The 576716-nt window shown below is 36.2% G+C and overlaps 25 protein-coding genes and 2 long non-coding RNA genes across 39 annotated transcripts in view; 14 read left to right on the plus strand and 13 right to left on the minus strand.

The window, feature by feature from the left end:
- Positions 1 to 3686: 3686 nt before the first annotated feature.
- LOC123868665 (zinc transporter ZIP10) lies at positions 3687 to 14944 on the plus strand. Its single transcript, XM_045911208.1, has 4 exons — positions 3687 to 4311; positions 10518 to 10659; positions 13180 to 13374; positions 13488 to 14944. Exons 1-4 carry the CDS (start codon positions 4150 to 4152, stop codon positions 14405 to 14407), a joined length of 1419 nt encoding a protein of 472 aa, XP_045767164.1. The 5' UTR covers positions 3687 to 4149; the 3' UTR covers positions 14408 to 14944.
- Positions 14945 to 17181: 2237 nt separating this feature from the next.
- Positions 17182 to 18493, plus strand: LOC123868828. Its single transcript, XM_045911479.1, has 3 exons — positions 17182 to 17326; positions 17534 to 17587; positions 18294 to 18493. Exons 1-3 carry the CDS (start codon positions 17243 to 17245, stop codon positions 18387 to 18389), a joined length of 234 nt encoding a protein of 77 aa, XP_045767435.1. The 5' UTR covers positions 17182 to 17242; the 3' UTR covers positions 18390 to 18493.
- Positions 18402 to 19300, minus strand: LOC123868812 (ER membrane protein complex subunit 4). The gene is made up of 2 exons (XM_045911431.1): positions 19072 to 19300; positions 18402 to 18962 (listed from the first exon to the last, which is right to left on the minus strand). The coding sequence occupies exons 1-2, from the start codon at positions 19125 to 19127 to the stop codon at positions 18500 to 18502; spliced, it is 519 nt and encodes a 172-aa protein (XP_045767387.1). The 5' UTR covers positions 19128 to 19300; the 3' UTR covers positions 18402 to 18499.
- Positions 19301 to 20593: 1293 nt separating this feature from the next.
- On the minus strand, positions 20594 to 24760 carry LOC123868670 (tyrosine aminotransferase). Its single transcript, XM_045911222.1, has 5 exons — positions 24371 to 24760; positions 22843 to 23171; positions 21975 to 22448; positions 21501 to 21683; positions 20594 to 21155 (listed from the first exon to the last, which is right to left on the minus strand). The coding sequence occupies exons 1-5, from the start codon at positions 24513 to 24515 to the stop codon at positions 20967 to 20969; spliced, it is 1320 nt and encodes a 439-aa protein (XP_045767178.1). The 5' UTR covers positions 24516 to 24760; the 3' UTR covers positions 20594 to 20966.
- Positions 24761 to 26334: 1574 nt separating this feature from the next.
- On the plus strand, positions 26335 to 29242 carry LOC123868732 (NADH dehydrogenase (ubiquinone) complex I, assembly factor 6). Of its 3 annotated transcripts, XM_045911324.1 has the most exons (6): positions 26335 to 26557; positions 26591 to 26738; positions 26941 to 27172; positions 27404 to 27636; positions 28231 to 28393; positions 28978 to 29242. In XM_045911324.1, the coding sequence occupies exons 2-6, from the start codon at positions 26620 to 26622 to the stop codon at positions 29155 to 29157; spliced, it is 927 nt and encodes a 308-aa protein (XP_045767280.1). In that variant the 5' UTR covers positions 26335 to 26557; positions 26591 to 26619; the 3' UTR covers positions 29158 to 29242. The 3 variants fall into 3 exon arrangements, with proteins under 3 accessions (XP_045767280.1, XP_045767271.1, XP_045767289.1); XM_045911315.1 differs by having other exon boundaries at positions 26335 to 26738; XM_045911333.1 differs by lacking the exon at positions 26335 to 26557 and having other exon boundaries at positions 26608 to 26738; positions 26937 to 27172.
- A 1653-nt stretch (positions 29243 to 30895) lies between these two features.
- Positions 30896 to 33284, minus strand: LOC123868797 (platelet-activating factor acetylhydrolase IB subunit beta homolog). Its single transcript, XM_045911407.1, has 4 exons — positions 33034 to 33284; positions 32653 to 32859; positions 31910 to 32032; positions 30896 to 31751 (listed from the first exon to the last, which is right to left on the minus strand). The coding sequence occupies exons 1-4, from the start codon at positions 33097 to 33099 to the stop codon at positions 31470 to 31472; spliced, it is 678 nt and encodes a 225-aa protein (XP_045767363.1). The 5' UTR covers positions 33100 to 33284; the 3' UTR covers positions 30896 to 31469.
- Positions 33285 to 35675: 2391 nt separating this feature from the next.
- LOC123868775 (deubiquitinase OTUD6B) lies at positions 35676 to 36759 on the plus strand. Its single transcript, XM_045911387.1, has one exon. The coding sequence runs from the start codon at positions 35797 to 35799 to the stop codon at positions 36658 to 36660; it is 864 nt and encodes a 287-aa protein (XP_045767343.1). The 5' UTR covers positions 35676 to 35796; the 3' UTR covers positions 36661 to 36759.
- A 128-nt stretch (positions 36760 to 36887) lies between these two features.
- LOC123868637 (lysine--tRNA ligase) lies at positions 36888 to 43094 on the minus strand. Of its 2 annotated transcripts, none has more exons than XM_045911175.1 (8): positions 42888 to 43094; positions 42326 to 42698; positions 41990 to 42241; positions 40596 to 40988; positions 39781 to 39963; positions 39060 to 39220; positions 37935 to 38175; positions 36888 to 37058 (listed from the first exon to the last, which is right to left on the minus strand). In XM_045911175.1, the coding sequence occupies exons 1-8, from the start codon at positions 42920 to 42922 to the stop codon at positions 36963 to 36965; spliced, it is 1734 nt and encodes a 577-aa protein (XP_045767131.1). In that variant the 5' UTR covers positions 42923 to 43094; the 3' UTR covers positions 36888 to 36962. The 2 variants fall into 2 exon arrangements, with proteins under 2 accessions (XP_045767131.1, XP_045767125.1); XM_045911169.1 differs by having other exon boundaries at positions 42768 to 42909.
- Positions 43095 to 44506: 1412 nt separating this feature from the next.
- LOC123868721 (protein Mo25) lies at positions 44507 to 50487 on the plus strand. Of its 2 annotated transcripts, none has more exons than XM_045911301.1 (7): positions 44507 to 44610; positions 44832 to 45018; positions 45092 to 45208; positions 45301 to 45443; positions 46123 to 46291; positions 46502 to 46771; positions 48225 to 50487. In XM_045911301.1, exons 2-7 carry the CDS (start codon positions 44890 to 44892, stop codon positions 48402 to 48404), a joined length of 1008 nt encoding a protein of 335 aa, XP_045767257.1. In that variant the 5' UTR covers positions 44507 to 44610; positions 44832 to 44889; the 3' UTR covers positions 48405 to 50487. The 2 variants fall into 2 exon arrangements, with proteins under 2 accessions (XP_045767257.1, XP_045767248.1); XM_045911292.1 differs by having other exon boundaries at positions 44535 to 44694.
- A 7068-nt stretch (positions 50488 to 57555) lies between these two features.
- Positions 57556 to 68952, minus strand: LOC123868502. Its single transcript, XM_045911047.1, has 14 exons — positions 68791 to 68952; positions 68296 to 68335; positions 66430 to 66627; positions 66111 to 66169; positions 65644 to 65830; positions 64921 to 65093; positions 64183 to 64501; positions 63736 to 63838; positions 62979 to 63096; positions 59919 to 62895; positions 59398 to 59620; positions 58910 to 59038; positions 58613 to 58804; positions 57556 to 58036 (listed from the first exon to the last, which is right to left on the minus strand). The coding sequence occupies exons 3-14, from the start codon at positions 66622 to 66624 to the stop codon at positions 57882 to 57884; spliced, it is 4830 nt and encodes a 1609-aa protein (XP_045767003.1). The 5' UTR covers positions 66625 to 66627; positions 68296 to 68335; positions 68791 to 68952; the 3' UTR covers positions 57556 to 57881.
- A 27651-nt stretch (positions 68953 to 96603) lies between these two features.
- On the plus strand, positions 96604 to 288227 carry LOC123868515. The gene is made up of 15 exons (XM_045911069.1): positions 96604 to 97052; positions 142999 to 143034; positions 194427 to 194485; positions 197884 to 197944; positions 232435 to 232641; positions 239684 to 239812; positions 240410 to 240527; positions 240726 to 241415; positions 245259 to 246829; positions 247923 to 248065; positions 248608 to 248811; positions 249620 to 249746; positions 251218 to 251405; positions 265179 to 265250; positions 286451 to 288227. Exons 4-15 carry the CDS (start codon positions 197898 to 197900, stop codon positions 286537 to 286539), a joined length of 3585 nt encoding a protein of 1194 aa, XP_045767025.1. The 5' UTR covers positions 96604 to 97052; positions 142999 to 143034; positions 194427 to 194485; positions 197884 to 197897; the 3' UTR covers positions 286540 to 288227.
- Positions 181871 to 205284, minus strand: LOC123868848. The gene is made up of 3 exons (XR_006796742.1): positions 205170 to 205284; positions 198555 to 198559; positions 181871 to 181881 (listed from the first exon to the last, which is right to left on the minus strand). It is a non-coding gene; the product is annotated as an uncharacterized LOC123868848 (long non-coding RNA).
- Positions 287315 to 297394, minus strand: LOC123868814 (profilin). Of its 2 annotated transcripts, XM_045911446.1 has the most exons (5): positions 297159 to 297394; positions 290526 to 290568; positions 290264 to 290392; positions 288933 to 289032; positions 287315 to 288282 (listed from the first exon to the last, which is right to left on the minus strand). In XM_045911446.1, the coding sequence occupies exons 1-4, from the start codon at positions 297267 to 297269 to the stop codon at positions 288935 to 288937; spliced, it is 381 nt and encodes a 126-aa protein (XP_045767402.1). In that variant the 5' UTR covers positions 297270 to 297394; the 3' UTR covers positions 287315 to 288282; positions 288933 to 288934. The 2 variants fall into 2 exon arrangements, with proteins under 2 accessions (XP_045767402.1, XP_045767412.1); XM_045911456.1 differs by lacking the exon at positions 290264 to 290392 and having other exon boundaries at positions 290397 to 290568.
- Positions 297395 to 298506: 1112 nt separating this feature from the next.
- On the plus strand, positions 298507 to 305519 carry LOC123868678 (eukaryotic initiation factor 4A). Of its 2 annotated transcripts, XR_006796707.1 has the most exons (8): positions 298507 to 298735; positions 299185 to 299563; positions 300080 to 300294; positions 300746 to 300893; positions 301476 to 301607; positions 303193 to 303416; positions 304420 to 304623; positions 305069 to 305519. XR_006796707.1 is itself a non-coding variant. In XM_045911233.1 (7 exons), exons 1-7 carry the CDS (start codon positions 298713 to 298715, stop codon positions 304562 to 304564), a joined length of 1266 nt encoding a protein of 421 aa, XP_045767189.1. In that variant the 5' UTR covers positions 298507 to 298712; the 3' UTR covers positions 304565 to 305519. The 2 variants fall into 2 exon arrangements, 1 of the variants encoding a protein (XP_045767189.1); XM_045911233.1 differs by having other exon boundaries at positions 304420 to 305519.
- A 2628-nt stretch (positions 305520 to 308147) lies between these two features.
- On the minus strand, positions 308148 to 326275 carry LOC123868693. Of its 2 annotated transcripts, none has more exons than XM_045911247.1 (2): positions 326044 to 326275; positions 308148 to 309555 (listed from the first exon to the last, which is right to left on the minus strand). In XM_045911247.1, exons 1-2 carry the CDS (start codon positions 326123 to 326125, stop codon positions 308372 to 308374), a joined length of 1266 nt encoding a protein of 421 aa, XP_045767203.1. In that variant the 5' UTR covers positions 326126 to 326275; the 3' UTR covers positions 308148 to 308371. The 2 variants fall into 2 exon arrangements, with proteins under 2 accessions (XP_045767203.1, XP_045767212.1); XM_045911256.1 differs by lacking the exon at positions 326044 to 326275 and adding an exon at positions 310622 to 310790.
- LOC123868493 (dynein axonemal heavy chain 12) lies at positions 310995 to 324826 on the plus strand. Its single transcript, XM_045911036.1, has 2 exons — positions 310995 to 311274; positions 312100 to 324826. The coding sequence occupies exons 1-2, from the start codon at positions 311140 to 311142 to the stop codon at positions 323761 to 323763; spliced, it is 11799 nt and encodes a 3932-aa protein (XP_045766992.1). The 5' UTR covers positions 310995 to 311139; the 3' UTR covers positions 323764 to 324826.
- A 5304-nt stretch (positions 326276 to 331579) lies between the features above and the next one.
- Positions 331580 to 338403, plus strand: LOC123868705 (activating signal cointegrator 1 complex subunit 1). Its single transcript, XM_045911269.1, has 7 exons — positions 331580 to 331828; positions 332202 to 332304; positions 333109 to 333241; positions 335886 to 336014; positions 336398 to 336552; positions 337106 to 337278; positions 338094 to 338403. The coding sequence occupies exons 1-7, from the start codon at positions 331717 to 331719 to the stop codon at positions 338381 to 338383; spliced, it is 1095 nt and encodes a 364-aa protein (XP_045767225.1). The 5' UTR covers positions 331580 to 331716; the 3' UTR covers positions 338384 to 338403.
- Positions 338404 to 340751: 2348 nt separating this feature from the next.
- LOC123868574 (schwannomin-interacting protein 1 homolog) lies at positions 340752 to 381281 on the plus strand. 4 transcript variants are annotated; one of them, XM_045911156.1, is made up of 12 exons: positions 340752 to 340859; positions 363593 to 363976; positions 364113 to 364273; positions 364597 to 365621; positions 366339 to 366436; positions 366516 to 366613; positions 367972 to 368098; positions 369524 to 369730; positions 370408 to 370583; positions 371360 to 371500; positions 373299 to 373432; positions 374071 to 381281. In XM_045911156.1, the coding sequence occupies exons 3-12, from the start codon at positions 364187 to 364189 to the stop codon at positions 374150 to 374152; spliced, it is 2175 nt and encodes a 724-aa protein (XP_045767112.1). In that variant the 5' UTR covers positions 340752 to 340859; positions 363593 to 363976; positions 364113 to 364186; the 3' UTR covers positions 374153 to 381281. The 4 variants fall into 4 exon arrangements, with proteins under 4 accessions (XP_045767112.1, XP_045767117.1, XP_045767102.1 ...); XM_045911146.1 differs by lacking the exon at positions 340752 to 340859 and adding an exon at positions 349883 to 350147; XM_045911161.1 differs by lacking the exons at positions 340752 to 340859; positions 369524 to 369730 and adding an exon at positions 349880 to 350147.
- A 38879-nt stretch (positions 381282 to 420160) lies between these two features.
- On the plus strand, positions 420161 to 441062 carry LOC123868838 (zinc finger protein 271-like). The gene is made up of 5 exons (XM_045911487.1): positions 420161 to 420389; positions 420964 to 421092; positions 423382 to 423704; positions 437287 to 437437; positions 440696 to 441062. The coding sequence occupies exons 1-5, from the start codon at positions 420161 to 420163 to the stop codon at positions 440959 to 440961; spliced, it is 1098 nt and encodes a 365-aa protein (XP_045767443.1). The 3' UTR covers positions 440962 to 441062.
- An 8070-nt stretch (positions 441063 to 449132) lies between these two features.
- LOC123868784 (carbonyl reductase [NADPH] 1-like) lies at positions 449133 to 450180 on the minus strand. Its single transcript, XM_045911400.1, has one exon. The coding sequence runs from the start codon at positions 450045 to 450047 to the stop codon at positions 449217 to 449219; it is 831 nt and encodes a 276-aa protein (XP_045767356.1). The 5' UTR covers positions 450048 to 450180; the 3' UTR covers positions 449133 to 449216.
- Positions 450181 to 453083: 2903 nt separating this feature from the next.
- Positions 453084 to 475809, minus strand: LOC123868607 (transmembrane 9 superfamily member 4). The gene is made up of 11 exons (XM_045911162.1): positions 475798 to 475809; positions 459610 to 459618; positions 458367 to 458432; positions 457896 to 458290; positions 456764 to 456919; positions 456265 to 456542; positions 455627 to 455830; positions 454929 to 455346; positions 454527 to 454710; positions 454298 to 454436; positions 453084 to 453541 (listed from the first exon to the last, which is right to left on the minus strand). Exons 3-11 carry the CDS (start codon positions 458373 to 458375, stop codon positions 453441 to 453443), a joined length of 1884 nt encoding a protein of 627 aa, XP_045767118.1. The 5' UTR covers positions 458376 to 458432; positions 459610 to 459618; positions 475798 to 475809; the 3' UTR covers positions 453084 to 453440.
- On the plus strand, positions 459521 to 462835 carry LOC123868754 (neuroguidin). Its single transcript, XM_045911356.1, has 2 exons — positions 459521 to 459750; positions 460432 to 462835. Exons 1-2 carry the CDS (start codon positions 459742 to 459744, stop codon positions 461308 to 461310), a joined length of 888 nt encoding a protein of 295 aa, XP_045767312.1. The 5' UTR covers positions 459521 to 459741; the 3' UTR covers positions 461311 to 462835.
- LOC123868805 lies at positions 465207 to 468246 on the minus strand. The gene is made up of 3 exons (XM_045911418.1): positions 467808 to 468246; positions 467070 to 467199; positions 465207 to 465780 (listed from the first exon to the last, which is right to left on the minus strand). Exons 1-3 carry the CDS (start codon positions 468104 to 468106, stop codon positions 465559 to 465561), a joined length of 651 nt encoding a protein of 216 aa, XP_045767374.1. The 5' UTR covers positions 468107 to 468246; the 3' UTR covers positions 465207 to 465558.
- Positions 468694 to 469728, plus strand: LOC123868855. Its single transcript, XR_006796746.1, has 2 exons — positions 468694 to 468851; positions 469682 to 469728. It is a non-coding gene; the product is annotated as an uncharacterized LOC123868855 (long non-coding RNA).
- Positions 469145 to 475006, minus strand: LOC123868563 (radial spoke head 10 homolog B-like). Of its 2 annotated transcripts, none has more exons than XM_045911123.1 (10): positions 474892 to 475006; positions 474275 to 474476; positions 473091 to 474179; positions 472925 to 472986; positions 472698 to 472847; positions 472277 to 472570; positions 472076 to 472189; positions 471032 to 471995; positions 470566 to 470784; positions 469145 to 469923 (listed from the first exon to the last, which is right to left on the minus strand). In XM_045911123.1, exons 3-10 carry the CDS (start codon positions 473419 to 473421, stop codon positions 469619 to 469621), a joined length of 2439 nt encoding a protein of 812 aa, XP_045767079.1. In that variant the 5' UTR covers positions 473422 to 474179; positions 474275 to 474476; positions 474892 to 475006; the 3' UTR covers positions 469145 to 469618. The 2 variants fall into 2 exon arrangements, with proteins under 2 accessions (XP_045767079.1, XP_045767087.1); XM_045911131.1 differs by lacking the exon at positions 474892 to 475006 and adding an exon at positions 474553 to 474884 and having other exon boundaries at positions 472340 to 472570.
- On the minus strand, positions 475804 to 483708 carry LOC123868653 (CDK5 and ABL1 enzyme substrate 2). Of its 2 annotated transcripts, XM_045911187.1 has the most exons (9): positions 483261 to 483708; positions 483056 to 483159; positions 482799 to 482979; positions 481801 to 482061; positions 481436 to 481471; positions 480183 to 480297; positions 479549 to 479739; positions 479037 to 479244; positions 475804 to 478727 (listed from the first exon to the last, which is right to left on the minus strand). In XM_045911187.1, exons 1-9 carry the CDS (start codon positions 483587 to 483589, stop codon positions 478587 to 478589), a joined length of 1566 nt encoding a protein of 521 aa, XP_045767143.1. In that variant the 5' UTR covers positions 483590 to 483708; the 3' UTR covers positions 475804 to 478586. The 2 variants fall into 2 exon arrangements, with proteins under 2 accessions (XP_045767143.1, XP_045767151.1); XM_045911195.1 differs by lacking the exon at positions 481436 to 481471.
- Positions 483709 to 484714: 1006 nt separating this feature from the next.
- LOC123868526 (E3 ubiquitin-protein ligase MIB1) overlaps positions 484715 to 576716 on the plus strand; it is a 201531-nt gene continuing 109529 nt past the window's right edge. The window contains exons 1-11 of the mRNA XM_045911082.1: positions 484715 to 484973; positions 485079 to 485274; positions 485618 to 485814; positions 486495 to 486662; positions 487004 to 487111; positions 487622 to 487807; positions 488139 to 488288; positions 489960 to 490104; positions 490718 to 490899; positions 491344 to 491613; positions 542957 to 543108. Coding sequence (XP_045767038.1) covers positions 484863 to 484973; positions 485079 to 485274; positions 485618 to 485814; positions 486495 to 486662; positions 487004 to 487111; positions 487622 to 487807; positions 488139 to 488288; positions 489960 to 490104; positions 490718 to 490899; positions 491344 to 491613; positions 542957 to 543108 — 1865 coding nt within the window. The 5' untranslated portion in view covers positions 484715 to 484862. The remainder of the gene's footprint in view (positions 484974 to 485078; positions 485275 to 485617; positions 485815 to 486494; positions 486663 to 487003; positions 487112 to 487621; positions 487808 to 488138; positions 488289 to 489959; positions 490105 to 490717; positions 490900 to 491343; positions 491614 to 542956; positions 543109 to 576716) is intronic.

A 576716-nucleotide genomic window follows, 5' to 3' on the forward strand; every position in this document is an offset into this window, starting at 1 on the left:
AGGGGATTCCTGGCCTCCAAGAAGACCCGTGGGTCATAGACACGAGGCCATCCGTCGCTTAGAGTACTGTCCTGCGTTTAATGCCTCTAACAATGTTTGAGGACACGTTGGGTGTCCCAATGGTGGAACTGCTTTGGCGGCCACACGGTGGCGAAGTTTAGGCAGTGAAACCATGATGGATTTTTCTAACGAAAAAAAAGGTTTTACGCTCATCCATCCTTGCATAACTTGGATTTGCACATCCTTGGCCCTTCCTAGCCTGCTGTGGCCTATTCACTTACTAGTCTCGAGTCTATACTATGTACCTACCTATCTATCTACGTATTGAAAATGCATTATTTGTTTTCAATGTAATATTTTAAATAGATAGGTCTTATTATTACCTATTTAGGTTTAAATCATTGAACGGCATGGCCTTCACACAGTGTCTGGGAATTTTAAATTTAGAACACTTTCAGACTTGTCTAATTTTTTATTTATTTACGTTTATATTAGGTATACTTATGTAGGTAGGTAGGTACCGTTAGATAAAATTTGTATCTACGACTTCGGTCTATCAAGTGTACTACCATTTAATATTATTAATCAATAGATTAAAGGTATTATGACACTATTAGTATTGTTCGCCTAATATCCCTGAACATGATTGTATATTATTGTATAAACAGATAACAATACCAGCAAGGTCAATGTTAGAACACAAAAAATACAATTAAAATCTTTAGGGGACCTTGTGGTTCTGACCGCCGCCGTATGAAAGTAAGGTTGATGTCACACATCATTGAATTCTAATCGCTCAATAATCTTCATTAGAACCTAAAATCATCATTTATTATGACTCAAAGTGTTTCATTAACAGTATCTAAGTAGTAACCTGGTAAGATCCACTCAGAAGGCTCAGATACTCAGATTTTGTGAACTTTGAATTTTTTTCTATTTGTAGGCAGGCATCACACTTCACACTAATATTATAAAGACGAAAGTTTGTATGTGTGTGTGTGTGTGTGTTACTCCTTCACGCAAAAACTACTGGACGGATTTGGCTGAAATTTGGAATGGAGATAGATAATATCCTGGATTAGCACATAGGCTACTTTTTGTCCCGGAAAATAAAAGAGTTCCTACGGGATTTCGAAAAACCTTAATCCACGCGGGCGAAGTCGCGGGCATCGGCTAGTAGAATATGTAATTAGATGGGCAATCTAGGATTAATCAATATCGATCAATCAACATAATATTATATTACTTTAAGTGTAATAAATTAAAGTTTAAGTTCTGATAAATGTTACATAATAAATACCAACTGCCTCCACTCGCAGTTATGGTGCAGGTGGTAATATCTCTTTAGTCTCCCATTTAAAATAAGTAATACCTATAATATGAGATGTGTTACCTATCTTCCAGCGATATCGTACATGTCCAGTGAATTCTCGCTGCAGGCTTGACCGATTTGAATATAACTTATTTATTCGAAGACGTTTTTGTCGGCACGCTTATTAGTTAGGTAGGTACTTTTGATGAAAATCTGTTCAGCAATTTCCAGGGTATGGCGATGAAACAGTAAGCCGGTCATAGGAACTCAGCCGCGAGTAGCTGGTGTAGATGATTGAGGACTGGATGTCCGGGTATTCGATAGGTTGTGGAGTCTCGGAACGGGGAGTTATGGGGTTAGGACATCAGTGACTCGGGGGTTGGGGATAGAAGTTTCCGTACTATCGTACAAGATGTAACATTCATCATCATCATCATCATGACCAACCCATTGCCGGCCCAGTACTGAGTATGGGTCTCCTCTCAGAATGAGAAGAGTTTAGGTCATAGTCTGCCACGCTCGCTGGCCCAATGCGTATTGACAAACTTCACACACTTTTGAGAACTCTCAGGCATGCAGGTTTCCTCGCGATGTTTTCCTTCACCGCTAAGCAAGTGATACCTATTTAATTGCTCAAAACGCACATAACTGAAAAGTTAGTGCCCGGGATCGAACCTCCGAGCTTCGATTAGGAGGCGGACGTTCTAACCACTACGCTAATCACAGCTTTTTCATATATTTATTGATATAACATTAGCACATACTTTTAATTATTTTTTTTGTCTATATGGCGGCCATTTAACATTCGCCATCTTGGTTTTTTATTAAGTATGTATTTGATGATTTAAAGCGGCAATAGCAATTTATGAGATACAGCTGACATACAGACGGATGGGTGTGTGTGTGATTGTCGTTTTATCAGTTCCCTCATAACTGTCAAATTATATAATCATAGATTTTGATAAACTAGCGTATTGCTGCTACTTCACACTTCTTAGGCTTTTCAGAGATCCCGTCCATGCTCAAAGTATAGGTAGGTACTTATGTATCAGCTAATAGAAAAAATGGACAAAAGAAAAGCTTCATTGCCTATAAGAACAACAATGTGATGAAGAGGTCATATTATTATCTTAGTGGATAATTGTTATTGTTAATTATTATTATTAATTGTTATTGTTAGTTATTATTATTATTTGCAAGTATTTATTTTATATTTTACAACTTTGCCCTCAAGATCTTGAACGTCAGGGGTTAGAGAATAAATCTTGTTTACCGAGCATACGCTCTAGGAAGAAGATGGTTAGATATCTACTTACACCTATTTGATATTGCCTCGGGGTAAAACTACTTTTAACAATGACATAGGTATACACGACGTAATAATGCGGAAGTAAATAATTAATTATGATAGTAATTTAATTACTGTTGTGTATCAACATTTCATCTCCAAGTTGTAGGTAGACAGATATTAATGTTATGAGTTTGATAAATAATATAAGCATTATGTATAAGTATAGTACGCGACAGGTCGGGATGGCAATCGGGGTGGGTACACCCCGCACACCCGCACAGCCCCAGCACTAGCCCGATAGCGAGAGTGGCGTGCAGGTCAGCGGGGCGCCCCCCCTTCTCATACCCCGATTGCCATCTCGGCCTATCGCGTATTATAGGTAAGTAGGTTGGTACGTAACTAATCAATTCTCTTTTTAACCGACTTCCAAAAAAGGAGGAGGTTCTCAATTCGTCGGAAATTTTTTCTTTAGTGTTTTGTTTTTGAAGACGGTTTTATTTTTCTTTTGAATTTTTTTTTTCTTTTTCGATTCTTATTCGAAATTCTTTTTTCATAAGAAAAAGTAATCAATTTGTTAAATTAGTTGGCACAGCTATACCTATATGTAGGTGTAGTTAGGCGCTAAGACCCTTTCTTTTTCAGAGATCCTCCAGGGAGTTAGGTCCTCCTCCACCTTCCTTCTGCAACGGTCATGGGAGCTAGCGTGTATGGTGCATCGCAGTACACCATACGACCATACCTCCCACCAAATACCAATGAAGAAGGAAGGGTAAGTTTTCCTGCTCTATACCTTCTTACACTTGAATTCGTCCACAACTTTAATCTACAGTAAGATAATATGAAATATCTTCTTTAAAACACATCCTGCTTAAATTACTCGTTATTAAGTCCTCTTACTCGTTGCTTTAGTCATCTATTCAAACAAGATTTGCAACGGGCTCTACGTTACCTATAAGAAATATCTATAGATGTACCTAAGTAGTAAGGACTATAATTACTACATACCTAATCAGCGTTACCATTCATATATAAATCAGCAGGTTGGCTACACCACGTGAGATAAGTAACAATTAGGCATATCTACTCATGCGGTACGAGTAAGGAGTGCGACTACTTATTAGTTATTTTATTACCTAATGTGGTCATTTGAAGTGTTTGGGTACCCTGATACCTACTGATAATATACATTCATAGTGAATCGTATTAATGGCCGCTAGCCACTGCGTAAATATACCACTATCAGTAACAGTGTTAGAACCGGCCTCGAAGACACCAGCGAGCGCCAGGTGAAAGTCTCAGACGCATACTTGGCTTCAAGTTACCAAGACGCCTATCGAACATTAAAGTCGGCTTGCGATTTCGTTACCGATTATCGCGGATAAATAAACAAATAAGTGCGGACTTTAAGTAGTAAACGCGGGCGCATCGTGACGCGTATCAAAACGCGCCAGTTGTACGTTGTACGGAGCTGATCGCCGATAGTGTTGCGCGGAGGCGCGCGACCGCCGCTGGCGCACTGGCCGCTCGCGCTCAGCCGGACACAGTAATGATGTTGACAACGTGGGCCATCGTCTTCTTGGCGGCGAACGCGATCGCCGACAATCTTCAGTCTTTGGAGTCCATCAATAACATCACGCTACCTGCCGAACAATATTTTATTGATAAGATTTTCGCCAAATATGGAGACAGAGGAATCATCACTTTTGAGGTTTGTCCATAAACTACCTAGACGACGTTAAAGTTATAGTATTTTCTAAATTAACATAAAAACATTAAAATATTGTTTCAAATTAAATTAGGTAGGTACTTAGTTACTTAAACTTAAAACAAGTGTAAATTAAAAATTTATAACACCCCCGACAAGTGAAGGTTACAGTAACTAGAAAAGAGCTGATAACTTTCAAACGGCTGAACCGATTTTCTTGGATTATAGCTAAGAACACTCTCGATCAAGCCACCTTTCAAACAAAAAAAAAAACGAAATTAAAATCGGTTCAGTAGTTTAGGAGCTACGATGTCACAGACACATAGATACACACGTCAAACTTATAACATCCCTCTTTTTGGGTCGGAGGTTAAAAAAAATAGGAACCTGCTGACAATATAATGTTACTTTAACCATGTTACATTGCAAGTTGCCTTAAAAGTTTCTATTCTCACCGTGTTATAAGAAAGGCGAATCTCACATCTCGCTATTCAAGCTCATCGGAAAATTTCTAAAAGTCCATTTTCTAAATTGCCTTTCCCCATTTCGTAAACGGAAGTTCATCGAACTTAAAAGTTACTAAATACACAAATCAATTGCTAGTAAGTTAGATAACCGAAAACTGCTTATCTTATTTAGTTTAGGTAAGTAGGTATATCTATTGAATCGTACCAATAACCAATAAGTACATCGTCAAACTTATTTTCCATAATTTGATGTTAACAGGGCTCTCTCCGTCACTTGCTCCATACAATCGTAGTTCCAATTTCATTTGAATATTACGCAACCAAAGTCCATGAAATTTTGCAGACATATTTTAGAAACTAATATCTGTGTCTGTGGTGTTTTAGATTTTTCTAAAAATATGTAGTTTTGAAATTACAGGGGCTCAAAGTATGTGAATTTTTAAGACCTCGTAACTTTGAAACCGAATATTTTAACAGAAATCTGGAAAACCACAAACATAGATATTAGTTTCTAGAATATGTCTGAAAAACATGGAATTTGGTTGCTTAATATTCAAATGAAATTGGAACTACGTTTGTATGAAGCGAGTGACGGAGAGACCCCTCTTAAATTCTTGCCTTTTAGTAATTACGATAAGTTTTTGTATCTGTTGACTGAGCGAAGCGAGTTCTCTGATTAAAAGTGATTCTGGATCAAAAACATCTTATAATACTGTGTCATGTTTTTTAATTTAATTGAAATTAACGTACACAATAGGTAGCCTAATAGCTAAGATTACTGACCGAATATCTATCTACTCGCGTATTAGATACCTACTTAAGTTGTAAACTAATGTAATTTATGAAGTCTATTCATAATCGTTTAATCTACCTAATACGTAATATACCTACTAATACTATAAAATATTTGAAAGTGTGTCGGATGTCTCATCCGTTCGGCCGATTTTGAGGAAATTTTGGAAAAACGTGTAAATCCATAGACTTGTAAACGTGATCGATATACATATCTATGGATCGATAGGTTCTTGCGTGATCATTTTTCAAAAGTGGGCCATTAATTAGTGAATTTTTGACAAGGTACACTGACCAATGAGACCTATACATATATGTATTATTGAACATAATAAGCTATTTTAAATTAAGTTTCAACCTTAACATTTTGTTGTTTTTGACAACCGCCAGACACCAGACAGGCAAAGTTGCAGGTAAGTAAGCAGTTATACCTACAACCGATGGTAGGCAATAGATATTAGATAAGACAGTGGTCGGCGGCGCATGCGTTTAATAAGTGGAAGATATTATCAAACATACGAATGGATCATACCTACTAATATTATTATAACATGGGAAAATGTGTCTGTCTGGTATACATTTTCACGGCCCATTCTTTTGATCGATTTTGACGTTTGGTACATAGATAATTTACATCTGGGAGTCGGACATGGCCTAAGTAGGCAGGTATTTTATTCCGGAAAATCAAAGAATTAGCGCGGGACTTTTTAAAACCTAAATCCACGCGGGCGAAACTGCGAGCATCATCTAGTTAACAAATAAACCTCTACACACAAAGTTTCGTAAAGTAACTCTTACCGTTTTACTTCTTGTGTAATACGGAACCCTCGGTGCGCGAGTCTGACTCGCACCTGGCCGGTTTTTTTATAAAAGCAGCGAGAAAACTAGCAGGTGGGTCACCTGATGTTAAGTGATTACCGCCGCCCATATAAACATTTGCTGCCAGAGGAACCGCCAATGCGTTGCCGGCCTTTTAGGAATTTGTTGATCCGCCTCTTGAATAACCCCATATTGAAATATAGGGGGAACACTACCGAATGAAGTTACGTGGAAAAAAAGATCTGGCACAACGGGTGGTCGAAGTGCACCAGGCACCCTGGTGGTGAGGGTGAAAAAATGATAACTGATTTAACGAGGATCACCCCGCATCGCGTCTCGTTTCTGTCTCGTGCTGTGTGTATGTGTGTGTATGCATGCCTTTATGCAACGTGGACGTGTACGGCATACAGCGATGACAATCTTCATCGCTAGATTGCGGAAAGGGAAGTTGCGAATTTAAATCCAAGCAGGATGAGTCGAGCGCGGTTATTAGGCTTGTTTTTGATAGATGTTGGGCATTTTAAGTTTTAAGGGTGAAAACAATAAATTAATATTTGGGTTAACATGACCTATTTCGAGTTTCACGTCCTAAAAATTTCATTTCTTCAGTAGGTAAGTATCTACTAGGTAGGTATAAAGATTCGATTTCGGTAAAATTCGGTAGGTGAAATTTTCATTGTAATTTGTATAAGAAACTAAGTATAATGGTCATTACCATTCGGAACATTTAACGAGGAAGGGGTATAAGTTTAGTATCGTATGACACATTCATACCTAGGTATAGGTACGTATTTAAAGTCTCGAACTCTTATTCGGGAGTCAACTTGTTGATAATATTATGTAAATATGACCTACCCTTAAATAACAACCTATCTATTCATTAAATACCTTATTGATTGGTTACTACGTAGTAGGTACGGTCGACGTCGAAAGTCCATTACAGGACTATATACAGGACAATTAATTATATCATTGATGATTTTCACTCTCTTATACTAAACACTTGATAATGTAATCTCTTATCATTAAATACCTACCTACTTCACTAAAAAAACACCGGCGGCGCGGGCGCAGGTTTTTTAGCCGACGTGACGGATTAAACTTGAATTACCTACAGGGAGTTCAACTTTGAAGCATACCAAACTGGATCGCACATAGTATGTAGGTCACACTCCATCGTGCGTTGAGGTTGAGAAGCCGACCATATTACTTATACCCATTCCAGACAGGAACTCATAAGGCCAAACTCAGAAGAAGAGTGGACAGCCAAAGCAAAGGCAGCGTACAATATCATAGTAGACACCTACCAGATCTTTTTAGACTTATGGATACTAGATAAGGGTAAAAAGATCATAAACGGTCGAACCGAAAATAAACACCTAAGTACTAGGTAGTTCTACAATCTACATCATAATATTATAATCACAGATATAATATCATACCTCCTACCGTATTTCGAATTCGCAAAGTCGCAACAGGTGTGCGCTGTTCGCCAAATCTTTTATTTTTAATTTCAGTATCGAGCTCATAAAACCGAAACTATACCTAAGAGCATTGTTGTACGTCATCATACGTAACTATTCGTTAGGCTAGGGGCGCACGGGCGGCTAATTTTGTTCGGCATTAAATTATTTGTTTTCGTATCAGTACGATCTCTTCTTGCGTCGTTCCCTCATTTTTGAGGATCGTGGCTCCTCTTAGATGCAATCTTTGCTACGATGTTCTTCCATTGGTCTCTATTTTTTGTCTTATCTATATTTTTGCATCGCAGATAGGTATGTCTACCGCGTCTTTTATTTGGTCTGACTAATGCAACGTCCGCGGGGTCACTTTCCTTCGATCTCACCAGTGACCATGACTTTTTCAATATTGCTGGCGTTTTTCCTTGCGATGTAACAGAAGACTCGAGGGTCCGCCTCAAATAGATATTAGATAGCCTCATCTTTATTTTTAGTTTGTTAAGTATTAAGACGTTGGTTCTATGATCAATCCACGATACTATATTGAGTATGTCCCCAACACCACATCTGAAAAGCATCGAATCTTTTTTATCAGCGGCTTTCGGAGTTCACATCTCAGCTCCGTAAAGAAATATGGAAAACACAAGAGTTTCACAACACAACGACCAGTACGAAACCTGTCACATATTTTGGAAAGTGAGTCGATTCCAAATAAATAAGTTAAATTGTGAGAGAACCGATGAAGCGACAAACACACGGACTGCTAAATTAATAACGTCATAATTTATGAGCTGCTATGATAATTGATATAATTTATTATATTACCTTCTTATATCTGAGTGTAACTAAGTATTGCGTACTAACTACCTATATATTTATTAAGTATAAAGTTATAGTTTAATATCTATATAGCTCATTAAGATGAGTTTAACAGTCCGTGTGTAATTTTTGTCGCTGCATTTGTCCTCTCAAATTAACTTGGTAGTATATTTATTTACAACCTATTCACTAATAAATCAGTAATCACACAATATGTGGTGGCCCGTGCCACCGTGCTGGCTGCGTTAAAACTGCATTAAATTAGACCGCGGATACACATGTAAGTTTTACCTATCTACTCACGTTCAGCTTAGGAACGAGTACATGTTTAACTTACGGCTTTACTAATGTAAATACTCTTATAATTAAGTACATAACTTCTTGTCAATTAATTACGTAAGATACTTACGTGAGTAAAACTTACATGTTTAAGAAGAGTTAACGAATTTTAGTTGTTCATTATTATTGTAATTTATGTGACAGCCCTCGAAAGACAAGAGCTGACTGAATAGTGTAATGACGACCGACTGTAGAATTTCGTCAGTAAAAGTAGTATGGCCATTGGCCAAGTTTTTTTACGGTAATTATCAAAATATGACACGGTCGGTCCATGTATATAGGTAGGTACGTACCTTCATATGAGACTCAGTAAATATCCAGTGTCACATATTATAACATCACATACTTACCTACCTAGTTTTTTCTAACACTAGAATTTGAAATTCTCCTCGCCACGAGTTACAAATATTTTACGTCAGTAAACAACCAGGTTACCTATGTAGGTAGGTACCTACCTATTAGATAATGAAGATAAAAACATATTATAATAAACATGATTGTCAAACAGTTGCAGTCGTTAAAACATTTGTAAACAGTCCTTGATTGATATCATAGTGATATTATGCGCAATGAATCAGATGTGAATAAATTAAATAAAAATCGGTCCAGTGCGAATCATACTCATACCATCGTACAAGGAATAAACACGTTTTAATTTTTGTTAATTATTATGGAGTCCATTTTGAAATTGTTATTACTTCTTGTTATACATATATGTTATAGTATATACTACAAATATAAGTATTCTATGAAAATTTCTACTCTCTACCTATAACAGTTCCCGAGATACAGCCTGCTGACAGACAGACGAACGGACGGACGGGCAGCGGAGACTTAGTAGATAATGGGGCCTCGTAGAACCCTAAAAATTAAACTTTAGGTAACTATTGTCTTGTGGCGAATTTCCATCTAAAGATGGAAAAAATATGATCCAATTATAGATTTATCATATTAGGGGTTCAATAAACAAATATATTTTTTATTTATAACTCGGTAGGAACGGCATTCCGAACCAGTGGTAAATTATTTTGATGATTCAAAAGCACTTGTAAAAGCTTACTTGAATAAAAATATATTATATTCTATTTTATTCTATTTAGTAGGTAATCTTTATTGCTGCAACACATTACCTCTGTACCCATACATGAAAATATTATACAAGATACAGAAGAAATTATACAGAAAAGTGCAAAGGTGGTCTTATTGCTAAAGTAATAAGCGCAATGTTTGGTGAAAGTTGTGAATAATATTTACAAATATCACTATATTTAAAATATACCTACATATACCTACCTCAAAACAATAGATTTTGACGAAAATAGCCGTAATACACATAAAACAAATATAATAAGTCTAGTCTAGGCGTAGGCAGTTACAACATGGAAGTTGCAATCTCTTATCGAATTAATAATAAAACACGACCAAATGGAGACAAGTTAGTAAACTGTCTCCGTTCCGTCGTGCCAGAAAATAGATTTTCTAACAGTAACCTGATGGGTACAACTTTTTACAGGGTTTCGAGCATCTGCTGCACAGCCTAGGGCTCGGAGGGCAAGTATTCACTTCCCCGCACGACATTGCCCTGCACCGGATCAACGGAACCTTTCGGCAGATCCACGATATTCAGCATCGACATAGAAGATCACCTTCTACAAGTTAGTACACTTTGTAACTAGGTTAGGAATACGTAGGTCGTCAAAGGTCAGAACTTCGTAGTTCCTAGGTTTGTCAAGGTGAATCCTTAGATCTGTCCAGACCTTCAAACAGTCTGCTGAGCTGCTCACCTACAACGTCGCGCGTCGGTCAACAGGGTCCAACCAAACGTTTGACAAATAATAATATAATTGGTCAATCCTAGTGCCAACTTGTAGTCTCGGGTCTCGTGTAGTCAGCGTCAAAACTCAAAAGCAAAACAATCTGTTACGGTCATTGACTTGTTCCACGAACACTTCAAGGAGGACGTAAAACGATCGATTATTATTTTTCCTCACCCCTTTTGCTTAGCTATGCCTTCGAATTTTAGATTCTCTCACTTAAAATTCACCGCGAATTCGTTCATGAAAGTGGTCCACGGTTTATTTTTTTCTAAGTCAGATAGAACTCTTGCTAAACCTAAAGATTGATTTGTCCTGCGGAGCTTCTGCCATTGACTAACTCAATATTCCTAAATTAGATAATAATTACCTGGGCTAAATCGGTTATTCCACGCTTTAAAAAATAGCCTTTAGCTAAAAAGTAAAACACGGAAATTGGACTTGAAGTTTTCAGTAATAGTTAGATTAGTCAGATAATTATACTTAGCCGGTGATAATATAAAAACGCAGTCCTTGGGAGAAATAATGATTGTAACTGATGAGTGACCTTTACGGCAGTCAGTCCTCAGTCACATTATTCATTGCTTGTCACAGTCCACACAAATAATTACTGTCTTCTAATTACAAACGAAAGGTCTATACATAATGTAAGTTCATAAAATATTCATTATGCAAATTATTACAGACTTAACGTCTTTACATCGAACTACTAATATAATGTGACGACAATAAGCTCCAATTAGTTTTAACAGAATAAATGTTAGCTGATATTGCGGCAACTAGCTAATAGCTATGCCTACGTTAGTTTCCGTGGCCAATATGCAAGATTACGGAGTCTCTCAAGTCTCAACCTAGGAGACTGCATAATAATACTTGTATAAACAAAGTTCAATTATTATTTTCACAAAGTTTTAAAAGTTAGTAGGTATAATTACCCACCTTAGTTATAGTAAATACGTTGACAGAAGAAAAAGTCAAGGTTCACAAAAAATAGCTCAGAGAAATTACAATTGAGGTTTTTAAAGAGAACGTGCTATAAATTACTTGGTGAGCGAAAAATTTTGCACTTTTTGCCAGAAACAGAACTAGAATGTCGGTATATTCATCGCCGTGACCAATCTCTGTTGATTGCTTTTCGTCCTCGATGACGGTCGATGATCTACAGTCAAATCTAAACGATCTTATCCGCTCTTTTCAACCAGCTTGAGTCAACCTCGTGAAAATAATTTTCCAATTTGTAAACTGATGAGAAAAAATTACTCTTTCAAGAAAATGTAGCAATTAGTGTTCGTTTTAACCTGTAGAGAAAACTAGTCTTCTGATGATCATTTGATTTGATGATGGGTTGTTTTTCCAAACCCATTTTTCATTCAATTATTATTACAACCCTTTACACCTCATTAGAACCCATTTACAGAGCTCTCAAGGACACAAACAAATAAAGTTAAGAGACGATTCTAGCTACCCACCGGTTTATCAATCCAGATAGCGGTGCTAGCCCAGTGGTCAAGACGTCGGCCTCCTGTTCACACAGTCGAGGGTTCGATCACACACTTGTAACTTTTACTAGAGGATGCCCGCGACTTCGTCCGCGTGGATTTAGGTTTTTAAAGATCCTGTAAAAACTGTTTGATTTTCCGGGATAAAAAGTTGCCTATGTCAATTACAGGGACGTAAGCTACCTCGGTACCTTTCATACAAATCGGTTAAGCGGATGGGTCTTTAGGAATCCCGTGGGAACGTTTTGATTTTCCGGGATAAAGACGTAGCCTATGTCCGTCCCCGGGAAGCTGACCCTGTACCAAATTTCGTCAGAATCGGTTAAACTGTTGGGCCGTGAAAAGGTAGCAGACAGACAGACAGACAGACACACTTTCGCATTTATAATATTAGTATGGATATGGATTTTAATAACGGTAGGAAATTATCACGAGGAAACCTATATGCCTGAGAGTTATCCATTGGTTCTCAAAGGTATGTGAAGTCTACCAATCCGCACTTGGCCAGCCTGGTAGACTATGACCATATGCTCATTGTGACAGGAGACCCAGGCTCAGGAGTGAGCCGGCGCTGGGCTGTTGATGATGTAGGAAAACAGCTACTGATTGTTAATAATTAAATATTATATCACATTAAATAATTCTATCAACCAGACTTAAATATTCATATCATGATGTAGGAACTGTAGGGACACAATTGGTAGGGACATAAGACGGTCAAGCGTGTTCATCGTTCAGACCGTCATTATCCTATTACGGCTCTGTGATGCTCAATGTACGTACAGGGTGCCTTGTAGTCAGGCATATTGTACCTACCTACTTTATTTTATTTATTTACCATGTGCCATCATTTCTGTTTCAGCAACACCTTTCTTGATTAAACCATGTCTGTCACCAAGAGAAATACTAGAAGCTTATGGAATGGAAAGCGAGCCAGGAGTTATAAATATAAAACCGAAAATATTTTTAGAAATGTGTCCAGCACTTGTTTACCAATTAGATCAAAAATCCTGTTACAAAACCGAAGTACCCTCCCCAAAGCTGGATCGAGTTTGGAGTAAGTTCAAGCCTAATCCAATCCAATATTTATAGAATTCTTAGCTTTCTTTCAAAATCCTATTACCTATGCCTATTCATTTGTGTCTTCATAAAGTATTTCTATTGTTTCAGCGTGGATATACGCCTCTTTGAGTATTCTGGTTATAAGTGCGACGGGACTTTTGGGCGTAGCTATAGTACCGATGCTAAAATCGGTAATATTTAGTCACGTAATACATTTTTTGGTAGCAGTGGCGGTCGGTACTCTATGCGGAGACGCCCTGTTGCATCTGATGCCCCACGCTCTAAAATCGCACGGAACACCCAATGAACCTCAGGAAGAGACTGAAGTTATCCTCAAGTGCAGCGTAACATTTCTCACTATTCTCTTATTTTATTCTGTCGAAGCAATCATGCAAGTTCTCAATGGAGGCCATGCACACTCGCATGATGCACCAAGTAGATCTGTCGAAGAAATGAAAGTTGAATCTGCAAAGCAAGTAGAGTCAATAGAGCTCGGAGCGATGATGCCTGGTTCGCCTCCACCGCCCGTAGAACGCCCGATGACATCGACAGCACTGATGGTTATAGTTGGTGATGGATTACACAATTTGACTGATGGACTGGCTATAGGAGCTGCATTTAGTGGTGATCCTGTGACTGGGTTTGCTACAGCACTTGCCGTATTCTGCCATGAACTTCCTCATGAATTGGGAGATTTCGCAGTATTACTACGTTCTGGCATGAGTATTAGACGAGCTATGTATTATAATTTGCTCTCCTCAGCTCTTAGCTTTATGGGAATGGCGGGTGGGATTTGGCTTGCCGAGGACCATGAATCGGCCTCACAATGGATCTACGCAGCCACGGCTGGTACGTTCTTTTACATTGCTTTAGCTGACTTGGTGCCCGAACTTAATGAAAACAACAAAGGCAAAAGCGTTCATTTAATGCTTGCCATCCTCGGTTTTCTAACCGGTGGGATAATTATGTTAATGATAGCCCTTCACGAGGATGCCATACAATACCTTTTCCGAAATTCGGAACAATAGATGTAGGTAGGTGCCTAACTAAATAACTAAGCGTATCTACTGTATTATGTGATAATTCAGTACCTTCTCATGGTTGTTCAAATTGATTGTCATACCTACCTACTAGTGTTAAGTTAAATCAATAAGGCTAACTTAAATAAAAATAACAACTGCTCAGTTTTTAAAATTAAAGCATTCCAGTAGCAATAATTATACGTATTTAAGATTATGATAAATTAATACCTGATACGGTCTACTTCTACCGCACGTTCGTAGTTCACACTTAACGTATCGTAACGACACGTATGTAACGTGATCGAAAAATTCAAAATCTTACTATGACTACTAACACTAACACACCTTTAAGTTTTACTCACGTACGCGTAAGTAGCTTACGTAACTACCTACCTAATGGACAACAATAACATAGTATTTAATGTAAATGTACTTATAAGAGTGTTTACATTAGAAAGTCGTAAGTTAATCATGTAAGCTACTTACGTGTGTAAAACTTACAGGTGTGTCCGCGGCCTTACGTCAGGTGTGAACGCTCACAAACTACTAAAAATACGAAGTTCTAATTTAAGATTTTGTAATTTGTTAAATATTTATGTAGGTCTTGTAATGAAGTTCGAATGAGATCCTGTTTCCAGAAAACCTGCTGTTTCCAGTATTTTTTATTTTTATTACTATTGTTTTTATGTTTATAATTATGATTATACCTCAATCTTAATAATTATAACAATAGGTACCAAGTTTTCTAAACACAGATACCTATTTTAGTTATTTACAATAAGCATATATAAAAAATAGTGTTAGTAGGTACTTTAGTCGGTATTTTTGTAAATACGAGTAAACGTATGACTAGAATTAAGGCTGTGCTGCGTGCTATTGTTTTTAATAATAATAATTGTTTAGTGATAATATTTTATTGCATGACAGAATTGAACAAAATAAATATTTAAGTGAAATCCACTGTTTATCATTTAATTTGTGCGTTTTATCCTCGTCTTTGACCACATGTTTGTGAAACCTGTTACTGGTCTACGGGTCCTGCCGCTGTGATTTAGGTAGCTATCAGTATCTTTTTAAAACTGTAAATTATTTTTAGATAGTTACGTAGGTACTTAGATAGTGCACAATACACTGTGGTAGGTTACCTACCTACTAATAATAATTACAAGTGACTAAAAATAAATTCTATTCGTCGGAAGTAACCCAACTCGGGGCGCAGAAGAGCGCACCGGTGCAGTGAATAGAACTGCCTCCTAAGTAATCAGTGATTAAATATTATTATTTGAGCTGCTCGATGTCAGTCAGTCAGTTTCAGCCACCAGCTTTTGAGTCAGTATTTCTTTTGTGGAATGCAATAGAACGCTTTTATTTTATTTTAACATTACTTTTCACAAGTTTTTTTTATTTTTTTATTTTTTATGAGTACCTACATTAACAAAATTCTTCTTCTTTTCTTGTTTGGTGGCTTTTTGATCAATAAAATTCTTCCATTTTAACAGTTTGACTCAAAATATTTGACATATCTCTAAAGTTACCCGTAGCCACTGGAATTGTAAGACTTACTCTATTTGTACCTATTCTATCGTTTAGAACTCGTAGCTCCTCGGAGCTATGTCGACGTGAGCTAAGCTGCTATAAACTTGGAAAAAAGAAGGCTCAAAAATGCTAGAATCCAGAACGATAAATCCAGTGGCAAAAAAAATTAGAAAGAATGTCAAAGTCAAAAACAGCTGTCTGTCAGAGTCACAAAATAAATCTAAAGGGTACCTAAGTAGGTACCTAAGACAAGTAAGATAAAGGGTTTATTTACATACTTGCATAAAAGTCATTCTAAATAAGTATCGTTAAAAATAATCTTTCTACTTATGTACATTTCAACTAATTTAGTGCAGATCACGTAGGTACAGTCATCTTATCGGTACGCCATCCTAAAATTGATTCGGTTTTAAGTGCATTATTAAATCGCTTTAAAAATGTTGAAAGGACTGGTGAGTACGTTAGTAAGTAAATATTTATTATTCTTTTCTAAATACTCAGTTCATTAAGATCATAACATTAACAATTATTTATTCCTTTGTATTCATGTAGCATAAGTAATTAATTAAATCACATATCTATGATTAAATCATTACAGAACTCCTTTCCACTCGTTATCAGCTCTCTTGTATGCTCATTGCTCATATATAATAATTATTAAAAAAAATTATAATACCTATATTATTTTAATGGATTTATATTAAATTGATGCTTCATGATTTTCTTTGTTGTGGCTGCTAAATTTTACATATTCAGTCTTATCTTATTTGTATTTTATATTTTACATACAAATTCAGTCACTAACTTACCTAATTTCTGAAATTCAAGAAAGAAAGGAAATAAATTTTCATTTGTCAGCTTTGAACATAGATAATATTCAATAATAGCACATATAAAATAAATTGCTAATTTTTGGTTTCGTAACAAACATTTTGTTTAATAATATTACTTATTGTAAGTGTAATGAAACAATTTTCCTTAAAATACATATATCTTAATAAATATACTTTCATGATACTTAATATTTTTTGTAAGTTTAAAAAGATTTGTATGTAATTATTAATCAGAGCTTCTTGATTTTGTGCTCCATTTTGACAGCTTCATTCAAATATAGAAAGTCAGTTTTTCTCAATCAGTCAGTTTACAATGTTTTTTACATTTTATACCATGATTTTATGATAAAATTTGTATAAATTTACACTCAAAATCAATTCAGAAAGTCACTATTTCTCAATATAGTAAGATTTTTATACATTTTATAGTAAATGTGCATGAATTCACGTCTAAAAATGAATTGTACCTAAAATGTCTTGTAGTCAAAGGCCACCTGATGCTTGTAAACCTCCAGCTCCAGCCATGAGTTGTATTCCATGGTTGATAAAAAATAGTGTAAGTTATTCATGTTACTAAATAAATTATGAGAAAATAGTTGAATGAGGGTAAAACCTTAGTGATCCAAGTCAAAATATATATTGTGACACAAAAGCGCAAAGCAAGCATAATTCTTCCATGCCACCCTGATCCCAATGCTTTTTAGTACCATTTCTTTTAGAAAAAAAGCACTAGAATAATTATTTCTTCATTAATTTATTCCAGATCATTTTTGGAACTGGTGTCTACACAGGGGTTTACATAGCACAAAATTATCAGGTTAGACATCACAGTTTTTTGATAAATTATTGAAAAGCCATTATTAATATTTAAAGTACATGCATAAACTTGACTAAATCAGGAACAATCCTTAAATTAGTTCTTTAGATTAAAGATTCTTCATAATCATTGGCTTCTAGTTATAATATTTGATACTTTATTACTTTAAATGGCCCTTTTAAATACTAGATCACAAAAGAGGTCATTTTGATATCATCACTGCTATTAAAATTTGATTAAATTTCTCTAGGTACTCTTGTGATGGTTTTTCTATTTCTAGTCTATTAATTTAGTAATTAGGGAATACGGAAGCTGGAGTCCTAAAATTATTCCTGGTTCAGTTAATAAACTAACCATTGTGGCCTCTTTTGTGTTTGTTTATAAATTATAATTTTTTATACTTTGGTCACTATTTTTTAAATGCAGACTGCAGTTGAGTGGTTTTGCAAGAAAACATCTGAGACATGTGACAAGAATAGTAGGAAAAAGAAGGATCAGAAATGGTTGGTTTCATTGTTTTCAGTACCACATAGTAAAAAACAATTTGGACCAAGAATAGATTTTATAGTTTTTATTTTTACACATAGCTTCACTAACTTAATAGTCATGATGATTCAACATTATATTCTATTTGGAAAGATGCCCAAGTTCTCACAATGTTTGTATTAATGTACCTGCTTACCTATTGTAAGTAATTTGTTTTTAGATTGACAAAGTTGAAGACCCCAAGGCACTATTTGAAAAAGCTCAATGTTATGTGAAAACAAAAATGGAAGAATTAAGCAAGAAAGGCAAGGATTGAAACAACTGCATATAAATTATTTATGAATTTAATTTAATTTTCTGTAAATAACATTTACTAGGTATACAGTTTAATGATTTTAAATAAATAAAGGTAAAAAGAAACTTTGTTTATAACATTGATAGCCCCCCTCCAATGTATTCCACTCTGGTTATTGGCTCCTCAAATGCTAACCAATCACTGGAATGAGTAGGCAAAAGTCCCATGCTCTGGCATTTATATAGAGCTAACAATATATTCACTATGTTACCAATAATGTAAACAAACTTTTGTCCAGCGGCTTGAGTACCTTCCACCATCTTAAATGTGCTCTGTGTTGAAAACAAAGCCTTCACTGGTCTAACAATCAGCATTCCCACCATCATAATTGGAAATATCGAAATAGAATTGCCTGCCATATACATTATAAAAAGATTCATCGGCACCTGCTTCAAAGGTCCAAGAGCAACATCCCACAGCTTTTTGATCAAAAGAAGATTGGAGTCTGTATCTTTAGATGATTCTGTATAGTTTGAGCTAGTGGATTGACTATATCCTGGAGGAGAAGGCAGCTCTGACATCTGCGTTTTATTCCTGAAATAATAAAAAATGTAATGATAAGGAGAGCTTAACTAGTTTTATTGGCATAAGTCGTCAATTTATACTTAATTAACCAGCTGCAAAATTACGGTGTATGACTTACTTTTGGTTGAAATCCAAGGCCCACTTAATTTTTTTGCTAGATTTTACTTGTGACATCTTTTAATTGTAAGAAAATCACTGATTTTCAATTCCTATACCCTAAAATCGATTTTATAGAGTAATAAAAAAAGTATTTTGTAACTTATGACTGCAATGCAGTGAAATAATTATAAATTCTTTTATTTGTGTGAGACTGTGAGTGACACCTGTGACAGAAAAACTGATAACCCACAGATCACTATATTGATAACCACAGAGTCAGATCACAAATAGCACAAACTAAGCAACAAGAATACAGATTATAGATGACTGTCAAGTAGTGTTGAACAGAGGCTGCTTGGAAGCTTTTGCGGAACGAAAAACCGGCGTTTTTTTAAAGTGGAAAGGGGTAACATTGGTATAATATCGAGGGTTTAGGAAAACATCCCTTATCTATCTTTTGTGTACAGTGGAGCGAGGTGGCGACATTTTAACAAAGTTTCTTTTCTAAAAACGTTACCTACCACTCTGACGCTTCGGCTTTCTTAGATAGAGGTACCCTACCTACCATAAAAACCAATAGAGTCTATGTAGGTAGGTATAGTGCGTTTCATCGAATAGTACCTATGGCGTTATGTTGGCTCCCCTGTCTGTCCAAGTCATTGGCACCATATTTGCATAAGAAGACGCAGATTTTGTTTCTTTTCATTTGATTTTCCTGAATGAATGAAATGAAAATAAACAAAATGTGCGTCTTCTCATGCCAATATGGTGCCAATGACCACCCAACAGACAGGGGAGCCAACATAACGCCATAGGTACTATTCGATGAAACGCACTATATCTACCTACATAGACTCTATTGGTTTTTATTTGAATAGTGGTCAATATGATACTGCAGGATAAATTAAACTTATTTGTATGTAGGTAAGTATTGGATAGGTGGGTATTTCATCAAATGCTAGGTTGTTATGAAATAAAACAGTTATATTATCACGTATTATTCTATTAGGTACCTATAAATTCTTATACAAACAAACAAGGTAGATTGGTCTCGATAAAAAAAATAGCTTAAATACAATAGTGATTGCAATCACAACCACAAAAAATATATATAATATATATAATACGTAATTAATTAGATAGCTACTAACTATGCATTGTTTTCAAATAACTAATATTGTTACAAAGATTTCTTCAAAATAAAGAAAGCTCACATAGCGGAATATCAAAACGTAAAGTAAACCGCTATTTTAACCGCCCTATAAATTGCAAAGCAAAAAACATAGGTTCTTTTATTTTCATTGTACAGAAGAATTATTATTAAATCTTATGAAAGCTTGAGGATGAGTTGCCTTAACAGCTTTGATAGTTCTAATAAGTTTAAGTGATACTGTGAAATGGTGATAAAAGAAAAAGAATACCCGGCTGAGTTTTTTGTAGGCTTCTTCTCAAACCTGCGGGGTGATTCGCTAACTCAGTAGGTAGTTAGATACCTATCTAATACTGAATGAGGGCACCAAACTCATTTGACATTTATTTTGAATTCATTGAAGATTTTTTACGAAAAAACATATTAATATCACTCAGCAAAGCAGCTATGTAGAACCAAATAATGTCAAACGTTTTGGAACCCTGTAACTTTAGTTTTAAGTTTTGTAATTAATATTATTATCACCATTACGTACATTATTATCTTACAAATTCCTCAAATTGACACTCAAAAAGTGTAGATACAATGGTAGGTACACAATTTGAATAAAATGATTCGAATTAGAAAAAATTTCCAGGTAACTAAGTAACTAAACACAAATATTTTTTTATTTTACATTTGCTATTAACGGCTCTACCTATTACAAACAGGAAAGTCACCTTTACACTAAAAAGCACAGTAATATGTACCGAAAGACAAGTAAATCACACGACATTGGTTATTTCTTCACATATAACTTTCACTTCATTCTCAATATCGTTGTTTTCTATTTCCTTTCTCTTTCCCCCTATTACATGCTCTTTGCAAAATATTTTTATTCTTTGACACGCCTCCTTTAGTTTGTCTTCTGGTACGGTTAATACAATTCGCATGTAGTTAGGATACTCAAAGCACTATAAAAGAAAAAAATACCATTAATTTTATTATTAAACTTACTTGCCTTACTTAAATATACCTAATTTTATTCATGTGGTGCTCAAATATCTTCTAAACTATAAAATGACAGGTTTAAAGTACCCAGGTGCAATATTCTTCGTATAATTTTTCAATTTTCCCGTTGCAAAAAATAGTCAAACCAATAAGGATTCAAATATTGAACAACCCGTATCTGTTTAATTTCTACAGGCTAGGCCGAAGTAGACTACTGGCGCACTTTGGGCACGTTAATGATTACAAAATTCATTTCATTTTATGTCAGTCTTTAAACTGTATAGGCAAGAAAGAGCAGTGAGCAGTACCTGTCCTGGCAAACAGAAAACAGATTGTTCCGTCACGAGGCTTTCAACGAACTGGCATTCATCCTCAAACTCAGGAAATAGAGACATTTGTATGCCTATCATCATATACATAGCTCCTTGGGGCTCAATCGGCCGCAGTCCGGGAGCGGTTCTTAATTCCTTAAAAGCTAACTTAGCTTGGGTCTGAAAAAAAAAAATTAATGAGCACTTTACACGATCGACATAAATCTTGCGCTAAAATCTAAAGTGACCCCAAACTTGTTGATTGGTTTGAAGTAGGCATGTCTACTTATTTATAAAAAGACAAAAAAGTTTTATTGTTTCAAAATAGAAATAAAAATGTATCACAATTCGCAATAAATCACAATGCAATGATTCACAGTAAACAAAATACATGCAATTTTGAGACAACAACAACAGTAGATAATATTATGTATCTTGTGACACAGCTACTACAGGAAACATTCCACTCACCTCGATAAACAACAACACATCGTCGAAGAAACTTTGCGGCGTGTATTCTAGAATGGCCGGTAATGCAGTCTGTATTAACGCGCTGGGTCCGAGAATTCTCATGGACAAATTAGATAAAGCCTGTCTTATTTCCTTCCCCAGGACATTATTTCGGTCATGAATAACGATCCAGCCCATTCGCCAACCAGGAACTAAAAATCGCTTTGTAAGCCCACTGCATGTTAGTACAGGAACATCTTTGGATATAGAAGATATGGGTGTAAATTTGTGGTCGGAGAACACGAAGTGTTCATATATTTCATCGGCTATAATGGGCACTCTGTTTCTGGAGGCTATATCTAAAATTTCATATAAATGTTCCTTATCATACACCGAACCACACGGATTTGATGGATTGTTAATAACTATAGCAACAGTATCATCGTCTATCTGGCTTTCTAAATCGTAAAGATCTATTTTCCAATGTGCGTTTGGCTGTAAAGTAATGGATGTGTTTAATGTTTTTAGAGATGTAAATGAAAAATTATTATTAATTATACATAAGCAAATAATACAGGATTTGTAAAGGAGAATGCGGTGCAAATATGCAAATAATGCCCGCGACAGAAACTTGTTCTGCTTCTAGAAACACGTTTATGGTTACATTTACATTAATTTATATAAAGTTTAGTTCCAAAAATCCTAAATTAAAATATATCTGATGGGTATGTAGGTACCCGACGTTTTTGCCCATTTATGCTAAGAACAATTTTAGAAATCTGCGGATTGCGGTCTTGCACAATCAATAAACATTTTCTTCATGTTGAGTTTAGTTTTTCCCAAGATCTACCCGATGTCATAGTCAAGTTCCAACGAATTCCCAACTTACCAATAAATTATAATATTTCGTTTTTATTCCAAAACCTTCTGACAAAGTTTGATATATGGAGAATCCTGGTCGAGGTACGAGGATATTTTGTCCACGCTCTGCAATAGCTGTGATTACCATTTCAATGGCGTGGGAACAACCACTAGTTAAGATTACGTCCTCGGGACTGACATCACCCTGATGGGCGCTGTACTTAGCCACTGCAACTCTAGCTTCATAGTGACCCTTCGATGGAGCGTAGCCTCTACTTTTATGTAATTCAATACTTTCCCGAATAGCTTGCAATACTTGCTCTGGAGGGTTAAGATTTCCGAAAGTTGTTGGATCACCTATCAAAAAAACAATTACTTAGTTAAATTAGCTATGTAGCTTCAAAGTCAAAGCCACTTATTAATAATAGATAGTACCGTTGTAAACTTTTTGATTGTCAGTTGTTGAATATAAGCCTTACTACTGTAAGATATTTTTTATGTAATTAATTACGTAAGTAAACTGAAAACAAATGCTACGCCGCCGGTTCCAAACGCGCCCATCTGATAAGAGCTCACAACAAACTCAACCGGGTATTTTTTACTATCATTATTTCACAATATTTTCATTAAAACTTTTAGAATTATCGAAGCTGTTACAGCAACTTATTTCTGGGCTTTCTTAACATTTACTAAATAATCCTTTATATTGTTATAAGATTTTTCATTAAGTTTGTGTTTTATAATAACTTTGGATTTGTTGAGAGTCATCTCCAATTTGTCTTTTGGGAGTTTCTAAAACTATAAAATGCAAATTTCGAAGTATATAGTACATACCTAATACCTACCTACTAGTAACTAAACGATGGACAATTTATTATGCTTTACATTTTATTTCTTTTCTAAGTAGTTTTCGATTAGTAACAATAAAATTTACTACCCAATACCCACCAAAAATAGACCTGGTTAACCTTGACTTAGGAGTAACTCCTAACCCAATATTCTCCTTTCCATACATAATTTGCATACCTACTGCCTAAATTTTATTTTTTAATAATTTACGAAATGGATCAGTCATAATATCGATAAACCATCACTTCACAGCTGGAGCGATGACTAGAAGAGAGTGGCAACTCTAAGTGTTCGGAGAGTCAAATACTCAGGACCGTATTTTATGTTGACTTCTTAAAATTCATTTTCTAATTTGCATGGCATCCATTTTGAAATTAGCCATCTTGATTTTTTTATAATTGGTTGAATGGCAATAGAATTTTTCTATTTCTTTCTTGTTTCACCTCTGTGAAAATTTCAACTCTCTACCTCTTACGGTTCATTCAAGATAGCCCACAGCTCGCCCTAGCCCGCTGACAGACAGACGGACGGCCAGCGAAGGCTTAGTAATAGGGTACGGAACCAGAAAAACCTTTTATTTTGTTTGTTCCAGAAGTAGAAGTTCACTGGAGTTTTATTCGTTTATTTATATTATTTTTCCCCGACGTGTTTTTGTATTGCGTATTGCATTTCGAAATCAGCATTAATTTTACGTTCGAAGAGCTTACCTATAGAAAGAGCAATAAGTTCCTTGTCAGGATTAGGTTCCACTTGTAAGTTCTCGACAATTCGTCGTATGGGGTTGGTGGTTTTGCGGGCTAAAGTCGAAGCACGCACCTCCCACTCCTGGCTGCGACGAATACGTTGCGACATTAGCACAAAACTAGCGCGAAATTAAAATCTGCGTCAACACTTGAATTAAGAATAGTGCCTACCTTTCGATTCACCTCACTTTTGTATCAATACTACATTTGACGGATACTAGCTTCCAAGTGGCGGAACTGGTTTGAAAATGTATATGAGATGACGACAGTAGAAGCCTGTTATTTAAATATTCTACCCTTGCTTGCTAACTGCGACACTTATGCTGATGCAATTAATAAACACCATAACAATTTCCACAATAACCAGTGACTTCGTTTTAATCAGATTTTCCAAGTCTGCTTAGGGTGTATTCGTTCTTGGCCTGTCTTTCTATTAGAATCTTCTTTTTAAGATTCCGTACGCGAGGGGTGCTAAGGAGACCATATTATTACTAAGCCTCCACTGTCCGTCCGTGCGTCCGTCTGTCTGTCCGCGAGCTGTACCCTCATGAACTGTAATAAGTAAAGAGCAGAAAGCACAGAATGTGTATTTCTATTGTCACTGTAACAACAAACAATAAACATTTTAAAATGCCGGCAAAACTTTCAAGTTCTGTCTTCTAAGTTCTAACACGCACTTGACCAGTTTTAAGGGTTCCGTAGTTACCTCAAAAAGAAAAACAAACTCTTATAGGATCACTATGTTGTCTCTCTGCTTGTCGTGTCTGTCAAGAAAACCTATTGGGGAACTTCCCGTTGACCTAGAATCATGAAATTCGCCAGGTACGTACCTATTAGGTAGGTCATAGAGCCAAGTAAAGGAAAAAATCCTAAAACCGTGAATTTGTGGTTACATTACAAAAATAAAATAAAATGTGTTCATGAACAAATAATAATTAGTTAGTATTTTCAATTTCCAAAGTAAGATAACTACTTATATCAAGTGGTATTATAATTATGAAAGCAGGGCTTTACCTGCACATTCTAAAACTGATTTTTATTTATATTTTATGCGTATTAGTTTTTGATTTATCGGGCAAAATGTCGGAAAAAATACTCGAGTAAGAAACCCTCGGTGTGTGAGTCTGACTCGCACTTGGCTGGTTTTTTTTTAATTTATTTATTTTATCACGGGTCTTTCTCAGAATATAATATTGTGTATAGGCATTGACTTATGTATGGCTGTGGATAGGTAAGTATAGATAGGTAGTTGTAAACATAGTTAATCTGCATATTATTATTTAATAGGTAGGTAGTAGGTACCTATACCGAACTGAACGCAATGAATCTAGCTTTGTGTGTGTAGTGTAGGTACACAATAATAATTGCATGAATAAAGTTTTATAAACATAAACAAGAATCGTAAACATTATTGTTTTGAAAATATGAATTATAATAATGGGATTTCTGAGTCATAAACTCAACATACCTTCCTAATATTGTGAAAATTATTTCGATTTTCAATGTTTTTAACTAGGTAACTACCTACGATAGGTTTAACTATATTGTATTAGAATAATAATAATTACTTATTATACCTACCTTTAATTATTAATATCAAGTACCTAGGTACTTTGTATATTATTATATGACCCTATATTTCTATACATAATACTTTCTACAAATATCTTAATTAAGTCGTTTAACTAATTGAATATCAGTTAACCTGGATTAGTAAGGATTTCTTACCGATGCAGAATATTGTATTTCCCGCCATTCGCAGCATTTGTAGGCAATAGACATCATATTGGCTCTGGCTGGCAAGCCTTTATTTAATTGCGTTGGGTTTTTTTTCAACTGGCTTTGGCGTATTACCATAGAGTAAAGACTGATCAATTGACATAATTGACAAAATAATAAAAATGACATGACTGAATGACACTTGATGGATATAGTTATCTGTGGATTGGTGGAAAAACTTGTAAATTGTAATCTTCTAATGATTTGAAGAAGATAATAACACTAATAAATAGAAATAATATAATATGAGATAAACCTACAAAGTAAATAATAAATAAGTATATAAAGTACAAAAAAATTTATAATGAATACCCATTAATTTCCAACAGCTTTGAAACAGTGTATTTGTAGGTTAAATTATAAGGCATATCTTTAGAATTGTACCTTACCTAATAGTTTATTATAGTAATAGAATATTAAGAAGGATATTCAACATGATTTTGCATTTAAAATATCCTTGTAGTGCTTATAAATCGTTAAGGAGATTATTGACGCAGCAGGCCTCTTCGACTTTAAGTGAAAATTCTTTAAACTACTGTGCGACCATTGTAAGGTATCTAACATGTTAATTATTTAGCTTTCTAAATATTATAATTACTTTTGAATAAAAGGAAATTATTGTTCAATTCAATTATTACTAGAAAACATACTTACACAAGTGTTTTCACAGAATGTTGCAGTCATATTTTTGAATATTAAGATTGTAGAATATCAGTAAAGAAACTTTGCTCGTACTTAAACATTTTCGCAGGTAGACAGCATGATTATGAAAATTATTTGGCTACTCTCCTCATGACAAAAGCCTTGAGGTCTCCTGCATTAGTTGTAAGAGCCTATAATGCAGAAATAGCGAGGGTTCAAGACCAAACTACGGATCCTCAGACTGCAGCGATGAGGTTGCAGTTCTGGCAAGATGCTGTGGGTGTTATCTATGATCAACAAAATGCTAATATACCAGCCAATCCTGTAACTCAAGAACTGAACAAGGTTTATCTCTTTGCTGATTATTTTAATATACCTAGAGATAGATATTAGACTTGCTTTATCCTTATAATACATATAACTTATTATGAATGAGAGCTGCCTCTAACTTTGATGAAATTCGGCACATACCTAGATAGCCTGAAAACAGTGACACCGAACAAAAAGATTTTTAAAACCTTAAAATGGCTATACTTAAAATTGTTTTTGTATAACAAATAATGACCTCATTTACAGGTATGTGCAACTTATAAGCTTCCAAGACGCTACATTGAAAGACTCATTTCATCACGAGCTGGATTACTCAAAAATAAATATTTTAAGTCACTAGAAGATGTTGAAGCATATACAGAAAACACTGTTTCTACTATCTATTATTTATTGCTTTGTATTGCTGGAGTTGCCAATGTACACGCTGATCATGCTGCATCCCATTTGGGTAAGGCTCAAGGACTAGTCAACATATTAAGGTTAGTTTTTATATGTAAGCCTACTTTTGCACCAGTAAAAATAAAGCAGTCCTCTTGGTGGGTTTCACATACATCTCTCACTAATTACGTATTACAACAAAAATATATATATTTCACCATTGAATGCTTTTTTTTTTTTTTGATATTTCTAGGCTATCTGCAATCAGTCATTTGTCGACTATAATCAGATTATATGAGTGAGTTACGGGTTTGGAGAAGGTCACAAAACCCGTAACTAACCCGTAACTAATGGAAATCTGTATCCAATTCAATTGAGTGGTCAATAGCGTTAAAACACAATTTTTCATCAAAATTAAGCAGAATACTCCAAAATTTCCTTTTTAAAGTTAAGCTAATTACAAATTGGCACTTGAAAGTTTGCTTCAACCACTACCATACAGTGAGCAGCACTTTTGCAGATGTGAACTTCTTTAATATTTCAATACACAAAGGGACCTTTTTTTTTTCAGTTGATTGCATGAAATTCTGTCAGTTTTTCTTAGCATTTTAAAATGTGGGAAGGGGTCCTCTGACCAACTTTCTACATATTATATTTAACTCCAAAATACAATCTTATATCATCTTACATTTCAGATCTGTTCATGTATCAAATTACCACAAAACAATATGTTTGCCAATGGAGGTATTGATGAAGTATGAAGTCAGTCAACAGGCAGTTCTGAGGGGGACTGATAATGAGAACATGAGGAATGTTGTATTTGAAATAGCTAGTAGAGCTAATAGTCATTTAGAAAAGGTGAGTGCTAAGTAAAGATATTGACAGACATCACCCAATGGTAGCAATGTGGCTCCGATGCACTCTCCACAATGTGAAAACCTTCATACATAGTCTTTTAATGCAACTTGTTGCAAAAAATTGCAAAATTAGGCTAGGTTGTTAGTCCATATCGGGAGCTTATCTCCCTGACCCTAGTAATGTGAAGTACAATGCACAGTGAGTAAGTTAGAATTTTATAGACAAGAGACATCCTTTTGAATGAGAATTCCTAAACGTTAAGACATATATTATTTAAAATATTAATGTGAAATTATTATTATTTGTTTGTTGATTTGTCTTTTAATAACGCAGCAATGTATCAATATTATTTTTTTCGTGGATATAAAGACCTGAAGAGTGACTAGGTACTTTTCTCCCTAGGCACCCAGAAAATCTAAGATCTCCCACAGGATTTTTAAAAACCGAGATCCACATGAACAAAGTTGTGGTTCGGTCTGTGTGTGCTGTAGTTCTGCTCACAAATAGATTTTTTACTGTAGTCAATTTCCTTCTTCGTTTTTTATAAAACAAATACTTATTTTTAAAAATATTTTTTATTCCAGGCAAGAAAAATTGAAGTACCAAAATTATGTAATCAGATATTTCTACCAGCTATTGCAGTGGATAAATATTTAACGAAACTGCAGAAGAAGAACTTTAATGTTTTTGATAAATCATTACAACTTGGTAGTCCTATGTTACCTTTAAGTTTATATTACAGAAGATTGTTAAATAAATATTAACTTAATTTCTATATATTTTGTTCATAATATTATAATATTTAATTTATTGACAGCTAAATGCAAAATAAATATTAGAGAAATCTCATTTGTTGTTTTATTCAAGATTTATTAATAAGGAGGTGAAATCACATTTGTCAGCAACTATTCGAATTTACCTAAGGCCGCGGTTACACCTGTAAGTTTTACTTACGTTTCAAATTAGTAAAGTCGTAAGTTAATCATATAAGCTCCTTACGTGAGTAAAACTTACAGGTGTAATTGCGTCCTAATATTAGGGCAGTACCGTTTTTGCGACGAGGAAAATTGATTAATCCATAGTCCATACGTCTGCGCCATTCATAAAAGCAATGTTCTATTTTTTCAATGAAAAAAAAAAGTTAATTGATGCTGGCAATGCTATGACGTCATCCTTTAGGATTAATGAGGGTAGGTACAAAAAAAGAAATTTTATAGAAGATGCATTTTTACTTTCAAGCTAATTCATTCATGCAAATAAATAATCACATTTGAGATTCAAGCACGGTTTGGCATCTCGAGTATATTATGTATTTTAATAGTACCATAAAGTAATTGCTGCAAATATCCTTAGGGCAATATTGTTAAACCAGTTAAAAAATTAAGGTTTTTCTTATAAAATATAGAGGTGACCCTGAGACTTCCAAGTAGTATTATTACAGCTGGATTTACATACAAAGTACCAATTTGTTTTTTTAGTTCTAAAATCTGGGGTCCCAGATTTGTTTGAAGGGGTTTATTCCCCTTTGCCACCTAGTTACACTTATGCTTACTGTGATAAAATGGTTACCAGTCCCAATTAAGGTCACAGCTTATTAGAGCCACCCAGCACCCAATCTGCACCACCTCACCTCCATTGGTTAGTATGTTTTATATTAACTTCTATGGGCATATGCTTACTACATCAACTCCGTAACATCAGTGGATCACCTCGCTTGCTAACGCTACAGGGTTGATATAGTGAGTGCATGTCCATAGAAGTCTATATAAAAAATACTAAGCCACACGAGGCGAGGCGGTGCAGTTCGGGTGCTGCATGGCTCTAATGAGCTGTGATCTGAAGTCACTAAATGCAACTTTGCTATAAACAATGCACTAAATGCTTCAACTTATAACTATTATGTACTTAGAATAGAAAAAGAGATTTTATATACTATTTTGACATTCAGATTGAAACATAATGAATAAGCTTTGGTTCAGAAAGTGAAGAAATCTTTGGTTAACCACAAATTCTAGATAAGAAAAACGTAAACCATATAAAATAATAACCCATCTTTTTATAGCAAAACCCCACCCCCAATGATAACATTAACACAGTCCACATGTTTTACTGCAGCTCTGGCACAAACATTAATTAATCATATTCACTTATTGAAAATTATAAAAAATAGATTCACTGGAACACTTCGATTTTACTTATGTACAAAAATAACAACTCCTTAAAATAAGTACTTTGACCCTGATGCACACTGCAATACTTATTAAAATGATTTTGTGATAAAATTTGTTTTCTTTATGACTCATTGGGTTTTCCAATTTACGAAAACAGTAATTACTGTATATAGAACACAAAAGTGTTGTTTCTTTTTATAACCACGTTATAAAAAATATTCAAAAGTTACTTATAGGACTAATATTGAAATATATTTAATTGCGGGCCCTCACAGAATTACAAGAGTATTATAGTGGACATTAGCCAGTAGGGATCCATAACAAATATTAAAACAAGGGATTTCAAATTAGAATACATGTATACCTAGGTATTATTATGCATGAAAATATACACGTATAATATAGCTACAACCATGACTATATAGTCTACACTTACAATGAAAGAGACTATATTGAGAATAATCTTGTGATTGTGAGATCTTTTTACAGCAATAATTAATTTATTAATGTAAGACTTCATTTTCCTTTAAAAGTAATTTTAAAAGTAATTAATCTGCATTTGCATACATGGTAACAAAGTTCTCATAATCACATTTTAATTGTTGACATTATTTCATAAACACTAGTATATCCAGTACCAATAAGTGCAAATTGATTAGTAAGTGAACTATTAAGTATTTATTATCCATGCAGTAAAATTTTGCAGGCCTTATAACAATTAACACAGCCAATGTATAAAATTATTAATTTGGAATGTAAAATAAAAATAGGAAAAAAATAAATTAATATAAAATATTTCACGCTTATGCCTAATATAAAAAAGCTAAATTTAAGTACTACTATTTAATCACAATAAGCTTGCTGCGCTGCGCAATAAAAAGCAACCGTCTTTGTCTATACTACTGTTATTCAGAGGGTGTCAAGTCTTTTTCTGGCTCTCCTTCAGACAATATCTGTTGTAAGAGATCGTAAACTGGTTCAAAAGCCTTCCGACAAGCTGCATTTGTTGGTATGAGGTAGTCATGCATGTCGTGATGACTAATTGTCCCATCGTTTTGTATAAAACCTTTGTCTATTGTAACCATTTCCACCTTGTTCATGCAAGCAACTTTTTCACGCAAAAGTTGATTGATTTTGGCATTTTTTTCTCTTAACACATTTGGATATTGTCCCCTTGGGAGTAGACTCTATAAAAAAGAAACCAATATTATTTACAAAGTTTTACATTACATATATAGAACTTTTCAACTGAGCAATATTGTATTATTTAAAGTTATCGACCTTTTAATATAAATTATATATTTTTTATGTTAACTAGAATTGGTTTTAATTAATTTATACTTACAGGTAAAACAATATAAATACTTGGATGTTTCTCCCTGATTGTATGAATTATTTCTAAGATTCCTTCACAGACTTGTTCAGGAGTGTGTTCAACATTATTTGTTCCCACATGCAAAACTATCACCTGTAAAAATTATATTATATATGCAGATGTAATACATGTGACAAATCTGAATGCAATAAAAAGAGAATAGGAGCTATCAAACTTTGATTAATACTATTATAGCTGGAATAGTTATGTATATTCATACTTGATAGCCTAGTGACTAAGTCGTTAGTCTAGACTACAATCCCTGCCGTGCAACTTTTAATTTTTTAAGGTTATGTGTGATTAAAAAAATTGTTTATTGTCCAAAAACATATATACAAGTATAAGTATCTTCTGCATATTAAATGGAAATTAAATATTATTTGTTTTAACAGTGAAGGAAGACCTAGTGAAGTAATCTATATGCCTGAAAGTTTTCCCATAATGTTTTCAAAGGTATGTGAAATCTGCCAATTTGCATTTGGTTAGCATGGTGGATTATGGCTAAACCACTCTCATTCTGAGTGGAGACCCATTGAGAACCGGAGCAATGGATTGATGATTATATTCATAAATTGTGTATTCCACAATAACGCAAGTTTAAATACATATATTAAGACTCAAATATTTCTTCAACATTGATCGAAATTGCCAGCTGAACTGAATGTGGTCAAAAGCTATAATAATAACCATGTAGGTGGTTTTGCTTTACTTACTCTTGCATCAACATGATCAAGTTCACCATTTTTTATACGCCACAACACATTTTGAGTTTGATCTTTGTGAATGCTAAAATTAAGGCAATGAAGTGGTGCAAACCATTGATTCCATACTTCAGTATGTTCTAGAGCTTGTAATATAGAATCACCAATGAAGATAACGTCCGCATCTTTTCCTTTGGCGTCCGATAGGAATCTATTATGCTGCAAATAAAATTATTTAAAGTTAGAACCCCATGTTTTCTAAAAAACAGAACACAAACCTTTAAAAGTAACATGTATAATTTTCGGTGTATTTAATATGCAAAAGAATAGAACGAAATAAATTTTAAAACGCACCGAAGTAATTAATATTTATATGAAAGTTTTTAAACTTACAATACTATTCCATCTGCCATCGCCTTCAGTGTCTTGTTGTGGAGCCCCTACAGAACATGGATTCATGATATGAAGTTTATATTTTATACTAAAATATTCCACTTATACTGATAATAATTGTGCGCTCCTTTTACTTGACTGTGTAATTATGAATTCTTAGATTTCCTAATTTAAACAAACTTAATTTTCGCAATTTTCCCAATTTCCATTCCCAATCACAGACCACGAACCAGTATTATGAATTATCTATGCCACGAACGAACAGCACGAACAGTTACTCTAATGGTCTATGGAACAGGGATTTGGTCTTGGATTACTATCTCTATGGATTTGGTTGAGATTTGGTGGTGTCACCAACTTCAAAATCACACATACACGCATCACACATACAAAAATGTAGTTATGAATCCTAGTAATATATAATATTATAGTCAATGACTTTCTAAGCATGGACACATCACGGCATACAACACAAGAGCCCAAACATGGCACACGTTTCTAAATTCACCTTATGTAGCTTCAACTGCTCCATTTATACATTCCCGCTAACATTCAAGTCCTGTAAACTAACCTCAGTGATTAAGCCGCAATGTAAATCGATAAGCACTCGAAGCTGAATAGGGTGATTTTAGAAGCAAACTTGAACAAAAAATGGAATGGAGTAGTGTAGCACTATTAATTTTTGTTATTTCTTTGAGAGATTTTTCGTTTTTGTAAATATGAAACTATTATACTATATCTATACTATATAACTATTATACTATATCTGCTCGTGCTGATTCACTGACTGACTGACTGACTGACTGACTGACTGACTCATTTGATCACCTCTTTGTATGTTTTTTTTTTTACCGATAGTTTCGTATAGAGGACAAAAAATGATTCGGAGGAAAAATATGGATAGAGCTGATGATTGAAGATTTCGGTGAGGAGCACGGTCAGGGTATTGAAGATAGGTGGGGGGTGCTCGAACAAATGTCACTCAGAACTTCATCCAATAGACAGGGAGCTGAAAAATAAAACCAAAATGGCGGATTCAATATGGCGGCCATACAAATTTCGCCGGTGTCTATCTCGAAGATTATAAAAGATGGAAGAGTGGTTTCTTGGCAAAAAATGATCAGGGCCCGAAATTCAACTTGATGAGCAGTAAAATTGCGGTCCGCTTGCGGGCCGCGAACTCACGCGCCCTACTAGTTATATGTATATGGTTTTACGTGGGATGATTTATATTAAAAAAAAATTAAAAGCCCTAGATTGCAATCACACCTGGTGGAAAGTGATGATACAGTCTACGGTAGTAGCGGGCTAACTTGTAGGGGTGGGGTAAAATCCATACCCGTTATAGATGTTTCTATATGGCATCGTACCGGAACGTTAAATCGCTTGGCGGTAGAGTGGTAAGTAGCCACGGCCAAAGGCCTCCCACCAGCCGACCTAAACCAATTAAGAAAATCTCAATCGGCCCAGCCGGGAATCGAACCCGGGACCCTCGTCATACAAATCCACCGCGCTACCACTGCGCACCGGAGGTCGTCAAAAGATAATAAAATAAATGTGATACAATAATGGCCAATAGATTTTACATTGAACAAAAAAAAGCTACTCCACAGTTTTGTTTTTCCGACATTCGTGACGCGCCCTTCCATCTGTCTCTTTCCGATGTGCGTGAGAGAAAGGAATGGGAACATTGTAAATAATTTTAGATATTTCTAGTGTTTTCAATGGTTTTACTAAGTATTTTACACTTTTTCGCATGTTATCTTACGTAAATAAAATTAACTTACCGGTGGTAAGTCACACCATCTCTTTTCTGCGTCGTTAACGTATTATTTCGGCACTTTTTGATCGCGCATTTAGGCATCTTGACAGCTTAGCAGTCAACATGCGACTAATGAAGAAAGTGTGCTTACACCGAGTATAAGCACACTTACTTGGTCCCTTGTTATGCGCGCCAGTGCGATGTCCTTGCTTAGAAAGTCATTGAATATAGTAGATAATGTCTTCGTCTGTGTTGGTGTTATCTGACGGGCGTGCTCTGCCTTTTTGGAGTCTTTTTTTTTTTTTTGTTAAAACTGATTGGAAAGCGCTGTTGGGGGTGCCGTGCGTATGTCGGCGAGTGCCGGCACAGACGGGGTCCATACTTGTATAGTTTCCCTAACTTGTTACAAATAACTACAAACTTGACATTGGCTAATCTTTGTAAAGCCAGACGAGAGAGAGAGAGAGAGAGATGAATGGGTATTGGGTACCTTTGACGCAATTGTTGGCAGTAGTTGGCAGCAGTGTTGATTGGTGTTGATGTCTCATAGAGTAGATGGACGTAATATTATACCTACCTACCTAGATTAAGCTCTCTGGTGGCGCCACATGCTTGCAACAAACAACAAGCACTGGCAAGCGTGTGGACGGATGTTTTGCGTATGCTTGCTGCCAACGCGGCTTGAAGCGCTTGTCATTCGAACCGAATTTGCTGCAAGGCCTGCAAGCCAAACACAATACTAATACGTAGTGATTACAGAGGTACACTTTGGTGTCTAGTAAGTAGCACATGTTGAACATTGTGAATTAAAAACTGCCCATATTTGGTTCAAAAAGGCTAGAACCCAGAGCCGTGGTTGGGCCAAAAAAAAAAAGATTTGTGACCTAATTTTTATTTTGTATTTTGAAAAGTGAAAACATAACCTAACCTCAAAAATAATTTGAATCTGTAGATAAATTATATACTGTTAATATTAAATTAAACAAATTTTCACGAAAATAATGGCAGATATTATCGCAGGTGATGAAATAAATCTTTTAGAACAAAAACATAAGAAAGAAAAGAAAGAACTACAGGCCCAAATTCAGGTTTTAAAAAAGACTGCAAAAAATGATAAAACCAAAAAGAAAGAACTTACTGCAGAGATTGTAAAATTAGAAGCAGATTTAGAAGAGCGTCATAGAAAAGAAAATGAAGAGTTACAAAATGGTTGCAGTCGCGAGCCCATTGAGCCCGAAGTTAGTGATAAAGATGAAACAGACTACGAAATTGCCAAACAAAAGGTCTCGAAAGCACAAAAGCGGCGAAACAAAAAGATGCAACAAGAAAAAAATCGGGAAAAAGAGATCATGTTGCAAGAACAAGAAAATCTTCATGGCCCTAGAAATATCGAAAATCAAGAAATGTCTGCTAGGTTACAACAAAGGAAGTTAAAGGTTTATTCAATACCATCAGATGGTGACTGTTTGTATAGAGCAGTTTCTCATCAATTAGAGACTAAATATAACAAGAGCAAATCTGTAGATGAATTAAGAAAGGATGTGGCAACTCATATACGGCAGAATAAAGATGAATTCATGCTATTCATGTGTCATCCAGACACCGGTTTCAATCTAACAGATGTGGAGTTTGAGGAATATTGTAATAAAATAACCAATACTAAAGAATGGGGTGGTGACATAGAGATAAGAGCATTATCAAATTGTCTCAAGTGCCCAATCACAGTCATACAGGCCACTGGACCGGTGGCAATAGAACAGGGAACTGAGTTTTCAGGCCCTCCCTTGATTATTACATACCATAGACATATATTCAGTTTAGGTGAACATTACAATTCTACTGAAGTCTTAAATGAAGATGATTAGATTGTTTACTCTGGTTTGTAGTTTGAGAGAATGGTTGCATTTAGTTTAACAAGAAACTTGTTAAAGGAAAAATTATAACCGTACAGGGAAACTGCAATATTATTAGTATTATCTAAACTTCATTCTAATAAAGCTGTGTTCGGAAATATAATACAATAATGTATAAGTAATATTTATAAACATTTGATACATACCATAAAAAGAACAATAAATAAAAAAAGTTTTAGAATTTTTAAATACTTTTATTGTAATACAGAAAAAACAAACAAGAGTTTGTATCACAATTTTATATAAATAGTCTATTATGCTCCATTTTGGGTTGGTGTTTCATTTATTGCCGTTTCCTCCTTATGTTTGTTAGGGTCATCAGGCTTCATTGCAGGGAACAAGAGTACCTCCTAAGTAACAGAAAATTCTCATCAGTAAAAATTTGCAATGAAATACTACATTTTACATACATCATTGCTGGCCCACTACTGAGCATAGGTCTCCTTTCAAAATGAGAAGGATTTAGGCCATAGCCTACCATGCTGGCCAAGTGTGGATTGGCTGACTTCAAACACCTTTGAGAATATTTAGGAGAATTCTCACATATGCAGTTTTCTTCACAATGTTTCCCTTCACCATTAGAACAAGTGATATTTAATTGCTTAAAAGTAAAACATATTACTTTGCCTCCATACATATGAGGTTGAAGTCTTTAACCACTAGGCTAGGCACTGCATACTTTCAGTGCCGATTTGAAATTTGCTTGTACTTATAATGATACAACAAATACAAAAATATTTCATGTTCTATTAGTGATTTTAAACCAATAGCTGTCCACTGCTGGACATCCCCTGTAGGGACTTCCACACACCAGTCTTGCGCCACCTGAACTGAATCCAGCAGCTCCTGCATCTTGTTTGATGTTATCTGACCACCTAGTGTGGGGTCTTCCAATGCTGCACTTTCTGGTGGGAAGTCGCCATTCTGGCACCTTGGGACCCCAATGTCATCTGTCGGTTTTTCGAACTATATGCCCAGCCCATTACTACTTCAGTTTTGCAACCTGTTGAGTTGTCTGTTACTCTGGTTCTATTACGAATTTTCTCATTTCTGATCTGATCACATAGAGAAACTTCAAGCATTGCTCTCTCCATCGCCCGCTGAGTAGCTCTGAGGATCCATATGCTATCACTAGCAACATGCACTGTTCGAAGACTTTGGTCTACAAGCACTAAGGAATTTTGAATGAGAAGACACCTCATAGCTTCCTCGAAGTCATTACTTACTTTTATATTATTGGAGTCAGTCAAGAACATTGTTAGGCGATCAACACCCAAGCCCCACCCACCAGTAGGTGGTAGCCCATATTCTAGAGCAGTGCAAAATGCTTCATCTGTCGGCGGTGTTTCATCGTCCCCAGCCGCGCGGTCCTTGGCTTGTTGCTCAAAACGTTCCCTCTGGATGGCAGGGTCATTTAATTCTGTATATGCATTGCAAATTTCCTTTTTCATGACAAACAATTCGAACCTGTAAGTACAATTATTAAATGCAACACATAAGACCAATAAAATGCCAATTGGAAAGAAAATTGCTTTAAAATTTTGAATTATTAATTTAGCATACCTACATAATACAAAGTCATATAATGTTCTAAATTATGGTAAAAACCGCATTAAACTTAAGAAGTTATAAGCAAGTAACAGTTAAATGCAAAATGGGACTTTATTTTACATGAGTAGGTACCTACTATTTCGGAATTAAATTTTTTAACTGAACCCTTATTTGAAGCTAAGAAGATTTGCAGCGATAAAATATAGGGTAAATTATGTGACTAATCTTTAATTGAAATTAAAAACTCTGACATAAAAGACTGGTCAAGTCAGTCCTATTTGGATTGCAGTTTATGTGTTTGAAAAATTACAAGATGGTGCAAAAAAAATGTTCTCTGTAAAAAATCAAAACATTATTTTATTCCGTGTTAACAATAATTAATATGACAACACTTAAAAAATAGGTATCTTGAGAAACTTGAATTGTAGTAATTGTTATCTTAATAAATATGATAACAATATGCAATTTACTTTATGAAAGTGCTGTAGATTTATTATTAATAATAAGATTATAATTTAATATGTACCTACCTACTGGTTACAATTTATTGTTTTCATTCATGTTGATACTGATAATTATTATTATTGCAAAACCTAGATGTCAAGAGTTATCATATTAATTTAAGAGAAATAATGAAGATCCACAACAAAGGCATGTTCTTTGTTAATGAATAATGATATTTGAAATATACTGAATATGGGGAACTACAATTTAGGATTTACAAAGACTTTCCCAAAAAACTTACATGACAGTAGCTATGCTAATTCAGTTGAGTTACCTACTATAAGAAATACATTTACCTTTCAGTGAGACCAGGAACATCCCTGTGGTATTTAGACAATGGGCTCATAATCTGTGGGTGGTCTAAAATGAAAGTAGGATTAATACATTTTTCTTCTAAGAACTCCCCAACTAGTTTATCCAAGAGTCTTGCTGTAGTTCTTGGTGGAGGGCATTCAACCTAGAACAAAACATTAACAAGTGTAAATTAAAAATTTATAACACCCCCGACAAGTGAAGGTACAGTAACTAGAAAAAAGCTGGTAACTTTCAAACGGATGAACTGATTTTCTTAGATTATAAGCTAAGAACACTCTCGATCAAGCCACCTTTCAAACAAAAATAAAACTAAATTAAAATCGGTTCATTAGTTTAGGAGCTACGATGCCAAAGACATATACACAGATACATCAAACTTATAACACCCCTCTTTTTGGGTCGGGGGTTAAAAAATTTTAGGCATAGTAGAAAGGATGGATATACAGTTGTACAGCTCTTACTTTATAGCCTGCCTCATGTCCGTCGTCGCCTCCTTCATCATCACCCCTTACTTCATAGTGCATATCAACAAATAGATCAATAAATTGCTTACTGCGCAGTTAGAATATCAGCGGTTTTTTTTAAATTCAGATACAAATTAGCCCTTGACTGCAATCTCACCTGGTGGTAAGTGATGATACAATCTAAGATGTAAGCGGCCTGGAAGGGATATGGCAGGTATTTCCTTACTAATAAACTTACCTCATGTTTCTCACATAGTTGACTAAGTATAGCATTTGCCTCAGGTGTATCTAATTGATCAGCTGGTGGTAATTTTACATTCAGTGCCTTTTCTAGCGTAGCAATCATGGGCACCCTTGCAAATGGTGGTGTGAAATCAATTTCTAACTCCTCCCCATCAGGCCCATCTGGGTGGTATTTAATCTGTAAATTTTTAATATTCGATCGATGAACATATTTCTCTATGATTCAATCCCTATATTCATTTTATTTATTTAAATATTTATTAAACTTATAGAATGTACGTAGGGCATTTTTGTTATGTTACTAGTTTATATGATTTATTATTAGGTGTCCGCGACTTGGCACCAGGAGTTTAACGTTTTTCGAAAATTGTCAGGATAAAAAGTATGTTATATCTGTTCCCACTTGCCAGGATGCCAGCTATCTTATAGCTAAGTTTTGTCAAAATCGGTTCAGCAGTTTAAGCAGCACATGAAAAGGTAACTAACTAACAGATTAGATTACTTTTGCATTTATTTTATAATAACTATGTTGCTATGGAATATGAAAGATTTCATTTCTATTCTAGTTTAGTTGTTTAGATTTGTTTTAGTTAAGTTGTAAATGGATTGATTGAATATAGTAGTCCAAGATGAGCAATTATTTTATGTGTATTAAAACTTATACTACAATTTAAATAAAAATTACTAGACAGCCTTTGAGAAATACCCAAATAAATAACTTCATATGAAGGGATTGTAAGCAGTGCTTTGCCTCCAACTTGTGAATACAGCTTAGATATAATATGTACTTAAAAAGATACTTTTGCTCACCTTGTAAGTGCCATGAATACTTTTAACCATTCCAGAAAGTAATGATTCAGTGATTGCTATTACATCATTGTAATCAGCATATGCCATATAGAACTCACAAGTCGTAAACTCTGGGTTATGAGTCAAATCAATGCCTTCGTTCCTAAACTGTCTCCCAATTTCGTAGACACGATCCAAACCACCAACTACTAACATCTTATGATAAAGCTCGGGAGCTATTCTCATGTAAAGGTCCATGTCTAAATCGTTGTGGTGTGTGATAAAAGGTTTAGCCGTAGCTCCACCTGCGATCATGTTCATCATTGGAGTTTCTATTTCCAAGAACCCCATGTTGTCAAAGAAACGTCTGATGTAGGAAATTATTTTCGCTCTTGTGTAGAATATTTGTCTCACCTGAAATAGTATCTTTTTTATGGTACTTGTCACTGAAATGAACATGCTGGAAAAGGTGTGGCATATATGGCTCATTTTATAAAATGACATTTATTTTTCGAGCCAATTTTAAGCACCATTATTTGTGGCCTACCATGCCTGCTGGATAATATGCATTTGTGGTGGGTCACAATAAAATTGACACTTTGTCATAATAAATGTATCATCACTATTCTACTGCAAGTACTTTCATATTATGCTCACTGCTACTATCAGTGACAAAATGGCAACAATCAATTTGCTTCAAAAACAGGTCTGCAATTGCAGGTCCAGCATACTTGTATTAGTAGAAGCCAATGGGTACTCAAGATGATCCACAGCTTCAAACAAACTTATTTTCCGACTTCCATTAGATTCTAATTGGAATTAAAGTTAAATTCACAACATTAATGAAGCTTCTACAAGAACTAAATTTTAAATTATCATTATTTACTTATTACAATATTTTAACAGCTTTATAAACAAAGAAATGAAACATGATGCCAAACTATAATAATATTGGTATCCCATTAAGTTTGTATTTGCAATAAGAAAACTTATACTAGTCTATAACTTCATGATGCCAGCAACTTCATCTACATGGATTTAGGCTTTTAAATTCCTGTGGGAACTCATTTGACTTTCCAGGATAAAAAGTAGCCTATGTGCATCCCCTGGATTCAAGCTATCTCTGTAGAAAATTTCATTTCAATTAGTTAAACAGATGGACCATGAAAAGCTAACAGACAGACTTTCACTTTTATAATATTAATATGGATTATGTAGGTATTTGATGTAACTAGCTAAATTGCCAGTGGATATTCTGAAAATCGTTTCTAGCTCTAGATTACAGATAAACTATGAGCTAAATGTCTCATTTCTACATATATCCATCAGCAGTTTGAATTGTTATGCTGATGTGTGGACCAGACAATTTCTTTTTTAATATGAGATTTATTTTAGTGGAATGGTAAATTTTATACCTTGTCATTCAGGATAAGATCTAAATATCTCTTTCTAAACCTTGTTTCTTTGTCCTTAAGACCAAAATGAAGATGTGGCAACATATGGAGACATGGGGACAGTAGTTTAACAGTTGTGGGTATGATAGAGAGTTCTCCCTTCTTGGTCTTGCCTGGGTGACCGACACAGCCAATAATGTCCCCCCGTCTCAGTTTATCAGTATCGATAACAAATTTTTCTTCAGATTCGTACATCTTAGCATTGGCCATCACCTACAATATAGATTTCATAAAAAAGTTAGTTATTGGTTTGCTTAAAAAAAAAGTTTACATTAAACAATGGAGTTTATTATTTACCTGAATTTTTACACCTTCACCTCTTAAATCATAGAATATTAGTTTAGCACCAGACTCTCTAATCGAATGGACTCGGCCAGCCACAGATACGGTAACATTTTCTAACACATCTCCACTATTGAGGTTGTTATACTTTTCAATGAACTCTTCAAGCGATATCGTGACAGTAAACTTATGAGGGTATGGGTGGTCATCTTTTGATCCATTTTTAAGAGCAGCAACTGCAGCAGTACGAAGTTTGTAGTATTCGTTCGGGCTAATTTCTTCTTCAGCTTTAGCAGATTTTTTCTCAGTCGTTATAACTGGTTGTTGTGCAACCTTTTCTGCTTTCTCTTTCAATTTTTGTTCTGCTTTCAATCGTCGTTTTAATTCACTGTAAAATTAATACTTGATGACATCAAATACCTACTGCAACATTATATCTTTAAGGAACTAAACCAACCGTGAATTTAGGACTGAAGAATATTTCATAAATTGTTTTAAATTCCTTTGCGCCAATACAGGCAAAGCCACAATACTTCTTGAACATAACATATTGTTGGATTGGTCACACAATACTCACTTCTTGGATAACTTCTCGTTGGCCGCTTCACTCATTTTTCTGAAATATTTATTTTGATTAATAAAATACGTCGATACCGGAAATCTAAACGACACGGCACGTTTAATAATCAAGTATGGTGAAAACCAAACTATAAAATTTGAGAATTGTAGGTTATGCTATGTGTAATTCATATATTTTTTTAACCACAGTATTTGACATATTGACTGACATCACCAATCATCATGACACATAAGTCTCAGTGTTTCCACTTACGGGTTTGGTTTTACCCATACACCCCACCTCCAAACCAAGAACCTCCAATCCGTAGATGCTCCAAATCATCCAACCGCCACCAAACAACACATAATTATTATGAATAAATAAAATTTTATAATGTCAAATATTTAACAATTATTTGCCAAATATTTAGTTACCAATATTTTCTAGTAGGTACTGCGTACAAAATGAGTTCTCACGAGCCTTTTGACTTTGGGTCAACAGTACTGTCATATTATCAAAAAACGAGTAAACCGTACTTTTCAAATGAAGTTGACACACGAAATTAAAATGGTGCATGAGAACTCATTTTGAATAGACTACAAGAGCAAGTTGGACTCACGCACCGAGGATTCCGTACCTTAACAAAATACTTACGTGTTTATTGCTTTGATTATATTATTAGTTATCTACAAATACAAATGCAAAATATGCATTTTTAGGGTTTCGTACCTCAAAAGGAAAAACGGAACCCTTAAAGGATCCCTTTGTTGTCTGTCTGTCTGTCCGTCCATCCGTCGTGTCTGTCAAGAAAGCTTATAGGGTAGGTACTTCCCGTTGATCTAGAATCATGAAATTTGGCAGGTAGGCAGGTCTTATAGCACAAGTAAAGAAATAAATCCGAAAATCGTGAATTTGTGGTTACATCATTAAAAAAAATTAAAATGTTTTTAAATATTGAAAGTAGTTAACTAAGATAACATACTAGTTAGTTAAGTGGGATATCATATGAAAGGGCTATAGCTGTACAATCTAAAACTAATTTTTGTTTATTTTTATACATAATAGTTGTCGTGTATTTGTCGTGCAAAATGTCGAAAAATCTACAAATATTAACGATTTTCAAAATTCGAAATTTTTCCTTCGCCTTTGCTGTGACCCATGAGTTAAGCTGTGAGACCTTGCTTCTTATTTAGGTCAACAGGAACTACCACATTGTAGCTTAGCTTTGACCTCTTCACAGCATTGCTGCATAGTTAGCACATCTCTGGCGATAAAGCAGGCTAAGTTAAGCATATTTATTTCGATTTGAAAGTCCACGCATTCCTGACAAAAAATCTTGAACTCATAACAGGAGTTAGACAAGGAATAATGAAGTAACCTTTTATGGGTTCCTTTTTACCCGACTGTGCCGAAGCCCAAAGGAGGGTTATGTGTTTGATCTGTATTTATCTTTTGAGATACGGAACCCTAAAAGCAGTTTGCGGTTTTATGAGGTTTCTAATTTCTAATTCTAATGCGGTTTTTTAGAACACAAAATAGTTATTAAAATTAATGGACCAGTTATAACCTATATAACTACATACTGTATAGATAGCATTATATCAATTAATATGTTAACCTACCATGACATTGGGCAATCGATTTTAAGATGATGGCAATATTTGTATTGACATCACAGCTGTTCGTTTCGTCTGCCTGTGTTCTGTGTCGCTTGATACAATTTTATTTTAATAATTAGACAGTGAGTGAAATTCCGTTTTCCTAACGTACAGGGATAATAGAGCTACCACTAGATTATATTTTTCTTTAAGTGATTGTGTGCCAGGTTGGCTAACGTTCTATAAACTTAATCAAATCTCACTTTTATTTCTCTTGCATTCTCGTGAACATCGAGTGCATGTACTTGGAGCTGTGATCTTGTAATAGTCTGTTTTTGTTTTTGTATGTAGCCGTTTATTGCAGGTGCAATCTTATGTAGACGATTCTTACGAAGATCATACGCGAAAGTAACTCAAATACTATGCCTCTTTTTGGTAAGTCTCAGAAGAGCCCTGCGGAGTTAGTGAGATCTTTGAAAGATGCGGTTACTGCGCTAGAGAGAGGTGACAAGAAAGCTGAGAAAGCTCAGGAGGATGTGAGCAAGAATTTGGTATGTAATAGTTTTTGTCATTATATTTGTCCCATGTTATCTTGTTACATTAATGTAACCTTGTTCAACACAGGTTCTGATCAAGAACATGCTCTATGGTACATCTGATGCAGAACCACAAACTGATATCATTGTAGCTCAGTTGGCACAGGAACTCTACAACACAAATCTCCTGCTTCTACTGATCCAAGTAAGATGTTACATGTAATTTTTTGTATGTATCATTGGAAACAAATAATATTATAAAAATTTTGTCTAATATTGTATTATATTTTTGTACAGAATTTAAACCGCATCGACTTTGAAGGAAAAAAGGATGTGGCCCAAGTGTTCAATAATGTTTTGAGGCGTCAAATCGGCACCCGGTCCCCAACCGTTGAGTACATATGTACCAAGCCGGAGATTTTGTTCACCTTGATGTCAGGGTAAGTTCAAAATGCAGTTATACATACATAATAAAAACTGCTTGAGTCTGTCAACCCCAGTATAAGTGAGTTTCTGTAGTCATGCTCATAAAAATATGTCTTGCAGTTAACCAAAAACAAGAATACATATTATTATTAGAAACAGAGTTATTTTTTGTGTGTATTTTCCGTCCTAATAGTACAACTACATATTATCTTGGTGGCCTATAGGTTGATATTTGTCTCACAATAGTTTTGATAATTTTATTTTTAATTTCTAGTTATAGCATGCTAGAATTTTTCAATTTTACAATATAGTCGTTTAGGAGTTAGGAGCGAGGACATCCAAATCACATAAACTGCCATTCTGATGCTCATTATTTATTTTGCGATTGGTTGAGGTTCCACTCAACAAGGTGTATCAAAAATTGTTTTTGCCTTGTTACCCTTAAAAAGCTGATTCATAGGACATCCAGAAGAACCAAAGATTCTTAATGTGTATGTCTTGCTCGCTCATTATTATGGACAGCTATATGTACTGACTGGACAGTTTGATTAATTATTGTTATTATATGTATTATAAATATTTAAATTTGATTTCTACAAGATCTAGTTATTGTTATTTGGTTCAATGTTCCTTATATTCCTTGCTGTAACATATTGGTCAGTGATATTTATTTTAATCAACATTTCCTTACAGATATGAACATCAGGAAATAGCGTCGAATTGTGGCACTATGTTGCGGGAGTGTGCTAGATATGAAGCTCTAGCTAAGATAATGTTGTATTCAGATGACTTTTACAATTTCTTCCGTTATGTAGAAGTATCAACTTTTGATATTGCCTCCGATGCCTTTTCTACTTTTAAGGTTGGTACTTTAATGATAATTTACTCACTGATTATTTATTAATTTCCTAAGAGTAGCATCAGATAAGGTTAGTTTTGTATAAATTTTGATATTTTCCTTATATTATTTTTTCCTCAAGAGTTGATGTTAAGAAAAATAGTACTTATCATAATATCTGTAGCAAAATATATTGTTAGAAAAGTATCTCAAAATCTCCTGTTTATTTTCCAGGAATTATTAACTCGTCACAAAATATTATGTGCTGAGTTTTTAGAAGCAAACTATGATAAGGTGTTTAGCCATTATCAACGATTATTGAACTCTGAAAACTATGTCACCCGACGGCAGAGCCTCAAGTTGCTAGGAGAATTGTTACTTGATCGACACAACTTTTCTATAATGACTCGGTACATCACAAACCCTGATAACCTTAAACTGATGATGAATATGTTAAAAGAGAAATCACGTAATATACAGTTTGAAGCCTTTCATGTCTTTAAGGTAATTTTTGTACTTTATTATACCTGCATGTTTTTTTTTCTAAATATAAATACTAAGCAAACAAGTGAGTGGGTCACTGGTGCTAAGTGATTACCACCGTCCATGAATATTTGCAGCACCAGAATTGTTGATCCACCCCTTGAATAACCCCATGTCGAAATGTAGTGGGAACTGGGAACACTGCCGAATTTAGTTGCAAGTTACACCTTGTTGTGTCACTCGCGCGTCACCAACATGCGACAGGTGGCGCAATTTGTATGTAATTATGGTCAACAACTATTTAAAGTAATCAGATGAATGATGCCTAAATACAAATACCTACTACAAATACATTTTTATCACACTAATATTATAAAGGAGAAAGTTTTTATGTGTGTGTGTGTGTATGTTTGTTACTCCTTCACGCAAAAACTACTGGACGGATTGGGCTGAAATTTAGAATGGAGATAGATTATACCCTGGATTAGCACATAGGCTACTTTTTATCCCGGAAAATCAAAGAGTTCCCACGGGAATTTTAAAAACCTACATCCACGCGAACGAAGTCGCGGGTATCCGCTAGTAATAATTAATTTTTTAAATGTACTATGGATGAAAAAATATTTTATTAGTGATAACTTGCAATCTCAGCTGATGGTAAATTATGATGCTTTCTGATATGGAATTATTTCAACCTATTAATTTATTTGGATACGGTACCTACGTCACTTATAGCGGGGATGGGATGGGACACCCACCATCGTCGCCAGTTGTTCAGTCCTACATCAAGTAATTATCCCGTGGCGGATACATTTTCCAAGGCCTAAGGCCTCATTGGCACGATAACTTTTTTAACGTCCGTTAAAAAAGCGTTCAAAAAGAACAAATGCATTCTCAAGTATCTGTTCACACGTTAACGCTTTTTTAACGCCCACTTTGTATTTTAAGGCCTCATTTGCACGAGAGCTTTTTAAACGCTCATGCGAATTAGGGCTGATACGCTGTCAAATTTCGCCTATGTCAAAAAGAATTATTTCTTCCAATATACGTAAAATCCACTCCCTTTGTTTTTTTTAATAACCATTTTCTTCTTCTTATTTTTGTTTAATGGTTTTAGTAGTTTCACACCAGCACAATGCACTTCGCCAATGTCACGTAGAAATAACCATTTTAAATTATTGATGAAACGTACAGAAAGTACGCGACAGATCGACATGGCAATCGGTGTTATGAGACCGAGGACGCCCCGCACGTCACCGTTAGCGCGGGGGCTATGCCTTGTGCGGGTGTTCAGGGCGTCCCCACCCCGATTGCCATCTCGACCTGTCGCATTACTATACTACAAATTTTTATGATAATAATAATAATATAAGCTCCCATACGAAGTGCAAACGCCGTTTTTGATTTGATTAGTCGGCAACATCCCTTCCTAGTTTATTTTTGCAATTTGTTCATTTATGCTTTATCTTTGCAGGTGTTCGTAGCCAACCCCAATAAACCAAAACCAATACTGGACATTCTGTTAAGGAATCAAGACAAGCTGGTAGACTTCCTCACCAAGTTCCACACGGACCGCTCCGAAGACGAACAGTTTAATGACGAGAAAGCTTATCTAATAAAGCAAATCAAAGAGCTCAAGCCATTAGAACACTAACACATTTATTTTATTGCATTTTATTAAAATCGCCACTTCCTCCTCAAAAGAAGTTAGTTATAGATGCTATTATATTTAAACGCTTCTAAGTCACCAGAGGGTATTGTATCGCGCTGAGATAGGGCTCGCAAGTCGCAAAAGGAAAAACAAAACGTAACGCCTCCACCAAACAGGTGCGGGAGGCGATACTGACCGGTTCAATAGTAGATGATCATTTCACAGCTGTTACGATCGCATGCAGTATTGAAAATATCGGCCGTATTCACAATCTATGAGGTCTCACAGTGCGCTCGAACGTATAGTGTAGGTTCCACCAATCAGATCATTGTAAATTGACGTGATACAGTAATCTGATTGGTGGAACCTACACTGTACGTTCGAGCGCACTATGAGACCTCATAGTATCGTTTGTGAATACGGGTGTATGTCTCTTTGAGATAATTCGGACAGAATTCCGTACCTGTGTGGCGAGAGGCGAAATTCTAGTGGATTTTACATTCGGTCTGTGATGATTCAGGGAATGAAAGTGTATTTGTGCTACGAGCAAATTAACATTTTTTTAAATAAAGATTTGTAGGGATTAGTGTTATTTTAATGATTTCACTTATATCTTTTGTAAGTTGTTAAAATCATTTTTTAGTTTTTATGACCAGTTTAGTGACAGTTCCTAAGTCACAATGGAAAATAGTATATATTTTAATGATATTTTGTAACATTACATTAGCCTATGAAATATGAACTATTGTTGAATATCACAACAGAAACGAAAATCGGAAAGTCGAGATCTAAAGACTTGTAAATATGACATCTTATTTTTGTTTTATTTTGTACTCACGTTAGGTATCAGAAGCATAGATTGTTGAATATGAAGGAAATATATTTTATATATTGTCAGTATTGGTTACTTATTTATTATGCGATAGTACCTAATATTGTTCCATATTTTTTCTGTATATTATTACTTCGATAACGTTTGCAAAAGTGCTTGAAACATTGTAATACCTAGATACATAATGCAAATTTTTCACCATTTGTATGGTAACTGTCAAAATTGTTTTTGTCCTATATTTTATTTTATTTTGTCAGCATCATAAATGCTATTAATTACATTTTTGAAACTGAATAAAATATTTGTATCACTATTTACTAATTTTATTTCACCTGCCAAATAGATTTTGCATAACTTTTAGGGCACAAGTTTCGGATAATCGATTAAAACAGCCATTTCTACTATTATAATTTTATTAGATAAGTAATCCACTGTACACCTTACTGTTAATTCCTATAATACCTAGGTACATATATTTTTAAAGTAAATTTTTCATATCACAAAAAATATAATATAAGTATTATACTTAAAAGCAAAAACAACATGGTTTGTAATATTGCCTGAAGAAAAAGGTTTGTATAAATATTCTAGAACTCTTAAATAAACTTAGTATATGCACTCTATAACCACGTTATTTTCCTTAGGTGTTCAAATAAATTCAATTTTTATAGTGGTACCTAATGCCTGTAGAACCTAAGTTGTGGTCTAATAACCAAGCTCTTGGATTGGTTTCAAGGGATCCCAGGGTCCAATCCTTTATTTCATGTAGCTTTTGTACTCTAGCTGCATAGAAATTATGACTAAAATTATGAAAGAAGCGTTCTCTAATTGTTGCATTTCAGAATGAAATACCTATACTGTTCACTGCACAAAGCAAATACCAATACCAATATTTATCTCAAGCTTGTAAAACATGCTTTATCAATGAGATAACAAAATTTCCAAATCAAAACAAATAGGTAGGAACAAAGTGCTATCAATACTATAACGTTTTTCTGTTGACAGTCGATACACAAATCCGAAAGCATAATATACGCCTACATAATATAGCGGCAGTGCTCAATTGGTCAAGAAAATTGGCAGTGCTTATAAGTCTTCTTTATGCAGATAGGTACAATCGTCGCAAATCTTGTTGGACTCTGGCGGGTCATGGTACAATTCTGTTAGTTTTTGTTACTCTTTGGCAGTCTGTGCAGGTTTGTCACGCGACTCGTCTAATAGACCTAAGAAGCTTTGCGACGATTTTAGACGTCTTAGGGCCGGCGCACATATGGCGGAGCGCAGAGCAGAGCATGCCCGCGAAGTTTTCTAATCGCGTGACACATTATGCGAATTTCTACCAGAGAATGCGCGAGCACGCGCGGGACTGCGCGCGGACGCGCGAGTTTCCGCACGGATGCACAATTGATTTTAGATATTATTTCAATGAGGACAATGTCGACAATACTTTGACTATGAAAAATGCTCTGCGCTGCGCTTCGCCATATGTCCGCCGGCCTTTAGAAGTGAAATAAAACGCCTTTAATCTGATCGCACAAGAACAACAAACCTGCTATAAGGACCCCTAAAAATTTTCTGTAATGAAAAATGCGGATTTTCATCGACGACGCGAACGGTTCTTTCGCCTGTTCTTATGCGATCACTGTTATGGCTATGATTATAACTGAATTCAATAGGGTATTTTACGCCTAGTGCGAAATGATCTAAAAATATTTATTTACGATAGTTTAGGCAGTAAGAAAACGGGAAGTGTAAGTATTAGTTCACAAAATTATAAAATAATTTTTATATTTTAATTCGAAATTTTCACTTTTTTTTATCTGTGCAACAATTATGCGAACCGCTAGCCGCCTATGTACCCGCCATATTACTACGTCATCATGTCAGTAAATCCTTCCCTTTCTAATTGCATGACCACAGTACAAAAGGCCTAAGAATCGAACTGCACGAATTTGGGATTACTGATGCATGGATTAAATAGTTTGGGCTCCCCAATCTAAAAATACTTTTCATCTTTGCGTGAGGCACTTGGTTTTTATCTTTACATTAGTCATTTATTTTTCATCAACAAGCGTGTTATGGAACGATATTTTTAGCTTAATGTATGGGGAACAAGGGAACCATAGACAATTTTCTATACTGTATGCGTAAAATGGAACTTATACTGCATATAGTTTTCCATATCGTGTTCCAACTAGATAAAACAAAAAACAAAAATTAGTTACTACTTACTATACTCTTACAATACGGAATCTCAAAATGGGAACAAAAGTACACTTTTTATGACAACAAGTACAGTAAATAACTCTAATTGTGATAGATATTATAAATAAAGAACAGAACTTACATCGATGTGATCTTCGCAGAAGTACAGTCGAGATTTTTGCGATTATTGCAATGGATCCCTTTTTGCAAGTTTAAACCAAGTATTTCTCATAGTTACATCGGTTGGCACTTTAATCCACAACTTCTTTGGTGTTTTTATACTTGTATTCTTACATTCAGGAACGGCACACCAATGATATGGATAATAACTCATTTTAAATTGTAATAATTTAATAATTTATCACCGCGTCAGCTTGTTGTTTACTTTAGAATTATTATTATCACAGACTACAATCTAGTATAGAGACAAAATTAGTGTCAATCTGTCATCTCTAGGAGGTACAAACTTATACTTTGTGAGCTTGCTATCTAGTTTACAGACAAAGTTACTCTGTGCCACTTTGTGATCTCTAGTTCCTGCCTACTCTGTGAGTTTAGTTTACTATCCCGATGACGTCATAACATGGCGTCTAGGTAGCATAGCTACCGTTTTCGTCAACTTGCGCGCGAAAATTTAAAATGCAAAATTTAAATGCATTTTTTTGGTACTTATCGATTGAATAAAATTTTAAAAAAAATTCTAGTGGTAAATTATCACCTTAGGATTAAATTGAGACACTTTTCAAAAAAGAGTAAAATACCCTATTCATTTTAAGTTTCTATTTCTTAAAAACTCCAAGCCAGGGTTCACAAAAATATTATCAACCAAACAATATATAAGTATTTAACATCATAATATAATGGAAGAACAAATTCTTAACATAAATAATAAGTACCTATAATACGTATAAGTACTTATAAAAACTAATTTTTAAATAAATAGATTTGCAATAATATGGCAAAACTGATTCCGTAAATTAAGTTTCGTTTTTAATGACCTCATAATTTTTAGTGTCCTCCCTGCCGCAGTGGCAAGCGAATGTAGTCTTATTAGTGGGAGGTCCCAGGTTCAATTCCCGGCAGATGTTTGGAATTTTATAATTTCTAAATTTCTGGTCTGATCTGGTTGGGAGGCTTCGGCCGTGGCTAGTTACTACTCTACTGGCGAAGCCGTGCTGCCTAGCGAGGAGTACCTATGCAGGAGTATGGGTTTAATGAAAACTGTCATACCCCTTCTATCTGAAGACTGCATCATCACTGACCACAAGGTGAGATTGCAGTTAAGGGCTAACATATATCTGATTAAAAAGTTCTTTGTTTATTATTATACCTGTGGCTGCCAGGAAGGCCAGCACAATATGGCATTTTAATTGGTTATTTTTACTGTTTTATTTACAAGACATTCAAGTTCCTCAATCCTCAGGAATATTTAGTTCTATGTTAAAATCAACTGCTAAAAGTTTAGCAGTTTTATTTTAAAGGATAAAGCAACTGCTTAGTTTACTTTAACTTGTATCCTATGCTGCATCACATCACGCATATTTCTACAACGTAATACATACTTAGTTGTTATGTTATGTAAAATTGAAAATCGATAAAGGTACCAACTACCAATAAGCTTTATATTAAAGAACTGATCTTAACGTCAGTAATAATTGTTAGAGCACGCTCACTTTTACGGATGGCCCGCAGACAGTTATAACACTGTCGAATTAACTGTGCACCTGCAGTCGATGACGTCACAATGCGAGAGAGAGAGAGATGGATACGAGAGACGTGGCGAGAGAGCGGAAGGAACGCATTTCATTGAGGTGCTCAGTTAATTCTTCTAATGTTCTTAATATAGTTATAAACAAATAAACAATGTATTATAGGATTTGCTCGAGTACTTATATTACTAAGCTAATTTACAATTACATAATTTATTTACGACAATCTTTAAGTTCTTAACATACAAGTTAAATTTTAGAGAAACAATAACCTAGTTATAAGTACAGGAAATAAATATATTTTTTGAAAAGGCAAAATTTTACTTTAAAAAAATAAGATGTAGGTACTTAATTGGCGAAATTCGTTCTGTCAATTCACATCTCATTTTTTATTTAAGAAGTAGACAATTGCTAAAGGGAAATCTTAGCCTAATTCATTAAATTTTAAATCCTAGTTATATAAAAATTGTAATTTTAACACTCTGAACTTGGTTACAATAGTTTTATTTTTATACACAATGGTGTATAAAAATATACACCATATATTAAATGGTGTATAAAATGGTTGTCAATGGACAACATTTCAAATCAAGATAATTAAGTATACCAATAGTGCGCGACAGGTTGAGATGGCAATCAGGGTATGAGGCAGGGGAACGCCCCGCACAACCCCCGTCCTAACCCTCTGCGGTTGACGTACGGGTGTGCGGGGGGTTCCCCCCGCCTCATACTCCGATTGCCATCTCAAACTGTGGCGTACTATAGAATCTACTTAATTATCTTTATGTTAGACGAAACAAGGTCTTAAAACAGTTTAGACATCATATATTTTTTTGAAAAATGGCTGATTTTTTATCAAATGAATTATTTTTGTGAAACTACGTCTCAGTTAAGTTTTGAACCATTATCGTATTATCAGCGTAATCTACAGGCAGTAATATTGGTTTAAAGGCTTATACTTGACATATTATTTGAAATGTTGTCAAATAAAATATTTCTTAATGAATGTAATAAAAAACTAGTCAAAATCAAAAAATATAGTCAAAATCAGAAATGGCATGTACCTATATACTAACTAGGTAACTACTCAAATAGTACTGCACTAGTGTCTGCAGATAATAAGTTTTTTAGATACCATACACTCTCTGCAACTGTCAAAAGTGGCCTAATATAAAATTAATAAATATCAGTTTTTTCAGTACAAATGAATCCATCCTAATATTATAAATGCGAAAGTGTATCTATCTGTCTGTATATGTATAGTGTCGAAAATAAATTGTATAAACTGAAGAGCTGCTGAACAAAACGTTGTAATTTCACATCTGAACAAAATACTTTTATTCTTTAATCCGGACGTTTTTGGCCTACTGAATACCAATCAGAACTCATTTCCAAGCAAAACGGTCTAAAACTATACTAATCGGTTCCAAAGTTCGATATTTCGATTAACAGTATAATTACAGAAAAGTTTCAATAAGTTTCATTCAGTTTTTTGTTGCTCCTGTAAAATTTTATTTCGAGCGATTTTATTACAGGGTTTTTTCGCCAGCTCTTCAATTTAAAGTTACTTAAGTATTAATGGAAATAAAATTAATTTTGAGATAAAAAATAACTAGTAAGGTACGAGTATGAATCTAGTTTTTTTTGAGATCAATGTAAGTGGATTTTACAATAATTGGGCATATTGATAAAGGTATTAAAAGTTTCTAATGTTTGCAGGAAGGTGTAAAAGCTTCAGCTTTACCTCTTACCAAAACTATTATGGCGCTGTCGTTTAAATAAAATGTTACAATAAACGATACATCTATTTCGCTCTGGTACATAAACATTGTACGAAACAAACCCCGATTGTTTATTATGCATACCAAAAAAACTTAATGATATTTTAGTTTTCTGAGATAAAAAGCCGTTAGATTATAAATAAAACCAATCCACATCTTATTTATCAGAACAGGGGGACCTTAGGTTGCATCAATATTATCTACAGATTGCTGGAAACCCTCGCCTCTTTCGCAATAGTCAGGTAAAAAAGCATTTTTTCATAGTCTTGGGAATAGATAAGTAATCGCTGCATTATTACAAAGCCGTTCAGTTCGCACGATATAGAGATCAATTATAATAAGGTTAAGAACACTAAACACTAATTTGAAAAAACTATACAATGGCCAAGTCATAATTTACAAATGCCACACTGGCCCCAATTCGGTTGTATACAATCTCTAACTAAATCAATTTGATAGGTGCAAAAGTGGTGCTTATCCTCTTACAATCCTGATTCCTGCAGGAAATTAAAGGATAGCAATTCCTTTTAGACTAGTAAATTAAGTTTAGAGATTATGCACAACCGAATTAGCACCTTTGTATGTTAATAGTAATTATATCGATATTATAGATTAAATATAATTCTGATTGTATTATATCTATCTTATACAAGGAACAACAAGCTTAATTCTACTATGATCTACCAAAACATATGTACCGCCCGGGTCCCAAAACATGTCTGTTTTAGCGGATGATAACAAGCTTGATTTCGCTATAATTTATGGCGAATTAAGCTTGAATACGCTATAATTTATAGCGAATTAAGCTTGTTGTTCCTTACGTATCATGGACACCCGCAAAGTGACGCCTGCTAATCTATCCAACATATTATACCTATATCTTAAACGTTTACAATAGAAACATTTTAGTGATTAACGTTTAATATAAAATTTAGTGTCACATTGGTGCAAACTCAGTTGTGCACAAATCTAACTAAATCAAATTGACTAACGACTGAATACTGAACCAGTCTTAGGGTGAGATCTATAGAGCGCGCTCTGCCTTTGCTTAGACTTAAGACAGAGTTAGAATGAGACAGAGCTATATCTCTCACATAAATCTGTCTCGTTTTAACTCAATCTTAAGTCAGAGCAAAGTCAAAGTGCGCTTTATAGATTTCAGCATTAGTAGTTTAGAGGGACTCAAATACCACGGGACTGTTTCAAAAGTCAAACAATAAGAAGGGCTAAATATCAAAAACCGGCCAAGTGCGAGTCAGACTCGCGCACCGAGGGTTCCCTACTCGGGTATATTCCCGACATTTTGCACGATAAATCAAAAACTTATGCTTAAAAATAAATATAAATCTGTTTTATAATGTACAAGTAAAGCCCTTTCATATGATACCCCACTTGGTATAGTAATCTTACTTTGAAAATTAAAACACATTTTATTTTTATTTTTTTGTAACGTAACCGCAAATTCACGGTTTTCAGATTTATTCTTTTACTTGTGCTATAATACCTACCTGTCTGCCAAAATTCATGATTCTAGGTCAACGGGAAGTACCCTATAGGTTTTCTTGACAGACACGACAGACGGACAGACAACAAAGTGATCCTATAAGGATTCCGTTTTTCCTTTTGAGAATTCTAAATATGCTCTATGTTTAAGAGTCATTTTTGAATTCCGTCCTGAAGTGGATAAATCATTTAAACCTGTCAATTTAGTTTAATTAAGAATTTGTACACAACTAAATAGGCACTATTACCTAATCAAGCTATGTTATTTTAGAATTTGAAAAATATGGCTTCATATCCTTTCAAAGATAGACGGACACTTTATTCATTTATAACTACTCTTTTTAATAACTTTTCTTCAATCGATTTTGAATCAAATAAATAGTGTGCGACAGATGAGATGGCAACCGGGGTGGGGACGCCCCGCGTACCCGCAAAGCCTAGAAACTCTAACCCACACGCCCGTCCGGAGCGACGCTATAGAGTAGCCGTGTTGACCAGCTCTGGCAAGTACACCACACTCACACATTACGCTAGTGTAGTGTCTATGCATAAAATTCGAAATTCAAAATATTTTTATTCAATTAGAATTTTACAAGTTCGACAGATAACTGTCAGTTAACTGTCGAATCTTTCTAACCGCGTAAGCAGCAGAGCTTAGTTTGCCAGCAAGAGTTGATACATGGGTGCCTCATAATCGTGAAAAGTATCCATCTGTCTCGCTATCATCTTATGAGCGTGACAGAGAAAGTTATTGTTTTGTTTTTACTATTATGAAATGCAGTTTTAAACCCATCCGTCAGCCAACCAATAATTGTTTTTTTGAGGTTAGAATAAAACGTTTTCTGCAAAAATTTCAAGATCTGGCAAAACATTATTCTTGTGAAAAACCTACCATAAAAAATATTAAAAATAGAATCCGCGAAAATATTAAATCCTATTTACTCCCCATCTCGTGCAAGTTCTAGAAATCCAACCTTAAACCTTGGCTACATTATAAAGGGAACCTCTGTGCAAAATTTCAGCTATCTAGGTTCAAGGATTGGATTGGGCGTTTATCAGTCAGTCAGTAAGTCAGGACTTACCTTTTTATATAATTTAAGTATATAAAACTATTGCCGATTTTGTCGATTGTAGGTATGAGCTACTTTTCTTATTTCATATACTTTACTAAGAAATATTGAAACCTTTGGTATGAGTTAAATTATGACAATTGCATTTATAACACTTCACGCACGAGCGACACATAGCGACGCGCATTTTATCAAATTAGATACATTGTAATATTTTTTATAATCAGAAATACCCTTCATAAACTCGACACCACGTCACGTCAGGTGATTGTAATGTGTAAACGATTTTATTATTATCAATCAATACGCGTCGTGTGGTGTTTATGTCGGGTGGTATGTTATTATGTTATCGGCCTTACAAGGATCTGCCTCGTTTGGACTTAGCTCATAATAATAAGTTGTCCGGTATTATTGGCATAGACAAGCCCCTGCCCCGGCTGCGGCGCCCACCGCAGGCAGTTGAGGCTTGTGAAGCCATTTTCCCAGGTTTGCTCTAATTCCTTGATGGGCGACAGCCCGGTTCGGCTCGTACTCTCTGAAAGTGTTTAGACTTTTATTAAAAAAAATTTAATTATTTCTAGAAACTGCATGATATATACCCGCATTACCTCTAGCACATGACACTACTACTATCTTTACAGAATCTGATTAGATAAACAGATCGTAGGCACATCGATTAAGATTGAATTTTAAAATAAGGCGTATTTTAATTATATAAGGTTTATTTCATGATTAAGATGTGATATAATTTAAGGATGAAGCCGACGCGACGGTGAAGCGACTCGAGCCGAGGCCGACGGCCAGGTGGCGAGCGGTGGGCGATAGAGCGACCGACACAGCGCTCTGCTCCAGCTCCGCCGTGTGCAGGCACCGACCCAGTCACGACCAGCTCGGAGAGTAACACCAAGTTACCTAATGGGTCGAGGCGGTAGAGAAGTGCAAAGACGCTGCTCCGGCCGTGGGGCGCGAGGGTGAAGCGACGCGAGCCGAGGCCGACGGCCAGGTGGCGAGCGGTGGGCGATAGAGCGACCGACACAGCGCTCTGCTCCAGCTCCGCCGTGTGCAGGCACCGACCCAGTCACGACCAGCTCGGAGAGTAACACCAAGTTACCTAATGGGTCGAGGCGGTAGAGAAGTGCAAAGACGCTGCTCCGGCCGTGGGGCGCGAGGGTGAAGCGACGCGAGCCGAGGCCGACGGCCAGGTGGCGAGCGGTGGGCGACAGGGCAACCGACACCGCGCTCTGCTCCAGCACCGCCGTGTGCAGGCACTGACCCAGACGCGACCACTCCAGAGAATAAACACCTAAGAATCACAAAACAACGTTTTAGTTGGGAGTAGAATTTATTTAAATTTTAGTATTTATAAGGAAAATAGCTACTTTCCGACGCAAAAGTCAAAAGAACTTACCTAACCAGTGATTAGTATTCCTCAGTCGAGGTACGGGATGGAGGGCCACCAGGAGCCTGCCGTCCTTTGATATATCAATACTTGCGTCGTTGTGTATTCTACACCGTTGAACAACCACGTTTTTGGAACCTGAGTATAATTTTTACAGTTTGAGTAAAATAGGATTTTGAGTAGGGCAAAACATGGCTTATTCTAGTTTTTAGGGTTCCGTAACTCAAAAGGAAAAACGGAACCTTAATAGGATCACTTTATTGTCTGTGTATGTCTATACGTCTGTTGTGTCTATTAAGTAAACCAATATGGTACTTTTCGTTAATCTAGAACCATGAAATTTGTCAGGCAGGCAGGTCTTATATAGCATACGTAAAATACCCAAGCACGGAACCCTCGGTGCGCAAGTCTGACTCGCACTCATTCTTTTTTGTACCATGATTGCTGTTTATTTGGACAGGAGTGTGAAGGATAAGCAGTTCCCCTTTAATACTCACTGTCGGCAATATCGGGCGTGTTGCCCGTAGTGAAGTCCCAGGCCTGCACGCGATGCGACGGCGCCGGCAGCGCTTCGGAGATGATGCTCGCATCCAGCAGCCCCGCCATGCCGCCCATACGTCGCATGCCACCCAAACCCCCGGGCCCCGCTCCGCCGCCCCCACCCCCGGGCGGGCCGCCACCGCTCTCGCCGTTACCATCTTCGTCTATCAGCATAGCGTTCTGCCAGTAAAATCACGGTGTATAACTTGGCGGCAGAGCAGAATTAAAATACAATTTATTGATAAAATATTTGTCCGTTTCTATCTCAGGGTCCCTGGCCTTACGCCGCGCTCCCAGTATATGGGGTAGGAAGAAATTTGACAGCGATTATTATATTCACTACAGATTTTTATAGATTGGTAAATATATAATAGAAAGATAATTTAAGTTATCAGTATACCAATATCTGAGCTATTATTATTATCCCATATATTACAAACAATCCACACAAAATCAAAATAATATATTATGTACTTACTTGGGCGAGTATAATGGGTTGTAAATATTCGTGAATTCTGGGTAGTCTTTGTGGTGGGTTTGGTGGCGCGTCGGGGTTGCTTATGCTGAGATCACCCACTTGCATAAGAGGACCTGCCGCGGTCGCTGCGTCCTCCATGGCTGCGTGATATTGTTCCAGTCTTGATTCTTCTGTCGGTCTTATTGTAGCACCTCGTGACAAAATGCGTTCGCGTGTAAGTATGTGCGGTCTATAGTCGAATGATAGGTAGGACCGTCGAATATTAGAGTCCGAGTCTTGCAAACCCGAACGGTTCTCGGGAGGACTGTCGTTAGTCGGTGGCAAGTTGAACATCTCTCGAACCGAGGACGGCGTGTACAATCTTATCGTTTGCAGACGCCTGAACCTGCTCCTTGCAGCATTACGCAACCTCACAGCTTGCATGTGAGCCAATCTTATTAAATTGATTCTATGCTCAAATTCGTTCATCATTTCTGGGGGTAGTCTGGAAGGTCTAGTATTGAAACTATCGCTGGATAGAGCACTAGAGGGACCGGGGACAGGTTGTGTACTCTGGGATTCAGTTCGAGCCGCTCTTAACGGCTTTGAGTTACCCCTGTTGGGTAACAAGCGCAAGGCAGGAATCCTGTGAGAGGACACAGGCGGAAATACTCTCTTTCTAATTAGAGGATGGGCTGTGGGATTTGTTTTATGTAAGGCTTTGAGTCGCCTACTTTCCATATATAAATCTCGTCTGTTTCTAGCTGTCATTGAATAATTTCTATTTGCCGCTGAAATCTGCACTGCAAGACGATTACTCCATCTTTGAGTTATATTACTTTGCGTAGAGGTTGAAGGTAAAGTGGTTGCGGTTTCGTGGGTGTTGTTATCAGGACATATGGACTGAGAGCTTGTAGAGTTATCTCGCTTGACACGTTTGCTAGCGCTGCTCTGTAAACGATCTTCTTCCGCCTCATTGGGAACAGCGCTTTGAAGCGGATCATCAGGTCCATCAACATTGACAGGACCTGTGTGATCGACATTTTCTAGGCGAATAACATTCAATGAATCGACACGTTGAGGCGATGTATTATTACTAGCACGCCCGTTATTTCTATTTGTCATCAACATTAAGCAAGTTAGTGCCAAAGCCTTTTTCAAAGAACGTAACATATTAATGATCAGCTGACTTAATCCTCTCTCCTCTAAGCACATCATCATCATATTAAACATGATGGATAGTACTTGCATAGCTCGCATTCGAATTTCGTGTCGAGTTGCACTTATTTCCATTGCTCTGGCAAAGTCTCGTCGAGGCCTATTTAAATATCTCTGAGGTAAGCGAGTAGCGGCAGGATTACGGGACCGACGTCTAAGTTCGTCTTCTGGTCTCCACCGATAGCTAGACTGTAATCGCCTTCTAAGCGATGGCGAAGAACGAATGCCGGTTGATCTAGTTTGAGGCGATTTGCTTGCTGATGATTGTCTGCTGTTACTTGGACTATCTCTAGACGTACCCTGTTCGGGCTCATCAGAGGGCCCATTTTCAGTGTTTGTCGCTTCAGAGTTTCTGGTGCTTTCTCCCTGGTTGCTACTTTGTGTTCTTGAGTTTCTGCTGGGCGCTCGAGTGATGTTGTCAGTCACTTCAGTTAACATCATACATCTTTCCAAAAGTGATCTGGTGTAGTGACTGGGCAAGTCTTGTCGTCCAGTTTCTCTGTGTAACATTAAAATTCGCCTACGTAGATTTTCCCACATATTGCGTAATTCTGGCATCGTGGTACGATTACCGCGTAGCCACATATTGGTGAGTTGCATAGTATGCTTTTGCATGGCATTAACTCCTCCGCGAACTTTTCTAAAGGCTTCTTCTGGTGGGATCCGACCAGTACCCCAAAAACTTTCTCTACTTGTTGATGGCCTGTTAGAATTTATGTCATTAGGGTCATTCTGTTCAGTGTTTTCGGGAACCTCTTGGTTATCAGTGTTAGACGTGCTGGGGCCTTCGCCTGCGGCATTATTCTGGCTCCGCACACGAAATCGACTGCTATTTGCGGATACATTAATACCACCCGTTTCACGGTTAGGATTTCGCAGCCGAAATTCTCCTAATTCAAAAACTAATCTATCCGTGGGATGCGTCCCTCGTTCGGAGGAGTTCGACGGCCCTGCACCGCTGGCTCGTTCGGGATCTCTCGCATCATCCTCCCTAAATGTAGAATTTCGTGTTCTAAAGATATTAACTTCTGGTGACTGATCACTATCTGATTCTGAACTCGATGATAACAACATCCTCGATGGTCGCAAGTTCGAGCTGAACAAACGAACACGGGGACGCGTCGACGCCCTCGGGCGGTCGCCACTTTCATCACCATCCGAGTGCGCTCTATCTCCACTACTTCGACGTGGAATATCTTCTTCTGCACTTAGACTCGATAAAGACATATTTGTTATTAAATTTAATAGTCTCGTTCCTGAATCTCTAAGGATATCACGTATTAAGTCAAGACTTTCATTAATAGTTTGCGCGTCTACAGGTGCAGACGGTTGTGATTGAGAAGTGTTAACACTAGTGGTCTGAGTTGCGTTTGTCGTCGAAGTCGGTGGCGTGTTTTGTCGAGAAGTTCGTGTGGGAGCATTATCTGAAGTAGTCGAAGAGTTATCGTTAGGTACGGAAACGACTATTCGTCGACCGCGCCATATACGGGGGGCTAAGTCTAAGAGCGAGGGCGAGTCCGGCCTGTAGGCTGGAAATATACTGGTGCGAGAGGAGTTCGCCACATTGTTTGTAGATTGTTGGGCAACCAGGCTAGTAAATGAAATTCTGCTCGGTCGTGGTGTGCCATTTGTAGAAGAAAATGGATTGGGTAAAAGCCTAGATGCTCGTTCGTTCTGGTCGACTGTTCGAAATGATCTCCCAGAAGTGTCATTTAGAGGATGGAATGCGGAAGGTCTTGAACCAAAAATGGAATGTTCCTGTCGTGACGAATTTCGATCTCTGTAAACAAAGAAATCACATGCAGTAAAATAAAGATCCTGTAAATTAGTCAAACACAATGAATACACGCATCATCTCTTTACCTGGATGGGCCACTATCAAAAGACAAAGCGTCAAGATTGAGCAGGCGGCTACTACTTCCTTCGCCGTCTCCACTGTCAGTTTCTTGTCTATTGCTAGATGTGGCCGTAGTAGGATTTTCTGACACAAAATTAGTAAAGTATTTATTCTTTTAAATCAATGTATTGGCAGTTTATAAATACTAAAGTAAGTACATAAATTGAAAAGTCTCTTCACTGTTCAAGCTCTGTAACAATGTCCTACATTTGCTCAACAATATTATGTATACAAGAGTTTCTGTAGTTCTTTAATAAAATATTTTGGAACCGGTCCCAATTAGCCACATAAACTGTTCACTCTTCATATTTTTGTGACTCCACAAAATGCTATTGGATTTTTGTTTTTTTTTAACTTCACAATTTTTAGTGGCCCCATTGTATTGAAATATAGCCTAGTTAAAAACCTACTGTTTACTAAGCTTTTTCACTGATCGCGAGCAATTTACTCTTATCCATTGAGGAGTTCTGTTCTCCATCTGCGAAGATATTCATCAGATCTTCACCACATTTATATGGGACCACCTGTGTACCCCTTTCAAACAAAAAAGCTTTCCAAATCGGTCCAGGCATCTTTAAGTAATCAGGGAACATACATATATTTAAAAAAAAAAGATTCTGATGAATGAGAACCTCCTCCTTTTTTGAAGTAGGTTAAAAAGGAAATTTTTATATGATATTCAATAATTATTCATAATGATAAAGAAACTGCAGCTGGGCTTACCGTCATCAAGTTGTGGTGTGGACGAGTAGGAGCGCGCCACTCGCGTGTAGCTGTTAGCTTCAGGTGATGGATCAGTTTCCATCGGATCTGTGCCGCGGTCCGTCTACAAAAGTTTCAAAAATCAAAGTCAAAGTCAAATTGGGTACTATTGTACACTTTCTGATTTTTAATCCCCGACAAAGCCTCTCTTTTTGGGTCGGGGGTTAAAAAATTAAAAAGTATTTCAATTTTCAAAGTAAGATAACTTTACCAAGTGGGGCATAATATGAAAGGGCTTTACAAGCCCCTACATTCTAAAACATTTTTTATTTATTTTTAAGCATAAAAGTTTTTGATTTATCGTGCAAATATCGGAAAAATACCCGAGTACGGAACCCTCGGTGCGTGAGTCTGACTCGCACTTGGCCGGTTTTTTATATAAATATCGATGAAATATAATATGTTTACCGTACTGGGTGGTGGCGGCGTCACCGTAAGTCTATGTCGAACCATAAATAGACGCTGGTAGTTCCTCACTAGACTGTCATATCTCTGAACCAAGTTCTGATAAGAATTGACAATAATATCCTGTGTGGAGCCGGAGTTATCTTGCGGTCTATTGTTTCCTGGATTGTCGTCAGAGTCCTCCCTTCTTGCATTGCTAGTAGTGTTTGTTGGATTTGAACTAGTATTATGTTGAAGAACACTGTTACTAATCCCTCCAGGCATGGGTCGTAATGATATGCCGGTTATCAGTTTATAACCCAATGAATCAAATGCCACATACCTGAAATTTATGGTTCATTTTAGAAATCCAGCTGTTTTTATATTATTTCTTTGTATTAGCATTTATGATTATGCAAAAGAAGACGTATTTTTGAACTTTCATGGGTATAATTTGTAACTAAACGATGCCCGCGATGGACATTATACAAATATACAAATTATACCTCATCTGCGTGGAGCTAGATTTTTAAAAATCGGAATTAAACGGATGGGCCGAAATAGTTAGCTGACACTTTTGCATTTATAATATAAGTATGGATTAGTATTGAGGAAAATGACAAACAAATTTGATAATGATAGTGGGGAATAGGGATTCATGACATGACTCAACTGAAAAAGAACGTCTGAATTCATGTCTTTATTCTTAGTACATACCTGTTAATAAAGTGTATCGTTTTTTATATTAGTTATATTACTTACCTGACTTTTTCGTTTATATTATTAGTAGAAACTTTAGTAAAAGGTGCAGGCTGGCTCCAATCCCAAAAATAAAGCTCATTGTATGTAGCAATGACCAACAATTGCTCACGTGGATGGAATGCTATGGATGCTATGACTGTTTCTTTGGATACATTCCACACTTCACTGCCACCCTGTGGCCAAAAATATTAAAAACAATTCAATTTTTTTTTATTAATCAAAAACAATTTTTTTAAAGAATTTTAAATATGACTAATATTCCTCTCTTCTATCCAATCAAGCACGAAGCTTGTGGTAGAAGTAGATCGACTTCGCTTACGTGGACAACACCAAGGTTTCCTTAGAGGTTGAATTTTCAAAAATCCTTTGTGAATGTTTGTAAAAATCCCGTGCAAACTCTTTGATTTCTCGGGATAAAAAGTTGCCTATATCAATCTCCGAGATCCAAGCTATCACTGTAGCAAACATATAAATCGGTTAAACGAATGGGCCTTTAAGAATCCCGTGGAAACTCTTTGATTTTCCAGGATAAAAAATAGCCTTATAAATAGTCCTTCCTGGGGATGTAAGCTATTTCTGTACCTTTCACCAAGATCGGTTAAACTGTTGGGCCGTGAAAAGCTAGCAGGCAGACAGACGCGCTTTCGCATTTGTAATATTAGAAGTATGGATTTAGATATTGTTCGATGTTGATGAATATTTTTTTTTTACTTGTATACTTACACTGGAAATATCCCACACTCTGACTTGACCGCCCAGGCAGCCAGAACCAATAAGTTGAGGGTGCGAGGGATGAAAAGCAATACACCACGGCGTGCGTGGATGTCCTTTTAATATCCTCACATGTTTACCACTGGCTAGTTCTGACACATATACATTGTGATTGCCATGTGTGGATGCTACTTTGGTGCTACAAATAGGAATAAATTGTATTTTAGTTTCTCAGAAAATATTATGCCCACATTGCATGCTGGTTTCACTTCAGTGCTGAACAGCTAAGTTAGTTTAATATACAAAAAAAAAGAGCTATATTAGGCAAATATTTTAGGTTAAAACTTGTTGTATTATGTACTAAACTTTTGACAAAAACCGGTTAGACTCATGGGCCATGAAAAGCTAGCAGACAGACGCAGATACACTTTTTCACTTATAATATATTATTATGGATCTTGTTGCATGTAACTACATACCCATCTGGACTGAAAACCATGAGGAAAGTTGACCTTGGATATCCTGGCAATTCGCAACACTGTAACATAACAATACAGACATTTATCATGTTTTAACAATAATAATCTGTACAGTTAAACATGATAAGTCTGCTATGTTTAAACAAAATTATTAATAAGACTTAATTTCTAAGTAAGAATGGTGATTAATTCAATTTGCAAAGATTTAAAATCTTATAATTAATTTATTACTTAATTAGGAAACCTACAATGAATAAGAATTACAAGAAATTTTTTAAATAAAATGTGTATTACTTTTGTTAACTTCTTTGAATCTTACTCTTATTTTTAAAGGTTTCTGCACCAAGATATCTTCGGCTACATTCTCTAATACTGTTTTGTTGGAAGGTGAATTTGGTGGATTGATGCCTCTTTCTCTCCACTGCCAGTTCCGGGCAATGTTGCCGACACTCGGAGTTTCATCAATCGCATCATTTTTGCATCCTAGCCATTCACTATCTAACACTGGATCCATTACCTGTGTTTAGAAAAATCGGTCAAGTGTGAGTCGGACTCGCACACGACGAGTTCGACATTCGAACCATCAACCATCAACCATCAAAGGCAGAAACAATGTTTTTAGTAAAAATTATTGATTTTAATTACATAGAGACAAAGCATTACTTCTATTCTAATATAAGTTCAGCAAATAGAGACTAAAATTAGAAATAAATAAAGGAATTGATTTAAAGGCGGAGCTCTTGTGCAATTAGATTTATTAATTTTTAGAATTCTGCTTACTAAAATGTATGCCAGAATTACTTAATGCAAAAATCAATCAAACAAACTTACTCAAGGACCAGCACGAATAAATAAATAACCATTGTTTTAAAATTAGAGAAATACAGATCAACAGCTTGTTGTGATTTAAATCTACATTTTTCAGCATTCATAATACTTTTTAATACTGTACTAAGAGACCTATGCCCAACAGTGGATGCATAATAGCTGAGATTACAATAATCTATACACAGTCAATAAATACTATTTACAACATTGTTTATTTATAACTATCAGTTACTAGCTGATGCCCGCAGCTTCGCCCGCGTGGATTTAGGGTCTGAAATCCCGTGGGAAAGTTGTCACAAAGTTCCTCTATCGATTAAAAAAAAAAATAACGCAAATCGGTTCAGAAATCTCGGAGATTTCGGTGTACATAGGAAGAAAAACACAACTCCCTTTTTGAAAGTCGGTTAAAAAAGTAGCCTATTTTACTCCCTGATCAATCCTCTACTTGTCTGTGAAAACCCCGTCAAAATCGGTCCAGCCGTTCCGAAGATTAGCCTTTTCAAACAGACAGACAGACAGACAGACAGACAGACAAAAATTTTAAAAACGTGTGATTCAGTGTTGGTATCGTTCAAATAACCATTTGAGCTTAATATGAGGTAGTTATTTCGAAATTACAGACAGACACTCCAATTTTATTTATTAGTATAGATAATGAGTTGGAGTCCCAGCTATTTGTAGCATAATATATAATAGTATACACTGTCAATTACAAATATTGGCTTTTGGAAACTAATTTATTGTAGTCATATTCATGTTGTTTGTTATACCAGATTTTTATAGTTACTTTGAAAATATATTATATTGCATACTAGCTTTTAGCCTATGACTGCATCTATATGGATTAAGGGTTTCCTAGGATAAAGATGTCTGGCTCTGCAATCTCCATGCCAAATATTGTTCAAATCAGATAAGAGACTCAGGACAGAAGAATAATTTATTGTTCAGATCTGGTGGAGTCTGTGGCAGGACTGTAGCATGTGGATTGTGGAAGTCTCTACAAGAGACTGTCCAGCAGTCTACACCCATCGGTTGACAAAGATAATGGATATGCAATAAAAGCTACAGAATGAGCAGATACATAATAGGGAACTGGAAAGCAATTATCATGGAATGACTAATTCAGCATACTGCATAGAAATTGTGATAATTAATAAGACAGCACTGTCCTAACTTGATAAGATGATATTAAATTAATGAATGAATGATTTATTTATTCAATAAAATGTAGATACAAAATGTTGAAATAAAGTCTGATGTCCTTATACATTTTACCACTGTAACTGGTGTTATATTACCTTAAATTAAATACAATAAAAAGTCAAGATTAAAATACTAAGTTAATTTTAATATTTACCTTATTAATTTGTGATGTAACAATAATTATATGATGAGATCTGAAATAGAAGCAACTTTTTATTATGCTGGGACTAACATAGCACTAACAAATAAATAAATCTGATCAAACCCTTGATCAAACCTTGACAAAACACCACTAATAATTCCAACCTAAAAATGTATACCTGTACAAAAGTATGCACTTAGTTTGCAGATGAATCGAAATTAGCTAGATGGGATCAGGTTGAGTATATTTTATTTCACTGAGGTCTGCTAGTTTTAAATGATACTCTAAAATAATAAGATTAAAGAACGACAAGTGAGCCATATTGGAAAATGTCAACTGATTACATACGGTCTACCGTATAGTTACGATATTATTACGTAAATGTTTTTACTTTAAATCTAAAGGACTGTAAACTAGCAAAGGGTTGAAAGTGTATCGCTCAAAAATAAATAGGTACATCTTTCATTTAGCCATTCCTCGTACGTAACAATAAACAATGACAATCACCTGGATCATATTGTAATGATTTTGTGAAGTAATGATGTCCGTGCTTTAATCTACGATTAATCTTCTTTATTTAAAATACTATAGTATTTGTTTACTATAAAAATTACACTTTTACGACACAAAAATATCTAAGAAAATTCTACGGCAAACATTCAGCTGCTAGCCATAGATAATAATACACCTGTTAACTGTCAAATTTTTCTGACATGACAGATAACAGATAATAAGTTCACTAATAACAACTATTGGTCAATGTGGGTAACTTTAGATTACCTTTCGTAAAGACCAAGCCTACTTTTTTAGATATTTCACGATCTCCAGTGACATGTTGAATGCTGTGAATGCTAAGGTTGAATGTGACTTAACGTATTTAATCTAATAAGATGCAACCGGTTACCGGACGCAACTAACATATTTTTACAAAATATTAATTTAAATTGGTCCAGTTACACCGAACACTTATCGTCTACACTCTACATCGTTGACACGTGTAGGTATATGGTGTAGTTATGTAGTACCTACCCCATAAGACTAGTAGCTGTGCTTGTAGGCATGCTGGGACACACCAAACGCGTATGCAGCACGTAAGCGTAGACGTAGCGCGTACCATGACGTTGTAATGTATGGAACTGTATGAGATATGGCATACCGCTTGCGTGACGTGAACGTTCGCGTAGTTAGACGTAATGCGTGCTGTCATGTCTATGGATTCACGCGCGTCACTACGCGCGTGGTCACGTGTACGTGCTGCATACGCGTTCGGTGTGGCCCAGCTGTGTAAGAGGTACGCCGGCTATTTTAAAGGTACACCTATTACTTACGCGACAAGTACAACAGAGATACACCCAGCTGGCTACTTTATAGGTATGACAGCTACTAAAGAAGTAGGCACTACCTACTTCTTTAGTACCTCTTAAGTGGTCGGCATACCTCTAAGGTAGCCAGCGTACCTCTGAAATAGCAGTCGTACATCAGCAGCCGGTGTACCCATAGTGTACCTCTGTAGAAGCTCTCATATCTCTAAAGAGGTTGGTGTAAATGTAAAGTAGTTAGCACACCTCTAAAGTAGCTGACGTTCTTCGATAGAGCCGTAGCATTTCTTTCTCTCATCGCAGGCTCTCATTACCGTAGCTGTAACCGGCGTAGGACTTATAGAGCATGTATTTAAATGGTCGTTTAAATTTTGCAAAACGCATCTTTTTTATTAATTGATGTCTTTTTCAATGATTGGTCTTCTTTATTAGAGATTTTATTTTAGGTATTTTTAGGTATATTAATCAGCAATAATAATTATCCGAAATAATATCGCGCACTGTTGTATTTCCAGCGCAACGCCGGGTTTTAACGCAACGCTTTTATAACGCTCGTGTGAATTAGGGTTTAGTATTATTATTATATACCTGACACCAACATTGAACACACGAGTACATAATAGCCGAAGAGAGGACATGGTAACGAGATATTTCCCAAAATTTGATTCGCGGCAATTTTGCGCGCGGGATAAATTATTATTTTTTCCGGAGAAGATGCGTCGTCGCTTCGCCCTGATTTAATTTTAACCCTACAATCTAAATATTACGAGCTACGTATGATTTATGAAAATGCGTAATATTACATCAAAGATTTTTTTATTTATAAGTGCGTAAGAGTGATGAATAACGTCAACGAGTGAGTTTTAAAGGAGCGGAAAATGAAAAAGTGTACCTACTACCCACATCATATTTTATGATCATAAAATATGTTAAAGGCATGTACCTACCTAAATACTAGGTACCTAATCATACGAGTATTATAGGTCTATGTATCATCTAGCTATACCTACTTAAAATAAAGCTGTAATTGGACTCCTGCCGACTAAAACCCTCTTGAAGTTCCAACTCACCGCTATGGAAGGAACTGGACGATTAGTCTCCTACCGACTAAAACCCTCACGAAGTTCCAACTTCCAACTCACCGCTAAGGACGGAGTACAAGCGATCGGCAAATACCCGTTACTCCACCAGCAGCGGGTGTTCGCCGAAGCAGACCCACCACTGGGACACTATGGACAGTTACCTTATGCCTATCTGAAGTTTTAATCATTTGGCTCCTAAGTTGGTCGGTGACCTAGGTATTATCCTACTTATAGGTATACCTACTTGCTAAATTTTGCATCTACTTTAGGTTCCTTTCATTTCGAGTAGAAATTAATATTATAACTACACTCAAGCCATATATTTTTTATTCTTCATCTTTCCCTGTGAACATTTCCTATGATGATCCAAATATGATTGAGTGCGATCGGGCATGAAATGGCTTCTCTGATCCTTTCTCAAGCAGACCTTAATGTTTGCGATACGTACCTACTTAAGTGAGTTAATACTAACACTATCTAGATTTATTATTGCATATTGCCACGTGCCTAAATAAGCGACGGATTAGGTTATACATTAGGCAACTGCCTGCGACTTCGTTAGTTTGACGCTGAAATTGGTCTCTTTTCGACAGATTGAAAAAAAAAATACATGGCCTATGTTTGGGCACCAACCCATCCCAAAAGTCCATTTTAGTTATATCTTTATATAAAGAAATGCCCATGACTTCATCCACGTGGTTGTAGATTTTTAAAGTTCACGAGGACTCTTTGATTTTTCAGAACAAAAAGACTAGTAACACTAGTAAGTAGCTAAAAAAAAATGCCGTGCTAAGCTTAGATACAAAGTCTCCGATAACCATGTCGGAGGGTTGCCAGCAAAACATACATTATAAAAAAAAAAACTAGTAGGTAGCCTATATGCGTCCCCGGAATGCAAAATCTCGTCAAAATTGGTTAAACGGATGGGCCGTTAAAACATAGACCACCAGACAGACTGACAAACTTCTGCATATTTTATAATATTAAGTAGGTATTGATAGATTCTTAAATCGCCATATTCTGTAAAATATAATACCTACCTAGATTTGGCCCAATTTGGAAACTGTCTAACTTTGTGTTTCAGCATTTGTCTAACGTCTGCTAAAATATTTACTGCCACTTCCAAAACTGTGCAACTAAAAATAATTGTACCTTCTAAAATAGGAGCAGATTTATTTTGTATAAGTACTTACTTAGGCATTCTATATTATGAACAAGAGAATTTAGATTTACTATGCAATGCGATGGGGTTTGAAACAGCTGAAAGCACTAAACCTTGTACAAATATCAGTCTGTTAACGTCAGTTCAACGCGTGTTCAATGTGTGTTGAACACGTATTTAACGCCTGATCAACGAGTGTTCACGCCTGTTCAACAATGAAAACAAAGTTTGCTGCAAAAATAATTATACGGTTCCAAGATTTTGATTAAATTGCATTGAGAACAATAGACAAGCTTGAAGTTGAAGATCAAATATTTTCGCTCTTTGTATTTATGTAAAGCAACAATGGTGCCTAATACCGAACGTTTTCCGAAACCCTTTGTTCCTTTTGTTAATTAAGAACTCTCATTTTTGTGTACTTTATTATATTAGACTTTCAAAGACTTGATTGACATGGACGGGGTCATTTCCAGGACTGGAATTGTGTCTGCGACGGTCGTAGATAAGGAAAGTTTTTGGGGTTCAAACTAGGGATGTTACGGAGGTTCAATTCCGATTGTGAAAGTTCAGAACTTACGATTGATTTTGCACCTTCGATTCCAATTTCGGGTCTGATAAATTTTAATCGGTAGTAATCGGAGGTTGAATATGCTGACACTGCTTAACTTCACTTCTAAATACATAAAAAATTTCCTATACCTGATTCGGATGTTCAATTAGAGTGTTTTTATTTTCAACACCCAGGTAAACATCTATCTGTATTATATTTAAACTGATTAGGTATAAGAATAAAACTGATAAATTGTGTGTAATTTTATTTTATTAGATATAGCCCTTAACACATTTTTCTTGTGCCTCCGCCTCCGATTTCAGTTTTGATTCCGATTCCAGTTCCGACCTACGCGTACCAAATTAAAAACTCCGCTTCCGATATAACCACTTCCGTAACATCTCTAGCTCAAACCCCTACTTCCACCCACGGCCCCCAAAATTGAAATGAACCGTGATAATTTTGAATAATGTTGTTCTTGAATTCAACATTTTTTCTTTGTAAAATTATTCAATCCTCCCTTCGATAAGTGACCGACGTCCAACCACTAGGCCATCGGCGCTCTACTTAAAATAAAAAAAATTCAAAAGAAAAATAAAACCGACTTCAAAAGCCAAAAACACTAAAAATTTAAAAATAATTTTTGTTTCTACACGTGTAGGTATGTAATATGTATGTATCAAGTCGAGCGAGCATAATAAAAGAAACTAGAAATCCAAGTGTGAAGCTCCAATGTTATACCCTTTCAAACAAAAAAAAAATCTAAATCGCTCGGTTTTTGAGTAATCAGGGAACATACATAAAAAAATATAAAAAAAGAATCCAACGAATTGAGAACCTCCTCCTTTTTGAAGTCGTTTCATAAATACTTCTTACTTTATGGAACGTATTAGTAGAAATATGTATGTAGGTACATCTCTTAGAACCAATGCGAGTGTGATACCTGCATTATATGTAAGTTCTCGTAATTCCACATACCTAACCTAACCCATCAATCTTGAACGTATTTCTGCGTTTCGTAAATGGATTGGTAACCAGGCTGACGTGTGATCGGTTACTAAGTAGTTTCGGATATCAGTGAATGTTGTATCTTGCATACGAGAAAATGGAAAATGTTTTGCTTACTCTGAATGAAATCCTTCCTATGGTCACTAATTGTTACGTACCCACACGTAGGTCATTATTTTTATAAAGCTCCGCATTTTTAAAGAAAAAGTTAATTTTATTCACCATCATTATTCATCAATGATAAGATGATGAACCTATTTATTATATTCAGGCTCATTTTATCATCATCATTCATTGATTGATCATCAATGGTGTGATGATGATCCTAGTTCAAGGTTTTGAGCCTCTTTTTTATTCTAAGAATTAAATAAGTTTATTTTATCAATTTCGGTAATGTGATGACAAACCGTTTTAGGGTTCCGTACCGGAAGGGTGCCATCGAGAGCATATTACTAAGCTCCGCTAACTGTACGTCTCTCTGTCAGCGGGCTGAATCTCATGAACCGTAATAAGTAAAAAGAGTTGAAATTTTCATAGTGTGTGCCGTTCTCTTGCCGCACCGCCATAACAACAGAAAATACCAATATAGTGAATTACAAAATGGTCGCCAAGGAAATCAAAAATAAATAAAAAGCAGTGTAATGGTACGAAACCCTTCGTGTGCGAGTCCGACTCGCACTTGACCGACTTTTCGTGACTGTTGCGCTTATTTTTTTTTTATACACCATAGTAGGTATGCAAGAAGTGCTTTGAACTCTAAATAGGATTGTAGTCGTATGCTAAGATCGCGAATCGATCGACATGACAAACGATGTTTATTCAAGCTTGAAGATAAAGCTCCATAGCGATAGCTCAGCAGACGGACCATTTTCGTCAGACGTCAAGGAAAGCTTCAATCATGGTTCGATCCCTTCCGTGCCAAATCTAATAAAAATCATTGGGAACTTTCCTTATCCTCCAATAATAATAGTTTTTATCTCATTATCATTCACTGTTTTAATCTATATCATTATTGTTGTAATAGTGATACTGAATTTGGGAGTTTTATAAATTAAACTTGTATCTATACCTACTTGACTCTAACAAAAATTAGCAAACGAATCCCTGAATCGAAAAATGGTTTTCACTTTTCACACACCTTTATATTCTACTCAAATTATTTTTGAAAAACCTCGATACCATGAAATAGACAAGACATTTCAAACTCAGTTTACGTGTATGGGTGATTTTAATGTACAGCTACCTACCCAGTACCCACATCAAATTGTAAAATAAAAATCTATAAAAATCTCAAAAATGTTGTTACCGATTAAACCAGTTAGTTACCTACAGATTTTACAGTAAAATCGGGGACTTACGTGCGCTTTTTACTCACTTTCTGAAATGCCGTTCGTCAGTGCAATCTACTCGACAAACTGGGAATTTGCAATCCTGTAATTAAATGAACACAGCCCTAATCGAGTGAAGAGTAGAGAACTGCTTGAATGAAAAATGACATAAAAATGAAATTTCATTCACACTTTACAAGTTAATTTTTACAATTATAAGCATGAAATGATTATGTACCTAGCCTTTTTCAAAAGAAAAAAAAAACGCTAGTGGAAAGAACAGTTGAAGGCTAATTGATTTTTTTTAATTGTTGACTCCAGCTGAAAACACATACGGGTTATTTGCTTTACGGTTCAATCATTGTGGCGTGAAGGAGTAACAAACTTCTGAACGAAGTAAACTTTCGCATCTATGATGTGTATTATTACGACTAAAGATTAGGATATTATGAGGATTAGGATAATGTGGCTTTGTAAGAATTATCCTATATATTTTTAACCCCCGACCCAAAAAGGGGGGTGTTATAAGTTTGACGTGTGTGTGTCTGTGTACCTGTCTGTGGCACAGTATAGTCGTTTAACTAGGTATTAAACAAATACATAGCAATAAAAACGTCGCAAAGTGAGGAACAAGATAGAAGTATTTATTTACTTAGTAAGTATCTGAAGTGAATGGATTTTGTGTTATTAGATTTCGTAGATTGACATCCTTTCGCTGGATTAAACAAATTAGGCAATGGCCGATTCATTTGTATCGCGCAGCAAATGTGAATATTGCTGACGTCGACGAAATGGGGATAGGCATCGAAGTAGGATAGGTATAATACGGAGATATAATACCGAATAGTTTTCTCGTAATACACTAACTTTGATACGTTTGGTTTTGTTTTGCAAACCGTCATGTTACAACTGGACTACTTGTTTTGCGCGCACAAGAAAATTGAATGAGGTGGTACGCCGCAATCAAAATTGAGTAGCAGAAAAAGTACACACACACACACAAACACACACACACACACACACACAGTACTCGGGCTTTATCTTATTGTTTTAACTCTTCTTCAATAGTAGCTGAAAGTAGTAAGTAGTAGAAAGGGGTGTAAATTGTAAACATACAGTTATTATACTATAATATGTTAGGTAGGCACACATTGCATTCATGTCATGTCAAAGAATGTTATCGGAACTCGGGAGCTTCCTGCTGCCTTGAGTTCTGCTTAGTTGCAACCTGGCTGTGTAAGATAAGCCGATTTCCTCGTGTATTGTCTAAAATTCAACTGGCTTTGAAACGTATTTGCTGCTTAGTAACTAAATATGAGAGAGGCAGAGAACAGCTTTTGAATAAACATAACATTAAATGATGTAAAAGATTTATTTGTCTAAAAAAAATTGAGATGTTTATCTGAACATTTTACCTCCACTGCTAATTATTTATTTTATTACTAGCTGATACCCGCAGCTTCGCCCGCGTGGATTGGTCAGATCCCCTGCAGCATCAGGATTGAGGAGTTGGAATCCAATTTTTTTATGAAACAATGTCGCAAAGTTCTTCTATCGATTAAAAAAAAGATTACGCAAATCGGTTCAGAAATCTCAGAGATTTCGGTGTACATAGGTAGAAAAACACAACTCCCTTTTTGAAAGTCGGTTAAAAAAGTAGCCTATGTTACACCCTGGTCAATCCTCTACTTGTCTGTGAAAATCCCGTCAAAATCGGTTCAGCCGTTCCAAAGATTAGCCTTTTCAAACAGACAGACAGACAGACAGACAGACAGACAGACAGACAGACAAAAATTTTAAAAATGTGTGATTCAGTTAAGGTATCGTTCAAATAACCCTATGAGCTTAATATGAGGTAGTTATTTCGAAATTACAGACAGACACTCCAATTTTATTTATTAGTATAGATTCTGGATTGGGAAAGTGCTAGTGACTCCCGTACCCTTTATTTAATAAGTATTTCATGCCTTACTATGTATGATTCTTATTTAAATCAACTCATCACCACATAGGTACTTATCTGATCTATTTTTCTTTACTTAAAGTTAAACAAGTAGCTTCTCCTGAAAGGCATAAGTGGCGAATATAATATTATGACGTTACCGCGAACTGATGAAACAAGTATTAGGTATCTTACGAGTGAAAAACCTAATTTATACATTTCTGCGATTTGTTTACCTTTTAAGTCAGCTAAGGAAATCTGAATCTTAAACTTAGGCATTATAATAGGTACCTAAATTCAAGTTACCTAATCGTCCGTTTGCAATATAACAGGCTGTACTAGTTACAAACAAAATTACTGCAAAGATTGTGTTCAGTGAAAGGATTGTTTTGTTATTGGATTAGATCGATTGACATCCTTCCGCTGGATTAAACATATCAAGGGTCGATTTATTCGGATCGCACAGTAAGCTCGCAGTTCCACATGAAATATTGTAATCACTGGCCGACGCATTGCGTTAAATGGCGAAAATGCTGAAATATATTAAATACTTAGGTTGAAAATAATGTGCTTATGCTATTTTTATATCTATTATTATTTTTTTATAGGAAATTACCACGTAGATATTTACTTTGCGCAATATCTAAAGAATTTTACAAGTAGGTACATTTAAATCGTCTACAGCATTTGGGTACCACTAGTTTGGAATGCCTTTTTTACCGAGAAAAACCAGCAAGAAACTCAGCGGTTGCTCTTTTGAAAGATTCGCTCAACACTAGGTATTATGCCATGTTTAGTAAATAATACAGACAAATATTTTATTATTTTACTCATAAACACCGAGCTCATACTTAGGTAAGTCATAACATATTACATAAGGTATTTTCTTGATCATACATAGTAGGTACGTAAATACAGAATTTTAGTAGCAACAATACAATAACTAAAGAGATTAAGTGAACAACAGAGAAGCAGCTGTATAAATTAATTAGCAAGTAAGATACCGTAGTTTCTACAAAGTTTTTGAAGAGCCCTTTACGACTCTATAGTAAGATAACTATCCACAAAGGATTAAGTAGGTATGTATGTATATTTTGTTACAACTATTTTAACGGACTTTATCGTTTGGATTAAGATCCGGCGAGTGCCAGACCTTCGCTATTTTATAAAAGCTGAAAGTTTCTCTGCGTATTGTCCCCGACACAGGGAGGAACGAACAGTGACTATAAAGTTTTGATCATGGTGGCTTTGGGAGATAATAGGTAGCAAAGGTGTAAAACATGTTATGTCAAAGTGTAAAGTCAATTTTTTATATTTTCTTCGGAATAGTATTAGAAATTGTATTAGATTATGTAGTATTGATATTATTGCGCCATATCTAGCCTTAATTTTTAATGAGTCTGTGGATACAGGCGCTTTTCCAGATCTCATGAAATGTAGTAAATTGATACCTCTTTTTAAATCGGGTAGCAAAAGTGACCCAAACAATTACAGGCCAATTTCAATTTTGCCAACACTGAGCAAGATATTTGAGAAAATCATGCTCAACCAACTGCTTCAGCATTTCAATTTAAATAAGCTACTCCATTCTGAACAGTATGGCTTCACTAAAGGTCGATCAACAACCGACGCGGCCGCAATGCTGTTAAAGCATATATTCAATGCGTGGGAGGGGTCACAGAATGCCATTGGTATTTTCTGTGATTTATCCAAGGCATTTGATTGCGTTGAGCACGAGACTCTTTTAGTTAAATTGAGCCACTATGGAATCAAAGACACTGCGCTTGGTCTCATTGCGTCCTATCTTAGTGATCGTATTCAAACAGTATGTGTGAATGATGTGAAGTCATCCGGATCAGCCTCACTAATGGGTGTTCCTCAAGGCTCTATTCTAGGTCCTTTCATGTTCTTAGTATACATAAACGATTTACCATATGTAGTCCAAAATATTTGCGATATCGTACTATTTGCTGACGATACGTCTTTGATTTTTAAAGTCGATAGAAATAAGGACAATTTTGACGATATAAATGGTGCCATATCTCAGGTAACTCACTGGTTTACTGTAAATAATCTACTTTTAAATGCAAAAAAAACTAAGTGTATTGAATTCGCACTGCCCAATACCAAGAACACAAGTAACATTAATTTAATGATAAATAATGATATTTTGAAAATAGAAGAGACTACTACATTTTTGGGGATAACCTTAGATGCGAAGCTGCAATGGGGCACCCATATATCAACTCTTGCTGGCAAACTAAGCTCTGCTGCTTACGCGGTTAGAAAGATTCGACAATTAACTGACGTGGAGACCGCAAAGATAGTATATTTTGCTTATTTTCATAGTATTATGTCTTATGGAATCTTAATATGGGGTAGAGCGGCAGATATTGGGAAAATTTTTGTATTACAAAAAAGGGCAATACGCGCAATTTATAACTTAAAACCACGCGATTCACTTCGAGAAAAATTTAAGGAAATAGGTATCCTTACCGTAGCCTCTCAATATATTTACAACAACATAATTTTTGTAAGACAAAATATTCTTAGTTACAAGAAGGTTGGCGATCTACACAACAGGCTGACTAGACACCGTAACAGGCTTGCGACTCCTACACTCCGTCTCAGGAAGGTCCAAAAGTCATTTGTGGGAATGGGTATAATCTTCTATAACAAAATTCCTCAGTCAATTTTGGACTTGCCTTTACACAGGTTCAAAAAATCTATTAAAAATATGCTCTTGAGAAAAGCATATTATACTATCGAAGATTATGTAAATGATAAAAAAGCGTGGATTTGAACTTCGATTCGCTCCAGCAATGCGCAGGACTTCAATTGCTTTTATACATGGCATAATATTGTATATCAAATCTTTGAAAAGAGCAACCGCCGAGTTTCTTGCTGGTTCTTCTCGGTAGGAAAGGCATTCCGAACCAGTGGTAGATGCTTTTGACGATTCGAAAGAACTTGTAAAAGTCTAATTGAATAAAAACATTTTGAATTTTGAATTTTTTTTTTTTGAAATCACGCCATGCATTGCCAGACACCTAATATCGTGGCAATCCCCTGCAAGACGCCCTCTAAAAGTTTTATTCTTGGTTTTTCCTAAATTCCGTGGAAATTCTTTGATTTTCCGAGAGAAAAAGTACCGGTCTGTCTCGAAGCAAGCTCTTTCTGTATCAAATAGACGATGTCCCCGCTTTTCTTTCCGTGGGCTTAAATTTTTTTTTGAAAATCACCACACATTACAAATTCTATAAGCACTTCCGTAACAAACTTATGTGTGAGTACATAATATAACTGCATTGTACATTTACTGGACGATTACATTTAGGTACGAAATTACTGGACTAATTGTGCATTTGACAGTCCGAAAGACAGTGGATATAGCCACGTGAGTGTTATAGATATACCTACTAGCTAAATGTGGTACGTATTATTACCAATGTCCATTGTAAATTGTCTAGGTCACGTTTTGGGAATACATTGGTGCTGTTACTATTAATATAGGATGCAAATATCTAGATAACTTGACTATGGTAGCACAATATTTCATAGGGCTAGACTAGAGGAAATAAATTAAGTTTATAAAAAATGACTGGACTAAAAGTCTTAATTATATTCATTGAAATAAGAATTAATTTATACCAATAGCTTGTTATGGCAATAATAATTTATCACACGAAAAGGAACGTAAGGAGTTAAGGACTAAATGTTTTCAGTATTCATGTAAGTATATGAGTTTCTTTGTTCCACCATAACTTCTAAATGCCTGAACAGATTTAGATGTACCTATGGGATATCGTTAGAATCCTTATTATTACCTCGAGTGGTTTTGGCTATAAATATTAAAAAAAAAATCTAAATGGTGGAGCTTATTGTTTTTAATTTTTTAAATTATTATTTGTTTTCATTAGCCTATTCCGAATATTATTGCTTGTAATTTATTGTCCCTTCATATTTTTATGTCCTCGACAACCTCGGACAGATAGTAATAACAGAGGATATATCGGAACGGTCGAGTCGGCACGCCATGCACCACACAAGGCTAGCAGACGTGATGGTTCACGGCTCTAGTTATTCAACATCTCGTAATTGGATACCAGACCATAGATAGAACATACCTACTAACCGAAATACGAGTACTAGTACTGTAGAGTGTAAATCACGCGGGCAAAGCTACGTAGATACTATCATCATCATGATCAAACCATTGCCGGCCCACTATTGAGCACGGGTCTCTTCTCAGAGTGGGAAGGGTTTAGGCCATAGTCTGCCACGCTGGCCCAATGCGGATTGGCAGACTTCACATGCCATCGTGAGGAGACCTGCATGCCTTAGAGTTTTCATGGAAAACTCTAAGGCATGCAGGTTTCCTTGCGATGTTTTCCTTCACCGTTAAAGCAAGCGATATTTAATTGCTTGAAACGCGCATAACTGAAAAGTTAGAGGTGCGTGCCCGGGATCGAACCCCCGATTTCCGATTTGGAGTCGGACGTTCTAACCACTATGCTATGACAGCTCTATACGATGAATGTAGATACTAAACCCATGGCAAATTACTGTAGGTAGGTACTAGTAGCCTCTAAACTAAGCCACGGACGGACGGACGGACAGACAGACAGACGGACATAGCGAAACTACTTATAAGGGTTCCTTGTTTACTACGTTACTAAAAACGTTATTATATAAATGAAAGAAGAAACAACACAAAAATAATAATATAAAATCGAATAGTGGTATAGGAAATCTCGCCTGAAAAACTATTGTGAACTCGATCCTTCGTATCTTGGCTCTTGGAAAGTTTTATGAATCGGATAAGATAGATTGAGCTCAGAATGCATTATTGGCTATTCGAGATTGTGTCACAACTCACAGCTCGCATTTCGGATAGGTTTTATTGATTTAAGATCTGTTGAACGAAACAAAAACTTTACTTTCACCTCAATATTCTTTTTAGCCGAGGCTTCATTCACTTCGCGATTATACAAAGTATTTTTTATGAGAAACCGTATTAGCTGCAAATAAAATATAGCAGGTGGTATTTTACAGCGTGGTTTGGATTTGTTTTGTCTGTCTTTAAAGCTTTTCACAACCCATCCGTTTAACCCAATTTGACAAAATTTGGAACAAAAGATAGCTTGCATCTTGGGGAAGGACAAAGGCTACTTTTGGCCCTAGGAAATTAAAGAGTTCCCGTGGGATTTTAAGAACTTAAATACACGTGAATGAAGTTGCAGGCATCATCTAGTACTTGAATAAGGCTGTTTATAATCAAACCATCAACTAAGTAACATTGTCTCAGTCCAAGAATAAAACTGAGGGATTATTATGATTGCGATAGAGTGGTTGTACTAAGCTTGTTGGATGATACTCGTTTTCTTATTAAAATGAATAAGAAAGTTTGAAATTGAGCTAATTTACTCGAAACGAAAAGCCTTCATCTTGCGAATTGCGTTGACGAGCTTGGCGCCAAACAGGAAACTATGTCAAATGTCGGCTTCCTCACATTACAGTAGCTTTGTTTACAATCAAACCGAGAGATTGGATTTATTAAGATGGAACGATTGTGCAAAACTTGCTAAAAGATTTTCGTCTTCTTATTCAAATAAATGAATCGTTTCTGTTTATGAAGATTGTTGTAAAGTTGAGTTCGGTTCGGACAACAGACTCCCCCTTATCTCTGAAGTTTACCTGTCGGAAAATCTGAAATAATTATGGTCATTAAAATTTTAAATGTATATTTTACAGGAAAATAAAATTAACGCTCTATCATAGTTTTTTTGATATTAACAGTAAACCTCTACAAACAAAGTTAGTTTTGCGGTTCGTTAACAAAAATGATTCTTACCGTTTAACTTCTTTTGTAGTACGGAACCCTCGGTGCGCGAGTCCGACTCGCACTTGGCCGGTTTTTCTTGATAAACAATAATTATTCCGTTCAAGATAATACTTACCTGCTTCTTCGTTTGCTTGGATTTATTTAAGTTAAAATATCATGGGGGCTCTTCAATTTTCCGGGATAAAATAGCCTATGTCCAACTCCGAGATCCAAGCTACCTCTGTAGTCTGTATCCGTCAAAACCTAAAACAAACCCAACCTCTTTTTACCCGACTACGGCAAAGCCGAAAGGAAGGGTTATGATTTTAGCAGTCTATGTATTTTGAATTATTATTATAAAGCATCAATATTTATCGCTCGTGCTAATTTGGATAGTTGAAAAGCCAGACATGATAGTATTATTATCTTGTATCAACAGGCCCGTCCGTCGCCAAGTAGAAAACTTAGTCAAACGTCAGCCTCCTCACACTGCAGCATCTCTGCTTACAATCAAACTGCCAGATTGGAGTTATTAAGATGGAGAGATTGTTCTAAACTTGTTGGAAGACTACCGCCTTCTTATTCAAATGCAGATTTAGGTCAGACGTCAATTGACTTCGAACAGAGTAATTAAGAAGGGCTTTTAGAAGTTTGATTGCTTTAATTCATTGTCGCCGGACGAACATTTTGCGACCCTAAACTCGTTAAAATGAAAATGCATAATTTTATTACATTGTAATAAACTCGATTTAAGTCTAAAGATAAACAAGTAATTTAAAAACTTTTTGAAAACTGTTACGGAGAGCAGGCTATAGACTCAGCATTACAATCAATAAAGCTAAGCTTCTATTTCTGTCTTTGTTCTTATTGCTACAAAATACAATGCATAAAAACGAGATTGAGAATGTAGGTATGTAATAATATCTTGTACGTAGCAGATGTAATTGAAAGCAGATTATTATAGATGTCTGGAGCGTCTTCGTTGTTCGGAATTTCAAGCAGTCTAAGTACTTTTTTCGGTACATTTTATATAAATCCATATAATTCAATACATGGATTTACCAACTTCAAAATTATTTTAATAAAATGAGGCGGCGTTGACGACTACAAGTCCATATCTCTCCGTGTAGACTGTAGATCTATGTGTATACTGAATGCATTGTATTGCAACAGTACCTTTGTCTTGAATAATATATTATGTAAACGGATTTTATACATGAGAAATTAATAATTTACAAATGACTTCTTCAGAGGTTACGTAATTTAATGTAATTATAAACCTAGCAACTATCATGTATTTACCATGTTATTGCAAGGCAATAAGAATATGGTAGATAGGTACATGATCACTTAAAGGTAAGGCCTAGGAGGTAAGTAGGTAGGTATGTTATTGTTTTAGTTATAGGGACTAATTCTATCTAATCCTAACAAGTTAGCCGGAAATATTGTAATAAGACAAGCAACTTTCCACATTGTCTTTTATTCAAGAAACAGTGAAGTCATGTGCGTGATTGGCAGACATTAAAGAGTTGTTGCTATTAGCTGAGCGTACGAGGCTTGCACAGGCAAGTAATACATAAGCAACGGTTAAATGTAAGTACCAGACTCTCTTAATGAAGATATACGTTTGCTTGTCAATTGCCGTTTATACGCGGCACGCTTCTCGCACGCACTTGCATTTTATTGTTACAAACGACGATCCTGCTTCCAACAGTTTTAAGTTCGGCGACCAGAGATCTGCGTTTATCGTTCACTTATTATAAGATAATTTCTCATAACTAACGCGGTCAAGTATTGTGATGCTTGCGCGATAGCCGACATCTAAAACAAAGAAAGCATAGATTTTTAACAATAAACGCGGAATACAAAACTTAGGGTTCTTTAACTGTCTAACTGTCCGTGAGTTGAGAGGTCTAAATTTTAATCGATTTTCCGTTCTTTTCCCGCTTATCTCGCAATCACACAGAGTTTAACTTTAGATCATTGGTAACGGACCACCACTGAATCTATAACCTATAAGCAAAAACGCAGCGTAAAACATATGTAGATCGGTGTGAGAGTCAACCTGACAATTGCCACTCCGGTAACCCAATGGTTTCAAAGTAGGTTTCATAAGCATTATTAATAAATATGTAAAATATCGTAAATATAAATAACATGTATGTTCTTATCAGACCATCAGTGGCTTTGCTTCGAATCTATCGGCTTTTATCAGTGAGGTTGATTGCACAGACGTCAGCCAATCAATGCCGGTTTGTTTACAGAGGAGATAGAGGCTTTATAATTGAACCAAAGTAAGCCTATTGGCAGCTGACAAACTTTACCTTAACTTTAATTTTACTTCAGATTTGAAGATTTGCCCTTCAGACTTCAGAGCTTAACGTCTTTTTTATGAGCAGTCCTAATTTATATTGAAAGCTTTCTAGCATTAAAGAGTTTTTAATAATCAAATGCGATTATATATTATTTTGCATCAGTTTTATTAACATTTTATTATTTTTATTCCAAAAATACAATGTCATATTGTGGAATGTGGTGACGACTTATGAAGTAATAAGTTATAACCGTGGTAACATTCATCATTTGTCAAACACCTTAGACTCCTGCATCTGAGGTTGTAAATAATGGAGCTGCTTCCAGAACTCTACAGGGACAGATTTATGGTTCACATCGATCTTGGCAATTTATTACAAACAAAACAGAACAGGAACCAATTTTGTTTATCATTGAATCCTCCTACCTCTTAAATGAGAAAGCTACCCTCTTTACGATCGTTATTAAGGCTCCCTCCTTAGAACGTTATCGCTGCCATGCACTAGTGTGAATATAGTTGGCAGTTATCATAGATCGTGCTAAATAATGTCAGATTTCTTAAGGCGGTGCAGACGGCGCCTGAGGGGTCGTCGACCCCAACCTATTCTGGGCCCTCGTTCCACATTTTTCTTTTCGGACACTACGTCTAACGCGGGGCGTATACAGAATGTGCTTCGTCTTCGCCATACAGAATGCGCTACTATTGTTTTGCTTTTGCAATCTCATGTGTAATCTCGTATGCTCCTCCTTGAGAGCGTACGCGAAGGTTCTTACAAGACAGCTAAAAGACACAAGGCTGTTTTCTCTGTTTCCGGAGCAAGAATAAGGAAGAGGGGAAAGAAAATCCTAACAATTTCTCTAAGTGCTGATTTTGTCCAAGATAAACATTTATATAATCTACTAGCACTTTCGCCCACTAGTACTTCGTCCGCGTGGATCTAGACTTTTTTGTAAATCTCATGGGAACTCTGTGTTTCCGGGAAAAAATAGGTAGACCTCCCTACTTTTTGTATGCTTTCCTTGCTATCTTGTTCCATTTCGTCATATTCGCTAGCTACTAAATAAGTACTGATGCTATAATTTCCTATCAGAAACTTTTTATAGGTACTTATAACACTCTGGGTTGGATTACAAAGAGAACGCTGTTCAAATTCTAGAATAAATAAGTGCTTTCTAGTTTCTAGATGGAAGTAGGTTAAGGTACATTTTATTAAATTAAAGTGCACGTCTAATAGCTTAAACTTCAGAAATGTAGCAGGCTTCAGTCCACAATACACTTGTTTGAAATTAGGACAGTAAGTAGGTAACTTTCGTAATAAGCTTACGGGAGTCGAGCATGGTTAGAGAATCGTTAGCGATTCCGTGTGACTATGTACAAGATACTAAAGCTTTTACGAGCTGTGACATAATATGATATGTATACCTACTTGTTAATAATCCCGTAGTAAAATTACAAAGCTAATACTTAAATTTTTTTAATAGAGCAGGATTTGATATTTTAAGTAATTGTTTGACAGGCGGTTTACCTAAGTTACATTACGATTACTGTTATACTTACACCCCCAATGATAAGCAAAGTGGGTTGCACAAGTCAGTATTCATACCTCCATGATTATAAATAGTTATAATTACGTTTTTATGGTTTTTATCTACTAGATCTACTAGTAGGTACATTGTTAAAAAACTGCTAATGTACACTTTTGTTCTGCTAATATTATAAAGAAGTAAAGTTTGGATGTAGGAGTCTGTCTGTTATTGAATGTCTTGATAAAAAAAATTAATTACGTCTTAATTGACCGATTACGATCGAACATGCTGATCTATGTTAAGTATAATGTAATATCCATAATATTAATATGTTTTGTACCATGTTCTAAGCAATGAATAAATAAATAGGGGGGTAAGTAATCACCAAACTATTCACACAATTTCATAAATCCTTTCACTCATAAGTCATACATAGAAAGTTACATTATTCCCAAATGCTATACCTAGATATAGGCTATGGATTATTATGTAAGTATAATTGTATATACAGGGCGAAGTCGCGGGCAAAATATGCTCGTAATAACAATAACTAGTCACTGCAAAGCTGTGCTGCAAAGCGTAGCCAGCCCAAAATAGGTATTTGTAGCCCAATTAAAAATATTTCGTGAAGGATTTGATTCTTACGAAATTTTTCTAATTTGGCTAAGTGTCTCAACTCTCAAGCAGAAAGATTTATTTAAAAAGGCGCCAAGACGTCGCAAGACTAGTGATTTACGAGAGCAAAAGAGTTGTAATTTTTACGATGTGACGACGAAGACGACTCAATTACGACGCATTCATGGACTAACGAGCGCGTGTGATTCGTAACATTCATCTGGTTCAAAGCAACCACTACAAGCTCTTTGTGCTCCTGTGTTACTGAATGTCCGTTTGTTAGTTGCGTCTTTACTTACATGATAACCAGCCAGCCACTGTATTTTGGATGCCTACTAGAACAAAATTGTAATATCTATGAAGTGAAAAGGTAATAGGTATTTTTGAGTCTATTACTTATAACAAAATTGTAATATAAAGTGAAAAGGCAAAGGTTTTATGTTTGAGATTACTGAACCGTGGTCAATGGTCATACAAAAGTTTTACATAAAAGCTTATGCTGGTGCTGAAGCACCCTACTGGCAAAGCTGTGCTGCCAAGCGATTTAGCTTTCCGGTACGATGCTGTAACCAACGGGATAAGGGTTTTATAAAAAAAAAACTGCCATACCACTTCCAGGTTAGCCCGCTTCCATCTTAAACTGCATCATCACTTACCACCAGGTAAGATTGCACTTAAAGACTAACTTGTATCTGATCTAAAAAAATACATGTATCTGGTGACCCTAGAACTAGCGCACTTTAACGCACTACTCCTACTAGTTACTAGGTTTTGAGGTCTGGATTTCGGATGTACGAATTGATTTCTGTGATATTATGTCTGCCTGACTCTTTTATCTGGTGATGAATCCACTTACCGAACTGTATATTTTTATTGAAGCGACCATAAAGCGACTCATTAATAGCTTTCTTTCCTAATATTATTTTAGTTAAAGGAGAAAATATAGAGGTTTCTTTAAGGTGCGTCATATTTAAATAGATCGTGCACTTTTGTGAAACTCCACCGAGATTGCAGCAACAGAAAGTAGTAAAATGCAAAATTTCATAATATAACTTAATATCTGCAGGATGTTTTTGACTTGCGACCGTAGGAATTGCAAATAGTATGACCGCTTATATCGAAGCAACAGGCCACACTTGTTGAAATGGAGAAATATGAAGATCTTTTACAATCTCAGTTACGTAAAATCAAATAAAGAATCGGTCTCCATCATCTGACTACTTTACTTTAGTCGCACATACTTAAATGCAAATGTGACACGTTTGTCTGTTGTTGACTGATGATGACATCATTACAAATCGTATCATCCATTGATGTCGGAACCACTCCTCTATCATAAGTACATATATTATTAACTAAGATCAGCCCGTCGAGTTGGTCTGTTTAAAAGCGCGAATCACAATAAGTTATACCTTTATTCGGATTTTATTCTCACCAATAGTCAGGCAAAGTCACGGTAAAGTGTATCTCGATGACGGTTCTCAAGAGTCTTTATACAGGGTGTTTGGTAATTAGTATGTAATGACGACACGTACCCATGCTACTTTGATCTGATTAACACAATGCTGAAGTATAATGACGAAATAAAACTATAAAAATTTTCCATAAAAAATTTCAAATTGTTTTTATGACCAAGTTTTCATGGCCCTAATGTGCCCTAACTCACTGAGATCGTTGGCCATCTTAAGATAGGCTGAGGCCAACGATCTCAGCGAGTTAGGGCACATTAGGGCCATGAAAACTTGGCCATAAAAACAATTTGAAATTTTGTATGGAAATTTTTATAATTTTATTTCGTCATTTTACTTCAGCACTTTTATCAGATCAAAGTAGCATGGGTACGTATCGTCATTATATACTAATTACCAAACACCCTGTAGAGGTATACGATTCAGATAGATACCTACATCAAAGAAATCAGGCATATTCATTCTTGACTTGGATCATATTCGTGCAGAAACACGAAACCCGACAGGGTGTTTCACATATTTAATGCAAAAAAAGCTAAAAAAAATTGACGTTGAGAGCGGTCCAGTTTAGCGGTGAAGTATTTAATTGATATAATTGGCTTTCGGGCTCACCATTAGAACCTTTTGACCCACTGGCCGTTTTAGAAACTGCCTCCATTTTTTTTCATTTTCCCAACGAAATTAACTTGTACTTTTTCCACGAGACCTTTCAGTTCCATCTTGTTCATTATTCATGTCAGATCCTTTCAAATATTTTGGTCCGTGATAAAAATATTTTAACTACTAATTTTTTTTTGTTTTGTAACAATAGGTAGGTACCTATTTTTTAGAACGTAATACAGGCTCAAACTTCTTAAATCATTAAGCTCAGAAAAATTATAATTAAGTATATTTGTCTAGTTTTCCTGCTATTATTATTCACAAAAAATATTGAAAATCGGGTACATATTTAGCTGATCATTAAATTTTCCGGTAAATAAAACTCCGAAAACTGTCTTATTTTCTTTTCATTCCAGACCATTGTTTGCCCATTGGACGGGAGGTAATAAAAAGCATTGAATTGATTGCGGTGCGGGAGGATTGCGGGCAAAACTGATCTTCGTTCCCGGTTCGTGCAATACACATGAAAAATGGCCTCTAAATCACAGTAAAGCCGTATGGCGATTGCCTACACTTGCACTGTATAGCCAAGACAACATGGCAATTCTTATCTTTACAACTGCATCATTTGGAGTCTATACCATAACAGACATTAGAACCCGAAAGTGTTAGGGTCTAGGGAAGCGTATGTAGAGGATTATGCATTTGTTGAAGGAAATCCTGATTCCATTCTAATCATCATCGGTTCATCACTAGCTCACTACTAAGCATAGGTCTTTGGCTTGGTCTTTGGCCATAGTCTACCAATGGCCAAATGCGGATTGGCAGACTTCACACATTTTTGAGAACATTATAGAGAAGTCTCGGCATGCAAGTCTCCTCACGATCCCGATATTTTTCTTTACCGTTCCGAAAAGTTTAAGGTGCGCGCCCGAGATCTTTCGGATTCCCCGATTAGGATGCTATAAGTAGAGCTTGTCTATTTTGAAATGACGCGCCCCACTACATAATTTTGTTGACTTAGATCTGTAAATTGTGGTGGTGGGGCGCGTCATTTCAAAATAGACAAGCTCTACTTATAGGCTATCACCGCTTATTCCATTCTACATATTTTGGGTTAATTTATTAACGATCTTTAGAACCTGTGTACTTCATCGTTCATCAATCATCACTGACCGTGAGGTAGATCTACTAGCTAAATGCATTTATGCTGGCATTAAAAATAAATTTTCAAACTGTGCCCAACTCATAATAATTAATTAAATGCACGCGTATTTGTGATAATTAAGCTAATTAGCGATTATGAAAAGCGAGTTTTTTCCCTAAAATTATTATGGTTTTATAGCGACTCAGGGGTATGCGTTAGTCAAAGCGGTGTTCCCTTACTATGCGGTACGTTAACACTGGATAAATACGGGGTCCGTGTTGGGAAGGCCATTGCAAATGAACGTTTTTGTCTCCCGAACGTGGCGGTGCGTCTCTACATCCACCTCAGCGAGAATAAGACCAGATTTATTTTACACCGTGCACGGACAGGGAAAGTCTAGAATGAAGACCATGTACAAGTAAACGCAGTTCAGGATGACTTTCAGTATGATAGCCCGATGATTTACCTAAAGAGGGTGAGAAGTAGTGTCTATGGATGAGGAAAGCTGTGGGTGCATTAAAGAGGGAAGAGGTACGAATAGTGGTTGTGGGTGAGGAAAGCTGCGGTTGCCTTGCCAGTTGACACGGCTGCGGCCGGTTTTTCAATACATATGCGCCCGGACCAAAATCGCTATACAGAGACGACACGGTACGGACATTAGCTACATAAATAACTTGACACATTGTCATCCAAATAAATATGTCTGCAAGCTTTTCGGGGCCGTCTAACCCGGTTTTGACGAAAGGTACAGAGATGGCTTACATCCCGAGGACTTGAATATATTCAAGTACTCTGTGTGCCGGAAAATCTAAGAGTTCCTATGGGATTTTAAGAAAAAATCCACGCAGACGAAATCGCGGGCATCACCTAGTAGGGAATAATATTGTTTCAACAGTATGTAATCCAATTCAGAAATAAGCCCGGTGTAAAATAAATCACGCCTTAAACTTCGCATCTGAAAAGGTTTAAGATGAATGAGCGCGGTACACGGTACCTACACAATTGCAACAACGGTTTAGAAACAACTTATTTCTGTTCAGCGAACGTAAACAGTCTGCGTTTTGCTCTCCACTACTATTACATTTATGGTTAGAATGCAGCTTTTATTTATGTTATGTAACTACGCATTTCTCATTGTTTCTAAGTTTACGCTTGAATGCGAAAAATTTACTATAAGGTGTGGCAGAATTAGATACTTAGATATTCTTTGCCAGTTAATAATGTTTTTTGTAAATTATGTAATTCTCGATAATTTTATCAACACTTTACATAATCTATCTAGCATCTTCGATAAAGCTATCTTAGACATTATAAAATCGATAAGGTAGGGTTAAAACGTGTATTGTAATGTGATGGAAAATTTAAATTACTAGCTGATGCCCGCGACTTTGTTTGCGTGGATGTAGTTTTTTAAAAATCCCGTGGAAACTCTTTGATTTTCCGGGATAAAAAGTAGCCTATGTGCTTATCCAGAGTATAATCTATCTCCATTCTAAACAGCCCAATCCGTCCAGTAGTTTCAGCCTGAAGGAGTAACAAACATACACACACACACACACATACAAACTTTCGCCTTTATAATATTAGTGTGATTTTTTCTCTAATACATACTTCACAAATTAAAACAGAAAATTTTGAAATTCACATTGGTTCTTACTTACATACTCGTTTATAAGATATTCATTAAGTACTGAACTTCAATTTGGGGACAAATGGAAAATTAAAATAATGCCAGTTTTCCACTTCTCGGGGGAGTTGGTAAATCGCACAGAAATCATTATAGGTAGGTGTACTTTTAGTATGTGTAAAGATGGTAAGTATGTGGGCCAACTTATTTTATAACATAACATATTATAAACCTAGGTACCTTCCTCGTGAAATGACGTAACGATTATAAAAGCCGCATTGAAATACACTATAGAAGTTAAGTAGTATGTAGGCACAATTAATAGAAATAAAGAAAATGAGTAGGTACAGATGATTCTGATTTGATCTTACACTAGAAGATGCCACAGCTAAGACGGTATTACTCGTATTTGAAAGCTGTCTGAGTCCCGGTTATGTCTGAACAGGAAATGGCTCGAAGATGAGCCTGGGACAGTCGATTCGAGTGCTTAGGACTTTTGCACGTTTGCGACATTATAGAAATATCATCGCATATCTAAGAAGGTTCATTGATTCCTCCTACGCCAAAGGAGTCTTTTTTTTTCTCTCGTCTGGCTTTACAAAGATTAGCCAATGCCAAGTTTGTAGTTATTTACAAGTTAGGGAAACTATATAAGTATGGACTTCGTCTGTGCCGGCGCTCGCCGACATACGCGCGGCGCCCCTTTAAAGCGCTTCCCAGTCAGTTCCAGCCGGTTTCAGCATGTTCCAGCACCAAAAAACACCAGTAAAACACAAAAACCGGCCACTTTTAACAAAAAAAAAAACACTCCAAAAAGGCGAAGGCGCCAGCAAACGCTCGGGCCCACTACTGAGCACGGGTCTTCTTTCAGAGTGAAATTGGTGTTGGCCCTAGTATACCACGCCTTGCCAAGTGCGTATTGGCAGATTTCACAGTTCACACACCCTTGAGAACTGGAGAACTCTCAGGCATGCAAGTTTCTTCACGATATTTTCTTTCACCGTTAGAGCAAGAGCCATATAATAAGAGCCATAACACGAATTTCGCGTCCGAGCCTTTCTGCGATTGCCATAACGCGTCGTGGCTTTTCTTCAAATCTTACAGATATAAATATCCATAACTATTAATAAAAATGCGAAAGTATGTCTGTCTGTCTGCTAGCTTTTCATGGCCCATCCGTTTAACCGATTTTGGCAAAAAGTATCTACAGATATAGTTTGCATTTTAGCGATATTAGTTAGCCTATGTCCAATGTCCACCACATTGGACATAGGCTACTATCACGAAAATCGACATCGGCGTCACGGCATCATCTAGATTTACGTAATAGGTAAGTACCTAAATAATTTGTATTATTATTTGAACCAAACGCCTTGTTTTAGTTTTTTTTTTCATAATTTCAAATTTGGAATCCAATGTCGGAGTTATTAGATCGCAACGTTAGAGAATGTTAATTATGTATAAAGTGTTATTTTAAAATAATGAATAGTTTGAAGTTTACCTACTATAAAGAACATTGATTTTACCACTGCATCAGCACTTTACCTACTTGTAGTCTAGATAGATTATATTATTAGTTTATTATGTTATGGTTGAAGTCAGCCCTAATATTTTCATAGAAAATTGTAATATCCCGAACATAATATTATTATGATTACTCGCGGGATTATGTTATTGATATTTCGGCCTCGAATATTGGGAACGCACAGCAAGTCAGCAATATTCATAGTAAACATTCCTCGTTTATTCTATTTTTTTTTGTTGTTTTCAGATTTTCGTATCGCATTCGCCATTATTCTTTGGTTTCGAAATATTTTTTATCCTCATGAAAATAATAATATTCTCCATAAAATACTATACATAATATATTGTGCAAAAGAGTCAGAGTTACCTAGTTTGTCTACTATTCTTACAGTCGTTAATACCTAGGTAGATAGGTACATGATAATATTATGATGTAAGAATAAATTATTGTGTACATTTTGCATTTTATTATAAAGTAAATATTATTTTATTTTATTTAGTAAATACATCGATGGTAAATACCAATCTTGATAGGCAAGTACGACGTAACAAAAAGTTATATGGATGATACGAACGAAACTTCAAAAATAGGTATAGGTAAACCTTTTTGTAATCACTACTTTTATTTACCTTATTCTATAGGAAGATTATGACTGTTTTTTATTTCCTGAAGTTTTGCTTATAATTTTTATGTATCTTTTTATTTGAAAATATTATGTAGAACACACTACGCAAGTGCCTATCAAACTTCTCCTTTCCCTATCTGCTATGAAACTTGAGAGGGAATCGACATTTCACAAGGAAATAAATGACATTATATCATAGAAAGAATTCGATAGTATTCGACAATTATTTATTAGCTACGGCCTATGAATGTAATGATGCTGTAACTATGCGATGCGATAATGAAGTGAATGTGAGATTACCAGTGAACGACAAAGCATAGAAGGCATTTTTAACAATTATCACTCGAAAATAGGGACCACTTACATTTGTTTTATTCACAACATTTTGATTCGTACTGTGTGTCATTATGCGACACTGGCCGCTGTCCTGATTGGCTAATGTGACAGTTACGGAGATTCAATCGAATTGACGACGCGTGCGGCAGTATTGTATGCACTGCCCACTATGGTATAGATTTCGTTATACTATACTGAAGCACACGGAATATTTCTGTGCTTTGTCGTTCACTCAATATTACGATATTGGCTCATCTTTTTAATTTTATTAGCTTTTGACCTCTTTCTCGCGTGACATTCGGGTCAAGCTATGTCTCTAGTGGACTGATTCTGATCTTGTTGAAGCAGCCACTTGTTTAACTTAGATCAAAATCATTCTGATGGTTATATCTATGCTTTTGTGCAACGAAGTTTCATTTCAATGGTAAGTTGCGTGATAGGCTAACAAACAAATAAACAGGCGAACTACTTTTTTTATACTTAAAATAAATGAGAGAATATGTTTCGTCTAATATCGTAAAAAATACGCTCGATCTAATGTTCCAAGGGCCCGTAAGAGTCTCCTTTATGTTAAACATAACATAAAGGAGAAAATTTTAATTTTAAAAATCTACTCAGTAGATTTTCAAGTATCCCAGAGGGGACCAACTAATAGTCTCCAGAATATCAAATTGCAACGTTTTTCAAGCACCTACTTAAAATTTCGAGCCATTACATACTTTCACTCGTAGCCCTAAAATGCACGCTATATGAAACTAAAGAAATATTGCATCGTTTATAAAAATGATAGCCCGCGGCGAATGGCCGCAGCTTTCTTGGAAGTGAGGTTACTAGGCTAGCCCGAGCTCACTTCTCCGCTAATACATAAAGGATGCCGCTACCTGTCTCCCTTGTCTACCTGCCATTAGCATCGACGGCTTTACCCTCAGCATTGTAAAAACAACGCCAACGTTAAGGTTAATGGAACGGTTTTAAAGCAATTTTATTTCTAAACCTTTTCTAAACCGTCTCCCTCCTTAGTTACCTTACCGTTAGCGTTAAGCCTGGGTCTTTATTCCTTAATAACAATTCGTCTTCGTCATAGCGGCGTAGTCTCAACTGATAAACGTCCACCACTGAATCTACGGAACGGAGTTTTGTCTACCTACGCTCGCTCCAGCATTCCAGTTCCAGCAATGCGAGGCACTGCTGCAATTACTTACAATAACGGCATAATATTAATATGAATTCAACAGGTACATCGATGGTATTTGAAAAGAGCAATCGCCGAGTTTCTTACTGGTTCTTATCGGTAGTATAGGCATTCTGAAGCAGTGACTGGTAGATTCTTTTGACGATTCATAAGCCCTTGTAAAGGTTAATTTGCATAAAAATCTTTCTATGGTGGAGGTTTATCAACACTGCTTTCAGGTGCAGGGTCGTTATCTATTCAGCTCTTTGGGACCTACGTCCGCCTAGCATGGGGACCCTAATAATATGCTTGATAATAGTAATTTAAATCAAATTATGCCTAATCCAAAAACATAATTTTTCGCGAAAGTCAAACAATAAGGTAGTGAAAGAGGTGCGTAGGTAGTAGGTAAGTATAACATTTGATTTGATGCGTTTTAAGTATTTAATACCCCAGAGTTTCCTCTTATTCGCCCTAGAGATAAAAACTCAATCCTGCATCTGACAGCTACATTGCGCTTCTGTTGATGTATCGAAAAAAATTAGGCTACAACAATATTATTTATCATTTTCAGGCGAGGAGTGCGATACGCTGATAAAGCTTATTCTATTTCTTTGATCGACGGTTGTTATTAAGGATGTATATTTAATGGAAATATGGATACTTTGCCTACGCTCTACGGTTTGTTGATATGATGTCGATATAATATTATATTGGTCAAGGGCTTTTTAATAAGCTTGGTTCCCAACTGCACAAGCGGTAAAAATAAAAGTAACCCCATAAAAGGTAACTTAATGTTACTATTATTTATTTATTTCAAAGTTACAGTGTATTACTTGCTTACCTTTTTAGCGCAAAGAGGTATTATAGGTATAATTATTAAGAGCAACAGAGGCCCTTGTTATTTTGAAGATTTCAAGATAGATTTCATGACTATATTTTATAGGTGCTTATTTTAAAATGTTCAATCAGTGTTGTATTACTATCGATATTTCAGTTGTCGATGATGATATTTGTCAAACAAGAGGTATCATTTAGCTTATTATTATTTAGATGAAAATCTACTTAATAGTACGAAAATATTGATAATTAGATAAATACATTTATAAAAAAATATAATGTTTTCTGTTTGATGGCATTGTGCGTGGAGAGGCGCGCGCACGGGGAGGCCTGCGGCAAGCAGCGGAGACGCGGCGCGGCGGGCGAGGGGTCCTTCGCCACTCGCCGTACACCATACGTTCGGCGGCGCCCTCGCGACTCGCTAGTCATTACCTAGCCACGGAGCGCTAGTGCTGTTTCGCGGCCGATCCGATACGACTGCATTGCTATCCTTACACACACATAGCTATTTCCTTCGTACACCGTCGCAGCCGCTCATATTTACAAACTGTTAAAACATCTCAACGGCGTTCATTCTATTTCGCCAAGGCCGGTACCGAACTTGACCTGTGATTGTTTGTTAGAACTGTCAGTGCGCGTGTTGTGCTTTATCGATAACCTGTATGACTTCAAGGGCAGAGGCGACTTATCAAGTTGTGCTTTGGATGCGGTGTTACAGAAGAGTCCGACTTGATCCTAGCTTTGTTGCTCTTCTAAAATGTAAGTGGGCGTATTCGAAAGTTTGATAATCGATCGGGTGACGTGCGTGGGAATTGCTTTATGTAATCTTTGTTTACCTTAGGGAAATGATGCACTGTGTAAACTATCACTGTGATACATGTTATTAAATCTCCATTGACATCTCTTTCATTCAAGCCCAAAGTTGAAAGTATTTGTAAGTATGTGTGTAAAAGTTTTGTTTTTTGTTTACTTTTTCTAAGCGTTTTGCTTGTTTATTGGTATTATCAAGCTTTTACCTCAGATTGCTGAATTATTTATAAAGTATTTTTGATTTCGACAAATTATTATACTTACTTACATACAAATATAATTTGGCTTTTTAGTTTTTATTTGTTCCTGCTCCTTGTAGATATCTAAAGTATAAAATATCATGGAATACCGAAGTAATACAACGCTTCATCATCATCATTATCATGACTAACCCATTCCCGGCTCATCACTAAGCCCGGGTCTCCTCTCAAAATGCCTGAGAGTTGTCCTTAATGTTCTCAAAGGTGTAGGAAGTCTGCCAATCCACACTTGATCAGCGTGGTGGACTATGGCCAAGCCCTTCTCATTCTGAGAGGATACAATACTTATTGATCAGGAAATATGGGTACCTAAGTGTATTAATTAGTCAATCGAGTGTCATTTGATATACCTACTTTCCTACCTAAATTAATAAAATTGTTATAAAAACCCGCATAATGATTTTAGTTTTTTACTTCACTGACCAACGTCTTGGAGATCTTAGACTTCCATATAGATACTTGTTGAGCCACTTAGTTAATAAGTAGTTAGATACTTCTATTAATTCTTAAATTATCGATCCTACCTATTTGATAAAAGAACTGCAGGCAGACCAAAATATCGACAAATATTAATTTCAGCATCGAACAACACTATTTCCAAAAAAAAAAGAGTAATACCTACATAATATTTAAAAGTGTTGACCCCGTATCTGACACATGACTGGTTTTCATGGGAGAAGACTACAATGAAGACAAGATTTGCATAATAATGCAGTAAGTACCTACCTACCTACCTAACTGTGAATGAGAAAAATTACTAAAACAGCAAACACACCTGGCTCCGAAATTTCCCAATCTGGTGATCCTTTTAAGTTCTAAGCCATGAACATACGATAACATTTCATACGTTTTTTTATTTATCTTCAATGCTATATTTTACAAACAAAGAAGGAAGGCCCTTAAATGCCGCAAAAGTGCAATTAATTAAATGATACTAATAATGAACATGCATCTACGCTACGTCCAATGCTATGAAGAATTGTTTTTGTTTGCTCCAAGTATTTTAATAGATACTTACAAGGATTTCTTGAATTGTTATGTTGAGGCCATCTCTTCTCCGTGAAGGTACGTGACACTCTTGAAACAACCTGTGTTGCAATTGGCACATCTAAAACTCAATATTTGGGAATTGAATTGAAGTAGATCGGAGTGGGGATGAGTTTATATAACCAAACAAATTGAGAAATGACATGATTAAATTATCACGTCAATTATAGCGAAAATATTATAAAGCATTAAGTGCAACAAGTGTACTTAAATTAAAAATTTATAACACCCCCGACAAGTGAGGGTTACACTAATAACTAGAAAAGAGCTGATAACTTTCAAACGGCTGAACCGAATTTCTTGGATTATAGCTAAGAATTTTTATTCTAAGCTAAGAACACTCTCGATCAAGCCACCTTTAAAACAAAAAAAAAAACTAAATTAAAATCGGTTCATTAGTTTAGGAGCTACGATGCCACAGACAGATACACAGATACACACGTCAAACTTATTCACACACTTAAACACCCCTCTTTTTGGGTCGGGGATTAATTAAATAATGATATTAAGAGTATGTCTTATGATTATGAACATGCATGAACTTCAAATGCTTGTTTTTAATTGCTCCAAGTGTTTTTAACACACGGATTGCTACAATGACCATGACAGTTAAGCATTTATGTCAATATTAGGGCGTCTATAGCGACGGGCTTGGGACTAGCCGGTCTTTCAGGCACTGCATTCATATTTCATGAGCACCGGTCTGAGCCACAATGGCGTCGCGATGAGGTCGTCGGACGAGCTTGGCTTTTAGCTACACGTATTAAAAGTCTAGCCTTTTTTTCCAGTGTTAGTTAAAATTAAGTCCTTACACTTTTACTGTACTTACTGTTTATTTAAATTACTTCGACAAAATGTTTAATTAATTAAAATCACATCCATGCAATATCCCGGGGACGGACATGGGCTACTTTTTATCCCGGAAAATCAAAGAGTTCCCACGGGATTCCCAAAAACCCCATCCGCTTAACCGATTTGTATGTTTGGTGCCTACTGAGGTAGCTTGCGTCTCTGAATTTGACATAGACAACTTTTTATCCCGGAAAATCAAACAGTTCCCACGGGATCTTTAAAAACCTAAATCCACGCGGACGAAGTCGCGGGCATTCACTAGTTTGTTATATTTTGAAACGCGAAGCTTAGGGATCGTTGTTTTGGATGATTAAGGTGCAAGTTTTCCGTCTTAAAATGAACACTTTTAATGAATTTGTCTAAATTTTTAAGGTTTAAAAAATGAAACGGGATTTACCATTTGGCGTGGTAACAAAACACGCTAGATAAAAAACTAGCCTTCCGTGTAGCCTGACATGTAGAAATAGCTCTAAACTTCCTGGTCCTTACATACTTATTTTTAAGCATTGGAACTAATCTAATTTAACTATGATCAATCATTACAACAGAAATCCAATGATATCTGCATTGTATTAAATCTTCGAGACTTTTTTCTAGACACTTTTGGGCGAGCTATTTTTTCTAAGAATCTACTTTAAAATTCCTATTCCTTAAACTTCCAGCAGCCCTAACAAGCAAGCAGGAATAGGATCACATATTACACAATTAGCCACCTTTTGTATAGTACAGAAATGGTTTCTGAAAGAGACAATTGAACTGAAATTGCTCTGAGATCCTGCTTCAGTGGCACGTATAGCTAGGTACTAAGGATATCATTAGCCTCTTGGGAAATCAAAATGACTTAGATACGAACACAATATAAGTCTATTGCGTTACGCATGTGTTCAGAAGTAAATTATAATATATTCAGGATAAGGCTGCTGGTGAGGCCTCTCTGGGATTTCAAATTATTATCTTAACATTTTTCATTAAAGAATAAGGATTTTGCATCGTTGACAATAAACGCAAAAAAAACTAAGAATGGCAAAAGCGTTTTGTTATAGTATGTTCTTTCGCCATATTATTATTCTCAGTTGAATAAACATTCACGAGTCCACGACTCTTAAATTTAAGTAGTTGAAGTTATAGGTATTTAATGAATAAGTAATCAGATTTTTCCGAGTGGCGAATTACATGATCTGTTTGTAAACAAAACGTGTCATGATGGAAGACGTTAAACTCATGTATACATTGGGCCTGTGACTCAGAATGATGTAATCTTTTGAGGAATTGCGCGATGACGCCGTATTGCGCTATTTTTAAAGCGCAGTTTTCTTAAAAATCCAATATACAAATTTCATAGTACGAGAATTTTTCACAAATGTGGTTTTGAAATTAATGTACCTAGGCTTAAAACAAGAACAAAAAACATACTCACTACTTATTGCCTACTTTTACTTAAATATAAAATTGATCGAAACAATCTAACTCCTCTGCATGTACCTACCTTGTATTTACCTACCTATACGGAGCATGGTTTGTGTCACGTAATTAACTACGTTTTTGTACGAGTGTAGGTAGGTACTTACGTTAGCAGCATATTTTTGACTTAATTAGTAAAATGAGCGTTTAATTAAAAAATATTGTCACTGAAGTGTTGATTGTCGGAAACCTTGGGCTAAGTAGGTATATTCGGAGCCGCTATTTAAAGGAGAGTGTCGATTTTCAAAATTTTTGAAGTGTTTTAAACTCTGAAAGATCAAAGGATGGACCCCGAAAACCTATAACGTAATAATCCAAATTATAATTAATATATTAATCTAATTAAGTTAGTAAAAAATCTTAATATGACGGATTTTATGAGGCATTCATAATCACGAGGGCTTTTAATTTAACTTTCGTAAATGGTTTTAGCTCTTGTAAATGGCAGGTTTGGTTAATTTTGTTTCGAAACCCTTATCTTTCTTAAGTACCTAATATATGTATTAATTTTAAGCACCGATTGTAAAAATAAATTACCTACCCGAAATATGCTTGAGTTTAATAATATTATGGTATCTTTCGAATCAGGTGAAGTAATTTTTCAAATTAATGTTGTAATTCAACGTACCTATACCTAAGTGTATATATACCTACGTGTATTGTAAAAGTGTGTTTCTCTGTCTGCCACAGGGCTAGCTTTTTACGGCCCATCTATTTACCAATTTTGACGAAAGGTACAGTGATAGCATGCTTCTCGGGGACGGACATAGGCTACTTTTTGTCCTAGAAAATCAACGAGACACACGACAGACCCACGGGAGTTTGAAAAAGCCTTAATCCACGACGACTAATTCGCGGGCAGAATTTGTTTGGTACAGAGATAGATTACATTTCGGAAATGGATATACCTAACTAGCCTACTTAACTTTTTATCCTGAAAAATGAGTTCGCACGGGAGTTCAAAAACCTAAATCCACGTGGCTAAAGTCGTGGACATCATCTATTATAATATAATATTATTATATCATACAGAATGTTTTCAAATCCAGCCTGTGCGTTGTTAGTAGTAGTATGCTAGCTAATGCGCGTTGTATGCAGAGACTACTTATCTACCTGGCACCCAGTGCTCTCAAGGGAAAACAATATGGCTCCACCCTACATTTCCACATACGTGTAATGAGGAACAAGGAAAACTACGCGTCAGTCCTTGTTATAATATTAAACATATTAAAACAAGGACTTATCTCAGTTTTCATTTATGGTGGTTTTGTTGTAAGTAAATCTTTTAGGTAAGAAGCGTAAGAAGTTTCTATTTTAGAAATTATAGCTTTGTATTCACTACAGAAGCACGTTTAAGAAATTCACTTTTTAAGAATTAAAAAGTTAAAAAAAGATTTTTTTCACATTTGTGACGCTTTTCATCCGACTGCAGCAGAAGTGTTTGAACGTACCTACCTATCTAAGGATGCTTGTTATATGTATCAAAATATTGTTAACAACCTAGACTGGTAGATAGGTTTCAATGTTGTGGGAGTGACTTCGTGTGAGTTTTAACTTGTGATTTTTTGTGACTTCACTCACACAAAAAACAATATGGAGGAGGAAGATGAAAATAAAATCACCCCGAAAATAAAATTTTCGGCAGTCTGCTTACGTCGTTATAGACTTGTGTTATTAATTAATATAGGAGTGGCAGTGGAAAATATATAATTGAAGTCAAAATATCACATAATTTAATAATGATATTATTCTCATTGTAACAGCATAAGATTTGTAATGATTAAGCGAAATTCGATAGTTCCTAATTACAAGTTTTTACACTACTGAAGGTATTAAAATCAACCACTATGATAATAATTAACTGATATGTAGTAAGTGGCTTTTGCTGGACAGCATAAATTATTATTATTCCAATCAACCTACATGGTAAAATACCTATGTTCAAAGATTAGGTCATCGTCGATAGTAAATTATTGTGCAGAAATGTTTGTTTAAACATACAGATCTATGCATACACTGTAGATATTTTACTTCGTACTTTTTCACTAACAAGTAACAACCTACCTATTTTTGCTTGGCATGTATCATTGGAAGCTACCCACTTATTATATTGTACATAGTATATTCTATTTATCAACAAAAATCCAACAATTCTCTTTCACATGGTTTTAAATTCTGTCTGACCGATAATAATAATTCTGCTTGGCTTTTGCCGTTAGTCGCTTTTATAAAAGGTTAGCTTCTATATGATGCTTTTAAAAACCATGCTCATTTAGAAATTATACTGCAGTAATAAATTTATACGCAGGTTGCAACGAAGCCACAAAGGGCAATTTTTGCATTTTTTCTACCGTATCAACTTATTAGGTAGGTAACGTGTTTTTAAAATAAATACACAATATTTTTGGCGTAATATCAACAAATTGTAAAACTCTACGTACCTAAGTAGATATACATATTACGAATTTGATTTGGTTAATGAAAATTATTAATCTCGCTAGCTTTTTTCTGTATGTGTAGTAAATAAATCCGTTAAATATGGAAGTTTTGTGGAAGTAACTTGATAGAAGCTGAAGATAGAACATATTATTTTCTGTGATCGGTGTAAAAAATGAAGAAAGCATCCAGACTGCCAAAAATAATATCTCTACAATAAAGGGAACGGCGGCGTTGCCGTTGACGGATAAATCTCATCATTTATATTCAAGGGGTCGTTTTCGTTTATCTTAAAAACGCCCTATTTTATCCCACCATAAAAGTTAGACAATTGTATGAGACGCCGAGGAATATTCTTTTCAAACTGATGTAAAACTCTTTGAAGAGAGGTTTTTCTATTCTGGCATAATGACCATTTAAAACGATAATAAACTTTATTATGCCGTGAAACAGGACGATCACAGCCATACCCTTTGTAATTGTAATATCTGACCCTTTGCACCTAATAAAGAAGAAAGGCACTTTAGTCAACAGTGTAAGTTGTAAATTCAAATAGTTCCATGAACCCATACTTACATTTTGTTTAGCTATTTCATGATACAAGACACTGAAGAGACGAAATTGAATCTTTTTTATTATTTTACTTAGACTACGTAGAAAGATAGGCTGAGAATCGAGAGACAGATTTACAATAAATTATCAAAACTTTTTATACTAGATAGGTAGTAGGTAGATACCTACGCAAAACTATATAGATCACATAAAGCATTGAACAAGTGTAAATTAAAAATTTATAACACCCCCGACAAGTGAAGGTTACAGTAATAACTAGAAAAGAGCTGATAACTTTCAAACGGCTGAACCGATTTTCTTGGATTATAGCTAAGAACACTCTCGATCAAGCCACCTTTCAAACAAAAAAAAACCAAATTAAAATCGGTTCATTAGTTTAGGAGCTACGATGCCACAGAAAGATACACAGATACACAGACACACAGATACACACGTCAAACTCATAACACCCCTCTTTTTGGGTCGGGGGTTAAAAATTAAAATTAAAATATGCTGACAAAGAACATTTTACAATAACTCTCCCTCTTTAGAACATTACAGTACTTGACATTTACATTTTCAAATTGATACATTATATAAAATTCTTTTTAATTTCTCAATGTATGATACAAAATCTTAATTGCTTGCTTGATAATGCCTAATTTATTTTCCTTTTAACTAGTTTAGTTGTTCATTTAAAATTAGAATTTACTCATTTGCACTATAATAAAAAATAATTCAAGGCTGAACTCTAAAGCATTCTACTCACGACACTGCGGCAGATTTAAGAGTGAAAAAGTGAGGAGGATCCTAGATTGCCTCCTAAACATGTCGTAAGTAGGGTCATTCTAGGTCAAATCCTAGATCGCCACCTACATCGGCCGACGGGAGCAGATATACATCCGATGCTCCTAGACTGTGGCAAGTGCACTGTGTGTAGGGACCACCCTAGATTGCTCCAATCTACTAAATCGGCCCTGCCACAGTATCGTGGGTAAGAATGCTCGATTCTACAGAATACAGATGACCTTCTAAAGTCATATCAACTGAGTGTCCCTCGAACGACTTTTCGACGACACCATCTTTAGACGCAGTGCAGGATTCGCAAGTCTATTACAATTTCTAGTTAGCCTATCGTATCGTATCAGCTGAGTAGTTACTGTAAGTATTTAATTGTATCAGATATAGCATATATTTTGACCGTCCCAGTCTACTACATTTCTGTGCGTAGAAGTGCAAGCAGACGCTTATATAGACTAATGGAACGTGGATCGATCAATGCCTAATTCTAAACAGAATATTACCTGACATATACGTCATATTATGAGGAGCAATGTTTATTAATAGGACCCGGTCAAAGATTAATTGGTTTTCTTGCGACTTAATTCTTTTAATGCCAGGTTTCACTCTTCAAACGAGGTCGAGGTTAGACTGATTACTTTCGTTAATGCATGACTTGTCTGGACCAAACGCGGAGGTGGAACTAGTGTTGTGTTACTGTTAACTGATCTGATTATAAATGAACTAGATCTTGCCTGCAACAGAATCATATTATGCACTATCCGGTTAGTTTTCTCGCTTGAGCAGTATACTATAATATCAATAATTATCATTCTTTTCTGTAAATCAGTATTGCTCTGTGGAAAATGATGAGAGATGAGATCCATACCAAGTAATATTATAAATCGAAAGTGTCCGACTATCTGCCTGTCTGCTATGTCCATGCCTTTACGGATCTTGACGGGTATTATAGACGTAGCTCATATCCTGGGAACAGACATATGCTATTTTTTGTCCCAGAAAATATAGAGTTCCCGATGGATTATTGCATGTCCGTGAGGATGATGTGGCGTAATCATCTGGTACCTACCTAGGTTAATAAAATAGAACGCGCTTATTTATGATAATTCATTTGTGTCTTTACACACACACTACTATGTCTTTCGAACTTAGTGCCTGGTAAAAGTTTGATGAAATTCGTGAAACGCATATTAAACGTCTACTAAACGGTAGCCCACGAAACTTTTAGGTGTGTAATTAAATATTATTGACCAGTCAAAAACTCTGCTGGCATTTCACTGCTCAAGGAGCCGATAAAACAGACTGAAATACAAATAGGTACTTATTTTGGAAATTATTCACCAACTGTGTTACAACAGCTGTGCCAACTGCCAATATAACTAGTAGTAAAAGCAGTAGTTACTTACCTACTTACTAAGATGAATGACAATGACAACTTTGATGTTAAAACTTCAATAAACACTAAAATGTTCAGTTTTAACTAAATTGCCGCGTTAGAAACCTCATAATATTGTGACTTTAACGAAATTACTAAGCGCGAAACACTTAATCATACTTAAAATATACGCGTCAAATTAAGTAATATCCTCTCAACTTAGCTCACCTCTCAGAATAATTGGTTAGAACTGAGCGTCGTTTTCGCTCTTTTCTTGAACGTAAATACCTATTAGCTACTGAGCACGGAGGGCCGATAAAATGAAGATTGAGCTAACTTCTTGGATTAATCACGGTTTTGTTAAAATATAAGAAAGTAGTTACCATAACTTACCTAGATATACATTTTCTAGACGGTTTTTAATGTCATAATCGTTTTAAAATTTTGCATAGGCTATTTAAAAATTAATAGGTAAGTATGCGTGTTAGTTTTATTCATTGATTTTGAAAGAGCCACCCCTAGTTTTATTAATAAAATCAATCGACATAATCTCTACAAACTCGATTATCTACGCAATAAAACATGACGATTAAAATAATCGTGGAAAGAATAGAATATAGACCATGAAGTTTTGTAAGGCCTGAGTTAGGGTGCTTATAATGTTGTACTCTGTGCCATTCTTTTTTATTTATCCTCTCAGAAAGTAGGCAAGCTCTTATTATTAATTCTTTAGAATATGCGAATTAATACATATGTAACAATTAATAAATAATAATGTTTGGTCTGAGGCGGACCGGAACCGCTGGGTGCAGCCGAGCGATAATTTCAAGGCCGCACACACCATTACGATCATAATTCAAGAAATAACCTCTAAATTGTTATTTAATAAGAAGTTGTCTATGACTTAATCTTCATTGTCGACAATAAAATTATTTTTATCTGAGAGCTTAAAATTTTTGTATAACTTGTACTTAGGTACGTTTATATCGCGCGGATATTTTTTACATTGTGGATGCCTGCCGCGTGGAATCTATATCAGGTATAGATTCCACGTACACCTGATATAGATGTACTAATAAATTAAAGAGAGAATGCATTTTTTGAAGTCGCTTTAATATTTTCATTATTTATCAATAACTAGAGGATGCCCGCGACTTCGTCCGCGTGGATTTAGGTTTTAAAGATCCCGTGGGAACTGTTTGATTTTCCGGGATAAAAACCAACCTATGTCCGTCCCCGGGATATAAGCTAACCGTACCAAATTTCGTCAGAATCGGTTAAACTGTTGAGCCGTGAAAAGGTAGCAGACAGATAGACAGACACACTGACACTTTCGCATTTATAATATTAGTATGGATAAGTAATTGTTGCAGAACGCATTGTTAGGTATTATAACTTTGTAAGCACCAACTAGGAGAACAATATTTAGCTAGCTAGCAAAATTTAAAATGTAGATACCTACAATACAAGCTTTTAACACCTACTATACCTACTTTTCTAGTTTATCATTCTCGTACAAGTCTCGTACCTAATAAATAATAATAATCTATCAAATATCAAGCACACCAACAAAAAGTTTCAAACAAGAAAAAAAACGTGTTTTAGCAACCATTTCCATTTTGCTCGACGGACGTTGGCAAAACGTATTGTTAAACTTCGAGGCTCGACGTAGCTTGGAAACATTTTATAAAGCTTACTTTTTTAAATAATTCCTCATAGATTTTCGATATATCCTGGGACATTATCGTAATGTCAATGGTAATGCTCAATGCCACGTAAATTGCTAAGGGTTTACGTTGTCAAATGCTCGGACTCGACAACCCTCATTGGACGATTAACGTGCGCGGGATGATTTACTCAGTGTTTATCACTGAATGATAGCCACCGAGCTAGTTTGACTTTGGTTGGTTCTACATTGCTGCTTCACTGAGTGTAATTAAAATAATTTTTCGTAGAAAGCCTTGAATGGATTAAAAATAAATGTCAAATGAGCTCGATGGCTATCATTCAGTGTTGAACACTGAGCTAGCAAATCACCCCCCAAAATTTCTCCTACTGTAAGTAGGAGAAATTCAGGGGGGTGATTTTCCTTAAGCTGAAGACAATCGCGTATGTCGGTCCCACGTACGAATACCTATACATACATACATGTGCACCACGCTGCCGCACGCTGCAAAGCTGACTACGCTGACAGTACCTATTTAAACTGGAAAGTTATAATGTATAGTATCTTCTTGAGAAGTGAAAAAATCAATAGGAGTTTCGCTAAACAAATCGTTCGTTTAGAATCGCTCAGCAAATGAAGCGTGACGCATAACGGGTTGGCCTATTGTTCCAGTGGTTCCGAGTGCGGCTACTTATTATGGAAAACTGTTTACCATGATTCATGGCTCATCTGCGATATCATACTTGCAAGTGATTAAAATATTTGTCCGATTAAATTGCATATTGTGAATTGTGATGTTAGATTAAGCCAGTGCGCCGTACTACCTACGAATCTAAAGTTGCAACATTGCGTTTGGTGCAGATAGAATTAGAATTATAAAATAGGTAGGTATATACCCAAGCTCAGCTGAGATTTGTTTTGGTACAAGACGCAGTCATGCGCCTCGTGTTCAGATCGGACATACTACATATTTGTTTTGCTTTCCTTGGACTGTTCATTATTTTTATCCTCATCGTCTTTTGTACACATATTATTGCTATCATACATGATAATATTATGAACATACAACTGGTTGTTAGCATATCAATTTATCTTCTATTTGGTACGTAGTTTCTATCGGGCATATTATGACCAAAATTTAGACTGCAAAAATATAAGGTAGGTAGGTGAGTATGATACTTGGCAATCTGAAATCTGTTAACAAGCAGAGTTCGACATTAGAAAATAGGAAGGTTTCCATTACACAATGATGAAATAGTTAACTATTCTCAAGTCTCAAACTAAATTGTTCTTTAGTTATGCTTATGACAGTTGCGTGTCCGTCGACGATTGCACTTAGATTTCTCTGTACGGATTAGGAAAAAAATAAAATTGTTTCTAATCACGGATATTACACGATGAATGCCGAAATGTACTTTTTGTGTTGGCTCTAGGCTATTTTTGAGAGAAACGCAAATCTGACATGCGATTCAAACATAGTAGGTACCTACCTTTCTAGTTATTTCCGCAATTTATTTAATCTGTTTTTAATTTATGCATTTCATAAAACTAAATATAGGAAACTATTCGTTTATGTGTAAAATATGTTATATGTAGTTCAAAATGGTTCATCGCTATTGGTTTAGACTCTAGGCAATTCCCGGGAATGTGGAGATTGCGGCTTAGTCTAAAACGAAAACTTCGCATTTTGCCTAACAAGTTGGCAGGCCCATCTGGAAGTGCCTAAATTTCTAGTCCAAAGCTAAAACTCGATTTTGGCCTAGGTCAATAATCCTGAATTTTGGTGTTGTGTGTGTTTTAACTTAAGTTAGATAGAGTGTTTATAGAGTTAGAGTTTTGTTTTAAGTTAGAGTTATGTTAGAGTTCAGATTGTTTTCAACTTGAAATCGACTTTTTTATTTACAAAATGAATCAAGTAGTAAATACAAAAATGCATTTTGTTAACATGCAACAAGGAAATCAATAAATTAATGAACTTACTTTCTATCAATCACTTCAAACGTTGCCAACACAACGTGCCATGACAACTTTATGAGCATCATGTATTATTAATAGTACATTGTGTAAACACTGAATTAAGTACCTAAGTAATTAGTTACTCTGACACAAGTATAAAATCATTACTTTCTCTCTTCCTTATTTACTGTTGTAGCTGTTGTAGCTGTTGTTGTTGAAGTGAAGAGAGCATTTAAGTAAGTCTTATTTTTTGTTTTTTTACTATTGTTTAGGATATTACCTACCTACTTATTACGTTTTCATAATTAGAACTAGATCTAGACGAGTTTAGTAATGAGATGTGTCTAAATAATTAGGCGATGATGGTGCTACTTTAGTTGTACGTTTATCTCTAAACTAAAATTATTAAGACTAAAATCCATCCATCCTCTTCCACAACGTCCAGTGTTTTCAGAATGTATCTATATCTGGAATAATAATTCTACTCTACACATGTTTGACTATTCTACATTCAAGAAATACTGTGTGAGTTATTACCAAAAAACATGAGAATAAGAAAAACTGATATTTTCTGTGAAAATGATTAGCTGAAAAAAAATTATCACGTTGGATTAATCTAAAAACCTTGGCCCTACGAAAGCCCTACAATGAGTTCTTCTTGAGAGACGCCATTTTGAACGAAAATCAGTTTTGACTATACCTAACTCAAAAATTACTTTTTGCAGTTAGCCGTTTTTTACAAACATAACATTAGTATTAGCAGCTACAAGTTTGTCTCTACCAACTCTAATTTTATTTTTAGTCTAACACAAGATAAACTTCCCGATTCACAGAAATAGCAATAATAGACACTCTGAAACCGATAAGTTCCCTGAAAAGCATTTTCCGCATTTCTCTTCTTTAACGGCTCTGAGTGTAAACAGCTCAAGTGTAAAATGGAATCGATTAAAGCTCCGACACTCAAAGCTACACGTGGAGATTACATTCTATTTTGTTTTCTATCGGACCCCTCTCACGATTGTGGTGGCACGGAGATAAAAGTTGGATTAGGAATCTATCTGCTCAGGGTCATTTCCTAAGTGCGGTCAGATCCGTAATTCATTCTGCCACTTGTCCGCTTTGTTGCTTACATTTCGTTATAATTACGTCTTTAGCTAATTTCAAATATCCATTGACTAATTCTTTTGTAATTTGTACACACTGGAGCTAGCTAACTTATATTGTAGGCAGGTACACAATCTCTAAATTAAAATGACAAACTAAATATATTGCTGTCCCTTTCAATAATGATCTCTATGGAAAAGGACAGCACTAGATTTAGATCTGTCGATTTAGTGTTGTTTACAGATTGTGAATCAGCTACAAAAATTGAAATGATGATCTAAATATAGTGCTATTCTATTCACAATATTCGCCGTGGAAAAGGATTAACATAAGGTTTTAAGCCTGTCAATTTAATTTAGAGATTTGTGCTGCTAAATTGGGCACATTATATGCCCATCATACAAATCAAACTCCATAATGCTGTCTGTCATGATGATGTTAGGTTCATAATACCTAAACTACTTGTTTGATGAAATTCGTACCTATGTACTTATTTATTCAGCAAAGGTTTTAAGTCATTCCACAAATCTTTCCGAAAAAACGTCGTTTTTTCCATTTTGTTCAGAAATTTTTCGACACGATCCTGAATATTATCCTTTATTTGAAAGAATTAGTAAGTATACAAATGTTCCTATACTTATGCATAGCGTAAATCGGTCCGACCGTATACGTGAAGACACGTCATTTGCGCGTACGTCTGACGTCGTTTAATAAAAATTCCAAAAATATTAACACATTCAGAGCAACTAGCACGTAGTCCATGAACACATCTCTAAATAAAAAATTATTACATGCGTATGAAATATTTTTATTGATAAGTAAACTTATCCAAGTTTTACGTAATAGGCAAGCGGCAAGCCTCTTAAAATATCGCTATAACTACATAATTTTAGATTTTTCTATTTATTTTACAATTTATATTATTTAACACATTAAGTACACAAATTACAAAAATAACCTATTTAAGTACATAATTTTTTTTTACATATTACATAGGGCATTTAAAATCAAAATGTTGGAATAGATTAATAAAATAATTAAAAAAGTCTCATGGCTAGGTATATTTATTGCCCATTAATCAACATTTGGCGGGTTCCCAAGATAATGGTAATATTGCCGAACGTGGCAATAGTAAGGATAAGAAATAGCTTTTTGGGCTTAGGTTTTGAGCATAGGCTCTTGGGTTACTACATGAGAAGCATCGACCAAACTTCCTGTCCAATGACTACGGACCAAACGGCACGGTACGGTAGCTATCAAACTACCGCAGTAGGTAGGACACCCACCTGAATACCTGTAGAAGGCCAACACCTCAAAAACGTAGTGGTCGTTGCATAAAACAGATATCTAGGGATTATAGATAGGTAGTTTATATCGTAACGTTCATTCCTAGTTTCTACTACGCAACCGTATACCAAATAGAACAACAAGCCTCGATAGAATACTTTTTGAGCACGAATGCAGCTATCTCCGGCCGGGTAATTGGTTGTTTTATTTTAGAAAAAGTATCTCGATGAATCTGGAGCCGGTTGCATGGTTTTCTGAGTGGTGCGTATCAAGTATCGATCTCAACGGAGCTCAACTGCGTCGGCCTACATTTTAAGCTCGTCGCCAATTATATAAATCTGCTCGCATATTGTTATTGGAAATCGTGGATTTTCTGGTATTTTCTAGCTGGTTTTAACCACTTCAAACACTTTATAAACAATAATAATATAATAGGCCTTTTGAATTTATCAGGTTGTTAATTTTTCTTAAAATATTGTTTTAAAGTATCAAAATATATTTCTAACTAAGACAATAATATGGCGTAAAGTCATTCTAATTCATTATGTAATTTAGTACTTAACACTACATATTAATTGTATATCGCAACTTACAATGTTTAAACATAATTACCGACCTTTTTGTTGCTTAATAAGTAGTAACAAGTTGCCCTTTTCCCAATATTTTATAGTTTATTTCTGTTGTCTGTATATTTCATTGCTCTATTATATGCTTGGCAGTAATACTTATTGTAATTTCTAGTATCAACTTAACCTGATTTTCGGTTCATGTTTTCAAGTGAGCCCACGTAGGTACATATTAAGTATTGCTTTGTTCGAGGTTCTCCATTCCGAAACTTTCTTTTCGCACCTGTTATCAAATCAATAGCGTATGTGGTCCGCCCACTACAACTTCATTTGTGCTACCATTTCGGCTGTGTTGTTACCTACTTTCAGTACCTTCATCCTTATAAGTATTTCGATATCTATACTAATAAATAAAATTGGAGTGTCTGTCTGTAATTTCGAAATAACTACCTCATATTAAGCTCATATGGTTATTTGAACGATACCATAACTGAATCACACGTTTTTAAAATTTTTGTCTGTCTGTCTGTCTGTCTGTCTGTCTGTCTGTCTGTCTGTCTGTCTGTCTGTCTGTCTGTCTGTCTGTCTGTCTGTCTGTCTGTCTGTCTGTCTGTCTGTCTGTCTGTCTGTTTGAAAAGGCTAATCTTTGGAACGGCTGAACCGATTTTGACGGGACTTTCACAGGCAAGTAGAGGATTGACCAGGGCGTAAAATAGGCTACTTTTTTAACCGACTTTTAAAAAGGGAGTTGTGTTTTTCTACCTATGTACACCGAAATCTCCGAGATTTCTGAACCGATTTGCGTCATTTCTTTTTTAATCGATAGAGGAACTTTGCGACATTGTTTCATAAAAAATTTGGAGTCCAACTCCTCAATCCTGATGCTGCAGGGGATCTGACCAATCCACGCGGGCGAAGCTGCGGGCATCAGCTAGTCTTGTAATAAATTATGCAATTACATATTAAGTCAATGCGTTAAGTACTAAGTACCTACGTAAAGTAAATACGTAAAGCTTATGGTTTTGCTTATTTTAGTAGACTTCTAAGTTCTACAGCTACTTAGATACCTACAGAATATAATACGAAACACCAAAAGATCTCTCTATCTAGTGAAACTCATTTAACATGAACAAAGTCTATAACAATTCTCTTTGGTATCGGTTTAATCTCTATAATCCCTGAGGTCCGAGTCGCGAGGTTTAGTTGCGGTTTGCATAACACCCAGATGTTCGCTGACTCACCTATGTAGGTGTCACCTAATGTCTACCAACTCTCTCCATTGTTAATGACCACAATAGTTCCTCTAATTACTGATAACTGTATTATTATGTGCTGGATGTCTTGCTTCGGTTTCTCACGGACGGATAGACTTACAAATTTTACTCGTAAAGTCTAGTGAATATGTTGAAAATATGTTCTACGAGTAAATGATGCTGAAAACTGCATTGAAATTAACTGGTTTTGACGTTAACTAATAATTACATAAATAACAAATGCAAATTGTGACCTTGGTTTAGAGAATACATTGTAAAATATTTCATAGGAAATATAATGATTAATGAAAATTAAAAAATGGCCTTGATAAATTCGTTACAAAAATTTTGGTAGCATAAGGGACACAATTTTATAAAGAACAGTAATTCATTTTGATTTCAGCTTTTCTGTATAAATGAAACGGATATACGATTCGTCAAATCAGATTCATTTTGATAAGAGGAATTCATCGCCTTGCTTTTATACTTTGATGAATAAAATATTTTGTCCCTTAGTAATTATACTGTGGATGAAGCTTTCAGCTTTCGGTCGACTCCCAAAAAAGGGTCAATATTTGTAGTTTTATGTATTATGTATGTATCTACATCGATTTTTACCATATTTCTGGACTGGTTCGCGTGATCTTTTCTTTTAATCGATTTCGAAAAAAAAATGACATAATTTCTGGTCCCAACTCATTAACCCTGATGCTGCAGGGGTGAGGATTCAGGAACTGTCGATTGTGATGTGGTATTACACTAAAAAGCTTAAAATTAAAATTCTTTTCAAAAAACAGATCGCAATATACACACACTTTTCATTATCTTCATAATCTATACTAATATTATAAAGAGGTAAAGTTTGTAAGTTTGTATGTATTCCTACATTCAAACTTACAAACTTTACCCCTCTCGTAATCTCTGGAACTACTGAACCGATTTTGAAAATTCTTTCATCAGTAGAAACCTACATTATTACTGAGTGACAGCTATATTTTACTTTCAAAAAATTTGAGATTTATGATAGCCGGGGCGAGTTAGTTTTAAAATACTTATATTATAAAAATAAAAACATATTTTCTTGTATCTTTTCCTGGATCATTTTGGCCATTATTAATTTATTCGCAAAATAAATCGACTTTATAATCCAACTGATTTGTTGACTGAATGTAGGGAGGTTGTAAGTTGTTCATTGCCTTGAGGTACGAATGATCATTAATCATAAAATCCATTTGCGTAAATGATATTTTCATACGCTGTTTTTTACATTCTCTCGATCCATCCATTTGGTTGCTCTCGCCGAATATTATTGACATTTCATATTATATGATTACTTATAGCGTAAAATATTGATAAAATAATGTATTAATTAAATTATCCTATCCACTATAAAATGGCATCGGTAAAGGTACAGTGGTCTGATCTTAATTATACCTAAGTACTAGATGTATTATTCTATCTGTCGTCTTGTATAGGTCTGTCCTAAGACAAGATGTCCTTCTCTGCTCTACTTTTTCTCTGTGTCGTATTTCTTATTTGCTGAAGGCCGTGATCCCTACAATTAATTTATAGGTCCATATTAATTAAATGGTACGGGTTTTCTTATGAATAATAATGCGGTGGGCTTTCAGGTTTTTAATACTTAGTTTATTTTACCTCCACACTAGCATACGCTCTACTTTCATTTACTTTCCAGGACAGCTTCTTCTTTCAAAATATTAAAAAATAAGTAGGTGTAACTTAAATAGGGAAAGCATTGACAGGAAGTGTTAAGCTGTGGGTGTAAGGAATCTTGAACAAAAATATAATGTAATCTCTTGAAATGTGTCAACTTTTCCTAGTTGATAAACTTTGCTATTATATCGGATATATTATACGAGTAACTGTAGCAGAATAAGTACAGCTATTCCAGTAATGGTTGATAATTTAGAGCGTTTATGGTTGCCGTGAGAAACTTTCAAAGATACATTTCACTGTTAGTATAGGAAGCCTCATATTTCTCAACCTTTATTAATATAATAATGTTGATTGTTCGTTAAATCTATAGGTTTGTACCTACCTAGAGAGTTTCCATGAGATGTTTAAATTCCTAAATCCACGCGGACTAAGTCGCTGGCAAATTCAGCTACTTAGTAACCTATATAAATGTGATCACACCCACAATATCTGCATGTAAAATTTGGGATGAAAACACGTACAAGCGATTTGGGTCATTGAACTAACGGCATGCGTAGAGAAAGAATGGATCTATGAGTTAGAAGTACTATTAACATAACGACGCGTTAGACACGTAACATCATTAAATTTTCATGCTTCATTCATACAAATAATAAGCCTTGTTTGTTGCCCTGTTACAAAAAATATTATGGCTGATACAATTTGAGAGTCTAATCTAGTATTTTTGTGGCGATCATTTCACGGTACATTGGTTCAAAAAATGTTTCAACTTTTTAAGTATGCAGAGAAACATATTCTTTGTTTTAACATGAACTAGAGTTTGCCTGTGACTCTACGTGTTATTTTTGGGTTTTCCGTACGTATGTGTTATGCGCCCACTGGACCCATGTCTATAGAAGCATAAGTGTTTTCACGATTACAGTCTCTTTTGGTTTCCTGTTAAATTAACAATTTGTTACGATATTTGTAACATTATTATTTACTGAAGAATGTTAACTTTACCTAGTAAGTAGTTAAAAACATTCGGACGTAGGTTTGTTTAGTTAGGTCACGTGCTTCAAACATAATAATATCTAGTTTGCTGAAAAAACTGTCGTGTGTCGTGGACCAAAATAAGAAAATCATGGTCTTAAAAATTGATATACACTAACTAGAAGATAAAATATCAACGAATGTAAAAAATGCACAATTTAAGTAAGTGCGTGCTTAACTGTCAAAAATATTATATGTACTTATTACAATAATTATTCATGGTATTTTTCATTTGTTTTTGTAAGCGAATAGAGCTGATCGTACTTTGGTATATAATAGGTGATAAATTGATAATAAATCTGCCTATTGGCCCAAATTGGTTGAATTAATTTGGATGTTGTAATCAACACTAAAAAATAGGTTGAATTGAGGACCTTCTTTTTGAAATCGGAGCCATAGAACAGAATAGAATAGATTTTTATTCAAATTAACTTTTACAAGTGCTTTTGAATCGTCAAAATAATTTACAGTGGTTCGGAATGCCATTCCTACCGAGAAGAACCACCATGAAACTCGGCATAATGTACCATTACCTTAGTTTGAAGTATGTATAATAAAATAGGTTGCATTAACAGGTAGGAATGTTGCGTGTTAATTTAATTTAATTTATTAAATGATTCTTACATTCATCCATCCTTAATGCTTCTTAATATATTATACTTGTAATCATTAGAATTAAACAGTGTTCTTATTCCTACAAAAGTTAAATATTTGTTTTTCTAGAGGTTTGTATCAATAACTTATAACAATATTATTAAACTACGACATAAGCATACTTTGAAAAACCGTCCGATAAACCTTGGGTTCCAAGATAGGTACTACAAGATAAAGTTGAAAACTAAGACACGACTGCGATCGTCTTAATAAACGCTGAAATATTAGAGTAAAATTGTTTTTCTGTTGCTTGGTAAATTTTAATTAACCCCCGACCCAAAAAGAGGGGTGATATAAGTTTGACGTGTATATCTGTGTATCTGCCTGTGGCATCGTAGCTCCTAAACTAATGAAGCGATTTTAATTTAGTTTTTTGTTTGAGAAAAAGAGTGTAATGGGCCGACGATATAGAGGTTGATAGAAGTGGCTGGACGAGGAAGGCTGAGGACTGGGTGTGGTGGCGCTCTTTAGGGAAGGCTTATGTCCAACAGTGGATGCCCACAAGCTAATAATGATGATGATTAGGTACTACTATACATATATGTATTCTGTGATACAACAAACAGCACATACAAGATAAATATAAAAAAAAAGATCGCACAGACGTGATAGTTCGGGATGTGACAGTTATAGCCAATTCCATTCGGTCTTGCCGGCTCTAGTGAAGCGGTGGAGGTATTGTTTGCACTTTGCTCTTTTAATTGAAATCTATCCTATGGCGATCGTGATCCTCCTACCTACCTATACTACCTAACGTATATAAGTATAATAGAGCCTTATTGATGTCAAGAAGTAGATATAAAAGCTTATAATTATTGACTGCTTTGCCACGCCCCGCGTCGTTACATTTTCGCTGTGGAGATAAAATACACAAGCGATATTATTATAATGAGTATATTAACTGTGTGATCGAATCATTAATAAGGTACCTTTATACACATTATCTAAACACAAATTTTACTCGTATATGAAAAGACACGAAGCAGATTATCGAATTACTTATTTGGGAAAAAATTTAACACTTTTTTTCCCAAATAAGTAATTCGATAATCTGCTTCGAGCCTTTTCATATACGAGTAAGTGTACTTAACTCATCCGATTTCTAATTCTTTTCACTGATAGATGATAGAGCTACATTATGCCTGAGTACCTAAGTACTACCAATAGCCATCAATAGCCTAATTATTCGATATAAAGTCGTGGGTAAAGGTTAGTAATAAATATATTCAACATAAATAAATAATATTTGCATATCTAATGATGAAATGAGTGACAGAAGTCATTAAAAGGCGTGCTAAGGTCACGTCCAATGGAATCATCGTAGGATTGTAAATCAGGCTGGTTATACTGTAACGAATGATAAGTGAATCACATAATGTTATTGCACATGTTTTGAAATATTAAGCCGATTATGCAAAGTGATTTTATGGTGAAGACTATAATTGATGAGACAGGCTGTCTTTGTGTTGTTTTATAATTATGTTTTTTTTTTAAAGAATATTAGCCATACTAAACATGACTAATACTCTCCTTTCCCCTCCAATTAAGCGTAAAGCTTGTGCCAGGAGTGGATACGACAATAGTGCAACGGGTGGGGTTTGAAGATTTGCATATTTATGTATATGCATATCTTATGATTTAGTTAATGTACGAGTAGGATAAGCAGTGCACATGATCGCTATACTTAAATGAAAACTAATTAATGAACTAATTAAAATGATAAGTTTTGAAACAATTTAAGCCAATTTTTTTTTTAATTCAAGTTCCTAAATGGATTATAATAATTCATCTATAGCTATTTACAGTGTACCTGATAGGGTACGGATACGGATACAGTAACCTACTTGAATTTTCATAATTCTTTGAAACATGAATAAGTAATAAAAACTCTCTGTATATTTTAAATGTAAATAATAATAAATAAAATAAAAATAAAATAAAATCAAAATTCACCTTATATGCACTGCACTGTTTACACCACCTAAATTAATGACAAGAATATGCGTAACAAGTGATTATTGTTATAAATATGAAATTTAGTAGGTAGGTAGCTCTTATAGCAAAAGTAAAGGAATAAATCCGAAAACCGTGAATTTGTGATTAGAGGTAAATCACAGAAAAATGTGTTTCAATTTTCAAAGTAAGATCTTACTTTTAAACCATAGCCAATACCAAGTGGGCTATCACATAAAAGGGCTTTCTTTACCTGTACATTCTAAGAGTGATTTTTATTTATTTTTAAGCATAATAGTTTTTGATTTATCGTGCAAAGTGTCGGAAAAAATACCCGAGTACGGAACCCTCGGTGCGCGAGTCTGATTCGCACTTGGCCGGTTTTTCTAAATGTTAACGACTATTTTATACGTGATGATCCTACTTTTTAATAACTTGAATATAAAATATTATGCGCAGACTTTATTATTTTCTTCGCTAGCTATTATATTACTAGAAGCTTAACAATTGATTTAAATATATTAGATAGTTATAAATTATTAAGAAAAGTCTTAAAAAAATTGGGTTTTTATATTTAGAAATATCTTATTGTATTAAAATTCACACAACCTCGTAACTTGGAAAAATAATTACTTGGAAGATATCATATTACTTTAAAGTTTAAACACATTACTATCTCCTAATAAAAAGCTATTTATATAGGTATAAATCCAAAAAATCATACTGCATGTGTACATATAAACCTGTTCTGGAAATCTGTATTATGAGCAAAAAGTACCTACCTACTACAAGTTATTTATTGAAATACGTATTTTTTAAATACGTATTTCAATGTAAATTTTTTCAACCTTACTAAATATTTTTTCTAAGCTGACAAAATTATTGTATTTTTATTTCTTGCGATATAACTATTACTTCATCACTCCATATTATCACAACCGTGCAGTCTTAGGAAATCGTTATACATTGGTACTGCTGGCTATCAAAGCCACGACTTACACAATATTTATGATCAAATGGATAAAATATGTAATCCCGTAGTCTTATAAAGGCATAAATTCCTTCATAATCCGATGTTAGCGCATTTTTACGTTCGAATTAACGATAGGTACATTAAAATAAAATGTATTCTGACCGACTTTATGGTTGTGTTATGAGAAACTGTCTATCAACCGCATGTTAATGGTTTTTACAGTCATTGTGATGCAAAGTACATTAATTAAATATGTACGCTAATTGAATTAAGTAGGTATACCTACCATTCGTGATATATACCTAATTAGGTGTTGAATATTAAAAAAAAGGATATTACTTAGGTACCTATTCTTTTTGAGTTCGGATTGCCTTGCGTGTGGCGTAAATCTGGACTTTTTAAAACCTGTGCAGGATGGGGCCAATAAGTAATTATTTTTCAATATATTTGAATTATGAGATATTTTAAAACTTGAAAGTGGTAGATTGGTAGCCGACGTCAGTAAAAGGAAGACGCTCATTGATTAATTATATTATTATTGTTAGGGATATGACTCTATAATCACAAAATACTTAAATATTGAAAGTAAGAAAAACAAAAACATACATACGTACATTTTCAACCATACATAACATTATTATGTATTATGTAAATATTTAATAAACTTTTTTCATATTATGATTATTAAATTACATTTTAACCTTTGTGTAATTAGTAATTAAGCAACTATTAATATTCCTTGATTCTCTATAAATTATTTAATAATGTACATGACGAGCTAAACAAGCCAGTTATGCGATATTGTGAGCTTTTGTTGAGCTTTTATTATCCTTGGTTGATGAATTGTCGTTTATCGTGCTTGGTGGCTAAATTGCGTCAACAATCATTATCCCGTCTTTAATCTTATCAGCATTTCTGACTTCACGGCTCATGAGTATGTCTTGCTCTCTAAAAATTAATAATCTTCAGCGTTATGCAATATCATTATGACTTTGTCAATCTCATTTTTTATTTTTTGCTTTCAATCTGAATGCGAAAATGCAAGCATCTCTTTAATTATGGCGAGATGCTTAAACACTAACATATCGATAAACTTGCGATCATTGTTCGACTTAAATGACTAAAATATCATTTGCTTTAAAGGCGAAGGAAAACATCGTGAGGAAACCTGCATGCCTGAAAGTTTCCATAATGTTCTCAAAGGTGTGCGAAGCCTGCCAATCCACACTGGGCCAGCGTGGTAGACTGGCCAAACCCTTTTTATTCTGAAAGGGGACCCGTTCTCAGTAGTGAGCTGGTGATGATGGTAATTCGATTAGATATTTGTGAACCTACCTAGTACCTATGCAACAAAATTAATCACCTATTTCGACTACAGCGTAAAGTAAATGAAGCGAAGATGACGGTGCTAGTATCTCGGAGCTTTTATTGAAAGCTTTGTAAGTCATTGACAAATTGTCGTTTATCACGTAGTTACAAGGCGCCAACGACGTTTAAGTTTTAACCCGATGGTGAACATTTTTACAGTCTCTTAACTGACTGACTAAACTGCAAGTTTTTGATCTTTGTTCTTTTTACATTTTGTAGTCAAGTAGCTAAACTTATAATAATAAATTGCAGATACAGCATGCATCGATTACGAAGAACTATATAAGCGATGTTGAAATTGTCAGCAGACGATGCGTTTATACATTTCGGAAGACACTTCCGTAAGTGATAAATATCCGTTTATCTTGTTCGATGGTAACACTGTGCCAAGTTTCAACAACGATTATTCCGCTTTTAATTCTGATATTTTCTCGGTAGGTAAATAGTAAATGTTAACAAATTATACAGAAATATAAATACCTACTTATTATTTTTATATATTTAAATAATAAGTTAAACAATGTTACCTCTCAATAATTTAACGCAAATATTCAAGAAGGCACAATGATGTCAGCAGAGGCGGGGCGTTTATCAAAAGCTTTGTAAGGAATTTTCGTGATTGACAAATTACCAGTCATCGGCTTGATGAATAACATCGCATCAGCAATGATTAATCCCGCCTCCGGACATGCTTTTTAGGGTTCCGTATTCGAAGAGTGCGAACGGGATCTTATTACTAAGCCTCCGCTGTTCGTCCGTCCGTCTGTCTGTCAGCGGACTGTATCTCTTGAACCGTTATAGGTAGAGAGTTGAATTTTCACAGAATCTGTATTTTTATCGCCGCTGTAATAACAAATAAAAAAAAATTAAAGCCATGAAAGTTAAAAAGTTAGTTAGAAAGTTCGTGTACGATGATCCACGGAACCCTCCGTGTGTGAGTCAGACTCGCACTTGCCCGATTTTTTTCTACTTAATACACGCTTTGTGTTTTGGACTTTTCATCGCATAGTAAAATGTTTTTATGTGCCGGATTTTTAATGAAGCACCTGATTAAAGGATACGTGATGACAACGTGGTCAGAAAAGGCGAGGCGTTTATTAAAAGCTTTGTGAGGAAGTTTGCGGTGATTGACAAAGTGCCGCTTATCCGTTTGATGGGTACCATCAGGGCTGATTAAGCTTTTTTTGACTGCGCTTAGCCATTGGTAAATTCATTAGATTGGATGGTTCCAACTTTCAGCGCGGGCTGCGAACAAAATAAAGGAATGGTAAATATTGTAGACACAGAAAATTGTTTTCGGCTAGCCTTTTGAGCGGAAGCCGGAAAATCGAAACAAGCTAGTCTGCGGTTAAGCGTGGAAATCGATTTTAAGGCTAAAAGTGCCAATTTTTTGAAGGGAAATATAAAAAGTGAAATTTTTGTTGGGTTGACTGAATTTTTCAAATAAAAAACAGGAGTTATAATATTAAAACGAATACGTATTGGTTTGCAGTGGAACTAAAACATCTCAGCGAGCAATTTAGCAGAACAGCTTTACATGTTCGTTCAATTTTAAGATTGATAAAATTTAATAAAACTCTCAATGTTTATTTCATAAATAACTTTTTGATCCGAAAATACTGCTAAAATGACTAAAAATACTGATAAAATAGTGATTCGTCCCGAACTGTAACCTCGCGGTAGCCCATAATACGCATAAGTTAGTTTTAACTATATTATATTGTAATAACTTTTAACAGTAAACATTAAGCTTAGCCTGAGTTTAATCCATATCCATATTAATATATCAAAAATTGCTAACTTTTTATGGCCCATCTGTTTAACCGATTTGGCAAATTTAGTACAGATATATCTTGCATCTCGGGGACAAATATATTTTACTTTTTATCCCGGAAAATCAAATAGATCCCACGGAATTTAAAAATCCTAAATCTATGTGGACTTTCCGAGCATCAGCTATTACAGAGATAACTAATGATAACTTGCATGCCGAAGATAGGTATTTACTTAAATAAACTAGGAACGTATATTATATCCTATGTATGTGTATGTATGAGTATGTGTTTCCTACCAATTACAATCCGGGTATCTTTAAAACAAGAGTGAATAGGCACCTTATAGGTAAAGGCGTTCCATCTTAGACCACATCATCACTTTCCATCAGGTGTGATAGTGGTCAAGCGCTTGCCTATAGTGAATAAAAAAAATTGTGATATGGATAATTTTTATCCCGGAAAATCAAACAGTTTCCACGGGATCTTTAAGAAGAACAGTAATTTTTAATTCACGGGCGTCATCTAGTAGGTAAAGCATATATATTTCACTATATTAGAAGGAGAAAGTAAATAGCTACCTGAAGTATCTAAAATGTATATAATAATATTGTAACTGTTTCAGTTGGAGAGTCACGTCTTCGAGAAGAGTACCTAAAATGAATTACGTAGACAGTGTGCCGAGTGGGAGATCCACAAAATTATTCGAATGACTTCACTACTGCGTTAACCGAGCTAACTTCAAACGCATCGAGAATCGCGAGTCAGCGAGTGTGAGATACCACCGAAGCTAACCAGCCCATACGCGTGTACTCACCGTGAATGGCGTTTATTATTTTCGTAATGTTGGCGTCGTGATATAAACCAACCAAATTTAGAATGAAATTTCTATGAAGTGATTGTATGGAAGCAGCTGTCTATCAAAATTTAACTGGTTATATCTACTGTCTATGTTTATGTTTTGAAATCATCGTCTTTGTAGGTAGGTATAGTATGTACGTCATCATTATGTATTAAAAATGAGTCAAGTGTGAGTTGGACTCGCACTCTAAGGGTTTCGTAGCATCGTACAAGATATTTTAATAATTTTACGTGGAAGACTGTAAGTTAATGACAACAGCGCCATCTATATATGATTTAGAAAACTGATTATGTTTATGAACACATATTCTTTTAGAGCCTAGAAAAGTAAATTAAAAATAGTTTTGACTAAAATACCGCCCTGCCATAATTTTTAAATCGTAGTCCTTTAAATTAAACTTGAAAAATGCAAATAAATGTCTTTAAAATTATCTCCTCCCTCCACTTTCACTGTAAAAATCTATGCGACAACTTAACTATCGCGTTAGCGTCGTGTTTACTCGATTTACTTCGCGAATTGTCAAAATTTGATACTCGCACTCTCATAGTTCTTGGATCAACCAATCACGTGCGCTCACGTTGTCACTTTCGCATGCGAGTCGGTAAACAGTAGTCGGTCCCGAGGACGTAAAAAACTCGCACTCACAAATTATGTTTCCCCTACTTGTCACTAGATGGCGGTGTTTCAATTCCATACAAAACGTAGTTAACTTTTACGCGATCGAGTAGGTTAAAAAACTCCGACTAGGCACACAGAATTCCTTATGCGAGAGTTTCGGCCATTAGTAACATCAATTTAATTTGTAACGACTTATGACGAACACAATGCAATGTTTGAAATCTAAAGACATGTGTTAGATGCATCTCGAGGCTGTTTATTATTCTGCTATTATTACATAGACGTATTACAGCCGTTTGACTGGTGTTGTGTGAACCGGAACGAGTCGGCTGTCCGGCTTGTTTCATTGTGGGTATTATTGTTTCTAGTACCTATGCGGTTAATATATTGCAAATTTATTTCTTTATTTCAAGTTGGTTTTAAAATCATTTCTATTATTTACTACTATCTACCTAATTTTTTAGGGTTCCGTACCTCAAAAGGAATAACGGAAGCCATATAGGATCACTTTGTTGTCTGTCTATCTGTGCGTCCGTCCGTCCGTCCGTCCAAAATGTCCGAAAAATACCCGAGTACGAAACCCTCGGTGCGTGAGTCTGACTTGCACTTGGCCGGTTTTTCAAATTCCTGCAATAAAGATTATCTTAATAATAATTATTATTAATAATAATGAAAGTGAGTTCATGATAGTTCTGTCGCGTCTGTTTGGGCACAAACCTATTGATAGTTCTCGGACCATGAAATGGTAGGTACAGTAGAAGGTACGGACCACACGAGTAGATTGTGCAGCATTTCCTTATACATTAGATGATTAGACAAAGTGATAAGTGCCACTTAAATTGATTTGGCAACCATATTTTGCTCTTGTCAAAAAGTGACAGCATTACATTTAACAATGCTTTTTGCACAATAATTGTTTTCCTTCTTGTTTTTGTTTTGAAATAATATGTACTGTTTTTTGTAAACTAAATCCCTAAGGGGCCTAAACCTCTGATCAGAAAATATCTACGTCGAACTATTAATTAACATGCATAATAATTGAATCATGTAGTATGGATAAATAATAGCTATGTAACTTGATATAGGTACACAACTACGTAGTAGACGTTTGACCATGTTAGAAAACAATGCACCTTAACACACTTAAAATAAAGCTCATTTTACCTGCTACATAACAAGACCGCGATATTGATACTTGGCAGTATTTTCCCTTGAGACATGAGCTAATTTGAAGCGAGATATGAAATGGTATGAAATTGCATATACGTAAGGGCAAGGGCCCGCTGAGAGAATAATAAAAGGAGCTTGTTGTAGCGGCGGAGGTCACGTTCTCACCACTTGTGTGGCTCGAAGGCACTCGGAGCCCGACTGACTCCTGCAGTAAAATTAAGTATAGCTATCAATAATCCTGTCGTATTTGATTTCAGTTTTGATATGACAAGACTATTTTTTGAATAATAGCGGGCAAACTAGCAAGGATATTGTTTGAACGGAAGCAAAACTATTTCTAGGTACAAGTTAACACTTAACAAATTAACGCTGTCATCGAAACAAGTTTAAAAATTTAAGTGGAGATTAAATTAATCCACCAATAAACTTATTTACTTACCTAATAACAAGACTCCATAGGATTTTCGTGATTAAATTGGTTTAATCTCCACTTTTGAATTTGTTCCGAAAAACACATACTTAAACATAGTACAATTTAGTTCATACTCGAATACGTAGAAAGTTAAGCAACTTTTGAAGCGAGATATAACTTTCCAGGTTAACGTTAACTGTGCGGAGTTAACGGGACAGGAAAACGATGGAAAAAACTGGGCTATAATCATTTTAACGTACCCACTATGTTCTTACGGCAGTATGTCAACTTGTGGTTCTTGAAGATGCACCAGTAATTTATCTCCGTACGTAGATCACCGTTCGATTGTTTATTGCCTCCTCCGCCGGATGCTCCTATCCGTTCTATTTCGATTCCATTGTTAATTATATCTTTAGCACGGCACTGGCTGTATGTAGATGAAATGTGTTTTCTATTTGATCTTGATCTCTATAATTACCCACTTCGTTTGTTATCAACTACTAATGTATTAAACATGGAACGTAAAACGTTATTCTAATTAAAACATAAGTAAGTATATACCTAATATTAATAGATTTCATCCGAGAGGATTTAGGTTTTTAAAAAATTCTGTGAGAACTCTTTGATTGCCCAGAATAAAACTAGCTTATATCCACCTCCGGGATGCAGTCTATCTCAAAAAACGTTGGGCCGTGAAAAGGTAGACATGCAGACACACTTTAACATAAATAATGTTAATTGTGTGGAAGTATGGATTAATGCCAAAAAGTCTGTCCGTCTGTTGAGCTAAGAGTATGTCGATTACCTTGGTTATCCTTATTACGGATCTTGTCTCTCTGAGAGACAACCAACATAGCCCGCTTCACAGTAGTACGTTGACTTTGAACTTGTGGACAAGGCTAACTATGTTCACTGTTCACGTATCAGAGCCAACGTAAGTTCTACGTGGACGTGACCTATCGTTAGTATAATATCCTTAAAAAATATAATAACTAATAAAACTTAAAGCTAGCCTTATCTAATTACTATACAAATCATGCCCGCGTGATTGTAATATTTTCAATAAAAAAAAAAAAAAAATAACTGATAAATTAATAATATCTAAATGATATTAATTCTCTTAGCGAGTAGAAAGCGTTTGTTTTCACTCTCAGATTTACATTTTCAAATAGGATTAGCGGTGTCTGGTGTCGTACGAAGCTTTCTAATGAAATCCTTACCAGTCGCCCGACATTCAGCCGTGACCTCGCATTGATATTCGCCGACATATTTCGACACAATGGGACCTAACAATTTAATATTTTAAAAGGTTTTCAGTCACAACTGTTAGAAAAAAGGGTGTAATGTTTTCAAGGTGTTCTTTATTCCACCATAACTTCTAAATGCTTGAACAGACTTGAACATAATAATATAGGGTATCGTTAGAATCCTTAGTCATCATCTTGAGTGACACTGGCTATAATATTTTTGAAAAAATTCAATCAAAATTCAAAATCCCGGGGAAGGTTACTTTTGTCCCGAAAAATCAAATCAATTAAAATGATCAATCATCAAAAAAGTAATCTAAAATACATACGCCAACTTTGATTCTTATTAGATACACGTCAAGACTCTACCACCGCGTTCGGTTCCGCAATTTAACATGACTGTATTAAAAATTTCCACCGACAGTAGGTAAAATGTATTTAAAAAAGTTTCTTTCTAAAATTAAATAGTTTAGAAGGGTGTCGTTACTACGAGCGCGAGAGTATCGAGTGAACGGTCTGAGCCGTTCCATTTCGATTATCGGCACGTCTCGCAGTGTATCGAAAGCTGTTGCACTTTCTAGCACGACTGCCCTACAATAAAACATAATAAACGAAACTTTCAACATCTATTAAGCTATTGCCGTGAGCTTTATATTGGTAGCGTTTAATTGTTAAGGCTAGTCTCCACTAAATATACCTACTCGTACAGTTATTTCAGTTAATGAAGAGCTTTAGATGACATAGGCGATGTTTACTTAACTGACAAACCAATCACGCGGTTGCAACTATGTTTCGCGTCTCTCTTCATAAGTCGTACCACTAAAATAGATAGATCGATTAATCACCCACTACGTAGGATTAAGGTTGTAGCTTTTATTTTCACCATCACCAACTGTTGTCGTAGTGAAAGCGTTCGTTGTAGTGAAAATTGCGAAGCCATAGCTGTGCCATGCAACCAGTCGCACATAGATATAAAAATTCATTTTATTGAAGTACGCCTTCTATATTTTCTGAAATCCTCCTTTTTTGTGAAGTAGCGATCCCTTTCCATTTTTTCATTAGGCAATTCTACGAACGTCCCGGCCGCTGTCGTCGCACTTTGTGTGTCCAAGCCTTTATAGAACGGCACTCACGGCACGCTACCATTAGAGTCGACAGTATCTAATTTTATAAATATTCCCAGGAAACGGTGACATGCCACGTCGCTTTCTTCGTTCTTAAAATGGAAAGAGTTACCAACACTGTTTGTAGATCCGTCGTTGACAACATCGGGATATCTTTATCTTCAAAGCAAATACGCGAGCGCATTGAACTCTAACGTGAGAAATCTGTAACAATGATAGTTACATGAGAATTCAAATAGCTCTAATTGGATCACGATTCACCTTCCCATTATGTACTTATGTGTTTTTATCGTGAATGATTTATTTATCAGGTCAGGTTATGAATCTCGCGAAGTGTACTCGAAAGCTGCAACATGTGCATGCATGCCGCATGCTACGCAGTCATGCGGCTCGAGTGCCGGCAGCGGGAGGTCATAACCTCCCTCCCACCACCTACGTAATTATAAACCGTGCACCCTCCTGCACGTTACTCGTCAATTTACCATTATCTGATATTATGCAGTTTTTGCTTCTAACTCGCATGAGAACACTTACGCTTTCCCTTGATGTAATTAATTATTACTGATGTTATTCAACATGTGGTGCTTAGGGCCAAAGTACACACGATACTTTAGTATCGGCGATTTGGCGACTGCATCTATGCTGTGTGATATTTTGGCGAATAGCCGCGACCGATTGCGGAATGGAAATCGCGCAGTTTTTATGTTGCTGCTGCGACTGACGTTCGAATGTGTGCAGAGTGAAAAGTGCATATTGTTATTCAAGAGGCGGATATCGAGTAACTCCTGAAAAGCCGGTAATTGATTGGCAGCTCCTCAGATGCTGAAGATGCTCATAGACGGCGGTAATTAACCTACTTAACATCCAGGTGACCCGGCTGCTATTTATTTAATAAGCTCAATAATTAAAATAATTAAAAACACAACTGCCCTGCCATTCTTACATTATGTAAGAATGCCAATTATACTTCCCATATACATAATTATAAATCCCAATCTGTTAAGACAGAAGTTATGGTGGAAGCATACATGCGCCCCGAAACATTACTCTCCTTTTTTCTTACAGTTGTGTAAAAACAACGTTCTGATCCGATACGATGAATTAATATTCTAAGAAAGTTAAGTCACAACTCGCAGCTTCTTGCCGTTGCTAAAAGTATCGTGTGTGCTATTGTGTATGTGCCCTTACTAAATGCTCCACGTGGACAGTTTTCCGGTGCAGCTTGCAGCGATCACGCTGTTCCCAAGGCGAATGTGACCACGATTTTGACATTTATAGTTCAATATTGATTGCGTAATCTATGCTGGAAATGTCGAGCTCTTGCGAGTGTTGCAGCAATATCTATTGTTATTGGTGATTCATATGAAAAAGTGTTGCGAACAAAAACTGTAAGTTTAAGAAAAACGTCAAATAGGACGATGACCTACGATAGATTATAGAAATAAACTATGTATTATTATTATTGAGCGTGTTCAATTACGATACATCTAGAGACTGGGCTCAAACTCTGTTGGTAGAACCACATTCCTATTCCTTACTTTCTTAATTTCATTCTTCAGTTTAAGACAGTGTATATTCCTTATTTGCGGTTTGGTAGTGGTCGTACAAGACTTTATATAAAGCTCCTAGAACGTATAATACATAGTACGTTGTTATTTGCTCTACATAACCCACCATGACAAATAATTTGAAGGAAAGTCGTAGTCAATGAGTATACAAATAACTTTCCTATTCCCTTACGATTTTATCAAAAATGTTTGCCGTAACAACAAACAATGCCGTAGAGACGTCAAAAAGTTATATTTTAACGGTCAAACTACTGAGTTTTATGTGCCATTGTGGATGCATGTATATCCCAGAACGGTTTTCGCTTTGCAGATTTTTATTTCGTATTGCATGTAACAATGTGAACACAATAATCGTAAAAGGGGCCCCTTGTCGAAGCGCGCAAACTGTCCGCACCGCGGCGATAAAGGAAAATGCATTACTTCCCCTCCGGCCTCCGAGCATGAGGAGGGATTTTAGGATTTTTTCTTTAAGAGCCTTTGAAACGGCCTCCCAGGTCATTAATGCTCTTCCCCAGGAGTACCCAAATTTTAAAAGTCCACTTCCTTTTTTGCTTTACTTAAAGTTGGTAAGTCATATTCTACAACAAAAATGTGAATTGTTACAAATTATATTTATTCCTTATCGCGGCAGTTCGTGGGATTTTTATTGCTACCGGCAGTTGTTTATATTTTATATTCAGATATTTTTCTTTTTTTATGAGGTGGTTGTCATTTATTTACACTGCATGAATATCTTGTATGAGTTGTAGATAAACACGTGTGAATATTCAATTATTTACGTACTCTTGTACACCAGGTATGAGCTGAAACATCTAAAGTTTAATCTTGTTCTCTTACGCTTATGATTGTAGAACTAACTATTATTTTATTTATTTATAAATCTTTATTACAAACACATTATATACAGGAAAACAATAGAAGATACAGAAGAAACTATACAATAGGGTGCAAGGAAGATCTTATTGTATTGCTATCTTATTACTTTATTAGATATGGTGTACACTGTACAGTAAAGAATATTTTAAGTACTTTACTTTAGTTTGCACTAATTGTAGACTTCAATACTCTTCATCTAGCAGAGGTGCTACAAATATTACGATAACTGAATTAAAAAAATTAAATGTATGCTATATTTGACCGTGTTTTAAAACGTAAAAGTAAACATAGTTGCAGGAATCCACATGTATTTCAATTCGATATGAAGCAAGGATTACAATGCAACAATAAACGTGACGTGATTTAATCACTGGTATGTTACGGTTAACACTACCTAGCAGGTATCTACATACATTCCTTTCGTAATATTTTGACGTTCTAATGAAAAAGTGTTAGCAACTTAGCACGCTGGAAGTATGTACACACATTCTTATATAATTCCATGCATGCATTTCAGAAATGTAATAGTTTACCAACGTGTATCTACCTACGGATTTTTAAACAGTTATGTCCATATCTACGTGTTTATTTTCTAAAATTTTGTTACAGTAAAATAAAATAGTAGGATACAATTTATATACATAAACTAAAAGACCTTTACTTCAAAGCAAATGCGCGTGCAGCAAATCTTTGCTTTTCATCAAGCATTTCATGCTGCCATCAATTTTCGCCAATCTGAAGCATAAAAACTTTTAAGTAGGTACTCCTAACTTCAACTACATTGTTGAATGCAATTTGACAAGATACGACTAGTTTTTATCCGTGACTCTGCTTTCAAAATAAAATAACCTAATTTATTTTCGAATATCTTTTTTGTATTTAAAACCTCTGGATCTGGTCTTATTTTTAAACTGGTTATTTCTCGATCGATACGAAAGCAAAAGCATTTTAAGATAACTGTTCATATTATGTTCATTGCCACTGACCATTTATGTCATACGTGACCTACAAGCTAAAGACATGTGCTATTACTTTGCTGAATACGTGCCCACTATAAAAAGACGGAGACTGTAGTAACTTTTACAACTAAACATTTCTTAATACGAGTATGTCTGTCACATTTAGAAGTTTTTAACCCCCGACCCAAAAAGAGGGGTGTTATAAGTTTGACGTGTGTATCTGTGTATCTATCTGTCGCATCGTAGCTCCTAAACTAATGAACCGATTTTAATTTAGTTTTTTTTGTTTGAAAGGTGGCTTGATCGAGAGCGTTCTTAGCTATAATCGAAAATCAGTTCAGCCGTTTGAAAGTTATTATCAGCTCTATTGTAGTTACTGTGATCTTCACTTGTCGGGGGTGTTATAAATTTTAAATTTACACTTGTCACACTAATATTATAAAGGCGAAAGTTTGTATGTGTGTGTGTGTGTGTGTGTGTGTATGTTTGTTACTCCTTCACGCAAAAACTACTGGATGGATTTGGCTGAAATTTAGAATGCAGATAGATAATATCCTGGATTAGCACATAGGCTACTTTTTATCCCGGAAAATCAAAGAGTTCCCACGGGATTTCAAAAAACCTAAATCCACGCGGGCGAAGTCGCGGGCATCGGCTAGTTAGAAAATAAGAACACACGTGATACATTAATAAGGTTGCCTATTCACCCGATTTTATAAATATTCTATGGAATACACAGTCTTAAGAGTCTTGATGACTTGTTTAGTCTAAAGAATCTGCCTAAACTTTTACAACTGCTTTAGAATCATCAAAAGAATTTTCAATACGAGTAGGTTCAGAATGCTATTCTTACCGAGAAGGATCAGCAAGAAATTCGGTGGTTGCTCTTTCCAAATGTTTAATTTACAGTTATATTATTGTACTAGCTGATACCCGCGACTTCGTTCGCGTGGATGTAGGTTTTTTAAAATTCCCGTGGGAACTCTTTAATTTTCCGGGATAAAAAGTAGCCTATGTGCTAATCCAGGGTATAATCTATCTCCATTCTAAATTTCAGCCCAATCCGTCCAGTAGTTTTTGCGTGAAGGAGTAACAAACATACACACACACACACACACACACACACACACATACAAACTTTCGCCTTTATAATATTAGTGTGATAGCCAATTGCAGCCCCACGAATTGCTGAAGAGAGTTAAATCAACGTTATGTAAGTACAGGTAATAGTTATTATTTCATTTATTATTTATCAGACAGCTTTTTTCATCGCGATAGGCGTATTGTTTCATAATTTTTGTACGAACATTTGGCATGCTTACTGGCTATGCTCTAGGGAAATACCTAAACTAATGAAAAGAGTGCTAAATATGCTAATAGCATTTTGCCCGGAACAATTTTGTAACACGCGATTTTATATTTTAGGGCTTACAATACAATCAAAGAGGGGTCTCTCCGTCACTCGCTTCATACGAACGTAGTTCCAATTTCATTTGAATATTAAGCAACCAAATATTCTAGAAACTAATATCTATGTCTGTGGTTTTCCAGATTTCTGTTAAAATATTTGGTTTCAAAGTTACGCGGTCTTAAAAATTTACATACAAATCTTTGAGCCCCTGTAATTTAAAAAATAAATATTTTTAGAAAAATCTAAAACACTATATATACACTATGATAATGTAGATAAATATGTATTTAAAAACGTTCATGTAAAAAGTTTTCGTGAAAAACAAACATATTATAATTTGATAGAAAAGCTACACGTAACTAATGTATGTATGAAGGCAGGTTTCCCAGACCATTCCTTTACTAGCGATATCTTAGTTGAGGAGGAAGACGGGAACGTGACACGGATGTAAAATGAGGATAATCAGGAACTACGGGCCCCTCCCTCGCCTCCGGTTCACACCTCATGCTATTCATATTTGATGCCTTCAAGTCCGCACATTGTCGGTTTCCTTGTACCCATACCGCTAAGGAACCTTAATTTCTACTTAGTACCTAACACCATTTTCATGTTTTCATTATACGTAAAGTAACGGCATACATTGAAGAAGAAGAGATATAGTCGATGATCTCGATCTTACAATTTAGCCATTGTAAGATTATAGAAATTGTAATTCAAAACTATGGAACAAAAGAAAAATAAAACTGACTTCAAAAACGACAAACACTAAAAAGTAAAAAATAACTTTTGTTTAGCTACACGTGTAATGCACCTAGGTATGAAGTCGAGCGAGCATATTAAAACAAAATTAGAAATCCAAGAGTGAAGCTCGCCCGACTTCATACCTAGGTGCATTACACGTGTAGCTAAACAAAAGTTATTTTTTACTTTTTAGTGTTTGTCGTTTTTGAAGTCGGTTTTATTTTTCTTTTGAAACTTTTTTATTTCACAATTTTTAGTGGCCCTACTGTACTATAATATGCTGTGCCCAGTTAAAACCCTACTGTTTACTATGCTATTACACTGATCGCGAGCAATTTGCTCCTATCCATTGAGGAGTTCTGTTCTCCATCTCCGAAGATATTCATCAGATCTTCACCAAATTTATATGGGACCACCTGCACAGTATACCCTTTCAAACAAAAAAAAATTTTCCAAATCGGTCCAGGGGTCTTTGAGTAATCGGGGAACATACATAAAAAAAAAAAAAAAAGATCCCGACGAATTGAGAACCTCCTCCTTTTTTGGAAGTCGGTTAAAAATGCTCGTCTATAGCATGGAAATTATTATTGACTAGCGACCCGCCCCGGCTTCGCACGGGTGGGCATTTATTTTTTCTATTTTCCGGGATAAAATATAGCCTATACGGATTCGGAAGAATCCCTCTAAGTAATGGTAAAAGAAATTTTGAAATCGGTCTAGTAGTTTTTGAGCCTATTCAATACAAACATACAAAAATACAAAAATACAAAGGTTTCCTCTTTATAATATTAGTATAGATAATGGCTAAGTAGTTGATAGCCACTCGGCCCCGTAGGCTCGCTTCATTCAGGATCTACATAGTGGTAGGTCACCCAAGACTGCGTAGAGTCAGGTTGCTCCGGTTTCTTTCTGGACCACATTCAAATTAATATGCAAGTTATTTATGAATTTAATGATAATTTATTTCAGCAAAGAGTTCTGCCCGGAATTTCAGTCAAAACTACTTTTGATCAACGTCGTTCATCAAAACTACTGAAGACTGATTTTTTTTAAGTTACCTGTATATAGTTTTGACCGTAACATAATATACAACAATTACTTTCTATATCGATGCTTAAAATACCTAATTAAGATTTGACGATTGAAAATCAGTCCTCAATTAAAAAAACTTATATAAATACCTGCCTATATCAAAGAAGAGCCTGGCTTTGTGCCTTAATCTTTTTTAGAGGTCTTTGCATATAAATATACAATCCTTGTGAAATGCCGATAGCGCAATTTAAGGTCTAAACTCGGAGTAAGTACCGAATTCAAGTTTATTTTGCTATAAAAACTGGTTTGTGAAGGATGCTATAAAAATGAATGCCATAAAAAGTGTATCACTATTTCCAGGTAACAATTTTTCATTGTAATATTTTAAAATGCAATTATTTAGCGAATGCTTGTAAATATGTATACAGTTGTGTAAATTATGCTTAGATTTTGTAGCAAAGAGAAATTATAAGTGTGTATTAAAGGTAATAGAAAGTTGAAGTCCAAGTTAGACTCATTTACTTCCTGTGTAATTTTTTTGTATACTACTTACCTAGAAGGAAGCCATTTATAATTCGAATCACTTTATAATCTGTTATAGATGTAATAACGAAGAAAGCGTACCTAAAAGTCTATATACGTAAGAAACATTCACTAGAAAAAAAATCTATTATATAATTCTTATTACACTTTTTAAATGGTGAAGAAATAATAATCGTGGTCTAAACTAAAAATATATACGGTATTTAATTTTCCTGGCGATATAATATTTTTATGTATATCTAGTTCAACATAGTAGTTTGTTCAATAGATAGTAGTGGGTGTATCAAAATAGAATATTTATCAACGTGCCTTGAATGACAGGGTATCGTAGGGCTGTCACTCATACTCAGAGCTTTTTCGTTTTTTTAACGATTAAACTTTTGTGAGTGATATCACTTTCAATACCTGTAATATCAAACCTAAACCACTCCTCGGATTTAGTAAATTTCGATGTCATTTTGATAGGCAGCAGCCCTAGAGGAATAGTATATTCACTGAATAGGTTATTTACCTATTCAGTGGTTATATTAAAGCAATGACGTAAATAATGAAATCAGATATGCTTGCAATATTCTCGTATTTACAGCAAAAACTTTCGGTTCTTGTTTTGTATTTAGATCCCTCACATAATAGGTATGTAACATAATTCCTTAATTAAATAATATAAGGTAGTTTTGCTTCCATAGCTCGGTCAATTAGCGGACTGGAATCTCTTTAGTTGGAGAGGAAAGATATACCTATAATTAGTCATGTTCATCCTGGATACTAAATAATAATATTATGACAGCGAAAGTTTGTCTGTCTGTCTGTTAGCTTTCACGGCCCATCCGTTGAATCGATTTTGACGAAAGGTACAAAGATAGCTTGCAGCCCGAGAAAGGACGTAGACTACTTTTATCCCGAAAAATCGAAGAGTTATTTATCTTAATAAACAACTACTTAAATAATGTCCGCAACTTTGTCCATGTGGATTTAGGTTTTTAAAATTCCCGAGGAATTTTTAAATAAAAAATTCAAAGCACGTCGTCCATTACTCCGTTGTGGCGTGATTGACGGATAAACCAACAAACAAATACACTTTCGCATTTATAATATAAGTAGTGATAAAAAATGGATTAGGTACTTTAGCTATATCTGAAATTGTTCACGGCAAATCCAGTTCAGTAGTTTTATTCGGTAACTTGCTTTTAGTTAATGGGATTTCGTACAATAAGATTAAAAACGGTGCAGGGGAAACAAAACCCAAAGTTACAGAAATATTCTCTTTCGTACACCGTAGCCGGTCGCAAAAGCGATTAACGGCACCCTGAAATTGCGGGTCAATGACCGACCCCGGCACCACCACAACCACGTGTTCTTGGTTCTTGCATTACGCGATATTGTATAATTCATAACACATGAAACTAATGACTGAGGAAACGTTTTGCTTCCGTTGTTGTGGTTATGCGTGTAAGTGGTAATACATACGTAAATATTAAATACTAATTGAGTAACTCCTCTGATTGAGTAGCTGTGAATTAATTACCCAGCAAAAACTACATATGTGCAGAATATAAATTGACCTACTTACGTAAAAGCTCATAAACTTAACTAGAAATATATTAAACCGAGTTTATGAACATTAGGCTGAAGCAATATTGCGGCATGCAGTGTGGAAGCTTGGTGGAAGCGAAGTGACACGACGTGTCTTTTGTAAAATGTTACATTTAACCACGGAGATTGTATCTCTTCTTTATATTTAGTTTGTATAGTGTGAAGGCATTTATATAGGATACAAGACGAAGCCCTAATTACGCTCGTCGATTTGTTATTGTTTTAATGAATTTATTTCTTATAAATATGTTTAATATGTAATGAAGATAAAATTCAATTTCCCGTGGAAGAGATGCGCCTCGTCGCGTCGTCGCTTCGACTCTCCCGCATTGTCCCTTGACCTTTTGGTAACCGACCACATAAACGAAGAGGATTCATATGCCTATGTAATGCATTTGTGCCCATAATATTGTACTAGTGACGAAAAGAACAAAATTAATAAGCAAAACTTTTCAAAACGACGGTGGGGGATTTGCTAATTAGCAATATATTTTTATTATTACGAGTACGACACTCGTGCGGTTACAGGACATTAATTTCGTGGTCGCACTTAATGGGTTTTACGTGGATCTAATTTTAAACCTTCTACTTTTAGATGTAGATTAATTGAAAAGTGTAATTACCTAATGATGGGCTGTTCTTTCTGTTGTTTCACTAATGAAAATCTTAGAATCAGAATGAAACCAAGAAAAATAATGGTTTTTACCTTAATACACGATGTACCTACATGCTGCATGGACAGCATGGAGAGAAAGAAATACTTATTGTATTAGTAATTGTTTTTAGCATAATTATAAATCACTAGATGACTTCTTCCAGCGACTTTGCCTAGGTAATAGGTAAGTCCTTCCCCGGGGCTCAATCTATTTCTGTGCTTTTCGTAAAAACGAATATGCCGTGAACAGAACAGGTCACACTTTCGCATTTGCATTCATATTAATACAAGTACCTATATGCATAGTATGGATATGGATGTATAGAGTGTTGGAAATAATAAAATATATTTCATGAATTTTCATTATATTATAATTTTTTGAGTAGGTAATTTATGAATCATGACAAAATTAATTTATTTTAATTGGTATGCAATATACATTAATCAGCTCATTACTGTTTGATGAATTTCTCTAACCAAAAAAATTATCGCTCCAATTTATTTTTAATCCCTGAGCTATTTCCATAATTAAGCGGCACACATAAAGGAAGACTAGCTGATGCGCGCGATTTCGTTCGTGTGGATTTTTTAAATACTGCGGATCTTTTGATTTCCTGGGATAAAAAGTAGCCTATGTAACTCTCTAGGTCTTTATATATTGTATAGCCATGCAAAAAATCACGTCAATCCGTTGCTCCGTTGTAACATGATTAAACGACAAATTAATAAACCAACAAACAAACACATTCGCATTTGTAACACGGGTAGGTAATCCCTGAGTTCATTACATAATAGTCTAGCTGATGCTTGCGACTTCGTTCGCGTTTATTTATATTTTTAAATCCCGCGAGAACTTTTTGATTTTCCTTTTCCTTTGATCTCATGCAGAAAAATACGTGGATCCGTTGCTCCGCTGCTATGTGATTGGAGGACAAACCAACAAACCAATAAACCCGCATCACACTAATATTATAAAGGCGAAAGTTTGTATGTGTGTGTGTGTGTGTGTATGTTTGTTACTCCTTTACGCAAAAACTACTGGACGGATTTGGCTGAAATTCAGAAAGGAGATAGATAATATCCTGGATTAGCACATAGGCTACTTTTTATCCCGGAAAACCAAAGAGTTCCCACGGGATTTCGATAAACCTAAACCCACGTGGACGAAGTCGCGGGCGTCAGCTAGTACATAATATGGCTAGTGGTCCCTGAGCTATTTCCATAATTAAGCGGCACACATGAAGGAAGATAAGGCAGCCATGTGCTCCGGACAGCGTCTCTTCAAACTATGATTGTTGGCTTCGCGCCAATGGCTAATGAATTATTCATGAATGCTTATGATTAATTTGTTTTTATTGATAACCACAATGAGACCGATATAACAGTTTAATAATGGCATCGTCCGCTTATAGACTTTCGCAGATTTTTACATAAAAGGTTTTGCTTTTATGTCCCAACTATAGACATAATCCTTTTCGACCATACAATGATATATTCATTAGTATCTATGTAAGTATTTCTATATGTAGAAGCGTGACCTATACCCAACGGATAATCTATTATTTTAAAACTACTCATACTATAGTAAAGGAGAAAGATTTGTTTGTTTAAGTGTTTGTTTGTAACTAAAACTTTGAAACAACTGAATTAATTTAAATGATTATTTCATACAAAGAATCAAAAGCTTAATTTGCTATAATCCGCTGAAAAAGGCAAATCAGTATGGTATGCATAACATGCAGCATGCGACATGCACCACCCGCCCTCCATGCAGGAAAAGCCAGCCTCACAGCAAGCCCCAAGTACCACGACGCAACATAACACAAATTCATCAGAACGCACTCGATGCAGGCTTCGCTCCGACACCGGAGCATCTTCGGAGATGTCGACCTTATAATGCACAATATCATCGGTTAAGGCAAGCTGGACGTTGTCTGTCTGTCAGTGTTAAGAATTTTTGAGAAGATGCTACTTAGTATTTTGTGCTACTATCGTGAGTGATACTCATCACACTATCACACTTCACACTATCACATCACACTTCACACTAATATTATAAAGGCGAAAGTTTGTGTGTATGTTTGTGTGTATGTACCTATGTGTTTGTTACTCCTTCACGCAAAAACTACTAGACGGATTTGCCTGAAATTTAAAACGGAGACAGATAACATCCTGTATTAGCACATAGGCTACTTACTTTTTATCCCGGAAAATCAAAGAGTTCCCACGGGACTTCGAAAAACCTAAATCCACGCGAACGAAGTCGCGAGTATCAGCTAGTACATAATATATTTTTAGATGCTTTAAATTATTCGCAGATTACTAAAGCCGGAAACCATATTTCCATTCTATTTTTCTTGAAACAATACGGTTGGGAAAAGGCATTATGCTTTGTTACGCCATTATTCTCACAGCCAGATACATCGGAAGATACAGGAGTTAGACCCATTTATATATGGAAGCGAGGTATAGCCGTGCGCTTTTGAAAAGAATTTTTCCGCTTATCACCCATGACACAATTGTAAAACCCGCCGCAGATGGAATCCTACGAGTAAAGGTATGCTGGATCATTGTTTCATAACAGTATTAAAAAATATCACAAAAATACATGCGTTTAACATAAACTGGAGCCAGTAAAAAATACTTATTCTGAATATGATACGCGATGTGGTAGCTAAAGTTTCATCATAACTATCATCACCGTCAAACGATATTCTCAGTTGGACATAGGTTTCTTGCAGGATCTTGCACTGCGGCTGAATTGTAGCGGCTAGGCTTGGGTACTGGTTTCGTTTGATGTCGTCTTTCCTCGTAGTCGGGAGTCTGCCAACTGTACGACTTAACTATTTTTGAATTTCAAGATTTTCAAGTTATAAGAGGCGTAAATTAATTAGCAGTAATGCTAAAACAACCTATGATTTAGCAAAAATCCTCTTTTGTGAGAGATATATTATATGTTATATGGATTTAAAACTATATAATAAAAATATTGTATATAAATATAGCTACATTTTTATATATTTTTTTTTTCAATAAAATCGTTGTGGATAAAATATGGCTAGTGATATAGAAATATCAAATTAATCTACCGACAGTTCCCATGACGTGGAGGATATCGAATTAGGTCATCTCGTGTAACATGAGGAAGCAAACAGAAACCTTTACGTCACACGCGCATCGGCAGGCCATTCATGATAATTTTATTTGGCTACTTGGCCGTTGACAGATATTGATGTGTTCGACGTACCTCTCAGCCTCCCTTGTAATATTTTGTAGGCTCATATGGACGTAGTCGTAGCTTAATGGGCGGGGTGGTTTATTTATGTGACAGCATCATAAAGACGCTTCCGCGATAATATGATCGGAAATATAAAATACTCATTCGATAGCCGCTTTGAGTCCTTCGAGATCGATAAAATGCTGTGCTGGTCGCTACTACTTTTGGTTTTCTATGACCACTGCCTTTATTCCTTACGATAATGTGCTGGGAGTTGGGACTCATAAAAGAATATGTCTTTCTCTGGGCCCGTCGAGATCAATAAATTGCTCTAAAAATTGTTAGTTACTCAGCTCTGCTACCAACTTAGTACCTTGGTCTGTAGACACATACCTACTTATTTTTAGGTAGCAATTTCATGCCTTTATTTTTTATTCATCAAGACAAGAAAAATTGTGAAAATGTCATTTCATCATCTATATGAATTACAAACGCTGACTATTTTGACCACATAGTATTTAAAAAATCAAGTTTCAAGTCAACCAACACTCGTTGGGGGCTCTTTCTACCCGTTACGGGTTGGAATTTCGTAAAATTCCGCCTTAGCGAGCATTTGTCACCTATAACAAATTCCCATAGAAAATTTCAGATTCGCAGCCCTTGTAGTTTCAGAGATATCGTGATGAGTCAATCAGTCCTTTCTCTTTTATATAATACTAGCTTTTGCTGCAACTTCGTCCGCAAATTTCAAACCCCTATTTCACCCCTTTACAGAGCTCTCTCCGTCACTCGTTTCATACAATCGTAGTTCCAATTTCATTTGAATATTAAGCAACCAAAGTCCGTGAAATTTTGCAGACATATTCTAGAAACTAATATCTGTGTCTGTGGTGTTTTAGATTTTTCTAAAAATATGTAGTTTTAAAATTACAGGGGCTCAAAGATTTGTATGATAACTTTTAAGACCGCGTAATTTTGAAACCGAATATTTTAACAGAAATCTGGAAAACCACAGACACAGATATTAGTTTCTAGAATATGTCTGCAAAATTTCATGGACTTTGGTTGCTTAATATTCAAATGAAATTGGAACTACGATTGTATGAAACGAGTGACGGAGAGAGCCCTCTTTAGGGGTCGAATTTTAAAAAATTCTTAGTGGATTTCTACGTCATAAATAGCTATTACATGCCGAATTTCAGTAGAGCTGTGCGTTGATAGATCAGTCAGTCAATCAGTTTTTACTTTTATATATTTAGATAAGATTGTAACCAATGTCTGTTTATCGGCGAAACATTTATATAGGCACAGTCGGTCCCCTTGTAAAACGTAAAAGTCGTTTAGTCGTAAGCGATCAATGTACTCCGACGAATCGGAGGCACTTGAACACGTGCGCTGCAATGTATGGAGCCATAAGTATTATGCTGTCGCTTACAGACTGGGTACATGTAAATACATTGTACTTACTCAAGACACTTCAGTGGGCGAAAAAGTGAAGGCGGGCTGAGTGCCTATTGTGGTGGAGAGTGCGTGCGATACCAGGGCTCTCGACAAATACGATGGGCCAACTATTACTAATTATGACTTGGGGGGCTGTAGGGTGTGAGCGAACAAAATCCTAGTAGATAGATATAACGCTACGACTATGAGATATACTTACATAATCTTCTTAGCTTATTACAGACAGCATTCATGTAAAGATGTTTCATAAACGAAGAAGAAATTGAGGTCCATAAAAAAAATTAATCGAATTTGATAATTAACTATCCTGAATATTATGCAATAATAATACCATAAGTAATAATATCTCTCTTTGTTTCAGATCCCCTGGTGTTTTGAGAAACGCGTGTTTTCAAAGGTTTGTGTCTTTATTTTTTTACAAGGCAATTTTATCCATTCGGATTTTGTAATGTTTTTTCTTTTCCCTAATAACTTACCACAATTCATGTTGTTTTAGTTTTGATTTTATACTTAGATTAGGTATCTACTGTTGAGAGATTGTAGAGATGACGCAGGGGCTTCGTGATATCTATACCAATTAAACAAGAAAATGAACACATTTTCCAATGTGTACAGAAAACAGATGGGAACAAAAAACGATAAAATCATAAACTAATTGAAGAATGTAACAGAAAAATGCGAAAATCGCTAAATGCACTAAATCGTTTCTACAAATTCAAATTCAAATTCAAAATGTTTTTATTCAATTAGACTTTTACAAGTTCTTTCGAATCGTCAAAAGCATCTACCACTGGTTCGGAATGCCTTTCCTACCGAGAAGAACCAGCAAGAAACTCGGCGGTTGCTCTTTTCAAAGATTTGATATACAATATTATGCCATGTATAAAAGCAATTGAAGTCCTGCGCATTGCTGGAGCGAATCGAGGTTCAAATCCACGCTTTTTTATCATTTACATAATCTTCGATAGTATAATATGCTTTTCTCAAGAGCATATTTTTAATAGATTTTTTGAACCTGTGTAAAGGCAAGTCCAAAATTGACTGAGGAATTTTGTTATAGAAGATTATACCCATTCCCACAAATGACTTTTGGACCTTCCTGAGACGGAGCGTAGGAGTCGCAAGCCTGTTACGGTGTCTAGTCAGCCTGTTGTGTAGATCGCCAACCTTCTTGTAACTAAGAATATTTTGTCTTACAAAAATTATGTTGTTGTAAATATATTGAGAGGCTACGGTAAGGATACCTATTTCCTTAAATTTTTCTCGAAGTGAATCGCGTGGTTTTAAGTTATAAATTGCGCGTATTGCCCTTTTTTGTAATACAAAAATTCTCCCAATATCTGCCGCTCTACCCCATATTAAGATTCCATAAGACATAATACTATGAAAATAAGCAAAATATACTATCCTTGCGGTCTCCACGTCAGTTAATTGTCGAATCTTTCTAACCGCGTAAGCAGCAGAGCTTAGTTTGCCAGCAAGAGTTGATATATGGGTGCCCCATTGCAGCTTCGCATCTAAGGTTATCCCCAAAAATGTAGTAGTCTCTTCTATTTTCAAAATATCATTATTTATCATTAAATTAATGTTACTTGTGTTCTTGGTATTGGGCAGTGCGAATTCAATACACTTAGTTTTTTTTGCATTTAAAAGTAGATTATTTACAGTAAACCAGTGAGTTACCTGAGATATGGCACCATTTATATCGTCAAAATTGTCCTTATTTCTATCGACTTTAAAAATCAAAGACGTATCGTCAGCAAATAGTACGATATCGCAAATATTTTGGACTACATATGGTAAATCGTTTATGTATACTAAGAACATGAAAGGACCTAGAATAGAGCCTTGAGGAACACCCATTAGTGAGGCTGATCCGGATGACTTCACATCATTCACACATACTGTTTGAATACGCATAACTTGCGCATCTCGCTTTTTCAACAGTTCGATTGTAAAATAACTTGTCGGCACTTTAGCCTCGTTCATCAGGTAAAACTGGGTTATATTGAGATAATAGTTGCTCGTTCCGCCTGGGTGTTTCGTTGTTGTTGGAATTCTCTGCCGCGTTCGCTTTATCGAAAAAGTTCTTCTAGCTAATAGGTAGGTTACAAGGTGAATTTTTTGTCCCAGTTCGGATGCTCTCCACTGCCGGCACTCTCGTGAGTGGAATAACAAATGCCGATTGAAAAGTGCAATAACAGTCTATGGGATTTTTTGATTGTTGATTGAATCTAGCTGGTCTTCAAATATCGTTACATATGATATCGACTTGTCCGTATAATATTTAATTCAATTTTTGACGAAACTATATAACGTGTTTCAAAGACAAATGTCTAACTAATATTGTATATTCTTTTCTACTCTATAAAAGCCCAATAAAAATAAATAAAGATATGTATAAAAAGTGTGCAATGATGATGCAGGGACGACAACGTTTAGCCTGCTCGACCGCTATATAAAATCGAGGTTGCGAGGTTCAATAGTAAAAAAGCTAGACTCTGCGCTATAATAGGCTAAATAAAATAAATACAAATGTCCTAAAAGCTGTAGATATCACATAATAGCCAATCATACCTTTTTTTAAACTAGGCAAACGTTTTCAAAACCGACGTGAATCGGTATACTTATTTCACATTGCTTCGCTCGCTCTGCACTTTAGACTTTTTGAACAAAAGTTGGCCAGGCTGGAACCGTAAATATTTGACCGGATACCAGGCACCACCATAAAATAAATACCTACTTAATAATTTAAAAAAATTAAAATCACTGCCTGGCTACATTGTTTTTTTTCGAATTTGTAGCCGCTAGAGATGATGTAAAGACCTTACCTTACCGCATATACATCCAAATCCGTTCAGGCATTTAGGAGTTATGGGGGCTATAAAGAAACTCACATAAATATCTACATAAATGAACTCTGTAAACAACACTGCTTTTTGGATAGTCGTGTAAAAAGCCAAGCATATCCAGCTAAAGCCTGGCTACCCTACGCTGAGGAAACTGTAAACCAGAAACCAGATACCATAATGAAAATGGGTGTACAATGTACATTATTATATGTGGCGGTCATCATTTCCCCTACATACATTATGATAGTAAACCTGACCACGAAATGGATAATCGTTTATCGTTTACCGTTGCATCCATAACAAATCGGTCAACAAGCTATATTAAGCGAAATTACCTACTGTTTCGATTTAACTTGTAATTATGACTACTTATTGGGTTTAATTGCTCCATGTGATACAATTGTTTTGAGAATAGCTTGGTATTGACACTTGACTCGTCGATGTTGATTAATAATAATGACCGCTGGTTTTTAGGTCCACCATTTCACCGTCATATTGCAACTGTTAGGTGACTGCATCACTCTTCTAGGTAACCGTAGTGTAAGCCATCAACATCGCAAAAGGATTACAACACTAAAAATGTAAATGGCACCAAGCAAATTATGCACATTTTGTGACTGTTTGCGATCACTCTTATTCAGATTTAGATAGGTAGATACAAAAACCGAATAGAAACGATATTGGCAATCACCATTGCACGTAAACACTACAAAGAAAATCTACAAAGCAAGCCTGTTGCAGCCTGGTTTATTTTACAAAAAATAACACCAACAGCCAGCAGCATCGACGTGGAAACACTGATAGCCGGGCAAACATTGAAATGATGTTCCTTTGTTATGTTACGAATAGAAAAGACGAAAAACTAACATATCATATTCTTTTCGGTAATTCTAGAAAATTAAGCTCCAGAATTTTAGAGTTCCATACCAAAATTAAGGTAGGTACCCTTATGTGGGATTTCGTCTGTCTTTCTTATCGTGACAGCTTATTTTAATAAGTAAGATTATCCACCTGTTTGGAATAGTTTTAAATAATGCTTGCCCAACTTTAAATTTACAAAAATTAAAAAAAATAAGAAAAATTTCAGTGTAAATCGGGTCCAAATGGGGAGTTGATAATCATATTTTGCACATTCTAAAATAGATTTTTATTCATGTGTAAGCCACATATGTACTTAATTTCATTAGATAGATTTTCAATAGATCCACGCATATACTTACAAATAAAGTACCTAGTAAAAATTTGTTACAGTAGATATTTTGTTTTTACAAGTAAACACCCTTTTCTTCGCTCTCCATTGTCTGGCGTTCATTTTAAACCTGCACAGCGATGGAATTAATGAAAAAATGCCTGTCTAAATTCCATTAGAGCTATAGATCTAAGTACCTATACGCGTACATCCATGAATTCTTTCCCCATTTAACTGATACAGCTTTCACCATACCTACATACTTTATGACTTATGGTCACGCGCTCCGTTCCGTCGTTGGTATGACGATATTCTGACGATGCAATATTTTGTTCGCTACATTCCCATGGCAAAAATTCGTATTGAACACACAAATGCTTATAGAAATGCGGGTATGTTATAAATGTTTTGTCAGGATGTGCCTACTAAAGATATTGAAAATTATTTTGAAAGAAATAGTTTCGAAATAAAGTTTAGGAGCCGTATGGCGAGACACAAAACTAAGGAAATACAGCCTTGTACAAAATTTTAGCTTTTAATTTAATATATTTATTTAGTTTTAGATGTAGGTGCTATACCTAATATAATTGACTACTTCAAACTGCCCATGACCGTTCAGACCATGAACTATCCAGGAATAATTTCATAAACACATAATAGTAGAGCCTCGATAGTTCAACGGTTGAGGAGCGGACTGACTTCCGAAAGGTCGGCGGTTCAAACCCCACCCGTTGCACTATTGTCGTACCTACTCCTGGCACAAGCTTGCTTGATTGGAGGGGAAACGGGAGTACGGTGGACCCCCGGTAATCCGGCCCCTGTTTAATCCGGCACCGCCTGTAATCCGACATGTCTATTATTATAGAATTTACTAAATTCGACATACATAGTAAGGTATGATTTGTACTTCAGAGTATGCATAACATACAGAATCTTATCATTAGATCTGTAATTTTTCGGATTACAAGGTACTCTTTTGTAAAAAAATCCGGATTATAGGGGGTCTTAAGCAGTACTCTATAATCCGACAAATCCGATAGTTCGACTATGTCCTGCAAAACGTTTGTCGGATTACCGGGGGTCCACTGTATTAGTCATGATGAGCATGGATAAGATTCTTTAAAAAAAAAGATTTGATACCTATTAGTATATATTATAGGTAGGTATTCAACGTTGTAGCCTGCTCGGCAGCGATAAGATTTTTCTTTCCTAGCTTCTAATTTTAGGATATTGGAAAGCAACAGTGAAAGAAAAAATCTGCGGCGAAATACAGGTCCAAAAATTCTGAGAGAACTGTCATTTAAAATCTAAAGTCCCTTTACGTAAATGATAAATAAGTCTTTGTCGCTATTTATAAATGATTTTATGGTAAAATTACTAACATTTATTTAAAACGTCAAACAAGCCGAGAAGCTGCCTTGTAACAATTTTAATAAGTAACTTAGTAGGATGTTCAGGACAACTTGAAATGGTTCAGTAAACTAAGTATATTATATTACTTGGAAAGGTAATATTAGGTATAGTAGGTAGGTAAATATGACCTTTTGTTGATTGATTTGTTATTTTACTTAGATTTTGTCGCTGCTTTGTTCGAAAACCTCTGTTGTAAATAAATGGCTTTTTAAAAATTGAAACCTACATTACATACCTATTTTGCTATTAGTTTTGTGGGTGTCAATTTTTATTAGGCGCACCACGACTTTCATATTTTTGGTTTGCCATCAATCCATACCCCATGCTAATTTATAAATTCAAAAGTGTCCGTCTGTCTGCTAGCCGGGACCATCCATTCTTGACAAAATTTGGTATACATAGAGAACATACCAAAGGTATAGTAGGTATATATTTGTCTGGAAAATGAAAGAGTTCCCACGGGATTTTCAACAAATTAAAATAATAATTATTGAAGTACCTATCTACTTGCATTTACAAACATTTCAATGCAGCAAATCTATTTTGAAAATATACTCGTATATTCCAATTCTCTTCAAGTAAAGCAATCTAACCCCGTAGGGAAGTAGGAAAATGGATCAACGTTAATTAAAAACTGAATCAGACAAAGTGCAAACTCCATTCGGCCGTTGGATCAAATTGCATGAGCCAATTGGTGATCTGGTTATTTACTTAGCCCATTTTATGGAGACAAAGCTCGTGTTGACATTGATATCTACCGGTGCCGACGTGGATTTCGCGGATAAATGAATTGGCGCACTGGGAAATGGAAAGCTGACCACTGCTACCTTCATTTCCAATATAAACCGCGTTTTCATTTCCAAAAGACCCCTCTCATTCATTTTCTTCGGATTATCTATCTTAATGCTCTCTTTACTTAACGTTCCTTTATGAGACTTTAATTTAAACATATAAGCCGTTTGAATTATGTAGGGACGCACTTACTAGCACTGTTCTACTTATGAAATATTCAGTTCTCTAGGGTGACTTTCCCCGTGCAAATGCAAAACAAGGAAGTTTCGTCCCAAATGAAGTAAACGCCTCCCCTACGTGCCTCGGGCTTCATGAGATGCCCCAAGTCAAAACAAACTTTCCTTCCGAAACTTTTAAAAACCCGGTGGGCGCAGGTTTTAACTGGACTTTCAAGAATTCCGTGCACAAAAACAAGAAAATACTCGTATCTTTACGGTATCCAAATTAATATTTCGGTAACTGGATGGGTGACTAAGTTTGGACTTTGGAGGTTCGAATTTGGCGTTTTCTTGGCTTACGTGTATTGGACAGCACGTTTAGCCATCGCGTCACGTCGCTCTGTTCTGGCTACAATCAATAACGTCTGATGATAACTATAAGTGCCTTAAACTCGAAATCTCGCTCTCGACTCAAGTTGTATGCGGAAGGATCGGGGAACCCACCGCATCATTAGATATCCCAAGACAACTCCTACCATTATATGATAAATGGAAGAGGGTCACGACCCTCAGCAGTGAGGAATACGACACAGAGAGAGATTATAGATAAACTACATAGAAAGCTATCAATAATGGACGGGGCGTAGAATCGATGGCACGTCTGAAACATTCTCGAAGTAATGCACCACAATAGGAAAGCGGCGTCCCTTGTACGCCAATGAAAAGGCGCCTTGAGTCGGAAAAATCGAATAAGTCTTCGATTAGGTACAGCTATTGTAGATTCAGTAGGACTTCAACTTCACGATAAAGTAACTTTTATAATTTAAGTATCATTATTGTAGCTCTGGATCAGTGGGCTTTAATTTAACAATAGGAACGTTGACCGAAGTCTCTTTTCATTCATTGTATTGGGGAACCACTAATTTACGCATTTTTTAGGGTTCCGTACCTCAAAAGGAAAAACGGAACCCTTATAGGATCACTTTGTTGTCTATCTGTCTGTCCGTCCGTCCGTCGTGTCTGTCAAGAAAACCTATAGGGTACTTCCCGGTGACCTAGAATCATGAAATTTGGCAGGTAGGTAGGTCTTATAGCACAAGTATAGGAATAAATGAAAAAAAAATTAAAATGTGTTTCGATTTTCGAAGTAAGATAACTATACCAAGTGGGGCATCATAATATATGAAAGGGCTTTACCTGTAGGTACATTCTAAAACAGATTTTTATTTATTTTTATAATAGTTTTTGATTTATCGGGTAAAATGTTGGAAAAATACCCGTGTACGGAACCCTCAGTGCGCGAGTCTGACTCGTACTTAGCCCGTTTTTTTTTAAATTTACAAGCGCGCGATGGCACCTCACGGGGGTTGAGCCACCATTTTGACTTACTTAATATAACTGTGAACGTTATGACTAGGTGCTGGATAGGTAAATTATTTATTAAGCTGAAAGTTAGTAAGCTGAAGTGACTAAACCATCGCGTTACCTAAGTACCTAAAACTAAACTTTCCAATCGGTTCGCGGCAGGTTCATGACTAATAAGATTTATAGATGAGCTGATAGATCAGTTCATGTAGCTAATTCTGTTGTAGGCACACAATTTCTAAACTAATGACATATAAATATATAAATAATATTATAAAGAGGAAACCTTTGTATTTTTGTATGTTTGTATTGAATAGGCTCAAAAACTACTGGACCGATTTCAAAATTTCTTTTACCATTACTTAGAAGGATTCTTCCGAATCCGTATAGGCTATATTTTATCCCGGAAAATAGATAGGATTTTTCGTGGTAGTGAAAATTGTGGAGTAAGGCGTCGAAAAAACTGCCGTACGTTAACGATTATCGCGAACGCTGCCTAAATGGTTAGAGATGTATGGTTGACTTCTATAGAAAAGTTGTAGAACTCAATAATGCCTACAAAAAAGTCCGTGATAGTATAAACCAAACATTGATATTTTAGCCATTATAACCACTTTTCTACAAAACAAAATATTTTTTTCAGAGAGCTTAAAAAATAAATGTCCACCCGTGCGAAGCCGGGGCGGGTCGCTAGTGACATATAAATTTATTCCTTTCATAATGCTCTCTGCGGAAAAAGATAGCGTAAGATTTAGACCGCTAATTTATTTTAGAGTACGTACAACAGAATTAGTAGCCCTAAATCCGCAGAGGAACGGACATACCAACGTTAAGCGTTTAAATACCTATTTCATAATTTTCTACGCGCTTTCGTACCTACTATAATTTCTTTTTCCTATAAGTACCTACTTAGGTTTCAGGACTCAGTTCTATGTACTTCATAATATACGAAATAATTATTCCTAACTGGCTCAGATTAATGACGCGAAAGAAATTATACCAAAAGGCTCTTTAAATAGAGCACATTTCGAATATAATATTACCAAGCTAGAGGGCCATACAATTAAATTATTTTTCTTATTTCGTTCTCATTAGGATGTCGTTTTCAAATTAATTTCGCTTAATGACGTGAGGGTTCATCCCTAATGTCGTGTAGACGCTGATGAATCTGAATCAAATTATTATTTGCGTGGCGGCGTCGCGGCGGCTGCAACCACAGCGTAGACAGTAAGTATGGACGCCAAGTTACTTTTGTACCTTACGAAATTAACAAATAAATAAATAATCTTTATTAATTTTGAAAAATGTGTTAACAAACTTATGGGGCCTACCTCCTGAGGTAGAAATCTGTGTTTGAGGAAAGTATCTTTTATTGCAAGATAGAACAATCATGCTTCATAAAAAGCAATGATGATGTCTAGATTGGAACGCGCTTGCCTAAAAGATGTATTTTCACTCTTGTCATGAAGGGATTTAAGTTATACGTGGGAGGAAACACGGACGCTGAAAGGGCCACCATAGAAAAAGAGTTGTATCAGTGTCTTTCACTTTTGAAAAATTAATAATAGCTAAGTAACATACATAACATTGATTCTTCATTATTTATACTTATTAAACTAAGTGTATGTGTGTGATATTCAGGTTTATAAGATTGCCGTCAAGCGCAAACTTTTGTTTAAAAAAAGTGCAGCCTGTCTCAAAAAATAAAACTATGTTAACCAATTCAATTAGAAAACTGTGTTAGGCCACTTAGGCTGTGGTGGGTTCATGGCCTGCCGCCGGCCAATAATCTAGTTAGGGCGACCGCACGTGTTGCCTTCGGCACGCCGCGCGCTTCGCCGCCCGTCTGATCGAAAAGTAATTGGGTGTACTCACCTGCCGCAAAGTCCACTACTGTACTTTGCATACCTATATCTAAAGTGTTCTAAAACTACGATACTTGGGTCACATTTTTAAAGCGCTATCTATTCTACTCCCGTGTTTTTGTATCTTCGTCTTACTCATCAGTCATCACTGAGCACGAATTTTATACGCCATGTAACTAGAACCAGCGCCAACTTTTAATAAAAAAGTAACTTCCTCACAAAATTAAAGTATGCCAAACAATTCAATTAGAAAACTATGTTAGGCTGTGGTGGGTTCAGGCCTGCCGCCGGCCAGTAATCTAGTTAGGGCGACCGCACGCGCCGCCGTCGGCACGCCGCGCCGCGCGCTTCGCCGCCCGCCTGATCGAAAAGTAATTGGGTGTACTCACCTGCCGCAAAGTCCACTACTGTACGTTGCATACCTATATCTAAAGTGTATACTAAAACTACGCTACTTGGGTCTCATTTTTAAAGCGCTATCTCTTCTACTCCCGTGTTTTTGTATCTTCGTTTTACTCATCAGTCCTCACTGAGCACGAATTTTATACGCCATGTAACTTGAACCAGCGCCAACTTTTAATGAAAAAGTAACTTCCTCACAAAATTAAAGTATACCAAACAATTGAATTAGAAAACTGTGTTAGGCTGTGGTGGGGTCATGGCCTGCCGTCGGCCAGTAATCTAGTTAGGGCGACCGCACGCGCCGCCGTCGGCACGCCGCGCCGCGCGCTTCGCCGCCCGCCTGATCGAAAGGTAATTGGGTGTACTCACCTGCCGCAAAGTCGATTATAAAATAACTGTTTTGAGCAATACCCTTCACTAAATAGTATACCTAGGCAATATAATATAACTGCAGAACTACCAAATGCGAAAGTGAGTTTGTTTGTTCGTTTATTGGTTTGTCCTTCAATCACGCCACAACAGAGCAATGGATTGATGTGATTTTTTGCAATAATACTTTTTATTACTACTACTAATTATTATTAATACTACTTTTTATTCTTCTTCTTCTTCCAGCCCTTATCCCATGCTACGTGGGGTCGGCACAACATGTCTTCCTCTTCCACTCTCTTCTGTCATCCATCAACTTAACATCTACCCCTTTTAAACGCATATCCTCTTTCACGCAATCCATCCACCTTTTCTTTGGTCGTCCTCTTCTCTTCTCTCCATCCACATGCATATTCAACATTCTTCTAGTGATATGACTCTCTTCCCTCCGCATTACATGCCCATACCATGCCAGCCTATTACTCCTCATTTACTTTTTATTCATCAAAGGAAAATCAAAGAGTTCCCACAGGATTTTCATAACTAATCCACGTGGACTAGGTTGCAATTTTTCACGGATTTTGATTGGGTTCCCACGGGATCTTAAAACCTAATCCATGTGGATGTATTCTTTATTTTATTCGTACTCTTTGACTGCCGATGTTAATCAAAACGTTTAAGATAATTATTAAAAAGGTCTTAACAAACTCTTTAATTATTTTATTTTCACTTATGAATTATTTCTCCAAGACAATCAAAAGCTAGTTTTAAATGCGTACAATGGCTGTTACCAAACGTTGCATTGCAATTAAATGCTTCTTGTAGCTGTCGGCAACATACCTGCCATCAAAACCGCACCGCAGTAACAAACTCGAGCGCAAGTCAAATTGAAACGTCATGGTACCAAATTATACCCAGTGTTTCACGTCCTAACCGCCCGTCAGACTGCGGACTTCATTTATACTTCTAACTGAATTTAACAATGTCAAAATCACATTTCATTCGGATGGAAATCAAGTCAGTTGAGAGCTTTTGTAATAAGTGTTGTATATGTACGCACACGCATTTAAATAACAATTAGATTCATACTATAATAATATGAATGCAATAGTGTATGTATCTGTTGGTCTCAGGTCTGTTTGTCTGCTAGCTTTTAACCTATCCGTTAATAATAATTTGTTACAGAGATATCATACAGATATCTTACAGAGGTATCATAGCGTGTATCCTAGGGGATGACTTACGGCCAAAATTAATGCTCAATCTATCTTTAACTTGTCGATAAGTTACTTCGCAACCAAAAAGACTTTTGAAGAATAGCAACATTGCTAAGTAACTTATCGACGGATTACAGATAGATTGATTATTAATTTCGGCCGTTAATCTACTTTTTATCCCGGATTAATATACTTTTGGTCTGAGAAAGACTTCCCACAGGATTTTCAAAAACCTAAATCAACCTGAACAAAGTCGCGGGCGTCATCTATTTGTTACAGAAGTAGGTTGCATCGAAAGGACGGGCATAGCCTACTTTTTATCCCGGAATAACAAAGAGTTCTGGCGGAATTTTTCGAAGACCTTAATCCACGCGGATGAAGTCACGGAATTCATCTAGTATTATGCAAAGTTAGAAACATGGTTTCTGTTAAAGATCGTGAATATGTTTCACATCCAATTATTCGTAAGAAAGTAAGTAAATTATAAGTATCAAAGTTTTCTATTCCTTTACTTGGATACCAAAGTTTTCGGGAGATGTAAATGAATGAGCTTAGGGACTGAATAGTTTAATAATCACTTTAGAGTTTTCTTCTCACTTATAAGGTTCTACCTTGACGAGGGTTGATTTTGTTGTTGAATTGATTACAATAATAATTAAAGTAAATTATGTTGAAAAGTTATATTTGTACTGACCTAATAAAAATATAAAGTTTCATGTAATCTATAATCTATTGAATTAATATTGTAATATTATTTTACCATACCTAATCTTATTAATGCTGGAAACGTTATCCATTCTAATTAACATAACAAATATGATAATCGCTTTTGTCACGATGGCGAAGCTCCTGGTACAAATATTCAACAATAATTCTTATCTTACGATTTTCTATGTAGCATTTATAAAGATTGTGTTTATAGAAGTTATTTAAAAAACTAATTGCTATTGAAATGGGGGCACTTATTATTCTTCTTTAAAAAAAATACTTTTATAACTGCAATAATATGTACAAATATTAATTTCAATTTCAATATAATTTATTCTCCCAAAAAATGCTCAAAATATTTACAAAACTCCCAATATGCTAGTCAAAAATGGGATATTTTAGATCATTATTGTACAAAGGAGTGCTTAAACAGTCGCATTGAGGTAACTTGTGTTGCGATTTTCGTCAGTTTCCTGCGAACCATTTAACTTAGCTACATTATTTCTAGCTTATTACATAATTTCGACAAGGAACTTAGACTTAGACAATACAAGGAAGATTATAATTCGCCGAGACCGAAATAGACCAATGCAAACTAAACTAGCTAAATGTTTAGTTTGAAATCAAACTAAACCTTATAGGAAAAGAATTTCTGCCTAAGATACTCATCGTTAAAAGAAACTTAAGTATATGCAGTATTTTCCTTACAGCTTACCATACGGCTTTTGCATGTCAGAGCTTAAACATCACGAAATATGGGTTATGAAAGAAATTCTAAACTGTTTTGCTACGATCCGGAGTGGTACAACGCGGTTGGTTAGCCTTCAAAACCCTCTTCCTAATAAAAGAGGTCTTTGTGCCGCGGTAGGACAAAAACAAATGTGTTTATTATTTTTTAAAGCATTTGGTTGTGTATGGCTTTCAGGGATATACTTTGTCCCATTAGTTTGCACATTTTGGCTCCTCGAAATTGTTGCTGTACAGTGTATTGTTTCCGTAAATATAAAACCGTTACGTCCTCATGACTTCAGACCCAAGATCAGTCACTGTGGTTGTGACTTATGAGGTCAGGTGCTACAACTGTCATGAAATCCTACTATTATAAGTATTTTGTGACTATACTAACACTTTTAGTGCTACAGCCTTGTCCTGGTCTACCGTCTAGTACAAGACGTGTCGAATATACCTACTAAACCTTTCTAGAGACTGATTGGACAAGATTTTTTATATAACATTGAGAATCCCTTAGCCCAAAGCGCTTTCGAACATTAAAACAGATAACGAGTCTTCATCAAAGATTCAGGAGGTGTCAATCATTTCTTTTGAACATTTCCTTGCTAAATTCCATTTTTTAAGAAATCATAAAATATTCATTGCTTTTTGCTTTTTCTTTCATCATAAATTAAAAAAGTTTAAAAGTAAAACGCTATTGTTATAAACAGTTTTCAGTAGCAAGATAAGATAGGTACACGAGAAACAACATACTTAAATCTCTATAATTTACCAAAACCAACCAATCTAGTCCAACGTGCAGCAATAGGGCTTTTGCATTGCATTGCCCTATTGCCCTATTGCATTGACCCAATTACAATGACTTTGCATTTGTGCATTGTGGAGTCTACATCTCCAGAGGATGCTCTGGTGTGGCTCTGGAGTGAAACATACTTTGAGTGTTTCAGAGATGTGTTATGTTGAGCAGTAGTTATGGTGCGTACTGTTTGCTAGGTTGCTTGCTTTCCTGCAGGTTCAGTAGTGGCAGCAAGGGTGGTGCATATCGTATGCTGCACGTTATACGGTACCATAGAGATTAGTCTGTTTTGGTGGATTATAGCAAATTGAAGCTTTTTGTTCCTTGTGCAGCCGGATCTCCGCAAAGTAAAGCCTGCTTCTATCCAAGGTAGATAAGATTCACATTACTACCTTGGGAATATAATCCTGCCTATCTCATCTGAAATGTTCCCAGTTGTATTGAGAACAAAGATAAAATAAATAATAATAGCCAGCACTAATATTGGTAGTTACTGTTTTAAAGGTCACACTCGAGGCTCGAGATAGACTCAACTGGTAACTTTTGTAGGCATTGTCAATAGACGCTACTTCAGCTTTGTTGTTACTTGTATCTGAATAAGCGGTGAATAGGCAAATAGTGTCAGTTGATTCCGGCGTCTCGCAGAACTCAATGGTCTTGTCGATGCTGGCCTTGTCCGACATTCGATAAACTGAAGCCGATCTTGTACCACGTGTAACCTTTTGGCCTATTTGCCTTCTGAGTAACTGAATGTTATTGCACGATTTTACAAACCTGATTTTTAAACAATCTTTGTATTTTTCTAAAGTTTTTCGTTATTATGAGGCTGAACCACCTTTTTTATAGTGACTAACTAAAAATGAACTCTGGATTTGATTTTTTAACTTATTAATGTGAATTTGTAATCTTTTTGAAACAGTTAGAATAAGTGTTTAAAAAAGCTTTCACAAGCAAGCTTTTAGCAACACTAATAATAATTTAAACATAAGTACTTCCTGGATCATCCACTAAAGAAATAAAAAACGACAAAAATGTTTCGAGATTATTCGATTACAGAACAGAACAGTAAGTTCTTTTTTTTGTAACGATATGGACGATTTTCATTTATTATAACCATTAATAAACAAAGATTTCATTTAATATCAATTCTATGGCAATGGTCTAGCAAGAGAAAAAGAATATGATGCAAATACCATTAATCGCAGCATTTTATCAGTGCGTACTGCGTAAGCATTTTCCGTTCATATAAAATGCAAACGTATATTATTATGCATGCCATATATACTGCGTATCACGATTGATTCGATGGAGGGTAGAATATGGAAGCTGCGATGACATGAGTAATGCTCGTAAGTTGATACTATAAGTTTGTACTTTGTAGGTACTTTAATTAATCTTCTTTTGCTCTATATAAAAATATAAAAACCGGGGCAAGTACCGAATAGATAAAGGGTCGTATTCAAACCTTTAAACGCCATAGCTCAGCGAAAATTTATTACTGTGCACCGATTATCCAAAAAACTTTCACAAACCTTTATTGTGTTTAGTGCGAAATAAAGAAGTCAATGATTTTTTTTTTTAATTCATGACTGATCTTACCAGCCACCAAACTTCGTTTCTCTGAAATTGGAAAATTGAAAATATTATTTAGGTATAATAATATGTTCTTGGTAAGTATTTTCGTTGACTTACCTGTCTCATTTTCGTTAATTTTTTAAATCACTTTGTTTCTCCGGTTTATCTCCTGGAAAAACTGTCTCTCCGTCTTCCGCGCTTTTTTGTGTTTCGACTGAGTCATCTGTGTTGCGCCCGATGTTAGGAGTAGGTATTTACTGCAAAATATCACAATTTCTAGCTTATTTAGGTTTTTAAGGATTCCGTTGGAATTTTTCAAAATATTTTCTTAGCCTTTGCTAGCTACTCTATGAAAATAACCTACATGCAGAATTTTCATGTTCATAGATCCACTAGTTTATGCTGGGTCTTCTCTGTCAGTCAAGGATAGTAATAATAATAAATATAATAAAAAAGAAAGCTTCTAATAATTAAATAAATGACCTACTCTCCTCATAATTTCATAGTTATAAATAAGATAGAGTTTCTTTGTCTTTACTCCTGTACTTATGCTATGTTGCTATGATATCAATGTTTTAACTATGAATACCATGTCGTTATATTTTATCTACCTACTACTATTATAGGTACTTATATATTTTTATTTACTTGTTCGAGGAAAAACTTCATACTTTTGTTTAAGATGATTCTGTGGCATTGCAAATATCTGAAATAAAAAAATAAAAACGTATCAAATATAGTAATAGAAGCACTAGGAAGCACTTGTTTATTGTTACTGTCAGTTAGAAAATAAAAATTTACTTGCAAAGTTTAAAAGGGCCGCCCGTGCATAAATAAATTCTAACGAGCCACCAGCTCATTTTATTAAATCAATAGAAAGATTGCGCTGAATACAATAAACTGAAATCCAATTAACAGAGTTAATAAATTGCAAATAGCGTGAAGTTTGCCTTTCAACCAAATGCCTATTTATATTTTAAAGTATTTATTTTATTCCGTATCAAAATACCTCGAATGTTTTCGTATACCTCGAATGTGTTGTTAGTGAATAAGCAAATGTTGCATTTCCTGATTACCTTTATAGAAAACGCAAAGGCTGTATATTAATCTTTAATCGATTTATTATCTTTCTGAAAAACCGGCCAAGTGCGAACCAGACTCGCACACTGAGGGTTCCGTACTGGGGGTTTTTTCCGACATTTTGTACCTACTATAAATTAGAGATGATCGATACAGTACGTTATAGGCACAGCAACCGTTTTCAGTTACGTTTTGCTATAGCGGACACATGTCTACTATAAATCGAAAATTATTATGCATAAAAATAAATAAAGATCTATTTAGAATATAAAAGCCCTTTCATATGATACCTCACTTGGTATAGTTATCATACTTTGAAAATTGAAAATCCTAATTGTTTGTTCATGAACACATTTTAATTTTTTTTTTGTGATGTAACCACAACTTCACGGGTTTCGGATTTTTTAATTTACTTGTGCCATAAGACCTACCTACCTGCCAAATTTCATGATTCTAGGTCAACGGGAACTACTCTATAGGTTTTCTTGACAGACACGTTAGACGGACAGACAAACAGACAGACAACAAAGTGATCCTATAAGGGTTCTGTTTCTTTTGAGGCACGGAACCCTAAAACAGTGTAAAACAAACGCTTTACTGAAACAACCATACGTTTTGTAGCATATCTGTATAGTTTAGATAGGCTCTCGGTACTTGGTAGGCTGACTAGTGGTGAAAGGTCGCGCGATGACCCGCGACAGATATCCACTCACACCGGCCCGATAGCAGACGCTGTTCCATTGTCGACCAGCGGTTTCGCCACTTAGCACCACTCTCACCCGCGAGATCGCGAAATACTAACGAGTTTCGTAAAGAACGCATTGTGTTTGATCTAGATCGTGTTCGAAGATGCTCCGTAGATCATCAGCAGCCATTGTTACTTGTTGAATCGTTGCCTTCATTACCAACATTTTTATAGCCTTTTGTAATGAAAAGATATCGTTTTGACTACCCATATCTATACTAATATTATAAAGAGGAAACCTTTGTATTTTTGTATGTTTGTATTGAATAGGCTCAATAACTACTGGACCGATTTCAAAATTTCTTTTACAAATCGTATCGAATCCGTATAAGCTATATTTTATCCCGGAAAAAAAAAAATGTCCACCCGTGCGAAGCCGGGGCGGGTCGCTAGTGTATTATAAATGAGAAAGTGTTTTTGTCCGTTGGTCTGCCCTTCAATTAAATACGACGTAAAATATGAAATACGAAGCGCTTGTCTGGTCGCTTCATTATAATTATAATTTGCTGATGCCCACGACTTCATCTGCGTAGATTTAGATTTTTAAAACTTCTGTTGAAACTCATCGATTTTCCAGGATAAAAGATGTCACTCTATGCAAAAAATCATGTCAATCCGTTGCTGCGTTGCGACATAAACCAAAAGACTAACAAACAAACACACTTTCGCATTAATAATATGGTTATGTGAATATATTAAAATATATTCAAAGCTTCTCGGCATATTAGTCAAAGCTTTTTTACTCTAAAATAATTTTCCGTTGTGTTTATATAATAAGCAGAAATTAATTATTTAATAAAGCTCTATTTAAGTTTATTAACATCTGAACAAACTGCAAACATATTTTCGAACAAAGAGAGCGTTTATAATAATATTATAGGCTCACTTTGTGTCGCATTGCAGGCTAAAACCTCTCCTTGTGCAGCGGGCGATGGTAACGCGGCCTATGTTTCACAATCTTTTACGCATTTGCGTAGCTTTTATAAACTTCATATTATTAATTTAATATTTTTCAAATAATAAATACTTATTATTTATTATTTGAATATGCATTATTAAATCATTATTAAAAATATACTATAGGTAAGTACCTTCCTAATATATTCAAAATTCCTTATATAGACGGGTTTTTTATTCGATTAGCTACAAGTTAGCCGTTGACTGCGATCTCCCGTGGTAGTAAATGATGATGCAGTCTAAGATGGAAGCAGGTTAACTTGGAACGCTTATCGCAGTTTCACCCCTTTCGGTTTCTACGCGGCATCGTACTGGAACGCGAAATCGCTTGTCACGGCTTTGCCAATTTGGTGATAGGCAAAGGATACTACAAATAATTGAAATTTTAGGGATCAATTTATTGTTTAAGAGTAATTTTCTTTATTACCCCTTTTGTAATTGCAACTGTATTTGAAATGATTTTTATTTAAAAGCGGTCGAATTTGGTAAAAGTTAATATTATGGTCTCTTTTCATTGAAATAATAGTGACAATCTGCGAAATTTTATTTTTGCTATTTCACCCAAAGGAAAAGTTACGTTATAATATGCGGTTTTTATGATGTTAATGCGATCTACACTTAGCTTCAGAGATTTCAAACCTTTGAGTAGCTATACATATTTTCGCTTACGTCACATAATTCTACCGAGACCGATAGGGATCCGACGCGCCGTCTAGACCCGACAGTCCCGCTAGACTAGTCTTACGACTCTCACAATATACGCGAGACGCATTTCACCTACTTCCCGATTCGTCTGCCAACAAATCTGATTCAAGAATGAGCGCTAAAGTAAGACTCTCGATCGAAGTCGAGAGCTGGTAGCAATAGTGACAGCTTCTTACCACACAGTAAGTGCGCCGAGAATTTGCGGCATCTATATTGACACATTGAGTGCAGTGCAGCGCCTTAGAGGCTGCTGCTTGCTATGTGCTCGACACATATGTGACACTAGTATTGCCACATTAGATTCAGTAAAGATAGAATTCGCCATCATACTAAATCTTCTGGAGATAATATTTACTGTACGATTGAAATAGACTATTAGAGTACAAGAACGATTCCAATAAATATAGACTAAGAGCATACCTGCAAGGTTTACGTTATTGATACGTCCGCGTGGATTAAGATTCTTAAAAATCCCAAGGGAATTCTTAGATTTTCCGGTACAAAACGTATCTTTTATCCGTATCGGTATAAGGGATGCAAGTTGTCTCTGTATCAAATAGAAAATCCCCTCGACTTCACCCATGGGGAATGAGGTTTATCAAAAATGCCGTGGAACTCTTCGATTTTCCGGTACAAAAAGCTGTCTGTATGTCCCTGACCGAATTGGAAGCTTATTTGTTACCTTTCGTCAAAATCGGTTAAATGGATGGGTCGTGAAAACTAGTTGACGTACAGACACACTTTCGTATTTATAAAATTGGTATGGAAGTATGGATTAAGTATCTTAAATCTAAAGGTGGACTGATTCAGTAATAAACCCAGATACTAGACGAGTAGGCTATCGCTAAAATGAAACATTAATGTTTCCTCTGAACAGTTAGGTTTAAATGAACATAATAACTATTTCGGTCTATCTCTGGGATGAGGTAATTATAATAAAGCGGTTAGCAAACCGGCCTAAATTCTGGACTGACCTATTTTCATCATACATTGAAAGGTATCAGATGATTTTTAATGCATCGTTAACACGGTTTCCGCAAATAATTATTTCGTTATAAATATTATTACTAAGTATTTATTTATATTAAGAATTTATCCTCAAATTTTTACACTCAGTTTTAAATTGTATCAAACAATGTTATTTCAGGCAATTAGAATGTACCTATATCACAATTTATAATCTAAGTACGTTTTTGTTAATTTCTGAATCCGTATTTTTTATTTCATAGAATACATACATTAAAGAAATGTACCTAAATATTCAAGTAACATTACTTAGTTTTAGGACTGCCCGCAAATTCTATTGCTGCTGCCTGGACTTTCATAATATTGCGAACAAAAGAAAGAAATTTCATAATTAGTTTATATACTTACCAAGAGCTATTCTAAGTTAAAATAGCTATAGTCAAGCTAAATTGTTCACGCTTTTGATTTACAGAAAAAAAAAACAACGATGTTTACTTTAATTTTTAACACAACGAAGTAAAAATAACCATGACAATATCATGAACCACGTCATTCTATGTAATATGTTAAGTGTATACAATTTGTGGTTATTGTAGAGTTGAGTTGAGAATTCATTAGATCATCCGTGTTATAACCTCGAGACACGTTACAACATTAGTTTGTGTCTAATAATGTTAAAGTGGTGGTATTTCCAAACAAAGGTATACGTAGGTATTTGTTGACGCCAAATCACAGTATAAGTTGATTGGATTAGAATTAGGAACTTCCAATTATGGTAAGCAATTAAAATTAATTAATAAAAGTCACCTATTTGTCAGAGGCCAGTGATGTACCCCAAAATTTTTAGTCTCTATAATAATAATTTATTTAGGTAGTAAGTTCGACTTTTGTTGAGCGCTCTGGTGCAATTACTATAAGTCGATATATGAAATCGTGTATATAGTGTCTGGTCGGTATGTCTGATACACTTTTGAAACTAAGCTTCTGAAGTGATTTTAATTGAAAGATACCTAATTTTGAGAGTTACCTAACTACCTGACAGCCTGGAAAAGGACTTTGAAAGGATGGCTCGAATTGGCGATGATGATAAGGAGTACTTTAATTTCATATTTCTTCATCTTCAGTTAATCATTATCTAATTTCATAGCTTAATCGATAACCACGCAGCAAATAGAAATCGCAATCAGTTTTGCGTTACACAGGCAAATTTCACGTACTTAATTGTAATATAATATCGATGTGCGAATTTGTATGAAAGTCTACTGAAGATTTTCTAAAGAATCTTCAAGATGTCGATTTTGCAATTGAGGATAAATTAAACGCTTTCACTTGCTTTTTTTAACCCTGACGCATGAGTTTTTGTTTTGATTTTAACTCTTTATAATGTTTACTAGCTTACTTCCCTGTGTACGGTTGCTCTTATCATTATCAGAGTATCAGTTTTAACATCACACAAACACGTAAGTAGATATATCGAAACCTTCTCGGTGAGAACTTCTAGCTTTTTTTAAAGAATAAAAACAACGAGCAAACGAGTGACCTCTTTGTAAAAAGCCACAATAAATCGGTTCAGGGCTTTTTTAGATTACCGACTTATACCTAGGCTCAGAATAAATAAGTAGTAAAAAATTTAAAATAATAGTGCTAAATTTCAGTCATACAGCTTCAGCTTATGAGTATTCGGGTCGTTTTATACATACGGACAGACAGACAAAATGAAATAATGCGGATACTGTATTTTATTGTCAAACCTTAAAACGAGATCATATTATACGAGTATGAATAAGCTAATATATGGTGTACAATAAAATTAAATCAAATACCATGGATCTATTAATAAAATGAACTCTCCTCTTTCTACTCGTAAATCTCAATTATTTTCAATCTACTCAATTCGTAGTCTACAAAATGATAAAATATATTTCATCGTAGCTCCTAAGTAAGTCAAGTTCATAATAATTGTCGTTCAATGTCAGTGCTGGGACGCGTCTGCGAAGAGGGCCGTACTTTCCCAGGCTGCCAGCTGCATCCGGGGGGGCTTGACGTCACTATTGAGGATTTCCTTCGTAAACACCACACGGTGAAAAACAAAGATGACTACAATATGGATTTCATGTGCTACACTGGTTGTCTACTGTACCTAAAGATTCCGTACCTCAAAAATAAAAATCCTTAGTTGTCTGTCTATTTTCTGTCAGTCTGTCTGTCTGTCAGTCTGTCTGTCTGTCTGTCTGTCTGTCCGTCCGTCCGTCCGTCCGTTATGCATAATAGTTTTTGATTTATCGTGCAAAATTTCGAAAAAAATACCCGAGTACGAAACCCTCGGTGCGCGAGTCTGACTCGCACTTAGCCCGTTTTTTTTTCACTAAAGATGTAGACAACAGACATGCGAATAAAACCTACTGGATGTGACCACAATATGCGTTACATAACGATACGTTCTTTCAAATAAAAGAAGAATTAAGTAGGTACTTATTGAAATCGGTTCAGAAAGTAACACCGCCAAAATAAAACATTCGTGTGGAATTGAGAACCTCCCCCTTTTTTGAAGGCTTATAAAAGCTGATAGGTACTACTAAACGAAAAATAAAGCCAGAACATAGGTAGTTGTTAAAATGCAAAAATTTATTAAATCTAAATTTTAGAGTATAGGTAACAAACGAGGAGTAAAAGCACAGTAAAAGTATAGGTAGAGTAGTAGTATAGGACCTATTGTTATTATTTATTGGCTCTTGTTCCTCCTTCCTCTTCGCGACGCTTCCTCATTACTGAGGATCGTGGCTCCTTTCTTATGTTCTCTTAATTATACTGTCCAACGGAGCCTGTTTCAGCCGACACATGTCTTGCTGTTAAACTTGGCTTTGTGAAAAATTTTAGCTAATAGCCGGGAGTTTCAGTCAGTCAGAAATGTGAGGTCCTCACATTCACTGAGAGTCCAGCGACAAGATTCTTCAGCTAAAATGTGATTGCAAGATAACCACGCCCGATTGGCCAACTGTGTTCCATTAGGCATTCTCTTCAATTAAGCATTAATTCAACCAATGACATTGATTGCAATTCACGGTCACTGTGCTCTATCTACTTTTAACTGAAACCAGTTACTGGATGACTAACAAAATACATCATTATCAAAGAATGTTAAAACACCTTGAATAAGTTTAATTTCAAAACATTTTTTAATGAAAACATTTAAAGTAACACTAATTAGAATACCAAGAATTCAATATTTCGGCAGCGCTCAAAATTATATTCCATATTTTTGGCTACTTTGCATATTATATTATGCATTATTTGTACCAAGGTTATATTTAAAGAAGATGGCAAAGGCCTTTGAAATCTTACCAAACATATTTTAAGGTACGCGTACTTCAATTCAAACAAATTTTATGGAATTCATTTCGAAATTTAAATCTTTTACACCGAACTACTACAGTGCTAATAAAAACTATATCAACGATGATATCGGATAGCACTTTAGGTACAGCTCCCAATCAAAAGGTAGTGATTGGTTACGTGATTGTTATTGGGTATAGTTTATTATATTATGCTCTATTATTGCATAACACTCTTACTATAAAAGCATTACCTCTCGAAATGCAATTTCACTTGAAATTGTACTTACACGTACATAAACTCTTAAAACTAACTTTCTCTTGTGAAAGATCCAATCTTCAAAATCGATTTAGATATGTCACGCTTACTCATCATTCTTTTGCTTGTTTGTGTGTCTTCTACTGCGAATAACATCGTTAGTACCAACATGACTAATATTTTGCGTTCACAGATTTAAAAGTCACTGAACAAGTTGTTTTTTAAGACATACAAGGATGCGAAGAAAAATAAAACCTTTATGGTTTTGGGACATTTACATCCGAATCTAGAGACGTCTTAGTCTAGACGACTTCTAGTCTTGCTTGAGTATAATAATATTATAATAATATAATATAATTATTATGGCGGGCGTATGGCGTATCAATTTTAGGTCGTTATTAATCATAATTTATATCAGTACTTTCGACTATGTAACATCTTGTAAGTAATGTTCTTGTCTTTTTTCACTTACACTAACCTATCTATTCCTACTTATAATAATTTTGATAATTTATATCTAATTTAAATATAATATAATATATTTTAGTTCATAAAAGAAAATAAATTATACTTTCTCGCAAACAAGTTAGAACTGTTTCTGTTATATCTTAAACCACAGGGTAAAACAAAGCATGTACATCCTTTATTCCCACATTTCTTTAAATCTAATTGTATCGTTTATCATTAACAGCGCTCGCTTCATATTATTAACTTTTATACAACCACGGTCCTGTTCTATTTCCTTTGTGAGCTAGTTTTTGCTGTATTTCATTACCGACAACCATCACTATTACGGTAAAACATAAATAAAAACCTATGTATTGGCCGTTGATCTCATTGCAATTGTAATAGAAGCATCGGAACGAGCATCCAGATAGCAAATAGGCACTAACCCGACCACTCTGTTTGGATTGTCTATTTGTGGACTGGACTAAGCGGACTATAACATCTATATGTAATTGTTTTATTATTATTGTATTCATAAGCGGTTTAACTGTCGGCTCTTCCTGACTTTTAATTTATCTACTTATTACTTAGTCTAATTTTCTTTCTTATCTACTTGTCATCTACCAATTTTATAGATGTACTTTTCTAAATAATTCATTAGATGTTTCAATAAATATAATTTTACAATACTGCATATTGTTTCTGTTTTATAATTCGATGATTTAGGCAATCAGAAATAGAAAAAACATTGTACGACAAAGTTAACTTTTAATTTGGATCTGAAATTTTCTACATATGAAATGAAATTCAAATCACGAAATAGATTTATGTAATTAACGTGTATTCTATTGTTTGTACATGAGAAAGCATCCATTTAATTGTGTAAATTCATTGCACAATATTAGCTTACATTGTATCTATTTATACTTGTTAAACGTTAAAATTTGAGGTCAAATCGTACGTAGCTCGAATTAATAAACATTAGATTGGCTATTCCAAAACTGTTTGTATTCGCATTTCAGTAATTTAATTAAACAGTGATGAGGAGCGCTTAAAATTTGTTCCTGAAACAAATTACTTATCTCTCGTATGATGCCCGTGACTTCGTCCGCGTGGATTTAGGTTTTTTAAATCCTATGGGAACTTTTTGATTTTGTGGGATGGAAAGTATCACTCTTCAGGTGTTGAACACGCATACCCATGCAAAAAACACGTCGATCCGTTGTTCCGTTGCGGCGTGATTGAAGGACAAACTAACAAACTAGGGTTGTGTTTTCTGAAATCTCAATAAAATGAAACAGTGTAATCGTAATAAGCTGTTAGTCGCATTTTATTTTTGTGTGTTATGTTTTTCAAATTTTCTTTTTGGTCTAAGATACTTATCTTATACTAAAAACTAAGTAGGTACCTGTGTATTATATTGTATCAGATGATTGGAATTAGAATGTTCTTGAATGATGTGGTAAGCATAAAATCGTGTACCATCAATAGGTAAAGCAGACCTAAATTGTACAGTAAAAATAATTAAGTATCGTTTGTAATTTTTTTATTAAAACTTCATTAAATAATAACAGTAAAGTTTTATATAAGTATCAAAAACTGACAGTTCCTTTATAATAAACATCGGCAGTAGAGACTAGCTTATAAAACTACAAAGCCGTGTCCACAAAGCGTTCCATAAGACGGAAAATAAGTAGACATTTCTCGTAATGTGCACAAAATATATACAGACGAATAAAACGGGCTATTGTCACAACAGTTTCAGACTCGAGATGTCCTTACGGTATCTATTCTTTGCCGGATCCTGACGAAGCAGAATGACAGCTCTTATGGTAGCAACATCGAGAATACTCAAAACATCCATGAGATTGCTGTCGTCTTTGAAGGGCTCTAGAGTAGATACGGCTATGGATGTTTCTATGAGAGGAGCGGGCAGACAATATCCATATCTTTCCAGATAAATACAGTAAGTACATAGCAATTGTTAATGTTTTCCTTGGCATAAGGAATTATCTGTTTTCATAAAAAGGAATAGAAGAAAACAATTATTGTATTTAGTAAAAGCACAAATCACAATTGATAAGTTTTTTGATTAGATGATAAAAAATATATGCGGAGAAGCACGAAAACCCATCGTGCTTAGGTATACATGGTATTCAAATAATTCAAAACGACAAAATTATGTATGTAAGTAAATAAGTGTAAATTAAAAAATAACACCCCAGACAAGTGAAGGTTACAGTAACTAGAAATGAGCTGATAACTTTCAAACGGCTGAACCGATTTTCTCTCGATCAAGCCACCTTTCAAACAAAAAAAAAACTAAATTAAAATCGGTTCATTAGTTTAGAAGCTACGATGCCACAGACAGATACACACGTCAAACTTATAACACCCCTCTTTTTGGGTCGGAGATTAATAAAAATATTTGAAGTTGAATATGATTTCAAACTAAAATGTGTTTATTTTATCTGTATTTGTTTATTATTGTATCGATATAATATTCGTTTTCCTTTTAAGAAGTATCCTCCATTCTTTTTCCGTGTCATCAACCCTATTTGTACTTGAAAAGCTCTTGCATAATAATAACCGATAGTGCGATTCTCGAACTTATTGACATCTTATATTTTGTTTTTCTTTTCCATATCTAATTCATACCAAGTTATACGATTGACAAGTGTAAATTAAAAATTTATAACACCGCCGATAAGAGAAGGTTACACTAACTAGAAAAGAGCTGATAACTTTCAAACGGCTGAACCGATTTTCTTCGATTATAGCTAAGAACACTCTAGATCAAGCCACCTTTCAAACAAAAAAACTATATTAAAATCGGTTCATTAGTTTAGGAGCTACAATGCCACAGACAGATACACAGATACACACGTCAAACTTATAACACCCCTCTTTTTGGGTCGGGGGTTAAAAATCTACATAATAGACATCATCATCTGATAGGTACTTGTCTTAACTCGACATATTTACCTAGCACATTTTTTTTGTGTTTTTTGTCTGTCATACTCGTATTATACGCTATATTGGATTTATTATAATACTAGCTGTGCCCGCGACTTCGTTCGCGTGGAATAGTGACTTTTTGGGCAGCGTGATTCTTTAAATTGACATAACTTTTTTATTTATGAACCGATTGACATGAAATAAACATATATTAGTGAAAACCGTATCTAAATCGAATAAGCCGTTTCTGATATTAGCGTGCACAAACACACAGACAAACAGACAAAAAAAAATTACAATTTCGGGTTCGGCATCGATATAATAACAACCCCTGCTACTTTTTTTTATATATTTCCATTGTACAGACACCACTTTTCTACAATTTTATTATATGTATAGATAGATATCTCCAGTTACAAGCCAACTACACCTACCTATAATCGCGTCCTAGTGATAATAAGCATTTTTCTTATTTTCCTAGTAATCGCCACAGTCAATTCAACATAAAAGGGCATAACTCACTCTAACCCGATAGTAATATAATTGTAGTAATAAAATATTCCCTCTGTGTTACTCGATCGTATACTGAATTGTAACTTGAAGCTTGGCGGCATGCCAGGGGGTTGCTGGCGCGGAGTCAGGACATTTTGATACCACTCGCTCTATCTACCGGCGAGAATCTCCTTCAATTAAATCGATTTTCATGGAATTTCGCGGAAGCTTTCTACTTGAAGTGGATTTTGGTTGCGCTTTTGCGCGAGTGCATCAGATACAGTGAACATTTTGTCTAGCTTCCAACATTTTTTACAGATATTAAATAAAATCTATTATTGGTAAAAATCATACATGTGTTGCTATATCTATTGATTTGTTAGGCAACCATTGTGTTAGACTACGAATCAGCGGCCCTCTTACATCAAAAAAGCGTAGCGTAAACAATACACGTAGATAGCGATACTGAAATTATTGAATGACAAAATGCACGAGTAAACTGCGCCATCCTTTTTCTAAAAAGTGGCTAACTGAAATAAGTCGTTTTTGAGTTATCGTCCAAAACATGGAAAAAACTGATGTTTCTACGTAGGACCTGGAAGGTACTTGCAAGTATTCTGTGCTAGGAGTTGGACCTAGGTTTCTATTTATTTTTTAGCTGATTTTCTGTAGAAAACTGTAAAAAATCAGTTTTTCTAAATTCTCATATTTATTGGTGATAACTCATTCAATATTTTTTACAGTTATTTTGCTTTGTGCGAATTGCTGCTCTACTAATATCAAAATTATTCTCTGCCTACAACAAACAAAAGACTTAAAGGTATTTATGATTTTACCCAAATATTTATTTTGCGTAAGTAGCGTAACTTCTGCCAATTATTACTTACAGGTACATGGCACCGTATCATGAATCTGAATTTGTATAAAATAAATTATTATTAAGCTAGGTGCTAGGTAGGTTATTAAGGCGGTACACGAACGGGCAGAACCACAAGAGGTACCTATATTTTTCAGGACTTCAATCCTTGTGATCGAATTTTGACCATGACGTGTTGGCGACTAATCTCAACGAAGACTAGCTAGGCACTAAATACGCAAGGGATAATATTTCTATTCTCTCTCTTCTATTTCCATGGGATGGTAATCCACAACGACTGGAGAGAAATCGGGTGCGTCGGTCATCTTTGGTTGGACGGACGGACAGACGGACAGACTTTAAAATAAAATAAAAATAGCGAGCAAACAGCCGAGTCACCTGATGATAAGTGATTACCGCCGCCCATAAACTTTTGCAGTACCAGAGGAATCGCCAATGCCAGCATTTCAAGACTTAGTTGACTGAAAGTCTGAAAGTACCTACCTTATCTTACTATGGTATACTAAAAACAAACATTTCTATAAACAACACAGCTATTTTCATCGTGTTTGTGTGTAGAGCAAAGTGGAATCGCTAAGCGGGTCTCCCATTACTTTTTATTGGAAGTTAGTAACCGGCCGCGACGACTTGCGCCGACTTGTCGACTTCAACTTTGAAACAACGTAGCGTAACAAGCCTCCGGCAAACTTTGTACTTGAAAATTTCATTTATTTATTCAGCTTTTATAAATTAACTACTCACCCCGACTTCGCAGATATCACCTTAAGATTACACTTCTTAAGGGCCCTAGGTATACCAGCCATAATTTCAAATCTAGAGATGGCGATACACATTGTATCGGCATCTCTTTTAGACGCCCCTGAACCGGTTGCGAATCGCCACAGTGTAGATTTATCAGTATCGCATCGCTTCTGCATTTTAATCTGCGTACTTTACTGCAGTATTTACATATAACATCAGAATCGACTGCATTCGACTTCGCTAAGTTCATGTTCACACGTGTTAAGATTGCATGTACGTAAAATTATTTTTACAAGTAAAATGTTGTTTTATATACTTTTTTAATCTACACTGATGCCACTTGGCACTAAATAGTAAACAGTGAACAGTGTTCCCTAGTTACTGATTAAAATGATTTGAATATTATTTACAATCAATACTTTAAATACTTTTATTGTTTTGTACACTTACCTAACAAGAAATAGCTAATGCCTATTGTTTTTAGTTTAGATTCATCTCTTTACAATCATGATATCAGGTATCTTTTACAACCTGCGTGTTTTACGTATGTGTGTGTATAGGGGTTTACTTCAGATTAAAATGGACTTAAATGTCCTTGATTTAAGGTCACAAATTCAATATCACCGATTTTACTTTCTGGTTTGGTTATACCTAAATTACTTAGCACCGAAATCCATACTTCCATACTAATCCATACTAATATTATAAATGCGAACGTGTGTCTGTCTGTCTGTCTGCTACCTTTTCACGGCCGAAAAACCGATTCTGATGAAATTTGGTACAGGATTAGCTTATATCCCGTGGACGGACATAGGCTACTTTTTATCCCGGAAAATCAAAGAGTTCCCACGGGATTCCTAAAAACCCATGCGCTAAATCGATTTGTGTGAAAACTGAGGTAGCTTGCATTCCTCTAATTGACAGGCAACTTTTTATCTTAGAAAATCAAACAGTTCACACGGGATCTTTAAAAACCTAAATACACGCGGATGAAGTCGCGGGCATCCTCTAGTTATCCTTTTACAACTTATACGCGTAGTATGAGATTTTAAGTCTTACAAAATTTGACCTTCAAAACATAATAACGTCAAGATTAAAATGGACCTAAAGGCCCTTGATTTAAGGTCAAATATTCAGTATTCAGTATTCACTGATTTCAATTTTGCCGTTCAACCGGTTCACCGGTTTCAATTTTTCCGTTCACACCTGTGGCTGTAGATGTATGGACGAAATTGAGCTTTAAAACAAGGCTGTTTAGGTCCAATACCATTCTATCAACGTTGTAAAAACTCGTACAATACATAATGAGACTCAGAGCATAATTACCTACCTGCTAAAACCTCAGTGAAACATTTTATCAAATTTCGTAGAATTAGATCGTCTAAGCACAGTAACATCAGATTAAAATTAACCTAAATTACCTTAATTTAAGGTCCCAAATTCAATAACACCGATTTTAATTTTTGGTTCTGTCTGGAATGGATATCTGGCTATACGTGAATGGATTAACTTGAGCTATAAAACACGGCTGCTAAGGTCTATTTCACGTTAACGTTCTCAATATAAACCTATCTGCCAGATTTGACCATTAATGTGGTGACCATTAAACTTGGCCTTGAAAAAGATACTTCATAAGGATGAAAGATTATATATAGTACGGACAAGTCCAAGTTTCTTAAATTGTTACTAGTTGATAATAATAATACCATCATTCATATTATTTTATTTACATCTTATAGGTAAATTTAATGCTATATCTTATTTTTATATCTCAATAACACTTTCCACAATCATCATGTACAAATCAAGTCCTGGAAGTAATGAGTAATTCAATGAAACTATAGTTAGCACCGATATCATACAAGTTACTATTTATTACATTTTGCTAATGACCGGGGTCGTAAAATCCTATTGTTCTATATTATCAAAACATTCACAGTAAAAAAATATTTTACAAGCGTTAGGGGTGCAAAAACACCTGAAAGGTATGCACCTGCAGCCATAACAGGATAACATTATAAAATATTTCGTTTGTATAAAAAGCTGTTTTGTTTATAGTCCTCGTTTTCGTTTATTCAATATGGTTACCTTACAAAGCATAATATGCGCTCGAGAAGTCAACTACTAGACAAAGTCAACAATAAGATTATAATATTTTATAGCTCTTTTGTTATTTTTAGATTCGGGCCATTGAACTACATTTAAAAAATTTAAATTTGTAGTAATTATGTTCTCTAATTCAGAAGCTTTGAGCTACCCTCTTCAAGCCTACCCCGTAGGTAGGCTTGAAGACCTTACTTCGTTCGGTCAAAAATAGTACTGCGACTTACTAATACAATGCAGAGTCTGAGCCTGGTGGTGATTTTGAAGTTTGAAAAGGTGCAATTGATTCTCTATATAACGTAGACCCGTACTAAGACAGGATTTTGAGACATTGGATCTGGAATTGACTAAATTATCGTACAACAAAACTTCTCACGGACTAATGAAAGCTATGAACAAACGATTTCAGTAGTTAGATTTTATTAATTTTCTTACATTTCGATTCAAAACAATAAAATCAGTCAGAAAAATAGATACACTAATTTGACATTCCAAAACGAAGTAACTCTCATCTTAATAACAATTTGATGTATACTTTAAAAGTAACTGCATAAGGTAAGTTTTACAACAAATATTTTAACACCGATATTTCAGTGTTAGTCTAAGTGAGTGAGAACACAAAAGCCATTAAGATCCTTTGTATTCACAAAGGCAAACACAATAGGATCTTTTATTTCTTGTAAATTGGACTAGCTTTATGACAAAAAGTAGGTATGAAATTTTGCTTTGCACATGTTCAACTTTTGGCTGAGATAATAAAGTCTAAGTTGAAGGATATTGAATAAGATACATACTTATTTTTGTATCTATAAAACATTTACGACACCACAATTTTTGGTCAAACTTATTATTGACTTGTAATACTTAGTGACGTATATACATATCAAACCGGCCAAGTACGAGTCAGACTCGCGCACCAAGGGTTCTGTACTAGGGTATTTTTTCCGACATTTTGCACGATAAGTCAAAAACTATTATGCTTAAAAATAAATAAATAAACTGTTTTAGAATGTACAGGTATAGCCCTTTTATATAATTCGCCACTTGATATAGTTATATTACTTTGAAAACTGAAACTGAAACCATAAATTCATGGTTTTTGCCAAATTTCATGATTTTAGGTCAACAGGAAGTACCCTATAGGTTTTCTTGACATTCGGACATACAGACAGACATAATATAGACAACAAAGTGATCCTATAAGGGTACTCTTTTTTCCTACGGAACCCTAATGAATGATATCATTGCATAGCAAGTAAAGAAAATATTAATTACTAGAAGATGCCCGCGGCTTCGCCCGCGTGGATTTTGGTTTTTTAAAATTCCCGTGGGAACTCTTTGATTTTCCGGGATAAAAAGTAGCCTATGTGCTAATCTAGGATATTATCTGTCTCCATTCTAAATTTCAGCCATATCCGTCCAGTAGTTTTTGCGTGAAGGAGTAACAAACACACACACATACACACACATACAAACTTTCTCCTTTATAATATTAGTGTGATAACACCTTGGATAATCTTGGAAACATTTGAGACTTGAAATTGGATGTCGTTTTTATAATCATCATGACCGTCATTATCATCATCATCATTATCTGCCTGTGGATGTCTACTATTGGACATAGGCCTTCCCTAAAGAGCGCCACCACACCTGGTCCTAAGCCTTCCTCATGCAGCCACTTCCCGCCAGCCGCTTTATATCATCAGTCCAACGTGCTGGAGGGTATCCCACATTACACTTGCTTATACGTGGTCTCCACAGACAGACAGACATATAGAGAGATAGACAGATAGACAGACCACAAAGTGATCCTATAAGGTTTCCTTTTTCCTTTTGAGGTACGGAACCCTAATTAATGATGTCATTGCATAGGATGTGAAGAAAATAATAATTATAAGCCTTTGGATAACCTTGGAAACATCTCGGACTTGAAAGCGGATGTCATTTTCAAATCATCATGATCATCATCATCATCATTATCAGCCTGTGGATGTGCACTGTTAGACATAGGCCTTCCCTAAAGAGCGCCACCACACCTGGTCTATTTATTTTTATTTTCAAATTATAAGTCCTGGTCCATAGTGACCAAATATTCGTTTCACTACACTGCAATCTAATATTTACTGAAATCTTTTAAAACTTAAATTATTTTTTAATATAATAAATGCACAATATCAACTTATCTTAAAATCTAGAAAAATCCTAAATACTTTATAACCTAGTACTTAATTTACTACTCTATGGCATTCTTACGACATTTCACCAGACAAAATGCTTATGAAACCCGATACAGGTCTTACCGCGCTGAGGCGACGGTTATGACTGACAAGATAACGTAATTACGGCCCATAACACTCAACAATAGGGTCGAAAATTCTTTGTACTCGCTCTGTACGCGATTTGAAGAGAATAAGCGAGGAAAGCGTGAAATTAAATAATTTAGAATATAATTTGAAATATAGCACTTACTGTGAAATGATCGGACCGAATTATTTATTTGATTGTTTTACACCTATGGTGAAAGTTACGTCTTTAAGAGCTTTGTCATTAAAGAGAAAAACCCAAAAGTCTAAGGTTTTAGACCAAACTTCTGATTTTTTTTCTATCGAGGAAAGTTTGTCCAATCATGTTTTTATCGGACCAAATCCAAGGGGATATAATGAAAAATATTATATATTAATTTCAAATTTTTCGATCCATGCGTTCCTAACTTATTTCCATTTTAGTAAACTTTAGTATCGACGAAAACGGAGACTGCCGCGTTAAGAGCTTCTACATACAAACGTATTACGCTTATTACCCTATTATTTGTTGTTCTAAATCTCTATCTAAGCCAGATCTCGATTTATCTTTCCAGTATCTATGCTCTAAAGTTATAAATACTTATTACTTATTGTAAAATTATATTTATTTTGAAAGTTATGGCCCTTGAAACATCTCTATTTCAATCCTTTAGTGCTCAAATAAACCATATAAAAAACCATTGAAGGCAAACTTTAATTAAGTACTTAATCATAATTTCAAATGTCTTTTAGTTTATTAAAAAAAGTAATTCAAAGAATTGATTTGCATAGCATGCCCTCACGCTTGACTAGGAGCGATTACAGAGAGTACCTACTCTTAAGAGTAGGTAAGTGTAAGCTTTCTGTAACGAACTCCCCTAAAACAAAAACTCACTGATCTTTAAGCTTGAGTTTGATTGATTTACCTTCACGTTAAATCCATAGCTACATACATTGATCGATTTTCTATACAGGGAAACCCTATATCGAATGAAAATAATGGTCGGTCCCTTGGGTAAAGAATCTTCTCCGAGGAAAAGTGAATAAAATCCAATCCGCACTTTTTTATAAGCGCTTTGAAATAGATAAACTTCATATTTTTTTGCTGACCTTAGTTTGTTAAATAATAAACATAATACTTATAGCAATATTACTTTTAAATAATGTCATTTCAATGATTATTTCTGCAAGTTATACCTAAGTATGGTATAGTGTTTTGTACTAACATCCCAAAAAAATGTGTTCATGAACTAATAATTAATTAGTATTTTCAATTTTCAAAGTAAGATAGAGTTTTATTATCTACTAGCTGATGCCTGCGACTTCGTTCGCGTGGATGTATTTTTTTAAAATCCCGTGGGAACTTTTTGATTTTCCGGGATAAAAAGTAGCCTATGAGCTAATCCAGAGTATAATCTATCTCCATTCTAAATTTCAGCCAAAAAAGTCCAGTAGTTTTTGCGTGAAGGAGTAACAAACATACACACACACACACACACACACACATACAAACTTTCGCCTTTATAATATTAGTGTGATACCAAGTGGAGTGTTATCATATCAAAGGGCTTTACCTGTACATTCTAAAACGGATTTTTGTTTATTTTTATGCATGATAGTTTTTGATGGATTATGCAAAATGTAGAACAAAAATACCCGAGTAGGAGCGGGCCTCTGACTCGCACTTGGCCGGTTCTTTAATTCAAGAGCCTTCGTATACAATCTGCTCAAAGAGTTACATATGAACACTTTCATTATGTACCACACCTAAATAAATATCGCACACGCTCAGTCTTAGCATTTAGCAAGATAACAATTGAAGCGGCACCTAACACGTCGATAATCCTTATCAATGTGCTCGGAGCTACCGGCAAACTGCCTAATGTAGTCACTGACTCCATCCTAAACCTTCGCAGGTACATCTAAAGCCGTTTAATGACAATGTTCTCCGTTCATTAAGTCTACGGTACGAGCGTATTTTGTCACGTGTCAGTGAGATGCTAATTTGTTCTCGGCGCCCAATATAGGCCCGGCTGTATCCATACGCTTTCGTATGCAGAGTATAAACTGGGCCGTTTATTTATGCTGAATATTTATACTTTCTACGAAATACGTTTGGAAATCTGTTTTGGTACAGAAATGCTTAACGTAGGTATTTATTTCATTTTACCTGAAATGGTTATTCACTTTGTCAGACATCATAAGCACTGAAACAGTTACATCATCGTCACTTCGCTGGCTAAAAAATACATGTCGAATATGTCGTCACTCGTCACCGGCATTGAAGGGTCCGTTAAAGGCACTCCAGCGCTGCGATAGCCAGAGGGATGCAATTTTTGATATGTAAATTAAAAATTTATTTCGGAATTTCCTTCAAATCAACAACAATAATTTAAAAACTGATTTTGTAAGGTAATCTTAATATATAAAATCGGTCCAGAAACCTCGAAATGATTGGTGTGCATACATTAAAAAAATGATACGGGCCGAATTAGAATCAGCTCCTTTTCGGAAGTCGGTTAAAAACATAAAAAATCTTTCTACCTAATATTATAAGTATGTTCGTTATAGACACGTTTTATAGATATTGAAACGATGTGCCCCACACCGATTTCATCAGAAAGGCAATAATGCGAAGATGGTTTTAAACCACGAAAACAATGCATTAGACACATTAGTTTTTTAGCGTAGTAGCACACGCCGAGTCGGATATCCCTACATAAACATATTACTTATACCTACTGGATCAGCAGTTTCTTACGTCACTTTAGGCAGGCTTCTATAGGTATATATTTCTCGTATATAGGGGCCTATTTAAGCGGATGCACTTCGACCCTTCAGGATCTTTTGTGCTAGCGCCCCTTCTTTCAGTCCTCTCCACAGATTGTTTAAAAGCCTCGGGCTTAGCCTGGAAAGAATGAGAAGATATTCGTTTTAACTATAAAAGTTACTAATATTCTACAAAAAATGCTCACATTCATCTTTAGTTTGTATATAATATTATAGCGTAGTATTCCGAATTTTTTTTGAAAAACTTTTGCTTAAATGGCGATTTTATATCAACATCTGAAGCATTTCAATGATCTCTGCTTATGAACTCGGTATGACACGGTACGTATAGGTAGGTACGTATTTCATCACTTGTGTGTGATGCTAATTTGTGCCAATATAGACCCGGTCGTATCCCTAAACACACTTTTCCTTTCAAAATTAAAACTGCCCTGTTTGTTCATGCAAATTCTTCATACATATAAGTTACTGTGTAAACGTTTGGGAAACTAGGTCTTGTGCGAATATTTCACGCCACTTGACTTTCACACAAATGCACCAAGCTTCTGACTGTTTATTTTTCTTTTTGCTTTATAGCACCCGATTGTTTAAAATATTTTCTTAACATGTGTTTCAGTGATTTTGCACTGTAACAATGGAAATATGAAAATGTTAATACCCATTGTTTTTGCGGGAATTGAAAGAAATCAGTTTTATTTCTCTTTTGCTTTTGAAAAGGAATAAAATTCTTGTGCTAAACGATTGCTTGGTTCACTCATAAAACAAAAATATTGAACACAAATCATCCATCCTGAGATCGGTTATTGTGATGCGGATATGGCAACTATTGCAACATATAAATGTATTTATTTGACACCAATAACACCGAAAATAAACTTGGCGTAACCCTTGTCAAATTATAGAGGCAGATTAACCCGAAACACTTGCCCTTGCCTGTCAGTTTGGTTTTATTAAACTTTTAGTGGGGTTATATAGGAGTAATAAAAGACAAAGAAAACTGCGTCAAAACTGATATAGGTACTTACCTATTAGGATCAATTCACACGTACCACAACCACACCACAGCCACAACCACACCACAACGACGCCATGTGGTCGGGCGTATATTTTGTATTGAAAATTAATATTACAATTCACACGTACCACATTTTGCCGTTGTTATCGACCACCTGTGTAATACGACCACATCGCAACCACATCGCGACGGCAACGCTACCACCGGCGGCGGCACCGCGGCCACATCGCCACGACATGACGTTATCAACAGCGCGCGCCTAGCTTCTTCGTCGTCTTCTTCTTATTAATAAAAGCCATAACAAGGATAGCAACAACAATCTTTCCTCCATGACTACGTTCAGTCAAGCCGTGTTTTCTCTACGAAAGCCGGAGTATAACTGTACATGACCACGCGGTTACCACATTGCAACGACAGCGACAACGCGCAGCCACATCACATTTTGTCGGTACCACAACGCAACTGCAAAATGCCGCTGCGACACTATTCACACGTAACCACAGCTTGACCACATTTTGTCGCTGCGACGTGGTGTGGTGGTGTGGTACATGTGAATACACACTTACAGTTCAATATAAAAGTATAAACGATTTTTTCTACAATAAAAGCTGAATAAGATCAATCAAGTTAAATAAGATTAAACAATTACCACTCTGTTAGAATAAGAACTCTTATTTTAGCATTTGAAAGCCTTTAAATATTAATTTATTTTACTTACTAACTTCTTCCTTTCTAGGTTAGATTTATCATGAAAGTCAATGCCCTGTCTATGAAGTACATAATTCATACTATTGAAATCAATTTTTAGAGGTCTAAGTGAAATCTATTCGATACTAACCCATTAAAAATCCTTTAGAATCGAATATGTTTTTTTTCGTAAAGTTACACAATCGCTAGTCGTCAATTGGACACCAAAGCCCTTGATGCCAAAGCTCGACAGTAGTTTGATTGTAAGCTTCATAGTCTCGTTAGGCAAGTAAGATACGATCGAAACACGTTTGGTGTTAGGTCACAAGCTATATCTAGGTCACACGGGCACAGTTTACTATCATCCAATCAACGCGCTAGCAATGGACCAATTTGTTATACACAGTAATACACCCGATGCATATTAAACGGAAACACAGAAAGTGGCATTATTCGTGTTTGCATTATTAATAGCTGTTTCAGTTAAAATACAAATACTATACCCATCAAAAATTTAATTTTAAATTGGTAATATTGAACAGTTAATTTAATAATAACTAGTAATTAGTAACATTAAACGAGTCGCAGGGTGCCGCTCAACTCAGGCTGCGCAAAGCCGTACTTAACGTGTGGAAGTTCCCTCAAGAAACCTATGTCCAGCTGTGGACCGTCTATCGGATGACGACAACTTTATCGGATTATAACACTTCAATATGGTCTTTAAAAAAAATCAATAATTATTCTGAAAGGGTATGATAAAATTGAAAAAAAATATTCATTCGAAAATGCATGCCGTACTTAGTGGCTAAACTCTATACCTGTGCTTGAGACTAGTATCAACATAATGATGTCTGAGATTTCTCAAAATGTCACCGTTGTACCATGTGTACAACTGCGATTTCGATCGAGTAGCTCAGATTAGCAAAGTGTGATTTTAAGTTTACAACGGTCCCATAGGAATTATGATACTATTTTAAGACGGAGAGTGAAACGCTTCGTAAAAGTTATTTTTGCACACAAAAGTGTTTAAATCACTCTAAATTATGTCGCACTTCGCAGGCAAACAATACGTGCATTGTTTCTAAAGTACGATTTATTTAGAGGCCGCTCTCACGAAGAAACGGACTTTCGTTTATAACTGATCTGTATCGGTCAACACTCAACTATTGTTGAGAAAATCAAGTCTCTTGCATATTTTCCTTTCAGCGCTATAAGAGTGTCGTTGCTTCATCAACCATTAGGCATTGTTAGTTGGAGTACATAAATGATCATCTCCTGCTGACTATAGTTAAACTGACTGACTGTGAAACAAACAAGAACGCAGACAGAGAGATGGATTGTTGGAAATCAGTACCGTTTTTCAAAACATAGTGCCCTATCGTGATTCATGAGGTTTGATTTAAAAATCGTGAAACGAATTAGAGATTGCGAAAATGTAAAGTTGGTTTTTTTATAAGCATATTTTTAAACTAGCTGATGCCTGCAGCTTCACCCGCGTGGATTGGTCAGATCCCCTGCAGCATCAGGATTGAGGAGTTGGACTCCAAATTTTTTATGAAACAATGTCGCAAAGTTCCTCTATCGATTAAAAAAGAAATGACGCAAATCGGTTCAGAAATCTCGGAGATTTCGGTGTACATAGGTAGAATAACACAACTCCCTTTTTGAAAGTCGGTTAAAAAAGTAGCTTATGTTACTCCCTGGTCAATTCTCTACTTGTCTGTGAAAATCCCGTCAAAATCAGTTCAGCCGTTCCCAAGATTAGCCTTTTCAAACAGACAGACAGACAGACAGACAAAAATTTTAAAAACGTGTGATTCAGTGTTGGTATCGTTCAAATAACCATATGAGCTTAATATGAGGTAGTTATTTCGAAATTACAGACAGACACTCCAATTTTATTTATTAGTATAGATTTATCACATCCATATTACGAATCATAATGTTTGTTCCATATGTTTATATTGAATCAATACTTTTTGTTACCAACACAATAATTGGATCAAGAATGGGCTATTTTTAATTAAAGGGATCATATGCAGCCAGCGTAATGGGATCCGTTCTTGTCAGTGCCACTTCCTCGAGCAACAATTCCATCTTGAGACACTTCATTTATTATTCACAATGAATTACTCGCCCCTCCTCTGATATCTACTCGCAACTCCTTTTGTTCGTCTGACTACCTACTTCGACCTATTTATATGAAATGGAAAATACGAATTAACAAAATTGTATAAACTAGCTATTGTCCGCGACTTCGTCCGAGTGGACTATACAAATTCCAAACCCCTATTTTACCCCCTTATGGGTTGACGTTTTGTTGCTTAGATATTTACCTATGTTATTATTTTTGCCGCGATTCCCATTAGTACCTACCTATAATCCAATCCCATCAATTTAGTTAAATGATCGATCACTTTGGAAAGTAAGATGTTAGATGACTTACCTACAAGTTTATTGAATTAGGCTAATGAACAAATAATGATTATTCTTGCATTCAGAATGAATGAATGAAGATTTATTGTTCTTATTCAAAGTAGCCTGATATTTACTTGATATAATCCGAATTGTCTTACATGTTTTACTCTGCAGCTAGCTGACCTATCTACCCATTCCTTGTTTTCATGCTTATGCTTTGCGTTTAGTTTTTAGGATATTTTGTACTAAATGATGCCCGCGACTTCGTCCAATGGATTTAGGGTTTAAATCCCGTCGAAAACCTTTGATTTTCCGGGATATAAAGTAGTCTATCTCCGTCGCCAGGATGCCAGCTGTCTCTGTGTCAAATAATTGATGATGCTCGTAACTTTGTCCATCTGTATTTAGGTCTTTAATAATCCCATGAAAACTCTTTGATTTTCTGGGACCAAAGTAGTCTATACTTCCTCGGCATACAAACTATCTCTGTACAAATGCCAAGATCGGTTAAGCAGATTTGTCGTGAAAAGCTGACAGACAGACAAATAAACAGATAGACATTGGATAACTTACCGAATTGAAGAAGGGATAGGGATAGGGAATAAAGTTTAAACTATTAACTAGTCGAGCTTATGTCGACTAACCACGTGAGTGTACTGTATAGCCAGGATCATCTATATTGAAGAAGGCAGTTCCATAATGAATACGAATAACAATGTATTCAGTACAGCAGTAACATTTACTGCCGCCCTGTTAACGTCCCTAAACCCGGTTATCCATCACGAGTTGTAATTTATATGGCAATTTGAGCTGAATCCTGTTTTCATTAATTCTAATAAGGTTCCCCTTAAGGCCAGTTTCCTTATAAGCCTCCATATTTACAAATGATTTCACATCCTAGAATGCAGCTATTTATTTCAATATCATCATGATCAACCCATCGGCGACCTACTACTGAGTACAGATCTCCTCTACGAATGAGAAGGTTTAGGTCATAGTCTAGCGGCCCCAGTGCGGATTGGCAAACTTCACATACACATACATTAGGGAGGATTACATACGTACATTAGGGAGAACCCCGAAACCCCGAATAGGAATACTTAGGTATCACTATCTACATCTTAACCACTAGGCTTATAAATATTTTCTATTTTTACCCTCTCATAATAAGGGCTATGTCATAGAACCCTATGAGTGTATCTTCGGATTTCTCATTACTTCCAAACTATGTATATATAAAATTTTGAAAAAGCTTATATTTCGTTACAATTGTTTAAATACAGAATTGTATAACAGTACAACACGGTTATAAGTATATATCCGAAACAAAATTCGATCAAAAACTTTCCCGTTCCTTTTTTGTGATTGTAATGGCGTCTATCCAACGTAGTATGCACTATAAATATCAAAAAACAAAAACATTTCAGTTTACGCAAGGAATTGGCTTAATGTAAAATTCGAACTCCCAGGAACTCGTAATATTGAAGGGGGCGCCTTGCGCTACCCTATGTGCCAACACTCTTTGATACACGCCTTTTGATGTCTGCATCGTACAATGCTACTTTCATATCCGTAGTCCGTACCAAAAATAACTTTCTTTTGAGTATAAAATTGCATTTTTATGCAGCGCTTTTACCGGCAATGAGGATAATTTAGGGCTATGCATTATGTGCGCTCCACGCTTAGTTTACGGTTCTTCGAAGCTTTTCTCTCTATGTTCACATATTTAGTGTAAAAATTAAAATAGGAACTTGGGGAACATAGCAAACTTTATCAACTTATCAGATCATAAATACTCTATCACATTAAAACTAGGTAGCTACTTATTCTAATTCTGAACTCATAGCTATCCTACCTATTTATTTATTTTGGGTAGATCTTACCAAAAACTAAAAACTAAGACATAAACATTGAAAGCACTGCACAAGGCAAGTTGTCTCTGAGATTTTTACCAGAAGTTCTAGAATGTGAGACCAAAAACAGCTTTATGAAGAGCAGAATAGATACTATTAAAATTAAAAAGATCTATCACCTACTTAGGTAAATATTTACCGGACGTTTCGTTCACAAAATATAGTAAAGCCCGCTTGAAAAACAGGGCTAGTTTAATAGCCATTTAAGCTGGATTGTTGTAAATGTTAATACCGGGCCCGTTCATTCTCGACCGTCGAATAGTTTTTGCCGCACATGCACATTGGAACTGTGATCGAGCTATAAAAAGTTTTACTATCTTATTTAACGTGCCGCCTTTCAGATAAAACTGCCTTTATGCTTCAAATGAAGAATGATAGATGATTATCAAGATAAACGTAATACCAAGTGTACACGTTTAAAATATACAACTTCTCGACAGCGTGTTTTTATTTTTGTAATGCCATTATTCAAGATTATAAAGTTTATAGCAACTCGCCCCATTTTGCGTTCTTCTTCGAAATCGCAAAAACTGTGGTTTGATGCTAAAGCGCTCCTAAAAAAGAATGAGGCGTATCAAACACTAGCTAATGCTCTCGACTTCATCCGCGTGGACTACACAAAATTTAAACCCCTATTTTACTCCTTAGGGGTTGAATTTTCAAAAATCCTTTCTTAGCGGAAGTCTACGTCATAACAGCTATGTGCATGCTTAATTTCTGCCCGATCCGTCTAGTAGTTTGAGCTGAGTTCCTAGATCAGTCGATCAGTCAGTTAGTCGGTCAGGTTTTCCTTTAATATGTATATTATTCAGAAGAGAACCGACTGACCATCATATTTGTTCACATTCTCAAAGTCACGCAAAGTCGAGTTAGTTCTCGTAAAATATTTAGCCAAAGCTTTTTCCTCTCAGAAATTACCGTATACAAATTATTTATTAAGATTTATCTTGATAGAAATTAAGGTTGAACTGTGTCACTTTTGAATGATCTAAAAATATTTAAATATAAGTAGATCCGATATAAAGTTATGCGAGTCCGAGCCTCTTTAATAATATTTGATTATTTTCCATAACTTCAAGATAAAATGCTGAAAACTTCGTTTAACGAAGAGGAAATATCCTTTTGATGCAGTCGCTCCCTGTCATCAGATAAAAATTGCCAACTTTGTAAAATTGCATTTCAATTTTTTGCTTTCAGGAAGTTTCATGCAAATACACGGAATGTAATTAAAGGTGGCGGGTCACCAATATTATTATGAGCTACTGAATCTATTAGCTATGCAAATTACGAGGATATTGAGTACCCATTGTTTTGCTCTTTTACAATGAAGCCCAATAAATTGTAAAAGCGATAACAACAGCGTAAACCCACAACTTTATCATCATCATTATCACTGCTGAACATAGGCCTATCCTGAAGAGCGCCACCACACCAATACGGTTCTCAACCTTCTCATCCACTTCATCCAGCCACTTCCCGCCACCCTTTTTACATCGTCGGTCCATCTAGCGGCCATTGCTCCATTGCCACAACAACTTGCTAATGGTTTGGATCAGTGACCTTGGTTCTCATGCAGAGGTTTACATGTCGAATTTTATACTTTAGAGAATCTCGTAACATAGCCTTTAACCAGACCCCATAGATAACCGCAATCCAACCAAAGTGAATCTGCTTCCTTAGCAATTAGCATATAAGTTTACTACAATTATTGCAAGAATTATTGTGATTGACTGAATTTATGGTAGGTACTTATTCTTCTTGCAAGCAGTGAGAGAGTTAATCAGACGTGACTGCGATTGTCAGGCTGTAGCTGTTTAACTACGATACTATGGATTCTATGAGTAACCTGACCTTTAAAAGTTAACCTAGAACATTTTCAAAATAAATGTTGTACCTACAAATAAACCGTTAAAAGTCTTTCGTAAATATTTTTAATATTTTCACTACGTCGACAACTACCAGCCAATCTGATTGTAGTACTGGCGCCGTGATAAGGCTGAGCACGTACTGCTTTTAAATAATTTCTCTTTTTACTATGGCACAGGAGGGCGGGCGGAACTTTGTTTTCAGCAGTTTTTTTATACAGTAATATTTTTTATATATTTGTAAGGCGAAATATATTTAAGAACAATAATATTACAAATAGAAAAGTAGATTACAGCTACATTTAGATTTTAAAGCAATTTTTTTACCCTATGCCAAAAAATCTGCTTGCCAGACGCCTCTTATTACTATTTCACTAATACAATTTGTAAATAAATTGGATTCGTTGCTTTTCTCTCATTCCTTTTCTCTTGGTTCATGATGAACGATTCTTGAAGGGTTATCAACAGATGTCTGAGACAATGTTTGTCGAGAAACAGGAAGTGGCTGTATTATTCGATATTCTCGTTGTGAGAAAATTGAATAACATATTAGTTGTTAGTTGCAAAACTTTATAGCTTCGCTTTTTGATGACAAGATCAATTCAATCAGTTCAATTAATTCAAACAATTCAAGATTTTGCATGTAGGTTCTATGACGATACCACGTCGAAAGGATTTTCAAAAATTCCATCTAAGCAACGCGAAGGCAGGTCAGCTGGTTACATTATTTATTTTCCTCGTAGGAATGAGCCGCAATCAGATTGTGGTGCTGCTGTCGTCGATAAGGATCTCAACTCGAGCCGCTTCGAAATATTTCGCTGAATAATATTTACCTTGCACTGGGGACGAGGTGACAATTAATTAAACTTCGTTCCCGCCTCAATATTTAAGACAGAAATGGTTTGTTTGTTGTTTTCTTCTATTAGGCGGAAAAACTTCTGGAAAATTATGATTGTATCAGATGTTTCAAGAGGACGAAAAATTATCACAAATTTAATTTGAAAAACCGGCCAAGTGCGAGTCAGACTCAACTTGCAGTCTTTTTGAGAGACAAGAGAGACGGACAGACGGACAGACATACAGACAGATAGACAACAAAGTTATCCTATACGGGTTCCGTTTTTACTTTTGAGGTACGGGACCCTAAAAATGACAACGTTTATATTTAGAAGATTCATTTTCTTTTTTTTTCTCTCTCTCGTCTGGCTTTACAAAGATTAGCCAATGTCAAGTTTGTAGTTATTTGTAACAAGTTACTTAAACTATACAAGTATGGAACCCGTCTGTGCCGGCGCTCGCCGACGTACGCACGGCACCCCCTTAGAGCGCTTTCCAGTCAGTTTTAACAAAAAAAAACACTCCAAAAAGACAGAGCACGCCCGCCAGCTAACACCAACACAGACGAAGTCCAGAAGATTCATTAGTGAGCGAGTGACTTACCACGGCTTCGCTAAAGGGAATTCCTAAAAATTCTTTTTTGTTCAGGATCAATATTGTAAAGAAAACCACATAAAAAATCTTAAATTTCTAGTTAATAGTTTAGTCCGTTAGCGCGGCAGTCTGAGCTGTTAATAGGTACGTTGATATGACAGCCCTAGCCAGCATAATATCCATTTATAAAAATATTATTGCTAATAAATAACTCTTATAACTCTATTATTCTGACAAGTTCTACTCATTACGAATGCATAGGTAATATTATAAATGTATAATTTTGTCGGTCTGGAACCAACCGCGATCTAGACAGAGGTAGCTTGCACCCTTGAGACGGGCAACGGCTATTTTATTATCCTGTGAAACAAAGGAATCTTACAGAATAAAAAAAAATCTATGCGAACGATCTGTTCGAATAAATGTTTGATAATAATTACCTTCATCAATATCTAAATCGTAGTTGCTAACGAAACATTCAACAACTTAATGCCTAATTTCAACAACTTCCCACACAAAAAATGTAGAAGCATGGAAAGAAATTTCCAACTCGACAGTTAAAAGCGTTCATTGTAAGCGTTCCCGTTTTTCTTTATTGAAGCAAAGTAGCAGAGGCGACCGCGTGCACTGGCCTGCAGTGAGCCATCTACGAGATCACTGGAGCTCTGCATATTGAACTCTCGAAATGGAAGTGACCTAACTGAACAACCTCAAAATTTTAAATGGAGACAGTTCCATTAGTTTTGGTGATAAATAGTTGACCCGACCCGACTTATCTCGAGTGAATTTTTTTATTATCAGTTAAGGGATTAATTCTCCAACAATTCTGAAACATGTACTTATCTATTCATTCACACCATACGGTTACGAACCGTAAGCCCAAATAACAATTTTCATAGAAACATTCATACAAACTTTCATTTCCTATTTTCGAATTTCCAAGATTCCTTTCTCAATTAGTGCCTGTGTGTCATAAAAGGCACCTATTGTCAAAATGTCAAGTTTCTAACTCCAGCCCCAGCAGTCAGGTTGTGCGTTGATAGATCAATCAGTCAGTCAGGACAAGTTTTTTTTAAATATAGAAATATGTTCTTATCGTCAGAATTACAAACAGTAAAGTTTAGAACCTAAGACTTTTCCGAAACGCAAAAACGTAAATCATAAGGCAGAAAGTTACGGTTTAAATCAAGTTTAATTGACGTCTAGTAGAGAACAAACTATTCTGTATGTAACCTTCTCGTCTTATTTTCTACTTTTGCTTTGTCGCCGACTATATTTAACAAGTAGAGGAACTGGTCAATAGTCAACACACATGGCCGACTTTAATTGCCTCTCCATTGTTGATCGCTAAATGGGGCACAGGGCCACACAGGGCTACAGGACCTAGCATTGTTTTACATCGGTATGGATTAGGCTGCTTGTTCGTTTTGCTCTTTGATAAAGAAATGTGCATACTAGTAACTTTGACTTATATAAATAACGTTAAACAACCTACCTCTAATTTGTAAATGCCATTACACTTTACGTAAATAGGTATGTATACCCAGTCCCAAATTAGGACACTATACAATATCCTTTACCTATTGTACTTTTTACCTGAATTCAGGCTAATTTGAACTTTGAACTAAATAATTTGGTCGTAGACAGGCATTGTACACATTATTGTATTTTACACTAATAATAATTGAACTTGTGCATCAACGGAAGGATCTGGGAATCCACCGCATTACTATCCCAAGAGAAGTCCTGCCATTATAGGATAAATGGCAAGGGGTTACGACCCTCAGTAATGAGGAATACGACTATAGAGAGAGAGATCAACTCTTCAAGTATTTCGGCCATTAGGTTATGACTTATGAGAATGCGCCGATAAGTTGTAAGAATCCCCTCAGTAGGTACAATGATCTCTGTACGTAAGTTGAACAATATGATTAGATGTTGATTCGGGACTCACTCGTTGTTTCCCTCTCTTTTCCTTCCAAGAAACAAAAAATCATTAAGATAGTAACGAAATGACTCGCAATATCATAACAGTGCATTACGTCCACTCGATGGCACAATATGACAATAAGCTTTCGTAGAATAACAGAATAATATTTATTGAACTATTATTTCTGTACGGATGCTTCTGTATAACTTTAATAAAGTAGGTCCGTAGGAAGTGGGTCGCGTACCGGGAATGCTTTGTTCGCACCCGTTTTAATATATTAACTGCATTCCTTACTGAGTTGGACCTCATGGAGTAGCAAACCTAACCTTATATCACAGAAATTCACCCACCTGAGGAAAACAAATGAGCCTGAAGGATTTTAATTTAGAACTAATAAAAATATATAAAAATTTCAATAAACGCATATTTAGCTCTTTCCCCCTAGGTACCTAGCGCCAATTTGAACATTTATCAAACTTGCAAATTAAAGGCAAGACTGGTAACTTGCAGGTTCACTACACACATTGAATGAATGAATGAATATACTTTTATTGTACACCACAAAATTAGTACAGAAAAACACATACAAAGCTTAACAAAATATAGGTACAATTTGGCGGCCTTATCGCTACCTAGCGATCTCTTCCAGGCAACCAAAATGGTCCAAAGGATATAGGTCAGCACATTATATCAGATTAAGACTATTAATATCTATTTGTGCAGGGTGTTGTCGCTCTAGTAATGTGACGAATCTCTGGCATTCCTACTTCCTCACGTGTATCGATTGAACACGTTGAAATGCAGTTACTGCTGACCACCACCGAATATGTTTCGAACATATTGGAAAATTGTTCAAATCTTTCCTCGTGTATTGCTCGTATGATTTTAAACCGACTTTCAAGCATTTGGATAGAATTCAATTTATATCCTAGCATCCGTGTTATGCGGCAAGGTAATCGGATTCGTACAACTGGATGATATTTTGAGATTGGATATACTACATTTGAAATATGGAATTTTTACAGTTCATGTCGTCGTCTCAACCGATTTGGTCTCAAGCTGGATATATTATACGACTCCTGAAAGGTTTTCTATGCTTTGTAGCCGTTTTATTTTGTCCATCCTTCAGTGTGGAGTCCCAATTCCAGCAGCTAGGGACCCTGACGTCGCGTCGATTAGTGCACAGCTTAAGCTGTATGCACATAGATAAATTTAATTTTCAATTTTTTATTTTTCAAATTATTTTATTCAATTAAACTTTTACAAGTGCTTTTGAATCGTCAAAATAATCTACCACTGGTTCGGAATGCTGTTCCTACCGAGAAGAACCAGCAAGAAACTCGGCGGTTGCTCTTTTCAAATGTACAATTTACAATAATATGCCATACTGTATACAAGCAATTGCAGCGCCGTGTATTGCTGGAGCAAGTTGCTGGAATCATGTTCTTCTCTTATTTTTTATTTGATACTTTAACCATATCACTATCTACAGCCTGCTGGGAGACCCACTTAAAAATTAAAATGTAAACCAGTAAAACCTCAGAACAGTGGTTCATACAATATCGTCTGTCGTTTTCCAATGATATATGATTTGCAAAATCAAAATCGCCCGACTCGTTCTGCAGCACTTTGTAGGCCGTAAAGTGTTTTATGGCGGCCACAGGTGTGCAGCGAACCGCAGCGGCTCGTAAACGTTTATGTGGTCCTGTTTTAGACAACTCTTAACTATCTGCGTATTCGGGTCAAACTTTTAACACTCTCGGAATATGTGACACTAATTTCATTTCATTTCAGTACCAACTGTTAGGTGGGATTTGTTGATAGTCTGTGCGAGGTCTAGCTTTCTCCAAGGTCCAAATCTAACTTTCTTCTAGGTTCTACACTCTCTGGTGACGCGTAGAATGGCGAGTAGTCGTTTTGCTTTATTTGTAAATTAATAAAATAAGAAAACAGGCAAATAAAAGTAATTTTTAAGTATATAAAACTGTTTTATCTCTATTACCACTTACCTGGCTATCCCTGATTCCGAAAATGTAGTTATTTTGTAAATTGTTTCAGTTGTGATGGTTATTCTGGTTAGTGGAAAACAAATAAACTTCACAGTTAAAATCCATGGGAATGTAATACAAATATATTACCTCCACTTATTAAAAACTAGCTGATCCACGAGACTTTATCTGCGTAAATTGTTTTCCGGGATAAAATACATCCCATATGGATGTAAGCTTTATCTGTGCCAAATCATCAAGATTAGTTCAGTAGTTGTACTTGGAAATAGTAGCACAGACAGGCAAACAGATACACTTATCAGTTTCGAATTTAGATAGGTATTAGGCTAGTATTAGTATGGATATGGATTAGGTACATAATAAATAATATTTTAAATGTTTTTTGTTAAAATTAATAAATTATTATTTTTCCGAAAAGTACAAAGATGATGACTAGACGTGAACGTGAAGTTAGTAAATCGGAAAATTCAAAATTAACATTCGTGCATGTTGTTGGGATGCGCAAACCGGTCAATCTTGCATTTGGGTCAACGGGACACGACCATCTGTGCCAAGGGACCGCCGGTAAAATGATCCCTTACTGAAAATGAGTTCACCACGTGTGAACGGACGGTAATCTAAGACAATTTTGTGAATTTTATATGAATTGAATGATTCCGACACTTAGTACGATGAATCAAAAATTATTATGCATATAAAAGTAAATAAAAATGTGTTTAGAATGTACAGGTAAAGCCCTTTCATGTGATATCCCACTTGGTATAGTTAAGTTATCTTACTTTGGAAAGAAAATACTAATTATTTGTTCATAAACACGTTTTTTTTGTTATGTAACCACAAATTTGTATTTTTCCTTGTGCTGTAAGACCTGCCTTCCTGACAAATTTCATGATTCTAGAACAACGGGAGGTATCTTATAGGTTTTCTTGACAGACGCGACAGACGGACAGACAGACAGACAACAAAGTGATTCCATATGGGCTTCGTTTTTCCTTTTGAGGTACAGAACCCTAAAAACGATTATGGCATCATCGATATGTTGGAAAAGCACGTCATAGCATGGCCACCGCTTTTTTTATTTCAATTTCCAAATATGGCGCACGGGGCGTTCTATATTTTGTGTGAAATGGATTAAATATTTTAACGGGACATGAACGAGACCTAGTTCGGTCAGCTACAGATACGGGTCGAAGTTCACACTGTCAATCATCTGTGAGCGACGTCTCTGTTGTTTTGATAAACATTTATTGAAACATTTGGTCCGTAGTTGTCATTTTGATAAAATATTAACTCTGACTTATGTTTAAAAATATTTAACAGCATTTTAGGATGCCATACCCGAACCACCCTGAACGGTGCCAAGTGCCAACGGAACCCTATTAGGTACTAAGAATTCGCTGTCCGTCCGTTTGTCTGTCAATGGGTTGTATCTCGTGAACCGTAATAGGTAGACAGCACTGAAATATGTATGTGCGAGTCCGATTTGCACTTGACCGGGTTTTTTTTCATCCTAAGTAGATATGGGTCTACTTATAGTTTAGGAAAAGAATTATGTATAAATACGTATACTTTAGTTAGTTAAACTCACAGATATAAGACACTAACTAACTAACTAACTACTAAACTAAAGGTGTTAGGGGATCCTTAATCCTTATAAGCTCGATGTAGTTCTATGGCTAATCATAAAATACTACATAATACACTATGTTCTAGTGACAAAATAATGTGAGATATATTATTTTCGATTTTCTAGTCTTGTGCATCTATTCCAACAAATTTTATACTTACCGCATAACCAGACACAGGATACTCAATCTAATGTTTCCATGGGAAACAGCAATCAATTAAAAACAAAGTATTATTATGAAAATTTATTATCATGTTTATATGAGAACTGAGAATGTACTCATAACATATCTAAGTATAACACGTTGTTGGGTAGAAATTCCGATCGGTACTAAGACATCAATAATAATAATTGGTCTTAATCCTTCTAATCGACCCAATCAACCAGCGCAGCAGTACATACTGGATTAAATTGTAGGACTAACAGTATATGCCCTAGAACACTAAGTTATAACGATAGGGCTCTTATCAGAATAGAGCGCGTTTGGAACCCTCATAGCTTTAGTTTTGAGTTCATAATAATCTTACATGCATATTCAACAATTGATAATTTAAAAAAAAGTCTATAATGGTTATATATTTTGAATAAATGGCTTTGACTATAACTTTATGCTCCTTAAATACATAATTAAATCATTAGGGACCAAACTTTTTATATTTTTACGTTTAGGCAAATTACAATCTTGACACCTCTACAATTTCTTACCAATTCTTTTTTGTTGTTTCAGATATTTGGAATGATCCAAAATAAAAGCCTTGTCTACCTACAACCGGACCAGTCGTCCAGGTAAAATTCATCTAATTTATAATAGTTAAGCATTAAAAATTAAACCTAAAACCTGAACAACATATTGTATTGCGGAAGTGCAGCATGGCGGCAACGGCACGGCAAAAGGTCGCAAAGCTTGCGTGTGTTCTCGAGAATATTCCTTCTTATTCATTCATCCATTCATCACTGAACGCGTAATGCGGCAACGACGGCGCGCGCTTAGTGGTGCAAAGGCCTTATTAGTAGCTTGCATTATTCTAGAAGCCACGTTAAATACCTTGCCGCGCTTTGTGTGTATTTCAGGCTTTATGTAATAGGTACTAGAAATAAGACTCGCACCTAATAGTAACTAAATTGAGAAATTATGTCTACCGCCGTAAAATTAAACTCCAAGATCGAAAAAAAGATGAAAATCGAAATTGAATTATTTTCATCTAATTAAGTATAATTCGGCCTCCTAGTGACTCATAAAATGAGATTAGAATACAAAACGAGCACGGGTGCTTTATGATTCCAGTCTCTCTTTTGCAATTTCTTTCGCAGTCTCCCCTGTAAGAAAATTTCAATAAATGTCCCGAGAGCCTAAAAAGAAATTCCCAAAAGTTATTTGTTTGATATAAAAGCTGACAGTTTGTATAGGGGTTGTTCTGCTTTGCCTGATTATTGCAAACTAGCCAAGCGCAACCAATGGTGTATTCACATTATTTTAAATTTTAGGTTAGGTTCGGCTTGCCTTAATATCTCATGTTCAAAATTTTATAAAGTATCCAAAACGGATGGAACAGTTTATATAATTGTATTTCGAAATCAGGTGAGTAGTTTGGCAATAATGGAATCCCATAAACTGACAGACACACACCCACACATATACATGCATGGATGGCTCACTTAACAGTCCCGTAGCCGAATAAACATCAACATTTGGTTGCTCAAAAACATTAACTGAGATAAGGGGCTTACAAGGCCAAAGTAAGGCGACGAATAGAGGGGCCCTATTTCCTTATATAAACGAAATCAGCGGATACATAAATCAACAGTTAATACAATTATAGGCGACACATGTTAGCAAGTGCTAGAATAATGGCAAAATTGCGTGTCCCCGCGAATTATAGTAAGCGTTTCACACAATAAACACACACAGTGCTGAGCTTTCGATTCATAAACTTGTATTTATTACAATTAAAACTTTGCCATACAATTAAATTATTAAGTCAAAACCTTACCTTATCGTCTACATAATTCATGACCCATTAAATTACCGTGTAACTACTTGGTAGATAATGACCGCGACTTCGTCTATGTGGAAAGGTACAAAGGCTTTCAAAAATTCCGTGGGGACTCTTTAATTTCCCAGGATATATAATGAATCTTACTCTCCAGATCTTTTACTATACCTATCCATGCGAAAAATCACGTCGTTCCGTGGCTCCGTTGAAGTGTTAACAAACACGTTTAATAATAATTTCTATTTATGGAAGGCTAGAGACTAAGTAATTCTCAAAGCATAATTAATATACCTATCTAGGTATTCTTAGATGATTAACAGAGGTCAGACTGTTTATACATTACTAAAACGAGGTTGACAATACATAACTGTGCGAATATAAGTCATGTAGCTATAAGCGGTGGATTATTTAATAGTAAGTTTGTAAAAAAAACTTTACTAAGTTCTTTGTAAGTAGAGTCTACTACTTCTTTGACTAGGAAAAGCTGTGATATAGGTACCTAATTATATTTTTTTGTTATAAATGGTAAAAACTAGTAAGATATTATAATTAATCGTTTGTCATATGCGAAAATGTCTTTCAAAGAACATCTCAATTCTTCAAAGTTTCGCTGCGTTGGATAATGTTAAAATTCAGCTGAAACAAACAGTGGCGAGGTCGCCTCATTAATTGTCTGCCATCGTCCAATGTATAGTGCATACCTTTAAATACTTGAGTTAGACCATGGAGCAGCAGACCTTATAATCAGGGGCAAAAAACGCGCTCTAATCTAATTGGATCGTTAATTCAAAGATGCAAGAACTAATAGGTAAACCTTTTTTATATAATCATGTTATAGATATTATCTACTCTTTTCTCTTTTTTTGTTTTTAAAAATCCAGAGGGAGCTCTAATATTACGGAATAAAAAATAGCGTGTGTCGTTCCCTGGCATGTAAGCCATCTCTAAAAGCTAGCAGACAGATACACTTTCGCATTTACAATTAGTGTGATAGTATGAATTATTGATAGAGAGAGTAAAAGCAGGTCCAACGCCAGTTTACTGTAAAATATAAGAAAAGCACGAGCGATAAACTCGCAGTCCAGTCATGTTGTGCTTATTTTGAGGAGGAATACCATTTTGAGGAACATTGTTGTTCTAATAATATGATAATGATAACTCTCGTATTTAGTCTAAGATGTCGCTTGAATGCACAGTTTCGACACTGAAATATTCTCCCGAGGCCATCCATCAAGCTCTACGGAATTGATTGCTGATTAAACTGCTAAATTGCAGCTTTTATCCAGAAGAGGAATGGTTCAAAGTGGATAGATGAGCTACCATTGTAGACGTAACTTAATTTACCTCTCAGAAATTGTATCGGAATTTCATACAACAGTAGTTTCATAGTAAAGCTATTCGATCAGTTTTAAATGAATTTTGTTCAAACAATTCAATCTGTTTAGGTATCTCAGTTTACTGTACGTTTTCTCCTTAAAACTCTCAAAGGTGTGTGAAATCTGCAAATCTGCACTTGGCCACAGCGTGGTGGGTTATAACCTAAAGCTCGCTATCCACCTAAGTGGAGAGGAAATGTGTTCAATTGACCAATCAGGTTCATAATAGATGACACGAAAAAATTATCACGTCATCTTGTAAAAATCTGATTGGTCGACTGAACACATTTCTCGCCTCCGCTTAGGTGGATACCGGGCCTAAACCGTTCACACGACGCGACCCGAGCTCAATAGTCGGCTATGGGTTAAAAGATGATGATGACTGAAAGCCCATTTTATAACTATAATAAATGTTATATTGAGATTGTAGATATGTAATGAGAAATATTAGGAGAAGGAGTTTTTATATAAAATATCATAGATTATTTACATCGGTAGATACTCGTACATCTTTTGTCTTGAAATTGCTTACGGGTTTCGAATAACTCCATATTATTACACCGGAACAGTATCAATAATTTGTTATTTACATTTCATAAACTAACAGCGTGAATGGAAAAACAATGGAATGAAATAATTGTCTGAGAGAAAACGCGAAACGGAAAAAATGTATTCGAAAGCGCGCTCAATTTGATACGCCTGTATCGTCCGTCCAATATAAGATAAAGGCTGTCTTAGCAGTATTTAGTGCAGGAAAAGATGTGGAAAAAGGTCATGTCGACGTTAATGGATGGTTTGTTTTTTTTTTTTTCAGGGCGTGGGCGTGAGATGGCACGCGCGGGCATGCTGCACAGGGGAGGAAAAAATGGAGCTGAGTAAGTACCCTCTCTTTGACGTTAATTACGTTAAAGTATTATTATCTTTTTATATGCAGACACACTTTCTGATATATTGAATTGAAACTGAAGTTTCACCCAATTCTCGCATGATGATGAAGCATATTATATTTAAATAAAAATATATGGTAAATTCAGCATAGCTATAAATAAATTATTCTGTTTAACTACAGATTTAGGCCATCTAACTTACTGCTCTATGAATGCATCAATCCGTAGGTACTTAACTATAAACGCGAAAATGTGTCTGTCTATCTGCCAGCTGTTCATAGCCTATCCATCAAACCGTTTTTGACGAAAGGTACAGAGAAAGCTTGCATTCCGGGAAATCCGGAATGCAAGCCGTTCCGGAAAATCAAACAGTTCCCATGGGATTTAAAAAGCTCAAATCCACATAAACGAAGTTGCGGGCATCATTTACTTGGAACAGATACACTCGTAGCTTGCCTGGAGACGGACATAGGCTACTGTTTGACCCGGGAAATCGAAGATTTCCCTTGGGGTTTTTAAAAACCTAAACCCACGCGGATGAAACCCGGGCATAATCTAGTTTACCATAAATAGTTTATATTTTTTGCAATATACACACAAGATCTAAGTAAATATTGGTTAGGTTAGGTCATATTATGTCTGCACAAAACTTTTCTCTTAACTTTTGTCTAATAGGTGTACATTAATGTTTCAAAGTTCGAAGGTATAAATACGTACGTCGTACATGTGTGGTGCATTATAAGTAAGAACATTTACATCGTCGCAATTTCCAAAGGGACTAAATTTCGCTTACATCGTCGACGAGACGTGGCAGGGACAAAACTGCCCTTATCATAAAGTACTTCAGGGTTAAAGGCTGATTTACATTTCCATTAGTTAAGTAGCGAGTTTGGTTTAAAAGTGACGCGTTTAGTTCGGTTGCGAGTTGTACTACAGAATACGAGTACTTAACGCAATTTAAACGCTATGTTCCACAGTATAGACGGGTATATACTATAGATATTTCCACAGTAGTAGACAAGTGAAATTCCCCACGCGTGTGGAAAATTTAGTTATAGAGGTGAGGGAGCACTAGGGCGGAAAGCACTTGCTTTCAAATCAGCAAAAAATAGGACGTAGGTTTTCACTTTTTCTGAGTATTTAATTTTGGACTTTGCGCACTCCAGTTGCGCAAGTTAACTCGCTATGTAAATCAGCCTTAACAGGGCTCTCTCCGTCACTCGTTTCATACAATCGTAGTTCCAATTTCATTTGAATATTAAGCAACCAAAGTCCATGAAATTTTGCGAACATATTCTAGAAACTAATATCTGTGTCTGTGGTGTTTTAGTTTTTTCTAAAAACATGTAGTTTTAAAATTACAGGGGCTCAAAGATTTGTATGAATTTTTTTAAGACCGCGTAACTTTGAAACCGAATATTTTACAGAAATCTGGAAAACCACAGACATAGATAATATTAGTTTCTAGAATATATCTGCAAAATTTCATGGACTTTGGTTGCTTAAGATTCAAAAGAAATTGGAACTACGATTGTATGAAATGAGTGACGGAGAGAGCCCTCTTAAGGGCGGCAATGGAGGGCGGAGGGGTTCGTATCGAAGAGCGGCAGGTGCAAGCCTGATAAAGCTATTACTTATTTTAATATTTTTAATGCCTACCGGGAGCAGATGGTGTTTTCCCATCGTCAAATGAAATGATATTCTTTTTATCCCCTAAACAGATTATGAAATTTCTATAAACATGACGTACAAAAGAACCAAAAAGAAACGCTTTTTATTCACAAAATAAGCTCAAGTACAGAAGTGAAGGAAAAAAATCAAAATACATAAATGTTAATCCGAATGTTTGATTGTTTGTGTGTGTTGTGAAGAAAGTGAATAAAATTGGAATTGAAAGGCCATAATGTTACAATTCCACTAATTTGGACATTATTTATGTTATTTTTAATATGATGCACTTCATGAACTGTCTTCCTTAGAAATAATGTATGCGAAACGTAGAACTTTGACTTTGAAAATAAAATGGAAATACCATTTTCTTTGACATTGAAAATATCGTGAATAAACGGTAAACCGTATCGTGTAGTATAAACATAAAGAAGGTAGTTCTATGAAGTTACCTTGTCAACGTATGCCTAATTTAGCATGTTGCGAAAAGCAAATGTTCGGGAAAAACTTTCTCTGCCCCATCAATATTGCCCGAAGCAGTATCTGTGGCGTACACGGTACAACTAAAGCAGCAGGCTATTCGTCTTGTCGTTCTACTGTAAACTTTGCAGACATGTCCCAAGCGATTCTCTTGCTGTGTAGATTTGGGTAGGTACCTACCAAATATTCGTTAGATATCTTAATCTTATTACGACTAAATAACAGAAATTAATTATGATCAACCCGCGCACACGAGTCCTTTTGTGCTAGGTGTAATTTATGCGTTTAGGTATTTGTATTGGATCACCAGTAGTGCGTTTAATCACTCTTATTTTCACTGAGTTCAAGGACTTCATTATTAACATTAATATCTTATTTACATCATAGGTAGATAGAATAACTTTTTTGAAGGAAAATTGTAGAAAAGTGGTGTCTGTATAATGGAAATATATATAAAAAAAAGTAGCAGGGGTTGTTATTATATCGATGCCGAACCCGAAATTGTAATTAATTTTTTTTTGTCTGTTGGTCTGTTTGTCTGTGTGTTTGTGCACGCTAATATCAGAAACAGCTTATTCGATTTAGATACGGTTTTCACTAATATATTGTAGTAAGCTTCACTTAACATTTAGTGTTTATTTCATGTCAATCGGTTCATAAATAAAAAAGTTATGTCAATTTAAAGAATCACGGCGAACATTTTTAAGGTACTGAGTACGTACTACACGCCTCGCGCCTGAGCGTCCGTGGCTACTGGCTATACATAAAAAGCGCGCTGAGAGCTATTCCACGCGAACGAAGTCGCGGGCACAGCTAGTAAATACATAAATTTTCTTTAATACAATGGGAACTCTATAGTATAAGAAAGAAATAATCTAATATTAATATTCCAGTAATAAAATAGATTCCAGTGTAGCTGCGTAATATACCAAAGCTTGTATCATAGATAATACTTACACATATACCAGAGCATGGCTTGTATAAACACCTACTTGAAATCTTCGATATGACTGCGATAAAGTTCATCGCAAAGCGAAGGTATCTGCAATATCTACGAGCAACATAACCGCAATAATAAAAAGTTTTCTCTGACTTAATAAAGTTTTATTAAAACTCATAAGGTATGTTTTATTATAAAAGATACCTTAAGAGTTAGTAATTTTTGAAATTATTACTTCAAATACATACTTACTACGTTCTTTTTCGAATAGTTTCGTCGTAGTTTTTATTTTGTGGTTATACTACATTTGTTATTTTAGATTACTTTTTCTTTAGAAGTATTATTGAGAAGCCAATCTATAGTACACGACAGGTAAAGATGGCAATCGGGGTATGAGCTCTCGCACACCCGCACGTCACCCGCGCTATCCCTCACGGCTCACCGAGTCAGCGCGGGGGCTGTGCGGGTATGGGGGTCGTCCCTACCCCAATTGCCATCTCGACCTGTCGCGTACTATAGGCTTCTCGTTGGGTAGATACACCGCTGTAAGCAGTACGCATCCCAGTGTCACGTCACTCTCCATGCATGCTCTGCATAGAGGGAGGGCTGTCGATGATACCTAAAATAGAGAGGTGTTTGTTTAACGAAAAGTATCATGTTATACTCCTGTTTTCATCTAATAGTCATCCAGAGCTCATTTTACCTGACGCAACAAGGCTCACGCTTCTTTACCTGTGTACAAGAACTCTTTAACCTGGTTCCTCCTTCACCTTTCCACCATCGTACTGCCAGGCATCGTCAAGGTCTGCATCCATACGTAGTCGAAATTCCTCGAACGCGTACAAAGCGATTTGCTTCCTCTTTTCTAATGTGGAACGCCCTTCCGGCATCAGTTTTCCCTTCCACCTATATAATATGGGTACCTTCAAGTCAAGAGTGAAGCAACTTCTAGGCAAACGCGCTCCATCTTAGGCTGCATCATCACTTGCTAGCGAGTCTGATTGCAGCCAAGTGCTAGTCTATATAATTAAAAAAAAAACCTTTGCTCCTTGATATCTATTTCACAAAAGTACCAATAAAAATCAGAAACGCAAACAACATTCCAGTTAGTTTGATCATAACTTTTCCCCAACACCTGTGTATATTTATTGTCCGTCTGCTACGCGAAAACAACGTCACTTCCGGAATTCCTCCCCACTCGCACATTCTCCTAACTCCACAATACGATGTTTCATCTAATATTAAAGGCTATCTCAAAGTTGGGCCGCGCTTGGTTAAGTCACTTATTTCTGGTTCGATGCAACTTTATCAATGTCGGGAGTGCTCATACTGTTAATCACAGAGTTGCCATCTAACTAGAGGCAGAAGTTCTCGACTTGACCTATCTACATTCTAAACTAATATTATAAAGAGATAGTTTGCAATTTTGGATGTAGCAGATAATATCTGAAACTTGTCATTTGAATCATTACCCCCGATTACTATGAGTTATAAATTATTAAATTATTTACGTAGAGCGGATGAAGTTGCGGGCAAAAGTTAATATGTATTTTATACTTACAAGAAAACCAATCCAATCGTCGTTTTGTCATTCAATAAATTGTTGCTTGGGGGGGTCGCTTTTGACATCTGATGCATGGAAGTCAGTATCTCTATGGGTATTATAACTCTATGTCGTTAATGTCCAGTGCCTCCCTCTAACCTCGCTGCGATTTCTCACCTCTTCTACAACCCCCTATAGCAAGTTTAAATTGTCAGCTGGAACTTTGCTTGCCACTTAAACGAGCTTTATTTGTTCACTGCAAATTTAACTTTCATTTCTATAATTCTGCTTTCTTTTATCTAGTTACTGGCTTTCCATAAAAAATTGGCAGTCAATCAGATAGAAGTGAAAACTTAAAAGTATGCAATAACACTGTTTGTTTTTTTTTTTTTCAAATAATTGTAGTATCGAAAATTAAAATTTCGTATTATTAATATTAGCATGTCGATGACGCGACCTTGCAGTTTTTACCCATACCAAAATCGCCCAACTCGCCTAAAGAAGTATCACTTTCACAAAAATGTTTGTGTAAAAATATAAGCTCATACACATATTGTTTTGTATGTCGTCAAGGGACTGCAAAATTTTAATACCAAATGAAGACTGCGGAACCGGGAATGGCTGATATTTTGGCAACACGCGACGTTCTGCCAATGCGGGTGTCTTGTATGTAAAAACTAACAATATATCGTTTACTTATACAACGTATAATGTTGGAACTTGGAATGGTCCGAGGGGAATATATTTGATTTTATCTACGTTGGCAATTCGTCACGAGCACAGGTGTGTAGCTTTACGCAAAATATCTATGGGTATAATCTATTCTCATTATGCGCACTAATATCTACATATTAAGAAAAAGGAATATCTCCTATAACTATAAAAACGTTACTTTTGTGCATTCTAATTTTGTTTTTTATAAGTTAAATCTGACCCTGCAACTTTTAGAATCTTTGATGAATAAGTATGCTTAATCGTTGCGATTCTTCAGTTCATGCTCTCTTTGATAAAGGAAAATATTCTAAGAAAGCCCTCATATCTCGGAAGTTAACCTTCGTTAATAATTGTGAAAATACCTACGCTTCTTCTAGTAATTGTGACTCTTGAGCCCAGTGGATCCATGTGAACGTTATCAAACGTACTTAAAATATATATTTAGGTATGTAAGTATCATAGGTATATACCTAGGTAATAGGTAGGTAGATAGGTTATATCTATCTATTATCCTATCTTCAAACAAATTAGGCGGTTTTGCGTGGTGGTGGTGCGTCTTGCTTCCTTGGTGGCTTGCTTTTCCTGCATGTTAATCAGTGGGGGGGCTGGTAGTGCATATCGCATGCTGCACATTGTATCATATAGATTTGTCTGTTCTGTCGGAGTTAAACTTATTGTTTCTAGTAGGTACATCATGGACTTCCTCAAAGTAGCGCTTGCTTTTATCCATCCTTAAGGATAAGTATTAAAGGTCAGATAGGCTTGTTTAGATGTGGATCAGTGTCCCGTGAAAGGTTCCGCGGGCATACCGCCTTAGCCAATTACCGGTACCGGTCAAAGGTAGACGCTTTAATAAAAATCCTTAAGCTTGACCTCTTGAGACTGACCCAAAATCACTCGAATACAAAAACTACGTAAGATATAAATTCAGATTTTGTGTGCCTATAATATACCTCTTACTATAATATGTACTTCCATGCGACGTTCCTTTCTTGTTGTTGTTGACCCCAAATGGATTAGTTATTTCAGTTAAATTTAATACAAGTGTTTAAGCACCAAGCACTCCTCGGTAAATAAATTAAGGAATCATATATAGTTTAGAGGAATTTATTTTGGAGGGAATAAAATAAATTAATTTGGGTTCCAGAAAATACCTATGAATACTTACGCTTTCATCTTACTCCATTAAAAATTAGAATTACAAGATGGGTGGGATTACCTATTATCTACCAATCTGCGCATTAGCCAGCGTGGCTGATTAAGACTTAAACCCTTCCCATTCTTAGAGGAGACCGGTGCTCAGTACTGGCCCGGCATGCAATAATGTGATGATAGTTAACCTTCCTTTTACCGTGTTCTAAAAGATGATTTAAATCCACAAGTTATAACTTGTAAGTGAATACACAGACAAACACGGAATACGACTTTGTTTTATATTACTCGCATAAAAATATTTTTAATAGAATAAGTAGGAGTGAATAAAAAGGAAAAAAGAAATCTCAATGAAAGGTTTAATTTAAAAGCTTTTGAGAAAGCTTTAACAGAATAAATATCTCATCTTCCGCGCAAAACGGGGGTAGAATTTATCTCAAGCCAGTCTGATGCACTAAGCGGCATGGCAGTATAATTATACACAGTATTTGCCCCCCATTAACATCTGCCGCCGCCAGTTCAGTTACAGCTTAGAGCGCGGTCATACTAGAGACTTGTTTCACATCAAAAAGTTATAATCCCATTGTCATCTACACTAATACGCGATAGATATACGATTGCCGACCTGTTTTTAAAGCAACTTTATTTTCGCTATTTTGACGGTGTAGCAACTAGAATCCACGGAACTAAAATAATGTTAGTGATGAGATCTATACGATGACCATTTGCTACAATGTCAATTTGAATACCCGGTACGCTTGGTGTGGCGCTTCAAATCGACACAAAAAATAACTGTCATTTTGTTAGGCACATCTCTTCCAACGTACTTGTATATGTGTCAACTGTCATGTCTGAAGTATGATTTTAGTCCGTGAACCGTTCTTTTGGCATGCCAGTTGACATATACTTGTAGAGCAAATATGGCGAGTGGGTTCTTAAAATTTATGCATTATAAGTGCTTTTTGTCAAAATATTAATATTTCCTACCGAGAATTCACCAAAAGGTTGAAAGTTATCAACTTATTCTATTTTATCGGTTTTATTTTATAGGCGCCCGCCTATAGCCACAGCTAGGCACAGCTTTTTTAAATTTTAGTCTATCGTATAAACTATAAACCAATACAGCGGCAAAAATCGCAACACTATTTTCTGTAGTGTCGCTGTGTGTGAATCTCGTATGTACAGGAAATCAACAAGACAAAATATCTTGCATTATTTTGCCCTAGTCTGATAGAGCTCGTGCTAGAAAGCTGAATCTGCGAACGCTTTTGCGTAATTTCGCGGTGCACACTATGCAGTATGCACTGTATGTAAAACTCAAAAGCATTTGCTTAGCGATTACGAAATTTAGAAAAATTAAGTTTGCCCTTATATGATACCTAACGTGTGTTCTTTTAAGTTCAATTTATATTCTTCAACTAGCTGATGCCCGCGACTTAGACTGCATGGATTAACTCCGATTATTATTATTATTAGGTCTATATTTTTCTAACGCGGATTTTAGTTGCGCGTACCTACCTCCTAACTGTTCCTTCAGTCGGTGTTTTTATCGTTTTCAGTGTCCTTATAATACCATATCACGTACGTTCAACTGCCTTCAGGCTTCAGCCACTTCAGCGTAGGAAAAATCCCGGCCTACCTGATACGTACCTATACTCTACAAATTTGAAATAGCTGTAAATAATATTTTTTCTTATTTTAACTTTATGCAAGCGGTAATCACTTGACATCACCCGCCTGCTTTATTGCTCGCTATTTTTTATTATTGTTTATTTAAAAAAAACAGTTGCTAGCCGAAGCTATGGATACCAGGAGATATTATGAACTAGAGGATGCCCGCGACTTCGTCCGCGTGGATTTAGGTTTTTAAGATCCCGTGGGAACTGTTTGATTTTCCGGGATAAAAAGCCTGGGGACGGGATTGTCCGTCCCCAGGATATAAGCTAACCCTGTACTAAATTTCGTCAGAATCAGTTAAACTGTTGGGCCGTGAAAAGGTAGCAGACAGACAGACAGACAGACACACTTTTGGATTTATAATATTAATATGGATATGGATAAATAACAAGCTTGAAGGTATTTGTTCACTAAAGAAACTACAATCTTACGTTGGGACCAAATTGTCTCAATACATTGTTCGCAATTTCGCGATAAAAGTAAATAATGCGCGCATTGGGTCCGTTCCAGCAATTTGCTTAGGATTCCATATTGTGCCGCCCTGACCAACACTAGGTAATATACGTAAATGGGATTACATTTTATATGGGGTGACATTAGATAAAAATGAAAAAGTTTCTAAAGAAATTCACTAACTTCAAACTTTATGAACAAGTTTTGGTTCAATAAGTATAAATTGAAAAACTTAATAAAGACCACAGAATATAAAAGTAATCACTACCCATTATTATAAATGCGAGAATGTGTTTCAATGTTGGTTTGTCCTTCAATCACGCTGCAACGGAGCAACAGATTGACGTGGTTTTTATTTTTTTGCATAGTAATTATTGTTATATAACTGGAAAGTGGCATAAGCTACTTTTATCCGTGACTTCGTCCGGGTTAAGTTTTTAAAAATCCCGTGGAAACTGTCTAATTTTCCAGGATAAAAAGTAACCTGTGTCGCTTTCCAAGTCTTTAACTATAGGTACCCATGCAAAAATTACGTCGATCCGTTGCTCCGTTGTGACGTGATTGAAAGACAAACCAACAAAAAAACTTTTCTTATTTATAATAATATAGGTACCTACTGATAGATAATAAGAGAGCACCTATAGAAAAGTGTCTATATAGGTATTACTTTCATCACAAACCGTTATCGTCAAATCGATGGCAACAGACGGATAAGGTAATTTCAATTTAACGTAAAACCTTCGTCTAATTTGAATATTCATATTTTCCATCTAACTTGAATCGCAGGACAAAATTTTACATAGAAATGAAATGTAATATCCACAGTTAGAGGGAATCAAGATTGGGGCTTTCAATTTCGCCGATTGCATACGGTGTAATTTCCGATGTCTGATGGCAATTTATGTTATCGTATACTCAAGCAGTTATCATTGATATAGCATGTTCACAGTAATTCAACATTAATTCGATTGACCATTTCAAGTATTAGTGTGACGACGCATCTTAGCAGATTGAGATGCCATTGGTATACTTAAAGATTTCAAGCATTGCTTCCATGAGATTTTATTTAAATCTATTTAACTCTATTTATCAAACTACGTTTTTATTGTATCTAAAATTGACTACCTACTTTTATAAAAATAACCCTTCATTTTAGCTTATCATCACGTCATACCTAAGCGAAGAAAAAGTCTAACTAATTTTAGTATGTATCTAGCATATCTAGTAATATTGTAATTAATGTTACAGTTTGTTACTTGTCTTCAAGCCACAATGATTAAATCTATTTAGCTTGAATGGATATATAGCTTATATTGACAAATAGGTTAGGAACGTCTATGAAGCTCGAACGGGATTTTTAAAATCCTAAATCCACGCGAACAAAGACACGGGTATCAGCCAGAAGAATATATCTTTATATAAGCTGGTATTCGTTTTTAAAGTTCAAATAGATATTTTACTGAAAACTTTTCAGTAAAAAGACATCCATTGTTTCTAGTATTTCGACACAATGAATTTTGCCGAACTCGACGTATAACTCGATTGGTGACGTAGTGGCTTATAGCCTAAAAAGTTGTTGAAATTGGTAGATTGTACTTGAAAAGGAAAATCCGTTTGTTAGCGAGAGAAAAGGGCAACAAGATCGAATCCGTTCTAGCAAGGGCTCGGACAATTTGTTTAGGATCTCAAATGTTACCCACTTTACGGGATGTATTACGAGTATCTTTCACTCACGCAAAGCTTCGAACGCAATCCCGGCATTACTGTCCGCATATAAAGTGCTCAAAAGGCTTACAATTCGTATCTACTAGTCCGTGCTCTGTACTATTAACCTATTATAAGTGTTACCTATTAACCTATTATAACTCTACCAATTTTGAATCTTGATGAATTAGGTACAAAGTAATATCCTAAATTCTGAAAACGGTAACCGGCTATCATTTTAAGATTTTATCAACGGGTAGGTACTAACCCGTTTCCTCGTTCGGAATTTTCGGTTCTGGATAAACCACTAGGGCATGGTCGAAGGAGCGATAATCGTCAACTAGGTAGTTTTTTCTTACAAGATATGTAATCAACGGAAGCATATTGCACATCACATCTTCATGTAAAAATATGCTCTCAATTAAATAATCACACAATTTATTCTGCATATAAATCATATATCTAGGCCTCAATAGCTCAACGGTTATAGGAGCGGACTGAAATCCGAAAGGTCGGCGGTTCACACTATTGTCGTTCCCACTCCTAGCACAAGCTTAACGCATAGTTGGAGGGGAAAGGGGAATGTTAGTCGTGATTAAAATGACTAATATTCTTGAAAAAAAAATTAAGAAAAAAAACTATACACATTTTTATCAGAACTGTATCAAAATGTTGTCACGTAAGCAAAATCTTATACTGAAAATGGGAAAAACTTATATTTTGCTATAAAAAGGCAACCCTCTAACCCTCCCTATTCATTTTTAGGGCGTGCTATGATTTACTGGCTGCTTCCTCAATCAGAAAAGTGTTCTAAGTAATACATATAACAGTCTTACATACCTAGTACATACCTCTTATAAAGGTTGTTTTTAGTTTGAATAAATAAAGTTTAGAAGAATTAGAGGTTATAAATGAATATACTCGTAAGTGTTAAATTAAAGAGTTACCTGGTTTTGTATGTTTAAGGCTGGTTTTATGTAGGTATGTAGGTACATTGGGCATTTCGAATTTTCCAGATATGTTTTCAAAGGTACTTGAGTTCTGCCAACGTAGTGGAATGTAATCTAAACTCTTCTTATTTGAGAGGATACCCGTTCTCAGTAGCCGACACGTGCGAAGTAGTGGATGGACTTCGCACAGGTCGTCGCGGGTTAAAATAATCATAATGATGCATCATGTAGGTATCTAGTAAGCGTTATAAGTTTCAGAATGCGTACTGATTAAAACCAAATTGCAATATGTACTCCTAATAGCCAAATTACTCGTACCGAATGATAAAACCATTTACCTAAGTAAATGTCTCACGATTTTTCATAAAATATTGTGACCTATCATTATCTTTTTGTATCTGACCTCTAACCTTCAATTATACTACGTAAAGAGGTGATTTTATAAACTGGGGCCATGAATACAGGCGGTTAAAAATACGCGTAGCCTAGACACCTCACCCCCTTGTCAATTTCCATAATGGAATGACGGGCCTACCGCTGACCAGACGCTATTATGTTATACCTAAAAACCCTTTAATATCGCTGACACAAAGGTTAAAGAGCCCTGAGGCATAAACGATCCGTGTATCCGATTGAAAATTGAATTAATATTATGAGCTGATATTGATTTCTTTAGAGTACTTGTTCTGCGTCCTCAAATTATTTTTTTCACTGTTTATTTGGTCAGGCACTAATCAAATCATAATTTACCTATTGAACTGAGCCGAAATCAAAAGATCGAAAATTCAAACCTTAACTATTATAACAACAACGAATTTGATAGATATTTTGAGGACTTTCAATACATTAATTGGATTAATTGCTGCAAACTCTCGTGCAATAACAGAAATAATATTTTGGTTGCCAAAGAGCTGATATTCCATTACAGAAAACTAAAAGCCAATATAGCATAAAAAACAAGAATTATTAGATTTAAAATACAAGAGTAGACAACCAAGGCTTGAATTTTAAACAAGAACAAATAACTCTTTGAAATAAGTATCGATTAAGAAAATAATATTATAACAGGGAAGGTCGACGGGCGCTGCTGTTCATATCGAACAGTGATATAAATGTTCCACTAGATACGGCGCTTCATAGTAACGTGTCCCAACGAACATCGGCACAGTTTACGACAGTTAGGGAACTTGTAACAAAACGTCGAGGTTTCGACGTCACAATGTTCCTACATTTGACGCTAGCGGCTAGGTAGCCTATGAAACGCCTAGTTTTCTTTGATTTCACGTCACCCTAATTAACCTAATTAATTTTGACATATCGTCGATTCAGGATCAAACTGGGATATTCCTCACTCCCTATCCCTCACATCGGTGTCCACACTCATAATCCATATTTAAAAAAAACAAATTTAGGTGCAGTCCGTTTCTACGAACATCAATATGTTAGAACAAACCATAGATACAGAAGCTACCTATCCATACTTCCATACTTAATATTATAAATGCGAAAGTGTGTCTCTCTGTCTGTCTGTCTGTCTGTCTGCTACCTTTTCAAGGCCCAACAGTGTAACCGATTCTGACAAAATTTTAGTTCAGGGTTAGCATGTATCCCGGGGACGGACATAGGCTATTTTTTATCCCGGAAAATCTGACAGTTCCCACGGGATCTACAAAAATCTAAATCTATGCGGACGAAGTCGCGGGCATCCTCTAGTACCTAATTTAAAGTAATCGCGCTAGTTTGATTTTCATAAACGGACTGCGTCTAAAGCTAATCACGATTGATAGGAGTGCGGACACCTGTGTTCGTTAGAACGTGTAGTTATTATGAAGCGCGACATCTAGTGGATCATTTAAATCGCTGATATCGAAAGTGAAGTTCCCTCCCACTCCCTCCTGGCGCGCCAGACTTAGCCGCAGACATCGGGGAAAGTTGGGGAGGGAGTTCTTGCTGAATATCTACCTACCTACATTTCGTAAAATGGATTACGCAGCGGTATTGGATGATCCAAATAATATAACAGAGAGCAGTTTGTTCCTTGATATAACAGTATGTTGGATGAATGAATAAATGGAAACACTTTTATTGTAAGTATATCACAGATATTTTAAGAACAGTAGGTATAATAGAGTTAATGTGTGTGAATAAAATCAGCTAATCTAATAAATCATTATTATTATTACCACACCACTCAGTACTCAGTCTTATCAAGTTCCATAATTTTCTAAAGGTAGTTTAGGTACCCAGTACCTACCCACGTAGAGCCTTAACTCATACCTACTAGTTTTTCAAGTACATAAATATTATGAGTATAGGTACTTATCTCGTAAGATTTTGACTAAATTAGGTACATAGCCTGGCATAACATGACGGTATTTGTTTATAACTCGTTTTAGTTTTCATTTTAATCTGTTTATTTAAATTAAATAGGTATGGATATTTTTAAATAATATTCGTTGCGACAGTAAAAATACTCTGGTAATTTAGTCATATCATCCTTATTCATATTCATGTATTCATTGCATAAACTGTGTATTTATAATACAAGGCCTTACTATTGATAAAGGTTTCTTACAGTTTGCTAATTTCTGGTGTGCAACATACTTAAAACAAAATGTATAAAATATACAATCTCTAGTATGTAAAATTCTCGTGTCGCGATGTTTGTTATCAAACTCCTCCAAAACGGCTGGACCGATTTGTATGAAATTTTGTGTGCATATCGGGTAGGTCTGAGAATCGGCCAACATCTTTTTTTCATACCCCTAAATGATAAAAAAATAAAAATATATGGCAAAATATCGTTTGCCGGGTCAGCTAGGATATTATAAATATCATCCTAACTACCTACTTGTTTTTGTATAGTGCATTATTATTATTAGGTGCCATTGATCCTAGGGACAAAGCTTTAAAGCTAGCTGGTATTTTAAATTTTATACCTTACACTGGAAGCAGCATCATCAATTTGTCCTATGAAATATTTTTTTTAAATCAAGAACTATGTCAGATGGGTTATTAGTATTATTAATAATGAATTTACCCTTTACTGTACTGTTATGATAGTAACCACTGCCCAGTTGGTTACGAGTGAATACATTTGATAGTTCACTGAATTGAATCCAGTTTCTACTGCAGGAACAATTAACTTCAGATCGAAAGAAAATTGTATCATGATTATATTATATCGAGAACGAAGCACATAACTAACATCTTTACAGTTTTAGAATTTAATATTATCGACTCTTGGACAAACCATTTTAATCTTGTACACAAAAATAATACATGACTGGTCCGGCAGAAAACACGATAAGCACAATATTTAATATTTAAACTGTTGTGCACTTATCATGATAATGCAGTAAGCTCGACTTTTATTAAAACATTGTAAAAACAAATGTAGACAACAAACAATAAAAGAAACTCAAAAGTTGTACCAAAATTTTCTACTACTGAAGTTGCTCGTTAAAGAATAAAAACAGATAGTTACTAAGCTAACAAACTATTGAACTTTAAATTGCACGATGCACTAGACAAACGAATTGTAGTAGCCTGTACACACCAATAAAAACTACTTTATTACCTACTGCAACTTTTATTGCATGGCCAATAAAATAAAACGAACAAACACAAAACAAATTTGAATCAAAACGCGAATTCATAATGAAAATTTCAAATTAATTTGTCTAGGAAATATTTTTTATTGTTGATTTTAAGTTGAACAATTGAAAAGCAGAGAGCAATATTTCTAACCTAAAATTCGGGAAAATAATGTTGGCAACATTGTTAACACATGTAACATTTTAAGCAAGTTACGCATGTATGAGTGGCCATAGACTTGTGGCATAATTTAAGCTCCCTCACTAACGAGCTAGCACTCAAGTGGAGCCTTTCCTCTTGTTTATTGCAGTACTTCTAGACTAGATATTGTTATATCGTGAGCTTATTGTTTCAGTTGCAGTGCGAACTTTAAAACTTTGTGATATTTACATATTATCCATTATCCATCATATTTATTGATGGTTCTATTATTATTTACCTACCTTTAAGTTTTTATTGTTCTACTTTCATAAACTTAATCAGAAAAGAGCGTAGAAATTATAATAGTTAAATTAATTAGTAAAAAATCAAGAAATTCATTAGGTATGTACCAATTTTGTGTATTTATGTAAGTATCAACAAGATTGTAGATACATTTACATAACGAAATATATTGGTATAGTATTTTAAGCCACTGTCTTATACTTTAAAAATTGTTATGATTTATGAAACCGCGTATTGAGCTTTTAAGTATTGACAGCGTTTAACTATTCATCAACACACAAGAACCTGCACCAAAACCATTTAATACAACCATGCCACAGTTGACCATGCCTAATATGGTCTTACAAAATAGTAGTTGGAACTCTTTGTTCTTTAGTACCGTTGAATTATACTCGTATTTTTATATTTCTTTGATATTATAATGATTCCATCTACTCATGTAATCAAATTGTAACTGGTTTTACGTTAAAATATATTTTGAAAATTTTAATCATAAAGTGATAGTAGCTGGAACCAGTGGACACCAAATTCTCCTCCAAAATCTTCAAAATCGGCCGCTCATCTATTAACCGACTTGGGTTGCTATAACAACCCCCACTAAGAACCCATTTACAGATATTCCATTTCACCATTTTAAAATCGCAATATGCCAGATTAGTAAGAAACGAGGTTTTTTTTTTTGGAAATATTACGTGCCCCTTTATGTAAATTACGGTAATTTTTGTTCGGCTTAACTAGTACGATAGCATTATGATTGCGTGCAGGTTGTTTTCCACAACAAAGCCTCCGTGAATGTTTCAGTGTCGTCGACCTAACAACAACTGAACTCAGCATGAAATGTACCCTAACATTTCTTTGGAAACTTTCATATCACTCCACTGCTATGTGTCATGAAAGGCTTTTTAGTGAAAGAAATTGTTAATTTACGACTTCTTTTTCATGACGAAGGAAAATTCCGATCTTATTACTTTTCAATTTTCATCTAGGTAGGTTACCTACTCCAGCTATACTTAACTGTTCTAAATGATTTGGGTATTTCAATACGGTCTTTAATCTTCGGTAGCAATACTGTCTAATAACTAGGATCGAAGATTACATGTAACCAATCAAGAAGAACTGAAAAAATACATAATGTGATATATAGAAAAATCAATTGATTTTAGAGCCATCCCGCAGTCTGTGTTGGTAGGTATGTCTAGTATTATTGTACCCACAAGAACATAATAAGTAATATGCGAACAATGCACCAATATGAAAAGGAATTCATATCAAAATAATCTCTCCATTTGAAGCTGAGCTCAAGTAAACAATATTTAAATATCATTATAACATAACGAATGTGACCCACGAAATTTTAAAATTATCTCATAATTTGAAGCTGACCTCAAGTAAACTATAATAAATTTGAATATTATTATTATAACAAGATGAATATATATATGATCAACGAGAGAACGATAAATTTTATGTCTTATTCCGAATTTAGCCAAAATATTCCAATAAAGTAGGCGTTGTCTACAAATTAGAGAATACGATGTCATTTGCACCTTTTACGGTCACTAACGGTTTTCATAAACGAAAATGATTGCTGTAGTAAATCTGTGTGTAGTATTATGACTACGTCTATAGATGTCTTTCCTATTTTGTTGAAACAACATATTAATTATTTATCGGCAAAATCTCGCGATTCCTCCTACACCTATATCTAAAAGCGTGTATCAAGTTATTAATGTACGAGTATAATTAATTGCTTTTTCACGTAGGCGTATCGTGGTACGATACTCGTGCCTACGTGGGGTACTGACATTTTCACTTTTACGTTGGTAACCAATTTTTAAAAAAGTCTTTTATGATTCTCCATACCTGTCTAATACCTTTATTTTTAACTTATTTTTGTTCTTTATCTAAAATGAAATAACCTAGATTCAATATGTTGTCAGTTGTCACGGCATAAAATTGATTTCTATATAGAGATGAACCGGGGAAATCATTGGGCCAGATCAATTATGGGTTGGGCGACCAACAGAATATCCAAGCAGTACCTACTATCCAGTAAAAACCGTATTTTTATAGTTAGGTTTGGTACATTAAAAACTTTTAATTTCTTGACTAAGTATTCAAAAACATGCAAATAAAATATGTATCTATTGAAGAATTTTTTAGTTGTAAAATAATATCTCTCAATCAATCTGTTAGTAATAATTTATCACAGATGCACAGGTTAGGCAATTGGCACCCAAAAATCGCGGGTAAAAACCAGCTGGCTATAGTTGCTACTTTTTGTAAAAGTAAACTGTTATGAACTACAGTCACGTGAAAGATATTAGTTGGTGAATTTCTTTTGACGAGGTCTTTAGTTTTGTAAACTTTTTGGCTAATGTTGTGAAGAAACTTCATAATAAAGTTTTCACAGGTGCCTACGTTAAAGTGGTTTAATGGGTTCAACCTTGGCTTAATTAAGGTCGTTAGATACGTGTTTCCATTGACGCCCGCTGGTGTCTGTCAAATGTCTAAGACCGCTGAAATGTACATACTTATATGTACAAGTACGTTGGAAGAGGTGTGCCACAAAAAATTAGAGTTATTTTTTGTGCCGATTCGAAGCGCCCGCGCCGTACCGAGGCCGAGCGTACCCTGAATTAAAATTGGCGCTTTGTGTTAAATGGCCTTCTTGTTGACACTATTTTGACAAATGTCACTAATATTTAGTTCCGAGTTCCGACATCACTCTCACACGACGTTCACTGCTGCTGTTAGCACCAAACTGGCAAAAATAAAATTGCTTCAAAACAGGTTAACAATCGCAGGTCCAGCATACCTACCTGTATTAGTAGAGATCAGCCTCTAAGGCTAATTAGTTTGCATAAACACCAGCTTTATTCATGTCAACTAGGTGTATAAACAGTGAAATCGTTTTAAAGTGGTCTCCACCTCTTCAGCTTTGCAAGGTTGCTGGCTAATATCATGAATAAACGTCATGTAAAAGCATTTACTAAAACGGCTTATGACAAGCACTTCAAAAAGCGTTATACAAGGTTGTTACGTGTTTCCATTAGCACCGGCCGTCAAGCGGCTGCGATTAATTTAATTCGTCCGTTTCAGACAGGAACCGCTCTCGGCGCATGCAGCGCCACCCTTGCCTCATGACGTCACCTCGCTCTTAGCGTAATGGTTTTACACCACTTTTAGTATTTCGTACATAAGATATCTTCGCGATCTCCTTCAACGTGTCAATTTGAGCTAGAAATGCGCCTGCTCGTGGTATTTTTGAAGTTGATCGTATGAACAGTGTAACATTTTCGGAATAAAAGTTTATTTTATACTGACACTTTTGTAAGACACTGAGCTATGACTTATAACTTATAGCTTGAACTATTCTAGGACACTTATAAGCGTCTTTTGTTATGTGCTACTAGGTACTTTGGTACAGACAAAGTAAAATTAGAATAGAATTCACTTTATTGTTCACCACGAAGAGATACTATAATAGAATAACGTAATAGATGTTATACGTATAATAGGCAGGCTTGTACCTATAATATTGATCTCTTCCAAGCAATTTTAGGGCAGACGATTCTTTAAAAGAATGCGGAAGACGTGCACTAAAATAAAAGAAATAAATATCGATATACATAACTTAAACTTTAAGTAAGATCAATATTGCTTAAAGTAACATCACAATATTATTGTATTTACGATAGCTATTGATTCAGTTTCCCCTATTTAGTTTAATTAAAACTAATTGCAAGGGCTCTACGTTTAGATACCTACGGATCTTGGGTCTGACTGACGAAAGGGGAGGAATTGGCGTTCGCATCTTCCCCCATCCGAGCCCCGCAGATAATTAACTGCAGATATAACCCCATATCAGGGGTGCGATCAAATTTTGCACAACGCTTTTTAAAGAGCAGCGGTGCCAATGGGGTTCGTAGGACCGCAAGTTTGACAGGGACCTATACAATTTGTTGGGGTTGCTAAGCTGTTGTGATTGTATTGTATTGATTTGTGACGTCTAACACTCCTACAAATTAGTTCGTTTCTATGGATGACGAAAAAGCAATGCTAATAAATTATACACAGCGTATGAATTTTCTTATGCCTAGTTTACTTTTTATACTTATCTGAAGAAATTGACATTCATTCAGTGTACACCTAGAGATAAATATGTATAGTTCGCGACAGGGCTACATGGCAATCAGCGTATGAGGCGGGGGGACGCGACGCTCCGATTGCCATGTCGACCTCGCGAACTATATCTCTACATAAATGCAATTAATTTCAATAAAGCTAACCTTCTTTATGTAAGAACCTAGACAATAATTCTGTCGGAAAAGTTCAAAGTAGTCATAATTAAAACACACCCAGAACAGGCAAGTGCAGGCACAGTCTAGATAAAAATGTAGTTCAATGCAAATTACATAATTATATTTATAAGGCCTGCCTAGAACCAATATATTTTTTCTTAGATACATATTATAAAGGCATTGAACCAACCCTTATCTCGTGTGAACCCTTATGCACATTAAAAGAATCTCCTATACCCATCCAACTCATACATACACGCAGGGCATTGATCCTAATTTATGACGTTTAACACTTTTGTCCGATTCCAAGCATTCAATGGCCCATGGTCACTGTGCCCCATTCAGCATGGGGGAATTAACGTAGACAAGTACACACGACGCCAGACGAATAAATCACGACACTAATGCCGCAGCATCCGGCAAGTCTCCGCGTATCGTTGAGAAGCGTTTGCCTAATGTTTGTTACCCTTCGAATAGTGATGTGACGAAGCTCATTCGACTCCCAGAAGCCGAATTTTCCGACTAAATGGTGTAAGCAGCTATACCTATTTTTTTATAATTCAAATCCGCGCTCTACCCTCCAAAACCCAAGGCTTTCAATTACTATAAATCAATTTAGAGATGCCATCACGTGCCTCCGTGTAGCTGCAGCCTACATATTATCTAGTTTCCAAATAAATGCAGATCAAACAACATAATACAAGATGAGTACTTCTGTAGTGACTGACTAGCCAACTACTCGTATGTTTCCATATTATCACTAAGTACCTATGTCACTAGTCAATTTCCATACCTATTATAAATGTGAAACTGTATTTGTTTGTTGATTTGTTCTTCAATCACATCGCAACGGAGCCTCGGATCGGCGTGATTTGTATGGGTAAAGTTAAAGATCTGGAGAATCACATATACTTAGTCTACTTTTTACTCCGGACAATCAAAGTGTTCCCGCGGGATTTTTATAAACCTATATCCTCGCGAACGAAGGTGTGAACATTATCTAGAACTGATTAACCGATCCGATGTCTGACTTTACTGTTTCTGTAACCATAGTCCATACCTTCAACACAGCCCTATCACCGACACCCCTGCCATGGCAACTGCAGGGACAAGGGCGACGACATTATTTATTAATACACGCTTATTGTTTTTCCCCAAGCTGTATGCTGAATGACTCGTAAATACACGAAAGTAGTTAGCATAAAGCGTGGTGAGCTAGCGAATCAAAGCGACCGTGCTTATATTATCGTGGACCTCCTGATGAGTTTTTGTCTATCACTCCGTATTTCACAATGCTCTCACTGCCAGGTAATACTGTTCGTATTTTCAAAAGTCTTTTTATACTTTTAAGCAGCGACTTGCATACCTCAGGTTTAAATATACTCACTCAGGCATATCGTTGTCCCCTAAATACTAAACATGACTATTATTGTGAACAGACTTTGAGGTCTGTGACTATATCCATGGCCAAAATCACGTAGTTCTGTTGTTCCGTCGTTGTAGCGTAATTGTAATTGTAGGACAAACCAACCAACAGACAAATATACTTGCTTTCCCATTTCTTTTATTAATATGATTAGTAATCCTCAAAAAACTTCACCGATGAGATAAATGCTGTGAAACTCTTCTGTTATTTATGTCTTTGTAAGACAATCGCTACATTGATTTAAAAATGTGAGCCTTGGATGATTTTATGAGATATCATAAAATCATCCAAGGCTCTCTCTATGATGTGTGCAAATACCCTAGAGTATGAAACGATCATCCAATGTTTTTATACATCTACACAAATATAAAATAAGCAGATAATAATAATTGTTAATAATGCAAGCAGAAAAAGGCCCCAAAAATTTCGATCGACTCATATAATTTTGCGCATGATAGACATGTCAGGTATTTGATGCGAGGGATCCCTCAGGGAACCCCTCTTGATAGAACAACCCCACTCAAGAACTTGTTATAATGGCATACATACCTGTTAAGGCTGTTTAGGACGGAACACGACGGAAGCTATTTTTGCGAAAACATTCCAACATGCACATAATAATTCTATTTATTATATCGTGTTAGTGTGTTATACTAATAATTTAAGAGTCGTTTAAAATGTCACGTTAGATGAATAGCTGACACATTCATCCAGTGATGTGTGAAGCCCACTGGCCTAATTCGTTAACATACTAATCTAGTTTCAGTAAGTTACACTCCATACGAGCAGTTGTCGAATTATATTATTTGCACTGCGCATTTCATGTATATGTTATAAACCGACATTTCTGGTGCATTTTCCAAAAAAATTCTTTCGTACAAACTTTGTCCTGATAATTACGAAAATAATTTAAAAAAATCGTTCAAGCCCATAGATTTATGAAGCATATATTTATTACTTCGTCGAGCCATCATCCAGGATTTTGTATTTTTGCATATTGATAATTAAAAATGCCGGCGTTTACCACTATGACTATCTTGAAAAAAAAAACAAATTTGGTATACCTATATTCATTTAAATTAATAGGAAGTACTCAAGAGTTGGATGTTTATAAATAGCAGTGAGTAGGTACGTGATGCAAAAGTTTACGAACAAAAAGCATAGTTTTTCATTGGCGCGTCGTCTGGCAAAGCTTCAGATCGATAGGGTGGCGACAGCATTCCATAACACCGCCGACGGATTACACCAATTTAACTAATTTGACAAATTAAAACGTTTTTTATTCAATAAAAAATATGGTATCACAGCCTTATCACAGTCATGACAATTTGATTTTGTAGAGTGCGTCAATTAATATCAAAGAACCCACTGGAAAAGGATAACCCTAAGTCAATTAATAAAAATTCAATTTAGGAAAATGTGAATTGAACATGACATAAATAAATATTAAATATACGTTATGGTCATGCACGAGTCCTATACCTAATTGTATTACTCTCAAGTAGAAATAATAAGTTAATCAATCAAGAACAACATTTCATCGATACTCATTTGTATCATGACAATGACGTCATTAACCAACTGAGCAACCCATTATTTAGTCCACCAACGAGCATTATGGGACGTAACGCTAATCACATTTATATGCATGTCGCATCAACGCGAGGAAAAAGTTAATTTTACTAGAGATGTAGATAACATTTCATAGGTAGCATGAGAAATAATCACGTTAAAAGCCTTTTCATATGTAACACTTGCTACCTTAGTAGTCTGTGAACAATTACGAAGGAAAATATCACTAAGTTTGAAAATAATTATTCCCGTTTTATTGTTTAAATTGCGGGTGCACAGTCATCAACCCGAGATGAAAAGAGCGCGAGTGACACCATCTTTACGCTGCTTGTTGGAAAGGGAAAAAGTTGCAATTAAACAATTATTTTGTTTGCTACTTACCACGGAAAACGAATTTTCGCACATACAATCATGAGTGCGACAATTAATTTTCCATGAAAACCCCACTTGTTTTTATCAAAGTTATTGATCTTGATCATTCCTAGTTAAAATTAATTTAACAAACGATTGTAAGTGCGAAAATTAAAAAATCAAGTTCCGTTAAAAATGCCCTGTGAAATAACTGTGGGAAAAAATAATAACACGAAATGAAAATGATTTACAAGTATCAATTATATCCATCTCTACGTTTTAACTGAGAAAACTCTCAACAAAGCCCAAATGAAAATGTCGCCGTGATACTACACAAATTTAAAATTATTCCCCTTCAGTGCCTTGCATACGAATTCCGATGACACCGCTAATGATTTAGGGTGAAAATTAAACTCTCCCCGGGCACAGTTGACCATAAATATTGTCGTATAATAACAAGTCTCAGGGGCCACGTATTACGGGCATAAATTTCGTAATTAAAGTTAAACTTAAAACAACTTAATATGCCAACTATATATTCTTTAAATCACTACGATTTACATTTTACTTCAGCGTACACTATATACTTGCAGATTTCCACGTCCTCATTCGCATTATCTAAATCTCTTTACTTTGCAAAACGTCTGGCATTTCTTAAAGTTAAAAAGCTGCAGCTTTTGTTGAATCTTAAAAGTTGAAATACACATTATTTACATTTTTCACTTTAAGATGGGCGATGTAATCTCGCATTCACCTCAAGAAATAATCCCTACAAAAACTATGCTCGCTTAAAACTATTTCACGTGTGCAATAAGGATGTAACATTGAATACTACATGTGCCCGTGACTTCGTCCGCGTGGGTTCAGGTTTTTAAAAATCCTATGAGAACTCTATGATCTTCCGAGATAAAAAGAAGCCCTTCTGCGGTATCACTCAACATCGGTTAACATTATGGAACTTTAAAAATCCCGTGGGAACTCCGATTTTCCGGGACAAAAATTAACCTATCCTTCCAAATTTCGTCAAAATCGGTTTAACGGATGGCCAGACAAAGCTAGCAGACAGACAGATACACTTTCGCATTTAGGTATAACATTACTTAGTATAGACAGGACTTTAATAGGTAAGTGAAGTCCAGGGAAAAACTAGTTCTATATAAACTCACTTAAGTACCAGCTACTAGATGTTTAAAAGTAGGAAAAAAGCTGCGCCATCAAAAGATCGCTTGCCCGCTGTAATTTCTCGACAAGTGTTCCGTCGCGCCTAGCAGCGAGTTAAGATCTCAGCTAATTGCCTAGTTAACACCAATCCGAGACCCAACGTCGGTTTGCGTCTATTTATACTGTATTCTAGACTTGCATTTAAATTATTCATGTTGTTTCCTAAAACAATACTAATTTCGACATCAGACGGTCTGTCGTGAATTCCTGGTACTAGAATCTCTAATTCGCTATCTTGATTAGATTTGAGCAGTCATTTATGCTTACCCAATTAGGTAATTATAATACCCAGTCGGAGAATGCCTCTATGGCCTATACTTGCCGAGGTATTAGGTAAGCACCTGAATCAAGCATATTAATGTACTAAAAAGAACAATTGATTTTTGTCTGTGGTGTTTTAGATTTTTCTAAAAATATGTAGTTTTGAAATTACAGGGGCTCAAAGATTTGTATGTGAATTTTTAAGACCGCGTAACTTTGAAACCGAATATTTTAACAGAAATCTGGAAAACCACAGACATAGATATTAGTTTCTAGAATATGTCTGCAAAATTTCATGGACTTTGGTTGCTTAATATTGAAATGAAATTGGAACTACGTTTGTATGGAGCGAGTGACGGAGAGACCCTTCTTAATGTAGACTCTATCAATTCATATGACCGTCATAAAATAGTCGTACCTACCTACGTCGTTGTAATTTTTGTCCAGGTAGGTACATGAATAAATTTTACGTTCAAATATATATAGTTCAAGATATTTTCCTTGTTGTAGATATTAAATGTGGTACAATATTTGTCACAATTATTAGTTATTGCAAAATTGACTTAACTTTTAGATAGGTATCGAACATCTAATGCAAATAATACAACAATTGTAACACATACCTACTCGTAGATCTCTAGTAATCAGAATCAGAAATTCAAATAATAATAAGGTCGAACGTTGCATCGTACCTTCCTACAAACGACGAAACTTGTGTCGAAATCTCAGCTAGGTAATTGCCTAATCAGGGCCAGGATTCGACTCCTTAGAAGATTCATTAGGTATATTATTGTAGGCTACAAAATGTATTGCAAGACACCTTCAATTATTCTTTTATTTGCAAATATTGCCCTAACATAATAAGCTGATCCCGTAGACTGTACATCTCAAGTTTTCAAAGTAGGTAAGTATAGGTTTGAAAAGTTGCGATTATTATATAATTGACTGTCTATTGCTTTGCTGCAAATCAATACTAATTTAAGTTCTGTAGCTATAGTTCCATAATATTTAAGACACCATAAGCCTCTTGGAATTGGACAAGTAATCCGGTAGGTGGTTGATTTATTTGAAAGGGACACATCGTTTCCAAGAGTTGGAAAGTTCAATATTGACTCACAAAATTGCTTTAAGCCGCTGCAGCCGATAATATAAAGCGCTTATTAGAAATGTCAACCTTACACCACGCTCTTAAGGGGCTAAATCGCTTCCGGCAGCTGTTTGAGCGAGGTGTTGTTATAGCCGCCGCGCTTTATTGGCAAGTCCTCGACGCTTCCTTCCGACCGGCTCGCGAGGACATTTCACTAAATAGCTCAATTTTCTTCAACGAATTTATGTAGTGCCGTAACAAAATGTGATCATAATAAATGGCTAATATGTTTTTAAAGAAATTGTATTAGGTACCTACTTACGAGTATGTAGCGGTAACATGGTAACAATATTAAGTTTGTTTTACATCTTTAAAATACTGATAAACATAGGGGCAGATATGACAATAGGTACTACTTGTTTATTTTCTTCTTTATACTAGTATTCCTCATTGCTAAGGGTCGTGACTTCTTTCCATTAAGCATCATCTTAAAGCGCGCTCCATCTTGGGCTGCATCATCACTTGCTAGCAGGTCTGATTGCAGCCAAGCACTAAGTCTATAAGTTAACAAGTGTAAATTAAAAATTTATAACACCCCCGATAAGTGAAGGTTACAGTAACTAGAAAAGAGGTAATTTCTTAGGGATTTTCTTGGATTATAGCTAAGAACACTCTCGATCAAGCAACCTTTCAAACAAAAAAAAGTAAATTATAATCGGTTCATTCGTTTAGGCGCTACGATGCCACAGACAGATACACAGATACACAGACACACAGATACACATGTCAAACTTATAACACCCCTCTTTTTGGGTCGGGGGTTAAAAAAAATACATATTGATACGAGTTCTCTTGGAAATATAATGCGGTGAGTTCCCAGATCCTTCCGCGTAAACGCGACTAGGAGATATCGACTTTTACGTTTTATAGTTATTATCAGAAGTTAGTGATAATAACCGGAACCGACGGCTTAACGCATTCTCCAAGGCACGGAGGAAACGAAAAGGCCAAATTGAGACCTCCAAAAGAGGTCACCCATCCTGTTACCAACTTGGATCAAGGTTTTTAAACAATCGCAATCGATTTTTATGCATTGTCACAACTAGGCCACATGCCCCTTGTTTGTCCTTGTTTGTCTACAGAACATTAACACTAAGGCTTGATAGCAACAATAAGCTATACCTATAGTAAAGACTAGGATGATCTATAGTTCTTTTTAACGGAAAAATATAGGTTATTAATAATTATTTTATGTAGTATAGGATTTGCATAGCTTTTTGTTCGATAGATATAGTGATACATTTAATACGTAGCCTTCATATCCGACATATGGTGTCAGGGTGAAGCTGAGGTAAAGCGCATGAAATCATCATAAAAGGGGAGATGACAAAGGGTTAATTCAGCCTTTCGAAGTGAGGGTTAGCCATTAGGCATTAACGTGAGTGATTTTTTAGTAAAAATGCAAGACATTATAAGCACGGAATAAAACTTTTTTTAAAGTATCACTATTGGCACGAAAAAATAGAAGATCGCTTGCGTAATTGATATCTGAGAACACTTAGATAAAAATTCTATACCGATGTGCGAACATGAGTTTCCCAAATCTGGATTTTTGTATTTATCAGAAAAACCATTAGATACATATTATTTCGATACGAAAAACTACCTGCCACTAAAAATCTAAATTGGAAATTGTGGATGCAATAGTAATTTTAAACTCAAAAAGGCATGATATTCGAAAACAAAACTATCATACTAAATTGTGTAAATCAATTTATATCTCGGTGGTAAATCATGATTTGTCTATTACCAAGCCCTAGATAAAGGTCTGAAAAACCATGAAAACCATATATACCTATATAATTTGCCAACGAAGAGGCATAAATATATACCCGGCTCTGTATGAGGTTTGGAAATACGACTTTTTATGCTGGCAAAGATTTGAGTCCCCTTAACTTGAAAAGTTACACTCGCTTTTATAAGTTTCATTGTCAAATGTAGAAGCGTAAACCTAAGAATAAAAACATACAAATGTACTCTATACTTTTGAAAAGGAGGAAAGTACGTGGGCACACAGCCACGGGACGGACTCTTAAACGCGTGCCGTCGTGTACAAAAAGTATTATTTGTCACATCAAATAGCACCCCGTCGACGCGTCTGGTGCAGCATTCATTATAACTATTCATATTAAAGGATGTATGTACTCTGCTACGAAGTGGTTGTAGTGGCGGGCACAAAGCACCCCTTTGAAAGAAGAGCCGCTTTCACGCCAGCTCTCGATAAGCTCTCAGCGCTGCACTGAGTTCTACGCCATGCTTTCTCAATCAAATGCTGCAGTAAAAAAATCCAAAGCCAATATTATTTTGGTTTACATTTTTTTTTATATCGCTGCAATGCTGAACATATACCTAAAGGTATGTAGGTAATGTACCTAATTAGAATTTTCCTGTAAATCTTTGAACATTTTCATAATTTATAATGTACCTTATCCATTGAAAATTTAAAGGAATATTGCCGTCTCAATGATCGAGTTCGAAAAATCGATAGACGTTTGGAGCTCAACTCCCAAGATGTTAGAATGGTGACCCCACACCGGAAAATGCAGCGTTGGCACTTGACATCAAACGAGTCGCAGAAAGCTGCTGAATTTAGGAGGCACAAGACCGTGGAATTGCCTACAAGAGATATATATCCAACAGTGGGCGTCTCGGTTGACGATGAAGATGATGATGATGAATGGCCGAGTTCCACAGGGTGTAAGTCACTGTAGAACTCGATGCTGTTGCTACTGTTGGAAAAGTTATGAATGTGATATGTTATCTTGTGCTATTTACTCTAAAATTCTGGCCATCACTAGGAAACCCTTTTCTGAAAATCGAAGCTTCCCAGTTTTCGAACATTGTTAACTTTCCCTCTCTGTACAAATAATAGAAATAGGTAAATAACCTTATTTATCGTTCCACAATATTCCTGCTTACTATTTTTCCGTTCATCGATAGATAAAGGATCCTCTCGAGTACAATGTACATGAACACGAATGGAGACTCCGATAGCGTGGCCGAGGCGCCTTACATCTGCAGCAATCGAGAGCTTCATTAGTGTTCGCCTCTAATGATCCCCGTCGTGTTCGAGCTGTTTTCACCCACTAAAAAACGTTTTTTGCCCACAAAATATGAAAAAAAACTTTATTGCCAGTAGGTATTAGACATCGCCAACTAATTAAGAGTCTCCCACACAAGTGAGAAATTCCAATTGGAATTTTTCGAGACGAACACAAAGAGTAAGAGCGTTTTCCAGTATTTGACCCAGTGATAAATTAATATAACGCCCAGGTTAATTACTGGGGGGAATATGACTGCTACGTGACCAAAACTTTGATGTTACGCCGCAGTTATGTTTCATTCCGTAATGGTTTCCCCAGATTTTCCTAACGCACACATGTAAGGTTTATTATGGCTCTTAGAAAAATATTTTAAATGCCAGTGTATGTCACGGGAGTAATAAGCTTTAACACGGGAGTTTGTTCGCTGGATGGGCTTACGTGTTGGTGTACGGACTACATTGTATCGCCCGGGCTTCCACAAAGCAGCACTCAGCATGAGTGCCGCGGCGGGCGCGTGCCTTTGTTTTATTTCACCCACACTCCTCCACTTTCGAAACTTCGCAGGGGGACTTCGAATTGCGTTCGTTTTAACCCGCTCGGTTTGCGCTGATTAGGTATCTCAACTTTTTATAATTACCGTGTAATTAGACCACAGCAACCTCACCTGATTAAGCCCCTATTTTCGTAGCGCATATTTTATTTCGTTACGTCTAACATGGCAGTAGAGTGTAGACATATCGTAATTAGTAACCATGTCGACTCGAGGGAATGTTACGAGCGATTTCAATGTGACTTATACTGTCATAATAATCCGTAGGTTATTTCTTGGTGGAGTAAGGCAGGTAGGCACTGTTTATGCGGAAATGAGTGCAGTGAGGCGGAAGCGCAAAACGCCCCCTAGTGCACCCCCGGGCGTCGACCCCCGGCGATGACGAGCGTGTACGCGCGCCAGATACACCAGCGTCTTCCCAACACAGACAGTACGCAAAAACTTGCCATACATCAATTATATTAGGCGAAGAGTAAACAAATGATCGGAAAATTAATGCAACAAATTTATTAGACGACTGCCCAAAAAGGGCAAATAATGTTTTAGGGTTCATGGGGGAGTTTTTTTATCCCACCATAACTTCCAAAGAAATATCTAAACAGATTTGGATATTATGAGATATCATCATCCCGAGCGACAGTGGTTACAAAATTTTGAACATTGATTTTGAAAGAGCCATGTTTGAACAATTTGACAATTTGGCAGCTGTATGGCGCCATTTTTACATACTAAAATTTTGCTTTTTTAGTTTTAGTTCGTTTTTTGGCAAGGTAGTTTTTTTAAAGTATAGGTACAGATTCTTGGTTCCAGAATAGTATATACAAAAGTGCCCCTACTCCTACTCTTCATCATTTTACAACCGTAAATGTAACTAGGTATATCGGGTAATGCTTAGGTACATACTAACATTTAGTTAGCTACAGGTACCTAACTTCCAAACGAAGACCTTTTTTACGACGAATCTTTCAAAATAAAAATATGTTTAAGAAAACGGATTTGAATTAAATAACATTGAATTAGGTCCTAGGTACAATTTTTAACTACGGAAATTTACAAGCCTGACTGAAATACGACTACCTACTTTTTAAATTGTACAAAACTTTGTCAATTAAGTAGTTGAGCTTAAAGTTCTGTTGTTGGTCCATAAACTGAACTAAGATTGGAAAATTGCAGCTGTTAAATAAGTAAATATAATTAGTTCAAGAGCTGGTTTTATTGAGTAAAACAAGATTAGTTTTTGAAATGAGCTTTTTAAATTCGATTTTGATTCGAAGACACTTTCGATTCGATGGTCACAGACCATTAATTAATTTATTAGTTCTAATCACGGTGATAAAATGATTAACGCGTACCTACTAGGTAGATGTTATTTAGGTAAATATTTTTTTTTATTTTTTTTTATTTCTCATTTAAAGAGCTGGGTCACTAGTGTGACCATGTGGCTCTGGAAGGTCCATACTATCCTATTCTATTAGGTAAATATTGTCAATAAAATAAATTAGTATTTTAAATTCTTCTCTTTTACCCATATTCATACTTCCATACACTTAGCTTTTCACGACCCATCAGTTTAACCGATTTTGACGAAATTTGGTATAGAGACAGTTTGCATCACGGGGGCGGGCACAGGCTACTTTTTGTCCCGGAAAATCAAACGAGTTGCCACGGGGTTTTTAAACGCCCAACTGATTTGAACGTTAGGTACAGAAATAACTTGCATCCCGGGGGCGGACTTTTTAACCTGGGAAATCGAAATAGTTTCCATGGGATTTTCAAAAACCTAATTTACTCGGACGAAAGCTCTATGGGTGTCTTAGGACATGGGTCCTTTAAATCTTAAATCAAATGACATCCCAGAAGAAAGCTTTTCAATTAAGCCTAACTGTTGTAACTAATTGTGAATGATGAACTGAATAGACCGACATAGTTATCCTAATGGCGCTGTAACAGGAAACGTTCTGAAGGAAATGATTTCAATTTAACATTATCTCGGGGAATTGGCTGCCTGACCTCGTCCTGTTACGCTAAATTATGTTTGAAGCTGCTTGGAATGCGACGAACAAGCATAAGGAACTTTCAACGTTTCATTTTTAAACTACTCCTATATTATCAGGGGGCACGGCAGTGCCCCCGCCAAGACGAGCCAAACGGCGGCCGGCGCGCTACGTACCTTTTTCTCGAAGTGTTTCGCCGTATTTTCGACCCGTCATAACTTCGGTCTGGATGACGCTAGAAAGCTGAAATTTTCAGTATAAGGTGTCCTCAGCAAATTTACTAAATATACTAAATATCAAATATCTAGCTTTTATGGTTACAGATTTATTGATACCTAAAATACGCCGATTTCGTCCCTCACTGATGATCATCAAAACCTCTACTCAAAACCTCTAAGGTACTTCCCGAAGTCCTAGAAGACTGAAATTTGGTATGTAGACTAGAAATTGACTACAAACTACAGGAAAATTAAGAAATTGGAAATGCCCCCCCTCTACGCCTCTTACGGGTGAAGCAAATCTGTAAAATCTGTCGCTAGAAAGCTGATATTTTCAGGATAAGATGTCCTAGGCAGATTTATTAAACGCATTGAGTATCAATTGTCTAGCTTTTATAGTTTCAGATTTATTGACAGTCAAAACTTCTAGTCTGTAATTCTAGGGTGCTTCCCGAAGTCCTAGAAGACTGAAATTTGGTGTGTACACTAGAAATTGCATACAAACTACAGGAAAATTAAGAAATTTAAAAATTTCCCCCTCCACTCCCACGTATGGGGGAAGCAAATTATTTGTAAAGTCTATCGCTAGAATGCTGATATTTTCAGGATAATATGTCCTTGACAGACTTATCAAACGTGCCAAGTATCAATTGTCTACCTGTTATGGTTTCAGATTTATTGCCATTCAAAACCCCTCTAGTCAAAAGTTCTAAAATACTTCCCTAAGTCCTAGAAGACTGAAATTTGGTATGTAGGCTAGGGATTTCATTAAAACAACAGGAAAATAAACTTTTCCCAGTCTGTACATTTAAAAAATGTGTTTCCTGAAGTCCTAAAAGACTGAAATTTGATATATCTGCTTTAAAATTGAGTTGCAAGATTCCACCCAAACAAACATAGTTACATACATTGCAAGAATAAAAGCTTTTAAAAAAAGAGGTAACGATAGAGAGCGGGCCATGAAAATGATGTAGGTACCTACAAAAAATAGATCCAAAAAAAAAATCTAGGGCACCTGCCAAAAAGAAATGAAATCCCACCAAAAACATTTCATGTAAAATGTTGCCAAGACTCACAAGTTCATAATGCTTTCACTGTTAAAAAGTGATGAGATCTCTAGTAGAGCCAAGCCCCTAGCTGAGCTTAGAATTGCGCTGCCCATGGGACCTATCCCAAGTCCAAAGTATATAGCTCTTAAATGCTCTTGAGTATATCACATTTATAACAATAAAGAACAAATAACTCTACTTACAAGCTCTGATTTTACAAACCCTAAATCTTGATTAAAAAAGTACGGCTTGGCCGTTTAATGTTCGTGAAAGCATTACATGGCATAACATATTATATTAAGGTCATAAGGAATAGTTTGTTCGACAATTACTAATTTTTATTATACTTCATGATTGTCGCACAAGCTATTCCGGGCTTAAATGTCATATCAGATAAAAGTACCACGAACATTAAACGGCCAAGCCGTCCTTTTTTAACCAAGATTTAGGGTTTGTAAAATCAGAGCTTGTAAGTAGAGTTATTTGTTCTTTATTGTTATAAATGTGATATACTCAAGAGCATTTAAGAGCTATATACTTTGGACTTGGGATAGGTCCCATGGGCAGCGCAATTCTAAGCTCAGCTAGGGGCTTGGCTCTACTAGAGATCTCATCACTTTTTAACAGTGAAAGCATTATGAACTTGTGAGTCTTGGCAACATTTTACATGAAATGTTTTTGGTGGGATTTACATAACTATAGTAGATACCTACTATAACTACACTTTTTAACGATCTATATCGTAAACTGTGCTTTTACTCGTAGTATCTCTAAAATCCCTTTTCAAACTATAGATAGGTTATCTGAAATGTAAGTAGTTTTTGTCCACGACTTCGGAATTTAAGCTTTCGAAAAACTCCGAAGAAACCTTTGTTTCTCGACTTAAAATGTTGTCTAGATCACGCCTTGCCTGCCTGCGAACGCAGACAGTGAAACACAGAGAATGAAAAAAAACATAAATGTGTGAGTTTGGCGTGTTACCATATTATTATATCTTCGAGCTAAAAGGCAGTTATTCCAAATCGTAGATATACACCTCAAGTTTTAATTATTTTTAAAGATATATTTAGATAGATTTCAAACTATTTTTATACCTTTGATATTATTTATATGGTAGTTAAATAAACAGACAAAATTTCGACCCTGAATCCCTAGACTAAATATATCTACGCTAAATAAACCAGAAACACCTAGGTATCTACGTTCAACGGTGCCAGTTTTTCGAAGTAAATCAATATTTGAGTACATCTATAATAAAATCCGTATAGGTTCATAAAGTTGTCTTTAATAGAGAAATGGCCACTAGGGGCAATAATTTTAAGTCATTTACTCACTTAGACTGCCTCCTAATTGGTTTAACGTTAGCTCGGCTCAAGCGGGTCTAGCCTCCATTAACTATAAATAAGTGCTACGAGTATAAATAAGTGGTGAAGCACTTTTACTATGAAAACAATTACGAGCGATTTTATAAACATTGAATTAAATATTTTACAACTAGAATATTTTAATACTAATACTATTATTACTATCTACGGTTCATTAGACTATATTATATTCTATTTAAAAGAATTTTGTAAACATTTATTTGGATTAAAAAATTAGGTTATTTTGAAAAAAAAATTGATGTTTTTTTTTGTAATTTAGTTATTGTAATAGATACCCAAAGCCCAAACTAGTAGGTACAGGTATAAAGCTAATGGATGATATAAACAGAACAGAATGCTTTCTCTTAGGAGTAAAAGTTTATACCTAGGTACTTAATTTTATTTATATCACACACTTTCACATAGGACTGGGTGTGAGGAATGAAGAAGCGTAATTATGTCGGGAACACATCAATAAGATAGCCTATATTTTCATAAGCTTGAGTAAAAAAGGTTTTCGATTATTATCATAAGATAAACTTTTACTTTTTTTATTTAAGGACACACATTTATAATACAATCTAGGCTCAATATACCACGTAATTATTATAACGACAGACACATATAGCTAAAATCTAACTTTTCCATTTTTCAGCGGGTGCGACGACGTGCAACGTTCCTTGGAACTCCTGGACCAGGTGTTAAGCGAATACGACGAAGGGGAACCAAGGTCGTTGGAGGCGCGTGCGCCACCCACGCCGGCCACGCCGGCCACTCCTGCCACGCCCGCCACTGACGACGACTCGCCGCTCGCCGGACACACCTCCGAGGACGATGGATACATGAGCATGAACGGCAGAAGGTGAGAGTTTAGACTATATTCATGGAAACATCAGGTCGTTCCACGACAACTACCTTGGCACGCCAGCAACTTCTGCCACGCCCGCCACCGCCGCTCGCCAGACACACCTCCGAGAACGATGGATATATGAGCCCTGAATGGCAGAAGATCAGACATAATATATGTAGATAGATTACATTAAACTGAGGTTGTTATTGTTGAGGTACAAACGGAAAGTGGTTGGATGAGGAAGGCTGAGGACCGGGTCTGGTGGTGCTCTTTAGGGAAGGCCTATGTCCAACAGTGGATGTCCACAGGTTGATGATGTAACGTAGCAAGGAGGCTGGGGTGTGCAACGTCCTTACTACGTACATAAAGGATAGGGAACCCTGCCTGACTTGTCAGCTAAGAAAAACAATGATCACACACAAACCGTTATCTATTTATTTACGTCTAAATATTATATCTACTGTACATGGAGTTTTACTGACCGCCGTTATTAACAACACAAGATACTTCTACCCTTCGCGGAGGGTTTCACAACGACGCGGGCAATTCGGGTCGGACTATAGACGGGGTTGCACGGGCGACCTACGTCGGTACGTAACGAGGATCGCTTCGTGGACGGAGACCGGAGAAGGGGTGAACGCGCGGGCGGGACGTGCGGTATTGTTGTGCCACCAAGCAGAGGGCCTGGTTGCTTCAACGCTACCTGTGTCGCTGGACTCCTTCCCCCAGATCGAGCAGCGATGTTAAAGATCACACCGACCTATGCGGGGCGAAGAAGCCGAGCGACTCTCCTGATCTGGCGGCTGCTGCCGTATTTATACACTGGGGAATGGGCGGAGCCTAACCGGTGGCGTGATCAACGCGCGGCAGTCGCGGAGCTTGCTGATTGGCCGGTCGGGTTGCTGAGTCGATCACGCGTTGCTGTCGTGGAAGATTCTCGATGCTTCTACGCCGGCCGGCATGTAGGCTGTTTGTGACTCATCGTCACACTCCCCTCCTCCGTTTGAAGATTTTTTCTGCAAGGAAAAAATCACTGGATTAACTGGAAAAACTTACTGATTTTTCTTCTTCTTCTCTGTGGTCTTTTATTTTTCATTGTTACATATACACCTCTTTTCATTGTCGATTTGGGTTTTACTCCTTTTTGCTTTACTCGGGTATTAGCTACACTCTTCTCTTAATGTGCGTTTTCCATCTTGAACTTGGTTTATTTTTCTTATTTAGGTATCGGGCGATGTCGTATCTATGGTTAATGGATATCATTGTCCTGGCTCGGTGTCGCGATCCGGTTGTTATCGTAGGTATTTTTGTTCACTCCGATTGTTTAGTAATGAAATACTTTTAAGTCTTTTATGTGTGCGGTGCACACTTTGCCACCTTTTACCGCTTGTAGTAGGTATATTACTGGTGATTTTTGTTCGATTATTTTATGTGGGCCGGAGTACTTAGGAGCTAGTTTTGCACAAAACTGTTTGTTTGCGTTTGATAGCGTGTATTCCCTTTTTAGTACGAGTTCGTTTATTTGTGGTTTCCAGTTTCGTCTTGATTTATCATAATACTTTTTCTGTTGGGCTGATGCTAAATTTTGATTATTTCGTACTATCTCATAAATTTCTTCGAGTTTTTGGTTTTCTCTGAGCGCCGGGGTGGGAAATTGGTTGCCGTCCCGGAAATTTCGTAGTTCTCTGCCAAATAGTAGGAACGCCGGGGTGTATTTAGTCGTTTCGTGTACCGATGTGTTCAACGCCAAGTTGAACTCGCCTAGATACTCGTCCCATTTTTTATGGCTTTTTTCTATATATGCGGATATCATAGTTTCTAGTGTTCTATTTACTCGTTCGGTTGGATTGCACTGTGGGGTGTACGGTGCGGTAAATTTCTGTTCTATTTTATACTTTGTTAATGTGTCCTTAAAGACTTTACTGGTGAATATTCTCGCGTTGTCGCTGAGAAGTGTTTTAATTCCGCCATATCTATTTAATATGCATTCTTTGAGTGCACTTGCGACCGTGTTGGCGGTTGCCGTTCGTAAGGGTTTTATTTCACACCATTTGGTGAACTTGTCGTGAAATACGATTATCCACTGGTATCCCTTTGACGAACGAGGTAGTGGGCCTATGAGGTCCGTTGTTACTACCTCCCATGGTTGTTCGGCGTTTTTTATATGCATGAGTCCTGGTTTTTTCTCTTGTGACGGTTTGTGTTTTTGACAGACTTCGCATTTATTTACGTATTTCGCTACGTCTCTGAATATGCCTGGCCAATAATAGCGTTGAGCTACCTTGTTGAACGTTTTTGACGTTCCCAAATGGCCTGCGTCCGGTTCGTCGTGGTTTTGTTTGATAATATTTTCTTTTTCCGAGGTTCTCACGCATAGTTTCCACTCTGTAGTGGGGTCGAGTTTTCCTCCATATTTCGGATTAATAACTTTTTTATACAGTTTTCCGTCTTTTATACAATAATCGGGGTCCGACTCCGGATTTTTGCTTGTTATCTCCAATTTCTTTGTGTACCACTCTTTTTCTTCCGTTGTTGTGGTATATACGGGGTTTCTCGACAGTTCGTCTGCAATTACGTTTTGTTTTCCCGGTCTGTACACAATATCGAAGCTATATTGTTGTAGTTCTAGTGCCCACCTCGCTAGCCTGCCTGAAGGGTTTTTTAAGGTGTTTAGCCATTTGAGTGCTTGATGGTCTGTTATGATGGTGAAATGGTATCCTTCTAAAAATGGTCTCATTTTTCTTATACCCCATATCACCGCTAGACATTCTTTTTCCGTGGTTGTGTACCTGGTTTCCGGTGGTTGTAGTGTGCGGCTCGCGTACATGATTACCTTTTCTCTTCCTTCATTTTCCTGCATTAAAACGGCTCCTAGGCCTGTATCACTCGCGTCAGTTTGCAGTATGAATGGCTTGGAAAAGTCTGCTCGAGTTAGGATTGGGTCTTCTATTAATAATGATTTTATTTTTTCAAAGTGTTGTTGTTGTTTGTCTCCCCAGTTAAATTTTGTGTCCTTTTTTAATAATTGTGCTAATGGTGCGGTTAATTCTGCATAATTTGGAATAAACTTTCTGTACCATGATGTCATCCCTATGAATCGTCTTACATCTTTGATGTTTTCTGGTGCTTTAAGTTGCTTTATTGCTTGAATTTTCCCTTCATTCATTTTGAGACCTTCTTTCGTTACCACGTGACCTAAGTATTCTACTTGATGTCGGGCGAATTCGCACTTTTCTTTGTTTATTCTAAGGCCTGCTTCCCGTATTCTTTTAAATATGTCCCTCAAGTGAATTATGTGTTCTTCGAACGTTTTGCTACAAACTATTATGTCGTCCAAGTATACGTATGCGTTTGGTTCCAGTTCTGGTCCTATTACTCTGTCTAGTAGTCTCTGGAATGTTGCACCGCTCGAGTGTAGTCCAAATGGCATCACCTTGAATTGGAATAGGCCTCTTCCCGGTACTGTGAAAGCTGTAATTGGCTTGCTCGCTTCATTTAGTTTCACGTTCCAATATCCATTTTTCAGGTCGAATTTAGAGAAGTATTTCCCTTTATTTAATTTTTCCAAGGTGTCGTCTATTTGAGGTATTGGGTATGCATCCTTCTCGGTTATTTCGTTTATCTTCCTGAAATCTATGCAGAATCTGTATTGACCATTTTCCTTCTTGGCCATTACTATCGGTGAGCTGTATGGGCTGCTAGACTTCTCAATGACTCCGTCAGCTAGCATCTTGTCCACGTGTTCATTAATCTTTTCTTGCATCTTAGGGTTTCTCGGATAATACCTTTGTTTGATTGGCTCTTTATGTTTCAATTTTATAATGTGTTCCACCCATGTATTTCCTTTCGGACTTTTATCAGACTTTTCGAACTCTTCGTTGAGGAAGGTTTGCAGCTGTTTTTCTTGTTCGGCTGTTAAGGTATTTGTACTACTGGTTTCTTTTTCTGGTTTTTCTGTGCTGATTTGTTCACATGTTGTTTCTTTCCACCCTATGGATAGCCCTATTCTTGTTAGCAAATCCATTCCCATGATCATTACTGTAGTTGCTGGTAAATATATGACTTGGTGTGTTAATTTCTTCCCATTTGCTTCTATGTTAATATTGATTACTTTATTTGTTTTTATCCGAGAACCGTCGGCTAATTTTATCGTGTTCTGCTTTTCTGTAATTCCTTTAATATTCTCCTGAATTTGATCCATGATCTCTTTGTTTATATAGGTATTTGTTGACCCTGTGTCTACCAATGCCCTGAACCTTTTTCCGTATATCTTGACTTCTATAAACACTCTGTTATCTCCCTTATTCTGGGTGACTGCCGTGTATGCTTGTGGTTTCCTTTTGTAGTTGGTCTCGCCTGTTTTCTTACAGCAGTCCCGTGTCAGTTTCCCCATCAACCCGCATCTGCTACAGAAAATTACTTGTTGGTTTTTGCATTCCCGCGTTGTGTGGTTTCTCTTGCCGCACTTCCAACAACAAGACTGTGGATCATAATTTGCGTGTATTTGTTTTCTTTCTGTCTTGTGGTCTTCGGGTTTTAGGGTTCCGGTGGGTTTTTCTATGGGATTTGGCGTGTTTTCTTTCCGTTGGTACATTGGTTTTCTTGTTGTTTCTCTGAATCGGTCTGTATTTATTTTTTCATAGTCGCCTGCTAGCTGTATTAGTTCTGCAGTTGTACTAAAATCTTTTCTTTTTATATAGTATTGATAGTTTGGATTCATATTATCGTAGATTCTTTCTAACTGTTGTTCTGGGGTTAATTTCCCATATCTTCTCAATAAAGTTTGCATGTCGGTTAGGTACTGTATGAAATTTTCTCGGAATTGTTGCCTCCTGTTTATAATCGTTTCTAGAAGATTTTTCTCATAGTTTCTTGGATAGTAGAATAATTTGAAGTTATCTGTAAAGTCTTCCCAAGTTTTCCATCCTTGGTTATTATTTCTATACCATAATGAGGCTTTTCCCGTTAGACATCTCGGAATCACATGTATTATTTTGTTTTTGTTGACGCCTAATGTTTCGGCTAGTTCTTCTATTCGCTCTAGGAATTCTACGGCGTCGCCTGTTGTATCGAACTGTATGTTCCATCGAGAAATGGCCTTGTCGAATTCCTTCGTTTCGTTTTCGTTCGACATTGTATTGTTTTGTATTATTTTGTCTTCCTCTTTGATTATTTGGGCTAGTTGTTTGCGTAATTCGTCGACCGTACTTGTGGCCGCGATTTGTGTATTTCTCTTTTCTAATTCGGCGCTTAATTCTTGTTTATTCAGTGTATAAATCCAAGCCGTGGGCATTGCCGTGTTCGGTTGATTTATTTAGGTTTTGTTTCCGCGGATGATTAGATTATTTAACGGATTGTCGTGTTTACGATTCCTAGTTCAAAACGAATTGATGTAGGATTGCGACTAATATCAGATCGGTGTCGGAACGAACGTGTCGTATCGGTGTCGGATCGGAATCGGATCGCTGCGTCTAATGTTCCCTTTTTAGATAAGCGATAAAATTTATTTCGGTAGGTACGGTAAAATTGTTTACGGTGGATACGGATGTCTTTTAAGTTCGGTTCTTATGCGTTCCCCTCTCGTTTATTTCATACGGTTAATTATTGGTTATTTTCTGTGTTTTCTAGTGTGCTAGTTATTTTATATTCCGACGATGAGATGTTTCTCCTTTGGCTTGGTGGCTAAGGATTAACATCTATTTCGCGTTGGTTTTTTTTTTATGTGTGGTTTTTCTATGTGGTGTGGTGCTTTTGTACGCGGATCGGATATTCACTCTCACAGTTCGAGCAGCGATGGAGATCACACCGACATGTGAGGGTTTATATCCGTTTTATTTCAAGATCTTCGATTTTGTACTTGTGTAAGCTACACACGGGTCAGATATTCACTCTCACAATTCGAGCAGCGATGGAGATCACACCGACATGTGAGGGTTTGTATCTGTTTTATTTCGTAAAATATGCGGGTGTAACAAATTTGTCAAGTTCCCTATGCTTCGGTACGGATTTTTATACTTTACGGACGCGGCGCGAGTTTCTTTACGCGGCGCGGGTTTTATACGGACGGATAAATGGGTTTTTTCGTTGGGCGCCAATGTAACGTAGCAAGGAGGCTGGGGTGTGCAACGTCCTTACTACGTACATAAAGGATAGGGAACCCTGCCTGACTTGTCAGCTAAGAAAAACAATGATCACACACAAACCGTTATCTATTTATTTACGTCTAAATATTATATCTACTGTACATGGAGTTTTACTGACCGCCGTTATTAACAACACAAGATACTTCTACCCTTCGCGGAGGGTTTCACAACGACGCGGGCAATTCGGGTCGGACTATAGACGGGGTTGCACGGGCGACCTACGTCGGTACGTAACGAGGATCGCTTCGTGGACGGAGACCGGAGAAGGGGTGAACGCGCGGGCGGGACGTGCGGTATTGTTGTGCCACCAAGCAGAGGGCCTGGTTGCTTCAACGCTACCTGTGTCGCTGGACTCCTTCCCCCAGATCGAGCAGCGATGTTAAAGATCACACCGACCTATGCGGGGCGAAGAAGCCGAGCGACTCTCCTGATCTGGCGGCTGCTGCCGTATTTATACACTGGGGAATGGGCGGAGCCTAACCGGTGGCGTGATCAACGCGCGGCAGTCGCGGAGCTTGCTGATTGGCCGGTCGGGTTGCTGAGTCGATCACGCGTTGCTGTCGTGGAAGATTCTCGATGCTTCTACGCCGGCCGGCATGTAGGCTGTTTGTGACTCATCGTCACAATGATGATGATGATGAGGTTATTGTCCACAAAGACACTGCGCCTCGACTCCACTCCACTCTGCCGGTATGCGTTGCGACTAACTAGAATTAAACATTTTATTTAGATTTGGCATCTACAAGAACAATTTCATGTATGTGCAAACGTGGCCACTTGAGCGTTGAATTTGTTCTTGACCCTTAATCAAGTACGTGATTCGGTGATTGATACTCGTAGCAACTATTGATATATTTTAACCAAAAATAAATTATACTTGTGGTAACAGTATTTTCACCATGTATTTTCAGAGCGAAGTTCGCACTGGGCTTTCGACCGACGGAAGAGCGCGAGGAGGGCTCGCCACCAGATCCGCCATCGCCGCACTCACCGCCACCGCCCGAAGAAGCGGAGAGAATCATTTCTACCTTATTGCCTAAGTAAGTACTTACATCTATACTATACCTAATAAGTTGATGACATTGCCCTTGAGTTCGATCTCGCTTGATGGATGTAGTCTAAGGTTTGAGCGAGCTAACCTGGAAGGAAAATGGCAGTTTTATTAAATTCATGCTCCTAATCCTACCGAAATGCTATATCGCTTGGTGGCGGGGTTTTGCTGGTAGGTAGTGCAGCGGCCACGGCCAAAGCCTCCCACCAGAGAGATAAATATCAAGGGCCCTATTTGTTAATAGCTTACACATTGTAGTCATTACATTTACTTTTCCATAGTTTGGGCATAGGCCTTTCTTAATGAACGCCAATATTCACCTTATTTTATCCCAACCACCCTCATTCCTATAGTCAGCAGTACGTGCACTTTTAATATAGCTAGAGCTTAATTACTTGGTATTTTGTTAAATCCAAAATAATAATATGTTAAGTATTTTCAACACTAGGTATCGCTTTATCAATTACGAGGACAGAAATACAATTTCCAACTGCTCAGCCTGTTATTGGCATAAAATAAGTACCTACTTAATTACCTGCAATTTTTTTGATAATAATGTTAACACAGTAATTTTCCCTATTTACAGAGTATCGCCCGCAAATTCTGCAAAACGCACCAATTCCGTCGAAAAATGTGGCGCCGAAGAAAAACTGGACTCTATCATTAGCGTCAATGGGATCACAACTGCGACGCAAACTACATTTGTAAGTAAATATGTACATAGAATTGCTTATTATAGTTATAGCACAGATCGCGGTTAAAAAAATAGTCTCCCCCAACGACAATATTCCACCGGTTTTAATTTGAAACCTGGTCTTTCGAATTTCAGTCAGTTAGGAACATTATACCTACGCTTCTAAACTATTTTCTCTAATAATACAATGATTGTTATAAATTTTCAGCCGAAGACTAGACATCAACGTCCATACGGGTGGGAAAAAGATAATATTGAAACGCATGGTTTCCAATTACAACAACCACCGGTGCCTCCGTTCAAATTTTCTTCACTGCAGCACGGCGCGCGACCACCTTATCCAGAGAGTATCCCAAGTTGGCTCCCGCCGAGGCATTCAGCTCTGCCTATCACCAATAAAAAATCACCTAGTTACGAAAATCCTCCAGTATTCCCATTCATGGGCTTCTCTAGCGAATTTAACGACAAGCCTTATAATGAACATCCGGTGACAATTTATCCTGGACCTAACATTCAGTATAATCGCCAGTCACATTCTCCGACGTACAAAATTTCTCCATCCAATAGTAAGAGCATCGATAAAAGAAACGTCAAAAGGGACAGCAGGTCGGATGGGGAAATGCTGTCGCCAAAGAGTAAATTACCTCCGCGTACTCTCGCCAGTTCTATGGAGAGACATAGAGAAGTGTGTAGAGGATCCTCGGAGGACGTGATGGATGGCTGCAAATTGCGAGGTTCGAGCAGAGGCAACGATGAAGAACATTTTTCGGATGACTCGCTAGAAGAGTCGTTCCCGCCACCGCCGCCCGCAGTCAGCACACCTTCGAAACGCAATTCCATTGCTTGGGAAGTGTCTCTCGATGGTGACGATCCCCTTCTCACACCAGGAAGTACAAAGGTAAAAAAATATCATAGTAGGTAGGTGTATATTTAGGTATACATTGGGGCACAAATAACACTAACTTTAGATATTAGTTGCTTTATTAATCGACCTGTACGTAAACAATGGCGGACTAGGTTTATACAACTATGACGTGTTATCACACTAAAGAGCCTGACGTAAAATTACACGCAATGCAGAATCCATACAAATTTAGCACAATCACAACGAAGCGCTGCGCTGGAACATCTTCCCCCCCGTTGAAATGACAATTTCAACCTTTCGGTTCATCCGCTGTAGTTAGTAGGCAAAGACGAGTGAACGACCGACGCACACGGCCTTTGGTCGTATGGATGTCTGCGACTCTTGACACTCCATCCAGTCCAGGGAAAAGCTGTACAACTCGTCTTAAGCGCCAACACAATGGGGGTGCGCCGTCTTCAGATAAAAGCTCCATAATGCCATCGCTGAGACGCGCAGTAACTTCGTTTGGTTATTTTGTCCTTTGTTCAGGAAGGTGCCCTTCTACCATCGTTGCAAATATGCTGCTTTATGCTCTTAATGCGTTCATAACGTATTCGCTGATTGTCGGTACAGTCTTCAGATGCTGACGAAGGTAATACAGCCAAGGGCCTTCATATGATGAAGTGTCCAGGAGTGAGGGACAGTAAGTTATTAGGACAGGATGAAAGGAACACAAAGGTCGGCTATTAAGAACTGCTTCCACTTGTGCAAACAAAGTTGAAAGCTCAAGCAATAAATGATTGACTGATAAACAAATGAATAAGTTCCCGATTGTATTTATGTACCGCGTTTTAGCGGAGTTCATGCCCAGGCAACCCAGACAAACTCAAAGAGGATCGTAAGCTGATATAAATTTAAATATAATATCTTGTTGACTTGCAAAATCAGATAGAAGTTTCATTTACTTATTTTGCAAAATTTATTTTTACTTGCTAGTTTAGGAACTAACGCATCATTATAGGCTGTGGCTTTGTTGACAACCACTGAGCTTACAGGACCAGATATCAGCCACCCTAGGCGAGAATTTCTCAGGTTTGGTTTCCCAGGCCCAAGCGCAATCTTTTCTGTTCCTAGTATGTCCCAAAACAAATCGGCTCCAATCAGAACATCAACTGGAAATGGTTTATAAAATTTAGGATCAGCCAATAAAACATCTTTGGGTAAATTTAAGGAATCAATATTAACGGGGTGCTTAGGTATCTCTCCTGTTAGTTCATTAAGTACAAGGCTTGACATATTTATACTGAAGGTACTATTTATAGAATTTATTTGTAAATCGCAACTCTCTGACACATTATCCAAACTATTTCTTCCTATTCCTATGACCTTAAGCGAGTCAATAGGATTTGATTTTAATTGTAGTCTATTCTTTAGATTTTTGGAAATAAATGACACTTGACTGCCACAGTCTAGAAGCGCTCTAACCTTGACCTTTTGCCGGTTCAATGGATTAGTAACTTCCACAATAGCTGTTGATAAAAGAATTTGCTTTGAATTTTGTCTTGAAAAGTTAACCATTAATTCATCATCACTACTATTATCTATATCATCCACATCAACGTGGTGGCTAGTAGTCTGACTCGGACTATGGAGCAAATTATTATGCAACTCCCCGCACTGACAAGGGCGCAGGCGGCAATTATTGGCCATGTGTCCTTGACGAAGGCAGTTCACACATAATTTGTATTTATTAACCTCCTTCATCCTTTCGTCTACACTCTTTGATTTAAAGGTAGGGCAATCGTAAATTTTATGATTATTATTGCATATAACACAAGAAAGAACGTTAATTGACCTTCTAAACTTATTCACTGATGCAAATGATTTAGTATAAGATGCTTGTTGCTTATTGAGATTATCATTTGGAGTTGAAATATTACGTACACTATTGATGTGGGGCTTAGAACCAGAGCTGTCATGCCTACTTGTACGGTTTAAAGCATCTAGCACATTCGCACGATCAATCATAAATTTAAAAAACTGTTCCAAAGTTGGAGCGTCATCGTCTAAATTGTTGCGGTGCTCTTCCCATTTTATAAGTGTGGTGCTATCCAATTTAGAAGCCAGCATAAAAATAATCAACACGTCCCACTGGTCCGTTGGCTGTCCTAAACTGGCCAGCGCGCGCAAATTTTTTGTCACGTGATCGACCAAGAATCTTAAGGACTTCTCTGATTCGCGTGGAAGCTGCTTAAAATTAAACAATGAATTTAAATGATGATTTATCAAAATCCTTTTATTGTTGTATCGATTGCATAGCAAATTCCACGCTTCAGAATAATTAGCGGATGAAACTTCTAGATTTGAAATGATTCGTGCTGCCTCGCCTTCTAAATATGAAATAAGGTAATGAAATTTGTGAATATCAGTGAGACGCGAATTTTTATGAATCAAGCATTCAAACGTATCACGAAACTCCATCCAACGAAAACACGCGCCATCAAACTTAGCAATTTCAATACGAGGTAGTTTTAACCCAATTTCTTGATTCTCAGAATGGCAAGAATTGTCAAGAAACGAGCCTAGTCTCATATGCTCACACTCAACCTTTTTTGTGAATTTTTCCACCAATGTTTTGGCCGTGGCAATGTTAATAATGATATCGTGTTCTATGCTTTCACGTTCATCGATTTCGGTAGCAATATTTTCTGGACATAAAACCTCGATGTCACTTTGCAAGTCATCAACTCTAACTGACAATGCCTCGAACTTGGCAAGCTTAAGATTCAACTCAGTTAATTGAATGTTGTTCAAGTCGGGCTTAATAGCAAGTCCGCTCAAGTAATTCTTAAATTTAGTGATCTGTCCTTTGGCGGACGTTCGCTTGACTAATAATTCCTTTAAGCCCTGTTTTTTATCACTTTCGGTAGGCATTGTTAGTTATTCGATGTCAGGTAATCAAAACTAATAACTTTAACTCAATAAACTAAATGAAAACAATAAGCTCACGTTCCTCGTTTCGGTTGCGCTAGGATGCCAGGCTGAAGACCACCAAACGCCTTGATTACCCGCGTGCTGCATGCGATAAATAACTGCTGCTGTCATGCAGCAGTCGCGCAGCACAACGCTGGTTACAGCCTGGAATAGTCGGCAGAACTATCTAAGTATTTATATCAAATAAAGTTCACGATAATCACAAATTTAATTTTTTATTCACAAAGTAGGTGGGTTGAAAAAACTTTCACTGCGCTTTATCTCGTAATTTTACGTTCCTTAATGATATTTTACACTAATTACAACACGAACGAAACCTTATCTACACAAATAAATGCAATTCCTAATAGCTTTAGCCACTATTTTGGAAATTTGGATAAGAAAAAAGTAGGACAAAGGATGGACACTTATCTTGATATTTCTGCGTCGTGATGCAATATTTTCGCTGTACTGCTGGTTCACGCTGCTTGGTTCCCCTCATGGGCCACCATTATGTATATTTAGGTATACATTGGGGCACAAATAACACTAACTTTAGATATTAGTTGCTTTATTAATCGACCTGTACGTAAACAATGGCGGACTAGGTTTATACAACTATGACGTGTTATCACACTAAAGAGCCTGACGTAAAATTACACGCAATGCAGAATCCATACAAATTTAGCACAATCACAACGAAGCGCTGCGCTGGAACAGTAGGTAACACTCTTAAACTAAAATGAACTCCATTTGAAATTCTTACCTAAAGTTTTGCTAAAACTACCAAAGAAAGAGCCCAGAAGGTATAGTTTTTACCTAGTGGATACCTTATGAGCTTTCGCTAAAATATATGTTCACTCAAAATAAAATAAATATATCTAGATTTTTGGGCTTTTCATAAATTTTTTGATTATGTTCTAGGTTATAGGGAGACGACGAAGGAAATCCGGAGACCAATCTCATTCAAGCACCAGTTCCATACCTCAACGTTTAGATGACGACTGGGGTGAAGAATATTGGCCTCCACCTCCACCGATATCTCAATGCGAACCTATCGCGTCACCAATTTCGGATGCAGAACCCGAACTTCGTCGAACCCAAGATCTTGCCTCAGGCACATACGTCATTAGAAAGGGCAAGAATCGAAAACAATTACCAGCCTTTAATAAAAATGCCAATAATAAGACACAATCTAATTCCAATAACCTCATACAGAGTCATAGTTTAAACAGAAGCATCGACAAATCCATAGATGGCTCCAGCATTTCAATAAGTGGGTCAGGATCTGTCGGTTCCTACAATTCTAGGCCAAGTTCGGATTTAAGTTTACCTCAATCACGATATAGTGCTGACCTAAATTCGCGATTAAGTCGGGAACTTAACACTCCAAACTCTAGATATAGTATTGACCTTTGTACTCCGAATTATAGATTAAGTAAAGAAATTACGTCACCTAAGTCAAGACTAAGTTTGGATCTCAATAATGGTCAAGATAGGTACATAAATCCAGAGTATTACGCACATAGTCCTAAAAGTAGACAAGTAAATAGTGATAAAATTACTATTGGATCCAAGAATAATAGTGTTCAAAATAAATTGTCTCCGCAGGCTAGATTTACAGATTTTAAAAAATATTCTTCTACTTTTGATAATATTCAGTCTCTAATAAAAGAGGGTAAAGTTGAAGAGACTCCTCCATCAGAATGCAATGAAACCGTTGGTGAACTTTCTACCGTGCCTCCAAATATGGTTCGTGTTATATCGCTTCCAAGTCTAGGAGCCGAAGGAGACAGCAATAGTGCTAGTCGTCAAGCTCTCATAACTACCGTCGAGGAAGAGGAAGACCAAGAAAGCGGGGAACCAGGATCTAGCGGCGAGACTTCACCGCTTCGCAAAATTGAAAATAATATTAGCGCAATACTGAGCCAAGGTCGGGACCAAAAACTTTTTACCCCATACGTACCAAAAGACTGGAATATTCATAAGGACGAGTACTGTGATGAAATATCTAAAGATATATTAGAAAAGCATTTTCGTTATAGCTCTAGGGATAAACAAAAAAGACACGATATTCAAAAATCATCAAGCCACAATGAAATTCAGACTCAGAGATCGATAGAGAGGCGAGAGCGATCGTCTAGTAGAAGATCAAATAGCATGCATAAGTCAACCAGTGCTAAAGACGTGCCAGTTGGTTTAATGCGGCAACCGTCTTCTTCTGATTCTGCAGTGTCAAGTGGAGGCGATTTCCCTCTAAATGTTCAAATTGTAGAGCATCCGTATAGGCATAATCAGTTACCCCCATCGCCAAATATGGGGCACGAAATGGGACCCTTACCGCAAACGCCAGAATCTCCAAAGTTCCCACCTTTGCCGCCCTCGCCTGTACAAGAAGTAGAAGATGAGTACACAGAAATCATGCAACCCACAGACAGACGGCACGGCAAAAAAGCCGATACTCTACCGACACCCACTTTAGAATCTAGAAGAAGGTACCTTAAAATATTTTTAATACCTTTACCCCATAGCATAGTCAAGGCTGGTGTACGCCCAAGCAACAATATGCGAAAATTTGGCATTAGACAAATGGAAATATGCATTTTGGCAAACTTTGGCGTAAAACAGTCTTTATACAAGGTGTTATTTTGAGAGAGATTGGCGGAGGTGCAAAACAAACTAGGTATTTTAGTTTCAACGTTTAACTTTTCTTTAAATTTAAGATTTAAAAAAAAAAGCAAAACTAAAGCAAAGACTTTTTAAAAATCTTATTTTCAGAATATCAAAAGATTCTAGGTAGGTATATCTGTAAATTTAACAGACTTACCTGGCTGACTGATCTATTAACGCTCAGCCTAACTCTAGGCGACTAACTTGGAAAATCGTATATTGAACGTAATTGATTTTGTGGCGGCTTTAACGTTTCGAAGCCATTCACTGGAGACCCGAGAGACGCGCCGTTACGGCCAGTTAGAAATAAGAAAACGTCCAACAGTAACTCTTATAGAAACAAAAACTAACTGCACCGTTTTCATCAAACAGTCCAAACCTGAAACAGCAAGATCTTTCGCTCTCTTGTATAGTTGCTAATTTTGACTTATTTGATGTTAGAACTTAAACGACGACATCTGCCCATTGTTTTTTCCTTTCGAGATTTTTTAAGGAAAGTGTACATACAGGTATGATTCCGAGCTGCGTATGAATAATATATAATATAATATTATTGAAAATCTACGTACTGACTGAATTCCTCTACTTCTACTACCTACTTTGTTTAAGTTTTTGCCTCGCTGATCGCTCCCAAAACAACACACAGTACAGTCACCAAAACTACACTGCATTTATCACACCTATTTTCAATGTCTAAATTTTTTTTTTTACCATACCGACTCCAGAGTTCAGACCCATGCTGGAAACTGTTCTCTTCTCGTTTTTATACCTTGAACCATTTGTCTTTCACATAAAAACCGCCTCCCAACCAAGAGAGGCGAGAGGTCGCATTTTCGTGCCTTGCAGGGCCCGCTTTAGATTAACTACTATAACATATTAGACATCTAATTCTTCTTAATAGTTCTTTAAATCTTGCAGGCCGTCAGAACCGCCTGCAGTGCCCCCACATCGCGATACCACAAACAGCCTTAAAACGAGATCAATGGAGACCAGTTACAATAAGAATAGAAGAAATAGTAATTTCAAAAGTGGTTCAACAGACAGAAGAACTTTACCTACTGGTATGTAAAACATGTTCATGTCCTACGTATTTCCAATTCTGTTCAATGTCCGAAGGCCTAAGAAGACTTTTAAAGCTGAGGACGTGACACGTATTTTTGGTCCCAAATCAGAAACCGCTATTTAATAACCATATTCAAAAGGGAAACGAAATAGATATGATTAATGTTTGGAACTCTGTAATTTCAAGATATCTAGTTACTAGCAATATTAACGAATTCCGTATTTTAGCGGTTACAACTTTGTATTTAGTAACATTTAAAGTTACTGTTTGGAATTTGATTTTAAGCCTTTTATAATGGCGCAGTTCAAAATTAAACAATGTACTTGACTTACCGATATAATGCTCGAATCCTAACTGTTATACTCGTAGTATAACTGTACAAGCAAATGCTCCTGGTGAGTACGCAACTTAAAAGATAAAGTAGACAGATGTTTACTATAAAATTGGAATGAAATAGTCAGAAAAAAGATAAGTTCCCATCTAACTTATTCGACGTAGCATTTTCAAGATACCCAGCTGAAAATATTATATTACTTGCAGATACTGGAGCTAGCGGTGCCAGACGAAGAACCCTACAGCGCCAGAGTCGGGAAACCTCGTCTAACGTGCGCGGTCAACTTCAGACATCAGCTAGCCTGCCAGAAACACCGGTGTTCGCTCGTGGTTGTGATGTACCACGAACGCCGCCGAGGAATTCCACTGGACCGCCGAGAAACAATACTGTTAACTCTATGCAGACCATTGGTTAGCTATCACACTTCACACTATAATATTATAAAGGCGAAAGTTTGCGTGTATGTGTGTATGTTTGTTACTCCTTCACGCAAAAACTACTGGACGGATTTGGCTGAAATTTAGGATGGAGATAGACTATACCCTGGATTAACACATAGGATATACTCAAACCTATATTCACGCGAATAAAGTCGCGGGCATCACCTAGCTTCATTATAATTCCAGTCACTACCCAGTACCCATATATTATTAAATGCGAAAATGTGTTAGTGTGTCGGATTTTGGTGTGTTGGTTTGCCCTTCAATCACGGCGCTTCTTTGGATCCCGGAAAATTGAAGAGTTCCTATGGGATTTTGAAAATCCTAAATGCACGCGGATGAAGTTGCGGGCATTTGTTCATAATTATCATTATAACAGATTAAAAGGTTAATAGTTTGTAACATATTCTTAAAAAATGTAAACAGTTTAAACGAGATAAAACAACAACTCTCAAGATACACTTTATGAAAGCTGGTTAATAAAAAATTTCTTTAAAAAAAGGAAGCTGAAAGCTCTTTACAAAAACACTCTAGGGGTAGCAGACACAAGACTGCGTAGAGTCGAGGTGATATGATTTCGCTCTGAGCCACATTTGGCCTATATGCATTATTCAAGGCTATTTAGCCGGCAATTGAAATAATTCTTTAGTCTTCCATTAAAAATTAAACCTTAACACTTTGCGTTAAGGATTAAATTTTAAAAGCTAATAAAAAACATGTGGTTGCTTGTTAGTTACTTATGAGAAAATTAATTAGTAATGATTTTTTTTTAATACAGGAAGTAGCGCAACATTAGGAGGCTATGGACGTGGTTCTGTGATGGGTACCTCTGGAGTATGTACTGGAGCGGATCTGCTTCGCTTAGGCGGACCCCCACGCGGCTGGTACCCCAGACAACGACATCGGTAATTTAATTATTTGTTTGTTAAGCAAAATCAACTCCAACGTGGAACCTAGGTATCTAGATTGAGAACGCTGGTGCGCTAGCCCGATCCGAATCAGAGAAAAGCGACTAAAGAACGAACTTCAATTCGAATTTTGGTCCGAAGGTGACTACTTTATCCTAGTCCAAGAAAATACGATAGGTAACTACACTATTATGGACCTGTTGTTGTCTGTATATAAAATAAATAAAATAGTAGGTGGGAAGCAGGAGCTGTGATTGGTATTTTTCTACGTGATTAGATCAGAAATTAGGAGCTCCGTTGGAGAACCAGATTAACCGACATGGCTCAGCAGGTTGCGAAGCTGAAGTGCCAATGGACACATAGTTCGAAAAACCGATAGATGTTGGGACTCAAGGTGCTACAATGGCAACCTCGCTCCAGAAAGCGCAACGTTGGAAGCCTCCCTCACTAGATTGACAGTCGCTGATCGTTTTTCCCTGTGTTGGAGACAATACTCAGAGAAACTTTCAGCTTTTATAAAATAACGAAGGTCTGGCCCTTGCTGGCTCTCTCTATAAGGTAATGATGTACGTAAATACTTGAGAATAGAAAGCATAAAGGCTTGGACAAATAAATCCAGTGCCAGCACTTTGCAGCACGGTATGACGTCATACTGAACTCATGTACGATTTGTTATACAAGGACGCTCACCACAATGTAGAGCCAGAACTCAACGGTAGCAACCGGGTTCTGCGCGTACTCCTCTCTTAAAAATATAAACACCTTCATCCTTAAGATCCTTGTTGATACAAGCGTTGCGTCTCAAAGGTTGTAATCAATTGCTGAGGCGCAACGCCCACCATCCGCGCGCAGTACCGAGTGTGTCCGCGACCGCAGTGCGACGACTCCTAGGCTGAAATCTATAGAGCGCACTTTGAATTTGATCGTACTTAAGACATTGTTAAAGCGAGACAGCGTTATATAGCTGGCATAAATCTGTCTCATTTTAACAGTGTTAGGTAAGAGTAAGTCAAAGTAAGTCTTAACGGTGCACACTGTTAGCACCCAAGCAGCTTTGCTCCAGTTTCACCAGTAGGTAAAGAAGTATTTTGTCACTATTCTCACCAATGAGTGTCATAGCTCTACGATCAACGGACACGTATCCATCGCGCGTCGTCTGTCCTAGCCTTAAATTATTCGTGGCACGAATCACACGCCGCAAGCACTCCTCTCGCATCACAAACATTTATCAGGGCTTTTTGTAACAATGATTAACGTCCGGCCTCTGCATTCTCAATCTTTAGATACCTCCTTCCATAGTTTGCATTAAAAGTCTTTTCCATGTGGCTTTACTAAAGTTAAAATTTACTAGTTTATGTACTTGGCACTTCTTACGGTTGAACCTTACAAAATTTAAATGAGTAAATTACTTTAAGAGGTCTCCGAATTTTTATACAAACTCCATAATAACATCTGCTCTTTGTTAAAGGCCGGCTTCAACGGAGCACCTGGACAGAATAACAACATCGTCAAAAATAGCGTTGGACCACCCCGTGGCCTGGGAGAGTTCAGCGGCACGTAAACCACTGACGCTGCCTCCAAACTTGACGCCCAAATTCTTCCAGAAGTCCCCAAGAGAAGCATTACGAAGAGTAACGAGTCTATTAATACGAAAAGGTAAGCTTTTGTCTATCTTAATAATATGTAAGTGACTTCTTTTGGACTACCTACTTTATAGGTAAGTGGAAAGCCAACAGGTTCGATTCTTGGCAGAATTTATGATTCCTAAATTGTCTCTGGTGAGAGGCTTCGGTCGTGGCTAGTTACCACCGCAAAACCGTACCGCCAAGCGATTTAGGGTTCCGGTGCGATGCTGCGTGGAAACCGATCAGGGGATACCTCTTCCAAGTTAGCTCGTTTCCATCTTACACTGCATTATCACTTGTCGTGTGCATAGTATGTACACGGCAATACCACAGGCAATACATAGGCACAACAGGTGATATTATCGCAGTCAAAGGCTAACTTATATTGAAGTTCAAAAAAAAAGAGTGTCCACTGTGTGCCCATACAGGAACTGCACGCGGACTGATCGCAAACTGCACAGTCTGTACTCTGTCGCAGTTGCAATGCAGTTATTTCAACTGCAATCCCAACTATAATGTTCCTGTAAACCAAATGCAGTCCTGTCTAGACCCTAAGTATCTACTTACAAAAACATTTTTAGAATACCTACTACTAAATGTAAAGTAGGTACCCAAGTAATAAAGGTAGGTAGCTATCTGACATTAGAATGACAAAGTGTTTGGACCAATTGCGGCTCAACTCCAAGATAATAAAATCTAATAACTAATTAATTACTTTGTTTACTTATGATTACAATAATATGGCTGAGCACTGAACTGGTATGATGATGCAAGTCGAAGGACGACCCAATGGCTTATTATTATTAGTAATTATTACAGTAGGTCCATGGAGTCGAAGCTCGTTTAATTTTTCTGAAGAAGATATTGGGTATCAAAGGTTGATCATGAAATTAATAAGGATTATTACTTCATAAATCCATGACATTGATACAATTGCGATAATAGGGGGGAGGAGGGAAACAATAATATAAAAACTTTTTAATTGCTCCATGGATTGCTCATAATTCATAACTTTTCAGTGACTAGACCATTAGACAAATCAAGTTAAATTATTTTTAGGCCTAATGATAATGTTTTAGAACTGCGAAAGGTTGTCTCTATCAAACTACCTAGGTACACGAATGAATAAATAGTCAATTTTAAAATAATAGAGATAATTTGCATTTTGTATTATTTTATTTTTGGTATAATTTTGCAATATATTACAATGTAACTACTCGTATGTAGGTTTATGAATAATTAAAATCACGATACCTACTCGCAAAACTCGCAATTGATAAATTTTTCGTTCGATCATGTTGTCACTCTAACCAATCTTGTAGGTGTTTAGGCAAGTATTAACCCAAAGTGATGGCAATTTATAATAAGATCTCACGTCATGGTATTGCTGTTTGCTACTATGCGTAGATGCCGAATTCTTTGCATACAAGATTTTAAATGGGTACCTATACATATATCGCCCACATTGTTTATAATTATCTATATCCGCTTTCAAGAATTCCTACTATTTGTATACTGTATTACGTATAAGTATATACCTATTTACTACGTTTGCGTTTGTCTGCTTACGTCATTTTTAGGGTTTCGTACCTCAAAAGGAAAAACGGAACCCTTATCACTTTGATGCCTGTCTTTCTGTCGTGTCTGTCAAGAAAACGAAATAAATGAAATTTGGAAAGTAGATAAAGGACAATAGTACAGGTACAAGTAAAGGAAAAATCCTAAAACCGTGAATTTGTGGTTATATCATATAAAAAAAATTAAAACATGCTCACGAAAAATTTAAATCCATAAACCACTTTTATAGATGGCACTGACCTTTATTAACGTACAGAGTCCTAAATAAAGATGTTAGGTACCTATATCTTGTATGATGATACGTGAACCCTTCGTGTGCGAGTTCGACTCGCACTTGGCTGGTTTTTAGGGTTCCGTACCCTGATTTTGAAAAAATCCATGCGTACAATGTGTGAGCTAATACACTAATCTATGCAGCTAGTATAAGAATTAGGTTAGTTTTACCCGCGTGGATTTAGGTTTTTAAAAATCCTGTAGGAACTTTTGATTTCCAGGGCAAAGAGTAATTTATCCGTAACAGCCCGTCCCCGGAATGCAAGGTATCTCTGTTCTAAATTTTGTTAAAACATTTAAACAGATGGTCTTATAAAAATCCCGTGGGATCACCAGGATTTAGGAATGCAATTCCTTACAGCTTCAGGGTTGAGGAGTTGGCTCCTCGAGGTCAACGACAAAGTGTTAGGTACTTGGTATAGATTCCTTCAATGTCAATTTATAACCGACAGTTTATAAATCCCATTAGCTTTGGCGCTCAGATCCCGTACAGCATCAGGATTGGGAGTTGGAATCCAATTTTTTTATGGATCGATCCATGGTGCAATCGATTCTCTCAATGTTTCGCTATCTATTAAAAAATACGCAAATCGGTTCACAAATCTCGGGAGATATCGGCGTACATATATCGATATCGATAGCGATATTTATCGATAGATATCTATAGAAAAACACAGCTCCTCCAGTTTTGAAAGTCGGTTATAAAAGTAGCCTACATTTTGTGAAAGTCCCGTCAAAATAGATTCAGCCGTTCCGAAGATTGGCCCGTTCAAACAGACAAAATATACACAATAATTTTATATAATAGACAAAAATTTTAAAAACGTGTGATTCAGTTATAGTACCGTCGAATTTACCATATGAGCTTAATGTGAGGTAGTTATTTCGAAATTTCGATTCAAAAGCACTTGTAAAAGTTTGAATAAAAATATGTTGAATTTGAATTTGAAATTACAGACAGACACTTCAATTTTATTTATCACAAATAAAATTATATATTATAAGTAAATAAGTATAAATATAGATAGATTCAAGCATAACAGTTTTTAAAAAGTAGCGCGAAATAACGAAGCCCGCCATTTCGGCCATTAGTGTATGTCGCGCTATAGAGATGGCGCTACCCTACACTTTTTGAGTCTTGGTGGTGTGGCTGTAAAGTCTGATTTCACTAGTTTTGTTTTAGTTTTAGTGAGTCATTTTCACAAAAAAATATTTAAATAGGTGGGTCTTTACTACTTACTTTAATTTTATTATTATATAAAGTAATTAAGATTAATTAATGTTATCATGTCACAGATATTTAAATGTTAAAGTTGGATGTACCTATTGTTGGAAGTTTTAAAAATTCCTATAAGATTTAGCGTTCCAATAAGGTACCGTGTAGAAACCAAAGGAGTATGAAAACTGCCATACATTTTGCATATCCTGGTTAGCCCGCTTGACTGCATCATCACTTAACACCAAGTGAGATTGCAATCAAGGGCTAACTTGAATCTGAATAAACAAATAAAAAAATCTACATATTAAATTATAAAGAGTATTTATAGGTCCATGATTTTAAACTGCTCTATATAAACGACGTGCGTTGCATTAAATAGGTATATATGTCCAACAGTCGTGCGTACCTACCTATTGGCTGCAGATGATGCATATTATGCATTATCTTCATATTATGTATACGTACTCACATAATACATATTATTTATTCCTGTTTATTATATCAAAAAACATGTCATTAGACTTTACAATGCTCAACAATATTTTAAACTAGCTGATGCCCGCAGCTTCGCCCGCGTGGATTTAGGTTTTTAGAAATCCCGTGGGAACTTTTGAATTCCCAGGACAAAAGTAGTTTATCCGTACCGCGCGACAAAGTCTTTACTTGGTAAATATACCTTCAATATCAATTTATAACCGACGACAGTTTCTAAATCCCATCCACTTTGGTGATCAGATCCCCTGCAGCATCAGGATTGAGGAGTTGGAATCCAAATTTTTTATAGGGCAATGTCGCAAAGTTCCTCTATCGATTAAAAAAAAAATTACGCAAATCGGTTCAGAAATCTCGGAGATTTCGGTATACATAGGTAGAAAAACACAACTCCTTTTTTGGAAGTCGGTTAAAAAAGTAGCCTATGTTACACCCTGATGAATCCTCTACTTGTCTGTGAAAGTCCCGTTAAAATCGGTTCAGCCGTTCCGAAGATTAGCCTTTTCAAACAGACAGACAGACAGACAGACAGACAGACAGACAAAAATTTTAAAAACGTGTGATTCGGTTATGGTATCGTTCAAATAACCATATGAGCTTTATATGAGGTAGTTATTTCGAAATTACAGACAGACACTCCAATTTTATTTATTATTACTATAGATGCCAGGTAACATTCATAATAACGATGATTTAATTTTAAACTCTTGTTGACTGAGCTGGACGGCTATATATCAACTATTAGTCAAAGCGACTATCAAATCGTTTGTGGGCTCAAATAGGTAGGTACTGTTATTGTTCCAATCTAAATAATAAACCTACACGTCCGTCCCGCGGAACAATAACACAGTATAAGGCGCTAACAATCGTTTAGGGGACCTCAAAAGTTCGGCTGCACAATAGCATCCAGCATACAATAGCGATTCTGTTACCTGCGGCATCAATATGTGCATAATAGTACGCGTGCAGTGAATCAGCCGTCGAGTGTCGTCGCCAGGCGCCCTTCCTTTAGACTCTCGTGCCTTCGCGACTCGTGAGTCACCCGTGACATATCTAGGTACCTAGAGGGAGGGAGGAATGAGGATACAATATTGTACGATGTACACCAATGTTCCTTAATCCTACCTACCCTAAGCAAAGTGTTATACAGTCTAATTCAATCATTTTTAGGCTGGGGCGTTGCGCGGAGAGCGCCATGTATGCGCAGGCAAGGTCTTTGTCCCTGGCCTAAAAATGGAATGATTTATAACAGTAAAATTACCTATATGGCATCAAGTTACTCTGAATGTAACAAATCGTGATAAATAATAACTAGGTCATAGGTAGGTACAGTCAGAAATCAGTAACTTTCCGAAGCAAGTCTCAGTAAAGTAAAAGATCAGAACACCAAGTTTAATAGGGTTATGTACAGAGAGCGTATGGTCACAAACCGGTCGCTGCCAAAGATGGCAACCGGTCAGGCTTTGAGGCCGACGGCTGGCCGCGTCGGGCGCCCTACATTATGACCACTTGGAGTGCAATCCTATCTCATAGAAATAACCATTACTTATACCTACTACGTTAAGTTGCAATCTTTAAATCCGAATGATGTGCAACTTTCTCTGTACAACACTGACCAAAAACTTTCATCGAGATACCTACTTCTTGCAAGTTAACACAAATGAATTCTTTGGATAGGAGCCAAAAGCCATTTAGTTTGGTATATATTTTTGATGTTATTTGTAACACATTATGGTCCTTGATAATAAAAACTTACGCAATACATAAGATAGGTACTCGTATATCTATGCGTAGCTTAAAAGCATTTGTATCGGACATTTTGTTTCATGCTACGACCTACGTTGACACTCAGGGCAAACTCTGGTCAATGTCGGCAAGGTCATGAGTGTAAAAAGACACAAGTGCATTAATCTTGGTCAAGCAAAGGCACTATCACACTAGTTCCTTTCTACATTCACGCACTTGCCGACCTGACCTAAGTGTGTACGTAGGTATCATGACGAATAAAAGCCATGTTAAACCTTAAAAAGTGGATATTTCTTATTAGTAAGTGCTAAAAAAGCGATGATAGTCTAGTGGTTGAGACATCGCACTCTTTCTTGGAGGGTCTGAGGTTCGATCCCCCGCACGTCTTATTTCTCGGAGTTGAGTAGTCGTATATGCATTTTAAGCAATTAAATATCATCTGGTTTGACGGTGAAGGTAAATATCGCAAGGAAGCCTGCTGCCTGAGCTGAGAGTTTTTCATGATTTTCTGCATGATTTATCATAGATGTGTGAAGTCTGCCGATCCGCACTTGGCCATCGTGGCAGACTGCGGCCAAACTCTTCTTATTTTGAGAGGAGAAACGTGCTCAGTAGTGAACCGGTGATGGGTTGAATGGATGGGATGATGACGAAGTGCTAAAAACCGTAAATCATATAATATACCTACCTATATTGAGTATGTATTTTGTACATGATTATACAATATTTGTGATACTAGCCCGCCTTTGTTCTTATCCGAAAACGATAACAGAATTGATACCACTGTTCAATATACCTAATATTGCATCGATACTCACCTTTGATCATTCATTTGAAATCATTAATATCGAAAGGACTACCTATTTCCTACCTACTAATGCTATTTAGATGTATTTTATAAATGCATAGATTGTTGTAGTGGTGTTGCAATATTAACAGAACTGACGGAATATTAGATAGAGTTCTGTTTAATTTTACTTTTAGATTATGAAGTTTCCTGTCTCGTTTATCATGTTTAAATAATATATTTGATCTTTCTATTGTAATTATACTTGCTAACCCGTCCGACTTCGCTCGAGTTTATTTTTGAAAACCTAGATAGGTAGGTAGGTTTTCATAAAAAAATTATAGATAAGCCTCGATAGCTCAACGATTGAGGAGCGTACTGAATTCCGAAAAGTCGGTGGTTCAAACCCCACCCGTTGCACTATTAAAAAATCTCAAGTTTGTAGAATCTAGATACAATCTAGATACATGTTGGACACACGTAGGTAGGTTGAGATGTCCTTCTACATGTAGGTATAAAAATACATATCGATTTATACTTGTTCACAAAAGTGGAATATCCCCCGATTTTTCAAGATTAGGCATTCCTCTTTCCTGAAGAACTATAAGATTACAAGATTGATAAGAAAATTATAACTTATCATTATGATCAATTTCATCGTTGCTTTATCCTGTATTTCGGAAGCTTCGGAAATGGCTTTCACGATTTTGATGAAATTTTGTATTTAGACAATGTTTTACTTTCCACGTTGAGCTCCCGCGGGAAGAAATCGTAAGACGTCGGGCGAAGCTCGGTCGAGCCCAGCTACTGTATTATTTTATTTGTGTAAATATCTCCCCCAGTAATCATTATTCTGGTGTTGGGCCCTTGTGCGCATTGTCGCTGGTTCGCGGCGCGCATGCAAATGGCAACACATCCGTCTCCAACCAAATCTACGACTACATCCGGTCGATGGAACGGTCTAACGTAAAATAGTCTCGTATATGAGTCGTATCACTATTGATCACACTGCCGTATATAGATTTAACGGTTATAATTACGAAATCCATACTAATATTGATCCATACTTATTATTAATTATTATTAATTTTATAAATGCGAAAGTGTGTCTTTCTCTCCGTCTGTCTGTCTGTCTGTCTGTCTGCTACGTTTTCACGGCCCAACCACTGAACCGATTTTAATGAAATTTGGTACAGACTTTAGATACATTCCGGGGAGGGACATGGGCTACGTTTTATCCCGGAAAATCAAAGAGTTCCTACGAGATTTAAAAAAAATCCGCGGGCATCCTCTATTATTCTATGAGTAATAATTGAAGAATCGCCTGTTCCGTATAGCACTGACCTCCATTTTGTCGTTTATAAGATGAAGTAACGATTTTATGGTATCCTGGTAGGAAGGTAGTAGGTTCGGGTATGCCAGAACCTCACTGTATTGCTACGACTAGCATTTGACTTCGAATTTTTAATGTTTTAATTTAATGATTCTTTTTATGATGGAGTACAATAAAGCATATTTCAATTTCAATACCAATGTGTGAAACTAATGAATGAGTTAAATGTTAAGTAGCAGCGTCATGCTTCCGGAAAGCTATCTAATCGTCAATTGTCTGTGCTGTAGACTGAGATGTGCTTTGCCTTTATATGAGTAGGTACTTCATTTTCATAAGACATGATCGTGTGTTTATACAGGAGCGTAAGTGCGATGTTTTATGGACGAACAACCGCCAACCTAAAAGCTTTTATGGACATGTCTGTCGTCAACTATCAGGACCATATGGCGTAATACTGTCGCGTGAAAAAATCCATGGCACTCTAATATGAGCCGCATTTTAGAAGGCTCGCTAAATGGTTATGGCCTAATCGTCACATTTTAATTGCGTGTGTGTATAAGAAATCTGGTCAAAAATGCACCTAAACTTTCGTTGTATAGGGTACCACGAATAACGTTATACTAAAAGATTAGCTACATAATACGAGTGTGAATGCAGTATTGAACATGAAAAAGGTATAATAGGAGTTGGTAGGTTTTGTACCACATAGGCATTTGGGGTTTTCGGACCTCTGCTATAACGTTCGCGACTTTCAAATTTTTTGTTTTCTTTACACTTTTCATAAGTTATAAGATCTTGACCAAAAGATCGTTGAAAAAATTGTACACTTTTGTGTACTTTTTATTATAAAAGTCCGAAAAAAAGATTAAATTAAATGCTAAAACTATAGACACAAAACCGACCTTATGACTTTAAAGAACTATCTACAAGTTTTATTTCTTAATAAATAAAATTAATTGGAAATTGCAATGTGTGAAATATGCATAAAATGATATTGTGCGTGATATTACCCAGCTCAACCTTAGGGTATCTTTCGTATCACACGGTCGAGTACGGCCTCGTAGTAATTCAATATGGCCAGGCGCCACGCTCGAAAGCACGATTGCTCTTTTGTAACTAATCGTATTATGTGTATATATAAATTACTGTTGTAAACATACCTATTCGTAATAAGAAAAAGCTTAACAATAATGGCTTTTCTATTTTTGTTGGGCTTTCTGTGAGTTTTTATTGCAGACTTTTTCAAATACATACAATACTTAGATATCATTATGTTACAATATTATGTTCACTACTTTAGTTTTCTCTAGAAATACTTGCAGATAATCTCTCTAGGTAATAAAACCAAATCGCGATAATCAACTACAATAATATTATTTCGTTCGCCTGAATTTAGGTTTTTAAAAATCCCGTGGAAATTTCTACAGTTACAATTTGTACAAAAACGATTTTGGGAATACAAAATTTTAGTTCCTAGGTATATCTAATACATAAAAAGCTCGGGAAATTACTCGTGCCAAGAATCGACAGTAAATAAACGAACAAAAATGATACAGGTACATATTATATTTCAAATAAAAATTTAAGATTAACTTTGGATTTCACACTTTATTGATAGAGTTTTTTCTACTAGAGCTTACAGAAAAATGCAATTACATAACTTTTTACAATAATATGCCTAGGTATATACTTATTTATTCGGTTTGCCCAACCATAAAAATACCTAAAGTGGCAGATAGTAGGTAATTAAGCTAAGTCCGAGAGCTTAGTTAGTTCACTCTGGCTTAGTCGACCATGAAGCAGTAGCGTTAATCTGAAAAAACCACTACTTAGTATTTACACGATTATCTACCTGTTAACACTAAGCATAAAGCAGTAGGCTTAGAGGCTTATTCACACTTGTTGAGTACGAGTGCTTGTGGTGATACATTAGTAAATATTATAAACGTTAACGTATTTTTTATAAAAAAGTCATGGGTCACTTTTTCCAACAAAATAATAGGGAATTACGGGTATTATAAGTCTATGGGAATTAACTACCTATATTTATAGATTGATAAGTAACGGATTTCGCCCCTTTATCGTTTGAATTTGATAAGGCAGTTTATAATAGGTCAAGACCGTAACTAATGTTACATAACGGAAACAAAAGATTACCATTGCTTGGGAACTCTGCATATTTTTAACCCCCGACCCAAAAAGAGGGTTGTTACAAGTTTGACGTGTGTATCTGTGTATCTGTCTGTGGCATCGTAGCTCCTAAACGAATGAACCTATTTTAATTTAGTTTTTTTGTTTGAAAGGAAGGAGTGTTCTTAGCTATAATCGAAGAAAATCGGTTCAGCCGTTTGAAAGTTATCAATCAGCTCTTTTCTAGTTTTCTTATAGAGGTTTTTGTGTTGGGGGTTTTTAAATTTTGAGTTATATACTTTCTATCTAAACGAGTATCTAATTTATTATGACCTGCCTACTTATTTGGGTACCTATCTCTCACTTAATAAAGATGACTCATGCTGTACCTACCCACAAAAACGAGGTCTAGAAATTAGAGTTAATACGGTAATGACGCCAACTCATTTTATATACAAACGGTAAATTTAAATTTAATTAAAAAGAAACATTACTGTAATCAATTTAAAAACTCGTTCCAATATTGCATGTTTGAATGAGGTCGTCAACTATAAAGTTGTGTAAAGGTTTAACTAAGTAATAACATTCGTGTAGATAATAATATAGTCTTAGGTCGTTACACCTGTGCACATACACCATAATGCACATATGCTGCTGTAAAACAAAGCGAATGACTTTTTAGTTTTTACTTATATTTTTTTTTTCAGAAGCTGAAATAAATAGATACCTACCTACCTACAATTCTTTATGGCAATCGTCTTAACGAAACACAGTTTCGACTTACATTATTCTTATACGAGTTACTCAGGCTAACACATACGATAATATTAAATTATCGTATGTTTTAACGTACCTATTTAATTAATTCAATTATTTATTAGTTAGGTAGGTAATAAGGTTCACGTTATCAGTTGCGTCAGTGCTTAAAATAGCGGCTTTACAGTCTATACATCCAGTTATGGCTATTCCCTCACACTATATAGAGAACAATTGAATTTGTTGCAAAGCTATGTATGGTAAAGCAGAGCGATCGTTTTCCTGTTGTCTGGATTAATATCAGCATCCAGTATGCGTCCTTTTAACGGATATTTAATTTTAAACCGATGATCATATATGATGACGTGTCAAAAAAATAAAATTAACACAATTCGATCGACGAAACAACATAAATTATGACAACATCTGTTGTTTATTCGCGTCAAAGTCACGTTAAACTTAAAAACTGGTCAAGTGCGAGTCGGACGCGCTCATGAAGGGTTCCGTATCATCGCACAAGATATGTACGTAGGTACCTAACACTTTTATGTAGAATACTGCAAGTTAATGTGATTTAGTAAATTAATTTTTTCGTGGACACTTTTTAATATTTTTTGTGATGTAACCACAGATTCACGGTTTTTGAATTTTTTAATTTAATTATGTACTTGTTTTTCATGATTCTAAGTCAACGGGAAGTACCCTATAGATTTTCTTGACAGACACGACAGTCGAACAGACAGACAGACAACAAAGTGATTCTATAAGGGTTCCCTTTTTCCTTCTGAGGTACGGAACAATTAAAGTATGTACGGTAAAATTATAGTATGTTCGACCATGTGTCCGTTTTTATTACATAGTAAATATGTAAGGTTACCACCTAAGAGCATGATTTTATGAATACTCATTCCACTACATTAAAAAAGGTATATAAGGTAGTGACAGTTTTTCAGACTTGTTAAAGAATGACGACCTCCCTGGCGCAGTGCTGGACGCTTTACGATCTTATAATATACTAGCGGCCCGCCCCGGCTTCGCACGGGTGCAAGTCAAAGTTATAATTTATCGTTAAACTAATGGAAAAGTGGTTATAATGGCTAAAATATAAATGTTTGGTTTATACTATCCGGACTTTTTTGTAGGCATTATTGAGTTCTACAACTTTTCTATAGAAGTCAACCATACATCTCTAACCATTTAGGCAGCGTTCGCGAGAATCGTTAACGTACGGCAGTTTTTTCGACGCCTTACTCCACAATTTTCACTACCACGAAAAATCCTATTTATTTTCCGGGATAAAATATAGCCTATACGGATTCGGAAGAATCCCTCTAAGTAATGGTAAAAGAAATTTTGAAATCGGTCCAGTAGTTTTTGAGCCTATTCAATACAAACATACAAAAATACAAAGGTTTCCTCTTTATAATATTATTAGTATAGATAAGTGGGAGATCACAGGTTTGATTCCCGTCAGGGGTGGGAATCATCACACTTCGCACTATAATATTATAAAGGAGAAAGTTTGTATGTGTGTGTGTGTGTGCGTGTGTGTATGTTTGTTACTCCTTCACGCAAAAACTACTGGACGGATTGGGCTGAAATTTAGAATTGAGATAGATTATACCCTGGATTAGCACATAGGCTACTTTTTATCCCGGAAAATCAAAGAGTTCCCACGGGAATTTTAAAAAACCTACATCCACGCGAACGAAGTCGCGGGTATAACCTAGTAGTTTCTAAATTGTCACTGGTCTGGTCTGATCGAAAGCTACGGCCGTGGCAAGTTACCACCCTAGCTGCGGGAAAGCCGCAAAAAGAGCGTTCCGCTGTAACGCCGTGTAAAAACTAGACCAAGTTAGTCTGCATCAACGCTTAACCATCTTGAGCAGTCAATAGCTAAATTATTGTAATAGAATAAAATAATACTCTGACCGCAGGGTGAACAAAAACCAAATCATAGAGCCTCAAAGATGGAGTCATAGGTTTCACCTACCTAGAACCTAGGAAGGATGCATTTTTATACCATTTGTTAGCAGTTACAGTGTATCTAGTGTCAGGATTACATATTCTGGGGTACCTATTTGGCTAAGACATTATAGGTCGTTTATACTAGTTAGACGATTTTATAATTTGTTATAGCCAGATAACCCTGCAATATCTATCCGAATGTGACTATGCAAAAAATATTAATCCTGGGAAATCCGGTAGAATGGCAACCTGAAGTACAGCGCGGCGAGACCACGCGAGACGACGACGCGTCGGTTGGTTGCGATTAGGCCACACATAAGTCAACGCCACTGCCAAGGTCAAACGGTCGTCCGACCTCGTCAAACAATCGTAAAAATTCGATGCGATCGAACTTCTTAGTGTAAGGCGTAAGCCCACATCAACAAGATAATGAGCAATGACGATAGCTCTTATCTTGCCTGCTCACTTGTAGTTAGGTACAGAGATAGTTTCCTGTTCAGAGAGTTGGTGATTGATTTATCTACCTACCTAGTAACTACATACATCGAAAATGCTGATGGTGAAATTTTTGCTCGATGGGAGACATGGTGATCTCATCAACACGTTGCTTATGTGTGGTCTATAATCTACTCAAACAGTAGGTAATTTTTAGATTAGTAGAAAAGGTTTGCGTGTGTACTGTGTATGTACCTACTTATAGGTTATGTAAGTAAATACATTTACATACTTAATAAATATTGGTCCCTTGAAAAGAAGAGTGAATAGGCATCTTCTGGGCAGGCGCGCTCTACCTTAGGCTGCATTATCTCCTGTTTGGTGTGATTGAAGCTAAGCGCAAGCATAAATGATTAAATAGTTATTAAAAAACTTGGATTATATCTTGAATTGTTGTACATAACAATTGTTTTTCAAGAGATAGGTACATGTGCAGAGAAAGTCGATCTGCGTAAATTTGCGAACTTGCTGTGCTGGGTTGAATGATCGCTCGAACCGGTCAGACGGGCGGCCACGGCATATAAAAGATCCACCCGGGAATGTGCCTCCGACGGGTGACTCCCTCCCTACTCTATCTGCACCCAGATATTTCCGGCAAGAATTGATAACTTTAAACTGAGCGGAAATCTCGGCTAACGCTACCATATTATAGAATACTAAATTAGAAATCGAGGATTGGAAAATTAAATCCATGCATTTTATGTTATCAATAAATTAATCGCTTAGATATTTTATCAATAATAACTACGTAACTACTTGTGATTTCAACAATATGTATGTTATGTTAATGTTAATGTAGGCTAGGCTGCAACTTCGTAATTTATAAGCTACGTAAATGGACGAAGTCGACGGCAAAAGCTAGTCGATAATACGTTTACTGAAAACTTTAGTATTCACTTCGATATACTTCTAACACTGTTTATTAATATTATGTACCGGTTACAGTTAAAAGCAAAACGTGAGTATGAACACGTTTCTACAGTTCTTTATCAATGAAAGCTGCTTTATAAATTTTCTTTATTCGTAGGAAACAATGGGAAGGAGAAGGAAAATTCCCGAAGCAAGGAGGCGACTTCACCAGCGGCCCGTTCTGCTAACGGTCAGTATAACCACTTACCTACTATTATTTGGGAAACTGGCGATCAAAACGGTGTAGTTACACTTCTGATCAAAATACTGTTTCTTTAATCCGAACATTTTCGCCATACATAGATATCTAAACATACATATCTGAACTAATTTTTTAGCTAAACGGCCTAAAACTATCCTCAAACTTAGACCAAAGTACGTGATTTAGATCAAATTACAGAAAAGTTTCAACAGCTGTTATTTAGTTGCTCTTCCTGTACAATTTTATTTCACGCAATTACACCGTTTTTTTCGCCAACTCGATTTTTTATTCTGCTGTATAACCAAAGGACACCCAACATTTTCTATGGGGAGTTGAGAACAAAATAAACCTTGAGCTTTACATATAGGTTGTAGGTCCTACTTAGGTAGGTATAATTCTTTGAGATTGAGGGAGTGAGGAACCATTTAATTATGAGGTAGACCTAAATGCTCAAATTCTCGGTTAACTCGAACCAACAGATTTTCATTGTTTATTCAACAGAGATATAGAAAAAAGAAAATGGAGAAAATGTCAAAATATATAACTTTCTAGGGTTAGAAAGTGCGTTCCGTTTACACGATCAAATAGAGAAGACTGTTTTCAAAAATTCCGTTCTTCGCTCTTTATAGCAGTATTGACTTAGTATATGTAGGTAGATACCTACCTTCTTTAAGGACCGTTTAAAGTGAAAGTTTAAGGGTGAATAAAGACCGTTTGGTACCATTTTGGCGGTACTTATACAGATTGTTGACGGTTATCTTTTGCGTTGACTCGCATTAACTTATAGCGTTGCTACAGCAATAATGGAGCTTAGAATGAATGAGCGAGTAATGATCGAGCTTTTCATTGGGAAACGGAGGGTTGATCGCGGGGGTGTGCGGAGGTGCCTGGGTGTGCGCGGCGTAGGGTGCGATTAGGGTTGTACGCTTCTTGGGCTACGTTTATCACTTTTTGCTCGAGATCATTGAAGATGAGCAGCATTCAGCACATATACCTACATCCTAACGATCTGCAAGAGGCGAAAAGCCATAAGGACGGTCACAAAGCATTTTTCAGTCCGAAAATGCGAATAAGGCGAATATAAAGGGTCGTTCGTAACGGCGGACACGTCGTCGACCATCACATTTGCGGTATTAATATATTGTATATCGAGTACTATCAAGTAAATACACGATGACTTTTGGGAGGATCAATTATTTATATTATAGTCTGCCAACCCGCATTGGACCAGCGTGGAAGACTATGGCTTAAAACCTTCTCATTCTGAGAGGAGCCCAGTACCCAGTAGTGGGCCAGTAATGGGTTGACCGTGATGAAATAATGAAGAGATTAATACTTTTTATTTTAAAGCTTACCGCTTACCGCTTAGCTTTTATTTTACAGCTTTAGTAGTAATTTCTAGGAGTAGTACCTACCTAGCTTATTATCTGTTGTCATAATAAAAGACAAGTGTGACGTAGAAACGTGAAACAGAACGCTTGCTGTATCTCGACTTTTATTTTAGGAATTTGGGTTTCCATAGTAAATTTTCAAATTTAAATAATCTGAAAGGGTGTAACCCCTAAAATAAGGGATATCTGGCAACCCTAAAGGTGAGACATCGCGCACATGGTGTCCCGGGGGGTTGCGACTGGCGGAGGATAACGCGCACGCGCGGCCTCCACCCTGCCGGCGTTACCCGGTCACCCCCGCTCCCTTTTTTCTCCCCGCTCTGCAGGGGCGACGACTCCAAGAGACACCGCATTCTACTCACATTTTTTGCGGAAATTGGAATCCTCTCTGGATATTAACTGGTGTATGCACAAGTTCGACAACATTGCCTGTCATTACCACATTTCAAAACGATTGCGGCTTAATAGCCGCTTCAGATAGCTTGTTTAATTTACCGCCAATCGTAAGTCATAACAATATTGCCTCCGATTAAACCACAAGCAAGACACAACACAATGAAATAACACTGCGAACTGTTTATATTATTTTACTTATAATAATGGAAATTGTGAAATGATGGCTCTAGGAATGTATTGCTACCTATTTTCATCATACGACTATTTAAGTATACATATATAGAAGGAAAGTACATTTCATTAGAATAAAATGCTTAAATCTTCCTTAGATTATAAATTCCTTGGATTAAAAAGCAAAAGGGAGGTCTTTTCAAATAATTAAATTGAGTGAAAATAATTAAAAGCTACGTTGAATAGCAGTTTCAAGGTAAATCTGTGGTCACGAAACACAATAGCGTCGTTTATTTAGAATCTAAATAGACGACGTTATTCTAAATTTTAGTTGGATATAAAATGCATAGGTCTTTTACTAACTAACCGCCTACGATAAAATTGCCCGCATTTTGTCATACTAATGATTCACCCCTAATCTTTATGAACCAAATAATATTTTAATAGAACAAAAGCGACCCAACAACGGATAATAAAATATTATGCTAATAATTCGAAAACACAATGTCAGCCTGTCTCCAAACGTGACATATCAATGGGACAAACGTTTAGATAATGGTACATCCGTCTTTGGGAATGAGTAGGTGGAATAAATTTTGTTCGCTGCATTGTTTTGAATAAATAATTGTAGCGTAGTGCACAGAGATTATCTTTTTACTGAAGATTGATCATTGAAGTCCATTAAAATCCATACTTCCATACTATACCTGTTAATATTAGGTATGAATATGAAAGTGTTTCGACTTTCTTTTCACAGACTATTTTGACGAAAGTTATAGAAATAGCTTGCATCTTGGCGAAGGACATAGGGCACCTTTTGTCCCCGAAAATCAAAAAGTTCCCACGGGATTCTCAAAACACAAAATCCGCACGAAGTCGCGGGCATCATCTAGTAATAAATAAATCCTTAATGAGACATTTACAATAAAGAAAATAAAATTTAAAAATAAATATAGAAACACGTTATCTTCATTTTTTACTGAAAACCTTAATTAACCTAAAATACCTGATATTATTAATCTGATTAACCACACCCAAACAGAATACGGTTATGATTTTGTGTTATCATTTTTTATCTAGGTATCATCATATTATATCAGAAACGTTGACTATAGTCTTTTCGCTACTCGCAATATTACAAACATTAAACTAATCTAATGGGAAATTATTTATGTTAGGATTTGTGATATTGTTTGGTAATTTTTAGTTGATTTACGATGAAATTAGTTTTATGAGGGTAAAAACTTATGTGTCAACTAGTCTTCATTGCATTGTTAGAGATGGTGTATCTACAACAATGCAATAATATTATAACTTTCAATAATTTTAATAAGTAGATATGTGTATGGGTGTATGATAAGGATAATGAAAACTATAGTATAAACTAGGGCATAGTTGCAACATTATACTATCTAAGTACTTCTCATATAATTTGCTTTAAGGCGAATCGTGACCTTAAAGTAAAACGTCGTAAACTAAAGGACGTACATAGACAAAACGGTAAACCGGTACCGGTAAAAGAAGTAAAAACCCAATTGAACTCCTAATACAGGCATACCTCCACAGAGCTAATATTGAGTGTAGCTTTTTAATAACGGGCATGTTTCGATGATGTCATAACTCAAAACAGGCCACTTTTCCGTCGGACAACTGGTTAATTAGTTAGAGTCTTCCATTACCAGTCTTGTGTGAGCCAGTGTCGTGGTATTTGTTAATTGTCGCCAGTCTTTATTATCGACCAGCACGATAACGTTGTTGCCGCTTTCTTTTTTGTTTACCGTACAAGTATCGTCAAAAGGGAAGTTCATACTGTTGATATTGACTAAGCTTTAGATTTTTCCCTTTAGCCTATGTTCTACCGGGTATTTATATACTTACTTATGTTTTTATGTAAGTATATATTTTATTGAGCACCACAGAAACAAAAAACAAAAACAAACACAAAATTTTACCTACCTACAATGAACCGGTTTTATCGCTAAAGAGCGATCTTTTCAAAACAACCTTCACTAGGGAGAAATAGGTATAATAATAATTGGCAATTCTATAAAATAAACTTAAATCTAAATTAAAACTTAAAAAAAAAAAAAATTAAAAACTAAAATGAATTAAATTAAATCTAAAACCTCATCGAGACCACCGCAGCGAGGTATTGTACCCAAGATGCTGGCAGCATTTTAACCCTTTGGATAGCTAAACTAATTCTTTAACCAAGGTAAACTGCCTAGCTCTTGGATCCCCGGTTGACTCAGAAATTAAATAAAATATGAACGGTAGGTGGTGGTGTAAAATGCATTTTTACATGCAAAAACCTAAATAAAGTACACCAATGTTAAATTATAATAACGTGTCATATAAATACACTAATTTAAAAAATTTAAATTATACTAAATGAAAGTTCATGACCAAAATACTAGACGTAAAACTTCTCAAGTTCCTAGGTAGGAAACTAAATTATTCTCATTTACTTACCTAACTTCTTTTAATTAGAGTGTATACATACAGGAATATTACAGTGACATTAATTAACATTATGAGGAAAATGGTATTAATTAGTTGTAATTTTATCGGGAAACCGCAAAACGTGTCAAATTCCTGTTTATTTTCCAAGATGCCAAAAACTAAAACTCAAGTCTATTAGGTTAGGTAGGTTGAGTTTTCGTTTATGATTTAAAACCTTCTGAACTAGACTGATTTTAAAAGTGAATACCAATAAACACTGCGCCAGTGCCAGGACTCATCTCAAGCGGAGAGGATACCCATACTCAGTAGTGGGCCAGCATGGGGTTGATCATGATGACCAATAAATTCCATTTTTAAGCTCTGAACTGAAAGCTAAAAAGTTTGTATGTTCTAAAAAAGATTTACGTCTGGCAGGAATCAAAGCTACATGCAAATGCAAAATGAATCCAATAGGTACCTACTGTATCACTAACAGTCAGTAGGTAGGTATTTAGGTATTGCTATATAAATGTATTATTATGTACATATTTGGAGTACGGCCATATATGGCTGGCCTGGCGTGAACAGGGAAAGAAATAATTTCACAATAATTTTTAATTATAAGGCGAATATTTAAGTAATAAGTAGGTATGTTTTAATTATAGTATCAATTACGTGGATAAAAAGAGTATTTAGCAAGTAACTACTGTAATTATTGAAATTCACTCGTGTTTCTTGTTAAAGCGAATATCCATGAGGACATTCCTACACTGTTTTAAATTTAGTCGCCCGCGTCCGTAAGGTCATCTTTGCACACTTAGGTTGAAATCTATAGAGCGCACTTTGACTTTGCTTAGACTTAAGTTTCAATTAAAATGAGACAGATTTACACCAGCGGTATAACGCTGTCTCGTTTTAAGTGTCTTAAGTCTGAGCAAAGTCAAAGCTATAGACCTCAGCCTAAACCCTCCCGCGATTTAAATCACTGCCCTTAAATTTTCACTTTTTTCCTATCGTTTTCCCTTGCACATGGTTCGCCGATTACATCTCCTCCCCTTAACTATGCGCACTAATTCTTAATTTATTCTTGGCTTACAGCTCTACCGGTAAACGTTTACTTACGCCATTTTGCACAATTTGGACGTCTTCCAGAAAATACCTACCTCATGAAAAACCAGAATAGTAAACATGTGGATACACGGTTCCAGGCCTCATTCATTAACGCACTAAAAATAAAATTCCGTTTGCTAAGTAGTTTAATAAAATATTCACAATAATAATTTATGAAAGATAAAAAACTTGGCAATATTCCTGCCGATTGGGTAATCTTGCCCATACGCCAACTTACAAATCTTACGTAAACTATTTTTTATTTTGATGCTTTGCTAAAAACAAATAACCCTTTTTACAAATAAAAAGCCGTGGGAAAGTATTGTCGCACTGATTATTATGCTTGGGTAGTGAAATACTTGATTACCTTAAATACCTAGTTTCATGCATATTAATCCATACTAATATCATCCATACTATCCATACTAATCCATAGGAACTAACGCACTTACTGCAAAAATGCCTATCGCCTGTCTGTCTGTCTGCTAGTTTTTCACGGCAATTCGTCGAACCGATTTTAACAAAATTTGGTAGTACTCACACAGATAGCTATGCATCCTGGGGAAGAGTCTCACAACATTTTCCCGTAAAATCAAAGAGTTCTTGATAAAAAAAAATCTAAATCCACGTGAATGAAGTAGCGGAACCCATTTTTGTATAGATATCCCGGAGACGGACATAGACTAGGTACTAGGTAGGTACTTTTTATCCCGGAAAATCAAAGAGTTCGCACGCACCGCATGAGATTTTTAAAATCCTAAGTCACGGATATCATTTCGTATTTTTGTACTCGTATTATTCGAAACTCCATCGTGTACCGATGTAAAATTATTAAGTACTTGTACTATTGATAAAGTAATTTTAGTATGAGGCACCAAGCAAAATATTGGCAAAGGTAAATGACTGCGAGCTGTAGCCTGTTGCGATACTGTATCTCTATCTACCTACTTGGCAAAGAGTTCGTTGAACTGTACCGTTTGTCTACAACAATGATATAATTAATAATTCATTCTGCAACCGTGAATGTTTCAGTGCAACCCGTGATCGTTTGCGTCAAAGATGATAACTATTACCTACTTAAAGTTTAAGTTTGCTGAATTATGAAAAATTAAATTTTAATTAGTTAATTAGTAAAAATTCCGTCTAATTCATCTCCTTTGAAAACAAGCAGTAATGTACAAGCCATAGAGGCATAAATACCCTGCCTACGTTAGTTCAAATACCTGAACGCTCATTTTTCATCATGAGTGATCTGCCATCTACAATCAAAATGCCTACCCTGGCTTTAAGCCCTATGCACACACCTGAAAACAAGGTAGCATTTTATTATAAAAAGAGAAGACGAATCGAAATAATTTTTTTTGGCGAAATATTAAAATCGATCCATCTCGAAATTTGAAAATATCTAATTCGGAAAATGATGTAAATACTTGATCAAAATTTTAAATCAGCATATTTATTCTAATGTAAGGTTTTGTTTTTATTTTTATTGAAAATATGTTTAAATGTGACGTAGCGCGGAGAAGGAAGAGCGGGACCCTGCGATATATTTCCGAACTCACTTCAGGGTTCCCGACACAATAAAATTGTGAAACAACTTAGTATGTTTAACAACAAATTATTTTTATGTATCATTTTCAAAATAATTTTAAATTCAGCAAGTCAGTGCTAGGAAAACACAGAAAATCAAAATAGCTAGGAAATAGATACGACATTTGGGTCTGAAAACTTGAGACAACTCGTAACGAATTTCCAAATGAATAACATGTTTTTAATATATAAATAGGTCAGTTTAAAAAACGTCCTCAACGAGTCATCTGTGGAAATGTCTTAGTAGCTTCATGTTATTCATGTCATTCGTCACATCCACCGATACGTTCGCGAAGGTCCCTTCCTTAGCGAGAGAAGGTCAGTTCCGCTTGGCGTCCTCATTATTCAACGAAAGTGAGTCACTGTACCTACTATCGGACTAATTACTTTTTGTCTACATTCCTCCTTCATTACCTTGATGTTTTTCCAATGGTTGCCTTACTTAAAGACAAGGTTTCCAATAAATCTACCGCTTTATATAGGTAAGTCTATTGACTTGTACTAATTATAACATAAAATTTTAATCAATTTTATTCGCTCAGTACTCAGTATATATAGGTGATATATAAGTAAAATTTATGAAAGGAAAGACTAGCTGAAAAATTATCAACGTGCAGCTCGAACCGCCTGCTACGACCTATAAACTGAAAAGTATTGACAGAAACACACGAGTGAAGCCGGAATGGATATGTAGGTTAGGTATCCATAAGATTATACTTGTATAATATCAAAAACTAAGTAGGTAGGTATATTTGAGAGTTGAGTGACGTTAATCTCATACAACATACAATAAAAAGAAAAATCCTGACTCATTGATTGACTTATTACCGCCCTACCCAAAGCGGTGGACCTAGAAAGCTGAAATTTTGAACAGAGGTTCAGAGGTTCCAGAGATAAGGGATACGATCGGATTTAGCAAAAATCCTACGGCAGCCGCTAGTGACTTTATTATTAGTAAATAGGCAACTGCTATCTGAAATATTACAAACTAACATACCTATTGCAAGAGGAAAATCAGGCTAGGTGCTACGAATTTAATAAATTCGCCTAGGTAATGCAAAATTTAGAGAGCGTAAAGAATATACGGTTTAGTTTTCACAGTTTTATCGTTAACTCGGTTGCTGAAGCGCAGATTAGTCTGATGACTAATCAGAGCAATGTCGAATTTTAATTGAGGACCTCGTATAAAAACTGGCATCTTTTTATACGCAGACAGCAAGCAGACAAGATACTGCAGCAAAAGAAAAATATTCTTATAAGCCGAGTATCACTACCCATAATATTATAATTGCGAAAATGTGTGTTATTTGCAAAGGAGCAACGCGCAACGAGATTTTTTACATGTAGTTAAAGACCTGGAGAGTGACATGGACTACTAGTCCTTCCTGTGTGTACATATTATATCCCGGAAAAACAAAGGATTCCTGCGGTATTTTTAAAAAACTTCGTGCCACAGGTTTGCCAATGTGCGAAACAACATGATTGCCGCCACCTGAAATAAAAAACATGAACTGACATTGAAAAATAGTCTATTATGGATTTTAGAATAACACATTTAAGTAGAATAGGGAAAACGAAAACCATATCAGAAGCCAAAACAAGCCAAATTAAAGGACGGGGCACTATGTACCTTTTCTAGAAGCGTTTCGTCCTTTCATCCTATTTTCGAAACGTCCGTCATAGCTTCAGACTGGATGGAGCTAGAAAGCTGAAATCTATATACATACATTATAGTTCGTTAGTATTGTTTTCTCAAAAGATTTATTAATAGCCAGTCGTTAGTGATCAGTCACTGCCAAGAGTGAGATAAAAATATAACTGAACCCTATGGGTATAGGTATACCTACCTACATAAACATGGGCCGGTCGATAAGAGGTCACACAATGAGGTGACCACGTCATATATTATTTACTAAAAGGCATATTATGATTTTAGTACATGAGTGTTAGCTGGTAGGTACTATTTGACCTAAGAATGTTGGTACGAAACTCTTGGGAGGTCACAAGGATCGAGCAGTGGTTACAACGGCCAGAAATAATATCACAATCACATTATGAGTTTGTTTATTGCACATAATAAACCACACATAATTATCGTCAGTAATATCTTTACACAAACTTGAATACAATTAATATTACAAATAAAAGTCTCACACACAGTGCGCGTCATTGGGAGGTTGAGCAGAGAGAGAAAGAGACGAGGACAAGCCACAGAGTAAGTACATTATGTGTGTTACGTTGTATGCATACCACATAAATATTATATTTCTAACACTTCCCCTTATGCATATAACGTAAACAGCAAAAAAATAAAAAATTATAAATTACTCTATGACTACAAAAGTATACATTACATTTCTCATCCTGATATATGTCGAACACAAAGCTCATAAATAAACATGTTATGCTTTTTCTTGTCTAGAGGTTTGGTCAACACATCAGCAATCATTTTCTCTGTACACAAATATTTTACAGTCACAAAGTTGCTATTTACAAGGTCCTTTACATAGTGATAACGAATATCAATGTGTTTAGTGCGCTTGTGACAATATTCTTTACACTCTAATAATCTGTGCGCACTTTGATTGTCGTTATACACAGTTATACAGTTCAATTTTAAATTTGTAAAGAGCTCTACCAAGAAATTTCTTACAAAACTTAAGTCTTTACAAACGTCGCTTATTGCTAAATATTCTGCCTCTGTACTAGAGAGTGCTACACACTTTTGTTTACGAGACTCCCAATTTACTACATTTTTACCAAGCTTTATTGCAAACCCTGTATATGACCTACGATCAGTACAATCATTGGCCCAATCTGCATCGGTATAGGCACTCAATACCAATCGATTACTTTTTACATAGAGTAAACCATAGTCAATTGTACCCGCTAAATACCGTAAAACTCTTTTGGCAGCTGACCAATGGCATTTACCAAAACAGTTATTATACTGACTTAATTGACTACAGGTGTAAGCAATATCAGGACGCGTACATACTGACAGGTACATCAAACAACCTAAAAGTTGCCTATAGTTATATACATCATCATTTAATATATCATCTGATTTACATAACTTAAATCCTGATTGCATAGGAGTCGAAACTGGTTTACAGTCTGACATACCAAACCGGGTCAGTACTCTCTTTATATAAACTGACTGGTCTAACTTAAGTACACCTTTTTCTCTATCTCTTCTGACTCTAATTCCAAGATAGCTCTGAATAGGACCTAGGTTTTTAATACTAAATTCATGCTCTAATAAACTCAACAAAACCTTAATATGAGAGCTATCCTTATTATATATCAGGTAAAAGTCATCGACATACAATGCTATAATAATAATTTCCTTTTCTCCCTGGAAATAATACACACATGGTTCACATTTACTTTGTATGAAGTTATTTTTAGTCAACAAGTCATTAACCTTACAATACCACATTCTACTTGCTTGTTTTAACCCGTAAATACTCCTTTTCAAGAGACAAACTTTATTTTTATTTTTGCTATCAGTAAATCCCTCAGGCTGCTCCATAAAAATAGTTTCATTTAGGTTGTCATTCAGAAAAGCCGTATTTACGTCAATATGATCAATATTCAAGTCATATTCATTCGCCAAACTAAACAATAACCTCATAGTGGAGTGGCGTACAACTGGGGAAAAGGTATCAGTATAATCTATCCCTTCTTTTTGTGTGAAGCCCCTTGCTACTAACCTAGCCTTAAATTGCTGAAAATTACCTGAAGCATCACACTTCGCCTTAAACACCCACTTACATTTTACGACATTGCAGTCACTAGGGCGCTCCACAAGCGTCCATACTTCATTTTCCATCATAGAGTTGTACTCACGCTTCATGGCCTGCACCCACTCGTCGCGGTAAGGACTATCAATCGCCTCTCGATACGACTGTGGCTCGTCAACCAAAACATCCCTTGCAAACATAGACAGATCATAGTCATCATACCTTTTAGGTAGAACCGATCGAGTACTACGTATAGGGCGCGAACCTGCAGACACATCTTCCCCTCCAGTCAACGTCGCGCGTGGTGACGTCACAGTATCTTCTACGTCATCATCCGCCGAGCACTCAACAGAGGAGTTGTGTTCGCTACCAGTGTCCCATGTATCTGTGGAAACACAAGAATTATCATTAAAACTTCCATTAGATAATATTTTGTCATCTGAATTAAAATTACTATTTTCCATTAATTTATTATTATCATTGACATTAGACAATTCATTATTAACATTATTATCACTTGATAAATTATGTAATAAACTAGAATTCATAAATATTATTTCATTATTATCACAAGAATTGTCATGTCCAAAATTAAAAAATCTCTCTTCCATAAATGTGACATCACGAGACAAGAGCACTTTTCTAGGGTCACAGGGATCTGCCAGTCTATACCCCTTAGTAGTTTCAGAATAACCCACAAAAATGTAAGGTTTACATTTAGGGTCTAACTTCTTACGCTTAACGCCAGGTACCAGCGCATAAGCAAGGCAACCGAACACCCTGAGGTGACCAAGGTCCAATTTAGAACCAGTCCAAACCTCTTCTGGAATCTGTCCGTCCAATGCAGCTGTGGGAGACCTATTTTTAAGATAAACAGCCGTCATTACTGCTTCTCCCCAGAACCGCTGGTCGAGACCAGAATGTTGCAACATGCAACGTACTTTATCCATAAGGGTACGGTTCAACCGTTCTGAAACAGCATTCTGTTGAGGACAATAAGGCACGGTAAGCTGATGCACTATGCCCTGTTCACGTAAAAACCCAGACAAAGTTGAATTTACATACTCGGTCCCATTGTCACTACGAAGACATTTGATTGATAAACCAGTCTGCTTTTCAACCATATTTTTAAATTCTATGAAGCGGCTACATACCTCAGATTTGTTCTTCATCAAGTACACGTAGCTCTTCCTTGAATAATCATCAGTCAGTGTCAGAATATAATTTGCACCACCCCAGCTGCTCACCGGCATGGGCCCACAGACGTCAGAGTGTACAAGCTCCAGAGCCCTGGTTGCACGACTGGCACCACTCTTTGGAAATGGTTTTGCAACCAACTTGCCCTTAAGACAAGCAGCACAATCTGAAAGTGATTCCTCAGCCTGAAACATACAACCATGTTTTAACCTATCTCTAAGAGCAAACATACCTCTAGAGCTGAGATGCCCTAACCGTTGATGCCATAACTGCATTGGCTGCTGATGAGCTGCAACTGCGGCACTCGGTGATTCCTGCTCATTATGAAGGAACAAAGAGTGCTCCTCTTTGTGCAAATACCTATTCCTAACACACCCATTTAATTTAAAAATCCCATTTAAATTACTAGCAGTACTGATAAGTTTATCATCTATGTCAAATATAAAACAACCTCCCGAATTGAACACCACTCTTAGATCTAATTCTATTAACTTACTAACGGATATCAAATTAGTAGTTAACTGAGGAACATACAAAACATTATTAAGAATAAGTACATTGTCATTTGATTGAATATTCACAGTCCCAACACCTTCACATAACATAGTCTCATTGTTAGCAACAGATACTGACGATGAAGTCCACTTGAGTGACACAAAGAATTCTTTCTTATTACACATGTGTGCAGTGCACCCAGAGTCCACGAACCAATCTTCCTGTCTGTGTTTAGAGAGATATGCGGCCATACATTTATTATCACTGCTACTTTCTGTCACACTGTTTTTCTTTTTATCGCGCTTCAGTTTAAAACAGTTAGATTTTATGTGATTTTCCTTGTGACAGTAGTGACACTTTACTTTTCGTTTTGAAATATAAGCAGCTTCAGATATATTATGTGAATTTGAGCCGTTTTTCCGCAATTCCTCTTGTAGTAGACGAGTTCTCACGACTTCACTCGAGATCTTTGATGTTAGTGAGAACGTAGACAGATTAGACACAAGCGAGTCAAATTCCTGTGGTAGACCGCTCAGTAACAGTTCCGCTACTTCTTCGTCATCTATTTTTCGCCCAATATCGGCCAACTGTTGTACAATGTCAGAAGTGTTGTTTATGTACTTACTCATGTCGTTGAAGTCTGTGTAGCGTGTACGATGCAGTTCACGCAACAACAAGACACGACGCAAAAGTCCCTTGTCTTCAAAAATGTCCGAAAGGTTGTCCCACGCCTCTTTGGCACTAGATGCGTTTCTGATATGCTGGTACAGGCTAGGTTTAACACTCAAGGAAATGCGCGCCAGCGCACGTTGATCGCGCGCAGCGTCAGTGACCGCGTTTGCAGTAACACAATCCCACAAACCTTCTAGTATTAAAACCATACGAATCGCAAACTTCCAGGCTAAATAGTTCTGGCTGCCTTCCAGCTTCTCAATCGCAGGAAACAAAGACGTCGTCGGCGTGACACGTGAGCCGCCATCTTCGTTTGTAGTGGGAACTTCACCACGGAATGCCATTTTTGTTTCTTCACAATAGATCAGAGTATTTGTTCATTCGTACACGCACGTGCAGTCTTCTTAAGCGATCGATCGATATATTTCTCAAACACGTTGTAGTAAATCTCGTAGATTTAGATCTTGGCCCATGACCTCTTGGGAGGTCACAAGGATCGAGCAGTGGTTACAACGGCCAGAAATAATATCACAATCACATTATGAGTTTGTTTATTGCACATAATAAACCACACATAATTATCGTCAGTAATATCTTTACACAAACTTGAATACAATTAATATTACAAATAAAAGTCTCACACACAGTGCGCGTCATTGGGAGGTTGAGCAGAGAGAGAAAGAGACGAGGACAAGCCACAGAGTAAGTACATTATGTGTGTTACGTTGTATGCATACCACATAAATATTATATTTCTAACAGAAACAAACCTGGTGTTCGTGTAGGTTTTAGTGGTAGGTATATTAGATATGGTAAATAGGGATTTTTCTATTTCTTTCAAGTAAGTATAAAGTATCCAAAAATGCGCGCTCAATTACATATTGAGATTTTTTTGTGTCTAAAATCGAATTAGAACGACTTGCTTGCACTCATGTACAGTATTTTTTTGGCATTGCATCTTGAAAAACTGTGCAGCTTAAAAAAGTAGATGGGTAAAAAATCTATTTTTGAAATGTGAAATTTTAAATATTTCATTTACAATAAGAAAAACATCAATCACAAAATTCTCAAGTAGATATCATTAGTAGATATTGAAATAAGCAGCTGTGATATACAAACAGAGAAACGAATTAAGTCGAAACATAAAGGTTCCTTTTTACAATTTTGGTGCGAAACGCTAAAAGCAAAAGATAAGCTAATATAGGAAAACTAACACGTCACACAGTTTTATGCTTGTAAGTTATTCAAACAAGCCTACTTCCACTCAAAGAGGTTTCATTTCTCGAGAGTGACTTTCGCCTGCGACACAAAGTTCATTGTGTGATAAAGCTTTGTGCTGGAACAACGGGAATGCGTTCTTCACGACTGTCTGAGTTTTCTTGTAGTTAGTCTCTTTTATGGAGATGTAACTTATTCTGATTATGTTCCTGGCTTAGCAATAATTATCTAGGTTTAGGTACCTACCGAGGTAGGAACTATGTTAAATTATCTTTTTTTACTCCGTGAAAGAAAAACCCAAAAACTAATTTAATTGAATTTCTAATTCAATATTTAGGTTCGGGTCAACGTTTTACATCAAATACCAAAATTTCAGGTTTGTAACTCATTTCGTCTACAAGCTAGAGACCTGTGACATGATCCGGACAGGCAGACATCAGAGTGACATTAATGGGGCTCCGTTTTTACCCTTTGGAACCCTAAAAAAGAGTTGTAGCTATAATATATCCTACTTGTGTACTTTATACCACTAGCTATAAATAATACAACACATGCTTTGCAATTGTATTGATGTACCAGGTACCTACATTTAACTACCTAAGTAGTGAGAAGACTGCGGCTTATGTTACATCAAGTTTATCTAGACCAAACCTTGTGGTCGCTACGAACCGGTGGTATACTTTGTAACAAGTTCTAGTAACTGGTAATTCACATACCTATGTAATGTAGGTCTGATATATTTATATTCTGTGATCTATGTAACTCCTAATAGAAATGAAGTTTGTAAATATCGCTCCAGACTTCCAGGAAAAAATAGACTCGTAAAACTCTTTACCTATTAAATTACCTAATATTTTGTTGTTTGTTTAGACACCTACTTAGTACTTACCTACTGCAAACGTTACAATAATTTTTCTATTAGATTCCTAGTAAGTGCTTACACAAATTCATCAAAATTATCTACGTTCAGTAAAAGTCCCCATGCGAGCGTTTATACTCCGATGGATGGACGGTAAACTACGAACATTCGAATTACGAACGATATTGTTTATGAGGCTATCTATTGCTCTATTTCGTGGACCGGTACCATTACATTACCATATTAGATAGTCAACCATGTCTCTTGCTTTGAATCTAGTTCCTATTCTGGTTTTCTTTTTAAATAAAATGTATTTATTTGAAATCTGAAGTAGTTACCTACCTACATTATGTTCAAACCTCGGACCTAAGAATTCTTGGTCTGTGGTTAAACGAAGAATATCAGTTGAAAGTGGTTTGGATTCATCTGAGTCCCCCAACTCCACGCAGTCTTAAATGTCCTACCCCACGCCAGTAGACTTGCTTCGTCACCGTTCATTCAGCTTCATCTATCTACTCGATTTTCGTTACTAGTCAGAGATTATTATTACTTGTAATTAATTATCTCTGGCTAAGTTTGCCTAAACCAAGTTTTAAGTAGTATGTATCTACTATATTGAAAATATATTAGGTACCTATATTAAATCAAAGAAGAGGAAAATTTTATTTGTTTGTTGGTATCTAATCTATAAAATCTGAAATTACTGAACCGATTTTAATAATTCTTTCACCATGATAAACCTTATTAATCCAGAAGTAATATCCTATGCGTACCGCGGACAAGAGTTTTATGCATATAAATAAAGTTAGCTGAAGAAATTGATGCAAGTAGCCAAAGTCTTCGTAGTGGGTAGTAAAGGTTTATTGCCAAATTAGATTGTGATACCTACTATGCAATATTTAATAAGACACAGAACACGCTGGGCACAGTCTAACGGACCAACTCCAGAGCGGGAGAGCGGAGGCTGGGGACGATCAATACCTACGTCGCGCCGCTCGCGCGCCGCCGCCGCGCGCCGGCGAAAGCGAACGCGCCCGCAGCGTGCCAACCTCGCTGCCCTTCACCGCAGTGTCGACGAACCCTGAACCCCCCTCCCCCCTACGGCTCGAGCCCTTCACACTTCCCCAATACGATCTTCCTGACCCGATTAGATATCCCAAATTAATATCACTGAAATCTGAATGTTACATACAGCAGTGGGTACAATCTACCCCCGGATTCTATGTCCCCATAGAGGGCACCCATGGCATCAGCTCTTGGAGATGACAGGTCCCATTGATCGATATAAATACCAAAGAATGGTTATAGAATAACCCCCTGATTAGACTGTATTACTTTAACATTCAAGGACCTTGAACCAGGTATTAATGGAATATAGGTATATTAGGGGGTTATTCGGAAAAAACTTCTAATTAGAATTTCGCTGATTTTCTACGCCAGCGTCTGCGTCCTCTAAATAGCTACTATTCAGCATATTAGCCAGACAAATATTGTGTCCACGCCTTGTCTCTACACGCCACTTCTCTAGTAGGTCTACGAGTGTAAACGGAAAACGCGTCTTTCATTAGCTAGAGGCCGAGATTTTTTTTAAATGATCTAAATATTTGACAGCTACCGACATACATACAACCTACATCGTGAACTGTGATTATGTTGTTCCTTCTTTTTTCCTCTTCATAATTTTGTTACCAAGTTTAGTCAGATTCAGTGAACTAGGTATTGGGTACTTAGTCATCACCAGTGACTGATTCATTATCTTACAAAGAAAAATAAAATAAGGTTTCTGACTCATTGCGATACTGAGATAGTCATGAACAATGATCATTTCGATACAATACCCACCCTCAATTAACACATAAAACATCGATCCAATTCATAAGCAATTCATGTTTTAACGTTGTCCTTACTTGCCCTAGCCTCAACCTTGTTTATTTGAATTAAAACCTGATCAATAAAGCTCTCGTTATTATTCCAGAGGCAGACTTGCTAGGTATTTCGATTGCACGTATATGGTTACGATTATTTGACATAATATGATAAGAGTCTCTTGAAATAAAATGCCGAATCGTTACTGATTTCAAATAATATTATACCTACTTTTGGACAAAATATAATACTTATCAGCTTATTATTAATCCCTAATCTCAAATCTTTCCATAAAACAAATTAAATTGCAGAAATTGACCGCACTTTCTGAAAATTTCCCAAATCATACTCGAGTAAGTTTATTTTGGCTCCCAACGTTCGTACCACCATCACCTACAGTGTCAACTCTGTGTTCTAGCTGAAAATCTATCCGAAAAAAACCTGAAAATACTCTGTCAACTGAAAAGAGTATTTACCTATTACATCGAAAGGTTACTTTTACAAGCTCAGAATTTATTTATAGTTTTCTTATCTTAAAACAAAGCACGTGGAGTCGAATGTCGTAGACATTTTGCATTCATGAGCGGTGAAACTTTAGAAACGTTTTACGATTTTGAAGTAACATTTAAACATCGTGATAATGACACTACAACTTAAATGTGATTCGCGTATAGTCCTTGTAACGAAAAGTGTTTAATGGACATTGTGCAAGAGTATGTAGCGTCGAGTGTCGGAGTATGTAGCGTCGAGTGTCGATACCTAGGTATAAGCATAGTACCGTAACTGTCAGTAATGGCGATACGCACCTACTTCATATACCGACAAAGATTCAGCCTCAGCGGACTGGCTGAATCTTTGCGGGGAGTCTAGCCAATGAACTTGAACCTCCACTGCGCATGCTATAAATAGCAGATGGCTCCGTGATATGTGGTATATGGAGATTGGAGATTCTGTGCTGATGTTAAAATAATATCTATGATTTATTGTACGATTACGTCATTTACTATTTGTTCTGGCCCATGTCACTTATGTAATAAAATGATCATCGCTGGCTCACTACTGAGCACGGGTGTCCACTCAGAATGAAAAGGGTTTAGGCAATAGTCCGCCACGCTTGTATGGATAGGTAGACTTCACAAACCTTTTAGAACATTATGGAGACACTCAAGCATGCAAATTTTCTCACAAAATTTTCTTTCGCCGTTAAAGTGAGTGATATTTAATTGCTGAAAAGACACCGAAAATTAGAGGTGCGTGCCCGGGATCGAACCTCCAATCTCCCGAATAGGAGACCGACGTCTTAACCACTCGCCTATGACCGCTTTTTTAATAATGCTAAGTTCGAATTTTAAATTAGTTATGGCAGTTATTAATCTCACACGGAGTCAGATGTCGGGAACGGCACCGTGAGGGCTATTTTAGGCCACATGCCAGGCATTTGGGACGCGCGCTGGAAAATATCCACTAACCGGTCTATTCTCGGACGCCCTACTAACGGCGAGCTCTTACTTCATCGCCGAAATTCTATACGAGTTACCTTTTTACTTTATTTATTTTTAATGATTTGCAAGATAACTTTATATTCAGGCTCAATGAATTATGGAACTCTCTGATGAAAACATCAGAAACAGTATAAAACAATTGACCCAATTGTTGGGTAGCCAATGTAGCCATCTATAAACTAGTTACAGAACACGCCTTGTCATTATCATTCCATTATGTGGTCAGAGGAAATTAAACGAGTCGCAAGGAGCCACTGGATTCAGGCGGCGGAAGAAGAAAGAAAAGTAGAAATCCATACAAGAGACCGAGGTCCAGCGGAGGGCGTCTATCGGTTGACCATGATGATGATCTATAAACATACCTACTAAATGATTACAATTAAGGCAAGAAGACAAGAGGTGTTGTGAGGTCCGCCAATCCGCACTTGATCAGCGTGGTAACTATGCTATGACCAAACTGTTCTTATTTTGAAAGGGGCCCCGTGCTCAGTAGTGAGATGGTGATGGGTTGATCATAATAATGATGATACGTCCCGTTGACAAATAGCTTAGGCAATGTTTGTTACTCTGGTTCGCGGCCGTGACAAGAGGTCACGGCTCCGAATCAGAGTTTACTCACATTTATAATCCATACTAATATTATAAATGCGAAAGTGTGTGTCGGTCTGACAGTCTGCTACCATTTCACGGCCCAACAGTGTAACCGATTCTGACGACATTTGGTACAGGGTTAGCTCATATCCCGGGGACGGACATAGGCAACTTTTTATCCCGGAAAATCAAACAGTTCCCACGGGATCTATAAAAATCTAGTTCTACGCGGACGAAGTCGCGGGCATCCTCTAGTAATTTATATTATTCTCATTATCAAACGAGAGTGCAAACACTTACAATTTTATCGCAGTGTCTGTTAGCTCGTTATTTATATTGTCTCGGCGACTATAAACAAACGCGACCTTAGATACTCGTATCAATGGGCGAACGTCTTCTCGCTGCGGTGATTGATTGCTGATGGCGGCCACGTATTGACAGGAGTGTTTAGAGATCCATTTTCATCATGTAAACATTAGTTTTCACTGTTTTAATTCTAGGCTAACGCCTTAGATACGTACCTACATTCGAAAGAATTTGATTCCTTCGGTTTTTTTCCACGGATTAATCTTAATTTTTAGGGTTCCGTACCTCAAAAGGAAAAACGGAAACCTTATCACACTTTGTTGTCTGTCTGTCTGTCTGTCTAGGGTATTGATAGGCTACCTAGCGTCAAAATGTAACATTTGACGCCGCCGTGACGTCGATTCACGATGTCTTGTTACAAGTTCCCTGTCGTGAACTGTGGTATTGGACAGATTCTGAACTGGCCAGATTCGCTACACACTCAAAAATATATTAAATTATATCTATATGAAGCAAAATAAATCAAACAAGGTCCACAAATTGTCTAAAATCAGTGCACATTAGTAATTCTACACACTATATGGCCATACCATACGAACGAAGTCGCGAGAAAAGGCTTTTATAAAGAAGTCTTAACTTTTATTGGTAGCGTGCACTTTCTGAAACCAATATGCACATTGCGATATCGACCCGGCGGCGGCGGCCCTGCCCAGCTCGTACACTTGACATTCGCACTCCCTCGCTCTCGAAATAAGGGTTCACGACCCTTGTACAATTGTGTTGTATTGTATCCAAGGAATTTTAATGCTCCAGTCAAATGCAGCTAACCATTTAAAGTTAAATTATTTCTATTGAATTTGATGTCTAGTATTTTTCCTAGATTAGTAACCGTAAGTCACCAGAGCCACACGAGCATTTTTCAGTGCCTACTGAAAATGCCAGACGTCAGCAGCATCAGGCATGCCTTAAAAATGCCTAAGTAGAGTTTGCACCGACTACTACTGACGTCTCAACATTTCTTCGATGGACAGAATGCCAGAAAGCTAGGCCGAGATCTTTAGAGCGTATTTTGCTCATACTTAAGTTTCAGTTAAAACGAGACAGATTTATGCCAGAGATATAACGCTGTCTCGTTTTAACAGTGTCTTAAGTCTGAGCAACGTAAAAGTGCGCTCTATAGATTTCAACCTTAGTGCTGACCCCATACGCATTTTCAGTGTTGCGTTAGTCTCTAGCGGCTTGGGTTGACTCTCGGTACTTTAATTCTCTTCTCAGTTGTACTAACGCAGATTGAGCAGCAAACTCCTGCATTCATTGCATTACCTATTGAGCCCTTTACTACTGAAATTTTACAATACTGCTTTCAGTTACTTACCTTTCTGGCATACTATTAACGTGCGTAAGCAGTTGTAAAATTTTGTATTACAGGCATAAATAACGCCTGAGTAAGGTTCCTGCGATAGTGTTGTGTGGGAGGGTGTGATGACGTGACGCGAAAGCTGTGATTCATCAACTAGTCACAACCGTCCGTCACCCCTCCCGCACCGCTTCACTACCGCAGAAGCCTTCTCAGTTATACGAGACCTATTAGCAATAGTGATCTTGCGACGAGACTGATGATTTTTTTTGTCAACAGGCGAGGAGCATCCAGGCCAGAAACAAAGAAAAGGTTTTTTTAGAAGTCTTTGGAAGAAATCTCGCCATTACTCTTTAGAACATCCGTGACCATGTCAAGAAACTGATAGTCTGTTCTCGACTTTGAAATCCCTACCGTGAAAACTTAGTCACGTTTTTTGTACTACAATCGATATCCTTTCGACCTGAACAATTTATAATTAATGATAATGTTAATGACTCATAAAGATTGCTATAACATTTGGTGAGTGTTAGGGATAATTGTTGTATTAACATGTGCGTGAATGTGGCTTTGAAATTAAAAAAATAATATAATCTTAGTTTGGCTTTGAAAAGAGACGTTTTAGTTTGAAGGGATTGTATCGGGGTATTTTCTAACCAATACCGTGGTTAGTTACAATGCGTTATTTACTTTAAGGCATTGCATCTATTCTAGAAACACAACTAACTTTTCTTTGATATACATAAAATAGTCTGTAGAAATGTAGATAACCCACGTAGTAAGTTATGTACATCTGGTTTTTGAATTTTCTTTTTTAAATTATTGTTAACCAATATTAGAAAATAATAAAGATAATTCCTTCAAATCTGTAATAAGTAAAGTTTACAATAGACACCACAATACTATGTAAGGTTCTTAATTTTTTTCTTTTTATTAGAATTAGATATGTAAAATGATCTTGTGTGGTATATATTAAAGAACCAAATCACTTATAGACTACCAGTTTTAACATTTTATACCAACCCTTGTATTCGAGTGTACTTAATTCTTATTATTGTAGATTTTGTCAAAGGAAATAAAATATGTTCATTAGCAAAGAGGTGTTTGATTTATTTAGGGATGAATTAAAAGGAAACGAATTCATTATAATACAAATCATTTTATTATTAGATAGACACAGTTCCCATCGCTTATCAGAAACAATGTACAAAGCTATAGTAGTAATATCAAATATAAACAATATGCACCCTTCGATTACTGTAAGCCTTGTTTTGAGGATACAGGATTATAATTGAGCGCTTCTAGTTTCTGCAGATAAAGAGACAGTATTGAACAGAATGCAAATGTTTATTATTCACTACACAAGTTCATAAAGACAGCACAATGAAAAGGGAAGCATAGCGAAAGACGACGCGCGAGGGCGTCGCCCGCGCGCCGCGCGCGTCCGAACTTCTCACACGATGGTTCCAGTGGGACTAGAGATTTTCAATTTAAATTGTTACATGCATCTTGGGTTACAGTGTCTTTCAATTCGTAACAAGCCCTTACACAAATGCCTATTTGTAATTACATATATATCGTTACAGTAATTTCATTACGTGGTTATTAAAATTTCATTTCAAGCGTCTGGTATTACCGCTCGTTCGGATTTCATAAATAAATTCCATATTAAGTCGTACTCGTAACCACAGTGACTCCTTAAAAAGTAAGTTCCACGCGAGATGTAAAGATTATCATAATCAGACTGCTTGAAAAGAAATCCAAAAAAATCTCTATACACCATGCTTTAGGACCTCCCCGCGAAGCCGTACATTTAGCCTCGCCGTGCGTCGAGGTCGACAAAAGCAAATTTTAAAATACAAATAAAACCATCCTGCAGAAACAATTACTCCATGGAACAGGTGAGCGTATAAAAAATCCAAAATCCGCAAAGTAATCGCGCCTGCAGCCGGCGGCTAAGCGCATCAGACACTGATGGCGCCATAATTTATCAAATATCAAAACAAATGACGGTCCTTATCACTTTTATAGAATATACAAAATGCAGTTACTTATTTCCCTGTGGAAAAAATATTATCTTATATTATTCTTAGATCACGGCGCGCTTCGATCTGCAAAAGGAGAAAAACACTCTTGTACTGAACGCATTTCATAAAACAAACATCTACGTGTAAGAAGGTCTAAAATCTAAATGCTCTTCATAATAAACAAAGACACTAGATAGATATCTTAACTATACATAGATAAAAAAGGACGGTAAGTAGAAAAAATAAGTGGAAGATATAGGCAGAAATAGCTGTCATGGAGAAAACAAAAAGGGACTTGTTTGATATTTCAGTCTACAAAGAAATCTGTCAAATTATCAAATTTACTAGATTTTCTGCAAGTAGATTCAATAAAACAATTACGAGATTAGTCACGACCACCTGCCGAACATTCACAAGTATATTTCTTGGTGCAAACTCATGGTTACACCAATTTTATAAACAACAGCAATGCATAAAAACATTTAAACATACATTAATAAACATTTTGAGTTTGAGTTGAGGCTCTTAGCAAACCCATTCTTAGTTCTGAATTTAACTTCTAGCATAAAGGCGAAAATAAGAGTGAAATCTTGGGCAATGCTATAGTTAATATGAAACTGTGTCGTAAAATACTTATGTTAAGAGGAAAAGATGCACTTCATCAATGGTATTATTAGTGGTAGAATTTTTAAAAAATGCCCTGAGATTATTAGCAATAACTATGATCAACTCACCTTTAATAACCACAGGTAATTAAATAGTCTCCTAACTTCTCCACTACTGATGCAGCTTGTTGGGGTTGGATCGGTTCTTCATAGAGAGAAATTACGACGGCTGCAACAAAATTATTCATATTAATAAAAATTTTAGACACTTAGATGTGTGCGTTAGTTTTGTACCTATTATATCATTAAGGGCTGAATTTTCAATTGCCGAATTAAACTGACAAATACATAATGACCGCACGAACCTTCGGCTTCGGCCAAAATGAGCCGAAATTTTGGCCGAAGTCAAAGATAAAAGCAAACGCCAAAATTGAACAATCTGTTATGAATGCGCGAGAGCGCAATGGAAGAATTCGAGGTGTTATTATTTATGACAAGTTCAACAAGCCAGTATAGACTTAAAAAATGTTATATTTTATTCATATGTAGCCAATCTTGAATTGAATTTCTTAAGGTTATTAAACCTTCTTCTTTGGCTTTGGTCATTGTTTCTTTACTATTTCAATATGAACGGCTCCGGCTTTGGCCAGAAATCGACAGTTTCGGTGGGACTCTACTGACACATAAACTTAATATTACAACAGATTTGTTAAAACGTCGATTGAAAAATCGGTCCTATATTTATTCATTTCTATAGTGATGTAAGACCATCAGCAAATAAACCGTGTATGAGCTTTCGGTTGGAAGCCTCAGCTCCACTCTACTATGTGTATTTCGGCTAAAGCTTAAAAATACCTATCATTATGGCTTGCCACTAATTAACAGGTGTGCAAAAAATTGTTAAAAATACATAATTAAATTACAATTTCTAAAATTATTTGCGTGTTTCAGTCAAATTTAGGTCAATTAACAAACTAAGAGAGAACTTAACGGTCTATGCACACTATCGCGATTTCCGTTTCCCATTTTATGTTGATAAAATTCGTATTTTGTACGAGAGGATAAATCATTTGTTTCATGAAAATGATGATATTAATACAGACGTTGCTATGCGACCTGGTTTAAATGTATGTCTGGGCCAGTCAACTCGGCAGTGTGGCCAGAGCCGCAGCAGGTAATATTTAACTCATGTTTAATTTTACATACTGGTAATTTGGTCCACTAAAAATAACAATTTTTGTCACTAGCATAATATAACGGACTAAGAGCCCGCTAGGGCCATACCATTGTTATTTTATAAAAATTGAAAGTTTCTATGTGCATTGTCCCAAACAGAGCGGAATGCAGTGCACGCCGACCTTGCCGAACTTTGCACGTATGATGCAGTCTGTCCCGCTGAGTTAGATGTGCCGCGTGCCCACTATCGTGACACTGCCACTTGTTAGAAGTGATTCATTTACCTTGTTGTGTCTTCATGCAGTGCACGCCGACCTTGCCGAGCTTTGCACGTATGATGCGGTCTGTCCCGCTGAGGTAGATGTACCGCGTGCCCGCTATCGTGACACCGCCACTTGTTAGAAGTGATTCATTTACCTTGTTGTGTCTTCATGCAGTGCACGCCGACCTTGCCGAGCTTTGCACGTATGATGCGGTCTGTCCCGCTGAGGTAGATGTACCGCGTGCCCGCTATCGTGACACCGCCACTTGTTAGAAGTGATTCATTTTCAAAACCGGCGACTATCTTCCCCACTTCGTCTTTTGATATCTGTAGACAAAACACACAACATTGAAAATAATGTTTAGACGGCGTTTATTGGGCTCTCGATAGACGAAAATCAAATGCTAATTTAGGGAGAGAGCAGATGGTGCCGCGATTCGTCCGCGTGGATTTAGGTTTTTTTAAAAACCCCATAAGAACTCTTTGATTTTTTGGGACAAAAAGTTATGTTCGCCTTTGGGATATAAGCTAACTCTGTGCCTTTTATCAAAATCGGTTGACGGGTGGACTGTGAAAAGCTAGCAGATAACACTTTCACACTTTATTTATTTATTCTATTATCAAGTACATATATTAAATATGGATTACACCTTTAATTTAAATATCACTTTCGCATATTTTAATTGATAGCTCCGTATCTTCCGATATCATAGACATAGGCAAGCTTAGAAGAAGAATCTTACCCGACCGACCAGCTCACGCCTTTACAATTAAATATAGAGATCTAATTCAAAATTTAAGGATTCCAAGTTTGAGTGATGCAATTACTTTGTATGACCATCATCATTTACATCATCTCATTCAGGATATACAACTAGGTCTCTCTATTTTATTATGAGTCGATGGTCCCTTTCTAAAGTTGGGAGTTAATGAGCGGTCGAGCCACAGGTCGAGCCCCCCTCCAGCCTTTAATCTCCCTTGACTTGACTTAGGAACGCCGGTATTTCGAATTTTGATTATCTTTATTTATTTTAATTTTATACAAATAACAGAATTTACTGCTTACTAAGTATATTCTACCTCGTAAAATTACTATACCGGATATTATAGAACTGTATATAATGTGAAGGTTTAGTTTTAGACTACCTAGAGCTAATTCCATTTGATTAATTTCCATTGAAGCGAAATTTTGCTAGTGGTGGCTCAAGGTGGCCTTAAAAATAATTTAATTTTGGTTTTCTTATTATCATTTCGGTCTTGTGAGTGGGCCTACACTCCATACAATTTCATCATTCTTCTTTTAAAAAATTGTTAACACACACAGACAATGCATATTTTGGACTGCAAAATTGCAGTTGGGATTCAGCTGTATTGCAGTTGACGGTGCCGTGCGGTTCTAGTACGGCACTGTATCCTAATTCCCAACTGCAATTTTGCAGGCTTGTAAACCGTCTGTCTAGACCCTAACAATTAATATTGTTCTTACAATTGCCTAAACAAAATATTAAGTACACAAATTAGTACACAAACGATTTAAACTTCGGGTCACTGACCTCTGGCCTGGCTGTCTGAAGTCGCAACTATAGAAATTTTCCTATTTGATTTTCGCCATTTCTGCTATGACAGCAGTAGTAATGTACCCGGAAATAAAATAAAGAACTTTTATAATTCAATCTCTAAAGAAAAACTACAAGTCTTTCAGAATTTATAATATTTTTGTTCATTTAAGTGCAATAAGTCATTAAGTTGTTGTTTGCAATTGCTTCTTATGGTAGATGTTGATAACAGATCTAGTAGGTATTAGGTAATAATACGTAATTATGCACTACGTGAAGTGCCAGGTACTCGCATTTACGGCAACGTTACGACCATTAAATAAAATAGCAGCGCGACTGTGTGATATGCACTCTACATACAATCTACATGTTATCCATAATCCACCGCACAAATCGAATGGGTACAGAAGTTATGAGTACCTTATGTGCATTCATAATAATTTATATTACGTAAAATATTTACAGTATTGCAAGTAAACGTATTAAGAATTACAAATAAAAATAGGTTGAGTGCGTGTCAGATTCACAGACGAAGGGTTCCGTACCATCGTACAAGAAATTATTTTTAACAGACTTCAAAAAAGGACGAGGTTCTTTATTTTTTGTGAAAATTTCAACTCTCTACCTATTACGGGTCACGAGATATAGCCCTGACAGACGGACAGACGGACAGACGGACAGCGGAGGCGTATCAATCGAGTCCCGTTGGCACACGGGTACGAAACCCTAAAAACGATTCAAATCAGTACAGTATCCTTCTAGAAACATACTAGCTACACTAGTAAACAAAATGCGTTGACTCATCAGATAGGTACCTATGACGTAGATAGTAAAGCAAAATAAACTATATTGCCCATTCTTTATTGTATTCAGTATCCATGATAATCTATAGAATGCATCATTTATAGAATGCGAGCAAAGATACCTATTGGAGTTTAGTAACCTCAACATCAAAAGAACTTTCCTAAAATCACGGAAGTACTAAAATCCAAATAGGTACATCAGCTTGATATGTACACAAGCAGGTAGCTTGTAATATAAATACTCATTTGCATATTTATTGCAATCATAGCATTCTTGCTATAACTAGTTAGGTACCTACTACCTAGGTATCATTTTTGTTAGGCTGACAATGTCTGTCACCAGCTTAGCATTTACTAAACTTTCCTCGAATCATTAACAACAACAACACAAAGAATTAATAATGAACTCCTCCCAACATTTCCTAATGCCAAAGGCTGATAGAACACTTGCTCTAGTCTCCTAACCAGAACTCTGATGTCAATTTCGGACAGTCCACAAATGGAAATAAATAGAGTGGAATTCTGTAAATCAGATATTTAATGGAAAAAGTTGCTATTGAAGTGCTTGTACATCTCTAGGAATTGAGATCCCCATTCCCCATACCATAACCACATGACTGTGGAATTTGACTTAACTAAAGATGTTAACAATAACACCCCAAGGCAGAATAACTACTTACCTATAGACGTGTTCAGGGCAATATTACGAAAGTGAGCTGCAATGAATAGGATTTTTAAGTGCTAACTCGTGTTCAGGGCAATATTACGAAAGTGAGCTGCAATGAATAGGATTTTTAAGTGCTAACTCATGTTGTTAAAGTGCATAATACCTTTAATGTTTTTTGCAACCATTTCAACTTGCTCAAGGGAAACCTCTTATAAACAATAAGTAGGGATTTAATTCAGATGAGAATCATTAAAATTTATGCTGACGAAGCAGTGGTGATCACGCCAGTCCCAACAATCAATTTGGGAATTTGTTCAGAACTAGTCTAGTGAGAGTTCCTGTCACATCTTGTCTGGTGGTGGACACCAAGCAAAGCATTCTGTTACAATGCAGCTAAAAACCTATTAACCTAACTCCATAAATTGTATCGTCACTAAGTGGTACCACTAAATAAGATCCCAGTCATCAGTCAGCCCTAACTTTGAGATAGGCCCAGCCACAAAACTGACAACATTTACAACAAATAACACTTTTTAATTTTTTTTTAATTTTCGTGGCAGACATTTTGAAATTCTTATTATTTGTTGTTGTAGGGCCAATAGAGCTCCTCTGAAAAAGAATTGAATCGAATTTCTAATTAAATATTGTTTTGTGTCAAAAACCTAAGGTTTGTAACTGATTTTGACTATGCCCGAGACATGTGGACAGGCAGCCAGACAGCAGAAGGGCATTAATAGGGCTCCGTTTTCCCCTTTGGGTACGAAACTCTTAAAAAGGCGGCAAAATGATCTCAATGACGGGATCGTTGGCGCATGCTCACTATATGGATCTGTTAGGCTAGACACACTTGGCTAAAGCAGGGCCTTGAACTTTACGCCTGGCCCTAGTCGCGCCGAACGATCGCGGCAAGTCCCTAGACAGCTTTTGGACTAAAAGAAACCCGACTATACGCGAGACTCCACGACTAGACGAGTTTTGCCTAATATTGCTAGTAACATAGTACTTACCTATAAGATTTATAAGGCACCACACACACTGGCAGAGCAAAGGCGCGCCGTCTTTCGAATTAACTCATACTAAGCTTTGGACAACACCACCAAGCACCATCATCAATTACCGTCTCAAATTAAGTTTTTTAAAGAGAACTTTTTTTAAGTGTTGCAAAATATACTGACAACTTTTTGGTTTTCTGGGCTAAATATTATAGCATAATTTTGTCCATTCTGCAAGCAATCTTCAGAGATCAAAAAGAGTAAAGCAGATGGACAATGAAAAGTTAACAACAGATATGTCACACTTGCATTCATAATGTAGTATGGATTTAGCATCAGCTGACTGAATAATATAATGGAGATGCAACAACAAAGCTTATAGGTTGATGATAAAGTTAGGTTGTCTTTGCATTAAGCATAAATTGTTACAAAAAAAAATCACTGCCTAATAATCACATGGACCAAATACAATGTTACAATGACCAAGTAGGTACAAAACCTCAATCCAGGTGGCTTCAATTTCATTACATATTTGATTTTGGCTCAATTTCTTACACCAAATACTAAAATTTCAAATGTGCAACTCATTTCTTCTACGAGCTAGAGGCCTGTGACATATGGACAGACGGAATAACAGACAGCTGATAGCAGAGTAACATTTATAGGGCTCCATTTTTACCCTTTGGGTACGGATCCTTAAAAAGGAGGAGGTTTTCAATTTGTTGAAATCTTTCATTTATTAGTATAGATTGTGATTTTTATACTACTTAAGATATTTTAAGATTTATTTTTACTACCTTAATTAACCAGTGATTTAACCTTCTGGTTACATACAGCACTCTGAATACAAACCTAGGTAAACAACTAAAAATACAGGAAACATTTAGGTAAGAACTTTTCTTGGAAACACAAAATGTTTTATTACCATAGGTTGTATAAAGGTTCCATGTTCAGGATCATCATGATCAAGAACATGGAATTTTTAGGAACGTTACTGAGCACTGATCTCTTCTCAGAAAAAGAAGGGTTTGGCCATAGTTTACATGCTGGCCAAGTGCAGATTGCCAGACTTTGAGAACATTAAGGACAACTTCCAAGCATGCAGGTTTCCTCATAATATTTACTTCACTGTTGAAGCAAGTGATATTTAATTGCTTAAAACATAAATACATATGAGTTCAAATGTTATAGATGTGAAAGCTGGGGATCGAACCCTGGACCTCCTGAATACGAGGCTGATATCTTAACCTAGTGGTTAACTTAGTGGATAGCCTAGTGGCTATCACCACTCTCTCACTGCTATTCTATGTTACTTGAAAAGTGTGAAATCATAACTCGAAAAATATCAAGAGTATCTTTAAGCCTAGTAAAGTATATCTAATATCAAATTCTATCACTGCAGTGTATTATTTAGTCAGGGTTCACTTTATTAAAAAAACTTCAGTCAAATCAGTAAATAGTAATAACAGGTTTATGAATGAAGCATTTTACCATACAACTGGATATTGGCACAGAATCTGATGGCAACTTAATTTTAGAGCATTCACACCTTTTTCTTATCAATGTGATAAGAAATTAGAACTGTGAAATTAATAGCTTAATTTAAAACTATCAAACCTCATGATTTTACCAGTCTTGAGAAGATCTAGTTTCATTTAAAATTCATTTTATGTCAATATTTTAAAAAATGGAGATACTTTCAGTTTAGTAGAAAAACATCAGAACCAATGCAAATGCCATCCATCCTTGATATTGCCATCTCGACCTGTTTTTGTTATTGGCCAAGGTCAGTTAAAAAGAGGTGGTTTTAGCCTGAAACAGGGTCATTGCACTCTTCTTCTGGAAACAGTTCTTCTTCATTGTCATTGTGTAGTATTTATTATAAGAGGTCATTATAATCGAGAAAAGGTACGTAGTGCCCTGGCCGCCGTTTGTTGGGTCGTCTTGATGGGAGCACTGCCGTGCCCCCTGATCATCATTGTAAACGATTTTCGACTCCAACCTTACATTGTAAATAAATGTAAAGGTTCCATTAACTATGTCGGGTGATATTAACATTTTTAACCAACTTTCAAAAAGGAGAAGGTTCTCAATTCAGATTTTTTTTGTATGAAACAGTTTTTCAGAATTTAAGGTTTTGTCCCATGGTAAAAGTTGTACAGTAACTTCCTTTTATTTGGGAGCCACTTTCCTAATGCCTTGTATAGGCAAAAAAAAGAAATAGTGATCTATGGATAAGCAACACAACTTTAATATGTCACTGCCAAAAAGAAATGCTATCTTTATTCGTAGTATAAGCCAGACAACCCTGCAGGCTCTATGGCTGCAGGGTAAAGAATTTTCCTTTATTTTTATTTCTATTTTTACTGGCTCTAATTTGTAAGACGTGACTATAAATTATTGCGATGAGTCATCTATGCAAAACAATCCAATACGCGAAAAAATCCTACGACAGTAATATTATTTTCTTATGCAAGCGCCAAATGTGTAAAAATGATTTGCGAAATATACCTATTCCAAAAAAAAATCAGAGTAGGTACCTTCTCTAAAAAGGCATCGGCGACGTGTGACCGTGACCAAGTACCGGCCGGCAACTATTATCGATAGTTAAGTACAATATACTTCAATAAAAAAAAGTAACGTAATATTTCTAAGCACTATTATCATTATTCGCAAGCGAAAACAAGTCGATTAAGGCGTGACAGGGTGTAAAATTTGAATCCAATCTGAAAGACTGCTACCACATGTCGCCATCTTGTCAACTTGCCGGATTCGTCATCCATCCATTATTCAACCTTTTCGGCACTTCAGCACAAAGAAACGCACAATCAGTCACATTTTCACAATAAACTATTTAGGTAATTTCACTAGCCACTTATTTAAATGACAAGAAACTTACATCGAAGCCTTCCGACTTTGCCCAGACATTTCCGTCGTGACCGGCAATCGCTGCTTTAGAAACACATCTGGATGCAATTAACTGTTTATCGACATAATCTTGCCAGCTCATTTTGATTGAGTTCTTTATAAATTATAACTAAACTTTTGCTAAACCACAATCTAGACCCCGCAACGAGCTAACGCTCCACACGAACAAAAAGCACTGCCGTTTCAAAATGGCAGCGCACTCGACACGACAGGAAGTGCAACTCTACCAACGTTGAAATTTTAATAATGCGTTCATTTTACTACGTACTGGTCTGCCATCGGTGATACAGTGTAGGTGGGTAACATTACCTTACAAGCATTGGCAGGATTTAACTTTAAAAGTAAGACTACAAAAGTCTTTCCCAAAAGTAACAACAACAAGTGTTCTAAGAATAGAATAAAAGTCGGGCAGCCTCACTTCAGCAAACATGCTAGAAGCATTTTAATATCTCGACAAACCCATGAGAATTTTGGAATGTATCGTTTATTATTATTGTACCTAACTACTCCGTATAATACTCGTTATTGCAGTGAATGACTTTTTGTGGAAGTTAGTCCATATCTGGCATGTGTAAAAAAATAATTGACGGTATGCGTTAAAAAAATTAGATCATTTTAACGTCCTTGCTGCATTATAAATCTATACCCTCTAACTGACTGAATGTTGACTGGGGGGCTGACTGCCACCCAGTCAACATGGGTGTCACCCAGTCAACATGGGTGTCACCCAGTCACCCACTGGGTGTCACCCAGTTACCCACTCGGTGCTACTCAGCGGGGTATCCAAGGTTCTCAAAGTAACTATTTATTTTAAATGGGCTATTTTGTTTTATTAACTATACTGGATTTTCATAGATTCCTTAATCATAGTAAGCTGTACCATCATTAAAAATGTATGTACTTTACAATTTAATTTTCATGATTTTACTTAGAACCAATTATTTTTGTCAAAAGAATCTGTATTCAAATTTTGTTGAAGAAAGAATTATCATCTATTTTCATATAAAAACTAATCTCGCTCAAAAAGCCCAAAAAGTGGTAAATAGCACAATATGCTTAAATATAAAATGCTATTTACCATGAATAAAATATCTAATATATTTATTTCTTCTGTTAAATGCGTTAAAAATTGATTTTTGCGATGACTGATTTCTGAAGGGAAAATTTTCTTTCTGTGAGATAATTACTTGCCCTGTGTACTGTCAGCATAAGAGAAAACGTCGCGTTCAACCATTTTTATTATCAATCTGTACTCTGTATCGCACTTATTATCTGCTGCGAAACTGTAGCTAAAATACCTATTTCCGTCGTTTTATTTCCAATAATTTTTAGTATTACTCATCTTCTTGCTAAGAAGGGCCTTTATTAAATTTAAAGTGATTAATAAATCTGTTATAATATTTTAAAATTAGTATAATACAGTTAAATACTTGAGTTTAACATTTCTCGTTCTAATAAAAAAAGCTTTTGCTAAACTTAACTTGACCTTGCTAGTTCTTTTCCGTTCAGCTACCGCGATTGGAACATGTCTTATTCACCTGAAAGAAGGTAAATTACGTTTTTTGTGTTAATAAGTGATGTGTTTAATTAAAGTTTGTTAAAGAAATTACATATTATTGATCAAAGTTGAATACCATTTGCAGTAATAGTGATTTTTAAACCATTTTGTTAGATACTGTATTCTGCACGATCTCGGATTGCCAACATGGCGCTGGCAGAATAGTATTCACAATCCGGCTTCGTGCACGTGTTTTGCTAATGTATTTTAAACTTTATGGCCGTAACCTCTGTAATGGCTTAATCAGAGCTTATACTTTAATTTCTGATATATTTCATCTGATTACAACAAAGGGCGGAAGCGCATTCAATGAAATGTCACTTGACAGTTTAAGTTTAATGATTTTTGCTTAATCATTCGTTTTTACTAGGGGCTGTGGCCTATAATTTTATATAATACAGGTAGATGTTATTAGTGATGCATCATTCCTACTTTTTAGATCGGAGGATTGGCCGGAGGATCCTAAAAATGGGCCATCGAAGGATCAAGTCAACTATGACGGACCACCAGGCTTGGAGCCCGGCGGCGCTCTCGACACAAACTGGCATGAAGTCGTGGAAAGCTTCGATGACATGAAATTGAAAGAGGAGTTGTTAAGAGGAATTTACGCCTATGGTTTCGAAAAACCTTCGGCCATACAGCAGCGCGCGATCATGCCTTGCATCCAAGGCCGCGACGTTATAGCTCAAGCCCAATCGGGAACTGGCAAAACTGCTACGTTCTCTATTTCAATTCTACAACAAATTGACACCACTGTTCGTGAGTGTCAAGCACTTATTTTAGCCCCAACTAGAGAGTTGGCTCAACAAATTCAAAAGGTTTGTAACACATATTTTATTGCTGCCACCGTATACTGTTTTGTTTTAATAACTAATAGTCAAGTAGAAAAGAAATAAGAAGCATGTGATATTTTAAATTGATTTATCCATACCTACTTCACAGACTTGTATTTAAAAAGCAAGAGTGTATGTCTGTTTTACCCATTTTGTCTATGGTATAAAATATGGATATAGCTTGTATCCTTGAGTTGGTACACTATTTAGTATTTTATTTAGAAGCTACTTTTTACTTGGGGTAATCAGAGTTCCCATGGGAATTTTAAATACTATGTGAAGGAAGTCACAAGTCATCTAGTCCAGAGGAGTACAAACTATGTTTGTCCTGCGAGCACAACTAAACTAGCTTTAATGTGATTTCCATAATAAAACTAATACAAGTAATTGAATGTTTCATTTATCCAGTCAGGAAACAATTACTGGTATACAGAAATGAAATAGTGTGTAAGTTACATTGTGAATGATAAAAACAATATTAGCATATTTTTTTTATTTTAGGTGGTGATCGCTCTTGGAGACCACTTAAACGCTAAATGCCACGCTTGTATTGGTGGCACAAATGTGCGTGAGGATATTCGTCAGCTGGAGAGTGGTGTTCACGTGGTTGTGGGCACTCCTGGCCGTGTATATGACATGATAACTCGTCGCGCCCTCCGTGCCAATACAATCAAGCTGTTTGTACTTGATGAAGCTGATGAAATGTTATCAAGAGGGTATGTCATTTTATTTTTATTTTATTGGGAAAAACCAACAACTTATAAGTAAATAGGCTTAAAATTAGGTAACTTAAGAGCTTATAATAGGTTTTTATTTACATATTCTACACTAATTTTTAAAATAGGAAAGATTTTTTGTAATCGAGGATCTGAAACTACTGAACCAATTTTAATAATTCTTTCACTATTAGAGAGCTGCTTTATATAGAAGCAATGAATGGTATATTGTACAATAAATTATAAAATAAGTACCATGAATGAAGTTTTGGACAAAACTAGTTTCAAATAGATTATGATGCTTATCAGATTCACAGCATAAAAAGAACTACATATACTTTACTATCTGAAGTTCTTGCTATTGTACACATGCTTAGCATACAGTGTTTCAAACAAAGAAATGTTTGCGAAGTATACAATGCATAAAATTGGTTTCAAAATTAAATTTCAGGTTCAAGGATCAAATTCATGATGTATTCAAGATGCTGTCGGCTGATGTTCAGGTTATCCTGCTCTCTGCTACCATGCCGGATGATGTGTTGGAAGTGTCCCGGTGTTTCATGAGAGATCCTATTCGCATCCTTGTGCAAAAGGAAGAGGTATGTTGTTATCTTATTTCTGTTCATACATAAACCGGCTGAGACCTGGTTTCCAAAGTTATGATATTTTTTTTCATATCAACAATTATCTCTGATTGGTCAACTGAACACATCTCTCCGCTCTGTTTAGGTTAAAACTGCCTAATGCTTGGCATGTGTTGCAACATGACTCACTCGCCACCTAGTTATTATCTGTTGATCATACTATGTCTGAAACCTTCATGGAAATGCCAATATCAACTGTGCAGTTTCAACTTATCTGATGAACTGTGTGCAAACTCCAAGGTAGTGAACAACAGACAAACTCTAATTCTTAGGGTACTTCAAGAGGAATAAAGGAACCCTTATAGGATCACTTGATTGTCTCTCTGTCCTTGTGTCATGTCTGTCAAGGAAACCTATAGGGTACTTCCTGTTGACCTAGAATCATGAGGTTTGGTCTTAGCACAGTAAAGGAAAAATCTGAAAACTTTGAATTTGTGGTTACATCACAAAAACAAAACAGTAGGTACTTCCAGGAGGATAGCATGGTGTGACTCACACTTTTTCATGCTTTAATTATTTTGTTGTATTTTATTTTAGCTAACATTGGAAGGTATTAAGCAGTTCTTCATCTCAATTGAACTGGAAGAGTGGAAGTTGGATACACTTTGCGACTTGTATGATACACTGTCCATCGCTCAGGCTGTAATCTTTTGCAACACCCGTCGCAAGGTAAGTTCTGATTTTATTTCTATTTTTTTTCTTTAATATTGATATTTTGAGGGCCATGTGACCTAGTTGTTACTGACTGTGCTAGCACATGTCAAGTGATTGTCACTTTAAAGCAACATTGACTGTCAAGTCAGTAACTGGATAGGTGGACCTGGCTATGGATGTCTCTGATATGTATGAAATATGTAGGTAGTCATGGAACTTATAATGTGTGTCAACTGTCACTGGGTATGTCTAATTTATTAATAAACCAGTCAGTATCGGAATCTCGTTGTTTTCATACATAACAGTCTCAATTTGGCCTTTTTGTTTCTTCTATGCCTTGGAGAGCCTGTTAAGCTGTCTGCCATCTAATAATAATCCTACCACCTTATTTTACAACAAAAAACTTGTACTAATATCGGATTAGTTTAAGGGGTCACTACTCTCAACAATGAGCAATAAAATGCATGGAGAGTATATTTAGAGCATCAATTAAGATAATATGAGAATATTAGATGCTGATCTAGCGAATTTTGCCTTAGTCTATGATCTCCTTAAGTTATGTTTTAGGAGTAGATGTGTAAGCTGTAAATATTTTTATTTAGTTTATAGAAAAATGAAGAACTACTGAACTATGAATAAAGTACTAACATTATAATACACTACGCTACACCTTTACTCTTTTTATATTTAAAAAAAATTACACATTTTCATTTAACTTTGAAATTTTTGAAGTACTTTATGGAATAGTAAATACCATCTCTACATTCTCATCTAAGTATAATAGGTTTAAATTATTACTGCTTATATTTATAGCATCATGTAGCTCTAATCTAACTCTAAATCATATTGCAAGGTCACTTGAAGCAAAAACTAACAGTTATGTAAGATGTGTATTGTGTCTCACTTATATTGCTTTTACGTTATAAACATTTACAAGTTATAACCTATTCTTATGGTTTTTAAATCATGTTTATGAACAGTTTAACTGTACATTCATGGAGCCCCATAATATTTAAACTACACATTTAATTTGTGAGCAAAGTGCCAGATGCCTCTCAAATTTTCAGGGTTCCTTACCTCAAAAGGAAGGTACTTCCTGTTGAACTAGAATCATGAAATTTGGCAGGCAGGTAGGTCTTATAGCACAAGTTAAGGAAAAAAACCGAAAACCGTGTATTTGTGGTTACATCACACAAAAAATTAAAATGTGTTCACAATAAAATTAATTTACTAAATCACATATAGTTAGTGCAGAGTTCTACATAAAAGTGTTAGGTATTATCTTGTACATAGAACCCTTCATGTGCAAGTGTGACTCGCACTTGACCAGTTCTTTTATTACAATCGCAAGAATGCTTCGTTTTACTTTAGGCCAATCAATGAATGTTTATAGAATGCATTTTTATCTTCAGGGACTCAGTCATTGGGACTTGGAGGTAAACATCCTAATTTTGTTACAATACAATCTATCAGCCGATATGTCTCCACTGCTGGACATAGGCATTTACGATAGCTCACTAAAAACGTGTTCCTCTGCCTTCTCATCTACCTGCTTCCCGCCACCAAGGTTTTTTTTTAATCAAAGTCCTTTTTTTTGTAGGTGGACTGGCTCACCGAGTCCATGCACGAGCGCGACTTCACGGTGTCGGCCATGCACGGCGACATGGACCAGCGCGAGCGCGAGGTGATCATGCGGCAGTTCCGCACGGGCTCATCGCGAGTCCTCATCACCACCGACCTGCTGGCGCGCGGTATCGACGTGCAGCAGGTCTCATGCGTCATCAACTACGACCTGCCGACCAACCGCGAGAACTACATCCATCGGTAATTGCATTGCACACTGATATCACAGCGCAAGGGGAGGTGATCATGCGGCAGTTCCGCACGGGCTCATTCATCACCATCGAACTGCTGGCGCGCGGTATTGACGTGCAGTAGGTCTCATGCGTCATCAACTACGACCTGCCGACCAACCGCGAGAACTACATCCATCGGTAATTGCATTGCACACTGATATCACAGCGCAAGGGGAGGTGATCATGCGGCAGTTCCGCACGGGCTCATTCATCACCATCGAACTGCTGGCGCGCGGTATTGACGTGCAGTAGGTCTCATGCGTCATCAACTACGACCTGCCGACCAACCGCGAGAACTACGTCCATCGGTAATTGCATTGCACACTGATATCACAGCGCAAGGGGAGGTGATCATGCGGCAGTTCCGCACGGGCTCATTCATCACCATCGAACTGCTGGCGCGCGGTATTGACGTGCAGTAGGTCTCATGCGTCATCAACTACGACCTGCCGACCAACCGCGAGAACTACATCCATCGGTAATTGCATTGCACACTGATATCACAGCGCAAGGGGAGGTGATCATGCGGCAGTTCCGCACGGGCTCATTCATCACCATCGAACTGCTGGCGCGCGGTATTGACGTGCAGTAGGTCTCATGCGTCATCAACTACGACCTGCCGACCAACCGCGAGAACTACATCCATCGGTAATTGCATTGCACACTGATATCACAGCGCAAGGGGAGGTGATCATGCGGCAGTTCCGCACGGGCTCATTCATCACCATCGAACTGCTGGCGCGCGGTATTGACGTGCAGTAGGTCTCATGCGTCATCAACGAGTTGCCCAACAATCGCGAGAAGTACATTCAAGCGAAGCGATCTTGAAGAACCTTATCAAGTATTTTTTTCTCCACTCCAAAATAAACCCAGTCAATTTACAATTTTCTTTTCAAAAACGGAAGAGGTTCTCAAATTAGTAATTCAGTATGTCCATCATTGATTAAACATTGATTTCTTTCTTTTTACAGGATCGGAAGAGGCGGCCGTTTCGGCCGTAAAGGAATCGCCATTAACTTTGTAACGGAAGCTGACAAGAGAGCGCTGAAGGACATCGAGGACTTCTACCATACAACCATTACGGAAATGCCCAATGATGTGGCCAACCTCATCTAAGCCGCCAGCGCATTCCAGTTTATACTTTGTGTCCTGCATTCTATTGCGATATTTAAACGGTGTGAGTATTGGGAACTGATCCTGAGTACCGCTGTGCTGATTTTTTTATTGGAACTCATTTCTTTTGGACCGATATATTGGTTTTAGTTTAATTAATGAATAATAACTACTATAGACGTATCTTGATAAGTTTAATATATATAGGCGTAGGACCGGCTCGGCCGGATGGCCCCCGTTCCGCGTAGGCCTCTCCGCCGTCCGCGGAGGGGTCTCATCGGGTACTGGAGAGGCTATTTCAATCACAAAAGTACTAGAAGGAAATATTGTATTGTAGCTTTTTCCAGTTGTACATAATAATATGGTAAACTGTTTTTGTAATACGGTAAATAAATATGATTAAATATCTTCTTTGTATTGTTATTGGAATGAAATCGCAGCGCTCCATTCCCGATCGGAACCTTAATTTCACGGGCCTTGTATTCAATGTATACATTTTGTTTACAGAAAACCTACCAACTGAGCTGTTGAAACGCACTTTGGACACAACTATGTGGAAATAATAAATCAAAATTTCCTCTAAGTCATTACTTTCTTTTGACAGGTCCTTTTGTATCCTGTGTTCCCATAATGCTATTAATTTTCTACATGGTTTTATGTTGATTGCGAATTATTTATATTTTTGGAATAAATTTTCTTCGAGATATACGAAGTTGGTAATTAAGGTTCCTATTTTAAAGTGCGAAAACATTAACTACACTAATAATAAAAATCATAACATAAAAATAATATCTTTATAAAATATTATGTTTTTTGTACACTAGGTACTAAAAGTTGCTATCATAATATTTTCAAACACATCCATGTATACCACTTTTCAATAAGCGGAATATCTATAATCAATAATTACCATAACATAATAATTGCCCTAAATGTTACATAAAGGCTACACCTTCAAGAGTCTTTTATTTCTCTGATTGTTTTCCTTGGCAGAGCAAGTTAGGATAGGATAGCTTTTTAGTAAAATGGTATATAGGTATGTTACAGAATTATGCTCCTCGTCAAATAATAGAAAAAAATCAACTGAAATCATGTTTTTACCTCTATAGTAGAAGGAAGTGTTTCAGTCATTGATTTTATACCGATCAATTCATAGTTAAGGCTGTGGTTAGGGTGGATTCACATCTGCGCACTTGTACGCACCGTGCAAACAGCGCGTAACATAAAAACAGTGAGGACGTGTTCACGAGTGGTTTGCGAGTGGTTCGCATGTATGTTGTACAAGTCATGGCGTACACAAATGTTCGTCAGTTTTTGGAGTAAGTACAAACAATATACGCGTTCGTGACATACGTGAGCACAGACAGACTGACGCGTCCATAGCCGTTCGATACGCACGATTGTGCGCGTGCGCAGGTGTGGATCTGCCTTTAGCTTGCTTAGATTTCAGTAGTAACCTAAATAGTCGTCTGGTGTCGCGTCGCATCAGCAGTGGATTTCGTCATTTGACTGGTAAAAGAGTAGATGGTAAAGTAATTTTATCCAGCACCTAACCTGGTTGGTTTGGTTACTTTAAGTACATATTATACAGGATGTAATTAGAACGCTAGGAAAAACACGAAGACGTGATAGTAGTAATGATTACTGATAAGATACCACAAAAAAAAAACGCGAAATAACCTTATTTTTTAAAGCGCTAGTTTTTGCTAGCGTTCTATGTCATTATACCCTGTATAAATAACTGTCAGTAGTTGATCAAAATATGTAAAACAAGGTAAAAGTTAACCTGCTGAGATAAAATCGAAATGTGCGTCCATACTGGGCTAAGAGCCAGCTTGTACCAGACCGTTGTTATTTTATAAAAGCCTCTGCGTATTGCCCCCAACACGGAGGAACGATCGGTGACTATGAAGTTTGGATCATGGTGGCTTTGGGAGATAACAGTTGTCAAAGTATAAAGTCTATTTTTTTTCTTCATAATAGTATTAAAGACGCCAGACGCCCTGAAGTTTAAAAGTTTAAGGGTGTCTGGCAATGCATGACATGATTTCTCTCCCAAAGCCATCATGATCATATTGCTGATCGTTCCTCCGTGTTGGGGACAATACGCAGATAAACTTTCAGCTTTTACCACAAAATAACGAAGATCTGACATGCGCTGGCTCTCCCTCTATACTGCCCTTTAGCAGGTTCAGGCCACATCTTTAATTTCGAAATAACTACTTCATAAAGCTCATAAGGATATTTGAACTGTGCCATAACTGAATCACATGTTCATAATTTTTGTTTGTCTGTCTGTATGTTGGAACGGGCTAATCTTGGGAACGGCTGAACCAATTTTGACGGGACTTTCACAGGCAAGTAGAGGATTCAAGGAGGCTAGGCTACTTTTTTAACTGACTTTCAAAAAAAGGAGTTGTCTTTTCTACCTATGTATGTACATCGAAATATCCGAGATTTCTGAACCAATTTGCGTGATTTTTTTTAACGATGGATACATTAGATAGAAGAGAACTTCTAGAGAGAATAGGGAGAACTTTGCGCCGTTGTCCCATAAAAAAATTGGATTCCAACTCCTCAATCCTGATGCTGCATGGGGACCTGACCACCAAAACTGATGGGATTTATTGTAGAAACGGTGGATTATTAATTGAAATTAGAGGTACCTATCAAATAAAGACTGCTGTTGAACTTGAGGACCCAACTAGTCAAGCCTGATCCTGCAAGGAATTGCATTCTTAAATTGTGGTGATCCCACGGGATTTTTAAAGAATCATCTGTTTTAATGTTTTTACAAAATTTGGTACAGAGATACTCTGCATCCCGGGGATGGGCTACTACGGATAGGTTACTTTTTGTCCTGGAACGTTAAAAGTTGCCATGGGATTATTAAAAACCTAAATCTACGCCGGCGAAGCCGCGGATCATCTAGTTTTTTCTAAATAGCTGTGACAGAAAGATGGACAAGCAGTGCTAGTCCAGTGGTTAGGATGTCCGCCTCCTAATCGAAGGTCGGGGGTTCATTCCCGGGCACGCACCTCTAACTTTTCGGAGTATGTGCATTTTAAGTACAAACAACAACGAAGTAAGCATCGTGAGGAAACCTGCATGACTAAAAGTTCTCCAAGGTATATGAACTGTGAAGTCTGCCAATCCGCACTTGGCCAGCGTAGTACACTATGGTCACCAAAACCCTTCAAATTCTTAGAGACCCGTGCTCTGTAGTGCGCCGGCGGCGATGATGGGTTGATCATGATGACAGACAGATGGACTTAACGAAATTGTCTAGAGTATCCCGAGATGCAAGCTGGCGTAGCACAGCACAGTACAGATTTTGCAGGGCAGGGCAATTGAAGCAGACATAGGCCAAGAGCGTATGCACGTTTTTGAGTTGACGTGCACAAATATTTGAGCGTCGCGCGTCGCACAAAAATCTGTGCCGGCACTACAGCGCGACGCAGACCATCATCAGCCCAGACACGTCTGCGTCGCACGTGCCTGCGCCCGTAGCTTTACTTTGGAACCCTAAAAATGATCTTTTGAACAAAGTCAAATCGGGAACATTTCTAACAAAATTTAAACAAAATCTTTTAACAACTATGTAATTCAAATACATATTTTAGCATATATCCTAAATTTCTGAAAGTTTTAACATTAAAAATAGGTAGGTAGGTACCAGGTAAAATATTATCATCACAGTTGTAAACAATAATTAAAATTATGTACTCCTTAATATTAATAAACTAATATCACACTTCTCGACAGATTAAACTTAATAAACAAAATATAAAGAAATACTAACAATAAATATCATAAAAATGCAAAAATTAGAATCAACAACAGAACAGACACTGGGAAGAAAATGTACACAGCCATTCGAGGGTGGCAAACAGATGTCAGTATGAAGAAATTATCATCATTATAATTTAAACCATCCTTGGTTGGAACCTCAACAATTACTAATTCATCACTAAACATCTCTACATTAAATACACATTCTGTACTGTTGAGGCACATTTTAGAGTTTGATATATTTGAATACTGGAATGTTGGTTTGAAAATATCAAAAATTGCATGAATATCATTATTAACAAAATCATTATCACTATAAAAAATATAATAATAATATCCATCTGATGTCACTTCATGGACAACTTTCAGTGTTGTTATATCCTCTAAATATTTCGTATTGTTACATTGCATGGAATAAGGGAAAAAGTCATTCATTAATATATTGTCATTATAGCATTCATATAAACTGCTTTCAAAACTTGAAACAGATTTATCTTCCAAAGATCCTATAGAATTGTTAAGTGCATTTCCTCCATGATTTACTCCAGCATCCAAAACAGTGTTAGGGTTGTGCAAAGGAGGGAGTACAACATCTCTTTTATGTTTTGTTTTTTTTTCATTATCTGATACATAATCATTTAACCACACTTCATTTGGATTATCATAACTTTGCCCAATAATTTCTCTTTTATCATCTTTAGGATTTTCTAATGTTACAGAGACGTGGCCATGGTTTTCAACTACCAGTGGATCTCTTTTGTATTTACCTTCTAAAATGCCACATGTATTAAATATCTTTTCACCTTTCACAACCAATATTTTTGAACCGTCATACCTGGAACAAGCTTTTAACTCGACTGTAGCTCCAGCAAAAAGATAAAATCCCCAATACTCTAAAGTATCATCAGGTAAAGTCATAGATTTTCTTAATCTTATATGTCTCGTGTTATTAGCTAGTGTAGGTCTCCCCTTCATTTGGAATGCATTAAAACTGCTGTTCATTTTTACGGAATGTTTTTCACAAAATATTGATGACTGTCCTTTGTGAATTTGTATTACATCTGAGTCAGACATTTTATACATAACATCAGCATATCTTATGTTTCTGAGGTACAGTGGTGATATGATTAATATTGCAGGCAATACTGTTGTTAGCAGACAGAACATAACAACTCTTTGACTTCCTTGCATCTTGCCTCCATCTAAAGAGAAAAAAAAAATCTTATTAATTTATTATGCATGCTTTAGATAAATAACTATGATATAATAATATCTAAATCGTTTCCCCAATATTTATGTGATTTTGTGTTCTTCATCTTTAAATTACTTCTTCCTAAATACCCAGCAAAATGTTATTATGGGTGCAGGACTGCTATTGTATATAATTCAATCAATCAATCAGCCTGTTTGCGTCCACTGCTGGACACAAGCCTTCCCGAGAGTGCACCAGTCTATCTATCATCATAATATCATAGTCTGTCGGACTGATATTATTATGATTAATTATATGATTATTATGATGTATAATTAGTTGATTTTAAAGCTATTATTGATTGATTTTGCAGATATTTTTTGTTGTACAATATAATTTGGTCCTGTTTACTGATTTACTAACTCAGTGTCTAACACCGAATGATAGCCACTGTCCCTTGACATTTATTTTTAATTCATTTTAGGTTTTCTACAAAAAAATAATTTAATATCAGCCAGTGAAGCAGCAATGCAGAACCAACCAATGTCTAATAAGCTCTGTAGCCTTTGTGTCACACTGAGTTAACAAATCACTCGCTGGGCATGCAACCCTTAACTTTTCGGACTTATGTGCATCACTTCTTTTAACAGTAAAGGAAAACAGTGAGGATACCTACAGGCCTGACCTATAGGCCTGAAGAGTTTTACAACATGTTCCTTTTTGAAGGTGTGAAAAATCTACCAATAGAAAAATCTACCAATATGCACTTGGCTAGCTTGGTAAACTACGGCATACACCCTTCTAATTCTGAGAAGAGACCTGTAGCCTGTGCCTGTAGTCAGTACCTAGTTATTTTTGTTATAAAAGGAGAAACTGACTAACATACCAATCCAATGTACATTATACAAACTTAAACTGAGAGTAGTATTATCCTTGCTCAAACCACTGGGACTAGAAATTTAAGGGTTAGAATTTAGATTCCCTCTTTAACTCTTTCTGACTTCAACTATGAAAGAAGTTTCGATGGGTTCGGTGAAGTACTGCACCAAAGAAATTTTAAAACTATACATAGGTACCTGTTAGTTTTCTTTATAAATAATATTATTTCAAATCCAATGGTTTCTTTATCTTAAAAGTTTCTAAACGATATTTCCAACAGTTCATAAAAAGTGTTTTAGTTTTATGTGATAGATTTTTGATTTCAACTTCAGTAAATACCATAAAGTTAAACACCACCGACCAGATGTTAAACACTACGACCAAAGAGAATATTCTAACAGAATAATTATATAATCGCTACGACATACGACTAAAATATGAAACTCTCTACATATTATTAGTCTGTGATGATACCGCTATGGCTAGACCAAAACTATAATCTGTGAAGACCATTGCCTCTTTGGGTTGCTATGCCAATGGACGTTGTTGTCGCGAGACGCAAGCCAGACGCCAAGTTGTCAACATTCAATAATCATTGATCAATCATTGATAGTTTTACATTCTTTCGAGATTTATTGTTTTATTTTAGAAAGAATTGTTAAGAATTTACTGTCAAAAAGTTTTTCAATTTTACCTAATCTTCTTAAAAAATAAAATGGAAGAAAGAGACTTAAGGAAACTACTACAAACAAAAAACGGTTGCCGGATCCCACCAATGCTGCCTATTCCTGATATTCACCAAATAGACAAACTACCATTTATACCCCTACCGCCATATAACAGAATTAAGGTAAAATGTCACATTGTACCTAATTATCACGTGTTGTAGGGTCACGGGGCATTACCTTGGCACGGGCCACTGCGTCATATACCTACCCTCAATACAAATGTATATTAAGACGCGGTGCAACCGATGCGAATTGCGATGGCATCGTGCCTTGCCTTGCGGCACTGTAACGATACTGGGGTTGGTTTCGTACACAGTACCACGATGTGTCGTACCACTGCTGATTTCTAAACAACTGTTATCTTATCATATTATAGTGACATTAAATAAATGCGAAAGTTTTTGTTTGTTGACTCCATGAAATTCGCATGTAAATGTTTTATGGTTAATTTTTCATTTCGATTGGAGGGTCTTTCGATGACGCCGCAAGTGCAACAGATCGGCATGATTTTTTGCTTTTATTTAGTTAAGGACTTGGAGAATGGCAAAGACTAGTTACTTTTTATTCCGAAAAATCAAAGTTCCCACAGGATTTTAAAAACCTAAATCCACGCGGACGAAGTCGCAGGCATAAGCTAGCAATTTTATTGGCACCTACCGTTCTTTTTGCCATTTTGGTACCTATAGAACCCTAAAAATCAACTTTACTTACCGTCGGGCGCATGAACCTACGGTAGCGGTACCTACTGTTAGCGTTACTATGTCACACCGAAATAAAGTACTTGCGACACCGCGTCGTAGTGATTAGTGACAATATTATATCATGATTCCCGACCCGTAGCCGAGCTTCTTTCTACTTAATTGACAAAAAATGCTGTATCGATCCATCATCCAATGTAGCATTCAGATCTTTCGAATCGACCAGTAAATTTTTTATTGACTTTCCAGGATAAAAAAGAAAAATTTCGAAAACTTTTAGAAGAAAAGGCCACAGATAGAAAAATTAAAATTGCACGAGCGCCTTTAGAGCGCCGTGAATACGATACATTGGAGATATCGCAAGAAAGGCATATAGCCGTGCTACGTGAATCTGCTCAAAAGATACAACCACCTCCGATGCTTAAGTCCTGGGAAAGAAAAATAGTGAGTCTAATTCCAGCGAAACTGAGGAACGCTTATCCTTCAGTAACTGAGGAGCTCTTGAAAGAAAGTAAAGCTGAATGGAATCGTAATCTTCACAATTTAGCTGTAAAAACTATAATTCGAGATATACCAGGAGTACCCAGGAAAAGATATGTAGAGCCATATTTTAAATTTAAAGGAGTGACTTCAAATTACGAAAAAATGATTAAATTTCGAAAAAAACTTAAGACTGGTTCATTACTGTTACATCCATTTATAAGACTTGTACTTGAATCGTCAGAAAAAAGTTTTCCTAAATTTATAATAGACCTGTCAAAATACAGAGCAAAAGGCCCGATGGATTTATCCGATTTTCAAACAAAAATAATGGAAGAAATTAAACGGGCTGATTACTTGGTTTCGAGTACTTGGTATTCTATCCTCGTTAAATGGTTAAAAAATCCCAGATGTTTAAAAGGTATGCGTCCTAAAAGAATACCTGAATTTGTGAAATGTGCCACAAAAATGATATCGATGCAGATACAGGAATTGATGAGAAGGTCTATAGACACAATAATAAACACACTAAAAGATCTGGAATCTGTCCCTATATTGAATATATCTCTCAATTTTGACGGTGAATTTATTTTTGATCCATCACTTGAAGAAGTATATAATGTTTATCATACCATAGCTGACGCAATTGCTAACATTGCACAGAGACTTATGCCAATTGAACAATATCTTAATATACATTATACTCACGACGCCTTGCCTGTAAAATATAATGAGTGGCTATTTACTGATGGTCATGAGAGAATGCAACAACAATTAAACATCGTGTTTGCTCCTCTCGTTGCATATTTAGAACAGTTAAGGCAAGATTATAATATGTTGTACGGAGATTTAGCTAAATACAATCTAAACAAATTTATTAAAGAGGCTAAAGAGTTTGAAGAATCGCGAGACAAAATTTTATACTTTCAAGCAATAGATTCTGATATAACAGCTGTTATAGAAAATGAATATTTCAATTGTGCTTTAGTTTCCCAAACAAGGATGATAAATGGTTTGAAAACCAAAGCTTTAGAATTTATTAATGATATTATAGCGGGAATAGTCAGAACACATATTGATGAAAATGAAAACATATGTAAAGAATTTGAAATAATTGCTGCAAAAGCTTTGAAAGAACCACAAAATGCTGCTGAATTAGTCGAGCAAGGCGTGTATATTTTATATGCCAAAACTGTTTTGGTAGAAGCATTAAAAGAAAGAATTATGAGACAAATTAACATTATATCAAATTTATTAGAAATAACGTCTCTTACTCCTGAACACATCGCATCTAATACAACAACAGTAAATTGGCTTAAGGAAATAAAGCCGATATTCGATAAAAATGCAGCTGCATATGAAACATTTAAAGCAGAGATGGAAGAAAACTTACTGGCAAAGATCGCATATTTAAACAGAGAAGTTATAGAAATGACACCATACCTTGAACTTTTAGATAATATGGACGATATCAATCATACTCTCGAATATTTGGAGTACTTACGAAAGCTGGTGCATCGTCTTGATGATTGTGATAAATTAGTGACATGGATTAACAATGAAGAAACTACTTTTAAATTTCCTGTATCTAGTTACCCTGACTTGGAGGAGCTAAAGGATTACATTAAACCTTTCCATTGTCTTATTTATTTAGTTCATAAATGGAAACGAAGCTATTATACTTGGATGGACGGTCCATTTGAGTATTTAGACCATGAAAAAATTGAACAGGATCATGACTTTTACTACAAGGAATTTTTAAGACTATCTAAAGCGTATAGATCTAAAATCAAACAACAAATAGCAGAAGGTGTCGAAAAACGTTTTCAAGGATTAGTTGATGATCCTGACCTGAATAATCTTCCTGCACCTATGAAATTATGTGCGCAAGCTGTTGCTGAGATTAAGGAATGGCGACCTAATGTTCAAATGGCTCATATTATGTGTAATCCTGCGCTAGTCCAGAGACATTGGGATGAAATGTCAACTATTGCCGGATTCGATTTAACGCCTACTGCTGGAACTACGCTACGAAAAATTATTAATTTTGATTTGTGGGGTGAAATAGATCAGTATGAAATAATAAGCGTGGCGGCCACTAAAGAATTAGCACTCATAACAAATCTTAATAAAATGATGGCTGAATGGGTTGATATATGCTTTAAAACTAGTCCATATAAAGATACAGGTATTTATATTCTATCTGGTCTTGATGACATACAGAGTGTACTTGATGATCATATTGTAAAGACTATTGGTATGCGAGGATCTGCATTTGTTAAACCCTTTGAACTCCAAGTTAGAGCATGGTATGAAAAAATAACTCGAGTGAATAAAACTATTGACGAATGGGGTAAAGTTCAAAGCCAGTGGCTTTATTTATTACCAATATTTTCTTCAAAGGACATTGTAGCTCAAATGCCTGAGGAAGGAGTTATGTTTGCAGAAGTGAACAACATTTACCGTCGCTATATGGGATCCGTGGATAAGGATCCTCATGTCTTAGATATTGCTGGAGGCGTTGGCGTTTTAGAATCCTTCAAAATTGCTTCTGGATTATTAGAAAAAATCAACGATGGAATTAATAATTATTTAGAAAAAAAGCGCCTGTACTTTCCCAGATTTTTCTTTTTATCAAATGATGAAATGTTAGAAATCTTATCTGAAACGAAAAATCCCCTAAAAGTACAACCTCACTTGAAAAAATGTTTCGAAGGTATAAATAGGTTGGTATTTGACCCAGAATATAATATATCTGCAATGATATCAATGGAAGGTGAGCAAATCGAATTCCTAGATACTATCAGTGTAGCGGCAGCAAGAGGATCTGTTGAAAAGTGGCTTGTTCAAGTTGAAGAACAAATGTTGAAAGCCGTTAAATCTGAAACTGAACTATCCTATTACGATTATCCAAACCTAAGTCGAGCAGATTGGATATTATCTTGGGAAGGTATGGTTGTGTTAGCAATTTCTCAAATTTATTGGGCAGTGGATGTGCATGAATGTTTGAATACACATAAGTTAAGTGAATTAAAATCATTTCATGTAGGCCTAACGAAACAGCTTAATGAAACAGTAGCTATAATTCGTAGAACCGATTTATCCAAGCTAAGTAGCATTACAGTAAAAGCTCTTATTGTAATAGATGTTCATGCTAAAGATGTTATACAAGATCTTGTAGAGAAAAATGTGACAGAAGTAACAGATTTTCAATGGTTAGCACAGTTACGATATTATTGGGAAGAGGAAAGAGTTTTTGTTAAAATTATTAATGCAGTTGTGAATTATGCTTACGAATATTTAGGGAATTCTGATCGCTTAGTGATAACCCCTTTAACAGATCGTTGTTACCGTACATTAATTGGAGCCTATTACCTCCATTTAAATGGTGCTCCTGAAGGTCCAGCAGGAACCGGTAAAACAGAAACTACCAAAGACTTAGCTAAGGCCCTAGCTGTCCAATGCGTAGTTTTTAATTGTTCGGATGGCTTAGATTACAAAGCTATGGGTAAATTTTTCAAAGGTTTAGCATCATGTGGAGCATGGGTTTGTTTTGATGAATTTAATCGCATTGAGGTAGAAGTTTTATCAGTAATTGCTCAGCAAATTCTATGTATAGTACAAGCAGTGAGGCAACATTTAGAAACATTTGATTTTGAAGGTACAACCTTAACATTAAATCCGGCATGTTACGTTTGTATAACTATGAACCCAGGTTATGCAGGACGATCGGAACTTCCAGATAATCTTAAAGTGTTATTTAGAACAGTTGCAATGATGGTACCTGATTACGCTATGATTGGTGAAATATCATTGTATTCATTCGGTTTCGTAGATGCAAGGAGCTTGTCTGTAAAGATTGTGACAACATACCGACTATGTTCAGAACAGTTATCTTCCCAAAATCACTATGATTACGGTATGCGAGCTGTTAAAACTGTTTTATCCGCGGCAGGCAACTTAAAACGAAGTTTCCCAAATGAAAGTGAAAGTATTTTGTTACTTCGGTCAATTACAGATGTCAATTTGCCAAAATTTTTGTCTTTTGATGTACCGTTATTTGAAGGCATCATATCCGATTTATTTCCAGGAATAACGTTGCCTAAGCCGGATTATAACAATTTGTTAAAAGCCTGTGACGTGACTTGTGAAAGAAATAACTTACAGCCCGTAGAATGTTTTTTAGTTAAAGTTATTCAAACTTATGAAATGATGATTGTTAGACATGGTTTCATGTTAGTGGGCGATCCATTTTCAGGTAAATCTATGACATTAAAAATATTGTCGGAAGCCTTAACCCTCATGGAAGAAAAAAATCAGACAGGAGGTGTCGAGTGCACATATAAAGTGCTTAATCCTAAAGCAGTCACTATGGGTCAATTATATGGAGCTTTCGATCCAATATCTTACGAATGGACAGATGGTATTGTAGCGACTATGTTTAGAGATTTTGCCTCAGATGATACACCTGTAAGAAAATGGATTGTGTTCGATGGACCAGTGGATGCAGTGTGGATAGAAAATATGAACACCGTTCTTGACGATAATAAAAAACTGTGCTTGACATCTGGAGAAGTAATGGCAATGACCAATGTTATGTCAATGATTTTTGAAGTCATGGACCTTTCACAAGCTTCGCCTGCCACAGTTTCAAGATGTGGCATGATATACATGGAGTCCGCAACCTTTGGATCCATGCCATTTTACAAATCATGGTTAAATACATTAAATCCAAATTGGTTGGAGGAAAATGAGGAATTCATTTATAATATGTGTTCATGGTTAATAGATCCTTTACTTTATTACGTTCGAAAGCATTGTACACAACTTGTCATGGCGGGTGAAGTAAATTTAATTATGAGTACTCTACGGCTAGTAGAAATGCTCATGGATAATGCTATTGAGGGAGAAGAAGATACTAAGTATACCAGGACATGGTTTTTGGCTTCATTTATGACGGCTTTGGTTTGGGGTATCGGAGGAATATTGAATACTGATTCTCGAGAAAGATATGATGACTTAGTAAAAGAGTATTTTAAAGGAGAAAAGGGAATTCCTCCTGAAATCGAAAGACTTGATGTATCTGTACCTGCAGAAGGAATGATAATAGAACATTATTATATGTATAAAAGTAAAGGGTGCTGGAAACCTTGGCCAGATGCTGTAAAAGCTGCACAAATAAAAGAGCAGATCAACCTTTTGCAAACCATCATACCTACTTTAGAAACTGAAAAGTATATGTTTCTGTTGCAACTTCATACAAAATTTTCAAAACCCCTATTATTAATTGGACCAACTGGAACTGGTAAAAGCTTTTACGTTCAAAACTTTTTGATGTCTGTCAACTTAGAAAAATATACTCCTGGGTTTATAACATTTACAACGACCACGTCTGCTAATCAAACCCAAGATTTGGTCTTGTCTAAACTAGTAAAAAGAAGAAAAAATAATTATGGACCAACAAAAGGAAAACAAGCTATTATTTTTATTGATGATATGAATATGCCTGCTAAAGAAGTATATGGTGCACAACCTGCTATTGAATTGTTACGATTGTATTTTGATCAAAAACATTGGTACGACTTAAAAACGACTGAAAAGCTTTTTATTATTGATACATTTTTTTATGGCGCAATCGGACCAGTAGGTGGAAGCCGACAATTAATTTATCCGAGAATGTTAAGACATTATAATATTTATTCAATAAACGAGTTCTCGAAAGAAAGTATGACGAAAATTTTTACATCTTTATTGCAACTTGGGTGGAGAAGGAATGGATTTGGTCAAGATACTCAACCAATATTAGTGAATATTGTAGCGGCTACAATGAATATATACGATCAAGCTACAGAAGGATTAAGACCTACACCAGCTAAGTCACATTATATATTCAATTTAAGGGACTTTTCTAGAGTAATACAAGGTTGCGCTTTGTTACGAAAAGAATCTGCAGATAATAAGAAAACATTTACAAGGGTATGGGTACATGAAATCATGCGAGTATTTTATGATAGACTTGTCGATGAATTTGATCGTACTTGGTTTTTTAACCTTTTACGAAAGTCGACACATGAATTCATGAAAGATACATTTGATTCAGCTTTAGATACTTATCAAAACGAAAAGGGTGAAGTCACTCAAGAAAATATAAAACAAATGATGTTTGGATGCTATCTTGATCTTGACAGTGCCGAAGGAGAGAGAAGATACGATGAATTACCATCAAAAGAGGTATTTTTGAATATTTCTGTAGCTATGTTGGCGGAATATAATGCAATGCATAAGGCAAAAATGAATATAGTATTATTTGACTACGCTTTGGAACATTTATCTAAAATATGTAGATTGCTTTCAATGCCATCAGGTAATGCTTTACTCGTTGGCGTAGGTGGTTCTGGAAGACAATCTCTCACTAGATTAGCTGGCACTATATTAGGCCAACAAGTTTATCAAGCAGAAATTACAAAAAGTTATAGCGTCAAAGATTGGCATGATGACATAAAACGAGTACTTCGTGAATCAGGCGGTTTAAATAAAGACACTACATTTTTATTCACCGAAAACCAAATTAAGGAGGAAGTTTTTATTCAAAATTTAGACAGCTTGTTAAATTCAGGTGAAGTACCAAATTTATATGGATTAGATGAAATTCAAGAAATCCTTGAATTGGTGCGGCTGGCCGCTCAAGGTGGAAATAGAAACTTGGATATAAGTCCATTGCAAATTTTATCTTTTTTTGTTGGCCGATGTAAAGCAAAATTACACTGTGTTTTGTGTTTTAGTCCAATTGGCAGTTCCTTTAGAACTAGATTAAGACTGTATCCTGCACTAGTGAACTGTTGTACTATAGATTGGTACGATAGTTGGCCAGAGGATGCTTTAGAAATGGTTGCCCATCATTACATGGGGAAAGTGAATGTGTCTGACAAGGTCAAAGCGGCTGCAGTAATAGCGTGTAAGCAATTTCATGTAGATGCTCGAATAGTATCGACTGATTTTTATAATCAGTTCGGAAGAAAGACTTATATAACTTCAGCTTCGTATTTAAATCTGATCAAATCCTTTACTATCTTAACAAACAAAAAACAAAGAGAATTGCGAGCTGCTAAATTACGATACACCAATGGTTTAGATAAACTTGGTCAGGCAGCAGAAGCAGTAGCTATAATGCAACGTGATTTAAATGCCTTGAAACCCCAATTAATAGTGATGGCCGCAAAATCAACGAAAATGATGGAAGAAATAGCTGTTGAAACTGCTATTGCCGATAAAGCTGCTGCACAAGTAAGAGAAGATCAAAAAGTTGCAAATGTTCAAGCAGCAGCTGCTCAAGAACTTAAGAAGGATTGTGAAGCTGACTTAGCTTTAGCTTTGCCTATTTTAGAAGATGCTATTGCAGCTTTGAATACTCTCAAGCCAGCTGATATTACAATAGTGAAATCTATGAAAAACCCACCAGCGACTGTAAAATTGGTTATGGCTGCCGTGTGTGTTATGAAAGGGCTTCCTCCTGATAAAATACCAGATCCAGATAATCCTGGGAAAAAAATGCTGGACTATTGGGGCCCTAGCAAAAGGGTTTTAGGTGACATGGGCTTTTTAGAATCACTTAAAAATTTTGACAAGGATAATATACCAGTTGCTACAATGCAGAAAATAAGAAAAGAATATCTATCACACAAAGATTTTAAACCACATATTATTGCTAAAGCTTCCACAGCAGCTGAAGGTTTATGCAAATGGATTATAGCGATGGATATGTATGACGCTGTTGCTAAAGTCGTAGCTCCAAAAAAAGCTAAGTTAGAAGCAGCTGAAAAAGAATTTGCTGAAACTATGGCAATCTTAGAAGAAAAGAAAGCTACAGTTGCTAGATTGGAAGCTAAATTGGCAGAATTAAACGAAGCCTTGGAAGAAGCTAATGCTAAAAAAAAAGCTTTAGAAGATGAGGTACAGCTTTGTATAGATAAATTGTATCGAGCTGAGAAGCTTATTGGGGGTTTGGGAGGAGAAAAAGTTAGATGGACTATGGCAGCTGAAAATTTACAGTTGCTATATGACAATTTAGCGGGAGATATTCTTGTGTCCTGTGGTATGATTGCCTATTTAGCTCCGTATACTGCACCAGTTAGAATATCAGTGATTGCACAATGGCGAGAATTGATTATTAAGCTTGAAATGCCCCATTCTGATCAGTTTATATTTAAAGATATTTTAGGAACAGACATTAAAATACAAAATTGGTGTATAGCTGGCTTACCCTGGGATTCCTTTTCCATTGATAATGGTGTTATACAGGATAACTCTTTACGTTGGTGTTTACTTGTAGATCCTCAAGGTCAAGCTAATAAATGGATCAAAACTATGGAAAAGTCAAATGATCTACAAGTTATGAAATTTACGGATGGTAATTATATGAAAGTTATAGAAACATGTTTAGAATATGGTAAGCCAGCATTAATTGACTGTATTTTAGAGGATGTTGAGCCCCCGTTAGATCCAATTTTATTAAAGCACACCTATACACAGGGTGGAAAGGAATTTATTGCTTTAGGTGAAAATGTCATAGAATATCATCCAAATTTTAGGTTATATATGACTACAAAATTAAGGAATCCACACTATTTACCCGAAGTTTTCAATAAAGTTACCTTAATTAATTTTGCGTTAACAAAAGATGGGTTAGAAGATCAACTATTAGGTATAGTTGTTGCTAAAGAAAGACCAGATTTACAAGAAAAACGTGAAAAACTAATTGTACAAGGTGCAGCAAATCGAGCAGCATTAAAACAGACAGAAGACGATATATTAAGGACATTACAAGAGTCGAAAGGTGATATATTGGAGGATGAAACGGCAATAGAAGTTTTAGATTCATCGAAGTTATTGGCAATAGATATAATGAAAAAGCAAGAAGCTTCTGTTGAAACGGAAATTATTATTGAAAAATTTAGACTTGGATACAGACCCATAGCTTCTCATTCAGCTGTATTATACTACTGTGTTACAGAGTTGCCGAATGTAGATCCAATGTATCAATATTCCTTGACGTGGTTTATAAATCTCTATATAATTTCAATCGAAAATGCAAATAAGTCGAAGGACTTAGAAAAAAGACTGAAGTTTTTGAAAGAAACTTTTACATACAATTTATACAGCAATGTCTGTAGATCACTATTTGACAAAGACAAGCTAATGTTTTCGTTTATTATGTGTTCCAAAATGATGCTTTCTACTGGTGAAATGAGTCACGATGAATATCTATTTCTTATTACTGGTGGAATAACAGTTGAAAATGTTCATAAAAAACCCGTCGATTGGATACCAGATAAGGGTTGGGATGAAATTTGTCGGCTAAATGATTTACCTGCTTACAAAGGTTTTAAAGATAGTTTCATCAACATCACAGATAAGTGGAAGGAGTTTTACGATGACATAGAGCCTCATCGAAGAAGTATACCCGGTGGCTGGGAAGATAAAGTAACCCAATTTCAAAAACTACTATTTGTAAGAGTTCTCAGACCCGATAAGTTAACTTTTGCAATATCAGATTTCGTAGAAAAACAAATGGGTATAAAATATATTACGCCACCTCCATTTGACATCGGAAAATCCTTCGGAGATTCAAATTGTTTAGCACCATTAATATTTATTCTCTCTCCTGGTTCTGATCCAATGGGGGCTCTAATAAAGTACTGTGAAAAAATGGGTTATTCTCATAGATTTAATTCTATATCGTTGGGCCAAGGTCAAGGTCCAATAGCGAAAGCAATGATAGAAAAAGCACAATTAGAAGGGGGATGGGTTTGTTTACAAAACTGTCATTTAGCAGTATCCTGGTTACCCACTTTAGAAAAGCTTGTTGAAGGTTTTGATTTAACAAATACCGATTTAAGTTTCAGAATGTGGCTCACAAGCTACCCCTCCGATAAATTCCCACAGGCAATTTTACAAGTAGGTGTTAAAATGACAAACGAACCACCTACTGGCCTCCAGAATAATTTATTAAGATCCTATTTGTCCGAGCCACTTAAAGAACCAGAGTTTTATGAAGGATGTCCCGGCAAAGATAAAATTTTTAGTAAGCTATTATATGGGATAAGCTTCTTTCACGCAGTCGTGCAAGAAAGAAAGAAGTTTGGCCCGTTAGGATGGAATATTCAGTACGGTTTTAACGATTCTGATTTCCATATTTCTGTCATGCAGTTACAAATGTTTTTAAATCAGTACGAAGAAATTCAATATGTAGCGATAAAATACTTAACAGGGGAATGTAATTATGGTGGCCGCGTAACAGATGATTGGGACAGAAGGTTAATTGTCACAATTTTAGATAATTACGTTAATACCAATGTTGTCAATGATCCCAATTATTTATTTTGTGATTTGGGAAATCAGTATGGACTTCCGCGTAGGTGTGAATATCAAGATTATCTTAAGCACATTGAATCAGTGCCTGTGAATCCTCCGCCTGAAGTATTTGGATTACATATGAATGCAGGAATAACTCGTGACTATTCGATATCAATGGCCTTAACTACCTCATTAATTTTAGTTGAAGGTACAAGCGGTGGGGGTGAAGGTGGTAACACAGAAGTAATACTTGTGCAAATGTCATCAGAAATTTTGTCTAAATTGCCATCTGCATACGACATAGAAACTGCGCAGAAAAAATATCCTGTCGATTATAATGAATCGATGAACACTGTGTTGATTCAAGAAATGCAGCGATTCAACAAGCTTTTGTTTGAAATCAGGTCCTCCTTAATAGATGTCCAAAAAGCTGTGAAAGGAGTTATTGTCATGTCTCCAGCACTAGACTTACAATGTAATGCTATGTTGCTTGGAAAAATACCCGCCAACTGGTCAAAAGTTTCCTATCCTAGCTTGAAACCATTGCCAAGCTACGTAACAGATTTTATCGAGCGTTTAGCTATGTTACAAAATTGGTATGAAAACGGTAAACCTGCAACTTTCTGGCTTTCAGGTTTTTTTTTTACTCAGGCCTTTCTTACTGGTTCAGTCCAAAACTATGCTCGGGCCAAAACAATTCCCATTGATTTGTTGACTTTTGATTTTCAAGTTCTTGACGTAGATTATGAAGAAACGCCACCAGAATATGGGGTGTATGTGCATGGACTTTTTATGGATGGTGCGCGATGGGATCGAAAGTCTTTTGCGATTGGGGAACAACTTCCTAAGGTTTTAAATGACAATATGCCCGCTATATGGTTATATCCGAAATTAAAAACAGAATTCAGCGAAGGTGACAGGTACAAGTGCCCGTTATACAAAACCTTAGAGCGAAAAGGTGTATTGGCAACAACGGGCCATTCTTCTAATTTTGTATTGGCATTCTTTTTACCATCTAACCAACCTTCCGCTCATTGGATAAAACGTAGTGTTGCACTTTTATTGCAGTTGGATAACTAATAATTGTAAGCCCACAAAATCATTGGAACCACTGGATATATTATGTAGGTAGTAATATTATCACCGTCAGCCATCATGAATTCACCGTTGAACATAATTTTAAAAATGCAATCAAAATTTTCTATCATAGACGGGATAGATGGATTTCCACGTTTTTCTATTTGAGCTAACTACTTCTCTGACGCCAATTTAAACAATTTGTATATCTATTTACTACATTAATGCGCACAGTCCTTCTGATTAGCACAAGGAATTTGGACTATAGAATTAATTGATTTATGTTTAAGTTTATGTACTTAAGTATTTTAAAGTAGGACTTTTTTAAAAATAATGTTACTTTTATACCCAGTTAGTTACCTATTACATTTAATTTGGAAAAAAATATTTGGTGAACTTACCTAGTTACTTGTTACGCCAGGGCTGTCGTGCGCAGCGCATTGCATGGTGATGGTGATTGTTGTGTAATGAAAATAGTTGAGGGACTGGCGAACATACTTAGTAATTTTATTGTAACTAGCTACGTACATGAGATTTTACGGGAAGAGCAAAAAACTGAATGAAGGCTTTTTTGAACTTGACTGTAATTTTACCGTTTTGATCGAAATTACTGCGAACTTTGGATTCAATTTTAACGCATTTCTAAGTTGTTTTGCTTGGAAATGGGTTGATATAGTTAAGTAATTTGCATTGATAGGGCCAAAAGCATCGAATACCTACCTACTTCGTCCGTATGTCATCTTAATTTATTGTGCTTTAATATTTTAGAAAACTGTAATTTTCTATGACTACTACTTACTAAATAGTACTACTTTGTCTAATTAAAGCTGAGTCATGAGTGAAATATGGCGCAAATTAGAAAAATGTTCATGAATTGAATGAATTTCATTGAGTAAAAAATAAACAAATAAATAATAATTAGGTTGTTAATTTTAAATATCTAACAGTTTCTAAAAACGTTAAAATAATCTCTCTCAGCTTTCATTACACAGACTTACCTATAAAGTTAAGTAGTACCATACTTTGTACTAATGCTGCTATAGAAAATAAATTCCTTTATATATTATCTACCTATTTCGTTTTCGTATAGCCATAACTAGTTACTTACTTACTTACCTACATTATTTTAAAACATAATTGCTAGTCTGAACTCTGAACACACCCAAATAAGTGGGTACATAATCCAGGATTGCCTATTATAAGCGTCAGTCAGAAAAAGTAAGTAATTAGGTATTATTTAAATATTTTTAACAAATTATTGGGATATCCTCCCAAAACCTACGCGAATAACACAGGTTAAACGCAAAGATTATCTGAAATATTCAATACTAGCTGTGCCCGCGACTTCGTTCGCGTGGAATAGTGACTTTTCGCGCTTTATAAGCCACGGACGCTCAGGCGCGAGGCGCCGTGATTCTTTAAATTGACATAACTTTTTTATTTATGAACCGATTGACATGAAATAAACACTAAATCCTAAGTGAAGCTTACTACAATATATTAGTGAAAACCGTATCTAAATCGAATAAGCCGTTTCTGAGATTAGCGTGCACAAACACACAGACAAACAGACAAACAGACAAACAGACAAAAAAAAATTAATTACAATTTCGGGTTCGGCATCGATATAATAACAACCCCTGCTACCTTTTTTTTATATATTTCCATTGTACAGACACCACTTTTCTACAATTTTATTATATGTATAGATATAGATAATCGACCCAAATCGTGGAAAGAGACTATTGAAGAAACCTTCAAAACATCTGTAGGTATTTTGTACAAATTCAATCGAGCTCGCTTCCTAGCAACATCGAATTAGGATTCTAATGATAAATATTTTATCATTAGATAAATTAATAATTTTATAGTATTTTTGACAATTTAAATCAATAATTTGTAATAAAAACACAAAACGAATTGGTAAAAAAGGGTCTTGGCTTTGGACTAGGGCCTAGTCCAAAGCCGAGACCATGCCGAGACCCTTTTTTACCAATTCATGTTTGGACTAGGAATTCAGGCACTTCTAGATTGGCCTTGAATTTAAAACTTGTAGGCAGACACTAGGCAGAAGCCAAAGTTTTGGCTTTGGACTTAGTAGATAGGTACTTTGGGCATTTCTGAGGATTGCTTGAGCCAATAACGTTGTTAGTCTAAATTTTCAAGTACCTATAGAACACAGAGAACAGTCATAGTCATTTAATTTTTTTTTAACTCTCAGTGACTCTCAGGTACAACAGCTATGTTAGGAGATTAGGTATCTAAAATGAGTTATTTACTTACCGTTTTCTTTGTTTTGAATAGATGTATATTGATAATCCACATTATAATAGGCACTATTTGATTTAATAAACATTTGGCTCATAGTGGAAGTAACTATTATATTATGCACATTTCTAAATTAAAATGTAACTAGTTATATTGCGCTCTATTCAATTTGTAAAGTTGAATGGCAGAAAATATATCGGTATCTAATCATAATGCTATTACGCGATGTCCACTACCAATAACAATATGCTTGATAACTGATAAGTTATCATTTAGACACTATAGTCAGGTGGAAGTTACATATCATGGATGGTACCTACCTATTTACCTAAAATCGAAATGCACAGTTTCTTAAATTTTCTGCTCAATATGAATCATATTCATAATCGTTTATTAGGGTTCCGTACCCCAAAAGTAAAAACGGAACCCTTATAGGAACACTCTGTTGTCGGTTTTATTCTAATATCATTGGCTGTCGGTCTGTCTGTCTGTCCGTCCTCCGTCTTTCCGTCTGGCCGTTTGTCCGTCTGTCGAGTCTGTCAAGAAAACCTATAGGGTACCTACTTCCCGTTGATCTAGAAACATGAAATTTGGTAGGGTAGGTTCTAAAGCACAAGTAAAGGAAAAAATCCGAAAACCGTGAATTTGTGGTTACATCACAAAAAAAATGTGTTTCAATTTTCTATTTGTAGTTAATTAGTTTTTCAAAGTTAGTAGTTAGTCTAACTTTGAAAATTGAAACATGTTTTTTTTGGTTTAAGAAATTAATTCTAGTATCGACTATTTTCACAAATTAGTCGACACTAGAATTAATTTCTTAAATTGGACTCTTTCAAGTAAAGATATATATTATTTATATAATATAAAACCTGTGAGGATAATACTGCCATTGTCGCAATTAAAATACCATAAGCCTACGTTGTCGTATTAGTTTACAAATTGTGAAAAACCAAAATTAAATTTGAATTTTGCGGGCAGACCCGTCGCTTCCACCTTAAGTATCTAGATCATAGAGTAGTGTATAAGTGTATTTAAAACATTATTAGACCGTGAAATAGGTTCTAAATTCGAGAAGATTCTTTAAATAAATAAAGTTCTTTTGGACTTCGTCTGTGGTGGCGTTTGCTGGCGCGCGTATTATGACTTTTTGGAGTGTTTTTTTTTTTCTCTCTCGTCTGGCTTTACAAAGATTAGCCAATGTCTAGTTTGTAGTCATTTGTAACAAGTTAGTTAAACTATACAAGTATGGACCCCGTCTGTGCCGGTGCTCGCCGACATACGCACGGCACCCCCTTAGAGCGCTTTCCAGTCAGTTTTAACAAAAAAAAAAAAAACACTCCAAAAAGGCAGAGTACGCCCGCCAGCTAACACCAACACAGACGAAATCCCCCCATACTTATACATACAGCGTGTCCCATAAATAATGGATCAAACTTAAGCGGAAGATACATCACCTAATTATCTAAAACTAATTTGATCAGTTTAAAAAAAAACCAAAGGGTGACCAAGTTTTTGTGTTTTTTTTAGTTTGTCCATTTTTTCTATCCTAAATCAGTTTTTTTAACGCTGTATCTGTAATAAATAATATTTTTAGATGTGATTTTTGTTAAATATTGTTTATTAGTTTACCCATGTATTATGAAAATCATTTTAGTAAATAATGTTTTATTTGTTTCGGAAAAAATGTTCGAATCGAATAAATAATTTTCTTTGATTAAGACAACCCAAATTAAAAACAATCTCCTGTAAAAAAAATGTATGACACCGAAGTGTACCATTATTTTAAAAACTTGTACACTTATCAAGGTTTGCAAATTGGTATAAAACTTGCATCTGCTCCTTGTCGTTACAAAGATGCTGCCAAAAATCTAAGGGAGGTGCTGAATTATCAAAATTTTAAAAAATTGAAAAGTGTGCACATTCTAATTATCTTACTTTAAAATGTTTTACAATGTCTGTTTTCTTACCTAAATCACTAAAGCAAGCATTTTTGTTGCTTTGGCATTCCTAGAATCTAATTCTTAAATTTTGGATTTCGGTATCGCTGCGTCTTAGAGTCAACAAGAGTTGTCCCTTTTTGACGACACAGGTAAAGGAATGTGTAAAAGGGAAAGAAAGTGCCGCTTTCGTTAGTAATTCAATGCAATACAAGTATTTTTATTGGTGATGTATTCTTAGAAATTCAAGAAACTGGAATAATTTAAAAAAATTACGAGTTCTTATGAGAGTAAAGTATTTTAAAGAAATTATTGTTTATTGAATTGAGGAAGATAATTTGAACATTTATTATAATTTTGAAGTAAATGATTTATTTGAATTCATAGTTTTTTTATTTACGCCCCCTAACTTGTTTCATAAGCTACACTGAGATGCCTCATCAATTCAATAAACAATAATTTCTTTAAAATACTTTACTCTCATAAGAACTCGTAATTTTTTTTAATTATTCCAGTTTCTTGAATTTCTAAGAATACATCACCAATAAAAATACTTGTATTGCATTGAATTACTAACAAAAGCGGCACTTTCTTTCCCTTTTACACATTCCTTTACCTGTGTCGTCAAAAAGGGACAACTCTTGTTGACTCTAAGACGCAGCGATACCGAAATCCAAAATTTAAGAATTAGATTCTAGGAATGCCAAAGCAACAAAAATGCTTGCTTTAGTGATTTAGGTAAGAAAACAGACATTGTAAAACATTTTAAAGTAAGATAATTAGAATGTGCACACTTTTCAATTTTTTAAAATTTTGATAATTCAGCACCTCCCTTAGATTTTTGGCAGCATCTTTGTAACGACAAGGAGCAGATGCAAGTTTTATACTAATTTGCAAACCTTGATAAGTGTACAAGTTTTTAAAATAGTGGTACACTTCGGTGTCATACATTTTTTTTACAGGAGATTGTTTTTAATTTGGGTTGTCTTAATCAAAGAAAATTATTTATTCGATTCGAACATTTTTTCCGAAACAAATAAAACATTATTTACTAAAATGATTTTCATAATACATGGGTAAACTAATAAACAATATTTAACAAAAATCAGATCTAAAAAATATTATTTATTACAGCTACAGCGTTAAAAAAACTGATTTAGGATAGAAAAAATGGACAAACTAAAAAAAACACAAAAACTTGGTCACCCTTTGGTTTTTTTTTAAACTGATCAAATTAGTTTTAGATAATTAGGTGATGTATCTTCTGCTTTAGTTTGATCCATTATTTATGGGACACGCTGTATATTTCCCTAACTTGTATATACAGCGTGTCCCATAAATAATGGATCAAACTAAAGCAGAAGATACATCACCTAATTATCTAAAACTAATTTGATCAGTTTAAAAAAAAACCAAAGGGTGACCAAGTTTTTGTGTTTTTTTTAGTTTGTCCATTTTTTCTATCCTAAATCAGTTTTTTTAACGCTGTAGCTGTAATAAATAATATTTTTTAGATCTGATTTTTGTTAAATATTGTTTATTAGTTTACCCATGTATTATGAAAATCATTTTAGTAAATAATGTTTTATTTGTTTCGGAAAAAATGTTCGAATCGAATAAATAATTTTCTTTGATTAAGACAACCCAAATTAAAAACAATCTCCTGTAAAAAAAATGTATGACACCGAAGTGTACCACTATTTTAAAAACTTGTACACTTATCAAGGTTTGCAAATTAGTATAAAACTTGCATCTGCTCCTTGTCGTTACAAAGATGCTGCCAAAAATCTAAGGGAGGTGCTGAATTATCAAAATTTTAAAAAATTGAAAAGTGTGCACATTCTAATTATCTTACTTTAAAATGTTTTACAATGTCTGTTTTCTTACCTAAATCACTAAAGCAAGCATTTTTGTTGCTTTGGCATTCCTAGAATCTAATTCTTAAATTTTGGATTTCGGTATCGCTGCGTCTTAGAGTCAACAAGAGTTGTCCCTTTTTGACGACACAGGTAAAGGAATGTGTAAAAGGGAAAGAAAGTGCCGCTTTTGTTAGTAATTCAATGCAATACAAGTATTTTTATTGGTGATGTATTCTTAGAAATTCAAGAAACTGGAATAATTAAAAAAAATTACGAGTTCTTATGAGAGTAAAGTATTTTAAAGAAATTATTGTTTATTGAATTGATGAGGCATCTCAGTGTAGCTTATGAAACAAGTTAGGGGGCGTAAATAAAAAAACTATGAATTCAAATAAATCATTTACTTCAAAATTATAATAAATGTTCAAATTATCTTCCTCAATTCAATAAACAATAATTTCTTTAAAATACTTTACTCTCATAAGAACTCGTAATTTTTTTAAATTATTCCAGTTTCTTGAATTTCTAAGAATACATCTATAATATAAAAATGAATCGCAAAATGTGTTGGTAAGCGCATAACTCAACAACGCCTGGACCAATTTGGCCAAATCTTTTTTTAAAATGTTCGTTGAAGTTCAAGGATGGTTTTTACGGCGAGAAAAATTAGAATTATTGCTGGAAAAACCCTAAAAATAGCCCTTTTCTTTTTCCCATACAAATGATTTCTAACTAAAACGTAGTCAATTTGAGCTTTATTGCTATGGTATAAAGTTCATATTAAATTACAAGCACTCACTGTTGTCTAAGCAATGTAGGTGTGTTCCTAACGTCAACGGTTCTGTTCAGGAGAATTTTTTAAAATACGTAGGCACAAAAACTGCCACATTACAAATCTTTTTGACAGGACGAAGTCTGTCGGGTCAGCTAGTCACCAATAAAAATACTTGTATTGCATTGAATTACTAACGAAAGCGGCACTTTCTTTCCCTTTTACACATTCCTTTACCTGTGTCGTCAAAAAGGGACAACTCTTGTTGACTCTAAGACGCAGCGATACCGAAATCCAAAATTTAAGAATTAGATTCTAGGAATGCCAAAGCAACAAAAATGCTTGCTTTAGTGATTTAGGTAAGAAAACAGACATTGTAAAACATTTTAAAGTAAGATAATTAGAATGTGCACACTTTTCAATTTTTTAAAATTTTGATAATTCAGCACCTCCCTTAGATTTTTGGCAGCATCTTTGTAACGACAAGGAGCAGATGCAAGTTTTATACCAATTTGCAAACCTTGATAAGTGTACAAGTTTTTAAAATAATGGTACACTTCGGTGTCATACATTTTTTTTACAGGAGATTGTTTTTAATTTGGGTTGTCTTAATCAAAGAAAATTATTTATTCGATTCGAACATTTTTTCCGAAACAAATAAAACATTATTTACTAAAATGATTTTCATAATACATGGGTAAACTAATAAACAATATTTAACAAAAATCACATCTAAAAATATTATTTATTACAGATACAGCGTTAAAAAAACTGATTTAGGATAGAAAAAATGGACAAACTAAAAAAAACACAAAAACTTGGTCACCCTTTGGTTTTTTTTTAAACTGATCAAATTAGTTTTAGATAATTAGGTGATGTATCTTCCGCTTAAGTTTGATCCATTATTTATGGGACACGCTGTATTTATAACTACAAACTTGACATTGGCTAATCACTGGTGTAAAGCCAGACGAGAGAAAAAAAAATTTTTGTTTTGGTTAGGTTTTTTGGTTCTTCATAACCTAAAAAAATCTATAAAATAGGTACGAGAATATTTAAATAAAACATATTCTAGCTTTGATTCTTTGTATCTTGTGTAGATGGCCACAACTTTATCATTATGAACGATATTCTTAGGCCTGAACTGTTGTGGATCGAAGGGAGATGTTACAGAGTGAATGATTCTACCAAGGAGGTTTCAACGCTGCAAGAACATGATTTATATGAAATTGGTAAAAGATTTTTGTGAAAATAAATTTTTGATAAGTACATAAAAGACCTTTTGGATTTCTAGAGTTTGTTAGATCTTCACAAGGTGATGATGCTGATTTGATTTTGAATTTACTCGATTTATCATTATCATATACTAAAGAGCAAAGGATTTGGATAGAAGCATAATATATAAAGTTTAGAAAGAAGCGCAGTGAACTCTAATGGTACACACTTTAATATGTTTATTAAGTAGGTATACTAAGTACAAGGAACAACAAGTTGTTTGGTAAGGTAGTTGTAGCCAGGAGGCTCTCATTCAATGTTGTACACTGAATCACCCGCTAAGGATGCAGGGGTAATGGATTTTAAGAATTTTCACTATTTTGATCACAGATGCTCCTTATAATGAATTTGAAGAGAATGACACTGATGATGTTGAGTGTGAGGTTGTGCAGGTGGATGGCGGTCGATTCTGCACTAGTTTCCATGTCTCCAAGTAAGTATTGGACCTATTCCCAGGCCCCAAGCTCTTTTAATTTAGGAATTATTTAGAACTTCTAAGTGTCCAAGTTTTTAATTATTTATTATTGTGTCGTAGAGTGGATTTAATTAAAACAGCCCTACTCTTAATTTAGTTTTTAGACTCCACTTTGGAGTTACAAGCTGTCACTGTGCCTGCATCAAGATCGTTCAAGGTATACCGAGATGGACCATGAAAAAGTAACAGACATACAGACAGACTTTTAAACATTTATAATATTAAGTATCAAAGTATGGATTCTGTGGTTTGAACCTACATATTGTCTGATTTCAATCTGTAATTCGCACCCTTAAAATTATAGATAAGGATTTCAAATTTTAGTTTCAAATTTGCTGACAAATGGGCTGACCTCATAGGTCAAATCCTGCACTTTTGTGAGAATTTGTAGGTTGCTTATTTAGATTATTGACATAACAAATTTATTTTTTAATTGTGTAATTTAATTAGTGTAATTGGATTATGTCCCTTCTAATTAAATAAATAAATTTAATAATAAATAATAATAATGATAGTGATAAAATGACTTCGGATAACTGTTACTTTCAACTTGTATGAGATATTATTATATAAACCCTTCCTACACTACAATGGGTCTATATTTTATTATGAGTTGATGGAAATGGTCATTCTAAGTCATTTTATCACTCAAACTCGAAATCCTTAAATTTTGAATTAGGTTTCTATAATTCTAAAAGTGCAAAATGTACTGTTGAGTTTGAGGCATTAATTTATTTATCTGTAATTTTATTTTGCTTACAGACATTATATGGGATCTATTATAGGGAAGAAAGGAGCTACTATAGCAAGAATCGGCAGAGATACTAGAACAGATATTAAAGTACCAAGACAGGGAGAAAACAAAGATATTACTGTATTTGGCCCCAGTGTTTCAGTAAGCTTTACTTTAAAAATACTTAAAATAATTTCCTTGATAGAAAAAAAACGGAGCACTGCTCAAAACATCTTGATTTTAAGGGTTCCGTACCTCAAAAGGAAAAACGGAACCCTTATAGGATCATTTTGTTGTCTGTCTGTTTGTCTGTCCGTCGTGTCTTTCAAGAAACCTATAGGGTACTTTCCGTTGACCTAGAGTCATGAAATTTGGCAGGTAGGTAGGTCTTATAGTACCAATACAGGAATAAATCTGAAAAGGGCGTATTTGTGGTTATATCATATAAAAAAAAAATGATTAAAATGTGTTTCAATTTTCAAGTAAGATAACTATACCAAGTGGGGTATCATATGAAAGGAATTTACCTGTACATTCTAAAACAGATTTTTATTTATTTTTATGTATAATAGTTTTTAATTTATCGTGCAAAATGTTGGAAAAATACCCGAGTACGTAACCCTCAGTGCGCGAGTCTGATTCGCACTTGGCCGGTTTTTTAGTTTTAATTGGAATGGAAAGGATAACAATTTTAAGGACAAAATTATTAATAAATTTGTTTATTTTTAAAACACTTTAAGTAAGTATAACACTTTAAGTAAGATTTTATTATCCCATTAGTGGCCAAAATAATTGCTTTATTGCAATTTACAATAGTTTTCTCAGTACAGTAAATAAATCTATCCTTAGGCTTAGAATAACCACCTATCCTATTCACATTTTTGTTTGGTTCTGGCTGCTGGCAGTCCTGGCTTCACTCTGTAATATTTTTCGTATCATGAAAATCACAGCAGTTACACACACCATAAAACATATTATGAACTTATCTACCAACCAATATATTTTTTTTTACTGACGACAGTCTCCGTCACCCACTCCTTACAAATGTAGTTTTTGGTTCTCATTTAAATATCGATGTCTGCGGTTTGTCAGATTTCTGTAAAAATAACTAGTTATTAACAGGTTTAAAGATTTGTATGTAATTTCTGGAGACTGTACATAACTTTGAAACTGAATATTTTTTCAGTTATCTGGAAAACCATAGACATAGTTCCTAGAACATAATATCCACAAAATTTCATTGTCTATGATTGGTTTGCATTAAAATGAGCCAATCACGTTTCCGGTATGTGAGCTCGCGCGCCCGCAAGGGCGCGGGAGAGGCACGTCCGAGGCAATGGCCTCCTGCATGCGGGGTCTTCCGCCTGGCGTGACTACGCCAGGGTCCTTGGGTTGGCCCATGGGCCTACGGGCTTTCCTCCTCAGTGAGGAAGAGGGAGTTGAGAGCGGTCCTCACGCCGTCGTGGTCCGACCTAGCCGGGTGGAACCCGCTTGTGGGAAGCCCAGCTGGGTGGTCGACGTGTGCGGAGGACGCGCTCCGAGGCATCTATGTGGCGCGGTTCTCTTCTTCCTCCTGTCTGGCGTCCTTGGTAGGCTGGGCCTCACCGGTGAAGGCGGCGAGTCGTCGCAGTCCCTCCAGGATGCGCAGGAGTGGGTCTTCCCCGCCATTTTTAATGGCGTGGAAAACGTCTTCAAGAGTCTCAAACGCCACGGCTTTGATGGCCGCGACGCTTGGTTCGGCGGTCCTTTTGGGCTGGGGCGGGATCCCCTCGGCAGGTCTGGGCTTCTGCGCAGGCGGCGGCGAGGGTGCGCGGGTTGGCGATGTCGCCTTCCTGCGGCGACGACCTCTCCTCTTTCTGGCAGGAGCTCTCTGCGTGGCCTCTCGTGGCTTCGGGTCGTTTGCAGGCGTCCGTACCCTGGAGCCGGTGGTCTCGGTGCGCGGCGGCGGTCTTGGGACTGTAGCCGCGACAGTGCCCGCGTGTCTGTTCCGTGCCTCCTTGCGGAAGACGGGACAGCCCACGTGGTTTGCGGGGTGGCTGCCTCCGCAGTTTGCGCAGGTCGCCGGGTCCTCTCGGGGTCTTGGGCAGTCCCGTGCGCTGTGCTCCTGCGAGCAGATCACACAGGCCTGGCGCCTGTGGCAGTGCGTTGAGGCATGGCGGAAACCCTGGCATCTGTGGCACTGAGCGGGACCCTTCTTCCCTCTCCATGCCTCGATGCGGATTCCCCCCATGCAGAGCAGCTCGGTGACTTCGTACACTGCTGGAATCGTGTGTGGGGTGCGGCGGAGCATGGCGAAGAAGAGGCAACCTGGTCTGCCCCTCCTCGCCCTGATCTGGCGCACGTACTCCGGCTCGAACCCCAGCTGGCGGAGTTCGTCTTCTATCTCTGCCGGCTCGGTGTTGAAAGGAAGGCCGCGGATTGCGACCTTCAGGCTCCTCTCGGCCGGCAGTGAGTAGGAGAACCAGGACACGCCCTCCGTCTTCTCCAGGGCGGTGAGGTACCGCTGGACGAGGCGGAATTCCTGGTCTTCCTGAGGCGTGAATCTAATACCCTTTCCATAAGGGCGAGCTGCTGGGTTTCTACCCAACTGGAGCTTAATCTGTTTGATGTGGTGCGTCCAGTTGGGCAGATTTTCCACGATGAGTGGCGGGTAGCGAAGCTTTCGCTGTTTCGTCGGGGCTGGGCCGCTCGGTGGCGCGCCGCCGGAAGGGCAATCACGTTTGTTTGCAGCATGCTAAGTTTATAACCCCCACCCCCCTACCCCCGCCCCACCCCACCCCCTAAATAATGTTAATTTTGATTACAGAATGTCAAAGCAGCATTTAGGAGAATTAACCTTATCGTTATGTCATCAAGGATGAAACAGGCGTTTACACACTTTGTATCTATTCCTATAAACTCTCCAGAGGTTGTGAGAAATTTTGAAAATTTTAAGGTAAATTGAAGAGTTAAATAAATTATTTACATAGCCTGTCTATCCCTGTACCAATTTTTTTTAAATTAACAATAGCGTCAACTGTTAGGTGAGTTCTGCCGCCCATAAACATTTGCAGCACCAGGGGAACCGCTAGTGTGTTGCCGGCCTTTTAGGAATTTGTTGATCTGTCTCTTGAATAACCCCATGTTGAAATCTAGTGGAAATACAGGTGAAGGTAGTTTGAGTAAAAGCCTAATCCACGCGGTCGTACGAAGTTGCGGGCATCAGCTAGTATTTTATGCTCACTTTCACCGAGATTTGGTGGCCAAACTTGTCGAATTCTGTTCACTAAAGGTGCAGACACACTACTTGTTCATGATGACGAAGTAGTATGTTTGCAGGAGAGTGTACTTCGCGAGTGTCCGGGCATAGAGGATTCTCTGTTCATCAAGCCGGGTAAACTGCACATAACTGTTGGCGTGATGTGCTTGATGGACAACGAGGAACGACTCGCCGCCTCCAAGCTACTCACTGAAGCTAGGGACAAGTATATTATGTACGTATGTAGTTACATTATACAGTTTGTTTCACGCAAAAATATTATTACAAAAAACCAGATAGTCGAGGCTTTTTTTAAAAATACATTATAGGCACACGCTTGACCACAATCACACCTGATGGAAAGTGATGATGTGGCCTAAGATGGGACGCATTTGCCTAGAAGATGTCTATAGGCTCATATTATATTCGTACTTTAAAAAGCGAATAGAAAATTCCTTCAAGCAACTACTGTAATAAAATTATTATAAACTAGATGATGTCCGCGACTTCGTCCACATGGATTTAGGTATTTTAAAAATCTCATAGGAACTTTCATATAAATCGAGTAATCTAAGAATCCGTGGGAACTTTTTGATTTTTCGGAATGAAGAGTAGCCTATGTCCTTCCCCGGGATGTAAGCTAACTTTGTACCTTTCATCAAAATCGGTTAAACTTTTGGGCCGTGAAAAGCTACACAGACAGACACACTTTCACATTTATAATATTAAATACGGAAATATGGATACATAATTTAGTAGTGTCTTAAATAGGTAAAGTGTTGTTTCAGGCCCATGCTCGGAGACTATTTGCCGTTTAACATCAGGTTGAAAGGTTTGTCGTACATGAACGACGACCCCAGGGCGGTGCACGTGCTGTACGGCTGCGTGGAGGAGGACGGCGCTCCGGCCGGCGTACTGCAAAGGGCGATCGACGCGGTGCACGCACACTTTTATAAAGCGGGTATAACTTTAAGACGATAATCTAGTTGTAAATCCAAATTTTTTCGTAGTCCGTAAGCATTTGCCTACATTTCATTCTTGAAACATTGTTTCGGGTGATAATGTTTTTACCCCCTCCCAAACGTTTACACAATTAGACATTTTTGATCTCATTAGATTCAATAGGTATACCTTAATCTAGGCTTGTACATTTTATTTTTTTAGCATTTTAGTTTAGTTATATATAAAAAAAAAAAAAACTCAATTAAAACGTACGAGCATAGTTCTTCATTACATCTTACTTGTTTGCCTAGTGCGGGTTTTCCAATGCTGTGCTTTGTGGTGCAAGGTCGCCATTCCTACACCTTGAGACCCCAATGTTTTTTGAACTATGTTTCCTGCCCATTCATTGCCACTTCAGCTTCGCATGCTGCTGTTCTATGTTGGTTACGGATATCCTCATTTCCGATTTTATGACTTTATTTGATGAAACTCCAACCATTGCTCTCTCCACACTGGCTGCATCTTTTATACTTCTACTACTTCACGCTAAAATACCCTATATCTCTATAATACTCTGGAAATTATATATTATATATAATACTCTGGAAAGCAAGCAATCTCTATACCAAGTAGATGATACCCGCGACTTCTTCGGTGTGCGATCCCGTGGGAACTCTTTGATTTTCCGGGAAAAGTAGCCTGTATCCTTCCCCGGGATGCAAGTTATCTCTGTACCAAATTCGGTAAAAATTCGTTGAACGGATGGCCCTTAAAAAGCTCAGACAGACACACTTTCGCATTTATATTATTACCCTGGCTATTGTAATTTTTTAGGTTTCATGGAAAGGGAGTTCAATCGCGACAGCGTCAAAATGCACGTTACATTACTCAATTCAAAATTTAGAGAGGAACAAAAAGAGACGGGCTGCGAAGACACTGATTCGGCAAAATCAAGAAACCACAGAGAATCCTTTGATGGCTCCGAGATCCTGTCAAAGTTTGCAGATTACGACTTCGGTGTGACTGAATTCAGCAATATCCAACTGTCGCAGCGCAGCACCGTGGGGCCTGACGGGTTTTATCAGCCGACTTGTGTCGTTTCTTTTATTGATACGAAGCAATAAAGGTTTTATTTTCACGCTATTGTTTCATTTTTGATCTTGCCTTATATAATACCCTCAGAATAAGCAAGGGATGGCTCTTTCAAAATCAATGTTAATACCCTTGTAGATGGTACCTACGTACATTTAAGGAATTAAGGAACAAGTGTAAATTAAAAATTTATAACACCCCCGACAAGTGAAGGTTACAGTAACTAGAAAAAAGCTGATAACTTTCAAACGGCTGAACCGATTTTCTTGGATGATAGCTAAGAACACTCTCGATCAAGCCACCTTTCAAACAAAAAAAACTAAATTAAAATCGGTTCATTCGTTTAGGCGCTACGATGCCACAGACAGATATACAGATACACACGTCAAACTAATAACACCCCTCTTTTTGGGTCGGGGGTTAAAAATAGTCGCAAACCATGGCATAATAAAATAAAAAAATAACCGCCACGCGTGTTCTTACACCGTGATGATTCGCTAACTTAGTGGCCATCACTGAATGATAGTCACCAAGCTCACTTGATATTTATTTTTACGAAAAATTATTTTGATACTACTCAGTAAAGCAGCAATGCAGAACCAACCAATGTCGAATGAGTTGGGTGGCTATCATTAAGTGTTGATCACTGAGTTAGCTGACGCTTGCACATGTACCTTAACATGTGTAAGCATCAACCTAAATATTTCGTTATATTATTTCTCTTCTCACATGTAAGTATCTATCCAATGACGAGGGTTATTCGGATGGAAACTGAAAGTTCGACGTCTAACCCGCTACGCTCGCAGACAATGAGGTACCATCTGTACTAGATGTTATGCCAAAAACTGGCGGCTGGTGAACAAGGACCAGTCCTGCTTGGTTCATTCAGTAAACAGCCAATGGACCTGCTTTTTTACTCTGACTGTAACTGTCTTCATCACAAACAAGGACGCGCATCACATAACAAAAAATTAAACAAGTATATTAGTTTCATTAGTATTTAGGTAAGGGCGCTTTATTTATCTACTCCTGATCATAGACGGAAAATTCTAACGGACGAGTAATGGCCTGGGTACACTAGAGGACGGGACGGCTGAGGATTTAAAATTATAATTGAATTTAATATTTATTTAGTTGGAAATAAAGTATGTATTTTAATGCTCGGAGCTCTAGAGAAAACGCTGCGATGCTCCGAGGTCAATCACCGAGCATTGAAATATACTTACACCTTATTGCGATTGTATAAGTATTAAATTCAGTTGATACCTTTTAAAATCCTCTGCCGTCCCGTGCTTCAGTGTACGCAGGCCATTCGTCGTACTAGTGATATCGTAATTTGAAAGTATCTCGTAAACCTGTTTATATACGGTACATGGGTAGGTAACTACGAACCACATAACTTGCACCCTCTTGTAGCCTCGGGTTACTTGCTTCCTCTACATGTTATAACTTATAACTCAATGCCGGCAGTCTTTGTGGGCGTAGATAATCTTTCCTTTGTGTAGGAACCCACAAATCGTAATATCAGTCAGCCAGAGCTATTGAGGCGACTATTTTAATCGGATGTTGCGAAGGGTAGTTTTTTATGAAAGACGCGGACAGTTCACTTTCTAAATAACCCTTACGGCGCAATCATCAACACTGAATATGTGATTAAAAGAATTTAGAATCTATCATGGATTTAGACCTCCCAAACTTTTCCTCCAATCACACGTCAACGTAGCAACGAACCGACGCGCGACGTGGTTTTTTGCGTGAATAGGAAACCTATAACTAACTTGTTTAAGATCTAGAAAGTAACATAAGCTACTTTTTATACCGAAAAATTCCACGCGGACGAAGTCACGGTATATCTAGTATATTATACTCGCATTAGAATTTATTCATGTGCTCCTACTGACGAATATACTATACCAGACCATTGATGTTAGAAGCGCCACACCGACGAATATATCTATCCTGCATAAAATAAAATAAATGTTAATGTCCAGTAAATAATTTGTATTACCTAGTAAATAATAAAATGCTTACTAATATTTACATAGAGTCAAGAATAGGTATCGATCAGTGATATTAATAACTAGCTTTTTCTTGTGACTTCGTCCGCCGTTGGAGTTCATTAAAATAGATACCTGCTTTCTTAATTCGACATTGTACAGCAAAATCTCAAGTTTTTAGACTGTCAGTCAGTCTGGTTATCTTTTTACAAATATTAATGATATTATAAATCATAAGAACACAAATAGTAGGCTACGCTAACAAGTATGAAAATATGACGCAAACTGAAAGCTATGAATTGGTTAAAGCAATGCGTAGAGCCCCCGTAGCTCCATGGCTACGGCGCGTGACGATGCCGCGAGGGATACGCCAACGCCAGTCGAGACGCATTGGGTACGGTAGGCGCCTGCCCGCCCCGCGTAGCATAAAGCTTAAATAACCTTGCGCGAACAGTAAAAATAAGTTGTGTATTTTATCACTAAATATTGTTAGTGTCTATTTTCTTTCAAGGTAAGCTATTGTTATATTCTTTTATCTGATACTTGAAGTAGGTATTCAAAGATTTAACAGTTTTAATAGTAAGAGAGTTATTATTCATAAATCGTAATCGTAATATGTAGGGTGTATCTGTAAGTAATAATTTTAACGATGGTGTTATTTAAGAGTAGAGAAGCGAAAAGTAATACAAAATATATAATATTAACAAAAATATTTAATAAAACTAGTATTCTTAAAAAAAAAATGTACTCATAAAGATAAAACTATAATTATTGAAAAAAAATATTTATCTAAGAAATTATCTGTCTTTTTTTCTTTTTTTCCATATTCTGTAGCTGCTGTAATGTTAATTGGATAAAAATGTTCAAACATTTGAAATCCTGCAACAACTATTATTTAACGCGATAGCGATTGCTCGTAAACGTTGAAATATTATGTATTCCGTACGCTTCAGTTGCTTGCTTCTAAATATATCTACAGAAAGAAAAGGTGACCAACTCACTGACTAAATTATCTATCAATGCACAGCTCACACTACTGAACGGATCGGGCCGAAATTTGGCATGCAGATAGCTATTCTGCCCTCCTCAAGCTAAAACGTCGTTAACCAACATTTGGTCAAATTCGACTTTTTAACACTATCTTACTCAGAATTTTTTTTTCTATCGACCAATCTAACCGGTATTTTCCTAGCTGCTGTAGTTTTTGATATAGCAATATGAAGAACGTCGTCAAGTAACTACCTGTTTATATAATAACAATACTTAAACGTATTTAACTGACATTGCCAGTCTAAAATGTCTCTAAGCGGCGTTAATTTTTATTGCTACAAGGTTTTTTTCTTAAATTCCATAGCTTAAATGTCTTTAAACGAAAATGCTAGACTAAAATGTCTTTAATCACACATAAACGCGTTACAGTTTAGTTATATTTTGCAAAAAAATATTGTTTCCTAGACTGAAATGACTCTATCCCGCAATACATAACTTAAATGTCTCTAACTATTCCCGCATCTCGCCAGGTTGTAACTTTATTGTGTATTCGTTTGTCCGTACATCTAACCCAAACAGTATTGATATCAATGCAAAGAACGTTTAACGAACTTTTATTAAACAATAGTTACATTTCATAAACGATATAAACCTTCTGAATACGGTACGTCAAAGAAAATGTTGCAAAAATCCTCATTATAGGGACCACGACTTGTTTGAACTTCATGGGCTATAAAATGGCCAGTATAAGTAAAAAATAAGGTCATTCACCATCCAAACGTTGAAGAGGACACACAGTTAACGTGTGTCCTCTTCAACGTTTGGATGGTGACTGCAAGAAAACTAACCCTCAAGGTGGACACTACTGCTGAAGAAGCCGCTCAAGTGGTTGTACTACTGCGATCAGGGATGCGACAATGTGATGTGGCACGCCAACTTAATTTGAGTCGTTTTTCCGTGCAGCGGGTATTCAACGGTTTCAAGAGACTGGGGGCTACATCCGGAGGCATGGATCAGGTCAACGATGCTGCACATCCGAAAGAGACAACCGCTTTATTGTGATATCTTCTTCGCGCAATCGATTCCTTTATGTCGTTAAGCTGCAACGGCAGCTCCGAGAAGTTCACAGAGCTACAGTGAGCACGTCTACGATTAGAAGAAGGTTGCGAGAGAAGAAAATTGCGGTCCGCGTACCTGCTAGGGGTCGGAAATTAACTGCATAGCATCGCAGGGAAAGGTTGCAATTTGCCTGTGAGCATGTCAACTGAACCCTCGACCAATGGAGGGCTGGACTCTTCTCGGATGAGACAAGAGTAGGTATCTTTATTTTGTTATGACGGGCGAAAGAGAGTGTACAGAAGACAAGGCGAACGATTTGCTCAGGCTTGCATAGAAGAAAGAGTAGAATATGGCGGAAGATCGAGCATGTTCTGGGGTGGCATGTCAATCGACGGAAATACGAACTTGTGTGTGTTTCCCGGACTGGAGGAGCTCGTGAACAGGGATCACTGACTGCTCATCGGTACATAACGGAGATTATTATAGACGAGCATGGGCACTTTCGGACTGACGCTCTTTCAATTGTTGTAGTTACCGTTACTTTCATTGGAAAACCTCAAACATTTATAAACAATGCTAACCTAAAACGTCGCTACGGTGCGATCTTTTGTAATAAGCCACATTTTAGTTTAGCAAGTCTCCCCAAAAAACGCTACTGTAAACAAATCATTTCTATTCTTCTAGACTAAAATGTGTTTAAATTACAAGAACCGCATTTAAGTGTTTTGTTATTGATAGTTTTTAGGATCATAACCTAACATATAATGTCGTTAAAGTCTTTTAGAGTCATTTTACTTTAGGAATTATATAACTTTTTTAAGTTCCGTAAAAAGATAAAAAAAGTAAATGCAATCCAAGCCATAAACGTCTTAAAGGGTAATCTAACGACATTTAAGTTATGTAAACATAAGCCATTGTTAGAAAAAATGCTAGACTAAAAAGCCAAAACTCTCCTGCTATAATTATTATTTACTCTAGAAACTTAAAAATACAGCTATTCGAAAGTGCTCTGTTTGCTCTACATTTCTATAGTTTCAAGTTTTGTATACGTTTATTAGTTATCAAATGGCATCATTTCTTTTTAAATTTGCGCTTTTTTCATCATATCTCGAAACTTGGTTTTGGTAGTTAACGACACTTTAGCTTTAGGACGGCAGTATTATGACGTAGACATCCGCAAAGAAATGATTTTTAAAATTTTAGCCATCTGGGGGTAGTATATGGGTTTGAAATTTGTGTAGACCACTACAAATCAGTATCACCTTACAAATATTGCTTATAAAATATCATGTAACTCTACGGCAAGATGATGAATAATTAAGGTAGGTACTATAATATGTATATGCGATGAAAAAAGTAAATAATCTAAGCGATAAGAAATAAGGATGTCAAATTTGCATATAACACAAGCTAAGTACCACCATCTGTGCTAAGTACCTAGATATAGTTAAAATGTATGCATTGGAATGTAAATTACGTTTCTGTAGGGGGAAACCCCCTCGCACGCTATCCCCCTTCTCGTACAGTCTTACACAGGTTACACTCCGCTAACAAATAGAACCAAATGTCGAGGGTAAAATCAGTCAGTAGGATATAAAAACCAGGAACAATTTTTTTTTTAATATGTATTTTTTATTTACAAACTATTCCATTTCTTTAGCAAGAGACATAACTGGGTCAAGGTAACTGAGATAGGCACTAGTCAGATTTTGACCTATTTTACCAAAAATATACTAGCTCAATAATTGAATGGTTTTTTTATTACAATGTAAGGTATATAGGTATTACCTTCATTTACGAGAGATAGGTAATTACGCCTAATTAATTTATACACCTTTTTTGAAGTGCCTTTATATTTTTTTGATAAGGTGTATCAGGTGTATGTAATTGATATAATTGATCTTGATAGGTCTAATAAATAATCTAGAAGTATTATGAAGTTAGATCTACTTCCTATGACTTACCTAATCTCTTAGGTCTATTTAGAATGTCTTTTTCCCTTATGCAAAGTTAGGTACCTATAATCAATTCGGTTGGAGAGCTTTCTAAATAAATCTGTTACTTACTTTTAAATAGCAAAGCTCAAAGAAAAGCAATTGAATAAAGGCATCGGTACCTAACTTTGTACAAGGGAGCAAGATATTACTGCTCATTTTGAAAGTGTTTTTTTTTTTCAATTTTATTATTATTCATTCGATAGATTCGATGTAATTTTGTTTTGTAGATAGGTTTATAAACTTACGTAGCACGTAATTAGAATAGAATCAAACCAACTTTTGAAATGCTTTGGAATCGTCGTAAAATCTACCACTGGTTTGGAATGCCATTCCTTCCGAAAAGAATCAACAAGAAACTCGGTGGTTGCTCTTTTGAAATGTTCCATTTACAAGACTAAGCCATACTGTTAAGTAAATTACAATCCCACGTATCTATTGCTGGAGCGAGCCAGATCCACGTATACCATTACACCTTGGTAAAATCATACCTAAATTGACGACTTAAGGTTTTATTGATATAAGTACATGGTAGGTATAGGTTAATGTGCTCAATTAATGGGTATAAGTTAAGAAAGGGGCGTCCCGTCGCATGATGAATGGAAAGGGTCCGGGACGACATCGATCCGACCAAGCCAGGTTCAACCCTCTAGATATTAATTCATAGAAAGGTAAATGCCCATTTTTGGCCAGAGTGAACTAGGTTTGGTTATCAATGCGATAAATACCTACTATAAAAATACTTTATATTTAGTATCTAATTTAAAAAAAAATTAATGTTTTATTTTATTTCTGTAAATTTTTATTTTTGTCCTTTGGCTTTTTATTTTATTATTATTATAAAACATGCTGGTAGGTACCTACGTAGGTAAGTATGTAGGCGCCGCAGAGGCATCTACTGATTGTCGTTCACCTTGGGCAGCGATCTATGGCTCCCAAGCGTAATACGCGCGGGAATGGTGACCTCCTGCGAGCAAGTGCTCGCACTGAAAGAGCTGAACGGGAAAGAGAGCTGGATCCCAACGCTCATCCCAAACGCCGTAAACGCCAGGGGAAAATGAGGCGCCGATGTGCGCACTACCTCGTGCCGTAAACGAGGACCCAACTACACAATAGGCGGTGGCACCCCGTAGGGATCCAGTCATGTGATGGTATCGTCGAGACGACACAGTTGTATGCCAACTGCGTTCCTGTGTCGTCTCGTCATGATGCAGACCAACCAACTCCTGAAAGGCCGGCAACGCATTGGCGGTTCCTCTGGTACTACAAATGTTCATGGGCGCTGGAACTCACCTAACATCAGTTAGCCAGCCTGCTTGTTAGCTCGCTATTTTTACAAAAAAAAATAATTACAAAACTACTGAACTATAAAACTAGTCGTTTTTTTGCAACTTGAATTTTTATATAGGCTTTAAGTTTGTCTGAGTTCTATGTCCAAAATAGTGCTTGTTTCTTTATCAATGCTGTCAATCCTAATGTCTGAAAATTCTTTCATTGATAGCTCTACGTACATTGGCCAAAATTCTTTTGTTGACTGGGAATATTTTCTGTTTGGCTTATCATGTAATGTTACGTAGGTATTTTAACTTAACCTAGCTGATCCGCCCCGGACTGAAATTCCGAAAATCCTTCCTTAGGATAAATAGGACAATAAATTATTGTAGTTTGTATTGATGTCATTATTTACCTAGGTAAGTACCTATAAATAAAGATTACTCGCACTTTGGAAGAAAAACTTTCGGGGAAATCAGCATATTTTAGAATAAATTCCGGAAAATGTATATCTTGCCGATGCGGCGTTGTTGAGTGGAAGAGATAACCTTTTTTAGGGCGTAGACGTATTAGCTCCTTTGAACAAGGAACCTTTTTTCATCAGTGGAATATTTTGTTACACTGATGAAAAAAGCTTCCTTGTTCACTACTATAAAGATATTTTTTAGATGTTATTTTTAAAAAAGTACCTACTAATCCAGAATATCTATCTATTATATTTTTTAACCCATACATAATTATTATTGTGAAATTTTTAATAACCTAAGGAGGGTAAGGAGCACGACCAGGGTATTAAAGATAGGTGAGGGCTGCTCAAACAAAAAATACTCGAAACCTCTTCTAGTTTACAGTGATCTGAAAGAAAATCCAAAATGGCGGATTCAAGATGGCTGCTATACAGATCTCAGAAAGTAATAAATATAAACGAGTGGTGTTTCGGCAGAAAATAATCCGGACCTGAAAATCTACTGATGAGCAGAAAAAACAAAATGGTGGAATCTATTGTTCCCTGTGAAAGATATGACGACCAAACTAATAAAAATATTTAATTTGGACAAGGTCCACATTTTGAAAAACCAACTCTGCATGCTCGCGGACCACTTTGGTGGTCCTACTAGTTATAGCTATAGACAATAGACAATTGCGAGAGAGCGCTAAAATTAAAATGAAATACTTTTTCTAGTTGTTCTTTTTCTCTGTCCATCTCCATTTTAATCTAAATGTTCTTCCTCTTTGAAACGGTAAGATGAATAACTACTAGTTTTTTTAGATTAGTAAAAAAATGGTGAGCCAGAGCGAAGAACATATTTTTAAGTTTTAATTTTCTTGGAAAAATAAACCCTTATTTCTCACTCAAACATAATGTTTGTAAGTATTCAAAGAAAATAATGATTATGAATTATAAGATTTGTATTGCGTCCTACAGCAGTTTACGCCTTTCATAGGTAGGTTTTCGTAGGTACAAGTAGATAGTAGGCATACATACAATAACGTAAAAAAAAATCTACAAAAAGAAGCATTCATTAGGCTTATTATATGTTCGCTTTATAGGTTCCGCCCATAGATATATTTGGATTTCTGTGGTTCCGCCAATGTTGAACTTAAAGTTGTCAAAGCTACTTACGAATTACAGCGATCCTTTTCAATAATTCAGTATATTATAAAGTTAAGATCAGCTCATCTTACCTTTGATACTATTGAGAGGCATAAAAGCAAACTTACTTGGATCTTTCGTTTGCGTATTATCTCTACCCTTTCCAGTTGAGCAGACGGGTCCTATTATTTGCAGATTTTAGATTATTTTAGCTTAAATGAAATAATAATTTATAGAATATTAAAGTACAAACGTAGTGAAACAAACGGAATTGTTTGATTAAGTAACCGCAGGTTTATAATACAGTTAAACAGGTTTAATTAGTTATAACTCATTCATAAAAAAATGCTTCGATCGAAAAAATTATAATATGCATTTTCTTTTATGCTTTCGTTATCCAAAGCAAAATCAACGAAAATTTTTTATGCGGCTCTACCTCAAAAGCTTTTAATTTTCTATTTGTGTACGAAGCATTATGCAGTTGTTTGAATCATGCTGACTGCAAAGATAAAATTTATGTTCCGCAGAAATTATTCGTAGGTATATCAAAATGCTTCATATTTGACTTAACTTCACTATATTCGTTGCCTTTTAGTTTTAGGTAATTACAGGTTATATACCTATTCCACTTGCGCATTTTGCATTATCACTTACCAGGTTTGATTGCAACCAAGCGGTAGTCAAATAGATTTAAAAAACCTAGAGTATTGGCACCAAATGCTTATATAAGTAAAACTTATTTTTATGTAATTTTAGTTAGAAATTTAGCTTTCTAAAATTGGTTACTTATTCTTCGATTCTCTATATCTATCTACAACAATTAGTAGGAATATTGAGTTTTTTTTAACATTAACTATAGCTCTCCACTGTCCATAATTTGATACCCCAAACAATTTCGCTCCCTCGCTTGCCTCGCTTTAGGGAAAGGAAATTTGTCTTTCCTTTTTCCCTCGAGGCATTAAAAAATCAATAATTCAGCATGTGCTTACCACACGTTAAAAATAATCTTAATACCACCTTTTGAGCTTACTATTTTTGATTTATAAGTAAAAACTAAACAAGTTTACGGTATCCAGCACATAGTACATTAATCCATACATATCCCAATAAAATCTTCACCATAATAGAATTAATAGTTTAACTATGAGTAGTACGACGCAGAGACAGAGAGAGAAAGAGAGGGAGAGAGAGAGAGAGCGAGAGAGAGAGCTACTTAGTACTTAGTTATGGCAAGTTAAGTAAAGAATTTATGAACTCTCAGTTCTCGTGAAGATTGTAACGATTGAATTCTGCTACTGCCGTGAATTACGTGACTTGAATTACGACGACGCTTGATTGTACCGCAGTTTATGTTTCCATAACAATCGTGTTAAATTATTTCCTTTATTTATACTTATCACATATCAATATTTAGGTATACTGGTCTAATCTTGAGGGAAGCTACGGCTGTGGCTAGTTACTACCCAACCGGCAAAGCTGTACCGCCAAGGGATTTAGCATTTCATTACAGTATCCGATAAGGGCTACCGATGGGTTAAGTAAAAGTGCTTATACCTCTTCCAAGTTAACCCGCTTCTATAGACTGCATCATCACTTACCACCAAGTGAGATTGTAGACAATGGAATAAAAAATACTCTTTATATGTTCATAAATTTATATTTATAACGATTTAAAATAATATTTATACTATGTATGTATTACAGATATAACTAATTATTATCATTGAGAAATACAGATTACATTCCTCCTACCATCATCCTACAAGCTAAGCTGATTCCTAGACGCATTGAGTACGGCATCTAGCTACAAGGGTAGGAAGCTACGAATGGCTACGAGCCTACGAGCTACGAAAGTTCGAACCAAATAGGTGTTTAGTTATTAATACAAATGTTTGAACCATCGCTCTAGCGCCATCTCTTTGAAGGCTGTTAAGCCTTGGATATGGTGCTTGGTGGGTTGAGAGAACTAAAAGTATTTTCTTTACTGAAAGCTTTTTAAGGGCGACATCTCTGTAAAGCGCGAAGCTCTGTTTGACCAATGAATGCTATCTAACTGGCTACAATAGAAGTAGGAGGCAGCATTTTCAGTCATATTGATATATGAATTAGTAAAGCGTAAAGTTCACGGAATTGGTATATTAAAGTAGAAATGAAAGGAAATGTATTTTCAACGGCTTATAAAATATAGCATCATTCAGACATTTACATCGAAAATATTATACGGTAAAAGTAATCAAGTTTTAAAGGTTCTTGCAAAGATCATCATATATTGTTTCTGCACATTAACTAAACCTTTTATTTATAATGTAAGAAATATTCATGTACGTTTCCTTTTCAATGAAATGAATATAATTGAACTGTCGCAATGATTACAAGTTCGTTCACAAGAATAACTATTAATAGAAAATAATATGTATCTAGAGCAAACACATAATATCGACTAACTCTTTATAAAAATGATTAACAATGTTGCAGAGCATGATAAAATAATAAAAACGTGGAGGCTTTTAGAAAGGGTTCGTAAAGAGGTTTTATTCTTGTTTGTATTGTATAAAGAAAAAAAATGGAAATTTTCAATGTCTGGCTTGCATGAAAAGCCGGCGCGACGGGTGAGCGGGTGGGTGCCCTCGCCACGCGATCATTTTGCAACGACGAGCGTGAGGGGTGCACGTTTAAGCTCACCGCCTAACCATTCTTTATACTTGCTATATCTCGCTAAGTTGAGTGACGTAAAACATTTGTATACCTAACCGTGTATAGTGGTCGTGCATCGAAGACGTAGCATCGGTGCGTTGGAGCCTGGGACAGCGAAATTGTAGGATAACCTTGCTTGCTGCATTTATTATTCAGTGGCTGCGCTGAACTATGGCCAGGATGGCGCCCTTTACAGGTACTGTTCCTAAAATAGAATGTTTTTACTAACTTCTGCATACTGAGAGTACAACTCCTATATCCAAGAATAATTTCTAAAGGAATCGTGGAATAATTGGCTGCGCATTACGTTGCACAATGTATGCTTTCATGACGTTACAATTTCGAGACGCAGCTCTTAGAAATGGATTTTGAAAAAAAATTGTAGGTATTGGTAATTTTTTTGAATTAATTTTCTAGCCTTATGATCTGTATTGATAGCGGTTTATTTTATAATTGCAATTTTATCAAAAAATGCATAAGGAAAAATTATTTTTGAAATTCCTTCGGACCTAAAAATATTTACTACCTATATTTAAGGATTTATCGGTACAGATGTATCTGTTAAAACCTACCTATAATATTGTAAAATTATATAAATACTTAGGTATCGATAGGTAGACGAACCCTAAGGATAAACTTAAATGGGTTAGACGCCCATTTAAGTTTATCCTTAGAGTAATCTTGGGTAACCTTTTTCTTAATCAGGTAGGTAAGTAAGTTGTTTTTGGCCAATGAAACGATACAAACTGAAACTTCTAGTAAGAATAATTATATCTTTCAATAGCTATTGATTGGCTGTAATTGTTGCTTCATTGATCGGTTCATTAGGTAACCTAAGTCAATGTTACGAACTGGACACAAAATATTATGTTATTTACCCAATAAATGGGTTTAAATTAATCTGAAGGTACTAATAAAGTATGCTCGTATAAGTTTAGTATATCTCTAAATAAGAATAACTGCTTTTAATTGATTGTTAAATAACTTCTATCTATGCCCTAAAACCTGAATAAACCGCATAAAGTGGTATAGATAACATAAAATGTGCGTGGGCCAACAACTGAAAATAGCACTGCTATATTATTTTGACCTACGTTGTAGCAGTATAAGAACAACACAGCAATCACTATAAAAAAATACACGACTAGATGGCAAAGGGAAATATATGTTCAAAATACAAATGCCACTCGACTAGAACCATACTGACAGCTGGCAAGTTTAGATTACAAAACGTTATCATCATCAGTATCTGAACCCATCGCCCCATGACTGAAAACGGATCTCCTCTCAGAATGAGAAAGATTACAAAGCATAGTTCAATCCAAATTACAAAGGTCCAGTTTTTATATCTAGGAACGGATTAAAAGCCTTTAGGATATTGAAAGGCGGTGCTTGGTTCTCTCAAAATATTCTTAGGGTTTCATTCTCGGTTTATCGCTAAAAAGCCACGCTAAGCTTGTATGCTATTAAATCCTTGTTTACGGCAGCATATCTTATATTCTTAGAATCTGCGTTCTAATGATAACTATTGACTTCAAATGTTTGTTTTTAAACCCCGACCCAAAAAGAGGGGTGTTATAAGTTTGACGTGTGTATCTGTGTCTGTGGCATCGTAGCGCCTAAAGTAATGAACCGATTTTAATTTAGTTTTTTTTTGTTTGAAAGTTGGCTTGATCGAGAGTGTTCTTAGCTATCATCCAAGAAAATCCGAATCAGCCGTTTGAAAGTTATCAGCTCTTTTCTAGTTCCTGTAACCTTCACTTGTCGGGGGTGTTATAAATTTTTAATTTACACTTGTATTATAACTTTTTTAATACAACCCCATCGATGTTTTACATTCTTGAGTGGATAATAAAATTTGTTGAATATCCGATAAAATGAAACCACGCGCACTTTTGTGTTTGATAGACAGCCACTCGTAAAAAAAAAACCACTATACCTACAGTGTAAGTTGTAATGTAATATATCGGGGTGCCTAGTGGGAGATTTTTAACCTATTCGATCGCGTAAAAGTTAACTGCGTTTTGTATGGAATTGAAACAGCGCCATCTAGTGACAAGAAGATGGCGCTGTTTCAATTCCATACAAAACGCAGTTAACTTTTACGCGATCGAATAGGTTAAAAATCTCCCACTAGGCACACGGATCTAGGTCAGGTATGGTCACAGTTTAACAATGGGTAGGTATAATGGCCGATTCTTGTTGGTTTATTCATGGAATAGCGCTGGAACAGTAGGAGATGTGACTGCTTAAGATCGAGTAAAGTGGGCTAAGAGTATGTTGGATAGCGGACCCACTTAGTGGGTTGGACTCGCACACGAAGGGTTCCGTACCATCGTACAAGGTGTTATACTATGTACTTTTTAATTTGTATGGCAGCCATTTTAAAATTAGCTAGCTTGGTCTTTTATTAGTTGTTATTATATTAGAAATACACACTCTGTAAAATTTCAACTCTCTACCTACTGCGGTTCATGAGATTAAGCCCGGTGACAGACAGATCGACATGACGGACGGACAGCGGAGGCTGAGTATCTAATAGGGTACTTTAGCTTTTGCACCCTTCGGATACAGAGCCCTAAAAATTATCAAAATATTATGAAAAAAACACTTAAGTATACTTGTACATTACTTAAAATATCCTAAAATTCTCTAATATTTATGGCTGCAAATAAGGTAAGTATACTCTCAAAAATCGCTATTTCGAAGATACAGATCTTGCGTACATTTTGGCCCCTTTTTCTGCAAAATAAAGGAAGTTCTGCGAGTGAAACAAATAGGTATAGCCTTTTGATGATTATTACGATCTTGCGGAGCTTGCTCAATCACCGGCACGATGACATCGAACGTTTTATCTTTGTCGTAAAAAATAACTCTTCCCATTGGAATGGTAGGTATATACTAGATATGCTTCAGTGCTTTAAAATATTACCCTCAACCATCTAAAATAGTGTATGTTATCCGAAATAGTGTAAATTTAGTTTAGTTAAAGAAGGTAAGAGTATCAGAACAGCTTTTTCTTCCAAAATTGTTACAATAAATAATATCAGCGTGTCAAGACTGTTTTTATCTATACTTTAGTCATTCATTTATGCTGAGTACTCCACTCAGTGAATGGACTGGCGAGATTCGTTCAATGGTTTATTCAGGGACTACATTTTATTCAAAATTTTATTTTTAAATTTGAAACGGCACTGCTGTATTAATTAAAATTGACATGGTTTTAAAAAAATGCTCTGAATGGTTCTTGTATGCTCACTGAAACGATTCTTCAGCAACTTGAACACGTTATTACAGAACAACTAGGTACTACAGTTAGCTTGCTGTAATTCCGTGTTATTTTGTTGGAATAAGTTTAGTTTCAACGACTCTATTGATCCATTTCGACTTATCTGATTGAATCGTAACGATTATATTATGTTTCTTTGGCAACAACGTTTTCGTTTCGATTTCAGTTAGTGATAATGCAATTGAACTTAAATTTTAAGTTTAAGAAATACTACATGCAGACCTGCTTGTATGTACCTCCCAGATGACTATTTTCTTTCCTCAAGTTACCTACTTAGTTTCCAATTAGTTTTGTAGTTAGAAAACTAGGTGAAGCTAAACTGAATCATTCAACTAGAAGGAAGTTGAAGGCTCGATAAAGAGTATATGTGTACGTATAGTCAAAGGCCGTAAGTCGTGTAGCACCTTAATAATCATATTCGCGTGGCACGGTTATGCACATGCGTTAAGTGTGTGTGGCGTGTTTACAGAAAAAAAAGGTCATAAGTAGGACAGGTTTATGATGATAGTTTCGCGGAATTGTAACTCGAATTCTGAGGCTGACCGTACCATATCCACCTTTTATACCTATACACTCCCTGCGGTTCTTGCGTCGGTGTGTGATCTCCTTTAGTCGGATGCGTAAAAAAGAGCTACGGAACGGTTGTAAGGAGTATTTACGACCCGACCGGTCCATTTACTCTACCTTCTCTATATCGTGAGAATGAAATTTACTTATGCGATGCATTTTCTAACGCCCGCTGGGAATGTGCCCTGATTTATTTCTCTTTAGGTATTAAACTTAGTCAAACTCAACAAAATAAAATTGATACAGGGTTATGTAAAAATTAAGGAGAGAGTAAAACGAAGACTTTCTAACTACTTAGCACATTTTTTAGAAATCAGCAATAAGCACAAAAACATAGTTTTTTTTTTGCAAGCAATTTTCTTGGTATAATTTACTTATATTTTATAAGTGTTCTTCTGGTTTGATAAGCATTTAATTTTACTATATTAATTCGATTCTACACTACTTATAAATTATAGTTACAAGTACTTACCTGTCTACGTTATTATATTACGGTTGTAGCGTCTTTTGGGCCACTAAAGAAATGATTGATTACTGACTTGGAAAAGCCTGGCTTTCTAACACAACGAAAGAACATATTTTTAAATATAGATTTCCCTCGAGTTCGTAAGTAGTTAGCTACCTACATAATATGCCAGTTTCTAAAATATTTTTGAAATAAAATAAGGTTATCAGTACTATAACTACCTATTACTATGTAATTATGATTATAACGTTGGTAAGCGCTGCTTTGTTTTGAATAACTGCTTAGGTAGCTAGGTAAAAGCAAATTACCTACGTGTTTAGAGCATTCTGTACACACTTGGCCGGCTGTTTTCACAAAAAGCGTCTGAAGTCAAGGTAGGTAAGTACATATTCCCTAATTGGCTCGTTTCTCTGCACGTCTAGTTAATATTTCTTTGCATTGTATGAAATTTCAACGAATATGCAACACATACATCTTTATATATATGTATATAATTCCTTGGAACTGCATATTTAGATCTTCAATCCTAACTTCAAAAAGCCGCGTTAAACACGTTCCGTCGCACGTTGTGTATGCTTATAGGCATATTGTCAAGGCGTCATAAAAAAGAGAAGACAGGTTCGATCACTGTGATTCGCCATAGAGAAAAGGTTTCCAGGTCCGAGTGGACGTTCCCTAGAAGCGAGATCATTCCTGTAAATCAAATGTGAAGGAATTTAGTAAATTAAGAGAGGTTTGCGAAGTTTACAGTGTCGCTGAAACACTGACCTCTATTAAAATGGGCATTTCAGTGCGCTGAAAGTTGTTATCCATCAATGTAGTGGCAGTTAAAGTAAAGAGGGAAAGGGCGAAGGCGCGCCGGGTCACGCCATCTTCACTCGCTGTAAATAACCACTAGAATAGGGACACCATACACTCGGTTTATACTAGACCATCGACCTACTGCTATTTCAAATCAGACGAAGGCTTACTGACTGATTTTTTTCATGATTCTCTGAATGGATTAAAAATAAATATCTTGATATCTTTCATTCAGTGATGATCACTGAGTTAACGTATATTCCCCTGATCTGTATTTCAGTTAAAAATTAGCCGCAGAAACATTAAAATATAGTTATCCAATCCAAAAATTTTAGGTTTGGCTGCAACTACTGGAGGAATGTCCTAAGTATACTGCAAGAGCTATGGCGGCCCTACGTTATCGTCGGGCGCTAGGTCACGCCCGTACTACATTTTTAGGGGATATAAATGGCGTATAATGAGATATACCTATGTATATGCATACTTTTTACCATCTCATTCCCCCTTCCCCTTCTACTTGGTGGAAAAATTGTGGTAGAGCTTGTATTTGCGTATGGACAAGAATAATTAAGGTCGGCCCGAAAAGAAGTAACCTAGAAACATTTTGGCCTTTATTGTAACATAAAGCGAAATTGGATCGTGGTATTAAATCAAAAGTTTCATTAAAGTATTATTATTGCAATACATTTTCAGTACCTACCAACAACTCGCTGCTCCGACCGCTTCAAATTGATTTTGTTCCCGAGTGAACTTTTTGATTGTTCAGGATTAAAAGTTATTGCATTTGTAGAGTTCCGTATTCGAAGAGTGCTTAAACGGGAACATATTACATACTAAGCTTCAGCTGTCTGTCCGTCCATCCGTTCGTCCGCTTGTCTGTCTAGTGGGCTGTATCCCATGAACCGTAATAATTGAGTTGAAATTTTGACAGAATGTGTAATATTTCTATTGTTCTTATATTATATTTCAAAATTACTTAAATATTTCATGAAAATTAAACAAAAAATCTTATTTCTTGTACGATCGATGGTGGTACTGAATCCGTCGTGTGCGAAACTGACTCTCACTTGATCTGGTATTATGGCGTAATGTATGGGTGCTAAGTAACTTACAATAATATGAATTAAGTATTTTCATTATTAAACAGTGTGTTTTCCAACGTGTACTAACGCAGTTACCCTGTAGAATAAATAGTAGGTAAGCTTTGATATAGGCACTTACGTCATTAGGTCTTGAAGAATACCTTAAATGAAGTTTTTCCTCATACCAGATAAGTAAATATACTTATAAAAATTTCTTAATTATTTTAGTTTTAAATTATTGCTACATAAAATACATGAAACTCGTCATTTAGAAAGGAGATAGGTACGTACAATTTTATAATGTGAATTAATTATTTTTTAAATAGGCTAACATTTTCTACGTCGCTCTAGCACTGCTTGAACTTTTAATAGGACAGACACTTCAGCACCACTCCTTTGAAGTTGAGGACGATGTCTTTAAGTTTAGATTTTTATGGTTGAAATAAAATGTTTTTAAATTGTTTGAATTAGGACGTGAATAACTTGCTTTAATAAGATATATATGCTTCAAAGGAACCTTTTGAAATAGTTTTTAAATATTATGAAAATCAAATAAGAATACATTCTATTTAAAAAAATAATATCATAAATAGGTTTTACTCCTACAAACAAATTCCGTTTTTACAGATAAAATATGACTTCCAAGTTAACCTGCTTGAACTTTAGACTGCGTCACCACTTACCACCAGTGAAATCGCAGTCAAGGACTAACTTGTAATGAAATTGTAATAGAGCCTCAATAGCTGAACCGGTAAAGGAGTGGACTGCAAACCGAAAGGTCGACGGTTCAAACCCCGCCCGTTGCACTATTGTCGTACCTACTCCTAGCACAAGCCTGACGCTTAGTTGGAGAGGAAAGGGGAATATTAGTCATTTAACATGGCTAATATTCTTTTTTTTTTTTAAATCATCAACATCCATCATCAAAGCTTAGGCCAGAGTCCACCACTCTGGCCAAGTGTGGATACCTTCACAACCTTAGAGAATGTTATGGAGAACTCTCAGGGATGCAAGTTTCCTCACGATGTCTCTACCGTAATAAACTTAGCAAATAGACTTTGTTTATTCAGAGCTAAAGGGGACGGAGGATTCGCATTGCGTCTAAATTGACTACACTAAACAAAGGCTGTAACGCCGCACAATTAACAATTATATCGGGGAATTACTTCATTTGAAGGCCTTTTGTTCACTTGTTACATTATTAACAAAGCAAAATGATACTAATTAAATATTGCATTTTTTGGAAAACAAGCTAAAAAAATTTAGGAAAGTTTTTGTAGTTACAGTTAATGTAGATACTACATAGGTAGACCTAAACCACTACAAAAAATAATTTTGTGCCTAAACCAACTTTATATACCTACTTATCTGTATTTTAACTTAAATGAAAATTAAATTAAAAAAATATATTATAACTTACAACTTTTGTATTCAGATACAATCTGAACTAAACTAAATTAAATTAAATCTAATTCTAATTAAACCTCATCGAGACCAAACCAAACTAATTGTTTCTCCAAGGTTGACCCGGTTGACTCGACAAAGAGGATTTCTCATCAGCCTTAATTCGGTTATTATAAACTCGGCAGTAAAAACGCTAATGTATTAAAATGGGGCAAGTTTTATGACTAGTGGGTGTTGAGCTTTAAAAGAGATTTCCACTGCAGTCTGCGTCCTTTCCTAGGAAATTGGAATACTGCGTTATATCCTGACATAATGTCAAAAGGCCAACTTGGGCTGTTGGGGCTGGAGGTGCGAGCTAGTATAATATAGCCAACATTGTACATCATAGACCAGCTAGCTACATGCGTAAAACGCGAAACGTATTATGAAATGATTAGGTTTGGTTAGCTATGATAAATTGGGCTCAGTTATGACGAAATATACCATGTCACATAGCATTGCTTTCCTAATGAATTACCTACCTAGTCAGACAGTGTTTTATTTAATAAACCAAAAAGTGAAAGGACCAAAGAGTGAGCTGCTTATGTTTATCCAAAACTGCGGCGTTACTTACTACGCTCAACAAATAAACAACAAAGGCTTTTCACCGCACAAACAACAATTATAATAGAAAATTACTTTATCCGAAGACCTTGCCAGTTGCCTAAAGCTTTTTGCGTAGGTAGAAAAAAAAATTTAACGTACGCTTTTTGTTTTATGACCTTAAGTAAATCATCATCGTTAACCGATGGGCATGCCTGCTGGATATACTCATAGATAGATCTATTGTAAGGACTTCCACATGCTTCATTAAAATATCGAAACCAAAGTCATATTTCGACGTCAATTTATGCAAATATATCTATTAATTGAATTGAAATTTTAAATAAATCACTACCAATATTATAAATACGAAAGTGTGTTTGTTCGTTGGTTTGTTTGATTGTCCTTCAATGAATCACGTCGCAACGGAGCAACGGATTGACGTGTTTTTTTATGGGTATTGAAGAAAATCAAAGATTCCCGCGGGATTTTTCAAAATCTAAATCCACGTAGACAAAGTCGTGGGCATCGGCTAGTACTGAACATAGAACGGGTAGTTAAAACAAAAATTGTTTTCTATAATAAAGCAACAGGCCATCAAGCTAGCAAAAGTGAGTTGCAATCGGCAAATATTTTTGTTTAGAATGGCCAATCCTACATAGCCGAATATATTTTTTGGTTTTCATATATTCGTTCAACAAATAAAATAAAAACGGATGAGTAAATCTGACCAGAAAAATAATAAACCTCCCGTAATAAAAATATAAAGAGAAGGAAAGGCTTCGGCAGTATTTTCTATGCCTAAGGAAAATAAAGTCAAATCGAAAAAGAAAATTGAGCCTTGATCATTTTGATATTGTGCAATTACGTGAAAATACAAGAATTTTATGCGATTCTTACCGAGTTATCTTTTATTCTTAGTATTTGGAATTCAGATCCAAAGATCATGAAAAGTAATTAGCTAGATTCTGAAAATGATTTTATTGATAAATTAATTAGGTTTAATGGTTTTATTTTCTCGATTTCAACTCTACTATCATTTAAAACGAGATACTTCTTATGAATTTCTCAGATTATGGATGCATTATATGAGTACCTACAAGAGTATTAAGTACATATATGAGTTTGCCTTGTCTATAGCTGAAAATTCAAACACTTCTGATTCTAGACGTATTTTGGTCCAGAATCGGGAACTGTTTTGTGGCCATTGGCCGTATTTAGAATTGATATACCTACAAGTGTATATTATGGGTGTGTTGAAACATAAGTAATTTGATTGTATACAGTCGTCATACACATTATTCAAGATCCATGATTAGTTTTATACTATTAACATATCTGTGACGTAAGATAAAACCACACATAAGTCTATAGGTATTACAATAAAGTCTACTTACGACATGCGATGCGTGGGATGGGAAGCCGCTTACACGCCTGTTATTTTATTGCTTTACGTATGTGGAAGGCGAGTTTTATTTTGCCAGGAAAAAGGATGTTCTTAATAAATGGATGAGCTCTAGGGCGCCGTCTCTAAGCAAAAAATCAATTCGCTGGCAGCTAGCCATGTGCAATACGCTGAACTACGCTAGTGCCTAGTAGGTACTACCTACCTACTTATTTGAGTACCTAAACCAACAACTACTATTATTAATAATCAAGTAGGAACTATTTTAAATTTTAGTACGAAAAAAGGTGAGGCAAAATCGTGACGCGTGGAAGTCCCTACAAAGAGATCTATGTCCAGAAGCGGACGTCTATCGGTTGACGACGATGATGATAACTATACTGATCATTTATTTGGAGACATATTTAAAAGATCATATTAAATAGCTAAAAAGATAATAACTAAAACTTGGGGAAAGCCGGCTCAAAACCTATTAAGATTCTGGTAGGTCTTTATTAGGTCTAATAATATATCATAGAGAAGCTTAATTTAAACCGAGCCTTGAGGTCGGTAGGTAGGTACTAGGTACTTACTTAAGTCCGTTTTGAATTGGCTGGTTTTTGGTAGAATTATTAATGATAGCGTAGACCCCAAAGCGCAAAGTCAGAAACCGTTATTAATAAAATAAATTAATACAAATGCTATCCATCATAGCCTTATCTCAATAAGGGATAAAACGACAGACGTTTGTAGACTATAAAAAAATCTTAAAAGCCTAATTACGTAATCATCATCTTCACCAACCGATCACCTATGCCTACTGAACACTGTCTCCTCTCAGAATGAGAAGGAAATTAGGGCATAATATTTTAGTCAACCTCATTGCTCAAGTTTTTAGCAGATTTCACATACGTTTGAGAATATTATGGAGAATTCCAAGACATGTAGATTTCCTTATGATGTTTTCCTTCGCCATTGAAACATATTGACTTCTAAAAATGCTAATTGGATTTACGGGATTTACCTTCAATATATATATATATATATCTTTAGGTACCTACGAAGATTGGATTTCAATTGCCTCAATTTTGTTTTAATAAAAGCTACCTTTACCTTCCGGCTATCTGTTATTTTAGATGCCTACTTCTATTACGTTAAACGTACGATACCGTATAAAAGTTTAATGTGCAAAGCCCTTTTCGAAAGCAAATGAGAATATAAGGTATTCGCTGGATATTTGTAGATTGCTCTCTATATTACCTATCTCAGACTGTAACGCCTTTTTATATTAAAGGACGCTACTTTATTAGGTAGACTGCACCTTTAGATAATTCTTTAAGTAGGTAGATGCTGAATTAATGGAACAACCTATATAAGTAATTAAATAAGTATGTTGTTACTATGTATAATTTTATATATAATATATATACTAGGTACTTTTTTTTTATTTTTTTTTTATTGAAAATATTACAATAAAACTTAAAGCTAGCCTTATCTAATTACTATACAAATCATGCCCGCGTGGAATGGTGCTAAGAATACTGGCTGCATTTCCGCGTTGGACAGCCAGGCTGATCCGTTGCGCAAAAAATGAGCCAGCCCTTCTGTCACCCGATGAGGCTATTAAACGCGGTGAAATGTCTCGTAAAAATTTCTTTACACTAAGGTACTTTTGTTATTTTTCTGCTTATATTCTGCTTATCTAACTACTATTTCACGCCATACTTTGTGGTCTGTACCTACCTAGTGCACTGTTTCCAAAAATATTGGAAGTATAATAGGTACCACTTTACGTGTACTCGTATTTTTGCAACGAATGAATAATTATCTGAAAGATAGGTGATAATGAATAATTTCATTTATTAATTAGACATATTTTGACAAAGTCGTACATTTCCTAATTAAAATGTCAATTATATGAGTAACGAGTTACATCAGAGGTAAGTACGTGATTACCTAGTTATAATTTTAATTATACACTTATTAATAGTTTTGATTTATTTTCTGGGTTTCGATTGCGATAATTTCAGGTTTAATTACGTAACTAACTAATTTAAGGAATTAAAATCGAAGTCTAATTCTAGACAGCTATCTATTCTAACAGGTAAGTATATCATAACACATTCCTACAACGCGAACGGATTGGTTGGTAGGTGTGAAGAGTAAAGACTTTGTTTCATTTTATATAATGTAATATCTAGATAAGTATTATAAGTATTACTAAAAATGTATTTAGGTAATCACTAAGTTTGTGAAGGCTTATCCGCCATACCTAATATGAAGCTATAATGGGGATTTGGGTCGCCTGTAATGGGCCGCTATGTATCCGATTATAATGTAAGTACCTACCTACTCCATTCTATAGAAACATACTTTTAGCATAAAACCTATCATAAGTACTGATTTTATGACTTACTTTTACCACCTAACGGCCATTATATAGAAAGAGTTTTATAAAGAAAAATAGGTAGGTATGCCTATACAGCGCCGGCCCAACTAAACTCGGCACCCTAGGCGAATTTTTTTTTGTGCGCCCCTTGTGACAAAAATTTCATAACACAAAAATGACCATTTAAATAATTTATATAAACTCAGGACATGAAATAGTTTTGTTTAGGCGACCCTAGTGCAATTAGCTTAGTGCTAGCCTTCGCTGTTTGTCCGTTCCGTCCATCCGTCCGTCTGTATCTGGGCTATATAATCTCGTGAACCGTAATAGCTAGAGAGTTGAAATTTTCCCAGAATGTGTATTTCTATTACTTAGTAAAAATTACAAAATGGCGGCTATGAAAATTAAAAAAATATATCACGTAGCTACCTAACTATTTACCCAGCATACAGATTCTGTAATACCGACAGTGGGTACATTGTTCTCTGAAAACATTCTGTAATGGACCAGCATTATTGACATGAAAGTTTTAACTTTCCATTGCACGAACCCCAACTTAACCTTGACCGTTTTAATTTCTTGCTTTGTATTCGTTGTTATTTTCTTTTGCGGATCGTGAGTAGTATTGTACAAAGAACATAATAGTTACCGATCGATCGATTTTTTAGCCTTGCGATTTAGCATTCCGGTACAATACCGCGTAAAAACCTTTAGAGGTAGGTTTAACTAGCCCACTTCCATATAGAATGCTGTGTCGTCACTTATTACCAGAAAACATCGTAGTCTAATTACTTATATCTGAGTTAAAAACCAGCCCAATGCGAGTCAGATTCGTCCTCCGAGGGTTCCGCAACTTGTAATGAAACTTTAGCTTAGGTAGGTACTTACCTACAAATATACATACCTACCTATAAACAGTTATTAGGTCAAATTAGTCCACCATCTGAAAAACAAATCTCTTTCATTTGGAACTCCAAACTAAGTTTGTAAAGATGTGATTGTTGATACAATTTTCGTGCTTCTAAATTATTAAATTAATGATTAGAAGATACAATTCATCTTTGGTGTCTTTGGATCGAAAATAAAAATTATAATATTGACTGAAGTATTAATAGGTAGGTATCTATAGTTCATTACTCAGACACAAGTGTAAATTAAAAATTTATAACACCCCCGACAAGTGAAGGTTACAGTAACTAGAAAAGAGCTGATAATTTTCAAACGGCTGAACCGATTTTCTTGGATTATAGCTAAGAACACTCTCGATCAAGCCACCTTTCAAACAAAAAAAAAAACAAAATTAAAATCGGTTCATTAGTTTAGGCGCTACGGTGCCACAGACAGATACACAGATACACAGACACACAGATACACAGACACACAGATACACAGATACACACGTCAAACTTATAACACCCCTCTTTTTGGGTCGCGGGTTAATAAAAAGATAAAAAGGTAGGTGAATAAGTATCATGCGATACAAATATTCTGAAATAATGAACGTCAATATATAAGGAAATCATCGAGAGGAAACTTGCATGCCTGAGAGTTCTCCATAATGTTCCCAAAGGAGTGTGAAGTCTGCCAATCCGCCTAAACCCTACTCATTCTGAGGGGAGACCTGTGCTCAGTAGATGGTGATTATGATATTCTTACAGATTTTTCTGTCTTTTACAGGTAATCATGAGGATTCCAAACATCACCGATAACGGCAATGTAGTACTGAATAATTCAAACACAATTTCGACCCGAGATATAAGCAACCGAAGCTACTTGGAGTCAGATAACCCGAGCTTAACTACGAATAGTAACTTAGATGAATATAACGTCCAAAATAATAGAAACACAAATACAACAGATTTTCTAGTGATACTGTTGATAACCAAACTGTAAATATAGGTTCTAAAAGTAGTATTATAGAAGACAATTCAAAATTTAGAATATACAACATACAATATAGATTGAATAACCAGAATGTAGACACGGCAACTATAGTCAACGAAAATAAAAACCTTAATGGCAATCGACCAACTGATACTATTTGGCCTGAAAACCATATAGGTAAGGAGTCACATCGGTACCTACTTAAAAAAAAATCCTTGCTAAAGGTAGATTATATTTAATCTACTTTTAACAAGAAATACACACTACACAGTAGTTAAAAAATAAAATTCTTGTGCCGTATCTTTAATTCCAGATAATGCTCAAGATTCCTCAAATTCTACACCAGCAGACGAGGAGCGCGCGTTTGCGCTATCTGACTCAGATGAAATGTCTGAAAAAAGCATCCATCCTGTTCCACGAGGAATTGTAAATCCAAACTATCCAGGTTTCCAGCATTTAGCGCATACGTTACAGGTAAAAATAAGCCGTAATTAGAAACCATTGAAGTGCAAACATTCAACATGGACATAAAAACAGAAGCCTCAGTAACGCAAAACATTTACTTAGTGGGCACACTATTCTCTTTTGGCGCTATGTATGAAAAGTCGTTTCATCTACATCATAGCTATATTCGAAAATCAACTAAAGTTTTATCAATAATACAATGGCCCTGATTAGCCCGATGATGTTTACGAATAAAGATCTACATATTATATCCTATAGCATAGCGATACCTACAAATTGCAACTATTAATACTATCTCCTTAATACTTATCTTAAAAATTACTACATTACAGGACTATTCTACTAACATTGGATCTTCTAATCATTCGGAAAATGATATGACGGATGACGACATAGATATCGAAATAAGTGAATCAACATCATATAACGTTAATGGAAATCTTATAGAAGAGGAATTTAAAAACATAAATGAAAATAATGGAACCACGGGCCACAAAAAATTAAATATTTCATTATTAGAAATTGATAAATCTGATACCAGAAAAGATGATATACCGGACCTTTTAAAAACCATCTCTCAAAATAACAACAATATTGACTCAATCAACTACGATTTGAATTGTTCAGCTATTGATATTGAAAATAATTTTCACACCAAAGATATTATAGGTGACTTCAATAAGGAAATTGAAGATGAGATAAGACAATTATTAAATTATAATATAAATATAGAAGATGACCTAGAAGAATTAAGAAAGGATATAAAGGATACTTTGGTTAAACCAATTGAAAATACTATTAATAATATAAGTGATGTAGTGAATCATGTGATTAAGAAATTAGTAGAAAGTGATGGTTCCAGCAAATGTGATGCAGAATCACTTGATTATATGAATGACCATGAAATGGAAGATATTACAGATATGGATAAGGAAAATGAAACCAACACAAGAACAGAAATGAATATAAGCAGGCCTACATTTCTATTAATTGAAAATAGTGTTGATAATAAGATAAAAGACGCAATATTGTCAGACGGTAAAGATGAAATCAACATTTACGAGGAGGAATACGACACAGAACAGCTTAGTCATAATGTTGAAAATACCATCAAACAATTAAGTACAGAGTTAAGGAAAATAATACCAAAGTTGAACGAAATGCGCGAGCGTGATAAATTATGGATTGAGAAAAAGGAGATCATGACTGATAGTAACTCTAATAACATATTATCAGGGGCTTTAAATTGTACGGGAGAATCTAGCAAGTATCTAAAACACGAGAATCTGAAGATTACGAGAAATGGACACGATAATTTTATGTCTAAAACTCAACAGCGCTCAATAAAAACTTTTGCGTAAGTGTTTTTTATATTTGACTAGCTGATGCCTGCGACTTCATTCGCGTAGATTTAGGTTTTTAAAAATTCCATGGGTATTCTGATTTTCCCGGATAAAAAGTAAACTATGTCATTCTCCAGGTCTTTTCCTTTGATCCGTCGCGACATGATTGAAGGACGAACCAACAATAAACTACCAAAACAAACTCTTTTGCATTTATATTATGGGTAGTGACTAGTGACTCACAGACAGTCTTTTTTTATTTTATTTTTATTCAGATACAAGTTAGCCCTTGACTGCGATCTGATCTGGAAGTAAGTGATGCTGCAGTCTATGATGGAAGCGGGTTAACCAGGAAGGGTATGGAAGTTTTTATTAAACCCACACCCCTTTGGTTTCTCTTTCTACATGGCATCGTACCGAAATCGTTAATCGCTTGGCGGCAAGGCTTTGCCGGTAGGGTCGTACTGGCAACCTAGCTACGGCCATCCACCAAACCAGACCTGAACTTTAGAAATTATAAAATTCTAAACCCCTGCCGGGAATCGAACCGGCACCTCCCACTAATATGACCACGGCGCTTACCACTGCGAAAGGGAGGTCGTCAAAACAATTTTTTTTCTTTTTCTAGTTACACTTACCGAAATAGGTAACTAGGTACTTACTTAAATAGAAAGTCCGTTCAAAAGTGTTCCTTTAATTAACTTTATTATAATTTATAATGTATGTTTCAGTGAACCCAAAATTCGACAAAATATGACAAAAGCGATTTCAAAAGCTCAAAACATTGCATCCGTCCGTAAAAATGTTGCTCATACAGAATCCGATTTCGGTAAGTGAATAATTTTGAATTTGGAACTGTCTGTAGTTTGACTATGTGGGTATGATAAATTCACATTTTTTTTTTTCAGAGAGCTTTGATGTGTATAATATAGAAACAGCTTTACCGAAGTTAGATTTGGATGCAATCGAAAACCATATAAAAGCAGCTAAGGAAGCCGAAAGACGAGTATGTGCTTATGATTTGTTTTATTGTGAAATGTCTTCTTATTTAATTCAAAGTAGGTAGATTCATGAATAAATAGGTAATCAATTAAAGTTTGTCGTAAAATCAAAGGGTTGATATTCTTCTATTTGTTTAATTAAATGTAGGTTGGTAGGTATAGTTAGGTACCTACCTTCATTATAATATCGACTCTTTCAATTTACGAATTTACGTCAATCCTATTCTTAACAGAGCTTTGAAATTGGCGCTTATTGAAGTAACGGTAAATGCATACATTCACATTTTACCACGTCTCTTGCAACCCAAGAATAACATTAAGTAGTTACCTACCTAACTGTTAAAATAATAGGTGTGCATTGGCAGTATGGTACTTAGCTTAGCTTTCTACGGTGCGATGATTCAACGGTGTAGGCAGACTGCCGTTTGTTACTTAATGTTTTGCTGTATCCATTTCCATACTTCAATAGTTGACCAGACAGCCTGACGCGTGTTTTGTTGTGTTTTCTACAAAGGCGTAATTGGACGTAATACAAAATTAAGTGTAATAATGGCGTCGATGCCTTACTTCAATTCGGAACAAAGGCATTATAAAAAGGACACAAGATTTCTTTTGGATTTATATACAATTACGTATGATAACCACGAAACCGTCGATAATATTTGCTGCCTTGTAAGTTAATATTTATTTTTTAATTAATCTTTCTTCGAAATTGGTTCGAAAAATAAACTGAATAAACCATAAAGTATTTTGTATAACAAAGAGAAAAAAAATAGAACGTGTATTTTGTCCTTGGCCTAAATGTCAAATATGACAGGAATGACAGGATGGGGCGAGAATACGTTGTCGAATATGTTTTTTGTTTACCCTTAATTTTTCTACGTTATAAAAGTGAAAACGCGTGCCATTTTTTGCCAAAAAATAAAGACTGATTAGTTTTAAGATGTTCGAAAATTTAATAACGAATATAAAACGAAAATTTAGCAAGACCTCTGATGAGATAAGTCCTAATGTAGAAAAAGAAAAGTCAGGGTTTAAAAAAAGTTTACAGTATTTTAAAACCAAATTTTTGAAGCCTAGCGAAACCAATGCTACCGATCTTTCGGTCCCCAATTATTACTACAATGATAATAATATGTCTCTAAGCCCCCGAGCGATTGGTGCTGGTGAATGCGCACAAACTGAAATAGAATGGCCAAATCTCTGTGACACTAACCCTAACATATTGGACAAATTCACTAGGATCGTTACCACTGTAGACAGTACACCTTATGACAGAAATGTGAGGAATTGCTGCTTTCTATAGTTAGTATAAGATTCAGACATGTTTATCAAGTCAATTTAAAGTAATGTTATTTTTCAGAAACGCAATGACAGAGAAGAGATTAGGAAACGTTTGGCCATGGGTGTTGATAGTGAGGAGTATTACAGTTTGGGTCACATAGACCGTCCAGGGAAAAAACCCAGCTTACATTCCAGACTTCAAAATGGTAAGCAAATTAGATTATTAATATATCCTTTGCAGTATCTATGTATATCCTAACCTTATATCTTAATAATATGTTTATGATCCCAGCCTTTGGTATCTATGTATGTTTTGTTAATTAATTAATGTGTTAAGTGTATCTGTTGCTTAAATAAGTGTTTATTGCAAAATTTAATTTACTTGAATATAACTTGTTGTATTTTAACTTGGGAATTTGGAACTAAACTTTAATCTACGTTAACTTAAATCTAGGTTAATCCCAAAATCTTACAACATAACACAAAAACCTTTCCTTTGGCTTTGAAGATTTTAGCCTACCTAGAGAGTAGTCTCTTTTTACTTTTTTTCCAAAATAGTGACAACACTTAAAAACCTGTATCAATCAATAGGTGGCATCAATACAAACAAGGATTTATGAGACAAAATCTTCCATAGTGTCACATTTCCGAGATATAAACTATTGAAGTTGTACTGGTGGAGATCAGTATCAGTCTAGCCACCAGTACAACTTCAATAGTCAATATCTCAGAAAATGACACTTTAAAAGATTTTGACTTACACAATATTTGTTTGTATTGATGTCAGCTATTAATTAATGCAGGTTTTAGGTATGGCCACTATTTGGAAAAAAAAAGAATATGGCGAACATATTGGTATAAGTACACCATTTTCTTTTTTTTTCCACCACCAGGCCAGGCTCCATACTAAAATATTCAAACCCGTTTGTACTAAGTCTTGGTTATAATAACTTTAAAAAATTAACATAATCAAAGTAAGTAGATGAATATTTTATACCAACTGGTTCAAGCACCCATGAAGTTGAGAATAAATTCAGACGAAGTGTAACAAAATGCAAATTTTGAAATATGGTTTACTATGCTGTTGATGATTACGAGTACATTAACAATAAAACATGAGCCACTAGCGTTAACAAAAGAAAAAAAAGGCATAAATTGCACACTTGCTGAGTTGGAAGTGAAATTAGAAATCTAATACAGAAAGTTTTTTCAACTATTTATTTCAAGAAGTATATAGATGCTTCATTTTTGAGTTTTGTCTTTTATTCATCTTTTATCAATGAAATCTAGTGAATTAAAAAAAAAGAATCACACAATAAACAAACACTTGCAAGTAATTTATTTCACTCACATTCTAAATACATATATAAAGGCTAATCCCTTGCCAGTAGTTTTCATATAATTTTTGATACATTTTTTGTTATAATAACATTTATCTTTTAAATCACCTTTATTGTTACACCATTTTGAAATGTACCTATGATAAAATATTGAGCTTGGCCTTGTATTACATACTATTGCAATATGTTTTGCATGTTTATTAATGCAGCTTATGTTATGTCAAATAATGTTATATTATATAAAAAATAAATGTTCACTTAAATGTATATTCTGGTTATGTGGTGGTGCAGGTAAAAATCTACAAATATGCTTTATGAATGAAACAGCCTCAGATAATGAATCTCAAGCATCTGATGTAGAGAGAAGTTTCTACTGTAATAGTAAAAGTTCATCACAATCAAGTCTATTTAGCAAGAACAGTTTTAACCATCCATACCAAACAAGACCACTGTCAGTTAATATTTCAAAAAATGACAAAATTACAAATACTCAGGGTGGTAAGTTGTTGAAATTATATTGCATGAAAAAATTGTGATTATCATTGTTTAGATTGTTCCCACAGTGATTGTTGGGCAATTAGTTAACTACAATCTTTTAATTGCTATTGTTAAAAGTAGGTAGATCTTTTGAGTACTTATTACTAAATAAATCCTAAATAGGAGCCTACTTAATAAATATCACTACTTGGTTAATTAGTGGTTCCTTTTTTATGGATTTTTTTTTTTTTCATAATATCTACCTGACAGATGAAATGCTTCTCAGATCATTGAACTTAAAATTATTCCAAATAGAGATGAATATTGTATGGTTTAACAAAATATTGCTTCAAGCATAATTTGGTTTTCATTATAAGTAACATATATTTTGCAGTTTGATACATATCAAATTCAATTAATGCACACATCAGTAAATTATGCGTTTTTTGCTTAAGGTTTGTTTTGTGCTAGTCTCAAAATAGGTAAGCATAAATAATCGTATGTTTCACAGTTATGGTGGTAGGTAGATCATAAATATGAGAATTATTATCATGTTAAAATGTTTAAGTAATTTTTTATGGTTGATTTCATGTTGTTCATGTACTGTGTTGTTGCTTAATACAATGTAATTGGTTTATTCATTTAGAATGGTGAGTTATACAATACTAAAAACTGTCTGTTTTCATCTAATGTTTTAGGTGCAAAACTTCGTCCCACGTCACTTACATTAAAGTCTACAAAATCTCGATCAACACATTCGCTAGGACATATCGAATTGAAGGAGTCTGACTTCTTTGCTTTACAAGCTACTCTGCAGACAGAAGCCCGAATAGCACTGGCGCAGGCGAAGGAAAAGGCTCGATTGCAAATGGAGGTAAAGAAAACTTTAAGTAGATTCAGCTTCCATAATATGTTTGTTTCCGCAAAACTCGAAAAGTAGTCCATGGTTTGTCTTAAAAATGTTATGCAATGTGTATTTCTAATTAAAAGTATTGTATATACTTTTTATCCCAAGTTCCAATGGGAATAGGAATTATTTACTTTCCTAATAATTAAAATCTGACTGAGCCACAGCAAAGTACGGCCCGGATGTTATAAGTAACATTATTCAAGACTATCCCATCAACACAACAATTTGATTTATGATTATCACAAAATCATACATACTAATTTACTGTAGTATATTAACTCTTGACTGCTTATGAAGATTACTTGGCAGTCAGTGTTAAAACTGGCTACCATTTAAAGTGATTTAGCATAACAAGCAGGTTCTGGTTGAATAATGGTATGTAACTTGGAATTTGTACAAGTTAGGACAAATATATTGTTATAAGGATATCATTTTATATGTATTATATTCTCTTTTATACTTAACTAGATGATGCCCGCGACTTCGTACGATCGCGTGGATATAGTTTTTAAAATACCGAGGGAACTCTTTCAATCTTCCAGGTAAAAGTAGTCTTTCTCGATCTTCTACCTATCAAGCAAGCTATCTTTCGGCCTTTCGGCAGAATCAGTTTTCATTCATAAAGAATGAGCTGTGAAGTCGTAGCAGACAGACAGACAGACACAATTGTAACTATGACCTTTTTGCATTTGTAATATTAGTATGGAATGGAAGTACTGATTTTCGTTAATCTGTTATAGTATGAGCGTCGCGCACGCGCAGTATCGCCAGTCACGGAAATGTTGCGGCGCAGTATGGAGAAGGCGAACGCACCGCTCGCGCCCGACCGACGCCGCGTCTCGCGGCACCTACTCACTGACATGAATATCGCGCAATTGCAGGTAGAGTTTTTAGCAAATCTAGGTAATGCCTAAATTTTGAGAAAGGACTCGCCATATTTGCTCCATGTGTCAACTATTATGTCAAAAGGTATTGAGTCTAGCGAAGTTTTGACTGCAATGAAGTTAAGAGCAGTTTTGGCTGCAAAAATGTTAAGCTTACGCATTTTTGGCTTCAATGTTCAATTTCAGCTCAAATTCAAATATTTTTTATCAAGTAGGTCAACTTGTGACGCTTATACTACGTAATAAAATTAAATCATGCCAATGAAAATGTAAAAGACACACATGTAGGAGTGTGGGAGAATTTCAAACATTGAATAGTTTGATTTCACTGACATATTGTAGTTAGTCATTTCAATAGGATATCTATTTTAATCATTACACTCTATTGTCACATTTGGTTTGATTTTCCGAGACAAAAGTAAGTATATGTAAGTATACCGGGATGCAAGCTATCTCAGTACCAAACGTCAAAATCGCTTAAACGGCTGGGCTGTGAAAATATGGGCCAGACATACAGACACACACTATAATATTAGTAAAGATTATCTTTTCAAAGTTTGTATCAATAGAGTCTCTCAGAGAATGATCCAAATTCCAATGTACTCGTACCTATATTCATTACTCAGTCGACGTGCGAAGCTGGGGTGTGTTGCCTTAAGTTTTTTTAATAAATTAACTTCTAACATGTATACCTACTCGCATTTTAAATCATTAACTATATCATAATATAATCTACTACAATCGTTTCTTGTACAGATTAAGCGCTGCAGTTTTTTGTACATGACCTTGCATTTACGGCTAAGCGTTTGAGCCTCGCTGACTCATGCGTAACGTCTCGATAACAAAAGCCATTGTGCAATAAAATTTTGGTACTCTTTCGTTTCTCTTACATAAATGTCAAAACCGTAAACAATGGGTTGCGATTTGTAGTGAAAAAATACTACTGAATCACAATCTCTTCAGTCACAATAGGTTAATATTTGTTTGGATACCTATGCATATATTATTTGCTTTTGCGGTTTTAACAATTATATTATTTACTTCTTGTTTTTCCTTGCGACTTCTTTTGCGTGGATTTAAGTTTTTGCTGATCCCTTGAGACTTTCTTTTTCGGTATAAAAGCTCTTCTGTAAATGGGTTCAGATTTTTCATAAACTCGGATGTGTGAAGTATATTTTAATTTTTGGTACTTGAAGATAGAAAACTTTTGCAAATCTGTAACGTAGGTATTTGCTGTGTTGGCTCATAGGCGGGTAACTGGGACATATTGGGTGCGCGAACTTAGACAGTCTGACCATTAGGGTTGTAAAGAAGCCGCTCTCGATTTTGTTGGTAAGCCATGCGTTTATGGGTATATTTGCATACCCGAATTACATGTGGTACGCGAACCTAGTTTAGACATTCAAACAGTAGGAGATGTAAAGACGCCGCGCCTTGGCTCTGTCGGCGACCGGCGTGCCTTAAGTCTATAAGAACAATTGCACATACATAATACGTATGTCGAAGTATATTATGTAGTCCGCGAACGTGGTTTACAGCTCGTTCACACAGGCTGCGTAAGCGTAGACGTAGTGCGTACCATTCCGTTGTAATGTATGGAACTGTATGAAACATGGCATACCGCTTGCGTGGCGTGAACGTTCACGTAGACGTAATGCGTGCAGTTATGTCTATGGATTCATGCACGTCGAAACGCACGTGTAACGTGTACGTGCTGCATACGCAATCGGTGTGAATCGGCCTTTAGACAGCCAGACAGTAGGAGATGTACACGGCAATGCGTGGTTTGTTACAGGTGATAGTGAACGAGCTGCACTCTCAGATCGAGTGCCTGAACGACTCGCTGGTGAAGCTGCTGATGGCGCGCGACGAGCTGCACATGGGGCAGGACTCCATGCTCGTCGACATCGAGGATCTCACCAGATATTTGTATGTACTTTTTCAATATGAAAATAGCGAGCAAACGAGCATGCGGGTCACCTGATGTTGAGTGCCCGCCCCTTATATATAAAGTAACCAAAGTTACCGCTAATGCGTTGCCGGCCTTTCAGGAATTTGTTGATCCGCTCTGTGGAGTTGGTGTGTGTTCTCGTTGTTGGTGTTATCGAGTTATTATAATAAGTATGTTAAAAAAAGAGAAACTGACTGACTGACTGACATGACGAATCAATATATAATTCAAATTAGTAGACTGCAGACACTAGTGCAATTAACTGCTGTGTAGTTTGGAGGCTGTGTGGTTTGGAAATTATAAGGTATTCTTGTAAATGCCCGTAGCATTATAATGATTCTTTAAGACATTTTTTTGAAATCTCTTGAATGGCTTGGCTCACGTGATTTAGTCGAAGTAAGCCCGACTAGTTTCGAACCCAACCAGAGTCCTTTTTAGCGCGCTGCGTGGACTGTGAGGGAGAATAAAATGAAAATAAACATTTACAGTTAGCACTATAGTATAGGCATTAAGGTCTGTTTTACTCTGACTTTATAGTGTTTAGATACTTAAAATCGATCAGCGTTGTCGAAATGGTCAGCATTACCCTACTGACGGCTTTCATTTTCTCTTCCAGAGGAGTTAAGGAGCAGACCAAGAAAACCAAGGGCACTTCAAAGTCCGGAGTGAGGAGGCTCACGTCATTAGTGCACAAATAAGTACACTCTATACTATTCTAGATTAAATGCAGTTTATTATGTGGAGTATATTATTAACATTATGGGTCCCATGTATAATTGTATAGTCTTATTCAACCTGTTTAATCTTAAACTATCTTTGTGTATTTACTATTTACTCTTGCTACAATTCATTATTATATTTACTTACTCATGTATTTTGGGACATCTTTACCTGCTATCAGGTTTTGTAGATTCAACATTTTGTTCTAAAACTACTTAAAAACCGCAATAATTACTTAGAAACAATAATCTTGTAAACAAATTCTTTCTGATAATAGTGTTAATTCAGTCGTACAAATTAAAAAGTTTACAGGTTTAAAAGTGTTACCAAACTTTTAAGTTTGTTTGGTATGATTGGTTGGTTTCAGAGATCGATCTCTACTAAGACAAGTATAATGTTCATATATCTGTGAATCTAAGTCCATTCACTCCTATCACAATTTAAAACCTTGATGATAAAAAATCATACCTACCAAACACCAGAAAAATCAAAGTTTCAGAATATACGAATTACGAATGCATTATATTTTTTTTTTAATCAATTATCAAATATTGAATGTTTTACAAGTCTGCTTTTAATACAACAAAATACCACTAAGGTTTACTAAAAGAAATGTAGAGTATACTTAGAAGTTCGTGCAATCGAAAAATACCATGATAATTATTATGAATCACCCTTTCCATGTTTTTAGTCAAATTTACTAAGTTAAAATATTGTTGTGCTACTAACATAATTATGTATAATTAAGAATTAATTGGTCACGTCTGGTTTTACGTCACATTATGCTGGTGCTATATTATAATAATATATGTAGGTACATTGTGCATATATTTATCAAGATAATCTCAAAACTGATTTGGTTATTCTCATGTTATTGGAGGAAGGAGGAAACATAATTTAGAAAAGTAACGCAACTTGAGTTAGATCACGTTGTGTTTTCTGTGACCAAAACTACACAACAAACATGCTCATGCGACGCTTGATTGCTTTTGAACTCCCGACGCGAAAAGTGGAGTGTGTCTATGAATCTATCTCTAGCATATTAATGTCTGGTCAAATGGATGGACCCATTTAAATACGGCTTTTTCTATTCGAATCTTAGCAATGTTTAGTAAAAATATGTCCAGTTCTTTGAGGATTATACCCTTTTTTCTAAACTGGTCTGCTGAGCTAACGAAAAGGCAGATTTTTGATATTTTGCTAAACTGCGTTTAACACTAGCCCTGCATTTGGAATCTCCTTTTCCCACGTACCTAACTCGTTTTTTCTATATGTTTCGAAAGCAGAAAAGTAAATGTGTGTGATGTTTGGGCTCATTGATTTAGACAGTGACCAGGGTCTTTTATTAGAGTAAGAATGTGCAGGTAAGATATTTTCGAAATGTCGGTTATGATGTTTTTTAATTTACATTTGTTACAAATGTGTTTTTGCATTAGGGGCCTAGCACACACGATACTTTCAGTATTGGCGGTCAGCGTTTTTGCGACGGCATCGATGCTGCTATGCGTTTCGACGACTGCGTTCGATCGCTATATTGAAAGCGTGTGTTGTTTTATCGTTCGGACGCGTCAACTTCTGAAAATAGACGCGACTGATTGTGCGCGGAGTGGAGCTTCAAACGCAGCATCGAGCTTCAGAAAAGCTACCGATCGCTGATGTTAAAAACATCGCGTTTGCTGTCCCTTATAAAATCTATTATCGCTCCATACTGTATATAAACTTATATTGTACTAGCTTAGACTTAACTTGTCCGCGTGGACTACGCAAATTTTAAACCCTGGTTTTACCCTCTTAGGTGTTGAATTTTCAAAAATCCTTTCTTAGTGGATGTCTACGTGCGTTGATGGATCAGTCAGTCAGCTTTTCTTTTCATACATTTAGGTTAAAAACATTAGGTTTGAGATTATCTTTGCATTTTACATGCTTGGTTGTAGTATTTTGGTCATACAACTATAATATTAATTCTAACTATACGATTTTAGTTGTATGGTGTTTTATTTTAACGCCATTCACAACAGAATGTGACATATGACCAGACGATTAGTGCCCACCTTAGTTTTACATAATCATTGTTGTAATAAAAATATTTAATATATTAAGAAAACATAAACCGATTTAAACTGGTTTATAGATCTCTAGTTGCGAATGTTTGTTTGTATATTTTGTTACAAGTTATGGTATTTTATTACATATTAAGAAATAAGGTTTCTTTGTAATACTCTATCTTGGCAATTCCCTATATCGTTTAAATAACATTATATAGTTGTATATTCACGGGTCCGCTTATAATATAGAATTGCTAGCTCATCCTAGGGTCTTGTATATATTTGTGATTTGCATATTAGAGAAATATTTTTTCATCATAGTGCTCATTTTATAGAATAGTTAATCATGTTCACGCCTGTGAGGCTAACAGCAAATTAACAGGGTGAAAATCTTAGTCGTTCAAATAAAAAGGAAAAATTTCAGCTTTAGTTAATATGGGGAAAAAAATAATTAATTTTTCAACCTTACATTAGACGAATATTGAGGGTAGACGATTTTTTGGTCATGTGAAATCATGGCACAACCGTCACGCACTTTCAGCACATCTAAAAGTCGCATATCACCAGTGGCCTCAAGAATAGAATTGAATTTACCAATTTCAAGGACAAGTAATATATTCGGTTATAGCCTGATTAAGTCGTCGGTCTCCTTTTCGGGGCTCCGTTGTACGATCCCCGGGCAGGCACATCAGACTTTTCGAAGTTATGTGCGTTTTAAGCAATTAAATATCACATGCTATAGCGAAGGAAAACATCGTGGAGAAATCTGCGCGCTAGAAAATACTATAAATAATATTCTCAAAGGTGAGCGAAGTTTGCTTACCCGCATTTGAACTATGGCCTCTTAAACCTTCCTATCGTAAGAAGAGTCTTATGCTCAGTAGTGCGGCTGCGATGGGTTGAAAAGAAGATGATGATACTTGCCTATTTTAAGCATTCTGTGTAAAATAAAAAAGAGAAACACACACACTTCGCACATTGAAAACAAAAAAGCACTATCCAAAATTTACAGTTCTGACTACAATCTGGGTGAAAAACACGTCGTTTGTGAAGATTCTTGTCTCGGTAACTTCTATACTTTTTGCTGGGTGTCCTAGTATAGTATGACTTTATACTTTTTCGGGATAAGTAAAAATTTTGGATACAGTGAATTTTTTTTTCAATGTGTGTTTTGTGCCTGTAATATTTATTATATTGAATAAAAGTTAGTTAGCAAAGCATAGTAAAATCCACCAGTAATATTTGGTACTTAGAGTAAATAGCACAAGCCAACTGTATACTACATCATTTTAGAAATCACTAAATAAAATTATTACATCGATATCATTCTAGTAAAAGTCTTTATTAGCAACTTGACAAAATTTATCACATAGTTACTCGTACACATAGAAGACACTTATACACTAATTATGTAAAACATTTAAATCTGACACATGTTTCTTTGTTATTAATTGTAGCATGCTATCATAAGATTGTCTATGGTCAAACGAATCTATGGTTGGAAATCTCTTTTGTACTCCTATAGCATGCTGCATTAACAAACTATAAATAAAATTAAATAAATCTGGTCCTATAAATAAAATTGGTTGCACATCGTACTAAAATTTAATTTGGGAGTCATAAAATAACTGCATAAAAATTGATATTAAAATATAGATACTCAAAACTAAAGGCGTGACGACTATGTCGATTTAAGAGCAGTTTCTTCATAGCGTGCTCTTAACAAACGTAGTTTGGTTCTTTTTTTGAATATTTCCCATCAAACTCAATGACATTATGGAGACACGTTTAAGAATATAGCCTATGATTTTCCAGACCATTTCTGTATTTTGTCTTAATGTAACACAGGCTCAAAGATTTGCATACAAATCTGTGAGCCTGCATAGCTTTGAAATTACATATTTTTACGGAAATCTGGAAAACCATAGACACAAATATTTGTTTTAAGAATGTATATACACATAAAGTTTGATTGGTTAATATTCATATAAAAAACGGATTATATTGTATGGAGAGGGCTGAAGAGTGTGCTAGGGAAACTTCACTTAGTGTTGTGTCTGTCATAGTCGAAGGTTGCCCATTATGAATCTGTTTTTATTTCTAAGACTTCTAGTTGAAACTAGTTATTAACCTACATTGTTATATTTAGTTAAAGTAACTGTATTTTCGGTACCTTTTAGTTAATAGTATTTTTCAAAATAGGTCTATAGTAGATATCAATCGGCCTCGAATTAAGAAACTTTAATGCGTGCAAGGCCTGTTTAGACTTTTTGTTATTTTAGAGTACATACGTCATTCCATTTGATCTTGACAATAAAAAAAAATGGAGGCAAAAATAGGGAAATCAAATCTTAAATTTGTATACGAAAATAGGAAATATCGTTAGGTACGGCCAAACGACACCTTTCTTTAATTGTTTCTTTCTTACTAGGCTAGGCCAACACCCTACGAATGCCATTTATTGCAGCAACGGTGCCTTGTATTTTTTTTCTTATACGTGACCTACCTAAGCACCCACCCACAGATAGTAAGTACTGTACCTATTTTAAAACTAAATGTAAACATTTATTTCTTACTTGTCAATCATAATAATAATTTAATGTGTCTCAAAATAATATCTAGAAACACTTCTCTTTGGTCGCACGCATTGTTATTTATTTAAGACAACCTATCATGAGTATGAAATGTATTAATGATCTATTTATGTCCACCAATTAATTATTATTTTATAATATAGGTGAAAAATAGAGACCAATGCACACATGACATTCGGTGGTATATATGCCAAAGCTGCCGCGAAAACATCAGCGAGCGGTCGGTCGGATTTGACTTAATTAGTCAAAAGTTGACGCAACAGCATCAGCGATATGTCGGATTTGACTTAATTATGCCAAAGCAGACGCGATAGCATAAGCGATCGGTTGGATTTGATTTAATTAGGCCAAAGCAAACATGAGAGCATCAGCGATCGGTCGGATTTGACTTAATTAGGCCCAAGCAGACGTGAGAGCATCAGCGATTGGTCGGATTAGACTTAATTAGGCCAAAGCAGACGTGAGAGCATCAGCGATCGGTCGAATTTGACTTAATTAGGCCTAAACAGACGCGACACATCGCGGTCTATCGGATTTTACATAAATTATTTAACTTAACTCCGCACCATTGATATAGTTCGGAAACTAGATGCATCGACTGGATTCAAACGTCGCCGTCCGGCTATAGCTGTAGCAAGTATTTGGCATGTGTGAAACACGTCTCAAAGAATGACTTGGTACTTCACCCATGAATGCGTGTACCAAGTACCAAGTACTATCCATTGAGTTTCCAAATTGCAATGCAATTCCTGATCGCTGTTGCTAGATATCATGTGTGCTCTAGCTCTAAACAAAGCTTTCGGTTCTACTAAAATTTATTACTAGATTTATGATTTATTTTTAGTGGGTATTAGGTTTATTTTATATTTTAGTAGAAGTAATATTCTTACTACTATGTATAGAGTTTTGATGTTAACTTCTTTTTTTTCTTCTTGTTTTTAGTACATTAGATTTATTAAGGTTGTGTTACCATTTTGATAATTATTATTACATACCTACCTACTACCGAATTATTTTTTGTAGAGTAAAGATAAAAGGTCAATTCAATTTTGTTATTTAATTACGACAAACTGTCCTGCCTTTAAGTATGAAATAAAAACAAGGTTTTTTCGAGAATTGCCATCAATTTGACTATCCAATTCTATTTACTTCATATTTAATCCAAAACGCTATTACGCTACCTATATTGGCTGTGTATCATTTCCTACTGTTTGGTGTGATTGCAGTCAAGCTCAAAAAGAAAAAACTATTTTACTTCTCGGGCGCAATCATCTGACTAATAATTATAATACATATTATTTATCTGTCAAATAAAATCGGTCCTGTATCGGCAAAATATCTTTTTTAACGATCATAAAAGCTGGCTTCAATCAAAACATGTAAAAGGCAGGACTGCCGTGTACCGAATCTTATTCTTTTTTCTTTTACGATTCCATTACGAACGTTCCTTAATCCCTTATATTATTGTCACCGTGTAATTGAGTACACGTTGGTTTGTCTCAGAGTTATATCAGTATTGCCATTACAGTTAAATTGTTTTTGTTGATTTTCAATGGCTGTCACGATGTGCAAATGAACGCAGCTGTTATTTTTTTATGCATCAAGTCACTCTCGTATTCGGTTTTAATAAAACATTGATATTATCGCGAACTTTGTCTAAAACTGTTTATTGCTAGTTTATTAAGGTGGATTATAGCCAATACCATCAATAACGGTATGATATATTTAAAATTTGTAAACCGCATTTTTGTATGGAACACCTGAGAACCAGTATCTGTAACTTTTTGTTATAATTTGTTGGCATTAAGTTTACCCGCAGTGTGGCAAAGTTGACTCTGAGCGCAGTAGACTTCTCGAAAGTTCTCGAATACCGAATGGGGTATTTTTAAGCGTTTAAAAAGAATGCGCATCACAAGTAGTCCAACCTGAAGTTGCAACATGCCGGTTTGCGCAAGTCATAGGCTAAGGATTAAAATATACAATCTGAGATCACGGAATACCTACGTCTCCTGTTCAGATGGGATTACTTGTTTTGCGCTCACTATTGTATTCTAAACCTAAACTAGACTCTCGACATATCTTTATTTTAATTAACTCTGCACCAATTCGTAACATAATATTTTCTCAACTTATGGGATTTGTCACTGTTGCAAATTACGAATTTGATCTCATAATATCAAAGTTGTAGTTTGTATCATGAAGATATCTTTACGAGGTCACTCTAATCTGTTCATGTAATGAGTACCTACATCTTCCCAGTGCAAAAGGTTAGGATTATACATACAAGAATGTGGTCATAATATAATATTTATTACAAAGATGTTTAATGTACCTATCCATATCCAAGAATTAAATTAAACTTACTGTTTGCGATAAAATAAGTGAAGCTTGGCGCGCTTATTGACAAATTCTTACAGATGTGATACGTACCTACTATTGACTATTCTAAATAAATAAGAAAGTGTTAACATTGTCTTTTATTTTTAACCCCCGACCCAAAAAGAGGGGTGTTATAAGTTTGACGTGTGTATCTGTGTGTCTGTGTATCTGTGTATCTGTGTATCTGTCTGTGGCATCGTAGCGCCTAAACGAATGAACCGATTTTAATTTACTTTTTTTTGTTTGAAAGGTGGCTTGATCGAGAGTGTTCTTAGCTATAATCCAAAAAAAATGGTTCAGCCGTTTAAAAGTTATCAGCTATTTTCTAGTTTTCTTGTAGAAAAGAAGATTAGATAACCCTTAGATTCATAATATTCAAGTGTCAATTGACAAATGTCAAGCTGTCAAGATGGACGTTGCCTAGATATACATAATTATTTATTTGAAAATGATTTGTCGGGGGTGTTGAAAATTTTTAATTTACACTTGTTTACTCTGAAACTCTTAAGGTGGAAGCGACGGGCCTGTCCGCGAAATTCAAAAACATGGTTTTTCGCAATTTGTAAACTAATACAATAACGTAGGCTTATGGTATTTTAATTGCGACAGTGGCAGTATCATCTTCACAGGTTTATATAAAAATCTCTACTTAAAAGGGTCCAGTTTAAGAAATTAATTCTAGTATCGACTATTCTCACAAATTAGTCGATAAAAATACCTACCTCTGATACTAATAAAAACCTCGCCTGCGGCTTGATTTTCATTCGTATTTTACCGATTTCATAAACTATTGAAGGTAGAGTTGTAGTGTTACCTTTTAAAGATAATAGGTATAAACAATTGAAAAATACGCACTGAATTGAAAACCTCCTTCGTTTTTGTAGTCGGTTAAAAAGGCTGTTTCAGCAACCAATCTAATGGGTGGGTCAAACAAGCGCTGGTGGCATTAATTAACCTGCAACGGATCAGTTCCCACAATTCAGGCACTTCGCCTCGATGTCAAAACCATCGCTGACCCCAAAACGGAACCCCACCTGCGCAGCCCAGGTGCGTAAGCGCAATTAAAATCATCCTCTAATAACACCTACTCGTGCTTACAATTTATTTGTTTTGTTGTTCTTATCGGCTGTAATTCTATTTGTAGGTTTACCAATTTATTTGAACAACATTCGCAAAGATTTTGAGCATATCTAGCCCTACCTATTCGTACCTTAACCAATTTATTTTAGTGGGTAGGTACCAACTTATCAGGTTCTACGCGCTCGCTTCTCCCTATTAATTTTCTTTCTTAATTCGTTTTCTATAAAACAACAACACTAGGTACCTACTTTTCTGCTCGCACTATATCTACTACAGCGGCTTCGCCTACAAACTATAGGACTTCGTTTAAACTCTAGATTTGGACTCAAGTTTACACGAAATTGTCAGTGCTTAGCCTCCAGGCGACATTTACGAGAGTCGTTTTAGATGTCTGCTGCTGGACCGTGTCCTGTAAGATAGCATAGAATATGGTGAACCTAGCCATTTTACACTTTTGGTATCACCCGATGAATTGTTTTCTATGTAGTATTTTATACTGATCTACTTACAGATAAATAGGTAGATATTGATACAATTTATTGTCTAAATAGATCCTTTATCTAAATTGAAAATAAAATGATCCGATGAAAGGGGCTTTTTTCCGCGAATGCATTTGCAATCCTACTTAGCTATATATCTTTATTTTATTGGTCAAATTGTTTAGGGGTAAAATTGACTGTGGGAACTAATGGATTCGATCTCATTCGCAGTTTGATAAAATAAATTGCTAAAATATTTTATCTAAAGCTATAAAATATGTCCGATATCATTACCTACCCATATTAAAAATGCGAAACTGTGTTAGTTTGTTGGTTTGTTCTTCAATCACGCCGCAACGAAGCAACAGATTGGCGTGATTTTTTTGCATTGATATTAGTAGTTAAAGCTTAGAGAGTGTCATTGGCTACTTTTTATCCCGGAAATTCAAGGAGTTCTTACGGGCTTTTAAAAACCTAACTACATCCACGCAGACTAATTTCAGGCATCAGCTAAGTAGAAGGTAAGTATTGACGTGTGTGCGAATGTAGGCTTGTATCTCAGCCTACAAATTATTAGATGATGCTCGCGACTTCGTTCGCGTGGATTTAGGTTTAAAAATATCCCATGGGAACTCCTTGATTTTCCAGGATAAAAGTAGCCTATGTCCGTTCTCGGGATGTCAGCTTACTCTGTGGTAAATTTCATCAAAATTGGTTAAACTATTGGACTTTGAAAAGCTAACAGACAGACATTTCACATTTATAAAATCATAGTAGATATAGATCGGTAAGATTATAGTCAAGAGTTCAAAACTACGATGAAAAAATAATGAAAAGGTAGATAGGTAGGTAGGTACCTTCATTAGCCACGTCTGGCTACAGGTCTAGCTGCATATTAATACCTATTTATAGTTTCTACCTAGTATTTTACTTTTTTAATCAAACAGGTATACTTAGTTAAGTAAGTCAGGTCGTTACTTATTTGTTAAAATTTATTGCTTGCTTTACTTTATTATTTATTATTCGGAAATAAAATGTTATCTTGCCCTCCTGATCAGTTTGGAGGCGCATGCAAATCAGCGCCGCATGCGGGCGCGCGTCACCAACATACACTCGGCTCACCACATCCATGTGCCTGGGTAGCTTGTAGCAGATGAGTATAGGCATGTTAAATATCTTTCAAATCATAAACTTTTTAAAACTATCTAATGCTCGCGACCTCGCGATTTCAATCAATCAATCAATCAATCAGCCTGTTTGCGTTCACTGCTGGACATAGGCCTTTCCGAGAGCGCGCCACCATACACGATCCTCCGCCTTCGCGATTTATTTTTCAAAATTCCTAGGGGACTCTTTGATTTTCTAGTATATAAATTAGCCTGTCACTCTCTAGGTTTTTGACTATATCCGTTCAAAAAAATTACGTTGATCCGCGCGTTGCTCCGTTGTGGCAAATTAGCCCTTGACTGCGATCTCACATGTGGTAATTGTGATGATCTACTTTACACTAAGATGGCAGCCACGGCCGAAGTGTTCTACCAGACCAGACTAAAGATAATTTAGAAATTTTAAATTCCCAAATTGCCCCTGCTGAGAATCGAACCCACTTATCAGACACAGTATCAGTCTCACGTGATCAGTTAGGGACTGGATATTCAATGACTATTTAAAATAGAATTCGTGGCGATTCTGATGTTTTTCTCTACAGTCTACACTAAAAGAGTATCTGCATCTTTTTCTTTTTAATACAGCTTAAAAAAGTACGGAAAATTGATTTTAAATTAAAGACTCTAAATTTTATCTTTGTGTCTTTTTCTTATTACATTGGTAAAAAAAAGATGCGAATACTCTATAATTTGGTTGCAATCACCGTTGATCTTTCTACCCGTGACTCCCCTGTCGGTAGGCGCAGAGTTCAATGTCAATGGTAGAGCCGAACCACAGCTGAACGATACGGGCATTTTTCTGCTCTGACATTTTATTGCTTTCCCATTTACATGATTCTTTTCACGTCATATCTATACTAATAAATAAAATTGGAGTGTCTGTCTGTAATTTCGAAATAACTACCTCATATTAAGCTCATATGGTTATTTGAACGATACCAACATTGAATCACACGTTTTTAAAATTTTTGTCTGTCTGTCTGTCTGTCTGTCTGTCTGTTTGAAAAGGCTAATCTTCGGAACGGCTGAACCGATTTTGACGGGGTTTTCACAGACAAGTAGAGGATTGATCAGGGAGTAACATAGGCTACTTTTTTAACCGACTTTCAAAAAGGGAGTTGTGTTTTTCTTCCTATGTACACCGAAATCTCCGAGATTTCTGAACCGATTTGCGTAATTTTTTTTTTAATCGATAGAGGAACTTTGTGACAACTGTTCCACGGGATTTCAGACCCTAAATCCACGCGGGCGAAGCTGCGGGCATCAGCTAGTTGTAACTATCTGTAGCTCGCGACTTCGTTTCAATAAATTAGAACTTTTGTTTGTTTCGTAGGAATAAGATATTATTCCTGTAGTTAGTAATGCTATAGTTAGGTGTCCCCTGATCTATCTCTTGCATGCAAAATATTTCAGTGGTTTTCTTGTGAAACTGTCATCCTGGAGTGCCTCTTCGTGAACATTTTAAAATATCGTTTTAACTTCTCCATAATTCCATCTACATACTAAAATCAGTATCAAAATATTTGAAGCCTCCGTGATATAGAACGATGAAGTTGCGGAAGATTGAAGTTGTTGAAAATGATAAATTTATGTATTTTCGAATCATCGTGTTTTCATTAGGATACAACAAGCAAGCTATTCTGGTGACTCATTATGATCAACCCGTAGCTTGCTCACTACAGAGCACGGATATCCTCAGAGTGAGAAGGGGCTTGGCCATAGTCTAGACTTCACACCACACACCTTTGGGAACATTATGGAGAACTCTCAGGCATGCAGGTTTCCTAAATGACGTTTTTCATCACTGTTAAAGCCTCCTGGTGACTATAGATAATATGTAAAATCCGTCTTAATGATATATAGAATGTCGTCTAAGTTGGTTTGGCGGACTGCTGCGATCGAGCTGCAAAGAAGTAACTGACAGACATACAACACTCATTTTCACTTAAATATGCTACTATGTATAAGTAATGACTTACACATATCGATACAAAAGATTCTTGTAAATTTTGCACACATATTTGTCGTAAATAATACAAACCGTGGCGGCCACAATAAACCCCATCAACCGAAAAATGATTAACAAGCGATTACGCTGACGGATGGGTAGCGCGCCTGCGATGGCTTCCCGCGCAAGTAGACATTCACATATCCAGAGCGGTCGATTGGATATTAATTATTTTTTTCTTATATTTCGTTTAGAAAGACAAGCTTATTTAAGATCAGCTGATCCGCCCCGGCTTCGCACGGGGAGCTTACATATTCCATAGACCAATATTAATGTATTATTTTAGAATATTTATAGGTACACCTTCCTCGTGAAATGTTCTGAATGATAATAATGAAACCTGTATGGATGATGGATATGCCCATATGAACTTCTCAGAAGTTTGGAACTGATTATTTCTACTAAAATCGAACAATGTCACTATGATCCTACAACAGCTACCTATGTTACGAGAACATTGCCGAGTCAAAAATTCGAACGCTCACGCCATCTTCGATGGACAATATCGAGGGCTTATCGATGTAATAAGATACGTTCGGAGTACATCGAGAAATTCACAGAAAAGTAGATATACGAAAGACATACAACAAATCATAGTCAATCAAAAAAAGGAGAATTCGTCTGTTGAAGGAGGTGGAAGCGCGTTCGAGTCGTGTCTTCCTCCGCTCTCACGCCGGAGAGTATGGATATCAGTGAAATTTAGAGAAAATATAGAGTTGGTACATGACAAAAGATAAATAGATATTTATTTAGGTTCAACACAGAAAAACAAAAACAACACACATATTGGAATTAGGCACGTTATAGAGCCAAGATTAAAATAAGTATATCTTTGCAGTCGAGTCCTGAAAGTTGAATTCCAAAGGCTATGGTTTCATCCCCGAGTGAGCAGCACGGGCGATGCGCGGGCGCACGTGCCGCGACATATGGCGGCGCCATACTGTTTGTTTGCCAATCATAACGGACATATTTCATCAGATAACGGCCCGCCGCCTCCGGCATATTGGATCAATCTAAAACAATTGTTATTCATTCATAATTAAACGTCAGAGCATCGCGTCAATTTGCCACGCTTTTCATCAAGGACGTGCCCTGTTAATTATATTGGCTTATGAGGGATGATATATAGTACTAACCAAGTATGCTATTATTCATTTTAATTTAAACATATTTTGCATCAAAAAAAACAGTAATTATAGATAATTTCAATTTATAAGTATTAAGTATGAAGTACCTATCTAAATGATTAGTGCAGATATGCAGATGAGATTATGCCTGGATACTTTTTAACCCCCAACTCAAAAAGAGGGGTGTTATAAGTTTGACATGTGTTTCTGTGTATCTGTCTGTGGCATCGTAGCCCCTAAATGAATGAACCGATTTTAATTTAGTTTTTTTTTTTAAAGGTGGCTTGATCGAGAGTGTTCTTATCTATAAGTAATCGAAGAAAATCGGTTCAGCCGTTTGAAAGTTATCAGCTCTTTTCTAGTTACTGTAACCTTCACTTGTCGGGGGTGTTATAAATTTTTCATTTACACTTGTATTGATACAAGACAAAGGTTACGATCCGCTTTCAAGTGAGTACAACGTACTAGGTACCTAACACACAAAATATTCAGTGCCAAAATGATTTATTTTTAAGTCCTAACTGTGGCTGTTCTTAAAACCGAGGGTATTGGCACGTATTGGTTTAGGAAAATACAAAGCTGGTGCGATTAATTTGCATAACGTTTGACGTTTAACGAAGTGATAGATAGCCCTTCGCTTTAATTCAATGAAAGCAATCGAGGTAACCTGTAATTTCGGAGGGCTGAGCGCATGTGAGCGCCATATGGCGAGAATCCACGACGGCCAACTGAAGCGATGACTTCCAAACCTTATACGACACTGAATTACTGCTGCAAGAAATGACATGTTTTTTTAAATTATCAGACTTGAGACTAGTATACATACATAGCGGTGATATCCTAGTGGTTAAGATGTCGGCTCTCGAATATGAGGCCGGGCACACAGCTTTAATTTTTCGGAGTTATGTGCGTTTTAAGAGATTGAAATACATTACTTGATTCAAAGGAAAACATCGTGAGGAAACTATGCCTGAGAGTTCTCCATATTGTTCCCAAAGGTGTGTGAAGTCCGCCAATTCGCATTAGGCCAGCATGGCGGACTATGACCTATTAATCCCTTCTCATTCCGAGAGGAGGCCTGTACTCAGTAGTGGGCCGTTGAGTGAGTCGGGTAACAGGTTTGGTATGTAACGATACATCATGTAAATAAAAAAAATATTAACGTATACACCATAAAACAAAATACACATATAAAAAATGTTCAATGCGTAGTGCCACTTCCATTTATTTGATTGTCTTTACAAGTATTCTTAAAAGTTTGACCGACGCGATGTGCGGACTGTTTGCCACCCTACCACGTTTTTGTACGTTGTAAAAACGATTAAATTTTTTAGAATATCATAAGGTGTATTATAATAAAAAATGTCGCGGTTATATTTTACACATGCTATGAGGGAGAAAGTTCTAAGGTGCCTGGACGGCTGGCGCGCGCGTTGATGTCTTTTGTATGGTACATCGTAACTTGCAGCGATTACCCCTAATAATAAATAAGTACGACATACGAAGAGATTGTAAGCACATTATTTTTATATCAATTTTCCATTAATGCCTAAATAATAATTAAAAACGTCAACCTAAAAAAATATGCACATGACTATCTATCTTTTTTAACCAACGTTTTTTATTATTTAACTTTTTTATGGCATGGTACTTAATTAATTTTTATGACTTTTCACATTACTTATATTACCTACAATTTAATGAGCTTATACAAACTGGTACCTTTCTGGTTTATGAAAATAGCTTCTTAAAAATTATTCATAATATTATGTATGCAGTTTGTACGGTTGCAATTAGAACCACACTTTACAAAGATAGAAAAAGTAAGTATATACGGAAGAATAAATGTAACTAATAAACTTATGTGGGAAAGTGTTCACCGGCCTATAAAAAGTCGAAGTCGGTTAGCCCGGATCCTTTCTTCTGATGTCCACCTAATAGAATCTTAAGTGACTTCCCATGTTTACACCACGTGTTAAATTAATGGCTTAGGAGTCAATTGTGTGTGAACAAAATAAATTAAAGGCTAGATTGAATACCCCTAAAGTGAGATAGAATAAGTTCATTTAGTTGTAAATGTAGTTCTTACATGATGAATGTGATGGAAAACTGTTTGTTACACTAAACAACCGAAATTCTAAAAATGAAATAATATTTGCTTTACTTACTTAAGTAATAAGTATATATTGAGAACCTAACTGTTTTTATTTCTTGGTAATATTAACAGTAATTATTGCCTATATTTGTTGTAAGTTTTAATTTTTCCAAAACAAAAACGGTCGGACCACGGTAATATTATTGTTACGATGGTTTAAGTGCTTTTAGTATGATCCATAAATGACGATGCGATATGATAGGTGGTCCTTTAAGCTCCCACCAGATCAGAGTTGAGCAAAATGAGAAATTGCATTTCCTAAATGGACGCAGCCGACAATCGAACTCGAAATGTTCCACTGGTGAACTCTGTGGTCTTATAAGCGGGAAGTTCAAAGTTCGATTCCTCGCTGGGGTTCGATTTCTAAATTGTCTCTGGTCTGGTCTGGAAAGAGGCTACGGATAGTTACCGCCCTACCGGCAAAGACGTGCCGCCGTGTGCTTTAGCATTCCGGTAGCAAGCCGCGTAGAAACCGATATAGGGTACGGGTTTAATAAAAACTGCCATACCTATTCCAAGCTAGCCCATTTCCATCTTAGACTGTATCATCACTTACCAACAAGTGAGATTGCAGTCAAGGGTTATCTTATATCTGAATAAAAAAAAACAAAAAAAAAACACTGTGACAGCAAGAATAGTAGTCAGAAAATAGGTAGGTACCTAGGTACAGCTTTTGAAAATCACATAGTTTTCCATATATTAATCGTGGTTGTTCTCGTTTCTGATCATACAGTGTTGCATGATACGTACACACACCCTGACATTTATACCATATAGGTAAATTTTTTCTTCAGAATTTATTTCATGTATTTTCAACAACGACAATTCGTTTTTGCGGAATATTTTAAAAACCATTTTGCATTTTTTCTATAGTTTGACTCTCAATTAACTATAAGAATATCTGGTTTCCACAAGGATACCACTGTAATTATCCATCTATAAATCGTCAATGTATAAATATTTAAGGACAACAACTCGGAATGTGGCAGCGGCTAACAGGACTAGGCTCGCAAGATGTTCAAACCAGTCGACAGGACACTGATAAAGACCGTCACACTGTTTTACCACTTAAGTCTCGCAACAAATTAGCCATACTCAATTACGTTATTTATAAAGGCCTGCTTTTCTGCGTCTATTATATTGAGTTTCAGTATTTATTTCATTTAAAAACAGTTCTTAAACAAATAAAAAGTATTACATAGCTGACTCAACTACGTTACGTTATTAAATTACGTTAACGTTATATTTTTAACCCCCGACCCAAATAGAGGGGTGTTATAAGTTTCTCTTTTCTAGTTTTCTTATAGAGGTTTTTGTGTCGGGGCTTTTTAAAATTTTGAGTTATTAACCAGATTTAAATAAAAGAAGGCGGTATTATTTTGACTTAAAAATTTTAATAAACTTAATGTATATTTAATGAGCAACACATTATACCATTATAACCCCTATCTCCGATTCGACGCAACTCCGCGTGGATTTGGGATTATTTTTTTAAACCCGTTGGAAGTGGAAACTCTTGGATTTTCTGGGACTAAAGCAGCCTCTGTCCGTCCCCGTGATACAATTCGTATCTGTACTACACGTCTAAATTGTTTTTTTTTAAAGAATATTAGTCTTGCCAGTCATGACTAACACTCCCCTTACCCCTCCAATTAAGCGTAAAGCTTGCGCCAGGAGTGGGTACGACAGTTGTGCAACGGGTGGGGTTTGAATCGCCGACCGTCCGGTATTCAATCCGCTCCTCAACCGATGAGCTATCGAGGCTCTAACTTTTTAATAGACATGAACGTGAAAAGGTAACAATCAGACAGACATACAGGCAGACACACTTTCGCATTTATAATATCTATAGTATGGATCCGATGTAGGTACCTATCTACTGACGACGAAATATTTGTGTTTAGGTAATGTATTTATGTACAGTTTCATACATTTAAGTATTTACATTAATTAGAAGTGTGATTCCCTAAATATTCATAATTGATTATTATATTTGACCAGAGTCTTTACAACATAATCAAAAATAATATCCAATTTTATATTATGAATTTATAATCTCTATCCCGCTTAAGTCAACTGTGAAACAACATTAGCACCTTGCAACACCAATCCTTATATGGGAAAGCATTCTGCAGCGAATCGTCAGGTCTTAACCGTTGCGACGCCTGCATTCTCCTGGCCATCATAGGACGTCCCACCGGCTAAACCATTTACCGGCTAACCTATTTATACGTCGCGTTGAAAACAGGACTAAATGAATTAATGTAAATGTATACTATAAAAATTGTCGCAGGTGCAGGACGAGTTCCAGGCTTCCAGCCATCGTTGGGTTTCGATTTAGCGCGTTGCGTTGCAAACGTTTTATTTATAGCCGAGCGCTGCGTACGCTGGTCAGCGATTACACCGAACACTCGCATTTAATTTTGAAAAATGGCTCTACTCAACGCTTTGTAATATTAGACTGTGTTAAAACATACTAGCTATTTTCTGCGGCTTTGGTCGTATTATTCATGACAAACAAAAAAGGGATCGTACATTATTCAATGCGTATTTTTCTGACCTTGTGAACATAGATTCTTCTACTCAAACGGTAAACGTAAGTTCTACACTTTTATAGAGCCTCTATAATTTTAAAGCTTGCAGATACTATGTCTTTCTAAACTATCTCCTAAGAAAATTATGAGCTTAAAAATCTTCATAAAATCAAGTTTTGTAAAGTATAAAGTAAAATTTCATAAATTTTCCGAATATTTGCGACATTTTTTCACAATGTTCATACTAGTTTCCAATAGGATGAACTATGTAAAATGTTCTAAATGATGGTTGAACTAAGTCAACTAAGTACATTGAAGTATAGACATTATACAATATAAGCGAATACACAGACAAACCTGCATTGCGACTTTTTTACGACTGTCGTATAATATTTATAGATTCGGGCCTACGTATAATGAATTTTATTTTTATATTCATATACATAAAGTACAATGAATTTATTCCCATTTTAATTCGAAGACTGCAGTCAATCGTTCTTGATATTAATCTGTACCAGTTAAAGCATAACACTCATCCGCAGAGTGGAAAGCTGCGTCTTTCTTGGTAATAAATTCAAACTTTTCAACATCTCAAGCTTTATTTACTTTAGCATAACGTTTTTAAAATCTCCACGTATTTTACATTCAATATATCAATATCAACCGTATATAAAAGTGCATAGGCTCCACTCCACTCCGCCTGTGTTCGCCGACCCTGAGGCATTTTTATTATTTTAGTAAAAATATTGTTCACTTGGATTCGACCACGTTAGCCGCCTCCATAAGGGCCTTTAATATAAACTTAATTGACGTCATAAAACCTTTTAATATCTGCATCGATAGCTATCATTTTACCGTCAAAGGATTTTAATATTCATGTTTTAATCGAAATAAATATTACTTCATTTATAATGAAATAAAATATTTTTCAGGATCATCACCATCATTTCAATCCATTGCCAGCCCACCGCAGAGTGCGGGTTTCCTCTCAAAATGAGAAAAGGGTATTGTTAATCCACCACGCTATCAAGTGCGGATTGGTAGACTTCACACCTTTGAGAACATTACGGAGACAGCAAGTTTCCTCACGTTTATTTTTCTTCGCCGTTAAAGTGATATAAAGTGTTATGTGTTTAAAATGCACATAAGTAGCTCCGAAAAATCAGAGTTGCGTGCCTAGGATCAAACCTCGGACTCCCCTAAATTGGAGGCCGATGTCTTAGCCACAATAGGGGCTATCTAAGTACCTATACCTACCACCGGTTTTTGCATAAAATTGTAACTGCTTAAGTTAGACAAGTGTAAACTAAAAATTCATAACACCCTCGATAAGTGAAGGTTACAGTAACTAGAAAAGAGCTGATAACTTTCAAACACTGTCGATCAAGCCACCTTTCACAAACAAAAAAAACTATATTAAAATCGGTTCATTAGTTTAGGAGCTACGATGCCACAGACAGATACACAAATACACACGTCAAACTTATAACACCCCTCTTTTTGGGTCGGGGGTTAAGAGGGCTCTCTCCGTCACTCGTTTCATACAATCGTAGTTCCAATTTCATTTGAATATTAAACAACCAAAGTCTATGAAATTTTGCAGACATATTCTAGAAACAAATATCTATGTCTGTGGTTTTCCAGATTTCTGTTAAAATATTCGGTTTCAAATTTACGCGGTCTTAAAAATTTTCATACAAATCTTTGAGCCCCTGTAATTTTAAAAATACATATTTTTAGAAAAATCTAAAACACCACAGACACAGATATTAGTTTCTAGAAAATGTCTGCAAAATTTCATGGACTTTGGTTGCTTAATATTCAAATGAAATTGGAACTACGATTGTATGAAACGAGTGACGGAGAGAGCCCTGTTAATAAGGTAGATATACAAGTTTACCTAATTGAGACTGTTTTATAATTCAAAAAAATAATCGTTTCATCTTCGAAGTTCTGTTTTATTAGTTTAAGAAAGGTGATGATTACGTAAAAGATTACTAAAAAATTATTCCTAAATTACCTATTTACATAATATTATATAAACAGCCTCTACTTCACAGATTTTGTAGATACCTGTATTATTTGGATAAATATTATTAATACCTACCCTATTATCTAATCTCTTAACGTAATCATCTTCTTTATACTTCCTTTCTTTTTCGTTTAGGACTTTTTTTCGTTACTTGATATCATCAACTTATTATGGATCTGTCTACTAACACAACGTCTATCTCAATAAGACTCGCTGGGCGTGCTCCGAGTGGGTCTAGATTGTAACCTTGATATACAGGCGACAAGTTGGTTAAAAGCAGATGTCACAACCAGTCCGCCACGCTATGTTGCGGAATCATGAAACGTACGAAAGATGGTGATGCAGCTTTTATTAGAATTCATTACATTGTAACCTTAGAATAAACGGCAATAAAATATATATTGCCTCTAAAGATTACAGTTTAACCCTCATGCGATAGACGGGATAATGCGTCTGGCATCGATGGAGAGACAATTTATCGGACAATATCTTTATTACTTTGACAGTCTGTGAACTGCAATCGCTGAATAAAATCAAATATATATTAAATTGCTGGTAATAATTATTCTTATTCAATATTTTGAAATAATCCCTTTCGCAGTGAGTTTTGTTATGTCGAGAATCAAAATAGTATAAGTACCATTAATTTTTTGATAAAATAATTATTTTTGAAATAAACGTAAAAGTTTCGAAGTATTAAATTTAATAAAACCTACTGCCAACCTACTCACTAATAAGTGAATATCTCAGAAAATGTTGTATTTTGGAACTCGTATATTTTATTTTCCAAACTTTTGCCAAGTATTTATTTTATTTAAAAATGTATTTTATATATATCCCTAGCTGTAGAATATGAATTAACTGTTCCGTAGGTAGGTACTTATAGAAATACCTACTATAATATTAATTCTGAAAAGGTGCCTGAGTTAGAGTGCAGGTCTCAAACCCTTGATTATTTACAATCATTCTATGTTTAGCTGCTTCGTTCGTAGTTCATTAATTATAGAAACACATAAAGGTAAGTCAGAATGAAGCCCGAGGCGGCAGTGTTAAAGACGGCAGCAAGCTGTCCGCGCAATGTGCGCAAGCGACCTTTGCGAGTATCGTAATTATTAGGCGCGTGCGACGCGCACGCACTAGCGATGTCCGTTCCACTCACAGATGAGTAAATAGTAAAGATATGCCCTACGAATTAAATTGTATTGAAACCTACTGTCGCCTGTTTCTCCTACCACTCGCCACAAATACACATGCAGTAATAGATGTGAAGTATCGTACACACCACACACACCGATAGATTAGTGCAAAGCGGCACGGACAAATATACACTTTATCGTTTACTACGCAGCACTCAACTTCAAACACCGCGCAGATGCACACAAACAAATGTCGACCGTTGCGATGTGTTGAGCAAAAGCCATTAAAGACTAGTGATTGAATAAAATTTAAAGTTATCGATTCTTAATTTTTTTAATATTTGAGTTTTGACAATAACTACCTATTATGAAAAATATTAGTTAACTAACTTTTGTTTTAGTTAGAGTGATATTATTATGTACCTACCAAAATAATACGATATAAAAATGCTTCAAATATAAAAACGAGGTTCTTAATTCAGCGCGCTTTTTTTGACACCAGGCCATTTTTTAGGGTTCGGCACCCAAAGAGTAAAAAATGGAGCCCTATTGATGTCGCTCAACTGTCTGTCTGTCTGTCTCTCTGTCCGCGAGTCACAGGTCTCTAACTCATAGGCGAAATGAGTTACAAACCTGAAATCTTGGTATTTGGTGTAAACATTTTTCACGATAAATTAAAAACTATTATGCATAAAAATAAATAAAAGCTGTTTTAGAATGTACAGGTAATTTTTTTTAAAAGATGTAACCACAAATTTGCGGTATTCAGATTTATTCCTGTACTTGTGCTATAAGACCTACCTACCTGCCAAATTACACGATTCTCGATCAACGGGAAGTACCCTATAAGTTTCTTGACAGACAACAGAGTGATCCTATAAGGGTTCCGTTTTTCCTTTTGAGGTACGGAACCCTAAAAATAAAACAAAGTTCTTTTTAAAACTGTATATTGTTTTCCTTAATCAACAAAATAACTTACAATAATATAATAATCAACAGTCTTTGTCTGAATACCTTTTGTAATTATTAATTATTTTTTTTATAAACTATAATTTTGTTCTCAAGTGCTACCAGTGAATGTATCTTGACGGCATAAACGTACCTAAGGACAGCTATGTGCCTATGGACGAAGCACGGTGAAAAAATCAATAAATAACTAAAAATTACGATGCTTAGTATATTTTTATAACATGAAGAGTAGCAATTAGGCGCAAACAAAACTTTTTATACAAAATTACCGGCATTTATTAAACACAAGAGTAATTAATAACAGTTTTCCTTAACACTAATAATAATAATGACAAGTTTAATAATAGTCTAATGTGCAAAATAAATAAATGAGAGTAACGACAAGTTTCCTTGGTACTCATTTATAACAAATATAATGGCACTTTTTTAAATTAATCAAACCAAAGGAACATACACTGAAAAAAAAGATTTTATTCATTTATTTATTATTCAGAATAGACGTTTTCATCTGTAACAACAAATTTACGAGTTATGAGTTGTTGTTTTTTAATCAAGCTGTGCTATTACTGACCTGTGAAATGCAAATATTTATTCAATACTTGCCGCTTAGATAATTTAGGTGTTACGTTCTTTGTTAAATAATGTAGTCTTACATTTATATATTTTTCCATCACCGCTTTCATGAGCATTATTAAATGGTTATTCATTGGTGATTGGTTATATTGGTGAAAATTTATATTTTCAAAAAGATTCATACCAATAAAATGCGCTAAGGATTTTGACATCAGCTGTTGTTTTATATTTTTAGATGATATTTTTATTTTATCATTTGAAAGAATGGAGGATTTTATAATTACTTCCATCCGTTTACAAATAGTTATTACGTCATTGGATGGAAATATAAGTCCACCTTTGTCCTTCAATTTTATGAACCGAAGGTGATTGTCATCAGTTGTATCCGCAATCAAACCGCTACAGCATGTATCACATTTTAATAATTTCAGCAACCTATGTACGATGAATCCTGCTATGTACGATACTACCTGACTACTAAATTCTGTAGTATCTTCTACAAGTATACTTATTTCTTCGTCAAAGATGGCTTGTTCATACAATGAATTAATTTCGTCTTCATCATTACTTTCATCTAACTTTGAAGGTTCGATCGAAAGATTTATATGTTTGACAGCAGAGGAGCATGTTAAAATAGAAACTTCTTCAAGGGATGTACAATTTCCCTGGTCAAGATTTCGAAGCTCCGACTTTACTAAGAGCTTTTTATATATTGCTTGAAACTGTCGCGCTGTTGGGTTAGTGTTACAACCACCATGAGATCTAATGTGTCCAAACATAAACTCTAAGTGATCTTGGCTAATCTTGTATACTGGAACGTACTTCAATTGCTGCTCTTTTTCAACGTGTTGAATGTAAAATGCACTCAGACTTTCTATGCAGACTAGAAAACCAATAAAACCGGTTTTTCTCGGCGTGTTGATGACTTTAGTACCATTTGGAAGTTTTATAGAAGTTAGATACCGTTTTGCCTTTTCTAAAAGTTGGAATACCATGTCTCTGTTCCTTGAGCAAACAGGTTTTTTATAATGCATTTGGGCCATATTTCTTGAGTTTAACACATCAAATAAGTCGTTGACGGTTTTTAAATATTGAACGGTACCCTCCACATCGTCAAAACCAGTCATTTGTAGTTCGCAACAAAAAGCAAGAGCATCTGCAACACTGTTGCTAAATAACTGAGACGCTAAGCGAACTTTCATTTTCTGGTTTTTAAAATAGATGTGGCCCTTTCGTAATTTATTTGCTAGATGCAGTTTTTCTGTTTCTTGAAGATCATTCAGGTTTTTTAAATGACTCCATTTTATACATCTATTTGAACCATCCATGAAACATCCATATGCTTCGAATGCATTCCGTAATAACTTGATCATATGACATGGATCGAGGAATATATGTACCGGTTGATGAGTAACAGGGTGCTCAAAATTTGACTTTAAGTTCTCAATATCAAAAGAGCAACCAAGTTTCCTAGCCATGGTGATGTTGGCCGGACAGCCGTCGAAGGTCATTGAAGTTACTTGAATACCTGTATCTTGTACTAATTCTAAACATTGTATGACAAGGTTGGCCCGCTGTTCTCCTGAAATCCCATCGACAAGAAAATATCCGACTGGTATTTTCCAAGCCCCATTAATCGCCGTAAGTAAAAATACAAGAGCTTCTTTAGCTTCTGGTAAACAATCCCCTTGCGCTGCTGAATTAGATATATCGACATACCCATGCATTTTATTTCCGTCCCATTCTACACGCTGTTTGATTGCCATTTCATCGATGACTAAATTACACAGTAATTTATGTTTAGTGTTGGCAGCTTTAATTTTTATCGCTTTTAATGATTCTTGCGTAAATCCCGGCTGAGCATCGATGGACTGATACCATTTTTTTATTGTTCGGACATGAGGTAGGGCTGTTTGGAATTTTTGCCTCACATATTCGTACGCCTTTGGCGAGTAAAAGTGCAGAGTACACGCAAAAATTCTCAAAGAAGGAGAATACTTTTTGTTTGTCTTTTGACCCGATGAAACATTTTGCTCGTATCGCTGCATAAGATCGCTAACTCCAAGGTTTTCTAATTGCGTAACGTGATCAGCACCAATGTAGTTTTTTTCTTTGAGATTATCCAAAATATCTTTTAAACTGGCAATTTTTTTCCGATAACGACTAGTGTTTTTTTGAAGTTTTTTAATGTGCAATTTTTGTTTTTTTATTTGATTTTTTTGTCTGTTAATCAATTGGCGTAATTTCTGCTTCCGAGGTGTTTCATGGATTTCATTTTTACTTAGGGTTTCTGGATACTCCTGCAACAAACAAATACTTGTTATTTTATTTTAAACGGAATGAAAATAACTTATTATTTTAACATTATTTGATAAATAAAAAGTTCTTCAAAAAAGAAAAATAAATGATTACTACTATACCAAAATGCTTTGTCGAACGTTTAAATTAGTATCGTCACTATTCATCGGAAACTTTGAGACAGCAGTTTGCTACAAACAGAAAAATACGTGCTTACAAAATTTGACATATTAGCTGCAATAATAAATAAATAACTAGCGCAAAATATCTGAGCAATCTATCTGACAGTGTTAAATAAATGCTGCCTATAGAGGCATAAAATTATGACAGCTTAGAATTCTAATCGAGTATCTGAAATAACTGTATTCATTAACTTACAGAATCATCGTTTTGCTCACAAGTGAGGTTTTGTAATTCAGTTCCCATTGGAGAATTTAAAACATTAATCTGCAAGTAAGAAAAAAATATTAGGTATTTACATAATTTTTTGTACTAGCTAAAGTTAAAACAATAAAACGGAATTAAATTAAACTCAAAAATTAGTTAAAATGCATGTTTTTAAATTATCATGGTTAGACTATTAGATACAACTCACGACACTTCTGCCAGTCCGCACGGTCCAACTTACCAAATTAAGTTTATTCTTATGATCTGCACCCACTTCATAATCAACACATATTTTGGACGTGGAAGGTTCCATATAATTCTGTCAACAACATCATACATTGCAATTTAAGGCACTGTGAGTAAACTAAGACTATTATTTAGTCTATTTTTAATTATATTTTCACTAAAGAAAACACTATTCTATTAGGTGGCAGCATGGTCTCATTAAATTCAGTTGAACTGGTTCTCAAGATACGTATAGGATTTATTATAGATATATAGATAATAATTCATAACAATAACGAGTAATATTAACATACCGTCAACACCGAACGCAACTTTAATGTTGGGATTGACCATTCGAAAAGCCGACGAACCTTGTTCAAAGGTTGAAAACACTTTGGCTCAAAGTGAGTCGAGCATATCGTGCTACTTTTCGTCGGAAACCAGTTTGGACCCCTTCCTGTAGCATTTATCCACTTTTCTTTTATTTGTGGAACCTTCGGATATCTAAAATATTAATAGGTGTTAAAGAATGTAAATATCATGTCAATACATGAGTATCTACGTACATTGGCATTATATTCATTTAACTAGTATTTTTTTAATACTTTTTGTCAGCTATTTAAGTCGAGTACATTAAAATAAAATTTCTTTACAAACACCTGACTTACAAATCCACAAAGTAAAAAATGATTTAGATTTCTACACACTAGTTGAAGTCGGATCACAAATAATATAAATCGTTAAAAATATCGACATCGTCCCATCTCTAGTTCACGCAAGCCCACAGCGGCCGTACTACGAAACGTGCTAGTGAAAAGATTGGTAAAGAACACTCAACCATTGCGTCGTAAGACCGATCGATTCATTGATTCATATCTAGTAAGCAAGCAATGGATTTTATTCATAATGAGATACAAACTTGTCACTTCACCACATTTTATAACTATTAAATAATGTTTTATTGATTTTTATGGAAAATAACAACGATATACTTATACTTACTTGTGAAATGAGATGCCATCCTTAGTGTTATTCACTTTTTTGCTTGATTTTTTGCAAACGACCACTGAACAACACGGCATTTTGTTAAAAATCGAGAGTAGTGAAGCGATCGTTGGACGACATTCGACTAAAGACAGAAACGGTTAAGTTGTGTATTTAGCGCCACTAAAGTTCGCACGCACCACGCCTCCTTACCAAATCTCCCCTTTAGTTTCTCTCATCTGTGGTTCCACTGATATGGAAAGTGCTACTTCACAATATTCCCCCCTCTATTTTTTACATCTGATTTTAATCAGAGTTTTATATGGCCTTTAGGCACACGTTTTTCTGGGCCATGGCATGGTAGGTACTTTAGGTAGGTACCTGCTGTTCTATTTCTAATTCAAGAAATATGAATTAAATTTTCCTTACACGCGGGATTTAAAATTATTAACATCTTACCTAACTAATAATTACGTTATCAAGTGCTATTACAATCCTATGACCTAAATATACTTAAATCTTATAAAGCGAATATTAATAAGTATAGTATAGTGTGGCCTAGATTAGACAGCCGCGCGATCATATCACTAATAGGTACTTACCCATATTTATTATAAATGTGAGTGTCTTTGTTTGTTGGTTTGTTGAGACATAGGTTACTTTTTGTCCCGGAAAATCAAACAGTTCCCACGGAATTTTTAAAAACCTAAATCCACACAAATGGATTAAGTTACATTAATAGAATTATAGCATCTTTTGAAGGGTAGGTATCAATTACACAGATTAACATGTAATACATATTAGGATTTGTAGGATTTAAAATATGCCTATTTAAATTCTTAAAACAAACGTGCTAGATTAGGGGAAATTAATCGTTTGTAGGTACCTACTACGGTAAGATAAGCCTACTTACAATTATTATTACCTATTAATTATCTCTTTATTAGTCACCAGTAAGTGAAAATAATGTGCTTAGCTGGCTTAGCGCTAACGTATAATAACTTGATTGATTGTAACGAAAAGATAAAAAAATATATCGGCCAAGTGCGAGTCAGACTCGCACACCGAGGCTTCCGTAGTTACCTTCAAAGGGAACAAATAGATATAAGGTTAAATCATGAACTGCATTCAAAACAAATCCCTTTTGTTTGGGACTAAAGTTTGTTTGTAAAGGCTGTAGGCTATAATCATTGCTAATAATTTAATGTAATTTGCTGTAACTTTCTGCTTGTAGATACATAACACTTTTTTTCGGTGGGAAATGAGTTTACGCATCCCTCCTGGAAACGGGTGGGGGGGGAGGGGGCGGGGGTGTATGTGGAAATCCAACACCGATCCTGGTGACTGGGTCACGGGAACTCCGAAGCAATCAAGTGTGACCCAGCCAGGGACGTCCGCCAAAGCGGACCCTACGCCGGGGACCCACTCCCCCCTCCTCTTCATTTTGTTTACTGTGCCCTCTGCTAGTCAAAGCGCAGAAATCTTCCCCTGCCTGGTCATTTAGTCATAGATAAATGATTAGCCATGTTACTGGGACACACCGGCTCGAAATCCGTATACTACTCTTCTGGGAACACTGGGAGGTTGCCTGGCTGGTACCTCAGGAATAAAATACTTTTATGAACATACATCTATCAACTGTAATCAATTTCTAAGTTTTGTTTGGCAAACTTCGAGGATAAGAAAAGAGAATGGTATTTCTTAACACGTTTTTCATCACAATTCAGAAATTATTTGGCTTAAAAATAAATGAATATTGATTTTGAATGTGAAAATGAAGAACTTCAATCCTACTTGATTTTGTTACTCCAGTTTAATTTCAACCCCTCCATTTCGTTCCCTTTAACCAAGAAAATAAAATAAAAAATTTATTTACAATACCTAAGGTTAGATCGATACTAGACGGTAACGATTATTACGGTACGGTACGGGTATTGACTTACGAAGTCACACCATAAAGGTTTTTTTTAAATGATTTTATTTTACCATTTTGTTACGAAATCCTAAAATGAAAACTAATAGGAAACTGACTTACTTAATTATTTTTTCTGACATCATTACTCATTGAAATAGTCAAATAAGAACCCGATTCAATTAAAGATATGTATAAGATTACGCTGTAGCTTATAATGTCTATCACAGCTTTAATCGGCTTTCGTATGAAAATAATGCTTACAATAAAAGCGTAAAGAGATCCTGCGCAAGAGACGATGTGGGGATTAATAGTAGCAATTTAGCCGTTGCATATCGCGGCGCGGCGGCGAGGGCGGCCGTGTCGGTAGCCTTTTTATTATGCGCCAATGCCTCCGAGATTAATGTAGTTAACGACAATTTCACCCGACGTTTATAATAAAGTTTCACGGATAATTTTTAACCACATTGGAAAAAGGTCCAGAGTCTTTGTGATTATTTTGAAGGCATTGCGAATACTCGCCATAACATCAAAACTCTTTGATGGGTTGATTCTTGATACAAACAATAAAGATGGATCACTAGTATAGTAGTATATTATATTCTATAATAAAAGTGGCTGGTGCTTGCTGTTGGTTTGTCATTTAATCACGCCGCAACGCAGCAATGGATCAACGTGATTTTTTGCTTGGAGAGTGACATAGGCTAAATACTTTTTACCCAGGAAAATCAAAGGGATTTTTAGAAACCTAAATCCATGTGGACGAAGTCGCGGGCATCAACTAGTTACTAATATTCTCATTATAAAAGGAAGAAGACTTCCATGATAGCATAAATTACGTGCCAATAAAATATTTAGCACACTCGTAACAAAAAACCGATTTAACCGATTACGATTTATTTAATTGCTCTTTCCAATTAGAATTACTATCTGTGTCCATCTATTGTCCTAGCTTTAGCTTAGCTTTCCAATTCAAATAGCTGTTAAAAACTCTTGTTAAAATAATCTGATCTCATTCGACATACTATTCCACTAGATACGATTATATTCAACGAAAAGAATAAGTAGGTAGGTAGGTATTTTGTTTGGAAGGACGGAAAGTCTATTGACTTGGCCGCGTGTCGGCGGGTCGCAGGCTCAGGCAGGTGGCGCGAAGGCCGGCCCGGGAGCGACTCGCTTAATTGATTCCAATCTGGGACCAGATTCAAGATCTCTCGTGCGTCCACTTTCGCTCTTTTGCGAATGGAACGCGTTTAACGGTTGTTTGTAAGGACGACTGCTCGCAGGACTTTGTATAATCCTACTAATATTATAAACGCAAAAGTTTGTATGTATGGATGGATGCAAAAACTACTGGACGGATTTGGCTGAAGTTTGAAATGGAGATAGATTATACCCTGAATTAACACATAGGCTACTTATTTTTTATCCCAAAAGTCAATGAGTTCCTGCGGGATTTTTAAAAACCTATATCCACTTGCTATACTTATAATGCCTATAAATAATGACTAAAAAACCACGGTAACGAAGTCGCGGGCATCATAAGTCCATGATATACAAGGAACCAAAAGCTTCTATACTTTACTATAATCCGATGAAACAGACAAATCTGTATGGTGCTACATGCAGCATGCGTTATGCACCGTTCACCCTCCCACTGATAAACATGCAGGAAAAACCAGCGACCAAGCCACCAAGACGCATGAAATATTTCCTGCATGTTTAGCAGTGGGATGGCGGGCGGTGTAATATAAGCAAAGTGAGCTTTTGGTTCCTTTTATAAAAGATATTTTCAATAAAATAACTGTTATTTTAGTGAAAAGTTTGTATTTAACCTGCCTGTGAGTATCTGTAAAATTATATCATTCATTTAAATAATAAAATAATGTTAATCTTGTTGTGTGAGGGGGGACATAAAAACTTACTCAGATGTAAATGAAAACGAAATGTATCGTGCAATGAAGCACTAGACTCGGTTAGAAAAAGTGACTTTGCGAAGGCTGCATACATGACACCTGAAGAATTTGACTTATGAATCCATATTGGGTTAGCATTTATGTGAAAACCTTATAATGCATCTTACCAATCAATTACTGATAAATAGCATATAAAACAAAAATAGGCTAACTACACTCTGGCTGCGACGAATTCCAAGCTTCACCGTCTGAAGCGTGCGCCTGGTTTTTGCAAAGGCAGGTGCACGCGCATATGCTATTAAATTGTCAAAGACTACACCGTATATAATATGTCTACGTTAGTCTTCGTTGAATCCAGGAATTAAACTCAAAAGCAAATTTGCACTGGCTAAACACAAGCGAATTGAATATAAACATTAACGACACCACAAAAGGCAACAAGTTCATCAACCCATAAAATGAGACATGAATACTTTAAACGTAAGTTTAGCCAGCGACGTGCATAGTCATTACGGTCGAAGTAATCAAAAACCGCAACATAGCAAAGCGGCCTCGGTCGCGGTGTTGAGAACATGTGCACATACACACAATATGAGTCCGCAAGAATGATCGCAATTAGGGAGCAAGAGTTGAGTAAGATATCGTAATGAGAGGGCGGGGCGCGGCATCAAGCTCACAATGCTAAGCTTTGTGTGCGGCGCGCATGTGCTTGCGCGCGCGGCTCGAGCTTTTACGGTTTCGGCGCGCGTCGCCCGCCATATGACTCCCGGCCGAAAGCCGCGCGCCTGCGCTACCTAACTGTTGTCTGAAATACGCAAGGGCATCACATTGTTCCTACCGACACTTATATCGCCTGCAAGGATCCCCACAAGAGTTAATGCTTTCATTTTCCATTATATAAAGCTAGGTTATATTATTATTCCGGTTTTATGTAAAATTATCATTTTCCTTTCATTTTCTATCATGAAAATGTAGTATTATCGGCTGTATTTAAGAACTAAACAGAAAAATTATCATTTTCTGGTATGAATTTAAAATTTTTGTCATGAATTGTACTTATTACACACATGTACACACATATTTGTTTTATAATTACTAGCTGATGCCCGCGACTTCGTTCCCGTGGATATAGGTTTTTAAAAATCTCGTGGGAACTCATTTATTTTCCGCAATAAAAAGTAGCCTATGTGTTGATCCAGAGTATAATCTATCTTCATTCCAAACAGTCAAGTCTGTTTAAAAGATACTGCGTGAAAGAGTGACAAACATCTAAGTATACATACATACTCGTACTTACAAACTTTCGCGTTTATAATATAAGTAGGATATTGTTAGTAGGTAGGTACCTACATTGACTGATTCCAAGTGTCGCGCTATCTACTTACTTAGATTCTTGATTATTTAATGTAACTACCATAAATTAGCGTCTTATTATCCATTTATGAGACTTAAGCCTTCAATAAATCCTAAAAATGTTTCCCGTGTGCCATGATATAGCCATTATTAATAAGGATATTTTTTTTGCAAAGCAATAAATTATATAAATTGCCATCAGTATTAACTTCGAGCATTGTATAAGTTTTACCATAGGTTATAGACTCCAGTAATAAATAAATTGCTTGAAGTTCGCGGCGGGCGGTATTAGCTCTCGTATTGCTTTGACTTTGGTATAAGTACACAGGAATCTTAAGTAGGTACACCCTAATCGCAAAAAATCTTATTTTAATTTCCAAAACCCGTTTAAATAATTAAGTCGGAGCGTAGCGTCTATTATTTAAAAACTAGCTTATGCCTGTGACTTCATCCACGAGCACAAATTTCAACCCCCTATTTCACCGCTTTAGAGGTTGATTTTTCAAAAAAAAAACTTTCTTAGCGGATGTCTACGTCATAAAGTCTATCTGATTTTAGCCTGATTCGTCCAGTAGTTTGAGCTGCGTGTTGATAGATCAGTTAGTCACTCACCTTTTACTTTTGTTTATTAACCTCCGACCCAAAAAGAGGGGTGTTATAAGTTTGACGTGTGTATCTGTGTGTTTGTGTATCTGTGTATCTGTCTGTGGCATCGTAGCTCCTAAACTAATGAACCGATTTTAATTTAGTTTTTTTTTTGTTTGAAAGGTAGCTTAGCTTGATCGAAAGTGTTCGAAGTGAAAGCTATAATCCAAGAAAATCGATTCAGCCGTTTGAAAGTTATCAGCTCTTTTCTTGTTACTGTAGCTTTTACTTGTCGGGGGTGTTCTAAATTTTTAATTTACACTTGTTAAGTTTATTTTATAACAACATTTCTTCAGACAATAGATAAAATAGGTAACAAGGGATCTTAGTAGTCTCCAATCTCAAACATTATAATCTATACTAATAAATAAAATTGGAGTGTCTGTCTGTAATTTCGAAATAACTACCACATATTAAGGTCATATGGTTATTTGAACGATACCATAACTGAATCACACGTTTTTAAAATTTTTGTCTGTCTGTCTGTCTGTCTGTCTGTCTGTTTGTTTGAAAAGGCTAATCTTCGGAACGGCTGAACCGATTTTAACGGGATTTTCACATACAAGTAGAGGATTGACCAGGGTGTAACATAGGCTACTTTTTTAACCGACTTTCAAGAAGGGAGTTGTGTTTTTCTACCTATGTACACCGAAATCGCCGAGATTTCTGAACCGATTTGCGTCATTTCTTTTTTAATCGATAGAGGAACATTGTTTCATAAAAAATTTGGATTCCAACTCCTCAATCCTGATGCTGCAGGGGATCTGACCAATCTACGCGGGCGAAGCTGCAGGCATCAGCTAGTATTAAATAAGTACGAGTATGACATATCACTTACGGTCTGTATTGCATTACCTCGGGCCTCGTGTTTATCTAAAACCTAGGTACCTACTCATAATCATCATCATCATCATAATCATCAATCCATCGCCGGCTCACTACTGAGAACGGGTTTCCTGTCAGAATGAGAATGAGGTTTGGCCATACCACGTTAGCTTATTTATTAGTATGGATTAGCAGATTTCACACACCGTTGAGGACATTATGAAGATAGAACTTAGAGGAGCAAGACGTGATATTTAAGTAAAATGCACAGAACTCCGAAAAGTCAGAGGTGCGAGCTGAAATCGAGCCCCGGACCCCTTGACTAGGAGGCCAATGTCTTTATTAAAAAATCAAAAAAAAAGAAGATTTTTAGTACCTACTGACAGTACTTTAAGACAGTGAAAACTTTTCCAGATTGATTTAATTGTACCTAAGTATTACCTAAGTACTTATTTAGTATGTATTTTATGATCTTTGTAGTATGTATTACTTTGTGCGCCATCCTGCGCTCTAAATCCGTGCACTAAAGGTTACCTGTAAAAGATTACTATAGCAATAAGGCCGCCTTTGCACTTTCTGGTATAGTTTCTTTTAATGTTTATCAGTATATATGTTTGTGTGTGTAGTAAAGTTTTCCAAATAAAATGAAATAAATAAGAAATGCCTTATTATTGTCGTTAAAATTTAATATCCACAAAATACGGTTAGTTGTGAGTGCGAGGCAATTTAAGCCGTGAGACAACACGCGTCGGCGTTTGAATAAATCCGTTAAGGGCGAAGGCGCACATGCCGCGGAATCTTGTCGACCGAGACTGAGGGTGCTGTAGTGCTGTGCATTAGAAAATACTCGATGATATTTATCAACTATCGATAAATAAATTTTAGCATCGATCATCGAAGCATATAAAGAAAAAAACTATAGACAGTGTAGTATATAGCTTTTCTTCTTTATTTAATTACAGACTTAATGAAAAGTAAACATTTTATACCAAACTTTGTAAACCATTGTAGCATTAGATAAAAACTGAGACTGGTGTTTGCAATTTGCAGCCCAAATGGACCGTAGTTGATGCTAGGGCTGACGACAATCATCGGCCTTAAAAGATTAATTTATTTTAATTATTTATTTTAATTTAGTTAAGTGCAAAGTTATTTAATTGATACTAAAACAAAACAAAGTATAGTATTATCAAAATATCGATAACAAGTGACAAGTGAAGGCATCTCTACAAGGAGCCACCTGCCGCCCGCACCCCCACGCTATATTTTATTCCACTTAATCGTCCTTTCCGTTATAAAGCCCGCTTTTTATCCTATACTTAAAGCAAATATTCTTGTTTCTATAAGAGAGGTGCCGTATACTAGAGGGGGTGAATGGTGCTGTCCTAGAGAAGGGCTCCAAACCGACCAGTCGAGCTTGCCATTCAATAAGTTGGCACTGGAGCTGTAGATATCCTGCTTGCCAATAAATCATAACCATCATAATTCATAACTGTTTAAAAAAAAGAAGAATATTAGCCGTGATAATCATGAATAATACTCCCCTTTCCCCTCCAATTAAGCATAACGCTTGTGCCAGGAGTGGGTAGGTACGACAATAGTGCAACGGGAGGGGGTTTGAACCGCCGACCTTTCGGAATTCAGTCCGCTCCTCAACCGTGGAGCTATCGAGGCTTTTATTTTCTGATTTCAAATACATACAGTTGTTTCGCAAAACACAGTTTAAAGCCACAATTTACCGAAATATAGCATGTTCAATTATACATTACATTACAGTACATTCATACTAACATAACAATTTATAAATAACTGATTAATTAATAATAATTAGATTAATACCAATATTGCTTATTGAAGTTTGATACTTACAACCAAAATAGGTTTTTTTATTACAAGTATTTTATTAATTAAAAGCTTCGACCGACATTCGACTTCAATTTAATGGTATAATAATTTAATTCTTCTTACAAGGTGCTTTAAGAGCTACAATGATAAATTCATTGCGTTTTAGTCCATATACCTAACTGTAGACTATTTATATTTTTCGCCTAATTGCATGAAGTCTCTATCTCTATGAAGTCTCAACTCAATGGTTTCTATAGTTTACAAACTACAATGTGCAACTGCCCTATTAAGTATAATAGACACTTTTAATTGAGAATCTATAAAAGGTTTCGCGAATCGTTGTCCGTATAAGGGCTAGGCATTCATCATGGTCACCGTGGTTCTCATCTGCCCAATTAATAAAAGTTGACTGTAAGCCTGAAACACAAACAACGCGCGACGGCACATATAAAACGCGGCGGGTTGAAGTTGTGGAGTGTGGAGGCGTTCACATTCGGAAATGCTGAAAATACAAAGTCTTATCGAATGACTCGCAAGACTAGATTGATATCACCTTACGATTCCGGGCAACAATTCAAAGTCACTAGATCTAACAAGACAGGTCCTGGTTGAGATGCTAATAACTAGAGATCTGTCATCTACAGAGGTCTAAGTATACCTGGTAAGTATTTAAGAAGTGTATTTATCTATGGCTAGGGACCATCGTCCACCTCCCATGGCCCCACCAACCTCTCAGTAATATGGTCAAATCGCGGGAGAACCCCCCGGTACTTGCTCTGGAACTTATTCCCAGGGGCGCTTTATTGATTCCCTAGAAGTTGTTTATCCCATACATTGTACCTTAAGTCTTTCTGCCCTTTCTGGGGCAGACATTCACTACGCGCAGATCCCCGCCTGCCCAGCGGTCCGGATCCTCTTTCAAACACCTGCTGGTCCACGATCAAGGTGCCAAGCTGTTCTGCCTCTAGTGCCTTTGTTGCGCGTAGCTTTCCGAAGCTTTCCAAAGCTTTGGACCTTCTTCCTCACGAACGACCTCATCCAGCAGGATGCGCTGGAGGTACTCGTATCCAGAGCACTCACACAAGAAGTGGTGGACGTTTATCTATGGCTAGTCGGGAGCGCAGTGCAAGTTCTGCCCGCCCAAACAACCAGTGAAATTTTAAATTGCTTCCAAATTAGAATATCTGTCTAACCGACCGGCAATGATGTTTACAGTAGGTAAGTGCTACGAGTATATACCGTATATTAGATACTGTTTTGCGGTGTCATGCGGTTATGGTTAGCTGATAGCTTAGTGGTTAAGTCTTCGGCTTCCTATTCGATGGGTTCGGGGTTCAATCCTGGGCATACACCTTTAACTTTTCGGAATTATGTATGTTTTAAGCCTTTAAAATATATCACTAACTATTACGTGAGAGGAAAACATCGTTGGGAAACCCTCAGGATTGAGAGATGCCACGTAGAGACTGACAAGGGGTAGGTATATATGGGCTTTGATGAAACTGCCATAACCCTTCCGTGTTTACCAGCTACCATCTTAGACTACAATTTCGCTTACCACCAGGTAAGATTGCAGTCCAGGACTAACTTAGGAATTTTAAAAGACGTACAAGCGTTCAGTGTGGCGTCCTGTCCAGTTTCCGTCACGCGTCCTCTTTGTTTGAGCCTTAAGGCATGGATGGCAAGTTGGAGACAGCGGCCGACTACCCGCCAGCTCGGGGGGTACCGGTTCTGTCTGCAGCTGAAGCGCAGCTATTCGCAAGGTGTTTTATTTTGATTTGCAAACATATCTATCAACTATTATACTTTTTATACACTTTATTTAGTTCTTACCTAGAGCTTAACTACCAATTATGTTGTGTTTATGTACCAACCAGCTGATGCCCGCGACTTCGTTCCCGTGGGTATAAGTTTTTAAAAATTCCGTCGGAACTCATTGATTTTCCGGGATAAAAGTAGCCTATGTGTTAACCCAGGGTATAATCTGTCTCCATTCAAAATTTCAGCCAAATGCGTCTAGTAGTTTTTGCGTGAAAGAGTAATAAACATACATCCATACTATACAAACTTTACATAGGACTAGAGGATGCCCGCGGCTTCGCCCGCGTGGATTTCGTTTTTTTTTAAATCCCGTAGGAACTCTTTGATTTTCTGGGATAAAAAGTACCCTATGTCCTTCCCCGGGATGTATCCCAAGCCTGTACCAAGTTTCATTAAAATCGGTTCAGCGGTTGGGCCGTGAAAACGTAGCAGACAGACAGACAGACAGACACACTTTCGCATTTATAATATTAGTATGGATAGTATGGATTACTTGTGAAGTAAGTATGTGTATACTTGAACTTTTAACCCTAACGCCAGGAAAAAGGCGTTAGTTGCCTACCTATTAGATATGTGTTTAGGTATATGTTTCTAGTTAAATTGAGGAAACCCATGTACTTAACACATATTATAAGCTAAGCTAGTTCCTAGCTCCATGTAACACATGTACGGTAATAAATGTATAGTTAGTTATCTGACCACCACACCGCAACTGATGGATGGTTCGTTATTTACTGAGATAGGGCAGTCATAAATTATTTTTCTTAAATAATAAAGTTTGGTAAGTAGAATAATTTACTTACTAAAAACAAAATGATGCCTTTGTTCATTGAAATATACACTTAACTAAAAATAATAAGCATCGACTGCTGAAAGTTAGGCTCAAAATTCAGTCCTAGCCACTCGTGGAAACTCAGGGCGAATTAGTTAGATACCTAAGTACTTACTTACCCAGCTATAAAGAGGCAAACTTAAAGTTTGTTTCAAAATATTCAAATCTCAAAGTAAAAGCATTTGGCTATTATAAAACCATAAAAAAGTCCCGGGATTTGATGTCAGAACCCAAAAAAAATTCAAGTGTTTCGGAGTCAAAGATGAGCAAAAAAACTATCAATTTTTGAGGGACAGAATCGTACAAAAAAGCCATTCATCGATATCAAGGATAAGATTTTTAGGGTTCCGTACCCGGGGGCGCCAACGGGACCTCATTACAACGGGGCCTCCGCGGTTTATCCGTCTATCTGTCGGGCTGTATTTCATGAACCGTAATAGATACCTAGAGAGTTGAAATTTTCACAAAGTATGTATTCCTATTGCCGCTATAACAACAAATAATAAAAACTTCAAAATAGCCGCCAGGTAATTAAAAATAAGTGGTCTACATAATCGATGATACGGAATATATAATGATACGGAACCCTGCGTGTGGGAGTCCGATTCGCGCTTGACCGGTTTTTGTTTATTTGTACCGCAATCGAAATTCTAAATTGGAACAAAGGGAAATACAAAAAGAGAAAAAGGATGGTAAAAAGCGGCGCGGGCGCGTGCCGGCGCGACATGTGCGCGCGGATAACGGGCCGCCACGCGCGCGCCGTTACGAGCAGCACCCCGCACCCTCCCACGCACACACAGTACCAGCGCACCCTCGTGTCGCGGGCGCTACCGTGGCCGAAATAAGACAAATTAGTGACTCAAGGGTGATTGCCTTACGTAATACCATGGTAGGTACATAGTGAACTTATCCATACTTATTTTTTTCCGTATACCTAATTGCGAAAGCGTATCTGCCCGGCTGGGCTGATGCAGCTTTTCACGATCCATCCGTTTGATCGATTTTGATGAAATTCTGTACAGGGATTCGGCATTCCGGGAACGGATATAGGCTACTTTTTATCCCGGGAAATCAAAGAGTTTCTAAATCCACGCGGCCGAAGTTTTGGGCATTAAGTATCTATTACTTTTTTTTTTAATTTATTTGTTCAAAATAATTTTACATGTTTCTTTTATTTTGTAGCTCGCCAAACTGGTGGGCCAGTTTGTTGGCGAGGTGGCTTAAGGAGGTACTAGTAGTAGGTATACCTACTTAAGTAAGTAATACTTAAGTACATAGCTTGCATTAAATCGGCTCATAATAATATCTAAGTCACAAATGCTAATGGAATGGGATTTTTATACTTACAACTGAAAAGATTTTCATCAACCATCTAAGCTTAGAAAAACAGTTTTGAATTTTTAAAACTATGTGCGCGCGGTAGAAGTGAAACCTTCAGAAATCTAAATTTCAAGAGGATGAGACGAATGCAAAGTAAGTAGGTATCCGGACGAAAGAGGAAGATAATAATAACTGTAGGGTTTATTTAAGTAGATAAGTACCTATTGTAATAATTTTACCAAATTTAAAATTATTTTACAATAGAGAATGCTCGCGACTTCACCCGCGTGGATATTGACTTTTTATCCCGTAGGAATTCTTTGATTTTCCGGGATAAAAAGTAGCCTATGTCCTTCCCCGGGATGTATCTCAAGTTTTCAACAAATTTCATTAAAAAAGGTACTTACTGAAGAAGTTTCCACTTCAAAAGCATTCAAAATTGTCCAACCATTCGAGGGCAAAGATAGCACAGACAGACAGACTGTCAGACTAAGAGTAGGTATTATAACAATTTATTTGGTCGGTTATACATGGAAAAATATATTCCTCCTCCAATATGGGTATAAAACTGTGCATTGCAAGGCTCTATGTATTATCTTCTTTATTATGTCTTATCGACTCACGTTAACATCTGAATATGGAACGCAACCCCCCTAACACACCCCTCTACACAAGCTGAAGCACTTCCCCTGAAACCATACATTTCCCGCCGGTAACAAAACACTTCGTATCAAAGCAGATTAGCCGCTTAATTAAATTTCCCGTGATTGCTACAAGGGGTTAATCGACTGTGAAATATCGTTAAGTAAGTAAACCACAAAAATCAATTGAATAGTTGTTAACAGAAGCCAAAAACTACTCAGGTCAAGATGTTCAAAAAGTCTCCTAAAATTACCTAATAGGCATACCTACTTAAGTAGATACAACCTTTCAGCCTAGATTTTTATTTTCTCTTTATTTGGAAAACCTTAACAATATTATTGGTTGGCTGCTTAGGTAATATCTAGCATATTCTACACAAGCCATGGTAAGCAATAACTTATAAAATATTTGATTTAAATACAATTGAAAATATTAATTAGAAAATATTAATGGACTAGAAATTATAGATTTTTTTAAAGTCATATTTTAATCGCACAGACCTACCTACATGTTTAAATGATCGTTTTAATATTGCAAAACGATCATCTTTTTTAATGATTGATCCTCTTTTTTAATAATTGAACTCCTTTTGAAGAGATTTTTTTTAGGAATTTATAGACAAATTAACCAATTAACCATATAAGTAGAAGAGCAGGCATTTTTACGTTCTAACCTAACCTAACCTAAGATTTTGGCGGGACATACTTACCTAATAGAATAGGTACCTATAATCGGTCACGGCATGAAAAAAAGATCATTTACTTTTAAAAAGTGCTTATTTATAATAATTTTATACCAATTACTATTTAAGAGGATCAATTACCTAATAATATTATCCCTTATTGAATATATTAATTATATTTCCATAATAAATTTTGTGGTGTAGGTACTTACAATAAAAGGATACTCATTCATTCATTCATCGCTGATGGTTATATGAATCAAAATAGAGACAACACACATAACTTTGCTAGATACTTTTCAGTATTCGTGGCTACTAAGTAAGTATTTAACGTGATAGATTGTATAAAGTTAATTTGTACCCGGCTGCAAAACCAGCACGAGGCGCATTTTTCAGTACTGAAAATACGAAGTCGTCAGTAGAACTTGTCATGTTGCTCAGAAATGCGTTACATTCGTCTCTTGCAACACGTCCTAGTCTGGTTCTACATAATAAAAGTTCGAATTGTGGTTAAAATAATGCAATAAAATAAGAAATCTACGTGTCCTTCAATTTTTTCTTAAGGACAAAGATGATGAATCCTTTTGTTTCGGGTTATTTTTAAAATATAAAATACAGTGGGTTAAGTGGTGTCAAATAATTGTTTTTAACCCCCGACCCAAAAAGAGGGGTGTTATAAGTTTGACGTGTGTATCTGTGTATCTGTGTGTCTGTGTATCTGTGTATCTGTCTGTGGCATCGTAGCGCCTAAACGAATGAACCGATTTTAATTTACTTTTTTTTGTTTGAAAGGTGGCTTGATCGAGAGTGTTCTTAGCTATAATCCAAAAAAATAGGTTCAGCCGTTTAAAAGTTATCAGCTCTTTTCTAGTTTTCTTGTAGAAAAGAAGGTTAGATAACCCTTAGGTTCATAATATTCAAGTGTCAATTGACAAATGTCAAGCTGTCAAGATGGACGTTGCCTAGATATACATAATTATTTATTTGAAAATGATTTGTCGGGGGTGTTGAAAATTTTTAATTTACACTTGTTAGCAAATGTTTCTAATTCTGCATCTAATTCAAACCCCGCCCAGCTCTACATCGCAACCAATGCGCTATGTGGGCGTGGCGCGACCGCTCGCCGGCACATCTGATTCTCATCATGACGTGTTCTGATTTTGTTTAAATTCTACTATCAAATTACACATAAAAAACATAGGTACAATTTTAATTCTCTACACTCTTTTCCGAAATGACCTATGACAAATTTTTCTGTAGAGTCTGTCCCTGTACAAGGAAAATTGGCATACCTACCTACCTAAGTAATTCGGAAAAGATTTACCTAATGACTTCCTGCTTACTAAATAGTTTCACCAAATGGACAGAAAATGTAATTATTTCTAAAAATATTACTTTAAAATTATTAAGGTTAACGCTAAAAATCCACAACTAAGTATTACGACAGTTGCAAAGTCAAACGAAACGAGGCAGCATTAACGTCCGTAGAGAACTGCTTATTTGCAAACATTAATCCCTTTAAAGCCATTTTTCAGGCCCTTCTACGCGTAGTCAGCGAAGGTGCAACCAGTAATTATTCGGTGTTCAAGAATGTGACGCGAGCCACCTGTCATGTGACTGTTTCATGTTTCATCAAATCATTTCTTTATTGCGCAGCCTCCGTGCGACCTGTTCTTTTTGTCAGTTTTGAAAAAAAAACGTTATTGTGTATGAGTCGGGTAGGTCGGGGCGCGCGAGCCTTATTTCAGTCAGGTGCCAGGCGCCGAGCACGAAGCATCGTGTGACGTTCCCACCCGCAGAGCCTTCCGCGGGACCCTTGCGTTACGAGTAACTGCTCGTCAAATCTTTCTATTGATTTAGAAAAATGATTACAAATCTATTGACTGCAGATTTCTAATGAAGAGATTTTAGAAACCTCAGATTCAGTGAATTTCAACAGTGATTTTGTGAAACGCCCTAGTGTGAAATTTTGCCGCCCTAGGTAAGTCCGGCCAACATTTTTCAAGTCAGTTCAGATTTTTAAATTATTATTTTTACTAAACTCGTTTCTAATTTCGAACAAATCAACAAAATATAAAAAATGAAACAAATATATATTTTACTTAAATTCCATTGTCAGGGCTTACGTCATAGAAAAAAAATTACCTATAAATTATGCAAAATCTCAAGTTTCTAGACGTTGATGTCAATTATTGGTCAATTTTAACTTTATATTATATTATTTAATATTTATTTAAGTAAGTAAAGAAATAAATAATTCTTTATTAACTATAGAATAGAATAGAAATTGATTTTTATGCCTCAGTTATCATTATAGAAGTAGGTAAAAAGAATTCATCTGTAGAATTCTTATTGGCATAAGGCTCTGCTTACCATAAGATTTAAGTATAGGCATATGTTATCTCATCTTTTATTTATTAATACCGAAGTTTTGATATTAGTAGGTATATATTTACACAAGCTTAATTATTATCCAAGTACTTTTATTTGTTGGTTTAATAATTCTAATTTTAAATGAATGCAATCAACTATAATTTTTATATTTAAGTATTTTTAATATTTGTGAGAATCTGTATTATTACTTTCTGAATTAAACTATAATTTACGTAAGCATATAAATTACTAGAATTTTATTTTAGTTTGCCTTTACAAAAGCCTAAATCAAACCAAGAAGTACTTAAGTATGTAAGTAGGCATTTTCATTGCAAGAACTTACTTAAGTATTTGAAAGTTTATGTCCTTTATATTTGTTACTAGCTGATGCCCACGACTTCGTCCGCCTGAATTTGGGTTTTTAAAAATCCCGTGGGAACACTTTGATTTTTCAGGATAAATGTAGTCTATGTCACTCTCCACGTCTTTACCTAAGTAAATATATACTTACGCATGCAAAAAATCACGTCAATCGTTGCTCCGTTGCGATGTGATTGAAGAACAAACAAACAAACACACCTTCGCATTTATAATAGTCTATACTTATAACATAATTACATAAAATTATAAAATCTCAGAATTGAGAATAGACATAATATACCGCAGATGGCTAATTATAGCAGATAGCGAACTTTTAGGCCAATAGGCTCTAAATTTTTATCTAAAGAAAATGAATTTGCCAAATTATATTAGACAATAACAATATTAGTAGACAGCTGTCTAATGTAATTTGGAAAATTCATTTGCTTTAGGTAAAAATTAAGTGCCTATTAGCCTAAAAATTCGTTATCTGCTACCGCCATCTACGATATATTATGCCTAATCTCAATTCTGAGATTTTATAATTTTATGTTACTTCATATTTAGCTGGTACGTAGATATAGTAGGTACCTTTTCATTGATCTTCTTAGAACCAGTTTTGGGTCCATAGCACCATGTATAGTCCAAATACCATTGTAGATACCATTAGTAAAGTAAGTAGGTACCTACATTGGTTCACTTTCGCTTTTTAATCCCCGACTGAAAAAGAGGGGTGTTATAAGTTTGACGTGTGTATCTGTGTATCAATCTGTGGCATCGTAGCTACTAAACGAATGAACCGATTTTAATTTTGTTTTTTTTTTTGTTTTAAAGGTGGCTTGATCGAGAGTGTTCTTAGCTATAGATGAAAAAAATCAGTTCAGCCGTTTGAAAGTTATCAGCTCTTTTGTAGTTTTCTTATAGAGGTTTTTGTGTCAGGGGTTTATTAAATTTTGAGTTAATTTAACCTCAAATCTTGGCACAATATTTCTATTAATTCTACAGTAATTGTAAAATTGATACTTACCTATTGATAGATTCTTATTTTTTCTACCCGCCTTAACCATATATTATTATTACCAAGGACTATGTTCATATTTTTTTAGGCGGAGGATCTATTGATCAGGAATATCTATTGATATTTTAAGTAAAATAAAACACTTATAAATTTTGAGTTCAATTGTTATTCAGTGTATTAAAATATAAAAAATCAGCCACAAAATCTATACGAGCTAATAACGAAGCACGATGATTGATTTTCTAACGTTAGCACTTGCCGTTTCCCACTATCTTTGCATGCGAATGAAAAAATAAGCGACCACAATTGCTTGCCAGTAATTGCCACTTGCGAGCTAATGAAGTCTTACTTGCTTTATTGAAATAAGAAATTGCGACATACAACCCTCGCTTACGATACAACTAGTAAACCAATTACACGTAATAGCTGGAATCAATTGCATTCACCTGTTTGTATTACAAAGATACGGATCGCCCCGACACGTCGTGGGTAAACGTTACAGGCGAAAATCGGGAACTATGATACTATCTTTATGACAAACGTTTTTAACAGGTGCCCTAAGATTGTTATCACCCCTGCCCCTAATACGTTTGATTACGAAATTGAGCAATTCATTTAAAACATCGCAATCAACCTATATTTGATTTGGTCGAATTAAGTAATGAAAGGAAAGTGAACGCTTTCCCGAGCCATTTGTTTACTGTAGATTCGTTCTATGAAAACAAATGTGTTTTAGTCTAATGAAGATTGTTTTAGTCCGATATGTGTACTGTGAATTATTAATGCGCGTACGCAGCGGGCGACGTCCACTTTCATTATTCTGATTCTTCATTTGCTTGATTGAGCTTTTAATATGATTCGCCGTCAACACACCGTCGTCGGTCGGATTAATCAGGGCGAGAGCTGTCAACAAATACCTACCTAGCGCTAATGGCGATGGTCACGTAATAAATGTAGATGTTGTTTTTTAAACTGATCACCATTTTGTAATCATCATTCAGACGCGACGTAAAGGTAATATTATATCCACATACGAAGCATAATATATATACTATACATACTTAGTAGAAGAATATGCAAATTTATAGATCTTAAACTTCATTTACGCTACAGCAATATAGAAGTATGCTACGTGACCGCATGGTACTTACCTAATTAATTTTAAAATGTTCTTACCAAGTAATATCGGCAGCCTGCACTGGCATTTGTTATCTCATAGGTAGACTGTAATAATATTCTGAATATGCAAAACAATGTTGTCTCGGCATAAAACAATAAAATAAATCAAAACTGTCAGGGTCAATAATTTATTCAAAGTAAGTATACCTACTATTGTATAATTAATTATCGATCAAAAGTTATTGCTTGTCAATTGTTGAATTTGTAATGGTGATACGTACCTATTTTATTTTTTCTTGATTACGTAAACTTAAAACTAAAGCTACGAGGGTTCCTAGCGCGCCGGTCTTTTAAATAACAGTAAATTTTATAAATCAAAGTAACTGACGTCATCTAATGAGTATAATATTATTATCTTTCCTAGAAACAAGATCTAGCTTACAACATTGTAGCATCTTGCGTAGCGGTCTACGATTAGATAGTGTTTTTGTTGTGGTTGTAAATCCGTCGATTATGTTTGACATTGCCTACGATTTTAACATCCCCTATGATTTTAATTGCGACACCGACTTTGACGCCACCCTATTAATTTTATGTCGCTTATGATTTTGATTTTGGTAGACGACTATAGATTAATTAATTAAGTTACGTTTTATTGAATAAATATTTCAAATCATATTTAAAAAAAAAAAATTATTATCAAGGTGAAAATTAGGAAGTTTGGATGTCTGTTACTCCTTCACTCCACAATTACTGAACCATTGATTTTAGAGCCACCGACGGAACCGATTTGGTTGACATTTAGAATGGGTGTAGCTTATACCCTGAATTATTACATAAGCTAGGTAGGTAAGTAGGTAGGTACTTTTTTGTCGGAAAATCAAAAAGTTCCCACGGGATTTTTTAAAAACTAAGTATATACACGGACGAAGTCATGGGCACCATCTCAGAAGAAATAATTTCTAAATACATATTATGTTGTTAACAGTTTTTTTGATATTCAAATCTGAGGATTGTGTACCTAATATTTAGGTATTTTCGTAGTAAAATGATAGCACACTGTGAACTTAGAATAAGCACTTGAATTGTGAGTTTTTGTAGAGTAAGCAAGTAGGTACAAGCAAGCAGTTGCAGTCCGAATTTGTTTGCAGAATGTCCCGCCATGTGCTGCTGTCGCGTCTCGCGGAGCACTTCCAGGCGGCATCGCCCCCCGGACAACGCTTCCCATCTCCGGAGAGGAGCGTGTCCCCACACACGCCTACTTCCCCCCGCTCCCCACCGCAGTCCCCGGATTCTCTCGCACACCAACGCTTGGATCTCCTACAACTTGGAGACATCGAGATTGCAGGACGTGCCCTCAAGCAATACGCCAGGGCTACAGGCATGTGTTGTTTCCGCTTACTTTCTTGTAGTTCTTCTTAGTTATCCTCGTAGCTTTTAATTCAATGAATCTTGTAAACTAAGCACCTCGATATAACATATCACGAGAATCTTTACACTAGACCACCACCAAAAAAACCACAGGTGCAAATGCCACTCTCGTGAAACCCAAAGTCTTAATAAGGCTTCATATTAATATTTTTGAACCCCTATCCACCAGAACTAGGAAAAACCAATAGTTATACAATTAGTGGATTTCACACTCATGTGTAATCGTGAGGAAACCTAGATCTAGTGCTCTAAGGTTTTTTTAGATCACACCAAACAGTAGAGATAGCCTAGAAGGTATATTATACATAGCGGGGATAAAGGAAACCGGAAGGGCATTCTATGCAGAAATGAGTTATGGTGAAGAGTGCCAATCTCAGCAGTGGACTGGCGATGGTCTGAGATGCCGATGATGGTGACACTCATTCGAGGATACATTATATCCTCGTACATCCTCTGCCAAAAGGCAGTATTTAAAGCTAACTATTAGGAGCATTTTAATGAAATGAAATAATTATTTCGCGTAGAACTTGGAGCCTTGATGTACTGCAGTGGCCTGGGCGCTCTGTACGGGGGCGCCGGAGTGTGGCCGCTGTTGTTGCCACACGCACCGCATTTCCCAAGTGATCCAGCAAGACACACACCCCCAAGAGACGGTAAGAATTCGTAGCATAGGCTGTGATCTCGACAATCACGATAGTCATATTTGCCTACTTAGTATCGTAGCGTAGCACTTTGCTACGTTAGTTTTTAGACAATATTCTGTTCCATCGAGTTAGAAACATGGCATACCTAGGCTACTTACTTATTATTTTATCATCTCTTGCGTCTGAATAGTATAAAGCGTTCAAGTGTTGAAAAAATGTGGACTCAATCATAGATTTTGACCCATGACGTCACAGCCCATGTTATAATATTACATAATAGGTATGTACCTACGTCCTACAGTCTACACCATTTTCAGGCGACGAATAATAAGATAATTATGTAGGTACATAATAAAGTCTTATAGTTTTCACGAAACCATAAAAATGATACCCAACAACAAAAACATAGATAATAAGTAGGTATTTTTCTTTTCAATTTTCAATACCTACGTGATTTGAAATATGCCAAACTTATTTATGAATGCCCATAGTTTTCTTAGCAAGAAAGTTTCAATTCCGAACTTCCATCACTAAATCAACAATAGACACCAGAGATTTCTAAAAATACTTGAAACGATTTTTGGGTCGTCCGATAAGACGCGAGTGTTGCCTCGGCCTCCTTACATGCCTTCTCGAGTGTACTCCTCATTAGAATAGCTATCAACGTAAGTTGTGGCTTGAGCCGCAAAACACTGATATGCCGCAGTTTACATGTCGTTTACCTCCACAACCGAAGTACATTTTTTATGTTTTTCAACTTTTTCAAAGAATAGCAAGTATTTACAGCTACCACACAAACACACTTCAGTCGTATTAAAATTCTTTTAGTATTTAAATTACTGCTTATCCGTATTTTCGTCGGTTATAGCCCTGAATTTAATGATAATATATTTAAAAGACCTAGATTCAAGTAGGTACTTGATTTTTTATAGCTATTTCTTGGAATAGGTACCTATAGTTCGCGACAGGTCGACAAGGCAATCGGGGTATGAGGTGAGTCATGGAGGGGGAGATGCCTCGCACACTCGCACGTCACCCGCGCTATCCCGCACCTGTGCGGGTGTATGGGACGTCCCCACCAAGATTGCCATGTCGACCCGTCGCGAACTATACTCAGAAATTTGATACGTTGACAGGTCGTCCCATAACTTATAACTTAACCCTAACATAACAGGACTTAACCCTTATTGTTAAGAATACGAATTCAACTCTAGGTTTAATGATTACTTAGGTTTAGGTTAATAACTAACTAACTGGCAACGACTGCTCAACATGCTCTCCGGGGTAGGTGAGTGAGTGATGGCTGATTGAACTTAAACTACACGTCTTTTATAATTACTTACATAAGTACGTATCATCATACTACATAATATATATACATACTTACAACCATGCCAACAAATCTATTCTAAATCTATCAACAATCCAATCGATTATTTTGAACTCAAGTAATTATAGACCACATCGTAGGTACTCAACTCGTAATTTAAAACATACCAAATTTTATTGCAGATATTGAGATTTACCGAAATCTTTATTCCTTATGGATTTCAAACATTAAGTTTAATTTTAATAAGATTACAATATTGACTCAGGTGTAGTTTTCCGCGTTTAAGATTCAGATTGACTCGAGTTAAATATGCCACCGCTTATTGTTGCAGCAGACGTTGACGCAACATCTACAAATAAAGATGCACCTGCGATGTCTTTTGATAAACGCGAAACGTCCGATTTGACCTATTTAACCTTTCTGAAAACCTAACCTATGTGACCTCTGAAAAATGTGATGAATTAATATAAGTAATAATGACTTTGTCATATAATAATATGTAGGTAAATATATATACCTAACTTGGTGATGCCCGCGATTTCATCCTCGTGGATTTAGGTTTTTAAAATCCCGTGAGAACTTTTTGATTTCCTGGAGTAAAAATGAATCTACCTCCAGGATATACGAGGAGCTACGAGCTCGTATCTCTGTACCAAACAGATGATTGTCACGACTTTACCCACGTAGATTTAGGGTTTTTTAAGAATCCCGTGGGAACTCATTGATTTTTCGGGAGAAAAAAATGCCTAGATATGCCTAATGATAGCTTGCATCCCTGGGATGACCATATAGGCTATGGACGACAGCGATAGATCCCATGTCCATCCATCCCCGCGACTAAACAGATTGCCCGTGAAAAACTAGCAGATACAATTTTATTTTATTTTTAACTGAAATTGCCGATAACGACATCCTTGCCTGTTCATAAGTCATGACTACATTATTATAACGCTTATATTTATCCATAGATGACGAAGAAGAGTTACCATTGAACTTGTCAACAAAGAATAGGCAGATTTGGTCGCCAGGGAGTGCGTGCGAACGTGAACAAATAGAAACAGAGAGAGAATCCCCAGCATCACGCTGGGACGAGCGAGAAGATTTCGACGCGCCACTCGAACTAGTTAAGCGATGCCGGAGCAGCCCCGACGAAGACCGGCTCTCCAGTTCAGAGCCTCGACGCTGCCCTTCAGAACCTTCCTTCAACACCTACCTACCACCACCACCGCAACCAGACATCAACTTTTCACTCCTCCTTAAGAATGAAAACAAAAATGAAAAATCCTTTCAGGTATGTAGCTTAAACTACTATTAATAAAAAGCTTAATTATATTGTAGGTAAGGAAAACATGTACTTGTCTGTACACAGTACGTTTAAGTACCTATGTTTGATTTATTAATTTTAATATTACTAAACTCTTTTGTCACAACATATATAATTAGATGCTTTGGTTTTATTAGGTAATTCAGGCGCCTGCGCCTGCTGATATTAGATCGTTTGTCGTAGCGTTCCTATGACAAACGTTTTCCATAGGAATGCTAGCGCAGCTACGACAAAGTAAATAAGTAGGTAAATTGGAATTATTTGTAAGCCAATACATAGGTAGTTTGGAGTTACAAAACGGAGTAGATACGTGGAGCTTTGGATTTGTTGGAGTTAGTTACGTGAAGAAAACCTACATACCTGAGAGTTCTCCATAATGTTCTTAAAGGTATGTGAAGTCTACTCATTCACACTGGACCAGCGGCTGTAGCAGGCTATGGCCTACCTCATCATTTTGAGATGAGACCCCTCCATATAGTGGGTCGATTGGGTTATTTTGGCCACAGATTGATCATGACGATGATATAAGTACATCGTTTATAACTCATTATTTTATTCATGTCCTATCATGTTTTCATAATTATGTAAAAGTAGGTAGGTGCATAAATTTTTATTTAGTAGCGCAATCTACATGCGAAAAAACGACCAATCGGAGCTTTTATAATGTACAAAAGTGAACAAACACTGGTTTATTTTTACACTGTTTCCTAATTTGCTAGTATTTTGTTTCGAGTTATGACCTTTTGCTATTTCCTCTGACGATACTCCGTCACACAAATAAAATCATATCGCAAAAAGAGATGGCCTTCAATGCTCTTGTATGGAAGGAATAATAACTGTTACTATAATTGATGGAGGCTGATAGAGTTAATAAATAGCCTAAACATGCGACATCCTTTACCGAGATCAGAATAACTGTACAGTTTCCGTTCAGGCTAGCTTTAAATAGTAAACCTGTACCCGCTTATCGGTTTTTTTACAAATCAAGAACAAAAACTGCCCTTGTCTTAATAAGTACTCTTGAATCGAAACTAGTCGCGCGTCTTTTGCACGCAGTTTACGGCTCTCAGGCGCGCAGGGTCCGGTCTTGTCACCGTTTTTTTCAATTTGCCGTATTCTTTTTGGCGTCATTATAAAAATCCGCTACGGCTTTAATCAAAATGCCATTTTTGTTAACATATTGAATTAATCAATCTTATCTTATCTTATATACACGTAGAGAGAAGTTGATGGAGATTCCTACCTACCTAAAAATATAGTACCTACCTAGCAACTAGGTACAATCACGTTCAAGAGTTCGAAAAATATTATTTTTCCTACATAAAAAGTTTTTATACATCTAGAATCATGGTTAAACATATCGCTGCGATGACGTATACTTATTGTATTATACAGTGGTATTGGTTGAGTCTAATTTTATCGATATTATGAATAAGAATCTACATTACTTTCATTTTAAAATTATTTTATACGATTATAAAATTATTAAGGAGGGGAAGCGAGAAGCGGAAAACGGCGCGTGGCGCGCACGAGCCTTCGGTGTCCGACTAATTACCCACACCGATGTTGGTATTGTTACATATATCATGCAGCATTAACCAGTTAACCAGTTTATTATTTTACAAGAAATTAACAATATCATTATTTTAAAATCATAAAGGTTTCATAGATACTTTGTTTATAGATAAACGCTTCGCCGACTCACTACTGAGCACGGGTCTCCTCTCAAAATGAGAAGGGTTAAGGCCATGTTCTATTAAGACGCTCCAAGTTTCGAATGGCCTCGAGCATTTGGTTCCCTCTCACCCCTCTACACCTCGACATTAATTTACTTTAATTTTTACCGCCATCTAGTGGCGGTAAACTGTACTACGGCTACAGGTCAACCAAGTTAACAACCTCAACATTGGCGAAAAAAGAAACGACATAGCACCGATACGCTTAGCTTTTTAGGGTTCCGTGCCTTAAAAGGAAAAACGGAACCCTTCTGGGAACACTTTGTTGTCTGACCGTCTGTCTATCTGTTTGTGTGTCCGTTTGTCGTGTCTGTCAAGAAAATCCATAGGGTACTTCCCGTAGATCTAAAATCATGAAATTGGGCTGGTAGGTAGGTCTTATAGTACAAGTATAAAGGAATAAATCCGAAAACCTTGAATTTGAGGTTACATCACAAAAAAAAATATTCATTCAAAATTCCAAATTTCATGATTCTAGGTCGACAGGAAGTACCCCATAGGTTTTCTTGACAGACACGACGGACGGACGGACAGATAGACAACAAAGTGATCCTTTATGGGTTCCGTTTTTTCTTAACCCTAAAAATAGATAAAAAACTTAAAAACCACCAACACTAAATAGTAAAAGCAATTTAATTTACTATCCAAAAAATGATACTATAGAACTACATTTTACTCCTGTATACATAATAATATGTTCGATAAAAATTAAATTATTTTTTATTTTTTAGTATTGGTGGGGGTTTTTTTTTATTATGCATAATAGTGATTGATTTATTATGCAAAATTGAAAAAAATACCCGAGTACGGGACCCTCGGTGCGCGAGTCTGACTCGCACTCGGTTGGTTTTTTTTCCATAGAGCAAAAGCGTGTTAGAAGCGGCAATGGAGAAAATTTAATGTGTGTTGATATCGTAAAAGACCTGAATTAATATTTTTTATTCAATTATAAATTAGCACTTGTTTGCTATCTCACCTGGTAAATAGCAGTAGGTAGTAAGTGACGATGTGAAGCGTACTTTGACTTTACTAAGACTACATTCAGAGTCAATATTGAATCGTGCTATAATGCATAAAATTTAAGAAAGTGCTTGCCATTTAAGTTTTATCCGTCAATTGATATTTGAAAAAACCGGCCAAGTGTGAGTCAGACTCACGCACTTAGGGTTCCGTACTCGGGTATTTATTCCAACATTTTGCACGATATATCAAAAACTGTTATTCATAAAAATATGTTTTATAATGTACAGGTAAAGCCCTTTCATATGATACCCCACTTGGTATAGTTTCCTTACTTTGAAAATCAAAGCACATTTAATTTTTTTTCAAACGATGTAACCAAATTCGGGGTTTTCAGATTTATTCCTGTACTTGTGCTATAAGACCTACCTACCTGCCAAGTTTCATGTCTCTAGGTCAACGGGAAGTACCCTATAGGTTTCTTGACAGACACGACGGACAGACGGACAGACGGACAGATGGACAGACAGACAACAAAGAGATCCTATAAGGGTTCCGTTTTTCCTTTTAAGGTCCGCAACCTTAAAAAGGGTAAAGGATAATAATATGTAAACCAGTGTCCTACCCGTTCAGAGTTCAGACCTGAACCTGACCTGACCTGAAAAACAAGATGGCCGCCGTACAAATTTCGTCAGTGTATATCTCGGAGGCTATAAAAGATGGAAGAGTGGTTTCTTGGCAAAAGATGATCAGGGTCCGAAGGTCTACTCGGTGGAACAAACTCTGCATGCTCGCGGACCACTTTAGTGGTCCGCGCACCCACGCACCCTACTTTATTAACCTCAACTACCCCGTTTTTTACAAAAAATGATATGGATGTCGTTTTCAGAGTTTTCCACGGTGCTGATTTTGATAACGACATTTATTTTGAAATCCAAGATGGCGGACATGCAGTTTTTAAGAAAAAATTGATATGGGTGTCGTTTTGTGGGTTTTGCGGTGAATTGTGTATCTTAATAAATAAATTTGGTTAAATATAATAAAGTTAACATAACCACGTCACGCGAGCTGCTTTAGCAGCTCGCGCACCGAGCGAATCACTAGTACTATATATAGCTCGATTACCACTCACTGACTGACTGACTCATTGACATAATTGTTCTCCTAGAAAGAGACGGAAAATGATATAATGATGTAGGGGAGTTGTGTTCGGTTTTGGGAACCCTCTGGGGAAAAATTATGACAATTCGGAAAAACAAGATGGCGGCCGACGTGATTTTTGCAGCTCCTTTGTTTTTTTAGGGACTCCGTTCAAATTCGTAACTATTAAAGAATGTAGTAAACGATTAATGGGAAATGTCGAAAAAATTGGAAAAACAAGATGGCGGCCGAGTCGTAGCGTTTCAAAATTTTTGATTTTTCGACCCCGAACCGCGGCGCCACAGATCCGAGACGGGGTAGTCGAGGATAACTATTTTTTCGTGTTTCGCCCACGATTATCCTGTATTTTGACAGAATGGGAGTGGTTTTAAAAAATTCAAAATGGCGGCTGTCATGGCGGCTGTTTTGTTCGAGGTACGAAAAAACGCAATTTTAAAAGTTTTAATATCTCAAAGTTGGCAACATCGGAGCGATTCGGCTTCTATGAAGCGGTTGTACGTATAGACTCGAGGTATAGATCGGTGGGAAAAAATTACCCCATTTTTTGGGAAATTTCAAGATTCTCGGGAAATTATAAAAAATTGAAATACGAACTTTTAGCAAAATCCGAGTATGAGCGATTACGTGTTTTGCTCGTACAAATGACATTTGGGTATTTTTGTCGCCGGAGACTGGCAACACTGGAATTTATCAAAGAAAAAGTGATTTTTGGCATGGTCTTTTTCACGGTATCCCCTTTCGCGTGGGTGCGAGCGAGAGGAAAGATTGAAACGTCATCGGGAGCGGTATATCCTGTAGTTAATAGGAAAATTATGAAACCGTGTAAAATCTTTCTGTGAAACGAGTTGGCGGCCATTTTGTATTTTCTTCAAATTTTCCGAAATTTTGATCACGTTTTTGAGGCAGTTGGCAACATTTTGGAAAGTCGACATGTATCAATCGATTGTGTGACTCAACCAGCAGTATCGAAATATGTAAACAGTGTTGCCACATTTGGGGAGATTTTCGAGATTTTCCCCAAAAACTCCTCCTGTAAAATTTTGTATGAATTTTTTTTTTTTCACTGATGGTTTCGTATAGAAAACAAAATAAAAATCGAGGAAAAATTTGGAAATAGCTGATGATCGAGGATGTCGGAGACGGGTGAAGGGTCCGCTCAAGGTATTGAAGATAGGTGGGGGGTGCTCGACCAAATGTCATTCATGACATCATCCAATTGCCAAAAAGCTGAAAAAAAATTCAAAATGGCGAAGAAAAGATGGCCGCCATACAAATTTCGCCGGCGTCCAGCTCGGAGGGTATAAAAGATGGAGGTGCGGTTTCTTGGAAAAAGAGGATCAGGATCCAAAGGTCTACTCGATGAATAGAAAAAAAATTCAAAATGGCGGAATTTCTTTTCCCATACATTTTGTATGGCGAATATCGAATGTCTCATTCTCCTAGAAAGAGACAGAAAACGATACAATAATGTAGGGGAGATGTGTTCGGGTGGGGGAGGCAAGTAGGGAAAAATTATGACATTTCAGAAAAACAAGATGGCGGCCTATATGATTTTTGCAACTCTTTTGTTTTCCAACCGATTTCGTTGAAACTCGCAATCTTTAAAGAATGTAGGAAACGATTAATAGAAAAAGTGGAAAATTTTGGAAAAACAAGATGGCCGCCGTACAAATTTTGTCGGTGTCTATCTCGGAGGCTATAAAAGATGGAAGAGTGGTTTCTTGGCAAAAGATGATCAGGGTCCGAAGGTCTACTCGGTGGAACAAACTCTGCATGCTCACGGACCACTTTAGTGGTCCGCGCACCCACGCACCCTACTTTATTAACCTCAACTACCCCGTTTTTACAAAAAATGATATGGATGTCGTTTTCAGAGTTTTCCAGGGTGCTGATTTTGATAACGACATTTATTTTGAAATCCAAGATGGCAGACATGCATTTTTTAAGAAAAAATCGATATGGGTGTCGTTTTACGGGTTTTTCGGGGTGAATTGTGCATCTTAATAAATAAATTCAACCGAACCACGTCACGCGAGCTGCTTTAGCAGCTCGCGCACCGAGCGAAACACTAGTTATTATTTATACTATATATAGCTCAATTACCACTCACTGACTCATTGACATAATTGTTCTCCTAGAAAGAGACGGAAAATGATATAATGATGTAAGGGAGATGTGTTCGGATGCAGGATTCGACTGGGGAAAAATTACGACATTTCGGAAAAACAAGATGGCGGCCGACGTGATTTTTGCAGCTCCTTTGTTTTTTAAGGGACTCCGTTCAAATTCGCAACTGTTAAAGAATGTAGTAAACGGTTAACAGAAAATGTGAAAAAAATTGAAAAATTAAGATGGCGGCCGAGCCGTAGCGTTTTGAAAATTTTGAATTTTCGACCCCGAACCGCGGCGCCACAGATCCGAAACGGGGTAGTCGAGGATAATTATTTTTTCGTGTTTCGCCCACGATTATCCTGTATTTTGACAGAACGGGAGTGGTTTTTAAAAATTCAAGATGGCGGCTGTCATGGCGGCCGTTTTGTTCGAGGTACGAAAAAACGCAATTTTAAAATTCGAATATCTCAAACTTGGCAACATCGAAGCGATTCGGCTTCTATGAAGCGATTGTACGTATGAACTTGAGGTATAGATTGGTGGGGAAAAATTACCCCATTTTTCGGGAAATTTCAAGATTTTGGGGAAAATGTAAAAAATCGAAATACGGACTTTTCGCAAAATCCGAGTATGAGCGATTATGTGTTTTGCTCGTACAAATGACATTTGGGTATTTTTGTTGCCGGAGACTGGCAACACTGGAATTTATCAAAAAAAAAGTTATTTTCGACGTGGTCTTTTTTTAGGGGCGATCGTTTCGCGTGGGTGCGAGCGAGAGGAGAGATTGAAACGTTATCGGGAGCGGTATATCCTGTAGTTAATGGGAAAGTTGTAAAATTATCTAATTTGCTTCTGCAAAAAAAATTAGTGGCCATTTTGTATTTTCTTCAAATTTTCCGAAATTTTGATCACGTTTTTGAGGCAGTTGGCAACATTTTGGAAAGTCGACATGTATCAATCGATTGTGTGACTCAACCAGCAGTATCGAAATATGTAAACAGTGTTGCCACTTTTGGGGAGATTTTCGAGATTTTCCCCAAAAACTCCTCCTGTAAAATTTTGTATGAAATTTTTTTTTTTCACTGATTGTGTCGTATAGAAAACAAAAAAAAAATCGAGGAAAAATTTGGAAATAGCTGATGATCGAGGATGTCGGAGACGGGTGAAGGGTCCGCTCAAGGTATTGAAGATAGGTGGGGGGTGCTCGACCAAATGTCATTCATGACATCATCCAATTGCCAAAAAGCTGAAAAAAAATTCAAAATGGCGAAGAAAAGATGGCCGCCATACAAATTTCGCCGGCGTCCAGCTCGGAGGGTATAAAAGATGGAGGTGCGGTTTCGTGGCAAAAGAGGATCAGGATCCAAAGGTCTACTCGATGAATAGAAAAAAAAATCAAAATGGCGGAATTTATTTTCCCATACATTTTGTATGGCGAATATTGAATGTCTCATTCTCCTAGAAAGAGACGGAAAACGATACGATAATGTAGGGGAGATGTGTTCGGGTGGGGGAGACGAGTAGGGAAAAATTATGACATTTCAGAAAAACAAGATGGCGACCTATATGATTTTTGTGACTCTTTTGTTTTCCAACCGATTTCGTTGAAACTAGCAATCTTTGAAGAATGTAGTAAACGATTAATAGAAAAAGTGGAAAATTTTGGAAAAACAAGATGGCCGCCGTACAAATTTCGTCGGTGTCTATCTCGGAGGCTATAAAAAATGGATGAGTGGTTTCTTGGCAAAAGATGATCAGGGTCCGAAGGTCTAATTGTGAAACAATCTCTGCATGCTCGCGGACCACTTTAGTGGTCCGCGCACCCACGCACCCTACTAAATTATTATCCTAATCTACAAAAAATAAAATGGATGTCGTTTTCAGGGTTTTCCAGGGTGCTGATTTTGATAATGACATTTATTTTTAAATCCAAGATGGCGGACTTACATTTTCTACAAAAAATAGAAATGCCTGTCATTTTATGGGTTTTTTCGGGGTGAATTATGTATATTAATAAATCAATTTGGTTTTATAAAATAAAGTTAACCTTACCACATCACGCGAGCTGCTTTAGCAGCTCGCGCACCGAGCAAAAGCTAGTTATTAGTATAGATAATTCTTGAGAAATAAATTTTGAAAAGCTAACAAACTGAAACAAAACTTTCCTGGCTTCTTCACGCCTCGTGAAATAACTCCTCGTTTGTTTGCAAGTAGGTAGGTAATAAATATATCGATTAAATTACAAAATCACCAAAGATGTATAGATAGATCCAATAAGAAAAAAACCGGTCAAGTGCGAGTCGGGGATAATATTAATCAAAACTATGTAAAGTATTTCAGGTGTTACAGGTTTCCCTAAAAGCCTTAATAAGTAGGGCTATATATTTCGACATAATACTATGTACTATATACTAAGTACTAACTATTTCTGAAACCGGTAAAGAAGTTTTGCTTTAAATAAAAGTTGAAAAAACTATAACCCGACTACGGAAAAATGAGACAACTTGAACTCGACTTGGTACAAGTAAAATAAACTAAAAAGAAAGAAACAAGATAGGTGCTTAGTGCATCGTCTTGAGTAAGATTCAATACGAATGCCGTGGTCGTGCGTTGTCGACAGCGTATTTCTTATCCTTGATTGACGGCATTCCCAATGATTTTATTTGTCTACCAAATTAGAATATTTTCTTTTTGCTATCGACAACGCACGACCACGGCATTTGTATTGAATCTTACTCAAGACGATGAAGACGATGATAGCACTAAGCACCTATCTTGTTTTTGTTTTGTTTTGTTTCTTTCTTTTTAGTTTATTTTACTTGTACCAAGTCGGGTTCAAGTTGTCTCATTTTTCCGTAGTCGGGTTATAGTTTTTTCAACTTTTTTTTTATTTGAAACTTTTCCGTTGTCTATGATGCGACGACCAACCGAGGTCTCGTGAATGACCAATAGGTGGCGCTGAATAAGAAATAATAATTATAATAAAAAATGGTTTTCTGTCGCTTGGTATATTTTAATAATAACTATATTTATATTTATGAACTCAAAATTTTCTCCTCTTTTATTGGACATCTCACTCGACACAATAGCAATTAATTTTTTTTAGACCCTCACTTTTTTGATGTAACATCCATCTGGCCGATTTTTTTCGTATGAAATATAGCCTATGCCACCCGGGCCTTTACAACGAATCGATTGACACCTCATTCATCAAAATCGGCCCAGTAGTTTAGGCGCTACGGTGGAACACACAGAATCTGGATACAAACATACATACATACATACATACATACATACATACATACATACATACATACATACACTGCTAAAATCATAACCCTTCCTTTCGGCTTTGCCATAGTCGGGTAAAAAACGCTCAAGGTATTCTGTCTTTTTTATTTATTTGCCGCCTCTGCCACTTTCATAAGCTGCCGCGAAAACTCTGCGTCATCACTACATAGTATAAAACAAAGTCGCGTCTGTCAGTCCCTACGTATGCTTAGATTTGCAAACGCTGGCTATGAGATAGGTCAAAAAAAGGGTTCCGTTTTTCCTTTTGAGGTACGTAACCCTAAAAATTTATGCCATCAAGAAATAATTAGTATTTTCAAATTTCAAAGGTAACTATTTATAACAAGTGGGGTATCATAATATTGTGAAAGGGCTTTACTACGTATATATTTTTATGCACAATAGTTTTTGATTTATCGTGTAAAATTTCGAAAAAATACCTGAGTACTGAACCCTCGGGGCGTGAGTAAACTACAACTAAAATAATAAAAGTAAACAAAGAATCTGTTGTTAGTAACCTACCTATGTACCTATCGTACAATTTGCAATATTATGAAGGTATATAGTACATGACAAATCGAGATGGCAATCGGGGTGGAGACGCCCCGCACACCCGCACAGTCCCCGCGCTAGCGAGCGGTGCGGGCGAGCGCAGGTGTGCGGGGCGTCCCCCCGCCTCATATTCCAATTGCCATCTCGACCTATCGCGAACTTTAGTCGGCGATAGGTCGAGGTAGGTAATTATAACTAGCATCTATAGTACGCGACAGGTCGACATGGCAATCGGGATGGGGACGTCCCACTCACCCGCACAGCCCTCGCGCTAACCCGGTGCGGGATAGCGCGGGAGATGTGCGGCTCATTATCCGATTGCCATGTCAACCTGTCGCGTACTATGGGGTGCTATTATAGGTACCTCTACCTACTTATAAATAAGTTTTGACCATTATTGTAATCTGTGTCGGTAGGTAGGAAGTTACTAGGTAGGTACTTAGTACTTACCTACTTACAGTATTTTGCCCAGCTGCTTACATGAATGACGCAACAAGGAATGGTGTGTGTTTATTCATTCATATTATAAAGAAGTAAAGTTTGTATGAAGTAATCTCTGGAACTACTGATCCAATTTTGAAAATTCTTTCATCAGTAGAAAGCTACCATTATTCCTGAGTGACATAGGCTGTACTTATTTATTTTCAAAAAAGCCGTAGGTACGAAGCCGGGGACGAGGCCGTTTATAGTAAGTAGTAGTACCTAGTTAGTCAGGAGTTTCAATGTTCCACTATGGGTGACGAGGTTTCGGATTCAATTCCAGGGATCGGGCCAAAAAATAGTGTGCCGCACAATATTTTTATGTAATAATAGGTATATGGGAAGATAAGTAGGTACTTACGCGATTTTCATGCTTTCAATCTTTTGTAGTTGGGATCGTTTTAGTCGAGATATTTTCGGCATCCTGATATTTGACTATGATACCTTCGTACCTACCTAACACAATTTAAAACAACGAAATAACTAAAAAACACTACTAAGTACCTATTTACTATGGAGTTCACTAATATTGGATGATAAAAGTTTCTTAAAACTAAAACAAATCATCCTTATTCAATAATTTATAAATAATAATTTCGCTACAATAAGATCACACAAAAAATATTTTTCGTAAATCGAGAGCGATTGGCGGGAAAAATTGCGCACATCCACCACGTCTGAAGGGCGCCTGCCGTATGCGTCGCGTCTCCCGCGCAGGGCCGACTAGGATTATTTGACCCAAATGTGAATTTTTCATAAAGAATGTCGAAATAGAATAAAATACGTTTCGAAAGTGTATCATATATATATTCCCTATTATTAAATGTAAGATTTACTTTCGTGGTTGCACAGGTAAAGAAGTTGATACACGATCTTAAATGAAGCTACTATTGTATCAGATTCGTGTATTTATCGTAATAAACGATTATTTAAATAAATAACTCTAAATAACTAAAGACCATTAACCAAACTATTGTACATATTTTTTTGAAAATTTTGTGATGTCATTTGTAGGACTAGATAGGTGTTGAATAACAATACTTTCAAAGGAATAATGTCGGCAGGCCCTTAATAAGAAAACATTTAGAGCTCATAAGTAAGAAGGTAGGTACAATTTCGAACAATCGTAACTCGCATCGAACGCGGCATTCATAACTGTTTTTAGTCTGCGTAGCACAGCACCTTAGTCTTTTAATTTCTGACTGTCGTAAAAAATCGCCTCTGTACTTACCAGTTACAAACCGATAACCATATGTGGATGGTCATACTAGCACCTGTGTCGTTTATAAGAGAGTGCATCGGCATAAAAAGAGGATGAAAAAAGCGAGTCGTTTTTGTAGGCGCGAGGCAGGGTCGCGGCGGCACGGCGGGCAGCTGCCCCGCCAACTGTCACTGGCATACGCGGATTTTCGTAGGATTGTCATTTTCTGCATAAGCACTGCGCACCACCCATTGAATAATCACCACACGATTAATAACCGCAACTTAACTACATAAACACGGTCTCTATCATATTAAAATTCTTAACCTGTTGCAATGCTTACCTACTTACTTAAAATTATGTTGCATTTTAAGTTAAAAGTACAGCTAAATCACAGGCTGTCCCTGAGTGCAACTTAACATTGGTCTACCTAATGATAAAAAGTTAATGAAAAAAAACTTAGGTCCAGAGTGGTTGTTGTGTAACTACTGCCTATTAAGTGGTGTACAATAATAGTTTGATATTTTAATTTCAATTTCATCATGTACCTACCTACCTATGTTAATGAACAGATGTCCCATAGTGAATCTCAAAATTTACAGAAAAATTGTTCTATGCTCAGACACATTAAGATTGTTTGATTATAGTATTAATTTTATAATATTTCCAGCTGAAACGTGGTTTAAATTCATTCCTATTCTAAGTTTGATCGCATTAGGTATAACTACATGTATCTACCTACATAAACATACATAGTACTATTATATATTCTGTGCCGATAGGTAGGTAAATGACGTCCAAGTTATTGAAAATTCTGTTACAATCTTTAAAATTTATGCGTAAAATACGACACGGTGCCTACTGAATACGGTCAAAACAACTGATCAAATAAATCCTGAGGATTTCTTTGTCTAACAAATGTACCTAAGTGGAATGTGACACAAGAATTTATTTGCATACAAGATTTGAAACAGTTAATGTTTTGAATGTAACTTACTTGTCTAAGGTCTATCTACCTTTATAACAGTAAGATTTTTAAGGATTTTAATGTTTGTAAGATTTTTCTATTTAATTTATAACCACACGTAGGTATTTTACCTACCAGCCAAGGCAATTTATTAGTACCTACTTACTTATTTAGAAAAAAGTTCTTTATTGTGATTTTTTATTTTATAAGTAAGTAACTATTTTTCTTTGAGAACAAAGAAACTCGATAGAAGATAATTACAATCAAAGAAAATAAGCATAGGTATAACTCACAGAAATCAAAGAAACGTGTATAGAAGGGGGTAAAAAAGTGCTCTGTTATTAGTTTATTGCCGGTTGTCAGCGTACTGGACAGACTGTCAATTCCACTATAGGTACATAATTATATATTTCTAGAAAAAAGTTGTATTTTAATTACACTGTAAGCAAGTACTCGTAGGCACATATTATATATCTTGACTAAATATGTTTTATACAGTCCACTTAATATAAAATTGCGTTTAAGTACATTAAATTTTAGATATTCAGAAGATTAGTTTGTGCTACCTAATAGGTAGATCTATAATATTAAGTACACAAATTCGTACACAAACATATCTCTACTTTTAGTACCTATCTAAGAAAGCTCGCGTCAAAGCTGTAGTTAGCATGTCTAACCTTCACCTTCGTTAAGGTGAGTACTGACCAACAATACAGGGTCCTTTGACATAAGAAAAGTTTAGGCCACTATGCTGGCCAAGTCCGGATTGGCAGACTTCACACACTTTTGCGAACATTAAATAGAACTCAAGCATACAGTGATAGCCTAACTGTTGAAGACGTCGCGCGCCCGTCTTATTTGGGGGGTCAGGGTTCAATCCTGAGCACGTATCTTCAACTTTCGGAGCTATGTACCTACTTCTTAAGCAATTAATAAGGGTTACAATAAATATCACTTGCTCTAACAGTGAAGGATAACATCTTGAGGACGTTAGTGGAATAATAGTCCTACTAAGTAGAAATCCAAATCTTATTGGAATATGTACTTTGTAATATTCTTTTGTTTAATTTCATTTATTGTTTTGTTCAGTGCAAGCAATGCGGAAAGTGCTTCAAGCGCTCCAGTACGCTGTCCACTCACCTGCTCATCCATTCGGACACGCGGCCGTACCCGTGCCAGTACTGCGGGAAGCGCTTCCACCAGAAATCAGACATGAAGAAACACACCTACATACATACTGGTGAGATATCAATATCATTCGTTTTAAACAAAACTGCGTTGCGACGCAATGCGCATGCACAACACAACATGACGGTGATGCAATGCGATTTTGCGCCTCAAGTTTTTTTGCTGCCATGATGGTTCGGATAACTAACGATCTCTATGTATGCCCAAAATATGCTCAGTAGGGCATATTTTTTGTTATTGATGATTATTTCAGTGTCATGGATCGCATAAAATGGTGTTGTATTTTATTCTAAACTAATTAAGTACGATTGTGGGACGCAAATCCATTCGTAATTTTTGGTGAAGCGTCATGTAAGCTCGCAGATTTTTATGTTATTATTGTGGGCGCGACGCGGCCGCGGCGTCGCAAAGCAGTTTTATGTTTTGGCCCTTTAAGTCGACGAAATAAAAATCTGAACCTGACATATTGTAGGTAGATACTTAAATAGGTACATGGAATTAAAGAAAATGGCACATGACCGCAAAAGTTTTCTCTGGCCGAGCCGACCACAATAATATAGCAGTTAGCATTGATACAAAAAGCTATCAAGTTTTCTATCAATGCTGACTGCCAATTAGGTTAGCAAAGCAAATTAAATTTAAAAAAAAAGTAAATTTTTTGTTCAGAGCTAATTAATCAAAACTTAGTAGGAGGTGACAGCAGGAAAGTTGCTACTTCACCAATGTCGAACAGTAATTTTTGTACCTACGCAAGGTTCGAGTTCATCAAAAGACGCGGAGCGGAGCTCGCACCCAGGTGCTAGGCTCTTTAAAAGTGAAAATAGGCACATACAAGTCGATAATGATCATTGTCAGTATTATAAATTCATTTCATAACTGCAGTTACAAGAACTTTGTTGACGGGTGTACTTAGAATCAAATTAATGTAGGTATATTTCACTCCTCTACGTAATTGTTTTCAAAGTTTTGTCAGAAAATAACAGTCTACTGAGTACCTACTAAAGTTATTTAAGTTGCCCCTATTATTCAAGTTTCACACTTAGTGGTTCTACTTAAGTCCAACTAAAGATTCGCTTATAGCTATATTGAGCAGGTAAACTGTAAGTATTAATTACTAGTTAATACTCGTGACATTGTTCGCGTGGATTTATGATTTTAAAAATCCATTGGGAACTACCTTTTCGATTTTTCGCGGTAAAAATTAGCCTATGTCGCTTTGCAGGTCTTTGACTACTTGTAACCATATACAAGAAAAATTACGTCGATTCGTCCATCTAGGCACTTATTTTATTAAAACTTGTATGCAATATATCCATATCTATATGTGATATAAATCTATAAATAAAACCGCATTCCTCAACGTTAAAAGTAAAATCTTTATTTCAATGAAACAAATAAACAATACACCAAATAAGACACGTTTTTACCTTCGATTGTAAGAAAACATCGAGAGAATTGCGCATCTAAAAACTACGACGTACATATTTGTCTCCGTCGAGTCGTCTCGTCACGTCTGGGCAGTTCCGAATGATTTACAGTAACCTTAAAAGGCATTCGTCCTCCCGATAAAAGCCCCATCATCAATATTCCAAAATGCAGTTCGCCCTGCAATTAGCCGTACAGCCTTCAAGACCCGAGTCGCGTCACAGCGAAAACAAAAAGTAGCAGTAAATCCTGTTTCATCTATAAATTATTTCGTTTCGTTGTATGGCATAGTGGTCTGTGGGCATAAAGAAATTCTCACTATGTAGGTAGATTGCTGGGACAAATTACGCTGCCTTGATCACAGCATCTTTTCATTCAAGTTTCCCTATAATATTATCCTTTGTAATTCTTACCGTGGCGCCAAGTAAACTTAGAAACATTGTGAGTCAACGGTTATAGTGGAAATAATAGCATTAAAATAATGAAAAAACTAGTCTACTAGTGGAAAAGTTCTTCGATACGTCTACTTTCACAATATAAAAAAAAGTTAGATAAATATCTATTGATGTTAAAATATATGTACGTAGCGGTTTAAATGATGTGGGGGTTTTCCTTGGTTTTTCCACTATTTGGATGGTGTGTTTTGGTGTTTTTTGTTTAGTTACTTAGGTACCTATCCGCCTACTTTATATACCTACTTATTAATTAAAAAAATATTTTGGGTTTGCCATCATTCTTAAACTTTTAAAACTCATTTTGATATTACATATTACATTACTTTGATATATAAAGAACTATTTCTTGGGCTTTTGGACTTTTTTAAATGAAAATAGACGTTTTTCCCACATAGATAGACAGGCACTAAACCATTGCACGTTCCACAGAAATAGATACAAAGAAAAATCATTCTTTTAAGTTAACTTTTAAATTTTTATCGAAGAATTGGTCCTTTTACAATGTTCAATTAATTATATTGTGGAAAGCTGGCTAAATACCAATGTAACGGTTGTAATGTGATACGAGTTATATTATGACAAGTAAGAAACGCCGCTTATACAAGCTAACAAGCTTTAATTATCACCTTTCATTCGATAAACGACACCCCTACATTAAATACATTCGATAACTGAATCTAAATGTAGATTAAGTAAGTTTAACTCTCTATAATTATTATTAGGTAATTAACAACTAGTACTTTTTAACTCACAAAAACATAATGTTATTTCTAAAATCACTTATATATAAAGAGTTAGATTGATTAACAGCTGTTAACTTTTTACTTAACAAAAATATCCACTGGTACATATTCACAACTTTACAAATTCAAATTCAAAATATTTTTATTCAATTAAACTTTTACAAGTGCTTTTGAATCGTCAAAATAATTTACCACTGGTTCGGAATGCCGTTCCTACCGAGAAGAACCAGCAAGAAACTCAGCGGTTGCTCTTTTCAAGTGTTCAATTTACAATTATATGCCATACTGTACCATACAAGCAATTGCAGCTCCGTGTATTGCTGGAGCGAGTCAAATCCAAGCTTTTTTGTCATTTACATAATCTTCGATTGTATAAGAAGCTTTTTTCAGGAGCATACTTTTAATAGATTTTTTTAAACTTATGTAAAGGCAAGTCTAAAATTGACTGTGGAATTTTATTATATAATATTGTACAAATGCCTTTCCGACTTTCCTGAGGTGGAGCGTAGGATTTGCGAGCCTATTACGGTTTCTAATGTTACAATAAAGTTTCTAATCTCTCATACCTATCTGTTTTTTAAGAAATTCCATTCTGTTATTAAGATCTATTTTATCTTAGGTATGTGCATCTATCTTATGTGTTTATAGGTATCAAACTGTTATTTTTATAAACACATTTTGTTACAGGTGAAAAACCGCATAAATGCGTCGTATGCTCCAAAGCTTTTAGTCAAAGCTCGAACCTCATTACGCACATGCGTAAGCACACCGGCTACAAACCTTTTTCCTGCGGACTTTGCGAAAAGGCATTCCAACGAAAAGTTGACCTTCGGCGTCACAGGGAGTCGCAGCATTCGGATGTCGAACCCTCCTCAGGCTCCATCTTACCTCGGCATCGCTACACATATTACGGCGAAGAACCAGCACCATTGACTCCCCTTATTTCTAACTGAAATTTGCATTTAGTACATTAGATATTTCTTCGGTTATATATTTACCAACTTATTATTTAATAGAATTTATTTTTATTTATAATTAGTGCCCATCTAGCCCGATGTAAAACCTTAAAAATAATTCAAGTTTTTAAGGCAAAACAAAATACCATACTTTATTTAATGTAACATTAATTTTAATGTAACAAAATTTTCATCAGTTTTTAAACATAGAAAATTAACTAAGTTCGAATCACCTAATTTTTTTGACGGTTGTCTGGTCACTATATTATGAAAAATTAATACGGACTTATTATATTAGATACTTTAAAGTTAAGTGTAAATAATGTCGGCATCACTATTAGGTACTACGTCTACTTCTTATTGTTCACTATTCAATATATGTATAGCCAAAGATTTTGAGCAATTACCTACTTATTTAAGTCAGCTCATGAAAAATATAAAACGGCTATTTAAATACCAATATTGTATAATAGATAAGTATGTGAATTATGTATGTTACCTACCTATAAAATAATAAGTATGCGCTGTCTATCAACAGCTTTAAAATATGGAATTCGTAAAAAACCATCGATATTATTTTCACATAATCAAGTAGTGATTAATTTTATCGATCCGTCCTTTAACTTGTGATACTTATATCTATATTAAGTTCATACCTACATGTGTAACTTACTTACTACTTAATAATTTTTATTTATAACAACGATAAATCGATTTATACAATTTAAATATTAGTAGAACTTGAATTATTACCCATAACTGAAAGGAATTTAAATTGCCAAGTGCCTTTAAGTGCCTTATTATTATCCTTTTTTTAGATACCTAAATTAGAAAATACTTAGGTGCTATAAAATCGAATAAGCTTTATCTTGAATCATCTGTCTAAAGTTAGGAACCTATATGTCTGTATTTTATATTCAAAACGTATACGAAATAAAAAGGAATTAGGTATGCACCACCTATATGAATTCGGAGGGACCCACTTATAATATCTTTTTAGTAAGTAATTCTATCCTGAAAATAGAAAAACTCGCATTTTTTTAAAATAAATATATTATGACAGGTATTCCTAGGGCTTTTTATACCTTTTGAACATTTTAGTTTTTCAATTACTTACCTGCCACTATAGTGTTTTTGTATCAAAAGTTTTATTCTTTTACTTAATTTTTTTTAAATTCTGTTTTCTACTAATTTTACAGTTTTTGAGTGTGCCAGTAATATGAAGAAAAAAATCACTGTAAACAGAATGAACTAAAAGGTTTTAACAATGAAATAAAATAATTAATTATTGTATTTAAGACGTCATTGTAAAAAGTTTTAGTTAGCTATTAATAATTTTAGCTATACCTAACTACGCACTTAGATAAAACGGTATACTTACTTAAGTACCTTTTGTAAAATATTGTAGTACCTAAGTAGATAAGTATAAATTAAGTGTAAACTGAGTCCAATACAAACCAAAGTGTTGTTAGTCGTAAAACGCTATTTATATAGGATTGTTAAGGCATTTTGTAATTATTATACTTTCTATATTATGCATACCTATCGACTAGGTAGGTAATGTTCAACCAACTTTATTTATTTTTAGTTTACACAAAACATTGGCATTTTGCATAGTAATATTATAATTTATAGCTTCATGATTTCGTCCTTTACTAACAGAAAAGCTACCAACGGTTACCAATTTTGTTTGCATTTGGCCTGTTACCATTTTAGGCTTGCACTTGCTATTTGGAAGATGTAAGTAGATAGATACAGTTACCTACCCAGGTACTTAGTGGAGTACCTTCCCACGAAAATCTTTTCCTTTTAATTTTCATCAACAGCAAAGTAACTTGCATTTGTATCTAGTTTTAAGTTAAGGATTTAATTTAATGTGAATCGATTTTCTTTTAAAGACTGTTCGCAAAAGCTAGGTCATTGTGCTTTATTATTTTCTATAAGTAATAATATAATATAGATGAATGTGAAAGAGACGCTAAATAAGTCAATGTATTATAAGTACATTGTATAGGTATAGTAAAATGCAATCACGATTCACACGTGTTCTGAAATGACCAAGGGAGCCTCAATGTGCATAGACTCGCAGATTTTTCATAACAGAAAATACGAGTGACGAGAACAGCACCTCTACTGACGTCATCAGCATTTCATTGATACGATCGATGCGGCTGAGTCTTGCTGCTGATGACGTCACAACTCACACGCATTTTCAGTAGTGAAAAATCATGACCCTTCCTTTCGGCTTTACCGTAGTCGGGTAAATATATATAGCGCGGGCCACTCGCGGCTCTTGGAAGTCGTCTCGTAGTATACGATCACATTTACGTTAGATTTACACGTGCAATGACTAACGGCTAGAACACCAAAGAGTACAGCTATGATTGTTTACCTATACCGCAAATTTTTGTGACTATATAATATATTCCTACAAGAAACCATTATTATGGACCTTCTCTTACTACAGCTTTTGTTAAGGGGATCGCACACGGCCGCAAAGAACGCATTCTAGTAATGTAAATAGATGACGTCCGTCAGCTGATTTTTTTTAAATTCAAATTCAGTATAAAAATTCGTTTGAGCTGCAGTATGCGATCTCCGTTATAGTGCCGCATTGTAGATAGGCTTCATTGGTCTGAGAGCTGAGGAACAAATGGTTCAGTTTATTATCTATTTCATTTACTTGTATTAATCGTATTCGTTATAGAAACATTACAAACTACAATTTCTGGGCAAAATTTTTACTACTGGGTATAGGTACCTAAATCTTATTTTTTTTCTAGAAAAAATAAGAAGTTAAAAGTGAACGAGCTCTCACATCGATTTAAACTTGAACACAAGTTGCGCGGTTAAACCGCCATACGACTGCGACAAGCGAATCTTTTGTATTATGGTTAAGACCAATTACCTACTATTGTATTAAGCCTTAAATAAGCAACGCGCGACGACAGTGCAGTGCTACGGAAATCTATGCGCCTCTCCTTAGGCAACTTTTCTTACACTGTTATCCAAGGCAAGCGAATTTTTCGAGTCCATTTCGATGCTCTCCGAAATCAAATCTAAGGTTTACTCACAAGTCGATAAAACGAGTTAAATTTTTTTTTATTGTAAGTATACCTACTGTTCAATGTGCCGTCGTGCCGTGCAGTTCTGTTGTTGTCGCGCGTTCTGTAATTTCTTGCAGCCTTTATGTAATAAATGAACGTATCCAGTTTGGAGGTACAAAGTCTCATCAAGTCATTTTTTTTTGTAAATTTGATGTAATTTTATTAAGGCCAGTACAATACAAATATTTTATTGTGATATCTTTTTTATTTGCCTCATTCTAAAATAATTTAGGAATCTTAACAAATACATCCTTTATCATAAAAGTAACCTAAATTCTTTAAACAAGATACCCTTGGGAACAATTATTTTGTAGAGTAGTTCCAGTTTAATTCCCGGCAGGGGCAAATTTGAAAATTTTATAGTTAATTTCTAAATTATCTCTGGTCTGGCCTGCTGGGAGGCTACGGCCGTGGCTAGTTACCACCCTACCGGCAAAGCCGTGCCGCCAAGCGAAGCATTCCAATACCACGGTACCGTGCCATGTAGAAACCGATAAGGGGAATAGTATGGATTTAATAAAATTACTATATATAATATACCCTTTACAAGTTAGTCCGCTTCCATCTTAAACTACATTATCACTTACCACCAGGTGAGATCGCAGTCAAGGGCTAACTTGTGCCATTACTAAGATTAGATTTTTAAATCCCTCGTTCATCCAGTTACCTACCTACTAAAGAATAGGTACTTAAGTGCGCACTAACCTATGTGTAGGTATTTATTTATCGCAGTAAGATATGCTCGGCGAAAGCACCATATCAAACTGAGCGATAACATTTACAATTTGTTTAGAGTTTAGACCTACCTACCTACCTACCTAATAGGTACATAACAATGTTTATGTGTCTTTAGCGCTTATCAATATAAATATATTTAGGTATCAATATAAAACGTGTCAAGAGTTTAACTTTCAAATCAAATACGTAGGAAAAATAACTAACTAAGTAGGTAGGTATGATACAAATTAATACTTTTTTTTTTTTTTTTTTTTTTTACGCTGGGGAATGCATTTACGCATCCCCCCCGGAGGGAGGGTATGTGGGACTCGCCGGCCGAGAGGCGACCGGAATACCCACTAAACCCCAGCGGCGCTACTGCGCGTCGCCTGGCGACTGGGTCACGGGAACGGCCGAAGCAAACAACCGCGACCCAGCCAGCGACGTCTGCCAAGGCAGACCCTCCACCGGGGACCTGCTCGGTCCCCATCGACGTACCTCCGGGACGCACCAACGAAGTGCGTCCCCCGACCTTGGGACGCGCACGTCGCCCGTGTCCCATCCTCCGCTTCATCCACTGCGCCCTCTGCTAGTCAGAGGGACACGCGGAGAAACCTCCCCCCCTGCCAGGTCATTAGCCATAGCCAACAATATCTCCGAAGAGAAATTATTAGCCATGTTACCGGGGCGCACCGGCCCGAACACTGCTCTTCCCCTCAGACGCATCCAAAAGGGACCAGCAGCATCCAGGCACACTGGGAGGTTACCTGGCTGGCGCCCCATACAAATTAATACTGGAAGATACTTCTACTCAGTGGAGTGGAGCATTCGTTCATGAATTTACCAATTTTTTTTTTTCAAATATCGAGAGGTAAAATTTATCATCAGTTAGATAGCGTCCCTGTCAAGTCGGGCAAAATTTTTTCTCATAAGAGGATTTTGGTTATTCGGCTGATAAATATTATAACACCTGTTACGGCCTTGCTTTTACTTTAAATGAAATGTATTTCTTTAATGTACCTAGATTGTAGTAGGTACGACATATGCCAGTTAAATAACGGACCGCTTTCAGGAGTTCTGCTGTAAATCCTGGCGCCTTGTTTGTTCTTGAGTTGCTTGAGAGCCATAGGTACCTACTTATCTCGTATAAGCTGATGTCCGGGATCTCGAGCCAAATCTTCAACAGGCTTCAAGTGGCTCATAACTTTTTATCGAACTTCTCCACCTCTCTAGGTTTAGTACCTGTATGAAATAAGACTGCCGTCGTATCTAGTCACTTTCAGTCGCGTCAGCCAGCCGTCCAAAACTCTATCCAATAGACAGATCTCTCGCGAATACTTTTGAATCCCTATTTCGCTCGATTATAATATTATTTCTAATACCAGTGTAAAGGACACGTGATACAGAATACCTACCTATTCTAGGTACCTTGAGGTAGGTAAAGATTAATGGTAGGTAAATGGGGCGTTAAACAGGCACCTAAAAGTGACAATAAATTATTATTATCGGGAGAGTTTCCGTAGTCTTTCTAATTTTAAACTATCTAATTTAGAATTTAGACTTTCATAATTATGTTTACCGCCAACAAAATTATCTAGTCACAAATTGAGCACTTCATGCAGATATCTCTGTAGGTGCATTCCAATAACAATCCTGCTACAACTCTCTATTTACCATACCTAGCTACGAAATCTATAGGTACACACCATTTGGGTTTTTATTCCAAGCACACCATAATATAACTATACGCACGGAGTTAATAAAATAACTATATTCAGGTACAAGGCCTATGGAAGTAGGTAGGTATGACTGGATCCGTACCTACTAGTTGTTCTAATCCTCCGTAGGTATTAGGTAAGGTACCTATTTTGAAATCATGCTCGGATGACTATAGGATAGGTGATCAATATGATGACTTACATGATAAGTTTAGTTTAATGCCTACTTAGCCCTATAACCCCTTTACAGGTTTACAAATAAGTAGGCAGGTAGGCACAATAATGCAAATAAAGCCATATCAAGGTTTCTCCATGCTTAATCGAGGCGGGTATTAGGTATAAAACTGCAGCACCACCCTGTCGCATTTCCGCCATCACAATTTTGTAATTCAATAAGTGGGCTGGAACAATTGAATCCATATAAGTATGTAAATGCACCGAGAAATCGCTAATGAGATTTAGAAAAATACCCACTTAGGAACTGATGATCTAGCTGGCAAATATTATAAGGCAGGATTCAAACGTGCACCGGAACAACAAGACAGGGCAGCCGTATTGGTAATCGCAGGGCTCGACTGGGTCGCCGCTGCCCGAAACTGGCCTGTGCCATTTATCCAGCCTAGCCAATTTGAATAGTTATACCACCATTTATCGGTCGCCAGAGCCACATTAGTAATCCAGCTGCAAGTAAGGTCGACTACAGGAGCGCTGGGTGGAAGTGTGCTCCTACCTACCTCCCAAATAAAATTCTGCTCTCCGCGTCAGCCTATCTAAAGAAGCCCTTAGAGCTACCCCGCACAACAAATGTAAATCGCGTGATTTTTTGATCATAATATGGAGAAGCCCGCACTTGCGATTTAAAATTCGCGCGGGGAAAAAAATCTGTGATTCACACACGGTGTGGTGTTAAATTCGCGTGAATATTTTGTGCAGTAGGTATGGAGTTGTGTGGCGCTCACCGCATTAGCAGTGCATGTAGGTGAAATCCCGTACCCGGAAAATAGATCGCGTGGACAAAAATCGCTGCGGCCTAAACATTCGCCGTATTCCGAATAGTACCTACCTACTTATGTACCTATGGCCAGTTGATTTGCCGAATCCCGACCTATCTAACATTTGCGGAAACTAGAATCATTTGCTGATATCTGAATTCCGATAGTGGAGCCGTACCATTATGAACATGGCCTAAAAATAATGATGTATCGCGGCGATCAACCCAGCCCTCTTAGGCTGAGAGTTGCTGTTATTGGCTCAATTTATGGCATTTATGCTGTAACTGTAAAGTCTGTTCACTAACATAGTCTCGCTGCACTCGCAGGGGCACTTATTATTTTACTTTTATTATTATATTATTTTTCACTGTTTGTTACCTACATGTTTCCAGTGTTTCCAGTATTATAAGACTACTATATAATTCTTATGGTTATTGTAATAAAATACGAATATAAATAATAAACACATTACACAAGTTGGGTAGGGACACTATGTTAGTGCGGTTTGCATTTCTTCTAATAGGGAAATTGTCAGAATTGACAATTGCCATACTGTATAGTGAGCGCAAAACAAATAATCCAATCTGAAATTAAAGACTAAATAGGTACACGAGCCTAGTTGAAGCCTGTTTTTGTACAATACGCAGTCATATTATGCTTCATCTAATTGTTTTACATGCAATACTACAGGCTAGCCCCAGGAATTGAACATCATCCGCATTCAATAATGCAAGTAGCTGAATGAAGAAGACTCCAAATTATTGTTTGAGTGTTATTTCTCATTGGCTCTAAATTCCCTTGAAAACATTTTTTTGTATATCTGTCTGCAACAGCAGGGTTTGATAAGTTATCTTTTAACCATTTTTATTGGTACTGTGAACTTTGATTAAACTCATCCGAGTCATAAATAACCAAGTCTTATCAAATGAAAAAATGTGATGTTTGTGTAAATTGTAATTATTTAGATTTGTTGAACTATCTAAAATAATTTTAACAATATGACATTTTGTCTAAACATATGCAAAACAGACAGACAGACCGGAAGGGGTAGATTAAAATGTTACTTGATGTAATAAATCATTAATTGCAAGTACAGTTCACAACAACTATGAGCTTGTATTCCTGAATTTCATGCACATAACCTTGATTGAAAAGCTCTATACAAAATAGTATACATAGAACTATACCTACTGTGTACTCCTAAAGACAATTTCTTGTATGAAACTAGTCTTTATGAGTTCAAAGTTGTAAACTGTACTTAATATTTGTTTGTTATTAATGATTTCTTGCAGTAAGTCAATGATAATATTGTTATGGATCAAAACTACTTGAATACTAAAAATGTAATGGCTCATTTTAGAATTTCCCACATATTGGTTTTAACTTTTAATATGTGCCTCATTTTATACCTTTCTTCTCCCAGAAAATAACCTTTCTACTAAATAATTCAATAGGTAAATAGTTCTTAACATACAAAGAAATGGTAGATTCTAAGTTAAATAATATGCTAGATATTGAAGATTTTAGTCTGTACTACGATTATTTCTGATCAACAAATAAACATAACATCCTTGAATAGTTTAGCATAATAAAAGAATTTTTCTTATAAGATTGGTAAAGTATATAAAAATAAGCAAATGCTAAAAAACATCTATTAAAGTTTAAGTGTATGTGACACTTTTATCACAGGATTTAAAACAATAAACAAATTCTTAGAACTAATCGTCCCAGTTCACTTGATGACAATCATGCCATACAAATGTGCCCTTGAGGGATTGTGGAGCATCTAGCGCTAAGTAGAGAGGAGCTTTAGCTCCACGCTCAGGAGAGAAATCACCCATCCCTTTCGTCATATCAGTTTTTACAAAGCCTGGATGAACACAGTTAATAGATATGTCTTTTCCTTGCTTGATAAATTCTTTTTGCTGCACAAAAGTAAGGGCTGACAGGGCTACTTTAGACACTTTATAATCACTATAATGTCCTGCAAAAGACACATATGAATTCTTCCCATTCTTAGCAGCTTGTAAAAAGTCATCAACAAATTGTAATATCTCATCTGTAGTGAGATCGTCCTTCACTAACGTGTCGAGCCACACTTGCTTCCTGATGTTGGACAGTAGGCCCCAGTCGCTGCTCAGGTTAATGATGCGAGCGGTATTTGTTAGAAGTGGATATAATATTTTTGATATTGTAAGAAGACTGTAGAAGTTCGTATCCATAAGCCTCTTAGCGTCTTCGTAGGATGTAACCGATTTGTCGAAGTCTAAAATACCGGCGTTATTCACTAGGATGTCGATTCCAGAATGATGTGTTGAAATGTAAGTCGCGAACTCTTGAATGCTCGATTCGCTCGTTACGTCTAGCACGTGAAATAGAGGACGGAGGCCCAACTTTTCTAGTTTTTCTACAGCTTGTCGCCCTCTTTCTTCGTCTCTTGCGGTAAGGTATACAGCACCAATCTTTCGACATAAACCTTTGACGATCTCGAACCCTATACCTTTGTTGCTTCCTGTGACTACCGCTACTTTGGTTTCCATATTGTACATTAAAATTTAGAAACAACTTATAATTATTATTCACAATAAAAATATAAACTTTAAAAATAAATATATCTATTTATATAATGTAATAACAGATTACAGAACAGCCAATAGCAGCAGTTATGAAATTTTGACATTTCAGGTTGTCAGTTGTCACTGACAAAGAGTCGATCACTGCCATAGAGATATTCCCTCAAGCTACTCGACATTGGCGAAGTGCATTGTGCTGGGTTGGCACTACAATAAGCCAGTCATTCAAGTGAAGAAGAAGATTTTTCATCCATAATCACTGCTAGATGTCATCGTAAAATGCATAGATTTTTATTCATCTATCTGAACCATGAACGTAGCCTTAAATCTAATACAGACTATTTTGGGCTTTGGCTTATGCTGTGGCTGTGGTGACGTGAGGAATCTTTGTTACTAATAGAGATGGGTAACATTGGTCACGGGATGGTCACGGGAATGTGACGAATGAGAAGTACCCGTCATACAATTCTAACAACTTTCAAGATGTCATTATATTGTTTTGAGGAAATGTGATATCGGAAGAGAACAATTTGCAATATAAAAAAAGACATCTTACCATGATGGTACCTTATTATATTATAGGCTACTCATACTATGCATGATGGTTTCGATGTGTTTTCGGTCATACCTACACCGCGCAGTGATATAATATACGCCACAACTTGGTTGAACTTTGCGGACTAATTGACCGAGTTAGCGGAAGTCCATGGGTGCTATGCCAGAATGTGACTACCTACTACGCTAAATTCATTCAGGGCCAGCATAGACATAGTTATTTCGCGAGCTTCTGGCTTCGCGCTTTATCAACCCATTATGAGTGGGAATTTTTCGTTCTGTGTGCGGGGCCGCGTGGCGTGACACAATTATTTTCTCTTTTCGGCGTTGGCGTATAGATGATAGGTAAGATAGGAATGGTATTGGTTAATGTTAACATTCACCAGCGTATGTCCGATATTTTAAAGCTTTATTTGAAATAATATACGTACATATATATGACACACTGGTGTCTGGAGGCTCATACATCCATAAACGGGCATTCACACTAACATATAACATATCAATAAAATACATATAATTTTCTTATAGTTTTCTTTTCTATAAATAATCTACAAAATAAAATCCAAGGCATTCATAATATTAGGTACAAACTAATTAGGTACTTAAAAATAATTACCTAATTAATAAAAAAAGGAGACTAGTAATGAATGTTTAAATTTAAATAATGTGCATACAGATTTTTATACTAAACTGCTACAAATGATCATTTATTAAAAAAAATATCCTGCCACAAGTAGATAAAGTTATTAAAGCTTTTAAAATTTATTCCTTAATGAAAACCGTTAAGGTTCAACTTTTATTAATAAACTAGCTGATGCCCGCAGCTTCGCCCGCGTGGATCCCCTGCAGCATCAGGATTGAGGAGTTGGACTCCAAATTTTTTATGAAACAATGTCGCAAAGTTCCTCTATCGATTAAAAAAGAAATGACGCAAATCGGTTCAGAAATCTCGGAGATTTCGGTGTACATAGGTAGAAAAACACAACTCCCTTTTTGAAAGTCGGTTAAAAAAGTAGCCTATGTTACTCCCTGGTCAATTCTCTACTTGTCTGTGAAAATCCCGTCAAAATCGGTTCAGCCGTTCCCATGATTAGCCTTTTCAAACAGACAGACAGACAGACAGACAAAAATTTTAAAAACATGTGATTCAGTGTTGGTATCGTTCAAATAACCATATGAGCTTAATATGAGGTAGTTATTTCGAAATTACAGACAGACACTCCAATTTTATTTATTAGTATTAGTATATATTTATTAATAAAAGTGTCGTCGTGTAATATACTTTCTTTAGCCGGTGAAGGCTATCTCAATTCCCACCTCTAGGGTGTATTTGAAAAGCGCGAAGACAGAAGCTTTTTACTAAAGGAGCACTACCCGTACAAAGTAGATACCGACAATTACGAAAGGTACAGAGATACCTTGCATCCCGAGGACGGGCTGTTACGGATAGGCTACTTTTGTCCTGGAAAATCAAAAATTCCCACGGGATTTTAAAAAACCTAATTCCACGCGGGTTAAGCTGCGAGCTTCATCTAGTTAAGGAATAAATTTTAAAAAATCACCACAACCTGTAGGTTTCGCCAGAGCTCAATGGGTTCCTAACTTGCTAATGACCCTAGAATGTCCTTTGATTGAATCACTCTTTAAACTGATTAAAAGTACATATAGCTTACTATAGAAAACTAGATAATGCCCGCGACTTCGTCTGCGTGGATTTAGTTTTTTTTTAAATCCTGTGGGTACCTTTCATCAAAATCGGTTAAACTGTTGGACCGTGAAGAGGTAGCAGACAGACAGACATACTTTCACATTTATAATATTAGTATGGAAGTGTGGATATGGATAATAATTTTATTTTACCTCCTGACAATATGATAGGAACGACTAAAAATAGACTTATTGGCTTGTGGGGTAAATTAACATTAGGCGCCTATGTACGCATAAAATTAGAAATTAAAGAGTGTGCATGCCACTAGGACGAACTCGCCTGCTGCGGTGGCTATCCTTGGCTAACATATCATAAAATGCTTGCTTTAAAACGTTCTAGGTATATGATGTCTAAGCATCGTATGATCGGTGAGATGTAGGTACTAGTTATGATTTATACCGAAAATAATAATCGCGCGAAAATTGTTGAGCAGCAGTTTGTTCTTACAAAAAAAGTTAATTATTTGAATAAAAACTAAGTAGGTATGGTCATTAGAAAATTATTACCTATATATGGAGTTTTCATACTTCTAATGTTATTTGTTTACACCCAAAGTTAAGTATATAAGTACTTCTTTCAAGGCTCGTAACTTTGAAACCAATACTTGCATAGTACTGTGTCTTTGGACAAGACAAATCGATATCATGCTTAATTTTGGGTGCACAACATAATAAGTCAATATCGTACAAGTATCAAATAGTGGAGTAATCGCTAAAAATGATTTCATTTAATAAAAATAGCGCACGAAGTCATCGTTTAGATTTACTAGGGTAAAAAATAATTAGTAACTAATGATATTATACAACAAGTCACCCAACTCATACTTTTACATTTTACATTGGATCAGTTATCACACACTTAACTAAAGATTGGTAAAATGTCCTTAATCCTACATAAATTTAATAAAGCATTATTAAAATTTAAACTACTTTTTACAATGGTCCAGAAATAATATGCAATTGTAACTTTACGATTAATATTCAAACAATAAGTCTTTTTACACACAACCAAATCAGCAAACTGATTTTTTTTTTAATTCACGCACATACCTAATTTTAATTTGAAAAGTGATTTATTAACTTGAATATCTTCTCAAGAATGACTTAATCAATTTTCACTGCAGCATAGATTTTTCTAATAAATGTGTATGCGGCAAAGAATCCAATTGTTCCAGTCAAAAGCCAAAAAGTTAACACCATGAGGCCTAGAAAGGAAAACAGGAAGAATAAAACAACACTATAACATAAGTGCTGTACTAATAAAATACAATCATGAAAATCATTCAGGAGTCTCCACTCTCTTTTACCTCTTCACTGTATAAGCGTCACTCAGAAAAGCAGGTATTATTTAAATATTTTTTACCGAATTATTGGAATGTCCTCCCAAAACCATTCGTAGAGGTTATCACAGAGTTTTAATCTAAAAAAACTAATGGCCAAATAAATAATTTAATTAGAGCGTGATTGCTATCACAACATCTAATTATCCAATTTACAATCCAAATACCGAAAATATGCAATATCGCTCCGAATCTCAGATAGAGATTCAACTAAAACCTTCAAAACAAACGTATTTATGCAAGCCCACTCTTGTTTGCCTTCTAGCAACAGATTGTATGACATCGAATGAGCCAAATATAGATTTTATCAAACTACCTTCATCAGATAAATTAATAATTTTACATTATTTTTTGACGACTCTAATCAATTTTTAAAAATAACCTTACAACTGTAAAAAAAAATTTGAAGAAGACCCCCACTAGGTGGGCAAACGACATCCACCGAGTCGCAGGGAACCACTGAATTCAGGCAGCGCAAAACCGTGGCGTGTGGAAGTCCTTGCTCCTATGTCGAGCAGTGGACGTCTATCAGTTGACTGATGGTGATGATAAGATGATAAATTGTTAATATAAAATGATATTATTGTAAAACAAAAATAAGACTTAGAAAGTAGTAGGTACCTGTGTAACCAATATAAAGCAAGGTGGGTATAAACTCAGTAATTTCCAATTTTGTGAAGAAGTAGAATATTGAGTAAATGAGAATATACACAGCTGACCCTCCAGATATGATAAAACTTTTCCACCACCAGTGATAATCCTGAAAAATATACAAGTTTCACTTCAGATAAGTTCTCTGCTAGATACTATTAATATAATATTTGAAGTGAATTCAATGATAGGCAATTACCTCACCGCAGAGTTGAAAATACACCATAACAATTGAAATCTGTGATACTGATACAACTAGTATGCAAAATACTAAAAACAGGAATCCAAAAAGATAGTAAAATTGATTTTCCCATAGAGCATTAAATATAAAGAAAAGCTCTATAAATACAGCTCCAAATGGAAGTATACCAGCCATCAAAATGCTAGAATATAATGCAAATATTAAATTAACAACGAAAAACAAATAATAATATAATACAAAACAAATATTGTCACCTTGCTGAGTCATACTTGAGTTTTTATATATTATAATATAATACCTATAATAAGTCATTAGAATATACCTGTAATACTTATTGGAATTTTGAGGTATTTCTCAGTTTTTTATCAAGGTTACAATGTTAATAAAAAAAAAACTCACCAAATAAATGTGTTCATATACCAAACTTGCTCAGGTACTTTTCTGGGTATAAAATTTGTTCGAACTGGATGTTGAAACGGTTGTTTTCGACATCCAAAATAATAGCCCAAATACACCAAAGGCAAGGATATACAAAACCATAAACACAATAGAGCCATCATAGTTGAAAAAGGTACTGCCCCACTGGAGTGTTTACCCATAATGAAAAAGTTTAAAAAGAAGCATGTTCCAAAAACGATTGCTGGATAAAGTGTGGCAGTCAGGAATGCAGCCTGCTTCCATTGCTTTCCCTTCATTGTGTTGTACAAGCGGGCTGAGTAATAACCAGCTATGAGCCCCATAAACACATAGAGGAATATTGCAGCTGTCATTAGAGCTCCCCGACTCGCTGGTGATAACATTCCAAGCATAGCAATAACTGCAAAAAAAGGCATATTTTAACAAAGTTAAGTTTTTCGATAGTTATGAAATAAAATAAACATTTAACCTTCAACAGCAAAAATTATATTATTGACTTAAGTAATCATAAGGCTAGCCACACATCAGATACATTGACTTGAGCGATAGTTGCAGATGATTTGGCTAGTATGGTTCATTTGCTGACGCAATACAAAATCATGTGCATCCCTTAACTAATAGCTCAGGTGAAGGTAGTCAATGTGTGGTCAGCGACCATTATCACCTATGATTCAACTTACAGATAGTTATTAGAGACATCAGAAAAACTTGAATGCCGCTTCCTATTACAGCTGCAAAGAGCATTCGCTTTGGGGGTGGCCTAAATACATCTCCATGCACTAGTTTCCAACCTGTCTCCTCAATCATATCTTCAATATTTTCATCAGAATTATATCTAGCAATGTCTCTTCTTAGAGTTCGGACCATGATCATAGTTAGAATACCTGAATAAAAATAAAAGCAATTATGAAAAGTGATTCATATAAAACTATGATATCCTTTCGAAGTCACTAAGTTAAAGATTCATCAAGATCAAGATTTATTTAACTCCCACCCTGACTTGACTTGAGTTGCATGTTGGGATTTCTGAAAACCCTTTTTAGTTGGAGTCTTGAGCTGTAGGTTGAGATGTTAGTCAGTGAGTTTCTCCTTATAAAAATGATCTTAGAGTGCATTGTCACTTACCATCAAGTAAAAAAAAAAAAATAAAAAAAAAAAAAAGATAGGTTTGCGCTTGACGACAATCATGCCTAATAAAAAGCAATGATGCAGTCTAGGTTGGAGCTTGCTGGCCTATAAGATGCCTATTCATAAGTGAATCTGATATGGGGAAATGGCAGTTGATGGAGTTTTAAATTCAACACAACTCAACACCAACCTGAAAGGAAGAAAAGCACCACTATTGAATTGACAATAGAAAACCAGTGTATTTGTACATCCTTCATGCCTAAATAAATATCCCATCTTGATGCCCATTCAATATCTGACTCTCCCCACTCAACAGAGTATGTGAAGTATAACTTAGTTCCAGTGTCTTCGTTAACAAGTTGGGGCTTTGGTTCGGATGGAAAGTGACATGAATCATCCGCGAAAGTCAATTCACTTTTATCCACTGAATATGTCTCTACTTCGAAACCCACCACTCGATATGAATCTCTAAAAAGACAAAATATTTTTATTGGTGTTATTTTTAACTCACTATTTTATAGTGATTAGTGCAATATAACATTAATATTATAGATTTTTATATCCTTGCAAAAAAAAATTACACTAATAACAAAAGTTTTTTAAGTAAGATAAGTACATACCTATAATATATTTTTTTAGAGTCAAATTCAGAGATTAATTTAACAAGCTAAATAAATATATGGACTTACTGGCTATGCTTGTGATATTTTAGGAGTAATTTTAAATGGTTATTTATATAAGCTTTGCCCTTAGACATGAATCCTAAACGATAACCTTGTTCTATACTTCGTTCTGAAGTATCAGTATTTATAATTTTTGTAGCCACTGGTAAATTATCCACTAACCTAGAATGAGAGAAAACAAAATATCATATATAAATGTGAAAGTGTGTCTGCCTGTGTAAACATCCTAAAGACAATGACAGCTAACTTTTACAATAGAAAAATATTTTAATCACCCAGGAAAACAGAGAATGTTAAAATACAAGATACAAAAACTGGTCAAGCATGTGTCAGTATGCATAATGTAGTGCTCCCTAGCCATGCCAGTAGCTAAAGAATTAGAGGTCATTATTTCTTAAAAAATAATTATGTTTGAAACACTGTCTAAGAAATTAAGTATTTCTTTTCCAGTCATACTTTTCATGTGCAGGAGGAACCCTGAAAATTTACTTTTTCAAAATTTAAAAATATGTGTGTAGCAGTAATAGGTTTCTTCGTATTAAATTTAAACCTTACAGTTATGTCATTTTTAAAATGGCTCACACAGACAGACAGACAACTGTCTGTCTGGCTGTCCTAGTCCTAGTTTATCCTACCAAGGATAAACTGGAGAAACTACTATAAAGGATCTAACATAATATGGGTTTCCCCTGCAGCCCCCTAGCATGACAACCAAGAATTGTCATTCCAACCAAGAAAAGAACATCACACTAATATTATAGCTAATATTATAAAGGAGAAAGTTTGTGTGTGTGTGTGTGTGTGTGTATGTTTGTTACTCCTGCAAAAACTACAGGATGGATTGGGCTGAAATTTAGAATGGAAATAGATTATACCCTGGATTAGCACATAGGCTACTTTTTATCCCGGAAAATCAAAGAGTTGCCACGGGAATTTTAATAAACCTACATCCACGCGAACGAAGTCGCGGGTATCAGCTAGTGTACCATAAAGCAACAAAATAAAAGTTGTTCAAAAGAACTGATCTTTTCAATTAAAAATCTTATTGACTTTCAATCAGAGACACCCGAGAGTGTTCTCACAAAGGACGTATTAGAATAGAACTATTAAATTTAAACAACTTAGTTTAGTAACTTACAAATGTACGAAGTATTCATGTTCAATGCGACTTGCAACTTTTTCAGATTCTTCAACATTCCAATTAATTGGGTTATTCTGTTTATGACATAGAAGTCTGCATTTTATGTTCTCTGCCATATGTATTTCATATGGAGTATTTACAATGCGATCACCTCTTAACACTTCACCCAAATTCTCCGATTTGTACTGAAAGGTGCCGTTTTTTGGTATACAAAGTGGTAATGAATAATATTCATATGGTAGTTGCGTATGTATACTTGTCATTTTAACAGCTCTAACTTCAATTCTTTGCCCTTTTCTATACTCCACCGGTGCAACTCCAGGAACATAAAAACCATCGCTAAAGATGATTATATTCACTAAAAATATTATTGACTGAATCTGAAAAGAGACCTGAAGAAACATATAATTAGCAGGCATAACTCGCACATGCCGTTAAATAATCCTACTTGTATTGTTATATACTTACTGTAAACATATTTACTGATCAGATAAATTTAAAATTATAACAAAAAATAGACAAACATAATAATTTCTGAAAAGGAATTTCAAAGTGAATTGCTGAGAACCTATAAACACAGAACCACGGAATATTATAGGATTATAATTTATAGTATAGGTATTATTCGAATCTTGGACTACAGGAGTTGACACCACGACACCAATCCCATTGGCTAAAAACCATGTTTTGACATTGATGCTGTCCTTATATTTTTAGCTGATAGGGGGCAGTTGACACTGACAAGATAGCTGAGCTCACAGACCAAGGAGTATGTACCGATTGTTCATAAAATGAGTCCTGTGAAAGATGTCAAAGTGACATAAATAGGGCTGCAACAATGTGTTCATTAACCATCATAATAATATCGATATATTATAACACCTTGCTGGCTTTGTAGATACTGAAGTGACAAGTGTAGTAGTTACTACTGTAATGGGTATGACCCAATGTAAGTTCTTGAAAATATCAGTGCTCTGCTTTACTGGGATCGGTCGGTTATCACTAAACTTACAAGTATATTGTAGCTAATAGACCTGATATAGTGCTAGTTGACCGGTTAGCGCGTCGAACAATGATTGTTAATGTCACTATTCCACATGATGATAATCTAGTGAAAGCAGAAAAGGAAAAAGTATCGAAATACTTGGACCTGGTCCACGAGATTACCGTCATGTGGAGTGTTGACTCAGCGAACAGTTTCGACCAACATCTTAAGAAACTATCGCAACTTAACTATTGGATCAAGGGTAAGATACAGAAGGCAGTGGTTCTTGAGACGGCACGCATTGTGAGGAGGTTCCTCACTCTGGAGCCCTGACCACTGACGGCGTGGGTCCAACCCACCCCACTGCTTGAGGGACCCATTTTACCATATTTTTATTGAATGTTTTTTTAATTTATTTCCGACCTTGTAGGTAGAGTTAGGTAGCATGTAGGTAGGTACATGGAAGACGCAACTCTTAAGATTAGCATGGTGATCTGTCTGTGGTACACTATAGTTATATTGTCTTTGGTAAGGTTAAAAAAAAAATAGAACCCTGAGCCGTAAAGCCATGGTTACAACCAGAATATTTTATACTCTTTGGCTTTTCTCTTTGGTAGTTGACATATTGTCATGTACCTTTCCCTGTTTAATCGGTGCTTGACATTGCTTCATGCTTATTTTCAGTGTTTTGTGGTGATTTGTTTTATTTTGAAAGAATAATTTTACTGTATTGAACTATTTTATCCAAGTTTTCTTGAATACGCAACGTAATCACATAATTTAAGATTGAAATACTTTTCATATTAATATTATAAACAAAATATTGAGGTTATTTAATTGCAGTTTAACATCGACAACATGGTCCAGGTACGACATTTATTAAAAAAAAAAATAGATATTTCTGCGGCGTTCTGTTTATACTCAATAAACGCAGGACAAGTTTAGTTTACTTAAAACCATAACATTTTACAGAACACAAGTTTTGCCTCATAGGTAGGTCTTGACCAACCTTTTATTTTCTCCACTTTGCAATAATATGCACAGCAGTTGAAGGCAGATTATAATAAGCTTTATAGAATTGAGAGAAAAGGAGAGTTTGAACCTACTCTTTGTCAGACCTATACCTAGTTGAATAATGCTAACATTGCAATTTTCTGGCATACTGTACTTTACAATGAGCCACCCCACTCTTTGAATAAATATATAGTCAAAACCTTTTGCAGCAACATTATAAATAATGTTGCTGCAAAAGGTTGAAATTAAATTTCGGTTGATGGACAAAATTCTCTAGTTCTAACATTTCTAATCTGCCTCTGAAATCCACCACCAATTGCAGAGAAACAAACCAAAATATTAGTCCAGTCCATTAAATATTTGTCTGTCTATTTATAGTATAAAGAATTAACATCTGATAATACAATGAATGGGCTTTGATATAACAGATTTGCTGATGCTTTTGTTTATAACAAATTTTATTATATAAATGTATTAGATTTTACTAGAGTTATAAGTATTGTTATTTGTACATACAGTTCTGTATGTTTCCAGGCTACAGATGAAATGGAACAACCAGACTTGCATCAAGCTCTGAAATTGCTTAAAGAAATGAATACAAATGTTCAGCAAGTTTCACAACTAGTGGATAATATGTTGATGCGTGTTAAAAGTGGTGAAATTTCTACAGATAAAGGTTTAAGTTTTCTAGAAATGAAATATCAAATGCTTTTGAGTTATTTGATTAATTTAACTTACATAGTTTTAAGAAAATGTTCTGGTGAAAAGATTGATTCCGACCCTTCGATAGACAGGCTTGTTGAAATTAGGACAGTACTAGAAAAAATTCGTCCAATAGATTCTAAACTGAAATATCAGATTGATAAACTTGTTAAAACTGCAGTTGTTGGTACTGCAGAGGATGACCCTCAATCATATCATGCCAATCCTGGTAATCTAGTAAGTAAGATAGATAATAGTGATGGAGATAGCAGCAATGAATCAGAAACTGATAAAAAAGAGAAGAGTGGCAAATCAAATATATACATACCCCCTAAATTGGCAGCTGTTCATTTTGATGATAGTATTTCAAGGAATGAGAGTGAAAAGAAAAATAAAGAACGAGCCAAAAAGCAGTTTCTTAATTCTAGTGTCATGAGGGAGCTCAGAGAAGAATATTCAGAGGCACCACTGGAGATGAGCACAGGTAATCATGTGAAACATTCTATATCAAAATATGAACAAGAGAAAACTGAATATGAAGAAAACTATCTGACTCGCTTGCCAGTTACAAAAGCTGAGAAAAATAGAAGGAAAAAATTAACAACTGTTGGTGTGCTAGCTGATGAAGTAACTGGAACTCGAAGCACTACTCGCAAACACAAGATTAAGTCTAAAAAAGGTAAGGGGTTCAAAAGAAGGCGTACACATTGATTGCATTTAAATTGTAATGCTCGATTTCTACCTTCATGTATTTTAAATTAAGTGTAGTCACATGAAAATACATGTTTAGCAAGTGCCTCATTGTATATTAAACAATGAAAAAGTCTGCATTAAGAAGATGTTATTGTAAAGCTTATTTTTTGCCTATCAAAACAGCCACTTTAAATAAAATTCTATTATCTATAAATAAACTCTAAAATCAAAACTAGGACTTACTACATACATAAGAATTAATTTCAATTTGAGATAGAAAATTTATTTTTCTGCTAGGAGTTATGTTTCTCCTTGTATTAGGATTAATTTTGCTTCAATTTATATATTCTGATATTGTAATAATAATATGTTAGAATAAAATAAAAAAGTAACAAAATGAAGTTCAGTAATATTGAAAATTATTGACTGTGGATTGTAGTTTTAAGGTTGTAACTATCAATTTTCTACAGCCATTCCTAATTTTGATAAATTATTATTATTTAAATAAGATACTGAAAATAGCTTCACATTTTATATAAGTAAACTGAATAAATAATATAAATTATGTTACAAAGATGATAGATACTGTGAGGTGTAATGAGTAATTATTGTAATTAAGTATATAGGTATGTATTTACATGTGATGAAATAGTTATTTATTTCTTTACAATGAAACTTGAAAGGTATATTGTTAATGCGTGAATATAATAAATCCAGACTCATTTTGTGTCATATCATTACAAAAATGCTGTTAACAATAAAGCTTGTATTGTAATTTGGGAAAATTGGTGAAAATTATCACCTCCCTTAGCGATTTGTAAAGCCATAATATAAACATTATAATGTAAAATAATATGACATGTTATTATGAAAGAATATAAACTTTTAGCATACAGGGTACTCCATTTGACTTTGCACATGCACAGTATATTTGAGCTCCTATTAAAATTAATTAAATCATAGATAGGACTCATTTGTTACATACAATACAAAATATTTCTCTATTGTTTAAGTTAAACATTTTAACAAAGAACACCTAATAATATTATTACATAAGTAAACAATGAATCACCTTTTATGGAACTTATTTGCTGTTAACTAGTAAAAACGTCCAGGGAGGTGCTACATTAATAACTTCATGCCATACCATATACCTAGTTGTATATATTTTTTTTTTATAGATACCTATATATATGTATTTCTTTTAACTACTGGCAGACATTATTAGCTACTGTACACAAAGTGTGTCTTCATAAAATACTCAATTTAATTCTTAACATTAGTTTGCTAATCATGTTTTTGTATCTTAATCCTTATAATCTTCAAGCCTCAATAGCTATTTGGTTTGTGATGGAGATTGAAATCGCAAGATTGTATGTAGGTTTAAATCTCATCTGTTGGACTATATTTTTGTATATATTCCTAGCACAAGCTTAATGTTTAGCTGGAGGGGAACGGAGAGTGGATACTATTAGCTATGTTTGACAAGACATAAAATCACCAAAATATAATCATGTAAACATCTGTTCAAAGAATAACTGTGTTAACAGGGCTCTCTCCGTCTCTCGTTTCCACTCGTTTCATACAATCGTAGTTCCAATTTCATTTGAATGTTAAGCAACCAAAGTCCATGAAATTTTGCAGACATATTCTAGAAACTAATATCTGTGTCTGTGGTGTTTTAGATTTTTCTAAAAATATGTAGTTTTAAAATTACAGGGGCTCAAAGATTTGTATGAAAATTTTAAGACCGCGTAACTTTGAAACCGAATATTTTAACAGAAATCTGGAAAACCACAGACATAGATATTAGTTTCTAGAATATATGTGCAAAATTTCATGGACTTTGGTTGCTTAATATTCAAATGAAATTGGAACTACGATTGTATGAAACGAGTGGAAACGAGTGACGGAGAGAGCCCTCTTAATACAGCTAAAACAAAAATAAATGTTTGAATTTTGTTATTTTAAACATAGGGACCGGGGCACGGATATAAAGGCATGAACACATTTTTACGATATACTATCCAGTTAGGCAACGCCATTGTCGAGCACAGGGCATGAGCGAAAATAGTGGGGATACGCGTGCTTCATTTGCTCACTCACTGTAAACTGATTGGTATGTGCGCGGCAGCTAGGAAGATGCGTAGTAACCAATACGGGAGGCAGATCATAACGTGATATCAGTTAAATGCCAGCTAAACAATCACGGACACTGACTAATTTCGTTGTACACAATCACTAAACAAAACTAAATTGACAGGTCTAAATCTAGCGCTGTCCTTTTCTACAAGGAGGACTGTGAAATTGATAGCAATCGATTTCAATCAATCAATCAGCCTGTTTGCGTCCACTGCTGGACACCTTCCCAAGAGCGCGCCACCACATACGAGCCTCCGCCCTCCTCCTCCACCACTACCTCCTACCTACTATCTTAAGGTCGTTAATCCACTGCGTTTGCTGATACGCGGTTTGCACTCCAGAACACTGCCCCAGCGGCCATCAGTTTTGCGGCAGACGTGGCCTGCCCACTGCCACTTCAGCTAGCTAATACGCTGAGGTATATCGGTCACTCTGGTTCTACAGATTTCCTCGTTACGAATTTTGTTCCTCAGAGAGATCCCCAACATAGTCCATAGCACGCTGCATAGTCCATAGCTCCATAGCACGCTGAGCGACTTTGAACTTGTGGCCAAGTCCAACTGTCAGTGTCCACGTTTCAGCGCCATACGTCATCACAGGAATACACACTCATTAAAGACTTTCGTCTGTAGCCTTTGGGGTATCGACCAATTGAAGACTCGACGTAATTTGCCAAATGCTGCACAGCCCAATAATTGTATTCTTCTGTCAGCTTCCTTGTCGAAGTGTTTCTACCAAGTTGTATTACAATCGATTGATACCTGTCAGTTTAGTTTACAGAATGTGTGCAACAAAATTAGCAACACTGCCCGCCGCGCCCCACCATCATCGAGACCTAAAATATGAGCTCTGTGTGCATTCAAGGGCATGCCTTTAGATCCGTGCCAAGGCCTATTCCTAGCTGATAGGTATTTATTAAGTTTATATTTTAGTTTGATGATTTTTTTAAATACTTATTATGAATTAGTACCTTGTGTTTCATTCATTTGAAAAAAATGAATAATTTTGTGAGTTTTAAGATCGATGGTTTTAGTAATGTGCCAACTCATGTGTTCATTGAAAGAGTGACGTTTCAAATTTTTGAGTTCATGTAAGTAGGTTAAACCGCCTAATTCTTTGATCTTTCCGCCAGAGATGTAAGAGGATGCATAGCTTAATTTACTAACCCTTTTTCACCAGAGCATACTGCTATGAAAATAAAGTGATCCTCTTGGAGGATTTCACCCACATCTCATGTATCGCATGTAGCACGTCTCTGGTGTAAAGGCACTCTTAGGCGCAACGTATATCTACAGAGTGGAGTGGAACTAAGCCACAGCGTCTTGTTTGATAGCAACTTAAATTCTGCTTTATGGACTTAAACATATGGTTGCAATTGTTGTAATGAAAAAAGCAAAACATGGTTGAGTGACTAGGTGTGCGATGGCACATTAGGTTCAGAGTTGAATGTTAACATCTTTGTTTTTTTTCTAATTTATTTGTGTGGTCTGATTGTTATTTTTTGGGTCTCCCAACTTATTGTAAAATTGTTAATGTTGAGGCCACCGTCTTATTATATCGGTACCTACCTCTATTTAGAGTTCCGTACTAAAATGGTAAAAAACCGGTCAACTGCGAGACGGACTCGCACACGAAAGGTTCCGTACCATCGTGCAAGAATTAATAGCACTTTAATATTTTTTGTTGATGAAACCGCAAATTTACGGTTTTCGGATCTTTCACTTTACGTGCTATAAGACATTGCTATCTGGCCATGATTTTTGGCCAATGACAAGTACCTACCCTATATGTTCTAATTCCCTTGACGAATCTTGACAGAAAGACAACAAAGTGATCCTAAAGGTTCTTCTTTTCTCTGGAGATACGAAACCCCTACGGAAAGTGGGCGAGTCGGACTTGCACTTGGCTGGTTTTTTTCGTCTTGTATTTTGCATATTTAGACCTAGTTTTGTAATAACTTCAGTGATTTTTTTAAAATTCAATTTTACTTGAATGTTTGTGTTTGGTGTTTATGTTTAATTATTTTGTTTACTTTTTTGTTAATGTAGTAACTTTGTTTTTTTATGGTTTTGATGATAATAGAACTAAGTAATGAATAAAAATTAACAATAATCTTGGACACTTTTATTTTTTTGTGAGTTGTAAAGCAACATCTGGGAAATCTTGAAGGCATGTAGCGGGGTTGAAGGATTGGTATCGGAACAGTCTCATTTCACGTATGTGGCCGATGGGCGTGTGCGTGTCCAAACACTGATAGTCCCCTCTCGGAGGTGCAGTTCCGTGGTTATGCGTAAGATCCGACCGGATCACTCTATTCATCAGCCAAGGAGGAGACGTCATCATCAACTGTTAAAAAATATTTTATTTTAATATAAAGGTTAGTAAGTATAGGTACATAAGCTGATGCCACGGCATGCGTTGCTATGTGACTCGCATAACCTATTCTACGTTGGTAGTAAAAGTAGTTAGGTACCTACTATGGCAATAACCTTCACGCCAGTATCGATAAAAACTACAAAGTTTCAACTGCGTAGAACGATGTGTATAGTCAAACGTATTAACTACGAACCTAACGACCATGCATTAATTTTTTTATGTAAGTAAGTATATGGAAAACATTAAACCGTCTGACCTAACTTCGGAGCCATCTAAGCAGAAGATAATATAAGTACTCGTAGGTACAGCGCGCTGGCGCAAACAAGTGCACTCCATTCCGTCCTTCGATTCCATCACACTGAAATAGTTCGATGGGACAAGTTCGGAGCGAGGTCATCGGCCCCATCCAGGACCTGGTGCTCCGAATTCGAACCTACGGCACTATGGTACTAACGATACAGTTTGTAGAGGCCAACGGGACCCGATTACGAAACCTCCGCTGTCCGTCCGTCTGTCTGTCAGTGGGCTGCATCTCGTGAACCGTAATAATATAGGTATGTAGGTAGAGAGTTACAATTTTCACAAAATGTATACCTAGGAATCTAATGATAAAAGTTTAAAATGTCCGCCATGCAAATTAAAAGTAATATATTATTGTCTTGTAGGTACTTACTATGATAAAAGACAATCTATTTTAATCACTTACCTGCTTAGATTAGGGAATTGAAAAAGTAAAAAGTTTTCTAGGGTAGCGGGACTCCATCAAGTAAAAGGTAGTAACTAGTAGGTCCAGATACCTAAGAAGTTATCAGTAGCTAAAATCGTTCATGGTATAGGTACTTACCTGTACTAGAGTGTTAAGAAAATAACCACAATCTGTGACAATTTTAGGAATTACAAATCACTAAATTGAACCTGGGACTTTTAGCCCACATTTACCATCCATGCCAGAGAGGTCAAATCAATGTTTAATTATAATATATCGGCAGGCACAAAGAAAATAAGTACCTATCTAAGTACATTGTCGGCCAATATATTACGCACCTAACAGTGACATTGCGTTACATTGTCGGGCTTGCACATATTTAATTTTCTCGCAATAAATAAGTGTAAGTAGTCACATTCTTACAGTGCACTTATACTTAGTTATTATTTGGATGCCTTGATATCCCTGCCGTGCAGACTAGTATAGGGCACTAGGCGCCAGTACATGATCCTTCGAGCCGGATTAATAAAACACTCATGTATAAAAAACTTACCGGCTTAGGGACAGTTGCGTACGGATTTCTATAATCGTCTTGATGCGTGGAAACATAATCCATAACACCAAAATCAGGAGGAAGTTGTGCCAGGTTTGCATTTTTCATTAACTGATTTCTTCCAGGGGTGCTAGTTTATGAGGAATTTACTTATATGGCCAATTTAGATAGGTAGGTAGGTACTTAAGTAATGAAGACTCTTTGTTCTGACTAGGTATTCTGTTATATTAATTACCGTCGCCACACGTAGTCAAAATATAGGTACCTACCTACCTACTTAAAAGCGAGATTGAACTCTGAGATGGTTTTGAAGCTTCAATAGCTCCACGGTTAGTAGGTGAAATGAAATCTGTAGGTCATTTAAATTCAAACCACATTCGTGGGACTACTGTTATCCTATTTAATATGCTTAGTATACTAGGACAGAAATGGGAATAAATCGTTTTCATCATAGGCCATATACCTAAAATGTCTTCATTAAAAATATACCTAAATCGGGTAACGTAGCTCATGAAACTAGGGTACCTTAAGTAGTAGGTAATAGACAATAATACCTACGTGATCAGGCTTAGAGATTAAGGCTTAGAGGCTAAGTGATTATGTGACCTAACAACCAAGTTCGTGTTTAGCTTCTGTGCTAGCAAAAAGGTTGAATGAGCCTAGTAGGTAGGTAAGTACCTCTGCTTAGTAAGTTAGGTATAATACCTACCTAGCTAAAAATAAGAATTACTTACTCACTCGGTACACGGGTAAGATGTGAAATTCACCAGAGGTTTAAAAGCATACACCGGATCTGTTTTGGTAAATACTTGTTCAAGCATATGACGAGTTTCTGTTTTGCCAATCTTTTGATCCTGATCACCCCAACGCAAATAGGTGCTCAGGTGATTACTCAGTTGATCACGGTATACGTGGTTATCTTTTTTTTCTGCGTGTATTTGAAAATCCCAGTTTTCAACTTTAACATGTGGACCATACCTATTTTTCGAAAATAGGATTTGCTGTGGCTTTTTAGCCATAGGATTCTTTGTCCTCATTTTATATATTTTTATATGTCACTAAAATAGCAAATGGTTAGAAATATTTATTATTAAAAGGTAATATATAAAATGTTCAGGTAATTTGTAAATCTTTGACTGAAATGCCATATGCATCATGTCATCATGATTAGGTATCACGTCATGAAAAAATGGCATTAGCTTATTGCGCGACTTCACCTGCGAGTGTAGAGCCGGCTTTAAGCCGGCTCTACACTCGCACGTGAAGTTGCGCCGTTATTTCAGGCCGTGAATGTATGCCGCGATCTACGTGTGAACTGTGTCCCTCCACACTCGGAAATCTTCACAATCTTGTTCGTAACGTTGACGATGCGTTCACGTTTGCGCGCCGCAAACCCTTTGTTGCGGACCAAAAACCGACACTGATCGGGGAAAGGCGCGAACGCGTGGACAACATATTTTACACTCGTGATTCGCAGTTGTCGCGAGTTTTCTCGGACGTGCACTTTAAAAGTCAGTGCATAATAGCCAAACACTTGTTTCTAGGCAATAAATAAGCTAATAGATTAAAAATCGAGTCAAACTCGCATAAGAAGGTTTCCGTACCATTGTACAAGATAAAACACTTTTTCATGACAGCTATTTTGAATATTTTATTATTTGTCGATATAGCCGCAATAGAATCACATTTGTATATTTAAACCCTCCACCTATTACGGTTAACGAGATACATACAACCCGCTGACAGATAGACGGAAGAATTGACGGGTACCGGAAACTACGGGTACGGAACCTTAAAAATATTTTTCGGAAAAGTTATGAAGCGTCAAAAAAACTAAGTATATTTCTTAATACCTATTTACTAAGTACTAGCGATGTGCCCTATGGGATTTGCCACCATCCCTTATTCAATCCCCTTAGGGGATGAATTTTCAAAAATTCTTTCTTATTCTCTCTTATTTTCACCTACAATATAAAAGATAACCTTACCTACCTACATTTTGCATAGGAGTTCCATGGTTGTAACTACAAATGAAACAAATCTGTACCTAGATAGGTAGGTACTCGTAAGTAGGTACCTACGTATTTATTTTGTAAAATAGGCACTTAAAATGTTATTTTGAAGTACTAAGTAATTACATAATGTTATTTTATAGGCAGGTAGGTTTATGCTTATATTCAAATATCTACCTTACCTAGGTTATAGGTAAAATGACTGGCAAACATCTAGAGCAAAAAGCAGCGTAGTGAGGGGGAAAAGAGCGCAACGCTTGATGCAAGGGGCAAGGGCCAATTCAAAGCCGGGCAATCGCGTGCACCCGTGCGCTAGAAGTACCGTCGGATCCCCTTTGGTCCACCAAAGAGACCTAAAAATCGACTATGGCGCATTTTTCAAGTTTGCCAGTCATTATACTTACCTTAACAAAATAAATAACTGAGTATTATACCTACGTCCATGCCGTTAGGTTCAAAATACAGATCTAAGGTATATCCACGTATCTAAATGTGTCACTTAAAAGATTTTCTGAGCAGTAAACAAGCCGACAGCTTTTATTTAGATTTAGGCAAAGCTGGTATATCTGCGGTAAAAGATCTTGCAGACTTCTGTTGCAGACGAACGTCTTCATCCGTGACACGAATACTTTCTTCAACACACGCGATAAATGCTTCGAAAAATTCAAAAAATGTCATTTCCACATTCAAATCCATTATCTTGTCCGCGACGCATATTTGTGGAAATATTCGATGGCATATGTTTATTATTGTTTTAATGGACAAGTTGCTAAAGTTAAATAGTTTCAGAGGAGGATTGAAACTCAAGCTTTCACCATCGTTTTCCTCGCTTATTGGTTCATCTGAAAAATAAATAATAAATATTAAATATGTGTTTCATTCTAACAACTATCCCCATGTGTCGCCAGATAGATATATTTGCAAAAGCGCGTCTGTCATACGATATATTTTCGAAATCTGAAAGCCTGTTTCTGTCTGAAAGCCGCAACTTCAAAGTCTGCACTCGACTAGGTAGATATGTCGCAGTTTTGGATTGAGCTGCCCACAAATAAGTCATTACATAATGTACGTACCTACTCTGTGGTCATTACCTTTTGTCGTAGGTAGGTAGGTATACTAACTTCATTTCAAGAGACTTCATTAAGTAAGTCTTTTGAAAAGAGTAACTGCCGAGTTCCTTGAAGATTTTTCTTAGTAGAATGCCATGTGAATCACTGCAAATACGAGCGACTACAAAGTCGGTCCAGCTTTGGTAATGTTTCATAAGCGCCTCTAAAAAGGGGCTCGGTTGGTAGGTACTTACCTATGTGAAAGGAAAAAGCAAAAGAATTTCAGTTAAAGCTTAGAACTTGTTAAATTATTTACAAACAAAATATCTTTTCACGTAACATATGACCGTAAGGTCATATTTTGTAAGATAAACTTGATATTAAGTATAAAGCTATGTATAGCCTATACCTATAATTATTACTAGTATTAAGTACCATTTATAAAAGTTATTTCGTCGCCAAAAATGTAAGCATTCCTTCCCAGGTTATGACAATCTTGATCCACAAGGGCAGGGTTGATTTGTTCGATATCATGTGGTGGATATCGAACGGCACACAAAAATGATCTTATAGTACAAGGCTCTTCCAAACTGCAATACAATCCGTAAAGACCTTTCAGTGGCACGAACGCACCGTATCCTTCTGCCAGCTTACCTGATAAAGGTTAAAGGGGAACAATTTAATTTTCCTGACAGGTAATAAAATCAGGTAGTGCATTAAAAAACTGGTAGGTAGGTATCTAACTACGTAAAATCCACCGAAATGCTCTATACATCGTAGCAATGGTTTATTTCATTCATCACTAATTTTAAATTTTCCACCAGGTAGGTTGTGTCAGCTGTTAGGTACTAGGTATACAATTCTATGAGTACCTATCTAACCATTAAAATCATTTGCCTACCTTTTTTACGTCCAACTCCAGGTAATACATCGTTTTCCATAAAAACTCGAAAAGCACTAGCCAACATGGTGTCTGGCTTCTTTCCCGGTAATTGTCTTTTAGCATATAACTTACTCGCAACTGTTATAAGTCCGTGTTGGAATTGCCAAAAATATATTTTCTCAAACGGATTGTGAGGCGATCTTGAAAGCCATTTAGGATTCTCGTGGAATGCTATATCAATTTCCACTAGCGTCAAGCCTTTTTCATGTATATTGCAGTCATAATACAATTGCCAAAAATATAAACGAATTAAGATAGGCGTGAAATGTATTTCTTCCTTGTTACATATAGTTGCATACTGATAGTATATCTTTTTCAAATTAGTCTCGTAGCATGTTAGTGCTTTATTTAGAGAGCTCACTTCGAAATCTATCAAGTCTCCAAGACCTATTAAACCTAAGTCCTTTTGAGTTTCGTATTTTGCAACATGTGATATGTGAATATTGTTAGCTTCCATAAACTCGTTCACGATTTCAATTACAATATCTTGTTGCTTATCTATATTTTTAATTACTTGTTCTATGTGGTAAGTAAGGTCAACCGAGCTATCACATAAATTAAAACAGAAGGGTTCTTGTTGAAGTTGAGTATATTTATCAACGGCATATTCACCTTCTTGTTGTTCTCGCGTCATAACACCAACATTGTCGTCAGAAAATAAATGTTTGTTTTGTAATATAAGTCCATTGTTAGTGACTAATTTCCCAGCCCCATGCTTTTTATTATTTTTAAATTCTCCTTTATAGTGGGAACCTAATCCTAAACCCAGGTTCAGTATACCATGACCGTTGCGTGCACCCTTTTCCCAAAAGCCACGGTATGCGATCAAAGATGGCAAGGACATAGAATTATTATAACATGCATCCCAAATGTAGAATCCATATCCAGACATAACACCATTTTTCCATTCCCCTCTATAAAACTGTATCATAATTTCATTTTAAACTTGCAATAAACAGGTACCTAATCGTAAAGTTTACAGAAATCTTTAGAGTTACTTACATCATGATTTGGCCATATCATTAAACCTTTTCCTTCCCTTATGTTATGATTCCACTCTCCTTTATATCCGCTCATCTGGCAATACTCACGAGAACCAAAGCCGTGACGCACGTTCTTTGAAACAAAAAAAAAAGGGTAAGTAAACATTCCAACTTGCTTATCCAATCCAAAGGATGACAAATATTTGCAACACATACATACACCTAAAGTTAATTCAACAAAGAACAACTTGTAGCTATAGAAGACATAAGAAAATTTTCTCACGTAAATCCAGTGTCCATCGTAAGAATTTTTACTAGATCCAGAGAAACAAATAACTCCCTCGCCATGTTTGGTGCCGTAATGCCAAGACCCGGTATAAGAACGCTGTTCACGCGAGTTAACATAGAGACCTTTGCCGTGACGAAGATTTCCAGCGAAATCGCCTTCATACCATGTGTCATCTTTCCATTGAATTGTACCTTTTCCATTTATTTCGTTTTCCACAAATTGGCCCTGTTTACAAGTAGCGAGTAAGTAACTAATTTCACCATAACACAAAAAATACTAGAACGATTATGTTTAGGTAACTGTATTATAAAATATATGTAGGTATGTGTAAAAATAATAAATAGTAAATCACTAAGAAAATAGTTCCATCTGCCCACTGATAACGTCCCTCCCCATGCATGCATTTCATCGAGATTTGGCCTTCATACATGTTTCCGTTTCGAAATCGAATAATCGCCTTTTCATCTGGTCCTGCCCACCAACACATTTGCATCAAATCGCTCTATAACAGTAAATTATACCTAATATTAAATTGCAGGTAAAGAAATCGATATATGTAATAGGAAAGTACCTACCTACCTGGGTATTGCTATCATTTAACTCAATTTTAGATCGACTCTTTTTTGATTTAGATGGTTTCGCTGAAAAAAGTGGTATAAAATTATTTAATTTCCTGCCATACATTGTACAGGTACGTGCCTTTCATAAATAAAGCGATGGTAGGTGAGAAGGTAAACTAACATACCTAGTGGTCTCTTTTTCTTGCTAGTGGACGTTACATCACTGGGGGTCTTGCCAATATCAATATTAATTTCTTCAGTTTTACGTTGTTCTATTACTTCCCAAGATTCTACTATACTGTCTAGCATAGACTCGAAAAGAATGGTAATAATTTCTTTCCGAACAGACCCCCTCGGGCGGTGCCCGAGAGAGGTTCTAGAGTCACTGGCAAGTCGAGCCGTAGAAGGTCCACGCGTCGTAGACATAGCTTCATAATCATCTTTGATAAAGGCTTTCGGTACTATTACAGAGCTATCTCGTCGAGTCAAAGTTCTTTGAGAGTCTATGTAATACATAGGTAACTGTAGTTCTTATAGGTACCTATAAGTATTATACAAACTGCTTTATTGACGCATCTACCTAAAAATAAGTATTATTCTATTTCATAAAGAAATAACAATAACTTGGGGACTATTTTGGAAATACCACCGAAAATGATAGATCATTTGACATGCAATTTGATCACAATAGGTACAGTGAACAATTGACACTGACAGTATGACCTTATTTCGCAACATTGCAATTAACAAAATCTAGCCAGCATTTTGCCATCTGCATTCCCAGGTCCGAGTATTTGTAACTAATCTACAAATATCATTTAAGTAGATGATTTTCAGATATCACTTCAACCAGCTTGCACCAAACGCAACACATTAAAAATAAAATCAGCAAGCAGTTCATAAAAATAACAAGTCTAATAAACTTGAATGCTCTCGAATGAGAAAATCGTTTGTTCCTCAGATAAACTTTTAAAAGTGCTTTAGAATCGTCTAAAGAATCTATATAGTTACCACTGATTCGGAATGCCATTCCTACTGAAAAGGTCAGCAAGAAACTCGGCGGAAGATGTAGTGATCATGGTCACTTTTCAATCATCATAAGACAAATAATAACAGAGAAATATATTTTTCATATTGTTGTATTTTAACAAGAAACTTTATGTTGTTTTTCAATTTTCGTCTGTGCCGACTGCTGTTTTCGTCGTGGTTTTGAAGTCTCCTCGTTGGACTCTCTATTAACTCAGAAGTGTACGCCTCGTTTATTATACTGCGACCTATTAATACAATAAATAACGTTAATTATATTTGAATTCTCACTGATAAACTTTGCAAGTTATATAGATTAAGATTAGTTAGTATACTTATCGACCCCATTGCCAAAATTTCCTTGGATCCCAAGAGCGCCAGGTAGGAACTTGACCGTCTTGCTTTTGTTCTGAGGGCTCTGAACTAGGACTAGATTTCATCACATCCAGCGGCGTAGTGGCATTCTCGTAATAAGATGAACTTTCTGTAGTTTGATTTCCAAAGCATGAACTCAGAGAGCAGAAGACAGCGAACATGATTACAGCCTGATAGGAAAAATTTGTTAATGTAAAAAAACGTTAAATGTTAAAAAATGAGGAAGTTGAATATTAAAATATTTACCCTGGCCACCATTATATAATTTAAAATTATTACAAACGATTCATGAAATAATAATAATAGGTCTTTGTTTTCAGAGGTAAACGCGTTAATGACTAAAGACTTGGTCACCTAGTTTATATAAAATGAAACGTGACCGGACGTTACACTACACTTGCTTGACATAGTTCTTGATTCGGAAATAATACTGCATAATTTGTAACATGAGTACCTATTCAGCAACAAAACAACTAATGTTGCTTGTATCAGTCCTCAGTGATCCAAATCGAACAGTGCGAGACGTTGCGTAAAGAAATTCAATGTTTGTTACATTAATATGAGTAAATGAATTATTATCGATACCTTCCACGCATCGTCTAAGTACTTCTAAGAGCGGCGCAGCGTCAAGGCCGGGTCGCGCGGGTGTAAAGGTGGATCCACACCTGCGCACGCGCACGAACCAACACACAACGCGCATAAAACGAAAAGACGTAAAAAAGAAGTAATAACATAATTCACAAACGCAACACAATAGTGTTGCTTTGCGTTGTGCTACTGAGTTTGAACCTATCATATAAAGCACGCACGCTATCTATCTAAAGCGTCATTTCCTAGCGCGTTCGCTCTATGTGACAGGCTCAATTTTGAATAGTACAACGAAGTTGCAGCGCAGCGCTAGGATTCAGGGTTCAAAACAATATACTAAGGACAATAACTGACGCGCCCTGGTTTACACGCAACGATGAATTACACCAGTATCTTCATATACCAACTGTTGCTGAGGAAATAAACAAGTAGGTACTCCAAAAACCACAAAGTTCGTCTTGCCAAGCATCCAAACCCACTTGCCAACTCACTTCTAGCCGCCCCCAGAGTTAAAAGATTAAAACGAGCTGACGTGCTCGATGTGTGATGGACGTTGGAGCAATGGCCCTTCCGTTTTAAATCTCAAATTTAGCCCAAATAATCTGCTTATAGTCCCTCGACTGATTGCAGATAATAACAGGAAAAAAAAAATATAAAGCACGCACGCTATCTATCTAAAGCGTCATTTCCTAGCGCGCTCGCTCTATGTGACAGGCTCAATTTTGAATAGTACAACGAAGTTGCAGCGCAGCGCCTAGGATTAGCGCTATGACGTCTTGACGCGCGCTATGTACGCATTCTTTTTAACTTAAGCTTTATATTGGATTGGATTCTAGTGGAGGCACATTTCTTGAACGACCACACGTCGCGCGTCGGTCTGTCTGAAGCGGTCAAGTGATACACCAAAAGGAATTTTAATACAACTTTTATTAAATCTTTGTTAAGCATTAACAATCACATTTTATGTATAATCAACAAACTCTAGGCGTGGTACTTATTTAGCTACAGGTGTTTAATGTTCGTTGCCAGAATTATTAAAACACTAAAAAATGAAATTCCGAATTCGTACCAGACTACAATAATTTAAAATCTGCAGTTACATAAGGTTCAGTAGATCTTTTACTGGATGAGTAATTTTAATAACTACCACCATATACCATATATTTGGTCCCTAGACCTGCATTTTGCAAAATAACTTAATTATTAAATGAAAATCAAATAAAATATAGTTAGGTATTTTACGTCTATGCTTTAGCTTGACTCTTAGAAGATTATGCATGAGTTTTTATTGCTTACTTTTCTTTACTGAATTCTCAGTGTGCTTTAGACTCGAGTGTCAGCAAACAAACACATATTTCTCGTAAATAAGGGTCAACCAAAGGCACAGACACAAGATACATGTCAGAAAACATCGATGTTAATCTTGCATTAACATAAAAAGCGTTTTTGAAATATATAAGCGGAATAAACACAATTGTTAAAAAAACCTTATCACACCTTTCTTTGGCCAAAAAAAAATATTTAGCACAAACCGTACGAATGAACCGCAATTCAATAGATAACTCTTGACAAAAGTTCACTGAGTAATTCACAAATCATATAAGCGAAACTGTCTTGTTCTTCAATTACCTACCACAATATAAAAACATATTTCCCAATTCTCAACACTTACATATTTTTTCCAGTTCTTAGGTAAGTATAGCTATTATAAATTCGTTTTTCACCAAAGTTGTCCAATACAAATGTTACGCCTTAGATCTTACTAACGAATTTTACCGCTTTTATAAGCAAGGTGATGTTGATTTTATAAATAGAAGATGGTAAACTTTGAGCTGAATTAGAATTTTTAACTAAGTTCAAACTACTAAACAGCTTGAAACACTAGCTGACCAGAGAACCACAAATTCAATAAATAAATCTACATACATGTGCCTTTCAACATAGTTTACATAACCCTCCAACAGGGCTATTTTTAGTCTTGAGCACACAATATAAACGGGATTTACAGTAAACATTAAAATTATAAAAAAGGTAGATAATAATTAAATCTACTTAAATATTTTCTCTTTGGCATAATCAATGAGCAATTAGATTGCTATTTTACTACAAAAACAACGAATTAAACTGATCGCTCATTTATCACTCAGATTCTCGGAGCCATCATTCAGCTATAGCATGTAAAGAATTAATCCAGCTATTGAAAGTAAGCTATTGAGAGTATTGTAGATTTGTATAATGTCATACCTGAGTATGTTCGGATCGTCTGGAATTCCACATTATACACATTACACTCCAAAAAACTCAAATGAGTTCATGTGCATTCTGCATTTGAATATCTGTTAAACAAGTAGGCGAATCGGACTCGCACACTTTCGTACCATCGTACAAGAACTAACAGTTTTTAATGTTTTTTAATTTCATGGCAGCCATTTTTTATGTTTTTATAGCGGTTATATAGAAGAACACATTTATATTTGTGAAAAATTCAACTCTCTATCTATTAGGGTTCACGAGATACAACCCGCTAATAGATGTGCGATCAGCTTTATCCTATGTTCGTACTATTGAGATCAAGAATATCTATAAGGCAAGTAGAGTTTAATACCTATATAGTATACTGAATATTACTCTTACTTAATATTGTGTCAATTAATTAAATCGAAACTTGCTGTTTCTTGCGGAATGTACTCTATAAAGTATAGAATATCTTTGCTTCTCTTAATTTAAATCTTATTTCTTAGTTGTGTAGGATACAGTGGATGCTAATTCGGCTGTACACAAGTCACTAAATTTAATTGAAACAGTCCTATCCTTTCCCATAAGAAACATTTAAAAAAGAATAGTACTAGAAAATAGTGTTATAACTTATAATTAAAGCGAGTTACAACTATAATTTTTATTTAAAAAGTGTAAGCAAAGCAGGCGCAAATTTTTTTGTCAATGTTGCCCAAAGCGGACGAATTCTTAAGTCCGTTTCGGCACCCACCGAAGCCAAATCTCGCATATTATTTTTTGATATCTATGCAAAATAGAAATAAATATTGCTATATCTAAAACGAATTACGAGAAGCGAGCACGATTATTATTTTATAATTACTTTTCCCAGGGGCGCATTTTTGAGTACCATGTAGCGCTCCCTTATAACGATCCTAACTTCGCTTTGTAATTTTTTTGTAAAAATGTGACACGAAAATCATTTTGTTTGGTTGAAGGTGACAAGACACAAAGATTTGCATACTAGAATGAGCAGTTCATGGCCATAACGGCTATATAGGTAGATCAGCCAATGCACAAAGTAGTAATTTATTTTTGCCATAGGCAACATCTATATTGGGTGCGACCAAATTAGCACTCATTACTTGTATACGCATAATAATGTGTTAGGTACATGTTATATCTTGAAAATATTATATCTACTGTATGTACAGTAAAAACTACACTTTAAAGATAAGTTAAGGCTTAAACGGCGTTCTCGATCTTTATTAATTGTAAATGCCGACAACAATAGATAGTTCACCGGCGTAAAAGACGCATGCACGCCGCTCAAGTGTAAGGCGGCGCTGGAGTCACGAGTCCTGCAGCAGGCGAGTTAATGTTTATATCCACGAACTTGCACGCAAATTGTCCACGATGCTGGTCCGCCGGCGGTGACAGACCCGTATGCAGGGCTCGAGCGCCAGGCGGCGCCAGGGTCACGAGTCGTGTAGCAGGCGCTGGTAATGCGGGAACACCTCGTACGGGGGAACATGCAAACCGAACTCCAAGGCCACCAGCACCGCGAATTCGAACTTAATGAGGTCTTTTTTGTTCACTCTGAATGTTGTTTCTATGCGCTGTAACAATTTTTTTTCATTATTTTTTTATTGGTTTTTGAAGGAAGGACTTTTAACTTTACGGACATTTGAGTCCTAAAGACAAAAATTGAATTATCACAGAATTTTGAGTTGAGTTTTTCGCGAGAACTGTTGCTGTATCTTTTAAGTTGATATATATTATTATCACCACAATAATTTAAAGACAATTTTGTAAAATTCATAAGTTTTAAGAGATATATTAAGCTTTTTCGTTTGACTTTTAAAGAAGAAATAATATGTAATAAACTGATATTAATTGCAATATTTAATAGTAGTTTTTTCCATTACCTCAATAAGCGCCTTCAACATTTCGCCCTTCACATCGTTGAGTTTCGCGGACAGGAGCAGGCAGGCTCCCGCGCAGAGCTTCCTGTTGTCTTTGTTGATGAGGTTGGCGAGGATCAACTTCTCAAAGTAAACGTACGCCTGAGCGACGGACAACAAATCTATACCACCATTGTCATGTTTCGCTATTTTCCGCATTTCCTTTTTTATGCTGAAAATAATTCACACTAATTAGTACTAATATCATAATTACGCAAAAGTGTTTCTGCCTGCAAGCTCTACACGGCCCATCCATTTTCAAAATATGTATATGAATATTTGAGTGTTTTACCTATAATGGCACTTCTTTTGCATTCATTAAAATTTACGTCAAGTTGGATTAGATCGATTTTTCTCGAAGACCACAACTACCCAAAAAACTGCTTTAGATTGATTTAATTTTTGATATCATCTCAGAACATATTCATAAAAACCTGTCATGGCTAGGTATAAGAACACAAGAAATGCTGTTTTACCTTCTAAGCTTGCTCAGAGTTAGTTTAATGTGTGGAAACTTCTCCCTGAACTTATCGTTGAGTTCCTTTTTCAGGTCTTGAGGTCGGACATAGTCAATAATAGAAGTCATGTATGACGTGAAAGTGAGCAACGTTCTATGTTTGCCAGCTATTAACTCAGGATCATCCAGAACATTCGGCGAGTAGTGAACCTGAAAACGATTAATAAAAATTCAGTAATATAATTGCAACCATATCTCTTGACCAGGTTTACTAGGCATGGCGCCATTTAATATCATGGGAGGCAACCACCGCGCGGCTAACGTTCCCGCTTCGCAATAGCTTCGATCGCCCGTCGCGCAGCTATGAATGATGCTTAACTTTTCTAGTTCCTCACACTTTGTGTCCTAGATTGCTATTATATTCGTTCGATTAACAAATGGTTGAAAAGTGCACAGAGCTCATCTAGTATTTGCGTCTCGTAGATATGTTAATAGTGCCGGATATAGCATTTACAACGACCAGCAGAGGTGAAGGCAATTTATTTGGCAACGTCAAAGTTTATGTGGTTGTGTCAAAGCTCAATTTTAGGCAGCAGTCTCGATCGACGTTTGAATGTTATTACATAGGTATCAAATAGGTAAATGTAACTTACATATTTTTGTGATAGAAGTGTTCCTTCATCCCAATCAAAGGTTTTAGTTTCTACTGAAGAATGTGGTGGAGATGATGCCACCGTAGCTCGCTGAGATGACTCATAAGAGAAGCACCTACAAAATGTGTATTGAATTTAAAATAAAACAGCCCAAAATTTGGCTTTCCATGCAATTGTTTTACTGTCATTACTATACCTACAATGTTTAAACGTAGCATGCATTAAAATTTAAGTATTAGAGGTAAGTATTAATTATTATTATACTTGACCTTGGTGATATAATGCAATACATGCATTTATGATGTGTAGGAATATTATTAGTATATTAAATCATTGCATCAGATAGTAAGGCTGATTTATAAAGACCTTCTAACATCTTGTATTAGAATAATGGCCAATATACATATATTTTTAAATTAATAAAGAATGGGATATTATACTGTATAACAGATACTCATATGAAGTCATATATCTTGGTATGCTAAAATTCAGTTACACAGGATACATCTGTGAAGTGAATTAGCAGCAATTTATTGATGTGTTTAATATTAAAATATTTAAGTACTCTAAGTATAAAATTATTATAAGCACAATTAGATTACAAATAGTTTGAAAATGTAATAAATATTTGCAAAATATTTAACAAGCATCGAGGCATAATTTATCGCTGGCAAATATCGTAGATCAGACTTCTTTTGTCACAACTCACAACATCATTTGCAGTGACTATCTAATATTACTAGGTAAACTTTCATATTAGCAAGCAACCGAAAAAGGCGATAAAAGCTCCAAATTAATAAAATTAATAAAACTTAAAATAACATTTCAAAGAATAAGAACAAAAGTAGTTGTAATATTTTTACTTGTCTAGATTATTGCTCTAGCTCTAAATTATTGATAAATACGAGTATCTTTGTAGTATATTGTTTAAAGACCATTTGGTTAAAATTACTCTAAGTTAAGTCCATATTTGTAATGTTTTATTTTCAGTTTATTTATCAAAACAGAAATACATAATAAAGCATTTCCTAACATTAGACAGAGAAAAGTTAAGAGTTGTTAATGATATTTTATTTAATATAATATATAATATATGTATTATCTCAGCTATTCTTTTAGAATACATGTTTAATTTTCTACTCAAGTGTTGATTTTTAAATGTGTGTTTAAAAAGTCTATTTCAACCAGTGGTTCTGTACAGCGTTATATGACTAATTTTGGCATAGCATTACATAATATTCTATTAATTTTACCATTTCTTATCCTTGTGTCTCGTCAATAACTTAGTCCTGAAAATTTAAATGTTAGTGATGGCATGAGTAATGGTATGCAAAATTCCAACATGAAAAAGCAACAAGTGATTCTTAAAATGGTCATATAATCTAATAACATTATCATATTATTATGCATTAAGAAGAAAGATTCAAAGATAAAACATTTTTAATGCTGATATGTTTCGTGAATGTGTTACATAATTATGTTTTTATGTTGACATAAACGTAAAACATGGGAGTGAAATAGAGTAAAACATGCACAACAATCTTGACATTTAGTAAAAGAAACAAATCGCCATTACAACCACAATAGCTTGGTCAATACACAGTAAAATAACTATTACCTTGCAATAACGTGAGGATGTCGATTCAAGATTTTCCATGAAGCTTTATCAGCATAGTCTCCCTCGTACATCTTTTTGTACTGTTCCCTGGTACACACTCTGGATGGTATTAATAGCTTTGAGTATGATATTTCTTGACCGTTTTCTTCTTTTTCTAGCCCCATGAGGTCAAATGGATCAATACCATTATCAGTGATGGCAGATAAAGGCCTGGGTCCAGATGTATTACGTCGACGAACACCATCCTTTCGTAAATCAGTCCTGAAAACAACACATTAGGTTATTATTGTTAATAACTTTGTAGTATAAAGTCAGCCTGCTTTGTCTGCCTGTTTGATAGCATTATTCTCAAAGTTTTACTTTAACTTAGACTATTGTTGTTTTTGTGTGGTAAATTATTTTCACAATTTAAATTCACTTGTAAAAGTTTACTTAAATAAAAATATATTCTATTCTATTCTATTCCACCAGGCGTTATTTTGTTGAGCCTAAGGTTATCCGGCATAAATAAAAGTGCTGCATTGATACTACTCTTTACCAAGAGACTGAATTATATAATCATCTTGCATCAGCTGGTATAAAAATTTCATAGTAATTTAGACCTGAAATAAAGCAAATGATGCCAAGTACTATTGGAAAGATGACGCGAAGCTGTTAGCTGAGTACTTCTCAAGTAATTTCAGCACAGTACATGACAGTAACGGTACTTCTAACAAAACGTTGAGGCTTCAAAGTCACTAGCAGGTGCCAAATGTTCGTTACATTTGATGCAGGTAGCCCACAAATTAGCACTATTTTTCTTTGATTTTAATACATAACCTAATATTTGAAATATTGTTGATTCAGGATCATACTGAGAGTTCTCTTACTTTTAATTCACTCTGATTTTGGGATGTGGTGCCTACAGTCTTCTTTGCTAAAACAAGTCTGATAATTGCTATCTCCACCAATATTTGTATAGTTCTTTTCCCCAATTTGAAATATACTATGATACTTACCGGACACCTCTAACAGTTTTTGAATATGGAATTGTACTAAACAAAACACAGGGTACACCTTGTGTTGGCGCAAATGCAAGCCTTTCATCCTTGAAAGAAACTCCTTTAGTTGATTTCACCATTCTTATCTCTTTGTTATAGGAATTTTCTGGAATGCAAGTACTGCTTGTGCGAAAACGGCCTACAAAAATAATCACATACATAAACATAATTAATTTACTGTTGTAGTATACTGACTTACAAAAAACAGCTATTACCAAAATTTAAGCTTTCAGAGCTGCTTTTATCATCTTGGGTAATTGCAACAACCTTTCTCGCTCTTAATGAAGAGCGTCTGTCTTTAAACCCTTCAGAGGAGCATCTGTGAAAAAGAATTAAGCTTGTGGTTCAATCCTTATTAAGTATTTCTTTAAATATGTTGGTCTTTAGCTGGGTGATATTTTGCTCTACAATAATACCTACCTTTCTCTATAAGAACTATTAAGTCCTTTAACTGGGGTCACAGCTGCTTGTTCAGAATCTGAACTTATTGAATTATTGTCACCACCAAATCGTTGGATGGGACTTGTTTGCGGTTTAATTTTGTTCCAAGCACTATTACGGGACGCATCCTTATTATAATTTTGGGTTTCTCTTGCAGAATCACACTTGTCGGTTTTTGAAGACTTCTTATCCACAATTTTACATAATTCTGTATCCATGAAAGATCCGTCCAGTGAGATATTGGAAAGGAATGTCACAGCTGCTAAACGTCTCCGAGCTTTTTCATATTTATTGCGATTATACGACATGACGATACTTTTAATAATCAGCGCAGATGAGGTATAAAAAGCAATTTTATTTTAGATAAATCTGATCATAAATATTTTTCACACAATAGTAACCACATATGTGTATTTATGTTGTCACTTGTCAATGTTATTTTCTTTTTTTCTTTTTTTTTTTTTTTTTTCTTTAAATCTGGCTTTACTCTGATTAGCCAATGTCAAGTTTGTGATATTTTCAAGTTATTGAATTTATACAAGTATGGACTCCGTCTGCGCCGGCGCCCGCCGACATACGCTCGGCGCCCCTTTAGAGCGCTTCCCAGTCAGTTCCACCACCAAAAAACACCAACTAACACAAAAACCAGCCACTCTTAACAAAAAAAAAAAACACTCCAAATAAGCACAGCACGCGCGCCAGCAAACGCCATCGCAGACGAAGTCCATGTCATTTTCTGTGGTAATTTTTGTTGTTTTGAATTGTATTCTGTGGCTTGTGTTCTCGATCGAATGTGAAAATGGGAAATCGGTAGAATGCCTTCCAAAAATCGGTATATTCATATCCGAGATCGGTATTTATAAAAAAATAATGTCAAATATTTGCGTTATGAAACATCATTAACTATAGGTCCTAATATATTAGGTAGCTATTATAGGTTTTGAATATAGTGACCATTGTCACTGAGTTGTGAATTACTTACAAATCCATTAGCTCTAAAACTAAAAGTAAAATCTAGATAACTACAGTGTTATAGACAATTATTTCAAAATGCAAAAAAAATTATATGTAGTGTGTTACTTTCATAACATTATCATTCGTAACCTTTCGTAACATATTTTTTTATCTATGCTTAAACATGGTATGAAGAAGTAGAAATTCCCTTTTCCCGATTTGAGTATGCTTCTTGGGTAAAGAATAACGTAGTTGGGTGTTAGCCAAAGAGTAAAGGTTGGTGTTAGCCTTTTGAACCATGTGGAGGGTGCTACCATGTATTTTTTTTCCAAACGCCGATGGGGAAAATCGTGAAGTTTTTCTAGTATACTCCTGGTCTGTGTAGTATATTTCAGTATTTCAATTGGGCCAGATAGGGCATTCGGTACGAATTCCGTAAAATCGGTACCTATCTAATAAATAAACTTCAAATTCAAAAGTCAAAAAACTCAAAATGTCAAAGTCATGTCAAGTTCCATTCGAGGTCGTCACTCTTTTTAACAAACATAAATAAAACGATTTAAAATTAAACAAACTTTACACAAAAATTGTTTGCTTTTATTACTCTGCTGCAAGCTAAAGGTATAAATGGAGCCTAACGCTCCAGGCTCGTCAACCTCGTCCAGAGCCACGAAATTTATGATGGAAGGTGTCGGGGCACGGGTTATAAGAGGACCTGACTGGAAATGGGGGAAACAGGTAGATTAAATTACTATTGTTTATATCAGTAGTTTACCTCTCAGATTGAGGTTTACATAAGGTCAGTTGTAGCTAAATATGTACTATGATATATATTTTTTGAAGGATGGTGGTGAAGGGCATGTAGGCACCGTAAGAAACTTTGAATCCCCCGAAGAAGTAGTTGTGGTCTGGGACAATGGCACTGCAGCAAATTATAGATGTTCCGGAGCTTATGATTTACGTATTTTGGACAGCGCTCCAACAGGTGTCAAACATGAGGGTACTATGTGCGACACATGCAGGCAACAACCAATATTTGGTAAAACAATTTTTTTGTTTATTTATAGATATGGTATACTACGAGTATATTTTAAGTAAACTTGAGCACTAGGTACCTACTTGGAGATGTAAAATAAATTTTCTTTGAAGTAGTATGTTGTGCTAATTTGGTTGTGCACAAACCCTATATATAATCAATTTATAGCTGTGCTATGCTATCCTTTCCTTTCCTGTACAGTACATTGTGAAGGGAATAACACTATTTTTAGACATGCCTATTAAGCTTCTAAGCCACCAAAAAGATTGACTCGAACTATACTTTCATTCTGATTTAACTTATTTCTCCACTTAAATATTACTAATACTAATTTGGTATATTTTAGGTATTCGGTGGAAGTGTGCTGAGTGTAGTAATTACGATCTATGCTCTGTCTGCTACCATGGGGACAAGCATCATTTACGTCACAGGTTTTACCGTATCAGTGCTCCTGGGGCACAGCGATGCTTGGTGGAGCCTCGACGTAAAAGCAAGAAACAAGCAGTTAGAGGCATATTTCCAGGAGCAAGAGTTGTGAGAGGGGTTAGTTTAAAGCCCATTGTATATGCATTGGGATGTTCTACAGTATTTCTCTAATTTAACAAAATCTCTAAATTAAATTGACGGGTTTAAAATTTGTGCAATATTCCTAATAGAAAAGGATTGATTGCTTTATTTTAATTTTATACTTGTCCTAACACATCCACGTCTAGTTTTTGTAGTGATACAGCTGTGTGTATCTTGAACGCGATTTTGAATCACGACAGTAGAGATTTAGAATTGTGGGCAAAGCTACACAAGTCAGTGACTAAGAGATGCATCATTACAGTATAGTGAGCTTTTTGCGTCTGTATCGCCGCAAAAAGTCGCAGTGGACGATCTCCCTTTTTGATTGTGTTCAACAAAATTAACCCCATTGTGTAAAAACTACCTATTGCTTGATTTGTCAGTAAACCATATAATAATATTATAAACTGTTTTACTTGTTTTACCATATAATCACACTAATATTATAAATGCGAAAGTTTGTGTGTGTGTGTGTATGTTTGTTACTCCTTTACCCAAAATTGTGGGCATTATCTACTTGATACAAAACTAGCTTGGATGCTAAACTAGTAGTCCATAGACTACTTTTTATCCCAGAAAATCAAAGAATTCCCACAGGTTAAAAACCAATCAAAGAAGACAAAGTCGCAGGCATCATTAAGTGTAAAATATTTCAGGTGGATTGGCAATGGGAAGACCAAGATGGTGGCAATGGGAGACGGGGAAAAGTCAACGAGGTACAAGACTGGTCAGCCGCCAGCCCACGCTCTGCTGCTTATGTTGTGTGGGACAACGGAGCCAAGAACTTGTACAGGGTTGGTTTTGAAGGAATGGCTGATCTAAAGGTATTCAAATATTCTTTAAACGTCAAAACATGCTTGTACAGTCTTATTTATGCATTGCTAAGAAAAATATAAACATTTAATTTTTGAACTCCTTTACTAACATTGCAGAGTATAATATATTATTATTTATTTGTGAAGCATTCAAGGTTGTTCAGTTCCCATTTAGTATGCATTTCCTTGTTTACCACTGAATTCATTCATTGTTGTTTTTTTTTGTGTTTTAGTGACAAAGATTAATTTTGAATGTAGATTGAACCACTAATTTTTTTAAGATGATTTCTAGTATTCTAAACACCCTATTTTGAATTAAATTTTATAGTAAATAAATCTGATTTTTTCAGGTGGTAAACGATGTGAAAGGTCAAAATGTTTATAAGGAGCATTTACCTCTCTTAGGTGAATTGGGTCCTGGCAGAACTGGGCCTCATGGCCTGCAAGTTGGTGATCAAGTAAGTTGATAAATATCCATAATGTAATTTCGCATCTCTGGTGGTACTTTAAAGATCAAGAGACTTAATTCACAATAATAAACAGACTGTTAATATAATCTCTCGTACCTAGGCTAAGGGATGATTTATGCTAGACTGTGCCTGGCCCGAGCCGTCCCACGTTCGAGGCACGTCCAACGCTTAGACGATCCACGAATTGCCATTTTGAATGAAGAAACGTAACAAGGCTAGGAAGACTCTTATCTATGGGACTTCTAGACTCTAGAGTGAGGAAATATGAGAAGTGCTACCAACTGCATTATCTGTTTTTCTTTGGTACTGCCCGCACCGCAAACTTCTCTGTTAGATCATGGTCAGTTCTTGCGTTTAGCCTGAAATGTGCAATCACTGAAAAGCGTAGTCGATCCCCGTTTCAATATTCCTTTCCTTTTTAAGGAAGAAGCATTTGCATAGAAATAAGATATTAATATGCTGTTATTATTTTTTAAATATTGTCTTAATTTGTTCCAGGTAAATGTAGATTTGGATTTAGAGATAGTCCAGTCATTGCAACATGGGCACGGCGGATGGACGGATGGGATGTTTGAATGTCTCAGTACTACAGGCACAGTTGTTGGCATTGACGAGGATCACGATATTGTTGTAACGTATCCTAGCGGCAACCGTTGGACCTTCAATCCTGCTGTGTTAACTAAGGTACGAACTACGTACATTTGCATTTAGTACAGTAGATGCAGCATACTCGCTTAGCGTATTTAAACTGGAATCATACTTGCGTGTCTTGTTGTGTAGTGACACGTTAGAAGCGTATCGGTTTTAAGCTTTTAGAGATTTTTCCAAGGGTCATAACTTTCAAAATATATACTTATTTTACTAAATTTAATATTTTAGGGCATAGATAATGGAGAGATAAATCGATGTCTGGCTTAATTTTAGGACTATTACAACAAATAATAGAATAATAGTCATAATACGTTTGTATGGAGAAGCGCGCAAGAAGGGCCGCCTTAAAGCTTGTTCATTGTAGGTATGCAGCGGGAGCTTAACGGCGTCGACGTCAGCGGCTAGCGCGGGCGGCGGCTTCGCGGTGGGCGACCTGGTGCAGGTGTGCGCCGACCAGGAGCGCGTCAAGGCGCTGCAGCGCGGCCACGGCGAGTGGGCCGAGGCTATGGCACCGGTAGGGGTCGCGACTTCCGTTTTACTTGTGCCTCACAGGTCATGCTAGCTTAAGACCAAGCTTACACTAAAACCAAACAATGTCAAATTTCAAGCTCCTTTACCATCATAGGAAGAACTTTCACATAATTGAATACATATTTAAAATATACCAATTTTGCGTATTGAAATCTTAATTTTTTTGGTTTTAGTGTAAGCGTGCCTGTATTTAGAAATGGACCTTGGGTATTGGTGTGGGTGACTACGGTAGACAACCTGGTGTATGTGTGCGCCAACCAAGAGAGAAGACGCATTACAGACACAGGGAGTGGGCCCTTTCGGAATGAAGGGAATGGAAGAAATCAGTTTTCGTACCTGAGTTAATCTATGCCTATTTAGCCTGTGTCTTAATACTCAAATTTGTACAGACATAGACCTAGTCCTCGAAAACAAACGTGTTCACATAAATGAAAGTCATGGTGTAAGTTACGTATCCAACCAGTTTGCTCATCAACTTTTCTTGGATCTCGTTTTAGGGCCTGTTAATGGTGATAACCTAATGGTTAAGCCGTCGGCCTCCTATTCGGGGGTCCGCGGTTTGATCCTGGGCCGACCTTTTGGGCGTTACGTTTTAAACCTTTTGACGAACCTTCCCGGCCCAGTGTGAGCACTGTAGTCTTATACGAGTAAGTGGGAGGTCCCGGGTTCGATTCCTGGCAGGGGCAATTTGAGAATTTATATTTTCTAAATTATCCCTGGTTTACAATGTTACCACCTTACCAGCAAAGCCGTGCTGCCAAGCGAATTAGTGTTCCAGACTGATGCCGCGTAGATACTGATCAACCGCGTAGTTACCCCTTCCAAGTTAGCACGCGTCCATCTTAGACTGCATCATCAATTACCATCAGGTGAGATCGCAGTCAAGGGCTAACTTGTGTCAGAATAATAAAAAACGATTAAATATCACATTGAAGGAAAACAAAGTGAGGAAACCTGTGTTTCTGAGAATTCCCCATAATTTTATCAATGGTGTGGGAATTCTGCAAATCTGTTGCAAGTGCATCATCTAGTACGTGCACGCGTTGTATTGCACTATCGGATTCATTTGTATGCAATGAAGAATGAACTCTTCGTCTTGCTGAAATAAACAAGTTTAATTTTTTAAATGCCTGTTTCTTGTTTATCTTTTGACTTGATTTTAAAGTTAACTGAATATAAGAATTATCACTTCCTACCTGAATGCTTAACTGTTCGTTTTTATGGTTACGTATCTCCAGAGAAAAAACGAACCCTTAAGAACCCCTTTGTCGCCTGTCTTATGTCTATCTGTCTGTCGAGACCGGTCAAGGGAATCAAAACGTATAGAGTAAACGTACAAAATAAAACAAATACTACCCGTTGACCTAGAATTATGAAAGGCAGGTAGCACTGTCTTATAGTACAAGTAAAGGGAACAATCCGGAAAACATGAAGATGACGTTACATCGCAAAAAAATTAAATAGTGTTATTTCTTATACGATGGTACGGAAGCCTTCGGGTGCGAGTCCGACTCGCACTTCACCGGTTTTTATTTAACATTAACTTTGAATAGATTATATCGACAGTTCAAAACTACTGTCGTGACATATTCATATATTCAGAGAATGCAATTTGTACTATGACATAAATCTAGTTTGGTGATTTTTCTTGTAGACGCTCGGTAAAATTGGTCGCGTGCAGCAGATTTATCACGATAACGATTTGAAGGTAGAAGTTTGCAACACTTCATGGACTTACAATCCGAATGCGGTCACCAAAGTTGCGTCTTTCGATGGCAGCATTCCAGGAAACTCATCAGGTATATTGAATTTGTAGTCTACTTGTTATGTAATATACGAATTTTACTTTACTTAGAGCCGTGATAGCCTAGTGGTTAGGACGTTCGCCTCTTATTCGGGAGGTCGGGGTTTCGATCCCGGGCACGCACCTCTAACTTTTCGGAGTTAAATATGTACACTCGCTTTAACGGCGGAAAACATTGTGAGGAAACCTGCATGCCTAAAAGTTCTCCATAATGTTCCCAAAGGCGTGTGAAGTCTGCCAATCTGCAATTGACCAGTGTGGTGGACCATGACACAACCCTTCTGAGAAGAGACCTATGCTCTGTAGCGTGTCGGTGATTGGTTGATGATGACACGAATTTTTGTGGGCGGAATTTTGACGTTGGTCTAGATATAGACTTATCATTTTTTTAAAGAATATTTGCAATCTTAAATTTCTAATATTCCGCTTTCCCCTCCAACTAAGCGTACAGCTTATATACTAGAATAATACGACAAAAGTGCAATCATTGCCTTAAGTTTAACATGAGTTTAACCAACTAGTACCGGCCGTAGCTAGTTATAGCCGGCTGAAACTAGGTGCAACCGCACTTTGGTTTCAGCCGTTTCATATTCAATGTTTTACCGTAGGTGATCGTCTGTCAGTGCTTTTGAAGAAGCTGTTCGAGTCTCATGTGACGGGGGACGCGAATGAGGAGCTGGTGAAAGCGGCCGCGAACGGCGACGCGGCGCGCTGCGCAGACATCCTGGCTCGTACGGACGGTGCGCAGGCCGACGTCAACGGCGTGTATGGCGGCCACACCGCTTTGCAGGTATTTATACTATTAGGATAGCCTAGTGGTTAAGAAATCGATTTCCAGTTAAGGGGGTCCGGGGTTTGATCACAGGCACGCACCCTTTACCTTTCAGGAATTAGATATTACTATCATTTGCGGTGAAGGAAAACGGTGGTCTCAAAGGTGTGTGAAGTCTGCTAATCCTTACTAGTGGACCCTTCCCATTCTAAGAGGAGACCCGTGATCAATAGTAGGCCGATGGATTGAGATGATATACATTGATATATTATATAATTCTAAATTTTCCAATTCTTAAGATTGCCTGGTAGAGATCGCTAATAAACGGTAAAGCCGAATTTTGTATCCTACTTCAGGCTGTATTTTCTACTCTTGCCTTCTTGTGGTGGTACAAATAAAGTGTATAGTAAAAATAATATTATAATTATGGATTGATTACTATTTGATATTGAATTGGTGCAGGCGGCGGCACAAAACGGGCACGTAGAAGTGATCCGCGCCCTGGTGGACGCGGGCGCCGAGGCGGACGCGGAGGACCGCGACGGCGACCGTGCGGCGCACCACGCGGCCTTCGGTGACGAGTCCGCGGCCCTGCGCGCACTGGCAGGCGCCGGCGCCGACCTCAACGCCAGGAACCGCCGCCGCCAGACGCCGCTGCACATCGCCGTCAATAAGGGCCACCTCGCCGTAGTGCGCACGCTACTCCAACTCGCCGTTCATCCCAGCTTGCAAGTAAGTGTTCTAGGCGTCGGCGGCTATTAGGCCGTCACGGCATCAAACCATTCTGAGACTTTGATTAGATTGATCCTGTAATATGGATGTTGCCAGCTAATCAAATCTGCATCTCATCCAGCGTCAAAAGTCGAGCATACAATCAGAGATTCTATAAATTGAAGAAATGCGATGTCATAAACATTTGACGCGCTTGTTTAGTTTTCAATTGATTTAAAATGTTAACGAAAACGTACGTTAATCACATACTAAGCCAAAGTCACACAACTCTGCCATTAGGGCGTCGTAGACTTGATTCACCTGGGTCCTAGGTGAATCAAGTAGACGCCAAGTGTAAATTTTCAAGTAATGTAATAGGTACGTGCTTTGGCGTAAATCTGAAGTTGTCGACATATTTATTTGACATCTCAAGTTTTCAACTGAAAAGTTTCACTTACACTAGAAGGTTGGTAGTTAGTGCCGTTAGCCGTCTGACAAACTTCGATGATAATGATTTGTAAACTCATAATGATGTAGTTAAGGTTCAACGTGCTATCCTGGATACGTCATGACTCATGAGACAGCTTTATTTACAAATATTAACTCCTGAAGTGGTTTGTAAATAAAGTAGTTCAGACACGAGTAACAACATAAACAAAACAAACATTTTTGATCTACGTTATAGAACTTTCGAACTTCATTATTCTTATGGGGAGATTACGTAAGAAAACGAAGTTTGAAAGTTCATTTTCGGCCTTTGGCCAAAAGCTAAAGTTTTGATTAAAATGTTCATAAAAATAAGTTATGAAGTTTATTCTGAATAATTTGTGAACTTACGACCGCGTTCCTATCATATTCCTTTTGACATGTTCGTAAAGTGCACTAAAGTCTACAATACGTATGTACGTGTATAGGTAAGTAACAGCAACGTGGAAAAGTTATTGTGCAAGTGAGTCGCAGTGTTAGTTTTATGACGTAGCAATTTATCACAAGAGCGTTTCTCAGCGTCTGGGAACTAAATTACATAATGCTGAGTATGTGGAAATGTTGTGCTCATATACTCGCTGACTTTGCTATAAAGCATGGAAGTTGATCTTAATACCTACTAAGTACTAACCAAATCTTAGTTTGCTCATAGTGGATGAATTCTGCTAATTCAAACACTTAAAGACGTAATAATATATGTCGTTAACTTGTATAGTCCGTAAGAGTCCGTACATAAAGAAAACTCACTCGCCATTTTAACTTCATATGTCAACTGTCATGTCAATGTACGGGTCATTTTTAAATTATGGACTAAAAACGTGCCTTTGACGTGACAGTTGACACATAAAATGGCGAGTGATAGCTCATTTAGTACGCAATATACGTACAATTAGTTTTCTTTAAATATAATAAAAAATACTAGACCTTTTTTATTCTGTTGTAATTTGATTTCGGAATTTTTCTCTACAAAAAAAAAATTAACTAAAATCTGAATATATATAAGGGAAATGTGACTGACTGACTGACTGACTGGTATCTATCAAATACACAGCTCAAACTAATGGACGGATTGGGCCGGACAGAAAGGGTTTTTGAAAATTCGAACCCTAAAGGGGTAAAATAGGGTTTTGGAATCTGTTTAGTCCACGCGAACGTAGTTCGGGCATAAGCTAGTCCTACAATATATGTATTTAGAGAAAACATCTCCAAAACAATCGCATTTCAAACTGAAAATTATTTATCATTATTCCTTCGTATTATTTCTGCCAAATCTCGCAAAGGACCATTCTCTTTCACGTTAACCACCCGCCACTTGCCATCATTGTCTTGGTTTTAATTACGCATTCGAATTAAATCGCACAGAATACTCTCCCAGATCCCTTTCAAGTAGGTATTGCTTTAATTTGAGAGACCTGTTCATAAGTGTAGGCACTTTAATTAATATCTGATGCATTTACCCCCGAATCTTGGAAAACATCTTAAAGAATAAGAGGGTCTTACGTTTTATTTTACGTGTTTGAGGTACACCAAGTGTCAAAAACAATTATTAAATATAATGCATACATTTCGAGATCTCACGCGCCATTTTAACTCTAGGTGTCCTGTCATGCAATATGTCATAAATAAGACAAAATACGATTTAAGCCCAATGGCTAAAGGTGAACCGTACTTTGGACATAACGGTTGACACATAGAGCTAAAATGGCGACTAACATCTCGTAATATACGCACTATATTTAAGCTGCTTTTAAGTAAATAGTATCTAATAGATTTTAGTAATCGTCCGATAGCTAATTTTAATTTTAAGAAATGAATATTATATTGAGCTTTTGAGTGTTATTTCACTAGAACGGTTAACCGTTTAGGTAGCCGTAAAAAGGTTTCAAGTTTTTACACAGATCTAATCTAAAGGAAATCGGCTCATTTCTGTTAGTGTGAATGTAAAGCAAACTAATATACATTGTCTAATATCGAAACATATTAGGGCGAACTACGACCAAGGGATTAATTGTCTCGTTAGGTGTAGAACCCAATTAAGGATATGGGCCTTGTTATGACTTCCCAGGTTTGCGCGTTCCGTCTGAAACGGATCTTCTTACAATAAATTGATTTGCTCTTATGACATAGTCTAGGATTATATTGTAGCGCTCTAATAGTTATTTACAAGAGCAGATTAGATTTCTTCAGGTAACGTTTATTTAGCAACATCATCGGATTAAAGCGTACTTTGACTTTGCTCAGACTTAAGACAAAGTTAAAATGAGACAGATTTATGTAAATATATAAAGTCTCATAATAACTCTGTCTTAAGTCTGAGCAACTATATAGATTTCAGCCTTAAACTTCAGTAACATCTCGATGTCGATGAAAAAATAAATATTTTACTTACAGAGCTTAAAGAGCTTCAAAAAGAGAAATTATCTTTTGGGTGGTTAAGTAAAGCATTTTCTGCATACTGTACTTTACGCAATGTTTACTTGATTTAATGTCAGCGGTGCTTTTAATATAGACAAGTAGAGTTTCAGGCTGTAATGAGTGTAGACGACGCTCTCAGACATGCGGTCGCCATAATTGCCAAACTTTACGTCGACCCAGGCCGTTCCCAAGTCCCAACCAACATGTCGCTTACCATTGTTTTCATAGCAACGCATATATGTTTCCCTTGTTATATGCTTTACTAGTACTATCATAAAACGTACTATCTTCCTCTATAGTAGGTATAATACGAAATTAAACGCTCGAGGCGCTTCCTTGTGTGCGACGAACTTATCTAGAAAATCTTTGTTTAATGAAATAACTATCAGAGAGCTTGTGCCATATTCAAGCGCAATTGGGCGTGAAGCTATTTAAATCTGAATAGGGCATTGTGAAGGCGCGTCACCTTGTTCAGTGACGCTGGCGTCTCTTCCTTAATAAAGTTAGAGAGACGGCGACGCCCGCGGAGCTCGCTCTGCCGCCCACCGCTGCCTCCAGTCTCTCTCAGCATCATTCCTACTAAACAAAACGCATTTTTAATATTTTAAAAGGTTTTGTGACAATAGTTTAACTATTTATCCTTGCAAATAACCTCGCTAAGAAATATCTATCTTCTAAATATATAAAAACTGCACGATACCCGCAACTTCGTTCGCGTGAATTTAGGTGTTTTAAAAATCCCGTGGGGACTCGTTAACTTTCCGGGACAAAAAGTAGCCTATGTCCTATCCTCAGGATGCAAGCTGTTTCTGAACAACATTTTGTCAAAACGGGATTAACGGATGGGGCCGTGAAATGGTGGCAAACAGCACACCCATACATTCGCATTTATGATTTATAATATTAGTATGAATGAATGTAGTTTTGTTTGTTTGTCTCTGATACTTTCCTATTGCGATACTATTCATCCGATTAGATCACTTTCGGGAATATTTTCTGACATAGTACAATAAGTCGCGCGCGAGGCATTCGTATAAAAACGTATTGCATTGCAACGCATGCCGAGCATAAAATACTTCTTTAGAAAAACACGCCCAACCGTAAATGAAAAGTGGCAAAAATATTAACGGGGGCAAAACGCATAGCGCCAAGCAAATCATTAAACACATAGAGTCGTTACAACCTATACTTATCTGAGTAATAGTAAAAAATGTTAGTAAGAAAGCAGTTTGTTCAACAGTGTGGCATTAAATTACTTTAGAACTTTAAAAATAAATTTTAACGAAAGAAAATTATGGCTGTTTTTTAGGGAAAAGTAAGGATTTAAGGAATCACAAAAATGAAAAGTAAATACTGTAGTAAGTGCGGAGATAGTTTATCATTGTTGTAACGTAGGGAGCGACAGAGTGTGTCAGGAGTCAGCAAAGACGTTTGTTACGTAAATATCGGCTGGGCGTGTTGCGAATTGGGCAGAATACACGATGAGGGGAGGCGTATGTCCCATTTCTGCTGTATAAGTAGAAGTATTCACTGTATGTTTAGTAGCTATGCGACAAGGACGCGGCGATATTTATTGAAGCTAGTTGAATGTTTTGTGCGTACAGGTTATAAATTTTAACGTCTTACGACATAAGGAGGGAAGTTTTCTTCAGACTTAATTCTGTTTCTGCCATTACTCTTTCCGTTTCTTCGTAAGAAGTTAGAAGTACAAGAGTTGGACGAAATAAGTTACGGTTGAATTGGGTACTTGTTTATATAGCTTTTTCTTAAAACTAAGTAGATAGAACTTATTTATATACAGTCGTAAACCGCTTAGTCGAAGGTAAAAAGAAAGGGCTATAGTTTTAATCATTATATTAATGTTTGATAAATAATATTATAGAACGTATTGTTAAGTCTATTTGCCGTCGCTCTTATGATTTTGGGGATTTCAATTCGGGTACCTATGTTTCTTATTATTTATGTTCAATCTAATAATAATAATAATTAGTTTATTAATGGTATGTTGTGACCAAAGTTAAGTTTCTTATTACATAGTTTAGATTGAGCCAGCAGTTATGACAATGCTATTACGAAACTGAAAGATGTCTCACCGCGAGCGTAAATTCACAAGCTCTCCATTTCTGGTTATGTGCCGATTTATATTCTGCGCCCACTCGCCGCCTGAGAAATTTCATGTTGGAGGTGCTCTTTCAATTTGAATCGGAACACTCGGATCGGGGAATAATGTATTTCGATATCGACCCTCCGCTAGAAACGAATCCTCCTGTTTATCGCCGTTCTCATTTATTCGGGCGTCGTCGCGCCTTTATTTTTTCAACACAAACCCGATGTCGCACTGTTTATCCACGCGCGGTACTATTAGCAGGCCTTTGTTTTGAGACACAATCAGATTGCGTCGCTCATGGATAATTGAATTGTCACATCAACACACTACTGCACGCTTGGCCTTCCAAGTTTAGGTACTTTTAGGATGCATAAAATTGATAGGAAACCGCTATGAATTTTTTACGACTTTGAATATTAGTGTAGATACAGTTTCAGATATAAGTTTATATTTCTAACTTAAATTCTAGGTCTAAAGTACGATTATAATCGCGATCATTCCAAATACTGCAACAAAAACGAAAATTTAAAAATTAAAGTACTTACTTAATTATAACTAGAAAGATGTTTTATTCAAATAAACTAAAATACTTTTGAATCGTTACACTAATCTACCGAAAAAGATGAGCAAGAAACTCAGCGGATGCTCTTTTCAAAGATTCGATTGTTGGAGCGAGCTGCGAACCCATGCTCTTTTGCCATTTACATAGTCTTCTGTTGTGTAATAATATGTTTTTTCAGAAGCATATTTTAGGACACTAAAGTTTGTTAACACTGTTTTGTTAAGATAATAAAGATTTATTTATTTATTTATTATTTATTTATAATTAGGACAATTAGGTCGCATTACAATTCAGCAGTGTTTTGTATTCTTAAATATAACAGTATAAATAATCTGCCTAGCAGAATAAATCCCGCTAGGAAAAGTGTTGCTAAAACTAATAAATAAGATACAAACAAGTGCAATTTAAACGATAACAATTTATAGCACTTAAAACCCTAAGGAAAGAAATATAAATCTTGTCCGCCTAACCAAGGCGGAACAACTCTACCACAAACGACCCACAACACAAGATATCTCTAGGTATTTAAGTGAAACGTGTCTAAGAAACTCCGTTCCTACCAGACTGGTACGTAGTCTAAGTTTCTCTAAGCGATCCTTTGAAAGCAACAAAAAGTACATTTCCTCGATAGCCACTTTTCCCAGACAATTTAAAATTGCTTTGAATTTTCTAGTAGGTAATGCTACTAAAAATAGTAAATAACATCACACGAGCCAGTGGTATCTATGTATAGAATTTTTGATATCTACTATAAAAGTAGAGAACATATACGATAAATACTATCATCATCATCATGATCAACCCATCGCCGGTCCACTTACTGGGCATAGGTTTTTCAGAATGAGATGGGTTGAGGCCATAGGTATTGCAGATACTTACCTTGAGAATATTTTGGAGAACTCTCAGGCATGCAGGTTTCCTCGCGATGTTTTACCCTACCTTTAAAGAAAGCGGATATTTAATTGCCTAAAACGCACATAACTCCGAAGAGTTAGAGGTGAGTTTCCGGGATTGAATTTCTGACGGCTATCACGGCTCTATTTAAAATATAAAAATATCATATTGCAAGTGGATACACATTATATGGTTACAAAAAAGGTTTGGTCGTAGCTAATTTAAGAAAACCGTGAGCTGTATGGTTAACGGTCAGTTTAAATGTCTCATCTGGTATTCGAAACGCGGGGCGGGCATCCTGCGGGCCCTTAACCCGCGTCTAGTTTCCCGTATTTGAGGACTATTTACGTCATTTCGTTTGATAATCTGCTATTGTATCGCTGGGTTGCGAAGCATCCCTGTGCGAATTATGCGAGTTATCTATTGAGGACGTGCACGGCTTACGGGTATGTAATGAATAAATAATCAAACATGTTAGACGGAATAATGATGGATTTCTTATCGACAAAATGTATGAATACAAATTGTAATACCTATTTCGATTCTGCTTCAGCTATCTACTTGCTCTGCATTTCATGTTCGGAAATGTACCAATATCTTCTTCTGTCGATATATCATTCGAAATCTGTATTTCAAACGCTATGGTCTTGCCAGAAATAATGTTGGACCTCTATTGCTTCGAGTGACAAAATAGTTCGTTTTCGGTAGGATCGATTCAGTGATTAATCTCTCTCGCTCGATTTATGTGAATGGGTTTAAGTTCATTCCAATACCACTTACCTAAGCATGGTCAAGAATACTCAGAAATTAATTTATCACACCACAATATAAATAGCTAAAGTTAGAAACTAAGCAGTAGGTTCCCTTTATGACGGAAGCACTCATTGAGGGAGGATTTTTGCATATTTTATCCCTGATAGGGTAGGTATAAGAGTTCCTATGAAAGTCCATCAGTTTTCAAGTTATATCCACACTGGTATTTAAAATTTCGATTTAAAATACGTGTTTTAAGATTTCATTGAAATTTCACCCCTTAACGATTTTCGAAAACTTAACTCGAGCGTATTCGAGAAAAATCATTGTTTTGTTAAATAGTTATAATATACTACGTGCAGTGCACAACTCATGAAATCGTTTTATTTCCGTTTATGCGCCTATTTGTATTCTTTTGCCTTCGGCCCTAGCAAAATCTCTGTATCTGAGATGCTCTTTCGATTTGAGTTGAAACTGCCGAATTGGGCAGTAATTTATTTTTAGAAGATGCGACCCTTTCCTTCGGTCCAGTTTTTATGTTTATTTTATTTTGACGGGTTTATTTTATCTTCTATAGTAATTTTTAAACTATATTCAAATTCAAATGTACACATTACTTTCTGGGTAGATTCGATACCTAAGTTTTAAAATATATTGAAAACAAAATTCACAGTTATAATATTGGTACATGCAAATAGACAAACCACACATATACGGGTATGTTTTTGTTCCTACTGGTCCTTTACTCTATTTATTATTCCGGTGGAGTTCCCTATAATTGTATCACGTTTCTAAACAGATATTTAGATTGTAGGGTGTGATTATGGCTTATCACATTACTTATGGTAATGTATATGGCTGCGTTAATACATGGTCACTCCGTACAACTATCGACATTCTGTGGTTTTTTTTCATCCTGTAAATCAGAATAGCCATCATCATCATCGTCAACCAACAGATACCTATTGCTGGACATAGGTGTCTTGTAGGGGCTTGCACACGCCACGATCTTGCGTCGCACGGCCTCCATAATCCGGTGGCCCCCCTACGTCTCATGAGATGTAGTAGGGGTCTGCAAACGCTGCGCTTTCCCGTGCGAGGTCACCATGCGTTGTAACACCTTGGGACCCCAAGGTGGATAACGGATTTTCATACTATATGCTCTGCCCATTGCCACTTTAGCTTCGCAACTCGTTGAGCTACGTCGGTTACTCTGGTTCTCCTATGGATCTACAATTTATTTACTTATCTAACTCCAAAAAGTTAGAGGTGCGGGCTTGCTGTCGACCGGACCGTAAAACAACAGGCTGAAGAACAGTGAAGAAATCAGTAAGCTATCACTGCTAATATTTATTTTGATAGTTTTTCCTAAATGCGTTTTTTTAAATTCACTATAAGGCACACGCTTAACCACTATCCCACTTGATGGAAACTGATGATTTGGCCTAAGTTGCGACGCATTATGTATATACTAATAGCATATTATTTTTATGGCATTTTCTTATAAATGTGGACATCCAATCGTACATAGCCGTCGTCGTAGCAAAACCGTTTTGGCTGCGGGTGCTGACGTCGCATTAAAAGACGTGACCGTCTCCGCATTACTCGACCCGCTTTAGATTTGTTCTTCGCCTCAACACAAGCGTCTTATTGAAATCTAATTTTCGTTAATCCCGGAACTCGACCGAGAACAACTGGAAAACCGCAGTTTGGCCATTAGTATTTTGTTGTTGTTTCTACTTTGCTTGATGTATGTATTTTTCGTACTTTCGTATCCAAAAATTTAGGCTATGTGCCAGACATATTTACTACCTAAAAACTTCCATTGTCTAAAATCATCAATGTGCCATCCTTATTTTAGTGTGAGTTTTGTGTTACTATGATCTTGTAGAGGTTGCGCAGTGTACTATGCTCTACAGTTACCGTAGCGCGTAGTACGATGCGCTACAAATGCTACGGTATACTTACCGTACTTAAATACTCACTTATGTTCCTTTATTGGCAACTGGGAAACCGCAGTTTGTTGTTGTTTCTACTTTGCTTGATGTATGTATTTAAATGCGCTTTCATATCTAAAAATTTTGTTAATGTGCCAGACATTATTTACTACATAAAAACTTCCATTATCTAAAATCATCAATGTGTCATTCTTATTTTAGTGTGAGTTTTGTGTTACCATGATCTCGTAGAGGTTGCGCAGTGTACTATGCTCTACAGTTACCGTAGCGCGTAGTACGATGCGCTACAAATGCTACGGTATACCTACCGTACTTAAATATTCACTTATGTTCCTTTATTGGCAACTGGGAAACCGCAGTTTGTTGTTGTTTCTACTTTGCTTGATGTATCTATTTTAAATGCGCTTTCATATCTAAAAATTTTGTTAATGTGCCAGACATTATTTACTACATAAAAACTTCCATTGTCTAAAATCATCAATGTGTCATTCTTATTTTAGTGTGAGTTTTGTGTTACCATGATCTCGTAGAGGTTGCGCAGTGTACTATGCTCTACAGTTACCGTAGCGCGTAGTACGATGCGCTACAAATGCTACGGTATACCTACCGTACTTAAATATTCACTTATGTTCCTTTATTGGCAACTGGGAAACCGCAGTTTGTTGTTGTTTCTACTTTGCTTGATGTATCTATTTTAAATGCGCTTTCATATCTAAAAATTTTGTTAATGTGCCAGACATTATTTACTACCTAAAAATCATCAATGTGTCATTCTTATTTTGGTGGGAATTTTGTGTTACATATTATGATCTCGTAGAGGCTTCGCAGTGTACGACGCTCTACAGTTTCCGTAGCGCGTAGTACGACGCGCTACAAGATTGCTACGGTATAGGTACCTACCGTACCTAAATACTAACTTATGTATTTTTATCTACGATATATACTAAATTTGATGATCGGACTTATCTTCTGTTTATGTATTAGCTTATTGTATTTATTTGTTAATTTACTAGATACATTGTTGTGTTAATTTGGCCAATCCTAAATAAATATCCAGATCGGCAAATTAGAAAATATTACAAGTGGTGATATCCTTTTTGGGAGGTCCGGGCCTCGATGACTTTCGGAGTTATTGCGTTTTTAACAACTAAATATATATCTATCTATACACGCCTTTAAGGTTGAAGGAAAACATCATGAGGAAACCTGCAAGCCTGAGAGTTCTCAATAATTTCTCAAAGGCGTCAAAAATGTGAAGTTTGCAGATCCGCACTTAACTTATCTATGCCATAATAGTTTAAATATTGTTTTTATTTATTATATTATTATTTTTTATATTATATGTATCCCTTTTATATTATATGCAAGTAACTATATTGTCATATATAGCATATACATATATATTTATATATTATATATATATAATTACTTTTTTATGTTTATTAGTATATATATAAATCTTTGTAAAAAATCCTTGCGACTTGGTACTATCCAACCTCCTTCCTAGAACTTCTCCTTTCAGCAAAGGTTGCCTGGTAGAGATTGCTCCAAGCAATAAGGCCGCCTTTGCACACAATTGTTTTTTTCTGTTTTCTTCTTACTGTGTTGTTATCCTTATATGTGTTTTTGTGTGCAATAAAGAGTTTCTATCTATCTATCTATCTAACCAGAGCGTGGTGGACTATGGCCAAACCCTTTTTATTTAGCATCTGAGAGGAGACCCGTTCTCAACAGGGGTGGGCTGATGATGATGATGATGACGATATGTAGATTGTATATTATATTCCTAGGTGAATAGGTATTGAAATAACTATTATACTTTAATGTATTTACTTATAGTAAAACAATAAAAATAAATATAAAACTACAAGTACAATTTGGCGTCCTTATCATACGATCATTATTATTAAGCTCAGCTGATTCCGAGCTCCCTGATTAGCCATTTTATGTTTATAATGTTCATGTATCATATCTATCATAATACAATATCATTTATATATCTAGTTCATAATATACCTAGCTATGATGGTTGCCGCAAAACCCTGCGTCTCTGATGTCGTATTAAGAGGAGAAAAGTGACCGTCCGCATTACTCAGCTCGTTTTAGATTTGTTACTCGTTCAATTCAAGCATCTTATTGAAATCTAATTTTCTTAATACCGTTTCAGGCATACCAAATTTAATAGGACGTGAGAGTTGGTGTGTTTAGGTTATACCGTAAGTATAACTACTTAATGATTTTAATGAGGTAGTTATTGATCTATTTTAAAATGAAAAGCATTTTCTACCTGCAATTTTCGCCTGGTTCACGTGAAGTCGGTACGTTATCCTATCTTTAAATTAAGTTTCACATTAATACCTGATATTATTCGTTAAATTATTTAGCTCATACGATCCTTTCCTGTTAATATTTTTCGCCAACGCTTCTGTTAGCGGCGTCCAAAATGGCAATCGGTCGCTCGAAAATGCGATGTGAATTGGTAGTGCGATTAAAATGCTTGTGCAAAACAGAACTGATCGCGCGAACATCATTTAGGACACTCGAATGAAGACAAGTACTAAATGTACTTCATCATCATTGATCATAGCATGTTCGTGCGAGTGATTGCCAATTAGGACGCCTGCCGCCTAAGACTGGGCCCACTGGCGGATTCTAATTCCTTACTAACGTTCATGATACGTATCTATATACCTACATTGAATCTTCGCAAGGATGATTCTGTACACCCAAATGATACACCGCCTAACTCTGTTTAAAAAAGTAAACTTGCTATTTTCGTTTAGTTCTAATTCTACTCGTTGAAAATTTAAGCCTCCATATCCGGATCCCCAAACAGAGGAGCATAATACGTACCTACTCGTACCATTAATTCCGGTTTAGCAAATAGCATAAATCAGACTACAGCGGAACACAAGTCGCACCACAAGATCGAAGCAAGGCGCAGTGAATTAGGGCTTGTGTTCTAAGCGACAAGTCACCATCGCTTGGAATTACGAAATTGAACTAAACTTGGTAATCCTTTAGGTACATAATGACTGAGATTTACGACTTACATCTTTAAAGCTAACTTTGAAAGCTATTCTCAATCATCGCCCTTAGTAATCAATCATCATTAATATACATCCATTTAAAAAAATAAGGATCAGTTCGTCCAAGCTCTTAATAACATGTTAGGAATGTAGAAGGTACATGTAAGTTTCAAGTGATTATATTGTGTATCCTCATTACAAAAGTATCGTTCGATATAAGTATTATGACCTAAAATTCTTAAAATTGAACCCCATCTTTGAAATTACCATAAGCGTTGTCGTATTTTTATATATTTTGAAATTGAAACAGTAGTAATGTTGGCGCCATTGTTGACACACCGGAACCGCTTCGCAAGACGCAAAACGTCAAAAATGCTAAATGCCAAATGAATAAAAATAATACGCAGTGTGAATTTTCCATTGCATAATGTCATATACGCAAAATGGCGAATCGATTAGTGTCAAATCGCATGCTATGATTAAAAAATTAAACATCCGTCATATAAAATGTAACCTATGTCACCCGGAACATAATAACAAATCGATTGACACCTCATTTATCAAAATCGGCTCAGTAGATTATTCGCTACGGTGGAACCTATCTAAGAACAAAATAGACTGATAAAATAATAACCCTTCCTTCTTGTTGTTCCGCAGTCGGGTGAAAACTTAAAAAGGTATCATTTTCGAAAAAGAAACAGTCGAACTCTGTAAATATTTTTTTGACTGTCGCCCAACTCTATAGTAAAGGTATTAAAAACTTTATATATTTTGGCAAACTATGGCTATGTACCTGGTTCAGATATACCACATTTTTGACTAATAAAAGTTTGAATCCTCTTAAAGCTTATAAACAAGATCTTTTGTCCAAGGCTTCGCCCACGTAAATTCACCCCTACCTACAAGTAGGTAGTTTATGTATGTAGGTATGTAGGTGGTGAATCCATTTTCATCAAAGTTTGAGCAGTATTTTAGTCTAGCTATGTTTTCGTACTTCGAAAGTTCTATCTCTCTTGCTTTAGGTCCATTTTTAACCTCCGACCCAAAAAAGGGGTGTTATAAGTTTGACGTACGTATCTGTGTATCTGTCTGTGGCATCGTAGCTCCTAAACTAATGAACCGATTTTAATTTAGTTTTTTTGTTTGAAAGGTGGCTTGATCCGAGAGTGTTGTATATTTTATACCTAAGTTGAATCAAAAACTTTTGACTCACTTTATTGTGGTCAATAATGATTTGATACAAAGCTATATATCAGGTCGGTTCGTGACTACTTGTAATATATTCTGATAGTTGTAAACAGAAGGTCACTTTCGGTATCATTTTTCTTCGGTTGCGAACCATTAATCTTGTATAAATAAATGTATCTTCTCGCAAAAATAAGTCATTAATTTTTTCTTATTGAGTCAAGTAAACGTACGCTCACAACTTACTAGAAGGAATTTACTTTCCAACGCAATCACTGCTCGCATCAAAAAGTATTTGATGCCCAGTAGGTATAATTATTACGTTTCTGTTTATGTGACATTGTAGCCCCGAAATAACTCCATAGATACCTAAATATTTTTGCTTATTGACTGAGCGAAGCAAGGTCGGCTAGTCTATTTCGGTGCTATTTCACTTAAGGGGCAAGCGACGAGTCTGCCCGCGAAATTCAAATTTAATTTGGTTTTTCGCAATTTGTAAACTAATACGACAACGTAGGCTTATGGCATTTTAATTGCGCCATCCTCACAGGTTTACATAAAAATCTTTACTTGAAAGGGTCCAGTTTAAGCTCATTAGCTCTAGTATCGACTAATTTGTGAGTAATAGTCGATACTTCGTAGTTAATAAAAATAATTATTTCAAATTCATAAAAAAAAAACTATATAAATGCCGATAACTATATAAAAAGTTGTAAAAAACTTTATTTATGGGCAGTGTTAGAGACCTATATATCTGTAAATATTGCTACGGTATGAATACCTAGGAGGCGACGTCTTAGTTTCTTAGTTTGAGGCGATCCCCTAGTTATTAACTATGCTCATATGGATGCTAAATATGGATTAAGCAACTGAGTAATTCCGCAATAGTGTTCTGTTCTGTTAACGGCAAAGATGTTATACCTATGTAATAAAAGAGATAATAGAATTCATAATATACTAACTACCCTATCACCAGAATTCACTCGCTACCCCTTAGGGCCAATTTAAAGAATATCGTAGAGATTAGTATCACATTTATTGTGTTAGTTTGAGTACGTGTACAGGAGGATCGGTGTATTGCGAGCTTTATGCGACATTCTGCTGCTTCCAACTATATCTTACGTATCACAGACAAGCTGGATAGTAATGAATTTCCACATGCTTCCATAACACTTGCTTCTATCAACCTTAGTTTACAGATAAGTAGGTATATTGGTATCAATTTAATCAGAAGTTCTGGTCACATTTTGCTTCAAATAGATGCCGTATATTGTACCGAAATGTTATATTAATTCAGTACCTCGGGTTAATAAAGCGAACTTGGGTACGTTACCGAGTTGGCTTTATTCGTTTCGTTTCTTTTAATTCAAAAGGCTTATACAAAATGCTTTTGATGTTCCCATTTTACAAAAAGTAGTCACAGACATTTCAACTTACTGATTAAAATAATAACCACGACTTACATAACTTTGATAACATTTTTCTTTTTAGGTGAATTCAGATTTGAAGGTCATCACGTTGGCATTTGCTAATATTTCTTACGTCCAATTTCGGATTTTTTTTTACACATCTGCTATAAACATTTAAACGAAAAAATACTTAAAAATAAACAACATATCTATAGGAAAAAAGTATGGTTATGTTGGGCATGTGTGATTAACGGTAGGCAGAGTTTCATTACGGGACATCATAATTCTTGTGTAAGTAATAACTCGTGTGGCACACATTCCCCGCTCCACGGCGGCGGCCCACAGGTGAAAAATTTGAGCTCCGTTTTGCCTGCCGCGAGCTGTTTTATCTCGGCTTAACGTTACAAGGATTTGTGGCTCGCTAAGTAAGGTTTTATGTCCCTGAAGCGCCTGCAAGTTTGCTCCCCAGATAAAAATGTATCTTGCACTTACAAGTTAGTTATTTTGCGACATAATGTAAAAGTACAGTTTAAATAATGTTTTACTGTACTTAGTTATATTCAAACGTTTACAGAACTTCGTGACAAATATAATACTAAACTTGAATGTGTTGGCGAGCACCGGGTGCGACAAAACTAGATTTCCTCAAGTCTTAACGGCGCCGGAAGAGCGAGTCGTAAATAACGCGCAGTGCACGCCTGCTTCCTTTCTTCTGCTCAGGAGAACTAACCTTCGGAGTTTTCAGTTTTGTCATAATATATAGAGAAAGTTCGTCTTGGTGGTTATTGTTCTGAGCTTATATTAGTATGTTGTTTATTGTAAACGGCATTCCGTTTTATAAAACTTGCTGCAACAGGAATTTCCGTTACTCAGTAATTTAACGAGAGAGGGAAACTATTACCATTTATTTAGTAGAGAAACATTGTACATGTACCTACTCCCGAACCGCACAATGCAATAAGAAAACGGAAACAAGGCATACCTATACAAAATAGGAGGTGTTGTTTCAGAGAATGGAATTCGGAAAGCGCGCTACTCAGGATTGTGTGCCGACGTCGGTTAGAGGGCTAGCAGGCGGCAAACCGTTTCCAGCTAGCGTACGTTCGGAATGTAGAGGCTACGAGTACACTCACATCGTCTAAATAATTCATGCCCAAACATTAATGCCTCAGGTGTAACAGATACAATTTATACTCTGAATGCGACGACTGTTTTAAACATTTAACGTATAAAAAGAGAGCGAAGGTACATAAGATCCTACGTAAAAAACTATTTTTTGACCTTATTTTTAAAAACCTGTTATTACATAAGTTATTTATAAAAAGCTTACCAGTTACTATTTAAAGACTAATTTCTTGAATAGGTTTATCTACTCTATACTGAGCTTAGTGCTTTGTAGGTCCTAAACACTTCTCTACCATTTTCCCTACAATAAACAATGTTCGAGTATACTTTATTAATTACAATAGCTTTTTTAATCTTAAACCTTAAACTAGTAGGGGGTCTACCTGATAATACATCCGTTATTTAAAAAAGTACAATTCTTATAAAAGTTCCTATATCGTCGAAGTGATTTCCTCCCTCATTAGTGTATGTTTAGATTGTGGTACAAAATAATCAGGTTCATCAGCGCTTTGTCTTGGCGCTAGTGTCGCTTACTCGACGTCGTCGGATGGAATTCTCTGTGCCGATTGTTTACTTCGTTAGCAGTCTATCTGCACGAGGCACTCGCTTATATTCGTACAAGCACATTGCTACTACGAATTTGGACCATATTGTATAAGAAAAATCGAACGATAGGAAGAGTTGGAAATCTCTTTTCTTTATGCCTCCAAATGATTTGAAGGACAAATCATCATTATCAAAATCTAGTTATCAAACACAATACTGCCATTAACTAAGGGGGAGGAAATGTTAATTAGCTGTACAAAAAATGTAAGCTCGATGTAATTTTAATTTTGTTTATTTATTTCAGCCAATTATATTCAATAGAGTATAAAACAATACTTTGAAACTGCATTTGTATAAAAACTGAGTTGCAGTTATCAGGTATCTTAATTTGTAAGGAACAATAGATTAATGTTCCAGATAAAAGGTTAGTGGGCACCTAAACATTTTATATTGATCTTACACATCGAGACATAAATAAAGTTTGTGTTAGTTACTGTACTTCAAGCCACCTGCGCCCTATACGGGCTTCACCTAGTGCAAATTTATGTATGCTTTCAACGCTTTTACCGTGTGCCACCTGACCTAGGCGGGCATTTTGCCGGACAAATATCCCCTGTCCCTATTTATATTAGGCACTTATTCTAACTCCGTACTGACCTGTGTGTACCTAAAAGCAATCGTTATGTTCTTTGGACGGCTTTATTTTCCCTGCCTGATTTTTTTGCAGAAAGTGTTTTGTCTGTATTTTCTTCAAAAGGATTTATTGTCAATAGATTTGTGTCGTCGACCGTCGTTTCTTGTTTATTTATGACTTGGGTTATAGTGACTATTCATCGTTATCTAAGCAGTTAGCTGATGCAAGCCACTGCGTGAGTTTAGGTTCTAAAAATGGGATCTCTTTAATTTTCCGGTATTAAAAGTAGCTTAGGACACTAGGTATATAGGTACACACCTATTATAGGACACTTCAGGTCTTTAACTGTATTACACTCCAGATCTATGAAAAAAAAATCAGATCGATCGCTTTCTCCTTTGTGGCGTCATTGACGGTCAATTCAAAAAACAAACAAACAATCATACTTTTGTATTTATAAAATGGGTAGTGATTTATCATAAAGCAAATTGTTGTTGTGTTCTATGTCATTTCTGGCTTAAGCACGGTTTTACGTCCTACTTCTAAGATTGTATGACCCCTATTAAAAACTAGGTACTTACTCTTAAATACAGGACTCGGCTGCAAGTAGATCATAAGTAAATCGATTTAAATTAAAGGAGCATTTTTTTAGATAAAAAATACCGAGCAAACCAGCTGGCGGGTCACCTGATGTTAAGTAATTACCGCCGCCCATGAACATTTGCAGCACCAGACGTACCGCCGATGCGTTGCCGGCCTTTCAGGAATTTGAGGTAAGATGCTTACAAATTGCAAAAATTTTGTCTCAGTCAGTCCCGTGGTTTGTCAGAAGTTTAAGGCTTATTTCGTGGTTTAATGACATAATATAATTACCATACTTAATAATCATTGTATTTATCATGATACTTACGTACTTACCCGTTACTTATATTATGTTTAAACTTTAAATAACAAAATACAGCAACTTTGAATCCCACTTCTGATACATATTCCGATTAATTGAAACTTCTGAAAAGAAACGAAGATTATTAAGTTTGATTGCATAAATCTTTGCCGACAGAAAATTTATAAAAACTTTTTTAATATCAAGTATTACAGCTTGTCCCTTCGATCGAAGACTCCCATTTGTGACTGAAACAAAGAGCTTTTTATATGAAAGACCGCAGCGGCCGTTTTACGGCCACTTATAGATAAAAATCTTAATAAAAACTAGTATACTCGTACTTACCAGTTACGAAAAAAGGTAAATTTTATAAGATTATCTTATTCAATAAAAGTCAACCTATTCTTGTGTTTATGGAGAAGACTTTAACTTTAATATGATATTGGAATAATGTAAGTGCTAATAATATATTATCCATACCTTCATATCCATATCTACTAATATTAAAAATGCTAAGGTGTATCTGTCTGTCCTTTTGTTACCTTTTCACTGCCCACCCGCTTAACCGATTTAGATGATTGACACAGAATCTTGTATCCTGGAGACGGTCGTCCTACTTTTTAATCCCCGACCCAAAAGAGGGGTGTTATAAGTTTGACGTGTGTATCTGTGTATCTGTGTGTCTGTGTATCTGTGTATCTGTGTATCTGTGTATCTGTCTGTGGCATCGTAGCGCCTAAACGAATGAACCGATTTTAATTTACTTTTTTTTGTTTGAAAGGTGGCTTGATCGAGAGTGTTCTTAGCTATAATCCAAAAAAATTGGTTCAGCCGTTTAAAAGTTATCAGCTATTTTCTAGTTTTCTTGTAGAAAAGAAGGTTAGATAACTCTTAGGTTCATAATATTCAAGTGTCAATTGACAAATGTCAAGCTGTCAAGATGGACGTTACCTAGATATACATAATTATTTATTTGAAAATGATTTGTCGGGGGTGTTGAAAATTTTTAATTTACACTTGTTACCTCTAAAAATCAAACAGGGATTTTTAACGTTGAAACTTTTGTGAGTGATTTCCGTTATAAGTATAGACAGTTACAGGTAGACTATGGCTATAATATATTTTCATAGGGACTCAGCTCGCTGTGTTTCGCTGGTGTGTGTGCCGTAACAATCTATAAAATTATAAAGAGTTTTCAAAATTTAAATCCAGGCGAACGAAGTCGTCATCTAGCCTAGTTATAAAGTGATGGCACATATTTTTACCTACATAGTTATAGAAAATACGAGTAGGTATAAGAAAATTCTAGTAAGAAGTACTTATCGTAGAAGACAATTTGCAGGGTTCGTAAGAAATTTTACATCAACGCGATGTTGATATAATTCGAACTCGGCTACGGCACCTTTCGGTCCATTGGATTCGTCTCTTCGTTAGTGCTTGTTGTCAAATCTGATTGCTGGTGTCTTATATCCGGCGCGGCGGGTGGGGTGTGTCACGTTTGGAAGTTGGGGTGTCATGTGTAATGTGTCTGCCTCTTCATCGTCACTTATGGCTATATTGAAAGGCGCCATTGATGCGGGACGTAAGATCTCATGTACTAGTTAGTCGACACCCGTTGCCCCGGTGGTCTCCTTGGCAGTGGGGCTATTCTGTGAAAGTATTGGTAATAATGGAATGCACTTCTGTATGCGCGTCCGAATATAGTGCATGCGAGATTGTAGATAAACTCCTCTTCGGTTTGTGTCCGGCGGATTACGCCGTTACAGACGTATCTCGGAGCTTCTACCGTAGGGCAAAGCCATTGAAATGCCTTTGATCTTGTGGTAAATGTCACAGCATTACTATGGAGTTCCTTGGTCGCTCGCCCTCCCTTACCGCACTATTGTTCTGTCTAGACGGCTTCGTTCAACCTCTGGCAGGAAATAACACACCATACTTCTGTTGTGTCTTCTTCTGGCACGCGAAGCAGAGGGGTTACCAGGCTGGGGCCGCATACGTCAAACGGGAATGATCGTAGGCTGCGCAGATCGATATTTTTTTCGCTGGGCTTCCACTTGGAGCGCTAGTTGTAAATCTATGGACGAACTCCAGCATTAAAACAAAGCTGTTAAATGATTCGATGCTCGCTTGACACAGCACTGTACCCTACTAACCCTGCTGTAAAGTTTTTAAAATGTTCCCTCATTGAATTGTCAAAACTTAGTTGACCCTAAAAGTACTAGAACCCTAAATGTTCTGATCTCTAACAATGATATAAAACAGATTTTTATTCATTTCATTTCGCAAACCTACATTTATTTTATTATGCAAAATTGTAGCTCGTAACGAAAATTTAATAACGTTCGTGTATAAAGTTTACAAGTTTAATTTACGGTTGCCTACTATGAATATGTATATGATGATCGCACAATCGTGTTTTATTTATACCGTGGGATGGTGAATTATACGCGTGGGTGAAGTAATTTTTACGCCATTTAATATATTTGCTCAAATAGTTATTGTCTTTCGTATATTCTCAATATATTAAAAAAAAACTGACTGACTGGCATACTATTCTCAAACTATACCTACACAAAGAAAATTAAGAATTTGCGTGTAGGTTCCTTCTATAGTGTATGCTAACAAAGGATTTCCAGAAAGTCTACTTGAGCCATCTAGAGTGCATCGACTATTATAATCTGTTAGATGATGCCCCCGACTTCGTCCGTGTCAATGTACTTTATTATATCTCGTGGAAAATCTGATTTTCTGGGATAAAAGTATATATAGTATATGCCCATCTTCAGGATGCAAGCTATTTCTTTATCGAATAAAGTATGCCCACGACGGCATACACGTCGATGTATATTTTAATGATCCTGTGGGAACAAAAACCTGTGTCCTCTGGGATACAAGCTATATCTGTACCAAATTTTGTCAAAAATGGTTAAACAGATGAGCCGTGAAAAGCTAGCAGATAGACAGACGGCCAGACGCACTTTCGCATTTATAATGTTAAGTGAAGTGTGCCAATATGGATTAAATTGTTATAACATCAAATTTTTTTCTTTAATTTTCCCAAGAGTCATCATAATATGAAGTTTAAATACGAATAAATCAGGTGGCCTCGTTAATCTGAAAATGTTACCACTCCAAGGTGCAGGTTTAGCGTTGACCTAAGCCTAACTGGGTTGAATGTTATTACGTGCTGCTCCAGATATCAAAAAAGGTCGTTGAGAAATGTGTTAAGCATCGGCCGATAATAAGTCAAGTGTGTCTAAAACTGGACACAATATGCAGTACGGTAACAGTATAGAGTGTATACTATAGTAACTGTACAACAGCTATGATAAAATGAGTTATCATCATCATCATCATCACTGCCAACCGATAAACGTACACTGCTGGACATAGATCTCCTGTAGGGACTTCCACACGCCACGGTCTTGCGCCGTCTGAACCCAGCTCGTTTCATGTCATCTGTCTACCTTGAGTCTTCCAACGCTTCTCTTTCCGGTGCGAGGTCGCCATTCTAGCACCTTAATACCTCAACGTCTGTCGGTTTTTCGAACTATGTGTCCTGCCTATTGCCACGTCAGCTTCGCAGCCCGGTGAGCGATGTCGATTACTCTGGTTCTCCTATGGTTCTTCTCATTTCTGATTTGATCACGTAGGGGAACTACAAGCATAGCTCTCTCTATCGCCCGTTGAGTGACTCTGAGCTTTTTTATGAGGCCCATAGTTAGCGATACGTCTCGGTGGACCAGGTATCATCTAAGTGTTTCTAAAACTGGACACGATATGCAGGATGGTAGCATAAATAAATGATTATTATGAACCTAGAACTTTAAAACGTTTGGAAACACTACGGAGATATAAAAGTTTTCTTGAAATACACTGTTGTGGTAGATTCCTACTTAACAAAAACCGTACAAGTGCGAGTTGAACTCGCTTGGAAAGGATTCCGTACTATAAATAATTTAAATATGTAAGTCTATATGCAAAATATTGACAGATTTACCACGTTATTTTAGGCGCATTGGCCCTTTCATTTGATATATCACATGTTAGGTACAATTTGCAAAACTTTTATTTTTTATTTTCTTTGCCCCTCCAAAAGTATTCTTTACATTGCACGTCTGTGTTTGGGTCAAAATTCATAGTGTTACTACTAAATTTCAACTTAACTTCCAGTAGAGTGTAGACTATAAGCAAATTGGCTGAATAGACGGGCAGACTGACAGACACTATAATACACGAGTAATTCTATAAGGCATCGGTTACAGATTAGGATGTACGGAACCTTAAAATATCAAAAATATTGGAGTTTAAACACTCTACAAAGAATCTAGATGCTGCTGCCATTAAAAACCTTCGAAATAAAACAAAAGGTTCAGAAATTACGGCGAGAGAATTATTTTAGTGCAGTTGGACGCGGGGCGTGAAACAACTGCTTGTGAAAGCGATGGTAGAGCAGAGAGCTATAACGTCTGCAAAGAGTTACTGCTGCGAGCGCTGTGAGACATTTTTTTACTAACAGCTCATCTTTTTTCTTTTTTAATTCTGATACAAGTTAGCCCTTGACTGCGATCTTTGTAAGTATGATGCAATCAAAGATGGAAGCGAGCTTACTTGGAAGGAGTATGGTAGTTTCATCAAACCCATATCCACTGATCGGTTTTTACTCAGCATCGTACCAGAACGCTTAATTGCTTTGCGGCAAGGAGGTAACCAGCCACGGCCGACCAGACCAGACCAGACAAGACCAGCGACAATTTGGAAAATATGAATTCGCAAATTTCCCCTGCCGGGAATCAATCCCGGGCCCTCCCATTTATAAAACACAGCACTCATTACTGCGCCAGGGAGATCGTTAAATCGTTACGCTAGTGTTATTGTAGTGCAAGCAAACGCAACTGGTAAAGCAAGTGGATGCTAGAGTGATAATTTACTGGTGCGAGATAAGCTTTCCTTTGCTGCATTGCCTCTAGAGTCTGGGTTGTGGTTTTAGTTTAGGCGGAAAATGCGCCGTGAAAACTTTGTTTACGCGATATTGAGAAATAGGGGTTTGCAATTTTATTATTCGACGCGTCCATTATAATGGTACAAGCGGGAATAAAGGTGAAAGGAAATTATCGGACATGGCTGACGGACGCGGCTAACCGCCGCGACTTATGGGTATCTGGATAACAAAATGTACACTGAACTGTGCAAACTATCGGACGTTCTATAGATATCTCGCAAACCGTGTCCCAAAAGACTGTGTGCACCTATTTGTCGCAGCTGTGAGCCACGTCTTACGGACACGTCCGATAGTTTGTTTCCGCCTTAAAGGTGTTAACCGATGCCTGCTGTAAAGACTGTGTTGCTATCGCACTTAGAAAGATTTACTGCCGGCGAGATAAGCTTTTCTTCACTGTCTAACCTCGACCTCGTCATTATTGTTGTGCAGGGGGAAAGGCGCGTGAAACAAGCGCTTGGGAAAGCGATTGTGCGACCGTTGCTCTCATGAAGATTTACTGTTGCGAGATACGCTCTTCTTTACTGTTTATTCTAGATGCTATCTTAGGCTCATTAAACTTTTATAATCTTTTTTTAGGAAAATAAATTTTGTTTTTGTTGCGCGTATTCTGTCTGTTTTAACCCCCGACGCAAACTGAGAGGTGATAAGTCCAACATGTGTATTGTGTATCTGTATATCTGGGTGTCTGTCTGTGGCAACTAGCATTGAAGCGTTCAATGGGATGGGCTGATTTGAATGCGGTTTCTTTTATTCGGAAGGCTGTTTAAAAAATATAGATCTACAATGTTTGATAAAAAATCTAGTCAGTTCATCAGCCGTTGTATCAATTGTATCAGGTGTTAATATCAGTCATTCAATTGTTATTTGTATTAAGTACCTACTTGCATTTGTGTTATGGACTCGATCCGGATAATGCAATGGAATAAAGGATGTTTTTTTTTATTTACACTTGTTTTAAATTCTTTAGTAATTTACTGGAAAGATTTAATCTGTGAAGAACAAAGACACGTAATCCAAACATTACTTACTTTAAGTAATACCTCCTACTTTAAAATTTATATGACTTTTTTAATAAAACACCTTTTTTTTAAAGTGAAGTTTTAAAACTAAAAATTATAAGAGTTGGAAAAAACTGGGCGAGTTTTAAATAAATATATCACGATTCACGCCTTTATTTAAAACAAACTTATAGCGTAAAAAATTTTTGATAGCGTGTCGCACGATATTAAATACCTGAAATATTTATTACAAAGAGCTTATTATGCACGATAATACAGATTGCGTTCAATAAAATCTCCCTATGAAGCTGGAATATTACAGCTTCGCCAAGGCTCGACAGCCACTTTACCCGAGCACCGCAAATATCCAACTCATCGGCAAACATTTATTATAGCTATGAGTTTGAGCGCGGAACTTGATAAGTTTACAGACCGAGAAGTTGTTATAAGTATTCCTTGAAGCGCGGCCGCCCGGGCTGGGATGGCGTCAGCCGGGCTCCACGTTTCGGGAAGCATCGTCCGAGACGCCACAAAAACTTCACCCCCACTTTATTATTACTGCGATGCTAATTAAAATAGCTCGGAATAGATTACTGGCAGATTCTGGCGGGGGCTTAATGCGATGGTTTTACGACGTCACGCTTTATGCTCTCTCATTAGCGCTCCTCCCGACCGAACGGTTTTTTACGATACACATTCGTTCTCTACTTATCTTTTGTTCGATAATTGAGCATTTGCTCGTAGCTACTAATGAATACATTTGTGCAATCTTCCCTTCAGTCTACTCTTAATAAAAAAATACCTACCAGCAACCAGCTGCACAAGAAACAACCGTACCACACAGCTTTTAAGTTATTATTTATAAACGAATGAATGATATCTAACTTGTACCTATGTGTAATTTCATAAAATACATTTTTTACATTTTTGTCTGTCTGCGCACACTTTGCACTGAAACTCCTTAACGGATTTGAACGCAACTTAGCATAATTTAACTAATACTCCAGGTTATAGGATTGTTTTTATCCCGAAAAAATATGGGTTCGTTCGGGATACGAGATCAAATTTTAAAATATTATTACTCTATAACTCGATCGAACAGATTTTACAATATTTGATGAATAGTTTTGGAAATAGAGAATAAAGAACTTTTCAACGGATAAGAGCAAATCTATCGCGATCAGTGTTAAAGCCATGTTATATATAATATATGCATAACATATAATAGGTACATAAGTGAACAAATACCTAGTAACCTAAACCTACCTAGTACCTAAACTTCTCAGTGCAATTCATTTTATCATTTAGAACATTTCACGAGGAAGGTTTATACATATATATTACATATTCTAATATAACACATTCTTATATTTTGTCTATAGAAAAGTTTTGGCCCACGTGCAAAGCTCGGGTGGGTCAACTACATAGCTATAAATATACTTCAAAGTGTGATTATACTTCGTACCATTACTTTGCTAGTTGATTACGGACATGAACGCTAGTTTTCCCTATAGATGCTGATTGCGTGATAAAATTGGAATACATTGGAGCACGGGATGAATTAAATTATTGTTCCATTAATTGTGTTGGTTAATGCGGGAACACAGTATCGTTAATATACAATATAATAATTGAGTTTCAAAGGTGAAAATGGTTCGAGCCGCTCGTTAACCACCTGAGAATTACCTATTGTTAATGTTTTAATTTGAATCCGGCCTTCCGTTTACCTCTGCACGCGAATCATTGTTATCTACGATTATTTCCTCATATACGGACTCTATATAAACCATTTTAAATGGACTTTAAAAGTTAGTAGTTGTGTTCGTACTAGATTATTTATTAGAAAATTGTACATTATGTTTATGAGTAGGAGTGACCAGTTTTGAAGCGGAAATCCCTAGAAGAATTAAAAAAACTAGCTGATTGTAGATGATTTTCTATCGTAATTAACTATTTTCCAGTTACTGTATTTGTTAAGAATTAGCAAAAAGTCGAGTAGTTACGTATACGATCAGGGGCGTAGTAAAATTGGTGATGCTTATTAACTCCCGACCCAAAAAGAGGGGTGTTATAAGTTTGACGTGTGTATCTGTGTATCTGTCTGTGGCATCGTAGCTCCTAAACTAATGAACCGATTTTAATTTAGTTTTCTTTGTTTGAAAGGTGGCTTAATCGCGAGTGTTCTTAGCTATAATCCAAGAAAATCGGTTCAGCCGTCTGAAAGTTATCAGCTCTTTTCTAGTTACTGTAACTTTCACTTGTCGGGGGTGTTATAAATTTTTAATTTACACTTGTTTAGCATTATTTATTCAGCATGATTTGTGTTACAACTTTGAAAGATGTAAAATTAGGTACCGTATAACATCAAGCTTTTTTTAACCCCCGACCCAAAAAGAGGGGTGTTATAAGTTTGACGTGTGTATCTGTGTATCTGTGTGTCTGTGTATCTGTGTATCTGTGTATCTGTGTATCTGTCTGTGGCATCGTAGCGCCTAAACGAATGAACCGATTTTAATTTAGTTTTTTTTGTTTGAAAGGTGGCTTGATCGAGAGTGTTCTTAGCTATAATCTAAAAAAATTGGTTCAGCCGTTTAAGAGTTATCAGCTCTTTTCTAGTTTTCTTGTAGAAAAGAAGGTTAGATAACCGTTAGGTTCATAATATTATGTCAATAGACAAATGTCAAGCTGTCAAGATGGACGTTGCCTAAATACATTAATTATTTATTTGAAAATGATGTTTTGGAAAACTCAAATACTTTGGATCGTCGGGGGTGTTATAAATTTTTAATTTACACTTGTTAAATTCAATTGTCGGAGCGTGATCTAGCTAATTTCGTAAAGAGGTTTAGAGTTTTTCTTTATAAAGTTACTTGTTAGAAAAATACTACCCACTTATAAGACCAGTAATGGACTGCAATACAGTTTTTTCATAGATATTTCTAAGACATTAACGTAGCATTGTTCGCCTCGTACTTCCATGAATATTTTCTTCACGAAGACTAATTGTATCTGCTACAATGAGTATACGTGCAAGCTTCCCTGAATGTTTTTTTTATCTTATACAACATTTTACAAGACTTTGTGCGCTGTACATATACAATTATAGCCAATGTTACTTCTACAAAAAGTCGCTTTTTGAAAATAAAAGAATAATTTTTAAAATGAATTCAATTGTTTCCGAGTATGTATATCGATTATATACAAACAAATCTGCTGTGGGTATATTTTAGCAATATAAGTTAGTTGTCATGCTACACGCCTTTCATTGACAAAATATGGTGGCAGTGGTAGTTTCCTCTTTATAATATTACTAGCTGATGCTTGCGAATTTGTTTGCGTGGATTTATAATTTCGAAATAATCTCACGATGAGATGTTGCGTTACTTTAAAAAGACACTACAAGTAATTTAATATTTAATAATGAAACATCGGTTAACACGAAAAGCGCGGCCGTGCCGTAGCGTTTAAAACAAGCAATTTTTTTAAGTAATCACTTCATTGTCGCCCACAAAAATGCTTCTCATTTGTTTTCCAGCTGCGATAAAACAGAAAATGAAAATAGGCGGCTATTTCACGAAACCTGGCCTTTGTGCTTTACCGTCGCCTTCGGTTTGTTTATTTCAGGGGCCTGCCTCGTAAACACTCGCAGACCGATATACTAAATTTAAGTTGGCCTTCTTTATTTTCTCTCGAGAAATTCTTTTTTTAGTACAAACCACGCTTTGCTCGCTCCCTTTTTGTTTGTTACCATAACAAAATTTAAGTTTTATCAGAACAAAAAATAACAGCTTCTCGTCTTTTTGTACGCAAGTTATCCTTTGGATAGGCACTTCAAATAAGATTTGCACTTATAAATTTAGTAAATAAAATAAAAATTTGTTATTGACATGATCGTGGCATTCATAGGATGCCGTTGCTTGGTCAAAGTATTGTAAGACGAATTTTATTACACCGACAACAATTCGCCGAAGTAATGCTTATCTAAGCAACATTTTCCCTAATTTGATTTCGCCGAATGATCATTAGCCAGAATAATTCAAGTCAATTTGGAATTTATTTCGTTTGGTTATACAAGGTTTTTATATCTCCGATAAGCCGAGTTCTTAAATTTAGGTCCAAATAGGCAAACTGAAGTAAAAAAATCGGTTAGATTAGGGTAACGAGCCTAGTGAGTAGGCTAGGCAAACCGCGTTTTACACAGGGAAAAATGATTGTATTGGAAATAATATGTGGAATATCATATGAAAATCATAACCTTCTGACCAGACTCCCAGTAGAGTTTCGTATGCAAAAGATGCAGACCGCATTCTGACATGTGTTACGTATTGTAGTAATCCCATCCCAATCATCGATTTGCCAATGAGTATTATGTGCCTCGTTCCGCTCCTCACCGCTGTTCCAAAAATATCCGAAGATAAAGTTGCGCTGATGCTCTTGAACAATTATCTTGACAAAAAAGCCACCTATGTTTGACATATCAATTTATGTCGAACTTTATTCACTGTTATTTGTTCTTTAGAATTTGGGTTAGTGCAAAAAAATTCTAGATATTGAAATTGCTGCCTAGTCAAAAGCGCATTAGGCACCCAATGCAGAAAGTGCATACTGTACAAATTCCAGTAAAGTGGCGGGAGGTTAAGATGACAAAGCACCGTGCGCTTGCGTGGTAGGTATGTCTTTTTATACAGCTAATGATCTTAGATACACAAATCTCAAAACAGTTTGCCGTCTACAAATTTTGAAAAAGAATAACAGCTGGAGCCTCATTCTTCATACCTGCGAATGTGTGTCTATCTATCTGTCTGCTAGCTTTTCACGGTCCATAAACCTAAATCCACCTGGACGATGTCGGACATCGTCTATTTGGTACAGAGATAGCTAACATGCCCGTCCCTGGGATCCTTCTCCCTGGAAATCTGGGATCAATTTTATCCCGAAAAATAAAGAGTTTCAAGGGGATTATTCAAAATACGGACAAAGTCGTGGGCTTCATTTAGTGGAATATAATGCTAATAATACTGTAGTCTGTAACATATACTTTCTATTGCTTGTTGTTAAGGAGACACTGTCTCATATTGTAGTGTATGCGCTATAAACGAAAGCAATAAGTTTTACGGCAACTTGAAAGCAGAAACCGCAGCAACGTTGGACTGGGTATGATCTGATAGCGAGCGCCGAACTCGTATATCTTTACAAGCTATTCTAGCTACTTAATTTACTGCCACAGAAACGCCACATGCACGCTCCATATACACCAGTGTTATTGCCAACTTGAAAACAAGAATGCCACACACATTTTCTTCATATCTTGTGAATTTAAGCGTCTGCCTGCTTTTACGTTTTCTACTCGAGTACTACCACCTTTGTTGTTGTTTTTTTGCAAATAACTTGTCGCAAAGCGCAAAGTTTGATCATATTATGAAGGTTTAGTACTGTCAACGCGTCAGGGCATATTATTATAAATGCGAAAGTGTTTCTGTCTGTCTGTCTGCTACATTTTCACGGCCCAACAGTTTCACCGATTTTGAGGAAATTTGGTACAGAGTTAGCTTATATTCCGGGCATGGACATAAGCTACTTTTTATCCCAGAAAATCAAAGAGTTCCCACGTGATTCCTAAATACCCATCCGCTTAACCGATTTGCATGAAAAGAACCGAGGTAGCTCGCGTCCCTGCAATTGACATAGGCAACTTTTTATCCCGGAAAATCAAAAAGTTCCCATGGAATCTTTAAAAACCGAAATCCACGCGGACGAAGTCGCAGGCATCCTCTAGTATCATTATAATATGATGATCGCCTATTGCTGGCCTACGGTGAGAAGATTGTTAGTATCGTAGTAAAGCTTGACCCTTCTACGATGTTTAATGTTTTATTAAATTGCCATGTTACAAGTGTCTTCCGCCCCGCTTTAACACTTTGATACAGACGTCCGGATATTATAAAACTTTCAGGCATGGGGTGTGAAAAATTTGAATAAGTTTGGTAAAATACGTGAATGTGGTCTTAACTTTCAAACTTAATTACTTCCAAGAGCGAATATAACTTGGTAATATAAGCAATTAGAAACTTATTTGACGCTGCCGGTCCGCCTGTTCCGCCTGAGGGGCAGGAATCGTGAGCGGGATGAGCCATTACTTGCTTTCGTACAACTTTTCCTTTTAAAAGTCATCTCTTACTCTTTTGAAACTTATTATATTGGATAATTTGCCCAGAAATATGAATATGACGACCACAACTTCAGACATTTTAGTCTAGTCAAGGAAAAATTTCGGTGATTAGGACTTGAAATATTACCGCCAACGGGGTTAACCACCCTAATGGCTGCAAGTCTGTTTAATTTTAAGATAACCCCCGTATTTTCAGAATATGAATGGTACTTATTCGGTCTCTGCTTATATTATGCCTCGGAGGATTTTACTTAATAGTACGATTTTGTTTAATGGCGAAAGCTTTTGCATGCGGCTATATTTTTACACCCTATTGTAGAGTGTCAGTCGCAACTAAATGTCGTGTGTCACAACGTATGCAGGGAATATTATGATCCCACCAAAAACATTTCATGTAAAATGTTGCCAAGACTCACAAGTTCATAATGTTTTCACTGTTAAAAAGTTATGAGATCTCTAGTAGAGCCAAGCCCCTAGCTGAGCTTAGATTTGTGCTGGCCATGGGAGCTATCCCAAGTCCAAAGTATATAGCTTTTAAATGCTCTTGACTACATCACATTTATAACAATAAATAACAAATAACTCTACTTACAAGCTCTGATTCTACAAACCCTACATCTTGTTTAAAAAAAGTACGCCTTGGCGTACGTACTACCGTGCCCCCTGATATACCTGTTCTTATGCTAAAATGCTATCGACTTCGTCCGTGTGCATTTTGGTTATTGATAATTTCTTGAAAACTCTTTGAATTTTCGGGATAAAAGTGGCTATGCCCATCTTCAAAATGACGAGTATCTACATCAAATTTTAGCAATATCGATTGAATGGATGGGCCGGCAGACAGAGAAAACAGACATTATATCGCGTTTATGATTTTAATATAGATATTATTAAACCAGATTAACCTAAGACCTGCATTACCCTTTAAAAAGGATTAACTGCCATAGCTCTTATAAAAATAAAGCTTTATCTGAAAAAATAATCCTCTTGGGAATAATATTATGGAATGTACAGATTTGAAAAGCCATTATACCGAGGGCGCACGGCCGAATTGTTATCAATCCGTCTATCGCAGACACGGCGCCAACCGAGTCGGGCGAATTTTCATGCATTCATTGCACAATAACAGCAGGCTATGCCCCAATTTTGTTTCGTGTTCCACATACACGATATTTGGCCTTATTATGATAGACATGAATCTATTTTATAGGCTTTTACGTTAGAGATTTGCGCGGTTACGTAGCGAGATACGCTCTATATAATCATAGATTCTAGTAAACTGTAAAACCCTTTTCGCTATCAGTCATCTATTGCTAGTTGGTACGCAGCCTCGCATACCTATCCCATGTGGAATAGCAGCCTAGTCTGCCCTTGTCCTATCTTAGATGCATGAGAACGATGAAGGATCCTTGGTCTCACCGCTTTGTCTAACTAGTGGGTCTACGGTATACCACCATCACATCAAAAGATGTGAAGCGCCTTAATGAGTTTGAATGAAACCCAAACGAGTATATTCCCACGAACAACCCATTTTAGAATTGAACACTTGTACACAAGGTCAATGTTTTGACAGCAGTGAGTGGGAGTGACTAAGTCCTGAGACTTATGTTACCGTTTTTGTTTAGTTAGACTTCGTGAGTTTTGAAAGTTGTAGCAAATAATGGTATCTAAACTTCTTTTTCGGAATGGCACGCGATGATGACTCGACAAGCCTATTTAGGGTTCCATACTCAAATAGAAAAAAGGAACCCTTATAGAATCACTTTGTTGTCTGTCTGCCCGTCAAGAGGGGAAAATTCATCTGAAAACCGCCAAGTGAGGTTACATCGAAATGGTGTTCATGAACAAATAATATAATTAGTGTTTTCGATTTTCAATGTAAGATAACTATACCAAGTGGACTATCTTATGAAAGGGCTTTTCTTGTACATTCTAAAGCAGATTTTCATTTATTTTTATGCCTAATAGTTTTAAATTTATCATGCAAAACGTTGAAAAAAATCTGCTCCCCCTTATCTCCGAAGTTTGCCGAAAATCTGAAATAATTATGGCCAGGTAATAGAAATTTATCTATGAAAAATAAAACCAACGCTTTAACTATCTTTTTTTTTAATTAACAATATTTTTTTACAAACAAAGTTAGTTTTGCGGTTCATTAACAAAAGTGATTCTTATCATTTTATTTCTGTAATACGGAACCCTCGTGCGCGAGTCTGACTTGCACTTGGCCGGTTTTTATTGCGTTTAACGACAATCATGTTTAATAAAAAGCAATGATGAGGTCTAGGTTGGCACGCGCTTGCCTAGAATCCACGCCTACCACAATCGTATAGTTCCAAGTTCGAATTGAATCAGACTGTTCCTGTATGCTATCAATGCTTTCCGTTAAACTGCGATTATCTGTGGGACTTAGAAAAATATCTAGTCTCTAGAGTTTTTCTGTGAAATTACAACGGACAAACACATACGGACATAATTATAATAAAAACCAGATTTGTGGGCTTAGTATCGTGCAAATAACTACAGGAGCTCAAGAAAGGCAGATTATTTAAAAATTACCGACTTCCATATAATTTCATTTAATTGTTCGTACATTAATAAAATATATTGTACCTAGAGTTATTAGATAGGTAGATCAAAAAAATCGTATACCTATATGGGTACGGATAAGAAGCTCGAACACTGGTGTCGATGAAGACCAGTAGGCTGTAGCGGCTACAGGTACCTACTTGTGCAGCAAATTATGCAAAGCGTCTTCCGCGCGGCGTCGTTCGCGGGCGTTGCGCTCGCGGGCGGCGTAGGGCGGCCGCAGTCGCGCTCTTTCCTCACTCGTACCGAAATAACGACCTCAATTTGCATAACAATGCTCGTCACCCCTTGCTCCCCACCAGTGGCTTTCGCAGGCAACGCGGCTGTCCCACCGGACTCGACACCTTTTTTTTGTTCAGAAAATCTGTCCAGTATGAGCTGTCCATTAAAATTCATAAAATACGCCCGCAAAATTAAAATAAAATGAAAGTAAATCTCTCAAACCACAGTAAATGTCATTCAGGCTTTCAGGTAGCTCGATTTTTCGAACTTTTAGATTTCAGACTCGGTTAATTAATTTAAGACAAAATAGAATACTCTGCATAAACCATCATGCCCATGTATGGTCGTTTTTGAAGTGTGATAATATGTGCTTATTTTAGTCCGCCTCCTAAGGTTGAGCTATTGACGCTTCTGTTTGCTTTACATAGATCAATACACTATTTATAGCAGCATATTCAAGAAGATAAAATCATTCAACTATATTCTTCTGCAGCATTTGCTTTACGCGACAAGCAGCTCTGACCGCATCTGTAACTTCTTCCAACTTTCTGTTTTAATTGAATCAAAGTTTTCGGCTTTTTGCGGCAAGCCTGCCAGCCACGCACGCTCTACTAACTCCAATAAACTTTCTTTATTAAATTATCAGAAGTATAGAAACATTCCCCATTCGAGTGTGGAACAAATTGAGAATAATCGTGACTTACTATCGGTATATAAAAAAAAAAAAAAAAAAAAAAGTAAGTTTTCGTCGCTACTGAATATACTCGTAGCAAACTTGTAAAATATGTAATTGAAAAATTTAAAAGGTCACTATGAGTTCAAGGTCAAAAGAAATCTTATTGGATCACTTTGTTGTCTGTCCGCCTGTCGTGTCTGTCAAAACACCTATAGGGTACTTTAACATCAATCAAGAACATCAATTTTGGAGCGCCACCCCTAGAATCATGAAAGTGAGGTGGGTAGGTCTTATAGCACAGGTAAAGAGAAAAATCCGAAAACTCTGAATTTGTGGTTATATCACAAAAAAATATTGAAAATTGTTATTTTTTGTACGATTGTACGGAACCCTTCGTGTGCAAGTTCCACACGCATATGACCTTCTTCTATACATATAATAAAATTGTAGAAAAGTGGTGTCTGTACAATGGAAATATATAAAAAAAAGTAGCAGGGGTTGTTATTATATCGATGCCGAACCCGAAATTGTAATTAATTTTTTTTTGTCTGTTTGTCTGTTTGTCTGTGTGTTTGTGCACGCTAATATCAGAAACGGCTTATTCGATTTAGATACGGTTTTCACTAATATATTGTAGTAAGCTTCACTTAACATTTAGTGTTTATTTCATGTCAATCGGTTCATAAATAAAAAAGTTATGTCAATTTAAAGAATCACGGCGAACATTTTTAACGTACAGAGTACGTACTACACGCCTCGCGCCTGAGCGTCCGTGGCTATATAAAGCGCGCTGAGAGCCATTCCACGCGAACGAAGTCGCGGGCACAGCTAGTTTTTAAATATATTGTTCTGATGCACTAATATCCCTAAAAGACTAACACACAAAAATGACCTTCGCAAATTGAATCACGAATTTATCTTTACATATTACAAGCTGTGTATTAGTTATATTACATGTTAGTATATTGAATACTAGTTGATGCCGCCGACTTTATCCGCGTGCATTTAGGTTTTTAAAATCTCGTGGGAACTCTGGTTTTCAGAAATTAAGTAGCCCCTATGTATTTCCAGGTCTTTAACCATATCCGTGCAAAAAAATCACACCTATCTTTTGCTTCGTTGCGGCTGGATTGAAGAACAAACCAACACATTCGCATTTATAATATGCGTAGTGATGTAAAGATGTACGATTATATCTATAGTTCCCCGGTAGGCAATTGTCTACTCTATAGTTTCGAAGCATACCATAGTCCGCTTGGGAGTAGTTGCAGTTTTACTAATTTATAAATCCAACCGCCTAAGACAGCTAGCTGCCTTTCAGACAGTCTTTATACAAGAAACAGGAACTCTACTAGAATGCTATTATCAGTCACGTAATAAACCGCTGACTTTTCATGTCCCGAATTCAAATTTGAGCAAATGTGTCGCTTTGTGTCGGTCTTTGTTGTATTTTGCCTTTGTGCTTAAATTTTCTTCCTGTTATTTCGGACGAGACCGGACCGTCCTCCTGTTATTTCATTTCGGTCGTGTAATTTGAAATTATTATTTCAGGGGCCTATTTATTACATAAAATTTGTTAGTCAAGCGTAAATTAATTTTCCCTAAATTAGGTATTGTACGAATATTTTTTATTTTAGCTTTAGAGAAAAGTTTCAGTAACTCACTAGTCTTGGGAATTAATTAATTCTGAAATACGAAATAAAAAATTATTACATGTTGAAAGAGTGAGTGTCTTCCATGTTATTAAGAATTGTTTATTTTCCAGTCTCTCTCCAGAAAATACGCGATATATTTAACATAACATCCTACTAGTATTCTATATTCATGTGCGAGGTGGCTCTACGCGCAGCTTCATATAGTTCAGTATTATTATACTACACAAGGTTTCGTAAGACGGTCGTTGCGGATATTGGAGATTTACCTAAGTGTGACGAGATCCCAACAAGACTTGCCATGCCGGAGCTCTTTCTATTCGAACCGAGCGCCACATACAATGCTCCCCTAGTTTTCGTAATAGTTTTCCCTGTTGTCATATCCTTCCTCAAATATTTTATATTGGTTCAGTTTCATTATATTCTGAAAAGTAAGGGAAAATAGGTTCTACTGAATAAAATGTACGATGTAGTAGTTTGCAATTCAAACAAGGCTTTCTCGAAACTGTACCAGTCCATTTTATACTTGCAATGATTATATAATATATGTTTTTTACATTTTAAGGAATTTGCCTTATTCTACCACGCCCATAACGTATAATTGATTCCAAAGTACGGAGGAGCTAATAATATCATTACTTTATTTTTGACGTTTATTTTGCTAATTGCAATTTGTTTCTCAACGAAAATATATTTTTGTACGAATTCATTTTATTATTATTCTTGATCAGATTACGGGGCTTAAATATATCTTCGTGTTATACTGTTTACTTAACCCGTGTCAGCTGATTCACGAAAAATAAACGTTATTCTCAAAGGTACGCTAACATTGGCCTCGTAAAAAGCTACAACGATAGACTTAACGTGGGGGTAAATGCAGCCGGCAGGTACGCCGGCGTGATGACAGTGGTACAGCTCCCTGCGGGCCCCTTCCGCGATCCTCGTAAATTGCGAATATTAGATTATAAGTACGGACTGTGGCGAGCAGCACGGGGGCCATCAGCCGAACGCCGAACCCGCTCGGCGCTTTACATCGTGTCGTGATCTGAATCTGCTTTTTACCTATTCCCCACTGCCTCATTCGCTCGCTCCAGCTCCAATATTTCAGCGATGACACAGATTCGTTATGATATCTGCGTGATATCCTGAATTATTAAACCGTTAGGTACATACGTGTTGGAAATTGGATTTGTCTAAATTTAACAAACACTTCATTGATACTGCACCGATGTTAGTTATTTGAATACGAATTTGGTTATAAAATCAACAAATTATCCAAACGCTGATAAACTAGTTTAGATATGTAAACATAACGGCATTTACTTAAAACCGCAATACGGAAAGGTTTTAACGATTATTAGTATTACATTTGATATTCCAATGTGAGGAAAACATATCAAGCTTGCAAAATACAAATGAACAATTAAAGCATACAAGATCTCTTAGTCTCAGATGTTTCAAAGTCGTTTAATCCTGAAATTATTTTAATAGGATGCATTTTGCTATGTTCCTTATGCTGATCATGATAATAACACCAGCTGCGACGGTGCGACGGTGTCAGTTAGCCTACCCCGCTCCGTAACGGCTTCATTAGGCGAGCTCCGCGCGTCGCGTGTTCTGAATCAAGAATCTTATATGCTTTGCACTCCTATATTCGTTATACACTTGCTTTGATCCTGTGTCTGATTCGACTCGACAGTGCAGTGTCTTGGTTTTAATTGAAGAAAGCTAACTATGGTTATCTATCTGAACATATACAAGTGTAAATTAAAAATTTATAACACCCCCGACAAGTGAAGGTTACAGTAATAACTAGAAAAGAGCTGATAACTTTCAAACGGCTGAACCGATTTTCTTGTTTATGTCTAAGAACACTCTCGATCAAGCCACCTTTCAAACAAAAAAAAACTAAATTAAAATCGGTTCATTAGTTTAGGAGCTACGATGCTGCAGACAGATACACAGATACACACGTCAAACTTATAACACCCCTCTTTTTTGGTCGGGGGTTAAAAAAAAGATTGGTCCAGACTGATTACTGACGGATCTATCAACGTATAGCCGAAACCAAGTTGGGATAAGAAACTTACAGTTAACTTACTTTTAACTTCAACTGAACCAAAGTAGAGCGAATGATGCCAAGAAGCATAATAAATCGTTCGCATAAAGATACATTGACACAAAATACAAATCGAGATATAGATATTTATAACAAGTTTGTGCGGAGTTCAAGAGAAATCTTATCTGATGGGACAAACTTTTGCCAAGACAAATTATATGTAGCAAATAAAGCGGTAAAGTTTTATGATACGCAGGGTTATCAGAAGTGAGTCGAGCTGTATTATATAGAAGTACGTGGGCTGTATGCTTACACAACTGTATTAAATGCCGCTCGTTGCTTCTCATTATCTCGCTACCCCTGTAAATTAAGAACATATTATTACCATGTCGCCCGTCACCCACGTTTATTAACCAAATACTTAATACACGCATGCTACGCTATTTTTAACCCCCGACCCAAAAAGAAGGGTGTTATAAGTTCGACGTGTGTATCTGTGTATCTGTCTGTGGCATCGTAGCTCGTATACTAATAAACCGATTTTAATTTAGTTTTTTTTTGTTCGAAACGTGGCTTGTTCGAGAGTGTTCTTAGCTATAATCCACGAAAATCGGTTCAGCCGTTTGAAAGTTATCAGTTCTTTTCTAGTTATTACTGTAACCTTCACTTGTTGGGGGTGTTATAAATTTTTAATTTACACTTGTACAAATGTACGTCTACGTTTTTGAGTTTACATGAAATGGTAAATAAAACTTTTTAAATCCTATTAAATGAACGCAAATGTCAAAGCGCCATGGGTACCTACCTATTTTATTTAAACTAGTAGCTAGTTCAAAGCGTTGTTTGTAAAGTTCCAACTTGAAGTATCTTTTAAAAATTCTTTTTATATACGTCAACCTGGGAAAAGTTCCACTTAGTTTCGTTCGTCTGCCCGACACCGTATCGTAACTCCTAAGTAGAAACAACGCGAGTGGTTGCAAAACCCAGGGACGCTTTTAAGATCTTTCCATAATAAATTCCAGCTGCAAACTATAGTGTTACGCAGAGTCTTGAGTTATCTCTGATTTTAGTACGTTTTAATATACCTTTCTTATACCTATTTAATTAATACTTTGAATAAGTAATTAATTAAGTATTGTTTTGCGATTGGAATTAATATCGTTCTGTTCCAATATGTTGCCTATGTCAAAAATAAATTATTTTTAAGTGATTATTGAATAGAGAGTCTACTAAAATACATAAAATTTACGTTCTTATTAGTTTTAAGTGTAATTACCGTTTTCAATTATCGACTAAGCTAAAAAAAGTACTTCAAATGTCTAGGTGTCACATTTCAATCTATACTATTTTTAATAAATAAAATTGGAGTGTCTGTCTGTAATTTCGAAATAACTACCGCATATTAAGGTCATATGGTTATTTGAACGATACTATAACTGAATCACACGTTTTTAAAATTTTTGTCTGTCTGTCTGTCTGTCTGTCTGAAAAGGCTAATCTTGAGAACGGCTGAACCGATTTTGACGGGATTTTCATAGACAAGTAGAGAATTGACCAGGGAGTAACATAGGCTACTTTTTTAACCGACTTTCAAAAACGGAGATGTGTTTTTCTACCTATGTACATCGAAATCTCCGAGATTTCTGAACCGGTTTGCGTTATTTCTTTTTTATTCGATAGAGGAACTTTGCGACATTGTTTCATAAAAAATTTGGAGTCCAACTCCTCAATCCTGATGCTGCAGGGGATCTGACAAATCCACGCGGGCGAAGCTGCGGGCATCAGCTACTTATTTAATAAAAGGTAACTAACCGCTGCGTTTTGATGTTTGATGAAAAGTTGCTGATTTTATTAGTTGACAACCTCATTTATAGCAGCAGGCAGTTTATAGCTACATAACCACATTATTGATAGGACATCAAGAAACATAATATCACGAATTTTCTATAGTTACTTATCATAATATCTTGAATTAAACCAGCCAAGCTTGGAAAGTGGCGGCTAGGTTCGTACGCATCTCACTCGGCTCTCGCCCTTCATTTTGCCGGCGTACATGGAACCCGATTCTGTGAGCGTAGAGATAAAACGTATGTTCATTTTATTTTCACATTTGTCAGCGTTCGTTTTGTGCCCACTAACATAAATTGGATGTGGAGGGAAACCCCGCAGGTGAATGTAAAATAGCCGGCTTTTCCCAAGATAATACCTTCGAAATTTTACGACACCATTATGGGATTTATTGGCCGTGTCACATTTAGAAAGAATATTTCTTTAAATATTTTCATAAGACTGCCTTCGCCTATCTCTTTCAAGATATTTTTCTTTCCCGGCTTCATCAAACGGTGACTGTACTAAAAGAAGCAGATTACGTCTAAAGTTGAGTTCACATTTATTTCTAAATAGCCTTCGTGAAGTGGGTAAGTTGGTAAAGATCCTTATAAATATCTTCCTGAAATAAAATGTCCTGCACTGCACGTTGTCGCGTACTAAATCGCCAGTTTGTAAACAGCGTCTTTAATGTCTGTGCAGAAACTATGTGCTTACAAATGTACAACAGGACGAGCGGGTACTGCCAATAACTATTGTCTCGTGCAATAATGGTCGAACCAGGCGTTCAATTAAACGCACCAATTCGGTCACAGATAGCCCGTTAAACGCTACGCATCGGATACTCGCCCGACACCAGCCTCATTTCATTCTAAGCGACTTGTGCAAATAGAAGCCTCCGTGTGGGGAACGAATGGTATACATGCAAAGGGAGAGATAGAACGCTTTTATTACCTCACGATGCGTATTTATTTTTTGTTATTATTGGCTATACTCGTACCTATATAAATTACATAAATAAGATTGTTCTTTGATTTCTGTTTGCCTGCTATCAAAGTATTCAGTTGTCTACAGAATCTGCCGCACAGATTCCTATCTCGTGTGAGGATATATATTTGAACACACTTATATATTGTTTATTCATATATATATGTAGGTATACACGATTTAAATGGGGAATTAAAAACTTTGTATAAGCTTTTTGGAGTTTTTTTTTTCTTTTGGATTTCTCATTAAGCTGACGAAGCGTTTTACATTTTACTTTTCTTATTGACAACAAAATCTTCGATCGAATAAAGCATTCTATCTTGGCCTGACAATTTGTAGGTCAAATAATTAACTAATGAAAATCGTGCCCCTCAGTTTTACTTCATAAATATTATCCTCATGGCCCGTTACCACGACCTGTCGATAAATTAATGGAAGGGCCGACGTCACCTGAAATTTTATGTTTCCTTTCTTTCTTCGCACTCCTCGCTTATATTTTATTACCGGCGACCTTTTCGCAAGGTGGAACGATAGCTGTCATTTAAGCAATTTCCTTAAAACCCAATCATTGTATCCATATTTTTTGTTCTTCGGTGTATAGAATGGAACATAAAATCTCTGCGAATTCTGGTAGGTACACTACAATACCATTAGCTCTGGCATTTCTGATATGTATTTAACGGTTTTGTGTGGTTGTAACCGTAAAATATATTTCTTAGTGAAATAAATATACCTTCGGGATTACGGCAGTACTGCGGATGTATTCGTATATTCTTAAATTGACTATTTCTTGCAGTTTTGCTTGTAGTTTATTTTATCACTTACACTAATGAAAATATTAATATTTGTGCATCTAATATCAATCTACATTTTTTATAATGTCTGTAACTTTTACAGTAAATACATGATTTTGTGTGTAATTTAAGGAGAATAAACAAGTTTTATTTAAGAAGTAAACAAGTGTAAATTAAAAATTTATAACACCCCCGACGATCCAAAGTATCTGAGTTTTCCAAAACATCATTTTCAAATAAATAATTATGTATCAAGGCAACGTCCATCTTGACAGCTTGACATTTGTCAATTGACATAATATTATGAACCTAACGGTTATCTAACCTTCTTTTCTACAAGAAAACTAGAAAAGAGCTGATAACTCTTAAACGGCTGAACCAATTTTTTTAGATTATAGCTAAGAACACTCTCGATCAAGCCACCTTTCAAACAAAAAAAAAACTAAATTAAAATCGGTTCATTCGTTTAGGCGCTACGATGCCACAGACAGATACACAGATACACAGATACACAGATACACAGATACACAGATACACAGATACACAGACACACAGATACACAGATACACACGTCAAACTTATAACACCCCTCTTTTTGGGTCGGGGGTTAATAAGCACCAGTTCAAAAAGCACGTTAGCTAGAGTAAACCCAGCTAACGTGCTTTTCAGACTGAAGGGCATCACTTCTTTTTAACCCCCGATCCAAGAAGAGGGGTGTTATAAGTTTGACGTGTATATCTGTGTATCTGTCTGTGGCATCGTAGCTCCTAAACTAATGAACCGATTCTAATTTAGTTTATTTTTTGTTTGAAAGGTGGCTTGATCGAGAGTGTTCTTAGCTATAAAAGAAGTAAATCGGTTCAGCCGTTTGAAAGTTATCAGCTCTTCTCTAGTTTTCTTATAGAGGTTTTTGTGTCGGCGGTTTTTTAAATTTTGAGTTATACCTACCTATTAATTATACTTTCAGGATCTATCACACTTCGTTGATCTAATACGGGATGGCAAGTGAATATGTACCTAATTATCCAAAAGGGTGGGCGCAGATTTTATTAGTTGAAATCCAGGCTGATGTTAGAACTGTGAAAGTTTATCTGCCTGCTATCTTTTCACGGCCCATCTGCTTAACCGTTTCAGACGAAATTTAAGTGCCTGCCTCTGATCGAACTTCGCACTCCCTGTATAGGAGGCCGAAGTCTTAACCACTAGGTATATGTATATGTAGTCGAGTTCTTGAATACGGCTCTAATGATTTGGATGAAATTTTCTGTTTTGATAATAATGTTTTATTTTCCAAGTGTATTTTGATAGTTCTCACCTATCACCTCAATACCCGCGGGAATACTAGGATAACAGAGTTTATTGGAAATGGTTGTAACGATTTGGATAAACGATAGATGCCGAACGAAGCTGACTTGCGCCCAGATACTGATAAGTAGTATAAGTAAATAGGTAGTTACATTACATTTTACTTTACCCACATGTTTATTTCAGACGGAATTTTATTTTATGTGGAGTCAGATATTGATGCGAATCTCTTGCCGTGGCTATTTTAACCCGGGGTTCGTTTGGTGCCACATTACGGACACCTGCGCAACATGTAGGACGGTAGACGGAAAAAGTCCCTACACTTTTCGAACCGTAATCTCAACGGCACACTCGCATCGTAGTAATATTCGCCTAATAAATACTTCCCATTCCGAACATTCACTATGTACCTATTGAAAGTTTGAAAATTGTTATTGGAAATGCGGACCCAAATATTTTATGCGTCCTGTTATTGCAGGTACCGCATGTTTTGGTACTAAATTTGATAGTTAACACGTTGTTTTTTCCTAATGTACAACCTAATACTTACTACCGATTACATACATTGTTTTATGCTAGTGTCACATGTCGCGTTTTCCATGTAATAAATATTCATTCACTGTTTGTCCCACCGCCGACGAGGAAGAGACTAGCTGTCGACTATTATCTTGCTTAAAAAACCTAGAATCGATATATTATTCCGTATCAATAAAGAGATACTTAAATATATAAATAGTAAATCACTGACTGTACACACTTTCAGAGAGAACTCTTTCGCCACTAGTTTGTCGCAGCGACAAGAGCTATTAGAGAAAAAACTCGCTTAGCAACGCTCTCAATACACCCTCGCATTTTCGTATAGATGTACAAGTAAGTTAGTATATGTCTCGGCGACCGGTGCGAGTAATCCCCGTCAAACTCGCCCACTCGCTCATTGCCCAGATAAAACTATCCCAACTATCGCTTCTTGTTACTTGCCAACTCATTTCTAGTTTTTAGCTCAACTAAAAGTAAATCGTATAAGTATCTTTACTTTTTTATTCCAAAGAGTTGGTAACAGTTAATTAAAGAACTCAAATCAGTAGCATTGTAGATTCTACAAACCCATATAACTTTTAAAAGCTAATCTCCCCGCCAGAAGTTGAGTAGGCGTAAAGTTGGATTCTTCATCAATCTAACCCATAAACTCTCAGAAGCGAAAAGGGAATTATAAAGTTTTATATTACATAATATCGGGTATTGAAGTTGTAAGAATTAAGATTGACTGAATAAGTGTTACGAGTATCTAATTCAAAAAGGTTAGGTACTTTTAAATACGTTAAAGAACATTCGTTTTACAAAGTTGTCCTTTTAGATCCGATTAACATCTTCGATCGGCCAAGGGTATGTATGTATTTGTTTTGCGAATTATACTTTGTTTATGTTCCCCCTGCACGCAGGTAGAGCTGTGATTACGCCAATCACCTCTCATTGTTCCAGTGAGAGAGCCGCTGAATTACAGCGACACACTAAAACCTGGGCCGATAAATTAACTCCACCGCACGTAAAACAATACACATTTATTTTGGCAATTTTAGGTTTAAATGTTGTAGGTATATAAATCTAATCTATCTGGACTTTTGCATACAAATAATTGGACTATCAATCTATAAAATTATACGCATGCTACCGCTAACGCTATTATTAACATAACCGGACCTAGGATTGATTATTATTATATATGGTAATATAGTGAATTAATTTGAAACGTTGAGCCTGTTAGCTATACCTATGTATCGTACATGGTTGGTATGTCGATTACTTCATAAGAAATCTACAACCTAATAAATGAAGTATTATATCATCATCATCTTCAACCGATAGACGTCAACTGATGGAGATAAGTCTCTTATAGGGACTTTCAAACGCCACGGGCGGTCGTGCGCCGCCAACCGACAGACATTGGGATCCCAATGTATGTTGTGTGTATTATATACGTTCTTCCAAAATTAAATTGGGTCAGGAAATTAAATTTTAAGTGTTAAAGATTTGAAAGAAGTCGCAAATGTGATGTGAACCACAGAGGCGGGCGCAGTGCAGGCGTACACGGCGCTAAATCTCGCTGAGTACATTACCGTTTTCCAATATCTAAAGCAAAGCGCTCGCCGCGGCCCCGCTCCTAGAATAACAAAGAACTGCGTGGTTGAGATATTGGAGCACTAATGGACTGCGGTATTTATGAAACGACCTACTTTATCACACAGTTCTTCTATCTTTATTTGTTAGTAAGAACCTCGGGATGACGATAAATAATACCAACTCTATCTCGGATCTAGTGTGAGCGTAAACTAAGAGGTTAATCCACCCATTCGAGCTTAATTGTAACTAATAGCTTATTTGAGCAATCCGCGCCTCCACTAACTCTTCTACATTAAGTAGGAAAAATAATTTGCTATGTTTTAGGGTTCTCTGCAATGATATAAAAATATCCTTCCATCTTTTGTCTATTAATAAAAATCATATTAAACTATATAATAACTGATAAACACAGTCGAAAGTTTGTGTAGAGAGCATTTGCTAATAGAATAACTTTGAAGCCAGATTTAAAAATAGTAAAAACACTGTCGCATAGATACTCATATACAAATGTGTCATAAAAGAAATAAATGAAATATATAAACATAGAAAAAAAGATTAATTATACATAACAAGTGTAAATTAAAAATTTTCAACACCCCCGACAAATCATTTTCAAATAAATAATTATGTATATCTAGGCAACGTCCATCTTGACAGCTTGACATTTGTCAATTGACATAATATTATGAACCTAACGGTTATCTAACCTTCTATTCTACAAGAAAACTAGAAAAGAGCTGATAACTCTTAAACGGCTGAACCAATTTTTTTGGATTATAGCTAAGAACACTCTCGATCAAGCCACCTTTCAAACAAAAAAAAGTAAATTAAAATCGGTTCATTCGTTTAGGCGCTACGATGCCACAGACAGATACACAGATACACAGATACACAGACACACAGATACACAGATACACACGTCAAACTTATAACACCCCTCTTTTTGGGTCGGGGGTTAAAAATAGTTAAGAGACAACACAATTAAAACTAAACATAAGCTACGATTACTCGAGGCTTATGTTTAGTTAATTAAAATAAAATAAACACATCGTTTATTTTGACAAATACCTACACAAAATAATAAAATCCGTGTGTCTGCTAACAAAACCTACCTGCTTTTGCATGATGCTGCAGCCTGCAGGGTTTGCTATTGCAGCACGATTTTCAGACCAAGTCTTAAGAGAAAAAAAACTGTTCAGTGAAGCAATCAAAATTACCAGTATTTATTTAATTTGTTCGAAATACGCTATGTACATGTGATGCTAAGTGCGGGGGCTTAATTCCGCACAATCAATCAAGGCGGCTGATGAGGGTGCACTCACCCGGCTAGTGTGGAGCCCGCACTACTTAACTCATTGAGCCAATCGATAATTGCTATCGATATGGATTGGCAAATTAATTCACTTACTTAATAACTTGCACGCTGAATCCCAACGTCCGGGAAATATTTTATCTTGCACCGAATTTCCATAAATTTAAAATTACCCCTCACCATTCCTATTTGGCAAACTTCCACGATGACAAAATGGATTTATTTTTGTTCCGCCAAATATAGACTTTCATTAATGCAACAATCAATGTATCTCCGGTTTTTTATATCAATTTTCACAGTGAGGCCAGTGAAAGCTCTAATGGTAATAGCGATATAAATCTACCTCACTTTTTTTATTTCATTACAAGTTAGCCCTTGCCGAGGTGAATTGAGATGGAAACGGATAACTTGGAAGGAGTATGGTAGTTTTATTACACCGTATCGGTCATTGTATTCGTTTTGATACATTTCCTTACCATCTTTAAACATTCTATAGACATAAATAAAAAGAGGAACTGACTAACTGACATACCAACGAACAGCTCAAACCGCTGGGTCTAGACACTTGAGGTTTTGCATTTAGGTATGTATGTTCTCTATAACGCAGAGTCAAACTTAAAACAATTTTCAGAAATAAATGTCTAGAAGTTTAAATATGGCGTATAATAATGAGTATCCGCAATATTTATGCGTTAGTGTCTATACGTGGGTAGGCTTCAAAAGAACTCAGGATTCGATTGGGGTCCGATCGCCCCGGGTCATATGGGGAGGCGCTCGTGTGTAATGTTTCGTGTTCAAATGTGAGTTACATGTAAATGTATGTTATTTCGCACGAACCAGGGTGGATTGTGGCGGGTAGCCTGTAGCTTGTAGCCTCCATCATAAGTCAGCGCATACTGCAATGGTGCGGTGCTCTCTGACGCCGGGCTATATGGCCCGTGAATAATCCTACCCCCTCCCCATAGTACTAGACGTAATGGTTTGGAATTAAACAATTAGTTGTTTTCTTTCTGCCTCGTCAATGATTGACCTCCGACTCAATGGTTCGAGCGTACATCGATTTTTCCCTTTTATCTATGTTGACCAGCAATCAAGCTGTGGTAAAGCAATAGCTTTTATATTCTTTTCTGTTGTATATGTAACTGATTCCCTTGTACAAGTGCCTGCTAGTACATACTAGAACGTGTATCTCCAAACAGATTTAAAACTACTGGCGAATGCTATTTATTTTTTATTTTATCTTTCCTCCCCTCTGTTTTCTGAAGATATAGATGTGTCTACCAATGAAGAGATTCCAGAATTGATCCCCGCTTGGAATAGGTAGTTTAAGAAATGAAGAATTATGACTAGTCTGACAGAGAAAAAGTGAATAGCTATAAGAGAAGCTATTTAAGTTTGTTGAGTAGCCTTTCCTTGACTAGCCGCTTGGAGGAGAATGTGCAAGGCGCTCACTTGGTTGTCTCTGACAGTGCGTTCCATGAACAAAATTCTTCATAGAAATGGAGTTCGTCATGTAACCAGTATTGTTAATAAGTACTGCCAGTAGGTAGGCTATTGAAGGACCTCAGATTAGGACCATACATTTCAAACCTAAGCCTAAATTTAGACTTAAGATAACTGGTGAAAGAGAGTTATTCAAGTTATTGAATACAAGTGTAAATTAAAAATTTATAACACCCCCGACAAGTGAAGGTTACAGTAACTAGAAAAGACCTGATAACTTTCAAACGGCTGAACCAATTTTCTTGGACTATTCCGCGCCTACGATCCAAAGTATCTGAGTTTTCCAAAACATCATTTTCAAATAAATAATTATGTATCTAGGCAACGTCCATCTTGACAGCTTGACATTTGTCAATTGACATAATATTATGAACCTAACGGTTATCTAACCTTTTCTACAAGAAAACTAGAAAAGAGCTGATAACTCTTAAACGGCTGAACCAATTTTTTTTGGATTATAGCTAAGAACACTCGATCAAGCTACCTTTCAAACAAAAAAAAGTAAATTAAAATCGGTTCATTCATTTAGGCGCTACGATGCCACAGACAGATACACAGATACATAGATACACACGTCAAACTTATAACACCCCTCTTTTTGGGTCGGCGGTTAAAAATGCCCAGTATCTACGGATGTCACATCTTTCGTAAGCCACTTGAGTTGAGCACAGTGATTAGATACTTGATTGAAGAAGATGGACCGAATGCACGTATTTAACAACCGGTCAAGTTTGTTCAGATATTCCTCGTTCCGGTCCGAGTAACAAGTGTCACCATAGTCAATAATAAGTAGAATAATCAAGTTAAGCAAGCAGGTGCAACTTAGTGTTAATTGGCAGAAAGTTTTTAAGTACATCATGGAATGTAGCGTGCTGAAGAATTTACGCGATACTTCGTTGACCTGGTTGCGCAAGCTATAGGAGTTGTCAATAGTTAAGTTTAGTTTTATGTTGCATAAGTAGCATTTTTTATAAAAGCTTAATTTATGTAAAGTGGTGCTTTTATAAGCTCTTACTTTAGAAAGGTTGTTGCGATAAATAAACTATGATGAAATATGTTTTGAATCAAAGACTTTCAGAGGGAGCATTAATTGCCTTTTTTTGAAGGTTTTTTGTATAATTTTATTTTCATGAATGTTTCTAGTTTATTGAGTCTCAATTAAAAAAAAATACCCATAGAATTCGAAACCCCCATTTTTAGGGTTCCGTATCTCCAGCGAAAAAAGGAACTCTTATCGTTGACCTAGCATCCTGTATAACAAGACAAGATATTGTGCCTTATAGCACAAGCAAAGGGAAAACTGCAAGCGTCATGCGTCACGGTGTGTCACGGTTGCTCACGTCAAAATATTCTCCATACATTTCTATATAAAATAATTCGCATAAATATGTCACCCCCAAAATGTTGCGGTCGCCTTTATTAAAGTCCACCTTTAGATGATTTATGACTTTATTTTTTTAAAATACTAATCCTTTTTATTTAGCTTATGTAACAGCCAGGCAAATATTGTAACTACATAGGTACTTAGTCAGAAACTACCTGTTCGATGTCACATAATAAATTGCGTATAATATGTAGGTACTCTATGTCCGTTATTCACGTTTTGGGTTGAATATTGTATTACGGTTTAGAATTTGAGTGTATAATAAGTTTAGAAAATTAAGTTTCATAAATATTAAACTTGGTAGGTCTAGGTATAATTTGCCTTTCAGCATTAAACTACCTCCGTTCGAAAAGTTCGTTACATATATAAATTTTATAACATCGTAAAGGTGGTGATTGAGAGTCGAAACGTTATGGCTTTAATTTAAAATTTCTAGACGAGTATGTTAGATGCCGCCCCGAGTGTTATAATATTCTTAAGGTGAGTGCTTCACGTACGTGTCGTCGGGGAGGGGCTGCAGCTCATGTGCACCTGCGGATATTGCCACGTAAATCAAATTTCTTATTTCTTCTCAACACTTATTTTTGCCTAGGATGTTTGCTCAGGGCTGCCGCATCTTTTACATCGTTTGCCATCGTTTAAGACGATTTATGTTAATGTAAACTGTTATGCACCAACTTTAGCAGCTTTTAATAAATTTTCCTATTTTAGCGTACTTTCAGGTACCTACTATATTTTATAAGTGCTTGTAATGGTTACGCTTTACGCAGCCAAACGACAGAAATAATCGTATGTAAATAGCTTTCCTAAATTGAGCGGATATTTTGGTAATGTACTAACATTACAATATTTTAGTGAAAATAGCAAAGTCTAAGCAGTTACTAAAAGGAAAGTCTTAAACTTATAAAATTAAACTGCACATTTATAACTTTGTTGCCGGTTTTGACTTAAAAGTATTTGGCAACGAATAGTACAGGAAACTTTGGCGCAAGTCCGCATTTGGCTCATATTGAACCTGTAATCTAGGTAATATATTTCTACGAGTACCTACATTCTGAAGGGCAATGCTCTAGAAATCAACCTAAATGGGCAACACCACCCAGTTATAGTACCTAGGTACTAATAATGTGAAATTGTTAGTTTTCTGAGCATACCGTCGTTGCTATTTCAATAATTAATCCATTTTTGGCCAGATATATCGCTGAAAAAGTCTGCTTCATTTTAAGTTATTCACCTAATATTAAGTGCACTATGTAGGTATTCGTGACCTGATTAGTTGGTATAAGAGTTATTCCATGCTATTAAATAATTAGCAGCGATGTGTGAAGCGCATAACTGCAGCGATGGCATGAATTACATTTGTAATAGTCATTTATATGCTGATAGGATTCGAATTAATTGTTACTCTGAGTAAGCGAAATTGCTCTAACACTGCAGTAGAGACGCATCTATTGCAATTTTCATGGCAAGGGAAACGTGCAATTTGATTCTTTCATATCAGAGATAAATGAAGTTAACAAGAATATAATCAACATGCCGTAAGTAAGTACTGACAAAACTTGTAAATATTATTTTTGTTGCACGAACTTAAAATGTATTTAAAATGCCAAGAGAACAGAGTAGGTGGTGAAATACAATAACAAATAGGCGGATATTATACGAAAAGCGCAAATACAATTTTCATTTTAAATGATACTAGAGTAGGAAAATCACTCATCTTACGGTATCTTGCAAATTAATTGTGGAATGACAGAGCACAACGCCCGCTCTCTTAATGCACGCTCACAAAGCGAAACGGCTTGGGCGGCACCGTAGTGGCACGTAGCGGTTGTGATTATCATAATGACGCGGTGGCCGCGCTTTTTGCGCCGTTCCTTCTACTACGGATCTCGACACCATTTTGGATTTTGCAGTTCCTGTGCAGCGAGAAACGCATCGCAGCTGAGCTCTTCGCTCGTCTTACGAGGCTCGCCTTAACTACGCTGAGACGCTTATAAATTATGCAAGTCTCCATAATCCACGCCCTAAATGCCGTCTCCGCCGCCTCAATTATTCATTCGGGCGGTTTGATGTTTTAGAAAATTGTCCCGATACTCAAGATGGGTGACGGTGTATTCAGAGCAGTAATGTGCTCTACGCAGCTGGCACCAGAGCCTGTGGTTTCGTAAGCTCCTCATCATGTTATCGTGTACGCCCATATGACCTACATTAATGCTCGTACGAATAACTCAGAACGAAGAGGCAAAATCACACTAATATTATAAAGGTGAAAGTTTGTGTGTGTGTGTGTGTGTGTGTGTGTGTGTGTGTGTGTGTGTGTGTGCGTGTGCGTGTGCGTGTGCGTGTGCGTGTGCGTGTGCGTGTGCGTGTGCGTGTGCGTGTGCGTGTTTGTGTGTGTGTGTGTGTGTGTGTGTGTGTGTGTGTGTGTGTGTGTGTGTGTGCGTGCGTGCGTGCGTGCGTGCGTGTGTGTGTATGTTTGTTACTCCTTCACGCAAAAACTACTGGACGGATTTGGCGGAATGAAGATAGAGAATATCCTGGATTAGCACATAGGCTACTTTTTATCCCGGAAAATCAAAGAGTTCCCACGGGATTTCGAAAAACCTAAATCCACGCGGGCGAAGCCGCGGGCATCGGCTAGTATTATCATACTTTCTAAAAATGACATTGTGATGACAGGCAAATAACATGTTAAACCGGAAAATTACATTTTAGTAGAAAATATGTTAGTAACATTGGTGAAAATAAAACCTGGTTTCTGATATTTATATTCCTCTTCAGGATTCCGAAGGAGATACACCACTGCACGACGCAATTTCGAAGAAACGCGACGACATATTGACTTTGCTGTTGGACCATGGAGCTGACATGACGCTCACAAACAACAATGGATTCAACGCTCTACACCACGCCGCACTCCGAGGCAATCCAAGGTAAATTTTTAAGAATTTATTCAAAATATTGCACGGAAAAATATAAAATATTTTCCTTGGAATATTTCTTGGTTATAGTTGTCTCAAAGGAAATGTATTTTTTCCTTGTCATTCTAACTTTATGCCTAAGGTACTTATTGTGTTTTATGACTCGTAAAAATAAGTTACCCGAAGTAAACAAAACCAAACAGGCGCAGAAATTCCTTCTACTATACTTTCTTGTGTTCTATGAAAAACGTACCTATTTAGGACGTACGTAGGACCTTAATTCTTGGACTTCTTGGACTAGTCGATGGGATTTCCTATCGGCAACATCTCAGGACCATCCGACTTTTTTCAGTATACGAGCACCAACATTTTTGAAAATTCACCTCTTAAGGGATTTAAATAGGGGACGACAGTTTGTAAGGAAGTTTATCGTTTTTGTTTTGTGAAGTTAGAAATATAGACATTGGTGGGCTTGGTCGTTGGATAAAAGTTAGTTGTATCAGCTCGTTCCAAAAACGCTGATACAACAGACTAATTCATAAACAAGCCGTAAGACAAAAGTCCACGTTTCTAACTTCAAAATGACATAATTCCTACACAAACATTCGTCCTTTATTTTACCCCCTTTGGGGATGAATATTCAAAGATCTTTTCTTAAAGTGCCAAGGTATCATGTTTCTAGATCCATCGTTGCCCGTCCGTTGCGTTGTTCATCAGTATCCACACGCGTTAGAATTTTAGTGAGTAGATTTTAAAGTAAACAGTGTCGCTTGTTGCCCGTCATTATCCCTAGGAAAATGGGTAGTTATGAGTGAGCCTGCCGCATAATAAACTGCTACGCGCCTAATGTCGCGGTCGGGAGCTCTCGTGTGACGTCTTTATTACTCCCTGCCACATGCGAATGTACACGTTACCCACGCAATATATTTACATTATCTCGACGATACACATTTTTTTACGTTTTTAAAGTTTCTCCTGCTTTGAATTCCAACCAAATGTAAATTAAAATAGAGTCATTTTTAAACATGAAGTCATATAATGGCTTTAAAAATTAAAAGAATTAGAGGTAGACCATCTCAAATAGCATGCGAAAAAATTGCGTTTTCATATGTAATACTTGCTGTCTTACTTACTTAGGGGCATGAGAATGGCCTGCCCGCGAAATTCAAATTTAATTGATTGTTTCGCAATTTGTAAACTAATACGACAACGTAGGCTTATGGTATTTTAATTGCGACAATGGCAATATCATCCTCACAGGTTTATATAAAAATCTTTACTTGAAAGGGTCCAGTTTAAGAAATTAATTCTAGTATCGACTAATTTGTGAGAATAGTCGATATACTAGAATTAATTTCTAAATTTGAATTTCGCGGGCAGGCCCGTCGCTTCCACCTTAAGTCTCTGAAAGTTTGATTGTTTAAAGGCACGGTCAGCGACTCGAGCTAAAGAGCGCGCAAGTGAGACCACTTGCATTGCTGAGTATTAGAAAAGAGAAAATATCTAGTTCAATAATGTAGTAAACAATCGGTTGCTAGGTTTCAGGAAAAGCAAATTTTCAGGAAAACCAATCGGCGAAACATAAGTGCTATTTATTGATCTTGAAAATAATTTCAGATCATTTATAGCAAACAAAAAGCGCCTGTAAAATCATGTGAAAAAAAAAACACCAAATGATTTTTTTTAAACGGGCAATCATGCCCATCGCATTCCTAAAAAGAAGATCATGGGATCGGTAAGTAAAATGAAGGAAATAAAAATATAAAATACGAAACTTAATTTACCTATTTCACACATTTTCATATACAAAGGACGATTCACGAACCAGTTTATATAAAACATTCAAGTTCAGGGTGAGTACTATAAAAAGTAATCGCCGTCATAAAAACCGGTTTAATTCTATTAAATCCCAGTAAAACCGTCGTTATCGCCGTCTAAATCGGCGCCACGTGTAAATCGCATACAAATAAGCCTTTTCTAATTTATTTTTACGTTACGCTTAGTAGGCATTGCAGTAAGTGATGATGATCGGATTTATTTAACATATAATAGATACCAACCGTCCCGGTTTTAATATAAAAGGAACCTGAACGTATTTTATGAATCAGTGAACAAAAGTTACGTAGAATAATGAATCTCTGCTGGAGAGTCGTGCGTAAAGCGGTTTATTTGTGAAGGGTCCAAGCAGGCACCCGAGCAGTGGAAGCTTGCTAGAAATTATTCCAGTCACGTGACGAGTCCTAGGGAAATAATACGAAATGCGTCTACGTGACCTGTTCATTATATTATGATAGACCGAAGTCGCGGTCACCTCTGTTCTGAGCGGTCTTTGGTTTCTTTATGATCCCGAATGGTTTTGAATTTGCAATAATCGACAAGATTTGTGCGGCTTTGTCTGACATAAATCCATACTTAATATGATAAATGAGAACGTAGTGTCTATCTGTCTGACTGTCAGTCAGTCAGTCACGGATGGGCCGTGAAAAGTTAGCAACCCACAGTGACGAAATTTGTAGAAAGATCTGATAAATCTGCCAAGGTTAGCTTTTTTTTTTTTTTTTTTTTTTTTTTTTCTTCGGGGGAGGAAAAAATCCCTACGGACATCTGCCTGCTGGCAGGGTGTGTCCGACTTGCACGGACTAAAATAACCTCCCCATGTCTGCCAAGGTGAGCACGGAACTGCGTGGCATTACATCATGCTGACCTCCCAAATCTCTATCTTCTTCTTTTCTTCTTTTTCTTTCTCCTCCCTTCGCATCATGGTAGCCCTCAGCATTTGGCTATATCTAAGCCAGGCGTCTTCGCTCGACAGCATGCGCGCCATAAGATTTCCGGCATTCAAGTCCTCCGCGTCGGTCGATCGAAGCGCTTTTGCCCTTAGGTCGGCACTACCTGGGCATTCGAATATTGCGTGTCTCGGGGTGTCTTCCTCTCCGCAAAAGTAGCAGCCTTCGCTCGGTGCTTTCCCAATTGCGAAGAGGTAGGTGTTAAACACCCCGTGACCGCTGAGCGCTTGTGTCAGCCAGCGGTCTACTTCCCCATGCTTCCTAGTGTGCCATTTTTCCAAGTCGGTGATGAGTTCTCTGGTCCAGCTCCCTTTTCCTGCTCCCGACCATTCGTTTGCCCACTCCTTCAAGGTGTCCTCTCGCACTTCTATAAGTGTTTGCTCCTTGCTATCGAACAGCTTAGCGCGTTCGCTTACCAGTTTCGCTATAGGGATAAGCCCAGCTATCACCAGCACGGCTTCAGTGGAGACTGTTCGATATGCTCCACAAATACCTATAGCCAGTCGTCTTTGGACTCCTTCCAATTTCTTCTTGTACAGTTCCACCTTCATAGCTTCCCTGAATATTGGTGCCCCGTAAAGAATTATGGAGTGGGCCACAGATGCCAACACCCTCCTCTTGCTCGCTCTTGGCCCTCCTTTTGTAGGCATAAGTCTATATAGTGCCTCTGTCAGCTTCTGGGCTTTATTAGCTACCTCTTCTATATGTTTTTTGTAGTTAAGACTCTTATCCAGCCATATTCCCAAATATTTAATGTGCTCTTTTGGTGTCACTCTAGCACCTTGGATCAAAAAATTAATGGGATTTAGCCTTCGCCTTCCACTAAACACTATCGCTTCAGTTTTTTCCGGCGCTAGGGAGAGCTGCCTTCCTTTCATCCAGGTGTTTATTCGGTCAAGTGCTGTGTTTGCCCGTGTCATGAGGGTAGCTTCAGTTTTGGCCACGACTAACAGAGCCAAATCATCCGCGAACCCCACCAGTTCTGTGCCTTCTTCCTGCGTTATTTGGAAAACGCCATCATATAGAATGTTCCACAGTGTTGGGCCAAGTATGGATCCTTGTGGGACTCCGCTACTAACTTGGATCCTCTCCTCCAAACCCTTACTATCCTTCACTTCAATGTATCGGTTCTCCAGGTAGCTACTAAGCAGGTTTTGAATGTAGCCTGGGAAACCTCTCATCCGTATCTCTAAAAGGATCTCCCTCCACGAAGCTGAATTGAAAGCGTTTCTCACGTCAAGGCAGATCAGCGCACATAGCTTTCTGGTATTCTTTGTGCCTTGCCTTGCCTTCATGGCGGTTTCCGTTACTCTCCTTACAGCCATGAGCGTGGACCGACCCTGTCTAAAGCCATATTGATGGTCGGAGAGGCCGCCGTGGTCTGGCAGTAGTTTTTCAATCCTGTTGAGAAGCAGTCTTTCCATCAGTTTGCCATAACAGGCGAGCAGGCAGACTGGTCTGTATCCTGTTGGGTCATCTGCTGGTTTTTTGGCCTTCCTAAGTAAGACCAGACTCGCTATCTTCCAGGCTGCCGGAAATGTTCCTGAGGCAAAGGACATTTGCATCACCCTTTTGATTTTCTCGGGTATCATCTGCACAGCTAATTTAACGATCTCTGGACACAAAAGATCAGGTCCTGGGGCCTTTTTTGGCTTAAGCCCTTCTGCTGCCTTTCTTATCTCTTCTTCTGTTAATTCCGCCATTTCGGAGGCATCTGCCATAATCCGGCCGAAGTTTGCGTGAGGTGGGAATAAGACTCTGACCACAGATTTAATGAGGTCCATGTCCAAGTGAGGTGGGGTTTGTCGCAGTTTTTTCGTGACGATTCTGTACCCTAGTCCCCAGGTATCCTGGTCTACCTCGTCGCAGAGCACTTTCCACTTCTCAGCCTTTGACTTGGTAATGGCAAGTTGGAGAGCTATTTTCGCTGCCTTATACTCTTCTTTCATTTGTTGAATACTTTCTGCGTTAGTCTCATCCTCCTTTGAATCTTCCTTACCCTTTTTCCGTCTTTCACGGGTGTATATTCTGCGGCGTCTTGTGCATTGATCTCTCTTTTGCTTTATCGCTGCATTCCACCAGTAAACAGGTGTTTTCCTAGGTAGCCCCTTTTTTGGCATTGCTCTATCACAAGCTTTCGTGGTTGCCATCACTAGCTCCTCAGGTGTGCTGATCTCCTTTTCCTTCAAGACGGTCTCCAGTATTTTCTGGTCTAACTTATCCAGTCTCCATCCTACCCGCTGCTGCTTTGGCGGTTTCCATTCATCCCGGGCTATGTGGAATTTTATGTATCGATGACCACTAAGGCTATCCTCGTCTAGGACCTGCCATTCGGTTATTCTCTGCGCCAGACCTGAACTAGCAAATGTTATGTCTGGCGTGGAATTCTTTGCACCTCGTTGAAATGTCGGGGCAACCCCCACGTTTACCGTTACCATATCTACGCTAGCAAGCATTTCCATAATATGGCGTCCTCTAGCATTTTCAGCCTTGCTTGACCAGACTCTTGACGCCGCGTTAAAATCTCCGGCTACTAGAATATCACCACGTTGTGACACAATACTTTCAAAAAGCTCATTTAAATCATGCTCAAATTCCTCCAAGCTTGAATTTGGTGAGAAGTAGCAACTATATAAAGTGAGCCCTGAGAGTTTTACTGCAATAAAACCATCTCCCCGAGCCACTTCCTTTATTTGGGTCTGTTTATTGTACACCACTATAGTTGCATCACCTCTCCGGTCAGTTACCCACTCTCGGGCTTGCGCTATTTTTCTATTTGGCTCCGCCACGATAGCTACGTCTATGTTATATTCTTTTGCCGTCACTTCGAGCAGGTCATGGGCAGCTCGCGTTCTGTCCAGGTTTATTTGCAGGACCTTTATCTGCGAGCCTATTGCACCATTTCCTGCTCCTAGACCCCGTTTTTTGGCTCTTTGATCTTTCCGCCAGGCACCTTTACTTTCCAAGACGGGCAACTTTTAGAGCCCATTCGATGTCTTGTGTTACTCTGGCCTTTATCCAGACAGATAGCGCATGCTGTTTCCCTCTCACAGTCTATGGCCTTATGTCCCTCGTTGCCACAGTTGTAACACTTTCTGCTTCGGTCCTGGCCTGGGCACCCCATTGAAATATGCCCGTATTCAAGACACCTGTAGCATCTTTTCCTTTCTACTGAGAGCCTGATTGGGACCCTCATCCATCCTATCTTTATCTTTTTCTGTTCTGCAAGTTTTTGAGCTTCCTCCTTCGGGAGCTCAACTAGGGCTGTCTTACTACCGTATCGGTTCTCCCAGAAACTCTTAATGTGGAACTCCTTCACCTTTTGTTTTAGTGACTCTTCCACTTCTTCTTTTTCCACTGTGACATCCAGTCCCCTAATTATAACGTCGGCAGACTCCTTTAACGCTCTAAGCGTTAAATTTGGGCACAGTTCCCCTACTTTCTCTTTGATTTGCAAGGCGCTTCCATCTTGGCCTTTCTCTAGCTCAAGGAGTATATCGCCATTTCTGGTTAGCTATGCCCCTTTTGGTCCCGGTAAATCAAAAGGGCACCATGAGTTTTAAAAAGCCGAAATCCACATGGACAAAGTTACGGGCATGGTCTATTTGGTACACTTGCACAGATAGCTTGCACATAAGAAACAGAAATAGACTACTTTTTATCGCCGAAAAACAGAGGATTCCGACGGGATTTTTAAAAACCTTAATCTATGCGGACGAATCGTGGCATCATCTAGTAGTTAATATTAGGCATGTACTTGTAAACTTATACTGTCATATGCACGTACTAAGAAACCCTATACCTACTTGAGAACGTTTCTGGTTTTTTTTTTTTACCTTAAGACAAGGATAGATATTTCTGCGGTCTCTGCGTCAGACCTGATAGACAGAGAGTGGAAATATGTTGCTGGAGATGCCGGACTGCAGTTTTACATTAGGTTGATCTCTCTCTCTCTCTCTCTCTCTCTGGTCGTATTTCTCATTGCTGAGGGTGATGACTCCCTTCCAGTAATCACATAATGGTAGGAAGGTTTATCGGGATAATAATTCCTCCTACCTCTTATACCTTTCGATAAATAAACTCCTGAATTAAGGCGATGTTAATGGTGACGTAAGCCCAAATCTTAATCTCCCCTTTAAACAAAAGAAAGCACTAAGACTTATAGAACGCTAAAAAGTTTTTTTAAGATTGTTGTTTAATGGTAATCGAATAGAAGATTGTCGTAAAACGTTCCCGATTTAATCGCAAAATGAGAAGTCGCTCGCGACTTTTCCCATTCGGCAAAAACGTTCGCTTCCCCCTGAGATGTAAAATCGTTTTATTTTACTACTTCCGCCAGTATATCGTTATATCAGAGGTATCCATCCTCTTCGGTTTACGGAATTCTTAATAAAAATCAGAACGAAAAATTCAGCATCTTGAATATTTATTACCGAGAAGCTTCAGTTAAAACTTTTTTAACCTCCGACTCAAAAAGAGGGGTGTTATAAGTTTGACGTGTGTATCTGTGTATCTGTCTGTGGCATCGTTGCTCCTAAACTAATGAACCGTTTTAATTTAGTTTTTTTTGTTTCAAAAGTGGTTCAGCCGTTTGAAAGTTCTCAGCTCTTTTATAGTTACTGTAACCTTCACTTGTCGGGGGTGCTATAAATTTTTAATTTACACTTGTTAGTGTCTCCATTTCACTACAACAGATAAGGAAATTAAGTCTTTTTTATACAAGTACAACTTTTAATACATAAAATTATAATTTTTTTAATGATATTTCACGAAACGGAACGTAAAGCCAAGAATTTAGGATAAGAGGATAGGTATAAAATAAAAATGTACTTTCCTTTTCAGAATTGATCCATACATTACATTTCCCGACTTCACTGAACCAATGTTTCGATATCGTAAGATAGACGTATATAATCACATTGGTGAGTGGAATCCGCCCCGGCATGCAGAGCGGAGGCAACTACGCCGCTGTGTCATTACGTCTGATTAGAAACAGTTATCTCGTGCGGTTATCGTTACAACCGCCCTAACGAGCCCTTGTAAAACTTCTACAGTAATTTCGTCATATATAACCGGGGCTTGATAAGCTTCCGGTTGATCATTTGTGAGAATTATACATTCATTCCCAACCGTACTAAAATGACATTGTTAAATTCTGATGAGCGTTCAAGATATGAGTAGCAGTTTTGGCACGTGAATATATTAATAAATGGCAATCTCCTTAGCACATTTGAATCTAGATGCTTTAGGGAAACGATTTAGCTTTGTTTTAAGTAGGAAAATGTTTCGATTTGTAAATATTTGTCGGATTGTCGTGATTAATTTGTCGCAGAATCCTCAGATCGCGGGTAGCTCGAGCAGCTGTGTCTGTGCGGTTCTGTTCGATAAGACGAGTACTCGCGCTCAGCATTAATCGTGAGCTTAAATATTTTAACGCGTCGTAACATTGATTTATTCGGGGCGTAATCTCAGCTCGCGGCTTGTTTGTTCTTCGGCTCGAGACGTATAGGCAAGATTAGGAAGCGCCCCCGATTCCAGCAGCCCGCTCAAATAATTTACTTTACCGATATCATCCTTTTTGGCCCTTTATTAATTAGTTCCGTTTTATCTCAGCAATCTTCTGATGCCATTCGATTCCAACACTTATTTTACTATCTGTATTGCCGTATAAATTGCCAGACATCCCGTCGCTGCTATAGCTATGGCTCAGTATGGAATGAACACAGCATTCAGATGAGATTTATATGGTCATTGTGCCGCGTTAATTGCAGCGAATGGAGCAAAGTGCGATGGTATCGTACTATCCGAACGAGAATTGTAATCCCCAACTGCTTCGGTGGAGGCCATATGATACGAATTACTGCCCTAGTATACACCCCACCCCTATGTTTTGGCATATTATTTCAAAATTTATGTATAATACCGTACAACCGCATATGTTTTACTGTTTTACAGACTGGGTATATTTAGTCGTCCCTAAAGATTTTTTTTCATCACATCAAAAATTGTAGAACCGACATGATTTGTAGCTCTTCTCGCATGTTTCGTATTCGTAGCTGCGTTTCTTTTGGATATCTCGAAGTTTAAGTAAGAACTTTAATAAATAAATAAATGTAATCGTTTTTTTTTTCACAAAGATAAAGCTTTATTAATTTTTATTTTTGTGCGTGATTTACGCTCATAACAACAGCTTTAAAAAGCTTAGATTTATTAGGCTTAGATTTATTTAAAAAGATTTGATTTATTCCGTTATCCATAAATTATAGTCAGAAATTAAGACCAGATGATAAAATATGAAGTGGCAATAAAAGTGAAAAGTAAGTCTAAATTAAGGGCAACCAGGGCGAGCAAAAGATCCCAGATAAAGCAAGAGAAAGATAAAACGACGAAAAATACTCTTCCGATAGATATTATTTTAAGTGGATCCTTTGGTTTGGTCAAAAGGTTTTCTGACCATCGTTGGCTTATATCTCAGTTTGGCAGATTTATGATATTCGAGCGTCCGCGTCGTTTTAGAGGAGCGAGGCCGACTCGAACTAGGAAGGACGGCGCGGGCGCGGTGGCGCGCTAGGGTGGTCGCGGGAGGCTCTGTTATTGTACGACGTTTGATTTACGCACGTACCGATATCACCCTTTTGTTTGGCCGAATACTGAACACTTTGCCAGTCCCGCTGTTCTCTTTGATGTTTAATAACTTTCTGCTCTTATTTTCAGGTACAATTGTAATCATTTCAATTGTGAAGTCATCGGTCGTAGTTATTAATTTTATATCGGTCTCGTTAGTGACTAATTTATGGAATATAACTGAGTATAGGATTTGTATGAGTTGAATCGTTGATAGTAACAATTGGACATATAAAGTATCGGTTTTGGGAGTAGTCAGTGCCGGCGGCGGCGCGTCGTTACCCACAATTAGCGGCCTCACACAGCGGATTATCCGCGCTCGCTCCGCCGCCCGCGCGTCGCACACGAGTGCACTGCGGATTCAGCGAATAAATTCATTTGTACGCAAATTGTATCGGCGCTTGCAATTAAAACTTTGTTAGCGCATGAGCAAAGATAAATAACGCTAATACATTCTGCTTATTGCGGGAAAGTTGGCGGATACAGAAGATATATTAACGTTGTTCCTAATTTGTTTGGACAGTAGTTTAGGATTAACAGTGTCGTCCCCTCAACTTTCAAACTTTAATACGTTCGCTCTACAAAAAGCATTTCGGACCCTTTATCTAATTAATATTTAACTGACATAAATTCAACTGATGGCTTTCCAATTGTTTAAAGCATTCTGATTTTAATACCAGTAACAGGTTTTCTGTTTAATTACTTTACTTAATTAACTTATATTGCGTAAATCTTGAGAAAAGACTCGCTCGCCATATTAGTTCTGTATACATATAAACTGTTCGTCAAAAGTGCGGTTTACCCTTAGATTAAGGACTTTAATCATACCTACTTTTAGTTTAATCGACACATAGAGAAATTATGGTGAGTCTTTTCTCAACATTTATGATTAAGTATACTTATTTTTTTATAATTTCATCATAACCAAATATGGTGTCCAAAATTGACTTCATAAGATTAGAGAATTCCACCATTAATGCAATCTCATTCAGTTCGACTCTGCGGTTTCAAACGGACGCGACGCTAACTTGGAAATTGATTCCAATAGTTTGTAGAAGTAAGCAAGCTCAGCATTTCTGTCGCCATCGTGCCACGTTGCACTTGTTAATTCTTACCCAGGATGACATATAGATTAGTTTTCATTTCTATATGACACAGAGAGGTTTTACATACCTATCACAATAATCTAATGCTATCAGCATTGCCTTTGAAAGGGCCGGCGCACATATGGCGGAGCGCAGCGCAGAGCATGCCCGCGAAGTTTTCTAATCGCTTGACACATAATGCGAATTTCTAACAGAGAATGCGCGAGCACGCGCGGGACTGCGCGCGGACGCGCGAGTATCCGCACGGATGCACAATTGATTTTAGATATTATTTCAATGAGGACAATGTCGATAATATTTTGACTGTGAAAAATGCTCTGCGCTGCGCTTCGCCATATGTGCGCCGGCCCTTAGTCAACACAATAAGATGTTTATGATTTTTTTTAAAGTCGAAAAGATAAACACTGGACGAGTCACGAAATTATTGAATATGGAATCATCAAGATCATTTTGATTGGTCGATAGCTCGGTCGACACAAAGAGTACGGGACTCGCCGCAAAGGGTGGTTGGGTGTACCTAGTTGAAACCCGGACTAAAAATGCGTTCTCCATCGCTCAATGAACATCCCCATATGTGAGCCTTATGGCATGCGTTTTAGAACTCGCCCGCACCCCAAATGAGTTTCCAAACGACCAATGAAATGAACCTTAATTTCTGTTCGATTAGGTTCTATTTTGATTGCATATCATAAATATTAATCGGCTTAAGTTAACCACATTATACATTTATTACGAAAACACAATAATTGCTTCCAATTTTCGCATAAACTTTGAATAAAACTACGGCATAAAACTGAAACGTTAACGAACTATAAATAAATAATGGCTAATATTTCGTTCTGGGTCATAACGTCGCAATTATTGTTGACAATGATTGTAACTCAATCTTTGAAGAAGATCCGTAGCCGCTTAAACGTAGCTTGCAGATGTCCGTATTCTTAAAGTGGATTAAATGGGCTGTAAGTTATCATCAACAGCCATAAAATACAGACAGTGTTGAGTTAGACTACGATTTACGAATCGGGAATATCGTATTTTCCCAACACTGGAACTGTGATATAAATTATGAAGCTCTTCGTAAGTGCAATGCTGCAATCTAAGTTTGCTGTTGTTTTATCCAATTATAATATTGCTTGGTAGTAGTACTAAATTTTTAACCCCCGACCCAAAAAGAGGGTTGTTATAAGTTTGACGTGTGTATTTGTGTATCTGTGTATCCGTCTGTGGCATCGTAGCGCCTAAACGAATGAACCGATTTTAATTTAGTTTTTTTTGTTTGAAAGGTGGCTTGATCGAGAGTGTTCCTAGCTATCATCCAAGAAAATCGGTTCAGCCGTTCGAAAGTTATCAGTTTTTTTCTAGTTACTGTAACCTTCACCTGTCGGGGGTGTTATAAATTTTTAATTTACACTTGTATACTCAGAGGATGAATATATTGACAATTCTGTATTTTTGAAAAATATGATCCCACCAAAAACATTTCATGTAAAAACGTAGCCAAGACTCACAAGTTCATAATGTTTTCACTGTTAAAAAGTTATGAGATCTCTAGTAGAGCCAAGCCCCTAGCTGAGCTTAGATTTGTGCTGGCCATGGGACCTATCCCAAGTCCAAAGTAATATAGCTCTTAAATGTTCTTGACTGTATCAAATTTATAACAATAAATAACAAATCACTCTACTTACAAGCTCTGATTCTACAAACCCTACATCTTGGTAAAAAAAGGACGGCTTGGCCGTTTAATGTTCGTAAAACTATTACATGACATAACATATTTTAAGGCCTTAAGGAATAGTTTGTTCGACAATTACTAATTTGTATTGTACTTCGTGATGGTCGCAGAAGCAATTCCGGGCTTAGATGTCATTTCAGATAATAAATCCACGAACTGTAAACGGCCAAGCCGTACTTTTTTTACCAAGATATAGGGTTTGTAGAATCAGAGCTTGTAAGTAGAGTGATTTGTTATTTATTGTTATAAATTTGATACAGTCAAGAACATTTAAGAGCTATATTACTTTGGACTTGGGATAGGTCCCATGGCCAGCACAAATCTAAGCTCAGCTAGGGGCTTGGCTCTACTAGAGATCTCATAACTTTTTAACAGTGAAAACATTATGAACTTGTGAGTCTTGGCTACGTTTTTACATGAAATGTTTTTGGTGGGATTTCATTTCTTTTTGGCAGGTGCCCTAGATTTTTTTGGATCTATTTTTTGTAGGTACATCATTTTCATGGCCCACTCTCTATCTTTACCTCTTTTTTTAAAAGCTTTTATTCAACTTGCAATGTACTCGTATGTAAATATGTTTGTTCGGGTGGAAACTTGCAACTCAATTTTGAAGCAGATATACCAAATTTCAGTCTTTTAGGACTTCAAGAAACACAGATACTTGGTACGTTTGATAAATCTGCCACGGACATCTTATCCTGAAAACTTTAGAATTCGAGCAACAGATTTTACAGATATGCATCCATATACGAGGGGATGAAGGGGGACCCGATTTCTTAATTTATCTGTTGTTCATAATTGTTGAAATTCCTACTTAATGCCAAATTTCAGTCTTCTAGAACTTCAGAAAGTACCCTAGAATTTGTGACTAGAGGTTTTGAATGTCGATAAATCTGAAACTATAAAAGCTAGACAATTGATACTCAGTGCGTTTAATCAATCTGCCAAGGACATCTTATCCTGAAAATATCAGCATTCTAGCGATAGAATTTACAGATTTGCTTCCCCCATACAGAGGCGTAGAGGGGTGAAATTTCCAATTTCTTAATTTTCCTGTAGATTGTATGCAATTTCTAGTCTACATACCAAATTTCAGTCTTCTAGGACTTCGGGAAGTGCCCTAGAATTACAGACTAGAAGTTTGACTGTCAATAAATCTAAAACTATAAAAGCTAGACAATTGATACTCAGTGCGTTTAATAAGTCTACCAAGGACATCTTATCCTGAAAATATCAGCATTCTAGCGACAGAATTTACAGATTTGCTTTTCTCATAAGAGGCGTAGAGGGGGGGAATTTCCAAAGTCTTAATTTTCCTGTAGTTTGTATGCAATTTCTAGTCTACATACCAAATTTCAGTCTTCTAGGACTTCGGGAAGTGCCCTAGAATTACAGACTAGAAGTTTGACTGTCAATAAATCTGAAACTATAAAAGCTAGACAATTGATACTCAGTGCGTTTAATAAGTCTGCCAAGGACATCTTATCCTGAAAATATCAGCATTCTAGCGACAGAATTTACAGATTTGCTTTTCTCATAAGAGGCGTAGAGGGGGGGAATTTCCAAAGTCTTAATTTTCCTGTAGTTTGTATGCAATTTATAGTCTACATACCAAATTTCAGTCTTCTAGGACTTCGGGAAGTACCTTAGAGGTTTTGATGATCATCAGTGAGGGACGAAATCGGCGTATTTTAGGTATCAATAAATCTGTAACCATAAAAGCTAGATATTTGATATTTGGTATATTTGGTAAATTTGCTGAGGACACCTTATACTGAAAATTTCAGCTTTCTAGCGTCATCCAGACCGAAGTTATGACGGGTCGAAAATACGGCGAAACACTTCGAGAAAAAGGTACGTAGCGCCCTGGCCGCCGCGTTTGGCTCGTCTTGGCGGGGGCACTGCCGTGCCCCCTGATCAAAAATGACGTAAAAAAATTGTAATACGAGATGAATACGAGGTAATTAATTTACCTATTTGGTATCAACGTATCAGATAGTAAAGGGGTTTTTATTTATTTATTACTAAATGATACCCGCAAATTCGTCCGCGTGGATTTAGGATTTTAGAAATCCCGTGGGAACTCCTTGATTTTCCGCGATAAAACTACGAAGAAGGACTATATCCTTCCCCGGAATGTAAGCTAGCTGTACCAAATTTTATCAAAATCGGTTTAACTGATGGGCCGTGAAAAGCTAGCAGACAGACAGACACACTTTCGCAGTTTTAATATTAGTATGGATTATGGAAATTTGGATGTAGAACAAAAAGTTATACATAGTTAACATTAAAGTTAACATACTTAAACTATAGGTATTCGTGTTGAGCATGTATGATTATGATTAAAAATTGATAATGTTTTGTTGAAAGACGGAATTTTCTCTTTCCTAATTGAACTGTCCCTTTGATTTCAAATAGTAGTTTTTGTTCAGTAGCTACTGAGGTTCATTAGTGTAAGTTTGGTTCATTGTGTGCGGATGCGGGTGTTAGCCATGTTCCTATCGTCTGAGATACGTGCACGCCGGCACCGCGCTAACAGAACGCGTACTCAGTTCGTCTGGGCGTTCCATTCCTTTGTGTGCTCCGCCATTGTTCCATTTGCTAATGTTGTTAGTGCACTTTTTCAGCGACGCTAATTTAAATACCTCTCCTTCCTTTAGCGAAGAGACTCGTCTTCCGTTTTCCGCGAGTACCGCTCCCTTTGCGTTTGAGACGTCCGCATCGGGAGACTGCATTTAAATGAGATACTTAATCACCCGAGTTCGCCTCGCGTTCTTTATAGCTGTTGTTGTCTTCATTCATTACGAGCTTTAATATCCCTATACATAAATCCACTTACTAATTGACCTTAACTTTTGCGCATTTCTCGTTTTTAATTAAATGCCTTATCAAAAAGATTTTCTTTTTAATGAAACAAGAACGAGAGATTTTTTCGAACTACGAAAAGCAAGATTAATGTAATTAAACGTCTTTTTGTATGGTTTCCTGTAACGTGTCATTGCGACGGTATTTCTTTTAATACATCAAAAGTATTTCATAATGTTAAAGAATATAAGCGTTGAGATATATTAAGATAAGATCTTTTCATCTATTGATGTTGGAATCATAAATGGAATATAGCAACGATGTCAAAGTATTTTCTATGAAACAGAATTCGGAGAGATGTATGGGCCGAGGGGAATACGTCGTCGCAGGCCGCGCCTAGACCGCTAACACCCACTCGAAATTGTGTAAATATGAGTAGGGTAATAAACTCCCGAGGAGTGCTATGCTCGGATTTGCTTGTTAGAATTTTGTACGTGCATCCCCCCATTTGCCCGCACCGCCCGCCTTACGTACATACCAAACTTCGTCTTAGACTGCGCTAGGCTACTTTAGAGATGATGGGTATTTCTTTGAAGTACGTCTTTAAGAATTAAAAGCTTACGAAATACTTCTTGCAAAAGAAAATGTAAAAACTGCGTTATATTCTTACGTAGTCAGAGTAGGATAGATTCAATTTTAATATAAATATCAGATTACTATTGTATACGAATGTGTACAAGGAATAATATTAACAAACCTTAGTCGTCAAAGGTTTTAATATAAATGGTGAAATCCTGATTAAAATTCACTTGGAATTTTAGAAGTTATAAGTGAATACACAAACAACTTAAAGTAATACCCGGAGTATGACTACGGTACGGTACACTCACTACTTTTTAATCCCAAAGAATATTTAATAGTACCTTCTAGTGGCGAATAGTTTTTTTTAAAGAATTTAATCTGTCACGAAAACTTAGCTAGTTTTGTTAATGTGGTAATGCCACGCAGCCAATATTATATAAAATTGAAGCTAACTATCTAATCATAGAAAGCAATCCATCACAACCAATAATAAGAATAATTGAAGAGAAATAGGTACTTATTATATAACAATAACCCCAGAGTTTTCTAGCCTTAAAAATGTAATACAGCCTGCGAACACCGTTACCTTTATTAAGGCAGATAATGAGAACGAGCGAAGTCCGCTCTGTTTGTTTGAAGATAAGTTCATCTGTAACATAAAGACAGTTGTTGAATACCGAGAGAGAGACTTCAGAGCCATTTTATCTTTCGAAATGCATTAGCAAAACAATCTCGATAAAACTTAATGTTTTTCTGTTTTGCTTTGATTTTAACTGAATTGCAGTACTGAAGCAAACTACTATTACGAGGATTTCGATGGTTCATTTGGTAAGTTTCTAATATCATACCAGATTTTTAGTTATTAACTACTTTTATGAAGGGAAAACTTTTAGAGGCGCGTTGGGCGATTTTGGGATTGGTAAAAAGCATTTAAAGCCGCATCACCGACGTGCTAATGTTATATGTAAAACTAATGGCTTTAATTGACAAATTATAAAATTTTAATTTTGATACTATAGATTATTTGAAAACTCGAAAAAAGTCACTGTTAGCTTAGATAAGTTAGCTTAGCTTTAAGTTTTCACTTTTGTCGATAGTTTCCACTGACTGCCAATTTTTGTTACTTGCTAAGTATTCTCTTATCTTTTCCCCTAGTTTATTTGTCATTATAGGATTTTTCAGTAAGCGTGCGTTTAATAATAACTAATAGGCAAGCTAATCTTTTTTTTTTATAAAAGGAGAAACTGAGCGACTGACATACCTACTTATCAAAAAGTACAGCTTATACCGAAACAAGGGGCCTAGCAACTTGTGATCTTGCATATTAGATTTTGAATTATAAAGAATTATATCATAAAGAATTTGCGTCATAGATTCTCTCTATTACGCAAAGCACTAAGAAGGGATTTTCAGAAATTCCACTCGACCGAAGTCAAGGCGAGAGAGCTAGTAAAAATATGACTACGATATCACTACTTATAATATACCTACATCCGAAAGTGTGTTTGTTTGTTCATCAGCTTCATAGTTAATAAATAATTTTAGTAGCATTTAACAATCTATACAAACAATAATTCATTTTCTATGTTTATAAATATTAAATTACTAGATGATGCCATGAAAATTCGTATTTTGGCTGCCGGTTAAAAAAAACTTGTGTTTCACGATTTTTGGAAATTCCATTTCTAAAGGGGTGAAATAGAGGATGAAAGTATGTATAAAAGTCTGTCATTTACCTAGTTATATCCATGAAAGTTGGTGTTTGAGCTTTCGGTTAAAAATGAAGAAGCATCTATCTACGTGTTTCAAGGAAACTTTCTGATTCTTAGGGTTCCGTGCCTCAAAAGGAAAAAAGAAACCATTATAGGACCACTTTTTATATACGCGAATATTCAAGTGTTTTCTCTTGTTCTTTTTGTTGAACTTAACAAAACCTTTAATACCTATAGTATGTATGTTGATGACTGGGTATACCTAGCTTGTGCTATGGATACTGATGTTGAATTTCATCTGCAGTGTTCGTCGCATAGTCGCTTATTATGGGGGTTTACGTGTTAATTTCTATGTTAAGCTCAGTGGATCAGAGTTACCACTGCGCACATTATCCTATAGATAGATGTGTCCGAACCAAGCGGTCGCGTCGGCATGGATGTGCCTCGAGATCTCAATATAATTGCACGTTGCCTCAGTCGAACTAACGTAGCAACGTCCACACGGACCGAACATTTGACTCCTCTCTAAGGCTCTTTTCGCACTGTATCCGCTCAGAATCGGTGAATTACCAATCCGAAGTAGCCGTGGTACTATTTGTATGAGGGAAATATTACTACGGCTACTTCTAGGTCGAGTATTCTCGGATTTGGATTGGATGCATTGCCTTAAGAGCTTTACGCCTAGTGTAGACATCGAATAATAAATTAATCTCAACGCATTCACAACGATAGAAACTCACAGATTGGTTCAGAATCCAGATTACTTTTGGGCAACAAAATATCTAATGATATTAATGAAACGCAGAGCTTATTTGGATAAAATGAGGACCCGAACGTATTTGTATCAACTTAATATCGAATAATTTCTACACATAATTAATAACTCCAATATTTTTATGTTGAATTGAAATTTAATTTTAAAAATTGCACGACGCGACGTGTCTTTAATTTAAGTAATTACGTATTCGCTCTCATTCGACCAAATTGATGAAATCTGTAGTCTCGTATTTAATTTCATCTGCAGCGTTTGTCGCATGGCCGCTTGTTATAGGGGTTTACGTATTAATTTCTATGCCAAGCTTAGTGGATCAGTGTCGACGCTCCGCACGTCGGCCGTGACGCATGGCGTGGCTTCGCAAAAGCGCGCTTAATGAAATATTCGCGTCGCGAGCGAAACGGACAATGCCGTTCATCACAGGTGATGCCCTCATTCAACCCCGTGCTTTATGACTATAAACGGAGAAGGGAATGGTACACAAAAATGTTACAAGAAAGAAGAGATGTGATCCCAAAAATTAAGGCATTTTTCTGTTTTCTAAGATATACCTCACAGAACGATATACTTCACAAAATAAGTAGTCTAACCGGAAGTTGCAATGCAATGCAAGACCACAGACTAAGGAATAGGTACGCAATCCGGCTGAGATCTGTTTTTAACCTCCGACCCAAAAAGAGGGGTGTTATAAGTTTGACGTGTGTATCTGTGTGTCTGTGTATCTGTGTATCTGTCTGTGGCATCGTAGCGCCTAAACGAATGAACCGATTTTAATTTAGTTTTTTTTTTTGTTTGAAAGGTGGCTTGATCGAGAGTGTTCTTAGCTATAATCTAAAAAAATTGGTTCAGCCGTTTAAGAGTTATCAGCTCTTTTCTAGTTTTCTTGTAGAAAAGAAGGTTAGATAACCGTTAGGTTCATAATATTATGTCAATAGACAAATGTCAAGCTGTCAAGATGGACGTTGCCTAAATACATAATTATTTATTTGAAAATGAAGTTTTGAAAAACTCAAATACTTTGGATCGTCGGGGGTGTTATAAATTTTTAATTTGCACTTGTTATATAATATATCATACGCTTCATGTTCAGATTGGACTACTTGTTTTGCGCGTAAGTTCTATATCTTACCTTGTATAAATAAAACGTGGATTCTGGGCGAGCACGCTCTACCTAATGCTGACACGGCAAGTGTTGAGTAAATAACTCACTTACCATCATGATCAGGTTTGATTATTGTCGATAAGTTTAGGTATTTAAAACCCCTAGTGGCTACAGCTACTAGTAGTGTGAAAAATAGTGTATAGAACATAACGTGCATGATTCTGATCCTGAAATATCGCCAACCCAAACTCGTTTCGATTCTTGTAGATTAGCCTTTATTTTTCCTCGCATCTGGTATGCAAGGCGCGCGTATTTCGATACTTTTCGGCGCCGAGAAAAACGTCTTTCAACAATGTTTTACGCGATATTGCCAATCACTCACAGCTCGCGTCAGTTAGACATATGTATGTACATGTGTTCCTTCCTTTCATGCACGCCATTTGTCTTGATTGGCGCGAAGATTACTTCTCTAACAATCTTTATTAACACATTTATCTCACGCTTTCTTATTATTCGGTTATCAACGCGTGTTAATAAAGCTACATACCTAATATGAACGTCTCATCTCATGGAACTAATATTTAATCTTGTTGGAAAAACTTAGCTTATATGACTAAGTTTTATCTATTTGGAATCAATTCTTTGGTTAGGAATGATTGAAAGTAGATCAGTAAAAGTATGGCAGTGTGTAACCGGTCACGTAAATACCATAACTTTGTTACCAACGTTATTACGTCAGACGTGAAAATAGTAACTGAACAACGTGACCGCAATACTAACAAATCAATTGTCTTATATTTTATCGTGAGCAATACTGCCGCGGTTCGCACAAAAACACTGATTTGGTACATATACAGCACGTACGAAGCGAACAATATGTAACAAATTACGTAATTCAATTAATGAACAAGAGATTTATTAAGTTTATTGTACAGCAAGCAAGCAGTTGTACGGTTAAGCTGTAAATTATTAAAAAAGCTCGTTTAAAAAGCCCGAGCCTAACTAGGTACTATTTATAATGTTGCAACAGTTTTTATGGAATAATTTCAGGCACGTCGTTGTGTCCCGCTCGGTCGTTCCGACACATACGAATGGGCACTATGCAGTGGAAAGTTAAGGGCACGTCCGAGGAACATAAGTAGAACATTTTCTAGACTGTGAAATGGAACTTTTATTATTATTTCCCTCTTCCATTGGTACTTAAAACTAACGTAAAAGAAGTTATAATAAACTTAAGAAGAAGAACTCTACTAAAGACATCGGATTTTTAATACAGTAAAGAGGTACTGCAACAGATTTATAAATAGAATATTATTTCTCTCGAAATTACGTCGAGTAAATAATAATGTATGAATACTTGTACTAGTAGGTACTTGTAAATTATCGCCGGCTCACACTGAGCACGGGTCTTTTGAATGAAAATGATTTAGGTCACAGTCCACCACGCTGCCCAAGTGCGGATTGGAAGACTTCACACATCTTTGAGAACATCATAGAGAATTCTCGGGCATGTAAGTTTCCTTAAAATGTTGTCTAGTGATAAATAATTACTTAAAAGCACATATCTCCGAAAAATAGAGGTGCAAGCTCGGGAATGACCTGCAAATTTTCCGAAATTGACATGAATCCGAAAAATCGAAAAGGTCGATGTCTTAACCACTAGGCTATCGCGGGAAGTGTAGTACAGTTGTAATTATAGTTAATTGCGCTTGTAATGTAGTTGTTATAGCGATTGTGTTGGTCAAGTAACATGACAACTTACTAATCAAACTGATAGTTCCTGTCATTCTATACTGAACAGTCCACAGTATGTATAGTACCCGACAGGTGGAGATGGCAATCGGGGCGTCCCCCTACCTCATACCCCAATTGCCAAGTCGACCTGCCCCGTACTATACCTACTAGGAACGAGCATTAGGAATCCCTCAAATGCGAATTCGAATTAAATGTAAGCTGTGATTCAAAATGTTTGATATCTTACCGTCGTAAATTTCACTTCCGAGAAAAGTTTAAATAGCTTCTTCTCGGTAAAGTTTTTGCTAGACAAGGAACGGATCGTAGTTTAGGATTTAAAGAAAAAGCCATAACTATTTGAATGAAGTCTGAATTTTGATGAATGTAGCGGAATACTTCTAGGCTGAAGAAAAATACTTTTTGCACTATGACACGACCGCTTACACTCCAACATAGCCATCAAGATATCATCTCCACATACTATTACCAAAAAAAGCATTATTTGACGAAGAGCTCTTATACTACCTATGTAATAAGAGTCAACGCACAAAAGGAATCACAATGGCTCTTGGCATGCAGGATGGAGCATGACTCAGGCATTATTTTACTATCAGTCAAGATGACAGTAGTATTTTTCGCGGCTAGCAGCCGACGCCGAGGCGCCGACTCTGCGTCGTTTATCATCCACTCCGCTACCGTGTCCTAGCCCTTACTTATTTATGAATAAACCCTCAGAAAAATAAAGAGTCATTCATAGCAGTTGCTCGTAAAATACTCTGCTTTACGGAAGATGTATCAATTAAACATGACAAGAGCGCTAATATACCTAATATTCGTAGCATGTGTAGTGATAATATCGTGATGGATTCATATATTCAAACGGTTTGGCAGCATATCAAAGTCATATTTACCTACGAGTATCTTTATCAATCTTGTTAACGGGATTATGAAATAGCTGAGTTTAAAAATATCTTCAGTTTTGGCGCCTATGCATACATACAGACGAGTAGGTATCTATACTTATACTTATAATAAAGCAGTAACTGAACGATTTCTGTACATTAAATACATTTTTAAACTTTTGATGAGAGGATACATTAGTACATATCGATAGAGACCTCAAAATTATTGTACTTATAAAATATAGGTAGGTTCCCCGTGCGAAGCTAGGGCTGCTACACTAGTCTACAATATTGATACGGATCGGGGGCCGCGGCCGATGGTTTTGCTTGGGTGTGGCCTAGTTGCAAGTTGCAACTTCTGTAATTAAAGCAATTTCGCGAACGTAAATTAAAAGTAACGTTAACATTACCTTACCAGCAAAATTGCTTTAATATGCTAAGTTGCAACTAGGCCACACCCGAATGATAAAACGTACAACTATTTCGTGATTGTTCTAATTTAGTTTCACATGGAATTTGAAGTGATTGCGGTGCAAGAATAGTTTTCTCTGTGATTGGTTTTTAGGGTTCCGTACCTCAAAAGGAAAAAAGGAACCCTTTTAAGATCAATTTGCTGTCTATCTGTCCATCCGTCCGTCCGTCCGTTCGTCTTATCATCCAGCGGCTCACTGCGACTCATTGAATGTCATCTGTAAACCTAGTGAAGGGTCTTCCAAAGCTGCGTTTTTCGGTGCGAGGTTGCCATTCCAGCATCTTGGAATCAATCATTGCATGAAATCATTGAAAAGTGCTATAAGTGAGATAAATGATATTTGAAATATCACCACTCAAAACCAAATATAAACTTCTTTACTTATTAAAAAAATAAATGGCTAGGTGACAGTTAACTTTATAGGTGGTTATTCCTCGAACCATTAGCTGCTAAGCTTCTTTTTAAAGGCACTTAAACAGTTAATGACGGCACGTTTGGCATAATTATGAATCGTTCAGCATATTATTCTATAATTACAAAATTTTCGTGCAGTAGTAACTGGTTAAGAGGTTTATAATTAAGATTTATTCATTCTATAAAGTGTAGTCGTTTGTAGAGGTAAAGCGTAACAGAGTGCACCTTAGAGTCGGCAGAATTGTTAAGCCCCTGATCCAGTGTTATAAAAAAAGATTCCGATGAATTAAGAACCTCCTCCTTATTTTGCAGTCAGTTAAAAATATTAATTCCAAATATATTTCGCGAACTTATGTTTTCTGTCTGTTAATGTTTATTGTTACGCATCTCAAGAGTTAAAACAGAACCCTTAAAGCATCACTTAGTTATCTGTCTGTTTGACTGTCCGAAGACCCGTCAAAGGATCAAAATCTATAGGGTACCTAAGTATATCCCGTTGACCTAAAATCATGAAATTTGGCAGGTAGCAATGTCTTAAGCATAAGTTTAAACCGGAAATTTAAAAACCGTGAACTTGTGGTTATATCAGAAAAAACCGACCAAGTGCGAGTCAGACTCGCGCACTGAGGGTTCCGTACTCGGGTATTTTTTCCAACATTTTGCACGATAAATCAAAAACTATCATACATAAAAATAAATAAAAATCTGTTTTAGAATGTATACGTAAAACCTTTTCATATGATACCCCACTTAGTATAGTTATCTTACTTTGAAAATTGAAACACATTTTAATTTTTTTTAATGATGTAACCACAAATTCGCGGTTTTCAGATTTATTCCTGTAAGTACTTGCTTGTGCTATACGACCTACCTACCTGCCAAACATGATTCTAGGTCAACGGGAAGTACTCCATAGGTTTCTTGACAGACAGACAAACAGACAGACAACAAAGTGATAAGGGTTCCGTTTTTCCTTTTGAGGTACGGAACTCTAAAAATGTTATTTCTTCAATGGTGCGGAACCGTTTACGTGTGAGTCTGACTCGCACTAGATCGCTTTTTTTAGGGTTAAACCGCTGAACAAATATTGTTGAAGTCCGACGGAAACAAATGACTTACGTAATATTAATAAATGCTACAAGGACAGAAGTGATACAAACTAGTATTATATAACCAGGAGATTTAATTACGATACTTTCGCGGTAATAAAAACAGCAGAAGAAAATTGTGGAATATCATTGCAAGTTTAGTTAGTAGTTAGCAGTGGATGTGGGCCTTAACGATGCGGACGAAGGCGCTGGCGCTGCAGGAAGCCGTGTCAGCAGCACGTGCGTCTCGCGCCGCACTCCACGTTTATTATCGAGTGATTGCCTGTCTGCGTGATCCGACTCACCAACTATCATTTCGAAACGATACGATCGTACTGCTCTGGGATTACTATTTTTTTATATCTTTTTTATAGGCCTTCGCATGATTACAAGACCAAGTCATTGTATACGAGGCCGCCTTCACGTTTTATGTGGCTATATTGACAAAATGTTTGCCGTAGAATATCCGGTTAACAAAAGAAAGTCTGATGTAACTAAGAATGTTGCTCGGAGCCTTCGCCGACATTTTGACAGTTAGTAGGGACAAGTCTGAAATATCGCCGTACGCGGCTTAATCGCTCAGCGTAGCGATATTGGCGTTACATCATGTCAGCGAAGAGAAAAATTGCCACTCTCCGCCCGCCCCTCGATTTCGCGCCCCGCTCCGGCTGCCTATGTCGACAGCGCGTTTATATTACTATGGAATTTATTGTAGTTTTACGAACGCGCATTTATTTGCTCCTATAAATAATGTAGGAACACTCTGTATGAATGTGCTGTTGTACAACGGATTAAGCGTAGCAATATATTAAAATAAGTAAAACGCAAATTGAAATTTTCGTTGTTGTCGCAGTCAAGTTTCTTTTTTTGGGTATACGAGTAGGTTTCTATTGTCATCGGGTAAATTCGTTCGAAATTAATTGGTATATTTGTAATATTGGTATGCTTTGTATTGTAAATTTTGAATTTGTTAGTTACCTACTAGTTTAGAGGACCACTAAATTATTTCATTAATTAGTTTTTTCACTAAATTATTTAGTACAAAAAACCACCTAACCTAGCATATTGTAACAAATAACCGTACACGGTGTTTGTCTTTCACTAGATGTATTCATTAGCAGAAAAAAGTCTGTCAAAATTGGTTAGCTGAAAGTGGGTAATTTTCAAGCTAGCCGCCGCTATCTTTGGAAATCGACAGACGATATAGTGATTACTTCCTAATGTTAGTTATAAATTATTAGTTTAGCATTTTAATTATATCATTAACTCAACCTATTTAGACGTGATTTGTACTTTCGTTTTTCACCAAAATAAAATAAAATAATAGGATAGGCCAAATGTCGCCAGCGCCAGTGGCCAATTCCCTCTGCACAATTACACAGTTCGTTACCCAGCTGAAAAAGGAAATGAGAGTAAATAAGGATGACCTGCTATGGCACGTGTTTTAAATGAAAATTGTTTAGATTAACTAAAATATGCAACCATTAGGTTTTTCTTTTACGTAATCGAAGAAAATATGAGCGTTTTGGAGAGGTACGTTTTACCGCTGGAAAACTTTTAATTAAATCTTAAAGAATGTTTTTTCACGGTAGTATAGTAGTACGTAGTAAGTTACGTAGTAAATAAATAAGAAAGAAAAGAAAAAACGTTTATTTTTGAAAGCTGTACAGGTAAGTACATTACCAGTTATACCGATTGCTTATTTTGACAAAACGTTCACAAACTATAGCCTACATATATCTATAACCTTCTTAGATTATCCTTCTTTCTATTGGCGAATACCGTATGGAAATCTGTACAATAGTTTGAGATTAGCCTAAATAAACACGAACTTAGCGCGCCCGGGAACTTTAATTTATAAATGTAATGATACGACGAGAAACGTTAAACCGTAGAAGTGCGGAAATTGGAGTAGATAATTTGGCCATATTATGAGAAACAGCAAATACGACCTCCTTCAGTTCCCAATTCAGGGGGAAATAGCCGGCACAAAATCATCTGGCCCAAGGAGAACACAAACAAAAATAAATATAATTTACAAAATCGTTATATTCCTGCATATACAGTCTCTTAAGTCTGTTTCGATGACACCTTTGATTCAGTATTAATGGCTTCAACGCCCGGCGTATTCAGAATCAGGCGCAGAGGCACCCGCTGGATTTATGGGGTCCGTAAATTCATTGTTATTCACTTCAATAGTCTTGATACAGAATCCACTTTATTGTCACCTGAATTTGCAGTTCGATACGACAATCATACTCCACGCGTACAACAACTACAATAGTAAATAGTGTAGACAAAGAATCTACTAACGGTAAGGATGGTTCTACATTGAGACACCAATCCAATTGTTTAATATCTACTTTTTACTAGATCAAAATTATCGCAAACTAAAATCATACAAATATTAACTACCGGTTAATCAATTTTACATTTGGTACAGATATCCAAAGCTTTCGTTCCAAGGAAGAGATATAGGCTACTTTTTGTGCCGGAAAATTAAAGAAGTCCAAGGAATCGTTAAATTATTATAATAATAATTTTACCCTGGAGACGGATGGACGGGGACGATCCAAATCTTATTATTATAGAACTACAATGACTCTTGTACACATAGGACAGACAAACCTACTCGTAATTTTATTGAGAACTGTCAAGCCTCGTGACTTTAGGTGTTCCAGTGAGCCTATTGTTTATAGCGTGGACTAAAATTTAGAGTCTTTTAATTTTAATTTTTTTCCGTTTTTAGCAATATTAAAATAAAAATATGCAAATACCTACTCTAAAAGTTTAGAGAGATTGACGCTAAAGTCGCACTTTGAGGTGCATCCACAAATCTAAACAAGTGTAAATTAAAAATTTATAACACCCCCGACAAAGTATCTGAGTTTTCCAAAACATCATTTTCAAATAAATAATTATGTATCTAGGCAACCGTCCATCTTGACAGCTAGACATTTGTCAATTGACATAATATTATGAACCTAACGGTCTGTTACAAAGTTACAAGAAAACTAGAAAAGAGCTGATAACTTTTAAACGGCTGAACCATTTTTTTTGGATTATAGCTAAGAACACTCTCGATCAAGCTACCTTTCAAATAAAAAAAAACTAAAATAAAATCGGTTCATTCGTTTAGGCGCTACGATGCCACAGACAGATACACAGATACACACGTTAAACTTAAAACACCCCTCTTTTTGGGTCGGGGGTTAATAACTTACTGAATGACGAGAAAATTCTTATTTTTTTTTAATAATTAAACAATTAAACTATAAGGATTACATTCTCATTCGCCTATTTTGGTAAACATTTTTGTTACATTATAATTTGTACAGTAGTCTTTTTGGATCAATAAAAATAAATACTAACTTGTGCGTTTTCTTAAGGGTCCATTTTGATAATCTGCGTGAAAGTTATAATCGTCTTCATTGCGTTATCAATCTTTGTGAGTACCCACACGCCTTTTGAGTCGATTTCAAAAGTTAATGAAATCCTATCTATATCTATTAATCGATAAAATTAACAATAATTATGAGTCATTTATTAGTGTCGTGTCGATCACATGTTTGATTCACGACGATTCACAGTAAATGTCCCAACGCGGGCGTTTTCAGGAACAGGCGCACCTGCCGGATTTACGAGGCCCGTAAATTCATTGTTATTCACTCCAATAGTTCTGATGCAGAATTCGATTTATTGTCGCCGACTCGTATCGAAAATCGGGATTTAGGGTTTTACGACAGCACTTTCGCGGACTGTAACTCTACACACCTATCTACTCCAAATTTTATTCTTATTTAAACATAAAATAAGAAAATACTGTACATTATACAGTTTTGCTAACTGCTTTCCAAAGCAAGCACTAAAGCAACTCCAAATATGTACCAAATTGTGCTAATTTTGTTGAAAATAGCACTAAATGGTTCAAAATAAAGTAACATAAAGCAAACATTAACCAGTTACATATATGTATAGCAATAAACATAATATAGTATAAAATAGTTACATAATATAGCAATAAACATATAGCAGTTTTTATTGAACCCATACCCTTTTGGTTTCTACACGGCATCGAACTGGAACGCTAAATCGCTTGGTGATACGGCTTTGCCGGTAGGGTGGTGATTAGCCACCGCCGAAACCTCCCACCAGACTCTGTACATTTATGTCGTAACAATTGCTATTGTAGTAAAGCTATACATTTGTTTAATAAAATACTAATACAAGTGTAAATTAAAAATTTATAACACCCCCGACAAGTGAAGGTTACAGTAACTAGAAAAGAGCTGATAACTTTCAAACGGCTGAACCGATTTTCTTGGACTATTCCGCGCCTACGATCCAAAGTATCAGGGGGCACGGCAGTGCCCCCGCCAAGACGAGCCAAACGGCGGCCGGGGCGCTACGTACCTTTTTCTCGAAGTGTTTCGCCGTATTTTCGACCCGTCATAACTTCGGTCTGGATGACGCTAGAAAGCTGAAATTTTCAGTATAAGGTGTCCTCAGCAAATTTACCAAATATACTAAATATCAAATATCTAGCTTTTATGATTACAGATTTATTGACACCTAAAATACGCCGTTTTCGTCCCTCACTGATGATCATCACTATTCATAGTCTGTAATTCTAGGGTACTTCCCGAAGTCCTAGAAAACTGAAATTTGGTATGTAGACTAGAAATTGTATACAAACTACAGGAAAATTGAGAAATTGGAATTTCCCCCCCTCTACGCCTCTTATGAGAAAAGCAAATCTGTAAATTCTGTCGCTAGAATGCTGATATTTTCAGGATAAGATGTCCTTGGCAGATTTATTAAATGCACTGAGTATCAATTGTCTAGCTTATATAGTTTCAGATTTATTGGCAGTCAAAACTTCTAGTCTGTAATTCTAGGGTACTTCCCGAAGTCCTAGAAGACTGAAATTTGGTATGTAGACTAGGAATTGCATACAAACTACAAAAAAATTAAGAAATTGGAAATTTCACCCCTCTACGCTTCTGTATGGGGGAAGCAAATCTTTAAATTCTACCGCTAGAATGCTGATATTTTCAGGATAAGATGTCCTTGGCAGATTCATTAAACGTACTGAGTATCAATTGTCTAGCTTTTATTGTTTCAGATTTATCGACATTCAAAACCTGTAGTCACAAATTCTAGGGTACTTTCTGAAGTCCTAGAAGACTGATATTTGGCATTAAGTAGGAATTTCAAGAATTATGAACAACAGATAAATTAAGAATTAGGGTCCCCCTTCATCCCCTCGTATATGAGATGCATATCTGTAAAATCTGTTGCTCGAATACTAAAGTTTACAGGATAAGATGTCCGTGGCAGATTTATCAAACGTACCAAGTATCTGTGTTTCCTGAAGTCCTAAAAGACTGAAATTTGGTATATCTGCTTCAAAATTGAGTTGCAAGATTCCACCCGAACAAACATACTTACATACGAGTACATTGCAAGTTGAATAAAAGCTTTAAAAAAAAGAGGTAACGATAGAGAGCGGGCCATGAAAATGATGTACCTACAAGAAATAGATCCAAAAAAAATTTAGGGCACCTGCCAAAAAGAAATGAAATCCCACCAAAAACATTTCATGTAAAAAGTTAGCCAAGACTCACAAGTTCATAATGTTTTCCCTGTTAAAAATTTATGAGATCTCTAGTAGAGCCAAGCCCCTAGCTGAGCTTAGATTTGTGCTGGCCATGGGACCTATCCCAAGTCCAAAGTAATATAGCTCTTAAATGTTCTTGACTATATCACATTTATAACAATAAATAACAAATCACTCTACTTACAAGCTCTGATTCTACAAACCCTATATCTTGGTAAAAAAAGTACGGCTTGGCCGTTTAATGTTCGTAAAACTATTACATGACATAACATATTATACGTTAAAAGTTATCAAACGGCCAAGCCGTCATTTTTTTACCAAGATGTAGGGTTTGTAGAATCAGAGCTTGTAAGTAGAGTGATTTGTTATTTATTGTTATAAATGTGATATAGTCAAGAACATTTAAGAGCTATATTACTTTGGACTTGGGATAGGTCCCATGGCCAGCACAAATCTAAGCTCAGCTAGGGGCTTGGCTCTACTAGAGATCTCATAAATTTTTAACAGGGAAAACATTATGAACTTGTGAGTCTTGGCTAACTTTTTACATGAAATGTTTTTGGTGGGATCTGAGTTTTCCAAAACATCATTTTCAAATAAATAATTATGTACCTAGACAACGTCCATCTTGACAGCTTGACATTTGTCAATTGGCATAATATTATGAACCTAACGGTTATATAACCTTCTTTACTACAAGAAAACTAGAAAAGAGCTGATAACTCTTAAACGGCTGAACCAATTTTTTTGGATTATAGCTAAGAACACTCGATCAAGCCACCTTTCAAACAAAAAAAAGTTAATTAAAATCGGTTCATTCGTTTAGGCGCTACGATGCCACAGACAGGTACACAGATACACAGATACACAGATACACACGTCAAACTTATAACACCCCTCTTTTTGGGTCGGGGGTTCAAAGAGAATAACACATACAAAATTTTATGCTACAGATTTGACCGCAAGTTCCTATACTTTTAACGATCGCCTCCTGCCATAGCTTCATCACTTTTGTGAATCTTCATGAAATAGGTTCATTAGATTTTGGATATTTGAAACACGGAGTGATGTAAACTTGATGTTAAGGAAGGCTTAGATTAGGACAGTCATTGGAGATAGCGTCGCTCGTAAGGCAGCAATAGATTGCCCGCCTCTTTATGCCAGCACAGGCTTGGCTTAGAGCAAAACTGCTTAAGTTTTATATGAACTAATAAAAGCAGCAATACTTACCTGTCTTAGCTAATTAATAAATATCTTTACTTCTAATAAAACTGTGATTGGACTATTTCTGTTCATCTAAATATTATATGATAAGAAAAGTCCTGACTCATAAGTGCTTAGCCCAAACTCTTGACCTGGAAAGCTGAACTTTTGCTCAGAGATTCTCTTTATAACGTAGAGGACAAGGCCGGCAGATAAGGCCGGATTTTTTGAAATTCACGCGGGATAAGCAATTAAAAGAATTTGTACTATTATTTTCGCCGAACGAAGCAGCGGGCGGCCGCTAGTTAATTGTGTTTTGAAAATTTTAAACAGAAGAAACATTATCGATATAATGCCCAAGAAAGTATTTTTATTGGTGTTATCTGTCTGTCTTTGCACGCATCACGCTGGAACTACCTACTGAACGAATTTGAATGCATCTTGGCGCGAGTATTCTTGGCTCATATTCTTGGTTAACATCAAATGTTAGTTTTTATCTCGAAAATATGATTAGGTTCATTCGGAATGGAAATTCAATTTTCGTCGATGTTATCACACTAATATTATAAAGGCGAAAGTTTGTATGTGTGTGTGTGTGTGTGTGTGTGTGTGTGTGTGTGTGTGTGTGTGTGTGTGTGTGTGTGTGTGTGTGTGTGTGTGTGTGTGTGTGTGTGTGTGTATGTTTGTTACTCCTTCACGTAAAAACTACGGGACGGACTTGGCTGAAATTCAGAATGGAGATAGATAATATCCTGGATTAGCACATAGGCTACTTTTTATCCCGGAAAATCAAAGAGTTCCCACGGGATTTCGAAAAACCTAAATCCACGCGGGCGAAGTCGCGGGCATCGGCTTGTTACTCCATAAATTCTTCAAATCTGAACCGATGTTGACAACCCTTTTTTTTTTCTCTACATAAATTGTATTGTCAGGCTGGTCTAATGAAAATGCAAAAGTGCAGAATAGTTTCGGAAATGGAGGATGGAACTCCTCAATGGATAACAGCAAACCTATCATCAAATATGCTCAGTGTGATATAACCATACTAATACTTACATAAAATATTTTCTATCTATCTTTATTTCATTCGTATTTGTAACTGGTTCAGTTTTGGTTTGAAAAAAATCATAACTAAACGGCTCAGCGCAATTTAATAGGTACTATTTAGAATATTTGTGTGCTAATATAACATATTCATATGAAATAGGTAAGCTTAGCCTATCCGTGCGAGGCCGGGCAGATCCATTTTTTTTATGCCTTGCCAAGTGTAATTAAAAAGAAATCACTTTTCCGTACCTTTATCATTCGCAAAGTATCTCAAAGGCTTAACGGAAACTTCTTATAGTCGAAGTCTTGACTTCTTGACGTTCAGCCGTTCTATCAAGCAGGTAATTGTTCTGAACAAGAACTAATTGCTCGTTATTCGTCTGGATGTTGAAAAGACTTTTATTGTTTCACTATCATTACCTCTGATCCTCACGATATTATTTAGAGTCGAGATTTGATTTCAATAGAAGGCATTTCTTGAGTAAACCTTTTTTATCGTGTCTTTATTTTTCCTCCACTTCTTTTGTGATTGAGTGGGATTATACAATTAGTAAGCGAAAGTATCTGGTAGGTAACCCACCGCATTATTATCACAAGAAAACTTACTATTATAAGAATAATGGAACGGAGTCACAACCCTCAGCAATGAGTAATAGGATGCAGAGAGAAACTAATACAATAATATCGTTAAGTTAAATCAAGAAATGCTTTGACTATCGTGTGCGCTCGCTTTGAGTGAATAGCGCTCTAATTTTTGTACATGGTTCATAAATAATTCCTAACTCTCCGAAGACCTCTACCGTTAAGGAAGGAAGTGTTCACGCTAAGTACCTTGTATTTCACGCTTTTAATGTACCTAGTATATTTTTAGCATCGCAATTTTAATCGGAGAATATTTTTAAGTATAGAGTAGGTTAGAGGAAAAAATGCTCAACTAAAGAACTCTTCTGAATTGTGAAACTCATTATGTATTCTCTAATAATAATTATTTTATTTTTTAACGATGTTGGATATAATTACATATTCACAGATCATACCACCTCAGCACCGTCGTAATATCAATGTTCGCGAAAATAGAATAGTCATATCTACACACACAAACTAAACATAAATATCGTTTTCAATATTACGAATTCCATAAACCGCATTGTCTTAGATATGTGGTAGGAGAATAGCTTTAATATGAAATCCGATTTCGAGAATAGCCAGCAATCGATTACCTATTATTATATGTAAGTGATGAGCACTCAGCGCAATGCTGGGTATCTCTAGAGGTCTAGAGGAGTTCGCTGTGGGGGTAATTGTAGTAGTAGATTGTCGTGGTCGAGTGTTCGGCATGGTCCGCGTGGCACAAGATTGCGGAGGCGCTGTTTGCTCTTTGGCGGAGCCCGCAACGGGCTTACGGTTCAGCGAGCCGTGCGGCGGCCGCGCGGCCTCTCGGGTCACGTCTCCGGCCAAATTGAAATATCCCCGCTGCCCTGCCTTCCACTCCTTGCACACAGCACCGCATCGCCACCGCCAACCGCCTGGCGCCTCCCCACTTCATATAGATACGGCACTATACTAACACATATCTCTACCTCTAGTTGTTTACAGCTAATATATTATTCAATAGCACACTCACAGCGGCTTCGCACGGGTCTCCTTAAGTGTTAGTAATCATATTGGATTCTTCTTCCAAAGACACTTATCTCATTAATATTATATTGTTTACGAATAAAAATTAATAACTTTGACCATAGTCTACCCCGCTGGCCAAGTCCGAATTGGCAGACTTTACACTTTATCTTACACTTACATTTATCTTTGAGAACATTATGGGGAACCCTCAGATAAATGCAAGTTTCCTCTAGATGTTTTCCTCCATTTTCTTTAGGGTTTGGTCATTTAATTTTGTTTCAAATTGTTAGCTTTAA

This window comes from Maniola jurtina, chromosome 1 (genome assembly GCF_905333055.1).
Source record: "Maniola jurtina chromosome 1, ilManJurt1.1, whole genome shotgun sequence".
In the NCBI taxonomy this organism is placed as follows: domain Eukaryota; kingdom Metazoa; phylum Arthropoda; class Insecta; order Lepidoptera; family Nymphalidae; genus Maniola; species Maniola jurtina.

Excerpts from the sequence above, each read along its gene's own strand:
- LOC123868665 (XM_045911208.1), top strand. The coding sequence starts at position 4,150 with ATGATGTTGACAACGTGGGCCATCGTCTTCTTGGCGGCGAACGCGATC. Across the intron at positions 10,660-13,179 it reads TAGAAGATCACCTTCTACAA|CAACACCTTTCTTGATTAAA; the intron begins GTTAGTACACTT and ends TTTCTGTTTCAG. Across the intron at positions 13,375-13,487 it reads AAAGCTGGATCGAGTTTGGA|CGTGGATATACGCCTCTTTG; the intron begins GTAAGTTCAAGC and ends CTATTGTTTCAG.
- LOC123868828 (XM_045911479.1), top strand. The coding sequence starts at position 17,243 with ATGTCTTGTAGTCAAAGGCCACCTGATGCTTGTAAACCTCCAGCTCCA. Across the intron at positions 17,327-17,533 it reads CATGGTTGATAAAAAATAGT|ATCATTTTTGGAACTGGTGT; the intron begins GTAAGTTATTCA and ends AATTTATTCCAG. Across the intron at positions 17,588-18,293 it reads ACATAGCACAAAATTATCAG|ATTGACAAAGTTGAAGACCC; the intron begins GTTAGACATCAC and ends ATTTGTTTTTAG.
- LOC123868812 (XM_045911431.1), bottom strand. The coding sequence starts at position 19,127 with ATGTCACAAGTAAAATCTAGCAAAAAAATTAAGTGGGCCTTGGATTTC. Across the intron at positions 18,963-19,071 it reads GCCTTGGATTTCAACCAAAA|GAATAAAACGCAGATGTCAG; the intron begins GTAAGTCATACA and ends TTATTATTTCAG.
- LOC123868670 (XM_045911222.1), bottom strand. The coding sequence starts at position 24,515 with ATGTCGCAACGTATTCGTCGCAGCCAGGAGTGGGAGGTGCGTGCTTCG. Across the intron at positions 22,449-22,842 it reads CGAAATATTATAATTTATTG|CCAAACGCACATTGGAAAAT; the intron begins GTAAGTTGGGAA and ends ATTACTTTACAG. Across the intron at positions 21,684-21,974 it reads ATGTGTTGTTGTTTATCGAG|ACCCAAGCTAAGTTAGCTTT; the intron begins GTGAGTGGAATG and ends TTTTTTTTTCAG.
- LOC123868732 (XM_045911315.1), top strand. The coding sequence starts at position 26,620 with ATGATTTTGCATTTAAAATATCCTTGTAGTGCTTATAAATCGTTAAGG. Across the intron at positions 26,739-26,940 it reads TACTGTGCGACCATTGTAAG|ACAGCATGATTATGAAAATT; the intron begins GTATCTAACATG and ends TTTCGCAGGTAG. Across the intron at positions 28,394-28,977 it reads CTAATAGTCATTTAGAAAAG|GCAAGAAAAATTGAAGTACC; the intron begins GTGAGTGCTAAG and ends TTTTTATTCCAG.
- LOC123868797 (XM_045911407.1), bottom strand. The coding sequence starts at position 33,099 with ATGAATCCATGTTCTGTAGGGGCTCCACAACAAGACACTGAAGGCGAT. Across the intron at positions 32,033-32,652 it reads TTGATCATGTTGATGCAAGA|GTGATAGTTTTGCATGTGGG; the intron begins GTAAGTAAAGCA and ends TAATTTTTACAG. Across the intron at positions 31,752-31,909 it reads GTATTTATATTGTTTTACCT|AGTCTACTCCCAAGGGGACA; the intron begins GTAAGTATAAAT and ends TCTTTTTTATAG.
- LOC123868775 (XM_045911387.1), top strand. The coding sequence starts at position 35,797 with ATGGCAGATATTATCGCAGGTGATGAAATAAATCTTTTAGAACAAAAA.
- LOC123868637 (XM_045911169.1), bottom strand. The coding sequence starts at position 42,859 with ATGTTATGTTCAAGAAGTATTGTGGCTTTGCCTGTATTGGCGCAAAGG. Across the intron at positions 38,176-39,059 it reads GTTCCTGGTCTCACTGAAAG|GTTCGAATTGTTTGTCATGA; the intron begins GTAAATGTATTT and ends TTGTACTTACAG. Across the intron at positions 37,059-37,934 it reads CTGACTCCAATAATATAAAA|GAGGTACTCTTGTTCCCTGC; the intron begins GTAAGTAATGAC and ends TCTGTTACTTAG.
- LOC123868721 (XM_045911301.1), top strand. The coding sequence starts at position 44,890 with ATGCCTCTTTTTGGTAAGTCTCAGAAGAGCCCTGCGGAGTTAGTGAGA. Across the intron at positions 45,019-45,091 it reads AGGATGTGAGCAAGAATTTG|GTTCTGATCAAGAACATGCT; the intron begins GTATGTAATAGT and ends TGTTCAACACAG. Across the intron at positions 46,292-46,501 it reads ATGCCTTTTCTACTTTTAAG|GAATTATTAACTCGTCACAA; the intron begins GTTGGTACTTTA and ends TTTATTTTCCAG.
- LOC123868502 (XM_045911047.1), bottom strand. The coding sequence starts at position 66,624 with ATGGATCCAGTGTTAGATAGTGAATGGCTAGGATGCAAAAATGATGCG. Across the intron at positions 63,097-63,735 it reads CACACCACAACTTGATGACG|AAAATCCTACTACGGCCACA; the intron begins GTAAGCCCAGCT and ends ATTTTGTGTCAG. Across the intron at positions 58,805-58,909 it reads GAATACTAATCACTGGTTAG|GTGTTTATTCTCTGGAGTGG; the intron begins GTAAGTTCTTTT and ends TGTGATTCTTAG.
- LOC123868515 (XM_045911069.1), top strand. The coding sequence starts at position 197,898 with ATGGCACGCGCGGGCATGCTGCACAGGGGAGGAAAAAATGGAGCTGA. Across the intron at positions 248,066-248,607 it reads CAGAAGAACTTTACCTACTG|ATACTGGAGCTAGCGGTGCC; the intron begins GTATGTAAAACA and ends TATTACTTGCAG. Across the intron at positions 249,747-251,217 it reads TACCCCAGACAACGACATCG|GCCGGCTTCAACGGAGCACC; the intron begins GTAATTTAATTA and ends TCTTTGTTAAAG.
- LOC123868814 (XM_045911446.1), bottom strand. The coding sequence starts at position 297,269 with ATGAGCTGGCAAGATTATGTCGATAAACAGTTAATTGCATCCAGATGT. Across the intron at positions 290,569-297,158 it reads CAAAGTCGGAAGGCTTCGAT|ATATCAAAAGACGAAGTGGG; the intron begins GTAAGTTTCTTG and ends TTTTGTCTACAG. Across the intron at positions 289,033-290,263 it reads CTGCATGAAGACACAACAAG|CCGTCGTAATTTCTCTCTAT; the intron begins GTAAATGAATCA and ends ATTTTGTTGCAG.
- LOC123868678 (XM_045911233.1), top strand. The coding sequence starts at position 298,713 with ATGTCTTATTCACCTGAAAGAAG. Across the intron at positions 299,564-300,079 it reads TGGCTCAACAAATTCAAAAG|GTGGTGATCGCTCTTGGAGA; the intron begins GTTTGTAACACA and ends TTTTTATTTTAG. Across the intron at positions 300,894-301,475 it reads TCCTTGTGCAAAAGGAAGAG|CTAACATTGGAAGGTATTAA; the intron begins GTATGTTGTTAT and ends ATTTTATTTTAG.
- LOC123868493 (XM_045911036.1), top strand. The coding sequence starts at position 311,140 with ATGGAAGAAAGAGACTTAAGGAAACTACTACAAACAAAAAACGGTTGC. Across the intron at positions 311,275-312,099 it reads CGCCATATAACAGAATTAAG|GATAAAAAAGAAAAATTTCG; the intron begins GTAAAATGTCAC and ends TTGACTTTCCAG.
- LOC123868693 (XM_045911247.1), bottom strand. The coding sequence starts at position 326,125 with ATGAGCCAAATGTTTATTAAATCAAATAGTGCCTATTATAATGTGGAT. Across the intron at positions 309,556-326,043 it reads TATTCAAAACAAAGAAAACG|ATGGAGGCAAGATGCAAGGA; the intron begins GTAAGTAAATAA and ends TTTTCTCTTTAG.
- LOC123868705 (XM_045911269.1), top strand. The coding sequence starts at position 331,717 with ATGAACGATATTCTTAGGCCTGAACTGTTGTGGATCGAAGGGAGATGT. Across the intron at positions 333,242-335,885 it reads TATTTGGCCCCAGTGTTTCA|AATGTCAAAGCAGCATTTAG; the intron begins GTAAGCTTTACT and ends TTTTGATTACAG. Across the intron at positions 336,553-337,105 it reads GCTAGGGACAAGTATATTAT|GCCCATGCTCGGAGACTATT; the intron begins GTACGTATGTAG and ends GTGTTGTTTCAG.
- LOC123868574 (XM_045911156.1), top strand. The coding sequence starts at position 364,187 with ATGTCTGAAAAAAGCATCCATCCTGTTCCACGAGGAATTGTAAATCCA. Across the intron at positions 368,099-369,523 it reads ACATTCCAGACTTCAAAATG|GTAAAAATCTACAAATATGC; the intron begins GTAAGCAAATTA and ends GTGGTGGTGCAG. Across the intron at positions 371,501-373,298 it reads TGAATATCGCGCAATTGCAG|GTGATAGTGAACGAGCTGCA; the intron begins GTAGAGTTTTTA and ends GGTTTGTTACAG.
- LOC123868838 (XM_045911487.1), top strand. The coding sequence starts at position 420,161 with ATGTCCCGCCATGTGCTGCTGTCGCGTCTCGCGGAGCACTTCCAGGCG. Across the intron at positions 423,705-437,286 it reads AAAATGAAAAATCCTTTCAG|TGCAAGCAATGCGGAAAGTG; the intron begins GTATGTAGCTTA and ends TGTTTTGTTCAG. Across the intron at positions 437,438-440,695 it reads ACACACCTACATACATACTG|GTGAAAAACCGCATAAATGC; the intron begins GTGAGATATCAA and ends ATTTTGTTACAG.
- LOC123868784 (XM_045911400.1), bottom strand. The coding sequence starts at position 450,047 with ATGTACAATATGGAAACCAAAGTAGCGGTAGTCACAGGAAGCAACAAA.
- LOC123868607 (XM_045911162.1), bottom strand. Across the intron at positions 456,543-456,763 it reads AAATATCACAAGCATAGCCA|AGATTCATATCGAGTGGTGG; the intron begins GTAAGTCCATAT and ends TTGTCTTTTTAG. Across the intron at positions 455,831-456,264 it reads GGTGCTTTTCTTCCTTTCAG|GTATTCTAACTATGATCATG; the intron begins GTTGGTGTTGAG and ends ATTTTTATTCAG.
- LOC123868805 (XM_045911418.1), bottom strand. The coding sequence starts at position 468,106 with ATGAGGACAAAGAATCCTATGGCTAAAAAGCCACAGCAAATCCTATTT. Across the intron at positions 467,200-467,807 it reads ACATCTTACCCGTGTACCGA|CACCCCTGGAAGAAATCAGT; the intron begins GTGAGTAAGTAA and ends CTCATAAACTAG. Across the intron at positions 465,781-467,069 it reads ACGCAACTGTCCCTAAGCCG|TTGATGATGACGTCTCCTCC; the intron begins GTAAGTTTTTTA and ends ATTTTTTAACAG.
- LOC123868563 (XM_045911123.1), bottom strand. The coding sequence starts at position 473,421 with ATGTATTACATAGACTCTCAAAGAACTTTGACTCGACGAGATAGCTCT. Across the intron at positions 472,848-472,924 it reads TAAATGATAGCAATACCCAG|AGCGATTTGATGCAAATGTG; the intron begins GTAGGTAGGTAC and ends TTACTGTTATAG. Across the intron at positions 471,996-472,075 it reads TGATATGGCCAAATCATGAT|TTTTATAGAGGGGAATGGAA; the intron begins GTAAGTAACTCT and ends ATTATGATACAG.
- LOC123868653 (XM_045911187.1), bottom strand. The coding sequence starts at position 483,589 with ATGTCGTATAATCGCAATAAATATGAAAAAGCTCGGAGACGTTTAGCA. Across the intron at positions 483,160-483,260 it reads AATAGTTCTTATAGAGAAAG|ATGCTCCTCTGAAGGGTTTA; the intron begins GTAGGTATTATT and ends TCTTTTTCACAG. Across the intron at positions 482,062-482,798 it reads AAAACTGTTAGAGGTGTCCG|GACTGATTTACGAAAGGATG; the intron begins GTAAGTATCATA and ends TGTTGTTTTCAG.